At 44.7% G+C, this 511,406-nt stretch overlaps 6 protein-coding genes and 5 non-coding genes across 11 annotated transcripts; 3 read left to right on the top strand and 8 right to left on the bottom strand.

Annotated features, from left to right (window-relative positions):
* Positions 1-77,990: 77,990 nt before the first annotated feature.
* SCARB1 (scavenger receptor class B member 1) lies at positions 77,991-94,287 on the bottom strand. The gene is made up of 12 exons (XM_088532503.1): positions 94,168-94,287; positions 90,651-90,808; positions 88,962-89,103; positions 88,050-88,253; positions 87,642-87,737; positions 86,912-87,024; positions 84,791-84,957; positions 83,997-84,115; positions 82,665-82,738; positions 81,700-81,751; positions 81,043-81,189; positions 77,991-78,176 (listed from the first exon to the last, which is right to left on the bottom strand). Exons 1-12 carry the CDS (start codon positions 94,285-94,287, stop codon positions 78,051-78,053), a joined length of 1,518 nt encoding a protein of 505 aa, XP_088388629.1. The 3' UTR covers positions 77,991-78,050.
* Positions 94,288-95,772: 1,485 nt separating this feature from the next.
* UBC (ubiquitin C) lies at positions 95,773-97,699 on the bottom strand. Its single transcript, XM_010215842.2, has 2 exons — positions 97,566-97,699; positions 95,773-97,004 (listed from the first exon to the last, which is right to left on the bottom strand). Exon 2 carries the CDS (start codon positions 96,995-96,997, stop codon positions 95,852-95,854), a length of 1,146 nt encoding a protein of 381 aa, XP_010214144.2. The 5' UTR covers positions 96,998-97,004; positions 97,566-97,699; the 3' UTR covers positions 95,773-95,851.
* A 1,423-nt stretch (positions 97,700-99,122) lies between these two features.
* TRNAA-UGC (transfer RNA alanine (anticodon UGC)) lies at positions 99,123-99,194 on the bottom strand. The gene has a single exon. It is a non-coding gene; the product is annotated as a tRNA-Ala (tRNA).
* A 691-nt stretch (positions 99,195-99,885) lies between these two features.
* TRNAD-GUC (transfer RNA aspartic acid (anticodon GUC)) lies at positions 99,886-99,957 on the bottom strand. Its single transcript has one exon. It is a non-coding gene; the product is annotated as a tRNA-Asp (tRNA).
* Positions 99,958-100,148: 191 nt separating this feature from the next.
* Positions 100,149-100,221, bottom strand: TRNAF-GAA (transfer RNA phenylalanine (anticodon GAA)). Its single transcript has one exon. It is a non-coding gene; the product is annotated as a tRNA-Phe (tRNA).
* Positions 100,222-100,689: 468 nt separating this feature from the next.
* Positions 100,690-100,761, bottom strand: TRNAD-GUC (transfer RNA aspartic acid (anticodon GUC)). Its single transcript has one exon. It is a non-coding gene; the product is annotated as a tRNA-Asp (tRNA).
* A 218-nt stretch (positions 100,762-100,979) lies between these two features.
* Positions 100,980-101,051, top strand: TRNAA-UGC (transfer RNA alanine (anticodon UGC)). The gene has a single exon. It is a non-coding gene; the product is annotated as a tRNA-Ala (tRNA).
* Positions 101,052-102,351: 1,300 nt separating this feature from the next.
* On the bottom strand, positions 102,352-119,626 carry DHX37 (DEAH-box helicase 37). The gene is made up of 27 exons (XM_088532502.1): positions 119,524-119,626; positions 118,618-118,787; positions 117,648-117,760; positions 116,494-116,818; positions 115,652-115,800; positions 114,799-114,891; positions 114,243-114,339; positions 113,746-113,859; positions 113,042-113,143; positions 112,441-112,555; positions 112,045-112,140; positions 111,360-111,433; positions 110,227-110,365; positions 109,886-109,962; positions 109,071-109,303; positions 108,490-108,601; positions 107,720-107,826; positions 106,908-107,096; positions 106,632-106,756; positions 106,193-106,309; positions 105,881-106,053; positions 105,375-105,489; positions 104,873-105,010; positions 104,420-104,514; positions 104,124-104,197; positions 103,070-103,167; positions 102,352-102,641 (listed from the first exon to the last, which is right to left on the bottom strand). The coding sequence occupies exons 1-27, from the start codon at positions 119,624-119,626 to the stop codon at positions 102,559-102,561; spliced, it is 3,426 nt and encodes a 1,141-aa protein (XP_088388628.1). The 3' UTR covers positions 102,352-102,558.
* Positions 119,627-122,875: 3,249 nt separating this feature from the next.
* On the bottom strand, positions 122,876-126,250 carry BRI3BP (BRI3 binding protein). Its single transcript, XM_088532504.1, has 3 exons — positions 126,116-126,250; positions 125,388-125,490; positions 122,876-124,741 (listed from the first exon to the last, which is right to left on the bottom strand). The coding sequence occupies exons 2-3, from the start codon at positions 125,440-125,442 to the stop codon at positions 124,323-124,325; spliced, it is 474 nt and encodes a 157-aa protein (XP_088388630.1). The 5' UTR covers positions 125,443-125,490; positions 126,116-126,250; the 3' UTR covers positions 122,876-124,322.
* Positions 126,251-130,909: 4,659 nt separating this feature from the next.
* Positions 130,910-170,285, top strand: AACS (acetoacetyl-CoA synthetase). The gene is made up of 18 exons (XM_088532501.1): positions 130,910-131,036; positions 133,812-133,915; positions 138,147-138,267; positions 139,904-140,017; positions 147,026-147,123; positions 149,470-149,584; positions 150,120-150,201; positions 152,287-152,434; positions 156,079-156,159; positions 156,639-156,763; positions 160,431-160,495; positions 160,696-160,818; positions 162,034-162,147; positions 162,670-162,795; positions 164,768-164,837; positions 165,772-165,830; positions 167,099-167,301; positions 168,943-170,285. Exons 1-18 carry the CDS (start codon positions 130,919-130,921, stop codon positions 169,078-169,080), a joined length of 2,004 nt encoding a protein of 667 aa, XP_088388627.1. The 5' UTR covers positions 130,910-130,918; the 3' UTR covers positions 169,081-170,285.
* An 8,389-nt stretch (positions 170,286-178,674) lies between these two features.
* On the top strand, positions 178,675-386,104 carry TMEM132B (transmembrane protein 132B). The gene is made up of 9 exons (XM_088532500.1): positions 178,675-178,798; positions 237,575-238,454; positions 273,977-274,117; positions 323,442-323,628; positions 351,253-351,396; positions 375,699-375,904; positions 381,956-382,229; positions 382,699-382,890; positions 384,140-386,104. The coding sequence occupies exons 1-9, from the start codon at positions 178,723-178,725 to the stop codon at positions 385,286-385,288; spliced, it is 3,249 nt and encodes a 1,082-aa protein (XP_088388626.1). The 5' UTR covers positions 178,675-178,722; the 3' UTR covers positions 385,289-386,104.
* Positions 386,105-511,406: the final 125,302 nt, after the last annotated feature.

Here is a 511,406-nt window from a genome sequence, read left to right as displayed (position 1 = left end):
CGTGCGGGGAAGCACCACAACTGGGACAGGTACCCTCGTCCCACGAGCTGAGGACTGCTCGAAGCCAAGGACTTCCCCGTTAAAGCTCTTAATACTGTTGTGTCAGACGAGACCTCAGGCATACGGCTCTGGCATGGCTATCTTTTTTTTTTTTTAAAGAGGGGAATAATGATACTCTTTAAATGGCCGGTTTTCTGGATTCCACCACAGTAAGCCAAGTCCAAGGAACCGCAGAGAGCCAAGAGCTAGAGACTCATCTGAGAACAAGGTCTAGCCCTGCTTGGCCACCTTCCCCTGCCCGCCACCTCCCTGCCTCCTTCAAGACTCGCTATCGCCACGATGATGTTGAAGACACAGGCACAAAACGCCCTCCACCCCCAGTCTGAAGACGACGTATTTGGGAAAACGGGGAAGACGCTGCCTCCTGGCTCTAAGGCATCATGTGCTTGCAGGGATCTTGGGCTTTCAAAGCAGCTCTCAGGAGCTACAGGAAGAAGAAAAGCAGAGGCCAGAACTCCCCACTCACTTTGTGCAGAGCCAACCTGCCTCCCCGGCTCACGCACCATCCCACAGGCACAGATGGGGAGTAGCAAGTTACAACTGCAAAACCCTGCTGAAACTTTAAAATGGCATCACGCTACACGCGTTCTTCCAGCCTGAACCCTTAATTAAAGAGGCTATTCTTTACAGCTCTGGAGCCGCTCCAGATCCCATTGTTAAATTTAAAATAAAATCCTGCAACCCCACAGCATCTGTAAGACATTAAAACATTCAATACTGACTTATTTATTCAGCTTTAAGACCTTATTTAATGATTTTTCCTCTCAAAACCCAAATGCAAGGACTTCAGGAAAATAACCAAGAGCACCTCTTCAAGGACGCTCTCCCCACCTCCCGACCAGCAAAGCTTCCACCATGGTGTCCCCAACGCCTCCCAATTCCAGCCAGATTAGACCCGAACAACCTGGTGTGCGGAGCCGCGGGACGCGCACGGCTCGAGCCAGCGCAAACACGATCCCTTCGCGCCCAGGACAAAACAAGGGACGAGGCGGATCTGACCACAAGAAAAATCAGCGTGAACACAAGAGAAACCTCTGGAAAGCCAGTTTTGGTCGTTACAAACAACGCTGGAGTTGCCAGAACCTTTTGTTCCAACCTCTGCTGGTCCGAGGCAGGTCTTTGTCCTCCTCTGGACAGAGCTCCATACGCTGTCGTTTACGACCCCGCTAATTAACACCAGACTAATGGAGCTGGTCGGTTAGCCCCGGTAGCACAAGCAGTCTGTCCAGCACATGTTGAGCAGCGACAAGGGATCCAGACGCGACGACTCTCCTGATGGGACCTGGGGAAGAGCTTGGGCTGAGTGCCAGAGCTCTGCAAAAACAACAGGAGCCTCCATTCACTTCCTGGGGAGCAGGATTTCAATCCCAGGCTCCAGGAATATTGCCGCATAGTGCTCTCTAGAACACCTTAGCAGACCGTGGACCCACTCAGACCTCTGTTTTTCAGTAAAGCACATATAACATGAAAGGCATTCCCAATACTGGCCATGACCTCTGCCATGAACAAAAGTAACTCCCGTTTTGGAGGGGAGCTTGTCCTAGACGCGCAGCCGGACAAGGAGCTCCAGCAGCAGCCGGCGCGTGCACCGGCAGCCCCCACACTCGTGATCATCTGCCCGTGGGTGATAACATCTTATCTGGCCATTCCTGCCGGGGGACTCAGAGCAGCTCTGCTGCATGCAAGGCATGCAAAGGGCAGTGGAGTTTGCAGAAAACCCCAGCAAGTTACCTCAGCCCATTAAACTGTCCATTAAACTGACTTTTGCAGGGGCTGAGCAGTGTCCTTAGGAGCACGTTCTGGCGTCAAAAAACGTTGCTAACGCTGGCAAAACAAGGAAGCACAGAGCACGACCGTACAGACTGAGAGATGCTGGACAGAGAACAAAAAGAAGGGAGGAGGTGGAAAAGGAGAGTCATTCAGGAATCTGTTCCTATGTTGGCGCTCCCAAACAGGCTTCCTCTAACTGCATCACGAAACCCAGCAGCAAAAAACACCCAGCGTCCTTAAAAGCCCACACCAGCAAAGAGAACCAAAACTAACCCACGCCTGAACAGGCACATGGCAAAGAGCCATGGAAGAGGAAAATCAGTCCTGGTAAGGAGATGGCTCAAAAGAGAAAGGAAAAACTGGAGGGGAGAGTGAAGAGGAGTATTTAGTTCCTCCTCTTAGAGGAACAAATAAGGAAAAGCAAAATAAAGACGGATTCAAAGCTCGGTACCAGTAAGAGTCCTCCCAGTTGTTTCAGTGAGTTCTGGATTGAATCCTTGCCAAAACTTGCCAATGCTGTAAAGAAAGGCAGAAACAACAAAAAAATAAACAAAAACTACTCTTAAAGGCATACCTTTACACGGCACCAGACCCTGCGTGTTCCTGACCCCGAGACCTGGATATAGCTGCAGAAAATGTAAGGGCTCACATGAACAAACCTGATCTAACAGACCCAGCAAGCAGAGGAAGGAGGTAGTTAAGATATTCAATGGCCAATTACAAAATATATCAAAACCCAGAAAACCAGAAAAACAGTTAGCACAGGCTGGATGTGGAAACAGGAGGCAGGGGAGATGTGAGGAAGTTCGGAGATGGCTCTTACACAAGCCCACAGGCTAGGTACAGATTTGAGGCACGTGTCCGGCCGCTGACCAGTGGAGCTGGCGGCCACAGGGTTTGAAACAAGGCTCAAATCCCTAGCAAGTTTCCAACTTACGTTTTAATTCAGGAAGCAGCAAGTCCATAGCTTACCAACACCCACCACTCCTGGTCTGGAGGAGGATGAATCCAATTCAGCATTCCCCTCTTTGCAGTCCCAAGCAGAAATATCCCAGCACGAGGAGGAGAAAAAAGAAAAAGAAAAAAGGCAAACCAACCAGGGCTGTGCCCATGCACACAGTTCAGAGGCCTCCTAAAAGCACCACTGTTTTCTATTTATTCCCCGCTGGAGCTTCCCCTGCACATCCACCTCCTCCTCCTTCCCCTTGCAGACTGATAGGCCCTTCAAGATCTCGTATCTAGCGGCTCTGCCCACCGCCTCCTCCGCGTTTGCACGAGCAAGTTCTGGCAAACGCCGGGGGAACGCGGCCGCGCGCGCCGGGCGCCTCGGGGCAGCGCACGCTGCTCACGGGCTTCAATACTTTGTCCCCAAGAGCTCGGCCAATCCATTTAGCAATGGAGCACGAGTCTAATAATAGATACAAGGATACACTGGAGATAAATGTACACAAGACAAAAATAAACCCCCGCCTTGTTATAATTTTAATACAGGAGCTAAACTGGGAAATGATAAATGAAGACAGCTTCCACAGTTGAGTCAAGAGGAAAATTTAACTCCCAACGGCCCAAGAGCAAACAAACATGTTGCAAACCACAGGGGACATTTTCAGAAAGCTAAAGAATCAGATGAGAATTACTTAATACATTTTTCATTACTTCAAGTGACACCAAAAAGAAGGTTTTTTTTAAAAAGCTCTGCAGTTTTTGAGTTAAACTGGAAACAGATTTTAAGCAACTGTTCCTGTTCTCAAACATCAACAACCGCCTGCGACCGCGGGGCCGGCACCCGCTCCACGAGCTGCCGCCAGCTCCCCGGTCACGCCGGGGCTGCCCAGGCGCTCACCGTGGTCCGGGGCCTCAGAGCTTTAACGCTGACCCTCGCGGCTCGACGCCTGCCCGCGTGCTTCCCCGCTCCGCACGGTGACCGCTCCAAACGGCCTCTGGGGTTTAACGAGGCCAGGCAGCTCCCCACAGCACTTACCTGAGGGATGGCCCCAGCCTTTCCACGGGAATCCCCACAGGAGCCTCGTGGAGATTCCCCGGCCCCCAGCCGTGTGGTACCGCGAGTTGTACGGGAGCGAACGCGAGCAGCGACTGCGCCCTGAGCAGGGCCATGGCCGAGGAGAGCGGTGGCTGCGCCTCGCTGCCCCCGATGACTCCAGCCGTGGGTTTCACCGCAGGCTCCGGACATGGGAACGCCCCGTTCTCCAGCCATCCGAGGCCACGGTGCGTTAACGCTGCCACCCTCGCAACCGGGCGCTCCCCAAAAGCAGCTCCGACCTTGCACGGAAGCAGAAGGCAAAGGAAGGGCTGCAGTGTGCCCTCGTGGCCAAGAAGGCCAATGGAATCCTGGGCTGCATTAAGAAGAGCGTCTCCAGCAGGTCGAGGGAGGGGATCCTGCCCCTCTACTCAGCCCTGGTGAGGCCGCATCTGGAGTACTGTGTCCAGTTCTGGGCTCCACAGTACAAGAGGGATGTGGAGCTGCTGGAGAGAGTCCAGCACAGGGCCACAAGGATGATCAGTGGCCTGGAACATCTGCCCTATGAGGAGAGGCTGAGGGAGCTTGGCCTGTTCAGCCTGGAGAAGAGAAGGCTGAGAGGGGATCTAATTAGTGTATATAAATACCTCAAGGGAAGGAGTGCAGAGGACGGTGCTGGTCTCTTTTCAGTGGTGGCCACTGATAGGACTAGAGGAAATGGCCGGAAACTGAAACACCAAAAATTCCATAGGAACTTAAGGAAAAAATTCTTAACAGTGAGGGTGCCAGAGCACTGGAACAGGCTGCCCAGAGGTTGTGGAGTCTCCTTCTCTGGAGATCTTCAAACCCGCTTGGACGCAGTCCTGTGCCACGTGCTCTAGGTGACCCTGCGTGTGCAGGGGGTTGGACTAGATGATCTCTAGAGGTCCCTTCCAACCCTAAGCATTCTATGATTCTATGATTTGCCTGCTGGGAAGCACGGGACAGAAGAGGGGTCTGCGGGGACCTCCCGGTGCGGTGGGACCGGCGGGACCAGCTCTCTGCTCCCACCAGACCGGCTCCCCAGGGGCTCCACAGCCCTGACTCTGCTCACGCTCCATTCCCGCCTCATGAGCTCCAGTTTGGCAACGCAGACGGGAACATAATTCCGGAGCAACGTGGGATGGGCCAGCACCGCATGGAACCTCTCCCTCTGCTGAAGGGCTGCTTGTCTCTTCTCCCTCCACATTTGGCCTTCCTCGTGGCTACAAAGCTCGTGAAAAGGCCTATCTGGAGGCTAACAGCCACAGAAGCCTTTCAGCGAGGGAAAAGTGGGCCAGGACAAAATTCATTACACGTTGCTCTTCACTCCAACCATCCCATTAAAAAGGACAAAACGGTCATATACAAAAAAATAGGGGAAGAGACCCTTTAAGTCAAGCCACGGATATTTGGCATGGTGTCTTACCCTTGGCCAAAGGTCTTTCATCACACGCGCGAGGTAGAATGCTATCGAGTAATCTGAGGAAACATCCATGGGCTTTTCAACCTCCTCTAGAAATTGAGATTCAACAGGAAACCACAAATACACCAAAGCAATTAATTTTTCTTTACCAAATGTTTCCAGTCATGTCGCAATTTTAACAGTAAGCAAACTATTTGGGTCCTTTCCAGTTCTTGTGCAACAACGTTCCTCATTTTTCATTTTATTTTTTAAATAATCTGGCTGAGATTTTCAAAAAGACTTTAGAACAAGTTAGGAAGTCAGCGTGAACAGAGCTTACTCTCCCTGCTAAATATTTACCACCACCGAGGTTTCTGTCAGACATAGCAGAGGTTTTCTACAAATGCCAAATAAAGACTTTCCCCAGCTAAAAATACAGCGAATAGCCTAGGAAATAGGAGCAGAACAATGTAACTGCTGATAGAGGCAACGTCGAGCTATTTGAATCCCATAAATAAAAGTCTCATTCAGACATTCCCCTCGTTCCCTCCCAGTGCAATTTCAGGAGAACAAAGAAACATTAAGTCTTCCTTTCCTGGTGTATATTTGATCAGACCTTCTGTTAACACAATATGACAACAGCAACGAAGGGAAGAATATCACAGCTAAACAACCGTCTACCATTCCCCTTCCTCCCGCCGAGCCCTTGCTGACGCAAGGATGGAGCAGCTGCTGTCTGTTTTTAAACAGCTCCATATTTCATAAGAAGCTGCCGATTTCTGAGAGGATGGAAAACCCAGCCAATGGCTTGCAAAATAAGAACCAAATGAAAGCAATTCGGGACATGCTATTTAAGCGCCGCCGTGTCCATTTGCTGAGCTTCCTTCCAAGCACCATCGCAGCTGAAATTGATAAGAAGAGTTTGTGCTCTCAGCCTACACTGCCTTCATTATCACCATCAATATGACCTTAAGTACTTGTTTAGAACAGAGCAGAATCCAGAAAATCTCTCCCGTAGTCCGAGATAAAACACACTTGAACGTGGCAGAAACGCGCTGGTGTCAGTTTGATGTGAGCACACAATCTACTTCTGCACCAAATTAACATTTCTCTCCCCAGGCTTTATTGTCTATTACTGGGGCACTGCACCAACACTAAATAGCCATTTGGGATGAAAAGATCCCCCTCGCAGGGCCTAGCCATATGCTTTGGAGAACAGTTTTGAAGTGACATTGAAGAACTCAAGCACTTTTAGAACTTGACATACAGATTTCTCTACCTTGGGCTGTGTCATACCTGGACAGCCCACCACCACTACGGACAGCATTTGGGTTGCCTGAACATTTCCATCAATGCAGGCCACTGCGTGCTACGATCCCCAAGAGAGGGGGTTAAAGCTTGCCTGTTCTGACCCTACGGCTCCCACTTTCGCTGCGAGAACGCTGGGTTTTACGTGGCAAGTCCTTCCAGAGAGGCTGCAGGCGCCTGCGCCTCCTTTCTGGCCAGGAGCTGCTGGAAGGGCCCTGTTTTTCAGACCATTTGCATCACGTCGAGTAACGTAGCCCTGCTCGGCTCGCTGCACCCCTGCGAGCATCAGGCGCTGCAACCTCCCCGCTCTCCAGATCCCTCTGGCTTCCTCAGGGCTCTGAGCGGGATCCTCCTCGCCCGCATTCCCACTCGAGAGGACGTGGGGTGACAGGACCCCCCTCTCGCTGCCCCACCATGGGGCAGAGGCAGGAAGGTGCTGAGACAAGTCAAGGACTAGCAGAGGTTTGCAAAGGCCCTTCAGACCATCTGATAAAGCAGTGCAGCAATCGCACGGCGTTTGCCAGGCCAGCAGAAACACAACCAGCTGCGAGAGCCCCGTGTTCATCACCTGGAGGTTTCCTTCCCCAGGGAGGCTGCCAGACTCTTTGCCCCAGACACGACGCGTCTTCCATAATTCCTCAATGTTGCTGCAGCTGCGGACACTTCTCCGTGATGCATTTGCCAATTCATCCCAAACAGCCTTCCCCCCTCCGGGAGGGCCACCCAATTCAAGCTTTGTCTTCCCGTATCAGAAAAGCTTCAATACCACATGGAAGCCCTGTCCGGGGTTTTATGCACAAGACCAAATGTAAAATGGAGAGATAAAAAGAGGAAAAACAATAACAATAATTAAAAAAGGTCACAGGAACAGAGCCAGGGCTCTGAGGTCACTCAGACTCCCTCTCCTCCCGTGCTGCCCTGGGAAAGCCAGCGCACGTTCCTGAGGGGCAGAAGCAGTTTAGGTGGCGTTCAGCTGGTCCTTTAATAGGATTGTCCTCTTCAAGAGGGGTGAAAAGACTGTTACGACAACGATAATTCTCCCTCTCATGCACTCGCATCCTTCTATTAAGGACACATTACCTCAAAGGTCAGTAATTGCAAGCCGCAAACAGCTCTGGCCTTGAGAGCCTCTCTGTGACCGCGCGCCTGCGCCCCGGAGAGCGGGGAGCGCTGCTAACGCGCTGCCTGCCAAGAGCAGAATTTCCTTTGGCAGCTCTGATGGCTGCGTCTTCTCAAGTGTCTTTAATTTCAGTGGCTTTTCCTTGCTTCAAAATAGTTCTTCCGCCTCAGCTTAATGCTTATTTCAAGAGAGGACCTTGACAAGCATCTTCAAAGATGCTGCTGCTTAAAAGAGGCCTGGAAATATGGAAATTGAGAGATTACTTTCTAATCAAGCGACGGGTTAAATCTTCTTGTCCAGGGTTATTGGCTGCCAGACTAAGGCCAAGTCCCGGAGCCTGATCACAGTAATGGGCACGTCTGTCCTGCCCTTTTCCCAGGGCATCTCCAAGGGCTTCACACAAGTGGGAGCGAAGCAAGTCTGGCTGCAGGGCAGGAACAGCCTCCCAGGGAACACGGAGGATGGAGGAGAGCGCTTAAGGGGTCTGTGCTGCAAAGGGACTGAGGAGAGAGCGCGGCCAAGGGTGGCCTCTTCCCCCAGTCGTTCTTTGAGACGCTACCGGGTCCTTACAGCCCCCAGGGCTCGGCTAGGAGAGGAGGAAGGGAGCAGCAACCCTTTGCAGGGAGAGAAAACACAACACGCAGGAGCAAGAGGGAGAAATCGGACAAACTCCTTGCATACATCTCCGTAAAACAAGGCTGTGTCCTAAGAGGGCCAGAAAACAACCAAGCCAAGCCATAAAACACGTCCCTCTATGGCACCTGTGTGCATTCAACTGAGACCAGGGGAACTTCTTCCAGGAGGGCAGTGTGGAGTAATACCTAAATGACAAACCTACAGCAATTACAAGAAAGGCATCATCCATACGTAATTTTGAATTTAATTTAATTAGGCATCCTGCTGACTTCATTACTTATTTAACCGGGCTGCTCATTCAATTTACGTCAGGGCGGTTTGGGAGGCGCGCGGGGCCCTGACGGGCTCCTCGGCTGCAGCCCCCACGCGAGCTCGGCCCCTCCGCCGGCTCCCAACAGGGGCAGTCACCACGTGCCGAGTTTTGTGCCTTTATTTCTCTACCTGAGAGCAGGGACGTCCAGAGGAGCTGGGCGTGGGGGAAGCAAGTGCAGATTTATCATCCTCAGCGAGTCCCTGTGTGCTCGAGGGGAAGCGGCACCGCCAAGGAGGAGGAGACACAGCAGCTCCATCACATCCCAAAATAGCCAGCAGTAGGTGGCAAAATACCCCGGGCTTAGACAGCAAGGTCTCTCTCAGCAAATTCATGTACTTAAAAGAGGCATGATTGACAGGAGTAAAAGAGTGTGAAATGATGCAGACACTGGCCTGAAATTAGATAATCCTCTTTTTTTTTTTTTTTTTTATTTAAGGCTTCCCTGTAACCCAGCACTTCCTCCTTAAAGTAAACGGTTCAAAGTAATTGGAGCACCTAGAGAAGGAAAGTGTGAAAGAAGAGGCTGGGAAGCTCCGGGCAGCACAGAGACACCCCAAAGGGAGCCCTCCTACATACACTGAAGAGTACATATGTGTATATACATGCACACACTTAAGAATTTATGGAATTTTGACACATTTTGCTTCACACAACTCAAGAACCACACACGGGTCGGTCCGAAGCACCAGGACTTTAGAGAAGGAGCCGTATGAACAGCCCATTCCCCACCTTGTGCATTCGGATCTGTTACGAGGAAAAGCACAGCTCCAGAGGTAGTGCCTGTTATTTTTATATTGCCTGGGAAATGAGAGAACTGAAGTTACTGCCCCCATGCACTGAGATTTGTCACGAAGCCAACGCACGTTCAGCAGCAGCAATAACCACAGCCCCTGCAAAGACTTCAAGGAGAAACAGAATCAGCAAAAGCGATGAGTTTTCCAGCTAACTCTAGTAAAAACGAAACTTGGTCTAGCTCACAGCCCTGTGCTGATTTTGTGCTCAAGACGCTCAAATGTAAGCTTTATGCCAAGAAGAAAAAACAAATTTCATTTTTACTAGTCTGCAGCCTCCCCCACGTGCCTGTTCCTGGTGCACGAGCCCCACGATGATTCACACAGTGCTCGAGCTCCCTTCAGCAGGGAGCAAGGCCCGGCCAGCAAGACCACCTCTGCCCGCCCGGGCAGCAGGAGCCCTCTGTGCCCAGGAGAGAGGCCAGGCACCGGGCTGATAACGGCAGAATTACTCCATCTGCCACAGCAAAGAGATCCTGCAGGCTCCACCGAGCATCCTAGTTTCCATTTCCTACGGCAAACAGCTCTCCGGGGCCTCTTGTAGCCTCCTCCAGCAGGAAGAGGCAACTTCCCACACCTCGTTGGTGACATTTAAGAACGCGGAGCATCGCGTCGACACCGCAGCGGGGAACCGCGCTAGCAGGTATACAGTTGCACGCTCTCCAGGCTGTGGATTTCAAATCACGGTTTAAAAAGGAGACAGGAAGTCAACCTACAAAATAAGCAACAATCTAGGATGTGTTTATCCCCACATACCGTGAGGCCACGCCACAACGTAAACACCTGGCTGGATTACGCGTTTCTCCACCAGCACCACTGTCCAAGGCAGGTTCACATCTGGAAACCTTTATGTTTTCAACACTATTTCTACCCGCTCCACGGTGCCAAAATGCCTGGAGGAAGCAGCACATGCATGGGGGAGGAACGGAGCAGGACAACAAGCGGTGTGGAACCAACCTGCCACTTCAGAGAGCAGCAGAGAACGTGAGGACGGACACGTGGAAAGCACTGGAGGTGGCACGAGACGATCGCACGGCTGCTAAGATGGTCACACCAGGTGAGTAGCTCTGCTCCTGTGGCTTACCATAAAAAAACGAATTCACAGTGCTCCTAGGTAGATCCAGTGTTTGCCAATTCTGTCTCTGTTTGCTAAGTCGAGCTCTCACGCCAAGCTCCAGCATTTCCTGGCCAGCTAATGCTGCTCACATACAGCTAACAAACCTAGGCTTTCAGCTGGCCGTTTCCCTGTCACAAGAGCTGTGACGAATTTCACGGCCAGCCCCCGAGCACGCCGCTTTTCACAACAGAAAGCACCAAAAAAGCAGCCTACAAGTCCCCTCCAGTGCCAGCCCAGCTAGACTATCAAGGTCCTTTTCAAGAGCTCCATGACGTGTCTCTAGCTGCTCAGGGAGACGGCATCAAAAAACCAGGCAGACAGCTCCTCAATGCTAATGTTTCCATCTGCTCAGGAGCTGCTTTTATTCCAGAACAAAATAAAGGCAAGCGTGCTCTGCTGCAGTGCCTGAGCACAGACGCTCTCGGGCACTCCAGAGATTTTCAAAGGCCCAGGGGCCTGCGGCTAAGCAAATGTTTAAGCAGAGGTGCACGTTACGAGGCCCACGAGCAGCTCCATAAGAGAGGTTTGGCCCAGGCAGCTCAGGACAGAGGGCCGTGCCAAACCCCTTTGCCTTGGTTCACATCTCTGTGGCCGCCGTGACGGGCTCGGCTCATTCAGGCTGCCCTTCCCCTTGCTGGAGCCACCAAGGCTGCGGCGACCGTCGGCCTTTCTGCTCTGCGCTTCAAAGAAACGCGGCCAAAAGTCCAGCCAGGTTAACGGACCGGCTCGCACTGACCTCAGCGAGGTCCCTGGTTAAGGCCACTGGAGTATTTGCCTTATTCTTGGCATCGGCGCTGCCTGGAAGCCAAGGAAGTTAAGGCTGAGCGGTGGGTGCAGACACAGGATTTACTATCTTGGCCTTGGGCTTCTTCTGCAGCTTCTCCTCTGCGAGCGCTCCCGGGGTGCGCACAGGGCTCAGGGGAGGGGGACGGATTTGGGAAGGATTTTCACGTCTCCTCCCAACTGCCGCACACGACGCTACCAACAAGGCCAAACTCAGAGGCCAAACCCTGGAGCGGTGAGTTCTGCACAGACCTGCACACGAAACGATGACAGAAAAGCCCTGTTGCTGCTCCTCTGGGTGCACAAGTGCTGCACACCAGAAACCCCCCAGTCTCCAGCACTCCTCAGCGCTGGGTGTCAGCGAGGTTCAAGAGTCACACCAGGCTCCACACAGCCCTAACAGCGGATCTCACCTTGTCTGAGAGCAGCACGTAACACCAACAGCCCCCAAAAGATTTGCCTCCCCACACCAAACGTTTGCAGAGTGGCTGCAGACTTACTTTGAGCTTGATTCCAGATAAAACAATTTTTTGAGCCACATTCCAGAGACATTTACCTCTTGCACCAATCTACCCTGCCTTAAACCGGGAATTGGTTTTCTACCAGTGCACTGGCAGAAAATAACGATAAACCCAGCTCTTTGATAGAAACTCACCCAGATCCTCACATAAGAGCTCTGAAAGACAAGTATTCCTCTTCTCCCATGCCAGAACACCTGCTTACTTGGATGCCAAATACCACGGGTTTCAAAAAACAACAAAAAAGGACCATTCTCCCTTTCTTTTGAAGATGATCGATGCATCTGGTTGAGAATCCGAGCGTCACACAAAAAGGCCTTTTATACAGCCCATGGCCCACTAGCAAGACAAGCAAATCAGTCACCCTACCAAGGATCACTTCCTTTTGAGACCTGAAATTTGAAAGGATTATAGAAAACAGTAGTACCAAGCAGTTGTGTATTAAAGTCACTTCACAGCAGCAAAAACCAGAAGAGCCTAAGGCAGTCGCAGGCAAGCTCAGGGAAGGCACAAAAGCTTAAAGGCAAAGAGAAAAGAGAACAACCCGCCTTCCCTGTAAATAAAACAAGCGGCTGGATGTGCAGTTCGGCACGGAGGCCCCGAGCAGGGACCCTCAGCACCGTGTAAGACGCTGCGGGTGCTAAGGGGATGCTGCTTTACTGGGTGCTCGTGCAGCAGGCAGACTCGCCCCCAGGTTTATTGCCTTCCTGCACCCTGCTTGCAGGGCCTTAGCACAAAGCGCCTGCACAGTCCTGGATCAGGCTGCATTCGAGTCACTCGTGAGCAATCTGGATGTCAGCAACAGTCAGAAATGCCAGGCAGGGCCTCGGTGCCTCTCTTTCTGCAAAGTGCCTTGCAAAGGAGAGCAACACCAGCCTCGAGGGGATTTAATTAGAGCAATAAGTCACAAGTCACCCCAGCTGCAGCACTTCAGCTCTGCAGCAAGACAGATGGCGAAGGACCAAGGAGGCCACCACTGAGCACCCACCAAAAGCTCCAGCACTAATGCAGACAGAAGGTGCTTTGCACGGCCTGCAGGAAGCCCTGGATCTACCTGCAAGGAAGAACAGAGCCGGGTTATTCTGGGAACAGCTTCCCCATCCCCGGCCAACAGCTCCTAGAGCAGAGTTCACGGGATGGAATCACGGCACAGACAACGCTCAGCCTCGTGGGGCGCCCAGCACCGAATCCCCCACAGCTTTCACCTAAGGACACGGCCGGGATCTGCCCCACGCCGGGGTTGCAAGCGCCTCGGCTGCACCTCGCGCTGCAGCAAAGCCCAGCAGGGCCGACGGGAGCAGCGCGAGCGCCCCGAGCAGAGGGGAGGGCAGGGAGCCCTGCGCTAAAGCAGCACAAACCGCAAGCGAGCACATACCTCGGCACCGCGGAAGCGGCAGGAATGCAGCACAAAGGTGACTGCCACAGCCCCGGGCTGCCGCAGGAAAGCAGGATCAATTCTCCACTATGCTGTTTAACCCGTTTATTATGGGGAGAAAGGGGAAGGAAAAAAAAAGGAGACACACACGAGTGCTCGGGTCGCCAGAGGGTACACTTTCACCTCCATATGAATCAGCCAGACCCAAGATCCGGCCCAGCAGCACCACCCCAGCCAGGCGACTGCAGCCTCCCACTTCACTTAACCGCGAGCACAAAGAGCCAGGAAGCCAGCAGTCAATAATGGAATAAACTATAGGTCAGCGACCAGGGGAAAACTCAGCATTTAAAACTATTCCAATACTGACACGTGCAGGAAACATGGGCCCATGTTTTTATTTATTTTAAACAAGCAGACCTGCTCAGAAGCTGAGCTGCTGCGGCTCCGAGGTGTTCCCGGGCCGCCGGCGCGCACCTCGCCGCACCGGGGCCGCAGGAGCCGAGCGCGGCGCTGCCAAGCGGCCTCCCAGCGCCTGGCCTGCAGCCTGGACGGGAGAGCACAACAGAACCTGCAGCCGGGAGCCCAGCGAGGCTCCTCCATAGCTCCATTCCCTCCCAAAGAGCCCCCAGGAAAACGATGCAACGACAGTTTGCACCCAAACGTTAAAGATCCCTACAGCTCTCAGCTGGAAACTCTCTGAAAACACACGAGCTTTCCGTCCCAAGTTTAAAAGAACGTTTATGTCATTGCACTCAAGCAAAGGGAGGACCGGAGAGCGCGGCAGCTCGCGCAGCCCCTTGCTCCAGCAACCCAAGGCAACGCTAGTCCCTCCCAGTAAAATAAAACACCATGATCTGGGCGGGAGCAGGCAGCTGAGCGGTAAAGACGCTAATTCCAGGCAGGCCCCGGGCCCCGCGCGGTGCATTGCGCCACGCGCACCGCACGGCCCCCAGCTTTCCAAACCAGGGGACTCGGTGCTGACAGGCACCTCTGCCCCCGCACAATTAAAGCTAAAACTTGACAGGTTTGGCCGGCAGGACCTCGACGCCCCCGCGGGCGGCTCTGCAGGAAGCTCCATCCTCGGCCGACGCAGCAGCCTCGGGGAGCGCAGCCGGATTTCGCAGCTCCAGCGAGGGCAACGCGGAGCGGAGGTGAAGAGCCTTCCCAGGAGAACACCAAATAAACACACCACGCCGTCCCCACACTCATTTCCCTCTGAAATACCTGCTTCCCAGGGGGAAAAGCCTTCAAGGTTGAATTTGGTGCTCAGCAAAGAGACTGGATTAGCAGCCCCAGAGGCCGCTTCCACTCCTTCTCCTCCAGCGACAGTGAAATAGAGCAGCTAAACCAGCAGGGCCCATTTCCCGCGTGCCACTAAGGAGCCAGCGACCGACACGAAGCGCGGGAATCGCGTTGAGCTTCATACCCCAGTTGCTCCTTGGCATCTTCTGCCTCGCAGCTAACAAACCCACCACGATTCCCACCAGCAGGAGAGGCACCTGCCCATTAGGAGCTGGACTCCTGCCACCCATTCACTGCGGCCCTGCCATCCCCCTGCAACGAGATAGCTCTGGCTTCCCGCCCGCAGCCTGCACAAGGGCCGGGAAGGGCTCCGGAGCCCCCGGAGCTGCCCTGGCAGCCGCCCAGGGGCTGCGGCGCTTCCAGGGATGGGACAGAGCCTCCTTGAAAGGACAGAGAAGGAGGACTTGTGTTCAGCGCTCTGCCTGTCCCCGTCTCACACGGGAAACCGGCAGCAGGTAAACACCACCCAGCCAGCAATGTCCTTACCAGCACGAGCCAGCCCTCCGCTTTGGCACTTTTGTCCTGCTGAATTTTCAGTGAGCAACAAAGCCCCGACCCGGATTCAATAACCCACTGCAGAGCCTGGCTCGGCTCGCTCTCACTACAAGCAAATCAATAGCTCTCTTCTCTCTCTGCCGTGCTCGGGAGGGGAAAGGGGCCGCTTCTCCTTTCCCAGCCAAGACATCTGCGCGAGGCATCCACCACGCTGCGAGCCAGGACCCCCAACGGGAAGGGCTGACAGGAGATGAAAGAGCCTCTGGCACGGCGGGGCCGGCTCCTGTTGCCATCAGCTCTGCTGGCACTGCCAGAGGGCTTCGTATGGGAACGTTTTCAAGCCCCGCTTGGCTCCTCAGCCTCCCTCAGCTCCGCGCTGGTTAGTTATCCTCGGGAAGAGCTGGACGGAGCAGGGAGAGCTCCTCGGTGTGGGGAAGCAAGCGCTGCAGAGGGAGCAGGGGGGAAGGCCAGGCCCGGGCTCAGGAGCTCAGCCCCACAGCCGGCTCCCACCCTCTGCCGTAATTTTCAGCAATACGAGGTGCAAATCAGGCAGCCCCTCTGTGCCTCAGCTCCATACCAGCAACGGGGGCAGCAGCTGGTAGAGACACAAGCGCCGCGGGGCTGGACAGGGCACTCGAGTACAGCAGTATCAGCACTCGAGGAGCACCGCGAGCCCCTGCGCGTGGGGGCTGCAGAAGAGCAGGCACCAGCCACCCCGGCACTTAATCACAGAAACCACAACCTTAAAGGAAGGCTCCACGCAAACCCACGCTGCAACATCAACAGAGCCGTGTCAATTAAATTAGGCTCTGCCTCGTTATCCATCATGTTTACGGTACACGCGAACGCTTCCTGAAGAGCAGCTGCCTTCCAAGTTTGATAATTCCAACGTTTAGGACTGAGCAGCAAGACACCCAGCACACCAAGAAACAAACACATGGTTTGTTTTCTCTTTGCTTTAAACTACCAAATACGCCAGACATTTTTTTCATTCTGAAAGAAGGAGCAGCATAACGGACACCCAATAGATCAAAAGCATTCGGAAAAGGAACACCTAAAAGGGGATGACCCTCAAATGAATCCATGCGGCTTCCCGAGCAGCAGCACAGACACCCCCGGGCTCTGGGCACCCTCTTCCCGCAAGACCTGCCGCACAGCACTTCAGGTCTCCAGATCTCCGTTTCTCCATCTGGAAGAAAAACAGCAATGGAAAACGCCTGTAAAAAGGATTTTCCAAATGTAACACGCACTGCTCACATCCACTCTCGCCAAGGCCTATGCACTGTTCAGAGCATGAGTTATTTGCACTATATGTTAAATAAAGTACAGCGCATCCTTAGCGCTCAGTGCTTGGCACTGTCCACACAAGTCTCATCATTACAGTCACTTCTGCCATGACTAGTAGTTCCACATTTACTCACATACAACCATTTAAGTCTGGCATTTAGAGGAGCACATTATCACCACAGAGAAATTACTCTAGGAGACAAATTAATTACCTGTGCAGAACGAGCAGTGAGCAACAAGCTGCACCCCTGAAACACCAGCCAAAGCCTCGAACGGAGCTGGGCTCGCGCGGAGGATCAGGGACGCTACCGCGGAAGACTCAAGTGTCTCCCCTTATCTCCACTCCGTTTAAAAGGAAACAGCCTTTCCTGAAAATCTGATAGAAACGTGCCTTCAAAGAACAAATGCAAATGGATTCATTCACTTATCAGCTGTAGGCTTGAGGGGGAAGCAAAGACATATTCCTCCGGCTGCCTACATAAGCTAAGAATACCTTTAATTAAATTATAGGACATCATTAGCTAATGAAATATTCGGGTTGGTCGTTTCTTGCCCCTCCTTTCCCCTGCTGCCTTGCAACCCCCCGTGGTCTGCGAGGCCCCAGAAGCATTTCAAAGGCACTGCGAGCGGCTGAGCGCTCCCGAGGTACCAGCAAAAGGAAAAGCAGCCAGGCCTGCCTTCCTCGAAGGCCACCAGGCCCACTCGTGCTTGGGAAAATTTCAGGAGGAAACCAGACGGCGGCAGCGACCTCGGGATACCACCCTGGAACGCGAAGCGGAGCGACCAGCTGCCACGGCCCAGCAGGCAGGAGCTCGGCCCTCCTCCTCCTCCACTTCGGAGGATCACACACGTGCGCACACGCAACACCCGTGCACACACACCCGTGCACACACACCGCTCACTCCTTAACAGGCCATTCCAAGTCCCAAGGGAAGCAGAGACATTCAGGACTCCACAGCCCACTCAGTGTCTGTGTAAGCAGAAGGTATCGTAAACTGCTTGTGTTTTAAATGCATTGCACAGGCTCATGGATTTAAACAAGTCTCTACCAAACCGCGGCTTTGTCAAGCTCTGGAGCATCAGCACTGAACCCTGGAAGCAGCCAAGTAGGACAGGGAGCACGACAGGTTGCAGCCTCTTTCCCTGTGCCCCGCTCTTTGGTAGCCGGCGCTGTTTGCTTTTGCTCCAAGACTTCCCTCCTCCGCAAGAGCTGTCTGATACCAGAGAGATAGGATCCGTCCACACATTTCCCACACTTTTGTCAGCTGTACAGCCTGACAGTTGGGCATTTCCAGCTAAGAGAAAAATGTCTTGAGGCTTCAACCCCAAACTCTGCAGCAGGTCTGCCCGGCTGCAGGACCGCACAGCCCTCGCACACCGAGTCCCTGGAGAAGGGGTCTCCCTACGGTCCCCTCCTTCACCATCCAGCTCCTGCTGCCTTTGCGCTTTCCAGCTTCTCCCTGTCCAGGAAAGAAACATCCAGACTCAGACCAGCTCGAGCTTTGCCCTCAGAGACACCCAGATAGAAGAGTCGGCTGCTCCGAGCGCTGGTGGGGATGGAGGGATGGGGCTGCCCCTCGGATAGGAGCCCTGCTCTCCTCTGCCGGGCCAAGCTGCCCAACCACGGCCCCGAGTCCCCTCCGCTCCCGCGCGCAGCTCCCGCTGCGACCTCCCTCGCCGGGCGGCAGCAGAGCGACCCGTCCCCGGGCTCTGGGAAGGCAGACGCTCCTGCAGACACTCCTGCCCGTCAGCCGAGGCTCGGAGCGGGCTCCGGGGCACCGCAGAGCTCCCGGGCACCGGCCAGGAGTGATCCAGGCCGCCCCACAAGGACGGAGAGGCCCCGGCACCCGTCTTTGAAGGCTCGGCTGCCAGCCCGCCCCTGCCGGGAGGCTCTGCCCCGGCCCTGCTTTGCGGGCAGGCCAGCTCTGAAACCTGGCACTCAGAGTCAGCTCTTATATAATCCTCTTTGTTCTCCATAAAACACCACACCCATCACCATGTTCCCTGGATTTACGCAGTCATCCTATTTAAATGCAGTCATTTTCCCCTTTCCCAAGGCCTCTCGCACTCCTGTCCTCAGCCGTTTGCTCCAGTCACACACCTCCCTGTGCTGTCCCGTTCCAGGCACACGGAGCTGCCTTCACCAGGAGCAGCACCGAGCCCGACCGGCCCCAGCAGGCCTGGAATACAAGTGCGATACCGCGAGGAACGCTCCAGATCAACAGAAACCCCAGGGACATAAACAGGATCTCCAGTTAGGCAGGATTTGCTGGTCTGGAGGTTATTAGCGTGTTACAAATAGAACAGAAATTCAGGAAGCAGTTATCTCCAGAAAAGAGAGATTCATTTCCTTATGATGCTTGCAAATCACACTGCTAACTCCAGATCGGAAGAGCTGGTGCTCGCTAGAATGAAATTAAGCCTGTTGGATCACACAGGACACCTGAGTGGGTAATAGCAGAAAATTAATGGGAGCACACGTGCCTCGGGCAGAGGGCTGGGAGACCAGCAAGAGCGCTGCGCTCAACTCAACTTCATCATGATAAATGAAATCCACTGAACACACTGAAAACGCAGAAATACAGGGACTAGACATACAGCGGAGGTACAAAGTCTTAAATATTAATTGTTTTCTCCAAGGGCATCTCTGTCAGCGGCGGGGAGGAAAGGAAAAGGTCACAGACTTGCGGAAATCACCTGGCTCATCCAAGGAATTTATCACTGCATCTTCTCAAGGAAAAGCCTTCCAGAACAGCAAACAAAAAAGCAGCCGAGGAGACGAAGCCACTTACACCACTCAGTCCTGCAACGATGACCAACAGTCAGTATCTCTGCTAGCAGGTAGCTCCAATATGTCTAGGCTCCCCTTTCCAGGCACAAACCCGGAGGCAGCTTCTGCACCATGGGAGGATGGTTCCCTATGAGAAGGGCAGGACACCAGCGGGATCCGCGACTCCAGCCTCCAATCCGTGCCGATGACACCCGTGTCCCCGCACCCAATGAAGCGCCGTTGCCACCGCCCGTCCCTGCGTCTCCCCTGCTCCTCCAGGGCAGCAGCTTTGCTTGTGCTTCCCGAGCAACGCAGCGCTTTCAGCACGGTGACCTCCCTCCTCGCAAACCTCAGGTGTCGATTCTCCCCGGGACGGGCCTTCGCGAGAGCTTAGCTTCTACTGTTCCCAGGCTGTCCCCAGGAAAACACACATTAACAGCCCTGCTTCCCCACGCCGAGCCCGCAGAGCGAGCGTGGCGCCCGGCACGACGCGCAGAGCACATCAGCTCTGTCAGACAGCCCACGTGGAAAGGGAGCTCCGCCACCCCGAGCTGCCGTCCGCGCGGGAGGCTGGACGGACCGGCTCACCGGCTGCCGCGTTCCCGCTCCCGCTGCGCCACGTCTCCAGGAACAGGCGGCTGCCACCCCTGCTGTCACCGCCTCGCCGGGTGTTTGCACACCCAGTGTGGGGAATGGGCTTCCAGCCACCCGTGCGCCCACCCGTGTCCCCGTCCTGTGTGACCTGCACCCAGGGGCACCCAGCTTTTCCACTCGGAGCCTGCTCAGGAACTGCTGCCAAGCAGCCCAACACCAGCCTCTTTCTCCAGTTTGCGTCACTTTCTTCCCATTCCTTCTCAAAACAGCAAGGGGGCATTTTCTAGGAGCAGGGACAAGGCAGCCCAGCTCTGGCACACACAGCCACAGAACAACTGGGAGAGGAGGGGACTGCTGCAAGACACTCATCTTCCACACAGCTGTACGATGACAAGCGCCCTGCAAGCGCCAAGTCCTGCGGAGCTCAAATTCCAGTCCAATTACACAAGTATCCAGAAGTCCCAGCCGGAATTAGGGAAGGTGTCTCCGGACTTGGACGGAGGAGCAGAATTATCCTCGCTGGAGGGCCTATTAGCAGTCACCTTTGAAGTCGACAGGGACCCCAACGCGTTGATGTGGATACCCGGGCAAGACAACGCGAGGCAGGAGAACACGAGTCTCCAGCTTGCAGGCGAGGAAGCCGCCCCGACGCTCCTCCTCAGCTTCCCAATCCCAAACCAGCTCCAGCAGGAATGCGCGTCCAACATGGCTAATCCGCGCTGCACGCGGAAAGCAAGAGCTCAAGCAGAAGGCCGCAGAGTCAGGTAATAAGAATGTGGCAAAGTGGCTTGGGGGGAAGCGTTTCAGAGCTTGGGAGACTCTTTAAAAGCCATGTTTTAGACATGGATAAATCCCAGAGCATGTGGCAGCACAACTGAGTCATGTGCAGCTGCTGCGCCAGCCTGGCTCCCCGGGGACAAGACTCCTTCCCACAGAAACAGCCCTTCAAGCCTTCTAACGCCAGCTGCACCAAGGGGACCTTCCCGGCCCCCCGCGGCCGTGCGCAGCGACACCCCACGCGATGCCCCCGCGCGTGCGGCAAGGACGCGGCGGAGCCGGGAAGCCGCCCTCACCGGGGACGTGCTGCTCCCTCCGGGAAAGGAGGATTTCTCGGGAAGGGCGGCGGAGCGGCCGCGCCAGGCCCGGCTCTACCAGCACCCTCCTCGGAGCTCGGCACAGGGTTTCTTTGTCCCCTCGCTGTGCCTCCCAGCAGGCACAAAGGAGCCGAGATAGGCGTGTAATCAATAGGCCTCACCCTGGCTGCTCTCCCGCTGTCACTGCCATTTTTCAAGCAGAACTTTTCCTTCCTCTCCTCCCTCCTGCATCTCCCCCTTTGGCAGCTGAGGCAGCAGCTGCGAGCGCACTAAGCCGGGGCTGGCAGGGCGCGCGGCCCACGCGAGCGCGCCGGGCACGGAGCCTGCCAGCGCGAGGACGTCTCCCAGCGCTCCGCTTGCTGCTGGGACCGGGATGGAGCCGCCTCCGAGGCGCTCTCCCATCCCACCGCCAAGGTTGGGAGCGGGAGCGCGGCCGTGAAACGCGATGTCACCGAGCGGCAGCCCGAGCCCTGCCGGGAGGGCCCGCGGCCAAGGAGCTCCACCAGCTGCGCTCGTTTCTGCTCCCCGAGGAGGACGGGGACAACTCCAAGCGCCACGGGAACGGTCCTGGCCCTGCTGCAGCAGCCACGGCACCAAGCAGCCCCTCCGAGGCGCCTCCCCAGTCACGTCTAAGGTCACCTCCTCCGCGCTGCTCCGCGGGAGCTTCGCAGCTCGCTTCTCCCAAGGCTGCTCCACGGAGCCCGCGTGCGCAGCACGGGCACTCACCCCATGCGTGTGCTGCTGTCTTCGGCCGCGCTGCTCCTGCAAAGGCAGGAGGAGCCCAGGTCTCGGCAGGACACTCGGGAGGCAGGATGCTCCATGGACACCCGAGACGTGTCCCCTACAGAGCAGCACCAGAGCCGGAGCTGGCGCACAGGCTGGGCGATCCCAGCTACTCCGCTGAAACTCCTCCAGCAACGGCCACGAAGTGCACAAAAATGGACATTAAAGGATATACGCACATCCATGAGACATCAAGATCCTGTTCCATGCCTCCAGGAAAGCCTCTCCCTCTTCCATCTTCACACTGTCTCCAGACCTACGTGACAGCCTCTCTAGTTCACTGCAAGCTAGTAGAGAACTCCGGAAACACAGACGAAACCTCACAGGCTCTTTCAGGGCACATTCAAAACAGCTGGGTTCTTATCCACCTGCCTCTAATCTCCTCTGCTCATCTTCAGAAGTTCCCAATAACATGTAGATTAAAAGGCCACCTGGTACTACCCACCCAAACACACAACTCAGCATCTTTCACTGCAAGATCAGGCTCGGAGGACTCAAAATGAGGTCTCAGGGGACGGAAATACAGAGGATAACAAGCCAATGCCAAGTGCAATCTACAGCAGTTCTGCACCTCGGAGTCTGCAGTGACAATCAGCTGGGTCTGACCACACGTGTGGCAAGGCCATGGGTGCTGGGCTAGGACAGCCAGCCTGCTGGGACACGTGAAAGCCAGGGAAAGGAAAAATAATAATACAGAGATAGATGTGGATATTAGTCATGTTGCTGGCAAACCTCTTTCCCCCTCACCTTGGCAGTGCGGCTGGGGACGGCGCACTGAGCATCTGCACAACTGCCCAAAGCGGATGGGCCGGAGCAATCCAGGCTGGAGACGCCCACGCTGGGACCCGCGAGCCGCCCGGGAGCACCGGGGCTGCCCGCCCCGCCGGCGCGGAGCAGAACGGGCTGCACGAGCTGCCGCAAGCGTGTACGTAACTCAGCCCAAAGTTCCTCTCCCACCTCTCCTCCAGACAAAACCCACTCCCGCGCGCCAGACCGGGCCTCTCGGTGTACAAAGGCTGGTCTAAATCTGCCTGTAATGGAGCTTTTTTTCAGGCTGACTGAACAGTAATGTTCACAAGCTGCTCCCCTCAAGGGGATACTGTATCTTCCTCACTGCATTACCCCAATCAGAAAGATCAGTGAACAGCTCAAAGGCATCGCAATAGGCACCGCGGATGCAATTCCGCTTAGAATCTATCAGAATATTTTATTTCTCATTTTGAAAGGGACACATTAGGTGTTTCCACATCCCTCTGAAGTCTGGCAGAGCAATTCACAGGGCAGCAGCAAGCCCCCTCGCTCCTCGCCGTGCCCGGGACCCACGAGCAAAGGCTAATCACCACCCACCAGCCGGGGCTTGCCATCCTGGAGCTTTGCTTCCATCCCAGACCCCTTTTTCCAGGTGACTTTCTGAAAATATTAACTCTGCTGCACCTCTGCTGCAAAAAAAATCCTTCCTTGGCAAGTGTTAGGCTCCCCCTTTCTGGTAGGCGCTGGGATTAAATAGAGCCTCCCTGTTTACTTCCTTCTTACTGTGGACATATATGTCCTCACTGAGCTCTGGATATAATTTGTTAGGTGAGAAAAACCAAGAGTTCTAGTGCCTACATAAACAACGGCTGGGGACGAGAGGCAAAAGAGAGGCTGGATTGGAGAATTTTTCACATTAAAGCATCTCTGTAAGATGCAGTAGATAGAAAAAAAGAAAAAAGCGGATCCAAACAGGCAAATCTCAGGAAGGTACCGGAGAGACCAGTCCTGGTGGCCAGGAGCGGCTCCGCGGGCAGCAGGAGCCGTCACCGGCTCTCCTGGGCGCCAGGAGAGCAGGTTCTGCTGCCCGCGGCGCTGCCCTCGCCAAGCCGCTGCCTCCGCGCCCGCACCGAGCATCCTCATGTGCAAAAGGGAAAAACAAACAACTCGCTGCTTCCTCCAGCCCGGAGCACAAATTGATAGGATCAGGCTGGTCTAATCCAGAGGGCATTCCCCTGCAGATTATAACAGTTTTAAAGTAGGTCATGCTTGGGCCTGGATTTCTCAGCAGGCCTCGACTCTGACATATTTCGAGAGCATGTGTAGGTGCAAGGGTGTTTTTCCCTTTCCCTGTAGGGCTTTGCTGTATGACACTCATAACCAGAAACCAAAATTAGTTTACCGACACAGAAAGGAGCAAAATCCGAGGGCAGGATTTCTGTTTGAAGCAGCAAGAGACAGAATCATTCCAGCCCAGTGACCCTCTTCTCTTGCACATGCTGGCTGGACTTGGCAGTTCTTAATCACAAAGGGCATTGCTCCCATCTGGGCTTTTTGCAGGATTAGAGCTGGAATACCAACTGGCTAAAACACTGCACGCACGGAAAGGAAAACCTGCTAACATTAATGGGGCCAATTCCACGCTGGCTGGCTCTTCCTTGGAGAGCAGAGGATTCAAAGCAGGCCCCAGGCAACACCCATGAGGGTTTTAGTCTCCACACAGGGCCCCACTCCTCCTCCATACACGATCTGCACCGCGACCTTGGGTGCAGAGGGCTGCTTTTCCCTGCGGTTTTGCATTCTCTGGACACCGGGGGATTGAACAGCAGCCTCTCGTGCCTGCCCCGGGGACAAGGCTGGGCAAGCTTCTTCCCCAGGCTGTTAGCCAGCTCCAGGCTCACCCCCCACCCAGGCGCCACAAATTCCCAAAGCCAGGAGACCTTCACCAAGCTGCGTTTTGCACAGCTAAGAGCAGAGCTGCAGGACCCCTCCGTGTCTTCACCTCCATCGCTCCCTCCTGCCGTATCGCAGAGGGCCTCATACAAGGCACCACCGGTGACAGCTGCAGCCAGATCCCTACCAAAGAAGGGCCAAGCACAGCAATAACTGTGATTTTCCAGGACACTAGAGGAACACTCCTCTACCCCCTCCATCATCCCGCAAACAAAAAGCGCTCCGTGCACTTGGAGCCCTTCCTGCCACTTGGATTTCAGACCCTCCCAGCTGTCGCAGCCCTTGCCTCGTCCTCCGAGGGCCACAAGCACAGGCTTTGCTCGCGCTCCTGGACTGTTTATGGGCAGAGCGAGGATGAGAATTGCAGTTGCTGAGGCTATGAATGATTTATCATCACGCTGAATACAAGAGGAGCGGGGTCCCAGGGCTCGCTGCATGACCGGAATCTCGCAGGCTGCTGCATCTGCCGAGACGTTTGTGTGCGCTCTTCAAATCATCATTAACCATCAGGACCCTCAAGAGGAGCATTTATTTCCTTGGGACTGCAAGGGGGGCGGCTGCTGAGAAAACAGCTGGGCAGGATTTAGCCCCATTATGTCCGTCTGCCTTGTTCCGCTCTCCCCTCCACCTCCTGGTTTAATTGGGTACGAAAATAGGGATTACGATGAAAACACACAAAAAGAGGCGGTGGGGGGAAGGGAAGTGCAGCAAATAGCACAGGCCAACTGCGGGTCACAGCTCTGGCCTGTGGAAACACACAGAAATGCAGAGGGCAGGTTTTGTGTTTCCAAATACTCTCCCTTCTCCTCCCCCTCACGGGGTTTTAGGAACTCATCCCATTCTCCAGATGACTCGCACAGTGCTGCAAAGGCAGATTTATAAATAAACAAAAATATGCCCAGGACAGCACGCAACCTTCAGCTAGGAAAAGGGGTATCAAGTATTCTTAACAAAAAGGGCCTGCATTTCCCTGCACTTGGCATCCTCCGGAGACCGGGTAGTTAAACACACGGAGCAAGCGCCTGGCTTTTTTGATTCCATCTATGGCAGTTTTGCCACAGCCCTAGACGAGGCCAGGATGTCATCCCCTGGAATTCCATCCCAGGCAGCTACACATACCATAAGCTAATATTATACCTTCCTCCGAGGGCGTGATCCCGGGAGACAACCATATTTATATGGCACTGCATCTGGGGATAACGCAGGAGGGAGCCAACCATCAATCACTGTTTCTCCTTCCTTGCAGGATTACACAAGCCAATCTCACTGCTGGAAACTATTTATTTACACTGGTTTTTGTTTTTTTTAGTTCTATATACTGCAAACTTCCTACAGTTCCTCCATTCCTGGATCTTTCAAATAGGGGATTCTCGTGCATATGACCCTCACCTCCAACCCACACTCAGGAGACAGCGTTGCTGCCTTGGAAAGCAGTGCTCACCCTGCCTTCAGCTCGCACCTCCTCTCCATGGCAAAGCAGCTACGTGTCCAGCCCATTCCCAACCAGGGCGAAGGAAAACTGGGTAAGGAAGACAGCGGAGCAGGCAAGGGACAAGCGGCTCTGGACGGAGCCTGCCCCTCGCCACCCGCACACGCACTCCTGCCCTCGAGGCGCTTCCATCCCAGACACCACAGGGGTTATACGGATCAAACACAGCGACCGCCCTCTGCCAACACCTTCGGAGGGACCCTCCTCACGCACAGCCCACGGATCACGGGACGAGGAGGGAGCCAGGAGGCCTCTCCAAAGCAGCCCCTTCGTCCCACGTGCAGAAGCAGCAGGGCCTGGAAAAGCCACCCTTGCTCCCCGCAGACCTTGATACTTCCCAGGGCTGTTTGGAGAAACAGCACCAGACATCAGCTGACACCAGCAATTACATCCAAATAGCAGATACAAGGTCTGCTATCGATCTGTTCCTAGAGGGAAGGACAAGCTATCCAGTAAAGAGGGGTGTCACGTTATTAAATTCTGAAAGGATAATAACCCAGCACAGGGGGCACAGCTGTTCCTGCTACACTTCAGGCTTCGTTTTCGAGTCTGACAGGGAGCAAAGATCACCAGAGCACTTCAGCTTGCCGAGACAAGGCTGGAAATTGCAGGAATAAATTAACATATCCGTATCCAAATCACTGGGCTAAAGGGGTCGCAGCTCTGCCAGCGGGAATGGGCTTCCTGCTACTGCCAGTCACTCCCAGCAGCTCCTTCACCCTCCTGGTAGCTGCTGCCACGAGGCAAAAACTCGAAATGCTTCAACCTCTCCAACTCTGTAGTTCACCTCAGAACAGGGGTTGCGGCAGCCCCAGGCCAGAGGCTCGAAATAAACAGGCAAGAGCCTCTGGAAAAGGCCCCAGTGAGGGCAGGTTTCTCCTGCAGCAAGGTGAGCCGCACGCAGCCTGGTGAGGAGTAACAGTGACAGAGCTCGGTGCAAAAGCCTGGATCAATCCAAGCTTAAAAAAAAAAAAAAAAAAAGAGAGAAAAAAGATTAAATCATGGCTAAGGTAAGCACACAAGGCAAGGCCTTTCAACATCAGCAACTCAAAAGGGAGAGCTTAACCAAGCTGTTACTGGAAAAAAAAAAGCATGACGAGTTATCGATTTTCATGAGCACAGAGTCCAGAGGCCCATAAAATCTTTCCCGAGGCTGCAGGGTGGCGATGGCGAGGCCTGCCCGGCGAGAGGCCACGCAGAGCGCGTGGCCACGCAGAGCGCGTGGCCAGCCGACCCCGATGGAGCCCTTGCAAGCAGCTACACGGAGCCCCGAGGCCGGCGCCGGAGCGAAGCCCGGGCCTCCATCCCGCCCGCTGGCGGCTCCGCAGGGCGGCCGGGGCTCCGGCACAGCCGGCTGGACGGACCGCGGCACACGGAGGTTTCACGGTGTACGCGAGGGATCGTCCGCCCCGAATGCGGCGGGTCCCTCTCTGCCCACATTAACAAAATTACCAACGCAACACGGCAAGGTCCGCAAGCAAGGTCTGCCCGTGTCCCTGCCCAGGGAGGCTTGGCCAAGGAATTCAAGTCCCTCCAGCCATCCTGGAAGGCACGTGGAAATGCGGGTGAGAAGAGCCCTACAGACACCTGGATTCATCCGGACACAGGAGCTGGGCTGAGACTGGAGCTTTAGGGCTTTGCTGCAGATTCCCGGCTTCATTGCGAGCCTCAGGTGCAGCTGCCGGCAAGGCAGCTCTCCAGGCCCCTTTGCAAAACGAGAAGCAACAGTTTTGCTTCTCTTGCAAGAAAAACACATTAACGCATCCGTCTGCAAGTGCGACAGGGGCCAATTAATGCCTCAGACCACGATCTGGCCGGCACAGATCCACGGTATCACAACCCAACAGTGACAGTGAAGCAAAGCAGCCCCGTAGACAGGCAGGATGCAAAGCCCCGGGGACACCCGGGAGCAGAGCACGGGCCAAGGGCGCGCTGCTGAGCTCGGGCCTGGGTGACATGGGCGGCCTGGCAGGGACCCGGGCCCGGCCACAAGTGCAAGGGAGGTTCTGGTTGGATTCAGGAGCCGGGTGCAGTGTCGGAGTGCGAGATCTCAGCGCTGCAGAGACCTTTCTGCAGGAGCTGGGAACTGGGAATTTCAGACTGACGGCCGTTTTTATGAAACCTAGTGAAAAAGAATCGATATTTTCTTTTGTTAATTCAGCCTGGTCCGCGAGAACGCGGGAGCAGTGGCTGGGGAGATAGGCTGCCTATTTCCCAGCCCCTCAAAAGCAGAAGTGAGAACCAAAGCGGCCGCCCAGTCCCCATCCTGCAGCCACCCCGCCCAGGATCCCGGGGCTCCGCGCGCACAACGGGAAGCGCCAACCCCACCATGCTTGCGCAGGCACGGCCGGGGTTCCGAGACGTGGCCACGAGCCCTCTATTTACTCTCCCCGAGCTGGGGGAAGTGGAAGCCCCTGCGGTCACCGGCAACAGCAGCACCAACCCGTGCAGCGTCGCGGCGCCCGGAGCCGCCCGAGACCCCAGCGGCCTCCCCGGGCGCCCCCGGAGCGGGACGCGCTGCACAAGGACACATTGATCCCGCTACCGCCGGGGAGGTTGTCATGGAGACCCCGAGCCGTCCCGCGCCGCCCGCACCTCCCCTCTGACCCCGCTGCTGCTCTGCGGTTGAGGGCCGGGCACTGGGGGAGCATTTTCAGCACCATGGAAATTAAATCCGCTCCAGACGAGCGGGGCACTGGGAGCTGACGCGGCCCCGGCGCCTCAGCTCGAGCAGGGCCACGGGAGCCGCTCACAGAATCGGCCCCTGGAAGCGAGCGGTAACAACGTGGGACTTCAATGCCCCGGCACGGGCTCCCCTCCGACACGAGGGGCGCTGGCGTGGTGGCACTGGGGACACGCTTTGCACCCTGCGAGTGGATGTGCCCAAACGCGTTCCGGAGCGCCGGCCCGCTCGGACCGCGGCCGGTGTCCAGAGCTTGCTGCTTCCCGCACCGTTAGCACCGGATCGCAGCCGATCCTTCACTGGAGGGACCCCAGCATCGAGCAGCCCCCTCTGCGCAACGGAGCAGCAGGAAGCGCCGGTGGGTGGATCAAAGCGGCGAGCGGAGACTCCGCCAACTCGCGCCCGCCCCGACACAGTCACCTCTTGGCCTGCGAAGATGCACGAGTCCCCAGTCCGGGTGGCAGCAGAGAGGGGCCCAACCTGGGCACGACACGCGGTGCTGCCTTCCCACGCGCTCGCCCCGTCTCCCTCGCGGCAGGTAGAGAAAATGCCACCTATCTGGGGCCAAACTCTGCAGGGAGGGACCGCGTCGCAGTGTCTCACACCGCAATAACCGCAGCTTATCAGTCCGACTATCACCGTGAAGCGCTCCAGGTGCCACTGTCACCAGCCTGCCGTCGGCACCTACCCCAGCAAGTGTCACATTTCCTTCCTCCCCTGCCCACGTGGGACAGGGCAACACGTTAAGAAAGAGTAAAATGTTCAAATCCCAAGTCCCGCCGTTCTGGTGTTTAACTCCCTACACAGACAGGCAGGTGACTGGAGTGGGTGGCGGAGCTGATCCCATGCGGTCGCTGCCATTCCCAGGAGGAGCTGCCGTGCATGGACCGTGCTCCCAAGTGGGTACTAGGGCTATGGGAGTCCATGGAGTTAAATTACAGCAGCAGACACTCCTCTGCATTTACTCACCAGCTGCCCCCAAAGACAAGACCCTGCTCCTCCCCGCTGGCTTGTTTTCCAGGTCCCCTAGAGCAGAATTCCCAGGCTATTTCTGGTGCTCAGGCACAAGTTTTTACTTAAGATGAGAACTTTTAGCCCATCTCCAGCGCACTGCTCAAAGTGCACATGTAAACTGCACATTTGCTCTCCAAACAGGGTGGTTCTTTGCTGCTTTTCACACAGCTTGTTAAGCTCGGCCCAATACACAAGCCTGGGCCTAAGCGGTGCTGGGCACCGGCCTCTCCAGCGCAGACACAAGTTTAGAGCTAAAGCAACAAGACCCAAGGCCTCGTGCAATCCTCTGCGCCCTCCCCTCCTACCTCATCCTCACGTTTTCGGCACACTGCAAATAAACGAACGGCAGCGGCGCCAGGGAAGCGGGTGTCACACAAGAGCAACGCTGCAGCCGCGGTGGGGAACGCGCTCCGGAGCGCTGTCATTCCAAAGGGAAAGCCAGCCACGTCCAAGGCCTCCTCAGTTACGTAAACTTCATTTCCATGTCTTTTATCGCTGATAAGATAAGCCATTGCTCAAGTTCAAGTTCTGTATCAAGTAAACCATGCTAATCCTCTTAGGAATTCCCCATGCCCCAGCTTGAACAGACCTGCAGGAAAGAGCTTAAGGGGTTGCCTTCAGCTTAAAGCAGAAACACACACCAGCACGCAGCCACATACTCATTTACAACACAGGCAAATCCGGGGCTAGCACAGAATGCTAAAGGCTCCTTGTACATCCCTGCCCGCATCAAGAGATCTGCGTCTCCCCAGCTCAGAAACGCTGCAGGCTGCACCCGGTCGCACGAGTCCTCCTTCCGAGGAGGATTTCTTGCAGTTTAAGGACCTGCAGGACCCTGTCCCGAGAAGCAATTAAACTGATTCATGACCCACACGCTCTGTGCTCGTTACAGCGACGAGCATTTTCCAGGCAGCTGTATTTTCGCTTGTTTGTTTTATTACAGCGCGGGATAATTTTACGTCATTTAATACCGGTGGCAGAAACACGGGGCTTGCAAGCAATTACCATGCTTCAGGTATAAGATTTAAAACTCATAAAGACCACCCCCCTTGTACTGTATTGCACTGTCAGGATGTCCAGATGGGAACCATCATCGCCTGCATTTGTTAGATAGTGATCTGATCCAATTTAGCAACTGGGTATATTTGCTAACCGCTTAAATATGCACTTGCACCCGCTGCGCTGTAACACAAAGGGCCGTTTCACAAACCCCCGGTTGCGAGATGGACGGCAGAAACAAACAGAGACGCAAACTCTCGTCCTCCTCTCTGCAGCTTGTAATCAGGACACAAATTAACTGGGCCACCAATTCTATCGCAGCATCTTCCAGGGCAGTGACTTAGCCTAAAGGCAACGCAGGCAACGTTTCAAGCGTAATCCTAGGAAAACGCATCTGTTCCCCGTGCTTGGCAGGGCTGCGCGAGGGTACAGCCTTGGGGACCTGGGCACAGCCTCGGGGACCTGGGCACAGCCTCGGGGACCTGGGCACAGCGTGGTGGGCATCAGCTGGAACCCGCATCTGAAACGTTAACTCTGCCCGGGCACGGCTGCCTTCCCCACTGGGAGAACGGGTACCACACTCCGGTACCCACAGCTCTCGCGCTCCTTCCCATCCCTTTCCTACGGGGAGCTGACCTCTCCATCGGGCCTTTTCCACGTGTGCTCAAGTATTTTTACACCAGCAGATCGAGCGTATCAAAGAAAACCTCTCCCCCTTCCCCACCCGCAACCTCAGGATCTTTTGGCCTTGGTTTACAACCCACGACGCTGTGAAAAGGGTTGTTTCCAAGCAAGCTGCTAAAAGAGCTTCTCCGGGACAGCGACAGAATTCCAGTCGCACACCAGCTAGCTCAGAGGGATTCCAGGTTTTACTTTTTTTTTTTTTTTTTTTTTTTTTTTTTTTTTTTTTTTTTTTTAGGAAATCTATTCAAAAACCAACACCAAAAACTCCTTTAACTATCTCATGGAAAGACTGTAGAGCGCGCCACGCTTCCCCCTTAGACGAAAGGAGCAAATGAAGCAGTTTCGCGCCCTGAGCAACCCCGTGTCCTTTAGACCCTACCAGCAGGTCTCCCGCATTCCGAGGCAGGGCGGGATAGCGCAGGGCCCGGAGCGCCTGCGGAGCCGCTCAGCGCCGCGCTGGAAGCCCGTGGCTGTGCCAAGAGGGCCGCGTCCGTCCGGGATCCTTCCTGCAAGCCGGGGTTTTCCAGCCCGCTCTCCTCGGGCTCTCGCCTCAAGGCCACATGCAGATGACGGTGCTTTTTCTGAAGCCAGCGCCAATGAGGCCGCTGCATTCGTTATCCGGGAGGATAATGACAGAGTGCAATTCAGTCAACAGCAAATCCTCCCCGGGGAGCTGCCCCCTGACCTCCCCGGAGCAGGGGATGAAAGTCGACAGGCAGATCTCGGAGCGGCGGCACAGCGAGTGAATAATTCCTAATGAATCCTTTCATCTCGCCTTTTGTTTTGGAGAGGGAAGGGAGGGGGAGGGAACGAGGAAGCACGGAGAAATAGTTGGGAAATACCCACCCGCATCAAATGATTTTTTAGAGCTACCCCAAGCCGTCCTCATTCTGAAGCCCGTTTTTCAGGGCTGCTGCTCGCGACGCGGCTGGCCTGGAGCGTGAGCTGCTCTCTGCAGAGATCCCATCGCTTGGATGGCCAGGCCTGGCAAGGGAAGGGGACCAGCCAAACCCACAGCTGGGACCAGCACGCTCATAGAAACCTACCTTAAAATCCCCAAGAAGGGAGCAACTGCGAGGGAATTGAAGGTGCTGGTTCAAACTACACTTCAGCTGGTAAAACTCCCTCCTGCAACACACCATTTAACATACGATGGCCAGGGAGGTTCACCAAGTAAGGCCACTGAGTCAGGGGCTGCTCCCTCCCCACGTCTGGCAGCAGTGTCAATTTTCTCCCATTTATCACACAAGCTCAAAGGAAACAGCCATTTGACACACGCAGCTTTTTTTCCCCAGGAGCAAGCAGCAATTCTCCTTCCTCCTTTGCACATCTAGCTGCAGAACTGATGCAGAGCAGCATCGCCTGAACGTTCAGCTTTCTCCGAAGGTATTAAGGGTGCAAACCCAACAGAGAACCAGGAGGTCTCAAAGCTGCTTCGCAAACGTCTCAGTCACCCTCACTGCACCCATCAGCACGGGTCCTGTCTCTATCCGCATGACAGGGCAGGTTTTAGACACGCAATTTTTACCCATCCCTTCCAGGTCTCGTATCAGCAAGGTCTCAAGCAGTCATTTCCACTCATCAGCATCTATATTTACAGAGATGTGCCCTCAGCAAACTCAGCAGCATCGACATTTCATATTGCAAACAGGAATGACACGGTAGGACCACAGTCACGGGATGGCTGTAGCCTTTCCCAAGGCAAGCAAACTGACACGAACCTGCACGTTTAAATAGAGCTTGGCTAGCGTATTTACACAGATGCCAAATCCCAGGGATATCAGTGACAATCTCTTCTCTGGTAAAACCTGATTACAGCGCTGGAACCACCAACCCCCCCGTTGCTGCTATCTCGCCCGGTGCCCAGGACGTATGCGCGTTTTCCAGGGACGCTTCCCCTTCCAGGTGCCCGGCGCCGTTGGGTGCCGATGGTTAAGCAGATCTTCAAAGGAAGAACAACAAGAGTCTGGTCAATGACTGACCAAGGCAGCGGCTCCCGCTGCTCTCGCGGGCTCCTCGCGCCCGGCGTGTTTGTTTGCCAGGCTGCCCAAGGGCCTTCCAAGGGTCACGCACAAGCAACGAGGGGTCATCAGCTGCGAGGCGATTCCAGCTCTGCCGAGGTGAGAATAAAACCCTGGAACTGCACGCAGGGAACTTCCCAGGCCTTATAATACTGGCTAGAGACACACAAATACTTCTAAGTTCAAACACGCCAAAGACAGCATATAAAACGCAAGCAGCAGCTCGTGATTTCTGAAGATTTCAGTTTAACAGTATTTAGGAACATACCTAAAACTCTGACCAACCTCGACGACTGAGCGGGGCAGGGAGAGCAACCCCTTCCTTTCAACTGTTTTTAGAAGCCCTCGTAAGATTCAGCCCAGAAACCGCTTTCTGCCTGCTCAGATTCCTCAACTGAATCCATCACCCAGGGGCTGGAGGGACCGTTGCAGACACTGGAGAGCAGCAGCCCTGCCTGCCGCTGAACTGCAGCGGGGAGCTCCCACCACTGACACAGTAATTACACCCCGCAGAAACAGTCTGGAGCACAAACACCTTTAACTGGCGCACTGAGATAAGGGAGCCCAAAGACATGCCCAGGCATCGCCAGGATGTGCTGTTTTGTTTCAAGCCTGCAGATTAGACTGAATTTCAATGGGGAGAGTCAGGGTGGCACAGGTCCCGTGTCTGCACTGCGCCGCAGGAGAGACAAAAGTATTCTGAAAATTTGCTTTCACCTCGCCAAGTGTGAGGAGCACATCAAAGCGAGCTCGCTTTCCCAGAGTTTGGGATCTTCCTCCCCCAGTTCCTGGGGATCTCAGAGACCATAAAACAAGATGGGAACAGCAGAGTTCAAAGCAAGAGGAGCATCAAGATGTCAGTTTAGTTTCCATCCTCCCTGGCTCGCGCTGACATAGGAAAGAAACCTGCTACAGAAACAAATCAGCAGCGCCTTTGAAGGCTGGGGATGGATCAGACAGCCTAAATTCTGCTCCGAAATCCAAGGGAAGACACTCAGTCTGGAAACAGGGCCTAATTAGGCAAACTCGTCACGCTGGACGCAACCGAGTTGGTTACCGCAGTCTCGGGGCCCGTCCCAGCGTGTCCCTCCTGGGGCAGGGGCTCCCGGGGGCGCGGGGAGCTCCCGTCGCTGCTCGCCAGCGCTCGCTGCGAGAGCTCCTTGGCTGCAGATCACAGGGCTGCCAAAAATAGCACCGGGGAGCAAACAGGTTAACAGCACATAAAGATGCATTTACATGCGGAAATAAACGGGATGCACATGAGATTATCTTCCCCTCCCCCCCTTTTTTTTTTTGCAGGCAGGAGGAAACAGTCTGAGCGCGCATGTTAAAATGCTCTGTTTTCTTTTGAAAATGCAGAACCTGTCTGTCAGTGGCAGAAAACTGCTTCCCAAGCATGGCAGAGCCCTGCTCAGCTATTCCAGGGCTTGGGAAAAGACTACAGCAAGTTATCTGCATTTCCCCAAACATGCAAACATTTTAAGAAGCACCATTAGCTACACTCTGCCCACTTAGGATCAATGTTATTTCAGTCACTTACAACTCTACTTGGCAACACAGGCATATCATCCGTAAAGTACAAGTGAAGTACTTCCACATCTAGAAGAGAGGAACAACAGATTTAAGAAGTAGGAGAGAAACAGCAATTTGCAATTCAAAGCTCTTGCAGAACAGCAATCTTAAACTCTCTCAGTAAAAGGACACGAACAACCCCAGCATTTTCTGTTTGTAAAGAGCTGTTACTGCTGCCTGCGGAAGCCACCCTAACACAGAGATGATGGCATCGGACCAGCTTGCTCATCAGCTCCTCCTTGGCAAAGGGCACAGACACAAACTCCTCGAGCAGCTAAGGGGCACCAGCAAGATTAGAGGAACCAGCAACAACACAACCAGCAGTTGCACCGAGCAGCACAACACAGAGCCCAATGCCTGCCAGGGAGAGGCCCTGGCAGCGTCGCTTCTGAACCAGGCGACGTTTCTGATTTCCAGCCCCAGGCAAGTCACTCAAAAAGCAGCAGTCGCCACAGATCTTGCTAGCACCAGACAGGAGAGGACATAACTTCCAACAGCACTGCAAGAGCGGGACCCCAGACTGAAACGGCTGCACCTGGGGGAACACGCAAGGATCTCACGCAAAGTGCTGCAGGAGAAGCTTGAAAGAAAAGAGATTTCCAGGCTGGTGGGTTAATTCCTTCAAAAGACAGGTGTGAAGCCCACACAGCTCGTCCACTGTCCCCTGGTGTGGGACTTTCTGCCCCTGCTTCCCCCCGTCATTTCTGCAACAACATCCCCCAAAGGGCTGCCGGCTCCATTAGTCAGCACTGCCACCAAAGCCCCCCGTGTCCCTGAAGGGGCGCCTAGGAAGTCACTAAATGCTGTCAAAAAAGCAAAAGAAACCAGCCTGGTTTGAAAGGCAGCCCCAAGCCCATTACCAGATAACATTCAGCTCCACCTTTCTTTGCAAGCTCATGTTAAGCCACTGATTTTCTTCCCCCTGCAGATGCCTTAATTGGTTGCTTAATACAGATTTCAGCGCCGCGCTTATCGCAACGCTCGGGGCGGCCGCGCGAGGAGGCCGGGAAGGCAGGAGCCCCGCTCGTCTCCGTGACGGCCGGTCGTGGCTCCTCGGCACGCGGGGGGAAGCTGCTGCATTGGGACGTTTCTGCAGGCGCAGCCGCGGTGCAGCAGACCTGGCCGCGGGCTCCCAGGCAAGACAGCACACGCATCCTGACCGAGCTTACGTAAAACTAACGCGGGAAGGAAGGACCAGGCCCCAGACCTGCAACATTCCCGGGCACGTCCTTTGCACTACAGTCTTTAGCCTTAGCTACCTGATGAAGGGTTAATTAGCAAAACGCTCCAGAAGTTCATAAAGGCAAGTGTGAACACTCATTTATTCTTGGCTACAGCCTTTTTTTTTTTTTTTACCCTAGGGATCAGCCTCTGTAAAAGAAAAAAACAAAACAAACCAAAACAGTCTGTAGCCTCCGCGATCAAACACCGGGGAGTGTCCGCGTGAGGCAAACACGTCTAAGGCTCGAGAGGCAGCCTGGTGAGTCACGGCTCGTCGTGCAGGGACGTGCTCCTCCCGGAGCAGCCCTGCGCCTGCCGCCGGGGCCTGACTCCGCATCCAGCTTCCCAGCCCAGCCGGAGGCTCGGGATGCTTCCGCCTACGACACGCGGCCCGGGAAAGACAGACACGATCGTATGTTATGTAGGACGGCGATACGCTGCGTGGGAAGCGAATCCTCCTCCAGAGGAGGAATCTGTAGATACTCGACGGAATTAATTGCAAAAATGCGAAGAGAGAGGGAGTTTAAGGCCCTTATCCCATTGAAAGCGTTAACAAAACACACAGCACCAGCCGGGGAATACTGGGAACGCGCAGGGAGCTGGCGTGCCCGCGGTGGGCGCTGCAGCTCGGGGCACACCAGGCTCCTCATTTCTCAGCTCTCACCCGCTGCTGGCACATCTCGCTGTTCTAGATCTCACATGAGCACCAGTCTCCACGGAGAAGGCTTAAACCTTCGCTTTCCGCAGCACAAGAGTCAGAATAAAAACATAAGCCTTAAGGTATGTGCTTCTCTCTCTCTCTCTGGGTTTTCTCCAGCATCTTGGAATGAAGGTAAAATCCCGCCGCGTTTCTCGAGCCCTCGCCCGCAGCCCTCAGGAATGCTGCGGGCGACTGCCTGGGTTTTGGAGCAAACCACAAAAGCTCTTAATGTGCATCCCTAAACGTGGCATCTTGAGCCAGGTAGATACCAAAAGAGTGGGGGGAAGGAGGAGAGGAAAAAAAAAAAAAAAAAGGCAAAAAAGCACACAAGAATTTCAGCTAACTTCCTTGCCAATATAGCAAAGCAAAGCCAAGACTAAAACCTACAAATGGAGAAAAAAAAAAAAAACAGAAGGGGGGAAAAAAAAGGCCTGGCTGACAACAACTCCTATAAATGCCACCAGCGGGATCATTTGCTAGCGCGTCTCTGTGTGTGGTGGCTGCTTCAGAGGCAGGGCACAGTGACAGGAGCCGCTCGTGTTGGCCTGCAGCAAGTGGCCGAACCAGGGATGGACTCGCCCCGGGGCCCGGCGGCTCCTCACGGCCTCCCAAGCAGCAGCCAGGGCTGAGGAGCCTCTTGCCCCATTCCCGACCCTGCATCCCATCCTGTCCCGGCCACGATCCCACAGGCTGGGCAGAGCCAACCTGCGGCCCCAGCGCTCCGCACGCAGCAGCGGGAACCACTCAGGCCGCCCGTGGCACTTTCCAAATCCTCAATGATGCTTAAGACCAGAAAGCCTTAAATAAGAGCACTGAAGACTCTTCCCACTGCAAATCCTAAGCTTTGCTGCAGTTTTATTTCTCTGATGCTTTTCAGCCACATCTGGTCTAGCGTTTGGGAATTACAATTGACGGGCACAACAGCAACAAGGTTGCAGGGAAACACGGATTTCCCTGGCCCGCCTGTTTTTGTCTGTGGCCACCAGCTCACACGTTGCCAAATCAAAACAAGGCGGCCAGCTCCAGCACGAGGGGGAAAACGGGAGGGCAGGCGACTGACCTAGAAATGAGGCTGAGGCTCTGGCACGAGCTTGAAGCTCTGCGGCAAAGGCGAAAGAAAAAATAAAACCCACAGGCACCATAACTCTTTTCAAGATGGAGCGTGAAAAGTTCATGAATGGAATGGTGTGACGTGGTACTTGCAAAAAATAAAAATAAAAACAGCACACAGGCTGCACTCGACTGAGGAAATCTTTCCAACCAGAAAAAATCATTCCCTTAACCAAACAGAAGAAGTTCTTGTGCTAGAGAACACGGGACACAGTTATTTAAGGTCCTGCTGTAGGAAAACTACCCCCAAGCTAATGAGTAAGGAAATTTCCCCAGCTTTACATACCAGACGACACCATAAAACGTGCGGCAGCAGCGAGGGCTCGGCGCGGCGCAGACGAAGCTCCAGGGCTGCCGGCAGCAGCGGACGGGCCACGCTGCAGCCTCGCGGCCCTGCTCCACCACAGCCAGGTGTTATAACCAGTTGGTTAGGACTGGTTCGAGGGGCGCGCTAACGAGTTGTCTTTGTCCCAGCAAGTTTTAGGCTTGGCCAGGCAACGTCTGCATCGCCGGCGTGGAACCGAGCGCTGATGTCTCCGGAGAAGTTTCGCCGGGAAAGGCGGCCGGACGCCAGCAGCCGGTCCGGCCTGCGCTCGCCCCGCTGCATGACCCAGCAGAAAGCCCCGCGGCTCCCACCGCAGCCAAACCAGCTCCTTGCGACACCGGGGCGGGCGCGCGAGCTCGCTGCGAGCGCCGAGCACAGAGCTGCCGCCGATGCCCCCGGCGCCTCGCGGGCCCCACAGCCCTGGAGCTTCACAGGAGCCAACGGCGGAGCCTTCTAAGACAGGAGCGAGCGCTACAGAGGCCCTGTCCTATAAATACACAGGTATCCCAGTCACTTTATAGGGTTTTCTGGTCTCTCGCAGAGGGGGTTTAGCCCCTCGTGCTGCAGGGACCAGGCACCGGCTCCTTCGAGGCCACCTAAGGCTCCCTCCTTTCCAATTCTCCTCTGCCAACACGGAAACGATCCCCACAGAGGAGGAAACCCGGCCGTCTGGGAGAAAGGTCATTCCCAGGAACGGCGGGACGACCTGCACCCGGAACCGTCCCGGCCCTCGGCACCCGCCGCCCACAGGCGGGCGCATTCCTTTAATGTTGCTCGTCTGCACATTAAAGAAGGCAAAGGCAAAGCAGAGCCCTACACAAACCACTCTTCTGCCCTAACACGCATGGGACAGACTCAGTTGTGCTGCTTAGGATGCCAGGGAAAAGCACTCGGATTGCAACACTGCGCAGCAGCGCCGAGCCTGCAGAAAACAGGGTCTAGACGGGAAGGGCCCCAAAATTTTACAGCAGATAGACCTGTCTCCAGGGTGCTGGGTCAGTTTGCAGCCAGTTCACCCTACAGGCAGGGCACAGCACACACAGAGGGATGGTAAGGGTTAAACTCACATGTATTTGGATCGAAACTGCATTTCTGGGCACCAGCGCCCTGTCCAGGGTTACGCCAGACACGATGCTAAATAAAGATTATGCTGAGTGGTATTATGTAAATAATTCTCTTCCACAACGAAAGGCTACAGCCAGGCTGCTTGGTTAGTTATTAACTCGAGTGCCAGCGCCACGGAGAGGAAATCCTGCTGGCTGCGGGTCTCGCACGGCCCCTGCCCGCGCTCCACGCTGCTCCGCGGCGCTTCCCGCAGGGACCAGCCGCTTCGGACCCTCATCTCCTCCCAGAGCTGCGTTCAGCCCTTCCCTCCTCCTCCTGGGGCTGCCGCAGCACGCGGAGGCTCCGGTCCCTGCCGCATTGGCAGGGCTGCCCTGTCCCACACGGTGCAGAGGGGCCAGGACGGGCACCGGCTCCTCCCGGGCTCTGGGTACCGGTACGGCCACCCCTCCATGGCACGAGGGTCACAGCCGCTGCTCCCGCTCGGGCCCCGCACCACGAACCCCCCAGTGCCGGCCCCGCCGTCACCTGCACGTCTCACTGCTGCAGACAACCTAAACCTGCTCGTTTTCCCCTCAAGGAAAAGCCTACCAATTTTTCTCCGCGCTTTCCAGCCCCCACGGTGCCGTCCGCAGCCCTCCTGGCGTTCGCCTTCTTCCGCAGTCCTCGTGCCTAAAATAACCTCTACCTTCCCGTCTCTGCCTCCGCCCAGCCCTGGCTCGGGCCCGAATGCTTATGTTTGTCATTCAATTTTAAATCTGTCAGCAATTCAGGCATCTGCTGCCTCCGAGGGCTTTAATGCTGCGAACCGTTCTGGGATACAGCCTTGCATAAAACTCTCTACGGAGAAATGAAGCTGCATCTTATTTAAAATGGAAGAAGCTTTGAGATCGTTGCTTTCCAAGGTGTTGGGCTGTTTCGAAGCCTGGCTGCTTCCTCACAGCTAGCAGAAAAGCAGCGATGCTATCCGCTCTAAAATAAACATTATGGGAGCGGCGATAAGGGGAAATATTTCAGCTGACTAAGAGTAATGTGGGTTCAAATCCAAGCGTAAGCTGATATTGCTTGTAATTTGTTCCCAAGCCAAAAAGCAGACTGGGAGTGAAAAAAATGGAAGGCATTAAACAACAAGCAGCACACTCAGCGGCTCTGGAAAACTTCAGCATTTCCATTTATGTTATTATTTTTTTAAATAACCTTCAGTTTCACGGATCATAAAGTTAATCTGGAGTTAACTTCCCTTCCCTGTAACTAGACGAAGCTGCCATCCTCTACGTGTGGCAAGGCTTGCTCGGTGCTCTGGAGCTCTACGGCGCTCGAGAGCGCTGACCGTTCCGCGCTCTCCGTTGCACCGCAGCGCCCACGCACCGGGATCGCTCCATGTCCACCTCCCTGTCCCCTTTCCTGGCTCTGCTAGCGCTCAGGGGCAGGGGCCTGCTCTTCCAGCTCCATCTTCCCGGCTCTCCTCCGGCGGTCGTTGCTCCCGCTTCTCTGCGGAGATCTCCAGGCCTCGGGATTTGCTCCCACTGCGGCGCAGCTGGACAACCCCCCTGGGGACAGTCAAAGCGGTGGCCAGGCCGGGCAAGTCCAGCCCAGCCGGCTCCGTTCAGAGCAGGACTGTGGCACCCAGTCCTGCCGGCCCCAGCTGCATCCCGGCTCCCTCCGGGATGGCAGAAATACCCCCTTCCCAGGGGCTCCCGCTATCTGTAACACAAGACAGCCCTCTGCCCAAAGAGCCTTTAAGCTCACACAGGCGAGTAGCAGGGTAGGAAGGAGCCTCCGAGAAGGGAAGGGACAAGTGGGGGGACAGCAGAACCCAAGATGTGACCCGGGTTTCTCAATTCCCAGGGCAGCCCCCGCTGCCTCCCAGGTCAGGGCTCCCTTCCCACCACCCCCCAAATGACTCCTTTGCTCGGGCTCCGTCCTGCCCTCCACTCAGCTCCCTGCCTCGCTTGCAGCGGGCGCTTACCCAGGCGCTTGGCGCTTCCGTGCCCTTCCTCCTGCAGCCCCAGCCCTCTGCAATCCTCTGGGTTTTTTCTGGAGGCGTTCTGGCTGTAGCCACGTTCATTAAGCGAGGGGCATTTTCATTTCCTACTATCCGTCAAAAACCCAACCTTCAGACAGCACCGGGTAAATGGGGGGCCTCAACACCCGTGTGCCAGCACGAGTGTGGGCACACACAGCAACTCCCAGCGCTGCATCCACTATTCAGGCACATAACCAGGCCCTTCCAAGCCACACAAGGGCCTATGTCGCAACCCCCTAGATGAGAACCCACGACCTCATGACTCCCAAATCCTTAAGCGGTTGCAAAAGCCTCCGAGGCAAATGGGTGCTGGAGTGCATGGCTTCTGCCTCCATTAGAGCTGCTCCCGCTCTGCGCTGCTCCCTCTCAGCACAGACTCAGTGAGTCGGGGCCACACGAGTGCAGCTGCGCGGGATGAGCACAGGCCTCTCGAGCACACGCTGGATTTCCATCCACACGTACCCCACACGCAGGGATCGCTGCTCGCAGGAACAAGCACTGCAGGCCCTGCTCCTCATCACCAGCGCTGCGGCAGACTCGCTCCGACACGCTGGACTCCGTGTCACCTCCCTGGCCTTCATTTCAGATGTGCGTAGCAATTTGCTCAGGATGAGACACCAGGTGAGCAGGGGTGGTATCGCCCCCAAGCACAGGCGCTCTCCATCCCAAAGTCCTTCACTACTGCTGCAGTCAGCTGCTCAAATCCTACAGCTGGAAGTCTGCCACTTCAGTCCTCATTTGCTCCTACCCCTAACTCATCCAAGAACTGGGAAGACGCAGTCTTCTTATATCCAAAGGAGCTGCAAAGTTGACAAAATCTGCAACGTCCAAGCTAGGGTTAGCTGGCTTCACGCAGGCTTCTCCCCCGGGAGCTGTTTGCAAGCAGGTCGGTATCTCAGCAGAGGGAGGTTCCCTGCTCGCCAACGAGCAGCAGGAACATCAGCCAGCACCAAGGGAACGTGCATTTGACAAGCACGTCATGACACATGAAGACATCCTGCGCGACCCAGGGCAGCCCAGAGAGCTGTTGTGCACAGGAGAAGAGCAGCTCTACCCGCGCGTAGCTGCGAGCACGACCACGGGCATGTCCTCCTCGCGGTCATCAGAAAACTGCCTTCACCAGCCCGGATTGTCCAATTACAAGCCACAAAAACAGCCCGAACCAAAAGCTCTTCGGATTTAGCACAGGATGGCTCCAGGGACTGGTACAAGCCCCACTCTAAGCAACTTGGTTCGACTCCAGCCACAGCCATTAGCAAATGAAAGCTGCTTGGTGGCTTGTGTGAAACAAGGTTATGGTTTCAGTGCAGATCCCGTCAGGAGCAGATGCCAGTCACCTCCCTGGCACGCCACAGCGTGAAGCAAGAAGCTCCTTCCCACTCGTCCATCCCAAAAGCGCCGGGTGGGGAGCGCTCCGGACCGGGCCTCGCAGGGACCCCCCAGGTACCCGGCCCCGAGCTCGGGAGGGCTCTCAGGACCAGGTTTGCTTTGCAATTTGGCAGAAACACGCAGTGAAATAACAGAAACCACCACCCACATAAAGCCAGAAGAACAAAGTAGCAGTGTCTGCCTGCCCCAGACATGTGCCTGCCCCATCTCTTCTCTCACACCAAAAATAACTTCTACTTTTTCCCTTTTGGCAACAACAAACTAGGTTTGAGTGCATTTGCTTTCAATAAACTTAAGTTTTGCAAGAGTCTCTCTCATACTGAAACTTACTCAATTGAAAGTTATAATATGTTGTTGCACGCAGAGCTTCCCTCCTAGGGCACCTCGGGACTCAACAGCCTCAAAACTCTCTGCAAACATCAGTGTTCACCGTATTCCCTGCACGGGGCACTGAGCTGACGCCGAGCTAAGTCCCAAAGCCACCAAAGGAGGCAGCAATAAAATTTGGAGAATTAAGTTGGACTTTGCTAAAGCCGTTCAGGAGCTCCACCGCCCACTCCTGTGGCAATGAAAACACTAATCCAGTGGTCCCAGCTCACACTCCTTCCCTCTCTGAATTAGTCTTGTTATCTCCACAGCAAACCGGAACATGCAGATGGCTTCTCCTCGCCAGCACAAACCCTGCGCCGAGTGCCAAAAACTCTTACCCTGCGCAGCCAAGGAACAACACGACATCTAGCAGAGCCAGGTCGAAACCGCAGGAGCCGGCAGAGCCTGGGAGCCTTTAAAGCGTTTGGAGGATACAGAGGGAGAGGTCACAGAGTTCAAATCACAAATGCGTGTGGAGCAGAAGGGTGGTGGTTGGAAAAGGGATTTAAAAAAAGATCATTGCAGAGATCACCCCCAGCAGCACCGTCCTTGCGCTGCCTCCAAGCGGGGTGCAGGGAGCAGCCCCGGCAGCACCCGCAGCCCCTCGGGACGGCCCTGCGCTCGCAGCGGGGCGGCTGCAGCGCGGGGAGCCCCGCGAGCGCCGGAGCCGGGCGGTTTTTGCTGCTTCAGAGGCTCTGGCAGGCGCCCACGCGGCAGCAGGAAGGGCAGCGGGAGAAGAGGGAACAGGAAATTAGTAAGAATCGACAGAGAGAGAAAAAAAAAAAAAAAAAGCAGCAATCTGTTCCAGAGATTGCAGCTGGGGAGGCGGGCTACACTTGTTGCCTGCAGACACCAGCCCAGCCCTGTTTACCCACCGTAAATATTTACGTGTCAACCGCTAAAGCGCCGCAATTCCGGGGAATTCGGCTCAGCCGCTTTTCCCTCCACGCGCCGCGGACCTCGGCCCTCTCCCCAGCGCACGGTACGGGGCAGGACGCTCCCCAGCGCTGTAATCCCCCCTCCCGGTGCCGCCGATGGATTTTTCCCGGTCCCCGGTGGCAGCTCGAAGGCTCCGGCCGCGGCCCCGCGGGAGCGGCGGAACAAAGCGGGGCGGCCCCGGCCGCTGCCCCCGGCGGGGCCTGCGGGGAGCACGTGCCCTTCGGGCAGGAGGGGAAAACAGGAAAACAACGCGGCGAGAAAAGTTTCTCGCCCGCACGGCGGCTCGCGGGCGCGTTTTCGTTTTTACGTAACGCTGCCCTGCAAACCCGCAAAGCGGCGGCGGCGGCGGCCCCGGATCGGGCCTGGCGACGGGGCGGGGGGGGCTGCGGCCCCCCTCGCCCCTAGGTAACACATACATACATATATATATATATATATATATATTATATACACACACACATAAATATATACACACACACCCGCGGCCTCTCCTGCAAGCAGGGACAGGACCCGGCGCCGCCGCTTCCCGCAGGCCCCTCCCGGAGCGCGGGGACGACTCGTGCCACCCCCGCCGCGGCCGGGCAGCGCCGCGGAGCCTCCCGGGGGGCGGTTATGGGGCTGGGGACAAGGGGGACCCGCAGGGGGGCGGCTATAGGGGGCACAGAGCGCGTACGCGGCGGGGGGGCACAGGCTATGGGGCGCGGGGGGCACGGAGGGCGCTGTGGGGCGCAGGGGGGCACGGGGGCCCGCGCGCTGCGGGGCGCAGCCCCCTCGTTACCTGCTGCCGCCGCCGCCTCCTTCGCCCATGGCCGACGCCTCCCGGCCGCGCCGCGCGGGGCCCGTTAGGGCGCGGGAGGGGGGCCGCGCGCCCCCGCCGTGTTTATAAATCCAGCGCCATGGGGCTGCCGCCCCCGGAAAGGCGCCGCGGGGCCGGGCCGGGCCGCCCCTCCGCCGCAGCGCAGCGCAGCCCAGCAGCGCCCTGCCCTGCCCGGCGCTGCCCTGCGCCGCCCGGAGCCGCGCGGAGGCAGGAAGGGAGGCGCGAGGCGGCGGCGGCGCCTCAGGCCGCCCCACAGCCGGCCCGGCCGCGCGGCGAGGGGCGGGGCCGCGGGGCGGGGGCGGGGCCTTCCCGGGGGGGCGGGGCCGCCGCGCGCCTTAAAGGAGCCGCGCCCGCCCCACCGCGTGCGCGGCGCCCGAGCGGCTCGGCTCGGCTCGGCTCGGCTCGGCTCGGCTCGGCTCGGCTCGGCTCGGCTCGGCTCGGCTCGGCTCGGCTCGGCTCGGCTCGGCTCCGGGCCTGGCGGGGCCTGTGTGGTGTTGGGGGCCTGAGCCGCGCTGGTGCCGCTGGTTAGTGTCACTGTCTACGCTGGTGTCACTGCCTATATTGGTGTCACTGGTTAGTGCCCTTGTCTGCACATGTGTCACCAGTTAATGCCATCATCTACACGGGTGTCACCAGTTACTGTCACCATCTCTACTGCTGTCACCATCTATATTGGTGTCACCGTCTATTCGGATGTCACCAGCTCTGCCTGTGTCATGTCGCTGGCTGAATTGGTGTCAGCAGCTGCCTCTGTGTCACTGGTTACGCTGATGTTGTTGACTACACCCACACCACCACCTGCTTTGGTGTCATCGGTGCCACCAGCTACAGTCATGTCCCTGGTTATACTGGTGTCGCCAGCCAGCAACACCTTTCCTTCTGCATCTTCCAAAAGCCCCAGCTCTGGCAAGGAAAACCCACCCGATCCTGGCAGTGTATATGGTAATGATCCCAGCAGTGTATATAATAATACGAGAATATAATAAAAAAGTAGACGTTGGCCGTGGTGGAAGGGCCATGGTTGCCAGCGGGTGGATCCGCACGGCCCGGTTCTGGGCGCTTCGCACAGAGCTTTATTAAACCAATATTAATTCTCAAGCTTTAGCGCGCAATTGTGGTTATCTCCCATGCAGAGCTACCCACCTCTCCAAATCTCCCATCTGACAGGGCTATAATTAGCTTATTACCGGCCATACATCTGCTAATAACTTTTCCTTTAGCACTGCAGAGTGAATTAGGGCACGCTAATAAACCATGGCTGTTAATCCCTTTATGTGGCTCACACTTTTGTCCAGGCACCAAAATTCAAGATACAATAAAAAAAAAAAGGTGGGGAGGGAGGTGGATTTCTCTTATCCTCCCTCAAACCCAAATGGTTCGGAGCTCGTGTAATGCCCCTCTCCACCCTGCTGTTGTGCTTGCCACAAGTGCACTGAGCTCTGTCAGGCCTCAGCACCCCCATGAAGAGACTCTGGGTGCCTTGGGGCCAGTGGGGCCATCACTGTCACTGATGAGTTCTGCTCCCACCACGAGGAGACCCCCATGGGACCTGGGCACACCAGGAAGACAGGAGGTCCCCGGCATATGGGGCGATTTGGGCCATGCTGGGTGGGCAAACGCCATGGTCTTGGTGGGGGGACCTGGCTCGTGGACTGCAATCGCCACCAAAGCTCAGCCAGGCCCATTTCGTCCTTTTCTCTGCATCACCAGCGTTGGGACTTCTTTCTGATCTGAGAAAGAAAAGCACTGTCAGGAATGCATTTGATTTTCTGTCCTATAAGATATCGCTCCCAAGGAACTGCAAACACCAGCAATGCAGCCACAAGTGCTTATGAGAGCCAAACTCATCGCCTTCTGCTCAGAGATGTCCCAATTGCCCAGGGAAAAACTGCTGGCACCAAACAGGCTATGGAGAGCCCAACACCTGGGGCACAGGATCCTGGTGCAGCTACATCATGGCCAGGGAGCACTGAAGTCCCCTGTGCCACTGCCCTGCCACCATGGCGGGTACCTGAATGTTGGGTACAACAAGGGCAAGTACCACTACGTTGGGTGCCACCATGTTGGGTACCATCGTGGCAGGTACCACCACGTTGGGTACCACCCCGCTGGGCACAACGCTGGCAGATACCACCATGGCAGATACCACCCCATTGGATACCACCATGGAAATGCAACAACCCCAGCAGCATGTGGGGCTGGAGCAACCCCCCCGCTCTTCAAAAGCCTCTCTGCTGCGGGAACGGACCTTGGCAAGGACAAACACTCTGCCTGAGGGAGGGAGAGGGGAGAAAACCTGCAAGGCGCCCCTCTGCTTCCCTTCCTTATTATTATTTTTCATATTATTCCTGTTGAATTTATAGGAACGTCTGTCTGGGAAAATGACTTTACCTCTGGTTCCTTCATAAATTTTTAATAGGGCAGAAATAGAACCAAGAGGGATTTAAGGGGGGAAAAAAAAAAAGCGTTAGCGTCAAACTCTGGCTCTGTTCATAATTAATTATACTTTCAGGGGGAGGGGAGGGAAAAGAGGAAACATAATTACAAGCTTCTAGTGAGAACATTCATTATCATGCTAATGCAGCAATGAGCACCGCTGCGCCGTGCGCGCGCGCGCTCTAATTACTCTGCAGCGATGTGTGTCGCTCCCGCACGCTCCTCGCGGGCTCCCGGAGCCCGGGTCAACACGGAGCTGCGGAATCGCAGGGAATCGTGGCTGCTCCGGGCATCCCACGGGATCCTGGCACCGGCTCCAGAGGAAGGAGGTCATTGAGGACGGATGGCCTGCACGGATGCAAAGTGTGTGTGGGGAAAAGGAGGTGGGAATGGGGCAGAGACGCTTTCCCCCGAGTTAGCACCCAAACCAGGGGCCACGGTGGGGACTGGATCGTAGATGTCCTCGCACATGAGGATGTCACGAACATCCTTGCTCCATGAAACCCGTCTCAACAGCTGAGCTCCATCCCAGATGTGCTTGTAGACGTAATTTATCTTAATTCCATGAAATCTTCCCCAAGGTGGACACTTAGGGGCACATCACCTCCAGTGGGGCCCCTAGAGCAAAGGTCCTGCCAGCAAAGAGGGAGCCACCAAAGCAAGAGCATCCTTGGCAGCCAGTGCCAGGGACAATGCGGCATGGGCAAGGTATGGAGTGAAGGGAAAGCAGCGCAGGCAGCTTCAGAGCAAGATGAGAGGCTCCTTCATTCACAAAATAAGTCCCCTGGCCTGGGCATTGCAGGGAGCTGCTGCAAATTCCTAACCAAAAATAAAGGGCAAAAAGGAAAAATGGGCTGTCTACACAGTCCTGGGCAAACCACAGTTTTAGGGGCCAACAGGGCTTGCGCCCGCTCACTTTTGCAGTCCAGGGTGCAAAATACTCAGATGCCGCTGCACCTCCCAGGCACTTTCCCAAGCTAGAAAGCAGATTTTGGGGTTGATGGGAGAGTCTAAAACGAGTTCTCGCTCAAGCACAAGAAGAAAACCCCGGCGCGCCGTCGCCCTGCCCACCCAGCAGATGAAAGGGCCTCCCTGTTCCTCAAAAACGATGCTGCAAGAGCCAAATTCCCTGAAAGAAAACAGATGACCTCTTGTTCTGGGAACAGCTGCAATCCCTCCCTTTGACTCCAGCATGGAGTGAACCCAATCCAAAGGCAAAGTGATAAGTGGTGGCACCAGCAGCGTCTCAGGGCCAGGGAGCCCACGGTGCTTCCCGAATCCACGCGACATCAACGCTGGAGCTGCTGGAGCTGCTGGATGCTCACGGCTTTAGTTGCATTTTTATTAGGATTGCATTTAAATTAGGATTGCATTTTTACTAATATTACATTTTTATTAAGGCTGCATTTTGATTAAAGCAGCAGGGCTGTGCGGTGGACCTCTTCCTCCACCAAAGCAGCCCCAGAGGAGGGTTTTTCACATCGGGCAAAGCGCTCAGTTTAGTTAGTGTCTAGTTAGTTGGGAATGAAGGAAAACAGGTAGCCCAGGAACAGGATTCCCCCAGACAACGAAACCAAATGGCCTCATGGCGCAGAAAAAATATTATCCTTAATACTAATTTTTTCTTTAATATGTTCCAACCGGCTTCTGCTTCCACAAGCACCCCAAAGTGAGCTGCTTTCCAAAACATGTTTCCCCAGCAGTTCTGTGTGCTGCCCTCTGTGCTGTGCAAAGGCTAGGAAATGAATAGCACTTTTTTTCCTCCTCTTTTTTGCTTCTTTTTTTTTTTTTTTTGCTCTTTCTCATTTGAGAGTTTTCTTGGTGAGGATGAAACCACAAAACAGAAGGCAGCCTAAATGAAATTATTAACCAAAAGAAACCACTAAAGGAACTTGATTAATTTGCCAAGTAACAGAGCCCAGTGTGTTCTTTTAGGCAGCACATCCTGAAGTAATTGAATCACCCCTTGGAAAAAAAAAGAAAGCAGTGGATGTCTGAGTGCAGGGGTACCCACTCGCTATCCTCAATAAATCTCTCTTATGAAGGAGGTAGCTTGCTTTTCTCACTAGGAACCTGTTAATTTCCCCCCCTTTTATGCAACTGAATACAAAATTCAAAATCTATCAGCAGCATCCTTCAAGAAAAAAAAAAATCAAAGCTTTATCTCTCATTTCATCTCGGCACATTAATTATGCTCTCCAAAGTGAGTTAAACCACCAGCTTATTAAAAATGTCGCAAGATTTATTTCTACTCTAGGAGGTACCATGAGCCCCCAGATCTCAGGCGGACACCGCACAGGAAGAGCTGGATGGTGCCCTGCCCGCTGGAGCAGGACCCGGGACGGGACTTTGCATTCGCTTGGCATAAGGAAAACTGTGGATTTACCTTTTGGCTCCTTTCCTTTTCCAAGCAAGAGGATGGGAATTAGCACAACCCTGTGCAAAGCTGCAAATGGGCGCAAAAAGTTTTTCCCATGTTTTGCCATGTTTTTACCGTTTTTGCCTTTTGTCTGGGTGGAGGTGGGTGATAAAACACTGGATGCCACCAAGGCAGAGCAGTCCCAGAGAGCTGAAGCTGCAGCGTGCAAGGAGAGCCCCTTGGAGAGCATCGAGGGAGACGATCCAGGGTGGAAGAGCGCGGGAGCGAGCGCCGCTGCACCCGGGGACAGAGGCAAGCGCTTCCAGCTCCGGCGCTCCTCATCAGCGCTTCGCTTCATATTTTACCCATTCAACTAATTCCGCTAATTCTAGGGAATTACAGAAATAATTGCTATTTTCCGATAGATACAGGCCTGCCTCTCAAGTCAGGAAAAAAAAAAAGGGAAAAAAATCAATGAAGCAGTGTTTAAGGGAAGTCAAAATAAGCTATTTCCATCTCCTCGTTTGCAATTAACTTCAGCGCATAACGCAGTGGGAGGTGGTGCCTGGGAAAAGCGCCGCTCCTCTCCAGCCCTCCTCATTTTAAGTGGTGAGATCAGCCGAGATACGAGCGCGCAGCAGCGCTGTTCCGTTCCCGAGTGTTTCAGTGTTGTTCCCAAAACACCTGGGCCAAGCAGCAGTTCAGGGATTTGGGGGCCGGAGGGACTGGTTTCCCCGCATTTTCTGCCGGGGCCTTGGGGTTTTCCCTGAGCTCCATGCAAATGATGCCGCTGGGAGGAGGTTTGGATCCAGCCTGGCACTGGGAAGCTCCTGGCAGCCTCTGCCTGCAGTGGCAAATCCTTGTCCCACACCCGTCCTGGAGGGACAGGAGCAAAACCAACTTGTTGGTGCTGCCGCATCCATCTGGAGACGGGTCCTGCTCCTCCCGGCAGGCCAGAGGATGCTCCATCCTTGGCACTCATTTTGCACCCTCCACCTCACAGCTTTCAAGGCATCGCGGACATGGAAACCTGCTGACGTGCATGGAATATTCCCCCCCACGATGCTCTCTTGGAAGCTTCTTCCTCTCAATGGTGCCATTTCCATCACTATCCCCACCTCTCTGTAACACCTCATCTTTGGTTCAAGTGTCATCTTCGGATTTTTTTGTTCCCAATTAATATTTCTATGGCAACTGCGTTTAATTTTGAAGCTGTAGCATGCACTCTGCACCGCGATCAGGCTGGAAGGTTTCCCAAGGTGCGCTCCTTCCATGCTCGTGGGAGCTTGCAGCCCCTGTCCCCACATCACATCCGAAGGGCCAAGGTTATTTCCCGCTGGGAAACGTGACAGCATCTGGGAATGGGGAGCACAGGCAAAGGAGCTGCTGTGCTGGAAACTCCATCCTGTCCCATATCCAGTGTTCGCAAAAAATACATCCTTCCTTGAGGATGCTGCTGCCCAGAAACGAGCCAAAAAAAGATGATGTAAGGCAGTGAAACTGCAAAATCACAGCCCAAAGGAGACTGGAGAGAAGCAGAGACGACGTCGGGAAGGAGAAGCACAGACTAATGTGTCCCTTCAATGTCTCCTCTCACCCCCTCCTGATTTTTCCAAGTTATCCCTCCTCCTCACAATGCCCCGTGATGCCAAGTGCATAAACCTGGCCCTGGGGCCCATCTCCTGCCTGGAAGTCCTCTGTGATGGGAAAACTTCCTATGGGAACCAGCCAGGAGTGAGCACAAGCTGGAAATGCTCCAGGCAACGGGCCTGGCTTCTTCTCCCTGCTTCTTAACCTTCCCCTGGACTAGTACGTAAGGAAAACCCTGACATTCGTCATGAGAATTTCCTTTGGTTAAAACCAGAGACTCAAAGTGACTAATAGCTGGGGCTAAAGGAGAGATTATCATTACCCAAAGCGCCTGCAGCACCCTCATGTCACGCAGAGGCAGAAAACCCACTAACCCACTGCAAAACTGAACATCCAGCCCTATAACTGGAGACATAAACGCTCTTTTCTCCCCAAGAGCAGCCGTCCTACCAGTGCCCACGTCCCGAGTCTGCTGCAGTGATTTGCAGTTGAAAACTTTGCATTGACGGTGCTGAGGCTCGTTAAGCCACACACCATGCACTAATTACGGCGCCTGGGGCAAGACTGGCAATCCAAAGAGCATAAAATTATAATGACTGACTGCATAGAATTAGACTGAGCAAGATAAACAGTCCAAACAGCAGCAACGGTGCAAGTCCTTCCTGCAGGGACACAAAGCCAAATTGCAGCCCTGGGGTGGAAACTCCAGCAGGTTCCTGGGAAGCTGGACTTGCCCTGCCCCAGTGCTGGTCTGTGAGTTGCTTCTCATAGCACCAGGGTGAAACAGGGATGAAACGGGGCTGGAATGGAGCTGGAATGAGGCTGGAACGGGGCTTGCATCTGCAGCTGCTGCCAGCAGAAAGTTCAGGCCTATCTGTTTAAAATGCAGGTGGGAGAAATTTCTTAGCCAAATCTGCAAATACTCACAAGTAAATCACACTCCAGAGGGGAAAAGCCAGTCCCTTGCTTGTCCCCGTGATTAAATCACCCTCGCTGCAGAAAATGAATCCGCGCGCCTGTGCTGGCTCCTCGGTGTGCGGCTCTCGCCAGGGGCTCCCGCAGCCGCACGGCCACTTCCATTCGGACTAAAGAAAGTGGAACAAAGAGCAGAACAACATCATGGAGAAAGCACCATCGGGATGCACCGAGAAGGGGAAGGCACATTAGAGATGTATGACAGCAAAACTTTCTTAAATTCGCTATCTCTGCAGGTACAAACCACCCGAGGAGCCCACCGTTTGTGCTTGTAGAGATAGAAAGAGGCCGACACAGAGGTGCTAGCAGGAAGAAAAGTCAATCCTGAATCCTGCAGGAGTGCAATGAATTGCTCTTAAAAAAATCTAATCAAGAACTTTTCCTCTCTTCCCCTTATTTTTTTCTAAGCAAGTACAGCATGTAATGTGTATAGTCTCAAAAGGAGATTTACTAGACACTGCTGTGACTAAGGCAAGATGTAATTAGGAGAGGGGAGGAACATTTATCATTTGCCAGAGTGAATTAGGTGTTTCGACTTCTCAAAAGAATTGAGCGCAGAGGGTGAATTTTTTTCCAATTTCTCTCACATCTCCAATATTATTAAGTTCAGCTAGAAAACACTCGAGACAAATTGACTCATCTGAGCCCATCTCTTTATAATTGTTACACATTTGAAATTGGCTTAGTTAAATGAATGCTTCACGCGCCGTTTGACAGACTCTGTTGTCTAGATGCGATATTAAAAATATCAAAATCAACATGAGAACTGGAGCAGAGCTTAGGGATATTGCTTTTTTTGAGCGGTGTATATTGCTTTAGTTGAAACGCAGCTTATACTTATGACTTTAAACACGGCTGCAGGCATAGATAAAGAGATATTATTCCTTTCCTATTAAAAGCAATGCATTTTTCTCCTTTCTTTCTAGTTAGCAAGAGGCTTGCAAGCTGCATGCTGTAAATCACTGGGTGGAGCAGCCGTGACTTTGTACACAGAAATCATCCGTGTGATGTATCTGCACAGCGCGAGCCTGCACGGAGCGCGGGGGCTCTGCGCTGCTTTTGCAGTCGTTTGCATGCAGCGCATTAATCTTCTTTCACAGCGGTTAGGGAAAAGCAGAACTGCCTGCTGCAAAACGCATAGGTCATGAGTAAGAGCCCGCTCGAGCCCCTGGAGCTTCTGCAAAGGGTCGAGTGCGGCGGGTGACGTGAAGGCGACGCAAACCTGGCAGCACGGGAGCTGCAAGGCGGCTGCTTCTGCCCCGCTGCGATGAGGGGACGGAGGGGCTGGGGACGGTCACGCGTGGGCCACGTCCCCACTGAAATGCAGGGAGGGTGACGCTGGGTGCAAGTGGCAGACGGAAACCAGAGCAGCTCCCGGGAGGCTCAGCTCCTTCCAGATGCTTCCCAGTGCGTCGCTGTGCGCACAAAAAGCTTCGTGGGGCTCATCCAGCAGCTCCCGAAGCCCCAGGAAGGTCTGCGGAGAAGCAGAAGGGAAGGAGGTGGGTCTGTGCACAGCCAGCTTCATGTCACATCCCATTTCCAGGGCTCCAGAGTTTTGCAAAAACCCAAGGCCAGGCAGAACAAATGCTGAGGTAGCAGACTCCGGAGCGGCTCCGGCATGCATTAGAGACAGGATCTTGTTTCTTCTCACCCGTTCCGGCTCTTGGGCTTCCTTTCCATATTGCTTCATCATGAGCAAAATAACCAGAGAGACAGAAAGACAGAGGCTGCCAGCTTGGAGATTCACACCAACTTCAGAGCTGAACGCTGTGCTAAAGCCTTAAAGCAGGGGATGAGCACGAGCAGTGCCAGGCGAGCAGATGTGCACGTCCTTGCACGGGCAGTGAAGCCGGGGTGGTGAAACAGAGTTCGAACCTACAAGAAGGCAAGAGGGGAGCAATCTGGGCTCTCCTCATCCCAAAATCCCTTGATTTGAAACCACGGCGGCTTTGCGACTTCCTGGCACAACTCGTCACGCAGTCGCACGGATCAATCATGTCAGCAACGCTTTTTTGCAAAACCACACGCAGAAAAACACATCCTGCGCACCCGCTCGCTGGGAAGACAGCAAGGGAGGGCCTCACTTTCAGTGTCGCACGTTGGATTCAGCTTCCTGGGGCTTTTACATTCGATTCGATGCATTAAAGCCCATGTGGTTTAACAACTATGTAATGGGTTATATATACGATCTGTTAAGCAGGTGTTTGAGGTTTGGCAATTATCTAATAAGAGACTCATACATATTACAGTAGATAAACTTCAATAAATATGTTCTTAATCAAGTGGAGAGCGCTCAGTGTACAATTACCATCCCGGCCGTGTCACGGTTTGGTGCAGGGCAGGATTTCCCGCGCGGTTCCGAACCCGGGTCCCTCGCTGGGGTGACTTGGCCACGGGGGCTTTTTACATCCTCACACATGGCCTGATGCCTCTGGGATGGGCTCGCACACAACTTGTGGGATTTATCCTTGCCCTCCTCCACGGGATCTCCAAGACTGACGGCTGGGTTGAAACCACATGTATGGTTTCTATCCATCCCTACGGATATACGGCAAGCCGCCGGAGCTGCACGGGTCTGCGCCGCAAGGCATCGGTCCTGCAGCAAAGCTCGACTCGATGCCCCCCAGGCTCCCACCTTTGTGGCCGGGCTGCATCCCAAAATCACGCCTGGCTGCAGGGTAAAGCACCTCTGCCTGGTAATTAGCCACTTTCCGAGCAGGGCTGGGAAATCTAATTAGCACATTAGCGCTAGCTTTTCCAGCCATAAAACAGCGGGGTCAGCGATGCACGCTGAGCCCAGGCGCACGCACGGGGCGTTCCTGGACACAGTGTCAGCGGTGCCAGCGCCCATTTCGTATTGCTCTAGCGCTGTATAGTGCTATATTTTCCCACCATTACCAGGGTGATTGATTGCTGTATCACAGCCTGTTTAATTACTCCCTTTTAATGCCTGGAAGCCGAAGAGACAAAAAACCCACAGTCTCCCTGCCTGCGCTCAGAGCGACTCCGGAGCATCGCGCTCACGGAGGAGCCCAATGCCAGCCTGGATGAAGTGTCCCAGCCAGGAGCACGGTGCCAGGATGCCCTGAAATAACCAGCTCTGATGCTGGCCAGAGCATCTCCTCTCCGGAGCTTTGTGCGTTTGCAAAACATGAAAATTGGACCAGGCTGCGTTTCGACCAGTGAGCTCAGATGCATGGAAAAGACCTCGGCCTCTTCTCTTACACCCGCACCGAGAAGCTGCACCATCACCGTGCGCTGATAAATAATTGAGGGGCTAATGTGATTTCAAACTGAGCGCTTATTAAATGGAAACGTCCCTGTTGACAGATGAATTCCTGTAATTTTTCTCTGGTTGAGCTCCGGTGCCCGCTTTCAGCTTTGAAGCCGATGAGGTCACCCTTGCTGTAAAGAAAACGCTGCGGTTGAAAAGGATCCGGGCTTTGGGAAATAAAATAATAATAATAATAATAAAACAATAACAACAATAACAGCAGTAATAAAGCACAGAGATTTTAAAAGCTAGAGAAAAACAAACCCCAGCCTCGAGCACACATTTGTTTCCCCTCTTCTCCCAAGAGCAGGACCCACGCGGTCTCACTCTCGGTGCCACCAGATCCAGGCAGCAATAACATCCACAAGATCCCGAGGATCCCACTGATTCGTCCAGGAACATGGGAAGGGAGATGTGGTGGCCAGAGCTGGCGTGGGGCTGCGTGCCCTCCACGCCGTCACTGCGTTTATGCTCTGCCTTCCCTCAATTATAATTAATAGCGGTTCATTATCAGGAGGGGACCGTTTATAAGATTCAATTAGACGCCATTTATTTTAATGCTTTTGAACACAAAATGAGTTTGATCTCAGGAAACATTTCATTAGCATAATCTTCCTGTAACAAGATCATCTCCTGAGCTTGATGTATTTGCAAGTCGGTACCGGGGGAGCAATGCTAGGTCCCAAGATGCTGCAAGTGGAGAAGGGCAGCAAGGAGCTTATCCCAGCGCTGCCATCGCCTTCAGACAGCGAGGAGCAGCGAGGAGGAGTCACCAGGGGCCTCTCTGGTGCAAATTCGAGCAGGATTTGGGTGGCCGGGTTTTCCTGTCCCCTGTTGGGAAGCAGCCCGTGGGGCTGGCCCAGCTTGGCCGAGCCGGGAGCCGGCAGCGATGGGCACCGTGGTGTGAGGCTGAGATCATTCCTCTCGGCTGCTCAACCTCGGAAACTTAGTCATGAATCAGGAATGAAAACTTGCATCTACTCCAAGCAAAAACACTCAATACGGCAGGGCTGGTTTTTTTCTCCCCTCCAGATAATAATCTCTGATTTGTTGCCCATATGGAAGACGTATCGGTTTTCCATATACCGGATGAGTTATACATTTCATAAGCTAAGCTGTCCGTATAGTCCAAGTAATATGAAATCACTCGCATAAGCTGTATAGTGCACCGCCGTGTATTCGGGGTATACAATTACACCGTGAACATATTTTTAAGTGCTTGGTCTTCACCAGAGCCCTGTCGGGAACTATTGCGTTTCCGAGAAGGATCCTGTGACACCCAGGAGCGTTCGAGGTGGGCGGCGGGGGGGAAAGACACCGATATGGAGGGAAGTGTTGCCATTTGGCAGGATCAGGTTTTAAAGCCACCTAAAACGCACGGAGATGAATCTCCTTTGGCCGCCTCTGGAGATGAAATCTGCTTTGCTGGTGCTCCATGTTATCCGCTAATAAAGGCGGCAGCTCCCAAGTGTTTTTAATGCATGGGCCATACAGTCTGTGAAACATAATGCACAGAGTGAAAAACCCCCCTGCTTCCTCATATGGCCTGAGCGGAGCCCTGGGTGCCAGTGCCGGGGCCAGATGGCCAGGGCCACAGTGCAGCTGAGCGAGGGCCAAATCCACCCCGCTCACACCATGGTTTCACATTGCTCCTTGTGTTTGACTCCTGCAACATGTGAGTTATCTGCTCTGGGAAGTGGTTTCATTAGGGGTACCTGGGAATCTTGTTCCTGCAGTTGCTCCAGTCGCTCTCCTGTTGCAAATCCCGGGTTTGAACGTGCAGTCCTGTGTGGGAGCAACACCCAGGGCTGCTCCATGAGGATGCACCGCCGCAGCCGTACTCCTCCCGTGCAAACCCAGCGCATCCCTGCCATGGCTGGACACCTTGCCGAGATGCATCCGGGAATGCGGGAGAGCTCAAGGGCAACCACGGAGCAGGTCTGGGGAGCCCTGGCTGCACTGAGCCCTTTGCAACCCCATAGGGCCTCCCGAAACCTTTGCAAACCTCGTCCAGGCACACGCAGACCCTGCAAGCCAACGTTTTAAAACATAAAAGAGGAGGTGCGTGCCCAGCACTGAAGGGAACGGCCATTTAAGCAACATCACTCATAGCGGGTAAATAAACGATGCAGACACGGTATTGATTTTGCTGCCCGCTCTCCTGCATTCAGCTCCTAAAAACCTGCCCTTGTCCCCAGGCAGGGCCAGTGCGGGAGCCGACAGCCCCCGTGGCCACAATCCCTCCCTTCTGCCCAGTCCGACTGTGGCACTGGGGAGGATTAAAGGGAAGGTTGTTTTAAAGCCCGCCCAGGTCTGGGTTTTGGGGTTTTCCAGCTGCTCTGGCTGCTGGGGGAAACCGCCTTGTGCTTTGGGTGGAAAGAGCTTGCCCTGGAGCCTGTGAAATGTGAACGAGCATTAAAGTACAAAGACAGATTGCATGAATACATATTTTTTTCTATTCAAGGCAGCAGACTAAAAACACAGATGTGTCAAGAAATCAGAGGGCGGCCTTTCCTCTTCCCCGTCACAGCCACAGGATTCTTTTTATAGCCCCAGTATTGATGTAAAATGAGCCTTTCCTGCAAGCTCTGAAGTAAAGAGCCTCTCTCTGCAGGGAAAACGGCTCTTCCAGAGCCCACAGGGCACGGGCAGCCCTGGGAAATACCCAGGGGAGTCCCGGGGACAGCGGCCTCGGGTGCACCTGAGCACACACAATAGGCTTGTGCTGTCCACCTTTGCTGGGCCTTAAAAGCCACTGAGGAGAGGGAAAATAAGGCAAATACATAATTTTTTAACTATGCATATACAGGCCTGGGAAGGCCGGGCTGATCCCTTATCTGGCGTCTGCACCCTCGGGAAACTCCCACTTGCACTTGCCGTTTTCCAGGGGAGTTTCCATGGCTCCAATTTCAACCCTCTGCAGAGGTCCGGCTCGCGATTTGAACCAGAAACACCCATAAATGGTAGGAGAGGTTTTTAAAAGGCGCAATCGCTGCCATCGCAGGCCGAGCCAGCGCGCGGTGGAGGGAGTTTGGCACTGGGAGCATCGCTGGGAAGTGTTTGCACCAGGCAGAATGCCCCGGGTGCAATTAGCATTTTATAGCCCATCAATCATAATTTGGATCTAGGGGTCCAGCGCACTGCGATTTGCATTCGTGAGGAGCTTTGATAAATTAGGGAGGATTACCACGCTGCGCTCATGCAGATTCGGGTCTGGCACGAGGGGAAGGTTTTAAAATGGCAAAGTTTCTGCCTCCGCGGCTGAATACACCGGGGGGACCGAGGAATTTAAAGCTGTTTAGTTCTGGGAGAGAAGTGGGATTAAAGCCGCGGAGAGGACAGGGATCTCTCCTGTACTTGATTAGGAGTTTTATGATGCAAAGCAGCTTTGGGGAAGGCTCCAGCTCTCCGTGCACGGGATTATAGGCGCCGCGGCGTTAATTACCTGCGGTGCAATGACACCGCCAAGCCCGGCGGAGCGTCGCGCTCGTGGCACGGCACAGGCTGCGTTAGGCCCAAATCCGGCTAAAGCAACATGGGATCTGAGCCCGACTCGAGCCGGAAAGCCCAAACCTCCAAGGGTTCGGAGGGCTCAAATCTGCCGCTGCTCCGTTGTGGAAAAGCTGGGATGCAGCCACCTGGGGCTGAAACGCGCTCATCTCCCAAAGTCCCTTTTATTGGCACGATTCATAGGCCAAAGGGAAGGGGGAAATAAAGTGGAGCAAGGGCTGCAAGTGGCAGCTGGAGCCAATGGTTTCACAAGCTGGGGATCCCCGGCCGGGCGCTGTCTGCAGGGAGGGGAAGCCGCTCGGCACCAGTTGCACCCAATTTGTGCTGGTTTTGTCATGGTAATGGTGGCAGCCCGGTCTGGTGGCGATAATCTCCCCATTCTGTGCTGTTTCCTTGTGGCGGTAAAAGATCACAGCACACGAAGGCGACGGATGCGCGCTCTGAACCAGAGCTGCTCCTGGAGCCATAAATCAGAAGCGGCCACAGCGGCTTTGGGAATCAATCACCCTGCTGAGGAGGACGAGTGGGGACCGGGGTCCATTTCACTTACCTATGGGCCACATCAGACCTGCACATGAGCCTGCGCTAGAGATATATCCTCCTGCATACATCTGTCTGCATATATATATGCATATATGTATGCAATTTCCTTCCAATAATAAAACATTTAGTCCTAGGTCACTGAGCAGAGGAGATGGAAGAGGAGCTGCAGAGACGGATCTAAATTGCATCTTTTGACATCCAAAACAGCCCCCAGCGCCTTGGTTTTCCATCTGCCAAGAAGGGCTATGGCATTTTCCCTTCCTGCCAAGCTACAAGGATAAATTAATTCAAGACTGCCACAAGAAAGGGTATTTTTCTGATAAAAGCCAAGGAAGCTGCTAGATCATAGTGTAGCGCAAGGGCATGAAACCAAATCCTGTTCGGCTCCCTGGGCAAACACCGGCATCAGGGATGTCCCCAAAACATCCTCCGAGTGCCAGCTGTGTCCCCATCCCATGGCACAAAGTGATGGGCATGGGAAGCTCCGGCCCTTGTGGATGGAGCAGCCAAACACGTCTGGCTCCTGGCTCGAGAACCGCAACAAAATATGATTAACGAGGCGCTGCAGACACTTCTAATTGCAATCGTTTCCCCTGGTGAATCTAAATAGCTCTCCTGAATAACAGCCTCTCCGTGATCAATAAAGTCGAGTTACGGCTTCAGCAGGCGGCTCTGGGGCAGGGGGGATTGGAATTTATTGGAGTTTGAAGGCGTCCATCGAACACGCTGGCACTGGAGGGGTTGTTCCCTCTCGGATTTGCATCCCGGGCGGGATTCATCCCTCTCCCAGGAGCTCAAACATCCCAAAGATCCAAGGAAAGGTTTAACGCCCAAGGCCATAACTTTGTGCTAGATCCGCCCCAAATCAGGGAGCGTGAGTGCCTAAATTCCACCTGCACCTAAACAAGGGGCCAAACGGGGTGGGAGCTGCTAGCCAGGCTGCCCATGGCATCAGCACGTGAGGCTACAAATCATCTCACAGAGGGCAGCAGCTTCCTAGGGAGGCAGCACAATCTCCCCAGAGAGAGAGTTTTTATCATTTTTTTTAATGCCAAACCAAATATTGATTTTTAATATATATATTTTAAGCTGGTTATCTCATTTCCTGACCTGAGACAGAAGCATGCACCCCGGTAAGAGGCAAGTTTCACCTTTTATTATTCCCCACAACTTGCTGACGCATTTACAAGATTTTACGGTCAGATAAAACCTCCTTTTGTTTCCAAATCCATCCCTTCAAGAGAGCCTCTGAAGTGCAGAACTTTTCCTTTTAATACACAGGGCCCTACTTCTGCAGGAATGCTCTGCTGGAGCTCTCCAGGGAGCAAAACCACCCCAAAATTGGGAAGGAAGAGCAAGAAACTCCTAAATCCTGTACCCTGCGGAGCTGGATGCGGCACCACAAGCAGAGGATGGGAGAACAAGAGGCTAACACAAAATTGGGCTCCACCCGGAGCCCCCTTTTCCTGCAGGTTTCTTGATTTCATACCAGCACATGACCTGCTTCCAACACTTATACATATATATTTAAATAGAGAAGTGAGCAAAACATTGCTAAGCTGGAGAGCGGGATGTTGCTCCCGGGCAGCCTTTACTCCCACCGCACGTTTAGGCTCAGAGCTACAGACACTTCCCGCTTCCTCCTAACGTCTTCTTTGGCAGGGAAAAAAGGATTAGCGCGCATAATCAAATTGCAGTTTTAGCAGAAACCACCCGTTAATTCAATCAGCAAGGATATTATATGAGCGAGGGGAGAAGCTGGTACATGGGGACGGTGCAACTAGAGAGCTCGGGTGGTTTGGAAAGAGAAGGGGAGGAAGAGGCTGCTTGGGATAAGGTCCAGGAGCTGGAGCTCCCTGCGCCTCTGCAGCTCCCCAGACACCCACGTTTCCGCACGGACATTGCGTGCTGGAGCCGAGGGGGATATTTTAAGGAAAACTCAGCACCAAGGCACAATCACACTTGGAATGACAGACAAAAGGGATGGAAATGCCTGATGGATCCAACGACGAGCCCTGGGGGACGGGTGAGAATCCGTGTGGGAAGGGAGCAGCCATCCCGGCGCAGGGGGAGCTGCAAGGGCCCCCGAGGAGAAGGAAAAGCCTCTGGTCCGAGCCCAAGCCAGGGCCCCTCCAGCAGCTCCGCGGAGCGGCCGGCACAGCCCGGCTCCGCTCCATGGACGTTATCCAGTAAAACTCGGGTGCCGTGACGAGAACCAGCTTCTCCCTTCCTTGGCTCTTGCCTCGGGCCAGCGGGGAGGTTTAAGGTATTGCCTGCTATATTAAGCACAAAATGCAGCCTGATGGTTTGGCCTTCTGCCTCCTCTCCCACCCATGCTCCCAGGGCTTTTTATTCCAGCGGGTTTCCAAGCACGGCTAAAATCCACCGCTGGTGCTTATGGAAAGCGAAGGAGGAGGAGAGCGACAGGCTCATGCAAGCACTCGCCAGTGCAGGCTCGGGATCGCACTAAATCTGTGCAGCTTAAGCCCTTTTGAAGCTCATCAGCTTACGTTTAATAGAAATTAATGCCTGGTGGCCCGGCTCAGCGTCCCTGCGGGCAGGCACTGGCTCTGGGGAAGCTGTTGGCGCCGGCCGTGGGTTTCCCCCTCCTGAAGCACTGCAAGTTTTCCTCATCCGGAGCATCCCTGCAGCGGCGCTTCCTCCCTTTGGTGCGGGAAAAGCCAGCAGAGGATGCAGCATCGCTGGGACACGAGGGGAAGGGATGGAGACGCTGGGCTCAGGGATTCCAGGAGCAGGAGGGTGATTTGGGAATCTGCGCTAGCCAAACACCCTGCTGGCATCAGCCCCCTTCCACAATCTCCCTCCCCACGAGCTCCTGGTACCTGCATGTCCCAAGGGACCAGAAATACCCACGACCACATCCCTTCCCCTAAGGCACACATGCAAGGAGGTGACTTTACAAGCCACACGAGCACCAAGAGCGTGTCATCACAGCAGCATCGTGCAGCCCCAGCGCCAGGGACAAGCCCCACACTTGAGCAAGTCGAACAGAGCAATCTGTGCAAGAGCAATTTAACAGGGGAAAGGAAAGGACTGCAGATAACCCTTAATGACATAAACACGTCCTATAATTAACAGTTCACATGCAGGGGAGATAACCCCGCGGCAGCACCGCTGCTCGCGAGCAGAAACGCCGTCATTTGTACCCTGCGGGGCCTGGCAGCGGCCGGGAGGTCTCATGTAAACGACAGCACGCCAAGGAGGGAGGCGACCGGCAGCAAACGAGAACTGGTGCTCGCTCGAGTAACTCATATTTAAATAGCATGAAGTAAGTGGTGCACGAGCTCTGCTTTCCCTGCCTGGTGTGTGCAACCAGCAGCTGCAAAAAGGGATTTTACATTTTTCCCCCCACAAGCTGCACGTGCCGCGGTGCCAAAAGCACCACGAGCGCACGCAAAGCGAGCCCCGGGGCAGAGCCGCCAGCCCGGGGCAGCGTTAGGGACTCCTCAGCACAGGTGGAAAGGTTTGCGCACGGCAGAGAAAGAGTGCCAGGCTCGAAAGCGATTTATAAGGCGCGTAGCAAGAGTCTTTTCCTCCATAAGCGCATTCAGAGCTTTCATTGCCAAGCTAAACATTATTCTAACTGTGAAACCGAGACCATAATACATGACACAGTTGGAGACTAGCAGGCTTTTATAACCAAATCTGGAAAACAACAGCCACACACTTGGTTTTAATACATCGCTGCTTTTCCTTAACTGAATCTTTCCACCAGGTAAGAAGAGGAAATCCTTCTCCGGGGCCCAATAAGCTGCTTGGACACTGAAGATCCCTAAGCAAATCTACCAGCATTTAAGAAGGACACCGGACCAGCACAGCGCTATTAAGGTTACCGTACTTTTCCAACCACTAAAATCGCAAGTAAGCATTAAATATCTTATTGGGACTATCAGCACACACCATTTGTGGTCACGCAGTGCATTCCCTTTATGTCTCCCTGAGGCTGGAATAAACCTTACTTTTGGATCATTTGCAAGAAAACTCTCCAAAGACTACAAATCACCTGCTGCCAGCACCATAAATCTTTAAAATTAGTTAGTTGACTGTTTTCTAATGACCATAAACATGTTCACTAATACAAATACTTTTTAATTAGCTCACTAGCATAGATTGAAGTGTAGCTTTAATTTTTTTTCTTTTTGATGCAAGTCGATATTATCCCAAGATCCTTAAGGGAGCACAAGTCTCCTGTCTCCCTTTTCCTCCAAATCCATCAGGATGGGGCAAAGGCCAAAGGGAGACCAGCTCCCAATCCCCTTTTCCCAGCAGGAAAAATAGCAAAGGGAAGAAGGCTCACGCCATTCGCCTGCCCTGGAGCTGGCTCTGCATTTTGCAAGGAAGACGTTTTAATTTAAATCAATGAGTTATTGATTCATTTCTCATGCTGGAAAGAACGAGAACAGTGTGTATTTCTGCCACTCGATCTGTACTCCTGCTGACCTCAGGCTTAGAGTACAAACCTGATGTAGAATATTTCCTTTCCTAATAGGGGAGTTTTTATGGCCTTGGACCTGAGCTAGCAGAAAGTCACCGGGGAAAGGATGCCTGAGTAGGAAATCATGGCAAGGAGGGTAATTAATGTTCAGCACATACGCTCAAATTAGCCTATCCCTGAATAGGAAGGAAATGAATCACGAGTTGAGCTTTTATAGAGCCTCGGGGTCTTCTCGGGAACTTACCAAATTTCCTGGTGCACCAGGACTGATAAAGAGCTCGGGAAGAACACGGAAACATGCCACGGAAAAGAGCCTGCTAATGAGCACGTGAGACCCTGCCCCAGAGACCTCAGCACCTTAAGAACCACAAGGAACCGCTGGAGAAAGGACATGGTAAAACCTGGAGGTCCAAGAGGTAAAGAGCGTGGAGCTGCAGCATCTGCCCAGCCGTCACGGGGAAGCCATCCCTTTCCCAGGCATTTTGCATTTGCTTTTCTGGGACAACTTTCCAACAACAGGCCATTTGTCTCCCATAAATCCATTCACTCCATCTGGATATTCATGACCCTAAAGCTACAATCCAACATTTGAAATATCACTGTTCCTTCCATGGCAACTAATGCCATGTCATGGAGGATTACGATGTCCCACCAAGGCAGCAGATGACCACAAGCACCAGAGATCATGTTTTACTGTAGCTCTTCCCCAGAAATAATGAATTTCAATTAAAATAACCAGGAATACAGTCTAGTTGTGTAATGGGTTCTAAAGTGAAGGGGGCTTTCTGCAGTTTTCCGTGAGATACAAGCATGTCTTGGAGTTCGTTTCGCCCAGCCTGTGGAATTGCATCCTTTGAAGTTTGGCTCATTATAAAGCATATATCAATTTAATGTCTCTAATAAAGCAGAACCATAAAACCATGAGCAAGCTTCCAAGAAAAGCTGCTGCATGAGTCAGGGTGCTGGCCTGGGCGTTAGCTGGTTGCACAGCTTCAACTGAGGAGATGGGAAGACCCTGGAGAAAGCAGCTCCTGATGGAAAGGAGCACGACTGGAGGGACTAAATGCCGGGGCAATGGTGTGGGGAGCAAATCCATCAGAGCAGGGAGCACCCCCGGGCACAGGACTCAGCTGCCAAACCCTCCTGCAGGGAGGAATAAGATCTGGGTACTGAGGGAAACGTCTCCAAGCGGGACAGGGAGGGCAGGGCACAGGGCTGGAGAATCCCTCATGCAACATATCTTATTGCAAAGGCTCGTGCATGGGCAGGTATCGCATCCGAAGCCTTGGCTGGCTGTTAATTAAGGTGTTTCAGTGAAGAAGACCACACAACGAGGGCGGTTTTTCTCCTAGGCATGATAGCGGCCACAGGGAGACAGGCAGAGCTTCAGGGAAGCCAGAAGAGCCGCTCCGGGCAAACGGAAGAGCTTCCCGATATCGTTCGGGTAATAATTTTGAGACTGTTTGTAGAAATGGCCATTCTGGTAGTGTTAAATGACAAATTATGTTCCAATAACTTTCACAGCATCCATCAAAAGACACTTTGGTGACAAGGAGGAGATGGGGACAGTCCAGACAGTGACAAATTGGAAGTGCCGCCCTTTGCAAGCGAGCCAGTGATGCCACATGTCAGAGCCTGCAGATTAAACCTGCACATGGCTGTGAGCATCCCAGTCACCACATGGAGCCTTTGGATCAGCAGGAGCCTCCCTCCCAAATGGGCAGGACTCCGGGCTCCTTTGCAGAGTGAAACGCAAAAAGCCACGTTTGTCCTATAACAGCATCCTGAGCAGGCAGCAGTGCCCTGTCTTCAACCCCTCGCTTATTTTTTGGGATAGTTTCCCCAGGAACACGTGCTGGGGGCTGCATTTTGACCAAGGCCCTGCAATTCAGCAAGGGTGTGATGGTGAAGGAGGAGGTTCAGCAGACAGCACTGCAGGACTGCAGTCCCTTGCTCAACCCAACACCAAGGGTGCAAGATCTCAAAGCTCCGAAGCTCCCAAGGGGACAACCAGGGGAATACTCCCAAAACTGCCCTCCTGCTGAAAGGAGGGGGGTATTTCTCAGCGTAGAATCTGAGCTTTGAATCACGATTAAACCAGGCAACAGGAGCAAGCCTGCACCGTGCGGGGTGAAGGCTCCCGCACACCTGCGCTCGCCGCGGAGCAGCCGGCCCCTCGCGCGGCCTGACCACGCTCCAGAAGCCGTAAGCAGAGGTTTGCCAAAACGAGCCCCGCGGAGCAAACAATGGGCCTCTGCAGCGTCCAAATGCGCCAGATGGCCGGCGTGATGATGATCTAACTTTAAGAGCTGCATTAATCTGTCGTGGATGAAGAGCAGGGATAAGGAGCGGTCCAGCAACCCCGCGCTCCGTGAGCGCCGAGCGTGCAGCCGCGGGGAGAAAGGCCTGGAGGTGGCTGGATGGAAAGTCCTCCCTGGCTCTCTGCATCCTCCCTGCCGCTCCGGGCCAGCCCTCGTCCTGCCAGGACCGCCGAGGGCGTTCAAAGCCGGTCAGCGTGGTCCTCAAAGCAACGCGGGAGGAAGCGGCGCGGAGACAAAAGGATCTGCCAAAGTCCAGAGGGAAACGTGCTTCTGGTGCCAAGGAAAAGCAAAGCGTAGAGATAACAGAAGGGTACAGCAGAAGAGGGGGGGGAAATTAAAATAAAAATAGCAGGCGCTTGTCCCTAGCGTACTGCAGAGAAAAGCCTCTCGCTGAGACAGCCCTGTATGTGGCACCCCCTGCAAGGATGACAGCAAGAGAAACGATGCCAAAGTTAGCAGAGAGAAAGGGGAGGAAGCAGCGAGTCCCAGAAAGGTTTTGCCTATAGATAGTAGAAATAGGGCATAGGGTGCGAGTGGTAAAGGGGGCAGGAGCCGGGCGGAGGACGCCCCAAGAAGATGCACAGGCCACTGAACACCAGCTGCAAAGCAGGGTGAGCAGGGAGGTGGCCTAAAGACCTTCGTGTTCTGGAAGGAGAGACAGTAAAACTGTAGCCAGCAAAGCCAGAAATCTGCATTCTCCAGCGCTGCTGTCATCATCCCAACGGGCGGTATGAATCGTAAGGAGAAAACCAGAGAAAAGGCAGTTATTTTATAGAGTACAAACCAACAGCGATTTCAGCTAGAACCAGCTGAACTCATGAGCCAAACACCTCCCAGTTGGGAACACGGAGCTCCCGCAGAGTCAAAAACCAGGAGTTCTGCCCAGAGCAGACGGAGCTGGGGGGGTCCCAGCCCTGGGGAGCACAGGCAGGGCAGGACTCCCAGGCACCGAGCCCAGGGCAGAGACTCAGGACACCTGCGCCCTCGGCTGCTCCTCCAGCCACGACGCGAGAGCAGCAGCGACAGGAGGAAGCGCAGCAATGAAACGGGGGGGAGCAGGTGTCGTGCCCCAAAATCAGAGCCCCCGCGTCAGGTATCAGTGGGTGACAGAGAGGCGCAGGCTGCATTTGCATGGGTGGCAGAAACAGGGGGCCAGCAAAGTCCCCATCTCCATGGGAAGGGCGACGTCGCTGCCTTGCGTGAGCCCATCCGAATGCCGAAAGCTTAAGTAACACATCTAAAAACAAGAAACCACTTGTGCCAAGGACAGCAAAAGAGCGGCATCAACTTTCTGCGCACGCGAGTCTGCCGCCCTGAATCATCTTCCAGTGCCGTGGGCCGAAAGGGCTGGGGACGCGCGGCCGGGAAAGAGCCAGACGCACTCAGCACAGCCCCAGTGTGCAGCGAGGCAGCAGCTGAGAACAGAACAGAAACAGGCTATTTTCAACTTAAAAGCACCAAGCGAGGCATGAAAGTGCCAGTTTCTAGTTCCTGGCTTGAAAGACTCCAAGATCAAGCTAGAAAGGAGAACAGGCATTGGGTCAGCCTTTGATCAGGATGTCCCTGGAGAAGGAGGGAAGAGGGGGGTTTGCTCTCCTTCTCCATCAGCCTGAACTGCTGGAGGACTTAGTCCCTGCTGGTCCCACCAAAGCCCTTTTGGATCAAAGAAACAACAAAATACGAGTCACCTCTTGGGTGATCCTCACTCACCAGTCAGCAGTCACGCTTGCTTCGGGGCAGCCTGCAAATATTTTGTGTGCAGATTGCAAATGCGCTTGGAAACCTGCCTGAACAAGCGTCCCCAGACGGAGAGATGCTGCTGGACACCACGAGGCGCCAGGCGACCGTGCAGGAGCTCGCAGCGGGCGCGAGGAGGCCGCCCTGGGCTCTGTGCACGGCCAACGCCGCATGCCCCAGGCTGCTGCGCGCCTTGGAGCCCGGCCAGCACGAAGCTGTTTCCACTCGCTCATACCTGGCACCAGGCTGAGCTCTCGGAGCAGCCTGGAAAGAGTTTAACGTCTCCCCGGCCCGTGGAGAGCCGCGTGCAGCCTTGCACGCTCACATCCAGCTTTGCACATTCGTGTCCAGCTTTGCACACTCACGTCCAGCCTGCTTGCATGACCCACAAAAAGGATGCGCAGCAGCTCATCCTGCAGGTCTTATCACCTTGCAAGGGGCAGAAAAAAAACCCAAGCTGTTTTCAGCTTGTTTCCTAGCAATTTGTGTGATCTGGGCTCATGCAGCACATCGTGGACGTGCCCGCCGGGCAGGACAGCGTGGGGAGCCGTGGATGGGCCGGCTGAGCTGCATGGGATTTGCAGCTCTGGCTTTCGGGGGCTGCTCCGGACCCTGCGGATCCCCAGCAACGCTGGTCTCGAAGCCGCCGGTCACCGGAGGACACCGGCGAGGTTGTCCTGGGACATGGCAGTAAATCAGCACCTGGCACCCGGAGCGCAGCTCCGAGCACGTTTCCGCAGAGCTCAGGCTCCCCCGTCTCCCCTCCCCGCATCGGACGCTGCAGATTTTCCAGGCTGAACGCTTAGTCCGGGGAAGAACTTCTTGTGATTTATTTCTCAAGCCACAGTTATCCCTTTCAAAGGAGGATCCTTACGCCAAGTCCTAGCTAAAAATAAATAAATAAATAAATTCACGTTCATTAGTCAGCTCACTTGGCCGAAGCTGCAATAGGAACGTAATAAACTTTCCATATGCCTCTGATAAACGGGACAGCTTAAGTTATGAGCAGAAAAAGGCATCAATTTTAAAATGTCAAAACTTACCATGCAGCTTGGGCCAAGCACTTGTTCGGAACGAGACGGGGGAAGGAGCTGGTCCAAGTTTAGAGGCAAAAGCAGCGGCGGAGGACACGGCAGCTCAGCGCTCGTTGCTCCTTTTAAAGCCCATATTTTCCCTAGCAAAGCCCACTAGCTGCTGTATCACCCCTCTGTGCCCATTCCCTGCCTGGGTTTTCATGTCTCTGGCCCAGCGCAGCGCTTGCTCCCTAAGCAAAGCAGCCCTTGCTCTCCTCTCCGGGAGTCTGTCCTTTTCCCTGGGTGGCTTTTGACTTTTCAACGCCTGTTAAAACCATTGCAGCCTTCGTAGCAAGTCAAGGGAACTTGACACACGCATTGCTGAATTATGGGCTCTCCATCATTTCCCTTCCTCACCTGGCCTGTCTGTGAACGACAGCAGAGGAAGCCTGGAGGGATGAGCCCCGAGAAGAGGCTGCTGTAGCATCATTACCACTTGTCATGTGCTTTTTGCAGCTTAATTTGGGCTTATTTTCAGAAAAGACCCAGGAGGCCACCTCAGGTGAGAGCCCAGCGCTCCCAGGTGCGGGCACAGCCCTCGGGGAACCGGCCCTCGGCGTCAGCTTGGGGCATCCAAACAAAGCCAGACTTTGCCCAGGAGAGGGAATTTGGGCATTATCTGCCTTAAGGAGCAATATTCTTTCAGCACTTTAATTAGAAAGCAGCAGGCAGGAACAGCGTGTCTGATGTTCAGCAGGAAACCAAAGCACAAGAGCGAGTCAGACGTATTCCTGCCCAGCTCCCTTAGCAACCCCGGGAAAGTTTCCAAACTCCTGCACCATTAACATTTAAGGAATCATCTCTGAACTCAAGTACTTAAAACAGTGAGGAGAAACGAGACGCTGTAAATGGATTTGTTCAGCGTGGGTCACTTACTGACAGGGTGTTTAAATCAGGCCTTGCTGCTTTGCCGTGACAGCAAGGGCTGTCAGGGCTGTTTATCATTTTAAGTTTTCCATTTTTTTCCCCTCCTCTTTTAAGTGCATTTTAGCAGCCCCCACGACATGCGGGCTCTGCCCGATGCTGCACTAGAGCCCAGCTGTGGTTATAGGCTGCCATATATTCAGTGCCAGCGTTAATCCCGGATGAAGAACCTGGACTCGAGGCAGCTTTGGAAAAACAGCCCCTCTGCTTGGAGAGGGCACAAGGCACTCGCGGCCCAAACATTTGCTAGATGTGTAATTCTCTCCACTTGCAAACCCAGGGAAAAAAGCATTTCTGGAATAAAAATCACACTTATTGATGCAGAGCCACTGCTCCGCAATTTACTACCAGGTATTTCAGCAAGTCAAAATTCACCTGGTCACTGAGGGCACAACGAGCCCGTCATTGAGCGGTGCCCTCGCTCCAGGCGCCGTGATGCATTGCCAGCAATCACGGAAATAAAAGCGCTGGAATATTGTTGTCCCAGGATTAATGCCTCACACTGCAAAAACAAACGTCCCGGCGTCACCGCAACGTTCGGTTGTGATAAATGATTTGACTTTGCCTCCGCACTTCTGTAGCGGCAGGAGACCATTATCCTGAGACAATGTTTTATTCTATTGACATTATCTCTTAATTATAATGTGAGCGATAGCAAAGGGGGAGAGCGCGAGCGGGAGCCCTCCAATCGCTCCCGCGGCCTTTCTGCCGTTTATCCTGTCAGGGGATCCGGGAGAGATTTTACTACAGCAGTTTATTGACCCGCCAGACTCCAGCGCGCAAAGTGCCCATTAAGGCGGGCGCGGGATGGTCATGGCAGGTCATGGATTTTTATCCTGTAGCAATGGGTTTGAAAAAGGGGAAAAAATAACAATTTTCGCAGAAGCGGGGTGCTTTCTAGAAAGACAGAAAGGTCACTTGCATGTTTTAAAATGCAATTTCAGCAAGATTCAGAAGGCGCTTGGCATTTATAATGCCTCTGATTGTAGTTAATATTCAGATGAAGATTTTGGAAGGGATAATAAACCTTATGCTTGAGGGATTAAGCCAGTCAGTAGCTTTCAGCAGTGAGGATGCAGCTTGAGAGGAGAGCTATGCCCTCACCTTTGGGATTCAGGGCTGGAGTGGGAACCATGGGGCACCGGAGTCCGCACGGTCCTGCCTGCACCCCTAGAGCTGCTCGTCAGCCACGAGGCCACCTGATAGGCTTTAGTTACCTGCAAGATTTTGTTTTGCAAAACTGCTTTGTCCATGGCAGATAAACGGCGAGGCAGGAAAGCAAAGCACTCGCTCATGCTCATGTTCCCAAGCTGGAGAAGCCACCGCAGCCGCTGCCTTCTGCAAGCAACAGTGGGGAGGCTGGACCAGGAGAAGCAGCCGGGGGACGCGTGGGGTCAGCCAGGAGGCCGCTGGATGGCCCTGACATCTTCATCCCTATTCTCATCCTTTAGCAGATAACGGGATAACCTGAGGCTCCCGCAGCACCAGGGTGGAGGGGACCCAGCCCCGTTTCAGCTCCTCAGCACCCTTTACCACCCCTTTTCATAGGCATATTTTTCAATACGTAGAAATAGGGTTTCCCAAGAGCGGTCTGAACTCCCCATTGGGAGCGCACGCTTCTAGGTTTCACTCTCTCCGTTAATTACCAGGTAAACGAGCTCCCTGCGCGCTGGGAGGGCTCCTCGCCTCGTTAGCTCGGGCCGGCAGCAGCTTCGGGGCACTAACGGTGTCTCCACCATGCGATGTGAAGCCCGACGGGGCATCCTTCCTGCTCCGGAACGGGCCCTTCTGCTTCACGTCACCGTTCCCGCTTGGAATCGCCCCCGTCGACTCCGCTCCATCCCCGGGCGTGCGGGAGAGCCTGGAGCTGCCCGGGAGAAGCACCCTGCAGCCCGCAGCTCGCACCAGGCTGTGCTAATGCACAGGACAAATTGATCACCCAGGTATTAACCTCTCAGCACTGCAGCCAGCCTCTTCTCCTGGAAAGCCAATTAAGTGCACATAGCGCTTGCTCTGGCGGCTCTTAATCCGTAATTAAAGTCAGGCCGTGGCTGAGCAATAGCTACGTTTATGGGGGGGGTGAAGAAATAACCTTTGATTTTTACCCAGAGGGGAGTGAACGCGCGGTCCGACCGCAACCGGGCCCTGCAGAGATGCACAAAATTCCATGTAAAAACCCAATGCATGGCAAAAAGGACACAAGGGAACCTGGAGCACCTGGCTGCAGCAGCCCCATGCACCTCCCAGGTGGAGCATTCCCACCCTTGGCGCTCCCTGCGTTTCGGATCTACCGGTGCTGCTTTCCCCCAGGTCAGGGAGACGCTTCAGAGCAGATGAAGGGGCTGGAGGTGCCCATGGGCCCTCATGGTCACCGCATGCGACGTGTCCTGGTGATTTAGAGACAGGCAGAGGGTCCACGACCAGCCGCGGCTTCCAAGGATTCCTTACAGCGGGTGGAGGAGATCAAATGCAAACGGGCGGATGGTATGTGAACAGCTCCAGCCAGCCCAGGCTGCTGAACCCTCTGGCTTCTTTCACAAGGCTTTGAAATGGGGAAACGGAGCTTCAGATAATTTATTTGCCAGGGGCACCAGAGAGAGCGGGGGAATATTTACGAGCCAAAGAAAATCCACAAGGTATGTGTCGGCGGGGGCACCCGCCGGGGCCGGAGCGCCGGCTGCACCGGGAGCCTGCAACGCGATCCCAGCCTGCGGCACCGCGGGAAGGAGTCCCCGCTCCCCAGGGATTGATCCCGCTGGAGACCTCCTGCCCCTCTGGGACAGCTCCTGGGGCAGCCAGGCCCGTGGCAGCCCCAGTGTGTGGGAAGAGGAGCTGGGGACCAAGTCAACAGCACTGGGGTCTGCTCTGTACCACAACAGCACTCCAAAAAATCCTGATTCCCACGATTTTCTGATAGCTCTTAAGGCAGCTGTGCTGCTCCTAGAGGCACGTTACAAACGCGGTGGTCACAAGGGGATGGCCAGGAGACAGCAGCTCAGCACCTTGATTTAAAGCATTTAATGCTCCTCCGGATAAGAGCTGTGCACTGTGATCCCAGCCAGCACCAAGCTCCGGCCCCCAGCGTTCCCATGGATCTGCTGCGTTCCGGTTTCTGCAGACATGGCCCCATGCCAGAGGCTTACTTGGAAAAGCAGAAGAAGGCTCCAGCAAGGGGAGAGGGTAATTCCTTGAAATTTGCTCTTTGGGGAAAGCATCTGCAGTTGCTGGAAATCCTGTTGCCGGAAGCAGAGGCGCAAAGCGTCGCTCTCCTGCTCCCGCAGCCGGAGGGATGCCGGGACCATTTTATTATTTTCCCATCTCTCTAAAAGAGTTTTTTGTGCCTGCATCCCAGCCCCCAGGAACCTTAGGCTGAGAGACCAAACCCTATTTCTCTGGGGACTGATACAGCCGTTGGTATCAGTTTTCCATGCAGCTGCTCCTTTTTAGGAATTGTTTCTCCTGCTCTGGAGAGCACGCGCTCCCAGGGAGGCCCCAGGCACAGGGAGAACTGGCCGGACGCCTGTTCCCGGCCGTGCTCCCCAGGGATGCTCCCAGGTGGGAAAGGCCACTGGGGATGCAGGGCCGGGCTGGCTCCAAGGCCACCTGCAAGGCTGGGCTCAGCAGCAAACCCAGTGCAGGAAGGCAGCAGCCTGGGGACTCGGGATCTGATCTCTGTGCCCACAGCTACATCTGGGCTTGGCAGGGCCAAATCCCAGCTGGAATGGGGCAGTGGGCTCCCTGTGGAGGCCCCTCCTGGAGCCAGGCGACCAGCAGAACACACCATGTCAGCTTCAGAGACCGGGGTAGGACAGCAGCAGCTTCCCATCCCACCTCTCAACCCGGACAAGAGAACCGCCAGAGAGCCAAGACACATCAGTGCCTTTCCAAGGGCTTCTCTCTCACTCACCATCCTGAAGGATTTTGCTGCTGTTGGAAGGTCACGGACTCCCTGCACATGGGGACCTGGAGTCACCGCATACACGAGTAGGACACAGCAAAGCACAGCAGCTACATGGTGCAGTGGGAGCAAGGAGAGCCTTGAGCCCTTGTTAAGGCTGCACTTGCTCTGCAGGCTACGACCCAAATCCCCTGCAGCTGCTGGGGCTCAAGCCCACTCCCCGGTGCCACTCACCTGGGGGCACTCACAAGATGCACGGGCGCAGGTGGAGGCAGCAAAGCAGAGGCAAATCGTGGTGTGAACGGGTCTAAGGAGGGTTAACGTCCCTCAGTTTGCTGCCCCAAACTGAGCTGAGAGCCGCTTGGAGGAGCAGGAGGGCAGGACAAGGCTGGGGAAAGGGAACAGGGACAGCTCACAGCTGCGTTCCTGCACGGGAAGGCATAAGCCATCCCTTTCCTGGGCACACCAGGGGTGATACCAGGGATGCACCAGGAAGGTTGCAAGGACAACTGCACCCAGCCACTACCTGTCCCAGGGTGGACACCCCAGGTCTTTCCCTGCGAGGTCGCTTGGGCAAGGAGATCCAAACGCAGACACGGGACCACCCTGTCCTGCTTCCAGCGCTCACCACAGAAGGTGGACGCACAACCTGTTTCAGCGAGCAGCTCTCCACGGGCATGGGAGACAGCTGTGATAATTACTGAACTCCTTGAAGCGAATTAAACCCATTGGGAGAATGGAAATGACTTCAACCTGTAGCAGAGGAGGGAAAGGCACTGCGGGCATTGGCTACTTGTGCTGGTGTTTTGGGCTGCAGCCATCCTCCTGTCAGGGAAGGCAACCTACGAGTCCGAGAGCAGAGGGGCCTGCCACGGGAGCGTGAGTCGGGCTCGGCGCAGGACAAGCATTTTTAAACCGCCCGGGGATCTTTGCAGGGAAAGAGATGCGACGGGAACGCTCCGAGAGGGGGAACTGTCTAACCATAATATTTTAACTATAATATCCCAAACGGATGGGATCCGGCAGAACAGTGGCCGCGGGGCCCCTCCTCTTCCTCCAGCTCCTCCTCCTCCTCCCCGCTCCCGCCACGGGCTCCACGTCCCCCCGCTGCTGGCGCGTCCCCACGGCGCCCCCCAGCGGCCGCGCGGCGGCGCAGCAGGTCCCCCCGCGCGGCCGGGCCCCGCTGTAACGCGGCCTGTCCCCCCCGTCCCGCCGCAGCCCCGGGCGCCCGGACCCCCATTTACCGCCCGCACCCCCGTGCTACCCCCCCCCCCAGCGCTCTTGCACTTGTGCGCTGCCATTCAGAGCTTAAAATGACACCAAAACCAGGTTTGCAGGAGCTAGTTCATGTTTTACCCGTACAAAAGAGCGATTACCACCTCATCAAAACCTCCACCAGGCGAGCTCAAAAGGAGTCATCCTGGATCAACCCCTAGTCTCTCCTTGTCCATGCAAATCAGTGCATCAAGGGTCCTGTAGTGCCTTCGGTGAGATGGTGCCTCCGTTGTGGTCCTGGTTTGGTCACTGCTTGCTGTAGGTGCAGATTGTGAGACGACGTTTGCTGGTGAGTAATTCCGGATTCGAGACCGGAGAGCTCTGACAGGGGCAGTTCAAGCATCATCCTCAGCAAGGACCATGTCACAGAAACCAGTTGCAGAAAAGGCTTTGCCAGCCCCAGCCTGCCTACACGATGCTCCAAGGGCACCTAGGTGTAAACCAGCCAACTTGTGCCTGTGGAATAAGTGCTTGGCAGCTCCTAGCTCCTCCCTTTGCTGTCTGTGCTGTACCTAGGCTACCTCAGTGGCAAGACAGCCCGAACCCAGCTGCGAGATGCAGCCAGAAAGGAATGCACTAGTCTGGAAGCTGCTTAGAGTGGTTTTATCTCCTGTTCTCTTCCTGTTTGCTGGGGATTTGGTGGCACAAAAGCAGAAGATAACACTGCTTACCCCCCTAGAAGGTCACAGAGCTGCTGGAGGTAAATGCAGTGGTTTCCAGATTGTGGCAGTATCCGTCTTCCACACGCAGCTGCAGAAACAGGCTTCCCAACTCTACACTTAATCCTTGCAGAGGCAGCAGCTTTGGTCCTTGCAGCCTCTCAAAACACTGCTCAGTCTCCCGCAGGGCAGGCAGGGGTGGTGAACAGCTACTGCTTGATAGTTAACCCTGGAACAGCCCTGTGACCCCAGCCCATCCCTCCCAGGTAGCTCCCAGCCCCAGATCCTACAAGACCTCATTTCAGAGGTCCGCACTACTGCTGGCAGATCCTACCAAGGACATCGTTACCGTTGTCATCACACACAGCTTCCTCTATCTCAAAGGCACAAATATCTCTGTTATTGCTCAAGGGAGGGTAGAGGCACCCTCTCCTGCTGCCCAGGCAGGGTGACAGAGGCACCCTATAGCACCAGTGATGCACAGTAAAGAGCTGAGCCTGGGTGGGTGAGCTGGCAGTAAAAACACCGGGTCTGCCAGGAGCTAAATGACAGGTCAGATGTACCAAAATCAAGTTTTTTTTGGCAAAGCTTATTTCATTTGGTCACCTATATCGAGGAGAGAGCCAGAAGATTAAGTAAAGGGACTTTGGACTGGAATCACCAGACCTCAGGATTATGGCACAGATTCAGGGTTTTTAAATCATCACTGTATTATTCAATATACACAGAGGCAGAAGCAATCCTGGGCAGGTGCCAGGTACCATCGAAAGCCTTTAAGAAAGTTATCACTGAAGCGACAGCACACAGCACCAATCTTCAGGATAATCCAGTTCTAAGATGTATCAATAAAACTGTGGGGTAGCAATCCCCCTTCTTAAAAGGATGTAAAATTGCAGCATTTAGAAAAAAAAATCACTATATCCCATCATTGCTTTATGTACAAATCTTATTTGTTCTAAAGGATCTTATTAGAATGCCTTGAACTCCCGGCAACAGGCAGTTTTAAGCAGCAAAATAACTCCTCAGAGCAGCCAGGGACTGTCTTCATTCTTGCCTGCCAGGCGGTAGCGAAGAGGCCACGGCAAATACGGCGCCGCTCCGACGGGTGTTCCCGAATCCCAGGGCGGCTTTGGAGGGCGCGAGCCTTCGCCTCGCCGGCGCAGCGGGGCCCGGCGCCGTGCGGCAACGCGGCTCGCGTGGCTTTACCTTCCCGGGCGCTGCCCGGATCCAAAGCGGTTCTTCCCCGTCGCGGCAGCTCAGGCGTCGGCGGCGTCCCGGCTCGGCGCGCTGGGGTCGTGCAGGAGCGGGGTGGTCTCGGAGGACGGGGCGGGCGCGCTCTGCGTGCCGGGCGCGCGCAGGCTCTTCTCCGCGGCGGCTCTCTGAACAGAGAAGACAGCAGCAGCTATGCACGCAGCAGTTGTGGCGTGAGGCAGAGCTCAGGGCTCCTACACGGCAACGCTTGGGGCCTGGTGAAGGCCCCGGATCCCCACCGCGACATCCTGCTCCCAGGCACATCATCAGCCCAGCTTGAGGCGGGCGCTGTTAGCGGGCTGGGACAGACCTTTCCATATAACAACTCGAGCAGCCACAAGGCATCCAGAAGTCACTCTGAAGCATAGATTTCTTTTTCCACTGTCTCCAGTGTCTCTTGGAGCATGGCTACCCCTGAGCTCTGCAGCCCTTGTGCCAGTTCCCCAACACAGAACAAAGCCACCCAACTCTGGTGGGTCCAGAGACCCAGCAGGAGGATGGCAGGGTACCATCATCGCATCCCTCACTGCACCCAAGACCTCTGTTGTTGTTTCTGTGTTCGAGAACTCTTGTCTGAAGGCTTCTTAAACAGAACATCTTCGCATCTCCACTCGCCAACAGAATGAAGTTGTTGTCATGCCTGCCCACCAAAATCTAGAGCACCAACTAAACGCACACCCAGATATTTGATACATCAAAAAGCCCCCATGGAAAGTCTTTGTAATCAAGGTTTTAGATACTGAAGGAGAGTGAAGTCCAGGAGGCAGCTAGCTGTTAGCCCCAAGGGCTTTTGCTCTTTTTAACTTACCCCTGGATCTCACCATCACTTTGGAGAAAGGTGAGAAAACTGTTTCCTCACGTCAGCCCTATTTTTTACCCTGCTCCCTACTGATCTTATTATTAGGGCTGCAGATCAGGTGCACGGGAAGGAAGAAAAGCATCTTCTTGCAGTCTGGAGAGCGGGAGCCCTGGATATTTGCCCTGGATAAAGCTAGGAGGCAACATTGTTATGTCAAACTTGCCGAGAGGACATGTCTGGAACAGGAAGCATTTTCTTTTGATTGGTTTCAAGCAAAGTTTAATCAAATTGGGATGAGAGAAAAGCATGTTACCTTGGCTGGGTACCCACCTACAGTCTGGCTTCCCGCAACACCGGTCCCTTAACCGGAGGCAGCTTTTTGGCAGAAGTGGCCTCGTCGGCCTTATTAGTGTCTGAGTTCTTTTTATTGCTACTCCAAAATAAAGAGCATTTTTCCTAGAAGATAATCAGGCTATTTTATGGTGTACTTTGACATGAATTCCATGAGGGTTCCAATTTTAAGATGAGATTTTAAATAAAGTTTTAATCACTGTTTAACTACAATCTACTTATTAATTGAAGATTGCAATTTGGAGGATATACTAAGCTATCTTCTATTTAAGATTTTGGTCAGTGTTAAGCCAGTTTTAAAATGGTCCATTTGCAGTTTTAAATGAGTGTCACTATTCATGTTTTAGCCCATGATTTCAGAGGAGATAAGTCATGTTGTATTTGGGCACATTTTTTTTTTCTAAGACAGGAGATTCACACATTTTAGAACTGTAGACTCAACAGATGCATTTTAAACCGGCTCCACTACAAACTAGACTAAAAATTTTAGTGTTTCACTTGATCTGGATGGAGTTTAAGAGCACACTGCTCCCTCTGGAAGCCGGAGAGGCAGGCAAGAAATTCCAGGAAGAAATTTGGTTGAGTGGGACCTTTGCACTGGATGACATGTGACAGCGGTGGACAATGCCCTTGCTCAGTGTCCCCTGTGACGTCCTGTGGCTTCGAGAGGGAGGACTGTGCACGATTAAGCAATCATCACTAGATTAGCAATCTTCATTCAAATCAAGAACACACACTGGCTGCAGATCACTGTCTTCCAGTTTACAAGTTCTTCTCCAATTCATGTGTTGTTGAATAGATTCCTTAGAGATTTCTAAGATCATTAAGGCTTTTTAGCCACTTTCCAGGTAGCCAGGCACTTCCTGCAGTTGACTTTAGTTCCAGCAGTTCATGGTACTTCTGTAAGCAGGAGCTCCTGAGCCTCTAAACACCCACAGCTTTGCCTGGTCTTAGGATATTCCATAAGCATATATTCATTTGACTGAAAATTAAGAAACAGCTTTGCTTCCTGAGCTCTTTTGGCATGGTTTAGTTCTTTGATACTGGCAGTTAAGACTTGCATGAAACAAGATGAATCACTAGCCCAGGGCTGCACAAGGTTCTGGAGAAACAACTGCCCCACGACTCCAAGTTTGTGTCAGATTTGCTGGCTCCAAGCAGCACAATGTCGTGGTTTGCCAAGCACCACTTCAAAGGTTCATGCAGTTCCCAGCAGTCAAGGCCACCCCCATTCCTATGGGAATGCTTGTTCGTGCAGCCTGGCAGCGTGCTGCAAGACTCAAGTGCCCAAGATGCAGACAGCAAGGAGCCACTTGTGCCCAGGATGTCTCTCGACCACCACAAGCAAGCTGCTTGCTCAAACGTCAAGCAAGGAGAAGACTGAAGGAGGGAGTGATAACTGGAAGATGGCAAGTCAAGTTTCCTGCTCAAAAATACCTGGGAAACCTGAGCCATGTCCTTAGCTCCAGGGCTGCAGTTTGCTGGTGGGCAGCCCCTGCTCCCTGGCAAAGGTGGCCTTGCCAGTTCAAATGTTTGGACAGGGCAGGCAACTGTCTGTTGAGGCAGCCCTACAAGCGTTAAGGCAAGACACTGCAAACTGGTTCCAAAGAAGCACTCTCTAAGAGCATCACGTTGGCCATGCAGGCAGGAGTCAGGTGCTTGCACGGGCAGCCTGTACCACTCAATCCACTTTATTTGCCAGGCACTACCTGCACTGGTACAGTGGAGGGATGCAGTACGTCCTGATGGCCTGGAGCACAGCGGAGAGCTCCGCGTGAGCTCTCGCCCAGGCACCGCTCCCACATTATTACGGAGCAGGAGGAACAAAGAGACTTGGAATCATGCACTTAAGTCAATTATGCTGTTGCAGGCTCGGTTAAAATCCAGTTACATGACACTTGGAAAACCCTGGCAACCACTTAAAGTGAGGTTTGAATTACTATTGCTGCAGGGGCAGTTAGAAGAAGCCCAATGACAACAGCCTCTTGCACGTGCTCCCACCTGAGCTCACTCCTGTCCCTAAGCATTGCCTTTTTATCCCCACAAATAGCCTCTTGAGCTCTTAACTTGAGAGCCAGCTCAGGTTATCTGACTCCCTGCTAAACTAAATAGGCTTGTTTTGATCAGTTAGGGGAGGGAGTTAGATCTCCACTTCAAGAGCTAAAGCTTACGGGAGCTTAGCGTTATCAGATGAATGCTTTGGAGCCTGAGCCACAGGTCTCCATCCAGTGTCTTAGTGTTTCATGCCCTGCCCTACAGCCTCAGGCACAGGCAGGTCAGGTTCTCGCTGTGCCAGGCATTGCCACGTCTCCCCTTCATGGGCCAGCTGTGGGGCAGGCGCCAGCTTCCCACAGCTTCGGAGAGCTTCACTTCTCATTAAGTCCAGATCCACTGAGGGTCCAACTTCCAGAGCTATTCAGCATAGTCTCACTTGCAGAGAAGCAAATTAATTTTTGGAAAAGATGAGGGTCCAGGCTGGCTTCAGACAGGGGCAGAGAACCCATTCCCTTTCTAGAAGCTGGCAGCTACCACGTTTCTCTTAAGAACAACCTGCATTTAGGTGCTATATGACACCAAAGGAGGAAGCTGCAGGGACCCTGTTCAGATTGGGAAGCCACTGGGACCCTGCAGAGGCATTTGGAATTGAGCAAACATCTGCTTTGTAACAAGACCAGACTGAAGAGCTTGTTCCTTCGTTAGCTGTATGAGTTGAGGAATGTTTTCTCCTATAGGAATGTGATTTGTCTCTATCATGTATTGAGATGGCCAGAAATGCTTTTGCATTATCTAGCTGCAGACAGGTTTCTAGATGGCTGAGGAAGTCCTGCTGGCACCTGGCAACGTTTGGACAAGCTTCACGACATCGGTTCAGGTTTCATCAGGAGTGTTAGATTGTCAGCCCAATCTAGGTCATCTGATTAAGTCTGATTTGAGTAACAGCATCTACCGTTAGCCATGGGCAGGTTCTTACCTTATTCCTCGCCATGAGTACAGCTGCTGTGATAATGAGAGGGATACTCAGCCCAAGGAAGATGTACTGCAGATAATCCAGCACGGATGGGAGCAGCACCAGGGTGGTGTAAAACTGATTTAAGACTGAGCCTTCGATGGATCCACTCTGCCCAAGAAAGCAAAGTGGTCAGTGGCATTTCCCTCCCACCAGTGCCAAGACAGACCTATTGGGTAACTCCCAGCAGGGATTAGGGAAATTCCTAAATAGGATTCAGCCAGCCTAGAAGCTTTTACCAAATCATTGGAGTGCCCTGGCCGTGCACACAGCTGCAGAGGACTGGCACGCACCGTCCCGCATTAGCGAGGGCCACGGGCACAGACCCATTCCAGGTGCTGCTCGCCCCCCATGCACCAAAGCAGAGGTGAACCAAGCACAGGGCAGGCTTTGCTCAGCTCAGAGGGATTAAGCATGCAGCCAGAGGGCTGCAAAACCCTCTGTAGGTCCCCTAAGTAGTCTGGCTGGCTTAAAGCTTTGTTCACAGCAGAGTTTGGGAAGTCATGTAAGAGCCCTGACAGCCCCACGAGCACAGCGGCTTAGGGTGAGGGATGTGGTCTCCCCGCTCCTGCACGAGACCTTCTGCAGGAGGAGGCAAGGAAGCAGCAGGGTACAGCTCACCTCTGCAAACCACAGCAGCGGCAGGACCACAGGCTTCATCTTCCCTGTTTGTCTGAGGGGGAGAAAGACACATTTTTGGTTAATCGTTTCGCAACTCCTGCCTTAGCTCTTACTACAGGGAAGGGTCTGATGGACTGAGAGTGGCCAGAAAAACAGGGCAAGGAGGCAACATCTCCTCCTGCTTCAGGGGGACCAGGTCTAACTAGGGCCTTTCATACAAGAACAGAGCTTGCGTTTCTACATGTGTTTAACTGCCCGAGGGCAGCAGTAAGTCCTCGGGCCTGGAGGCCATCCCAAAGGGAGCTCCAGGTGTGTTCACTCAGTGAGCTGGAAAACTGAACTTGCAATGCCAAGGCATCTCCGTGCTTGGCAGCAAGGGCTGTGCAGCCAAGTTCACAGCACTAGGGCTGTTGTTGGTATACAGCCAGTCTATAATGCAGCAAGTTCACGCAGGTTCCCACTCCTGCAGGTATTTAGCACTTGGCATCACATAATGTTGTTGCCAAGCCCTTCCAAGGAGGTTCCCATTTGCTTTTGTGGCTAGTTGGAAGAGTCTTTTTGGAAGTAAAACTTCAGCTTTCAATGCTGCAAGCAGAGCGTGCCTAGCCTCTCTGTGTCGGGTCTAACAGCTTTGGAGCAGTTGCACAACAGACAAAAAGTCCTTGTGCCTCCCTGCTAGCAGTGGAGCAGCCAGCGCATCTGCATTGCTGCGACTGCCCCATCAGCACAGGGGACCTGGGAAGGCAACAAAAAGGGCAGCCACACAGCGTGCTGCTAAGGGAGGGCTGCTTGAGGTCACAGGAATAGCTGACATTTCAGCTCGTGACCCAGCTGGCTTCTGCAAGAGCAGAACCGTCGAGGTTAGAGCTGCCTCTCCTTCGGGTCAGCAAACTCTCCCGAGACCGCAGAGTCGGCAGCACTTCAAGCTCTAGGAAGACAGATGGTCAGTTCCAGAAGCTACTCACAAGATACCAGACACCTGCTTTATGTACAGGTTCAGCTGGAGCTTGATGGAGCAGTTCATGGGGATGCCCGTCATCTGCAAAGGGAGAGCACAACCTCGTCATCGGCGTGGCCAGAGTTTGTCTCTTGGCAGAAGAGCAGCCCCTGGCTTTTCACCAAACTCCCTTTGGGTGCAACTCCCCCAGAGCAGTCAGTGAGATCATGCAGAGAGCCCTGCTAATCTGCAAAAGCACCCAAGGACTTCAACAGACCTCGATGCTGCAGAGCAGCCCCTGCACAGCCTGCAGGTGCCCCAGGCACAGCCAAGGGCCCACAACACTTCCCATAACTATGACTAGACATCAACTGCTGTCACTGTCCAGCAACAGACTAAGATGGTGAAAACAAACTGCAAAGCTGGTCTTGCTGCCACCCATTTCTCATGACCCTGCAGTTATGCAACACATGTTTTTAAGGGCATAGTTTTTGTTGGATTGCCCTCTTTGCAGATTCATACTCAGCAGGCTGCAGCTAGATAAGGATAAAGTTAATTGTACTATTATCAAAAGTTGTTTGATACTGTAATAAACTTAATTAGATTTTCCTAGCTCTGATAAAAAAATAAATAAATAAAAAACAGAGAGTCCAATGCCTAGATAATGCACTTGCCTTACCTTAAGGGAGGGATTGTTTCCCTGCTTGAATCAACCTGACTAAACCTTTGAAAGGTCTGCTCACAGGCAATATAAGACATAGGAAGAGCCCAAAAAGGAGCCCAAAAAGCCCTTGCCCACCAGCAGCTGGGACTGCAAAAGAACAGCTCAACTCCCAACTAGTCACCATCGGGAAGGTTCCTTCCCCCTTATGCTTAAATCATGCAAGAAGCACAGCATGAGTGGGCCCAGTGCAGAAGCAGTCAGCCAGGAGGCCAAGCTGGGACAGCGGGAAAAGCTAGCCCAGGAACAGCTAGAGTGGTCTGTAGACTTGGTTGTTCAACTTGGTTGTCGTGACAGTACAAGCTTTCAGATCTTGGGCACCTAGATTGTCGGATCTAGGGTGCTGCTAGATGCACCTCTGGGCATTACGGGCATTCCTGCGTCAGTGGAAAGCATGCTTATCAAAACAATTACGCTCATAATTAGTTCTGCAATTCTCTATAAGCCAGATGAGCTATTTAATTAGTTTATGGCTTTAGCATTTTTATCTACACGTGTCCTTGCCAGTCTTTGCACTATGGAACCTGCACAAATCGGCACCACGAGAGCCGAGCGAGCCCACCGGGCAGCGGGTGGGAGATCCCAGCCCACGACAGGGACTCCTCTCCTCAGGACGTGGCCTCGGCCGCGCTCGCTCACCGGGTGCACGTCGAGGAAGAGCGCGTGCTGCTCCTTGCTGGGGTGCAGGCCCTCGACAGCGTCCACCAGGAAAGGGTCGGCGTTGTAGAAGTGCGGGTGGGAAATGAACATGGGTGCGTCTGGATGGGAGCAAAGCAATCTTCAACTCAGCCAAGGCCATGGGAGAGCATTGCTGACATTTTTGGTCATGAAAGCACTGGTTCTGAACAGGCTTTAAGATAAGCTGTTCCTATCACTCTCCTCCCAGCAAGAAGGTTCCTTCCCATCCCTCCAGCAACTTATCCCAATGCTCCGGGAAGCCCAAGACCTGGGCTTAAAGATCCTGTCTCCCTCCCAAACACACCATTCAATGCAGCAGTCACTTGCTGTACCCAGACATGGGTCAGGACACTGATGTCCAGGTCCCCTCCTGCATAACCTGCACCAACATTTCATTTTCACACAGCCTGCCTTTCCCCACCCCAGCAAGTCTTGCTCGCCTGCCTGCTCCCTCCTTCCCCAATTTGGGTGAGGAGAGGCTCCCACAATAACCTTTGGTGCTCCAGAGGATGCAGGACTGTTGTTGGGCCACAAGCAGATGGGCTTTGGCCTCAAGGACTTTCCCACTTCCCTCCTCATCCCAAGGCTTGCAGGAACACAGATCAGAAACCAAACAGACCCCACAGTATTCTTCAGTGCCCCAGCTTTCTGGATAGAAGACTTCATATTCCTTCCCTGCAGCTAAAAATGAGCATGGCAAGGCTAGGGCAGGGAAGAATTGACACATGGAGGGACCAGAGGAGGGAATGACATACTGAATCTGCAGGAGCTGACGTTCTGGATCCCGGACTGCAGGCAGGGGCAGAAGCCTTCGTTGGGTGGGTAGTCTGTGCCATTGGCAAAGAGTGTCTTTGGTGCCACAAAGCGATAGGTGGGCACTCCTTCAAACTCCCCAGACTGCTCGTACACCAGTTTCATAGACCTGAAAGTAATTCAGTGGAGAGGAATTAGGATTAGCCAATAGCAGAGAGGCTCCGAGAACAGAACTGGGTTATCTTAACTAGATAAGATCACAGTTTCAACGTAACTTAGACTTTGAGATCAAGATAAACACTCAGAGCAGCGCTTTGGATTGGGAACGAGCATTTAAGCCATTTGTTTTCCATGTTTTAAGCACAGATAAAGGGTTGGCCAGGACTAGAGAGACATGCAGATTTATGAAGCTGTTTGCACAAACCAGGCGAGATTTGTTTAAGGGCATGTAACAATCCCTGCAGATGCTCTCCAGAGAGATAATACCTTCTTTGTGCAAGCGCTGGCTCCAAGGCAGAGGGGCTCTGTCACAGAACACTAGCTGAATCTCTGCTTTTGCAGCATGACTTCGGTACGGGGGCCACCACAGGAGTGGAAATTAGGCACTATATCATGCAGACAGATTTTTCCTGGGTACAACAGACCCGTTTTGTGCTGCACCATTCAGAGCAGCAGGTCAGGGCAGATGAAAGTCTTCAGGAGGAAAGTTTCCCTCCTTCGCACCCAACCAAGCCTTGTTAAGATACGACTTGGTTAGACTAAGGAGGCTTGTGCCTATAGCTGCGTTCCAGCACCCAAACCCAGGGCATAGGATTCAAAGTGCATCAGCAGTGACAGTCACGCTTCTCAGCTCTGGTGGCCTTCCAGTCTACCTTGAGGGGACAAACACACAGGTGCATCCCAGTCGATTCGTTGCATGTGATGTGCAAACTGTGAGGAAACCAGCCACCTCCAATGGCCCCATCAGAGAGATGGATGGGCTCTTACTCTACCTCAGGACAACCAAGCTCCTAAACAGGTTTGCTTTTTTAGACACCTTTTTTTCCTCTCTCTCCTAAAAGAGGCTAGAGAGAAGGGTATATTATTATTCTTTTAGAGCTGATATTTGTGATTCCTCCCTAGCCAGCTGGGCCAGAAGAGATGCTGCGAGAGTGGCCCTGGGGACAGCCAGCAGCACTGATTTGTGAAGAGGGTGTCTGAGCTGCTTCCTCCATGGGACCCGCTTCCCCTACATCATGTCCTGCAGGAGCTTCTGCACTCTAGAGCCTCACCACAACTTCTTTCACTTCACTTTATGCCTTGCCAGAAAACACATTCTCAGTTCCCTTGAAGATTTCTCTAGTTTTACAGACAGGTTTATTTAACCTTTGATTACTCATAGAATTTCCTCTAAGTCCTTGGCTCCAGGTTGTTTGGGTGTTTGCAGATGCCACTTGCACAGCAATGCCTGCCTCAGCTGGCTTGGCTGCTTAGCTGGAAGGGGTCACTGTTCTCCATCCCACCCAAGCACTCTGCTTGTTTTGAGGCACTAAATGCAAAGCCTGAATTCACATTATCTCCACCAAGCAGGGAACAGGGCTTTGTGCCACGTCCCGCCCCTCCACTTCCCCTCATTCCAACTTTAGGAAGTTTCGACATGAACAGGGCAGAATCCACAGGGTATTTGAACCCCTGCTTGATCTGCTATGATCAGTGGTATGCAAGGCAGGGGGCTCAAACAGAGCCGAGGCAGCCTGGAAAGAGCAGTGGTCGCTCCTCTGATATGACTTCTGCAAGCAGTTAGTCAGCAGCGAGTTCTGCAGACCAATGATTAGAACTAACTTTCCATACGACAACCCTCAATTCTCGATCAAGTGCAGGAGGACAAACGCAGATCACTCATTTCCTGCTCATTCACCAACCCCGGTTCGATTCCTCCAGTGCCTAAGGGAGATTCGTGTGACTCTCACCAGACGCAGCTTATCAGGCAGTGACATTGATTGTGCAGCTCAGATGCTGCATAACTAGATGGTGGCTGAAGCCTTAACTACCGAAGCCGGTCCCTGGTCCTCTCCATCTGTCCTGGGTTTCCAAGCACCTGCATGGCCAACAGGAGTGACTCTTGCAGGGCACCACAGGCTCACCTGCAGGCATCAGGACTGTAAAACTCCAGCGACGTTGGGCTCATGAACGGCGGCCACATCTCCCCAGAGGTCCCGTTGATCATGTTGCACTCATTGCTCCTCCAGTATTCCACCTGCAGGACAGACACAGAGGTGGAGCTCAACCAGATGAGCTTGCTGGACAGTTCACTTCCATCCTTGCACAGGCTGTTTTCTCCTCTAAACTGCTGTTTTAGACGAACCACCACTCTAACATCTTAACTTCAGCATACAGCTAGAGGGAAGACCTCAAAATAGCCAGGTTGCTACATTCAAACACTTGCCCTGTTAATGAACAAATAGGGTAAGATCCCCCTGCCTCAAGTGATCATTTAGCTGTTGACCTGCAGATTTTATTTTAGTTAGGAGTGAAATTCCACAGAAATATCAGAAATAAGCACTCCTTTCAGGAGGATATTGGAAGATAGACCTTAAAGAACCTTGAAGAACACAGGCCACCAGAGCCTGCAACTTCAACCAGACGCGAACATTGGTGAAGGCATTTCAAGCCCTGGTCAGCCAGCTGATGGGGGGAGATGGACAGTTCATGACAAGCCTTTTAGCAACCTGAATTGAGGTGGTTGAAGCCCTGCAGAAACCTACCTGCCAAGCTACAGGGCAGAAATCTCACAGTGGCCCTAACGGCCTTCGAGTAGTCTAGCTTTAGAGCAGTAAGTAGCCCGATATTAGAGACTTGCTACCCAACACTTACTTTTCTTAATCCATTCCAAGAATCCACCATGTGAACTCTGCTGATGTCCTGCACACCTGTATTCACTGTGAACAGTCCCGAGTGGGAGTCATTGAACTGCAGGGAGAAGAAACTAAATTTTAATCCACTCTTTGCAGCAGCACTACAATATGTCAGCACCTCCACAGGTTCCCTAGCTTGCTGGGTCCTCACATGCAGTAAACTGCTGAGCTCTGCTTATTTCAGCTGTTACAGTCTGGCAGAGTTTCCAACCTGTCAAGTTTCTACCTGAGGGAGAATTATGGAAGATTTACACAACCATCATTAAGTGCACCTGAGTGCTCTGTTTGTGAGGGGGGCCGCCCAGATACTTGATCCCACACGCAGAATCGGTGCAATTTCAGTGTTCCCAAGCAACAGTTCACTTACTTCTACAAACAAGCCAAATTTTCCCTTGAAAGGGATCAAGCCAGGCACAAGCACATTTATTGTCTCTATAAGAGGGTCCTCATAGCCCCACATGATCTCTCCTACGGTCCGGTTCATGAAGGCCTCCTGCTTCAGGCCAGCCAGGGCTCCGCTCAGCAAGAGCTTCACGAAGTTCGGCAGGTTTTCCATCATTACAGCTGCTCCCTGGGGAAGACAGCAAACCTCTCAGACAAGAGACGCCTTTATTCAGAAAAAAACTAAAAACACATAAACAAGATTTTAAAAAGCAGCAATACATCTTCAGTGCTCAGCAAGGTTCCTCTGCTGCACTGCTCTGCAGTCCTACAGGAGTCCTTTAGGGAAGCTGTTAACAGTTATTCATCACTATGACTCATTCGGCGTTTTTCTTAAATTTGGAAAAATAACGCGGTTAGTGGCAACAGCCACTGTGGGCTCATAGGTGCCACTTCAGAGGAGGCTTGGGCAAGATCAGACTCACATCCAGCCTCCTTGCACGTCACCCCTGGTCATGCTCTCGCTTTTGGAAAGGCCTTGCAAGAATCACTGTTATGGGGCAGAACTTCCCAAATGGTGACACACAAGTCACCACTGCTGCTCATCTTACCTTGCAGCCCCTCAATCTTGAGGGATTACTTTGGTTGCGCTGAGCCTTCCCACTAACCAGCACCAGCTCATGCTTTTATGCACAATTTCCCCAGACCTGCAACACGACATGATCCCCAACACGATCCCCAACAACCAGAAAGCAACACACCGTGTTATTTAAGCTGAAACTACATCTTGGCTTAACGGGCCTCCAGCCCAACAAGTGAGCAAGGTACAAGGTGTTACTGGACACCGTCCTCCCCCTGGCAAGCAGGGAGGATGGAGCCCCTCTGGGAAGCAGGTTACCATGAGCAGGATGTTGGGCACGACGATGTAGTCGTCCTCGCTGCCCGCGGACAAGTCCGGCTGGAAGAAGAGCCTCCGGTACTCCAGGAAGGAGACGGTGCCATTGTCGTGGAACGTGATATTCGTTTTATGCCTGAACTCTCTGCAAAGAGAGAGGAGATCGTGGGAACCCTCTCCAACGCGAGGAAGCCCTCAACCACTTCATGAAGATACTGGGTTATTTCTGCCCATCTTGGAACTTGGCTGATGGTTGGAGTTGATGACCTTGAAGGTCTTTTCCAACCATAATGATTCTATGATGGGTATTTTGAGACAAAAAAATCATCTACTGCTGATGCAGGAATGAATGAAACCCCTCTGGCATTTCATCTGCATTTGATGAGAAGCTCAGTCTCACCAGAGAGATGCCCAGGTGTCAGACACACAGGAACAGCTTTCAAGACACAGGAATGCTGAGCAAGAAGAGACCTGCACTGCTGACAAGCCCACACACCAATCTGCCCCGATTTCCCTGATCTCTCCCAAGTCGAGGGCAGCTGCCACAGCACGATGCTCTGCACTGCGTGGGGACCATCCTTCTCCTCAGAGCTTCAGAACTCACGCCACGTCCTGCACGCTGCCGGGCAGCACCACCTTGCTGCATGTGGGGCAGGGCAGGGGTCTCGAGGGGGCTGTGATGCTCGGCAGCCCTCCAAGGGTTGTCCCCAGCCTCACAGGCAGCCACTGCTCAGCCCACCAGCAGAAACAAAGTCCTTCATTGTGGAGCCTCCATTTTATGGCCCACGTTCGGGAAGGGCACTAATCTTGCTCAGCAGAAACTTAAGGACACTAATAAGCTTTGCCTCTTTGTTCATTCTTATTTACTGTAAGGGAAGCCTTTTTTTTTTTTCCTCCAAGCCTGTGACTGTGGACACGGTCACAACATACAGAAGCCACATGGTTTAGTGCTGACCTGGCAAGTCCAGGGGAAACGAGGCCATATACGTACTGCCAGGTTCCCCCCAACACTGCTCAAACAGCTTTGGATTAGCCCACTAATCTCCCACATGAGCTTGCTTAGGCTGCTGAGCTAACCTTGCCTACATATGTAGGTGTTAACACATTGATTACAGCTACTTATGGGTAACTTCACACATTCAACTCAGCATCTCCCATCACTTGGGTTCCAGGTCTACAGAGGCATCTGAGGGTTCAACCACCATCCTCAGCCATGGCAACAGACACAGCCCTGCTATAACTGGGCCAAGTTCTAGTGCTCCACGCTGGTTCTCCTACATGGAGCGTTAGCTGTAGGCAGACTCTTGGTCTCAGATGAGACATCTTGGAAGCCTGATATCAGGTGAGGTGACTTCAGCCTCAGATCTCCAGCTCTGGAGCTGCACTGTTAAATGAAGAGCTAAGATGGAACTCAGGTCCCCTGTGAAGGTGAGGATTGCCCACCACCACGTGGTCAGGTTTCAGTAGCCAGAAGTCCCACATTCTCAGCATAGGTCTGAGCTCCACAGCCCAAACCAGGATTGCCAAGCCTTACAGGCTCTGCTGCTCGCAGGCCTACCTTGGCATTAACAGCAGTTGAGCAACCAAACACCCTCTGTGATTGCTCCAAAACACTGCATCATTCACTGTGAGCGCCAACGCCGTGCCTCCTCCCCGAGGAGCTGGCCAGGAGTCCAGCCAGCAGCACCTGACCTGTAAACGTAGGGCCCGCGTTGACTCACAACCGGCTTCGCTCCCTGCAGGATCTCCTCGGGATTCATCACCTCGAAGAAGTACACCGAGAAGTAAAAAGGCACCGGAATGTCTTTCCACATGCTGTAGGCAATGCTGCCGGGGTCGATCCGCACATTCTATGGGAGGAAGGAGATTCCACGTTTAGGGCAGGCTCCCTGGGGGAGCGTGTTCACCTTGGGAGCTTGGAGAGCCCGTCCAGAGCACAACGCTGGCCAGAGGAGCGCTGTGTCAGCAAGCCTGCTCCGGCGGATCCCGTCGCATCCTGCCCAGGGAAAAATCACCAGACCTAAAACAGGAACTTGTGCACACAGAAGCATCGAGTTCATGCTACAGGATGTCTGCAGGCTTATTTATCCAGGCTCAGCTTTCTGGATTCCAACCCACAGGCTTTCAAAGCTGTTTTGACGTGCTGGAGGCTTGCAGCGTGCCGGCCAAGCCAGCGCTAGATGATTTGCAGCTCTGCGTATTTGACTCGCCTGGTGCAAACAAGCCTGCCCTGAAGGCTTTAATTCATTTGCCATGTTTGGCTGCTCAGCACGGCTGGAGCCAGGCCTGGGAGAGGAGACACCAAGCAACCTCCAACCGCATGACTGCGTGTGTCATCCCGCAGTAAATTATAGCAGGACATAAAGCAGGTTAAAGGCAGCGGATAATTGTGTTCTTCATATCACTTAATTTAGTGGTAATGCCTCCAAGAACCCCCAAACCACTCACAAGCCTTCATTAGGGTTCACATTAGGTGTGAACCCATCTTCTCATCAATGCTCAGCTGCTGCCGCTGGCTTCAGAGTTTCAATCCTGCAAGCATAAAGGATTTTGAAAAGAATCCAGAATCCACTGGACGACAATAGCAACTAAGCAAAAGATAACCTGTTTTATAACCCTTATTAACCTGTTTTATAACCACTATCAGCCTGTTTGTCCAATAAAGTCTGAACAACATCTGCTTTCTTTATTCTCTGGATCTTACCCCTTTGCATACAACTGCCCACATTATGTGGGACTCTCGTGTTCTGCCTTGTGTTCACTGTACCCCTTGCTGTGCATATATCTATAGATATGGTTATTTATGGACTATGTACACAGTCAGACAGAGCTGCATCCCAGCTCCCTGATACTTCCTCAGCCCTCTCCCATCTGTGCACAAGAACTCTAGCTTCTCCACAGATGCTGCTAAGTAAAATCTACTTAATAGGGCAGCCTTAAAAATAAGCTACTTGTAGGTTCACATGAACATGGTCATATGTCTGAAATAGGATGGCTTTAACTAAGATGGGTTACAGAACAGTGCCAAGAGGCTTGCTGTCTCCTGACCATCTTGATTTTAGTTCCAAAGGAGCAGAAAGCTGCCAGTCTCCTCTGGACAGGACCAGGAAAGCACAAGCTCCGTGAGCAGCACCTGAATCATGCTCCTCCGGGAGGAAGGCGCAATAAAACGGCTGCTGTTTCGGATCGCTAGAAGAAACCTCAGCTCTGCTGTATTCTAGGGCAACTCTAAATATGAGATTTTGTCCTCTACACCCACTCTCACCATGTTCCTCTTCCTTTGCTTTTAGTCTTATCCCAGCTTTCAGGTGTGGAAGTAAGAGAGCTTCCAAATGGAAGAGGTGTCAAGCAACAGATATCCACCGAACACAAAACAAGCACTTGGCTGTCTGCATATGTCCAAGGATGTATTTGCATGGATTGGTGTGGCCTCAGAGCTGGTTATATTATGCAGAAAGGGACAGTTATTTCTTGCAGCCAAATCATGCACCATGCTGCTGTCTTCCAGAAAAGCCACGCCACCGACTTCTGCTGAGCCAGGTGGCCCTGTCACCAGGGCAGTGAGTGCAGCCTCCAAAGCAGATTCAGTTTCTGCACATGGGGTGGGAGCTGGGCTCCACAGCTCCCATCTCTGCGGTGCATTTCTCCTATTGACGTTATCCATAAGGACAGTCCCAAAGCTGCTGTCCTAGCAGAAGCCACCTGAAGCCCAATCTAGGGGTTTCAGTAAAGCCCTGGAATATTTCTGGCCATTCCTGACACCAGTGCTCCACTGTTATTTCCATTTCACATTAAGCCTCACAAGGACCACCTGTATCGTGATGAAGACTTGGAGCCCAAGTGCTGGAGATGAGCAGAGATCCGAGGAGCAACTCTACGCTTTTCCTCCTCTTTAGGTCTCACTGCAGAATACCAGGACTTAGCTAGAGGAATCAGGGAGGACGTTCTCTTGCAGTGAAGATGCAATTTCTCATTCTGTGGCAGCCATTCAGCTCCTTATTTACCCACACCAGCCCCTCACGTGCACAGAGACCATCTTTCACCGATACAGGACCAAGCCTGCTTAGCTTCCCTCAGTCAGGAGCCGAGCGCCTTGCGGGGAATGAGCTTAAACAGAAGTTTACGTAGAAGGTAACCACAACCCTTAGCTATCAGGTACTCCTCCACCTCCTCAGCCAGAAGGAGAGGGGAAAAAGAAAAAGGTTTTGCTAAAACCAGGATTGAGCAAGCCACGGGACCACGCTCTCTCTGCACAAGACAGGTCTTCATGGGGGCAACTGCTCTCATTGCTCAGGCCAGGAGAGAGGAGGACTTGGGCCGCAGAAGCCCTCCGTGGGGGTTGCTCCTCGCGCAAGGCAAGGGCACATCACCCCATTGAGAACAGCGCGTGCGCAGGCGGGTCGAGACACCTTGTACAACGAGGTGGCCTCGGGCAGGAGGTGCGGGCTGTTCCCCACCACCCTATCACGGGGCCAGGGATGCAGCCCGGAGCTGCAGCGACCCACGCAGCGCAAAACCACGTTACAACGGGCGTTCCGCCCCCCCTCCCACGGCGGGGAGGGGAGGAAAGGCCCGTTTGTTGCACTCGCTCCACATCTCTGAGCACCAGGTAGTGCCTCCACCTCTGCGGGAGACGTGCTTGGGTTTCGAGACATTCAAGGAGCCCCTCGGAAAAGCAAGCTTGCTGCCAGGCAGCCACTTATGTAATCGCCTGCACGTAGCCTTTGGCCAGCTACATAAGCGTTATTAACCGTCATCCTAGAAAATTCATAAAATGTGCAGTTAGCGCAATCTCTCCCTGCGGAGCATTCCACTGCCAGCTCAGGAAGCATCTCGCCAGGCTAAGCCGATGCCTGGCAGCCCACACAGGCGTTTATGCAAGGAGTGAGGAGCGCTCCAGGTACAGGCGGTGCAGGGGGACCAGAACAAGCAGTGGTGCTGCCAGCGCAGAGCGCGAGCGGATTCGGAGCGCGAGCACCGGCAGGGCTGCGGCAGCATCCCGCACGGATTCCCCCGCGCTCCCGGATTGCAAAGGTGCCCCAAGGAAGCAGACGCTCTGCTGCAAGGTCGCAAACGCCCCAGATAACCCCACGCAGGGAGAACTTCTGCTCGCACGCTGGCCCCGAGCGCCGCAACCCCCCAGGCTGCCCGGACCGGCCCTGCAGCAGCCCCCGCCGCCCCGTCCGACGCCGCGGCGCCCCGCGCCCACCTTGGCCACCTGCTCGCGGATGATGACCGGCCCCGCGAGCAGCAGCGAGACGCCCAGGACGGCCAGGGCCGCCCCGGCCAGCGCCAGCCCCAGCGGCAGCCGCCGCCGCTTCGCGGCCATGGCCGCCCCGCGCAGCCCCCGCGCCTGCGCCCGCAGCCCCCGCGCCTGCGCCCGCCGCCGCTTTAACCCCGCGCGCGGCCCGGCCCCGGCGGCGGGCGGGGAAAGGCCGCCCCTGGGCGGGCGGGAGAGGCCTGGGGAGGCTCCCTCGGCCTCGGGCCCCGTTTCTCTCCTTTTCTTCCTTCTTTTATCTTTTCCCTTTCTTATTTTTACCGTTCACGTGGCTGTCGCAGGCGCTTTTACAGCCACTCGGACGGCGGCACCCTGCTGAGCCGGCCGGTCGGGCCGCGCGTCCCGGCGCGCCGGTCCGCGCCTCACGGCTTCGGCGGGTTCCTCCCCGTGTCCCGCGCTCTGCAGCGGGAGGGCTGCGCGGGGCAGCGCCGCACGCACGCGGTTGTTCGGAAGGGGAACCTGCACCGGAGCACTGCCATGACCCGCCCTGCAGCTTCCCCTTCGGAGCCCACCAGAGCCGCGACAGGACCCGGGAGCGGAGCTGCCAGGGCTGCTCCAGGAGGCAGGCGGGCAGGTAACACCCCAAACTAGTCAGCACTAGCAGCGCCGAAAAGCTCTAGTTTAACACACATCCTGATAAGCCAAACTCGCTCCTTGCAGGTTGCCAATTGCCACAGTTAACAACTCACTACCAGGACCACAAAGTCAAATTCTGTATATACCTCCTTTAATTCCCACCCTCCTATTCACACTGGAATCAGCAACAGCCTTAAGCCCTAATGAAGTCAGACATCAGCTGAGCTTTCACTCCATCTGCAAGCACATCCCTTCCAACAACACCACCACTTCTCTTAATGAGGCCAGGTGTATTTTCTTTTTTAAAACCCTAATTTTCTATCCTTTCACATTTCCCAGTGCAGTGCAGTTAAATACCTACTAAGCTCATTTCAGAAGGCTTTTACTTGATGACCTCCAGCCTACTGCTAGTCCTGCAGACTTCCCATTTCTCTCTTACTGTATATTGCCCAACACTGCAGTTTTAGCTGATTAACTTTTTCCCCCACTTACCACAAAGGCGGACAGGTATTAAGCTATTAATCTCAGTCTGTTAACATGCTTAGGATGCCCAAAGAATAAACGTGGTAACTGAGCAGCTGGAAAACACACACTAAGCTGTAGATGCAACAAAGGTCCTTTGCATGGAGCCATCTCACCAAACACTGAGAAGGTTGAGGCTGGCTGAAGTGCCCTGACAATACTTCCAACCCAACTCACTCCCTACCTTCCTGGGAAGTGTCCCAGTATCAGACTGCAGGTGCTTACACAGCAAACCAGAGCTGTACTTTAGCCAGTGCTTTGGCCAGTTAAGAATCCTGCTATCATCTCTGGAGAACCATGTCCAAGAGCTCATCATGGTTGCCAGACACGGCTCAGCTTTCCACAAGGAAGTTTTTGCTCTATCTTTATAGCATTTGGAAGCTGGATAATTATCTTAATGATCTCAAAATATTTACTCAAATAATTTGAGACACCAAGTTTTGTGGATGCAACAACTTTATTGGAATGAACAAACACAGTGAAACATTCACATGTATGCAAGTAGCGACTGACTAGTTCAGTTACCACCCCTCAGGCGCAGCACCAGGTGCAGGGTGGACTCCTTCTGGATGTTGTAGTCGGACAGGGTGCGTCCGTCTTCCAGCTGCTTGCCAGCGAAGATCAGCCTCTGCTGATCCGGGGGGATGCCTTCCTTATCCTGAATCTTGGCCTTCACGTTCTCAATGGTGTCACTAGGCTCAACTTCCAGGGTGATGGTTTTCCCTGTCAGGGTCTTCACAAAGATCTGCATGCCACCCCTCAGGCGCAGCACCAGGTGCAGAGTGGATTCTTTCTGGATGTTGTAGTCGGACAGGGTGCGTCCGTCTTCCAGCTGCTTGCCAGCAAAGATCAGCCTCTGCTGATCCGGGGGGATGCCTTCCTTATCCTGAATCTTGGCCTTCACGTTCTCAATGGTGTCACTAGGCTCAACTTCCAGGGTGATGGTTTTCCCTGTCAGGGTCTTCACAAAGATCTGCATGCCACCCCTCAGGCGCAGCACCAGGTGCAGAGTGGATTCTTTCTGGATGTTGTAGTCGGACAAGGTTCGTCCGTCTTCCAGCTGCTTGCCAGCAAAGATCAGCCTCTGCTGATCCGGGGGGATGCCTTCCTTATCTTGGATTTTAGCCTTGACGTTCTCAATGGTGTCACTAGGCTCAACTTCCAGGGTGATGGTCTTGCCAGTCAGGGTCTTCACAAAGATCTGCATGCCACCCCTCAGGCGCAGCACCAGGTGCAGGGTGGACTCCTTCTGGATATTGTAGTCAGACAGGGTGCGTCCATCCTCCAGCTGCTTGCCAGCGAAGATCAGCCTCTGCTGATCTGGGGGGATGCCTTCCTTATCCTGAATCTTGGCCTTCACGTTCTCAATGGTGTCACTGGGCTCAACTTCCAGGGTGATGGTTTTCCCTGTCAGGGTCTTCACAAAGATCTGCATGCCACCCCTCAGGCGCAGCACCAGGTGCAGGGTGGACTCCTTCTGGATGTTGTAGTCAGACAGGGTGCGTCCATCCTCCAGCTGCTTGCCAGCAAAGATCAGCCTCTGCTGATCTGGGGGGATACCTTCCTTATCCTGGATCTTGGCCTTGACATTCTCAATGGTGTCACTAGGCTCAACCTCCAAAGTGATGGTCTTCCCTGTCAAAGTCTTCACAAAAATCTGCATTTTTGCTCTGCAAAGGAGAACACAAGCATGCCTCAGCGTTCGTCCTTTCCTGGTGTAAAGGCAGTTGTAACAGGGCCTGCTTCACCCTCCTGTGAGCCCCAGCAGCCCCAAGCCAGCGCACGGAGGGGCGGGGCTCCCCGGAACGCCCTGCCACGTTACGTCACAGCACCAGGACCGCCCACGTCACCAGAGGGCGGGGCCACCAGCCCCGCTCCAGTTCCCGCCCAAGGAACGCGCCTGTCCGCCATCTTGGCGGGTTTGTTGCGCCTGCGCGGCCGCCATTTTACCGGCTGCTCTTTGTAGCTTCCCCATCGCCGCCGCCGCCGCCTCGCGCTGCTGCCGTTAGGCGGGAGGAGAACGTCCCGCCCGGTCCCCGCAGGCCGCCATCTCACCCCACACCCGCTCGCGAGCCGCCCTCTCACTCGCCAACCTCTCCCCCACCCATCTCGCTCCGCACCCCCTCCACCTCGCCCAGTCGCGCTCTCTCTTCCCCACACACGGCCCCTCCGGCAACCATCCTATCCGCTGCCGCGACGAACACCCTTCCCGCTCCCCGCGAGGCGCTCACCGCGGGGCGCGCACACCACGCCGACAACACAACGACTCCGAGACCCAAACGGCTCCAACTGCGCCACAGAGCGAACCTCCCGCCCCTTATATAGCCTCTCCGGCCCCGCCCACCGCAGCTCGGATCACTCCGCCAGGCACTACTTTCTCTGCCGCGCCGCCCGCGGGCCCAAGGTAGAGGCGGAGCGCGAGTCCCGGCAGCGCGGAGGCGTCAGGGCGGTCCGCGCGGTGCTGCGGCCCCGGGGCGGGAGGGGCGGGGCGGGGCAGCGAAGGGACAATGGCGCTGGGGGTAAAACCCGGCCTGGAGCCGCTGCAGCGGGACTGGGGCGCTGAGATGACCTGCCGAAGCCCCCCAATTTTGCGGGCGTCCCCGCGATTTAAGGTTTTTGAGGGGATTTTTAAACCTTCTTCCGGCAGTTTAGGTCCCCTTTTCAAGCGCGACTCCTGACTTTCCTTCCCGTGAGGAGTGAATTGCCTTGCAGGCCTCACTGGTGTGTGCTTGAGGAAGGGGTGAAAAGGATTTATTTTATCCTAAAGGAAGCTGCTCATTTCTGTGTGGAGGAAGTCTCATAGTTTTAATGTGCCACAGCAGAGCGGCAGGGCTGTGAGCTCCCCTCTCACAGAACATAAATGATATGGAAAGGCAGCAGGGCTCGCACAAATAAAGCTAGGCCCTGTGTGCCACCCTTGTTCGTATAAACATGTATATAAATATAAATAAAGATGGAGGAATGAAGCCAGCACCCAGCCCCAAAGCAGAGCAAGGAGAAAATGAAGACAGAAAGATGAAGTGAAAGAGAAAGGAAGCTTGAGAGAGACAGAGATGCACATCCAGAGTTTATAGGAGGAGAACACGCTGGGGACATTCCTGGCCTTTTTGCGTTTGCATTAGAACTCAATGTTACAATAATAAACAAACAACAACAAAAAACCCTCAATCATCCAATGGTTTCAGCCATTTAGCTGAAAAATGATCCCCAAAGGTCTTTGGGTTTCTGTGCATGCTGAGGTTGGAGCAGTGCCTTGTGCTGTGTACATCTAGAGCTAGGTGGACACGAAGGGCTTGGAAAGACTTCTAGGGTTAGAAGGCCTTTTGTCTGGTTTGAGAGTAAACAGCAACACTGAGCTTATTCACTTAGTTACAGAGCGTGCATTCAGCTCTGAAAATGGCTGGAAAAGCACATGGCAGGCTCTCCCACAAGATGGAGTTTGGTATTGCAAATCCATACGGACGCTGCAGCACGGTCTAGGCGAGGCAGCCTGCCCATGGCACCATCACTGCGTTTGTGCCTCCTGTCTGAGCCCCGTAACCAGGCCGTGAAGCCGCGCGCCCCAAAAGCGGCAGAACTGTGCAACGCGCAGGCTGCAATGCGGACGCTGGGCTCTAATTTAATGCAGTCCTTAACATGGCTGACCGGCTCGCTGGAGCGCAGCGCACCCGCGCGTGGAGGAGCTCTCAGCGGCCGCGGTTTGGTTTTCCGCCCGCGTTATCTTCCCAACCGGCCGCGGGGCCAACACCAGCGCGTCCCTTCGCGGGGTGCAAAATGGAAGGCACCGCTGGAGATGCCGGGGATTGAACCCGGGGCCTCATACATGCAAAGCATGCGCTCTACCGCTGAGCTACATCCCCCTGCCCCGCGCCCCCTCCGCGGCCTGGCGCTACGTGAGGCCCGGCCGGGGGGCCATGGCGGACCCGCGAGGGGCCTGCGGGCGCCCTGGGGACACGGGGACGCGAGGCGGCTGCTCTGCGGCTCTGCTGGGGCAGGAGCTGCCCCGGCCGAGGCCTGTGCTCGGCCACAGCGCTCCCGCCGCCTTCCTGCTCCCCGCTATCCCGCAGCAGGGAGGGCTGCGGGGCCCCGGGCACAGGTGGCCACAAAGGACGGGTCTTCTCTAGGGGAAACCTGCCGGCCTGGCCGGCTTGTGGGGTGGGATTGTACAGTGCCCGTGCTGGGTATGGGGCAAGAGGTGCAGTGAAGGGGAGCTCCTGCCTTGGAATGACACAGAGCCGAAGCTGTGCTTTGTGCACAATAGCAGCAGGAAGAGAAGGGAAGGGTGGGAAAGAGAACGGCGGTGATACTGATACAAACCCCGTGCAGCCAGGCGGTTCTGGGGCCCGGATCCCGCTGCAAGCGCCAGAGGAGCAGGGCCCTGCAGTGCACAGAGGCATGTGCGAACCTCAGGGACCCTTGGACACACAAGGGCGTTCCTGTAGCCAAACCACAGAGGGTTTGTTTGTTTTTTCTCCCTCATAAATTAGAGGTTTTGGCCACAGCAACCAAAGCAGGAAAAAAAAAAGAAAAAAGGAATAAAAATTAATTATCCTCCCCGTCGGGGAATCGAACCCCGGTCTCCCGCGTGACAGGCGGGGATACTCACCACTATACTAACGAGGACGGACCCACAGTAATCGCCCCTGGAGGGCGGCCCCTAGGAGCGCCGCGCGGGTCCAGGGACACGGGGACCCGCCCGCCGGGAAGCGCCAACCGCAGCGTCACCGCGGGACGGACTCGGATCCCCGCTCGTCTGGGAATCAAAAAACCGTAGTCACCACGAGGGAAGAAAAAGCAAAAAGGAACCACCCCACTGCCGAAACCCGGGATCGAACCAGGGACCTTTAGATCTTCAGTCTAACGCTCTCCCAACTGAGCTATTTCGGCGGGCATGAAAACCTTTCTTGGCCCCAGCTACCACGGCCCGTACCACGGGCGCCCCCAAATGCGGCTGCGTTTGCCCGTTACCTGCTGCAGGAAAAACCTCCACAGACATTTCCTCAACTTTAACAACTTTGCGTCGGCGCAAAACACACAATTCTGCAGCATTTCAGCATCCAGCCTTGCTTGGCAGATCCGTGGGGACACGGGAGAGGAGCCAGCTCCTCACCCTGATGCCCCCTCAGGAACGCTCTGGGGCATCTTGAGCTTCCACAGGGATTCGTAGGTTGTCAGGGAACACTAATTCCTCAGCACTGGCTCCACTTCTCGCTTTAATTCTCCCCACAGCGAACCCCGGGGATTTGTGCTGGCCTCGGTGACACGCTGCCGCAGGGAGGCCGGCACAAAACGGAGGAAAACGGGCAAAACGCCGCGGCTCGGGGAAAATGGCGGCGCACCGCAAAAGACGCAGACCTCCCCGTCGGGGAATCGAACCCCGGTCTCCCGCGTGACAGGCGGGGATACTCACCACTATACTAACGAGGACGGGCTTGGGAAGATGTTGCGCCCGGTGCCGCCACAACCGTGCGGGGCGCCGCGCGCCAGAGCGGGAAAAGCCGGGAATGGCGGGAAGGGGAGGGAAAGGAGAAGGAAAGGGGAGGAAGGGGCGTCGGTCCCGGCCCCACGGCGGGACCGGCCGCGGCCCTGCGGGGCGGGTCGCGCGCGACACTGTCTGTGCGTGGCGCAGTGGTAGACCGTAGAGCGGGGATGTAGCTCAGTGGTAGAGCGCATGCTTTGCATGTATGAGGCCCCGGGTTCAATCCCCGGCATCTCCACTTTTTTTTTTTTTTTCCTTTCTTTCTCTCGTGGGAAAGGCTAAAGCTTTCTGTGGAGCAGCTCTCTTCTTCCACAGGGCTGCCCGATTATTATTTTGCAGTTTGTTAATTAGCGCGAGATTTCCCTCCTTCCACCTTTTCAGAGCGGCTCCAGAGCACCACAGCTCACAGAGCAGCACCCATAAACCACGGAAAAGCCCTGCACATCGGATCACAAGGATGAGGCCAGGGCTGGTAGAACCTGGCACATTTCAGATACTTTCCCTACAAAAATGACTGCCCAGCACCCCACACTCCTTGCTGTGCTTGCACTGCATGAGGAGCACCAGGCTTTGCAGTTCCTGTTCTGATTCTCTTCCCCTTTACAAGTCAATAGCATGGTTCCGAGACAAAATTTTCCCTGGAAAATCCACAGCAAAATCCTCTCAAATTGTTTTCCTGTGTGTATTTCCAGTCAAGAGAGGGAGCCCATGTGTCTGGGCACAGTCCCAAGGTGTTTGTCCTTCAGGAAATTCCTGGCCGAGGTCTGCCTTGGCTATAGTTTGGCACAGGAAGGCTGAGCAGTTTGTTCAGGCTCACATTCAAGGGCATAAAAATGACTGTCTGGACTGGTTCAGAGTTAAGCATCGTGCCAGGTCTGAACATCGCCTCACACTGTCCTTGGATGCTGCAGCTAACGTGGAATAATTCAGCACGATGCCGCAGGGCTCGCGAGCACGGCTCGCTGAGTCACCCCAGCGCCAACCCGAGGCACTGCACGAGCAGGCACCCAACTGCTTGGCCTCATCTTCCCTCGGCACTACAGGAGAACAGAAAATAGGGTCAAAGCTTCTCTGGGCAAAGCCCCTTCTGCCCTATAAACATGTATATCCATGGGTGCATATATCAGGGATCAGGCCTAGGCTCAGCTAAGAGTTACGGCCTTGTTTTAGAGGAGGCAGCTCTCTGCCTTTCTATGGGTGCACAATGACGGCCTCTGCCCCAGCTCTTTCACCTCTTAAGGCTTCTCTCTTCCCCCCTGGTTGTTTACTTCCTGGGAAGGCAACGTTCATGGATACTCTCCTCCAGTGACAAATTCCTACAGGGGGCAGCAGAAAGAGATCTGGGGCCAAAGGTTGAGCCAGGGTTTGGAGCTGCAGTTGTATGTGAGGAACAGTCTAGAAAGTTCTAGAATTTTGTTTATTACACTAGCCCACACAGAAAATATGTCTCCTGTGCAAACCAAGTACTCTGCATACACCGTGTAGCTCGACTAATATAGTCCAGAGAGAAACTTTAGTAATACATAATCAATAAAATAAAATGGATAAAATTATCCAAACATTTATATTACAAAATACCAGTGAAATAGCTGGTAAAGCTTCTGAGAATACAGAGGACTTCCCAAAAGAAACAGAGTAAAAACCAGTTCATTTCTAAAAAGGTATGTGCTAGCAGTTATTAGCAAGTCCACTTCTGTTCCATGGTATTTCCAAGCTCTCAAAGCACCTTGGAGAAGCAGGACACTTCACAGTGCTACAGGAGGCCACTTCTTGGCTAGATCAGCATGCATAACCTCAGGGATCCATTGGCAATAGGTAGTGAGCAAGTCTGCAGAGAAAAAGCCACATTTTCGTCACCACAACAGTGTCCGGCTTTAGATACCTTATAATTTGGTAGCCCGATATTGATAAAAAATGACTTTGACCTGACACGGAATTATTCCTGTATGCACTGACAGTATCATCTTAGAATCTACTCTCTTAAAACCCCAAGCCCAAACAATTTAACTTTTGACAGAATTTTTTTTTCTTTATATTTCTCAAATATAAAGAAATGCTGTTTGTTTTCTAAAGGATAGAAAGCTCCACAGCTCTTCACAAAGAGCCCAGCCTTTAGTGCTTGCTTCTAAGAAAATAATATGAAACAAAATAGATCATCTTTTTAACTACACTTCAAACTACCAACTGTGCTTGAGATATCTCAACCCGCCACTACCCCACTCTCCAAAATGACTAATAAGCAAGCAGGACACTCACATTTAGGATTTTTCTTCCATGCAGCCAGCAAAGCATCACGGTTATCACAATTTTCTGCAACGAGAGCCTGCAGGAGGGATTCTGTTCTGGGCTGAAGCCTAAGTAAGTCCAAAATAAAATGGTACAACAAAGCAACATTCATTAGCTCAAGGACAGCAAGGCCAAATACATCACAACTTTCAGCCTGTGCATGTCTTAATGGCTCTAATACTGCTAAGACAATAAATGCAGATGTGTAAAAACACATGACATTGGGATACAGGAACATGCGGCTAGCTTAAGAAAAGTTCATTAGAGGTCATTTATTACCCTACCTTTATTATTTTTTTTGCTAAAGAAAAATTTGCAGACAACTTATTGCTGATGGCATGAAGAGGCAGTGAGAAACTAGCTCACACTGAGAAACAGAACTACACAAAAGAGCAGAAAATAAAGCCAGAAAGAATCCATAGGTCTCTGGTTCAGCTCTTAAATGACTAAGAAAGGGAAACCCTTTGTAAATGTAGTGTAATGTTTGTGCCTGTTACATTTAACAAAGTCTTTCAAATTCTTCTACCTACCAGCTCCACAAAAACTCACAGAAAACTAACAAAAAAGGCTTATTAAGGTAAACAAGAGAGTGCAGCACTGCAAAGACATGAAAAGCAATAGTTGACTTCTTTTGAGGGTCACAGTTTTTAAATGTCATCAAAAGCATCAGGAAAAAAAAGGCAAATATCCTTGGTAACCTATTTTTTTAGTACAATTGGCTCAATTCAATAAAACATTAGAAAAACAGTTACTTAAATATGTGAGCAATTTATCTGTACAGATCAGCTCACAGAGGTCAGTGTGACCAGCAGGCTGCATGTGTGCTCCCACACTTGTCCTTCAACTAGGCCAGTTCTCCTGAGACAGAATTTTTCTTGCTAAGGAAATTGATTTTCCTCTTTCCACAGCTACAACCTAGATCATTATCTAGAACACCCTCCCCAGGATTGAACTTTTTTATTTTAAGGCAGGTAAAAACATTAATTGGAGAGAAAAAGAAGTAAGTTTGTTGTTAACCACTTACTTGGACCACGTCTTCAGCATTATGACAGGACTGGACAGCAGACACCGGCTATAAGAGGCCAACTTTTCAACAACCTGGAAGATTTGTTAGATCAAGTACATAATGAACAAGGTAAATTAATTGTCCTGTGGAAATAAACATTAATGAACACAGACTCCTATAGGTTTCAGTTCCATAGTCCCTATTATGCTATCTCTTTCTCTCATCTAGACACACAAAGGCGGCAGCCACCAGGTTCACCTCTAGAAGCTGGGCTAAAAACATATTTAATGTCAAGGAAGTTGGAATATCCTTACCTTTCCTTCCAGCAGGAACCTGGCAAAGTGTTTATAGCGATCAATACCTTCTGGATAATCAACTTCCACAGCAGGGAGCGGCCAGCTAACTCGATCTGGAAAGAAAGATCACACTGGGTTTCCTAAATGATCAAAGAGGAGGATAATTTTCCATGTGAGGTGTGACAATAAGGTGCTAAGACAACTGGAAAAGTTACTGTCGTCACCCAGACAGCCTTGATCCTTCATAACAGTGGGAAGACATGGACATAAAACAGCCAGGCCAATGGGAAGATGCTGGTATTTAAACCCTGTGAAACCCATGAAGCTACTCGAACCACTGTTAAGTCCTTGGAACAGTCCAAGCTGAGATAACCCTTTTGGTGTTCTTAACAGTATTGTTAAATAGCACTACCAGGTCTAACGAGCATCTTTTACATAAAATTACCGAGCACGGTGTTTCAAGAAACTTACAGAAAACACTTGGCCTGTGGCATCGAATTCTGCCTGTTTCAGGGCAGTAAGATGGAGGAGGATTTTCCAGGGGTTTCCCAAAGTGGCAGTAAGGCGGCAACAGAACAGGAATCCACTCAGGTTCAACAGCAGACACACCTTAGGAAAGAAAAACATGCTGCAAAATGAAGTCTTGCTGACAAGAGCCAGGCACGAGCCGACGGTTCTATGAGTAAAGCACGCACACAGGCTCTTATCACCCACAAAGGTTTATTTATGGGCTATTTTAAAGTCAGCTGCATGGATTTTAATTTCTTTTGCTTGTGCCAGTGGTTAAAGCGCAGTTACTGCTGACTGGGCTAGTGCAGAGAAGCTGTTTCAGAAATACAGCTTCCAGTCTATTTTACTAGGGGAAAAGGGAGGAATACATTTGGTCCAGTTTTCTTAGGTTAAAATCTAGGAATTAAAGGATCAAAATATCTGTATATGTCTGTAGAGTGAGTATAGCCCAATGAAGTGTTACCTTTCATGTATAATTTTGTAGTCTCAACAATTTCTTGATAGACCACAAACTCTGGGAGTTGTTTGAAGAGGATCGAACTTGGATGGATAAACACAGGGTCATCTAGGAGAGCAGTCTTTGAAGAGAGCAAGGAATTCAAGCAGAGTAAGACAAGTTACTGACAATCCAATTCCTTTACTGCATCAAATTTCACTCTCTCCTAGATTGTTTGTATTGTTTCCATAAGTGACAGAAGTTTTAATAACACCACCCTTTCCTGCTTCACTTTCTCTCTGGAATCAGGAAGAGCATTGCAAGATGCACTAACTGCATTTCCTAGCTCCTCCCTACATGAGGGCTGGGAAACTGCAACATAGGAAACTTAAATTCTGTGTAGAGAAGTCGGAGAAAGCCATGAAACGCTGCCCCAGTACTGAATCCACACAGAAATCCAGGCTTTGCACAGGAGTGTTCCCCTGAGACATAGACATGAGGGAAAGGGAATTTGGTCAAATCAAGCTGCTTACCTTGTAAGCGTTTTTCCATTTGTCATCCAGGAGTTCCTCTGCTTGAACCCGTCGGGCTACGTGATCCCCTAGCCCTGCCAACACAATCTGTCTCAAGTAGGTTGCTTGGGCTTCCGTTGGGGGCTTCATTTTTGGATCAATGTATAGTACAGCATCAGAGCAGATTGAGTTAACTAAGGAGGGTAAAAATCAATAAATATATTTATTGATTTTACACTCAATAGAAAGGAAACTTCAACTGTCCAGTTGATTTGCTACCCCCCAGAAGGCAGACAAAACCAGCAGTTCCTGCCCAAATCCACAGAGTTCTACCTGCTGTTGTCAGCTGCCCCCGCAAGCGTCTGATTTCCAACATAGCTTTGTATCGCAGCCCATTTTCTTCACAGAACTTAGGAGTGCACCCTGCATATTCACAGGCCCCCACTGCTCCTGCAAGTGAACAATCAGGTGGACAAGATAAAAAGTCAGTTTATCAGTTTTCCTAGCACAATATTAAGCTGTGGGACAACACTGTCACTGGCCCACATGGACATATCATGGTTCCCATTCAGGGGATTTTGCATCCCCTGCATTCAGGGGTTTTTGTTAGCGTGGGACATGTGGAGGCTGCCTGGTGCACAGTCCAGAAAATATTCCACTAGACTTAGCCCTACAGCAGGAAGATGACTTTGGTTATGTAAAGCCAATAGCTCAGGGTCACAGGAATAACAAAATGGAAAATAACAGTACAGGGAATCGCTCACTGTCATACCCAACATCACCATGAGGTCTCCTAGCTTTTGCAGCTGCCCTTGCCCAGCCCAGATCTTTTGCATCTGTAAGAGCCTTGCTTTCTTCCCCTTCAGCTTTGCTGTCTCTTCCTCACTTACTGCTGGCCTGAAAGAAATACGAAACAGCACACATCAGTATCGTGCCTACATGCAGACTGATCTCAAAGCAAGAGGGACCAGGAGTCAGCACCGCCTCGTCGCTGTGCTGCGACAGGGCCATGTGTCCTATAAACAGGACCTCAGGCTGCTTTACTCACCTGTCATACTCCTCAAAGAGCTCCCGGACAGTCATTGCAGACACGATGGTGATGGTGTAAGGCAGGCAGTCATGCTGCCTACTCAGTGCCAGCATCTTTGCATAACGTGGGGCTACAGGAAAAGTGGCCATTATTCTGCCCAAAGGACTAATAGGGCAACTCAGCTTCGCTGTCTGCTGCTCCTTCAGCCTGGAGAGGAGAAAAGGCATGAAGTTAATCCTGCCTTAATACAAGTTTGGGTTTCTGGTTTGGGCAGCTTAATTTATTTGCTTTTGATGTAAACTCTGGTTTTGTTACATGCAGGCCCGAATGCCTAGATGCTTCTCTTGCATGCAACTACCTGCCCTACACAGGGCACTTCTAGCATTGCCTTCCCCTGCCTGATCCTTGGGCTGTGCCAGTGGCTACAAAAGCCCATAGACTCTCCCGTGCTGCAGAACCAGCAACTTTCTGCTTCCTGACAGAGGCACAGCTGCTAAACAGCATCTTCTAACTCCTCAGACCAGCACACAACAGAACACCATGGCACTTCTGGAGTAAGTGGTTTTTCTGTACAGAGCTGTAGTGAAAAGTGCAATAATAGCTGCACCCTAATAGCTCTGACAGAGGCATATTCCAGAACTGAAAACACACTGAGGCTCCAAACAGGGCAATAAACACAGGTGAACTAAAAGCTGTTATAATGATGCCAGTTTATACATAAAGGTACATTCTGAAAAGTGGAAGATGCAATGGAAATGGGAAAGCTGCGCTCACTGCCTTGGTAACTGGTGCTTTATCACTGAGAGTGTATTTGTGGAAGACACTGTTACCTTCCTGTCATTGGGGGCTCCTTCAAGGCACCCAGGGCTATCAGCAATTCCTCAGCTGCTGCAAGTGCTTCTGCCGGCGGCGGCGTTGGGAAGGGGAAGTTGATTACCTACAGACATGAAGATAAAATGCCTGTCAGTGCTGAAGAGCAGAGTCCGAGGGCAGTAAGAACTCCATGCAACATAAACCTCCCCTTTCATTATGTTCACCAAAGGAAAACACTTAGGAAGTTTTCCAGGGACAGCAGGAAAGGAAACATAATGGGAGGAAACAAAACAATTAGGGAAACAGGAACAGCAGTGTTACTCTTAACTGCCACTGCCTGGGTCAGGCTGTTCTTCAATATTTCGTTCTCTGGACGGTTCAGCAACCCCTATTTTGTCAGGGCAAGGACTACTATTCCTCATGCAGTTCTGGGACTTGGAGAGAAGCCTGTGAAGTTAAAACGCATATGCAAACAGCTTAGGCCCTCCTCCCCCTGCCCCTATGAACTATGAGACTGTTATTTTGGTGATATTTAATTAGCAAGAAACCTGATGAAAAAGCTCTGTTATCTGAGCCAAAAGAGAGGAAGTTGCAAAGTCTATTAAGATCTGATGCAACTTCTGCAATTTATTCTGCAGAATCATAATCAAGTCCCAGGTCCTCATTTCTAAATGAAGACACAGTCTCAAGCAGTGAAGATAAAGGACAAATTCATGTTTGTTTCTGGTTCTTACGGACAAGCATTTTAATGAGTGCAGCACCACAAAAAAACAGTTTTAAAGTTCACCTTTTCTATATTCAACGCCTTCATTTGCAGGATCAAGTCCTCTACTGGTCGCTTTGTTATTTCTGGAGCAGAAAATTTTTCAAAATCCATGAACACTGCTGAAGAATATAACCTAGTGGAATAAAAGCAAGGCTTAGAAACTTTAAAATATATCCTAACTCAATAGATATGCATCAAAAATTGGTAAGAAAAAAAAGGCAGCAGTGGGATAGTAACAATCCAGTAACAATGCAACTGTTTGCATGCTTCAGGCATATTCACTACCTTATGGACAAAACAAAATAAAAAAAAAAAAGACAGCTGATCTGACCATTAACATAAGGGCCTGAAACAAGGAAAAGGCTGCTGCAAAGCCTAACTATCAAACCTACATCATCTGTGACAGTGCATGTTCAGCTTCATCTCTCCAATTCGGATGAAGAACAGACAAGAGGAAATTGTTTTAAGTAGCACTGCACTAGTGCTTTGTGAAAGGGGAACAGCAGGACAACTAAAGGCAGCAGAACAAGAGAAACTATCAAATTCAAGGGACACTGGTTGGGCTTTTGTTTTCCTAACCCTCGCCAGGGCAAGTACCTAACCTGTAACAGTGCCCTGGTTCAGTCCGGCCAGCCCGACCTGCCCGCTGGTTAGCTGAGGCTTGAGACGTCCAGGTGACTCGGAAAGAAGAAACCCCAGTAATTTTGTCGTAGAAACGTTTCTTGACCTTTCCACAGTCAACCACATATTTGATGCCAGGGATGGTAAGCGACGTTTCAGCCACATTGGTGGCTACAACACAGAGTCTGGTTCCAGGAGGAGGAGGCCTGAATACCTACAGCAAACGATTGGTGACATGTAATGCATGGTCAGTAAATGAAGAGAGACACTCAGTTTATACGAGAAACAGAGAGATTACAATGTGTACAGTACAGCAAGTGAAATAAAACTAAGTCAAAGACTTACACTTTTGGCCCCAGCCCTGAAGCTCTCTATCCATTTCTGTTAATCCCTCAGAGAAACAAGCAGGGCACATGCAGACCCCAAACAGTCTAGATGCCAATGGCTAGTCACACCTAGACACACTGCTGTCACCTCTGAAGTCCCAAGAGGGAGTATAAGAATTTGCAAGTGTTGTTGGATAGTAGTAGGATCCTGTCTGGCCCCACAGCTATAAGTAAATTTAACAAGCTATAGGACTGCAGCTTTTCATGTCTTCCAGCTTGCTGAACTGTCACATTAGGGACAACGCAGCCCAAGCCAGACCTGATCCCATCTCAATTTGCCCATTGGCCCATTCAAGTATGCCCACCAAATTTAAGATGTAAATTTTAACCCACCAAACACACATGGCTTAACACACAACACAGCTACACATGAATAAAGGTCACCTATTCTTGTGACAACAAATATTTACCTTTGCTTGTTTCTCTGGTGCTAGTAAAGAATAGAGAGGGAGCACGTAGAGCGGAAGGGAAGAATCTGGTTTCTCATCTGTAAAGAAAAAAAAACACAAGATTTTGATACACACAGTGAGTCAGCTTCCAAAGCTCAGCCACAGTGCTGAGCCACTGACTCAGCCTCATTTAGAAGTCGCACCAAAGTATTGGTATAAAGCTGAAAATGGAAAACCTTAACAGCTTCTCCACTACACAGGTTTGACATGCTATCATACCAGCTTAGCAAAAGCCAGCTAATTTGTATCACACGCTTCACATGGGACTGTAGATGGGCAATTCTATTTCTTAAGTGCCAAACCTTCTCCTGAGTCTGCATCTCCTAAATCAAGATCAAGATCAGATCCTGCCATGTCATCATCAGTTTCTGCATCCCTGTCTTCATCTCCTTCGTCCACTGGTATGACAGAGTAATTGTCCAGATCGATTTTGGGAAGTGACTGAAAGACAGGAGAGGGAGAAAACAAAACAAAACAAAACCACAAAGCATTAGGCCTTTCCAAGCACAGTGTTATCCCTTACATAACTGACAAGATCAACAATTCCCATTGCTTTAAAATCAAAACTGAGTGCTTATTCCAAACTTTTGTTGACAGGAAGGTCATTAAGTGATTTCATTTATACTTTAAGACTGAGATGCTAATTCAACTGTGCTAACTGTGAGAGTTAGGGGGGAAAAAAACTGAGTAAATAATAATAAAAAAAAAACCTTCTGTGCAGAGCCTTTTTTTTTTTTTTTCTCCAAACGGGGACTCTTCCCCATAACTGTCCTTTACTCAAGCTACCAAGATCTGATGCCAGCAGACAGTTTATCCGTAGCATCATGAATTCCTGCTAACAAATTTCACGCAGGACTTGGTCAGAAACAACACTGCTCTCGTTCATAGACACATCAGTCCCAGTTTTGGATAACAAGTGATGAGATGAGAGCAGTCCTGGAGCCAGCAAGTCTAGAACCACTTCCATTAAAGTTTTATTGGTCAGTACTTAATTGAAATCAATCTCCTGCCTATAATATCCAGGGACACATTTTATAATGCTCATAATGGAGTATTTGTCAGTGTAGATAAACATGTTCCCTCTGAACGCTGGAGAATTCCACCAAAGAAAGGACCTATTGGAAAACATTTTATTTTTCCCTACCAGAAAACTTGAAAGAAAAACGAGTATTTTCATCTTGGACAAAAAGCAGATGAAAATATTCTTGGAGGTTAAGAATAAACCATAGGTTTTATATCATTTAATTATGCTTTGCCCAAGTCAGGATGACTCTGGCCTACACACATCCCTGAAAGGATATATTCCCTCAAGGAGAACTATATAGGACACAAGGCACAACTAGAACAGAGTTTGGAGAGAAACGCAGCTACTCAGGACTACTGCTTTGCCTGCTCCTTCCTGTCTCTTGGTGAAATTCTAGCCATCACACATTACCATAGCTTTCTTCTTCCTCCTGGATTTCTTAAATTTTCTGATTTCTTCCACTGATTCTTCTTTGTCATCATTTCCTATAGAAATATGAAGCAGAATTACTATTAGCTCAGCTGCCCTCCTCTACAGTGAGTGTGGAAGCCTGGCCATACTCTTCATGTGGGATCCACACAATCTTGCCTGTGATTTAAGAAGTGTCACAGTATAAAAGCAGCAGATGGTCATGTTGAGGACATGGGTGTCCCAGAAGTTTAACATTAAGGTTCACTTTATGAATCACACAATAGCTGAGGATTGACAGCGATACACACAAACACATCTTGAGGTTTAGGAGAGGATTAGCTGGGCATATCAGAATTGAATCTAAAGCCACTTGGGAAATTCAACTATCCTCAAAGCAAATAACCTCCAAGCAGCAGCAGTCCTTCCACTTGTAACTCAGCCAATACAATGGCTGAACAAATGCAGTGAATGCCAGGGAATTAGAAGATATTGTAGGGGTGTATATATACATATAAATATATATAAAGCATTTACCCTGAACTCAAATTAGCACAAACTGAACAAAATCATCTATCTTGCACCTTTGTCCATTCCTGGATTTTGAGGTTTCTTTAGGTGCAAAGCAAAGCTCACTTCTTGGTGAAATAAATTCCAACTTTAACAATCCTTTATTCTGTAGCATTACCTGCAATGTTATTCTTTTTGAAAGGAAAAGCTTTCCTCAGCCTTCTACAGAGTGAGTGAACTTCAGCCTGTCCTGTCAAAAACACCAAAATCCCACCTGCAAGAGAAGAGACAACTCTAAACCTCAGTGTAGTTATCTCACCTTGGAAAGTTTCAGAACTCATTCTTGGTAAGACACATATTGCAATGTAACAAGGAGAAACAAGAAACATACTAACATAACAATGACTTAAGTAAAGGTTAATTTTCACAACAGATATCTTCCAGTTAAAAGCAGGTAATGTATCATTATGTTCCAATGTCTTGTTAGAAAGAGAGAGAAAAAAAAAAGAACAAGAACAAACTCGGAAGGTTTGAGCCATGTTAAGTGTAAAGAGGTTTCCAGCAGTGATCCTACCTGAGGGCAGCATTCGATGGATTTTACACACTTTTCTGAAGCACTCCCCACTATAGTCATCTAGGGGGGTTTTCTTGTTGAAGTGAATAGTCACAGGGTATTGCCTTGCATCTACCTAGACAGGAAACAACAATAAACAGAGAATGTTGTATAACCCAGCACAATCAGTTCTTGTTCTCCCACAAAAGCTGCAAACTCATCTCAGTGTTCTCTTCAGGTCTTATTTTTGGGAACCTACACAACACTGGCCCCACACAAGTCAGTTTTGTCCATTCAGAACACCTAGAAACCAAACTTCTCCTTCAGATCATCTCCTCAGTTTGAGGCTTTCTAGTTCTCCCAAGCTGTAATTTCCAGTCTTTCAAGATAACCCATTTCCTGTCAGGTAAACCATGCCTGACAAAAATGGAAAGAAAAACACCCCAAGAAACAACAAACTAAACAAAATAGGTAAATAGCTAATAAATAGCTAAATAGCTAATAAATTGATAACTGTCTCAGCACCAACTGGAAAGGTTAGAGTGTCCGCATTTTATAAAGAATGTTCTCACAGTATTTCAGCCATTACAACTGACACGGATCCCAGCAAGAGGGATGATACCTGAATAACAGGAGGTACCACAGAAAACAGCCTCTTGTTCTCAGTGAAGTCTTCCACACGAAGGGTGGCTGACATGACGATGAGCTTCAGTGGTAGCCCTTTCTGCAGGGACACAAACGTGCTGTGTTATTCTGTGCCTGAATCCTCATGCTACCACTGACTTGCCTGTAAACCACTGAACTCTCTCATCTCCGTGTGAACACACACGCATATCCATAAGTAAAACAGGTACCAAGAACTGTTGCATAGTCCACCAACCCTATTTCCAGGATCTGTCAGGACTGAACACTTCAAGGTGTCTGCCAGGATCCCAGGAAATGTCTTATCCTCATCACTGTTACTAGCTGGCTTATTTCAGCACAGCACTAAGCATCTCACTTCATAGTAAATTTCTAACGTAAAAGTCTTGTGGCACTATGAGTCTGGAAATGAAATGGATATTAACTGGAAAATGATCTCTTGGTACTGATATGTGCTATTTTTACCCTCTTGTAGATCCTGTGCTGATTGTATCACAAGGGAAAAACAAGCGTGCATTATCTGTGCCACTGCTTTTTACTGCTTTTCGTCACATTCCCACTGACTCCCACAGCACAGAGGCCCTGTTCCTCCTCACACAAAGTCTTTTCATGTCCCGCCCCAGTACGTCCACTTATAGCACTGAGAACACTGCCAGGCTGTGCAGTTATTTTTGCTTCTCTTACCTTTTCACGAAGAGGCACAATGCGAGACAAGAGGCCTATCAGGATATCCGTGTACATACTTCTTTCATGGGCTTCATCAATAATAACTACTTTGTACTTTGAAAGCAGAAAGTCCTGAGAAGAAAGAGAGAGAAGATCAGTGATTTCAGCACATGAGCTCTCATCTAAGGTCTCATCCTCACTAAAGCAGTGAGGAGCTAAGAGATACGGATATAATCCTACACGAAACAAGCAGCCTATAACCAAGCTGAATCCCAAATTGCACATGAAGCGCCCTACTTCTGAAGATGCTCTTCCTTGTTCTTGTTTTATAGAGCAAGAAAACCCAACATTTAGGGTTATAATCCTTGGGCAGGATTATAAAGGGTTAACATGAAATACAGTTAAAACGCAGAAACTGGTTTTGCTTTGAAAGGCTGGTAGAAAATCCATGCAAACTGACTGGTATTTCCTTCTAGCTACACAAATAATTTACATCATTGAGGACAGCAACTTACCTTCTGAATTTCTTTCAGCAGCACACCATCGGTCATGAACTTGATTTGTGTTTCATCTGACACATTTCCTTCATATCGTATTTGATATGAAACAACTCTGTAAGGAAATATCAACATAACCACAAGAAAAGCATGGGGAGAATCATAAAACTCGTGTTCATACCAGGAAGCGGCCTTTAACCTAATTAAATCAGAGCTTGACATCAGCACAAGCAAAATCATCAACTCCCCAGAGCCTAAAATGCACAAAAGTAGAGGAATTTCACTCTGAATTACATCACTATTGTGGTACACTCTCTCATGGAGACACAAATTTGGATTGTTCCCAACATACCATCTTTGCAAAGCACTCTCTAACTTACAACCATTAGGAGCACCAAGTCCGTGGGGGGCTCTTCCCACGGAAAACCCAAAGGGATTATAAATAAGCTCCCTACAGTTCTTTGCAGGAGACAGAACAGCCAGTAAGTAAATCTCCATTGCTAACACATACACAGCTCATCTCAGTGTTATATTCCCAGCAAGGTCCCAGCTTTATCATCTCCATGCTCCTCACCTGTGCGACAAATTCATTTCTTTAGCAACTCGCTGGGACATGGATACAGCAGCCACACGCCGAGGCTCTGTGATCCCAATAGCACCACTGGAACTAGGAAAGAGAAGTGGAGAGAAGGTTATTTTAGAGAGAAGCATGTAGAAAAGATAACAACATGATTTCTGCATAATAGCTCTGAAGACAATATTGATCGCTTAGAAGCGTTTTCAATTAAAGTTAAAAGGAAAACAGAGGAAGCTTTGGATTAACCCTTATACCCATTGGTATCACAATCTATGTATCAGTGATTTTTTCCTCCCCAAATTCTTTTTTAGTTTCATTTTTTTCCTGAACACTACCCCTCTGGGCAGCCTTCTGACAGTTTCGTTCATTTCAGACGAAACTCAGGCTGGGGTCACGGCAGCACAGGAGGTAAATGGACCTTATTACAGCCCACAAGAATCTTATGTCCTGCCTAACCTTGTCAATATAAGCAACAGCACCAAGCTAGCCATGCTGTTATTAAGAGTGAAATGTGCATATTTTCTTGCAAAGGTGAAATAAACCTCTGTAAGCAGAGGTGATCTCTATATGCTATGGGCAGCCAATACTGTCCCTCTGCAAAGAGCAGAGCAACAACTTTAAAGAAAACTTTCCCCATCAAGATCTTAAAACATTACTTATGTGAATAAACTTTTGCAGTCACAACATAAATTTATTTACTTCAGATTTTTTTTTTTTTATAATTCCACTCCACTCCCTTTACATAGAGGGAAGCAAGTTTGGTTCAGTCACTTCAGAACAAAATCGGAATTGGCTGAGCTAGCTTGAGTTTTCATAATCATGTTTACTGCGTATAAGAGAAGACTCCTACCTGGCATAGCCAGCTTCATACAGAAACTGAGGTACCTGCGTGGTTTTACCGCTTCCTGTTTCTCCACATATCACCACGACGGGATTCTCGTTAATGGCTTCCATGACAGATTGCTCTTCAGCAAGAATTGGAAGCTTTAGCCTTGCTTCCTAGATAAAGGACACATTTTACTTGCCCTGTTTTGTCTCCACTCCTTTTCCACTCTTCACCAAGACTGTAATCAGTCTTAGTTTATAAAATCCCTGAACAGGAATCCTGCAAGCTCTATGGCTTGAAAAGGTCCAAACTAGCTAATATCCCACTGCCATGTTCAAGAACCAGACATAGGAAAACAACTTGTCAGAAAACACCTGTCAAAGTCTACACTTTAATTTTTTAAATTCTAGAGTTTCACAAGTCTATTAACAAGGTACTTCAAATAAAAACCTATTTCAAAACTCTGCCTTGTTCGCTCAAACATGAGCAGAGATTTTCCTCCTTCTAAATACTACTCTGCCTACATCAAATGGAGTAAAGCTACCCTGACTAATACATTGCGTAACGGAGAACAAAAAGCAACTTCACAAGACTTTTGGTGAAAAACTGCTAATTGATTATACATTTAAAGCTAAATACTTACGACATTAAGCAAAACCAATTTTCTTTCTGCACAAGCTTAAAGCTCACACTTGTGCAGGCATAATTTGCCAGAACCAGTGCTATAAAAGCACATTAGTGCAGTGCCAGGAGTATTGGTAATGGATGCAAGACAATGCTGTAGTGTCTGCGGTGAATTAATTTCACAGAAGATACTGTAATTTCCATTCCCCTTGATGGGCTTTTTACTGTTAACAGAGCCTCACCTGAATCTCAGGAGTCCTGTCCACAGGAATGAAAACTGCAGGCTTGCAAGAGGGTTTGTTGGATGCTGTCTGACAAACTGTTGCACTAGGAACAGCCGGCTGGGGATTTGCTGTCTCCTCAATGCCTTCCTCTGATTTTTCAGCTGTATTCAGATCACCGCCTGAAACCTTTTCAATTTCTTCTTTCTGCTCTTCCTTCTCCTCTTCAGAGCTACTTGATTCTTCCTCGGGCTCCGATTCTGAATCTGAGCTGTGCCTTCTCTTATTTGCCCCACTGATGCTCCTGATCTTCTCAGGTGCAATGGTCCCTGGCTCCTGCACCATCCTAGAACAAAACATCAACACATACATTCTCCAGGCCAGACACTTCTCACACACGTAAGTCAAATCAGTAAAAGTCACCGCCTGAGCCTAAATCTGGCTTTTATTCAATTGGATAAGCCGTTTGTGTTTGAAACAATCATGATTCAAGCAGAAGGCTGGACCTGATAACCTACAGAGGATCAACCAACCAATACTCCTGCAGTGCTACTGCCCCCAACTTTGGTCAGGTGTAGACTTCCCTGCAGATAAACTATCACGTATTCAAGCAGTTGAGTACAGTAACTGCTTCCCTGCTAAATTAAGAAAGAGAAATTCCCTTCTTCTACTAGAAACAAGAGAGTTGCAAGAGTAGGTTCTGTACAGTGACTACAAAAATCAAAACAAATCCATTTCTCCCCTAGCAACATGTATTCTTATCTAAGCATGCTCTATGTTGATATCTATTCATTTCTTAAAAACCCATATTTGTAGTTTAATTTATTCCGACTTCTGTCCATGTGAAACTCTGGGTGATCTAGTTGATTACAGACTGTAGTCAGTCAACGTTTTCCAATTTTGGAAAAAAAAAAAAAGGTAAATATTTTAAATATTTATTTCACTAATTGCCTAGCTTTAGCAGAATCTATTATTAGCGTTTGCACATATAATTGTTATTCATCTTACACATCCTTAGGGTCACGTTACTTTAAACATATTGCCAGGTGAAAGTGGAAAATATTTAAATCAATCCATTTTGAAGAATATGTATGCAGTAAGAATATGGAAAAAAACGTGCCCGTTTCAAAACCACTACAGTTCACCCAGGAGGCTCTTTCAAAGCAGTGCTTTACCTTTTGGTCTGATACATTCGCTCCCCAATGCCCAGCTTAGAAGTGGTGTACAGAAGCTTCATCTCTGCCTCGGAAGCCTGGACTTCACTGAGTTTGCTCAGCAACTCAGCTTGCTATGTGGGAAAAACAACCAAAATCAGGATTTATACTTTATGAGCAAATAATTTTGTATCAAGAGTAGCCCTTGAGCTTTACAGATGAATTTGTCAGCTATCGGTGTGGGGGTTTAAAGATATAATAGAAGCATTGGGAGCAGCACGCAGTTAAAAGTCCACTAAGTGCAGTATTTTGCAGCAGGGCCACACTTCTCATACACTCTACTAGATTTTAAAATATGGGGTTATTTACTTTGCTAGTGAGGTATTTTGTGTAAACAGTGTCCACAACAGCAGTGGAATGAACTTCTCATCACATTTTTCCTAATCCTGTATCATTTCTTTTATATTGTAAAAAAAGAGTTAACATGTTGAGACAAAAATAAAAGTATATAAAGGCATACACCATTTTATCACTAACACACTGCATCAGCAACAATGAATCTTCTTCCTATGAATTATTCTTAAAGAGAAGAAAATGACATCTTGCCAAGATCAAAGACAGAACAAATCGGGCCCAGAAATAGTGAGTTCTGACAGCCTGATGTGGGGTCAGGGTGAAGGGAATTTTATTTCACCCCTGGAAGTTACACTGAAGGCACCATGTGTGGCCTCATGCTTTTGCCAGAGCATGCAGAAAATACCTGGTTGTAACACAAACTTCTAAGCTTCGGCTCGAACGTGTCCTGGAGATGCCCCAGAGCTCACGTTCACACCAGCAGCCTACGAGGGACACCCCGCTCAGAGCTGCGCCGCAAGGGAAACCTCAGCACTGCCCATTAGCATCAGCTTCTTATGCACACCGATAGTATTAAATTTATTTAATCGTGGCAGAAGTCACATGGCTGGAGTTTCACTGCTGAGAAACAACATACCTGCTTTTTCTTTTCTTTCTGCTCTAAAACTTTCTGCAGGTTTTTCTTCTGTTTCTTGCTTAAGGGCTTTTTTGGCTGTTGAGAAACACTTGATACTTTTTTCTTCTTTGCTTTTTTTGAAGGCAAGACCAGGGCGTTACATCCATCAACTCCTTTCAGCGTTGCTTCATCTGAAAGCATTTGTTTGATTATTTACCTGTGCCAGGGAGGTTGCCTATTTTCAGCATATTGCTCAATGGGCTTATTGCAAACCTGACTCGATTTAGCTCAGTTTTAGACTGAGATTTAAACTCAGTTTTAAACCAGCCAAAACAAACCCCAGGTTTCTGATAAGGCCTGGAAAGGAATATGAAATCAAGGTCTCAGCACAACTGTGTTTTTCCTGGAGTTAGGTAACACTTATTGGGCCTTTTTTCAGATCCCCCTGAAAGTGAAGGGCAACTAGAGCAGGAGGGACTGGGTGCCTTGGCATGACCCATGGTCTCTTGCCACCCCCATAAATATTTAAATTACACTAACAGAAATTTATATTAGAAAGGTTTAAATAGTAAGCAGAGGATTAAAAATAATTTAAAAAAGCCATATGAATAAAATAAAGTTTAAGAAAATAAGAACATAATTCGCATTAACTTAAAAACTGTTCAGGAAGTGAGTTAAAATAACTAATTAATAAAATATTTTAAACTGTGTACTAAAACGGTTATTAATAGCAAAAGAACGTGACACATTAGTTTTAAATAACTGAATAACCATTGTAATAAACCTAAATGAAGTATCACTAAAATAACATGGCAAAGGTTCAGGAGCGCTCTGGCAGCTCTACTTTAACGATAAACATTGGCAGTAACGGAGAGAGCGGCCGCGAAGGGGGCGGCCCACGGCCCGCCGGTAACGGTCCCGCCGCACCTCCCAGCTCCAGCGGCGGCGGCTCCGGCTCGGCGGCGGGCGGCGGCGCGGAGCCCCGCGGCTGTCGCGCCTTCCAGTTGTGCCTGCGGCGCGCCCGGCCCATGGCGGCAGCCGCCGGTTCTGGTTCTAGTTCTGATTCTGATTCTGGTCCCGGTCCCCACGTGCGGCTCCCGGCGGCGCCTCAGCGCAGGCGCACGCGGAGTCTCGCGAGAAGGAGGCGGCGCGGGATGGCGGCCCCGCCTCGCGGGTCCTGTCGCCGCCGGAGCCTCGTGAGGGGCCGCGGCCGCCGCATGTTTGGTTCCCTCCGTACCTCGAGAACCCAGCGCCCTCCGCCGCGCTCCTCAGCTCCGCGGCCGCCGAGTGTTTCGTTCCCTCCGTACCCCGAGGACCCAGCGACCTCCGCCGCGCTCCTCAGCCCCGCGCTGGGAGATGTCGCTGCGGCCGCCGTCCCTCAGGCGGGCCCGTGTTGGCGCCCAAAGTAACGGTCGCGGCGCCGTGAGGCGGCTGTGGCGGCCGCGCCGGCTCCCTCCCGGCCCAGCGAGGCTTCCCCACAGCGAGGCAGCTCTCAGGGCAGAGGCTCAGGAAACGTTTATTTTAAGCTTTGTCACAACACGGTCGACTCGTGAAACTGGTCTACAAATGCCTAACTACATCGTACAGTGATGGGGTGGCCGCATAAGTAATAAATAAAGGCATGTGGAGCTCTGTAAAAAATAAGTTGGATATATTTGTAACTACTTAACAATATTATCGGTAGAATCTAATGTTTCCCTAAGGATCATAGGTCAAAAGTATACATAGACCATTTCTTCAGACCAAGTTATTTTTACAGAAACACAACAGTTGTACAAACTTAAACACTATTAATCTTGAAATCTGATGTACAAAACAGAATGTGAAATCACTAACATCAGTGCTGATAACGAGTGCTACCATAGCAAATATAATTTCTGATTAAAAAGAATATTTTTATGTGCTAATTGTCATCACAGTTCAATGGAATTATCCAAAAGTTTAAAATGCATGCAGATACAATAAAATCTTTTATTTTCCAACTCCAACAAAGAGAACTTAACGGTCATTTACGTCGTTAGCTGCCAAATACAGATCAGTATGTGAGGCAAATCACACTTAAAAACTTCTACACCATCAAAGAGATAAGATTTATACTGGTCTATTTTCCACATTAACTATGCAACAAGTCTTTAAAAGCAAATCACAATTTGAAGGACGCACTATTAAGTACAGCATTGAATTACATCAGATTTTACACATTGTACTCTGATACCCAATATCACTTTTAAAAGCATTATTACATTCTTAATACAACAGATCAGTTACCTATACAGGTGAGGTGTGCACTTTCAGAGAAAACTGCTACAAATGTAAGTTGTTTTGCAAAAATGTCAATGCAAAAATGTCAATATACTGAGAATACATTGTCCTACAGTGGCTTCAAATATCAGGTCTTAAAGCATGAAGCTAAAAACACTTAAGACCTTACTGGAATTTCTGGTATCGGACAGTTTGAAGTCCTTCTTGAGCAGTTACATGTCAACCAGTGCATTGAGGTGACACTTCCAAGTAGCTGCTGGGAATGGGCTGGTAGATGGGAAGAGTTGGATACCATCAGCCTTTGGATCAAAGGACAGGTTTAGTGTATTTACACACGTGTAACTGCACCTCAGATAACCCAGGAGCACTTTTAAAGTCACTTGCACCAGATCAGGTGCAAAAGATAAACAGAATAGTAGAGGAATGCATAGGTGCCACCACCCAGCTCTGAAGAACAGGACAGTGGTCAGAGCACAGGTCTGGGAGCTGCGAGATCTGGGTTTTGTTCCCCTTCCTGCCACTTGCTGCGTGGTCTTGGGAAAATCTGTCAAGTTCTGTGCCTCAGTCTACCCACGTGTCAAATGGTGATAACTGCACAGCTCTGAATTAATTTAAGGTGCTCCATCAATGGCAATGTAAAAGCAGTGCTAACACTTTCACTGGAATAAGTCCCTAAAAGCAGAGCAAAAAAATTCATGGATAAACTAGGTAATTCTGCATGGAAAAATATATGTAAAAGGTATTTACAAAAGTAACTTGAAAGAGGTTAAATACAGTGCCACATTCAGGTCCCTAAAGCATTTTCACTATAGTGCATGTTTAAAAACACAGAACATTTTTAAAAGTATCTCTATATATTGAAGATTAGACTGCTTACCAAAAAAAAAAAAAATCACTACTTTTGAATTTTACTACAGTGAAAACTGAGCACAAGGAAAAAATACTGATTAAAAATACCCAGTTTTAGATATACTGCTTTTCACATAACATTTGGCTGTACATGGGATGTAAGTAAATACAAAAATAGTTTTTTCATGCAGCAGGGTGATCAAAATTAGAAGATCATTAATACAGAAGGGCTGATTTTATAAAACTAAAAGACATGACTAAAGAGACAGGGAGAAACTATAGTCCAAATTAATTTTCATATAGCATTTTAAAATAAATCTTTAATAGACGACTCATAATATATAAACGATTCAAATATTCTTAACTTCAACATTCAATATGGATTACATAAAATACTATCTATGCAAAACTGACTCATGCACATAGTCCTATTGAAGTCAGCAGAGTCGCTTACATGAGCAAGGTTTGCAGGCTTTGGTCCTCAGGCCTCAGACTTAGCCCAACACTTCAAGGCTGTACAAGATTTGCTAATCAATTCCTAATTTCCATGGTGGTCTTTTAGCCCAGTCCTCTGAGCACAGCAGAGGAGGGAAAACATTATAGGGAAGACTATGTAATACTATGGAAAATGAGCTGTAAAGAAAGAAATATGAATATTCAGCTATACTAAGCAGAGTATTTGTTACAACAGTACTCTGTTTCTACTCTGTACTCTCTACAAAAAAAATTACTCATGAAAAGCAGTTACTTTGCCACTCTAAACATATTTCTTCAAAAACAGAGCCAGTAATGTACAGACGATGTAAAAAAGTAAAATGGATTACAAGAGTGCCAATTGCATATGAAACCATTACACTGAACTTAAGGAATCACGGTTTGGAACAAGTGCCATAAATATGGATTGCAAAATAATCGTTTGTGCAAATGTCACATACAGACCAAAAGGTTAGGCAACTAGTACGCATTTAAAAAAAAAATTCTCGAACTTCAGCATACAGAGAAAAATAAATTCTCCCCAAAGTTACATTCAGTTAAGTGTCACATCCAACAGTTCTACCTAGCAAGATAAGAAGTCCAAGCCCAAGTGGCAAACGTGGCCAGTCCCGCTGAGACGGGCGATCACAGGCGAAGTGAAAACACATGGATCATCGCTTGATACTTGTTCCCCTTTGCTTTTTGCCAGTATCCCTGACTAGATTTTATGGTAATCGTTTTTCTGTACTCATTTAGATTATTAGGGAAAACATTTCTTATCTGCAGCCCATTTTACGTCACACAGGATTGATTCTGTGCTCATTACTATGGCGTTAGATGCTTTCCACCTCTGCTCTCCTTCATTTATATCCTTGAATGCGATAGGTTACTAAATTAATTCACCCATCAGGCTTTCTTCCCTGAGGTTACCTTTGTTTCAATGCATTTCTGCAATCCTTACAAAGCCAGTGATAATCTACCAAGCTAGTTTAACATTGCAAATACATGGAATTCTTCAAAGTAAACTTGCTTCAAAGCTTCCACATTACTTTGGAATACAACTGTTCAAGATACTCTTCTCATAAGGTGACTCACTTTCCCCAAAACCCGATGTAGTGAGGACACAGACTTCCAACAAAAAGCTCCTATAAAACTATTATATTTTTAGGAAAAAAAAATCCAGATCTTCCTGAAGGTAATTTATTGCCGCTTATTGGTCCTGAGAAAGCTTTAAGCAATAATCCATTTGCAAGTGTTTTATCTGCTGCCTTTTTTTTGAGAAAGTACATGGGTCCTGAGACTAAAAACCATGTTTTATCCTATGCACTTATGCTTGGAAAATGCTTCGCTATGAAGATCAAATATGAACTATGATCTGCCACACTACATCTCTTTCCTTCAGGTCAGTTTCTTAAAATAGATTTTCTTTCAACCACTTAAGCTAAATTCTTGATACAAAATGCAATGAAGTAAAACCATATATCTACATTTAGGAATTCTTCATATGAGACCGGCATTTAAGGACTTGAAATTCACAAAATCTTCCTTCTCTCCTTTTTTCCTCGACTCCTATTAAAAGCTATGGTGTGAATTTTTTGGCTTGGATACCAGAAAATTCTTCATATGATACTCTATGAAAGGCAACTTCAAGGCAATGAAATAAGCAAACAATAAAACAAAAACATTGACAACTTCAAAAAAAAAAAAAAAAGTGGACCCACAGCAGTTACTTCTCAAGAGAAGTGTTTGGTAGCTTCATTTTTTTTTCTTATTAACATTTTAAAGTGTCAAATTTGCATATGTTTAGCTCAATTTAAATATCTGAAATACTACTCAATTTGCTTTTATAAAAACTTTACAAAAGATGTTTTTAAATGCTTGTAAAAGTAAGCGTTTATCTACTGAGAAAATTCTAGTACTGGATAAAACTCTAAATATACAGCTGAAATCTTTAAATGTTTCTTTCCTTACAAGTATAATGGCTGAGTGTATAATCTAGATAAATTAGTCTTACACATGATGAAAAGTTTTAACCTTGCACACTTTTTACCATGTGATGTTTTGCTGCTTTGTAACTTCGAATGAGACAGTGCTTAGGAATTTTCTAGAGAGCTGGTGTACAGTGGTCTATAGGGGTCGGTTCATTGGTCACTGCCTCTGTCCAGGTTTTCAATCACCCTAGAAAGACGAATATTGAGAAGTCTGATCTGGCTGTCAAGGTGGTCCATCTTCTCCTCCAGGCTGCTGTTGCTGTTTCTTCTCCAGTAAAATCCAACAGGCCCGGTCATGAAATAGACGGCTACAACAAAGCAGAGAGGCAGCACCGCGTGTTCTGGATCACCTTCGTACTTCTGGAGGATGTACACACACGAGAGGGTGAAGAGGGCAACCCTTGCAATCCAGAAGAAGCGACCAAACATCATATGCAGGAGATAGAAGAAGAATCCAAGGAATAGAGATAAAAACCAATAGGCAAGTAAAATGGCACCAATCAGCAGAAGAGCACGGGTTGGGTTGTTGGCAATTGCTGCTGGGCTGAAATAATGAGTCAGGTTGGAGGCTGAAAAACAGAGGAAGAGTTACAAAATGTGAATTCGGGCAAGTGAAGGTGACAAAGGGTAAAGACACAAGCACAGCTACCAAAGGGCCCTGCGCTGTGGTCATGACTGTCTTTGACAAAGTAAAGGGAAAAGCTAGTTCCTCTATTTCTGGATGGACCTTTTCAAATCACTGGCTCATCATGTTGCAGCTGAATTAATTCCATTTAGAGATGTTAAAGATTCTTTATGGAAAGACAAGCTGCCATGGGGCATAAGATGAAGGTTAATATCAAGGACCGAGGATTTTTCTCTGGAAAAGTTGTATTGTAAAGGCTCTCATATTGTATCTTTCCTTCATGTAGCTGTTCTTACTTCCCTTTCCTGCCCATTTCCAGCCATGCAATGATGATCAGCAATAAATCAGCAATGATCTCTGTAGGGAATTTTAGAGAGATCCAGCAGATATGTATACAGGAACGGCATGGTTGTTTTAGTGCTCTTGTTTAAGAAACTAAACGCAAAAATAAAGCCATATAAAGTGGACAGAGATACCACTGACAGATGCTTTATGAGGCATGATTTAAAAAAAGCAGTTATTTTTCTGCTCAGTCTGTGAATATTGCTATCTGCTGATAGGCTTCAAGGGTAAACAGGCATCACACTCACCATCAATCCCAAGAACATCTAACAGGTCAGTCCATATTCTCCAGAATGTGTCCATTAATATATCCACCCCATTCACAAACCTCTCAGTCAGCCTTGAGAAGAACTGAGAAATAAGATTGGGGAAAAAAAATAAAACAAAAATCCTTAAACACATTTTGCAACTTAATAGCTACAAGTATTGCATATACAAATTATCTATATTACATGCACATGTAATATATAAGGCTGTGGGAATTGTAATTCGGAATAGCAGAATATTTTGAAATATACTCTGTACAACGGGTCATTCTTACTCCAGGCAGTTGGATATGCAGTTTTACACATGCTAATAGCATTTAAAACACGCAGTTTGCAGTTAACCCTGCCTGTGCCCTCTCTCCGCAGCGGGAAAGGGTCCACGGCGATGTCCTCGCTGGGCACGCAAGGCCGCAGCCCCTCTCGAGCCCCCTCCAGTAAGTTTATTTTATGGCTTTATAGATTTTATGGTTTTCTCGGATCTCGCTCCCGCCCAGCCTCGCCTCCCGCTTCCTCCCTCTCAGCGCCCCCCCGCCCGGCCTCCCGCAGGCACCGCGGCCGCGCGCCGAGCCCCGCGCCGAGGCGAGGAGCGAAACGGCCCCTCCGGCCCCCGGGGCGCAGGCAGGCGGCGGCCGGTCCCGCTGCAGGAGAAACGGGCGCCCGGTGCGAGGGGAGGCGGCAGGGAGGGAAGGCGGTAGCGGCGGGCGCCTCACCTTCTGCAGGGCCCGCACGTTGTCCTCGCCGAAGAGGCCGCTGACGCCCTGGTAGAGGCCGCTGGCGGCGCGGCGGAGGCTGTTCTGCTTCTCGGCGCCGCGACCCCGCGCCGCCCAGGCGCCGCCCAGCAGCAGGGCGAGCAGGGCGAGCAGGGCCAGCAGCCGCAGCGCCGGCAGCCGCCCCGCCGCCGCCATGGCCGCCCGCGCTCCGCGCCGCGCGCCGCCCCGCGCCGCCACTGCGGCGCCCCCTGCCGGCCGCGCCGCGGCAACGCGCCCCGCCTTCCCGCCCTGGCGGCAGCAGCGCGCGCGGCACGTACGGGATATAGGGCGGCAAAGTATATATGGCGGTGGGGGATATACGGCTGCACAATATATAGCGCTGCATGGTATATACGGGTGTCCAACCCTCAACGCGAAGGGAAAGGCTCCCAAATCAGGGATGCCTGGTCCTTGGCGCGATCGCTAGAGTGGTGGGTCTAAAATGCCCCCACAGATGGAGATAGCGCAGCCGTCTGGGCAACTTGTACCACCATGTACTCATCCGCCTGATAAAACAATGTTTCCTCACACCTATCAGAATCCCCGGTGATGGACTGTGTCGTTTGCCTCTTCATGGTGCACTTGCAAGAAGAGCCTGCCCTGTTTGCAGCCATCACGGAGTCGGGTCTTGCCCTTGATCCTCCCTGCCCAATAATCCCGGCTCCCCCAGCCTGGGCTCCAGCCACCCCCATCCTGGTGTCAACAGCCTCCTTGTCCTGGGAGGCCGAAGCTCGACACCTCCCTGCGAGGGGGCAGCTGCTCTCAGAGGCCACGTTTGCAGGTGGCAATCGGACTGTGCAGGTCGAATGTCAAAAATTGACACTGATCTTTGCAGTACAGTAACGGCACCAGATCCAGAGGTTCCTATGTCCTTCACCCTTGACAAATTCGGCCTTGGAGGAATACGCCAAAACCGGAAGGATTACGCCAAAACTGAGTGCACTTAATGGCATGACTCCCTCTTCTGGCAGGTTTGTACGGCTCTTTCCTGAGGAGTTTGAGCCAAAAGGTCCGGTATCACTATTGGCTCCTTCTGCACAGCCAGGATGTTGGCAGAGTGATTCACACTTGGATTCACTTTTTATGTATGTATTTGTTTATTTTTCCCTGAGTTAGAGAATACACCAACACACCCACAGCGATAACAAACTCTTGTTGCTTAGTCAAGTAGATATGTGGAATATGTAGAATGTAGGTATGTAGAATGTAGGCTTCTTGGTCTCATCCCCCCATTTTAGTCTGGCCAAAATGCTTCTTTACACAGTTAGGAGACTGGCCCTGAAAGACTTGGGCCCCGATCCAGGAAAGTACTTAGGCTCCTCTTGTATTCTAGTAGGATGTTGAGGATTTGCATCTCTATAAATCTTGCAGTTGGCGCTTTCAGATTCTTATAGGGAGCCCTTGAAATTGCTGATGTGCTAATATTTGTGAATCTTCTCAAGTGTATTTCATGCTCTTGCAAAGCAATGTTGGTAATAGATATCAAAATCACTTCTGCAAAGAATTTTGTCATTTCTTTCTGTATATTCTGTACAGAGGCTCGGAGGCCTATTTTAGTGGCTGCCTTTAGAAGTCTGTGCTCACAGTTGTCCTTCATACGAGGTCAGGATAATTTTGGAGTCTTCCCTGGTATTTAATTGACTTCCTGACATGTCTCAATGGGCCTATTTCAGGTAAGCTAATTTCCCCATATCCCCAGATTATGCAGTATTTTACCTTTCTGTTGTTTACATAGATGAAATCATGTTTGCCCAAAGAATGTGTTGCATCATGGCATGAAATATTGATCTAATATTTCTTTAAGCACATTGAACTGTCTAATTAGGAGAGCTGTGTGGCTTCTGGAAAGATCCTAAATTGAGGGTCCATCCTATTCTGTACACCCCCTCTGCTTTCCAATCTAATCTAGAAACTCAATAGCTTGTTCAGACATGGGAAATATAATAACATTCTGAGTAATACTAGAAATGAAATGCGGCCTTCCAGGCATCAAAAGAAAGTTTCATCAGAGCACAAAAGCTTCTTACTCTTACACAGCTGTTTTAACCAGCTTGTGGCTACTGTGAATATAGGGCCTTCCTAAATCTTTAGGTTTTCTAATCGTGGTCAGCCCTTAGAATACAGCATAGACTGCCACAAGGTGTTACCATTAAGTTTCTAACTCGCAGGGACATGTTTTACTGTTTGTTTTCACTTCACACACTAGCTACAGATTAATTACTTCTTAGATCACAAATGAGATGCTGCTATCATCATCGTTATTATTAACCATTTCTTAAGTGTCTTTTGAAAGTATCTTAATTCAGTCCAGAAAAATAAAAAGGGGGATGATTTTTATTTATAAGCTATTATTAAAATTATTAGATACAAAATGAGGATTAAAGGGTCTGAAAAAAAAAAAGTGAATTCCAGTTAATCTTACTCAGGCTGTTTCTCCCCAGTTATTCTAATCCACATTCCAAACCATCTTTAGTAGCTGCTGCAGTCCTTTCAGTGCCTGCATTCCTGTGAGAGCTTTATTTCTTTTCGTTGTTGTTTTTCTATTATGTTTTTATATTCTAAAGCCAATTCTGAAATAAATTTCGTATGAGGAAATAAAGTGGAAACAGGTAACAAACACAGAGGAAGAAAAGATTATAACAAGGATTTAATGGTAAAACTGCTGCTAATAAATTAGAAGCTTGCTGTCAAGCTTTCCTAAAAGCTCAGATTGTAGCATCAAATTCCCAGTGCGTCTCCTACCCCTCCAGCATTAAGTGGGTCAGTTCATTACCTACAGCTAAGTGAAGTGGAAATTTGGGTCCCTTCTCTGGAGATTGGAATGTATTTTTTTTTTTTCGTTTTGTGCCCTTTTTTAAAATGTAGGCATTGTTTTGGGGTGGGGGAAGACTGCCGGTCTCATACGGATCGTAGAGGTTTATTTATAGGTTTATTTATACAGGTGACAGGTTCATTTAGGTTTATTTGGCACCCGGCGCTGCCGCCGCCTCACGGCACCTCAGGCCCGGGGAGAAAGGGCAGGCCGCCCCCGCGCCGCGCGGTCACTCCCAAGGAGCAGCATGAGAGCTGCCCTGCGATTGGGCGCACCTCCCCCTGCTGCGGCCGCTCATTGGCCGGCAGAGAATAGCGCTTCCCCAAGCTCGGCGCCCATTGGCTCGCGCCGGCGTCGGCTCTTGCGCGGTCAGCCTAGCGGCGCGGAGAGCGGGCTCTGGGCTGATGTGGGGCCAGGCGCCGCTCAGCCAATGGGGCGGCGCGGGGCGGCCGCCGCGCGGATCCGTCCGCGCCGCCCGCCGCGCCCTTCCCGCCGCCGCGCGGGGAGGGGGCAGCGCCCGTGACGGGGCGGCCGGGGGAGGCCAAGCGGCACCGGGGAATAACCCGACGGGCGGTTTAATGCTTGGGGGGAAGGTGGAAAACACAACCGGAATGCTGTGGAAACAGCCTGGCCGCAATATTGAGGTGTTAACATGTAGTGGCCATGGTGCGAAATGTCCCCAGCGCTGCCGGGAGGGCAAAACGCAAAGCTTGGATTATCCCTGCCATGGGAGTGTGGGCAGGTGGAGCCTAAGCGGCTTGTTCTGGGCATGGAGCTGTGGGTTGCTGTGTGCGAAGCTGGGAGAGGTGGCGAAACACACGGCGGTCGGCCCGGACACGTGTGGGTCCTGCTCCCCTGCATGGATCCATGGATCCCACATGGATCTCCACGTATGTGTGGCACTGGGGAGAGTTCTTTCAAAATGACACGGGAAGGGTATTTCTCGGGGAAATGAGAAACTCGAAGGTGGGCCCAGTGATGTCCCTGTGACCTTCAAGTTTAATAAAGCGATTGTATCCTGACAGCGTAAAAATGAAATGTACACTCAATATGTTATCATCTCCATACATTTACTTATATATTTATGCTCTGTGGTTGTACCACTTGCCATCAAGTCCAAGCTATTTTTTCAAAAAATGGTGGCCTTGCAGATACCATTGTGTAAATACCAAGGTTACTTGCGTGATACTCTTCAGTACCAATTCTTGTCCCAAATTGGCTGTGGCGATGTGCTGGCTGGTGCCGATAGGAAGGTGCAAAACGTTGCGAGCCGTAAATTGAGCGATTTGGACCCAAGGAGCCCACATGTGGGCAGCACGCATTGCAAAAGGCAGGCCGGTGTGAAACCGAGCGCGTGAGGCAACGCGCTTCTTGCCTCACCGTTGGGTCAGAGACGCTTATCAGCCAGGATTTCCTCCAATCTCTCTGGAAAAACCAAACCAAACAAATCAGGCCGGGCCGATTTCGCGGGTCGCGTTGAAAGCTGTGAAGTGCAGGTTCCTCCGTTCGATGACCCCAAGCCGAGTTGCAGGGGCCAGGGCCGCGTGCTGCCTGCGTGGGGCGGCCGCGAGGCGCGGGTGGCGGCGCCGCCACGGAGCCGCCACGAGGGCAGCACGCGGGCACCGCAGGGCCGCAGCTGCGGGCAGGGCGGCCTTGGCAGGGTCCACCGCAAGGGCTGGATGTCGTTGATGCCACACGGGGGACACGGCCACCTCCCCCGGCCTCCCGCCGCGCGGACACTGCGGGCGGGGGCGGGCCGCGGGCCCCCGCACTCCTTTTCCTCCGCGGCGGAAGGTTACGCCGCGGGGGGCGGGCGCGGTGCGGCTCGCCGCCCCTTAAAGCGCCGCGCCCGGCGGAAGGGCCCGCAGTGCGGGCGGGGGGGTGGCGGTGGGAGGAGGGAGGGTCGCGTTGCTGCCGCTCAGCTCGTGGGGAGGGGACGCTCGTCCGCCGCCATGTCCCGCGAGCCCGAGATCATGGAGTCGCAGGTGATGTGGGAGCCCGACACGAAGCGCAACACGCACATGGACCGGTTCCGCGCCGCCGTGGCCGCCAGCTGCGGGCTCCGCCTGGGTGAGCGCTGGGGCGCGGGGCGGGCTCGGCCTCCCGCGGTGCCGCTAACGGGGCTCTCGCCGCCGCCCCGGCGCTGCTGCGGGGCCGGGGGTGCCCTCGGTGAGCGGGGCCGGGGCGGGGGCCGTGCTTGCAGCCTCGCGTCCGGGAGACGCTGCTTAATTTAATTCTATCTCGGTGCTGGGGTGGAGGGTGAGGTGTCCCCGTGATGGGAGCCGAGGGGCTTTGCTGCGAGTCTGCTCAAGCCATGGTGCTTTAAGCTATGGTGCTTCAAGCTCTGCTTCATGGTCATTTAGAAATCCGTATCCAGCTGCTAATAGGCATGCAGTCATCTGGGTTAGCTGAACAATTCCTTGGCTTTGGATTTCACCCTGCTTGGAACAGCGTGGTGGGAGCAGGCTCCTTCCAGAGGTGTCTTCTGACACAAACTATTCAGATTTCTGACTGTTAACTGTGACCAGGGTGTCCAGGGCATCAGGAATTGGTTGTGTGGGCTCTTCCACCCTGTGAATCAGGTGGATTTGGATGTGTGCAGGCATCTGACTGCCAGCTTGCTTCACACTGTGTGAGTATTTGTGTCCAAAGTGTTTTGTGTTGCTTTCCTGTGCTCCTAGTCTGTCTGCCATAGGATGAGTGATGCTAGGAGCAGCTTGTACATGGCCTGGCAGGCTTGTCAGCCAGTGCATATTGACAATCTGTGGAGTAGACTAAGGCATTCTGGGGTATTGGCAAACTATGTGATATTTCTATCAATTTGTGTTGAGGAAATAAGCTTTCTCCTTGATGAGAACTTGAGCTGGTGGTAAGCCAGGTCATTGGTTTGGCTGCTGGGGACTTTCCCACTCAAATGTGTAGTGCCCAAGAGCCCTGCTGCATAGGAAGCAACTTGCTGCAGGGTTTCAGCAAACTTAAAATGTCCTGTAGTTTGCACTCATGTGACTAAGGTTGTTTCTGTAAGCATGGGCTACCCTCTGAAGCAGCATTCAGAAGCCTCTTCATGCTTTTCAGATGTGCCTCAGTGCACTGAGTGCACTCCCCTGTGTCTATAGGAATTTCTGTGCCCTACCACTAGCTTCAAGCTGATAGTTGCTGGTCTGTGTGCTATTTAGAAAGAAAGAATGGATTCTTTGTAACATCAAGATATGGACTTGCTGAGAAGACCTAAGGGCAATGCAAACATTTTAGTAGCATGGCTCTGTCCAATCCTGAAAATGTAATAATGAAATGCAGTGTTTCACTGCCAAGTAACAGCACTGTGTCCTGAAGGACTCGAATTGTAAAGCTCATTTGGGCGCAAACTGTAGAGACAAGATGGAACAAGCTATTCTTCCTATTGGAACAAACCAAACTAGTGGTGGTTGTAGCTTTTAGCAGCTATCAAATGATTTGGCACAGATTTTGCAGTTGGTTTTTGAAGGAGGTGACAGCTTGAAGTTAGTTTTAGGGAGCTCCTTTTCCCACATTACTGTATACCATGTGCAAATAACAGAGCAACTTGGGTGGAGTGTTTAAAAAATGTTGGGGGTTGAGATTAAGTATGTAGGCAAAAAAGAGTAATGGGGATGTCTTTGAATTTGGAATGGCAGAGCCAGAGACAAATTCCTGATGAACAAATATCTAGTGAATGGTCTTACACTTACTGAAAAGATTGAGTGGAATAAGATGTGACAACAGACTGGGTAGAGAAGCAATTGTAGTGATTGAGAGTGAATAATAGTAGTGTAGGCCTCAATCTTATTTTTTTAAAAGTGGAAGATGTCCTACGTGTACAAAGACTACAAAAGATGACTTCTGAAGCCATCACTTAGGTAACAAGATGCCAAACTAAAGGTAATTGGGGGAAAATGGCTTCAAATGGCTTAGCTAAAAGCATCGCATAAGAAATGAAATTGGCAGAGCAGGAAGGTTGCTACTGTCGCTGATAGTGGGTATTTGTACCTAGTGTGGCTTTTGACAGAGCCCCAGGCAACATGAATGACTTTAATATCACCTGTTAAGTCAGTAATAAAATGCTTCAATTGTTCATACCCAAAATAACTTTAACCTCCATTTCAGTATTGTTTGGATTTCTGTTTTTGTATGTTATTCTGTCTGCTTCACTATAATATAAAACTTAAGCTGATCACTTCTCGATACCACCTCTTGAATGTAATATCTAGTTAGTAAGCATCTCATTTAATCTTACTGGAGTTGTTCATGCAACTTTAGTTTGCAAAGGACACCTTAGTTTAAAGTTGTAACTTGTTAAACTTTTTCATTTACAAAGAATCGTTCATGACTGCTTCATGGTGGAGCTGCTCAATATCCAGTGAACCTCTTGTCCAAGCTACCACACCATCCACAAAGGTCTTTGGTCCTAGCCTAGAATTGGGCAGTGACTATGCCCTGTCACAGAAACTTTCCTTTTGTACCCTATTAAAGCACCCTGTTGATGGGGAGTAGGGATGTTGTCAGCAAACAGGATTCTATTGTCCAGCTCTTGAATTTTGGTGAGGGAAGGCAGATGTTCTACAGATGTACTAGGAAAAGTACTTTTCTCAGTGCATTGGCTAATGGCTTGTAAAGATGACATATGAAATTAGCCCATCTGTTCAGGTGTTCAGACAGGGTGTTTCTCATGCTGTAGTCACTTAGTATGAACAAAAATCATTTATAATAATTATGATCAGAATTATATTCCTGGGTTTCAGCCACAAGTGTTGAATGGTGATGTCCCTACCTTTAGTTTGCTCTCTGACAATTCTCTGCATTGCACTAATAGCTTTTTGTTGCCTCCAGCCAACTACAATGACTTATACCAATGGTCGGTGGAATCCTTCTCAGACTTCTGGGCAGAATTCTGGAAGTTCAGTGACATTGTGTGCTCTCGCCTGTATGATGAGGTAAGTCAGTATTTGTGTTGCATACAACTGTTTTAGACAATGAGAATTTAGTCTTTTGACCTGTGCCTGGAACCTTCTAAGCTGCTACTGAGTAAGCACTTGTGAAGGTAACATGAGGAACCTGCCATGTGTACAGTCCTGAATCCACTTCCGAAGGGGACTAATGTTCTGTTGCTGATGTATTTTTGTGCAGTGAAATTAAGATCTGTGATCTTAGAGCAGTTCTTACTGTAATGTCCTCAAATACCCTGGCAGTCCTTTGGCTGCTTATATGAGGATGCTACTGAAACTGCTTTTGATTTATGATGGAAGCTTTTGAAATACTGGCAGGCAGCCCAGTCTGCTTGTTCCCTGAGCCAGCCTACCTGATAAGCACTCCTGTTCCACTCCTGCTTTGTGGAACTGGTTCTGGAAGTCTTGAGACACATGGAAGCTGGAAATATCTTTGAGGCTCCACATGAGTGGAATGAGACATGCCACAGCACTTCTGGGGTAAAGGTGACTTGACCTTCCAAATGGAGGATGAAGCTGGGATTCTTGCATGTTCCTGCCATTGGATATCAGCATCAACCTGCATTTTCTCCATCTATGAATTGGCTGATCACTTCAAAAGCGTGATACAGAGCAATCTTCCTGAAACTTGGATGGACAAGGGCCTGAACTTGGTTCTTAATCCCTGGAGGCCTTCTGTTCTCGGAACACTTGGAGTGCACACTTGGAATACCAGAGGTTCTGCAGAGGAAACTGGTAAGATTCCCTCTACCTTGTTAACTTCTATTGTTTGATAGATCAGCAGTGCTTCCCTTGTGACTCCTGCCATGAAACTGCATCCTTAGGTAGAAGACAGTCTTTCTGTCATCATCTGTCCCCCTCTTTAGTGACTAAAAACACCAAGAATGGAAGAACTGGCCTATTCCTTAAATTGTGTAGTTTAGCTGTAAAAAGCTTAATAGCCCTTTTCCATTTTTTTGCTGTAATTTGAATTTGGGATACTTTTCCCCATATTCTTTGATTAGCAAGGCCATTTTTTGAATTACTGTACAAATGTAAGTCCTGAACTGCTGGCTTGGGGTAACATTGAACAGTGAGTAATACCATTTGTTCTCTTGTCTTGCAGGATGGGCATTCTAGGGCACCTGTCCTTGGAGACACCACTAACATGTTTGGTGACTGGACACTTGAAGGGGGCTAAACCAGACAATGGTGGCCAAAGTGAGCCTGAAGATGAGAAGGAAGAAGACAGGCGTGCTTGGGAAGGCTTTAATTAGAGTTGGTGTGGAAGAACTGGGATGGGGTGGGTCTAGAAGCTCAGAGAAGGACCTGTTGTGATTGAGACCCTGGAACAAGAGACAGTGGTTGGGGCACATTCTTCTGCAGAACTTACTCTTGGCCTCTGTGTTCCTTTAGGGTCAGTTTTGAAGTATTGCCTTCAAGGCTTGACTCAAATTGTGTTGAATGCAGGTGATGTGCTTGGTCATGAAAAATTGTTGCCCTTGAATAATGTGGATGACAGGAGCAAAGGCTGGTCACAGTAACTCTTCTGTGACAGTGGAGAGCTTGAGGCTTCCACAGCTTAGTGTTTTCTCCCAAACAATGAGGGAATCATACTTGGAAGAAAATAAAGCTTTTTGTGAACCAGATTTGACTGTTGTGTTTCTAACTTGTAAGACATCCATACTTTCACAAGTCAAGTTCTTGGAATACTGGTAACTTTGCATGTGATATGAGCTTCTGCATAAGTCTGAGTTTGGAGTGGGTGGAAAGATTCTCCTTTTCCTTTGTGAGCTATGTAGACACACAAAGCCTGTAAGTTTGGGAAAGATGAGTTGCAAGTTCCAGCTGGTTGGGAAATAGGGCCTAAAGCTTTGCTTGGCTCCTGAGGTGCACCTGACCCCTTTCCTCTTGTGGGCTGTGTGGGAGGGCAGGGGGCTGCTTTAAGAGACCAGCTACCAGAACACTCAACTTCTCATGCAGTGTGCAACTTCTGCTTCAGCACATGCAAAACACATGTAGCACAGATCAGTGTAGGGATTGGCTTTCATATTAGTGGTAAAATTTAGTTGTCAAAGATGTAGTGCCTAAGGTAAGCACACGTTTCCATGGGCATGATAATGCATGTTAGTAGCAGACAGTGCTGTTATCTAAGCACTTGGTTACAACTATGGTATCTACTACATGTATTTTAATAGTAGAGGGAACTGCTGATAAGTGCAAGTTGTTGATAAGTCCAAGTTGTTTGTTCCTAGCTAACATGGCTAGGGAAGTGGTTGCTGTCTGATCAGCTGCTGTAAAAAGCAGTTGTAGGGCAGCAGCTCGTGATGTAGGAGCACACTGGATACCTGGTGTGTTCCTACTGCTGCACACACTGGCCTTGTAGGGCTCAGTGCTGCTGTGAGTAGGAGTAAGCCCTGTGCATCTAGTGAGTGCTCATGTCAGCAATGCCACTGCCTGCAGCAGTTCCCTCCCTTGCTCTGCAGAGCTGCTGAGCCCTTGTGTTGGCCTTGTGGCTTTTATACCCTTGCTGGAACTAGGAATGATCTGCTAAACCTTTTGCAGGCCTTGAGTTTTTCTTGTCTTCCATGATCTTCCCTTTTAAAGGAGAGACTAATTTGTATAACAGGCCTTATTGGGATTTCTGGGTGTTGTGCTAGCAGGAGAAAAGAGGAGCATTAAGTAGGTGGATTTTGTGCCATACGCTGGTAGAGCTCTTGAAAGGGACACTTAGCTTCAGGAAAAAATAGAGTTATAACAGAGCTAGCCCTGTGTGGAGCTTAAACTTCTTGTTTTCACTTTTGTTAAAGCTGGGGAAGTCACCAATAAAGGTCTGTTTAAATGGCTTCTAATGAATGCAGTAGCATATTGCTAGAAAAGAGTTGAGCTGGGTAAGCATTAGAATTTGATAATAGCTATTTCTGGAGTGTAGATCTACTTGGCACTTTGACCTTAGGAAGTTTACTTGAAATACCTGATAGTTTCCATATAAAGCTTTAACTTTGTCTAAAGACAGTTTTAGGTTTGCCTCTGGTAATAGATACTGTACCTTGCAAAGTACAAAAACATTTTCATCTGATTTGAATGAGGTATTTTGAGTTTTATCTGGTTTTTAGAGCCAGAGCTCTGTTTCCAGTAGTGCCCATGTAGCTTTATTTTCTAGAGCCTAAGGCCATAAACTGAAGCTTTCAGAAACACAGATGTACAGTGAAATGCCCATTTAAAGGTTGCAGAACGTGTGCTGCTGGGTAGCTGAATCTAAACATGGGAGCTTTTAGGATGGAGGATACAAACTGTAGTGAATTCTACTAAAAGCCTCTTTTCCTACTAGTACTTTTAAAAATACTTTCTTAAATATGACTTACTGGGGTGACCTTAATTCCCATTGAGAGCATTAGTTGGTTTTAAAAAAAAGTTTTAACTGAGCTTGTTTTACTAACTTTTCATTGTACTTAATTCTTTTCACATATTAGTCCTAAATGATAAAGTATTTAACATGCATTTATCAAGTTGAACTTTTTTTTCTTTTAGAAAAGAGTAAATCAATGGTAGAAATTTGTACTCTGATATTCTACAGTATAGCCCTTTTAGCTGTAGAGGCTGGTAGCAGTGCTCTTGCACTCTAAATGAAGCTATGGTGTCTTTGTGTTTGTTGTAACTTAAAATAGGGATGATTGGACAAAAAAATCAAACTTTAGTTATGAGTGATTGTGCAGGTAACTAATTTAGTTCATGGATTGTTGGAGTTGCTGCTGCTGATGTTGATTTCTGCACTTTGTGACTTGTGTTGGGCAAAACTGGATGCTGTTACCATCATGCTTTGGCCCTCCTGAAGGGAAGGCTGGCCTGGCAGAGCGCTGCTCCATTCTGTGGCCAAGTCCCTGCTCTGGATGATCCCAGGACCCAAACCTTGGCACGTGCTGTGCTTTGCAGTCTGCATGTAACTGTAGTGGTTTGCCTCACTTGCATGTTTGAGGCTGGTCTGAAAGTAAAACTAGAAACTTTTTTCAGTCTGCTTCTAATTATGACTTTGCTTGTGATGGTTGGCAGGTTATTAATCTTTCCGGGTCTGTAATTGCAGGATCTATTCTGTTTGCCACCTGCAAAGTAGAGGAAATGGCTCTTGCCTGACAGAGTGCATTAAGAGTATAACATTAAGTAGCTAATAACTGTATAATGATCTGAAAAGGAAATGGTGTTATAGTTTTCCAGAAATGTATCTTTTTTTTTTTTAATTCAGGTAGTTGATACATCTAAAAGCATTGCAGATGTTCCGGAGTGGTTTAAAGGCAGCCGTCTGAACTATGCAGAAAATCTTCTAAAGCACAAGGAGAATGACAAGATTGCACTTTATGCAGCAAGTAAGTATTAATTGGCAACAATGCTGGATTTACTTTTAAGGCTAAGTCCTGTGACTGCCAAACACCACTCAGTAAGTTGACTCAAATCAGTTGTGTCAATTCTACATAAGCTTAGTCTTATTCCTGACAAGTATTAAAAGTTAAACATCACTGGAGAAAAACAGTGGAGTTCAAATATTTGTCCAAATTATTGAAGAAATGCTTAGGAACTTAGTGAATTAGCTGATGACTATGATCATGTTGTCCTTTTAAATATTGTTTCTTCTTAGGACATCATTTGGTACATTGGAGACTCACTGCTTTCTGTAGCATAGCCACAGGGTAAAATACCAACAGGAGCAAAACTATTTTCCAGTTTAATCAATGCTTGAGTAAAGCAAATGAGTAGTATGTGAGGGAAGGCCCACCTGCATGTCTTTCCTGACCTGCTGTTGTGTTTAATCTTCTTAGGTTCTATTGACTCAGTGTGGTATGTGTTCAATTTCTCACTGCTAGGGCAGAGTAGGGCTTAGGAACCTGTGTCAGGCTCCTGAAATTACTGGGGACGCATCTGTGGGAGCCCTGGGATACAAAGAGCACAGGAATTGTGTATATAGCTTCCCTTAACCAATTTCCTAGTTACTGACTCCCACTGCGATTCTCTTATTAGTGATCGAGTACAGCCCCCTTAGCCAGGGCACAGCATCCTGCTTCCTGTTGCTCCATGGGAATGCTATCTATGGATAGGCTCCATTCAGGGAACTGTTACACACTGTTGCTTCACATCACCTGCTCTGTTGTTCTGTGTTGGTCTAAATTTACCTGGGTGCAGGTAAAGAAGCAAAGAGAAAAAATAACTTCCCTTGCTTAAGGAAATCATTCTTATTACAGTTGATCAGGAAAGACAGAGTATGTTTTTGTTGCCACATCCTTGGCATATGTGTTTTCATGAGAAATGATGGATCCTAAAAGTATAATGGGCCAAATGGTTTGCAGGAGTCAAACTGAGGCAGTACAGGACTGGACCTTTAAGAATGCAAACCTTGCATTTCATAACATCTACACTTGTTTTCTTTTGCCAGTTATTAAGAGCTTACGTAACATTTGACATTCAGTACAAAAATGAAAACTCCCTGCAGATCTTTTCAGAGATGAATGTAGTCCAGCATGGTGTATATGTGTTGTGGTATCTTTGCGAAGACGCCTGTTTAGAAAGGACACTGAATTTGAGACCCTAACTATAAGAGTTTTTCTAGTCAACTGTGCCTTGCCCTGAGACTGCAAAAACTGAGCAACAAGGGAGAATGAGGTGGTTCTTTCCCTGTTAGGAAGATGCCTCAATGAGTGCTATCTATTTATTGTGAAAGTGCTTTGAACACACATTTCTTCAATCATCAGCTTGCATTTTTATGTTACTGTCTTTGGAAAAAGCCCTCGTGTCCCAGTAGAACACTACTGATTGATTAGTGCTGCATTTCTTTTATAAAGAAAAGCTTTATACAGCCTAAGAGCAATATGGGAAAACAAATATCAAGGGAACTTTTTTCACTAGAATTGTTTCATATTCTCTTCCAGATTTTTTTGTACTAGATGCTAATTTCTTAAGTTGTGGTGTGCAATTTCTGATTGGATGTACTTGTAAATCTTTTTTCCTCAGAGGAAGGCAAAGAAGAAATTTTGAAAGTTACTTTTGAAGAACTGAGACAAGCTGTGGCTCTGTATGCTGCAGCTATGAGGAAGATGGGAGTTAAAGTAGGAGACAGAGTTGTGGGTGAGTATCTATTTCTTGAAGGATACAATGTGAAATTTTCTTGAAATATATAAATGGTCAGAGCTATAGGAACTTGAATATTAAATAACCTTTCACAGAAATATTCTAAAGAAAAGACTCTTGTGCTGCCACATTTATGATGGTGTGAAATATGTTTTAGAGGGAAGGAAGCTGGATTAGCCTGCAAGTTCTGCAAGCACTGGAGAGGGAAGGAAAACATTTCATTCATTGCTTCACTGAAGCCTTTTATGAGCACTCTGCTGGAAGCAGGAACGATGGAGGTTTTGTATCTCGCTATGCTTTGAATCATGAGGTCTGGCAGATTCAAACTAGGGCAGCGTTGGGAATTAGGGTACCCAGTTTTGTTCCCCCCTGCCAGCTGATACTTTTCTGACATACTGTTTCTTTGCAAACAGATTGTACAATGTGCACTCAGGGCATAGGCAGGAGGTAGCCAAGCTGGCCCTAGCTCTGTCAGTGTATGTTGTTTCTGAGTTGCTTTTTTTTTTTGATTTTAAGTCATTTTGTACCTGCATTTTACATGCTCTTTAAAACACTCTTTAGTTTCTTGGTGTGGTGCAAGTCAAACCTAATCTCATGGAAGCTCCTTGACTCCTACCTAGTTCTACTGATATGTGTATCCATCTTACTATTGGAATTGTGCTCTTTGAGCAATACTTGGCAGCTTTCCTAAGTATGTGTAAGTTCTGATGTGGTGAAAACTCAGTGAGCAAAGTACTTGCTATGTCTTTTGCATGCTGCAAACCAGCACTTGATCCTGTGTCTTCAAAAACAGAAGGTTGTGCCTTGTTCTTACTAAAACCACCATAACGATCTGCAAACAAAGATGGAAAGTATGTCAAGAGATCTCATGCTTGTGGTATACGTACATGTGGTGCATATACATGGTACAAATATTCTACAGAACTGATAACTGGACTTTCGATTGACAGCTGTCAGTTTGGTGCTTTGCATTGACTTAGAGCCAAATTCCTGCTCATGTAGGAGACAGGGGAGGATTGCCTGGATGAAGACCTTAAGCTAAGATGCTTTAATTTTGTTTCCAATTTCCATCTTAACACTAGTAAATTCCTATCTGGCAATTGGTTGAAGAGTAACAGTCTGTCTGTAACCAAACAAATGAATAAGAAAGCTTATATTCTATAAAGACTGAATATTTAGAACTTCAAAGGGTGGTGTTTTTACTACCCATGCTCTGTGCATGTCAAATGGTGAATGTGGGTTATATGTATCTAAAAGCTGCCACAGCTATGTTGGTAAGCTGTATACAGTTTCTTATAATGGGAAACCAGGAGATCATGAAACCAATCCAGGTAGTGTTCAGAGCCTCTTTTAATGCTTTCTGTGAATGTTACTTGTTTTAAAGTACACTTGATGGCACTTTTATGTGTCTTTTGTAGTGAAATTTCTCATGATATGTTCAAAATAGTGAGTTCTGTTTTGTATACTTGTGCTTTTGAGACTTAGTACATCAAACTATTGTTACATAAATAAATGCATGAAAATGCACGGTATACAGACTTTTCCATGCAAGATTTTCATGTATGTGTTGGAGGCAGTATCTATAAAAAGTAACAGCAGCTCCAGCTGCATCTCTGATCTCTGTGTGAATAGATAGCTGATGTTCTCTCCTGCTTTACTATTTTACAGGTTATAGTCCATCTCTTAGCATGAGCAATCAGTATAGAAATCCCAAATGAGACTCTTTAATGGAAAAAATAAAGTGCTATTCTCTAGAATAACAGATGGAACATCAATGTTTAATATGACCAGATGCAGTCATGTCAACTGGAAACATTCCTTGTGAGTTAGGATTAAACCACTTTGCATGAAATTTGGTTGTGTTCTGAAGTGCAAATTACTCTTAGTCTTGATTAATATTTCTAGAACTATTCTTATCAAAAGCATCAGAAACCCTGTCTTAGAAAAAGGCAAAAAACAGGGCCATCGTTTTGTAGCAGCTCTCTAAGATGAGAAATCTGCCCCATAGCTGAAGAGCAGCAACTCCAGTATTGAAATACTAGTAGTGATAATTATGCTAATTCTAATTAATTTTGATGGCAATTCCTTTTAGTTAATGACAGTGTTTTACTCAACATAACTGCCAACTGGCTGACCCTGAATCTTACTTGCTCTTGGTGCTGGGCTCCTCAAACATCTCAGTAGCTTAGGCACACGTTTGTTGGGAGTTACAGTTTATTTGTGGAAGCAGACATACATTGCTTTCAGAGTCCTTAAAAGCTTCTTTATTTTATCTGAATAGAAGAGATTAATGAATCTAGGCAAAATCCCTTTGTTTCCTTAAATACTAAGTGTTTTTTGGGACTCAGGTAGAGCCTTTTCATTTACCCAGTGTCTTCACTGTGCAGTGAAGACTCACCCGGAGTCCTGGTCTCCTGACTTCAACAGATTGTTTTGCCCTTGGCAGCAGCCCATGTCTAGGGCGAACTTCTCTTATGAGAGAAATCCAATAGGATTTTTTAACAGCAAATATATATATATATATATATATATATACACATATTTGATTGAGTCTCAACTTGTACTTCATTTGCTTCTCTCTGATGCCAGATGATACTGGTGGTCTCTGGAGGGGCTGAAATGTGACTTAACAGTTGGAGGCTGAAGCTGCTGGCGGTTCTCCAAATCCCAGATGGAAATGGAGGAAGAGATGTTAAGTGCTGGGTGGAAGAGCTTGAGTCGTGCACCCGCTTGTGGTATCAAAGAGCAGGTCCCCCAAAGTTCACCAGTGCCCACTGGGACCTAATTTGCTCCAAAGCTTATGGCAGAAGACAGAAGGAAGGATCATGCTTCGTGTAGCTTATTCCTGTGGTGATTTAGGGCATGATTTTACTGCTTCTGAAGAACCTCCTGCTTATCTATTTTATTAATTTTATTAGAGTTGCTTAACATCTAGCTTGCTGGGCCCTGGTCCCCTTCATTGCAACATTTTCTTAAAATCACTTAAGGTCTTGAGCTATTAGAATCTTATGCAATACCACTTTTTTTTTTTTTTTTTTAAAAAAAAAAAAATCTTTTTTTCCTGTGAATTTCATTCCCATTCTTTACCATATCTAAGATTATCTTTTCGTTGCATTTACCCTATCTTCTAGTTGGCTAAATAGCTTTTTTGCAGTTGCATCATGGCAGTAATGTGCTTAAGCCAGAGGTGGGTTAGTGTGGGTGGACAAGCAGCATCGTCAGCACTTTAGCAGTTTGATTTCTCCCTGGTCTTTCATTTCCATTGCTGAGGAGATTGCATTTGTTAATAAACATAACTGAAGCAGGTGTGTGATGAAACACCTTTTCTTGTGAAGACAGTTCGCAATACTGTTGATGCTTGAACAGTTGGGAGAGGGATGCAATAGCTAATCCAAGCTGCACAAATCCAAGGGCGAAGTGGTCTCCACTGGCCATCTGTTTGGTGCTGAACCGTGCTGTGAGAATGGAATAAACCTGGGAGTGCCGCTCTTTAATCTGGGGATAGGTTGTTTGTATTGTATCCCTGTAGGCAGCTTTGTTCTAGTACAAGTCAGCAGTTAAAAACAAACCAATCTTTCCCTGGGTTCCCACACACCCGCCTCAGCAGAGCATCCATGAATTGCATTGTTTAAATCTGGTATTTTATCTATAGTAACTGTATTAGCCCTAGTGCTTACGTGGGTTTTAAAGCTAGCTTTGTAAGAAGATTAGCTTGTTACTAATAGTCTGAGGCTGCAGTAATGCTAGGTAGGATGACCACTGAAGAGATCCTGCAGAAGTATGAAATGCTGTATTAATATCAAACAGGAGCAGGAACTCTGATCTTTGCAACTGTCGCCTCTTTGCTTGTGAGCCAGGGTGAATCAACAGCATTAGCCATTGAGAGCACATTTTGATTCCAGCTTCCTGCTTTTCCTTTTGCCTTTAAGGCTTAAACTTAATCTTTGCAGGGTCCAAGATTGATTATTTCAGGGTGCTATGGATATGTGGGGAACCCTGTGTCTGCATACACATTTCTGCTGCTTTATGAAGGCATTAGCTGTTTTCAGGGAATCTGTTTAGTCCTCTGAGAATGAGAATTGCTGTAGTTTCCATCAGAACTGCAGGAATTTTTGGACTGTAGTTCTCCCTACAGATGTATCTGTGTTGAGATTAGCTGTGTTGAGACTTATCAATTCTGATTGCCAAAGTATATTGAGGAACGTAGAGACCCCAGTTAATGAATAAATATAGAATGGGCAATTGAATTAGTTATGCCGCTTATGTCCTATAGCATGGAGCTCTTGTACATAGGTCATTGTTCTGTGAGCCCTAAAATGAGCCCAACTAGAGGAGAAATGGCTTTTCCTCCTCTGTCAGAACATGTCTGCTTAGCCACTGCTAGCCATAAGTTTTAGCCACTTGTGACCTGTGCCAAACTCCTGAAGGGTCTGAAGACTCAGTAGCTATCTCAAGGGGCACAGTGAAAGGCAGTGTTTCACAGGCATGAAAGTTTTATATAGTTAAAAATATTTTTCAGATTCTCTCATGTGAGAATGGAAGAAAACATTTTCATTTCCAAGAATCCACTTCTAATTTTGAAATGCCAACAGAAGTAGTTTGTAACTTTTGAACTTGGGAGCTACTAAGGGACAAGTAACCCAAGATGTTTTGTTGCAGTGTTTTAGGGGATCTTGTAGAGCACAATGACACTTACTCATGATGTGTGGTGCTGGAGATTAAAGCCATGTGAAAACCCCAGCAAGCTGTTTGCCTTCAGCGATCAGATAAAGGTGTGGAAATGCAGAGTAAGCTGCAGTACGTGTTTTATACCTTTTGGCACTTTAGGCTGATGCTCTTTATTCAAGCACAACCTCAAAGCCAACTGACAAATAAAAGTAATTGATTTAATTGTCTGATTGAAAAGAATAAACAGGCTTGTGTATTTACCTGGAAGGTTTTAGTAGGAACAGAGCAAAGGAGAACGTGCGTGTGATGGAGCTAAGGCTTCTAGGCTATGGGCAGGCAATTGCACTGCTTCAAAGCTTGAGGAGATATGCTCTAGTCTTCAGTGCTATCTGACCTGTTGATAACCCTATCTAAGAAATGCAGACTGGAAATATTTGTGAGGAATTAAAGAACTGCTTCCATCACGCAGTTCAGGCTGTTCTGCTCTGTAGACTTCAAGTAATTGTTCTGGAGGAAGCTTACCTTGAAACAAGAAAAACGGCGTCTTTGCTGCCTCTGGACTTGCAGACTTCATTGAATGAAAGTGAAGAAAACACCACAAACTGCAGGCAGAGATAGGGATTATTACATGTAACAAGATTTTTTTATTTTTTTTCCTCCAGAAGTTGCTGGGTATAAATAGCTATTTTCAAAGGAGCAGAAGCTGATACTCTGCAAAGCACAGGAGTTTAGAGATTAGCTGAATTTGGTTGAACCTGGTTAATAAAACCAATTTCATTTACATTGAATCATGATGAAGAAAAATCGCAGTCCAAATTAAGGCTTGCTACTGTTCCTCAAAATTAAAAGATCATATAAATATCATAGACCAACATCTGTGGGTTTAGTTTCTGTCCTATAAAAGTGCTTCTCTAGGTACCTTTCAGCTTGGAAAGAGCTAAACACTGGTGAGTTTTTGCTGCCTGGTAGGAACTGCACAGGACCTGCAAGCTGCACTGAGATCTGACCTTTGTAGAAGAGATTTGAAAGCTTTTTTATTGCTTCTTAAGCCTGTTTTCAGAGTTCTAATTAGATGTCCAGATATGGCAGTTACACCAGTCATTGTCTGTCTTTTTAAGTACTTAGCCATCACTCAGTTACTTAAAAAGGCTGATCTGAAATTCCAAATCTTTGATGTAATTTGCTGAGGTTTAAGTGTGAATTTTGGATGCATGTTCTTAACTTGTAGGTTGGATTCTGGTCAGTTGAGAGGCAGCCTCAGTCATACAGCAGGCTTTCTGGAGAACTGCTTGAACTGAGTCAGCTGCAAATAGAACTTTTTGACATTGTTTTCTTCTGTATGCTTTGATAAGGTGAATTTAAATCTTGAGAGCTTATTGCAGGCTAGTAATAAAAGTGAAGAGCTAATTTGGGGTAGGAATGTCCCAGAGCTTGTCCCACCATATTCCCTTTTCAGCTGAGACACTGGTTTTGCTTGTTTGTGGTTAAGATTCTGGCAGTGCCTACCAGACAAGCTTTTAACTATGCAGAATTAATTCTCTGCTTGGAAACCTTAATATACTTAAAGTGCAAAACAAAAATATGAAGAAAACCTTCTCCACTCTCCTGCTCCAAGTGTCTGTGCCTAGAATATTGCTTTCAGAGGTGCTGCATATGTGTATGTCAGCATGCATGTGTTGATTGCAATTAGAGCAATGAAGCCAGTTAAGTCACCTGATCTTTTCAGGTTACTTATGTCATTTCTGCTAAGCAAGCAATGAAATGTTTATTTTTCTTCCAGTAAATTAAATATATGAGTACAGAATGTATTGAAAGGGTGCGTGAGAAAGGCTTCTTTTTGATGTGACCTAATTGCATAAAAGAACCTTATGAAAGATCAATGATTAGCCAAACTTGCCTTTTAAGATCCGTGCCATTCTAAATACTACAAAGTATTCCTAATCTTTTCTTCCAAATATTTAGTCATCTTAATGGTCATGGCCAGTTGCTATTGCATGTGCTCTATTCTTTGTGCGACCTGTCCAGTCTGTTCAGTTACTTTCTCCCAGGCCCTCTTCTCCACGTGCCCTCTTATCCTGAGAGTCTCGTTAATAAACAGAAGCATTTGTAGACGGAGTAATTTTGTGGATGTGAAATCTGATGTAACTGCTCTTTTTGGTGGAATAATTTCTGTCACTGTTGTCTTTAGACTTTAAATTATGACTTTATGATTCAATGTGGCAAACTTGCAGAGTTATTAAGCGATGTTTCAATCTAGAATTTTTGTGTAATACAGTGAAAGTATTGATGTTTGGGAGGGGATTTCTTCCATACCTAACCACACAATTTCTGCCATAGGTTACTTACCAAACAGCATTCACGCTGTGGAGGCAATGCTGGCTGCTGCAAGTATTGGTGCTATTTGGAGTTCAACGTCACCAGATTTTGGCATTAATGTGAGTAGCTTCGTTATTGTGTGCACTAGCAAAGCTGTCGTGGTCCTGACGATTGCAATGCTGACAAATGAGGGTCGTGAATGGATTTTGTTACTTTTATTCTTCCTGCCACCTCGTGGCAGAGCCGAGTATCATATTTTATTTTCTGTCAGCAATTAAGTTGAGATTATTCACAATTGCCAAAGGACCTGAAAGCCTAACTGCCGTTAATCAAAATGAATTCTTTTGGAAATTTCTTACAATGAGCAGTAGCAGATGAGATTCAGTGCTCTGTTTTAAATTTTTATTTCTTTCACCTAAATGTTTGCATGAAAGTATATGGAGAATGAACTGTTTGTATAATGCGGAACACAAAGAAAATACTAACCTTTTTAGGCATTTTATGTCCTCCGTCTCAATGCTTAGCCATTTATAGTGGCCGAGTACATGGAAGTGTTATCCCTGGATTAGCACTAGAGGGCAGCAGCATTCTGTTTCCTTGCAGTTAAGATTGTATCATTTGGGGGAAAAAAGATTTAAAAAAAATCATTATACCGGCTAATGATCAGTCTCTTCTTCAAATATTTTCTGCTTGCTCAGAAAATGGCAGTATGCAGTATTTTCTTTACAATGTGATTTGATCCCTCCTCTGGAGGAAGATTGTTCTTTGTGCTTATATTAGAGTATCGGCATGCAATCTGTCCCTGTTGATGTGCTGTTATTTTCAGTGCCCAGCTTTATTTAGCTTCTGTGATAGTTTGTTAATGAAACTTAGCCTTGGAGCAGCAGTGCCATCAATATCATTTATTCTCCTTTAGTTAACCTGCAGGGGTTGACACGAATTCAACACCTAAAATTTTGAGGGAGATCAGCAGAGGTCTGCCAGGATATCGGCTTCCACCTTAAGGAATAGATTTTGCTCCTTTTATGCACTTGTGCTAGTACTAACACAAATGGATATTTCACACTGAAGTATTGGAAACAGTGTATTGTTTCCAGCATTTAATTTCCAAGCTAACTGCATGTAGATGTTTTGTGCAGTTTGGAAATGGCACTTTCAGAACTGCCTACACGTTGCGGGCTCTGAATCCCGTACCTCTGCAGCAGGAAGCCTGTTGTCAGAACCAGCGAGTTCCCTCCCACGCACAGTGCCACCGTTGGCAGCTTTTGCTTTGGTTCCTTTGGTCCTTATCTGTGTAGGTATATTTGTGTAGGAAAATAGTGCTTTTCAGCCTTGCATAAGAGGCTGTTGGGTACGTCAGTCTAAGAGGCTCTGCTGTTAGGAACTTGGTAAGGCCTAATGAAGTTCAGCTCTGTTCATAGGACCCTGTACAATTTTTTAGGACAGGTTTTGAGGCTCATCATGTAAAATAAGCCATATCTGGGATACCTGAGCTTTTCATGGGAGCAATTCCTTGCTGAGCCATCCGACTGGATTGAAGTTCCAATGCAGCCATGCTCTGTCTGTTTGTATTCCTTGTGCATCACACCAAGCTGCCCTGTGGGATTTGATCCTGCCAGTGTTAATGATTCCAGGTGGCTGTGTCAGCAGGATTAATAAAACCATGAGACCTGTAGCTGTCTCAGTTTCCAATGCACACTGCCCTTCCTTTTCCTTCCTTCTGTTAGGAAACCCTTACTCCTCTCCTTGTGTCCTTTTTTAGCCTCATGCAGGAGGGATATGCTCAAGGTTCATCATGGATGGTGAAAAGGATACAAAGAAGTGAATATGAGAACAAAATTAAAGACAGTTGGAAACTCAACTTCATGCTCCATACTTCTGGAGTAGACTCTTGTATCTGTGATTAGCCCAGCATGGGAAAGTGATGTTTAATAGTTTAGTTGATTGTGATTTTCTTGCATTGGTCTCAATTTGGCTATAATCACGCTCTCATTTTAGCTATAAAGTAGATGAACCAAGATGCAGATAAGGATATGGGGTTTTAGGAAGAAAAAGCACATGACTAAAGTCTAGTTTTGCAACACAGTTAAGGAGACCCTGTTCTTGAACAGCTGACAGTTTTACAATACTGAGTAATCTTCTGGTTCTTAATGTTTAAGTAATACAGCTGGAGAGGAATGAGCATAACTGTTGAGAGCTTTTATTAAGAGGATTTGACTTTTGCTGTTGAATACTAAAAGATCCATTACTGGAAGGCTGTGGCAAGCAGTGTATATAAAAAATCAAAGAAGTGCCCAAACAAAATTCTCTAAAATGTGGTAATAGCTGTGGTAAGCGCCTAAAGCGGTTCTCCTGCTGATTTCTATCCTTGTTCCTTGCTCAAAACAAGATTTGCATTTAGCAACCAGTAGGTTTTCCTGTGTCGACAATTCATTTTTCAAGCTGTTTTTCTTGTTTTTCCCTAGGGTGTGCTGGACAGGTTTTCCCAAATTCAGCCTAAGCTCATCTTCTCTGTTGAAGCTGTTGTATACAATGGCAAAGAACATAACCACTTGGAAAAACTGCTTAGTGTGGTAAAAGGTAATTCATTGCATGCCCTCTCACCTCACCTGTGCTGTGCTCAAAGCTTGTACTGTCATGGAGAGAAATCCCACCTCTGCTCGCCCCTGTCTGTCCTTTACACTGTTCCTGTGGATAGGGATGCTGCTTAGAAAGGCAGAACCGATTCTGTAAAAACTAGCCAGTCTTTTGCTTGATTAATTATAACAGTCTGCTGCTAGTTTGGTTCAAATATCAGCGCCTGCAACAGCAAAAATCAGTGGGGGAACGAGGAATAGTGCTACTTGAGCTTTTCTTAAGGTGATGTGAAGTGCTATTGAAAGCTACTAAGGGGATCATGCAGAACTAAAGCTTGTTGATTTAAGCATGCCTTTATTAAAAAAAAAGGCTAGCAATAATAAGGAAATCTTATTTAGGTAAAAATATAGTTTTGGGGGGTTTCTTCATATTTAAAAATGTCCATTACTCGGTGTATTACACTGTACAATCAAATCAGAAAAGACTTTTGGTTTATGTAAGTGAGAGTAGTAAGTTTTTTTTTCCTTTTTTCTTCTAGGACTTCCAGATTTAAAAAAAGTGGTGGTGATTCCATATGTCTCATCAAGAGAAACCATAGATATATCTAGGATTCCAAACAGGTAGTTGGGTAAAATGAATTTTTAAGCTGCTACTGTGCCAGCTAAAGATGGGATAGACATTTACTGAAACTTTCTGACCTCTTGAATTGTGAAAGCCAGAATTTAGCCAAATTTCTTGATATGGGTCTGGCTTCGTACTGAATAACAGAAATTTAACTGTAGGTGTATTTTTTTTCTATGAAAACCCATGTCAGAATTAATAAATCTCCACTGAGTCCAAATCTCAAGAGGTGTCCAAAATGAGTGTAGCACTTGCATGGTCACCAGACACAAGGTGGCCGGGTTGGAACTGAAGTATTTTTGTGCAGCAGCAGTTGGCTGGACAGCAGTGCGAACTCTTCCCGTGCCACCTCCAGATGCTCTGATCAGTAGAATCCTTTTCAGTGGTGCTACAGGATGGCAAGAGGAGCTGTGCTAAGCCTTTCCAGGAAAGAGGCATTGCTAGCCTCTTTCGTGGACTAGAGTGAAGCAAGTGTTGGTGCAAATAGAGGTAGAAGAGCATCTGTTGTAGGGAAAGAATGCTTGGTTTAGTATTAAAACTAAAATTGTATTAAACACGCTTCAAAGCAGAGCTGCATCTACTGTGGAACGAGTAGAGCAGTGCAAAGAGTTTTGGTTTAACTAATTATGAGATTGCTATGTACTGTGGTTCAGCTATAGGAAAATTCAGTGCTTCATTGTTGCAATAGTTTGGGCACAGCTGTTGAGTTTGATTTATTGATTATCTCAAATAACATGTTTTCTCTTTGTGAAATACCCTATCAGGGAGGATATTTTTTGAATTCAATAGCATGCAGTAGGAAGAAGAAAGTAGCCTTCAGAATTGAGCAATGAATAATTTAAACAACAGTTTTAGTAGTAACTTGTCTTATTTACTGTTGTGGAATAGGTCAATTAGGTAGCTTTTGGAAAGTGGTTGAGTTCCAGGATCGAGGGTAAGATTGTTCCTCCAGATCCAACTCTGTTAAAATTGATTTTACTGCCACACCATTTTCAGTTGTACCAAGGGACATTGCAGTTCAGCCGTTCCCCGAGTCTGGAACATTCTGGTTGCAGTGCAGGGACAGCTTTTGCCACACTGCTTTTGCAATTGCTGTGTCTATAGTGCAGCAGGGAAAGTTGGCCTGTAGCTTTTGAAGACATGATCCTGTATTCCAAAGTTCCTCAAGTCAGTACAGGCAATTTTTTCCATCTAGTGATGGGGCAAAGTGAATCTCTGCAGTAGGAAAAGGTGAGATGGTGCTGCTGCTGGGTCTGAGTGCTGCTCATTTAAAGCACACTCTGGTATCTCTTTTTTGCATTCCTGTGATTGCCCTCAGAGCTTGGATGCTTTGGTCTATGGTATTTGCAGGGACAGAATCAGTTGAGGTCTGCTACTGTGCCCAAGCTAAAAAGGCCTTGAGGAATCAGGCACACAGCACAGAAATGCTTGGCTTGCTCCAAGCAAGCTTCAGCTGATGCTGAGCCTGAGCTTATAAGCTCTTCTGGATCTGATTTGGCTGGGTATGAAACAGATTGTAGACTTTGTATCGTTTGCAACTGTTTTGATTCTGGGAGCAGAGTGCAGACACCCACGTTGGCTCTCTGTCCAGCCACCTTGAGTCTTTGGATCTGAGTTGGCTTTAACTTGTGCATCCATGTTCGTATGGCACCGAACCTCAACTAATAAACCTTGTGGGATGAATTTTTCTCCCCATTTGTGGCCTGATTTGTAAGCAGGCTGCATGAGCCACCTGTGGGTAGGAGGCCTGTGTATTGTATAGTTTCTGCCCAAAAGTGAAACCCCAGTGACCATCTGCCCCTCTGGTCAAGCCGTTAAGGTTAGCAGCTGGTTATAGGTGCAGATTTGCAGCCTTGCTTTTGTTGTGTTACAACTTAATGTTGTACTAATGTTTTATTTTAAAATAGAAACAGGAAATGATTTAGTGATTCAAATAAAGAGCAGAAATAGTCGGAGTAAAACTAATATTGAGTATGTAGTACCTTGTTACACAACTTACATATGGAGATGATCTTATGTATGGGGTGAGGTAATGCTTTCAAAGAAAACTGAAATGTTCTTTTCCCTATCCCCTTCTTATGCAGTGTATTTTTAGAAGATTTCCTTGCTATGGGGAAAGGAGACCAGGCTCCCCAGCTGGAGTTTGAACAGCTGCCTTTCAGCCATCCTCTCTTCATCATGTATTCATCAGGCACAACGGGGGCACCAAAATGCATGGTCCATTCAGCAGGGGTATGTCCTTCCTCCTGGAGCTATACTGTCTTATTTATAACTACCTGAGTTATATTTTTTGCCCTTAACAGTATTTAATATCATAATGGAATTAAGGAAGAATAGATTGCTGAGAAGTTTTCAGTGACTTGAAACTTCTGTTTTCTAAGTGAGTGGTTGAAGGCAAATATAGATTAATAAGGATATAAACTAATTTGGAGATCCTTCAGAGACTCCAGCAATTTCATAGGGACAAATATCTGACACAGGCACAAAGGATAATTGTGTCAGAAAAGCCCCACAAAAAAGGGTTCAACTGATTTTTGGATGCTTTCTGATTGAGGTCCATTGGCAAAGGAACTATTAAAATGATTACACTATATCCACAACATTTCTATTACTAAAATGTTTCACTTCTCAAGGCTGTCAGTTCAGAGCATGTCACTTTCAGCAATCACTCTTTAAAGAAGATTAACAAAGTCTTTTTGGGTGTAAATTTTGCTTTGTTTTAGGCAGTGTCTTGTTTTGACTAAAGATGCAAAGAAACTTAGTCAAATGTGCTTGTGTGCTTTTACTATTCATATTCTAAAGTAAAGTTATTCTAGGCAAATTATTAAGTTCAGGTAATGACTACATCAGTCGGGTTTAGCATTCAAACTTTAAATTTGCTATTGGCATAGTCCATAAAAAGAAGCTTCTTAAACTTTAATTTGCCTTAGGACAGGCAGAAAGTACAGCATAAAACATTTGTGCCAGCTTGTGCAAATTAAACTGCACAACTACTATGCAGTGTCGGTTGCCTTAGCTGGTTGCTCAGTGTCAGGATGAGGATCTCATGGGACAGGCTAGGGCTGTCCAGGTAGCCTTAGCGCAGAGTCCCTTTGGTTTTAGCTCCACAGTGTGGATGATCTTGCCCCTGTTTGATGGCAAGAATTGGAGAATTTCCCCACAGACATTTCCCACACTGCCTGTAAACACTCTGCTTTCTATATTATCAATAAGGGATCATACCAGGCGTGTGACATATAAAACGGTCCCTTTGGGACACAAGTCTTGTATTTGTGGAGAAGAAAGAAGGAAGTGTATTTTGAAGTTTGACAGCTGTTTTGAAGCTGTGCTGGCTTTAGACCCTTTGGTTGAGTACTTTGGGAGATGGATTAGCAAGAAAAGGGCAAGTGTTTTGTTCAGTGGTGCATGGTAAATGGTGGGGAGATGAAAAACACAGATGTAGAACAGGCAATGGGACTTAGGTGCAAAGTTCTTTATTTCCATGTTCTCTAAGGCTGCTTAGCTCGCCCTTAGTCATGTCTCTGCTGCAGTTCTGTAGCTCCTTTACTAAAGGGTGATTTTTTTGTTTTGCTTTTCTTAAGGTGAGGTGCATAACTGTGGTGACTGAGTTAAAGCAAAATGGTTTCATCATGGACTTCCTTGGTTTGCCTGCTCTGTATGTGCCAGTTTGAATGGGCCTACAAATAAAATGCAGGGGAACCAAGTGCTTAGACTTACCAACTTGATTGGCCTCCATTTGTTTGTTCTTGGGTTTGGTTGTTACTTCTGTTTCCATCATAACATAAATAAGAGGGTCCTCATTGATTCCAGCAGAAGCAGAATTTGCCCATGGTCTTCATTTCACTTTTTTCTCAGCCTCAGATTAATTGAAGTTTTGATAATTAACGCACAAAAAAGGCAGCCTTGCAGTGAAAGCTTTAAATTATTGCCTGTTTGCAGTACATTTTAATGGTGCTTTTTTGTACTGATTATATTGATGTTAATATGCAGCTTATCCTAAATTTATAACTCCGGTTGCATTCTGTAATATATTTCTAGTCTGTTTTCTCTGCACATACTCTGTTCTCTTGTGGCACATAGTGAAAGTAACATGTAAATAATGAAAATGAAGACGGATCACTGAAGATGTAACAAGCAGTGCCTCAGAGGGAGATGTTTCTCTGGTTTTGGAAACAAAGCTCTATTGTGCTGAAGAATTGGTTGTGCTAAAGAAACGCTTTTGAAGGGTTCCTTAATTCTGCAAAGATTAGCAAATAGTTGCTCTTCCTATGTTATAGGAACTTGTCCCATTTTCCCTTTATGTCACTCCTATGGGCCCCTTTTCACATTCACTTTGTAGCTTTTCACATTCAGGGCTGTCTAAAGAGATGATCAGTTCACTTCTGTGTATCTTAATGACTCCTAAATCCTGGGTTCATATAATTGCCACAGGCTTCTTATACAGTAGTAGGCAAATTACTATGCCTGAATATGCCTTATTTTTCTGTCAGCCTGTGGTATTTCTGCCTTCCCAGAGTGTACACTGTGTATTCCTCCTAGCTCCTCAGGCCTGAGTTCCTTTCTCTAGTGCAGCCTGGCTTCCCTGCTCTCACGCATCATCCCTTTGCCCCATCCTGGCAGCTTTGTGGCTCCTAAGCATGAAGTTCTCTGCTGAAAATCGAGTTCAGCTGCTGCTTCAAATGTTGTGGGAGGGCTCTGCAGCTTGCTTATCCCCAGCACCTCTCCCTCCAGGCCTGCCACCCTGTCCTCGTCCTCTCACCAGGGTTTTTCATCCCAACCCTTTCGGATGCCGTGCAGAGAGCGTAGGTGGTTCAAGAGCAGGATGTGCAGCCAGGAGGTCCTGCCCTCTCGGAGCGGTTTGAGCCCTTCGCATGGATCTGCTCCACGGTGACAGAGTGGCTGAGCAGCAGCAGCACCTCATGGTGGTTAGTTTTGCTGCTCCCTGTGCTCAGCCCTGTATCAGCCATACATTAAGCTCCACAAAAAGAAGCAGGCCAAGAAGTTCTTTTATCAGCTGGCAGGTCTGTGCCGTGGAGTGCTAAATGCCTAGGATTTATTCCGAGGGTCATACAAGTCCTATAAATAAACTTGAGAGAGCATCTTAGGCTTTAAGCTCTTTAGAATGGCTATGCCTTCTACCACAGCACTTTGCAGATGGAAATGTTAGCAAGGTTTGGCTCACATTGGCATAGTTCATAGCCTCTACCAAACCTCACTGATATTTTTTTTCCAACTCTGGAATAATAGCAATTAAATGGAGAAGCCAATGCTTACTTTAATTGAATTTGACTTTTAAAATGCAGCCTCACTCTTTTGTGACTGCTTTAAGATTCTCCTGCAGAGGCAGTGTGCTTACTTTTATATGTAGAATAATTGTTCAACACATTCTGGCAGTACCTGAAATTAAGTTAGTCATAGTGTTTTTAAATCCTGAATTTAAAAATTCAAAATGTAGGTGGCAGCATGTAGCTAGATGGCAGTATTGCAACATCTTAGTGTATTGAAACAGTAGCAGGTAAATTCAAACCCAATTCCTTTGAATTTCAAAGAAAATAATCAATATATTCCTTTATTTTTGTTTAACATTTTTTCCTTTTCTCCCAAAGCATTCAGCAGACTTTCCTTTTTCATTTCAAATGTGTATATGTAATCTGTTTGCTTTCGACATATTTTTTCTTGTTTGTGAGAGTCTTAACAGTTCCTCCGTAGCTCCTCACATGAATGCAAAACACCTTCAATATAAATCAGCCATATTAGTATGTCATTCAGTGAAGTGACTTAGTGAAGCAGCAACATTAGTTTTCAGAAGTCTTAATGTGCTGTCAGAACTTTTCATTTAGGTGAACTTACGCTTTTCTTCCACTTTTTTTTTTCAGGGTACATTAATACAGCATCTGAAGGAACACATTCTTCATGGCAACATGACCAGCAGTGACATTATTATGTACTATACAACGGCAAGTGTGGCTTAGAGGCATTTGTGAAAACTCTTTAATATATTTTTCTTGTAAAAATTGAGAGCCTTTTCATGAACCTAAAAATGTTTATATATTTCTAATTCTTATTCTCTAAGGGATCATCCTGCTAAACTGTATTTGTTTTAAAATCTCATCAAACTACCTTCCTGAGTCATGCAAGGCCTCACCACGCTGAAGGCCTTATTTTCCTGATCCCTAAATAGAGTAGGGGTTGGTTTAACAGTTTCTTAAAGCAAGAAAACTTTTGGGCAAGGAAGGTGGGGTGGGGGAAAGATGACATGTGGACAGGGAGAAGGTGATTCTGCTGAAAAACCTGCCTGTCCATCATGTTGTCTAGTTGCCTGTAACTCTTCTACCACCATTTGACAGCAATATTCCTGGCCCTGTGATGGAGCTGCCAGCAAAGTTGACAGGTGGCTGACAAAGATAGAAACTAATGTAGGTATTTTCTTTTCCAGACTGGCTGGATGATGTGGAACTGGTTAGTGACTGCACTTGCTACAGGAGCTTCGGTGGTTTTGTATGATGGATCTCCTCTAGTTCCGTCGCCCAATGTGCTCTGGGACTTGATTGACAGACTAGGGTATGTAAACAAGATTAAATGAAAGGTAATGGTCTTTGCTGTTGTTACAGGGGCCACGTGCAACCTCATTAAAGATGTCATTCGCGTGGTCAGAAATCAGTTTGTGGCATGACAGTTTCTTTTGGCTTAACTTTAAGCACACTGCTTTTTAAATTTTGTGATAAAACAGCTTTTGAGAGAGACCAGAAGAGACAGAGCCAATTGTTTCATAATTGGTTTAAGCTTTTGGATTCCAAGCATACAAAGAATTTTGGTTCAATAGTCAGTTTTCAAGAGCAGCCTTTTCAAAAGGCTGTAATTGGGAGTGATCTGAAGAATAATTTCTCAGTGCACTCAGAACTTGAAAACGAAGAATGCTTTATTTCAAATGGCTCAGCCAAGCACTGAATATAGCACTTTGATTTAAAAGACGTGAATTGACTGGAAATGCTTGGCAGGGTTTCTTGTATTTTCATATTTTGCTCTATAATCTATAATGCCTAATTCTCTCTGCTAAGCTATTCATTGTCTTATGCAGTTCTTTGAACAATGTTCACAGTGCCCTCTTTCAAAGCTTAGAGAAATAGCAGCTGTCACATAAATAATTGTAAAATCCTGTAGTGGTATTTTAATATTAGTATACAGGATAATTTGTTTTTTTTATAATTTTCCCAGTTAACTGACTGGGTGTAAGGAAAAGAGCTGTATGATGTTGCTCTGTTAAAAGATGAGTATATTTTTTTAATTACTTGATAATTAAAATTAAATCATTTGTGGTGGAAAGTGGGTGGCAGAAGATTGACTTCATGACTCTTACAATTAATAATTAAGGCTTCATTCTTTTGTCCTCTGTAGTAGTGACATTTTGGCTTTGGCTGTTATGATTGAAAGCCAGTATCTATTCAGAATGCTGCCAGAAAAAGGGGAAAAAAAGGCTTTTTTAAAAAAAAAAAAAGCCCCTGGGCAAAAATTTGGAATCAAGAAATAAGACAGCTTATTTTTAAGCATTGTTTCTACATGCCAAAAGCAAGTGAAGATAACTCAAATGTGTCTGCATGTCACACTTTGGTAATCTGGTGCTAAAAGGGGTGGCCATCTGTGTGGTACTTCATAATGCAGTCTGTTCCCAACTCAATCATATGTTACATTAAAAAAGAGCTTCAGCATGTTTGGGTACTTTAGTTGTAGACATCCTAGGCTTTCCTCTGGGTATCAGGTTTGTATGGTATCATCAGGATAATCTCATGCTGAGGGACAGTCTCTGCTCGAGTAGACAGTACTAAGGTTCTGTACAAATGAGCTGTATTTAGCCCCTGCCCAGCAGTTACCACAGGGTTGTGTAGTGTTCGGTAGGAAATAGGAGCCTATCTTCTACATGTGTTGTAGAGGAAGTGTCAACGAGTTTAAAAATAAGCAGAGAAGCATTGATGAATATTCCATCTATAAAATCAGCAATATTCTGGAGCATGGAAGGAAAGTAAAATATTATGCCAGGATAAAAATGGCTCATATGTTTGTGGTACATAACTGAAGGAGCATTTTACTTTAGGGGTCTCTCATTGGGCTTTTCTCATGTGCTAGATAAAATTGCTGTATGCACTGTGTGTTTATGCAACTAGACTGTACCTGTCTTTGCCCAAGGGTGACAGCCTCATAAGTAAGTGTCATGTGCCTAAATGGCCAAGGAAAACATCATGTATTGATGTTTTTCAAATATTGTTTCCTTTTCTGAAACAGTATTACTATCTCAAGCTAGTCTACCTTCAGTCTTGCTCTTGGAGTAGAAGTAAAGATACCAGAATCTTGTTTTGTCATTTTTGTTGCACTTGCCTGTGTCCTCTGAGCTCAAACTCTTTTCCTTGTTTGTATCTACAAATTTTCTTCAGTGATCTTCCTGTGCTAATATGAAATGAATTAGCAGAAAAGAAGGAAAAAGATTTTTTTGAAGGTCGACAAAGATATCAGATTAGCACTTTGACCAACAGAGCAGGGAAGGGAGAGAACTTTTGCTTCAAAGTCTGACTAGTCTTGAAAAGATTTTCTGTCTCCTTCCTTTACTTCCTAAGAGTACTGAAAATTACTTTGTTCAGTGATCTTGAATTTCACTTTTTCTTGACTGATTACACCCAGAGCATTTATGTTAAAGCATAAAGCAAATGTTCTCTTCGAGCTTTGTGATTTCTTCTAAATTATTATAGATGAGGATTAGACTCTGATTACTCTAAATAGGTTAATATTTACAAAATGAAATACTTGTTTTTTTGTTCCCTGGGTTATTAGGAAGGAACATTGTGATTTTCTGTTTTTTGAGAGTTTTCTTGGAAAGGTGTCTAGCAGTGAGAACAGGATGCTTCCGAGCTGCATTTCCTCCATAGGATTTACATCACTTTTTTAAAATATGCATTTGACCACATAGAAAAACAACATCAGAGGGGTACTTGGCTTATATAAGGGTCATAGAAATACTAATGTTTCTAGTAACTAGAAGAGGCCTTACGATACAGAATTACCAAAATAATTTTCTTTCAGTTAGAAAGCCAGGCTTGCAGTCCCCGTGTTCAACAAAGACTGATTTCCTTGTGCATTCGCAAGGAAACAGACCTCAGGGTCTCTGAATTTTCCAGGATGGGGGCATCTTGGCTTTGAGCAGTTTGCAACAGCTCAGCTGAGTTGTGCAGTGCTCACTGTGCTGCTAATGCCCAAGTTATTCTGCACACTGTTTAGCTAGGTACCAAAATAAGAAATGTCATGTTCCTAATATCTGAAATGTGAGAAATAGACAACATTGAGTTGTGTTTTATTTATTATGCTAATTGAAGTATTCATTTCACACTGTGCCTTCAATGTTTGCGAGTGCCCTATATAATATAGTGTTTTTTTCCTGGGGCTTGCAGCATTGTCATAAAGACCCGTGATGTGTAACTGGGAGACAGAATGGTCTGCTCAGTTTTAATGATGCTAGCTGTGATGTCCCAACATTAACTCATGCAGTGACTGTGGTAATATAAAATCACAGTATTTCAATGAGTAGCCAAACGGGGGCTCTCACTGAATCTTCTCACCATGCTGAATTCAGTGTGCAGCCATATATTGAATACTTGCTCTGAATGTGCTCTGTGCAAGGTCAGCAGTCATTTATTCAGTTAGCTGGGCCAAATTCCATGTTCTACATCTGCAACTCAGACTTACAGCAATGGAAACTGAATATATATCTAAGAAAATCATTGGATGCTGTCTTCAGAACAAATTATTCATTTTTTTACACATGTTCTGAAATGGTATAATTTTGATATGTGAAAGTGTGACACGGCAGCAGTTTTGTGTTAAACAGCTCAGTGGCAATTATGGCCAATTAATCAAGTAAATGTTATAACATTCTGTGATGTCTTTGGAGTGTTCTGCAGTTATATATTTCTGTAAATGAAAATGAATGTTTTGTGCGAGGTGGGAAAGCTTTGCTTAATATTTAAAGGTAGAATTAAATGTTTCAAAGCTTCAGAAACATGTGATTTGACTAACTCTGACTGCTGAAAAGGAACTTGCCTTGCACATAAGAAGCTTTAAGATGAAGTACTTGATTAATCCATGTGCAAGTGCCTGCAGCTTCTGCTTACTGCAGTGGGAGTTGCAGGTCTTCAGAATCTTAACACATTTAAAATTGCAAAATATTTTAACTTTTTCCTTCTAGGATCACCATCCTTGGAACAGGTGCAAAGTGGCTGGCTGTACTAGAAGAGAAAAATTTAAAACCATGTAAGCTCCAAAAAGCTATTAAGTCCTCTTTGCCTTCCCCCTTCCCCCTTGCCTTTCCTCTGGGGTTCTAGCTCCATATCTTGATCACAAGTAATAAGTCAAGTGCTTTATGCATTTTTTTTGGATTGTAATGATGAATAGTTACAAAATATTGTTTAAAAAGTGAATCTTAACCCTTTTCATTGCTTTCTTCCTTTAAGGTGAAACACACAATCTTCAAACCCTCCACACTATACTGTCTACAGGATCACCCCTCAAGTCTCAAAGCTACGAGTATGTCTACAAACACATAAAAAGCAGTGTCCTGCTGGGATCCATTTCAGGTGATGCTTTTGGGCTACAAGTCTCATACTAATTTGCTCCTGGCCTGTGCATTTTCTCCTTGTTTGCTACTGTGTGTTTTTTAGGAAGCCTAGGCTTGGATCATTGATGCTTGGTTATAGTTAAACTAGAATTAATTGTCTCTCTTGAGTGTGCTGTAATGAAGCTGGTGCACTCAAAGGCTTTTAGGTGGAATGTTTCTGACAGTAAATGTTTGTGGGAGGAGGCTTAGACAGTTTCATTTATTTTGACTGGCTGTCCTTAGGGATAGCAAAGTGAAATCAGGGAAAGTCTATTAGCCTCCAGAATACACTATTCTACAAATAGCTGACTTCAACAAGAAATACCTCTTGGAGAGGTTTTTCCATGTTCCCATTTCAGTTCTTTTGTGGCAAGTAATTGGCACTGCAGACAGATTTTTTTTTTTGTAAATTACATAATTAGAGAAATATCAAGCCCACATGCTGTGCAGTTCGGGAAGAGTGCTAACTAAGGCAGCTTCTATTCACATAAGGTCCCCCACTGAACTCCTCGTTCTGCTGTGCAGTGTGGATTAACTTTTTCAAAGGACTTTTTAACTTGATCTGATTTAAAAGCTGACTGTTCTGCTACTGAAATCATCTCTGGCTTTAGTAAGAAAAGTGCTAAATCTTCATTTTGTTACTGCAGATACGAATAGTCTCCAATGTGGAGGAATATTCTTCTAAGTAAAGCTAAAAGGATTGGTCTTGTTTCTTACTCTGCTTTTCTGAAACAATACCACTATACTAATGGGAACAAGAGATGCAAACTAAATACTGAATAGAATAACTGGGCTAGTTTAATGAAAACAAAATGAACTGTAATGTCACTTCCAACTGATCTTAAATATGCACATCTGTAAGCAGGGGCCTTATTTTCTCTCTCCTAAGTAAATTAAGATTTCCTTAAATATAGAAATATGTATTGATATAAAACTCTTGTAAAAAGCCAAACCTTAAGGAGTATATACAGAGGGTGTACATCTCTTCAAAGACGCACAGAGTCAGAAATGAAATCACTCTTTTATTACAAGCTATAGACCATCTTGGATAATACTGACTGTATATTCTGTGCTATTTAATATGGATTGGATGCATTTGTCAAATGTGCCAGTCTACTGTTCCAGATTCTCACATAATTTTCCATTTTGATTTTCAGAAGAGCACTGTGTTCTAAATGGGCTTCCTTTATTGCAGGTGGAACAGATATAATTTCATGTTTTATGGGTCAGAATGTTACAATTCCAGTTTACAAAGGAGAAATTCAGGCCAGAAATCTTGGAATGGCTGTAGAAGCGTGGAATGATGAAGGTAATATTTTAAAACATTACTTAAACATATGAAACACAATGGTGGTTAGGTTCGATCCATGATATGAGACTTGTATAGGGGATATAAACTGACATTTCACGCATCAGATTACTAATATAAAGGAGTGGCTTCGCTATGAAAAGATGTTCCACAAAACCTGATTTTGGATCCATTTGATCTAGATTTTGTAGGACTGCAGTGAAAATAACCACTGTGTAAAAAAGCCCTTCTCTTTCCTCTGAAAGAACATTAGGACAAATTCTAGCCTCTGGTTTGTGTGCTGGTCAACTATGTTGCTGTGAATGCCAGGCTGGCTTCATCCAGTGGTATAACTCTCTTGAAATTACTGAGATTGATAGAGATGAGTTTAATAATTGAATATCAGCTTTTAAGATCATTGCTCTCATTTCATATCTATACACAGCATCTTCCATCTAAGTAATAACTACAGATGCTCTTTGCTTTATTATCCTACTGTTTACAGCAGCAAAAATGCAGAAATTACTCTTTCTTTGTCAACAGGCAAACCAGTTTGGGGTGAAAGTGGAGAACTGGTTTGCACAAAGCCAATTCCCTGTCAACCAACACACTTCTGGAATGATGAGAATGGAAGCAAATACAGAAAAGCCTATTTTTCAAAATTCCCAGGTATGTAATGACAGGTTTTGGACATTGCTTGAACTAACTGAGAATGTAAATTGTGGTGCTGCTGTTAGGAAGGTGCAGGTTTACTCTTGGTTGCCAATAGCAGCCTTGCACCTGGATTTCTAGGGTTGAAAACTTCAAGGCATGTTTGACAAGTAGCTCTCTCTTCCAGTGCTTTGTGTTGAATTTGGGTCCAGAGCAGTTTAATAAGAATCTCTACAGAGCTCCCATCCTGTTCTGCTCCTGCTGTCCTTGGACAGATAGGGTTAGCATGAGGCTGGGTTCAAACGTGTGCCTTGTCAGCAGTGCACATTCTGCCTTTGCAGAGTCTCCCAGTGCTGTTAAGAGTAAAGGAACTGATGATACCCTGGGGACTGGTGGTTTTCTTCCTCACTGCTGTGTAAGATTCTGCCTATCCAGAGCCTTTGCCTTGTGGCACAGCAACACCGAGCTCCCTGCTGCCTACCAGGCAGGGCCTTGCAGCAGCCAGACCTCAAGCTGCTGCTTTGAGGGGTTGGGGATATTTTTTATAAATAGTAGCAAAACACTAGATTCACAAGAGAAATGGGATGTACAGCAGGAACTGGTAGTCATACAGGAAAAATGAAGAGTCCGATTTAAATGCCTCGAGTGATTCCCTCTGCTGTAAATAGTAGTAGAAATAAATAGTAAAGGTTTTTTCATGTCCCATTCTTTGACTCCTATCTTTCTAAGCAGTTGAAATATTTCTAATGCATAATTCTAGCAAGTGTTGTGTCCAATTGTTTATGCTTGGTAGCTATTTCTTTTCAAAGGGAAAGAATTTGGTGTCGGAATGCACACAGAAGATCACTTAAATCTGGATTCTACTACCAGTTTATCTTTCCCTGATCTGGCTTGCTTTATTAGCTGATAAGATTCTTATGTCAGAACCTTGATACATTTCAAAATGTTTTTGACATTTTTTTCACACAGATTTCTCATTCACAAATGAAAGTACAGTATTGTGAATTTTCCTGCTATTCCACAAATGTTGTAGGACTGCATAGGAAGCAGTGTGCACTGTCTCGCTGCGGTAGCGGTTTCCAGCACACAGATGCGGTACCACTTTGCAAGCTTGTGGTGTAGGATTGAGCTTTACATCAATTTCCTCTTTCCTGGGTATTGTCAGCTACAGTCCACGTGCTCTAGTGGCTATCAAAGCTACAGGGGTCTTTGAAGAACAGAAAGAAATCATCACATCCATGGGGAAGCTGCAGCCTGCACCTGAGCCTGACAGCATTAGCTCTAAAAGGAAAAAAAAAAAATCACTGTGACAATTGTTAGACTGAGATCTGTGTGGCTGGGGATGCTGCTAGAAACTCTTTTTTGTTTTTTTTTTTGTTTTTTTTCTCCTATTTAATGGATTTGAAGCTGTTATAGTTCAGATGAGGAATAGTGTTATGTGCGCATGCACCTAAATAATTGAGAGCTATTTTCTTTAGGAAGATTTAAGTAGAATTGGCTTGTGGCACACTACTGTAGTGGTCTCAATCTTTAAAAAAGAAATTATGCCAGCTCTGAAGAGTCAAATCAGATTTGACATTAATACATATCAAGAACAATACCAGCAAGCACATAAGAAGTCCTCTAGGAATTGGTCAATTGAAACCTTCTATGCAAACCCTGAGGTTGCTGCTTTCACAGCATTGAACATCGTAACAGTGGGTCAGGAAAGGCTGGAGTACTTTCACTTGGGTGGAAAACTTCCTGCTCCACCAAAATACTTAATTCTCCTGCTGTATGTGTGCCAGCTATGCATCATATATGTAGTGTGGATCGTTTGCAGAGTGAAGCAAGGACCACTTCATTTGCTCTGGGTGGTTCTCAAGGGTAGCTGATGTGTTTGTGTTTATGTAGTTTACAGCAAGAATCCCGAGATAGGAGAGTTTGACAAATGTCTCTTGTAACTGGAGGAATAAAAATCAGCTGCTTAACCTTTGTTGCTTTCTAATAGGTGTTTGGGCCCATGGTGATTACTGCAAAATTAACCCCAAGACAGGAGGAATTGTCATGCTGGGTCGCAGGTATGGTATTTTGGTGAAAGCGTTCAGAGGAAACGGCCGCCAAGGTTTGCAACCGTGGCTTTGGAACAAAGTGTAGACAATTCTTCATCTTGTCCCTTAGTATGAGACTTGTCTTGGTAAATTCAGTATTGAAGTGAATTTCAACCCTTAAGTTGATCAGAGCAGCTGAATTAGAGAGGAGGCTGCACCTTTCAAAGCTGTACCCCAGTTCTACATGTGTGAATCCAAGGCAGTCTTGTAGTTGATTTTGTTTTGCATGGTTTGCAGCGATGGATCATCTTTTAGAAACATCAGAGAGGCAGTAAAGCACAGCGTAGATGGAGGATGAGGAAACTTCTCTTGCTCTTGGCTTTGTCATTGATTTGCTTTAGAGCACAGCAGCTTATTTACAGAAGGTCAAGTATTAGCTTGTGCTTTGCTTAAAAAGGTCAGAGAAATTCAAGATCACATCTGGGGCTAAATTTTATGCTTGCGTTTCCAAGCTGCAGCTCAAACCCAAGTTGAGCGAATGTCTTAGCTGTGACTAGCAATGGCACAAACATACTTACGGGGTGAGGCTGCTAGTTGAGACACTGTTTCCAGCTACAAGACTGGAAAGTGATTGCACACAATAGCAATTTGGTGTACTGGGAAGTCTTGGCTTGTGTGTGTGTTTGTGGACTTAAATGAGAAGCAGCACTGCACCCATTGGGGCTGTTGCAAGGAGGAGGGGGTCGGAGAGGTGAAAGAATCATGTTAAGGTTCTTTAAAACTTAATTCTATTGAGCAAAAGGGCATTTGAAATCAATTAATTTTAAAATCCATTTCTCAAGTGACTGCCTGTATATTCACTGCATGAAATATTAAGAGACTTGTTTAATTGCATCATTTTTTTTCTTTTCATCAAATTCTAATTACATTTTAATGCTTCTTTTTGTTTGTGTGCGATTTTCAGTGATGGTACATTAAATCCAAATGGAGTAAGATTCGGAAGTTCTGAAATCTATAACATAGGTATGAAATTAACTTTCCATCTCTTTCAACTATGACATTGTAGCTGTTAATGTGAAATGTAAGCATTGTGAAGGTGACTGGAAGGATTAAGTAACGAAAGACTTGCAATTTTCCAAATAAAATTTATTTAAGGGTGTATTAGTGTTAACAGTAAAATTCTGTTTTGTAGACTTGAAGTTGGTTGCCTTCCTACAACATCTGCAGGACTGGAGATGACCAGCTGAGATGTGTTGGGTTAGATTTTGCTTTAAGTAGAAAGGTCTTGCAATTCATGTCATGCAGCTTTGTAAGAGCAGGCCTAACTGCTGAGGCTCTTTCCCAAAACAGGCTCTTGACACTGTTTGTTTTTTCTGTGTCATTGCTGATGATTATAATTTACGTGGCTCTAACTTAATCCATGAACAGAGGGATTTCCCGTGGAGCCAGGAAGAGGGTGGAGGGCTTAGACTGCACTGCTGTAGCCTTTTGAATTGAAATGTTGTTCTCATGGGAACACCATCTTCTCTGTGCTGTTTGGGGTTGCCTCCCTAGTGTGTGGCAGAAACTGTTTGAATGTTTGTGGCAGCTGCCCTGGGTCGTGCTTCACTTCAGCACTTTTGTGCTTAACTTGGGGCGGGGGGAAACAGTTTCTCTTGGTGTTGGAACACACACAAAGGCCTCAAGTTAAATTGGTAAAATTGCATCTGGTTCTGGCTCCCTGGGATCAATGGTGTTTTGCAGTAAAAATAGCAGTTTCAACTGGGACTGTGGTTTGCATATTTTTAATTTAAATCAAGTACAGCCTCCATGAGATGCCTGAGCTGCTCAGTGCTTCTCAGCTCAGAAGTTCTGTCCTAACAGCAAAGGCTGTGAAACTGCAAGGTGCTAAGCTGAGATGCAGGCACCAGTTGCAACTCGTCGTTCTCAAACTCTGTTCTCCTTTGATCATCTCCTATGATGTTTTTCTGTTTATGCTGCAGTGAAAATAATGGCCTGGCCTTACCTCAGTGGTTTGTGAGAAAAGCCAAAGAAAATGCTTTGTGTGAAAGTGAATTTTGAATATCCTAAGGCAAAATATATCTAGTCTTAAATATGGATTTTCACGTGAGTTAGAATTTCTGAGTTTTTCAGAGCGCCCAGAAGAAGCTCCTTGAGAATAGTCTGGTCATCATTTCTTCCTTTCCCTCTAGGGAATGTGGTTTACTCCCTTTGGAGCAATTAAAGGTGCATCCAGAACAAAACACAAATGCACATGGCTAAATATGTGCTTTTTTTCCCTTTTTCTCCAGTTGAAGCCTTTGAGGAGGTTTCGGATAGCCTCTGTGTCCCTCAGTACAACAAAGATGGGGAGGAAAGAGTGATTCTCTTCCTGAAGATGGCCTTAAACTGCGCGTTCAGTGAGGACCTGGTGAAGAGGCTCCGCGACGCCATTCGGAGGGCGCTTTCTGCCAGGCACGTTCCAAGCCTCATCCTAGAAACCAAAGGCATTCCGGTATGTCATGGAAAACGCTGCCTACTTTTTTCTTTGTCACCTTGAATAGTAATTAAGGAGCAGTTGTCATTGCTCTTCAAACCCACATGCATGGAAATTTTAGCATCTCAAAAGTGTATTCGAGCTTTATAAATAGTTTGTCTGTGTTGCCTAGCAACTTCATTTCTTCTTTTCAGCTAAGCATGTTTTTGTTTTTTAACAATACCTAAAAATGTCCATTCTCAGGTTATAAATATACGTGGGTTAAGTATATGTTCCTGAGAATACACAAGTCTTAAATCATCTTTTTAATATTTTTCTTTAACTTTGGCTTTTCAGTAAGCTTATTTTGTTTTTGTTTTGGAATAGCATTCTTGTGCAAGCTGAGAGCACTGAGCAAGTGTATGAAATCATTTCATGAAGCATTTCACTTCTGTGGCTATTTATCCATTTAAATGTGGCTCTATCACTGTCTTAGCAATAACTGCAGTAAAGTGTGTGCAGGTGAGAGGGGGAGAGGTCCCAACACACCCACAGCTCTGCGTACTTGGCTCATGGAGCTGCTGTGCACGGTGCTTGGCAGCACTCGGCCTTCCCGTATGACCTCGGAGTCGAGGTGCCTGTTTGTGGCTCCTCTCTGATGTTAGACATTCCACAGCAGCTCCAAACCCCTCATTCCCTCTGGAATCGGGGTGCAGAGGAGTTCTCATGTCCATCCACACAAACTTTGATGCTTCCAGAGAAATGCTTTGAGAGTTCAGACCAAATGCTTGATGTTCTCATACCTATTTACTTCCCAGCATGTGTTTCTCTGTGAAAATGGCCTAGTGTTCAAGTGTACCAAACCTGTTGGGTTCCCTCAGCCTCCTCCCTAGGGCGCACGGAGACAGGATTCTGTCCATGGGGTGGCTGCTCTTCCATGATGTCCTGGGCAATAGTAGTAGGCTCTGCACACACAACTTGTGTGTGAGAACCCTGAGCCTTTTCAGTGGTGGTGTTGGCATCTTCTAGACTGCAGCGGAGCTTCTGCATGGAACGCTGAACTTGTAAAATGCACAAATCACCTGAATGTAGAGAATAAAGTTGATGGCAGTGAGGTGTTTATGACAGTCTGCCCCTCAGGAATGCCTGCTTAGATCATTAATTAGTTCACACTTTGACTGAATTTACAATTGAATGAATTTTAATTACATTTCACATAAAATGTGCCATGGCAAAGTGATCAAAGCTGTCTCCTATCTTTCTTTGAAGGTTTTGTTTGGAAAGGAAACCTCTTTCTATTTTCTGCTGCTTTTAGAAATGCTTTTGAATCCCCTTCTAAATGCGGCCTCTTGCTGATGATAGTGTATATTGGCAGAAATGGGGTTAGCTGTGCTGAAATTAGAGTGTCAGTGACACAAAGCAGTTTCACTAGTTTAAACTGAAGTCTGGCCAGGTTCACAGCATTACCATTCGGAGTAATAAATCACATATGAAACTCTTTGTAGTCCACTTACTCCTCGAGTGATGCACCAAACTACTTCCTACGTCAAGTGTAATAGGAAAGGAAGGATGTTATGTTGCACTTTATGATTGAGTTCCAAGGTGGCTGGTGGGGTAATCTTTCTGTAAGCCAACTACATCAAAAAATGTAATTCTATCATTGCTGGTTTTGTTTTTCAGTATACGATAAATGGAAAGAAAGTGGAAGTAGCCGTGAAAGAAATAATTGCAGGGAAAGAAGTTGCGCAGCGGGGAGCTTTCTCAAATCCAGAGACTTTGGACCTGTACCAAAATATTCCTGAGCTTCAGAATTTCTGAAGCCACTTTTTTCCCTGCTTTTTGCATCTGTTTTTGTTCTGTGTTTGTTTTTGTATATACCAATACTGTATGTAAAGAAAAATACTCTATTTAATACCAGTGGTTCTTTTAAAAGAAAAATATTTCGTTAAGTGCATTATGAAAGGCTTGGGTCAAGTGTAGCTCCCTTTTATTGGTTAAATATGCCATATATCTTGGAGTTATTCTTCCAGCCTGGAAGGAGAAACCTGCCTGTTCTGATTTTTATATATATGATGAATGCATCTTTTCTGGTTAGATTTACGTCAGCAGCCCATCAAACTGGAACGCCAATAGCCAAAATTGCAGTTCATAATAGAATATTTCTCTTTCATAAAGCATTCACTTTTCTTTTTTTAACTGGATTTTAGCTAAATTTAGGGTTTTTTCAAACCATATGGTTTAGAGCCAACTACAAGGAATATGTGGCAATTTATGTGACCATGGAACATGAAAATATTCCATACATAATGTGCATTTAAGTGCTTTTATTAAGCCAAACCATAATGCACAGCATCCATTTGACTTGACTCCAAATTATTTCAGTCTTCAAATATCTCATGGTACCCCTAAAAGTAATTACTGCTTTATTTTATGATGTATCTTATTGTTTTAAGCTTTTAGCTCACTGACTTTTAGGGATGCAGAAAGTGAGAGAACAGTTACCTCCATAGTCCTGGTGGAATTCAGATTATTTATACTGAATTTACTGGAATTATTCTGGATTAACATCACTGTAGCTGTGGACAGCATTTCAGTTCCCTATATCAAAGTTCTTTTTTGTCTTTAAGACAACAGTCTAGTGTTACATTAGCTGAGCAGTTCTGGTGTGTTCATTTATTAAAACCTGATGGGTTTGTAACTTTTTTTACTAAATGTCATGTTGGAAGTGGAAGACTATAATGTTTTCTAGCTCTGTATCCTTCCAATTTATAAAGGGAAAAATACTGTTAGGAGTATATTAAAACAGTAAAATGGAAGCACTAAACCTTGTTTCGTTTTTCACAAAGAAAATACGATTGCAGTAGTTGTACCAAATCCCCAACACTCTCATCTCCTGCACTATGTGAATATTGTGGGTTAAGTATTTAATGCATTAAAATCTTGGGTGTCTTGATAATTGTGTTGAATGCATTCAGCACTGATAAAGAGTTAACTAAAATAAATTGATTCTTAATATAAGTGTATATGCATGTGTGTGGATGTATTTGTTTCCACTTTCACTTAATGCCTTTTCCTTTTGGGTATCATGGGATTATTTGTAGCTTAATTTGTTATCTGTTGTAGTATTTTTATGCAAATTCACCCCAGAACTGTTGCTCTGAAAGCTTTACCCTGTTTTATAGAGCCCAGGACATGTGGGACGTTGTTGCAGTAGTTAAACTTGCACAACCAGCTGGTTTTGCAGGTCAACAGGATTTGCTGTCCACAGGAGTGGAGGGAAGTGTGCTGGAATCCTGCCCTGTATTGGTGTAGTGGTAAAAACTGTGTGTTGGGGTATGTTCCTGCTGCTAAAACGGCCACATCTGAGCAGAGAGGCAAATACTCCTTTACTTGGAGCAAAATCTAGGAGCTGATATGTTGGTTCGGCTGGAGCTAGTGGAAGTTTTGTATTTCCCCTCTGCCCTGTGGCAGCCTCCCGCTGGCCAGCTCCGGCTGATGGCAGCAGCAGAACTCGAGTGGTTGTATAAAATACTGCTGCTAATAATTCAGTGAGAGTAAAACTGCCCAGAAATGTGGCAGTGCTGCCCCTCCGATGGTCTGTGACCGAATCACGGGCACCAGCTCCAGGTCTGCCGCAGGATGCGGAGATGCCTCATTAGCAAATGAGCTAATGAATAAGCTGGTTTCCACCTGACCTTTCCACTGTGCCAACTCAGACAATATTGCATGCTGGGATCATGTATGTTTTAATATCAAGACCAAGCACTTGTTACAAAAGTACAGGAATGAGCTACCCAGCTGCCAATAACCTGTGATTAAAAGTACTTCTAAATTCCTTTCCCTTCTGGCATGCTATATATAAATTTTACATTAACTGTGACTTTGTATTCATTAAAACTTGATTATATTGTTCTTTAATTCATGCGAAATGTCTGAAGTTTACAAAGACTACAGTTCCTTATTAATAAGTAATTTTCAAATATTTCATTAAAGATAGTTTAGAAGCACAGATACTTCAGGAACACACGCAGTGCCTGAAGGCTAATGGATTTCCTTTAAATCCTATATCCTCCTTGAAACACTGCACAAAGTTTTGTTAGCAGCTATTATATGATCTTGACGAAGTTTTTCCCAGGCTTATATTGACAAACCACAAAAAAGGTAGGTGTAGCGGTGCTGGATTGTATAATTGTGTTTGTGTGGTCCCCCTTGAGGTGGCTCAGGTGGTGCTGGGGCTTGAAGTCAAAGCCTGGACAGAAAGTGTCCTCGGGTGCTTGGGCGTCCCCGGGGGTGACGTTGGCTGCTCCTGGCAGGGTTGGCAGTGCCAGATCTGCAGGATTAAGAGCATTTGGGCAGGGTGGTTTTCTGACAGGGTCCTCTGCAAATCTGGGAGCTGCTCCGTTGACCTGGGTGATGGGGACAGCCCGTTCGCCCTTGACTCGCTGACAGCCGCTGTTTTATCGCTCCTCTCTTGGAAACCCGCTGTTGTCAGTGTCTCTTAAACAGGTACTTTCCCCTCCCACTGCCTCATGATTTCAATTAATTTCCCTGGTTGGTGGCGGCTTGTACAGAAATAAAACGAGCTAGAACGCAGCAGCCCAAGCAGGACAGAGCTGATAAAATTGTTTATTGTTTGTGTGCAAGAGAAATTGGTTGTGTGCATTACTTATTCAGTGCTTTTAAAAACACAGGTAATTGCCTGATGGAACGTGGCTTCCCCGGAGCCGTTATTGTCTCCCAGGTTAATGTGTGCATATTTAAAAGCATATTGCTTGCAAGGCGGAGCAGTCAGCACCTAATGGGGTGTTTAAAGCAGTATTTGAAAGATATTAACAAGGAAGCAAGGTTTGGTTTTGAGAGTGAGCTGTAGAGTTGGGTTTTGGGGACAGCTGGGCAGGTAGCTGGTGTACCAGTGAGCTGCTTTGGTAGAAAGAGAGGGCTAAATGTTAATTGTGTCAGAGTTAGGATGGGGATCCAAATCACAGCGAAGTGTTAGCGCAGTCTGGTACAGCAGCCTCCCACCCAGGCACGTGGAGATGTGTTTAGGCCAGAGAACAGCATTGGTGAGGGTGCAATGTTTGACTGGCTTGTGTAGCCCATCAGTGCAGGCTGAACTGCACCTTGTGCTCCCTCCTGAGAAGACTTTAATGAGTTTAGGACTACCTGCTTTTGACAAGTGGTTTTGCAGAGTTTGGGAGGGTTATCAGCAGTCAGCACATGACCTGATTGAAACAGCGAGGTCCTTGGGGAGAAACGTCATCTCCATTAGTGTTAATGAGTTTGCAATCGCATATTAAAGACAGTGTGTGGAGGTTCACACCACTGATGGAATCTGCCCAGAGAAACCCCCTCTTTCTGTTTTGTTTTCTCTTTTGTAATGATTTAAAGGGGTGAGAATTTGCACTGATGAAAGGAACGTTCCTCCTGTCTGTTTAGTTTTACAATGAGATTGTTCCTGAGTGTTTCTCAGCTATTGGTTTACAGTCCGCGTTTTGGATTATGAGGATCCGTAAGGATTATGAGAGTATTTCTTCTCATTTTGCCTTGCATGCTGTTAGAAACACTGATTCAATTATGCTGCATTATATTCTCCAAGGCTGTGCTACGTAAAGCCTCGGTACAGTGACATGGATAAGATGACCGGGGAATGCCATCCTTTGGAGGAGGAATTTCTTTGGGAACCAGCCCTATGGTAAGAGCTGGTCAAGAAGGGAGTCCAAGTCGGTGTTGTTGTGAAGATGCAGGAGTCCTCGATGTGGCCCTTCTTGCTGGAGGCCTGGCTGAGATGGCTGCGGTTGGGGTGAGCACACGGCAGGCCGAGGTGGAAGATGGGCTGCAGGAGCTTGTGGAATTCCCGAGCTCCTGCCAGATTCCACCTTCCTTCCCGCGTTGACTCCAAGATTCCTCAGAGACGCTTCTGGCTGAAGCCCTCCACAAAAGGCATCTTTCACATTTGCATTGCCTTTGGCAGGTTTCATTTGCTTTCCCTCCTCTTAAGAGTGTCATCTTGGGCTCTTCTTCCTAGAGCAGCTGGAGAAGGACAGTCCTGCCCCACTGAGGCAGCTCATCCACCTCTCGGGAGCTCTGCTGAGGTCTGCAGCCCTTCACTGCCCAGAAAAGGTCAGTTTAGGAGCTCCATAACATGCAGAAATGCACTGATTTCCTCTGCCCCGGGTCTGAAATGGTTTCAAGGTGTCTGGTGCTGTTGCACAAGACCCTGGGGCTGGCTGGGAGGCGTTGTAGCCCCTTTGGGTGCTCACAGGTGGGTGGTCAAGTACCCAGAGCTCTGGGGCAAAGCATTTATTTTGCTGTAAAACAGATGCTTGTCTCTGCAGCTTAAATTATCCAGGAAGAGGTTAAAGCTAAATGGAAATAAATTGCAGAGGGAAGCCTATGCAATAGTTTGTGCTAGTTGGACTAACTTGGTTTAAAAGGTGACCTGAGTTTAAGCAGGTGCGACTTCCAAGCCTTGGCGGAGCCTAAGGAGGCGGCCTCGAGTGTGCAAACGTGATCCTCGACCGAGAATTTTAATTTGCACCGTTCTCATGTATAATAAAATATGCCAGATACATGACACTTCATGAATTAATGCAGGAGCGTAAAGCAGGCCGAGAGATTCCTGCGCAGGGTTTGTTCTCAAAATGCAAATACCGAGGCAGGTTCTGCGCTGACCCGGCTACCTGGAGCCGGGAGCCCGATGCCAGGCTCTGCTTTGGGGTTTGCTCGTGTCGTTACTGGAGCGTGTGCTCACAGCAGTGTTTTGTTGCCCTGTTTTGTCCAGCTGCTTTTCCAGCAGGGAATTGCTTTCATGCACAAATGGGACTGACTTGTCAAGGCGGCTGGCTCTGCTGGGGCGGCTCCGCTGGGTGCGGCGGTTCCTGCTTGGCCCTGTAAATGGAAACGCTAAAGGGTCCCTGTCTGTGTCTTGTCAGGGTATTCAATTCACTTCAGCTGCAGGGAGGGAAAGGAAGCTGCAATGAGTTTAGCCAAATCTCTGCAGGAGCTGAGCGTGAGGAAAGAAACTCTGTTTTTTAAAAATATTTTTAATGGCACTGAGGGCCCCTTCTTGCCTGGCTCCTCCTGGGAAGGAGCTGCTGCCTCAGCCCCTCGTGCCACAGGATCCTCTGTCAGCCCGAGAGCGTCTCAATTTTAGCATCAGAAACGCATGTGTGCAGAGGCTCAGACGTACAGACAGCGACAGCAAAACGACTGAGCTGCGTCTCCACAGGGCTCCTTCCTGGAGACAGGATGGTGATGAATGGCATCTGTGTGCATTGAGGACATTAATGTAATTAGTGATTAATTAAAACAATGCCAGACCGACATAACTTGGGGATTGATGGTGGGATGAGAATTACTGATCCTGGGGAGCATCATTTTGGGGGGACTAGTGGAAGGAGTTCCCAAAACCCCCACTTGTCCCCCACATGCCTCCTGTACCATTCATTGCCTTAAATATCCTCACAGTGAGTTTTTCTGAGGGTCTAATTATAAACTTCATTATAATTGTTCATTAGTTTTATTTTCTTCAATTAGCCTAACAAGTTGCCAAATGAAATACAAGACTGGCAATTAGCTGAAGCTAACCGTAATGAGCCCCTCAAATTGGGTCACCAAATATGTTCTTTTATAGCACTATTTTTTCTTTTTCAATCAGTGAACAATAACATAAATATTCAGAGTCTCTCCCGCTCTTAAGCGGTGGAAATTTCCCACTCTCGTTTATTAGCTGGAGAGGAAAAGGAATATATCACTCTGCTGATGCTTGTTCTTGCTTTGGAAGCACGTGGTCCAAGTGAGGGCATCCTTATGTTCCATCCTGGGACCTCCTGGGGGTCTCTGCTGCCCCGCATGGGTCTGTTCCTCTGCAAGGGGTAGAGGACACCGGTTTTCTGAGCACAGGGGAATGTTGCAGCAGAAGCTCCTGGTTTTATGGTCCGGGGCCTTTCCTGCAGCTCTGGATGGTATGAGACGTTATTGGGTATGACTAACTTCATCCACAAGCCGTGGAGATGAGCAGCACCAATGTGGGTCCTCCGCAAGGCCAAGTCCTGGCATTAGCAGGACATGACCCTGCGCTCAGACTTCCCTGGGATTTTGCGCCACATTTGACCAATGAAAGCACAATAAAATATTAAACCACCCCAAAGATGACAGCGCTCCATAAGCAATTGATAAAAGGCCATGGAGAGGGTGAGTGTGGAGCGATGCAGGGCTGAGCCAGGGCAGAGGATGGGGCTGTGCGATTGCAAGGCACCGTCTCCCCAGCCCCTTGCTCTGGCACATGGATGAGTTTGATGATCCGTTAGCCCCAGGGAACCGGCTCCCTGCAGCACTGCGAGGAGATGAACAATCTTTGTGTCCTGGAATGATGCGTACACCTCCCTTCTGGAACTGCCCCTTGCCAGGCGGGACGGGCGCCGCTCTTACCACATGAGAGCGAGGACCGGGAGCACAGGATGGGGCACGTTTGGGCCCTGCCTTCCCCCTATTCCAATGCCCCCCGAGGCAGCGTGCAGGCCTGGCAGCTGCCTGGGTTAAAACACGGGTGTTTTAGGCACCGCTTTGCCCACGCGAGCGCCCAGGCTGGGAGCTCCGCGCGCGGCGCTCGCCTGCTCCATTTCTGTCTCCGAGCCGCCTTTGAAAGGGGCCCTTTGACAGCTCCAGGCGTTTCCCCCTTCAGCGCTGTCGGGAATGGGAGAACATGAGAGAAGAAACCCGAAGGAGTGACAGGCCCCGTGTGCTTTACGTGGAGCACAAGGGCTGTTTCAGCGAGCTGCTGCGCGAGCAGCTCTGCTCCACGGGCCTCCTGCTCCGCAGGGCTCTCCTGCCACCGTGAGTGGCGCGGGCCGGGATTCCCGGGAGCAAAGTCCCCCAGCGCGTGGGTTTATCCTCCAAGCCTGGAGAACCACATCTGGAACGCTGGAGGAGACGACTCCACCCTCATTTGCAGCTGGTATCCTTGTGCTCCTTGAGGCTCCTCCGCGTCGTTGCTCAGGTTTGCCCACAGCAATGTTGCAAACGCCGCTCTGGGAATGCAAACCTGGAGCTTTCCGTCTCCGTCCGAATGCTTCTACCCTGGAAGTTTACACGTGGTCTCCGTTGCAGACAGCGGTGAGGACGGTGGCCCCGGCGGGCTGACCCCCCTGGTGTTTTGTTGCCACCAAGCCATAGTCCTAATGGCAAGTGGGGGGAACAAGCTGCATTTTCACTGATTTCATCAGAATTAGGGGACTGTGTGTTTTGATCAGCTCAAAGGCATCAAAACAATGATGCACCCAAAATACATTCTGAAATAATTTCTTTTTATTTTGTCATAGTTAAGGGGTAAAATCAGGTTCCTTGTAATTATGCAAATAACAGCATTTTTTCATACACAATTGTTTCCCTAAAATATGTTTTCTTTTTGACTGGCTATTATGAAAAAGGGACACAGAGTAATCAAAAGAGAGTTTCTGATATGAATTTCTACAAGGTACTGACCTTCTGCTTACTCTCCTTGCTTGGCAGAAAGGTTTTTACTACTTTTCCCACCTCTGCTTACAGAATTCCTCATTTTGGCAGATTCCTGGGAAAACACTGCCCATGGGCCTCAGTGCAGAGCTGGTGAGGAAGCCTCATGCCCTCCTCTCCCTCCCTGCTCCCAAAGTCAGTAAGTGCAGTTGATTTCAAAGCGCATTGTTCAATTTTTCAGCTTCAAAGTGCCCAAAATATTTTGATTTTTTTTCTCCCGCCTCTAGCTAAAGCTCTTAGCTCTGGGGAGCTCCCAAATGCTGTAGCACATCCAAAAGGGCAATGCAGCGTTGCTCTTTGCTGTCTGCATGAACTCAGGCAAAGATGGGATGAGCAAATGCTCCCTGCTCTGCTCCTGCAGCAGTTGCTCCCTCTGCATCGCTGCTGAGTGCAGCCACTTTGTTGGGTTTTGCATGAACCTTTGGGCCAAACACATCGGGGAATTAATGCTCTGCCCCCCTGGAGCACCTCGCACCCGAGGGCTAAGAGCATCACAAAGATGGGAACTGCCCCAGTGTCACGGGATGTGGGGCCAGGGCAGCTCCTGCTGCTTGTGGAGACCTTTTGGCCCTGGATCTGCTGCAGTTTTGCTCCTGCTTTGGCTCTGGGGTGGCTGCGTCAGTCAAATCCAGCCCAACCAGCAGCTTTTCCTAAATGCTCCTGCATTTGAGGACCCCCAGAGACATTCAAGTTCCTCATTCCTGGCACCCTCAGGCCCAGCTTCCCTCCTCACAGTTGGATTTTCCTCCCAATACACAAAGGGATGTGAAAACATGAATCCCCCACCGCTCACCTAGGTCCTTGTGGGACCTTTAGAATTGGCATTTGAGTGATTCTAGAAACCATCGGCTTTCAATAAATCCTGACCGCCATGTATTTAGTGTGTGGATGGATTCTCCCTAGGAGTTCCCCATGGAAGGTGCATTTCCTTCCCCTCCATGGAACATGAGCATTTATTCCCTTTTGTGGTTGCGTAGAGTGGTAAAATATTAGGCTTACATTTTTTACGACTTTCATAGGAGTGGTTGTGGAGGCAAACAAGATTACATAAAAGCTGGTTTATGCAGGGAGGGGAAAAAATCAAATGGGGAGAAATGTTTGCAAAACACTGCAAGGCCCAAAGAGGGGAGCGGAGGCTTTTTCCACCTCAGCTTTTCTGTTGCCATCACAGGAACAGCTCCCAGCTGTGTAAATCCCATCGCACCCCTTGCACCCCGCTTTGCTCGGACGTTTTTCACGCAGTTTCCACGCCGTTTTCCGCCGCTCCGCCGGTCGCCGCCGCCAGGGGGGAGCCGCGCTCCGCTCCCGCGCGGCACCCGCGGCCGCCCGCGCGGCTGGGGGCGGCGGAGGCGCCTCGTGTCTCCCCACGGCGCAGCCCCCCGGCCCCACGTCCCGCGCGGGGGACGCCCTCCCGCGCCTCGTCCCACGGCCCCGCAGGTGCCGCCTCCTGCCCGCATCTCCGAGGAGCGGAGACCTCCAGCCCCGCGGTGCCCTCACAGGGAAACCCCCCTGCCCGCCGCGTCCCCGTCCCTCGGGGCGGCCCCTGCGCTGTCCCGCGCGGGTGGCCCCGCGTCCCCCGTCCGGGCAACCCTCCCGCACCGGCGAACCCCGAACTGCCCCGTCCCAGGGGAACCGCATCCTCCGGCCGGGGACACCCCCGCCCCGCCGCCCTCCGCGGCGCCGCCCCTGCGCGCGCGCCGGCCGCGCCGCCACCTCCGCGCCCGCGGGCGGCCAGCGGGGGCGGCGCGGGCCGCGCTGGGGGCGGCCGAGCGCGCGGGGCCCGGAGCGCGCGGGGCCGCCCTGGATGGGCCCCGGGCCGCGGCGGCGGCGGCGGCGGCGGCCCCGGGGGCGGCGGAGCGGAGCGGAGCGGAGCGGGGGGGAGTGGTTATCGCCCCCTCCCCGCCCGCCCGCCCCGTTAAACCGCCCCTCTCCCCATAAATCAGCACCATGACTACTCCCGGGCATGGATCGAGGAGGATGCTCTCCCGGGGCGCCGCGCTGCTCCTCGCGCTCCTCTGCGAAGGTAACGCGCAAGTTTCCGCGCCTGGTGCCTCTCGCCGCCGCGTCTCGCTGCTTTATTTCTAAACTCGTTATTTATTTATTTTTATTTTTATTTTTTTCCCTTCGGACCCGTCGGGGCTGTGCGTGCGGATCACCCCCCCCTTCCCCAGGCGTGCAGTGTGTCCCCCCCCCTAGTGACATTGGCCCCTCTGCCCACGCGTGTCCGTGGGGCAGCCCGGGGGCCCCGGGCTTGCACTGCTCTGTCCTGGCGCAGCAGAACCCGGCAAGGGGCTTGGGGGTAAAAGGACAAAGTTTGGGTCTCCCTGCAAGGAGAGGGGCAGTGGGACATGTGTCCCCAGGGCTCCCCACGTCCTCTCGCTCCTCAGGAGCTCCCGTCTTCCGCAAGGCAGAAGAAGGGGGAATATCCTGAAGTTCAACCTCTTGGGTCAGATAATTCTTGTGGTGCTTTTCCTGGGCGTAGCTGGAAGCAGAGCAGGTTTCCTTTGGTGTGTGGCATGAGATCGGGGCCCTGGGTGAGCTCAGGAGAGTTTTCCTAGGAGTGCTCGGTTCTGAAGGACCCAGAGAAACGTCAGCCCCAAGCCGGCTGTTAGGGGTTTGGTCTTGCTGTGGCTTCTGGTGTTTTTGTTTTTCTTCTTGCTTGTGTGTTTTTCCTGCAGCTGAACTTGAGGGCAGCCTGTGGGTCACAGCTCGGGGTCTCTGCAGGGACCCGGCTCCAATCGGGGATGCCAGCCGGAGTGCAGTCCTGAAAAAGTCTCTGCAGGACTTCTGTCCTGGCATGTTTCCCTCCTCTCTGGAGTGGGAGCTCCCTCACAGGTGCTGTTTCTAATAAAACAGTGGTTGTTTTCAGAAAGCATCAATCCAGGTGGATCGGTGCTGAGGTTCACCCCCCTTTCCCACTGCGTGGGACGGTGCTCGCGTTTGGCTGTTGCAGGGAGCCTTGCACGGATGGGGGGAAACTTCCCGGTGCTTCAGGCATGTGCCAAAGGGCCAGGATTTTTGGAGGATCCCTGAGAGGGGAGACGGCTGCAGCTGTTGGTGCTGGGGATGTAAGGAGAGCGTTGGGGCAGGGACCCGCTCCAGCTGGGGACGGCAGCGGGAAGGCACCTGCGCTGGGGCACAAGGGGTTTCCTCGTGCTGCCTGTCCCAGCCCGGGAGGCTTTCCCATTGGAAATCCTGTTGTGCAGAGCAGGGATGCGGAGCGGGGCTTGAGCTGCCTCGGATCAGGGCTGCCCTGGGGAGCGATAGCTTTTCATCGCCGGTGTAAGACCTGTTACTCCATGGAGCCTCTGCTTTTATTTGAGGAGAGAGTTCGGAGCAGCAAAGGAACAGTGCTGTGCCTGCCTCTGTGTTATTTTTTTTTTCTTTCCCTTTGACACATTAATGATAATCTTTTCTGTGATATTTTCCCCCCCCTCCTGTGTGGGTAGCTACCATGGTGAGATTGGGCTGTGGGTGTAATTTTTCCTGCGCTCTGTGTGCTTAAACATATGGAAACCTACTTTGTAACAGTTAGTGGCAGCAAATCTACCGTGGGATCGCTGTGCCGGTCCTTCTCCCCTGCTTGCTGAATGGCTTCATGAGCAACGTGCACTTTGGAGATGAGCAGCGTCTGGGCTCAAGCTGCAAATAATGAATCCATCCACCATTCTGCACCTCTTCTATCCCCCCAAGGATACGACGTTCTTCTGGTTTTGTAACCAAGTGTGACGCTCCAGGTGCATCCTGTGGGTTGCAGTGATGCCTGTGTATGGAGAGGGGTCTGGGGTCGGGGGGAGCCTCATCTGGGTGCTGCTTTGGGATCTGCCTCTTCCAGCAGTGCTTCCCGAGGAGCGCGGCTTGCAGGATCCGTAGCCATCTGTTGCGCAAAGCTGCGTTTCCCCCCGGCCGGGGGTGCTTACGAACCAGACCTGGGTCCAGGGCACTGCAGACGGGCACCGCTGTGTCGCCCTCCTCCTCAGCACCCAGCTTGCCCAGCCCGTCCCCTTGGGCTCTTGCCGTTTCTCTCCGTTCTCCTTCATTTTGCCCATTTGTGGGGCTGCCTCTGGCTGTTTCCCGGGCTAGGAGCGCCGGGCCGCGGCCCTCCCGCCTCTCCGGAGCGGCCCTGAGCGGCTCTGCGAAGGCCCAATTAAGAGATCACTCTTGATGTCTGCAGTCCCGTCTGCCGCGGCTGCGAGCAGAGGGTGCCCGTGCTGGCAGCCCTCGCGCAGCCTCCAGGACGCGTCTTCCTGGCAGCGGCCCCGCTTTGTTGCTGGCACCCGGCAGGGTTTTTGGCCGCCTTCCTCGCTGGCAGCAGCGGGGCTGTCTCTGAGGTTGTATCAATAGGTATCCGGTGAACGACCTGTGTGAATTACCTGCGTCTCTGCTTTCCTGCCTGCCGCTCCTTCCTCCCGAGCTCCTCGGCGTTCCCGGTGCCATCCTGCAGCGCCCAGCTCGGGGATGGACGTTTTGAAGCTTATTGGACAAACCGGCAACTTCAGCTGCTGTAAAAGGTCCTCGAGCCGCCCAGCCCTGTCTATGAGCAGGGACCTGGGACTTGCTTTTAGCCCGTGGCTCTAGGGCGTGTGGGTGGAGAGACATTATGCTTATTTTATTGTGTATCCCTGTATTACTCTCCATAATATGGAGGCACTTTTTATGCAGAGTCTCTTCAGGAACAAAAATGAAAGACCTGTATTATCTGCAGTACAATAGATTGGCAGAATATGATCATACAAGCTGTTGAAAATGTCGGTTATTTCTCCACATTAGTGCAGTCTTCCACATTTTATCTAATGACTGCCCAAACTGATGCGATTTGGGGCATGGAGGGTTGGGGAAGAAGGCTGAAATTATTATCCTGCTGCTTGCTCAAGGTGCCATTAAAACAATAATACACTTCAGATATTCTGGTTTTACTTCCCATCAGTGTAAATCTAGAGCAGCTCTTCTGGAGTCAGTGAAGCTGCTCTGGATTTATGCATTGCCACTGCAGTTGGCATTGGACTCTGGGAATAGAAGGAAAAGTGTGTGACTTGCCTGGTGCAGCATTTCTCACTTCAAAATCCTTGGCCAGTGATGCTGCAGTTTACTCTGTGCATTTCAAATCAAAAAGTCCCCATCACTCATGGCTTCAATTTTTCATTATTTTCTTCAGGCTTGGTCTCCAAGCGGTGCTCCCTGACACCTGACTTCAGCTGATCAATGGAGTCTCTTGGGGTTTGGATTCCAAAATAGTTACATTAAAATCAATAAAGTCCAGTTAATTTGCTGTATCTTATTACTGAGAATGATAGGGGCTCCAGCGCTCTTGCTCCAAGCATTAGCTCGGTGTTGAAAGCAGCTCAATGTGGTGAGGAAGGTACGAATGTCAGGGTGGCTCTGTGAGCCCGAGCAGAGGGCTCTGCAGCCCGGGATGGTTGTGGACAGCATCCTGCATCCAGGGAAGGATCAGAGGATCAGGGATGTGCTCCTGAGCCAGAGCTGCTCTCCGTGTCTGTAACGGTCGGGATGTTTTCCAGTCATGGATTTGGTGGCCTGTGTGACAGGTTGGTGCCCACAGCACCTGTGGACAAGGAGGTCCTGGCAGGAGGTGTGTGTTCCTCTAGATGCCATTGGAAGATGCTTCGTTTTCCTGATGCCAGGAGTTTCCCACCTGGTGTTTCAGAGGAGGCTGTTCCCATCTGAGAAGGGGCAGGCAAAAATGAGAAGCAGAGAGGACCCCAGAGACCACCTAGGGGATGGGTGACGGCTGCCGGGTACCTGCCCTTCTCCCCGCTCCTCCCCTTGGCACCGAGTCCTGCAAAGCCAAGTCACTAAAGTGCCGCTCCGAGTGCTCCTGGCCAGGGAATTCACTGCAATTCCTGCCTGAAAGGCTCTGCCCATTTCCGTGGATTGGGGACTCTGCCTGCCTGGACTTCAGTCCCAAATGCAGTGTAATTATTAGCGTTCCTTTCGCACTATGCAAAAACTCTCTGGCAACAGCCTTGCAGCTTTTCTTTGTTTACATAAATGTGTTTGTTTCTGACAGCATTCAGAAAGCTTCATGAATTTATGATGTGCTCTAGATTCTAGCGCACTTTTTTTTTTTTTTTTTTAAACATGCTTTCCACCCGAATCTTGTGATGAAACAACATTTCAGCAGGCTATTGAGGGGCAATGCAAGCATCGTCTTTTATGGAAAATCAGTTTGCTGAAGATCAAAAGCAGCCCAACCCCTTTCCACTTGATCAATTTACCTGTCATAGGAATCAATTTTTAAAAATGGTGATTAAGACCTATCTTGATTCTTGCAACTTTGGGGAAGGAGAAAAAAAATGAAATGTAGCATTTGACTTTTATTTTTGTTTTTATTTTTTTGGTCTTTTTTTGTTGTTGTCTTTATTTTGTTTCACCTCTACTACCAAAACCCACAGAAAACTCCTTGTGGGAGTCAGGGACAGCCAGGAGTGGAGATGTTTCCATTAGATTGCAGCCCGCTACATAGACTAATTGGAAACTCCATGCAAAGAAACTCCGCTCCTCTGGCTGTGCCTGCTCCAAATGGCCTTCCAGATCCTCTCTGTGCAATTGCTTCCTCCACAGTGCAGGGGGAAACCTGCAGCTGCAGAAAAATGGGCTTCTGGTGATGAAGATGATGATTCTTGGGGAGAAGGGGCTGCATCCTCTGTTGTGTGTGTGTGTTGCAGCCTGTTGTGCTCCCTGTGGGCTACAGCCTGCACGAGAACGGGTCTGGAGTTACGAGAGTGGTGGGATGAACGCGGCTGTTGTGCAGCCTTGACAGCCGGTGGTGCTACCATGGTGGTACCATGAGGCTGCCCTAGATGGAAAGGGAAGAAAAAACAGAAAAAAATAAACCCCAGATATCCTTCAGGTGGGACTAAATGAAGAAATAGCGAGTGAATTTCTTATTTGGGGAAGGCTAAGGGGCTTGGGAGGCTTCTGTAAAAATCTGTGTTGCCATCGAGGAGAGCGTCACCACCGTGACCTGCCTCGGGGTGGTGTGGGAGGTGGGGTCCTCTCCTGAGCCCCTTTCCCCTCACAGGCCCTAAATGCGCAATGTTTGGAGAGGTTTGTCAGCTACTGTTGGAATTCTGGAAGGAATTTATGGAAGAAAAACATTTTTTACAAAGGAGAGGGTAAATGTCATTCTTATTGCCCAAGAAATAAAATCCTTCCAAACATGAGAGGTGATGATTTTTTTTTCTTTTTTTTTTCCCGCCTTGTATGGGAATATTTCAAAAACAGATGGCAAAGCAGAGATTTATATTCTGCTAAGTGCAGAGGGCTGGTGCACGGGACCTTATCTGCTTGTGGGCCATGTAATAAACCTGCCAGTAGCTGATTTAAATCCAGTTTCTCTGATTGGGAGAGCAGTGGAATGAAGAGTGTTTGTTATTTATGAATTTTATGAGCAATGTTAGATTTTTAAAATTCGGGAATGATCAGGGCATGGCATTTAGCATGGGAGACTGATTTCTTTCCTAAAGAATCTTCCTTGATTTAGAAGAATGAACTATTCCACGTTATTTAGCAGTGGGGCTGCTGAAGCCAGATGTTTGCTTAAGTGACAAGCACATTTATTTTATATCTCACCTTAGTTGTTGTCAACTAGGCCCAGCTCGTGCTTAGCCCCAAGACCTTTGCTACAAGGGGGAAAGGGCACTGTTTGATGGATGCTACAGCTCTTGAAATGAACAGTTATGGTACTTCGTAGAAAAGAAGCAACCAAAAAAGGTGGTCTCTGTGCACCTTGGAAGGGCAGCCTTGAGCACGTGGAGCTGGGTTGCTCTGCAGTGAGGGGTCATTGGAAAGCCAGCAGAGCAGCCAAACAGTCAGTAGCAGCTACTCATTCTAGTTTTTTAGTCAAAAGACCAAGGCCAGTAAGAGTTTTGGAAGGAAGAGGTTTTGTGCTTAGTGTGCGCAGGAGGATCCCAGTCCTGTGGTGCCTGGGCACCTTGCTGGAAGGTGGGACGGGCCCTGTCAAGCTCCTGATGCCTCTGCTCCCTGCTCTGGAGGACAACTGGAGCCTAAAACTTCACTATTGGTTTTGAAAAGCACCTTGGTGCTTGGAGGTAGAGGACCAATAAACACGAATTATTGTTGTCTGCCGCTGCTTAGCGGAAGAAGGAGGGAATGTGTATCCATACAGTGAAACGGGCTTTTAAAGTGTTGAAATAGGGGCCTCCAGAGATGCTGATAAAAGCTCCCTGGAGGCGGCAGACCCCTGTCAGGATGAGCTCGGATAAGGTGCAAGAGCTTGTTGCTTCAGCTTGAGATGCACGGGTACTGTTGTGCCTCGGCAGCCCAGAATCACAGGAATTAGGGCTGCAAAACTGGCCAATAAGCCCATCTCTTCCATTTCTGACAATCCTGGATTGTTCAGTACAGTCTGTTCCTGAGTGTAGCTGATTTTTAAGTGATGCAAGCACCAGGACTTCTGTTGCTTCCTTTGGCAGAGTGTTTCGCAGTCTATTAGACCTCTCTGATTTCCCGCCTACGTTTTTTCTTCTCCGCTTCGTTCCATGGTGTCTGACTCTATTGGATGACCTGAATCTACAACTTCCTTCCTTATCACCCTTACAAAGCCTAACTAGGCAAATTTGCGAAACAGGGGCAACTGGTAAAACAGCGAGTGGGAAACCTTCAGAAAGAAGGAGCTGAGCGCAGGATGTAAATACATTTACAGTTGGAGGTTATTCAGAGAATAAAGGGCAGAGGGCTCGAGCTGCATGTGGTGATGAGCCATAGATTATGCTCTGAAGATGCTAAGAAGGCAGTTACAGTCACACTCTCTAATTTATCTTGCACTAAGACATTCTCCTCCAAGGTGTTTTGAAATAATGGAGTAGCTTAGTTACTAACATTATTAAATCCTCATCTCTGACAGCTACTGGAATTAATACACAAAGGTTTCCTCCTCTCTCACTCTCCTTTTTTTTTTTTTTTTTTAGTGCTGCTCAGTTACTCATTTCCTATCTTTCGCCTAGGAATGGTCCAGTGAAAGTTTTATTAGTATGAGTATTGGTGCAAAAAAGGCTCTACTCTAATAATAACAAAAAGGAGCAAGTTAAAGCAGGTGATAGCATGAATTTTAGATGGAGATAGAACCATCTGTAGATGTTTCTGAAAGAAATGTGGCACTAAGGGCCCCTAAGCTTTGATTTTTGGGGAACGGAGGGGCTGGGGACTGCACTGGGTGAAGGTGGGTAGTGGATTTGTCTTCATAGCCCCAGTCTGTGACGGCAAATGGGCTCCCTCAGCCTGTGGGAAGGTTAGTCCCAACCTAAGGATGTCCTCTGGAATGGGACTCTGTACCCTTGTGGTGACTGAATCCTCAGCCCTCCAATGTTCGTTAAAACTTGAGGTAAATTATAAAACCCGAGGATAAGATTTAAAACCCGAGGATAAATGGCCGAGCTCCCAGCACTCCCTGTGCTTGTGCCGTGGAGCCCTGGGAAGCCCCGGACCCCGGGAAGGGCCGTGGTGAGCAGGTCTGCAGCTGCCTGGCGTCGAGCCGAGCTGCAGAGTCCAGTGCTAAAAGCAGCGGTTGTGGTGGGGACGTAGCCGTGGCCACTGCACAGAGAGGAGCTGGGTCGAGGGCTGAGGACAAGGACGTCCCCTGGGCTAATCAGCTTCCATCTGGAGTATCCATCAAAACGCAGAGCCCGGTCGGATGTACCGGGGTCTGCGAACTGCTCTGTCTGCCTACGGTCTGTGGGACTTCATCATCTGAGTTATTATCTCCAAAACAGTTATCTCCCCGAATGGCAGTTTTCTATTGGAAACGATCTCTTTCAGCAGGGCACTTGCATTTATTTACTGCACAGCTTCTCCCATTAGTATAATCATTACTCCTTGGACTGGGTTTGAATTCAGAGCATCCCACTGTGGTACTTAAAGAATTAATTACAGCAATGAAAGAATTCCTCTAAAGGCTTCTATGAATTGGTGTGGTTGAAGTGTTTTAGCTTTGCTTCAGTTGGTGCAGCTCTTGTCAAAGGATTGTGAGAAAGCGCATGGGTCAGTGATTTAGATTAGGCAAATTACGTTAGAAAAATTGATTTGATTTAGAAAGTGAGCTTTCAGATCACAGGGAATTGGCTGCTTTATCTGCTGTGCTGCTTCTCCAAGAAGATGAGCAGAGGCAGATAATTTAGGGTTAAAGTAAATGGCTATTGCAAAAGGTATGTCTGAGAGCAGGAGAGATGGGTTGACACACATCTCCAGATAAACGATTATTGACCCATATACTGCTATCTGTGCATCAGCTGGGGATACAGATGGATTGGGACATAGATGGGCAGCTAAGGAATTGGGTCCTTGTTTATAGCTCCGTGGCTTGGTTTTATTTATTCTGTTTTTTCCCGAAGCTGCCTTTCGGCACGGCCTACCTGCAGAGGCTGCGCTCGTCCTGCAGCCCGTGCTGGCTGGCTGCAGCCTCCTGCCTTGCCCGGCTCTCTGCTTAGTCATCCCCATGGCTGGGAGTTTGCTTTTCATCAAAGTTTCATCTCCTCGCATCGAATCGAGCGCTTCCTCCTCCCGTGCTCGTGTGAAGAGGCGCGCGCTGCCAGCTGCAGTCCGTGGGCTTCAGTGGGACGATGCAGACGTGTCTGGCAGTGCCCGCTTCGAGGACTAGTTCCTAAAAAGCACCCTTTGAATGAACAATTCCCTTCCTTGCAGCGCCAATGAGCTTCTTCCCAGTTCTCTTCCTGACCGACTGTACTTTGCTCTGGATAATGAAAGGATGGGAATACAAGGGGCTGCCAGGCAGAACCTGGAGGTGTTGGTGACCTCTCGGGAATCGCTGCCCATGCACTGGGCTCATGGAGGGTGGCACTTGCGGTAGGGAGGGGAGGTTTGGTAGCAACCATTCTGCAATGATCTCTCACATAGACTTTGAGGAAAGGGATTGCGTTTGAGCAGCGATCCTTACGGAGCTCCGCATGCCCTGCGGTGTTGCCAGCTCACCGCGAATCTCCATCTTTTAGTTGTCATGCTGGAGAATTCTCATTTTTGGTCTGGCTAGCTTGGGGGGCCTGGGCTTTTCCCCATAGCAGCCTCCCTTGGCAAGAAAACACCAGTGTGGGGCTCCGGGGTGCTCAAGCCATTCCCTGTGCCTCCAGCATGGACACATGAGGGGTCTGAGGCCCCAGCAGTGCGGACGTGTCCGGGATGCACCTGCAGGCTTGGCACGCGTGTGTGATCCTGTGCCGTGTGGGTGGCATCCCGCATGTCCCCAGCCTCCGGCTGGGAAGCGAGTAGGGAGTGCAAGGGAGGAAGCGGCGCTGGAGCGGAGCCTGCCAGCAGCTGAACGCTGCAGAAAAGAACTTGCAAAAGTAGCAATCCATCTGCCCACTTAGTGGGAGAAGCCTTAGATCATTTCACAGTAATCAGCCCTCTGGCATTTAAAAAAAATAATAAAAAAAATCCTGTGTTATTTTTTCTTTAATGTAGATAACAGGCAAAATCTAAAACCTATTAATGTGTTTAGAGTCTGAGGAGCTTTTTAAACGCCTTTTGGCAAACAGAGACTGTATGAAATTAAAATATATATATAGGAAAAAAGTAGATTGCCTTTGCTTTTTAGATGCCCTCTATCTGCCATAGAATTTCAGAGCTATCCTTTCCTCCCCAAAACTCTCCCTAGTTAATTACCAGCAGAGTTGCATCAAGCGGATATTTTTCTTCGCCGCAGGTACAGTTGGATGGTGAATATTGTCACCCTCACGTATCTCCTGGTAATACATTCTCAAGGTGATGCATTATGCAAGTACATTCGCATGCTGTAGTTGCTTGGCTATATCAGTGTTTCCATTAAAACGCACAATATTCAGAGTTTTTAATTTGGTTGTAAAAACTTGCTCCAGGCACTACCTCAGATGACAAAGTCCAGGAGTGTTTTTCTGTAATCTCATTTTACTTTTTTCATGCATTTCCCATTTTTGCCTTTAACTGTAAAGACAAGGAGGAAAATTTCAAAAGGCATTCTTTGATTCTTGCTTATCTGAATTAATAGACAAGGAGTTGAGGTAAAGTCATGAAGATTTCTGCCTCAGCACGTTGGAATTCTCATAGAGATTAAAATGAGGGCTGCAGAAGGTGAGATTTGAACCTGGTGAGCTCAGGTGTGTTGCTCGTGTGGCACTGTGTTTGGGAAGGGCTGGCATCCCTGCATCCCAACGTAGGGGGTCTGTGTTGCTCCGGACGGGAGTCACGGAATTGCAGCAGATGCTTTGCTGCTTCACAACAATTTGTAATTAAAACAAAACTTGCCATCATGATTAGACTAAGCAGTTAAATTAATTTACAGTATTTCCCCCTGCATTGTGTAATTAGTAACATACGATGCTTACATTAGCTCAATTAAAAGTTATAATGATTAATTTGCACATCAAAGCCTCTCCGTGAAGCAGACTGGTGCAGCGAGTTCAGTGACGCTGCAGCCTGTGCCCGCCCGCATGGACGTGGCCTCCAGCTTGTTCCCAGCTCCCGAGGTCTGCGGCGACGGATGCGGCAGCTCCTGGTCCTCCTTGGAGGGAGCGGTGGTGACGGAGCCTCATGCTGGGGAAAAGCCAGCGTTGGTGTCACCCGCGATGCCACTCCAGCCAGCGCAGCATTGCAGGTGACACCAATTGACTCGGTTAGTGATTCAACCAGGACTGGTAACTTGTGCCAGGTCTGACCTGGAGTCATGCCTCCCATGGGCCTTGAACACTTGGCTATCTTTAAAAAAAAAAAAAAAAAAATGCTGCTTGAGACCTTGTTGATGCCTTGTGTATGTGAGTGCCACACGTGTTGGCCAAATCCTGAATGTTTTACCCAGATTATTGCAAGTTTTGCCTGAAAAGGACTTCCTAAATAGGATTAGGGCTCTAACTAGTAAAAGAAATTCAGTTTAAAAAGCTAAAACTAACAAGAAAACCGCTCTAAGCTAATTATAATGAATTATTTTTTCTTTACTGCACAGTCATAATATTGTCTTTTCTTTCCATCTTTTGCTGAGCTGTGAAATATTCTACAAAATGATATTTTTGAGCTGATGGAAAAGTACACCCGTCAACAATATTTCTTTATTGTTCATCAGAGACAGACTTCATAACAAAAGAGATCGTGTTTGAAAAGTACGTCAGCTGCAAGCAGTTTATACAAAGTCTTCTTGAATAGCAGGGATGTTTTATGAGTTATTGCTCCGACTGGAGATGAAACATGGAAAGGAGCTTCTAATCTTTCAGAGAAATGGACAGGGCAAGTTGTACTAATGTATTGCCATTTTTGCAAAAGATGGATTTTAAATTAAAGATTCCAGTGGCAAAAGCTCTGGAGGTACCAGAATATTTATATATTGTTTAAGTAACTGTGTAAAGGTGCAGTCTCCTTCCTGACAGCTCTATGGGGATTGCAGACACTCAAAGAGGGATCTCTGTGAACGGAAAATTAGCTCCAGCTTTTTTCGGTCAGCGTACGTGTCGGAGCGGCCGTGCACATGCATGCACCAGGGTTAAATTGACAGTGTTAAATGTTTTGCTCTTCCAGCCATCAATTCCTATTGAATTTCATACAGCCATTAAAGTTCTCTGCCGCGATCTTGGCTGTTGCAGTTACGTGAGCTCCAGCCGTTTAGCTGCAGGTCCTGGGGCATGATTGCTCCATAGAGCAGCGCAAGTAAATTGGTTCCCAACGTTGCATCTTTTATTTTAATGTCTCGAGCTCACTCTGATGATATTTGACTGGTGTAAATCTTCAGGCTTGGCTTTTCCTGGTCCCTGTTTGTTTTTCCCTGTTTGTTTTTTCTCTTGTTCCTGGTTTGTGGCAACATCTATGTGGAGCGGGTGGATTTCTTGTGCTGTTCAGATATTTCTCTTTAATCCTCGTGGAAAGGTATGACTGGTTTTCTTTTTTCCTGTAGGAAAGGTTGGTATCTGGGAGCATTATGGACAGTTACAAAAATGCATTTAAAATTCTGGAGACCTGTTGCACTTCTATGGGCTTATTCACAGAATCACGGAATGGCTGAGGTTGGAAGGGAGCTTTAGAGATTATCTAGTCTAACACCCCTGCTCCAGCAGGGTCACCCAGAGCACGTGGCACAGGGCGGCATCCAGGCGGGTTCGGAAGGTCTCCAGAGAAGGAGGCTCCACAGCCTTCCAGGATTCCTTCAATTCCTTCAGAAGGACAGACGTGCCTGCGGTTCCCCTCGCTGGGGACAGCCGCTCACCGTGACCTCGCGAGCTGGGCGCTCGGTGAGATGCTCCCAGGCAGGGAGGGTAGATGGGCGGCTAGAGCTTTTGCTGTCGGAAACCCCTAACAAGCCATGCTTTTTGGGCCGAGGAAACACCTTTTGGGAGCTGTTTTCAGCAGTGCTTTGTGCTCTAGAGTGGGCCTTGTAGATGCTGCCAATGGGGCTGATGGTGCTTCAGACCTCCCTGCTGCCCGGAGTGGGGAGAACATCCCTCCTTCCGAGCTCCCTTGCCATGGGAATTGATCCCTGAGGTGAGGGGCGCCCTTGACCCGGCAGCGTTGCCAGTGGACACGGGTTCTGCCGTGGCTGTGCAGCTCGTGCTGGTCGCTCCTGCACCGCTGGCTGCGGTGCTTCATCCAAGGAGCAGCTGGAGGATGGTTTAAAAGGTTTATTGAACAGCAGTGAAAGTACTGTAAGATTTTTTTTTTTCCTTTTTTTTTTTTTTTTTTTTTCTCACCTACCAAGTCTTCCAGTGCTGGCAGGAGGCAGAGAGGAGAGTGTGATTTCTGTTCTTTAATTAAAACCTGCACTTTTCTGGGCTTGCTGCTGCTCTTGCTGGAGCTGCTGTTTCACCCTGGCTTCCCTGGGAGCTGGCTCAGGCCCGTGCAGTGACTTGAGGCTTTCCCTGAAGGCTCTGCCACCTGCCAGCCTTGGCACAGGCGTCGCTGCCCTACGGAAAACCCGCTGTTTTGCTGGGGTTTGTGTGCTGCTCCTGCTGCTGCGGCGGGGCCGCTGCATCCGCTGCTCCTGCTGCAAGGCTGCTGCATCTGCTGCTCCTGCTGCGGCGGGGCTGCTGCATCCACTGCTCCTGCTGCAAGGCTGCTGCATCCGCTGCAGCGGCTCCATGGCCACCCTCGAGCTGTGGAAAGCGGCACAGAGGGGGCTGGTGCACCCACAGTTTAGGGCATCCTGATGGCGCATCCTAGAGCCTCTCCCTGCGGCTGTGGAGGTGCCTGGAGCAGGGGCTCGTGCCTCCCGTGAGGAGCCCCATCAAGCGACGCGCGCTGTCCAGCGAGCAGGACCCGTTACTTTGGATGCGGGCGCTGTGTCGACGGGGCCGGAGGAGCACCTGGACGGCGCTTCCTCTCCCCGGGAGCGTTTCGGGAGGGCAGGAGCCGCCGTGTGGGTGTTTTCCAGTGCGGATGCAGCTCACTTCTCCAGGGAATGCCCGTAAGTGGCAGGGGTGGCTCCGCAAGGAAGCGGCCCCTCGTGCTGTGCTAAACGCCGCCCTTGCCGGGCTGGCTCCCAGCCAGACCTGTTGTGCAGTTATCTTGCTGTGTGAACCCAATGCTCCTTCAGTTGTCTCTGTATCTTTGGGACCATATGGTTTGGAGGGAATTTTGGAAAGCATCGCGTGGTGCTGGCTCTCCTGGTCACCAGCTTGAACCTGGCGCAAGCCAGTGATGTCTCGGGGTTGTCACCACACGGCCACGGTGCCTTGGCTTATCTGAAGTGGGCTGCTAGTCCTCGAGCGCATAGATCTCCATTAGTAGTTGGCAGCTTTGATCAGAAAAAGTGGATGGAGCATCAGTTTATCCTCTTATCCCAGGAGGTGGTCACTTCAGGCTAATGATAAGGGACAGGACCTGCATTTTCCTGGCTTTTCCCTGGCACCTTTCACTGTCTGGGAACACAAAATCCTTCCTGTTATTTGGGACTTTGGGACTCCTGCTTGTTCTAAGACAGGCTGTGTCCTGCCTTGACTTCCAGGCTGCTACACGGACGTTTCTCAGCCTTTTCTGTCTGCAGCCAAAGCAATTGAGCTTTGCAGGTGGGAGGTGAAGAGGCAAATGCAGAGTCTTCCCCGCCAAGAAAAGAGGAGGAGGGGGGAATTGCTGTGAGTTTGACGAAGTACAGCCTCCCAGATTGAGGTGCAGCAAATGAGTTGCAGTGAATGGAGACCAGGAGAGCATCCAGGGCCGCAGGAATGCGGTGGTGCTTCTGTTTACTCAACAGCACAGAGTAGTGTTTATTTTTCCCCCTAATTAGAGGGAAATGAGAATGGTCTAATTTCCTTATTTTAAGTGATGGGGAGCTAAGATGAGGGGTTGCTACCAGCCAAGCCATGAAGGAGAGCTAGAGACAGTGTTAGGGCTATGAACGTAACTGTCCGAGGAGTCTGCCAAGGATCCAGGTGCTGTAAATGAAGGAATAACTTCCATAGTCCGGGATCTGCTTGTGAGCCAGGGCAGGAGGAGCAAGGGGAATTCCATGTAGGGCTGGGGAATGATTATTCCAGCTGCAGAATGGATATTCAGAAATATTTGGTTCTTTTTGATATTTCTGGACCCATGCGAAAGCCAGGAGAGTCAACGTGCCTCTCCTGGGTGGTTTTGACTGTGTTTTGTGTATTTGGTGTCTGCATTAGGTGCTTGTTCAGCTGTTGGGAGATCTGGGTACTGAAATAACATGGTAAATGAGAGATGTGACCATGGCTGAATTTTTAACCTTGGGGGACCCATTTCTGCACATAACTATAGGAAGATCTATTTCTCACGCATAGACAAGTTCAGCTGATTTTAAAATAAGTGGCTACACGTGACTTGTCTGAGGTCAAATCATGCCTGGCAGTGCTCTAGTTTGAAAACAGAACTGAAAAGCTCTTGTTACCTTTCTCCCCAATTTATTTCTCAATTTCTGTTAAAATAATTGCAATCCAGCAAAGGTAAACAGCTAGGTTTGAATTAATCGGTCCATAAACAATCCTCGGTCATTTACACAGCATAAAACTTCCCTAACAAAACACATTGCTGCTGAATGCATCTTGAAAAAAATAAAGGTGGAATAAAAGCCTTTGTGGGAAGGGGAGGAAGAAATCAACTGGGGTCGTGTTCTGTGTTTAATGCCTGCAGATAACAGCATCAGTGCCCATAACGGAGACACAGGGTCTTTTTGCCTGTGCTTGGACCAAGCTCCTCAGAAGATGGTGGTGGGAACAAGGCCGTGCATGGGCCATCTCCACAAAGTGTCGCAAATGGAGCTGCCCTCTGTGTGCAAACACCGCCTTTCACAGCTGGGGAAGTCGAGGCAGGAAGCAGCAATTAGAGGTAATGGGGGAAGCTTGTGCAATTCCAGGCAAGGGCAAGGAGGATATCGCTATTTTTCAAGCTAGCGGAAGGCTGCGGAGCTTTGTTTGTGGGTTAGGCTTTAATAGCCCCTTATTTTCTACTCTTATTTTGCTTTAACCTGTGGAGAAGGGAATCAGCAGCGCAGAGATGGTGCTGGAGGTGGAAGCGAGACTGAAGCGCTTACGGAGCGGTGGGGAGCGAGCGCGGGCCGGGAAGCGACTCCGGCGCGGAGCCGGAACGCGAAGGGGGCCGGGAGCCCGTTTAATAACACAAGGCTCTCCCAGAGCTGGTGCACGTGCATCCACGTCTGCAAGGAGCTGCAGAGATATCCCCTGCAAATAACAGTGTTTTTGCGAGGCAGGGGGGAGCCCTGTGCGTTTCTGCCGCTTGGGGACAAAGCAGTATGCAAGTCCAACGGCCACGTCATGTTGAGTGCTGAATGAGTCTGCTTATTAATATAATAAAACAGGGGAACATGCTGTCATGACAGTCTTGGCAGTGAGAATCCATGGGGTTATTTGAACCAAGGCAGTATTAAATCTTTCTGTCTCCTGAAAATCGTGCCCTGGAGGTATGTGCTGGAGGGTAGGAGGGTAGAAACATTTAACAAGGATTTCCATGAGATTTTGTGCATACTGTGCTCTCCAGAATATTGTTTCACTCTCTGAATTTTTACAACTTGCTTGTCACTACGCTTGAGTTCCGTGGATGTGATAGGAAACAAAGCTCATTCTATTTTTTTTCCCCTCCTTTAGTTTCAAGATGGAATTTTCTCCATTGTTAGCACTAATACAAGGTGGTACTTTCAGATATAATACCCCAAGACATGCTGTCATTCTTTGCTTTGGGAGATATATATATATATAGTGTGTGTGTATTTGTTTTTCCCTCTGCGTTTAAAAGGTTAAGAGACCTTTTTCATGGGGTGTTTGTGGGTGATGGAGGATCCAGTCCAACCTGGAGTCCCCCATTGGGGTCAGTCCCCTCTCCCCGGTAGCTCCGACCTGCAGGATGTCTCCAGCTGCCCTGGACAAGGGTTTGATGGCTCCACATGCAGGAGCAGGTTTGTTTAACCCTGCTGCCTTCCCTCGGGTCTTGTCCCAGGGCGCCGCTCGCGTGGTTTGGGCCCTGCCATCGCTGGGCCTGCCCTCACGGACCCAGGCCCAGCTGGGCTCGTGTGGAGGGAGACTGTGACAAGGCTTCAGCGGGCCTAGGGCACCTCACCGCGGAGAAGTCCCTTCCGATGGGGACATTGGGCAGGTCCCTTGCTCCGGCTGCAGCATGGAAGGAAATCCATGGAGTTAAGCTAGCGGGGTGGCCCTTTGGTGCTGCCGGTATTAATTTGTGGTGGGAATCACAGTAAACCAGGAAGGGTAGGCGTAAGCTGCTCTGGGATCCAGATTTAACTCATGGCATCTTTTTTTAAAGGCTCTTATGTATCCCCAGTGCTACAGTCACCATTGCAGGTTTCCTTGGGAGAGCGATACTGGAAGTTGCACTTGATCTCCGCCTCCTCATGCCTTTCCATGCGCCGGCACGGAGCCAGCACTCGCCTCCGACCGCTCCGCTCCCGGGGCGAGATCCCTGGAATTGGCCCTACCGGGGCCGGAGGTTCCTGGGAGGCTATGATCTCTTCTAGGGAAAAACCTGCAAGTGTGAAGACAAATTGCTTGGAGAGAACAATCCAAAGGGAGTCTCTGCAGACCCCTCCTAAGTACTTTGCATCAGCAACTTGCCAAGCCCTGAATACATTAGGCTGATCCATATTCCAAAGCAGAGTTAGAGCAGCCTAATAGAAAGGATTAAATGCTCTTTTCCTTGTGCTTTACCAGCCTGTGGTGGGGAAAAAAATGCCTGAATCTCCTAGTATTTCCTCAGTGTTGACTTGATGCGTAGACAGCTTCTCCTGTAATCACGAACAGGGTTCAATACCTTGTCTGGAATTTCTCTTTGGCCTCAGCAGGGAGGTTCCTGGAGGCTGTAATTGACTCTCCCTTTCAAGCCCTGGTGTTTTACCTGGGGAAGGCAGCCAGGTGCTATTTTCAACACAGCATAACTCTGTCTAGGGTTAAATGGAACTGGTTCCAGATTGTTCTTTCATTTTTTTTTTTTCTTCCCTCTTTTACAATAATCCGATGTTTTCCTTCACCATCCTTTCCAGTCTCTCCTGCTCCCCTTTAGGAAACACTCTGATCAGATGGATACTGCTTTAATTCCACCGAAGCAGCTGCTGTAGGATCAATAAGCGAACAATTTTGAATCCTCAGTTACTTCACAATGAAACACTGGAATCTTTTTCCTTATAAATAAGAATTTATAACAACACTGAATTTAAATGGTAAGAAATCTTAAGAGGTCAAGAAAGAAGATTTTTTTTTTCCGAAGCAGACACAAACTATTCCTCATTTTTAGTTTTTCATCACAATTTAATGTATTTGTGAAAATTGGTTAATTTAACTTCAGGGAAGGAGATGAACTACAGGCATCGTGTGTCCCATTCAACCAGGGGTTGATATCTGCACCCTTCTGGGTATTGGTTTTGCTTTTAGTGCTCTCCCTCCTCTTCCTTCCTCCTTTCTCTGTTGTTAATCTGTCCACACTCAGGTGGGATTTAAAAAGTGCTCGCTTGGCTTTACACAGTGGAGCTGGCAAGTTCTTCTGAGGTCAGTGAGGAACATAAAAATGCACTAGAAGTCTGGCAAATGCTGTTTTCTTTAATGCTTTCTCTGCAAGCGCCATGTAGAGGCCCAGCAAATCAATGTTAGTCAGTGCTTTCCTAGCCAGATCCTTTCTTTGGCCGAAATGGTAGGAGCTGTGTTGGCATCTAGAATTTTTGTGAATTTACTCAGAAATGCCTTGTTATGTATCAGGACCAACCCTCTCTCCTTCCTTCCTCCAGCAGCTGCAAAAAGTGAAGCTCTGGGATCACATGGATACCACCCAAATTCGTTTTCCTTAAGATTTCAGTGCTTGAAATGCAGGGACTGGGTTTCCCATGTGCTATCTGAAGCATGGAATAATCCTCTACAATAAACTGGCTTTCCTTCTGCTCTGAAAATGTTTAAGGAGTTTTACTGTGCGTCTTGTGCTATGCCTCTTGCGTACAGACTGAAAGCTTCTGTATCCAGGCCTGCTGCATCCGCCTCCTGATTTTTAAGAGTCATTAAAAACAAGTATAAAGCATCGAATTTCGTAGCTGCTTCTGCACAAGGGTGGCCGTGTCAGGGTGAGGATGAACCTGGTCGTGCTTTCTCTTAAGCACTGGTCCTGCGTCTTTCTTATGCAAAGGCATAAAAGTTTGCAAGATGTGGGTTAGAGTTTTTAAGGTCTTGCAGCCCAAAGGCATGTTTCTTACTTGTCTTTGCAATGTTTCCCATGCTGTCTAAATGTTGTCTTTGAGGTTTACCGGCAGCTAACATTGTGTGCTTTCATTTAGGGAAAAAAATCAGAATGCCTCTTTTATATCTGTAAGCGAAGTATAAAAAGCCCCTTTTGCAGCATTGAAAGCAAATGGAGATTGACAGATCCTGGTTTGTGATCTAACTGGCCTGACATTGTTTGGCGCAGAGGGGTTTTCACTTGATGACTATGAGGCATCCCTGGTCCGTGCTCCAGAAGGAGGCTGAAGCTCTTGTGCTCTGGCCATTTACTTTGTCCCTGCTGGCTGTCATTACTTCCCAGGGCGCTGGGAAGGTACCAGGACTGGGGAAACCGGGAATGGTGCAGAGCAGGAGCCTGCTCTTCCCAGCAGCAGGAAGCTGTTGTGCCCCATGCTCTTGTTCGGGGTTTTGCTCTTGTTTGCTCTTTTTTTTGGGAGCTAATACAGAAGAGAACTATGTTGAGCACATCTGCAGGTCATCTTTAATAATAATCACTAGGAATTTAGCACCCGTCTGATACCTCTACATGAAATATTTATTTAAAGGGTTTAATCAGAAAAGTAACCAAGAAAATAACCTGTTGGCTTTCTGTTGAGCTGCTGTTAACCATCTCTCCTGTATGAGGCAATTCCTGCAGGTCGCATAGCTCATTTTACCTAGCTCTAAGGAACGCTGGGGCTGCAATGAGGGTTGTGGCTCCGTGGATGTTGTCCAAGCCACGTTCGTTAGGCACAGTGCCACTTCTAGCAATGCTGAACACTGCTCCAGAGCTCTGTCATGTCCAGCGTCTGGCATTTCAGCCCTTAAATGTTGATGGTTTCCATTTGTCATATCTGTCAGCAACTCGAGTCAATCTTGGCTGCAGTTAATCCATCTTGAGTGGAGACCCCAGCAGTGTTTTCTGGGGGTGGGGAGCGGTTTGCTGCCTGCTCATACATTGCTACAGGAAAACACAAGCATGTTATGGATCGCAAATGATTGTGGATGTAGCTGAGGTTCCCTATTCCCAGTGCAACCCGCTTTCTGGGCAACAGTCAGGACTCGCTGCAAAGGCCTAGGAAGCCGGTATGGGAAGTGGGAAGTCCCTGGGATTAAACTGCCCCTTCCACTCTAGGTCTGCTCCGCTGATGCTGCGGAGAGTTAGGAGTTAAACTTGAGCAAATCATCTTGAAAACGCAGGACACACATTTATTTTGCAGGCAGTTCTTCCTCGTGCTTCTCCTTGCTGGTGTCGCGGTTGCTGTCGAAATCCCGCTTCTCCCGGGCAGCCGCATGCGGACGGGCTTCCATGGGCTCCATCGCGGAGCAGCACGGAGACGGCACCGGGCGCCTTCCCGGCCTCGCGCCCCTCTTCCCTGTGCATCTGTAGTTGGTGCCTGTCGATCCCGCGGACCTGTCAATGCCATTGATTAGGGGAGATTGCGGCGATCATAACGCTAAGCAGAAACTGCCATCGCCTATTGCTGGTGGGAAGCTGCAGTGCAGAAATGCTGTTTGCAGGGAGCTGATGCTCATGGCTATTGATTGGCAAACACTTTGCATCGCATTGAATGTCTGTCTAGTTAGTTCATAAATTTATAGATGTCACTCGGTGCTTGGCACAGACTTCCTGCTTTCTGCGTCATTTTGTCTTGAGAGTTTGTCCAAAATGGCAACGTGATCAGTTTTGAACAAAAAGGAGATAGGGGAATAAAATGCTACCTCCGTCATTTGCATTTATTCTACATCTAGAAGACCAGTGTTTACCATACCTCTACTTTTTAATTCTTTTTTTAACGTGGGCTGAAGCCCAGGGAGATGAGTTATGTGTGGATATAATGATTTGTGCAGTATTGGTACAACATTTATGTTTGGAGATGGCTGGGAGATAATATTCATTTTCCGTGCACAACTGCATAGTAAATATGCAACATTTACCCAATACTTTGGGGACAATTTCAAGTCTTTCAGATATACACTGGATAATTGAAAACAAATGTTAGCTTCTCTTTAATAGTGCTTCACAGTAGTCACAGTGCAGCTTGGCTGAATTTTCATTTTAGTATTCTTCTGAGATGCTTGACGTGTGTGGCTGCTTGAATCTGAGCTGACTTACAGAGGGAGGATCGTTCTCCCTGTAAAATCTGGAATTGTAGCAGTGGGAGGGACAGTCTGACCTGAGCAGCTCCTGCTCCCTCTGCCCCCTTCAAATTGGATGTGTCCTCTGGCTCCTCCTGACTTTCTAGGCTGCAATTGAAGTAAATAACTTTAAAAGGTTGAGATTCCTGAATGTCATCTCTCGGTCTGGGCTGTGCCAGTGGGAGTCTCGCTGAGTGTCACGCTGGTGTTTGGTGGTACGTTGGGGACACATGGGGTCTCCTTGTGCCACCACCAGGCTGCTTGTGGACCAGCTCCGGCTCCTCGGATGCTTTCACTGCCTGTGGTTGTGTTCCTGCAAGCAAGCAGGCTGTTTAAACAAGATGCCCTGTGTTCAGAGCAAAGCTGAAGCTGCTCTGAGCGTGTGTGTTGGCAGTAGATCCCTTGTGTCTTGTCCCTGATGGGCTACTTTGCTCAGATGGGTCTTTCCAAAGCTTGGTGGCTTCCCCGTGTGCTTGGAGTTGGCTCGGCAGTGGGGTCCAGTCTTTAGATCACTGCTCTGGGATTCTTCAGGTAGTCAAAAGATAGCGATGCCTTTGGTCACCCCCGCCACGTTGAGGTTGGGTTGGTGATGCAGAGAGGGGATGCGCCACGGGTGAGATTCATCTGGTCCATGCTCTCTAACAATCCATTGTCTAATTAGGTCACTGTGCCTGCTTGTTAATCACTGCAGAGAAGTCATCAGCATCAGAGGTGACTTGTCCTGCTTTGGTCTCCATACCTAGATAGGTGAGCAGGTTTTTTGGGGAATCTCTTGCCTGCTCAGGAAGGGGAGGCCGGTGCAGGCATGGCCAGGGCTCCGTCTCCAGCTGGAAGGAGGTTGGTTTTCCACCTCGTGTGCGTCACTGCCTGGCCCTGGAGTCAAGATGCTTCCTTTGCTTCCTGCTGTGTCGTCACAGGAGTGTTCCTCGTGGGAGAGGGACAATCAAGGCTCCTTTCTGCTCTGCCTCCTGTGGGAGATGAACCACCATCCTCCTCTCCAAAACGTGACATTTTTGCCTTTAGTAGAATAAACTACCGCTGAAGAATGGGATCTAATGAAGAGAATTTGAAGTGCATTTATTCATTGAAAAGTGAGTCTAAATATAGCGTTGAGTTGAATATCTGTCTCTCCAAGACATTCAGACCAAATGTACGCTGAGATCTGTGGTGTGATTTTTTTTTTTTTTTTTTCCTTTCTGTCAGCCCAACAGATACTCCTGGGAATTTAAATTCCAGTTGAGTTCCTCTGGACTCGTGCATCGCTTCCAGTTACAAAGATGCTGCGGTGCAGCTGGGACGCGGGTGATTACGTTAGTGTTCTGCAAGCAGAGGGAAGCCCACCTTGCTCCTCCCTTGCTGTCTCGGGAACAGTAATAAGAATAGCAAGACGAGAGCCCTCGTGAAAGCCCATTCCTCCCAAGGGCTTCCCACTGCTCTGCAGGTCTCCGCTGTCTGCGCTGCCTTCGGACAAGCTGGGGCTTTGACCAAGCAGCAGCTTCTCTTGGTGCTCGGAAAGGCCCTTCTCGTATCCTGTGCAAAAATGGGAGTTCATCCCTAAACATTCACGTTCATTTGCAGAGCGGTTAAGAAATGAAAACTGTCAACACCTGAGAGTCCATCTGGCCTCCTGAAACAGCCTGATTTTCCCCTTACTGATCGGGGGTAAGAATATAAATGTGATGGAAAAATAGCACCAGAGGTGCCCAGGCTGAATTCTGTTTGAATACACCCACTAGAGACCTCTTTTCTTCAGGATCTGGTAGGCTCTTGAACTGTTATCTTATCACAAAAAGGGAAATAAATCCCTTTGTTTGCCCTGTGCAGTTATTCTCCCAAGATCTATACCAGTATTGGAAAATTCTCTGCCTGTCACGGTCAAGTTTGAAAAGCAGCTTAACCTCTGTCTTGCCATGCATCCTTTCAAAAAGATGTGCTGAAGATTGTTCTGTTTGTTCATTAAATAAAACTAACTGAGAAAGTCTCATTCAAATGTGTTATTTTTTCAAGTGAGTGACATACGCTGTTGACTCACACGGATGTCTCCTCTGGAGAGTCCCTGGTGTAAGAAGTCTCTGAGCACTTAGTCTTCAGTCATTAATGATTTTTTTTTTCTTTTAGCAGAGCTATTAAAAACTCTGATCTTAATTCTCCTAAAATGCAGTAGATGTCAAATTTTACAAATGCAATATTTGATGTGTTAATGACTAAGTTATGAGGGGTAGGGGGACAGGGGGTTTAAATTTACCCTGGGGAATGCGTTGTCTTTCTGGTGGTATTTTAACCTTGGTTGCTCGATATTACCATCTATGTTATCTTGGCAGCAATTTCCTACCTATCCCTGGATAATAACATTCCCACTATAGTATGAAGCATATATGTAATAGCAACACATACTGGGGTAGACAAGTGAAATGCATTTTGTGTGTGAGTTTGTTTTCTTTTTCTTTCAATATTCCTGAAGCCAAAAGCCAGGCTCAGAGCTGGTGTCGCCTCTGCTCTAGGGAGGCTGGGGACAAGAGTCGTGGTCCTAGCTGTAGGGACAGGAATCACTCTGTTCTCCTTAGCTTAAGCTGTCAATGAACATGCAGCATTTTGGATTTCTATCTGATTTATATCATCTTCGTTATTGGGGGAAAAAAAAGGCTCTAAGGTGGCATGCACTCAAATGCTTGGTTGGTAAGATACATGAGCAAGGAGAGGCTTTGGAGGTCTTAGGTTTTGTACTGCTCCTGGTCAATCTTTTCAAATAAATTCCTGGCTACCAGTTTGGGTGCTTTAATACTGTAGTTTGGCAAAAGTTAGCAAGTGTTTGCACCTTGGGTCTCTGAGAGGTGCAAGGCCATGTCTAAAGGGATGAGTTGGGGGTTTCCTAAACTGGATTTGATCTTAGTGGTTTGGGGGGGATTAGCCTAAGTGGAGTGAAACATTTCAAATCCTAACCCAAACCCATTTCTCAACCCAATGAGATAGTTCCCTCTCCTGCCAGAGGGAATTACCATTTCAGCAAGGCAATTCAGAGCTATCTTAGTCAGGGGTGTCAGGGCTGTTCAGTGGAGGCCTTGGCTGGCATCGTGATGATGGTTTTGAAGGTTCAGGTCATATTTATAGTGCCGTACTAAATTGAATGGAAAGCAGTTAGAGCACAGGAATGGCAAAGGGCATAACAAAAGCTAAAATCCATTTCAAAGAGGTATGAAATTCCAGCTACAAATTTATTTTGCTCACGCAGGAAATGCTATTGCAGTGGTGATGAGTCCCTCCAGCCCTGTGTACTGACCATCAGCTTTCCCCTTTCAAGGGGAGAGGGGTTTGCTGGAGATATCTGGGTGCTCTGTGATGCTGCTCACGAGGACGGTGCTAACGAGCTACGTTGGTGCTTTTCTTGCAGCAAATGCTGTCCCTTCTCTGCACGCAGTGCACCTTGGCTTCCTCCACTGGCGTGTTTCTAGTCCCCTGTGGGTATCTCCAGGCCTTGTGATCTCTAGCTCCTCTCTGGGACACAGAGCTAGAGTTTGAGTTGGAAAAAAAAATGCAGGATTGGGTGCAAATAAGGCTTGGATGGATTGCTTTCTGAGGTTGCTTAGGGATTGGTGGCTTTTTAGGAGCTTTCAATGTGCTTGCTTTAAAGTTCTGTATTAAAATTGCTGCCTTTTCTGTGTTGTGAAATTTCATGGTAAATGGAGAAAAGAATTAATCTGTCGGCCCTTGCTCAGGGAAGTTGTCTTTCCCAGCAGTTGGATGTGGCAGGGTTTAGCTGCTGGTATCGGGATGGTTGTGCAAGGGCTAGATTTGCAAAGGCTTGCCAAACTCTTTGGGATTGAAACTCAGTCCTGCAGGATGCTGAGTTTCTTTTATTTGCTAGTGGAAGGTCTTTGCAATGACTTTGCAGATGTTCAGGTGCTCCACAGCCCCTGCTTCAGCTGGATTTTTTTCAGCTTGGTGATTTTACCCATTGAAATCTGTTCCCATCATGGGGAGAAGAGAGGGACCTTATTTGAGTGGGGAAAGGAAGGGGAACCCATCTTCAGGCTTGGAATTGTGTTTGATGCATAGACTTGACAGCACCCTGACACTGTGGTGGTTTTTACAAAGCAAGACATCCGTTTTCTGCAAATTGCAATGGATGGGGAATTTGGGGGTTTCTGATTCTGGTATCCCTTACTTTGCTGCTGTTCTGGAGTTACAAAATACTGTGCAAATGCTGGCAAACTAATGACTTAGAAAACAAGCTCTCAAAAAGGAAATGTCGGGTCTTGGAGACCAGCTTGGCAGGTAGGGACAGTCCTGTGTTTTTCGCCATTGATTTTGAAGGTGCTGGAATGGCTAATTTTGAGCTTTCCTCTGCAATATTTTATGACACATTATATACTTGGCAGAACAAATCGGGTCACTGCTTTTGCTATCCGCTTGTGGAATGTGCAACTCCTGGGACTGAAGGGCAACTTTTGAAATTTGCACAGAAATTGGAATTTAGCTGTGAGGATTCAAGGCACTTATTTTCCTTGGATTATGTTCCTGTTTATCAGCATCAGGAGGTATTTGAGCGACCTAAAAATTGAATTTCTGCTTTTGCATTAATATATATATATATATCTGTTAGAATGAATTTTCTTTTGTGGAAGTTGGATATTGAGTATAGATCTGACTCCTGTGTCTGCAGAAAGAGGACAAAGGATGAATCAAGCTTATTCTTAAAAGGCAAGCAGCAATAAAAGAAATAAGAGTTAAAAATAGTGTATTGGGCTGTTTTGAATCAACAACTCTGAGAACTTAAACTTTGTCAAGCAGTTTCTCTTCTTCTCCATTAAATAAATAAAGAAAAATAATCACTAATGACAACACTGAGGCAACTATCAACTTTTTGATTAAATCATCTAGTTAGAGACTGTGAGAGTTGGCTTGAAAATAGTCGACTCTCATTATTGTTTCAGTGCTTCATTATAATACCATTTTTAAAGCAGAATATGTCCTTTAGGTGTTAAATGCTGGGAAAAATAAAGAAAATAAAGGTCCTGAGTTATGTAATGTCACAGAAATTATATTTTTGGGGTGATCACTGTCTGCTGGTGAGAGTGTAACTGCTAATATAGGCTGGCTTTCCAAGCTGAGCTGGCGTAAGAGGCAGGCCTATGGTGAATGCTCTGACCTTGTGTAATGCTGCTGTGTCCCCTCTTGGAGCTGGTAGCATTTTGTGGATCAACAAAATACAACAAAAATCCATTTACATAAAGACTTCTAAACTCCTCTCTTGAATATATGATTCACTTCAGAGATGCACAGTTGTCTATCAGAGCAATGGCTCTTGCAGCTAGTAATGTATTTTGGGATCTTTGAGATTGGAAGATGCTATCAAACTCTATGATGTCTGTTATTTTAATTTTATGTTCTGCTCTATACAGTCCTGAAGCCCAATATATCTTCTATTCTGCTAGAGGGAAGTGGTTTCTTTTCTAAATTTTACAGGCTGTTTCTGTTGTGCTCTGGAATTCAAATTAGGAATTATTCTGTTCTATTCAGAAAAGAAAATCTGGTGTTGGATGGGAATACGGGCAAGGTTCAATGGCAATAATACTGTAGGGGAACTGAGTCGCTGACTGTTAGACAGCTCTGTAAGGCCCTTTGCATGCAGATAATAGCTGGGAATTTCTGTCTGTGTCTGAGTTCGTGCCCTTTTCAAATTACTTTGTGTTCCTCCTAAATAAAAATATTTATCATCAGCGCCTGCGCTCTATTCATACAGAGCAACATGGTTTTGTCAAACCGTGCCCGTGCTTGGCCCCACTCACAGGGGAAAGGGGGAATGTTCCTCCTGTGTGTTCCCCATAGATTGCTTTCTCTAGGGGTGATGGATACGTGCCTGCCGGGCTGCATCGATACGTATCGATCACAGAAAACCGATCAGGGAGCCACGCTTGGGTAGTCCATGTACACAGAAGCAGCAACAATCTTATCTCGGGGTTTAATTGATTATCGAAGGCTGATGTGGCTTGCAAGCGGGACCGCGTTCCTATTGGGTTTGGCCTTTCCTGGCAGCGGGGTTTGGGCTCCTGCGTGTTTGCAGAGCCCCCCTTCCCTCCCCTTAATGCTGCTCAAGGTGACTGTCAAATCCACAGAAGGCTTTCCTAATGAAACGGAGAAAAGGAGCAAATCTGTCTTCTGTGCACACAAGTCTCTCCCCCACCCTCCGCCCTGTTCTTTTTATCTCCTAGTAATTGTTCCCCCTAGGATTGGCTGCATATGATATTAAAGGATCTTTTCTTGTTGTGCAATTAGTTTCAAAATGGCTTATTCTGCCTGTGCATCAATCTTGTTCTGTATAGGTAGGCAGCCGTGGGCCAGGAAAGACCTTGGCATTACATCTGTAGGGTCTCTTTATTTATTTACTAATTTATTTTGTACTTGCGGATTCTTTTTAAAAAAAAATAATAAAAAATGCACGTGTGGCAATGAGAGAGATTAGGCTGGGATAGGGAGCACCTGTGGCAGGGGGATGTGGTGCCCTGCAGCTCATGTGCCACCCACTGCCTTGCTGAGCTGCAGACCCAACCAGGATTAGACACAAAGCTCCTGTGGATGGACCCAGCACGAGCTGCTGAGTGAATTCAGCTGCATCTGTTTTTCAGGCAGCACGACGATAAGAGATTCTGCTCAAATAAGGATATTAGAGCTCTCTCCTAACATTTTGTATAGTTTTTTTTATGACCGCAAGCTCTAGATCCTCTTTTGGTTTCTCTGAATATATCCTGCCTCTTGTAAAGCAACCTAGAATTGTTTTAATAAATACTACCTAGCTGCATGCTGTAGCTCGAAAATAACAGAAGAAAAATGGAACAAAATATTCTCAGCTCTCAGCAAGCCCGCAGGGTGGCTGAGTTGCTATGGGTTGTATTCTTGCATGCAACACTGAAATTAAAATACTAAGATGGTTAAAAAAGAATCAGCCCTACCATCTTCCACGCTAAGTTGCAGGAATGTCAACTGGAGAGGATCTGTCTCTGTCTCCCATTAGAAAAAACAAACATATATATATATCTTTAAAGAGTTTTTTGTCTGTGCATGTTCTCTCACATTGCTCAAACTTTCGACTGCCAACCGTGGGAAAGAATATGTATTTAATAAATTGTCTCCAGTGGAAAATCTCTTTGGACTTATGGAAAAGATGTATAGAATAGAAATGAAGCTCAGCAGAGGTAAACAGAAATTTAATGAAGTTCTATAGGAATTCCTGTACAAACCTAAGGAGTTTAATAAAACCTAAAAAGTTTAGTAGAAAATGAGATGTTATTTTTAATCATCCTGCAGAACTCTATAGCAAGGTTTTAATTAAATTATGTAGAGTGGGTAAAAAAAAAAAAAGGAAGGAAAGATGACTAATTTTCTATTAACCTTTATTCATTTTTTTTCATAAAATTAAGTTAATGACTCATTTCTGTTTGTTGTCGTGGTGAAAGCTCATATTGACAAAGTTTAAACTTGTTCCAGTGTTTTCGGTATGTCCTTGTCCTTCCACACATCGTTTGGTTATTCTGAGCCCTTGTGTGAGCAAACAGTAGAAGGAACCCATGGAAAAACATGGGGCTGTCAGGCCCTAAGCCCCTTTGATGCCCCATCAGACTGCATGGTCCTTTTCTACATCTCCTGGGGGTTCTGAGTCAGATAGAGAACAAGGAAATGGAAGTATCGAGAGCTGGGGGCTGAGCATGCTGAATATCACAGGGTGAAAAATGCAGGAAGGGTTTGGAGATGGAGTCTGAAGATGCCCTGGGGATCCAGGGATGCTGCTTGGCAGCTCCAGGCCCTCCTGGCTACCCCTGCAGATGCTTTCACTTGGTTTAGGAGCCACCGTTCCTGAGGTTTGGAAGTTTCAGGTAATTCAGGGAGATGAACCATGCCCCAAAAGAGGGTTCAACACCAAAAGAGCTACCAGCTGTCTGCAAGATTCTCTTCCTTGAAAAAAAGATAGAGTTTATAGAGATAAAGAAAAATTCCAGGTTCCTTCAGTCTGTCTTGAAATGGGTATTTAAAAGAGCTAGCATGGTGCTGGCCCATGCTAAGTCAGAGTGGATACATAGGGCATTTTCCCCTCTTTGTTAGTGTTGTTGCAGTTGATTTGCTCTGCTTCCTTAATAGCTCTAAAATGAAGTAATTAGGGAAACTTGAAAAAGTGGTCAACCTTTTAGACATCTGTAATTTTTCGCTAGGCCGAACCTGAACCCAGTAATGACTGCACTCATATAGGCCATTGGTCTCTTAAATGAAATTTCAATCTGATACGTTGAAAAATGTGTGGTGTTTCCTTTAGTATAAAGGTAACCAAGTTCATAGATCCCCCTTGAAAATGGCTGTAGTAATTAAACCCACGGGGCTCATCAATGTTGCTAGTGTCTCCATTAGTTACGTTCAGAAATAAAGATAAATGGCTGTTGTTAATAGCCCCCAGAATGCATAAATCTTGCTTGTTTATGGGAAAAGGCAACACAAGGAGACATTATGTTACAAGGGTTTATTTTTGTTGGATTTATGGCTTGATGCCTGCTTACATGGCTATGGATTTAAATAAGAAACATGTAGATAAGTACATTATTATGCCTTTTTTCTTTTTCTTTTTTTTTTTTTTTTGGTTAGTTGGTTTTGCTCTTTGTCCCTCACACTTTTGGGATCTTGCTGGTCGGAAGGGCCTTCTGGACGTCTCCTGCTTGCAGCAGGAATATTGCAGTCCCGTCTGGGTCTAGCTGAGCCCTGAAAACCCCCCAGGATACCTGGGAAGCCAGTTCCTGTGCTTACTCCTAGTCAAGTGTTTCCTAATGCCCTATCTACATCTTTCAAGCTGTGAATTGTGGCCATCACCTCCTGCTTTGACCTTCTACGTATAGAATCTGGCCTTACAGTTAAGATCTCTGAGTGTCTAATTTGGGCTGAGCTCTCAGGATTTCTTGAGAAATGGGTCAAGTCAAAAGTCATTTCAGTGTTCCTCAAGTTGTCCTCCAGCATGTGGGTTTGGGAAAAGCTGTGTGAGGGAGCAGTGCTTCGTGAAGCTGGATGTCTTGGAACATCACTAGGACAGCAGGAGAGGACTCTGCCTGTTCCCACTGTCACTGGTTTCTCAATAGCACAGAATATTGAGGAATTTCCTTCTGAATTTGAAGTAGAGGAACAGCCACTCTATTAACTCTGTGTAGTTTGTTTTAACAGTTGATATAATTAATTCTGCTTTTTTAGTAAGGGCTGCTATTTTTATCAGCCCTGGACTTGTGTATTGCCGTAGTAACAGCTCTGGGGCAGACCTCCTGTTCTTCAAAATCCCGAGTGTGAGGTGCTGCTCTAATTATATTTACAGTTAATTCACAGTTCACTGAGCAGAGCTCGGGGCCAGTTTCACAAGTGCTTTGCTTTGTTATCAAACTGCTAATAAATACTGGGAAACGTTTCGAGTGAACACGGGCAACAAAAATCCTAACAAGGGTGGAAGCTCGTGTATCATTAACTGTGTTGCAGCAGCTGATGAAAGGCAGAGCCTCGCAGGAGGAGGGTGCAGGATGGAACAGCATCCGTCACAGAAGTGATATTTTACTGAAACCCGGTTTAATTGGTGTGTAGGCTTTCCTACTCCCTTTTGAATCTTTAATGATTACTGAGGTATTTGAATCAAAAGGAGTAGGAGATGGCCTTGTGTTTTTAAGTTATTAGGCTGGGATCAAGAGATGTGCGTTGGGTTTTGTGCCGCGCCAGGGCTTGGTGTTTTGCAGGATGCTCAGTCTGTGCGTGTCTCGGTTCCCTGTCGTCACACACCCTGGCCTGGCTGCTCGCGCGGCAGACGGAGGAGCTGCTGCCTCCGGCCGAGCGCTCCGGCTGTCCCTGCGCTGCTCCATGTCCCTGTGTCGTTTTATGGAGCGTGTTAAACCCCTCCTGCCCCACGTGTGGCTGTGGGCCTGGGCCTGCTGTGAGGCCGGGCCCTCATAGGTGTCCTGAGGGGATCTTCTGTGGCACAGACAGGGTGGCTCTGAGGAGCCTCCCTCATTCGCTCCCTCGAACGGTCAGCATGCCGCAATTGCCCTTCCCATGCCCATTGCTTCCAAAACCATCCATAGGGATGGAAAAGAGTGGGAGAAGAGGCTTCGGGGACAGCAGAAGACTTATATGCACATCCAGCTTACTGACTTAGCGCTTCCTCCGGACATCTCGCATCTGAGCCCTGCGGTTTCTGCCTTTCTTTCCGTGGCTCCCTAAAGCTCTCCGTGTTTTGCTGGTAGGATTTCTCCTCCCTGCACCAGGTCACGAGCTCAGCCCTTGAGCCTGGCGTATGGTCAGACTGGGCTTCAGAAAAAATTCTGCTGCCCTGTGTGGCTTCTTGGAGGGATAGGATGTTTTGGAGATGGTGCTGGCAGGGCCGGCTGGACTTAACCCTGGTCATTCCACCACAACCTTCGCTATTAAGGTCAGGCACCCAAGCTGTTACTACCATATTTCAGGCAGGTGCAGAGCCCTGTGTAGGAGCAAGGAGGGATGGAGTACTACAGCCTGGGGTTCAGAAATACTGTAAATCATTGATGTGTCCAGCTCTGGGATGCTAGATATATAACATGAGACACTATACTGTGTCTGTGTCTGTTTTCATTCCAGGGAAAGACAGCATATCAATTGGAAGTCCATCAATATTTTAAAATATCTAAGCCAGGTTGCGCGTGTCAGAATTGTCCAGTGAGTATGAGAAACTGGCCCCAAAAGTTATTCTGTGGGTTACATGTTCTCCCTCAACCAAGATCCCCTCCTGCCTTGACATCCTCTGTGATTTGGGTGTTGGTGTTTGCATTTTAACTCTATTTTTGGACTACTGAGCCAGATCAAGGAGAGAAATTGGACATAGGCCATGAGCAGGAGGCCGTCCATTAGGAGATGGGGAAAGGGGGCTGCTCTCCTAGGCTGAAGCTCTGCAGGAGGTTTGTGCACCTGGTAAAACACCAGTCCTCTCACCTGGCAGCAGGGAGGCACCAGGATTGAATTCACCTGATACAAATTTGGATTAACCAGCCAGGTGGTCCCTATTAGCTCCTACCCAAGTAATATCTATTGCATTTATTTAGTGCTCGGATGGGGTTTGAGTGCCATTGCTCTGGACATATTTGCTAGAGAAAGGATGGATGCTGTAAGTGTGCTGGCAGCCTGTTTTCCAATGCAGCTGCAGGTAGATTTTCCTACCTGTGAGCTATCCCAGAGCACAAGGATCAGGCTGGAACAGCTGCTGCTGTCTGCAGACAGCTGCTGGTGCTGGTTGACATGTGGTGGTTCCCCATAGATCAGCCCTAAGCAGATCTCGTGTGGGTAAGAATGACCTTTCCTGATTTTCTTTTATTTTTTTTCCCCTTCTTTTCCCTCTCCAGTCCACTCTAGGAGCGGATCACTGCAAGGCACTAAAAGGATGGGGCTGACATCAAACCTTACTTTCTGTATCAGTAATTTTAATTAGCTGTTCCAGTAGGAGCTATATTGGGAAGGTAAACTCAGAGACCAGTGAACTCTTGCTATTACTTAAACTTCGTAGGTGCTTGTGCTGCTATCGGGAGCAGGTGTTGGGCTTTTAAATCAATTTGAATCCTTTTTGGATAAAACACTCGGCTATTAGTGCTGTGTTCTTTTTGTTTTGTTTTCAAAGGCTTGTATATGTGAGATAGCTCCGTGATATGCAGAGGGCTTTGTCGAGGTGCTATATGTTTTGGTGTCAGAGGTGTGACCGTGATTAATAGCTTGGTCAATTCACTTTGGCTCTTCTCCTTCTGAGGCAGCAGAAGAGCATGGAAAATGCTTTGAAGAAAAAACAGTGTCTCTGGTTGTGATGCTGCATGGAAAACCGTGGTACATGAATGGTGTCGTGCTGCTTTACTGAGGCTTTTGTGTAGCTGCAAACAGAATTTGGGAGTTGCATAAAGGCCTCTTTAGGAAGCTGAAGCCCTTGATTGTAAACTGTTCAGCCCTGGAACTGTCCCTATGTTGTGGGAGTAGAGCTGTAGGTTGTCATGGGTGAACTGTAGTGACGGTGACAAGGTGCTGTGGGTGCTGAAGCTGTGCAAGGTGAAAAGCATGGGTGGAATCTGGGAGTTGTTTCAGAAAGCCTCCAACCCAGACCCGCAACTCTGCAAAACAGGCAATTTTGTCGCAGCGAGATCATTGCAGGACCCTCCCTGGAGGCAGGGACAGTATTGCGGTGATGGCTTCTATCATGGGTAGCAATTACAGGATATTAAGAATATTAATACATAATTAATCATAATCTTTCTACCGCTTTAGGTACTTAAGCTAATAATAAAAGCAGAGATCCATGTGGGCTGGTTTTGATGCTTCCAATAACGGAAACCAGCAATCAATTTATTCACCACATAGTCTGATTTTTTTTCCTTGTATGTGAGCATCAAGCTCAAACAATTAAAAATTGCCTTAAAACATATTTCCATTAGAAATTGCACTGATGAGACTGCAAAAGAAAATCAGTGCAGGCTTTCGGGCTCTGCTCTCCAATAATTGTTTGCCTCTGAGCTGCTGATTAAACTGCAAGGCAGATGTTTGAAAGGGAATACAGAACTTTTAATTTTTTGTTCGTGTTTGTTCACAATCTTGACTTAGCAAATCACCAGGAAACTGGCTGAAAAGAAGTGATTTCTTAGTAAATGAATTGTTAATTATTGAAATCCTGCGAATTCCTGTAATTTTAAAATCATGTTGGCAATGGATCAAAAGAACATGTGGTGCCACAGTGTTAGAGTATTTTTATTTATATCTGATTCACAATTGTCTCCATGGCAATGGGAGAGATGAAAGCTGAAGAAAGAAATGAGTTATCACGGTATTAAATGACCCAGTGGAAAAAAAAATTAAGACAGGTTAAGGATTAATTTAACGTTATGGAGCTGCCTGGCAAGCCATTATCATTATAGTTAAGGATTTGTTAGCATTTCTATTATGAACGTGTTTTTTGAAGTGTTTATTACTGTTTTAATTTGCATTGGGCTGCAACTTTGCACACAGGTTCTCTGAACAGAAGCAAAATGAATTGTAATATTAAAATGCACCAAGTAGACCAGTATATTAATTTTCGAGCACTTCAGCGTTCTGCTTCTTGTAGAGAGTGATATTTCCCCACTCTAGCAGCCAAATGGTAGCTTTTTACTTGAAAAGAGAACCCCCACCCTCCCAGCTGGAGGAACACCCCTTGGGGCTGTTAAAGGCCTTGGGAGCAGAGGTGTTTGTGGCTCCTGGAGAGGAGAGCACAACCCAGTGCTTTGCAAATCTAGCTGTTTCTGCTATGCTTTTATCACAAATACTCTGAGTGCATTTAAATGGGACAAATAGCTGGTAGAGTGAACATCTCATAGAGGACAGTTTTTGTTTGCTTTGTGTCTTTTTTTTTTTCCTTTTTTTTCCCTCCTCCTTAACAGAGGGAGAAATGCTCATTACAGCCCACAGTTTATGCAAAATCCCATTGCTCTTAATGGATTATTGCATAATGCAGGACAGCATTTTCATGCTTGGCTGGCAGTGATTAGGAAGCTGAATGGAAGGAAAGAAAAAAACCTTTTAAGTGATGTGGATTTGCACCTTCCCCTGGTCGTAGGTGCTGAGCAAGTAAGAGGAGAGGAGAGGGCTCGCAAGGCCTGGGCTCTCTCCTCCCTGGGCTGCCAGGCTTGATCAAAAAGGGTGTTCTGAGCAAGAGGTGTCTTACCTGGCCTCGGGGTACAGTTTGCCAGGGCAGTGTTGATGATCCGGGGTCTCTAGGAGCAGGACAGACAGACTTCTGTCTCCAGGGTTGCCCCTGGCCTGCATGGTGCAAGGGCTCTGCTTCCCAAGGACCCAGCCTCGGATCCTGCAGGAACCAGGGTCCGTAGGGACAGCTTGGTGCCACATTAATCTCAGGATGGGATTGGTGGCCCTCTGGAAGGAAGGGAGGGAAGCAGCCTTGTCCCATTGGAAATTGCAAGGCAATTTGGGTAGACTAGATGCCTCTGCCAAGACCTTGTGAAGAGCATGCTTCATCCTAGGAGACGTGCTATAAAACCCTGGACTGCAGGAGTGCTGATCCTGGCGTTGTATCTCCTCTAGAAGCTGTGATGTCCAGCTGGGCCGTTCTTGTTGAGTAAAAGATTAGTAATATAACCTATTTCTGCAGCTCATTCATTTCCTTGGAGGTATCTGTTCTGAGCACTGACCTAGCTTGACTCTGCTTAGATTTCACCTTCAATTTTTTAAAAAAAGTTATTAACAACGTAACGGCAATGAGGAGGACAGAGCTTGCCGAATTCCCTCTCTGAAGTGCTGCTTTCCTTGATTAAGTCCATTGACATCTTTGCGTTCAGCTAACTAGCTCTCTGCAGGTGACAGAAAAACTAATCAGAGTAAAAACATCACATGGAATATAGACTGTAAACACCATTCTAATTAGTAACTCTATGGGACTCTGTCAGCAAATGCTCATGGAGCAGATTTCTTGCTTTCTGTCTTGAGAGTGTTTGGGGCCTTGGTCTTGGCTGAATTCTGCCTGTGTCCTCTTCGCTGGGGCTTAGGATGTCTCGATCCTGGTTTTCTGTGCAGGCCTGTGTTACAAAGTGCTGAAATTTGTCCTTGGCCTCACACTGATGCTTGTTTTTGCCTTTGTACCAGTTGAACATGCGGATGAAGTCTTTGCTTGCTTCAGTATAAGCTGTTGATGAGATGTCATCATTCTGCGCGTCCAGCCTTGATCCTGGTTTTCAGCAAACATGACCCATCTCACAGGGTTTGCATGGATCAAGTTAAGCTGGGGTTGGAAGCTCGAAAGTGAAGGAAGCAGGAGAGGTGATTGTGCAAGAGGCACCATCACTGGACCAAAGCCCATCGCTAGGCTGCTTGTTCAGGATGTAGGAATTCTAGGATCAGCCCATGGAGTTTCCTTTCCAGCCTTGGGCTGACTGGGGCATTTTTAGTCTCTTTACCCCCTGAGTTGGGGCTGCTGCAAAAGCTCAGGGCTCTGGAGCCGATGTGCTCAGAAGTGCCTGCAGGAACAGGGATGGGAGAGCGGCCGGTGCCTTGGGCTTGTGGAGATCCCGGCGGGTGTCCTGAGTGCAGCTGTTCTCAGCAGAGAGTCTCTGTGGGTGGTTTGGGCTTTGAAATGCTGGAATTTGAGCACTGCTTTTGTTCTGCATGTGGTGCTGGTGACACCTTGTAACCCCTACCTTTCTATTGATTGCATTAATGGAAACACAGCTGAACTCAGTCTGCAGCATTTCACTTACATTCAGAGCACCTGTATTTCCTCCTCCCCATTTTGGAGCCAGTTCAGGCAATATAGACCTGGGTCTGCCCTCGAGAGGGCAGCCTTGGACATGGGAGTTTGTCAAGGGTGATTTTCAGTAATTATTCCTCCAGTCCGAATAAATGAATCTTTTGTCTGCAAAATTACTTCCATTTTATGTAAGCAAGATTTCTTTTTAAATGCACTAACACCTTGCCTGTATATATACATATACAGAAAAAAAAACGGTGCCTGTGAATGTGCACTGTTCATAGCTGATGTCCCCTGAGGTGTAAAGATGCTGTAGCCCTGAGAAGGAAACAACTGGCATAGCAAAACTGGCAATCACTCTAATGTTTTATTATGGTTGTGCCCAAATACCCCAGTTAGGCAGCTCGTGACGTGCCCCAGAAGTGCAGAGGGGAGCTGTGATGCTGGCGAGTTTACAGGCTGCTGGAGCCCAACTTCTGTGGCCCAGCAGAAATAGCTGCGGGACCTGAAAGGCTCTGCCCGTGTTTTGGCAGGAGAGGTGCTGGGGCTGGCTGCTATGAGGGAAAAAAGTGATAAAAAGTGATAAAGCAGGGAGAGGGTGTGTGTGGTATTGTTTTTTTAAGTGCCTTTCAGTAAGATGGAGAGAAGGATGATTTCCATGACAACAATTCAATTAGGGAGGGGAATGAAGGCTCCCGCAGGAATCTGAAGGGAAGGTGTCACCGAGAAGAACCTGGAATGGGCTTGGGGAAATGCAAGGGATAGAGTAGTATGAAAAGCATTAAGCACAAAAGCTTGATTATTGCTCTCATGAATCCGCCATTTCTAGGGGAAATAGGTGATGGGAAGGGCAGGGTGAAGTGATTCCACGGTGGGATGGAGGGATGGCACTGGGGGGACGAGAGGCAGGCTTGTGTGGGGCTGCCTCGCAGCCCGTGGGTGAATGGAAATGCTTCCTCCCTGGTGCAGCACGGCTGCCCTCCGCCTCTTATTTCTTATGTATTTTCTGTTCCCTTCTGCACACGTTGTCTCCGGGTTGCTTCTCCCTCTTGCCCTGAAGCTCTGTGTGTCTGTTCCAGGTCCCAGCAGTTTGGTGCAAGAGCTGCTGCTTGGGAGAGTCTCATGCTTTTGCTCTTGTCATCAACTGATTAACTGATTTTGCTCTTGTTAACTGAGGAGGATGGTGCTGGCCTCTTTTCAGTGGTGGCCACTGACAGAACTAGAGGAAACGGCCGGAAACTGAAGCATCAAAAGTTCCCCAGGAACTTAAGGAAAAAATTCCTAACAGTGACAGAGCACTGGAACAGGCTGCCCAGAGGGGTTGTGGAGTCTCCTTCTCTGGAGATCTTCAAACCCGCTTGGACGCAGTCCTGTGCCACGTGCTCTAGGTGACCCTGCGTGTGCAGGGGGCTGGACTAGATGGTCTCTAGAGGTCCCTTCCAATCCTAACCATTCTGTGTTTCTATGAAAATAGCATGAATGGCATCAAAACTGAATTTTGTTCATTGAGCTATTTGAATTCTATGCAGCAAGAGCAGGCTTGAAAGGTACTTGGATGTGTTCTCCTGCCATAAACCAAACAGGATGTCATCTTGAAAGGTACTTGGTTATTGCTGATAAAAAGATGTAGCCAGTTTAAAAACAGGAAGATACACTGGAAATAAATAATCTAGTCTATAAACAATTGCTATTTGTTGCATGTCTTTGTAATGCAGTATTTTTGCAGACAAGTATACAGAAATTTCAACTTATCAGATGAAAAAGGGAAAAAAAAAAGAATAAATTCTGTTTGGGATGTGTGAGATAGCATTCTTCAGGGTAATCCCTCTCCAGAAGGGCCCCATGGAAATGGGGAAGCATGAAATATAGGGAATGTCAGCCCTGGGCGCTGTGGGTTTGTGCCAAAATGCCCCAACATGGGGAGGAGGCAGCAGCAACAGCTCCGAATTGGTATCGGCCAGTCCCCTTTGCTTCCAGTAAGTGTAGATATCAGCACTACTTATAATTAACATTCCTTACCCCCACCCGCCTGCTCAGGATCTGGCTTTTAGCTCTGCCAGTCATTAATCATTTGGGCTGGAATGATCCATGGCCATGGGTATCGGGCGGAATAGATTGCCGTTTAATTACGGAGCATCTCTCGCTGCCATCGCCGCCACTTTTTTTGTGATGCCAAGTAATCCGTGCTTTCATCGGGGGTCTCTAATTGCTTGTGCTTTGTTTTCTGGGCCACCTGCACGGTCCTGATCTGCAGGAGTGCTGAGAAGCACCTTTGGAAGTGTAGGGAGGGAAAGCTGGGATCTGAGCATGGACAATGTTATGTGCCATAAAAGAAATCCAAGGCATCCTGGGTCACACCCCTTGGATGGTGGTGAGTGTTTTGGCCTTTGCCTTACTCCAGCTGTGGAATAGAGCAGCAGCCTCATTTGGAGCTGCATGGAGAAAGTGGGTTAAGGTTAGTTGAGCTGTAGGGTGTTACTGTATTGAGAAGAAAAGCTAGGGAAGAAACGAGCTGTTTTGTGCTGTCCTGAGCAGCCCGTGCTGTAAATGCCCTGAATGGCACGGAGCAAACGAAGGGGACACCAGACCTGCAGCGTTCCTTGGGCTAGGAGGGCTGGTGGGAAGGGTGGAATTGCACGCAGCTAAGGATGAGCAGTCCATGTCCTCCTGTCACTGCAGTGACACCCCCTTTGCTACCTGCCCTGGCTGCAATATCAGCTGTTTTCCCCCCGTTTCTCATTCTACCTGTGGTTCTGCAGAGCTAGATTCCTACATTTTCACTCTTGACTTAGGCATCCTTGAGGGTTTATTTATGTTGTTGTTGTCTTAATGTCACCTTGTGTGAAATACTGATGTGGCCTTAATTTAGGAACAGAAGTTGTCGCGCGATAGAGTGCGGGTCCTGGACCGGTGTCAGGTTTTTCAGCGCAGCATCTGCACGCGATTCTCTGCCATTCATTTGTACTTTGGCATGATCCTGCAGGGGCCGAGTCGAGTGCCAGAAGCAGCAGCCAGAGCATGTTTTCTCCCTTTTATTTTTAACTGATATTTACATACAAGGAAGATTTTGCTGAAACCCAGGGGTTTTCAGCAACCTTGTATAAAGTAATCTGCTCTCTAGCATGTTTGTGTTGTCTCTGGGAGCTGTGGGGGAGTAATAAAGCTCTGTGCCCATATGGGGAGGCTTTTGACCAGAAAAAAACTGCATAGGAACCTGTATGTAGGACATGAGAAACATGTTTCTCATATTTTTATCCCCAAACTCTTGGGGGAGAGCAGCAGAGGAAGGAAGGAGAGCTAGGTTAGTCATATTCAAAATGCTCTTCAATTTTGAGAGGAAAAGCAGGATCGTGTTGTGATGCAGAAAGCATTAGGAGTAACCAGTAGAGTACTTGAGCCAATATAGCGCAAAACATTGGGGGAGAGATTCTTGCCTTAGTTTCCTGACTTATGGGTGCTACGACTCATTTGTCCCCTAGTCACCTTTGTGTCGCAGTTCTGCGTTTAGTCATGGGACACCGTCCCAGTAACCTTGGTGCTGGTGGCAGATGGATGGGCAGAATGATCCCTGGCACTGCCAGCATGGATCTTATCCAGTTGTTCTAAGTGGAATCATTAAAAAGAGGATTTCTTGTAGATACATGTGCAATATTGAAACCTATCAGTGACCCATGCAAGACTAGGAAGGTTTTCCAGCAGTTGCAGCTTTAGTTGCATTGAAAATGACTCAGGTTCTTTCACATGTTAAAGCTGTGAGAGCAGAAACTTGCTGTAACCCGGACAAAGTCAGTACTTTGTGTCCTAACTCCTGCCCTGCTGAGTGACAGAGAAGTTAATCTGAAGAAAAAGAGTAGTTGGGTTAAACCGTTATATTTATTCCAAAGGGCTAACACCCAAATGATCTCATTACTAAGATGTGGCAATTTGCAAATAAAATATGGTGCAGTTTAATACCTTTTTCTTGTTCCTGTGGAATATTTTTGACCTTTCTGCCTTCTGTTTAACTCGGGGAAAAAAAATCTTCTTCCTTTTTAAGGAAATTGTTAACGTAGGCAAATGAGGGAGAATTTTTTTTCTTAATTGATGGTTACAGACATTGCTTTTGATCCAAACTTTTGATCCAAGCTAAACTTTTGAGCCAAGCTCAGATTCTTATAGAGATGAGTTTGTGAAATTCTAAAGAGGAAATCAGCATTATAATAGCTTTTGTAGAGAAATCTTAAGCAAAATGTGCATTTTTTCAGTAAAAAGTCTTTGCATCATAAATTAGCAACATCTGTCCTCCTATTCTATATGTTATTTCCTCTCCAAATCCCCTCCAGAATCTGCCATTTTTGAGAAGTATTCTTGGATACATTGAACCGTGGTTGAAGATGCTTCATAAAATATGCATAAGCACTTGTCACTTGGATAATGCTTCTTAGTACGTGCCACTTGGCCGTATTTTAACAAATTAACCCTCTGAGCGTGACTGACACCCACGGCGAATGCTCGTTTTAAGGCTGGGAGAGCCTGAAGCGTTAGCCGGAGGGAGGTTAAACGGCTTCCCAAGGTCGGAGAGGGGATGAACTAGATGTTCTTGCCTCTCAGGCTGTGATTTTGGTCTCCTTTGGGAGTTTCCTCAGCCTGCTGTGCTCAAGGCTGCCTTCTTGGGGGACACGGGTGTGGGCTGTGCGCAGGCAGAAGTGTTGGGGTGTAGGCAACATAGTATAGAAAGATGAAGTGTTGGGTTTCTTCACCCCTTGGTGTCTATGGAGGGTGGCACAAAGTGGCTGAATCTGTCCCTTCCTTTGTGGTGGCTGTGGGGCGATTCTCAGAAGGGCTTCTAGCCCTTGCCCCACTGTTCTGAAACTGGGGCTGCTTTTCCCTTACGTGAGATGGGAGCTGAATTTCTCCAAAACTCTGGTGGCAAATGTCCATCCAGGCTCCCAGGTGTGTTCATAGCGTGTCCTGGGAACACCAGCTAGAGAGAATTAGGGCCAAACCAGATGGTTTTGCAATCTGCTGGAAGGGCAAGGATGCTCTTTGATATCATGGCTTGTGGAAATAAGAAGGGAAGGGATTTCAGTGGGTTGCAAAACTCGGTCCCCAAGCTAGAGAAATATAAGGAGTTAGGTTTGAAGAAAGGAATGAAGTTGCTTCCTTGTGATGAAATTCCTTCCTCTTGGAGCTGAATGAGGCTTTTTAATCTGTCTTTCCCTTGTGTCATCTTTGGGTTATCTTCAGTTCTGTGCTTACTAAAGTGTTGGCACTATTCTGGCATATTCGTTTTATCGTGTATCATGAAGGAATGGCAGTCTTTTTTTTTTTGCATTCTGTATTTGTGCATTAAATCTTTACATTTAATAATATGCTAGCAATACACCTTAAAGTCTGTTGTTTTGTCTTTCTGAGTCTCAGGTTTGTGTACAGATAAGTATATGTGTATTTTCAGTCTTGAGCTGAGCAGGTCAATATTGTGAACAGACTATATCAGATGCAGAAAATACTGCTCTAGAAATGTGTCAGCTTCTGAAGAGGTGCTCTTGGTTTTGCACAGTGTATTGTGGTGACTAGTTAGACCTGAAAAACTCAGTGTGTTTTATGGATCAGCTTTGAGATCAGCCCTGAGATAACCAGATTTTAGAGAGATGACCAAAGGTGAGATAACCTCTCATCTTCCCAACTTCTGAGATTTTGCCGGTGTTTCGGAGGGCCAAGATTAACGCTTTTAGTTCTCATAGGTGCAGAGGGCGGTCATAGGAAAGCAGGACTGGAAGGGAACTTAAAGGGTTATTCAGTTCCTCCATCCGCCCCAAGGAAACCCCAGCTGTACTTACACAGATCCTCATAGACATTTGTCCTGCTATCCTTAAAGACTCCTAGCTATGAAGACCCTACAGTGCTCCCAGGCAATCTATTCCTGTGTTTTGCTGTTCAGATAATATTGAAGAATAAAGTCCAATCCCGGAAAGCTCCTAAGTGTGAATGAAAACATTTAAAAATCAATGCTGAGCTTTACAAGGGGCAAATAGGTGTGCAGTGACACTGGAAAAAATGCGCCAGGCAGATTTACTGCCTGATGCAGAGCTCCTTACTCAGGCAGAAGTTTCATTTTCTTCCTAAATTCTTTTATTTCTGCTTTACTGATTTAATGGCTGCATCTATATATTAGCAACATATCCTGCATCTTTCTCAGTAGTGATAGAAAGCCTTAATTTAAAAAAAAAAAAAAAAAAAAAAAAAAAAGTGTTTTCTGCAAGCTTTCTGTAGTTCCCAGGTTGGACCAGGAAGGGGTGATCTGATGTTAGGTGGCAGAAGGGAGAAGTCAGCTCTGAAAAGTCATGCTCTGTGTTTTGGAAGATGGGCTGTGACTGCTGTAAATCAACGAAAAGAAGGTGAAGAAAGTGCAGTTTGCTCTAATGTATGCTACACTCGTCACTGAAAGGTCAGCCTCATTCATGTACATTAGTAACATGCATGAAAAATTAATGAGCCTCACTAATTGGTTTGTTGTGGTGGAAATTTGTTAAGGAGACGCAATCAATTTTTACTTAAGGTAAAAGCGTAATAAAGCGCAGCGAAAACTGGTTTTTAGCCCCTTTCTGGTTCTCATTGATAAAACGACAAGACGTGGCGGCAGTGGGGGCCGAGCGCTCGGGGTTCCGGCAGGTCCGCGGCAGCGCGCGGGTTCCAGCCTTGGCCGCCTCATTCCCCAGGGCTGCTCCCATCCCCTGAGCGGTGCTGCAGGAGCTGGGGCCTCCCAGACTCCGTTTCGTGCTCTGGTGGGATGTTTTTACACTCAAAAGATGAAGCTTGATTTATTCGCTTTAAAGGTTTTGTGATGCTTTCTGCTTTGGGCAAATAAACTCTTTGGGGTCTTTGTTGCAAGTTGTATATGCTAGAAACAGTGCTTTAATCAGCAAAAGAGCTAGATGAGGCTATTGATCAGTTAAGTTTCTCTTTCTTTTTTACTCCTATACTTGCAAGAATGAATAGATATTTTTATCCATTTTTATATTGGTTTTATTAGAATCTATCCAATTAACTGCATGAATAAATATACCACATTTCTGAAGGCTAATACTCCTGAAGAAAACCACAAACACGTTCTGTTTCAAGTATGATCATCTCCTGTGGATCTCTTGCCTATTTGTGTTCAAGCAACAAGCTCCTGAAGAGACTGTGCTGGGGAAAACGGGCCACTCCATGGCCAAATCTAGGGCTAACCAGATGATTAAATTGATTGAGACAACCTTATTGTGGCCCATGCCAAAGGCTCAGTTAGAACATGCAGATGTGAGAGGAGACATCTCCTTTTTCCTGCAGGCACCAATTCCCTTGCACGTCCCTCTGGAGTCGGTAGAAACTGTTTGGGGACTGGGGAGTCCTGGTCTGGGAACCTGACATTCCTGGCTGAAGTCACTCCAGATTTTATGCTTTTCCAAATGTGCTACAGAGCTGCTCATTGGACAACTCAACTTCCTTGGAGCCCGAGGTTGGGAAAAACCTGGGATCTCTCTGTGCAACCTTGTATCCTAGTAGGATCTAGTGGGACTAGTGCTGTATTTCTTGAGAAAGCATTATGGAAGCTATATCTGTATGTTAACCCTTAATCTGTGTTGTTTCTTCTCCAGGGTTTGATTCCTGTTAAGAATTCATTTGGCTGCAGACTTTGGGAAGCCTTGATGGGTGCAGAATACTTAGGTGCATTTTTTTCCTTAGTTTTCGAGAGACTTTTGCAGGATCCTTGTTCTTCAAAGCAGGTTGCTGACAAGCAGTCAAAGTGCCATGCTCTGACGGGTGGTCACTGCTAAGGTTAAACCTGAATTTCGTTGGGGTTTTTGCATTAAAAGCTTTGATTGACAAGTTCCTCCTCTTAGGCTGATTCACTTTCCATGTTTAAGCTTCAGCTTTGCACATTCGTGAACTGGAAGGTGTGAGGGGATGTTCATTTATAGTCTGTTGCCTGTGACTGTTTGGCTCTAAGTTTCATCAAAAATTCAGTGGAGATGGTGAGGTTCAAAGGGTGTGTTTGAAAGGTGGAGGGTAGGATTTTTGCTTTGTATCAAATAGGTCTGTTTACTAAAGCAAACAATGAGTAAGAAGTTTGTGTGAAGCTTTTCTAAAGAGGTCTTAGAAGCGGTGACTCTCAGAAGGGGCTGTCAGCAGATTTTTGGGCCTGGTGGTGGAATTTTCCATGTCAAGCCACAAAGGATGAAGGTCTGAACCACACAGTGCACAGCAGTATTTCCCTGTTTCCTTCCTGCTCCTGCTGCCCCCTCTTTTCTCTCCACTCGTCCCGCGCTCCCTCCTGCCTGTCCCCAGCACCTTCTCCTTGCCGGGAAAGTTGCCACTTTCCTCCCTATTGTGGGTTCCCACGCAGGGATCCAGAGCTCCAAGGCCCCTTTCCCGGGCATCCAAGGGAAGCCTCCTGCTTTGCAGAGGTGGGAAGCCTCTGTGCTGCCCTGAAGTCCCTGCTGGCTGCAGATATTCGGGCTCTTTGCAAACAACTTGGTAACACTTTGGGTTCTCTTCTAGATTTAATTTGCTTCTGGACTGAATTTGATTTTACATACTGGCATTTGGAGTTTTTGGTCTTCCTGCCACATGTTTGTCAGTGGAAATAACTATAGGGGAGCACTTGGAGCAGTATGTCAGCTGGCCAGGGGCAAAGGTTCATGAATGCTGACGGCCACATCTGGAGAGAATCCTGCACTGATGTGCTTGAATTCTTCACTGTAAAGATTCAGCATCCAGTGTCAGTCCAGATTCCTGGCAGCTGCTTTTTGGGTACAAACTCAGTGATGTCGCAAATAAGCGCTGATCCAAATTGCTCATCCTGCAGGTGTAAAAAGCCATGAAGGCTTTGGCTCGTGAATTCATTACCCGTCAGAAAGATAATTATCAAAATCAATATTTATTTCTCCTTTTTGCAAATTTATCCGTGTCAACAGCTGCTTGAAGTCTATGCTTGTCACCCGCTGAGCCTCTTTGGCTGTGTTTTAAGTCCCCGTATTGCTGCACAGCTCTGCAGCGAGGTTTGTATCCCCCTCTGATGGAAAATACAGACCCCGTTTTAATAGCAGTGTACAACTGTACCAACGTGTCCCAAAGCCTGGGGAAACCTGTCTGCTAAAAATTAATAGAGTAGGAAGTCCTAGCATGAAGTAAAGCCTTGAGTGAAAGTCCATGGCTTCATGGACTGTTAATTCTTTATTAGGTTTTCCTAAGACTGAGATAAAAGGCATTTTATCTTTTTTAAGGTTTGCATTAACATGTCATTGAGTTTTATAGATACATTGATCTTCATTTGGCTAATCTAGAAAGGGTAATAGAAATGTGTGTTATATGCTAGAGCAAAGACAACTCGATAATACTTCACTTTTGTTATTTTTATTTATTTAGTTTTCTTCAGATACAGAACTGCAGTCAGTGTCCAAAGTTTAGAAATTCAGCTAGCTGTGTATTTTATTGCCTGTCCTGGCTGGGTTTCCATTTCTTCCTTTCCTTTTTATTTATTATTCTTTTTTAAATGCCTTTACTTTCTGGCTAATTTGGTGGCAAGGTTGAGGTCTTCCCTGAAAGCTAATAAAGAATTTTTGCAATATTTTCAGAAATAGTGTGTTTGCGATAGGTTCTTGGCTTTCTTGGTTACCTAACTTTTTAAAATCTGTGTGTTCCAGGGTGAGGAGGAGCCGTGAATGTGTCTGAATTCAGAGCAAAGACCCACATCTGACTGGTGTCAGTAGTTTAGTGACTCTCCTGCCCAGGTTTCTCTCTCCCTTTTCATGGCAGGGACCTTTTAATTATGGCTGTTTCTGAGGGAAACAAATTGTTGTCACCAGAGTCAATTTGTGCGTTTATTAAAGGTGCTTCTATGGAAAAAACTTTGTAAATAACTCTGTCTATTAATGAAGAATGGAGGGTAATCTGTGTATTAGTGCTGTGTATGAAAGTACATGCAAAGGGAACAAACTGACAAGTGATTTTTGGCTTCTCTAAGTCCAATCTGTGCATCCCTTCTCTAATGCTGTATCTGCCTGAACAAGATTAGGGGAGAAAAGGGCTGGCTGCAGCTACAGCCTCCTAGTCCCTGTGTCGAGGCTCGTCCTGCATCCTGCTCTCAGCTTGACAAATGGGGGACAAACCAAGTACTGAACTGGGTCCCTGTGCAGCACTAACTGGTGACAACCTTCCCCTCTCGTTAGCATCTCTAGGTGGAAAATCTCCTCTCGCCCCAAGTCAGCTCCAGAGACTGTGCTCAGACCTAAACAGGTTGGTAGATTTGGGAAATGTTCCCCTTCGTATCAGGGATTCAGACAGTCTGCCAAGCCAAAGTCAGAGCACGTTACGTCTCTCTCCCTTCTCATCTCCTCCTCCTGCTCTTGCAGCCTCTGGCAAGTGCTTATTTTAGCACCAGCTGGCTGTGATCCCTTTGAACTCTCTGATACGAGATCAAATGATAATTTATTACATATCATTATACACTTATATGTTATCTCTAGGATAATGGAATCTAAGTTTTAGAACTGCAAGTTTGAAACTTTGTGCTTGCATGAGTTTTCCTCCGCTCCCAAAACGAGAGAAGTTGAAGGTTTAAGAGTAAGAAAGAGGTAGATTAATCTTTCTGATGCCAGCCAGCCAGGAGCTCAAGTCCTGGAAAGGTAGAGCAGAGGTTCATAATCATCTGTAAAAAAAAAAAAAAAAAAAAAAAAAAAAAAAAAATATATATATATATAGGAAAAGAAACCTTTTATTTTTTAATATTTTTAGACAAATAAGTATGAGGAAGTTGTTGTCCACTTGGAGAGCTCCCAGGGCTAAGTCACTTGGATAAGTTACGCAGTGTGAATTACGTGCTCGGTTCTAGTTATAAACAGCAGACAAAGCAGAAGGTGGAAGGCTGCTGTATGCTGAGTTTCTGCAGGATTTGATTCCTGGGCAAGGGTGAAGGTGCACCCGGGCACCTCCCTTCCTGGAGAGGTAACAGTTTTGGGTATAATAAGACTGGACTTGAATTGACTCAAACTTGAACCACGCTGGTGGCGTTTCCGTACGTAGCTGAGCATGGGCAGGAGAGCCCTGCTTCCCGCTGCTCCCCTGCAGTGCCTGCTGGCAAATCCCGATGTTGGCCCGTGCTGGAGCGGTGTCACCAGCACCTACCGGCCCAGTGCCACCTCTGTCTGTGGCCAGGGCCTTTCCCAAGGGAGCAAATCCCACCTTGCAGGGGGCCGGAGCCGTGGCGGGTACGACTGTGCTGGGGAGACGATGCTCCCGCCTTGGGTGCAAGCAGGACAGGGCTAGAAATTCATCGGCCTTTCAGCTGTGATTGAGGTTGAGGGGGTCACGTCAGATTTACACTGGTGTCATTCAAAGCAAAAACTGGGCCCACAGACATGTGTTGATGTGAGGATCAGCACCGAGGAGCTGGGGGCCAGCGCTTTGGCTTTCCAACCTCTGTGCTAAACTATTACTGATCCAAACTCCACTTGTATTTCTTACGTGTCTGCATTTTTGTTGAAACAGCTGACAAGGACTGCCAATGTGGTGTGCAAAGGTTGTTCTTGGACTTTCCAGGGGTCTCAATCCTCGGGATTTTTACTGGTCTGCTACCTCTTGGTATCTGTGAATTGCTTCAATACAAAACTAATAAGTCAAATTTGGAAATGCTGCTGTAAATTACCATGCATCTGTTTCATGCCCTTGCAATACTTTGGCCAGGTAGGTGAGTGCTTTCTGCTTCGCTCAAGCCCCTGATGTGTGTCCATTGTTTTAAACTAATGTCACGTTAATGAGCTGTCATTTCCTAGCGGGTCCCTTGGGTCAGGCCATGATAGCTGAGCATCTCAGACCCTCTGCCCAGCTGTGTAATTGCCTTGTCACCAAGGAAGGAATTAGATCCAGCTTCTTGCCTTCGTGGGCAACCTCAAATCTCATCCAGTTCACTTCTCTCGACGCTTGAAGAGTTTGAAAATGCCGTCCCTGATGCTCATTATCTTTTATTGCCTCAATATATTAGCACAAGTGAACACACATCAAGTGTCACCTCATCTGTGGAGACCAAACTTTGTTTTTTTTTTTTTTTTTTTTTGGCTTGACAATTTTTATTCTCTGCCTCTCGGTTAATAATTGTCTGCCGGCAAGATAACCGTGTTTGGTGCTTCACAATATGTAAGCCATAATAATGTTTCACATTTCTTCACCCACCAAAGTTTTGACAAGAGCTCCTAGGGCGTCTTCCTCCCGAGCAGTTGGGAGTTGGAAGTTGAGCTCCAAGCTTCCCATAGGCAGAGGCAGCAGCACCCAAGAAGTCCTGGTGAAGCTGCAGCCCGTCCAGCTCACGAGGAGTGACGGGCTGCAGCCTTTGAGCACCGCGGTGAGAGGAAAGCGCTACCGAGGGATGGTTATTTTGTCCTTTCTGACAGCATCTGCCATGAATTTGTAAAATATGTCAAATGTGCACTGAAAACTTAAAATAATGCATTCAAGTGTGGAAAAAATATGCTTTGTTCTGACGCCGGGATGTGCTTGAATGGGGCTGGTTCAGTAAGCGAGGGAGCAGGGGAAGAGGTCAGGAACTACTCTAGGAATGCAAAGCCCTTTTACTGCATCACAAATTAATGGAATTGCTTGAGGCTGTTGTCATTTCAAAAATAGAAAGTTGAATTAAGTAAAGGCATATGAGAGAGTACAGCAACTTTTGTTCTGGCTATTTTGGGTAGGAAAAAAAAACAGAGTTACCATTAGAGAGGAAAGAAATGATGTGTGTGTGTGCTGCTCTGCTTTGAGAGGCAGTTATAAATTGATAACTTAATGATGTTTGAACTGCAGAGCCAGGGGCGTGCGGGTGTTCCTAGGAGAGTCTGAGAGCACATATTGCTTTGGGAGCCTAGTTAGTGTAATACTGGTTGCCTCTGAGAGCAATGCAAAGTGCAGGTTAAAGATTGGGTTCAGAAAATAGGCTCGGCTATCACTGAGCTAATAGTGGGTGAATCCGTAGATCCACGGAGCTCTCGTTTGCCTTTGTTTTCTAACACGGCTAAAAGGCTGCACGGCCTCACGGGCCTCTGTCCTGAAACTGGACAGGCTTGTGCTGAAATTTCCCCATGGGAAACGGCAAGTAGAGCTTAAACCAGCCTGGATAGCCCAGGTGTTTGTCCTGGCGAGCCGGGATTGGGTTGCTAAGGGCAGGTAGAACAGCGTGGGGCAGAGCTGGGGCTGGTGGCCGCGCTGCCAGTTTCATGCATCCCTTTGTGGCATGGGTGGCCATGGGTGTCACCCACTTTTCCTGGGATTAAAGTCACGGGGGATATGGCTGAGTGTTGGTAAGACAGAGGATTTTCTGTGTATTCAAGACACATCTGTGTTCGTAATAACTTTACAGGGGTTTTATTGTAAGCTGCTTTTGTAGCTTCCCTGGGCCTTTTGGGCCCATCAGGTTGGAGCTTGTTTCCTCCAAGAGCTTCTAAACAACAGGACGAGAATCTGGTGAAAGCCCAAGGCTCTGGAGCGACTTTATCGTTTTCACGCCGATTCCTTTGGAGAATCAGCTGCCAGCATTTTAATGTTCTTTAATTTCTGTCTCATGCAAAAATTTTTTTTTTGGTGTCATCAAAGGCAAAAGCTTCTGTGGGGAGAACCAGAAAGGCTCTAAAATGATGTGTCTGTATGATATGTGGGAGTGAGAATACAGATGTATCTAGGCTCAAACTTCATTTTACTACTCTGTGCTTCATTTTTTAACATAATACTTTGGCCCATTGACCACTGTCACATATTGGGGTTATCAAAAACCTAAGCTAAAATGTGCGTGCCCTGGTCCAGAGGGAGAGCTGTGGTGGAGCCCACACACTGGGGCTGAAACCTGAGGGAAAAGTCAGAAATGTTGAGGCCAGTTTAAGGATGAATCCTTAAGACACAGTATATATAGTATATATTTTCTGGTCCAAACAGAAGGTGAGCCATGCAGTCATCACTGCATTTCTCCCTTATGATTATTTTACTGGTGAACTCAACCTGGGAGCAGGATGTCCTGCTGATGGGCGGCCCACGGCAGGGGCTGGGGAGCAGAGGGGGGTCCCTGGTGCTTTGGGGCTGGTAGAGAGCACAAGAGCCTTTTGGCCAGTTCTTTGCTGCTGTACTCCTGAGTAACTTTGTGGGAGATGGGGCTGCACTTGCTATTCAGCCTCAGCTGCTTAGATCAATATCTGTAGCAGGAGAGTGATTTTAATAAAAGGGCTCTCTCAGCCTTCCTATCTCTGTGACAGATAGACCTCAGCTAACATAAATCCTCACCTTTCTCCTGTCAGTCTCTTGGCTTTGTGTGACATCGATGTTTTAACACTGAATACAAATATTTCTCAGCTTGCTAATGGTTTAGAGCATATACTTGAGATTTACTTTTGCAATCACCTGGTGCCTTTAGGGGATGTGCTCCCCCTGTAAGGCCCCTTTCTGTTTGGTGAATATATGCATGCGTTCCATACACACATTCATTTTCTGATGTTTATGAAATATCACGGGGGAAGATGGATTTTGCTTCACATAACAGCCATAGGGAGCCCTCTCCTAACCTGCTCCGTAGCAGCAAGTCCCACCAGTAGCCCTAAGGCCAATTTCTTCGGTAGCGAGAAGGAAGAGCAGGATTTGGCAATCCTGGGAGCTCTGACATCCTCCTGGAAGCCAGAAAGACCCTGCACCGGAGCCTGTTCAGGGGCAGGATGCACAAAACGTGCAGACAGAGGCGGCTTCTCCCTGCGGGCGACCAATATAGAAACCCTGGCTCATCAGGTGTGTTTATGCTGCTGTTTCACTGGAAATAGTCCCTGCATCTCAGTCCGTTCAGCTGCTGGATTTGTGACCTTTCGCTGCTGTGCTAATGGCCCTAATTTCACCTGGCAGGACCGTTTCCTGGTTGCCGGTGGATGCGATGCAGGAAACGCTCTCCTGGGCTCCTAACAACTGTATCGCCCCTTCTCGTTGAAGCCAAACTGGCAAGCGGGCCACAGAGCAACCCAGCCAAGCAATCTGAGCAGTAAAAATAGTCCTGTTAAATGACAGAGCTCTTGGGGGGCTCCAGCATCCCTGCACCCTGCGATGCAGGGAGCGGGAGCAGCGCCGCATGGGCTCTGCTGCCGGTGACATCGGAGAAAACGCCGGGAATTAGCGTATGGGCTGAAAAAACCTTGGCTCTGAAAATAGCTTTATTGGTTTAGTCAGAGAAGGGGGAAATGGAATGGGGTTGTTGGTATCTCAAAGGGGAGACCGTGCAGATTTTTCACCGCATTTCTGATTCTGCGTTTTGGGGAAAATGTTTGCTTCGTGCTCCAGCCTTCTCTGTACAGATTCACCTTCAGCGTCTATTCTGTGCCCTTCATCCATTGGAATGATCCTCTTTTCCATAATGGAAAGCAAATAGTTTAGACCTAATAGATTAGGGAGAGAATTCAGAGGACCTGGGAAGTCATGAATACCTGGCTCTGCACCTCCGTTATTCTGAGCTTTGCAAAATCTGCAGATGGGACCACAAAATACTTTTGCAGAACACATAAATAGCGTTAGTGGAATATATTTTATGTTTGCTGATCTAACTTCTAGCTCTTTCTATCAGACACGTTTGAATAAATGTTTATAACACGAAAGACTTTGGCTAGAAATGTGTGTGAGAGAGCAAGATAGAGACTACTAAATAGAATACGTGATGGCATAAAGATTTTATGGGGTTAGGGGATGGCCACATTACGCACAGATAGTGAAACCACCTCCAATATGTTTCAAGAAAACCTACTTTAGGCATGTTTTAGAGAGTTTTAAATTTTTTTTTATTGGGACTGTTTTTTGTATCACTGTCCCCCATAAAACCAGTACCTTAAGTTACCATGTTTCCCACTGTGCAGGGTTCAGAAAGAGTAATAAAAACCTCCCAAACATAACCCAGAATAGCCTTCCTACACTTAGAAATGCCAGAGGTTTAATGTCCTGTATCTCAGGTCCTTCCAGGGCTTGACACGAGGGTAGCAGTTGGAGGAAAGGGGATCTCTTCTCCATGGTGAAATAAAGTTTCTGTTCTGTAAGCTGCGAAGATGCTAGATTTCTATGTTAGTAGTAGTGAGAAATTTAACAACAGCTGCTGTTTCTGGGCCTGGGTTGAGCCTGGGGGGTTTCAAAAAGCAATGGGTATTGCAGTGCTCAGGAGCAGGATGTCCCTGTTCGGGAAAGTCAAACCCTTGCGCCGTGAACTGAAAGTGTTAGAGCAGTCGAAGACATTCCATATATACTCCTATTTCAGCATAAAAATATTTTCTGGTTTTAGACTGCATCACCTTTCAGCTAAAGACAGTCATCTTCAGAAATAAATATCTCCTCGCTTGCCGAACTAAACTGCTGGTGTTAATAACGATGCAGCTGTGGCTTTATAACTGATATATTTTTCTTATGCAGGCAAATCAGATGCCTGCACGTGGGATCGGAGGAAGGAGCACAGTAACTTTATTGCTTCGTTTTGCACGCTATTCCCTGGCTGGATGGATATACGGCCTGTTTGATAAGCATGTCTGAACTCCTCCTTTTCAGTAATAAAGTTATTAGCCGGCATCTTCCCAGAGTGGGTCAGATAATGAGGCAGTGCCTTAATGAGGCACTTCCTCATCCTTTTGTAAGTGGAGTCTCTTTCCTCAGAAAATAAATAAATCTCTGATATGCCATGTATAATGCTGCCACAAGGCTTTTCATTTCTAACTAAAAAAGCCTAAACTCTGCATATTTATTTGTTTGATATGTTTATCTTCTCCCATTTTGTGTGCGTGCATTACATAGCATCGGTCTGTTCTGCAGCGCAGCACTGAAGGACCGCAGAGCGGGTAGCGGTGGCCAGCCCGGGTCGGACCCCGAGCCCCGTAGGGCCGTATCCCATTTTTCCTTGCACCCGAAAGCCGATGCTGGACCGCAAAGGCAGGGAGAAGAGGCTGGCGAGGAGGGGGCTCCCCAGCCGTGCGCCGGGAGTCGCGTCTGCGCGCGCCGATTTGGAGCCGTGCTGTCCATGGAGACCAGCACTTTGCGCTTCCCTTGCTGGGTAACGGCATTTCTGTGCCTTTTGTTTTAGTGTGTTTCTCCCAACTTTTGCTGATAGAGAGTCCTGAATTAATCTTCAGGCCTTTTGGGTATTGGATTACACTCTGCCACGCTCCTTTCTAGGCCAGGAGCGCTGGAGCTGGCCTGGGATGCTAATCCTGTCATGCCTATTCATGCAGCCATTGAAGCAAGTGTATGGAAACAAATTGCTAGTCCAAGCTAAATTTAGATTTATTCAGTTGGAGTTAATTATAATCTTTATTTAGTCCCAAGTGTTGCCTTCTTATCATATACTTATTATAGCTGAGAAAATTAATTTTTATTTTACCATAAAGGTGAATGTAATAATCTGGATTCAGGGAGGGGATTACTTTAATAAGATTTATAGGCAGCCTTTCAGACAGTACAGTTTTATTACTATCTGTAGGTGGCCTTGCTATGTGCATGTCTTTCAGTATGGGTGACTGTGCAAAATGAATGCAGACTAAAAATATAGTAAGCGCCAGCTCATAAACTTTCACTCACAATATTTTTGCTAAGATGTGCGGGCAAAGCACTTGACTTGTTTTGGAACACAATAATACAATTTATTAGTGAACTTGTGGCTTCATCGGGGTTTCATCATACGCATGGTTTAATTTTGCATTTAAAAATATGTATTTTAGAAGATGAAGGATTTCTGGGAAAGGAGATGTTGCTTTCATGCTGTTCTGGAAGCAGAGGAGTGACGGGCAAACAGACATGAAGCGTAGGAGGAGAAGAAGCTTCAATGAAGAAGGAAAGGGCCAACAGTCCTTTGCCCTTAGACACTGAACCGCCAACATCGGTGTCCAAGCAGGGCCCCCTTCAGTGCTCTGGAGTCTGTGGAGGTGGAGACTCCTCCCAAGGGTGATTTATCACCTGCTAAGATATAAGTGTCTAGGAGAGGATAAATGAACTCTGGAGGGACCTTCTTTGTGATTTACTAGAGGGTATCCTGGAGCGTGTGCCTGGTGTAGATACCCATGTCCAACACGATGGGGCGACCGCTGCAGAGGGAGGCCGCAACGCAGAGTGCAGGGAGAGCCAGCAGCACAAGTTTGAGGGAGGCATTTCCAGATACGTGTTTGAGACATTGTCCAAAACCTGCACAATTTAATTAAGTTCTCTTCAGCTTTGGATGCTTGGATTGAACAGATTTTTTTTTTTTTTTTTTTTTAATTGCATCGTTTTTCTTACCTTGGTCTTCAAAAGCTGCTTGGCCAGCAACATTTTGCAAAGTGAATCTCTATCTATACAAATGTGTAACTGAGATTGAGAGTATGGACTGTAAAATGGCTCTGAGTACTGTTCCATCCTTTGATCAAACGAGGATAACTAAAAAGGGAATGCAGTAAGTTTAAAGGGGTCCTATCATCTTATCTTATGCTACAGTGTTTTATATGTTGACAACAACTGGTCTGACTTTATTGTTTAAAAAAACAGTGCTGGGAACCTTTCCTAGCTATTTATTGCAGTATCATTTGTATCTTCAAACTCTTTCAGTGCAATTGGAGTGATGCTGTTATCAGTCCCTTTCTCACCCCTGTGCCAGGGTGATTCACTGTGTAACTAAGTTGATACTGAAAGGAATAAGGCTGCTTCTGGGCGCTGGGTGATAGAAGTTGTTCCTTGGTGGGATGATATTAAGGAGAGGCAAAAAAGCCCTGCCTAAAATGCACAGCATGGACTCTGAATGCAGGAGGTAGATGGTGATGTGCACCCAGCCCATCCACCCTATGGTTATTTTATTAAATGCTGAATGAATCAGAGTTGGCATGAGTGGGGCATTCACCTAGGCATCCTAAAAACTTGGCATAGCCCAAGTTTGTCCTATTTGTGGTGCCCACATGAGTCTCATCTCATGGTAAATTTCTGCAATGTCATCATTTTTTGCAGCAAGGTTTAAGAGTGGAGTAACTTGCACGTTGCAGTGTCACCAGCTGTACCTGGGCAAGGGTTGCGGGCAGGTGCCATCCTGGACATCTCCCCATGGGACGAATCATCTCGTGTCTCCTCCCGTGGCTGAGGCCTGTGGCAGTAATTAGCTCTTAACCCTTGTGTGCATAAAAGTGACCTATTCCAGAATTAATTAGTCTGCTGTAATTTAGTAGTTCTAGAATAGCTTTCCATGTGAAGAGGCTCTCTTCTGGGATATAATATGTTTTTATTCTAGGATAATGGCTGCATTTCCAGAGCAAAATAATTGTTATGAATAGAGCCTTTTTTGTATTGGAATAATGTACGTGTATAGTTTGGTCTTTATGGCCTGTAGTGAGGGCTGGTGGGAAGGGCTGGTGATTTTTCTCCTATACAGACAAGCCATTGATTGCTTCTGCGTGAGTCATGGATAACATCACAGCACTTACTGGCACCACATTACTTGAAATTATTCCTCTTTTTGAAAAAGAGGAGTGTCTATATGATCTCATGCTGCAATTCTGATGATGCTGCTGCAAAGACAAATTTTCTCATATTCAGTTTTCACAGGTGCAGGGCTGGATTTCTTGTTTGTTTTCAGGAAAGAAAATATTGGAAAAGTTGCATATTTTAAGCACTTCCTATTTCTCACACCTCCCACTTCTGAATTACTAAGACATTAGGAACTTTGTTCCTGGTAAGTAATTAGCTGAACTGGGGGTAAGATTTAGATTTGAAATTTGGTTTTATGCTGCAAAAAGAGTATTTTTGTCTTCAGTTATGGAAAGATAAATTTTAAGGTCTTCCCCCTCCCCCCAGTTATAGCTTAATAGAGAAGCATTAGTTTATAATGCTGACCTCCCATTGCCACTACTATGTTATAGGAGACTATTTGTTTTGCTCGTTAGAGTTTATGAAATCTGAGAAATGTAGCATGGAGGAATCTTTGTGTTGGGTGAGTATCAGGCTTTTATTGCACAGTGTGATCTACAGCCAGGGGCTTGCATGTGCCCTAGTTTTGTGCTGCATTTTATGTCTTCAGCCCAACTGGCGTATCTGGATTTAAAACAAAAACGGTGGATATTTTTTACAGTTAAATAAGAACCTCCAAGACAACAGAAAGCAAGTTCTATGTAAGGGATGAGCTGATCCGGAGGGGAGATTCCCCCTGTTGCCAGCACTCTGGGGCTGGTTGTGCACTGCGATTTCTTCCCTCTGCATCCTCAGAAACACCAGGAATGAGTTTGCTCCTCCATGTGCAGGCTCCAAGTTTGCAGGGTGGTCCCTGGCTGGGAGGTGGGGAAGGGGGTTTGGGCACAAAACGAGAGGGACAAGATCTTCTGGAAGCCGACCTGTCCCTCCATGTGTTTGGTTTTTCACTTAGTCCAGATAGAGGTGTTTCCAAAGGGGCGAATCATCCTCTGCAAACCTGTTCTTAACATCCCAAGCTCTGGTCGAGCCTGTGTTATTCCGCTCAATGTCCTGATCCCAAAGGAGCCTGAGAAGCAGCCGGCCTTGGAAGCAGCTCCCAGCAATGGGGATGCTGGTGTGCGGCCTCCATCCCCTTTGCCTCCACTCTTGCTCTTCTTGGCCTCACAATCAGGAGTAACCCCTGCTCTGATCTAGTGCTCTACCCTCTGTTGATGTTGCTGAAGTGGTTATTAATGGAGCAGGTGATTTATCAGTCGCTTTGTTGCACATCAGAGAGCTGGGAACGCGGCCTGTTCCTGGTTGTTACTGTAGGGAGATTGATGCCGTGGCGCTGACTTGCCGAATTAAAAAGGCGGGTGTTGGCCTGCCATTGTGTGGAGTATTTCTTTTTAGATGTTCCTACAGCATCATAAAACGCTACTAAATTCAGATATCATATTTTGTTGCAGGCTGGTTCTAGGACAAAGCCTAGCCCTGTCTACTGGTGTTTATGGCCGCCCATATAAGCTTTCAGACAAAATTTGTGTCTCATTTTGTTTGAGTTATAGAGGGCTGATATCCTAGGCCTCGTACCAGTTCTCAAAAAAAGGCCAAATGTTGCCACTGTAATGAAATCGAGGGAAGGGAAAGCCATCCCTTTTAAAGTTCCTGTAAATCAGTTCCCGAGGGAAATAAAATATCTGCGTAAAGGAGGGGAGGGGGGAAAAGAAAGCTGTAATGTAAATACAAATGTATTTAAGCTTTGCCTCACTTCCAGTTTTTCTTTAGTCTCTGGAATGATGTCAGTGTTTAAATCTCTTCCTCAATCTGGTGCGTTTTGGGAGAAGTCAGTTTTTGCTCGTGTAGAGATCGAGGGTTCTGCTGCGGCTCCAGGTCCTTGGCTTATCTGTATGGAAGCCCAGTTTCCATGATAAATGAGATGTCCTGGAAGTATTGCTTTCAAATGTAGCCGGATTTATCTACAATTAATTAATCTGGGAAGGTGCTTGTCTGCATTTGACTTTTCAGCACCGAAGCAGCTGCCCCCATCCCTGCCTGAGCTTTTACGGGATCCAAGTTTGGTCTCGGCCCCTGCGGCCGTGAGCTCTGCCGGGCAAGCCGGGCCATGGAAAGGGGCCCTCTAAATACCAGAACCGTAAGGGAGCTGCCAAAACTTGGTGACTTTGGTGCTGGAATTGGCACCAATCCACCTCCGGGGGAGGCAGCAGCACGTCAGTGTCGGCCGTCGCTCCCTCGTTGCTGCTGCACATCTTGGGAACGCTTCCTTTTAATTCATTTTGTTTCTATTTGTTTCTTCTGTGTCAGTCTCAGGAGCTTGCATTCCTGCTTGTATTTATGTAATTGTTTATTTTTTCTCTGTATTGTGTGAATTGTTAGTTTAAAAGACCCACCATTTCTTTCTGTTAGAATTGCAGCCCTGGTAGAATAAATCTCGCTATTAATTAGAGATAGACCCAAGTTGCAGACTATTTGATACATCCCTCCCTCTGGAATCTTTGTTGCCCAGGAAAAATTGTTCTAGTGCTGGCTGGAGGATTGACCATTGTGTGTTAGAGTAATGTCTGTGAGCTCCAAATGTGTTTCATTCTCTGCTGGAATTAACCCAAATATCCTTCTATGCCTTTGTGAACCTTCTGCACATAAAATATTCCTCCTTTGCTCAAGTTCACCCTTGCCTGTAAGTCCAGTCCACTGAGACCTCTATCAAAACCTGTATTTATTTTGTATGAAATGTTTTGGTTTAAAGAATATGAAGTTTCTATCTATTTGCAGTCAAATTATCCATCCCAACTTAGTTTTGCTGTGACTTTGCAAATCTCAGCCTATTATGCATTGTGTGCTAGTAATGTTAGTCTAAAGAAAAAACATTTTGTTTTACTGTCTACTCATCTGCAATATGGTGGTTGCTTTTGCAAATTGAAACGTGGATGGGAACAAGCCTTAGGTTAGATTTGGCTGTAAAAGAATGAAAGCCAACCAGAAAAAAGAATTGGAACTTGTGCAAGACCCAGTGTTATCACTCAGTCTCCCCTTCCTGCTTCATCCTGGACTTGTTAAATGACTTTAAAGATGGTTTTAGATGACTTTAAAGATGGTTTTAGATGGGGGAAGGTCGCAAGGGAGCTATGCAGCCAATATAATAGGAGATTTTAAGTGTATTAGCTTTTAGTAAAAACACTTATTCTACTGTACTAGCATCAATTTATTTCATATTTGTTGCTAGTGGTGATGGTCTCTGGCAATACGCTGCTTTTTAGGCAAACGGAGGGGTTGCTAAGCAAGCATTCGAGTTGGCTTTCTGTTTGCTCTTGTTTTTGGCCTGCAGTGGCGGAGAGCCGAGGAGGGATCATGGACAGCGTGCAGAGATTTTCCAACCTGCCGACGTATCTCCCCGCGAGCCCGCACATCTGCAATGCTGACGTCTCCTTCTTCCTCAAAGAGGCCAACCAGGACATCATGAGGAACTCCAGTTTGCAGTCTAGGGTGGATTCGTTCTTTATATACAAAGCCAAACTGCCACCTATCTTAAATGCCACGTATGGACCTTTTTCTGTTGAACAGCCTGTTCCGTTGGACCTCATGCTGACTACTGCATCTTTTGGGTTCACAGATGAATTCACTTTTAACTGGAAATTAAAATCGCACATACTTGACAGCTCAATATATTCCAACAAACCTAAAATACAAACCTTGTTCTATATCGCGGGGAAGGACTGGGATGACTATAACTCCGCGGAGACGTTGCCTTGCGTGAAGATGTTTGCTTTCCTGGAATCTAGAGAAGTTGTGGCCAGCTGTAGGTTGAAAGGTCACCTCGGATTATGTGTTGCAGAGCTGGAATTGTCTCCCAGCTGGTTCAGCTCCCCTTCACCGCTGGTTTCAGAGCAAATGGCCTCCTTGGAAGGGATTACTGTGGAGCTCTTCTATCAGATTTATGCAGCGGATGGGGAATGTTCTCCTGAGGATGCTGCATGGGAAAACAATATCCATGCAGGTGAAGATAATGAGCACAAGGTCTTGCCAGCTATGGAGAGGATTGGTAGCATCGTTGTTTACCCAAATCATGACAAATTAAAGCAGTCTGCACTGAGGCTGGATGATAACATCATGATCCACTTACCGCTTAGTCCTGTAAAAGAAGGCGACGTTGTTACCTTTCATGTTTCCCTTGCTGAAGGCTCACTAGCAGACCAGTTTGTATTAAGGTAAGTGAATCTGAAGTGTTGTGTACTAAGTAGCCTACAAAGAGGGACTAATGAATGTTTAAAGTAATTTCTTTGACTACATTCTATGTTTTTTGAGAAAATGTCATCATTTGCTCTCTGTTTGGGGAAAATGGCAAACGGTGTTGAGTAATCTGCGTATTTCTGGAACATGGAAATGTAAAGTATGAGCTATTAATTTTTGTATGATATTCTTTGTTTTAATTCTGTTTGCTTTTAGCGATAATTGTGCCTTTGTAAATTATGCCTTCGTAAGTCACTCGGAATAACTGTTATGGTCCATTTTGCTAGACAATTGATCTGGTGTTTTCCACTGTGTTGGTGAAGCTTCCCCTTGTTTTATAAAGCTTTTTAATAGTATTTGGGTATTTCCAGAGCATTTGGGATACTTCTTGCCATGGTCCTATACAATGGTGCGTTTATTTCATGGTATGAAGAGAAAGTGAGACGTGCTCCTGGCTGCGTAGGAAATCTGTGACAGGATTTACATCTAGATTTTGAGAGTCCCAGTTTGGTTCTGCAGCAGGGCTGCCTTCATCGTGCTTTTGACTGCCTGTTGTGTGGCCCATTTCCGTTTTTAAGTTTTGAAAATTTCTGGTGACTTTTACTCGTGAATCTCCTTGTCATAAGAGAATTCCAGCGCTTCCAGTCACCTGGAGGGTTAGGGTTGCATATTTATGTCCTTAGCCGTCAGACTCTTGGCTCAAAGCTACGTAGAGAGCTTATTCCCCAAGAAATGGGAGCCAGACTTGGGCAATAAAAGGGCCAAAAGGTAATTGAAAAGTGTCTTATGCTGTGAGAACGTGAGAGGCTGGGGAGGGAAGGAGGTGCAGCACCCACGAGCAACCTCGGAGCAGATTCCTTCCTTCCTTCCTCCTAACTTTGTGATCCGAGACGACGGGGGCAGAACACAAGTGCACTTCAGGGACAGATGTGGAGAAAACAAAAGCAAACCTTATGCAATGCTTCCAAAGCATTCAACTTTTGTGAAAGAGCATTTCCATATTAATAAACTTACAGATTGCAGTCTGAATCAGGGAAAGCTCTTCAGTGCAACGTGCAGAGAAAGAAGAGGAAATGGCTCTCACATCCTATCTCACGTCATTGGGTTTAGCCAGACTTCAGATGTTTTGGGTCAGGAAGGCCCTTCTATAAAACTAAGTTATTTTGTAATTGCCTATGCTTGAGTTTGCTGGGTTTTATTTGATAAACTTCAATTTGGCTAGCGTCAGAAAACTAGATGGACCAACATCATGGGTGGCTGGACTTGCCCACTTGTTCTGTTGATTCACAAAGCTAAAACAGAGATTGGAGAGTCTGCCTAGGGCTGTGCAAGTATTTTACATGAGCTTTTATGTTCTCTTTGCCTCACTACAGTTAAAATATTGGCAACAACATAAGACCAGGGTTTTTGTTTAGTTGGAATTTCTAAAATATTTTTTTATCTTGGAACAAACAGCACGAGGGTAGAGTTTTTGCCGTTCAAGCAAAGAAAAACCAAAGGCGTGTGCGGAAGAGCTTTTGGAAGCTTCCAAAGAAGCTCCCAGAACCAACCAAGGGTTTGGAGGAACCGGCAGCTGAGGCAGCCAAGAGCCTTGAGGCAGGAGAGCTTTGAGCCAGGGGCAGCAGGAGCTGTGGGAGCCTCGTCCTGTCCCGCTCGGCGCGGGGACCCTCGTGCCGCTCTCCCGGCGCCGCGGAGCGCCGTGCCCGGCTCCGGAGCTGCCAGCAAGGCAGGCAGGTTTCCATGGGGATGTCCCTCTTTGAGAAGCGTGTGGAATCAGTTCATCTCCAGGAAATGCTCCCATTATAATAAATGCACATGGTTTATATGCACAGAAATACTCCTTAGGAAAATTCGTTATCGGCTCTGTGTAGCTTAGCCTGTCTCATCTTATGTTTTGGCTTTGTTTATATTTTGCATCAGATTTTTTTTTGTATTTTTCATCAGATGAACTGCAGGTATTTTTATTTAACCTTCAGTTAAATGCTGAAGGTAAGAAGCAGAATGCAGCTCTGCTGTTTGCTCATCCTCCTGGGTGGAAGGGGCACCAGCAGCTGCTGCTAGGAGTGCTTCAAATTGCATGCTTTGTGCCCATAGAGAGTTTATCCAGCTGAAGTTTACCCAGTAAGCAGGGAATTATGCTGAGGAAAATACAATCACTATAGCACCTATGTGTAATTTATGCAGTTTGCTTACCAGGCAGTCCCTATTTTTCATCTCGTTGCTAATGTCCATAAAAACCCACAAGGTTTTTATATACATAGAATTTTTGTGCACTATAGCCAGAAAAAAATATATATTCAAGTGAATGTTTGCCTTGGGAAATATATTTTTGCCTAATATAACTGGTTAGTTTTAACCATCTTTTATACATGGAGCGGACTGTATTCCAGGGTGGCTCGTTCCTGAGACAATAGATCCAAATCAAGTCATTTTCAAACCACCTTGGATGCAGACCTCAGAGCTCTGACATTGTGCAAAAAGAGCAGATACGCTCAGTTTTATGCACTTCTTTACTATCACATGGCAATATTGCTGCATAGTATTTTATGTTGGATTTCGCTGTAGGAAAATGGACTTAAGTGAATAAAGGATTCTTCCTTGGTTAATTCTGCATTCTGAATCCAGCCTGGAAATTGGGAAGCAATTGGGAACAGTTTCTTGGTTGAGAATGCTCTCTGTGGAAAGAAATAACGTGCAGCAGATTGGGGTTAAAAGGGAATATATGAAGCTCTGTAAATTCCGGTCCTTACCATCAGATCAAACTAGTTTTACTCTCCTTAAACCGAAGTTTTTGCTTTTAATACAATAATTGGAATTTAAGATTGAGTTGCAGCTTCAGTTTTGCTATGCTTCAGGGAAATTTGTTTCTTTTTATGGTGCAATTCAGTCAGCGTGGACTGTTGTAATTGAAAGACTTGTATATGTCAAGGGCAGAATTTGGAGGCTAAGCATGTGTTTGATGCTTTTGCTGTGTCTGATATTCATATTGCTCGTTTTGTTGACAGATGATCTTATACATGTGTGTAATGAAATTCTTATGACACCAGAGATTAATTTGTGGCCTTGCTGGTCTGGTCCATACTGTAAAATTCGCCATCTGTGAACATAAATTCCACCTGTTATGTTAGGTAGGCTGCCACTAAAAATATTTTGCCATAAAGATAGGCGAAATGGGCTATGCTGCCATGATTAAACTTTCTTTTATGGGCTAACCTAGTTTAAAAAAATGGTAGAGGAAACACAGCTTTGAGAATCCTACAGAACTAATGGAGCTACCAGCGTTACGAATGGTGGTTCAGCTTTGTCTTTTGATGCCTTGGGGTATCTTACTGATGCCTTCCTCATTGACAAGAGTAGATAAGAGATAAACAAGGAAAAAATGGAAATTATGACAGAAGAAGGCTTTTGTGCTATTCGCTGAACAAAGGTTGTCTCTTGATATACATGGAGGAGGAGCAGAAATGGGAGAGCAAAATAATCCTTACTTAACTGGAAGGACAGAAATCTCACCAAATAGTGTTTGGGAATGGTTTGCATTTATTATTATTTGTGTGTGTGTGCTACTATTTAACTCCATCTGGGGACTCGAAAAGTAGATGAAAAAGAAAAAAAAAGCCATTTTGTACAGCAAGAAAACACCTACTGGAAGACCTGGAAGCTGGTTATGAGGAAAGAAAACATGATTCTTGTTTATAAATAAATAGTGGAGTTTTTGTCCCGTTTTCCAAGTCATCCTGTTTAACCTGTTAGCAAAGATATAACCGTAAAGTAGCCTGATCACTAATAGCAATTTGTTGAGTCCTGGGTAAAAACCAGGTTTGTCAGCATTCATTACACATCCCTGATGCCAGTATCCCACATTCCCTATCAGAATAGACGCAGGAATTGGAGATATTCCAAGAATAATAGGAAGGGGCAGAAATCAGGTAATGAATCCTATGCTAGACAGATGAAAGAGGCTTCGGCTGGGATGCAACCTGCTCCATCTGGAGAGGGATGGTGGGACTGTGCAGAGGAACGTAGCAGTTTGGTGCCTAGGCAACCCAAAGGGAAGAGATGATGTGCATCTCTGTGCCATGCGCCACGTATTGCAGAGATTCCTTTTTGATTTTTTTTTTTTTTTTGGATGAACCAGTACAAGGTGTAATACACATGGGTTGGCTTTTACTGATTATTCTCACTAGGAAAAATGATATTAAGGATTTATATTAATAAACATATAGCCATATGGAGGAGGCTGTGTCTCCTGCTAAGAAATAAAAATTGCACAGGCCATTAAAAGTGACTTACAAGGCTTCTGCGTTAATAATGAAGGATCTGTAGAAGTCTGAGCAGTCGTCTAGAAGGCCAGAAAAAGATCATTAAGAGGATGTCTCCTGCCAATAGCTGCCAAGAGCAAGCAAGGGAAAGAAAACAGAAGGTTTTAGATCTGGAAATGCATAGGAGATGAGAGCACTGCCAGGCTCCTGCAGCCGGGATGAGGAACGGGCTCCGGGTGGCTTCCTCGCTTGCAGCCAAACAGTTAGGAAGCGGGAAGCAGGGTGGGACTATCACTGCCTAGTGAGATATAATGATGAATCGAAACTTTACTTCATGATGAAAACCCAGCATAAGTGAAAGTACTGACAAGGGAAAAGATGCACTTCTCAATTAATCATAAGTGCTAATTCAGATTTAGAAATAACTGTAAATTAAATAATTGCTGGAGCCATGGGAATATTTGTTTTTAACCTGAAGATGTTAATAAACCCAGGATGAATATGGAAGTTGGTTATTTTCCTCTTTCCTCTGCATCAAACTAAAAATATAAAACAATGATTAAAAAAACGCTAATCATTACAAAGTCTAAAAATACTAGAGTTGTCTGTATTGCCTTAGCTCAGTCTTCATGTCTGTGTGCATTGGAACATATTCCTTAAAGAGATATTCCTATTACTTTTTTCCAAGGTCTGCTGCCTCATTCAGTGCATAGATGATCTTGCTCCCACTCTTTCCTTCTTTTCATCACTGAATGGAAGAGGAAATGACATCTGCTCAAGACCCTCTTCCAAGGAAAGGTGTGGGAAAGCGTTCTCCAGCTTTTATTTTGTTTATTTGAGCTTGTTTCAACCATTCTATAAATTTGCTTTCAGAAGCAGTTGAACCACTACTTTTTTTTTTCTTATTTTGATGATGGGCACCAGGCCCAGAAAAAGGCTGGCCGGATGCTTGGAGCTTGACAGTGCAGTAAGACTCTGCTCATGTGTCGTGACTTGGCATGGAGCTGCATGTTTCAGGAGGATGCGCTAGGGAGTAGCAGGACCCAAATTTGTGTTCCCTGAAGGAAAAAGGAGTTTTTGGAGGCCACAAGGCCACAGGGGGTCATGGCACTGCACTTGGTGCCTTGGCCCTGCAAAGCAGCTCCAGTGTCCTGCGTGAGCATGACCCCAGCGTTGAGTTGTCGTAGGTCCTGGTATCTCAGCATGAGCCACTAGAGCCTCTCTTTAAAAACGCTATGAGAAATTCCTTCAGCATTTTGCTGTGGGACTTTTCCTATTTGTTGTTTTAAGGTAAGGGCGGCTGCCCTGAGAGTGCTGGAGAGGGAGGAGTGAAGCCACCCTCTCCCACAGTTGGAAAAACTGCTTAAAAAGTACAAAATAAAATAGCTCCTTCCTAAAATCAGAGCAGTCCTAAAAGCTTAAAAAATGATGGATTTCCAACAGGGAATAAATGACCAAGGGTGTCCGACAGAGAATAAATGACCCAGTGAGTCCTGTAAGACCGGAAAGGGCCCCCAAGACTTCAGTCAATAAAGCTTTTTAATGGAATTTTAGATAAAGGTCAAGTATCTGCCTCAGGAGCCGCCTGGCGGTGACGGCTCCTTGGAGGCAGGAGCCCTGCGGAGCAGCAGCCCCATGTGCCGACTCCGAAACGCTTCCAGGAGCAGCCGCTGCATTATGGCCATAACGTGCTCACCCTTTCTAGCCACATTTTCTGACTTCTGTCGCCTTGCAGAGGTGTTGTGAGCATGCTGCTTTATTCAAGAGCAGAGCTAGGGGATGTCATTATTTAATTAAGGTGGTATTAAGGTAAATGAGGCTGGGGGGTTGATTGGAGGCTGCCCGGGCTGGGTTTTGGTGGCCGTGGGCAAGTCACTGAGCAGGCCTGACCCGTTGTTGCCACCATGGCCTTGGCGTTAATGATGCCCCCTTCTTCTGCAGGGACTGGGCTTGGTGTTAACAAGAGCTAAAGGGCTGGGTTGGCTAAAATGCAGAATTAGTTAACTAAAATATTTAGCGTGCCTGTGCATTTCACCAGAGGGTTTTCCTCTGAGAAGAAAAAAATCACTAGGAAAGTCTAACTAGAAGAGCCATACTTTGACAGTTTTGGGACATTCCACATCCACGGTGGGGTGGGAGGAGGGTTGCTGAGTGCCGTGGAATCAGAGCAGCACCCGGCTTTGTGCCAGGAAGGTGCTTGGTGTTACCCAAGATGGTGCTTCCTCCTTCCTAGCCGTGCCAGTGGCCTTCCTTTACCCATCAGTATCTGGGAGTACTGGGGGATGTAGCTCTACTGGGTAAATTAATCTGCTGTGCTTCATAATCACAACTGTAAAGTGGAAGAGGAGAGGGTGGCGATGGCTTCTACGTGTCTTGATGAGGAGGCAGCTCGTCCCCACAGCGCGGAGCGCGAGTGGCGCCGCGCGCCTTGTTTGGCACAGGAGCCGCTTCAACACGCGCGTAGCAAACACGGCGTGTGGTGGAGGCCCTGTCAACCTCCTGTCTACTGGGGCATTAGCAGGCACCGCTATCAGCGTCAAGCGGGGAGATGATGTGAAAAGCCCGTGCCGCGTGTTCGGAAGGTGCCAATACGCCACGTGGCTTGATGTGAGCTGAGTCTTGTTGACAGTAATGGAAGGAGATGGTACATTTTTAAACGCTTTGGATTGTACAAGCCTGTTCCTCAACCGATCCTTGTCTCCCAAAGTTTCGACATGACAGCTCCGGCTAATTAGCACCAGGCAGCCTCCACTTAGCTTCATGTCGCGTATGTGAGCGTGGCGGGATCCAGAGGGCTCCGTCGGCAGCAACCGGGCCACAAGAGCAGGGACAGCCACAGCAGAAACGCTCATAAGGTACCTGAAATACTCAGGATCACTGTTGTTATTTTTTAAGTTGTACTTGAATTGGGAAAACAGATCAGAGATTGTTCTCTGAGAAGGATCAGGGAGGCGGCTGCAGTTTTGGGTGATGGGCTGCGTGTGCTTTGCTTTGCGCCGCCAGACAACGCCGGCATCGATCAGCTTCTCGTTGAGCTCTTCATTAGCCGGTGGTGCAGTAAATCACCGCCTTGTTTAACCACGTCGAACGTGACGGCGATTCGTTCATGGCTGAGGTTGGTTCTTTTGTGTGAAGAATAACGTTAAAAGGAAAGTATAAAAATGTCTGCTTCAAAATTTGCTTTCTTCCTAAATTAAATGTTTTGGGCTGTCCATTGCTGTCATTTTATCCTGGTCAAAAGCAAGTGAGTAGCACCACATACAGTTGATGAAATGCTGCTTTGAGCGAGCACACTGATTATAATTTCTTCACGTCCCCACTGGTACAGTAGAGTTACTTTGGTCCATGTGTTCGCCCATCGTGGCATTTGCATGGTACGATATAGGAAAGCCAGTGTGATGATTAGCTGACAACCGTGAGGAGAGCTCACTTTCAAGAAGAGCAAGAGACAGAAAATTGCAAGAAAACTGTAAAAATGGGTTTTTTTTCCTCTTTTTTTTTGTGCACCCCCAGTTCTACCAATAAAAAACTCATAAAAAGCTTTTTTTTGTTTTTTTTTTGGTTTTTTTTTTTTTTGTTTTCTGAGAAAAACAGAAGGGACCTGGGCTTTGTGTGAGGTTTTTAATGCTCAGATGGATGCTGCATGTGCCTCAGATGCTGAACTCGATCAGTGCATGAAGGTAATATTATTAACAAAGTTATTGGATCCCAGATGAATCAAAAGAGCTGCAGGAGAAGAAAACAGTGACAAATGACTCTGCCATCCTGAGGCGCAACAAATGGTGCTTATAGTTAAAGCTATTTCACTTCTGGCAGTGTTTGGCCTCGAGCTCTGAGGAGCTGTGTGGGCAGAGGAGAGGTTGGGCTGAGGGCTGCGGAGGCTTGAGGAAGACGATGCCACTTGGCAGCAGAGCTGCAGACACATCGCTCTGCATCCAGGAGCTGGCATGGGGGCTCTCATGCACCCAGGGAAAATTCGTCCCCCAAAACACCTTCCTTAGGTGAAGATCCCTGACCCTGTGCAGATGCTGTGAGTATTCCTAGCAGTAAAAGAATTGGTCAAGAGCAGCACAAGCGTTTCTAGAAGCATCAGAAGTATCAGCCTGCCCTTTGGGAGGGTGGCATTCAAACAAACAATGTTTGTGGGTACATTTGTAAGCCTTATTGCCCTGGGCCACCAGGCATGGCCCCAGCAGGTCCCCTTCCACTCCTGCCGTGCTCTAAGTTGCTCAATGTGACCAAAAGATATCTCCCTTCCCCATGTTGCTCTTAAAGAAAAGAAGAAAAAAAAATCCTTTTTCAGATGCTTTTTTTTTTTCTCACTGTGTAGCCCAAACTTTTATGTGGGTTAATGAAGGACTAGTCAAATGTGGTAACACCACTGCATCACCTGTTCTAATTGCATGGGTTCTAGAAGATGCTAAGTGTGAAAGGAAGAGAAGTAGGAGCAAGGGATAGATGGTGCCTTGTTCATGGGCTTTCTAAGCATCTGCTCAAGTTAATGAGGCTCTGGACAAGAAACGTGCCAAGTGGCCCCAGGAAGCACACGTATGGGCTCTTTCATAGAGATCCCTTGTGGAAAAGGGTGATAAAAGGCACCAAGTGATACTTGTGGACAGTCTGAAAGGTTTGTCCCAGAGACCGAGGGAGAAGGGGTAGCTAACTATGAGAATTTGGACCAGGATCCAAATGCTTTGTGATCAGGAGTTGTTTTGAATCTGGGAGTTTGGCTCAGCCCCATCTAGGATTTAATTTGCCTGGTCAGATTCTTCTCTCCTTTAGACAGAAAAGGGTAGGGGTTTAATTGACTTCTGCAGAGTTGTCTAGCATTTGTGGCGATAGAACTGCTTGAATTTGGTTTTATGCAAGGTTTATGTGCATGTCGGTGTTCTAGCTGCCTATTCTCATAATTCCTGGGAAATGTGTTAGGGCTAGTTGTGCCATTTGAATAGATAGGGACCAGTCTTGTTTGGAGAACTGTTTTCAGTGATACACGTTTACACTAGTATTAGAGCCTTAATTAGGACTCTTCCTGCTGTGCTCTCTATAACTTGGCGTAAGTAACTGGGCTGTTCAGCTAAGATGACTTTGGACTCATTTGCCAAAACTAATAACCCTTTAAAAATAACTTAAGCCTTTCAAAAGAATTGCAGTGTTGCTCTTGAGACCAGGACTCCTGTATTTGCCATGGAGCAGGTACAGAATGAATAGCAGTATTGTGGACTCACTCAAACAGGAACTTTATGTGAGATGTAGTGATTACAGCAATTACATCCTCTTTGTCAAGGCAACTAAGGCTTTATTTCAAACTGAAGTTAGCTTTTTTTTTTTTTTTTTTCCCAAATGAATCTCTCTTCTGCATACATTATTCATTTTTCTTTGAGATATTCAGCCTATAGGACTTGTATGAGCTAAAATTCAGTATTATTGTGTATTAATTATTGTATTGAGGTAATGTCCCAGGCAGCCTGCTCGAGGGTCAGATTGTGCAGAGTTCCCTGTACTGGCTGCTGTCGAGAAACGGGACCAGGCCGTAACCATCATCTCGGGCAGGAGCAGCCCAACTGCACGTCCAGAACAAGCCGTGAGGAGTTTGTGTTCTCATCTTGCTCTGTTCCGTAAGCTGCCTCAAAATTTGGGGCATTTTGGTCCAGTGAATGTTTGGGCCAGTGCAATTTTAACCATACTCTTAAACTTTTTTTTTTTTTTTCTATAGATATGTGGGGAAAAAACTAGGTCATGTCAGCTCAGGTTTTCTAAGTCCAGCTAACTTTGAGTGATTTGAGCAGTGTGAACTTCTTGCTAGCAGAGTTTTCATTCTGCAGGTTAGTGCCCAGAAGATACGGTTAAGATGGACCCTTTTCTTTAACAATTTTGGACGCCCTAACTTAGGCTGCTTTTTCTATTCCTTTCTTTAATGAAAAGAATGATAAAGAAGTGTCTATAAGCCTTGCCTTGAATATGCTACACCTTCGTTTTAAGATTGTGAGTTCATTGTCTGTTTCTGCTATTATATAAATAGCATCGTGATTGACAAGAAAGCTAAAATGACTCTGTTTAAATGTGCGCTGCTCTCCTAAGAAACCTACATTCATTATTCCCGGAATGACTGAAAGACCTACAATAGTTTATAATCTGGCATCATTTCATTCTTCTTCATGGTATTATTAATCACCTTGCCATAAAATGTCAGGAGAATTTTGTTCAGCCAGCATGATTTGGGCTGAGAAAGCCGTATTTTTAATATTAATGTATCTAAGGAAATTGGGTAGATACCTTTGCATTCTGGGAGCTATAAAATGGATGAACGATGTCCTCTGAGCAGACATGAGAAGCTTGCAGTGTGTTGGCGTTGAGGAGCGGTTGAACCTGCAGCTGTGGCTCCTCGGGACGGAGGAGGCTCGTGCTGGGCCCGTGTCCTTCAGGCCGGGGTTGGTTGCACCTTCTGCAGCGGCGAAGCCCCGCGGAGGCCGCGGTTCCTCTGCGCTTGTGCTGGAGCATCTCGCTGGCCAGAGATGGGAAACCCAGATCCCAATTATTTGGTCATTTAAAGATTCTGTGCTGCATTTCACAAGCCCAGGGGCGGCCAGCCAGGATGCTGGCCAGGTTTCAGCTTCAGTAATTACGTGTCAGCTCAGGTTGTGCGGCCTCTTAATTCACATCCACTGTTTTCCCCTTTCTTTCCTAAACTGCTGTGTCCCCGATGCTGTTGATGATGATGGCGGTTGTAATGCTTGGCCTGTTTATATAACGTTATTTTGTCTACATTTCACAGGGCGTTCATAGAAGCCGTCTCCCACTGCTGTCATTTACAAATGACAACTTTTATTGTTCGTGTTGCGCTGCCGCACCTTGCATGGGAGCTGCCTTCAGAAGCAGGAAGGCGATAACCCTTTTGCCCCCAAATTTGGCTCATCCTTGACCGAGGAGGAGCAGGGCCCTATAGGGCTGTCTCCAAGGCATCCGTTTTGTGGCTGTTTGTCCCTGCAGCACAGAGGGGTTTGGAGACACTGCTGCGCGTGGTCCCAAACCGGCGCTGCCCAGCGGGGCTCTGCGTCCTGATGCATCCCCTGCCTGGGAGGCCCCGGCTTTTTGCAGCCCACCTGCAGGTCTGCAGCTCCCGCCAGCCTCTGTGCGTGCCGGGGAGCTGACGGGAGCAGCGCAGCCGCTCGTGTCTGCGCGCAGGCCAGGAGAGGGCAGAGCCGACCTGCGAGCGAGGCGGAAAACCCAGGCAAGAGTCAAGGGTGAGCGGCAAGAGCCCCCGTCGTGGGCAAGGCGCTGGGGCGGCGCGCGGGTGCCCGCCGCGACCTGCTCCCCGGGTGCCAGCACGTCACGCGCTTGGCACTTTGCCTCCAAAAATGCCTCCCGCTGCCCGTGGACCCGCTTTTTTAATGTTTTCTGAACGATTCCTGAGGGCTGTGTGTTTTCTCTTTAGGAATGACCTGTAGCCCTTGCATATACTGAGCATTGCAAATGCCCTTAATGCAGCAAAACTCCTTGGGGGTTCCAAAGCCATGGGTAAGCTTGGCTCTTGGCAGAAAAACGTCCTTTTTGGACTTGAAAAACAGTGGAAATGTAGTTAATGCCCAGTCTGACAGAGTCTTAGCAAACACATTAAGGGCTTCGTTTAGTAAAATCGTATTTCATTTTTGTAGACAGGAAGCAGAATAGATTTGAGTCTTTCGTAATAAATAAAGTCCTGGGTAAGACATTTGCAATCCTTCTTTATGTGAGGCTCATACTCAGCTTTGTGTTTTAGGAGTCACGGAGATATAGTGCAGCATTTTCTAAATGGTCCTGATTCTTTTGGAACACACCGGAAAGGGAAATGTATCTTAAACAGATATGAAGCAAAAATGTGTTTTTTTTTTCCCTGAAGAAAAGTTAAACATTTGCAAGAAAAATGTTCTTCACAGAAATTTCAATCGTGTTAGAAATACATTCCCTGTCAGAAAATAATGTTGCTGGATGAGCTCTAATACACCAATTTGTGTGCACCGAGGGAATGGACCTTTTCTGTCTCTTGCTGTAAGTCATGCTGGAAGGGCTGCCACTGGGCTACAAGAGCAGAGATATTTTCACACTGGGATTTGTGTCTACTTGAATTATGTGGATAACTCAATTGAAATACAGCGGGAAAAATCCGTCATGTGGCTCATTATGAAAATATTGCTCTTTACTCCATTCGGGAAGATTTGGTGACCAGCTCTTGGTTTCTCTCATTTCTTTTTTGTCCTTTTTTTTTTTTTTTTTTTCCCTCAGATAGCCCCTCCGTGCAGTTCTCAATACCATGTACCAACCACGCGCCTACCGCATCCCGATATCCGCAGGTACCTGGATTACATGAAACGGCCCCAGCGGGCTGCGTGCCGGAGCCGCTCTCCCGGGGCTCTGGCGTTGCACGGCGCTCTCTGCTCCTTCATTGAGCCCATTTGTTGAGATCAGCAGGTGCACCAAAGCATGCAAATTTCAAATTTACTTTGAGGAAAATTGCGCGGCACTTTCCCGGAACGAGCTGTTTCGCTGAGCAGCTCTTGCTTGGGAGAGCATTTGTAGAAATGGAACACAAAAGTGATGTCTGAACAAGGCAAAATTGAATTCATTTGCAAACATAAAAGGCTGGGCTTTTTTGAGGTTTGCAAAACTCTTTGGGGTGAGGACTGTCACTTCCTATATATTTGTAGTGTCCTGCGTAATAAGACCCTAAACACATTGGCCTTCAGGTGCCACCACAGTCTAGTGCATTTAATAACCGTCACGGCAGCAGGGCTGGTTACACCCAGCCGTATCGAACGGCGCTGCTCCAACGCGGTGCAGGTACCTCTTATCCTCTGGTCTGTAGTCAGTCATGCTTGGTAACAGCGTGGAAATTGGATTTGTCAACTTGTAATTCCTCAGTGATCAATAATTAGTTGTAATTATGCACTGTTTAAATGCTAGGGAGAGAAAATTGAAGTCTGTGGCTGGAGTAGGGAATGAAGACTGGCAGGTACACCAACCTGCTCGGCATTCATTTAAAGTAAATCTGCGCTAAGAATGGTGAATTAAAATGCCCCCCTGTATCTGGAGTGTCCCACAGCCATGTGCAGAGAGTAGGAGGTAGTGTTGCAGCTAGTGTTTAAGCCAAGAGGGCCAATATACTAGTTGATGAGCTTGATGACCAGGGAGCATTGCAACTTGGCCAACGGGGAGCTTTGCTTTTAGTTTGTGGTCTCCCAAAACCATGGCCAATGCGAAATCCTGGGAGAGAGCCCTTAACTGGGAGGAGATGGCCTTTGTAACTTGCACCGGCCTTATAACTGATCGAAGCTTTCCCACCCGCTCTGCTTCATGTTTTGTCAGATTTGTCTGTCATGAGAAAGTCTTAAACACGCGCTCCCTGGACTACGTTGTTCTTTTAAGAGGCACTCAAAATATATCTAAATATTGTTCTCTCTTGAAAAATATATGTGCCCTTTGTGTATAGTTTAGTTTAACGAAGAGATGCTGCCTTTAATTCTCACAAGGGAACTCCAAATGGGCTTTCTGGATGGGCAGGGACTAGATTCCAGATGTATCAGTAGAGGAACTGAGAATGCAGCTGCTCCTTGGGCTTCTCTCTGACCCGCGTGGCTAAATCTGCTCCTTCTAATCCTTCGTGGTCCAGGAGCAGAGAGCATCTTTGATTCTTGGTTTGGACACCATTCTTGGTGCATCTTTGATTCTTGGTTTGGTGATTCCCACTGCTGTGCATGTCTGACGGTTGTTCTCTAAGCAGACGTGTGAAATGGAAGTGTTCAAGGAGGAAGGTTGGAGGGTAATATCTGGAGCAGACGTGTTACCCAGCTGTGTTTGAGAGAGAGGCAGCGAAATTTATGGGTTCTGAGAGCTTGGTGTATTTTTAAGCTTTTTGTATTCCTACTCTTCATGTCTAAGATTAGCAGATTGTTGACAGCTCCATGATATATTTGCTGTCACCTGGCTAGAGTCTGAAGCAAGTGATAAATTTTTAGTCTGAATGAGCTGGTATGACATGAAATGACAAATATATTTTTGTTACTACAAGAATGTAGCAAATCCTATGGTTTGGGAGGTTTTGGCTCTATTCTTGGAGTGGCCTTCAGTGATTTGTTTGCTTTCCTTGCACTTCTGTTTCACCGCCCAAGAAAAAGATGGAGAAAATGACACATTCCTCATTTACTGTGATGGCTCATTCTTCTCCTGCGACGCTTGTGCCTGACACAGGCTCCCATCATTTTCATGGAGCTGAGTAAATCCTGTCTGCTGCCAGGACATGGTAAGTGCTCTGCAGCAAAGAAACCAACGTTTTGGGTTGCTGTTGCTAAATTGCATATATCCTGGTGATATGTTCTTATAAACCTGATTTTTTTTTTGAAAAAGAATATTTTGGAGTGAAATGTGATCATACTATATGCTGGGAAGATTTCCTTCCACGAACACGTGTTCAATATGGGAGAGTGGAAATCATGAATCAATTTTGTCCTCCCAGGGCTGAACACCTAGGCTAAGTGAATTTACAGATTCTTGGCATGCTGGTAAAAATATCGTGCTATAGATTGGCAAGTTCTGTTTAAATGGAGAAGAAAGATAAATGATATTTTATTGGATTCCTTCACCTCTGTAGTTCCTGGCATCTAAATTTGTCTCAACAAAGTAAAATCTGTCTTCCCCAGGCCCTTTAAAAAGGTCTCACACACATCAGCTTTAATAGGGGACTGCCTTGATGCCGGTGCTCCGCTGTGTGAGGGAAGTTGGAGCCGGGTCAACTGGGTTTGTTTGCAGCAGGACGGCGGGGAGACGTGGGCAGCGTCACGGGTGTTTGCTCCGTGGCTGGGGTGGCTGCTCCCGTGACGGAGCAGAGGGAAACGGTGACACAGAAAGCCCTGGAGGCTCTTGCAAAGGGGACCTGAGTTGACAAAGAGCAGCTGAGAACAGAGGTTAGTGGAGGTCTAGAAATTTGCTACTATTGCAACAGCCAACTGTTGTCATTTTGAAAAACAAAGATAAAAGCCTGTAATCACTTTATTCCCTGGAATAGGACTCTTGATTTTTCTTTTCCCTCGAAGATCATTTAGGAATGAGCCTACTTCAGTGCTTCCCGTAGAGAGTAAAAGCAGCCGTTTCCAGCCTGGACAGCACACAACCATCAGGTGTGCCTGCTAGCAGGACAGGAGCACAGAAAAGAAGTTCTCCTGGGAGGCTGCTGAGCCCGCAGTGCGTTTCGAAGGTGTTGCACACAGCAGAGGGATGCAGGAAGGTGTCCCATCCCTTCGGTCAAACGGCCAAGCAGGGCTGCTCACCCTGGGCACACAGCACGGGTGCCAAACACAGCCTTGCAGGGCTCCGCCAGCTTCTGCTGTCTCTCCCAGAGCTGGCAGGTCACAGAGCCCTTGGCAGCTAACAGTTCATTTCAGTGGAAAAACAGAGCCCTATAAGGGAATTTTATGGATTCCCTGGATCAGGCCTTATTAACGGATTTGGCCAGAAAATGGAAGGGGGCAGCCAGTTTGGGAAGTGGTGCTGCTGTCCATGCGAGAGCTCCGAGCATCTCTGCCTTCCAAACTGCCAAGGATGGAGCGGCAGCAGCCTGAAGAAGTGGGGAAAAGATGTGCTACCCATCAAAAATTCCAGGCAGCAGATATGCATTTAAGAGAGCTAAGCTTCCACCTCTAATATATTAGACATTCCTACCCTTCCAGAGAAAATTTCAAGCTCTGTCTAGAAATGGGTCTTTCTGAATTTGAGAGTAGTTTAGTGGTAGAAAGCAGCATTCAGACAAACAAAAAGCCAATATACGTAAGAATAATGCAAACTTAAAACTTAACGCTGTGTGGATTTAGATTTCCCAGGTGCATTTTCTGAGATCTTAAGCCCTTGATGCATCTAGAGAGCAAGGGATTTGTTGTCTCTGCCTTTTCTCTTGTACCTTGGGGAGAAGGGTCCAGGAATACACAGAGCACAGGGAACAGTTTCCTTTGTGGCTGTAAGTAGTGCAAGGTAAATACTTGAAACAAAAGAAATGCCTGTGTCTGTACAACCAGTCTGCTTCGAAGCAGCTTGGTTGTTTATTTAAGTTTTTTGCCTTTTCACTAACGGGAAGGGAAAAAAGCTGGAGTTGCTGGAAGAGCCAGGAAAGGATGCACCCAGATTGAGCTTGAAAGCTTCAAATTTTGCAAGTGGCATCTGAGAAGCATCTAGAGACAGAAGTGGCCTCTTTGCAGCTGAGTACATGGGGCACCTAAAAAAAAAACCCTTTGCTTTCATGCAGCCAGAGGAAGGAATAAGCCCAGGAGAAAACCTTGAAGCTCGCACCTGGTTTTGCAGGGTATTTTGCGATACCCGACCAAAGCTGCGGCTGTGAAGCTGACATCTCCTGTGTTGTTTTAGTGCAGTCCTGTGGGGAGGCGAGGGGCAGGAGATGTCCCGGGCGCTCCTGTCGGGTCCTGCTCCATCTCCATGGTGGTTCCTTGCCCGGCTGAGCGCGGGCGGCTCCGGTGAGGGCACCAGGGGCCCTCCAAAGCATCTCTGCACCTGGGCCGCGCGTCCGCATCCGAGGTCAAGGTGCAGCTCTTGCTGCAGAGAACCGTGGTGATCGCTCAACCGAGGGGGGATAGCATATGTGCAGCAAACGGACACTTATATAACCCTATTAGCCTATACTGTGTGGTTTCTGCTGTTGGTTTGACGCAGGGAGATGGAGGGGTAGAACTGGGCGACAGAAATAGCAAGGTGACATCCTGCAAAGAGGCCGTCCGGGACGTGCTGCCGCCCGGCCTCGTGGGTCAGCGCCGATGAGCAGATCTGGCCCGAATCCCGTGGCAGGGCAGTGGAGCGGCCTAGCAGAATTGGTGGGGTCTGTAGAAGTGGCCGCCAACCCGATTCCTGCCGTCCGCTGCCGTCGCTCCGACTGCAGCAGGCAGCTTCTCTGGGGCAGAAACCAAGGGCCAAACTAATTTTGAAGATGGGCTGTTCCCTTTGGAGTGACTCTGCATGAATTTGTCCCTCACTTGCCTTAAATGGCAAGTTGCTCAGAAGTGCTCCTGCCAATGCTTAAGGTTCACTTAAAATACTCTTTTTTTATTCCTTTTTCTTTCACTGATTGGGTTCTGGTACAAATGCAGGTACTTTAATTCCTTGCTGGGTTTGCATGCTGTCTATTTAGGCTTGCAGGTGGCGTTGTGCAAAACATGAAAGCATTGTGGTAATGATCAGGGCCAGGTCTTCTGCTCTTGTTCAGGTATCCGTCAGGAAAAAGTTCTGTGATGTTTAATTGTGCTAAAATCTAGCTAAAGACTAATTAAAGGGAGGATTGGGGCTTCCAGATTTCGTCCATAGTGCTGGGTGGCTTTTAACAACATCTAGGCAGTGATTAGGTGGAAGGAAGTAAATAGGAATGGTCGAAGTGCAAAAGAAGAGTTAATAGTATTGTCCATTCACTGCCACAAGGAGCTATTGCATATTACTATACTTAAAGCAAAAAGAAATACATGAACTTTTAAGCTAATTCTTCCCACTGTTCTTTTCATGTGTCTTGTGAATATTCCGTGGGGCTGACGAAAGGCTTTGTCTGCTCCAACAGGGGCCTCGCTGCTGCCTAATAGCGGAGCAGAAAGTGAGGCACAGCGCCCTTGTTTGAAAAAGGAGTGTTTAGAGAAACCTGGGAAATTGTGCTTTGACCCAGGCTTTAAGAAAAGCCACATGTGTTTCGCTCATTGTACCTCTCTGAAAGTTCACACGTTGAGAAGCACTTCCCACCGTGAACAGACTGCCAAATGCATTTGAAAGGGAAAATTGGGATTGAAATGGGCATCTTGGAGCCTCCAGTTGCTTGGAACTGTATTGCAAAACAGTTGCACCGTTTGCAACCTCTTTGCAGAGGCAGTTTCTCTAACAATCAGGACAACTTTAAATATTTAATCAATACCACTTGGTTTTAAGTATTGATGAGCATTGTTTATTTATTTATTTATTACCATCTTTGTCTAATTAAAATGGGATGGAAGAGGCCAGGAATACCATTTACACATGTTATGAGTGCTGTGGATAGGTCATTTCATGGTCTTAAAAGTATCTGCAGAAAAGGCGTTAGGAAATGCTTGGCTTTGTTTGGAAGCTGTGGCTTGAAGCCCTTAAGGAGACGACTGTGGAGGGACCATGAGTGAAGGAAAACTCTGCAGAGGTGTTTCCATTCACAGCTAATGACAAGTTTAGCAGGGAGCAGCACTCTGGGACCGACTGGTGGCCAGGACACCGGCTAGAGCTGGGATAGACGCTGACTTCAGGCTGTGCCACCTCCTATGTCCCCTGGGCTCCCTCCAGTTCTTTGGCACAGAGGTTTGTACCCAGGGGAGGTCTTGGTGGCAGGAGCAGGCGAAGGGGGAGCTTCAGCCCACGTTGGGTCCCAGCTCCCCTTTCCTGGCTCCAGTGGAGCATTTCCATCTCCAGGGTTGCATGTGTCCAGCTCTGGAGAACTGGTGCTGTGCAAAGCTGCTGACACGGGCTGCTGGTGGCTGGGAAGCCCATCTCTCTAGGTCCATCTGCATCCCAGAAAGCCCTCTGCCAGCAAGCCAGTGTAGGACTTATCCTTACAAGTCCTTCTGACAACTGTTCCTATTAGAAACTCAATCACTAGCACATTGTGAATTCAGTCATTTTCCCTTGTCACACTGCAAACGTATTAAGTGATGAAATGTCAGTCAATCAAAGCAACTCTGCACTTATTCCATAAAGAAATCTGAATATGTAACTTGCAGAGGTAATGGGATGAGCGGAGGTTTTCAGTCCTTTTGCTGCGTAATGAAACAGTATCTCTACCCCTGCATCCATGTCTTCCAGTCCAGAGCTGCTGCAAGGGCCTCCCTTGCAGTGATAATCCTGCAATAGCCAAAATGTTTATTGTTTCAGCCTGGTTTTGTCTGATTCCGAATGCTGGAGTCTGTTTGGCTGGTCCTGGTTTGCAATGGAATGATTTAACCAAAGGAAGGTGCTGCCCCTGTGTGCCCTCTGCAGAACGGCCTTCCGGAGCTGCAGAGGAAAATCTGAGATGAGAAAGGGGCCTTTTGGCCCCGAACAAACCTCCTACTGTTTGAACAAACCGCCTCTGGTCTCAAATCACCTTGAGGACAGGAGGCTTTTCAGTAAACAAAAGGGAAAATCTGCTTAGTGCGTTATTGCTTTTAATTAAGACTGTAACTTGCAGCAGGCTCTGCTGCCAGCCTGCTGGATGTAGAAACGGGCACCTTTGGAGAAGCTGCCGTCCAAACTATTTTGTGTACATGCGTTTGCTCCTTTGGTGTTTCAGATAGTTGAGCCTGGCGGCTTTGCCAGCTGGGGAAGAGCAGCCCGGGCCCATTCCCACCAGGACTGAGCGCATCCCGGCGGGGAGCGCGGGGCTCTCACCCGAGTGCTCGGGAGCTGCTCCGGGGCCGTCAAAAAACGCAGCCCAAAGGTGTCCTTCTGGCATCCAGGTTCTGAGGTTTGCTCCATTTTTACTGCTGCTAAGGAGGTTTTGCATGGAAGGAAGAGTCTTGGGGCCCTGCTCTTTACCCCAAACGCAGCCAAGGCTGCAGGGCCGGTGCAGAACGGTTTATCTGAGCACGATCTGCAGCGTTTGCTCCTTTTAGTGGTCCCCCATTCCCCTTCCCCCAGCACAGTGCCTAATGCATTCCTAGCACTCCCTGGCCATTTCCACAGAACCCTGATTCATCGATAATTGCACCACTTTAAATCTATTGTTTGTTCACTTTTCGTAAAAGTCCTCAGCTTTAAAACTTGCTTTTAAGCTTTTATTTCATTCAAACTTGCATTGGTCTCCAGGAAAGCAGGCACTTTTATTGTCTTGTGACATCTGTTTCATTTATCCATTATATTCCAATACTTATTTATAACAATGTAGGCATGTAAATGTTGAAACATTGTGCAGAAAGCTAAAGGAACTACCAGCAGTAAATAGCACTTTTGATCAATTTAATCTTTTTTTTTTTTTTCCAAATCAATTGTAAATATGCCTAGACTTTCACAAGTTTGATTGCTCTTTGGAATTATTCAGTAAAGAGATTACATGAATTATTTTGTGCTAGGTGGGTTTGCATCAGCTTTTCATCTGATCAGCCATATATAAGTGTGATGATGTTTTTTTTTCCCTAGGAGTAACTCTTCTGTTTATGAGTGCACTTTGGCTGCCTGTGTGGGCTCTCCCAATGCACTGACTTGCACACCTTGTCTCTCTCAATCAGGTATTTAAGGGCTTTTAGGAGTTAAGCAGATATCAATTCTTGTGGCTGTTTTATTCCTAAAATTGATAAAATCCCAGCCCTTTGGTCTTTTGTCTGTTTTAAGAAACAAATTCCTGGTATTTTGGTGCTTTTTTTCAACACTTTCCCATCTGTGCTTGGTAGGCATGACTTGCCCTATCTGCTAGTCTATTCTTTAAGAGAGAAAATCCTTAAAACAGCCCACATTTCACCCTTCACGTGTACAAAATGAGGCCCTCAAAACTCTTCTGGGAAGAGCAGGTTTCGCTTCAGCTCTTTTCCCCATAGAGCACAGCTGACTCATGCACGAGTTCCTCAGATCTACAGAGTTGTTCCTTGTGAGATATTTAATGAAAGTGAATTCTCAAATCAAGGGTATCTGCTAATACTGCATCTTCCTAGAAATTTAAAATTAGTAAAATGTTCTGGTGTCAATACTTGAAAAATACTGGGTTTTTTTTTGTGACTGACACCTTTATGTAGTGGTCTTGCGGATTCAAGGAGTCTTGTGTAATTTTTCCCATTATATAATACTTCATCTGTCTGTGTAGAGGTAGTCTAACATCAAGTGTCATGTTCAGTGTAAATCGACAGCGTGAAGGAGGCTGCACTTTGAAACCAGCGGCAGGAAATCACATTAAATTTGATGTAATTACATTGTTCTAGAAATGTGATTATGTGTTTCAACTACCAGCCTCCCACTAAATTACTTCAGATCAGTCTCAATCTGTGCAATGAAATCTGCCTGGTTTAGGTGTAAAAAATGTAATAAATATGAAGTGCGTTTTGCATTTCTGTTTGATATTCACCTGCTACTGTATATTATGTTCTCCAGCCCTATCCTTTCCCAGTGCATCAACCTCACCTGCTGCTTGCAGGGAACTTGAACCGTGGTTATTGTATGGATTGGCCATTAGCAGCACTCCCTGAACGATGTTAGCTGCTGAATGTCACCTAAAACCCCAGCGAAGGCATGACTGCAGGAATGCATGGTGAGGAAGGGATTTCCCTGTGTGAAAATCAGGTAAAATGTTCCCAGCAGTGCGTTTAGCCTTGATTCTGGTGGTACTGCTGAGGTTGCACAGTTCTGCACTCTCACTCTACGCTCGCACTACCTGAGTTTGCAGGGGGGAAGGAGGGATGAATATTGGGGTTTCCAACGGCGTTAGCTGTGATCTCCAGAGCGGCTTTGTGAAGCTACACCGTGCTGGCAGGCACAGTGTTCCACCTGAAGGCGGTTGTGCCTGGAGTTAGCTGGGGATGGCAGCTGGACAGTGAAGAACCAGGGCGGGAAGGGATCCACAGCAGGCAAGAACCCAGCAGTTCCTCAACGTCAGTTCCAATCAAAGGAACTTGCCCGTGTGTTTAGTGCTTTTGAGAGCGGCAGTTTTGCAATTTGAGCTCTTCATCAGTAAACCAGATAATTCACATTCTAAGCATCAGAGTAGGGAAAAAAGCCTCAGCCCAGCAAAATACTGGCTTCTCTTTTCGTATCCTCAAGCTATTGGCGTGCGTAATTGAGAACATGGTCTTATATTAGCAATTACTTGCCCAGGAAGATATTGGCACTTTAATGCCTCAGTCCTTGACTCTGGGGCAGGGTTGGATATGGTGATAGTAGTAGTTGGAGGTGACGATTGCCACCACAGTAATGCAGGCATCAGCATGCAGCCCTGCAGAGCCTGCTCTGAACGCTGAGCCTTGGGGAGCCTTTGGAAGATGAGAGTTTGATTTATGACAAAACCTCTGCCTGGCTTTCTAACTTTGTAAGTACCAGATAACTTTAACCCTCCCTCCTCCCGCTCTTTCCATCCTAAGTCTCAGTGAATGGGAATTTTCCCCAGGTTTAATGAGCCTTTGAATATCTCTGTGGTACAATGAAGAGAGCCCTGGAAGTAGAGGTGTCGCGGCTGCAGAAGCTGCTGAGATGGCCTTGCTCGCTAAGATGAGTTAGGGAGGAGCGTAGTTAAACTTTCTATCGTCTTCGAGATGTGCTAAGATCATCCCACGGGATTTTTCCTGCATAGCTGGGGAAGGGCAGGGAGCGGGAGAGAGCTGGTGTCCCGCCGATAACCTCCTGGTCTCCGGGATTTGCCCTCTGAGAGCGGATGCTGCAGGAGAGCAGGGCGCTGCGCTTGGCGCTGCCGCGTTCGGTGCCCTCGGGAGCAGCGTGAGGCTGCCGGAGGGTGGGAGCAGGTTTGGGATGTGTTTTTGTGACAATGGTTTCTAGCAGTGCTATGGTGAAATGGATGCGTTCATGAGAACCGTGGACACCTCGATGAGATTTCACAAGAGAATGGTGGGATAGATGTGACAGAGAAGAAGAAAATCCCATGTGGTACTCCTGAATGACAAATTGTTATTATTATTTTGCTTAGAATATGTTCTTTTGCACATTTGTTCCACTTTGGTGTTATCTTGTAAATTATTACAAACATAATTAAGCTCCCCTTCACCCCCAAGTGTTTCCGAGTATTGATGGGTACATGATGGAGGATTTCATTTTAGGGCAAATGCTGTCGTTTTGGTTTTCATTCCTTTCCCAGATTTTTCATGGGCTGAGAAACGCACTTGCTAATGTTGACACCAAGGCTGGCTCGTGAGCAGCCCGTTCGTGAGGCTCCTGAGGCCAGGGTGAAGCCTTGTCCTACCCATGTCCTGTGTCCCCAGCCGGGGAGGAAACCTGCTCCTGTAGCAGCCCTGGCAGGGGAAGCCTCCCTGGTACCTCCTCCCTTAGGACTTCAGAGCCGTCAAGGGACTCGTTTTACTTGTCCCTCTGGAGCAGGAGAGGAGCTGCTGTGGTGGTTCTGCTCAAGCATAGCTAGTGGTAATTACCTTAGCCCTAGGTGCCCGGTCCCACGCTTTGCTATATCAAAAGCGGACGCACACGTGAGCGTGTTTCTCCTAGCCCAGAGCTCGGGTGGAAAATCACACTTGCATCCTGCTTCTTTCAGTCAGAGCCGCTTTCTGCCCGGCCCCAGATTCGCAAGCAGATGTTCAGCATCCTTAATGCATGAAGATGATTTCGTCCCTCGATGCCAAGCTGTGACCATCGCTCGGCACCTCCGAGCGCGGAGCGCAGCGTGCGGCCCCTTGCTGGAATGGCTTCACAGCCGACTGCTTTTGCTGAAGGATTGGAAACCCCCTGAGCACAACAGATTCCCCCATTGAATGAGCTCCTCTTTGTGTGCTTAGGACCTGCGCATGAGAACAATTTTGGTATTCATATCCTCTAAACAAGGCTTATTAATTGCAAATTCATGGCTAACAGGGTTAGAGACTAGTTAGAATTGAAAAAGCAGCCTGCAGAACAGGAATGGAAAGTGCTTAGTGCTCCGTGGGACACAGCAGCTCCCTGGGAGCACTTTCCCCTGGAAGCCACTGAAGATGTTATAAAAGATCGAGCCTCTTTGTAGCTCGTTGCTTCAGTGGCCCTGGCTCCCCCAGCGTGAAGCCCTGGTTTTAAAGTGTTTGTTATTGCAAACACAGTGTCTGCTTTGAAATGCCAGAAGTTCAAGAGACTTTTTTTAGTTGCTAGCACCTAAGAAACGTGCAGCCTTCAGGAAATAGGTTGTTTTTTGCTTCCCCTTTTTGTTTGTGACATTTTGTGAAGCTGTTTTTCACCTGTTTTTTGAGGACGTATAGAAGCTTGAATGATGAAGGCTGGTCAGGGAAGCAGAGGCAAACCCAAATCAGAAGTGCGTTAGTGGGTTGTTGCTGCCCACAAAAGCACCAGGTTAGGAAGTGGATGACTCCTGTGCTCCCAACACGTGTCCATCTGCTGAACATCCATCAGCAGCTGAGAACTGCTGTATGGGAGCAGGTAACATGCACTGTATGCAGCTAGGCTGGGGGGCATGGGCTGTGCCGGGCTCATTTCCTACCTGGAGATCAGCTGGAGGTGTGGGGTGGGCCTCTGGCTTCAGCGTGTGCCTTGCTGGGAGGTGTGGATGGTGGCACCTTGCTTGGGAGATGGTGGCACCTTGCTGGGAGGTTGTGGATGGTGGCACCTTGCTGGGAGATGGTGGCACCTTGCTGGGAGGTGTGGATGGTGGCACCTTGCTTGGGAGATGGTGGCACCTTGCTGGGAGGTTGTGGATGGTGGCACCTTGCTGGGAGATGGTGGCACCTTGCTGGGAGGTGTGGATGGTGGCACCTTGCTTGGGAGATGGTGGCACCTTGCTGGGAGGTGTGGATGGTGGCACCTTGCTGGGAGATGGTGGCACCTTGCTCCCAGGTGCTCAGCAGAGACCCTTCCCTGCCATCCTTTCCTCCAGACCCGCATACCTACAGCCACCTCCTCAACTCAGGGTTGGCCCCCTGAAATCCTGGCACGTTATTTTGAAGTTAGAAGTATGACACGTGGCTGCCTTTGCTCTGTTTCATTGCTCTGCCTCACCAATGTGCCCATGTGTTGCATCAAGTTTGAATTCCTCCTGAAGCAAGTCGCTGTCTGACCAACTGGTCTTCAGCCCTGCAAAGACTAGAATTCAATTTAGAAACTGCTGCAAGGATTTAAGATTCCACCCCCAATCCTACTGGCCCAGGGTGAGTAATTTCTTTTGACAAGCAAGTAAAACTCCATTAGTTTCTTGCATTATCATCAATCATTATGGTAAATGGCAAGCAATTTTTGTGCCATGGCTGGTAAATTTTCCTGACAGTTTTGCAAGGCTGGATAAGCATGCTGAGCTGCAGCAGCACGGGGAGCAACACGCGTCCTTCTGACCTCTTTGGCCATCTCAGGCCGGGACCTGGCACAGCTTTTGGAACTATATTATGGCCAGATTGGTAGAGCAGAGGCTGGAACCCGAGGCTTCAGAGGGAAAAAGTGGTCTCTCAATTTTCCTGGTTAAAAACATTGCAGATAAATCCAAAGCTCTGGCGTTGTTCCTGTTTGTGGGAGTTTCTCTGCATTTTTCTCTAGTAGATTACAGGCTTTGCTGCATAAACTGCTTTGCTCAGAAATGGGTAAAGCCTTGGACTTGTGCTAAGTCAATCCTTGCCAAACTTGCTGAGATCCAAAGAAGTCCTGCGAGTTGGTTGGGAAAAGCTAGATCTACCTGCAGAGACCCTTCAAGAAGGGTTCTCACAAATGTCTCAGTAGAAACCAAACTGGAGCTTTCAAAGATGAAGACCCAATGGGACAGGATCCAAAGGACCGACTAGGGCTTGCCCAAGCATGACACTGGGGGATTGATAAAGTCTCTGGGAAGTGTTTGCTCTCCTGGAGAACCTTGGAAAGTTGCTTGCAGGTGAAGAAAAGTCCTATAGTGAAGAAAGCAGAGAAAAAAAAAAAAAAAAACGGGGGAGAAAAGTCTTTGATGGTTTATCGCAGCCAGAGGGCTCATTCTCATCAGGCTTTGAACATTATTAGCTTGCTTGGTGGTCACTGGTGCCTGGAGTACAAACCCCATAAGCATAATGCTCACTAAAGTTTCCACTAGCAACAGCAAAATGCTTTATTTTTTGGTGTAATATATGGTGCTGCCTCCTTAACTGAAGGACCGGCCTGCGCTCTATTGGGAGTCGAAGTCTATTTTGTGTGAAGGGAGATCATTTCCCGACCTTTCCCTGTTTGCCGTCCTAGCAAATCCTGCTCAGGCAGAGGCGCCCACCAAGGTGATCGATGGGCACACAAGAGGAGCGCTGTTCCCTATGTTTAGAATAAAGATATACAGAATGGTATTTTTTTTTTTTTTTTGCAACACAGCTCTGAATATTTTATGGCATCCATTTTCTTTCTTCGATTAAACAACATAAAACTCCATAAAGTAATCCAATAAAAACCACTGCTAGTTCAGGCAGAGTTCTTGGGGCCTTTTTAATGCTGTAAGGATTTTCCCTCATCCCTCTGTCTCCTCCAATGAGTGGAGGTGGTGAAACCTATGCCAAGTACTGAGCGAGCATGGAGCAGAAATGAAAAATCCCTTATGGACACCTCCTGCAGGCAGGCTGGTGTGGGAAGTGTCAGGGCTTGGGCCTGGTTTTGATAGAGGTTAGATGTGTTAGCACCTTTCAAAAATCTGCTCTGTTCCATGTTCTTTTCCTGTCTAGTGCAGTTTTAAGCAAAAGATGACCCTTGCTGAGTGACCTCTTGTTTTTAGTGTCATTTCCAAGGAGGAGGCGTATTTCATGGCACTGTTTTCCCATCCTTGTTTGTTGGTCATCTCCCTTGTACCTCTAAAATCACAGGAAGAGGAGCAGACTGCATGCTGCTCCTCGAGACAAGCTGCAGGATGGTCACAGGTGCCTTTTCTGGTGTCTCCTCACTGAAAACTTGGCCAGCACAACCTGCCCTGCACTGCCGGGGCTGAAGGACTATGCCACCAACAGTCCCATTGATGCAAGAAACCCAAAGCTTTATTGTAGAGCTCAGCAACAAAAAGTTTCAGCAAAGTTGCAAAGTTGGAGGCCTGGTAAAAGATAATTAGTAATTATAATAGTTTGAACTGTGTTTAATAGACTTCTTCCTCATATGAAGTGCATGTGTCTTTGAGGTGGTGAGCAAACTTAGTGGCAGAGTGATGGAGTGTCCTAGATACTAAAAAGCTTTATCCAACTTTGAGCAAAACAGTACTATGGAGCTCGTTATCTAGTTTTGCAGGAAGATACAGGGAGTTTTGACTTTGTTGTTGTTTAGGTGCTTTCAGAAACCATGATCTTCAGGTTTTCTTTTACTTGTAAAGGTGGAAAAATGACCCCTTTACAAAGATTCCCTGCCTCCTGTGAGGTCTGAACTTATTCAGGCTGCAAACATTTTTGCAGTGCTGCTTTCTGAAGGGAGTCTTTCAGTAACAGAAAACCAGAAAGTATCTTTGTCTTTGTGGGAGGAAACCTCTGACTCGCTTTGATTTTTTCATTATGTTTTTCAAAGCTCTGTTTCTGCATGATTGCAAGAATCCCAAGTTCAAATACTTTGGACACCTTCAGACTCGATAATGCATTCTCTCCTCTTCCTCCAGCCTTCAAGGAACAGCTTTATCTATTACAGCATAGCATTGGTTTCAAGGTAAAGGACACAGACTCGGTGTTTTAGATCTTCCAGAGAAAGGTTGAACAGACCAAGCAGGCTTTGATATGTGTTCCGTAGACCTGTGTTACAGAAATCATTCCAGCATTTTAGCTCTTCTCTCTACGGAGAAGGTATGTTGTGCTGGACAAAAGAGGGCACGTACTTCAATTCTGGGAGGTGCTGAAGGGTGGGCATGACGGCAGAAACTCCTGAGCCCTTGGAATAATGATCAACACGTTCAGCTTGGATAGCTGAGCTGAAGCAGGGGGAGAGAGAACGTCCTCTCCTTTCCATGGAGGCAGAGATATCACCCGGTCTTGTATGCTAACGAGAAGGGGATGTTACGAGGTTACTTGGTAGCACGAGGATCATTTAGAGTTGCAGATAGACTCACTGTCTCCTTTTGATCGATAGCAATAACTGTTAGTTAATGTTTATTGAATACTTGGGAAGTGTTGGGAGTTGTGTGCGTGTTTGCAAATTGTGAGCAGTGTTTCCCACCCTGTAGGCAGCAAAGGACAAGGCGTGATCCATCTTCCAGCACTAGAATGGCAGGAGTCACTGGAGCCCTGTTAGAGGGACCCTGGGATTGATGAGCCGGGCACCAACCTGTTCTCTTGGTGTGGAGAGTTGGGTTGAGTTTCAGCACAATTCAGAGCTGCGTTTGCTTATAACATAATTAAAGTCATTTGTATGTCAAAGGCTCAACGCTCTTTTCAGGTGGACTGAAAATGAGACTACTCTAGAGTTGGCAGCATTTTTATTAAGAGAAATGCCAATTGCTGAGGAACTCTTTGATCCACCGTTTTTAGGACCCACTGGGAAATTACCGAAATATATTGAAATGCAGTGTGCACACAAAGATTAACTGCACAAATGCACAGTGTCTCCACAGGACTAGTAATTCCTCCCTCCATGGAGGAATTTCCCAGCATAGGTGAGTAAACATCCTTATTCCCGTTCTGAAGTTCCCCAAACAATTCCATAGTTAACACACTGAGCCGATGGATTTGGGGCAAGGTCTCCTGCTCTGGCACCTATTCTCCTCCTGGAATGACAAAATTCCTCTGCTGACAAATTTTAAGGAAAACTGCATCCATTGCAGGAGGTGACATTTTGATCTCATACTGCATAAGACTCCAGATCTTCTCAGTTTTCTCTAACAGCGTTGCAAACCCATATAAATAGGTCTGATTTGTGACTGGAATAAACAAGTATAAAATTAATAGCTTTAATTTCAAGCCACTCAGGATGTCTTCCTACTGTGTTTTGCTGACTTTTTTTTAAAGCTCTATTTGCTTAGCTAAGTAGGGAAAGAGCTAATTAAAAAATGGAAGTTCTGCCCTGGTATGAAGATAAAATTTCCATTAAAAAAAGAAAAAAAAAGTGGCAAAAATGAGGATTTTTTCACTGGCTGTAGAAATACAAGATAAACTGTAAAATTTTAGGAAAAGTCCTGGTAAAAAAATCCGCTGTGCTTTTTCTCTACAAGTTATACTTGCACTCAAAATGAGGAGGGGGGAATTTTGATAAAATACTTGCCCCATCATCTCCTTTCCTTCTTTTTTTTTCATCCTATCTTATTTTGATCATCCTTCTGTAAAAGCTTCCTCAAAATCATAAGCCATCATACTCAAGGGTAGCTTGTGTTAATTTGTCTTCCCTAATAGTTAATTTATCACATGGAAAGTACTTTACTGTCAGAATCCAAATTAAAATCCTGTTTACCCTTTTCATTATTCAAAATCCAATATGCTAGTGAGCATGATGCTTAGCATATTTTGAAACATTTGGTGGGCTGAAAAAAAGCGAGGTTGATGGCTTTACCTCTTAGGGTAGAAAAGTGGTGATTGGATCATGCTGTGTCTTTGGTGTTACCCCTGTTTGCAACTGCAAACGGGTTTTCTCCTCTTGGAGCTCGTGGTCTTTTTGGCTTGTCAGCCCTTGCTCCGTTGCTCCTGCGGTGCCTCGCGCTGGTCGCTGATGCTCTGATGGACACCAGGAATAGCTGCTTTCCTTGCAGCTGCATCCCAAATGCTTGACAGGGTCGAATAAGACATCTGCAAAAGGTTATGTAAAAATAGCAGATGCAGGGAGAAATCGAGGTGTTCCAGGGGAGGCAAAGCAAATGTCCTGGTGAGGTTTGGAAGGGAAGGAGTGCTGAGGAGCTGCAGCAAGGGCATTTCCTGAGGCCGTGACAGCTTTGGGCCCTGCAGCGTGGAGATATTTCAAGGGGACGGCAGGGCCAGGACAGGAGAGCAGAACAAATCCACGTCTTGTTTGGAAAACAGATTTGGGCCAACTGTGCGTTGGACTTGCAGCAAAGGGCAGTCACTGGAGTTGGGTTTAGCCTGGATAAAATGCAGAGCTGAAATCCGAGGTGAAACTGCAGGTCTCTTTGCAAACTACAGCCTGTCCCTAAGTCCTGAGCTCAGTCCTGTCCCTTGGGCTGCCGTTGGCTCCATCAGGTCCTGCCTTGTTCTGCTGATAGCACCTCTTGCCATGGGGAATATCCTTAGGTCACATTTATTTTTCCACTCCTGACGTCATTACTCAAATCCTTTTTCTTGGAGTTTTCTGATATTTGATGTATTGCAGTTGCCCTCTGCTCTGCATTGCCATCTACCTGCTGTCTATCTTCACCTCTCCGTTGAGCTTTGTAGGCTGCTTGTTCCGCTTATGATTTATTTGTGCTTCTGCATTCGTGTCCTTTTGGAGAGGGGTTTGGTTTACCCCAGGGTCTTTGTATTATTTTGATGTGTGTTTTACATACTTAGAAAAATAGCTTTACTTATGGTCAAGCACTGAGACAAATGCAGCTGAGCTCGTGTTGCTATTTTAAGGAGAATTAGATGGGGACCTAGTCTGAACATAAATCTGTGACAAGTCTCTTAAAACGTAAAAGAACAAAGAAATAAATGAAGTTCTTGGAAAAAAGTACTTTAGAAAATACATACTTGCTTAGCTTGTGAAGATGTAGGGCCAGGTGCCAGGACGTGCAGTATATCCTGGCTTCCCTGACGGGGCGAGCGTTTGCAGGATGATCATCTTGTAGATGAAACGCTCTCATTTTATTGTAAATAAATAGCATCAGAAAACAAGTCTGCCCTGTGCTGCAGACACAGAGCAGCTGCCTGGGCATCACCGGACTCCCTGTATGAAGCCGGGGCCGGGGAGAGCAGCGTGATTTGATGCTGAAGGTATCAAAACGCTTCTTGGCAGCTCTAGATTTAATTGCTGGTTCTGTCCTGTGTTTCCTAGGTGACTTTGGCTGCGTCTCCGCATTTCCCTTCTGCTGCTGGATCCTCCGCAGGCAGCTCTGCCCGGGCGCTCTGGGGACAGGCAGGAGGGTGGCCGGGCTCTGCTCCGGTCCCTGCTCAGCCCTCCATCTGCTTCCACAGCGGTTCCCAACCCTTTTCCTTTCCGTGCCCTCGCTGCCCGTGAACTCCGGCTCTCCGCGCCTCCCTCCAGATGCCATCCGTGCATTTGGATGTGACATCGAGGAATCGCATGCTGTCTTCTGCTTATATCTCCCAGCAAACTTCACTTATTTCCTTCTGGCTCTTCCCTTCCTATACGGAAAAAAAGCTGCCTGACTCATCCATACCCCCAAGCCCCCTAGATGTTATGTTTGAATTCAGTGATTATTTTAATTTATAGTGCTTGGCTTAATGTAGCTTAAAACACATGTATTTTAGCTAGCAACTCCCCAGGGACCTTGTTCAGCACTAATTGCTTGCTGTTTGTGCAATTCTTCAAATATGTAAAATGCTCTGTAAGGATTCGGAATTACTACACTTTGCTATAGTCTAGGCTTAAAGATAGGCCAGGATGTCTTGCCAATGTGCAAGTCTGGGGCCTGGGATGGATGGGTCCAAATTCTTGCTCTGCAGAGACTGTACAGTTTTAGGCATGTTGCTAAACTGCCCGACAGCTTGGATTTCCTGCAAAGAAATATCTATATTCCCTGCAAGGGAGGTACGTGCATTTTTAACTGAACTAAAAATTCATGTTGAAGGCCGAATACTGAGATGCTTGCAAATTACAATTGAAATATCATAAGCTTTATTAGTAGTACTTCACTCAGAGCAAATTTAGTTCAGATCATGTTGCCCCCCTTTGCATGGAGGGGAGGGAGATGAGAGGTTCTCTAAAACAGCTCGGACAAGTCTCCCTTTTCATCAGCTTGAGCATGTTCCAGCTGCTGTGAGCGCAGTCCTGGTTTATTTGCTTAAATGCCTTTTCCTTCTGATTCTATTTTCAAGTGTTTTTGGTGAAGGTTTTCCTTTCCAATTACTGCTGCTGGGGGGGATTGCAGCAAAGTTTCCCTTCCAGGTTTTGCAGCTAATTGCAGCTAATGAAGGGGAGGTCCCTGCCCCGCTCCCGTTAACGGGGGACTCTAAATCCCCCGTGCAGCCCTCAGTTATCTCTGCAGCGCTGGTTGTTACTTGCACCTTCTCCTTTTCTTTTGTTGCTGTAATCGAGAGAAAAGGGTTAGAGCTACAAAATTCCCAGGGTTGGATGAACTTAGGGCTGGGGTTGCATTTTAGAATAGTTTATTCTTGCTCCATGTGGGCAGACTGGGGATGCTCCTGCTTTCCTGCTCTGTTCAGTTCCCGTTGCTGGCTCAGTATTCTCTGGGAGATGGAGAGGCCGTGCAGGAAAACACCGGTGCCGGGGGTACCGAGGGCGTTCTGGAGTCTCAGCCGGAATGAGCTCCTCCGTTCTACATTCGTCGCTGGAGAACAGGCCGGAATTCAGTCAGGGAGCAGCGATTTTATCGATTCCTTGCTCCAAATAGTCCTGACATTTCCCTCCCCGCCACCAGCTCGCTCCTGTGAAGCTCCCTGGGGCAGAAGTGGCGCTCGGGGCCGGGGGTGGCCGGCGACGTCTGCCGGGCTCCCCTCTCCGAGCGGAGCGAGCGCAAGGAAGCTCGGGCTGGCATTTCCTACTCGTTCTCATAGCCTGATTCATCAACACTTAGACACTTTTTTTTTTTCTTTTTTTTCGTGCCTGCAGAGCTTGGGGGTGGGTTTAAAGATATGAATCACTTATCTGAAGAGTAGTAGACTCGAGCCTTCCATATGCAAGGCTGGTTTGATTTGAATTTCTTGACTTTTTCGAAGTGAGAAGCTGAATTCAGTTGCCTCTTTCTTTCAAGCTTCTTGGCTCTCCTGTTATCCAAAAATGCAAAATGACATCTTGTGTCAGCCCACCAGAGCAGATGCATTGCAGGGGATTAGACTGGAAATATTCCTAAAATGCAGTGTTCTGAGATGTTTTTGGAAAACGTAGCTGGGAAGCACAGTACGTGATGTTCACTTGATGCTAACCCAGCAAGACAGTAAATAGACAGCAAGGGAAGCCTGTAGGCACAGGCACCCAGGCAGCGTTGCCAAAACCCAGAAGGCTGCTTGGTAGAGGACAGCGGCCTGAAGGAGGAGCCATGTGGTGAGCCAAGAGGACAGGCACCAGGAGAGCCTCATCTGCTGGCCACATGGGCACAGCCAGAGCCACTGCTGCATTCGGGCGCAGGAGAGGAAACAGCAAAGCTTCCTGATGGGTAGGTTAGCCCAGCCCCGGTCGAGGATGTGACGTGTTTGTGTAGGGTCGGGAGCACAGCCTGGGGTGGAGATAGCAGAGGTCAGCACGTACCTGCAGGCTCTGCGCGTGTTTGGGGGTTTGGAAACTGTTGTTGTCTCCTTCCTCTAGTTGAAGCATTCCCTCGAGTGCTCTCTCTTCTTCCTCAAGCATTTCCAGTCCATCTTGGTGGTACCCGGGGTTTGGATAGGAGCAGCGTGGATAGAGGCGGATATTTAGGGATGCTACATTCTCACCCATAGGTTTTTTAGCCGGATCGGTGGATAGAGATGAAGAGAAGCAGCAGCTTCATCACCCACGGAGGAGCAAGCTGAGTGCTGAACCCTGAGAGGTTGAAGGCTGCTCCTGTATGGCAGTGAACTGGGGGTGGTTGCTCTGCATCCCCTTAGCCTGCTTGATTCAGAGCAGAGTAGAAGAAAGGAAATGCTGTGGAGTTAAGATACTTGTGGTACAAGAGCTGCGTAGGAGGATCTATTAAGCTTCAGACAGATGGAAAATAGCTGATGAATGCTAAAATCATGGATGAAATTAAGATCTCCTATCCCCCCACTGTATCTCCAGTCAAAATTCCTTTTATTAGTCAAGGTCTTGACTTGGGTGGAATTTTAGGGTGAAAATTTGCAGACTTGTCCAGAAAAACTTGGAAAATCAAAGGGATGATTAGGAGGAAAAATTTTGAAATTTTATATGGGAACAAGAAGGGGAAAAAAAAGAAGAAAATCTTTTAAAGTTATGCTTTAATTTTTATTTTATTTTTCTCAAGAGCCATTGACTAAGCCTAAAAAGAATATCATTGAATTCTTTGCTTGATGGCCTGAGTCTCTACCTCATGGTAAATAACAAGTCAGTCTGAAATGAACCTGTGTAGATGCCTAAAAGCCTCTAGGAGAAAAGCTGGGCCTTGTAGGAAGGATTTGGTCCAATGTGTTTAGTACAAAATTAATGAATGCTCATCTGAAGAAAGAGGAAGGCATGATAAGCTTTGTGGCATGATGTTTGGGAGATAAGAAGGTAAATGGAGGAATATGAAGGAAACAATTAGGAAAATATCAAGTAAAACTCTCTCTCTACAAGAAACCTTTTCATTTCACATTGGTTATGCCAGGCATGATTTTGGTCCATCAAGTCAATATAGCCTTAGTGGGCAAACCAAGGCATATCATAAAAGCAGGCTGAATTAATTCCATTTCAGAGGAGGAGACCACCCGTTGAGTCTTTGCCGGCGCTTTGATCCAAGCCCATGAACTCAGCTAGAACTGGAAGGAAATTTGGAGCAGTGTAATAACGTGAGCCCTGACCAGCCACCAGGCATGGGGGCAAATCTGTCACAATTCACTGTTAAGTAACGCTTCAGCTCTCAGCAGTGCCGTTTCATTCCACCACACAACTAAGAGGTCCCTCTTGGCTTCGCTTTTAATTAATTAAGTCGCAGCAGTGGTGAAGGCAGCACTACAGCCGTTGCTTTCAGCCTAATTGTTCTCCAGGCAGGTTTGCAGCTCTCCTGTAGAAATCCCAGCCTTGTTTCCGGCCTCAAGCTGCACAAATGAAGTTGCTGCTATTAAGGCAGTTTGTTTCTCGTTCCTTGGCAATCTGTTCCTCGTGCAGAGCCCGCCGCAGCATGGACTTATTATTTTTTAACAAATGGCAAAAAATTAGTTTCTTTAAACAAATGGCAAAAGCATTTGCCATCTACTGAACTGCTTTTAGACTTTACCCATGCTTAAAAAAATGAGGTTTTCCATATTGGCATCGTATGAATTTCGGCAGCAGAGTTTTGTGATCGTGCTGGTTTCCCAGTTGTTGCACAGTTTGATAGACCCCACTGTAACTGTGAAATTGTTCTTGTTCCTCAGTCCAGCGTATATGATAACGTGTTCCTTTCCCTTCCTTCCTGTGTTGTTATGATCTTCTACCAACAGAACATGCTTTCTCCACGCAGGCCTCGGCGCAGTGGTTAGAGGCATCCTGCTCCCAAAGGTTGACAAGCAGAAGGATCTATTTGATACCACGGAGCTCTGGTTTCCAAGCTTAAGCTGCAGGACAGACACAACAAATTAAATCAACTTATGCTTAGTCACATCTTTTTCATTTATATCAAAGTGGTGCCACTGAAGCAGAAAACATTCGTGCTCTCTCCACATTGTTCAAGCTGAAAATTAACCAGCTTTTGCACATAATGAAACTCATACTTCATCTCTTTAAAATAATGGGGCTGGTTTTGTATTTTGAAAGCAGAGTGACTTACAGTTGCAATGTATCAGTCTATTATTGATGCAAGCGGGAATACTTCCTCTTCCATCTTCCCTGTTTCCCTCTCTGGATTTATTTGTCTGAAGTCTGTAACTAAAGCGATCGCTGTTGTTGCCCAACAGGATTAGGACGGCGCCGGGTGTGAAGATAGTGGACGTGCGAGTCAGCGATGCCGACCAGTGGGGCGTCCAGGAGGAGACGGACAGCGAGAGGACCACGGCCATCATCACGTGCATGCTCAACGACCCCAGCGCCGAGAGCAGGTAGGCGGCCGAGCGCCGTCGTGCGTCAACTCTTGCTCAAATGCCGTGCGAGACCCACCCTGACTCCTTTAATAAATGGTGCCGCTCTTTTAGTAGCAGTGTGTTATCCTCATCTTCCTTGGAGGAGCTACGGGTGATCTGACATGAGATTTCTTATGTTTCACTTCTGAGCTCCAGAAGTAGATGATTTAATTAAACGGGAGGCAGCTGATGGGTCCTGGCTTGTGTTCCCTTCTCTTGCACCTTCAGGCAGTGGGAGAATTCCTTTTGCCCAAGGTTTAACAAAAAGAAATGGATTAAAATAGAGAGATATGAAGAATAATTGAGAGCAATTTTGGACAATGCTGTCTCTTTTATTTGAAAAGCTATAAAGGTAATAGCTATTAAGTGTTATTCATTAGTGCTGCAAAACACCTGTGAGTGTCTATGAAATGTCTCGTGAATGCTGTGTGCATTTATTGCAGTAATGCTCCAGCAAGGTATATCCAAAGGAACGATAAATTTACACTGTTAGCCTGAAGTACTGAAAAATATGTAAAAGCAGTTCCTCTCCATCACTGTGCACTTACTCTACACTAAAACTACTCTGTGCATACATATGCTTTAAAATTGTACCATAATTAGGAAACCACCATGCCAAAACTTTAGTTTTGGGAGTCTTCCTTCTGCATGAGTCCTTTTCTGAAAGCTCCTTTAAGGGAGAAAAACCTGTATTGGTGGCTGTGTAGACCTAGGAAGGCTGTTCCGACAGTTGGGAGTGAACAGTAAGTTTCTACTTTGTTTCCCCCTTGATTTCTGAAGTTCTATTAGAGAAATAAATTAATCTCAATTAACTTTGGATACCTGTGATACATGTGTTGAAGCGAGAGCTCTTTACTGTGGGTTCCTTTTTGGCGACAGGGACACTGAGGCACTGCTGAGGTGGAGCAGGCCTGTGAACAGCAAGCGAGAAGAGCCTGTTTCCCTCCGGTAAAGCTGCAGAGACTGGAGGTGACTAGCTCAGATGCACAAATTTGCATTGTAAATGCAGGAAGTGAAGGGAAGTGGTTCCCAGGCTCTGTGTCTCTAGTTAAGTCAAGGGGTACAGAGCTTTCTGGCATGAAATGCCAGGAAAACACTTCAGTTCATTAGCTGCCTCATTGAGTTCCTCTCCATGAAAACAAAGAAAGAAGTTTGCTCTTGTTGCCTAAAAACATTTATAAAAGTTGTAAATTTGAATTTATGGCTGTAGGAAATTCTCGCCCGCCTTCATTTTTTTTTTCCTGGGGTTTCACAGGCTGTTACAGCAATAATTCAGAGCTCTGGCAGCGGCATTGAGCTCTGCCAGGTTTGTTTCTGAATCCTTGGTCTTTCGGGCAGATTTCCTAGTTCCTCAAAAAGGGCTTAAAGAAGCCAGGGGGTCCTGGTAGGGGGGCAGCACAGCCTCGTCCTGCCACTGCGCGTTGATACCCGACGTCTCGGCAGCAAAATCTGCACCTGATTGCCCCAGACCTCAGTGCTCGCGCTGTATCTGCCCTCCGCTGAGTGTTGTGTGTTGGGTTTTCCCCTAAAATGACCCTGGAGCAGTGTGGAAAGGTGTCAGGGTGAAAGCGAAATGCTGAGCTTCAGGGAAGGCTGGAGACCGTGGGTGCTGCGGAGGAAGCAAGCTGTCTATAGACACTCAGTTGGGATTTTTAAAGTTAGACAAAAACTAAGGAGGACACGGAAACTTATTGCCTTGTGCGTGGTTTCACTAACCCATGAAATTATACCTGTCACAGTAACTTAGTTTTAATAAAAACTGCTTTTTGCTTTGTGTTGAACTGTTAAATTGCATAAAAGAAACGCATCGGAAGTTAATTAATAGTTTGACCCTTTCCTTTGTGAGATTAGTTTTAATATTTTTGGATTAATTAAAGAATGCAAATAGAAACTGCTGAAAGATCATTTCCAGATTTGCAAATATTGTAGTGCTTAGAGTAAATATTTAGCTTTGATCTTTATTTTAATTTGCTTTTTTTGGTCATAATGGAGGCACTCTTGTTTCTTTTGAAGAACATTAAAAGTTCAACTGCTTTGCTTAAATCAACAAGGACTTGAACCTGCTTCTGTTAAGGTCAGAGTAGCAAAACCGTCACTAGACCAGATTGCTCCGTTCCTCCTTTTAGTAATTCAAGTAGCTTCATTGCAGCACCTTGCATATGAACAGGGAGCGCAGGATCCATCTCTTCCATTGTGGAGCAGCAACTCTTAGTAAGCAGAGTAGTTCCTGCCCCGGGGAAGCCAGTTTTTCCCTTGGAAGTTGTTTTAATGCTGCTGCCTTGTTTGTGTTACACTGGGAAATAAGGGGGAGCCCCTGAGCCCGTGTGGACCAGGAGGGACCGAGTTGGCACCGCGGTGACGGTGCCCTTAGCGCAGAGACGCGGTCCCCGCTCCGCTGCGCGTCCTCCCCGGTGCGCGATGCTGATAAGAGCCCCAAGGGCCATCGAGTCTGATGCTGCCAGCAAGGAGAGCACCGGCGTTGGGCTCGTGATCCAGCCCTCATCCCTTTTAGCTAGTGTTATCTCCTGGAGCCCTTTCAAATTTGCTTACTTTTCTAATCTTTCTCCTTCTCCTCTCTGCAGTGTTATCATTATCATGAGTTTTTCATCTCCATTTCTCATATTTCCTCTCGCAAATTGAGTGTTCATTAAAATGCTTTAAATTAAGACCTTTCCTCCTTTCATGCAGAGTGCATCATGCCTTTTTGTGCAAAACTTAAAAAAAAAAAAAAAAAATCCTTATCACAATGTTTCAGGCAGTTTACATTATATTCTATTAAAAATCCATTCTGTCCAAGGTTGTCACAATTCACAGATTAAAGCTTTCCAGAGTGCGTTTTGTTAGGAATACATTTATAAATTCACCTCTTTAGTAGTCCTGTAAGCTTGTATTTAAACCCGCTTTTTGATAATGTCGAATAAAGTTGAAGAAAGCGCATGGAAAGCTTTATTTGGAGCGCAGGGCCGCGTGCCGCTGCGCGGGAGCCGCGCTGCGCCCGTCCTGCTGCCGTCTCGGAGGTGGCTTCGGCAGCGCGCTGAGCAAGGAGGTGCGTGGCCGCCGGGCGCTTCCTTCTCTCTTGTGGCCTCTCCTTGGAGCAGGACTCTCTGAATCCCTTTTTGGTTGGGCTAGCGGGATCAAAAGGGTGTTTTGTCTCGAAAAGGCACAGGTTGTGCTTCAAGCACCAGCTCCGTGGCATTGCAGAGACCGCTGGGGCCGGGTCGGCTGTTGCACAAAAACTGGGTTTCTGCGGTAAGTGCTGCCTGCGAGGAGCAGAGGTCAAGGCTGTTGGACTTTGAAACCATTCAAGTTTTATCCATCTCCCGCATAAAATAACTGTCTGTGAAGGACTGGGATATGATCCTGAGCTCTAGGGCTGTATGTAGAATTGTTGAAAAAATACTTCTGAGATACAGAGAAGGCCAAAATTTGGTAGTCTGCCAAGCGCAAACCGTGTGTAGTCTCCAGATAAATGATCCTATTCTTGTAAAGACCATGGGTGTATTTTTGTATCGTAGCTGGCCCCATGCAGCATCCCAGCAGCATGAGAGATTCCCGCTGTCTCCAGAGCAGAGCCTGCTCTGCTGCAGGTTGTTCAATTAGCTGCTTTGGCAGCTGGGTGGCTCTGGAGACTCCGTGTCCATTGAAGCCTGAATGAGAGGCTTGGGTGCTCCTGGGAGCTCCATCAGCCTCTAGGCCTGGCTGGCTGCAGCTCGCCGTAGCTCACAGCACTTTGCTGTCAGCCGCGGTGTGGAAGGCACCCGGCCATGCCGTGAACCACTTGCAGATGTGTTTCTTGCCAGAGGAACTTGCTTGGCCCCAGGACATTGAGCATGTAGAGTGGCGTCAGCAACAAGAGTAGGCTGAGAGAAGATCAGCAGCTCTGACACAAAAGAGCGGTAACTGCTGAAGAGAGCCAGCCTTATTCTGCCTTATTTTGGGCCCATGGAAAGGCGATGGCCTGGGTGCCGTGAAGCTCACACAGCACTAAAGAAAAGTGAATGAGTAAGAGGAGTGGAAGGAGCAAAGAAATGCAAAGGCAATGAATAAAGCAGGTGGGAATGCCAAGAGAGAAGAGCTGGGGGGAAAAAAGCCAGAGCAATGGGGAGAGAGGAGCTGATGGCTCTCAAGCCTGTATGCCAGGCTGGTCTGATGTAAGTGAAAAAGTCAGACTTCTGAAGATTCCCATCCTATTATTATTATTATGCTAAAAAAAGCTTAAGGTGTGGGAAGAAGGGAAGAAATTTCAGCCTGTTCACCAAAGACCATGTAGAAAATGGGATTGTCCTGTAGGACAAAACCGGTTTGGGGAGAGCTGAGCTGGGGCAGGATTAATGTGTCTGTAGGCTCCCGCTTGCCACTGGGGTTTGCACAGGGGCTAGAGCGACTCCTCAGAGAGAGGATGATGCCAGGCCCCAAATTCAGGGCCAGGGAAGTCCCTGTCATGCAGGGAAGCACCGAGTGTGCAACGTAGTGAACTGGCCTGGGTCTTTCCCCCACCGCTTATGCACTTGTCTCTGTGCTTAGCTCAGAGGTGTCATGGGCAAAGAAATGCGCTTTGAATGTGGAATGGGAATGGCCTCCAGTTCCTGCAGAACTTATTTCCTGGCCTTTGGCCAGACCCCAAGACAGCACCGTCCCTTGAGCATTGGTGAAGAGAGCTTTATCCTCAGTGTGCCAGTTTTAAGGTTGTGACCCCTATTATGAGCGGTGGAGTCTGTTCTTCTTTGTGTGAGGAGTGTTCTGGTGGGAAGCATCCATGTATATTTTTCAAGCATAAATGACTTAACAGAGTTATAAAGAAAACCTGAGCGGCAAGAATTTTAACTAGCCTTTATTCTTTACATGTGTGCCTCCGTGTATAAAAGAATGCAAGCCTCCTTGGAAGTGTTTCTGTAAAATAAAAGCACCGGCATCTCACAGTAGCGTACAGAGGACAAAAATAATAGATAAATTACCAACAGGAGGAAGGACCACTTAGTGTAGAAAGCTGTAGTTCTAGGATCAAGTGGGAATATATAATTTCTGGAGCTTTTTTTCGTTCAAGGCCAGGGACAATGAAATTGTCTGTCCCTCTCCTGTAGGGAGCCTAATAGCCCGGTAACCACATGAATGCTCTCCTGGCCTGCCAGCTTTTTCTTCTTCCCGCTTTGTTAGACTCACTGCTGCTTTGGGGGAGTCCCCAGTGGAGATGGGTCACAAGGATTGCCAACTGGTAGTCCAGATAATTGCTTCCTGGCCCCGGTTCACCAGGCCAAGACAGTAACTCAGTGGCTCTTCTTATCCCATCCTTGTGCTGGTGCGATGCCTTTATTGAGGCCCAAGGATGTCTTTTTGAATGGATATACTTTTGTTAGGCAAAAGAGCTGTTGAGCGAGCAACCCCAAGAAGTGGCCTTAGCTCTTCACAAGACTAGTCTGCAGAACCTTATCAAAAACCTCCTGGCATTCCTGAAGTCTACTAGAGGCATTAAATCATACTAAACCCAGACATTCTGAATGATGTTTCGTTTGAAATATGGGTCCCAATCATTCTGAAACGAGTCTTGTTTTTTAATTTGACCTAATTAGCTTCATTTTGGATACATCATTCCTACATGTGAATCTTAATATTGATGTAACAGTTGGCAAAGTTTAATTTCAGGGTAGGGTAGTTTGCGTAATTAGGACTGTGTGAGTATAGCAGGGAGGCTGTGAGCAAATTTCCAATGCATGCTGAGTGAGCGAGTGACTGGTGAAACAGTTATTCATCCAGTGGCGTCTGCATGGTTTTCCCATATCGGATGCCAGAGGGAGTGATGACATATTCAGGAGTCAGTGGGCATCTCTGAATCCCTACCAGTCTACTGTCTGTTATTGCCCGTGCAACGTGTGTTAATGTTCATGCGGATGATAGCACATGAGTTACTATAGGAGATTTATGACCAATCTGTAGAGTTTTGGTGAATTTCTGAATCTTTACTCCACTGGACATACAGGTGCACATTCCAGCAATGCTTAGTTGAGAGCTCAAGACTGAAGGAGAAAGCCTAAGTAAGCCTGGCTGCTGACCCACTGCTCTTGTAACAGATCCTCTGGCTAAAAAGTACAAGAGCAAAATTACAGATGTCAGAGGTTATTTTTCTTCTCCCTGATACCTTAGAGAAGCCTTGTATGAGGTGTACACTAATCTAAGCAAGTCTGGATGCAGAAGAGCGTCGTTATGTAGCGAGGTACTTAAGTGCATACTTGGTTTTAAGTACCTACCTCAGTTCTGTTGATGTGGTTGCAATGATAAAGGAGATAGTCAGCAATTAGAGACAACACTATGCTGAAAATATAAGTCTTGATGGTAAGTCATGTTATATATATAATGAGAGACCACATCTGAAAATATTGTAGAAATCAACTCTGTGTAATATAGAACCTTTCTCAGTACATTGGAAATGTTGCTAAGGAATTTACTTTTTCATCAGCTGAAAGATTTAAGGTTCATAGTTGGATTGGTCTTTATATAATAGGACTGGAAGAAATTAATTCATGAATGCAAAATTGAGGAGCCTGGATTTGAGGTACGTTTAATTCCCACCTTTACCGATTTATGAGTTTGCCTGATAATGGAGCCTCCAGCGCATGTTTGGAATCCATTTGAGATCCGCTGACTTATGTAACAGCCAGTGCATTAAAGTACAAAACTGAAAGCTCATTTATTTAGGCATCTAGCCAAAATTTAAACTCATCTTGTTGTGAGGAGGAGCTGTTGCTAGACAGGCAAATATTAAATATTTTGCCTTGATTTATTTGATTACCCTGTGTGAAATCCCAGCATTAACTTTGCAAAAATTAACTTTTGCTTTAGTTAATACTTTTCACTTGTTTTTTCCTCAAATATTCCTCACCTGTGACAATAACTTACAGAGTAAAATAGTGAGGAACACATTCACTTACTGCAGTCTCCCAGTCTGAAGGAGGAGCTTGTCTGAGGACTGTTCACCACCTTTGTATGGCTGGGGCTCTAATAAGAGACGAGTTATGTCCTTCTAATCTCTGGCTGAAAATGCAGGCTACTGTTTTATAATAAACCTGGACATATTGCCTGTGGGATCTTGCACGCAGGTACTTGAAAGCTACCTCTGTTTGTTCTTTCTCTGCAATTTGCTCCATGCGGATTTTCCCAGGATACTTGTTAAGGGATTTGCTGTGAAATATTGCAGTTATTAAGCCAAATTGCTAAACCTTTAGCAAAAAAGCTTTCCTAAAAACCAACTGCCGATAGCCTGATCTCTCAGAAATTCCTTTTTTTATTGGTCTAATTAATGAGCTGCTTCTGATTCTTTAAAAGGCTTTGGGCTGATGGGACTCTGCAGTGTAGCAGGACGCGGCGCGTCCAATTTTCACGGGGTGAACGTTGTTTTGGGGCTTGCTCTTCTGTGGATATTGCGTGAAGATGCTGGGTTTCTGACGGGGGTCCTTAGCCTGACCTGAGGATCTGAAGCACCTTGCTTAGCCCTGCTGGAAATCCCTTCTTTCCCAAACAAATATCCCCGGTACCATCAGTCAACAACAAGGCTGTCTTACACCACGGAGAAGCTTAACGTGTTTCAGCTCTTTAGCTGTGAATACACTCAGCACTGCACGAGCAAAGAGAAATACTTAGTCTTGTCTCATAAGAGTTTCTGGTGCATTAGTTTAAATCCAGAAATTATTGGTCTCAGCAGTGAATGGATAGTGGAGATATTTGGAGATAGAAATTTCTATTTTCTGTCTCCCTTTAAGACAATTTTCTTCCAAGCTGGGTTTTCTAAATGCATGGCTGGTGTTTCTTTTTGTCAGATAAGCAGTCTTCTTAATGGTGTACCATTTAATTTCTTCAGTGACAAGAGGAGGAAATAAGTTATTCCTCTTTTAAAAAGAGTGATTTAAGTAGGGAATAATGAATGCAAAATGCTGTCATTAAAAATCAGCAGATAAACTGATGGATCATCTGTCATCCCAAGCCTTGCCATAAAGGAGAAGATAATGTTTTTTTTTTCTTTTTCCTTTCTCTTTTTTTTTTTCTTTTTAATGAAAATGATAATGATGACTGTGGAACATGTTGACTGTGAATGCCTTAATTGCCTTAATAATGAAGACTGTTATTTATCCAGTGAACACCACCTAGAGATTCCCTGCTGGCCAAACACATCGTAGGAGGAGATAACTTATTTCAAGAGCTTTCCAAAGCATCTAGTATGAGAGAGGGAGGATTTTACAGATTTTTAAGTCCTTTGTCCTCTCTGTATTTTTGAATTTCACTGTCTTTCTTCTGGCAGGGACTCGTTCTATACATCAGTGACATAAGTTAGATCCTATACGCTGAGGATTGGAGTGGCATCACGGGATGTGTTCGGGGGTCGGCAGTGGAAATGCTTCGCTCCGAGGTACCTGCCTGCCCTTGAAGGGCTCCCAGGTGTGATTCACCTCGAGGGCAATACCTAAAACAGGCCAGAACATTGCACAGAGGTGCCTTTTCTCTGCACTGAACATATAGGGCAACTACTGGGCTACCGCTGATGGAGACATCTGCATTAGAGAAGTAATAAATCAAATGAGATTGTTTCTTTGTTTCTTGGAAACTTTTTGCTTCTCTTTTGATGTCATTAAAGAGTTTAAAATTTGCAGGATACACCAGTTGGTCCTGTTACCTGGGGCTAAAACAGCTTTTTCCTTGCTTTATGACATGGCTTAGTTGAGTGTAAGCCCTTGGCATAAACCGAGTATTTGGGTGACTGTCATCCTTAAAACCTACCAGAAGTCCTGCAGACATGTTCGTAGGGATTTCCTTTTGCTGTAGTGCAGATGTCACAGTTAAAAAATAGTAGCTCACGTATTCATAGGTGTGAGGGAGATTTTCCCATGTGGCCAGTTGAATGCTTCACCTTGGGCTCTTCTGAGCTGAATCTTGTAATCCTGTAGTTTTCAGAAGATTTTTTTTTACCTGTTTTGGAAAGGATATGAAGTTAAAAACAGTTCTTAAGAAAAACTACTTCATCCTTACTCTCCTTGTCTCTTCTACATACACTGAATGTTTTTGAATACTTGGTGTCAAAATACCTGTGTTGTTTGTTAAGCAATGGTTGGCTTTCACTAGGGCCATATTCCAGAAAGTCTTTCCTGTCTAGCACTGGCCGTGGCAGGCACCGAGTGCATGATAGGACACTGTCTTCAGAAGGTCTCAGCGTTTGGGTCAGGTCCAAACTTATAGAAACTTCATTAAAGAGCCTTGGCCGAAGTTCATTAAGCCGAAGAGCAGCCTTCCACCTTATTTTGTATGCCTTTACTGCCTGCATTTTTTCTATTTTTTTTTTCTTTTTCTTTTCCTTTTAAATAGACTCTTTTGAAATCAGGTAAGTAATCTCGATATTAGACTGAGGGCTGCTCAGTGGCCAACAGCACTGAGAACTTGCCCCTTGTTTACTTGCATGAAATAGCACCCAACTGTCCCCATCCAGCGTGTGCTCTAGACGGATACGAATGCCCTGTTCCTCAGCACACACACCAGAACATCTATTTTTCTCACTCATTACAAGGAGACAGGAAAGGAGAAGTTCAAGCCCTCATCATGGTATATTCACCATCTCACAAAAGCATTTCTATTGACTGTGTCCAAAGCTTTATGAAACGATGCTATCACCAGGAGTAATATCCATTTCTGGCCTCTTTGAAGAGGATTCTCATATGTAATAATAATAATAAAGCCACTTTAACCCTGTTGGTGATGGCAACCAACAGTGCTTTTCCCCCCAGTTCCTGTATTCCTTGGAATATTCACTCCAGCTGCATAAAGGGGGCTCATAGCATGGTGCAGAGGTGGCTCCAAGGCTTGTGTGCCTGTGGGGACTCATTTTTCTCTTTGCCAGGGGCTTAACAGCAGAGCAGAACAGGTCACACGCAGGGCTGGGGTCTCCTCCTGTCTTGTCAATGCAACTTTTCATGTCTGATTACTTGTGTCCTGCATATAGCACTGTCCCGAGCCAGCTGAACGTGTGCGTGTTCCAAAAACACTGGTGAAGACAAAAAGCTCGAGTGTGTTCTAAGAAGCTCAAAATAACAGCAGATTTCTGTTGGTTCGGAAATGCCAAGGCATTTCTGCATTTATTCCCTGCACAGGAATTTAAAAACACTGGAGAGCTCCATTCTTGGCGTTTTACAGAAGAAAAAAAATCTCTGTGGGCTTCTTTTTGTTGTTATATGCATATGTGTGTTTGTATGCCTGTATATATACGTATAACATAACGAGCTAGAGAACCGGAGGGGCTGGGTTTATCGAAGCAGTTAAAGGGAACAAGGAATTGGTCACCTGCAGTGGGACAATTTGCGCTTTTGCCTCCTGTGATTCAGCGAATCCGTGCAGCTTTTTGGGTTGGCTGTCGGTTGGCCCTTACGTTGTATTTATTTGATGAGGGGATATCTGCTGGCCCTCCTCCCTCCGCCCCCGAGCTCCAGCAGAGATCAGCAGAACTGATGTGATGGGAGCTGTAATTCCCTTTCAGCCATGATTATGTGTCAGTCTGCTCTACACCCTAAGTGGTACTTCGGGGTTCCTGCTGGGAGTAGTTGATTAGATTTTGGTACCTTTTAGTTCTATACATAAGAATTTTTTTTTCTTTAACAGAGCAGAGGCAACACACAAAAGCCCCAGTTTATTCTTTATTCTCTTTTTCAACTAACACTTCATGTATAAAAGCAACAATACATTTTTTTTGGCAAGCCTGACCCTCATAACTCCCATTGTCCTCCTTTAACAAATGAAATTCAATTTAAAGGTTGATATTGGCCCCAAATTCCAGAATAGGTCTGTGACCTAGGTAGAGATTTCCAATGAAATATGAATGTTAAATTGAAATTGGAAGTGGGTAATGAAATCAATGCTAACTACAAGTTTATTTGTAGTCCCTCTTTTTACATTTTTCATTGTCAGCACAAGCTTTATTCCTCCAAATATATTATTGAATGAAAAAAGAAACTCTTTTATCTGCTAATGCTGATGCCTCTAATCCATTCTGTTCATTTTCTGTGCTGCTATTTTCTTTGTATGGTTCTTCTCTAGCTTATATAGCACAGAAGAACTTAATTGCTCAAGTCTGATGTAGTTTTCTATTCCTGGCAACTGTGTAGGTTGTGAAACCATTATGTAGGAGATGCCTTCTGGAATATGTAGCATGTTGCAGTTGGGATGTGGCAGGGCGAGGGCCCAGGCTCTGAGGAGCCTTTTGTGTAGCTTTTGGGGCATTTTCTGTGGCCCTGCAGTCAGATTGCCATTTCCTGAGCAATTTTTGCAAGCAGAAAGTGCTCATTCTGCGAGTCTCACGTTTTATAATGAATGTAATGTCACTTAATTCTGTGAGATAACGTGTGAACTCCCTGAATTTATACCAGCAGCTCAGAAGGCTGGAATCAACTCTTCATCTGATGACATGCGGGAAGACACCTTCCCCGGTGACTAACCACCTTTGATGTCTTGTTAATGTTGTTAATACCTGCAAACATTATGCTTGGTGCTGGTAATGTATAACACTAGAGACAGATTATGCCACAAAGGCTGGGCCAGTCTAGAGTTACTCATTTGCTCATGTTGTCCCTCCCTTAATTTTCTTCTAAATAGAGCTTTAATTAGGTCTCTGGGTGAGGCCAAATGGTACCTTGTCCAGTGAAGGCTGTTTTGGAGTCCAGACCCTGGGACTGTCTGGGTTAAGGCTGGTCCCTGCTCTGGATCTGACCCTGTAAGTTTTCCAAGTGCTAGAGAGCAGTGACTTGGGTGGTACGAAGGCTCCGTGTGAGTTACGTGCTCGAAAGTTATTTTGTAGCAGCAATTCCACTTATTCGCCATAAAATATTAAGATAGTGCTGGTACCCTGATGCACAGTAGAGTCTTGTTAAATTTTAATAGTGAGACATATTGACAAGTCTTGCAGTTTTTATTGTGTGCCCTGAGATATTTATGTTCTAAGGCACTGATTCCTGAAGCCACGTGATTGAAAAGGATTCAGCTTGCATTTAAAGGAAAAAGTGCAATTCTGTGACAACACTTAAATCTTGAGGAATCTTTAAGGTGAGTTCGTGCATGTGCAAGGTCTGTTGGTGATGCATAGGAGGGCTCTTGCTTTTTCATGCTTTAGGCATTATCAGAGTGCACACGGTGGTAGGGAGGATTTCTGTGTTTTGGGACATAAATTATCATCCTTTGCAAGTGCCCATTTGCTTTCCTGTCTTGGCAATTAATGATGGAGCAGGCAGTAATTTTAACATGAGCTTGGTCAGTCTGCTTGTTAATACACCACGAACACAAACACTGTAGGTTCGGAGGATCCCTGCACTGCTAATTAGTATTTCTGTGGTTTCACTAATCGCTTGAACTGGGAACTTGGCCAAAGCTAACAGAAAAGACTTCCAGTACAATAAATTGTTTTAATTTTGTGATCTGATCTTATGCATGGCTCAGTGTTTCTGAAAGCGCGAGTAGAATAAAATCTCATTTTCCATGATAACATATGCAAATCAGAACTTTTTGGTCCCAGATGAAGCTCTGCTTCTATTGACATGGTGCTAGCAAAATACTGTTAAGAATAAAAAGCCACTAAAACTTTATTTTGCTGATAATATTTCATTATTGCTTTGTAAGCTACCTTAACCGTAGGGCAAAATCTGCTGAAGAGATAGGATCCTGTAACTCTTGTTTGCTCTATATCATTCTCTCCATGATTTATAGAAAGCCATAGGTGTTCATGCCATTTTGCAGACATATAAAAGATTGACATGTTCCTACCTCAAAGAACTCAAAAATTTTGCAGTTTAGCAGCAGTCAGCAGTTTCTCCCATCTGAATTTTACTTTTTAACAGCACTGTATAAAATCACTATTACACAGCTGCCAAATGAAATGGCATTTTATTTTCAGTTGCAAATGTGATTTATTTTTTTTTCTTTTAATGCTTATTAAGGGTCCGAGGCTGCCTACACAAAGGACTAAGAATGTCTTTGCCCTTACGGTAATAGAAAATAGAAGTGGTGCAAAATAGCCCCGATCCGCCGACCTGGTGAGATTACGTGGGATGTCCGTGAGGCTGCCGGGAAGGGGCCACGTGGTGCTAAACATGACGGGGACTTTCATGATCTGGGTAATACTCAGTGCAAACTAGAGGAAGATTCCCAGCCCCGTTCCCGGGAGGAAGCAGCCCCCGTTGGCGGGGATGGCTCCCAGTCAGCAGCGGTTTATGTGGGATTTGCACTCGTGGCCGAGCAATGAAACGCTCCGTATCCCCTATCAAGCAGACGCTCTTTCAGCAAGGTGCTTGGGGATGATTTCTGCAGCTCTTACAGAGGTCAACCAGCTAATTCCTCATGGGCTCCCCTGAAAATCTTTCCATTAAAGCTTAAGGATCTAGGTGAGAGAATTTTTATATGGCTAATATGTCCCTGTCTGAAGGAGGATGCATTCACTTACGCATTACTTAAGCATATCTGAAACCTTTTCCCACAATTGATTTTTAGACAGTTGGATGCCTTTTTATTGCTGGTATTTGGAATGCCACTTTGCTACTTGACCCATCTTTATGTTTTGCATTATATCTTTACAGGAAAATGTGGGTAAAGTTCCACTTTAATACCTGCAATTTTAGGATTTCCAAGCAGTTGTATAAAGGTAAAATACATCTATATCCTGCCAGGTAATTCAGCAGAATTATATATATAAACATAACATTAAAAGCCATTTTCTGAGGTTCATGATTACACTGATTTTGTTTGTCACACACCTGCATGTAGTGACTTGAAACATTCTGTCACTTATGGAGTAAACTCTGTCCTGCAGCATAATGTGACAGATGCTAATGAATATGCTACAGTGCTGAATTTTGAAACAGAGATACTTGGAAAGATCTTACTATCACCTCACTAAATGCTTTGGAAATTAATTTTAGTGAAAATAAAGTAGGATTCTGGGCTTTTTGCAGCAAAGCTCCCAGCATTTAAGTGGGAACTTGAACCAGCTCTGGCTCTGGAGTCTGGGTGCATTTTCCCATGCAAGACAGCAGCAGGGTTTTCCTTCATTTGGATTTGGGGCAGTGTCAGAAGGCCCTTGTGGGGAGCACAAGGTCGAGGCTGCCTCAGATTAGACACCCAGCCTTTCTCCTCCAACAAAATCTCAGCAGAATATCTGAATTAACAAAATAGAGTTTCAAACATGGAGAACTTATTGAAAGGCTTTGGGAAAGAAGGACTATTTTCACTCTTTTTCTTAGTCTTTTAAGTGCTTACACCGTGCAAATATTCTTGCACAGAAATGTAAGATAAAAATGGAGTAAGAGCTCTCTTGTAATTCACAGATGCACGTGGTTTTAGTCCTTTTTTCACTGCAGGAGATCAGCAGCTCCAGGTTTCTCACTCTGCTTTCCTTTCCTTGCATTTCTTTGATGTTTGCCCATTGCCTGTGACCGGGAATCACCTCACCGGCTCCTGCGTCTCACTGCACAGCGCCTTTCCTCGGGGATATTATCTCTCCCAGTAAGCTAAATGCTGAACTTGTTGTCTATGGGCTCAGCCCTGCAGTTAGGGCAAGCTCACGCTGGGTGTTGTTTAAATTTCCTGGTCTCTGCATCGGTGAAGTAGCCGTTGGCTTCCAGGGACGTGCCCAGATTAGTGTCCATGCTCCAGCAGTGCATCCCGATGCCCCAGGATAAGATGCGGTCGGTGCAGCTCCATGCCGTGTTGACAAGTCTCCGGCACCACGAGCATGATTGTGTGCTAAACTACAGGGATTGTAGGGATTTCAGTCACACGATGCTGCTGGGAGGAGTTAATATCCTTCCTGAGCGAGCACATGGCCTAGAGGGACCGTTTTGTGCGCAGCGCTCCGGTAGCGCGCGCTGAGCAGCGCCGAGCAGAAAGACTAATGTGCGCTGTGTTAAATGGTGTCTGGGGTTTTGCTGGGTCCCTATTCATAAAACACAACAAAGTGGCGACAAGGATAAGCCTTGTCAGCTAAAGGAGCTACTGGGAATACGCGGGAGTACTTAACGAGTAAAACAAATCAAAATTTGAAATCTACCCTTACAAAAGGAGAGCACAGGGGGGATTTCGCTAGAGTTAACTAGAGTATTTGCAGAAAAATGGCAGGAAAATGCGACTAGAATGGGGGTAGGAGAAACACTGGGATTAGCTTTGCCGTAGCAGGTCAGAGCTCTGTCTTGAGGCTGATGTGGTGGCTCCAGCAACAGCCAAATGCTGGATGCTCTGGGAGAAGGGGTATGGAGAAGCAGCCTGCCCAGCCTTGCAAGGGACCCTCTGGAGCCATGGAGCCAGGCCCTTGGTTAGTGCTGTGCCCTTAGCCCACTTCACGAGAGCAGGAGGCCCTTTCCAAAACCCTTCTGCGTGGTAGGACCCCACTTGCTCAATGTAGGGTCTGGCCTCAACGGGTTAACTGTCCGTTGTTCATGGCAAGCCTATTTTGGTTCTAAGCAGATTCCTTTTGAGTTGTAATTAGGGTGTCCTTGTGTTCGTGGCTTGTTTCCATGTGGGAATCTTTCCTGCAGAAGCCGTTCCAGGAGTTTGGCGGCTCGCCTGGCGCTCGGGCAGCAGCTCCCTGCTGGAGCAGATGCTCCCTCGGTGGCTCTGGCCAAGTCGCTCACACTCTGTTCCTCAGTTTCTCATCATTAGGTGGAAGTGTTGACACCTGCCTTTCTTGCAAGGGACTTGCGCGCTAATCATGGAGAGTTAAACCATGTGTTAAGGAAAATGCCATATGCTCATTGGACAGAACAGCACCCCTGGATTTTCTTCTGGCTTGGACCTTGTCTTCAGCTCAGGGTGATTAGCACATCAGTTTTAAGTGTTGACTTCAGTTCTCCAGGAAGGTTTCAACTGACCCTAAGTGTCAGATATTCTTAGAAGCAGAAGTGATTGGGAGAACACTGTAAAATAAGTGCTCTTTGCTTGTGCCTAAATATGCAATAAAATCCAGTAGGCTTTTAGAAAGTGCCCTGCAACCAGCTCTGCTTGAAGTTTGCAGCAGGATGGCAGAAAGCCCCCTTAGGCCCTTCCTTATGTCTTATTTATGGCTCCTCTCTTGGGATAGGGGTTGGTAGTGCATCATTCCTCATTTATCAGCAAGTATCCCATGGTACTGGGCGACAGTGAATTTGTATCCTACTTTAACTAACTTTTCTTTTTCCTCCTGAACTAAGGCTGTAGTGTTGTATCCCCTAAGGACAGGGCTCTTGTTCTGTTACAAGGAAAATTGTCAAAATTTTCTGGGAAATTATGTTCCCTTTCGCCATTCTCTGCTGTTCAAAGACCTCTGGTGAGTTACTGAGGGGTAATTTTCCGCAGCAGGTACTCAGCTACTTCCAGCCCACTGTGTTAATCTCACCTTAATTAGATCCTTCATCCCATTCTTGGGAACAGATGGGAGGCTCAGGGCTGTGAAATACTTGGGATCTCCGGAGAGTCCTGGGCAGCCGTCCTCCACCCCCTCACAGATACGGCCGTCGACGGTGGTGTAAGATTGTTTCATGCTGTACACATACGCTAGGCACTGGGATTCAGAGGTGGTGGTGTCTTCTATCCAAATACCTGCTAAGACCCACCAAAGAAATTACCTCTTACTATTTTAACATTTGCTCTGAAGATGCGTGGCTTAAAGAATTGATAAATTGGGAGCCTCATTCTTTTCTGCTTAGCACTATACGTTGATGTTTGCAAAACTGTATGAGCCATGAACAGGTAACTGTATGAGCCATTAAAAGCAGTAACCATGCCTTACTTGATGCCCTATGTGTCAATGCACAGTCCACACTGTTGATACAAAATCCAATTAGGACAGGATTTTAGGTGACCTTCTTTATGCTTCTTTCAGTTTGCTGCTGGAGTAGTCTGCAGATGCTCATAGCCAGATGTTCCCTGCCATGTGTCCATGTTCTAAGCTGGATAGAGCACCGTGATCCGAAGGGGATGGTGACAAGGGAAGGACAAAGCCACAAGAAATCTGAGCCTTTTCCTTGAATATCATAAGGGAAGTTGTATCACAGTGGGATAGTGGTGATCGCCGTTTCTGTCACTATTGTAACTAGGTTTACTTTCTTGACTTGTCAGCTAGGCATGTGCTGGCCAGCAGCCATCCCAGGCACTGGATCCATACCTGCTGGCATCCGATATGAAACCTGGAATACGGCTTTGTTGATTTACCCCCTCCATCCTTCCTTCCTTCCTTCTGTTCTCCTTGCACCAAGCTAACCCTTTGGCTTACGTCCAAGTATGTCAAAAGAGTTTTAGAAGTGAAGTACCTGCATGCTCAGATTTTAGTCTGGAGCAGAACATCACAACCTTCATTTGGAAAACATGGAAGATTCAGACACTTTCCTGGGCCTCATAAGATTGGGTAATTAAAGAATGAGGAAAAAGCCCTGAATGAAACATCTCATGGAGGGTTTTTGTTCTATTTGCCGGGTCTTGGAGTACAGACAAACCCATTAAAATGAGACCATAAAACAAGCCACTGGTTTTGGTAAACGTGCAAGTTTGGCTAAACCTAAAGCAGAGAGTAACAAGATTTAGGGCAAGTATCCTTGTGAAATTACAGTTTCGAACCGGGAGCCCCACACCAATCGATGGGACTCTGCTTTTGTTGTGGTCACAAAAATCACCAGTCTGACTCATGCTATTACAGTGATGCACAGTGTTGTCAAGGTAATGGATTTGGGCACTTGGCGTACACAGGAAGGGTGTAAAAGGCAAGGAGGTAATCTGCAGGCCTCAAAGACCAAGCTCCATATCAAGGATATTTTTTCCTTTTTTTTTTTTTTTTTTTTATGACCAATAGAGAATACTCATTTTTTGTTGTAGAAGTGAGGTTTTTCTGCCCTGGCCTGTGGTTGCTATCAGTGTGCACATTGCCCCTGGGAATGCTGCTGCTTCCCACCTGCAGAGAGGTATGAACCTCTCCGACTGGTAGCTGAGAAACTTCCCTTCTGAGGCCTGAAATAGAAATTAGAAAGGGAGAGATACCATGGAAATGATTCCTGGCTTGGTGTCTTAGGGAAGGACTTTATTTAGGTAACACAGAGCAGTTTAAAGGAGGCCGGGGTGTGGAGGCAGCTATAGAGGTGGCTCTATGGACTGCGTTTATAACCCATGAAGGCCTCTCTTTTCTAAGAGTAGCAGCAGCCCTCCCAAGGGGCCTAATCCAAACCTCAGCAAAGCCAGTGGAAATGCTTCCACTCATTTTTAGTTTTTTGGATTGGGCCTTTGGTGGAAAAAGTCAGGAATCATGTTTTGTTAGAGGATAGAGCTGAGGAAAGTGCTAAGGCCTGTAGTTACCTGCAAGCTTATGGTTAATTCTCTTGGGCATCACGGCTGAGCATTTACAAGCCTTTCTTGAACAAAATCTAAAGTTTGTTTTTATAATACCAGCACTCCACAAGTTCTCTAAAAGCCTCTCATTTCACCTGAAATAGGAGATAGCTGAGACTGGTATTTTTTGGAGATTTTTCTTGAGGTACATTTTCTGCATCTAAAATTGAAAGAATTAAATTCTGAAGTTATTTTGAAGTGTCAACTGTTTCCATGAATTGTTAGGATTGGAAAGCATTTTTATATTATAAAGCCATTTTGTTATTTCTGGGATAAATGTGCTCTATTTGACCGTAGAGGTGTAGCCATCTTAGTCCAATAGCCCAGTCCAACATGAAGACTATTTGGGAGAGCTTCTGAACACAGGAGGGACACCAGGTAAGCAACCACCGTTCAAACAGAGCTTACAGTGATGCGAATACTGTGTGATAGCTAAGGAATAGCCTGGTTGATTCAGTAGGTCACCTCCAATCCAGCTTTGTCTTTTCCTCTATATTGGGAAATCTCAGAATCAATTTAGTGTCTTGCACTATGGTAACAGTGGATATTTCACTTTTCAAATCACAATATACAATGAAGATGGGTTATACATGTAGCAATTCACTGAAGGCTAAATAAACAGCTGCTTAAAAATAACGTGGTGGAGGACATTTAATTATCACAGTCTCACCATAAGATGTAAGTAGTAATTCTTTTGTTTCAGTAGATTAATTGCCAGAAGGAAAAGCAAAAGGAGGTGAGATTGAGACGCCATAAGAAATGTGGTGCGGTACATTAAAAATCAGCTAGGGAGAACAGTGATTCATTAAATGAAATGCCAACTCTAAGAAATAATATAACAAGTTAATAGCTTATTTATGGTCTTTTGCCAACCTATGTTCTGTTGTTTTGTGTTAGGGAATAAAGAGGCCTCAACAACTCCGGCACAGGAGTTCATGAGGTTCAAAATTTGGATTGCTTGGACAGTGTTGTTTGTCAGCTTGAGTCATTAAAAGTATTAAAAGTCAGGATAGTGCCCTGAGGTGTAAAAGCTTGATGTTCAGGAGCCACTCTGAGCTCAAAGTTCAATCAGTGATGCCAAATTCCAGGTATGTTCCTAATTAGCCTTAAAAAATGCAGAGACCCATAGGATTTATAGCAGCTGTAGAAACCCTCAGGTTTTACAGGGTGCCTTTCACAGTGTCACCTGCCACAATTTCTGTTTACTTTTAGACTCAAAATTTTTAGGCGGATGTATTTTTCTCCAGCAAAGATAAATCCTTAAGCTCTTGACTTATGTTGGAATGTCAACCTGAGAATGTATTGCCTAAAAGGAATGATGGCATACCATAATATATCCATAAAAATATCTGACGGTTCTGTTTCTTTCATTTTGAAGGATCGCCAAATCCTTGTCAGACTGACCCCCGTTTTCTTCCCTAAGGTGCAGAGTATAACTCACCACTTCTAATGAGCTCTCTTCAATACCCAGAACACTACTGGTGTTGATTTACCATCAAGATTGCAGGAGAGGGCTTTTTATATATAGGCATACATTGGGTCCTTCTCTTCCTTGGCATACTGTATGTGTATATGTATATATTTGAGCACAATAGATGCTCATATGGAGTCTCAGTTTAACCAGAGCAACGTAGAGGAATGGTAGCGGGTCTTTTTTTTTGCAATGAAAGTATATAGTGCAGCACACAGGGCTTTCCTTGCTGTTGCAGGAAGGAGCATGAAAACAAGCCAAGCCACCTCATCCTCCCTCCTGCTGCTAATGCTGCCTTTCCAGGAAAGACTAAAGTTGGCATTGCCAGCAGTTTTACCTACTGATGTGTGGCAGTAAGTGGTCTGTTATACTGGGGTGGCACAAAACTTGTGCACTGCATTCATGCCCTTAAAAACTCTGGTGATGGCTTTGAAATAGCCTCTTTCTTCTTCACTTGTTCTCTTTCCTCTGTGCTACTCTTTGCAGTGAAGTTTTCAGTGGGTATCTGTAAGCAGGAGGTCTCAAAATGAGCCTTCTCACTTGGCCATGAAGTACAGGACAGCACGATAGGTGTGTGGTCCCATGAAACGGAGGTCTAGGAACGACAGCAAGGGTTTCTGCCTGATGCTACGAATTAACAACAAACCTCAGGGACATGGTGTAATTATTTACTCTGCTAAATAACACAGAGGAACTATGGTTTAATTACAGTAGTTTAGCTATGCAATAGAATTGCGAAGACCGCAGCTTCAGTGCATTGCACTAATGAGCCTTCTAACGGTTACTTTTAATATTGGATAATGTTTCTTTTGTTTTAAATCATTCTTTTAAAATGAGTTGCATACTGATGAGAAGGAACCTTTCCAAAGTAGCACAATGAGTTGTTTTTGTTTCCAAAAGACACAACCCAGCAAGGCACTTGATATTACAGTTATTCTCGGTAAAGCCAGATGCATTTGGCTGTACTCTTGTGTCATTGCCATCCCTTTTGTAGGGCTTTTGATGAAATTTAAACAAAAAAACATATAACTGGGCATCTTCAGATGGCATTTCTGATGGTATTTCTCAATCCTATCATCAGTCCAGTCAACTCCTTTCATTTAAAGACGATTGGAGAGGAGAATAGCACACATCAAGTAATAGCTTTCTCTGAACATTTAGGGCATGCTAATTAATAAATAGTTCAGTGCAACTTTAAAGTACAAGTTTGTTTTTACTGAAGTCAGTGCCTTTCTCCTTTAGCTAAATGAGAGTAGTGCTGGACATTGCTGTGCCACATCCCGCAAAATAGATCTCTGTTGTTACTAATCTTTGCTCTTTTCTGGCTTCTTCCCCAGCTTGTCTATCCTGCTTGCTCTAAGATCAATTCTTCTCTTACAATTACAAGCCCGCAGGCTCTTCTTTAGATGTTAGTCTCCTATTGACAGTCCAGGAAACTCCCATTTCAGATTATGGCAGTTGCTTGTAGTCCGTGGTGGAGGATGCCATGCAGCCATTTGTGTTGCTGTCACCTTCATTCTTGAAGGTATTTGTGATCTGTCCTTCCTTTCCACAATAATCTGCAGCTTGTTGTTTTTACTTGGAGGTCTCTCTTCCTTCTGATGCTGAAAACTCTGCTTCTGTCATCTCTGCCCTAAAAAGTCTTTTTTAGATTATTCATCATCAGTTTATCATCCTCTATTATTTATTATTATTATTATTTATTATGGAGAAGATTTGTTTTTGTTCTTTTTTCTCTCTTCATCCCAACTTTTATTATTATCAGATACAACTTATGAGCCGAGAGTCTCCTTGCATTGATGCACCCCAAGCCAATGTGCTCTTTGCCTGATAAATTGTTGTACATTTTTGATGCCCTGTACTGCACAGGAGACCATTCTTAGCCCTGATTCAAGCTGGGAGCCCTCTTTGAGCTTGAGTCGTGCTGAGAGCTTGCCAAGGAAGGCTCTGCAATCACACTGTGGAAACAGTGGCAAAATCTTTGCAGCTGCAGAAATCAGTCATTATCTTTTAATTAAATTCACTTAAGTTCTTGACCTCAGTGGTACCTTGGGTCAGCCAGTTTCTCAGACTCCAAAATAAATCAAGATTGAACTGTGCACAAAAAAAGTCTTAAAATATTGTTTCTTTTAAGTTAAATTGCATGGTCTACGGTTTCCTTTACTATGAGTGGGAGGAATCTGGTTTGCTATTCATCTACTTGAAGTTGTTGCTCATTTTATGCAATTGTGTCCCATTCTCAGTTTTTCATACTCTTACCAAACTTTTCAGTTTTGATAACATTAAGTGTGAAGAGTGTCTGTGTGGAGCAGGAGATGCTGGATATCCTAGATCTTGGAGATCTTGGGCCTGGAAGAGAGGAGGTTGAAGATTCTTCAATCTTCAGTTGCACATGGAGGAATGGTTAATTTGCTTTTCAGTATTACGAGAGGGACTACAGAAGCATTAGGAAGAGTGAAGGGGATTATGATTAATGTGTACAATCCTGGATGTTTCTAGGCTGTGTATCGAAGTGCTACACGGGAACTTCATAGCAAGGCAGATGTGGTGGCTCTTTCCTGCTTTCCACCTCAAAGAGCTTGGCTGCCTTTCACAGACAGGCTGGTGTGAGGCCTGAAGTGCTGCATGTCCTACAGGGTCATGTAAACGTGCAAAATGAGGTTGCTCCCTGTCCAGCTGATCCAGCTGTCCAGGTGTAGTCACGCTTCATGTACTGGGAGCTGGCAATTCCTCAGACTGTCAGTTTTGGGAGTGGATGGACGAACTACCTACACATTTGTATCATTTGGTCTACAAGTAAAAATTTGATCCATTTTTTTTCTCTCTACACCTTGGAAAAGAGGTGTGTTGATTTTTTTTTTTTTTAATATATGTATACACTGTTGTTTTCAATTGTTTTCCTTTAATGTTTTCTTACTATGAATTTCAAAAGGTGCAGGTCCTGACCTCCTAACATGGGTATAAAACGTTACATTTTGGTTGACCTGAACTGAAAAAAAAAATGTGACTTTTTTTTCAGCTTCACTCTGAAAAATCAATTGTTTGTCAAGCTGTATGTATGTATTAGGGACATTTACTGGTCCACAAGTCTATTTTGAGAGAATTGAGTCTAGGAGCCCCGTAGGTAAGGCAACAAGGGCACAGTAGCAAATTGAGTGCTGATATTTCTGTCTGCTTTGCTCAAAGAAACACCAAGGGTTGTGCACAAAGAAACCTTGGGCAGGCAGGAAGGACATCAGAATTCAGCCCAGCTCAGGAGCAAATGCAAGCAACAGCAGGGCTGCAAATGCAGATGGCATTCAGACAAGAGAGTCTGAATAAAACTGCAGACCTGGAACATCCTCTAAGGCAGCAGAAGCGGATACGGCAGCCTGTTCCTCCCCAGGACTCCACCGTGTGCCCCGTGCTTTTCCCATCCTTGTGATCCACACGGGGTACGTTCAGGGCTGCAGAAGTGATGATCCGTAAAATGCATAAATATAATAAACTCAGACAGCAGCAGTGGAGTTTGAGAAACCTCCTGCTACTCTCTCCCGCTTCCCGCTGCTCGAGACGCGTAGCCGGAGTTCCGCGGATCCGCCTGGTGCCGTCGGAGATGGTTGCATGCCGCTCCGAACATATGCTCGAGGCACTCTCTGCAGGCTCTGGCTGATTGCTTCCTCCGTGCAATCATTTGTGCTGCTGCTGCTGTTCTCCTGCCCAAACGTGGCCCTGAAACCCATGTGGTGATTTCCAGCCCTGCTTAATACACCTGGTGCCAGGACTGTCTGAGCTGCGCAGTCCTAAAGGTACCACCCTGGGCCTACCCAGAAAGCAGAAACACCCGGGGGTCTGGGGACTTGCCTTTTGAAAGGTTTCTGCATTATTTTGGGCCAGAATCTCAAGAATGTAGCTTATAGCTATCTAAATAAGAATTCAAACCTTGCCCTGATTTGCTTTTAAATCTGGGTCCTAAAACTGATCTTGACACAAAAAACCTTTTTTTTTTAGCTCCTCTTCATGAATATATGACACATGAACAGCTTATGAAGCGTACTCTTTGACAACAGCTTGATGAAAAATTATATATATATATATATATATATGTGTGTATTTTCTTATAAACTTACAGAAATAGCATCATGACCTCAGTGCGCCATTTTTCCTTTCCTAGCTATGTCTGAGCTGCTCAGATCTGAGATGTGCTCTGTGATCCTAGCAGGTCTTGGAGGTCTCTTGCCAAGGAAGTTGCACTTGGAGCAGAGAACTGAGGAGTTTTGAAGCAATTGCTGCTGCTCTGCAATTCCCAGCCTCCACAGAGCAGAAGAGAGACTTTAAGCCTTGCTAAACTAAGGCCTTAATCTACTTTCTGTATTGATACTTCTTCACTTCCAGCAGAACCAACTGAACATTTTTTCTCTATGTTTTTCCCCCTTCTTTTTTCCAGAGGCCATATGGGCATTTTGGCTTGGAGTTGAAGCACAGGACAGGATGGTGCAAACAAGCAAACTTTGCATACGGGCTGCTGCTTTGTTAAGGCAGCTAATGTCAGCTCGACTGCGAGCAGAAATATGTTTAAAGAGGATATGAAATAGCAATACAGCTGGTTAAGCAAAAGTTTCCACTTTAGAAACCTCCTGAAAAGGAAGAGGAGAATTGAGGAGGTGCCAGGGGAAGAACAAAAGAATGAACCTAGCTGAAATAGTGTTATTAGGATAAAATCACTCTCTGAATCCGTTCGGGCAATGATGGATGGGATGTGTATACAACATTGATTACAGTACATTTTATTTTCCCCAGCCTGTCTGTTACCTACCACACGAGTTTACTATCTCATTTTTAAGCAGTTTCTACTTATCTATGGGAGGCTCAAATTTCATTTACACTGGGACTCTTTTCCTCTGTCTTGGCAGCCCACAAGGATCTTTCTTTGGCTCAGTAAACTCGGTGAATTTTCCAGCACCTTTTGGAGGCCTTACCAGGGATGATCCCAAGATCATCCAAGATGGTTTCTCTTGGAAAGCAGGATGAGCTCTCCCGCTTAGGTGTAAATAGAGGTTGGTTTTCCAGGCTACAGTTCTGTTGCTTTGCAATCAGGTACTTTGTCTACCAGCAGTAGACTATAGCAGATCTTTGTGTGCTGCTCATAAGCCATGAAATATAGTAGATATGACTGAAATACATTGTTTATACTCTGAGTGAAAAGAAAATCCTTTGGTACTGTGCTCTGAGCACCAGGAGAAGTGCCCATGTGTAAATCAGTAGCAAACGCACCCCAAATGTGCCCAATTCAAGTTCTCAGCCCTTCCTGCTTTGGTCTAGACAGAGAAGCACCACTCATAAAGTGATGCCCAAGTAATTACTGAATTTTAAACAAATCCAGAGCTTCAGATAGTGGTTCTGGTTCAAGGCAAAGGCACAATTACATCTTCTATTAAAAATGCTAATGACTCCAAAATGGGTTGAGGAGGGGCAAAGGCATTGTCTGATTTTAATGAAACATATTTTCCTTTTGCATTTTATTTTAATGAGAGAGATGTCCTATTAAGCCTAATGCAGTCAAACTTCTGATAAAAGCCCTTATCAAAAACCCTGCCATAGAAAAAATAAATTTAATTGTAGTAGCTAAACAGAATGGACCATTTTTTGGATCAGAAGTGAAAGGGAATATGATCTAATAACGCCACACTTATTAGTATTTCTGATATGTAAATTAAAAGCATTAAGTGAATGGCAAGTTGATCTATAGCTTCTCTAGACAGAGTAATACATGTGAGGCGGCTTTTTTACACAGAAAACTGATATAATTAGAAGGCTGTTAACATTTTTTTTTAGCTGCGTGAAATGAACAAGCCACAGGAGACCAGTTCGTCATAATAATTAAAGTTCAGGAATAGCTTTATATTACCATAAGTGAGATTTGATAGATATCTTTTTAATTTACTGTAACTAGCTGCTTGTTTCTGTTTTTTTTTTCCTTTTATTTATTATTATTTTTTCAATTCAAAAGAAGGCAGAAATAAGTATTTTCTGTAGGTGATGGTTCTGCTCATTTCGGATACTGCATAGCCTGTTATTTGCCCAGGGCATACATTAAATATCTTCCTAATATGAGGAACATATGGGTAACCACTTCACAAGCTCATGAGCAAACAGATTCAACAATTTCTTTCCCATCCAGGGTGCACACTGAACACAATCACTGCACGTTGCCAAATTTCAAAAGTTCTTTTAATTCCAAATGCATTCTTTACAATTAAGTCGTATGAAAATTTTCTGTTTTCTTTCAAGTTGGCTAAAGAGCTTCATTTTGATGCCAAATGATGCCAATGCGTTTTGCTTTAAAAGTTTTTGTTTGTTTGTTTTGGGACACTGTGAAACAAAAAGCCTGGCATTTTGGTTTGGTCTCTTAAGCTCTGGGTCTCTGAAAATCCCCTTGACCCTGGAGGGTCGTGTGGCCCCTCGGGCTGGGGGCACCTGCTTGGAAAGTGAAAAGTGTCTTTGGTGCCCGTGGAGGCAAGATTTGAAACTCGTGTTGTTCTTTCTGGATCCCTAGTTCTTTAACCTGTCTTCACTCGCGTTCTTTTAGCTTATTCACCCCTGTCTTTCCTTATTCAATCCTAAATTCCTTCCTGATACATCTCCAAGCTTGCTTTGAGTTGGTGCCGCGCGGCTCATTTAAGGCCAGCAAATAACTTTGTCCCAGCGCATGCAAGTGTCTTCTGCAATAAATAAAAACCGAATCACAGCTCAGTGGGCACCCTGGGACCTGTGTATCAATTCCATTGCTGCTTAGTTCAGATGTTATGGAAACACAGCCCGGTTGTGTCGCAGCTCCCAGTGTGCTGGGCTGATTTTCTACTTTACTTCTAATGGAGAACGGGTCATTCACTGTGCTGGGCGGGAGGCAGCACCCACTGTAATTTGTTTAACTTATGTCTATTCTGCTCTATTCACGTCTCCAACAGACTTTAAGTAACATCAGTTTTGTCCTGCAAGGAGACAAACTTGTAGTTAAAATGTTTCCCCCACAGTTGTTCACAGCATTGAGGGGTATAGTTTCTGTAAACGTATCCATTCAATTTGTTTTGCCTTTCAATCATCATTTTCAAAATATGGATCTAGGTAGAGAGCCCTATTTTCTCAGTAGTGCCCAGGGACATACATGGCAGAGCTGGCAGCATGTGTTACAGATTTATATAAATGGAACTGAAGTGCAATCTTTCTTTGTGTCACTGACAACACTTTCCAAGCTAGTGAGCAGCCTTTCTGTAGGAGCTGTATCTCAACAGCATCTTTTAGCCCTGTTGGAGAATGGGAGAGTAAAGAATAGCATAGATAGACCATAAATAAGAGGTGCGAGTTAGTGTTGCTTAGGAAACAAGGATTTGAGGGAAAGGGTAGGTTCAGGAGTCAAAGAACATATTACTGGCAGATAGAAGCTTGGAGAGTATGGATTTATCTGCAGATCATAAGCTGGCCTTTTGATCCCTCTCAACATTTTAATCTGGTCCTGAGTATTTTTCCTTAATTCCCTGAGGAGGTGTTAAGAATGTGTCTGGGCTAAAGCTGTATGCAAAGTTTGAAATGATTTGGATTAAATTCTGAATATTTTGAGGGCTTTAATGCAGCCTTGGATGCATCACTGAGTTACTGACTTTTGCCTTCATTCCCTGTCTTCACAGCTAAGTAACAGACCTTCCTTGACCGAAAGGGCTTTCATTAGAGGACCTGAAGATATGTTTTTTTTTTTTAGGCTGACAGGTATTAATTGGCATATAACCTGAAAAAAAAAAATCTCACATTGACTTCATAATGCCTATCCCCAGTGAGATGTAATGCAGCAGGGGGAATGCAGGGGGAATTGCCTCTGTGCTGTGCCCCAGCGAGCTGCTGTAGGAGAACAGGTCTCCTTGCTGAAGACCCTGCTCATCACTGGCCCTGGACATGAGTGTCCGGCTCGGGAGGCGAGTGTGGTGTTCCCAGATCTGTTGCTTTTGGCCACACCGTTTCTTGACACCAGGAAACGTCCAACTTCCATCATGGTACCTGAGCATGTTATTGCGTTGCTGCCTACTTCACAGTATGACTTTGGGATTAAATCTCTTCATTTTCAAAAAGACTGGGCGGTTTGGGCATAATGGCTGTTGCTTATGGCATTAGAAACATATTTTATTGATACGAATGCACTTGTGGGTGTTAACAATTTACTTGTGAGCTCCCATGCAAACCATCCTATCTTAATTCTGTCATCTCTAAGTACGCTAGGGAGGAGAGTAAATTCCCACAGTCAGACTGGAAAGAGCATCCCTGTCATTCTGATTTCCTAGCGCTTCCTATTAGCCCCAGCCTCTCATCAGCTCTACCCAGTTGAGAATTTATGTTTTAATGGGCAGAGCACTTTATTACCCCCAGGGTTCTGAACCAGGCCAGAATTTATGTCCCATGCCTCTGAAATACCATATATTTATTTCCCTGGTGCTCAGGAGAAGTGGAATTGTATCTGTTAAGGGTCAAGCTCTGTCCTTATGCTCTGATGAGAGGAGGCCTTGCATGTGTTTTCCATTAGAAACCCCATCCAAGTGGCAGCCCGTGCAGGCGAAAACAGTTTGTGGAGGAGGGATCATGGAAGTGAGAACGGCCTTGGGGTTATTTAGGGCTTTTTAGGGCTGTTTTCACTTTGGCTTGTTTGGTAAATGTAGCGTTTTCTAGAGATGGAGCCTTCTGGCCCTTCAACAGAGCGCAGTGACCGGCAGCTCCGGCCTGGCCGTGGATCGGGGTGTTGGGCTGGGGCTCCCTTGGCTCTCGGGCTGCGTTGGGCAAGGACAGTTGGAGGCTGGTTGCGGTGATACCGGCCTTGGCAACTTGTGCCGTGTGCCAGTCAAAACACGGAGCTCCGCAGTTAAAATGATTTCTAATCTCTCCGCGAGCCTCCGTTCCCTGAATTTCCAATTCTAACAGGTCTCAATTACAGCTCCCACTCAGGCAACGCGGCTGTTCTCTGCTTGCGGTGAAACTTCTTCCACTTGTTTCCAAGTAGCAGACGCCACTGGTTGCTTAGTTAAGTACGTGGTGGCCCAATTTCTTTGCTGTAGATGTAGAATGGATTTTTTTTTGAGATTATAAAGATATAGTATATAAAATGAATTGTAGTGAGAGTTTGCTGTATTTTCTTAGAGCCAGAATCATGACCCAACCATTGAAATGCTGGCAGGCACTTGCGAACAAGAAGTGTGTATACGTTTGTATGTGTAGAGCATGAAATAATTACTATTTCTAGCGGTGACTCAGAGATGATTGAGTTCATCTAAAAGAATATTCAGGATTTTTCTTAAAAACAGATTACATCTAAGAATAGAGAAAATTGAAAAAGTTGGAAAGACAAATGAAAAAGAGCAGAGTAAAAAGAAGTCACAAAGGAGGTGAAAAGCAAAGGTTGTTTCTCTGCGGAAGAATTTTGTGCATCCTTGCAGAAAAACAGGTAGCCACGTGGTGTTTTAAGTGACTCGAGGGCATGGATCAATCGCCTAAAACTTGGTGCACCAACTTGTCGTGTTCATGGGGTCGCAGGAGGCAGGCGATGAGTCCGTTGAACGCCTGTGGCTAGTTTGCTGTATTTTTTCTACATTTGGGAGATTGTTTGTGCGTAAATAATTGTTAAACTAGTGATTAACAGAGACCTCTGCCACCGAGACGCTGGAGCGCGTGGCCTCCCCTTGCACCTGCCTGTCGCAGCTGGGCTCGGGCAGCCGTCCGCGCCGGCGTGAACGGAGAATATTCTCTGCTCCCTGGAGTGATAGTGACTCACCAGCACAAGGAATCTCTGGATTTGGCTCTTTTTAAGACCTCCTGTCCCTGTGTCGTCACCCCAGCAGGTCCTGCCTGGTGGCACCTCGCTCCCCTGCATGGCAGTAACTGGTGCTGCTGTGATCCTGCTGTTGAGGAGCTTTGTGCTGCTCCCTACACTCTTCTGTTGGGGGTTGGATGCTGTGTATGACCTGTTACCAATATCTTGCTTTGCTCAATGTACGTACTTTGAAGCTGGGGTTAAAAAGGAAGCCAAAACCTTTCATTTCTGACACAGGATCATGCCCTTCTAATATGAAAGCATTTTGCATTTATTTAATCACTGCTGCCTGGAGGAGTTTTTCCAAGCATTTAACATGCGTTATTGTTGAGAAGCTCTTAAAGAGGTTTAATTCATTTATATTCATTTATGTTCTATCACAACAGAACATCCATTTCCCTCTAAAACTACATTGCACTGAGCACTGGAATTCTCTCCTTGTAAATGCTTGGTTAAGTCTTGCTCAGTCGCACCGTGATCACAGGCTGCATAGGACTTTGCAGTCAGTGTTACTCCGGGTTCTTGCTGCTTCAGTTTGGGACTGGATATATGCCTCTTTTTAAGAATATCAGCTTATTTTAGAAACAAGAATTTTTCCTTTTGGATTCTCCCGTGCTTTGTGAGATGCATTGCTCGTTAGCCAGCACTGTATTAGCCTTGTGTTGATACTTATGAGATCATCTTTGCAATTATAAAAATTAAAGGCCCTAGTTATCATCAGGTAGAAAGTTTCTGTAGGAGGTAAGTGCTGATATATATTCTCATTGAGATCAGTGCAGACCTGGCTGTTTGAGTTTCAAAATAACATAATTCCGGTTGACTTTAGTGGATGTCATTGTAAAATTTGTTACTTAAAGCTATTTACCTACCTTTTTTTTCAACTGAATTTCAATGAGCTGCATTACCTTAAATATACTAGGCAGTTATGAAGCTAATGATGCAGAAGGTAATTTCAATTAAGAGAAAAAGACTTAAATTAGCAGCTAGGAATTCAGCATCTGAATTCTTCTGCAGGAAAGAGAATATATCCACTGGCATAAGGTATGAATGGGTCAGGTCTGAAGAATTCAACCTTATCTCAGGTGAGAAGGGAAATTACTGTCTCTTGGTGGCTTCAGGTGAAGAAACAAGCAGGATCAGAAGGAAAGCAGGATCTCCTCACGGACCACCTAACCCATGGAAGTCATTGCCCTGGGATGTTGTAGGTGGGGAAAGTTTACCGGTTTGGAAAGAAGTGGATCTGTGCAAGCAGAACCTCTGTTCGTGTTGTTGCCTTTGCTTTTAGTTTTTATTTTTGTTTTGTTTCCTCTCCGCTCTGTCACTTAGGTCTAACAGCTGGTAACAGGTATTCATGTATGCAGGTTATTGACACGCAGTGACCATTTGGGTGCTCAACGAGACCTTGTCATTTTAATATCTCCCTTAATCCGAAATCACCTGATTTGGTAAAATCATATGTCAGCCTCTTTGCTAAGGCAAAGCCTGTACCTTATTTTGTATTAGGAGGTGGGGCCATTCCTTGGGTGATCTAAAGCCCTAGAAGAAAAGTTGCTGCTTTATTTTGCTGTGTTGTCACGGGAAGAGGTAGATTGCAAGTACTGAAATCCAAAGCATCAAAATGATGGCTCTCTTTAAAGCACTGCACGTGTAAAGCACTTGAGATGCTAATCCCTGTTTTTGTTCCCCCCACCGCGTAGCAGGCGGCTGCAGAGATGAGCAGGGTTCTGCTTGCCTTTATTTTTGGTTAGAGCGCACTGCAATCGCATCTCTCCTGCTCCTGGCACGTCTTCTGTGGGGCCTTGCTCTTCACCTGCCACTCAGGGAAACAGCCTGTCAAATCACACGACATTAACTTCCCATAGCTCCATTCTCTCCGCATTAACCCTCTGCTTTACACCCTCATTCAAAGCCCGGCTGCAATTTTCTTTCCTTATATTCCTGGGAATTCAATCAGCAGATGTTGTACAATCCCTTGCAAATATCTGTCTGCCTTTGTTTCCAGGCTGTCTTGGTCATTTAAGAGAGAGTTAAGTGGAAGCAAAGGAGAAGAAAAAGGAGGAGGAGGAGGAAGAAACAGATGGTCACTGGTGTTGCTGAACAGTATTATCCACAAAAATCTCCTCAAATTGGCAGCCACAAGGCGTAGTGGTGCCAGACTGCAGATGTACTGACACGGGCTTCAGACTTTCCTTTTAGTGTGAAGCTGCACTTGCAATAGGAGAGACTTAGCAGTAACGTGGGGAGACCATCTGCATCCTCTTGGGCGCAGAGCGCGGGCCAGGGCAGCAGCGCCAAGCGCGGTGTCACGCGTGTGCGCTGGGCGATGACACTCGGGGTCCCTGCAGTCTGGACGGAGAAATGGTAAGAGTGCTCGTGGGTAGAGCTGGTTTCTGCTCTCGCGCTGCCGCAGTTTCTGTGTGGTTTTAAGCGAGCTGTGGGAGCCACACGCTGCAGCTCTTGCACCTTGGGAGACGTGCACGGTGTTGTCCCCTGGCCATCCGTGCGCGTGCCCGCAGGGCTGGCAATGCTGAGCCCTCATCTCCAACGCTGCAGTCTCTTTGCAATCCTGTGCAAATCCTGCGGGCTCGCACCAAGTCATCACTGATAAATTCCTGCCTCAATGTCATCATCCTTTGATTGTGGGTCCACGCAAGTCCCTCCAGGAGTTAATTTCTGGTGTGCCCTGCGTGTATCAGGGATGTGCCCAGGGAGATGGCAGCCCCAGGACCGCAGGGGTGCGATATTCCCTGGAGTCCCCTCTGCAGAGTGATTGCCACCATCCTGCACTGTCACACGGTACCCATTTGGAGACCAGGCCTTTCACCACCTATTTATGCAGACATGGTTTACTGGAAAATCACTTTCAGCTACTGAGATGTATCACTTTATTTTTATTTTTCCAAGTGGGTAGTTATTTACTGCCTAGATACATGATCTCTTCATGTGTTTTCTTTCAAGATTCTTTGCTATGGCTGATGTTTGCATTTCCTCCCGATTTAACATTGTCTAATTGATAGATAGGAAGAAACAGGCAGGCTAAAATCCATTGCAAGTCTGAAGTAATGCTTTTTCCAGAAGCTGAGCTAAGTTTTTGAAACTGAGTTTATAAACTGAGCCTGTTTATGCAGCTCATTAAGGGTCTTCTGCTTAAATAATTATGTACTAAATGTCCTTATGGTTCACATTTTCTTCCAATTTTAATTTGAATCCCTTTACCAGCTTCAGAAACGTCTTGATTTTAAGATAGTAACAGGCATGTGCCTATTTTTATTTTATTTTATTTTAACAGTGTGGCAGTTTTCTCGACAGTGCCTGTTTTATAAGACAGTTTATAGAGATCTATATTTCAAGCAACAGGGATCATGGTCTATATTTCACCAGTGACCTACACCTGCAAACGATATAAAATCATTACTGAATGGCAGTCCAAACAGCATACATCCTTTCTTCAGCAAAGCTTTTTGTTCTGTTGGTATCATAACAGGTGACAAACCCAAGCATTACAGTGAGTTATTTAACATAATTTCCCGAGCTGGACATACCATTTGAAGCCGATGATTTGTTTTGCTTCTGCTTGTGTCGATTTGTCCACAGGCCCTTTGCAATGTGACCGCATTATACGACATGTGATTTGCCCTATAACTCTCCCAAATGACGTTTTGTCTGCAGCTCTGTGTGCCGGTGCCGTGCTGTGGTTTTCCTCAGTGCTGTTCCTTGCTCTCTGCTTCCCCCTGCACCAGGAACACGAGTTTGGAAAGCCAGGAGGTCTGGGGACACACGGGTGGAACCAGCGGCCGCTGCCTGTGACCTGCGCGGTGGCCACTGGCCGTGAGTGCCCTGAACTGAGCCAAATGAAAGCGTTTAAGTTCTGTTGTCCCTAAATTAAAATTACAAGATGGTTAAAGATGCTTATAGAAGACATGATTAGTTAAAGAGAAAATGCCATGAGTGTGTGTTATTAGACCTGTATGCAAATAAATTTACTCTGGCAAAGCTGTCCTACATTTTTAATTCATGACTTTGCTAAAATAGGGCAAGGTAATTGGCCCTTTAATTATAACAAAACATTTTTCAAATTGCTATTGTTATAATTAAGTGCATTCCCTTTTTTGTGCAATTGTGTGACTATAAGGACAAGGAGGTGCACGTTGGATGCCGAGTATTTTTATTTTTATTATTGTACAAGTGGGAAGGCGGGAGAGAGCTGGTATTTGGGTACCTGCCGGGAGTCCCCGTGGCCGATCCGACGTCCCGGAGCAGAGACCTGTGGCCTTGTTTTTGTTCCTTGGCAGCTGAGGACGTGAGTGCATCTATGGAGCCTGTGACCAAAGCACAGCGGCACGTTCGGAAGAGATTCTTTATGCATTTACCTTCATCAGAAGCAAAACCACTTCATTAAGCATCCAGAGAATGCAAAAACGAAGGGAAAAGTGGTTTTCTTGATGAGAAAAACACATTACAAGTTACTCATTATACATAAAATAATAGCATATACGACACGTTCTAGGGAGTTCAGGCTGGAAAGTGTGTCACCATTGCCACATTCCTCTCATTTCCTGTGTATTCATTGAGCAGGTACTGATTCAGGGGCTGTAATTGGCTTGTTATACACTTAAATTAAAAAAAAAAGAAAAAGTCTGCCTGAATCTCTAGCAAAACTCTTCAAACTTCTGCACTAAAAGCTGTGCTGTGCATTTATATGCATTTGAATTTGAATGTGAATGCAAAGAACAAGAACTTGAATTTTCAATCCTCTGATGGATAGATGAATAGATGAGTGAAGAGAGGAAGACGAGTAAATAGAAAAAAAAAGTAAAATAAAAGGCTTTTAATAAGCCTCGTTTTTGTGCACTGCTCTGGGAGCAGAACCATCTGTCCCCTTGCCTCAGACACCATCCCTTTTATTCACGTGGATCTTTCAATTTTAGATTAAAAGGAAAAAAAAAGGAGAGTTTTAGGGATGCCTCATTATCTGTATTTTCTTTATGGAAACAACTCCCAGTGCAACTTGATGTTCTCTTCAGAGCCTGGTGCCTGAGCAGGAGCTGGATGGCCCGGAAAGGCTTTTGGCTGCGTTTTGCAGCTTGCAGTTTTAATTAGAGTATTGTCATCTCTGGGCTGTTTGCACATCTCCAAAGCAACGTTGTGGCCTGCTGGGTTATTCGCTAGATGTTTGCGGGATTGATCTTCCTCCGGCTTTCTCCTCTCTTGATGCTTTCGTTACTGGGAGCAGTTTTCTGATGGGGTTTGGGGTGCTCTGTGAATATGGCTGAAGATGGAGGGGAAAAATGTGCATTGAGCGGAGGGAGATATCGGCCTTTTCCCTGCAATGCCCCCTTGTAGAGGCTCTCCTCTAAATTCAGTCTTTTTTCTCCCCTCTGAGTCTTGACTTCCAAGAGAATTTTTCCCTTGTTTTCTCAAATCTCCCATTCTTTTTTTCTTCTTTTTTTTACCACTTTTCCCCCTTTTCTCTGATGTTTAAGTGTTTCAGGATTGCCACATTTTCTAGATTGCTCCATAGCCCTAGACCAGCGATGTCATTGCTTCACCCCCAATAAGTGCATTTGTGGTTATTTTCTTCTTCAGAACAAGTGGACTTGCACGCTGGGACCGTCCGCCTCGGTGCGCGCAGTCAAGCCGGATAAAACTTGTTCACCTGATGTTCCTGTATTAACAGCAATTTAAAAACTAGCATAATTTGGAAACCCGAGGACACTGTTTAATACGTTGCAAGGAACATGATAGTGCTTCTTTTTTGCAGCCCAGCTTCAATGCTCTGCTTATGAGCGCAGCAGCACCCCCTCACGATTTGCTTATATTTGAGGAATATTTTTTGAAAACAGATGGGCTTTTTTTTTTTTTCCTTCCCCCCAAAAACTCCTGGTTTTCAGCTCAAATCTTAGTTAAATGCTGAATCTGCACTGCAATACAGGACGTGGGTGCTGCAAACCACCCCGCCGAGCAGGAGGCAACGCGGTGCCGTTTTCCTGCTCACAGGTGTGACGTCCCCTGGGCTCCTCGGAGCCACCACCAGCGTCCCGGGTGTCCTGTCCTTCCGCACGCTGCAGCAGGGAGGGACATCTCGCCCCTAAGGCCATCGCCGAGGAGCAAACCCAGCAGGGATGGAGGTCGCCTTCCTCCCCTCCTGCGTGCGCGAGTTCTTATCAAAGCAGTTTATCAGCTGATCTCATTTTCAATTATAACCTGCAGAAGCATTCGTATAATTAGCTGTGCGGTTGTAATCCTCTTGAAATCAAAGTCTGGGCATGGTGCAGCTGACAAATTGAAGTAGTAGCAAACAGCTAATATATATTTTAATAAGCAATAAGTCTCACATGTGTATCTAATGAATTCCGATGGTCTCTTGTTTTTTTTTTTAATATAATTTAGAAAAGAAGATGTAAACTTTGAACTTGATCTTCTAGCCAGAATTTATTGTATCTTGACTTTTTTTTTTTAATATATTGTCCTCCTCAAGAAAAGGAATTACCTTAAATCCAAACAGATCCTCATCTTTTGCTCACTGCAATCAGGCACAGAGCTCACGCTGACTTAAGAGAGTCCCTCGTGCTCCTGCCCTACACGCTGAGCATGAGCTTTAGGGAATAATCTTGGAGGTACTTTCTGCTCACAGAACTAGTAGGTCATACTTCATTATTCTGACTTAGAGAGATGATTCAGGGACCTGAAGGGGCTTGGGGCAGCTTGCTGCTGCTCAGCAAGTCGTGGGGTGAGCTGGGACCAAGGGTGCAGGACCAGCCTGCAGCGACATTGTGGAGCCTTTTCTAATTTCTCCTCTGTCTGGTCTAGTTGCTTTTGAGTTTTCTCTGTTTAATGAGTTACATGTTGGAGGGTTTATTTTGATGAAAAACCTAGCTTTTTTCGAGTTTTAAAGCCTTTTGGTCTTCTTCAGGGAGCTCATTATGAAGAAAAATTCAAGGTAGTTGGATGTTGAAGCTCTGGCTGACCCGAGAGCTTGTTATACCTGGTATTAAAAAAAAATTGGTCACAGCATGAGCTTTCCCTCCTCGTTTTGCAGAGGTGACATAGTAACTGGGATTTCCTCCTAGCACAGTGGATGAATTGGGTATACGGGTTCACGGCTGCTCGCGTTGACTTTGGATCCCTTCTCTTGAGAGAGTCGTGGCTATTGCGGTGTTCTTACTTATACCAGAGCTGGGCAGAGCTCTCTGAAGTAAAATCCTTCAGTAAATAAGACCTCAGTGAAGAACAACACCTAATTTTCCTTCTGTGGGTGGAATGTGAGGAGGAGAGTGATGAAAGCTGAGAAACAAATGAATTTCATTCTTCAAACAGAGTGTCATCTGGGACGGCGTTACTTGTAGGGCTGTGGGATGTTTTGTACTCTGTCTCCCTGGTTCACATTAGCTGGGAACACGGGTAGACCATATGAGGACCGTGCAGGAGGATGCCAGGATCTACAAGGTCTCTTCTGTGCTGGAGTCTCCCTGGGGACCCCGTTGGGACCTGGTTAATCTCCTGCATCCTTTCTCATCCAGCATGAAGTATTGGGCTGCCCCAGCTGGGACCCTGGGCGCTCCTTGCAGTAGCTTCATCACAGAGGTATTTCACATTCTGTTGTATGAGTTGCCCTTTGGATTCTTCCCCTCTTATCTACATTCAGAGAACAACCTCAGGTTCTTCTGTCCTGCTCTTTTGCAAAAGCAAATGGTTTGGAAAGCTGAATTCTCCCAGTTCAGTTGATTCTCCAGGAAACAATGATGAATGTGAGAGATGATATTAATAAAAGCACCACATTGCTAGGTGGCTATTCCCACTGCTGCATACAAGCTAGGCATAACCCTCCCTCACCAGTTTCCTCATCTGATAAATGCCTTGAGCCGATCTCAAAATGTCTAGGTTATTTTTAACCATGGTAGCAGAGCCATCTGTATTGTATCTGATTAAGTTCACTGATAGAGCAAATTGATTTATTCTCTCTCCTTGCAAGTTATACTAAGCTTTATGTTATAAATAAACTGTCTGGAAGCACATGATGTCATTGAGCTTGGAAGTCTCCAGATAAATTCCTACTTAAGGGCTTTGTGCTTTTTGTATGACTTTAAAGTAGTGCAGATTGTTGTATCTCTTTTCTGCCTCTCTGTCTTGTGGAATGCGACTTCTCTGAGGCCAGGCCTGTCTTTTTACTTCATGTTTGTATGAAATAGAGGGCCCAAATCCAAGACTAGTGCTCTCATATGTTAGAGTAGTAAAAATATGAACAGCCAATGAAAACGACCACAAAATTGACAGCAGGATTTTCAGAAGCACACAACGATGAGCCTAAATCCTGCTGCTTGTTGCTATAAAATACATGTTGTTAATGAGCAGCTCGTTTCCCTGGAGGGGTAAGCAGGGTGGGTACAGGTGAGCCTTATGCAATAGCAGATCTGAACAGAGTCCGGGATTGAAATCGCTCTGATTCCTGTTCCAGGAGGTAGCTGCACAGGAGCAGGATTGCTTGCTCCAAGGATCACTGGTGCTCGTGGAAGCCTGTGGGGAAGATGCTCCTGGCAGTAAGAACAGGAAACGTGGAATGAGGGAAGGGCAGTAACTGCTGTCGTAGTTGAGAATGCTGCAGAAACTGCAGCTTAGTCAAGGCAGGGCTTAGAAATGAGGTGGGCTGGAATCCCTGCCCCTGTGTCCAGGGATGCTTTTTGAGAGCCGTTTAAGACAGGAGATGGCATAATGAGCGCCATGGATGATGCAGATATCAGTGCAATCAAAAGGAAAACGAGCAATGCCTTAATTGAGATCTGAAGATTAAAAGTTAAAAGCTCAGTATCCTCTAGTGCTTATTGTCAGTTAGGAATTACGTTGCATATGTGTAACAAACCATTGCATTTTAAAAATGGAACAATAAAAAAGCTGCTGTAATTTAAAAGCAACCAATTTCCTAGGAGTACAGTTTGCAGCTCTGTCACTTGCTAATCACTTTGTTAAACATAATAGCCATTCTTGTCTTGAGGCAGTTAATCATGTTGTGAATGCACTTATCAGCACATATTAGAAATACAATACGAGACTTTCTGACAGAGGAATGGATGCAATTATTGCAATCAGTATACATTTAGCTACCATCTTATCTTACCATGTTTTTCCTTCCTTCCTCCTTTATTTTTTCTCTTTTGAGTAGTCCAGCAGTGACAGTTTGTCTCCTCGTAAATATAAAAGACACACTTGAAAGTGTTGTTAAACTCAATGGAGATGCCCCAGCGCAACCTGTAGATAGAAACGAGAGATGGCTGCTGGCTGCTGACCCAACCGTGTTGGAAGTTCCTGTCTTTAAGTGTTGTAGTGATGTTTTTTTAAGACCTTTGAGCGTTTTCCCTGGGAGGGCTGTGAATTTGCCCACGGAGGGATGAGCTGGGAGGTGGGAGCCCAAGCTGCTGCATTTGAATTAGGCTATAGGAGCTCGGAGCGTGCGGATGAACTCGCCCCCCTCGCCTTCCCCATGTTCTTCCTACATCTAAATCAATAGCAGTGAGGGATCTCAAAGTTTTTGAAAGGGGATATTGAAACAGCATGAAAGCTAATTGCTTCCAGCATGACTACCCGCCAGCAATGGGTGTAAATACAGCTGTCTCGAAGAATGCCAGAACTCAACAAAATCTAAAGATTGCAGCTAAAATGTTTCCAGGCTGAGCATATTCTTGTAAGAGGAGGAAGAGAGCTGGGGTTTGAGGGGAGCAAGAGGAGGGAAGGAATGATGAAATCCTGAAAAGATTTGGAAAATAGAAGACTGTAAAGAGAATGATTTTGTACATTCTGCTTTGCATTAACCGTTAGTGCCAGGTTTCCAGATATTTTATGTAGTTTGGTGTGATTTGCAGCACTTGCAGGAAGCTGCCACCCTTGCCTAAAAATCCTTTCATGTGACGCTTTGTTCTTGCTGGCAGCTGGTCCTTGGCTTGGGTAATGCTTTTAATTGTGGAGAGGAAGATGAAAAAAGTGCTCAGCCCTGCGCCTTTCCCGGGGGAGGGAGGGGGTCCATGTAATGCCACATCCATCCAACATTAGGGGTGCTTTTGGATGGGTTCTGCTTAGGTTCTGCTCAGTTCGTACGCTGCTTGGATGACTCTGCCTTGAGGAAAGAGGCTTTTCTTCTCCTTGCAGCCCTTTGTAGACCCCCTGAAAAATTTGCACAACTGCTTGAATTGAGACCAGAGGCAGTAAGTTATCCCTAGCATGGGGGATAATTGAATATCCTAGGGATAATCCCTAGGATTGATGGCTGCTGGTCAGCAGGGCATCAGCAGTTGTGGAGTTTGTCACTTGTTTTCTTGCAAGGAGCAGCAATTCCGTTTGCAGATCTGCACCTGTTGGTGGCTTTTTGGGAAGTTAGTGCTGAAGTGAATGAGGTTTGGCTGGAAGAGTGAAGTGCTCAGTTTGGAGTCCTCGATGGAGCTCCTTCCCCATAGCGCTTGGCGCGTCTGCCTCACTCCGATGAACGGCCCGGCCAGCACGGCTCCATCAGCATGGTGTTAGAGCCTTCTTTTCCCAGGAAATTCACTGAAATTAAGCCCTGGGAGGACATACAAAGAGGGGAGTGGAGAAGAGGGGACAGAGCACTAATTCTCCCCTTTCCATTTCTAATTATTCCTTTTCAGAGCCTAAGTGAATTAACCTCACTTACTACTCACCTATGGCCAGACTCATTTATTCATGGTACGACCTTAGCTATGAGCAATATCCCAACAGTCGCTGGTGCAGCCCATTAGCTGACACTGCATTTGAATTTGTTGTGTGTTGGGAAATCATCATCTGGTAAGTGTGACAATATAATGACTACCCTTGGAGAAGGTGACCTAGTGCCGTTACATGGTGACCATTAGGTTGACCGTCTTTCATGACATTAGAAAATAATTGTGAAATAATTTGAAAAAGAGAGAAACATTAAATCTGCCCTTCCAGTTTTTGTCATTTGCAGTTCTGGAGCAATTAGCATTCATTTGGGGGACAAAAATAGGCTTTTCAGGCAGTGACTTACATTATAACTACTTGCTGTTCTCTAGCGCTTTTAGTTTTGTCGGAGCAGATCTGTAAGCTGATCTTGGCTAGCAAGGGGAGAGGGTGCATGAAATGCCCCAGAGCAGCTCTTTTCTGTGGCTGTGCTAAGTGCAGACCCAGATCCAGCCCGTCTCGGGCAGCTGCATGAATTAATCTTTGCATTGACTAAAACATGGGAAGCTCAGATGCCTCTGTGGCAGCTTCGCTTTGAGGTTTTTAACTCTCTAGTCTGTGGGTATCAACAGTGAGAGGAAAATCTCAATTCAGTTCTTTCATAATTATCAGATTGCAAAATAAAACAATTTTATGCACAGCGTGTGTCCCGGGGAAGTGAGGGGAGAGGAGGTCCTGTCTGTGCTAATGCTAATGGGCTATGCTGATCCCTGCCCTAAGTTCTTTGAGGATGTTGTCGTGACCGTTTATTTCTTAGCAGAAGTGTGAATTAGCTGCAAGGTATCCTGCGCCTTCTCTCTCCATCTGAGACAGATCAGTGGGTTCCTTAGGTTCAAAGAAACCTGAGTCTAATTCATTAGATGCTTAATCTTGCTTAAATCTGAACAAAATGTAGGAGGAATAAAATAATTTCTGCTCGTGTTCCTATTTTGATTTGTTCTTTAATTTTTTCATGCAGGTGGTATTATAGGAGCTTCTGCAGAGGACACAGCACACTCTTAGCAAACTTTAGAAAAACAACCTGTCCTTTTAATTTTCCCTTGTCCTTGCTAACTGCTTGGCATTCTCTTACTTCTCCTTTTCACTCTCTGCCCATTAAACAGAGGATTAAGTTCAAGGTGGTGCATTAGGGTTTTAAAATTCTCAGTTTAAAATCCACCATTTGTCACTGTTTTCATGTATCCTCCAGCACATTAGGTATATTTGTGTCACAGTCTGCAGCTTGTCTCCCCATTCCTTTCATTCATAAATCCAGCGCGAGGAGAGTTTGCATCTTTAAATCCCCTCTGGTGGAGTTTTCTCCCCAGGGAGATCCAGCTGTCAGCCTCAATTGTCATTCCGACATCAAAACTGAAACTGCATTGCTAGGAACTTTTTTGTAGGTCTGTTTATTTATTTATTTATATGCTCCGAGGTGCTTGATGTATATAAATGAGTGTGATCACTTACTGCTAATGACAGGCATGTAAAAATCAAAAGATGTTAAAAATACCAAAGCAGCTTTTTGTTGCAATTATGGTTTGAGTCCTTTAGATTCCTGCAAGTCCCTTCCCAAGCCCTTCTCTCTAGCTGGGAAGACTGGGAACCTCTCTATATATTCGTAATTACATAATCCGAGTGCCTTATGTAATTGTCTGAGTTCAGGAACTATAACTTAGTGATGCTCTTCCTCACACACACAAGAATTTTGGAAGACTTTCCAACAGTATCCAGGGAAATGGAACTGTCAAACATGCTTTCCATTTTGTAGTCTGCTGGAGAAGACCAAGACCGTGACTGAAGCACCGTCAATCACACTGACCTAGTAGCCACTAACCTAGTACAAAGATAGAGGAGAAGCTTCATGGAATATTGGCCTTTTTCTTCTGCTTAGTGACCTGAAGGCAAAACACTCTTTGGCTGCTATATCGTGGCACTATAAAGAGGCCAAGAGTTTATCCCATTGCTTTGCAATGCGTCAACAAGGATTTCCAGCAGGTACCTTTTGGGCTGCTTTGTCTACACTATTGAATTCTCCACTTCTCTGGCTGATCTTAGCCATTCACTCTGTTTAATTTGAATTCAAGTGAAACAGTCACCCCTCTGATGGAGGTACCCATGCCTTCTTTGATACATCTGCAGCCCAGGCCATGGTAATGAAGCATCTCACAGGATTGTCGTCTTGTTCTTCTAAAGATCTTTTGAGAGCCTCTGCAGAAAGGGATTTTTAGGTCTGTAAGTTACTGCCTTGCAAAGAAGTTCAATAATATAAGAACTTCTTATCCTGAATTTTCAATCATCATTTGTTTAAAAATCCATCACTGCTTTATGGTGCATTACAGCTGCTTGCACAGCAATGTGAAAATACACCGTGTGATTATGGTGTGTAAATATGTAAGGATTTCTGAATAGTTAAAGAAAAATTATAAGCACCATTTGGGCTGTGATATTAGCTGGTTGAGATTCAGCATAAATCTTTCATCATAAAATCTTATCTTAAAAAAAAAACAAAAACAAAAATAGCTCCTCTATATTTGCATCCAAAATCAGCTAAACCCGGGCCCAACTTCCTATTGGATGCGTTTGTTATATTCCCCAGCAAGATGTTTTCTTGTGGCAGAGGAGCTTTATTTTAAGAAACACACAGCACAGCAATAAAGAGGTTCTAAATAGTAGTCAAAATTATTCCAGTGCAATTGAAATGCTCTTTTAAGCCCCTAAAGATAGCATGTATTTTCAAAGGGGGAAAAGTCAAGAAAAAGGAACGAATGAAGCTCTAGTGCACAGGGATACACAGTTGCTGGTGGAGCACACCAATTACACCCATATTGAATTGGGTCCTAAAAGTCCTATTTTGTTAAAGGCTAACTGAAATAGTATCTAAGGGGCCTTTTACCAGAACAATTTCTGTACACTGTCACAAAGACAGAAGCAAATAAAAATAATTGAGGCAATTGTCTCTGTTCTCTCCAGGGTTGTCATGAGGATGTTGATAAAAATCAAATAAAATGGAAGTTATTGCAAGTTGTTAGTGAAGAGCACAGTTGTGAATTGGCAGTGCAAGAAGCCAAAGAGCTTAAAAGGTTTGCTTATTATCGAGATTTATTGTTTTCAGTGATGGGAAAATGTTGGCTAAGCAAACATAACATGAATAATACCTGGTCTTGGTGTTGTGTCTTGAAAAAAAGTAATGTTTTTTTCTTTATATGGCTTTTACTGGACTACTAAAAACTGCTGTGTCAATCCATCCATTCTTAATAGGTTTAATAGTTTGACCTTATCCTCTATACCCATGTACATAGCCCATGCATTTGTGAAGAGCAAGGACCCATAGGCAGGTGAAAGAAGACCAAGACCAAGGAGTGGTTTGAAAAGGCTTGTGGTTGGTATAAGTAAACTGAGTGTTAGAATTAGGTTCCTATTAGACATCAGAGCAAATTGTAAATTTTGATTTTGAAATGCCTCAGGGAAGGAAAGAGAGGATCCTTTGTGACTCTGCAGATTCCCCTACATCCTGCGCTGAATTTGCCTCCCTCAATAGTCACGTTCGTGTTGACGCGGAAGCCTGTGTAAATGCTCAGGACATCCAAGTAGGATTTCCTCTGGCTTCCAGGGATGTTCATCCATGTTGCAGTTCTCAACACGGCTACAGCTGGGCCCATCTCCAGTGCTCCTCAGGACAAGGCCCATTTCTCAGCAAGCTGGCCGAGGAGAACAGCACAGCTGGGCCACTCTACAGCTTGATGTGCCATTACAGTGTAATGAAAAAAAATTGTGGAGAGAGAAGAGTTTAGTTTAGTAGGTTTTAGTATCAATTGCCATCACCAAGTCAAACTTAAGATGTAGCACAAGGTAGAACATTTCAGCCCTGTAACTTGGTCTCAGGTAGACCGTTTGCTTGAGGATAGTGTCTCCGGTAGAAGACATCCAGCTATAAAGGTGTTTTCTGCTGTTAGTTCCTTTGTAGAGAGGAAAGCAGCAGCTAGCAAAAGTTAAGGGCAGAGGGTATGTACATCATTGTAACTCAGAAACTGGATGCTGCTCTGTTAGTAGCTGTTGGGTCTGATTTCCTTTGACTTCTGGAATCTTAATTTCTTCCGGGGTAGGACCTTTAATCTAGATCTTTTTCTCCAGAGGTCCTAACCATCTGCTAGTTCATTTGACTTCAGCAGGAAATAGGGCCTTTGAACATTTCCAAAAGTCTGCTCTTGTGCTTGCTCTTCAGTAAACCATACTTATGAAATTAATGCCCATGAGAGCAATGGAAGGAGATCTGTATTACTGAAATATCATATAAACTAATGTACTTTGCCTATATAATCCTGTTTGCATTGAATTTGGTGAGAATTCATCAAGGAGAGTAAAAATTTACCATTATTAGCCTTGGAAAGCTAGAAAATATTCTCCAGCAACATGACTTCAGACATTTTATTATTTTTCAATTACCTAGTGTCTGCTGCATTTTTAGGAGCTTTGTTTACACTGCTGTGTGTCTCGTAAGCAGATTGCCATTTACTGAAAGCGTTATTTCATGAATGAATGAAACTCATGATTTCCTGTAATAGGCAACTACACTAATAGAAGGTTCTGACTTTTATCGAGTCAATGGTTGATGAACTGGCTGCGGGAGCCAGCAAAGCCTCCGCCCCAGCCAACTGCCTCTGCTCCGTGGCCTTCGCCGTCCTCCTTCACATCCTGCACGTTTCCTCCTCTCCAAGGATGCACAGGGCAGGCTCTGCAGGTTGGTTAGCAGCGTGGATCTAGCTTCATAGCTAATAACAGCCATTTGTTTATTTCCCTGCTAACTATTTAGACTGTCACTGCCATCATAACATCAATCACTGGGTATCACTGCAGTATGTAATTCACTAATTCAATGTTTTGTGTAGATAGAGGTTAAGAATTAATTTATTTCAGAAATATTGCATTTCCAGGTGATTCTCTAGGACTTGCTAAGATGTCTAACATTAGAGCTATGGTGGACATTCACAGTAACCTACAAGTCTTGAAAAGAGCCTGTGCAGTTCAATGTTAATACTTAGGTAATAAATGTGGAGAAACAAAATCCAACTTTGGATTTTTTTTACATTCATATTTGAATTAGAGAAGTTTGACAAGAGTTTATCAAAACCCATGTGCTGAAACTGTTCCAGGTCAGAATTGCAGCCATGCTCACTACTAATACTACTATGTATGAAATAATGACTGTGCGTACTGCAAAGCTTGAATGGGCTGTTGGAGACCTGTATACAGAGACTCTGAATACATTAGATATGTGTAAGGCCAGACATCATGAAGGTGCGCACAAAATCTCAGGGTTTGGGGGTCCTTTGAGCACCTAAGAGAGGCAGTGTTGGGAAAGGACATAAGCAGGCTTGCAAATTGTGATTTGAAGAGGCAGGCCGACTTGCTGGAATTTGTGAGAGGAAATAAATCTAAGGCCGTGGTTTCTTTTTCTCCTCTCACCAGAAAGAAAAATGTCTAATGACTGTCTCATGTCTGAAACACTGGGCTGGATTCATCAAAGGGAGTTAGTAATTACCAAATTGAGAGAATCATGAAGCGCTTTTCTAAATTTGAAAGGCTCATCAAGAATAGATCAGGAGCAGGCAAAATTAATAGTTATGAACTCATTTCCATAGAAATGGACTTATTAGCAAGCATGCCAGCTGCCTAAAATTATAAGGTCTTTTCCTTGTGCTTGCAGGAAATAATCTTTTTTTATAAAAGTAATTTTGACTTTTTATTTTTTATTGCTCTTCTAAACTAGGGTTTGGCAAAGTCCTTCTAAACTGCTTAAAGACTTTACTGGACAACAAAAAATGTATAACTAAAAAGAGAAGAAAGATGTGGAGAGGAGAAATGATTTGCAGGCCTTAGATTCCATCAGTCTCTTCTCAATAGTGCAAACGTACTTAAGATAAGAATGGAATGAGTCTCGAGAAAAAGCTTAAAAATCTTTATAGGATAAACTTTGGTTTAGTGGGATTTAATGACTGATAACAGCATGAGTTACAGTCATCGTCTTATCTGCTTGTGGATATTCCACATGTAGCATTTCATATTCACTTTTTGGGTTTTATCCTGGATTTGTTACAGCTATAAGCAGGGTGAGGACTTGGAACAAAGGCAGTGGGTTAGTCCCTGGGGTATCCCGTGTCCCGGATACTGTGACACTTGGCTTTGCTCGAAGGCTGAATCTTTGTCCAAAAGAGGAAAAAAGGGAGACCGGAGACCGTGGTTTTAGAGGGAACTCAGTGACCTGCTGTTCCGAACGTACCTGGGGGCCCTGCTGGTGCATAATGTATTCCAGAAAGCTGGATTCCTGCTTGTTAAAGCTATACGCTCGGTGGAGAAACTCTGAAAATGCAACCTGGATAGCCCAGCTCTCTCCCCAAATCTCCACATGAAAAGAAGTGGGTCCTTCTTTAGTCAGTGTTAATATCTCATAGCACATGATTTCCTTCTGAGGTCAAGTAGGAAACAGCTAGGCTGTTTTTCCAGGTGATGGTAAAGATTCTCTGTAGAAGCAGGGCCACCACCTTGGTTCAGCTTTGCTATAGTCATCTTTGCTTTAGTTTGTTAATATAACTTACAACCATGGAAGGTTGATGCATCTGAACTGCTGCTGCGTTCTAGATCCTCAGAGATTATTTCCAAAGCAGCAGTACATAAACACGTCTGCCTTTAGGAGAAACATGTGGCTTGTACAGTTATGCAGGAAAGGTTTCTTTGCCATGTCAAAGATGCAGGGAGGAGCTTTCGTGTTTCAGGGACAGGAGTCATTTTACTCCCTGGCGATTACTCTGCTTTGCTGTATGGATGAGATGCATGTATGTGCTTTTCTTAGGGAGTCTAGGTCTTAAGAGTATAAAGCCACTATTACAGTTATTTTTCTGGTGTATAAAAAGAAACACAGGAAGGAAGTAATTGAAGGTACGATGAGCTGAGCTCAGAGAAGCGCCTGTCAATGGGACAGGTGATTTATCAGTGCAGACTCACCTGACATATTATTTAAGTGACAAATCTAAAACCAACTCATCCATCAGAGTTTGTTCAGGGTTTGAAACTATTCCTGAGTGTTGGTGACTGTTGACTGTAACAGCCTGAACATAAACTGCAGATCCAAACAGACCCTGACAGCTCTAATATCCAAATCCACAGCTGGGGTAAAGCTCGTGTTTTGAATTTTGTTGCTGGGTTGTGAACAAATCCATTTGATGATGAGATAAAACAAGCCACCAGAAGAGATGAGCACAAAATGATGAAGCTGAGTATTCCACCCTGGTGCCCACAGTGGTAGTGTTTTTTTGACAGAAATTGCCTAATTACAGCCCTAACATTGTGTAATAAAATTTGTCTTAAAGAGCTTTTGCTGATTGTCTGGTTGGCTACCCAAACGATGCATTAATAGCTTCTGGTTTTGCCTGAAGGTGGATATAATCTTCTGTCAGCATGGAAAATATTTATCCTCCAGGCATTGGAGCATATGTTTGTAGTGTTCATTGTTGGAAAGAAAACACGAAAATCAATAATTCCTCCTCTGATTTTTTTTTCCTTTACAATTGTGCCTTCAAAAACATATGGCAAAAAAACAGACTCTGCCTCTGTGCAGTTGGGAAGAGAAAAAGGATGTTTACGTCCCTGTTCTTTACAAAGCTTCTGGTGTCACTTCTTTAGGGTACGGGATGGCAAATAATGTGCCATGGGGTGGGACAGAGCTCGAAATTGCAGAGGGGCATATGCACAGGGCGCTTGGGACACGACCCTCGGTGCTCACTTGTGTGTGTACCAAGAGCACGTTGAAGTCGTTATAGAGCGGCCAACCTGCTGCAAGTTCAGGTTTTAACTCATTTTGTGAGCACGTGCACTGAAACTCGAGGAGTAGTGATCACATCAGTTGTCTTCTCATGTGAAGAGATAAAGCAATTGGGTCAGCAATCGGGTTAGCAGCCTTTTCCAAGTGCTCCCTCTTGGTGTTTTGCATCAGGTCCCCAAGCTGAGGTGTCTGTCTGAAAAATGGGGCAGGGATTTGTACACTGCTTTGTAAAAAAGCACCTTAGTTTTTTCTGGAAGAAAAGCACTGAATGAGCAAAAGTTTGCTTGCTGAACAGGTCTCAGCTGTGGATGCGCTGAGTGCTGCTCAGTAATTCTTGGTGTCTCTTCTCTGTTCTGTAACTTAAAGATACGGATATCTGTCTTTCTAACCTCAGGATTAATTATTAATATTTACATAGTATTGGACTATAGGAGAGTGTTTAGGTGCTGGTGCTCACAAAAGAAGCAGAAGTAATTTGTAAATACAGCTCTGAATACTATGCATTTACCTCCATTCCTTTACCTTTAACTTTTTATTCCCAGATGACAAATAAGTAATGCTCACCACACAATTATAAGTCTACATCACTGACGAAAAGAATGTTTTCATGAATTAAAAATGAAGATAATCTATCGCCCATTTTTTGTCATGTATAATTTGTGCAAATGCATTTTTCCCACAAAGGTAAAGAAAAGTTTGGGTTTGAAAGACTTCCCTCTCCCTCTGCGCCATGAGCTCTTCTCTGATACAGCATAAGGAATGGACCAGTCCTGTGTAGCTTCTGAACATCAATATTTGCAGGAATAAAATTATAATAATGCTATATTAAATAATTCAGCAACATCTGTGCAAACTAGTGTTCCCTGGTTTGGGGCTTATTCTGCAAGTTACTATATAGAATGCATGCCTGAGTTTAATGCCTGCATTTTCAGGAAACTGGAAGATGTTCTGTCATCTTATTTATAAAACAGAGCCGTTGCCCAATGCATAATTTCATTTAGGCTTTTGTTAGTATCTTGAAATCTACATGTTGAATTTAATGGTAATTCTTGCACTGGAAAGAAAAGAAAAATGCGTTTTGTTACTGACATCCTACAGATATTTCATTTTTGTGAAATTTTGGTTTTGCCTTTTTTTTTTTTTCCAGAGCAAACATCTCCTCCTATGAGATCCTGCAGATGGACTTTGAGATTGACAACAGCAGCAGCCTGACAGGAGCCCAGCAAATCACCTGGCAGGTGGAATATCCTCGCGATGACTCCTTGAGCGAACTCGTGGTCTCCGAGATCTTCGTCAGCCGAACTATGTTTGTGGGAATAGTCCCTCTTGCAATGGTAAGAACCTGCTTCTTTGTCTATTTTTTTCTTTCTTTTTTTTTTTTTTTGCTAAACGCTTCCTTTGCTTCTTGTTAGTATTCAAGGAAATGCGAGCCATTTTATTATGTGCTACTTCCTATGCACCTGCTGCAAGTGATTTAAATGCAAAAGAAAATACATTTCAATAATATTTTATTTACCTGATATGCCATAATGACTCCTTGGAAACTGTTTGAGTCTTTTTTGTAAATCCTTTGCCATTTGTGGATTATTGGCCTGGTACCCAGTTATAGCTCCTTGGGAGCCGTTGGTTCCCCGTGTACTAACGCGACTGCCGTGCGTGTGCTCCGAGGGTAAACGGTGCAATTAGCAGGACGTTTTCACTGCAGTAAATTAGCGGGACGTTTTCACTGCAATAAATTAGTGTGCATGTGTGGGGAACCTCACTGCTAAACCAAACAACTGGACTGTTTTCTGCTTAGTTTTATTTTTTCCCCAAAGTGCCTGCGTGCACTTGCCTATCAGAGCTTAGCGAGCTGCAAAGTGTCAGTTTAATATTTGGTTCATTTGGAGTTATAGAGAAGGGATAAAATACTTTTCTGCGGGCTTAGATGTAGGCCTGATTTCTAGAAACATTTTGAATGTTTCCTTGTGCAGAAAGCTTGAAGCTGATGGTTTACATGAAAAATATAAAAAAACAAATATCTACTTGCAAAACTCAAAAGCAGCTTTTCTTAGGGGGAGACTTTGGCCTTATGGACCTTTTGGTACTAAATGTTTAGGCTGACAAAAATCCTGTGATTTCACTGGGTATATCCTGCTATACAACTAGAGTAACTGCTGTACCTGTGTGAATTTAAACTGGGCAAATTTAAGGGTTATTTGTTTTTCTCCTGACTCCCCTTCTTTTTTTTTTAAAAAAAAAACTAAATACAAGATTTGAGTGCCTGGATCTTACACCTCTTCCCTGAGAACCCCTATGGCCAACTGGTTTGCTTTCCCTTGAAAATTATATTTTCCTTTGTTATCTTTCTATTCTACCATGCAACCAACAAACAGTGGCATTTTCCTGTGCACAATCACCACCACCTCTTGCTAGGATAACAACAAAGATGCTTGTAAAGATAAACAAGGTGTCGGCGAGACTTATTTTCAGTTCCCACTGCCAAAGCCTACACTTATAGACTGCCCAATGATAGTAATACACTCAGTGACAAAGGAGAAATTACATGGGAAAAGTCTATAGAGTATTTTTTTACGATGCTCTTTCTGCAGTGTGTAAGCAGTCGGCGTGGCCAGAGGTGATGAAACAAAACTCAAAACAAAATGAGCAGCAGAAAGTGGTGCCTGACGTGACTTGCAGATTGCCCTGCCTGCTTCAAAGGTCAGCGTGGAGTTTGGGCCGTGCAGAGTATGCAAGAAAAGCACGTCCTGCACCAAAGCTTGCTGTGAACGTTGGGTCCAAGCTTTGCTTAAAATGTCTCTAAACATCCTTGGACAAAATCTGAATCTAATTTGACCTGGAATTAACCAGGCACTTCATCATACTAAACCAACTGCAGAGGAAGGAGCATTGCTTCTTTTAGACATTTTTTTCTCTTTTTGGAATGTTTTGAAGCATGAGTGCAAAATTGGGTCCTTGATATATAGGAGCGAGTGTTTTGATGGGATTACCAAAGTCTTCTGTTTGGTCAGTGCTAACAACAGGCACAGCTGAATGAAGCATCCTGGTGTGGTGTTCTCGTATCACGGCATCACGTGCAGCTGAATGGGAGAGATTTCCTCCCAGGAAGAGGATTGAGGTGGACTCTGAAATAGCTCATTGGAAGAGAAATTCAGTGTACAATCCTGCAAAGCATTTGTGACCTTTCTTAAGAGATTTAAGTCGAATTTAAATGTACACATCTCTTTCAGTAGATACCTTGGTTCTTTTAATATGCAGACGTCCTCCCCCATATAGTTTATCTGGAATCCATAAGGAATATCTGCTCTTTCTTTTTCCCCCCCTGCATTTGATCACGAGTTCATCCTTAGGTTTCCCATGCTACTACTGTGAACAAACAGTGGCAAACAGCAAGAGCCCCCATATGATTTATTCGACCACTGTGTTGCAGTTATTCTTGAGATAGCGATGGGGACATTTTTCTCATTCCTAGCTTGGTCTTTTCCCTTGTAGATACGGAAGGGGTGGTAGACTGCATGGTAACGTTTGAAAAACAGTCTGATGAAAAGAGCTGATTTCTTGCCTCAGTGGGTTTATGAAGCACTTAATATCAAATCTGATGTTCTTAACGTTTACATCTTGTAGCAAGCTTGAAAGGCATTTTGAGTTTTCTTTTTTTGCTTCTCTGTGAGTGTTTTTAAGCAATGCCAGCTGGTTTCTGCACATTATGCAACACAAACTCTCTCTGCATTAGCAGCCAATCCTGCTGTAATGAACTGGTGGAGCAGCTTTGTGCTGGCGAGTCCTGAGGTCCCGAGTGAGCAGCGCGATCTCTGAACAGGGTCTGCAGGTGAAACGTGGGCCAGGCCACCACCGGTCACTGGGCTCTGACGTGCCCTCGGGGAAGGAACATCCCCATAACCTGTGTGTTGCCTATATACAACACGAAAAAGGAGCAGAACTTTTAAAGCCTCGGTAGGGGCATTGGGAAGTGCCTGGAAACTGGTTAAATTTATCAAAAGGACCAGATTATCTCGGGAGTGCGATGCAAATTGCACACTAGGAGAAAGGGCATTGCTTGGCAGCTTGGTCTGCACACTTTAAAGAGCAATGTTGTTTGAAATTCTGAGAAAAGCGTGATATAATCCGCAGCAGAAATAAAAGCTTAAGTTTGGGGATGCGTATTGATTAATAAGAAAGTCAGGAAAAACATTACTGCTTGCAGAGAGTGGCCCGTGCTCTGGGTGTCCCCTCTGGAGCAGGGGGTTGGACTGGATGATCTCTGGAGGCCCCTTCCAACCTCAACCCTCCTGTGAGTCTGTGTGATTTTGTGATGCTGGTTTTCTTTTTTTTTCACTCATGTTACTAAAAGGAGCTGAATGCAGCCCAGTCAAACCCTGCAATCTCAGACCTTTCTTTCAGATATCCTTTGGATATCTAGATGGATTTCCATGTTTATCTCCATCATGAAGAAGTTTGAAAGTGTATGTTGCAGTCATTTGTTTTAAAATGCGTCTTTTATTAGTTTAAACAATGAAATGTCTATCTAGCATGTACAATTAGATTAGAAATACTTAGTGTGACAAAACCAGCTGTTCTTGACTTCATTCTTTTTAATTGATAAGTGTAAAAATGCTGTGTTGGGTTTTTTTTTTTTTTTTTTGGTTTGTTTTTTTGGAGGTGGGGAGGAGGTTTGGAAGAAGAGAGGTATAATCTTGGAATATTGGGAATTGCTCAAAATAAATATTTAAATAAAGAAAAAAAGTCTAAGGTGAGAAAACCAAGCAAAATTTCATCCTGGAAAAGAGTGCGCTTTCTGCATCAGCTGGTGCAGTTCTTCTCAAATCCTTAAATTCCTTCTCACCGAAACATACAGTTGAACAGAGGGATGTATTTCCAAGGGAGCTCCGTTTGCATGGAGACAGCTCGGTCCGGTCAGTCAGGATTTGCTTTTGGAAAATTGGAGCTCCCCTTCCCGCTGGTCCGTGCACACAGTGCGCTCAGGGGTCGGTGCCCAGCAAGGCTGCGACATGAACACAGAGCATTCCAGGCTGGCACGGCGAGGAGAAGAGCATGGGAATGGGTGATCCCAAGTGCCTGTGACCCGCACGCCTCTCGGGAGCTGGTTTGGATGAGGGCTGCAATAACCCGAGTGCGGCACCGATGGATCGGCTGTTTGTGGAGCTGCTCTTGTGGCTGTGCCTGGAAATCAGCTGCCTGCTGAGAGGCTTCAGTCCTAGAGGCCCTTTTATAGAGAAACGTAGTGGGAAATGCTCCAGTTAAGCTATCCCATCATTTCCATCATTCCCAGCTGCTGAGAAGAGTGTGGAAACGAAGCGATATAATCTGTGTGCTCTACAGCCCAGGCGCTATGGGAAAAAGCAAAAGCATTCAGTTTTATTCAAAGAATATTTTGAGATGTGAAAGGACCTAAGAGGACGATATCTTCCATATCTCCCCTCTCTCTGCAAAATAGTTCCCAGTTTTTGGCTAGCCCGAGCACGGACTCCTCTCAGCAGGTGATGAGAGCATCAGTTCAGAATCATTCCCGAGTGCAAAGTGCTTGCTACATCGCTGGCCCTGTTTCCGATTCATATTCAGATGGAATTTGGATTTGAGAATGAAAGGAAGCAGTCTGTGTGCGTGTGTCCCTGTAAATACAACTTTGCAAATAATGCTAAGTTAATTTTTTGAGCTGCGTCACGTGAAGTGCGTGGTGATTAATAATATTGTCCTGTATCAGCTAGGACTATTTTCTGTCCTAAAAGTACTTGCTTACATAGGAAAAAGAAATAAATACAAATTCCTTAAATTACATGAAAATTAACAAATTATTTTTTCCATCAATAATGCTGTTGTTATGTAATATTTATATATTGTTTTATATTTTCAAAATACTTTCCAAATACTAATCAATGAGACTTGACTAAACCAAGCTTCTTAAGAATGAAAAAAATATGGAAATTAAGCCACTGTTACTCAGTTTTACCTGTTTCTGAATGATTTACGAGTCACTTTTTATACTTCTGAAAGTATTTTCTAAAATATTTAAAACAAATCCCACAATAATATTGCTTAATATCTCTGAAAACTGTTTCAGTTAGAAAAGAGGTAGGATTTATAACGTCAAGAACTAATGAGAGCACAGATGAGCGGCTTTGGAGAATGTGAATGCCGTTTTATCACCTAAAGCTGTGCATAACTATTTAAGCCAATTTAATTCAGGTAAAAATACATGGATGGAAGGATTACCCCTTTAGTTCGAAGTCTGTTTAGAAGACAGAATATTTGACTGATGGAGGTTTTGGGGGGAAGATTTCAGTTTTGTCTTTATTTAATTTTTAAACGTAATCTTTTAAGAGAAAAAATTGCTGAGAAATGTTGCCTATGGGCGATGAAGAATGAGGCTGAGGCAGTTGTTGTGGCTGTAGCATGGGGGCTTCAGCTCGGAGCCTTCCTGCACTTGTGCAGGATCCAGGGACAAACACGTCCCCAGCTGCCTCCGAGGACCCGGGTCCGGCTGTTGCCGGAGGGTCCGAGGGTCAGATGAAAAAGTCAGTTGTTTTGTTCCTGTGTGGCTCGTTTTGGTTTCTTTTTGGCAGTTAATGCCTCCAATAATTGATTCTTCCAACATCTGGTGGATGCTTTAACACGTGCCGCTAACGTCCCCAAAAGCAGAAAGGTGATCCATTTTCGCCATGGTGACTGTGGTAACAGGCCAAGGGGAAGAAACACAGAATAGCAAAAGCACCCTGGAAGTTCTTATCAGTTTCACTGTTTTATGTTCCTGAATACCAGGATTTGCTTTTTTGATGTTACAGTATTAAATACAAATGCTGCGGATGATGAGAGAGGAGTTCTGTGAGCAAGAAACCTAATGTCCTAATCTTGTGTCACACATCTCTTCTCCTTGAAAAGGCAGCAGATGACTAGGAAGAGTTCTCAACATCTTAGAGTTTTCCACCTCTATGTATTTTAATTTCTTGTCATTGGTGGAGGTCTCTGGTGCTATTGTAGCTGTTTGCCCATAGCAGCTGGCCGATGCCTCTTATAAATTCCTGTGGTTGTCCCATTATTAGTGGGAACAGCAGAGTTATTTTTGACACCTAAGGGTGTAACTCTACTGGCAATCTATATCTGTTTTTAAGTGAGTGTATGTTGCATTTACGGCATCTTTCTTTTCCCATTACCTTGCCATGGGGGCCTTCTTGCAAAAGAAGATTAAGTCTAAAAGCACCAAACAACAGTCCTTGAAACATTAGTAATAATGCCACCTCCTTACCCAAAAGAATTAATTTTCACCTTGATCAGTGACTTCAGTGCTAGGGTTTTGTTTTATACTTTTGTTAGCACTTCACAGATAGCACCATGAAAGATGTGAACTAAATTCTCTTCCTTCTCCTGGACCATCACTTACCCTATATGCTACCTAGAGCAAAAACGGTAGGGAAAAGACCCTGGGTTTTGCTAGATGTTGATGCAGCCGCGCTGCGGATGTTGTTGGTGCTCCGTACCAAGGAAGGGGTTTGCTCGTGTCCCTGCCCTCCTGCCTCGAGTGGCCTGTGTCCATCTGCAGCAGTGCTAATGGGCCTCTGTGTATAAACGGAACACGTCTGACAGGTTAATTAATTAAGAAGCAATAAAACCAGTGCTACAGTAATCTATAATGATCTTGCAAAGTGCAGAGCATATCGTGCTATTTATAGAAATCGGTAGCACAGATAAATCTGTAATGTGCAATGGTGATTCGAATCTCAGGTTTCTGCCTTGGTCAGAACAGAATCTGCAATGTGCATAGTTAAGGGAAGCTGCCAGGAGCGAGGTCACCGGCGGAGCCTTCCTCCTGGGTGCGAGAAATCAACACTGCCTCGCTGCTGCCCCCCCAAAAATATGCGATTGCATTAAACTTATCTAACTAACCATTGAGGAAAAAGAGGAAGGAAGAATTCAAATCTTTGGGAGAGTTTCTAGGCAACCAGGAACTTAGTCAAAGTAAAGAACCAGACACTGCAGAGTGGTATTTTAACTGTTTGTGCAAGAAGGCACCAGCTGAGACTGAAGGCTTGAGGAACAGCAGGCTTAATAATAGCCAAGTATTTAGTGTGCTTTTCTTATGTAGGAAAATGATAGTCCAGTGACTGGCAGTGCTGGCGTTTCAGCCCCACATGCAACAAACCCTTTGCTGTACAGGAACAGGATGGTAATTCCTGGTCTGTTGCTGTGCTAAAGTGCTTTTCACATGCAACCATCAGTATTTCCCCAGTGCTCTTAACCCCTTGGCCTGACACATTGCTGTATATACTATGAGTATTTAATCTATGTCTTCAGAAATCTTGTTTCCTCCCCAAAAATGTAAGCTCTTGGTTGACTAATGGCTGACTAATGTTGTGAATCACTCAGAAGCCCAGCTGGCTGTATATTCTCTAGTAAAGGTTTCTTTTAAATGAGAGGCTGAATAATAGCATCATCTCGAGGCGCCGCTAGCAAACATGCTGACAGGAACACCCGGAAAAATGGGCCTTAAAGATGCCCATTTCTATAACTCAAACTTGAAAGCAAATTGCTGAGTGCGACACTTTATTTGTTTCAGGAAGAGCACGAATGCAGAGCAGAGGTTTTTCTTGTGCACTTGCAGCTCTGGCTGCAGTGTAGCTGCTGGAAGGCTGGGGGAAAGCCACAAAATCCCCCTTTGTGGAGGAGGCAGCGTGTGATCCTCTGCAGTGGGGCTCCATCCCGGGCATTCGCCACGCGACCCTCTGCACAAATAAGCAAGGTCATTGCAAAGTCTGGAATTCACTCGTTTCCTGGTATTGGTCCTCTTCCTTTGTAGCTTTTTTCTTTGGGTCTACTTGGGCAATCTCCATTTCTATAATTCAGATTTACCTTGATTTCCAATTAATGGTGATTCCTGTGCCCTTATTGAGGCAAAAGATTGCTCCCCTGTGTTTGTTTTAATTCAATACGAGTGAAAGGTGTCTGAAGTAATGTGAATTTAAGTGTCCCTGTTCCTGCATTGAGCACTGTTGAATCTAACTAGTGGGAAGGGAGTGAGAAGTCTTTTAAGGTTTTTATTTTTCCTACAGAAATCTTTTTGCTAATGTCAATATAACTTGCATTTACATGCCAACTATAGATGCACAGCTCAAGGCAAGGTGGGAATTGACTCAGACTCAGAAAGAAGCTTACCTTCTCCTTAAAATAAAATAAGGAAACATCAAACTTAACAGACTCTTTTCTTGAGTCTCCCTGGAGTCAGTTATAAAAATCCAATACACTTAATCCTAGAGCATCAAATAATACAGATTAGGCAGTCAGTCAGGCATTGGTAGCAAACCCCAATGAGCTACATACAGTTTTCAAAAGATTGGTGAAAACGTATTTATGGGCAAAGTGCCCCATACCTGTTTATCTATTGCACTCGATGCATTTTTCTCACTTGAAATCATTTTGGCCTTTGGCCTTCCAGTTCCCCTTAAAATTATTCAATGCATGTCTATTTTATTTGACATAGAAAATCTTCCCAAGATGATTTTAGGCAAGATGATTTTATGTGTTAAGAAGTATTTAAAAGTAAATTCAAAATAAGAGTAGTTCTTCTTCCCCGAAACGTTGGGAATTATCATAACTCTTAAAAAATAACCCCCAAATCTGTGCCTCCAGGATCACAGATGTCAATGTGAATTTTTCCCATTGATTAATGGGAGCAGGATTGAAGCTTGAACTTCCCTTAAACCTCATCCTGGAAGGCTTTTAAACTCAAAGCAAATTAACTACTGTGGAGAGAGTGTAAGATAAGAAAAAAAGAAATTCTGCACTTGTATTATTATATTACACATGCCCATAGTGTAGTGTTTTATGTGTCTGTAGCAGAGATAATATCTTCTGCAATTATTACCATTTTGAAATTAATTGTTATGGGGATTTAATAGCTTTGTTTTGTAAGGCTGTTCTAACAAGCACAGGGGGAATTTTATGCAGACACTTGAAATGTATCGGCCAACATACAAACCTCTACAAATTTTATTAAATTTGGTCCAGGAGGAGAATTTGATTCTGAAAGAATCTGAAACAGAAATGTGTGGAGAATGCTTGCCATGAAGAGTTTCCAAAAGGGCCTCATTCTGACTGAGCAAGACCAGGAATTCAATGCTCTTTGTGATCAGACATTCCGAGAAAAGGCTATTTGAGGAGATCAAAACTGTTTTAGTGATTTTTTTTTTTTTTGGTAAACTAATGCATTTGATTAAACTTGATTAAATAATATTCAGTTCTTCCAGAAATGAAATTCTGGCCAAATCCTCTCTGTTTCACTAAGTGTTTCAATTTTGACTGAAGAGTATTTTCAAAAAAGATATATATTTTTTCTCTTTCACTCTCTGGGAATTCGGGAATCCGAATGAGGCCTTGGAGTTGCTCAGTGCCATCCTTGCCTTCCTTTTCCTGCTCAGTGAAAGTTTTCCTATGATTTAATGCTGAAAGGAAAAATGGGTGAAAGAAACCAAAGGAGAATTTGCTATTGGTGGGTCAAAAAATAATGGCATTTTGCAAGATTCCATGAAAGCAATGTGACATGGCAGTTTTGGAGAAGCAGCTCTGTGAATGCTGTTAATATTTATGATGCACTCAAGAAAACAGCTATTGTGTGCCACATCCATCAAAGATAAGAATTGTATTCAACTGTGGTGGATGATAAACATTGAATGACAATAGCTGGAGATTATATGAGGGATTTCATACTCATGTTTTATGCCTGCTTGAGTAAAACCACCATGTTATTCCACCGTGTGGCAATAATTTTCTCTCATAACATCAGATACGCTTGCTGATGCTTGCTGCTGCTCTAGTCCAAGCCCTTAATGAAGAGGCAGGGCGTGCTGATGCCAAGTACTCGGAGATCCTCCTGCAAGCTCCTGGGGATCCAGTCCTGACAGTGGCGTTCTCCACTAATCTCTCTCTTGGAAATGACTTTGAAGCGTACCAAATTGCAGTGATTTGACCACATATTGCTAGTTGTTTTCAGTTTTGCTGAGAGCTGATGATTAGCCCGTGAGGTGAAGGTCCTTTCCAGTGCAGCAAGCTGGCTTTCCGCATTCATCACTCTTCAAAAAACGCCCTCTTCCTGGGCTGCCAGGAGCGGGGCTGAGTTGCTGGCACTGTGGGAGCTCCTCCTCTGCCCCAACCTGACGTCTGTCTCCAGATAATCTGCTTAGAAGCATCATTAGACCAGCTTTGATTTTTTTTGCTCGTTGTCATCCCATTGAAAAGCAGTTTTAGCGGTGCTCCAGGCAGGGATTTGCTGGATGGATGTAAAGGGAGCATCCGCTCCTGCTTGTGGCCTCTGGCTGTAACGTGTTGCACGGGCAGCCGTGCGGCCGTGATCCCTTGTCCCATCGATGCTGCGTCTGCTCCTGGAATGGATCTTGCCAGCACGGAGCCTGCGTGCGTTGCCTCTTTCATGATCATTCTGCTCTACCCTCTTGCCCTGGAGTGTGATACTCTGGAGATGCTTCTTGGTGAAGATCAGGCTACTGATGAGTGAATTTTGCACTGCACTGCGTCTTTGGAGAGAAATTGTAGTTTAGAGGGGTTCTTTGATGGACAAACGCCTTCACTTAGGTGTTTCTCCATGCAGCCGTGCTGGGAGTTGCTCTCTTGGAGATCTGCTGATGGAAGCTCAGTGCTTCCAAGCTGCCAAGAGCAGTGGGATCTTCTACATGCCAGGACAGAGGAAGCTTCTCGGCAGAGCAGTTGAGAGGAGGACGAGCGGAGCCAGCCCAAAGTGACGGTGAAGAGCACCCGGAGCAGGGATGCACAGCACGCTGGGGGAAGCTACAGACCTGCTGGTGCTTACCTAAAATGAGCAATCTTGGTCCTTAACCACTCACCAATAATTTGGCTCGTCTGTAATTCTTTTCCAGAAGCTCATTTTGGTTTTATCGACAATTAACTTGGCATTTCAGGCTCAGTCTGCAGTTGATTGGCCTGTAATTTGAACTAAAGCCCCCATCAAAAGGGCATCTTTTTTTTCTAAAGCAGAGAAGAAATCTCAGAGATACTGAAATTACTGTTAATTAAATCAGCACATGAATATAATGGGAACACGTAGCAAGATGATGTTTGTTTTTGAACTGTTCTGCTAACTGGAGAGTAAGTCCTATTAGGACTGTTTAATTGTCAGCCTTTATTAATAAGATGTACCGCGAACTGTGTCCCTTCTGCAGGAACTAATTTTGTGCTGTGTGTCCACGTTTGAGTGATGCATTTTATTCTTAGATTATGCAGGCAGAGCCATATCCTTGCCAAGAATATGCAGCACTGTATTTCTTATGTACATATTGTTCCACTGAAGAGGTTTTTTTTTTTAAGTCATTTGAATTGAAGCTAGCTCTTGCTCAGAGCTGGCACTGACCTTAGCGTAGTTGCTTCCGATTTACATAGCCTCCCTATCCGCGCTGGGCTCCCTGACTATTTTACGTGCAATTTCTATTTTTTTAAATCAATTAAAACAGCATCATAGAGCTGGAGCAGAGCAGTGAGCAGAGAGCTCCTCATCCTGCGATGGCCACAGGGCCACAGTGACAGGGATTTTGTTCTTGCCCGCCGGCCTCGCGGAGCTGCGGGGCACTTTGCTTGTTCCCAGTCCCGGGGACACCTTTCTCCTTGTGCTCCTTCCTTGCAGATGGAAGCAAGCCATGGAGTGTTGACCTCCGAGATGCAGGGGAAGCCACAAGGCTTGAAGTTTGCTAAGAAGAAACCGCAGGGCCGTTTGGATGCTGCAGCATTTTGGTACTCCCAGCATGGGTTAAGAGGCTCATCGTACTAGGAGCTACTCGAGCTTTACGTGGCAAAAGGCAGATTTGATCCATGTGCCATTTCCTCTTCAGTCAAAATGCATTTGATCTCCCACAGACTTAAAACCACCTCTTGTTCCAGCCTCTGTTTCGAGACTGAACTTAATTTTCAAAGGGACAAATACGCTATTGCGGCCCATGCCAAGGTAGGGAGTGCATCTTGTGAGTTCTTGCTGCTTGGTTGCCGGTTCAAATCTAACCCCACCAACAAAAATCAGAGCTTTTCAACCATATATCATCCAATTTCCAGGGACCAGCAGCCTGTGACTAAAGCAGCCCTCCAGCCCTACCTCGCTACACATTTCATCCCTTGGAGGTGCTAAAGAGAAGTAAATTCGGAGTCCTTTTGGTGAAGGAGGTACTTGGTTGTCTTGTGGTCTGCCCATGGGGTTGGGTCCCCCCTCCTGCCTCTCTCAAGTGCTGCCCAAGTGGGCCCAGTCTCTTTTTCAGTAGTGCTTTTCTGGTGGCCTCTAATGCACATGGGTACCTAGGGCCTTCATCTAGCTCAGCCTGGAAAGAGCCCACCCAAGAATTGTTGAGAAACGTGTCTTTGGATGGTTAGGACAGCTAGGTCTGTTTATCAGTTTATATTTAGCACTTATTTTCAGTTGTATATTCGCCATTTGAGATTTTAGATTAGTTATTGGATAATAAGCTACATTGCTTGTTTCTTAATTGGATGATTTATACAACAAATTAGTTGCAAACTCTGTTTCTCGTTGTACAAGAGCTTTTGTGCCCTGGCTGCCATTACATGATTACATGCTCAAGCAAAAGTGAACCAATACCTTACGGTCTCCACAGATTGTAGTATGAATTTTGAACCACAAGTTCAGCTAGTTGCAGTTGGTGGAAAAGTATTTCTTTTAAAAATTTTATATTCTAATAAATAAAATAATTCTGATAAATGAGTCATTTTCAAGTTTTCCTGACTGGTCATGAGCAGCTCACACAGAGGAAAAGGAATGCAAAATTCATCAAATGAATTATTCATTATATTCGTTCAGCTATAGCTAACAGTGAATTGTCTAGACAGTAATTACTAATATTTAACCTACGTATGCTCACATTAACATTATTGTGTGGAAAGCTTCAGTATACATCAGCTTGAGATAATAGTAATGGATGTAAGTCAACTAGCAGGTGATTTTAATTGGGAAATTATATTGGATTTTTCTATTGAACTTCCATAAAACATTACATAAATATTGAATCTCTTTAATGTTTTCCTCTGGTTGAAAATATAGGCACATAGAGTTCTGTGCTAATTTAATCAGTGGATAAGCAAACATCTTTTATTTTTTAATTCTGCTCTAAAAGTCTCAAAAAAAAGTTAAATTCTAGAGAGTCTATGGGCAGTCTGATACAGCAGCTCAAACTGGAACCCCTGTGGATCTGTCTGAGCAATAGCACAAACCAGTTGTGGGGTTTTGGGATGTAGCAGAGAGAAAGTTTTTCTTTATAATCCTTTAACTTGTTTGCAGGAATCTCTTTTATTATTATTATTACAATTAATCAGAGAAGAATTAGGTTGAAAACACAGAATGTACTCCAATGTATTTGGTATCGAATCGCCTGCCCTGTGGACTAAATGCAGGTAGTACCTTTTGGGTGCATGATCGATTGTTCCGAGTTGATCAGAAATTGTCATTTATCAAATTCCTCCGTTTTGCCTAAGGTACCTCATCTTCAGAAAAGCACAGCAGAAAATCCCCGCAAATAATGGGAAATGGTGCAAAAAAACAGGCCGTCATAAAAGATGGTTTACATAAAATTTGGTTTTGTGTATGTCAGTTTAAGCTGCATCCTTTGGGGTATGTTTTATAGGGAGGTGCATTAAAAACTAACTATCCGTGTCTCCCATTAACCCTAATACAAGCAGTGCTTCTGACAGTCCTCTGTGTTCTTAATGTTATCTTAATGCAATTTGATACAATATTTAATTGCAGTAATTTAATTAATACTACTGTAAATAAAAAGGCTACACTCTGCCCTCCTACACACACAGATATGCACAGCAAGCAGCTCCAGCGGCTCCTGTGAGACTCCAGTTTATGAGCCTTAGAGCAGAATTTAACCCTCAGGAAGTCTGATAAAATGCCCAGATCGAGGAATGACCCTGTAATGGTGTTTGCATTGGAAATGTTATAGTATTCGCTCAGGCCTATAGAGGGAGAGTGGCATTTAAAAATCAAACCTACAGTTTCTTCCTCCCTGTTTCTTGTACACTAAATAGGTCACAGAGTTGCCTCCACCTGTAGCAGATTTCCTGTTCCCATTTGGTTAGAAAGACTGAGTTATTAGCAGAACTTTTATTAATGAGATAACTTCTTATTAAAATTTTTACAGAATCTAAGCAGCCCAATAAGTTACTTAGGAGCCATAGGTTATAGGGGTTTATAGTCTCCTCTCTTGATGTACGGAAAGCTCTCTAACACATGCTACTTGTGTGTGTTACACACTTAAAATGCATATTAAATATTGATTAGTCCCTTATAAACCATTTATAATAGAACAATGTAATATCAAATGTGACCTAAAATCATTAGGGTTGCATGTTGTGCAAGTTAATAGCAGCAACTTTGAGAAGTTGATAAGTATATAAATTAAGGGGACTGTACTCATAAACTGCTTTCTTAGCACCAGATATGCAGGACTCCCTTTGATTTTAGGTATTTTCCCAGAGCATCTTCTTTTTTAACTCTTTTCTAAAACCTGCTTATAAACAAGAGGTGACATAAGGCAAATTCTGATCTACCAGCTAGGCTGCATTTTGTCTCCATGCTTTTTAGAATAGATCAGAGCTATGAAACTATGGCCCCAAGTATTTGTATCAAGGAGCATCATGTATTCATGTATGGAAAAGAGCTCCACTGTGTTGCTGTAGTAGATCACACAGATACTGTATTGACGTTAATGAAATTACCCTGTCTTCCCTATATATCGTGTCACAGACGGCTATTTCTGAATCAGCCCCTGTATTGAACTAAGTTCAGGATAAGTAATTCCCCACTTCGTACTAATTGCCCACTCTTAAGCTCGGAGGTAAATCACATTCAGGCGCCACCAAATCCGGATCTGGGAGAAGTGGAATATGAGCAAGAACCTCTGCCTGATTTTGGCTTGCCGTGAGTTTGCACCGCCATTTAGCTGGGTAGTATTGCAAATCTCTCTGACATACTTTGCAAGTAGATTTTATTTTGGAAATGGCGCTTGAGCCCCAAGGGTAGCCCAGATTTGTTTGCACCACCATTCCATTGTGATTAACAGGATTTTTAGACATGCAAGAGTCAACCCAGGTCGCAGTAGTGATGTATTCTGGAGAGCAGCAGCACCCTGACATTCAGGGCAGGAATGAGGAGCACAACCCCTCCGGCAATCATGGCAATCACGGCCTTTTTGTTATGCGAAGGGAAAAAATAAGGGATAGAGGGAAGGAGCAGTGCAAGAACCAATACAAAACAGTGATTCATTGGAATTCTTTCTTTCAAAACATCTTCTGCAGTTTCCAGCTGCTTCCCTCCTGTCACATCTCCTTTCTCAGATAAACACTAGAATTTGTCAGACTCTGTCTTTGCTTGTGCAGTTTTCACTCACTAGTCAGTGCCTGGGTCTGACCTCCAGCTCTTAAAATCCCACCAATTAAGCAAATTCCAAAGAGGCTTACAGGGGGAATCAGAGGGTAGAAATGTGATTTAGCATGGAGTTCTGGCCATGACAAATCATCTTTGTGCCTGGGCCTTCCTTGCTCTGCAGTGAGTTGGGTTTAGAAATGCCAAGAACGGATGCAGCCGTGTCCAGTGCCAAGTGCTCCCATCAGCTCTGCCAAGACACCAGAGACTGCACAGCCTCTCCTTACTCACAGATTGCAACCATTTTTGCAGCTTGACCTGTATGTGCAAGTAACCTCCCAAGTTATTTTCCCTTTCTCTGGAGGAGCCTGACCCTGCACTGCAGAGGGAAGGCAGAGTGGGAGGTGGACTCTGGATTCCTAATTTCTGTGGGTAGGAGAGATGAGATATCCTGATACAAAATGTTTCCAAAGTGTGTTCATCTGTACCAGGGAAGGAAGGGTTTTTTGAACGATTTCCCCTTGTGAATTACTCCAGAAAAGTTTGTCTCAGATGCTCCCTGCTACTGACAGCTGGCTAACATTTCATTAGCAAATGAATTTTCACGCGTTGGAAAAGGAAATGATATTAATCACATGCACGTGTGTGTTTGCATGGCTCTGTGTCTCGAGTTGCCTTGGGAACAAGGGGAGCGAGTGCCCAAAGCCAAAGCAGAGTTTGGGTCTAGGGAGTGCACGTGCTGCGGGCAGAGCCCATCCAAAACCATCACCTTCCTTCAGCTCTTCCTTGAGGATCTCCCTGTGGACAGCGGCACTCGGAGTGCGTGTACGCATCCCATGGAATGACATGGAAAGCTTGGCTTTATTGCCGATCACGTTGTTGAGTAAATCAGTTGACATCCTTGAAGTTGCTAATATCATGCAAAAGAAATGCAGGCTTATTGTCAAAAATACTGGCAATGCTCCAGACGGCCATTAAAGTTAGTAAGACATGAAAAATGATGAAACTATTCATATCGCAAAACAAAGTGGACAACTTTACCTTACATATAAGAACAGCTGGTTCAGCATATTGGTCTTGAAAACTCAGTATGCTAAAACAGCTGGCCCAGTGTTTTGGAGGTTAATCTACTCAATTAATCATCTGTGCTTTCTTTTACCACGTAATATTGTTCTTGCCATTCGCGGTGGGCATGCGGACAGCAGAATGGCAGTGTAGTCTCCAGCATCAGTGAAATGCATGTCAGAAAACCTAGGTGAAACGCTCAGCTGTCTTCAGGCAGAGTCTAGGGGCTGGAGGGGTGCTCGTGTTGTCAATATCTGAGCTGTTTTCAGTGTCCTACGGTGGTTTCTAAAGTGGAAGTTTTGGTGGGGAGAGTTTTTATTCAGTCACCAGTGCGACTGGTCCATGGGGCAGGATGCACCCGGATCCCTGGGACCCCGTGGAGCAGCTGGAAGCGGCACAAGAGCGCCCTGCCCGGGAGCCTCGGGACATGCGCTCCCACCGGGGTTGGAAAATCACAGCAGGAAAAGGCCACTGCTGCTCGCGCCCTGTCTGAGGTCATTTGCTAATATTTTATGAATGAAGTCCCAGGACCCACTGTGTTTGCAGCGTATTCGCTGCTTTGGAATAACGGGTAAATGCCCAGCAGCCGCTGTCAGAAAAATCCTCTGGCAGCCCATTTCCCCAGGAATAGGTAAAACCTAAACATGATTTCCAACCTTTCTAAATATCACTGCACATGTAAAAATAGCAAAATCTTTATGTATCGTATCCCAGTCCACCTTTCATGTCAGTGTTGGTTTTTCTTAATCAAATGCAGAGTTTCTGGCTGTGTTTTCCACAAGAGACTGTGCTGAATAAGTGGGATGAGTTATCATAAAAGTTAGTGAGATATAGACTCCAACAATCTCCGCACAGCTTCGCTTAATAGATTCTAAAGCCTTTTCCTCAGAACTAATTTTCCCAGATTTTGACTTTATTCCCCTCTGGACTGAATAGCATTGCATGCAGGAAGAAGGATTTGCACATCCAATCTCTCTTTATAAGATTCTTGGCCAGCAAAGGAGCAGGACAAGCAGCAGAGAGGGGGAGGCTGCTGCAAGCTGCTGTTGACCGCTCCGGCTTCACCGATCCGGGTTGTCTCTGTGTCCGGCTGTCGTCATTCCTTGGCCTCACCGGCACCCACTGCTGCTTCTCTTGGATCTCATCCCTCTTTCCACTTGTCCCCAGGAGGAAATCAGGTTGTGGGTCTGTCCTGGGTTGCTCTCCTGTCAGACTGTGCCCTGTGTGAATACCAGAGTTCACCTGAAATGTTACTGAGGGAAAAAAACAACGGCAACAACAACTCGTACGATTGACTTCATTAACCAAAACAGGAAAAAAAAAAAAAACTTTTAATACTTTTGTATTAAAATTCCAGCTCCTGCTGCATTTAAGCGAATGTGCCCTTTTGGTAGTAAGTTAAATGTCAATGTCATTTGATAAAAAATGGAAAATGAATAGAAAAATGTTTCATGTTGTTGCAGCCATTTGACTTTAGAGGATGGAATTTGTTTGCCCAATTTGTGCCGTGCTGGCTATGAGAAGAACAAATATTTGTCCTTCTAAGCTAGCCTGCAGCAGCACAGGAGAATGCAGAGATGCATCTTTGCTCTTTTTCTGCTTTTTGTTACAAAATGTCTTTTGGCATCAGAAACAAACGCAAATCATGCTTGGACTTTTGAAAAAGGATGACCTTGCACCATAGCAAAGAAATGAAGAAGATCTGGTTATGAAAACATCCTTTTTTTTGAATCAAAATCATGTGCATCCATTTTCAGATCATTCTGTTTCATGTTCTGTTGATACCAACAGCGAGCAGTTCCACATCCCTTCTCCTGAAGAAGGTCTGCGCTGGTTTGGAAATATGCCCATTTCCAAAGGGAGAGGAAGGAGTGGATGGTTAACCCAGCCAATTTTAAGGAAGATAAATTTCCTTAATGGAGGCGAATAGCAAATATTCCTTCCATTTGAGCAGTTAGTAGTGGTGATGTGAATTTGCTTTGCCAGTGAGCTGGACTCTGGTCGTTTTTGTCTCCCGTTTAGTAAAACGTCAGGAAATGGGAGATGTTTTCCTCCACCTGGATATGTCAGGAGCAGAGGCAATGGTTGGGTTTAGGAGCAAAGAGCACAGGGTTCCTTAGCCATGAAGTGGGCTTATCTCTTGCCTCCCTTGTAGAGCATAGTTTGTCTTTCCAAAATATGAGGATTTTTGCTGTTGCTCCTGACGTGGCAGGTTGTGACGTTTGAATTGAATGATGTCTTAATGAGCTCTAACGAGTAATGACAAAAATAATATTTTGGAAGCAAATATAGAAGGTCTTTTTTCATCTTTCCTTCTGTCCTTCAGTGCCTTCTGTTAACACAGGAAACAGTCACCAACTCCTTCCATATAACTTAGGATTAAAGTAAAAGTGAAGCTACTGCAGAGTCCCTGTTTGGAATGAGCTCGGGGCTGAGGGGTAAGGATGGAGAACTGTTATTAAAATCCTTTAAAATTCTTTATCAAAGGTACATGTGGTTGTTTTGGTTGGTATTTGCTTTCATAGAATATCAAGTGGCAGACCTTTGTCTATTTACAGAATGCTTCTATCAGAAACCAATAATCCTGTCACTGTCTATTGCTCTTCCCAGGAAACACTAGTGTCATCCCCCTTGTTTCAAAGCACCTGTGGGATGTCATCAGAAGACCCCTCAGATTAGAGCACCTTGCAATATTTTCATATTAGAGTGATTCTAGCCCTCTGTGGCATTTGAGTCTATGCTAGGATGCATTTTCTGCTTAAGGCAACAATGTCTTTCTTTCCTTCCTTGCATTTTGCATTTGTTGCTCATTACTCTTTATATAGTCATCGATATTTCTTTAAAACTACTGATATTTTGTTTTGCTGCACTGCTGACTTTCAGCAAACCAAGCAACAAGTTGTTTGAGATGTTGCATATTCAGCATTTTACTTGCCATGCCAAAAGGTCATTCAGTAGGAAAGATGTGGGAATTGGTACTGAAACTGCCCAGAACCTCTAGCTTGAAGAGAAAAAGTTTGAGTGTAACCTGGCAGATAAGGTATGGACATAGGACATAGGGAATATGGGTTCAGTATCTACGTGGCCTAATGGGATTTCTTCTACTTCGGTTATCTGTAAAATGGAGATAATTGAGAACAATTATCTGTTGTCCTTTGCAAAGGTGAGAAATGTTTTTGTAGAGCGGTGTGTGGAAAGAGGAGGTACCATGAGCTGTAATTTATATAAAACTGTCAATGTGTCATTTTTGACAGACAAAAGATGAGGGAAAAGATGACAAATGAAAGAGTTTGATTCTGATTTGATAGGACTTTCACATTTGTGTAACTTTATGATCTTTGTTTACCCTTGCCCATGCCAGCGTAGCTGAGTGCAGAATCCGGTCAGTCTTGCACTGTTCTGCAGTTTGAGGGAATACGTCTCCCAAAAACTGTTGGAGTCTGGAAAAATACTGATGTTCTCAAATCAGTGATTGAACTTTTGAACCACACAGATGATACTGTCCTAGTCTGCAGGAAATACATACACTGCACAAGAGTTCACTGAGAAATTCAATCACGAAAACAACAAAAAAAGGCATTTCTTACAGAGCTTGAATAAAATTGAGGTCATTCTTTATAAAAGCTGAGCACAAAAAGCAGCAGTCAGACACAGGGGCATGTTGGAACAAGCAAATTCTTTTGAACAGGTACAAGGTGAATAGTCTGAAAAATTAAAATGAAGAGCAAAAATCAAGCTTAGAAGAAGTACGTGAAGGTAAAAAAACATCCCTAAGAAATTTATTTCAGTTAGAAGATCCTCAGCAACTCAAAGAATATTTTCTTTTGATAAAAATGGCAATATTTATTTTCATTTTTCTGAAAAGAAAATATGCAAAAAATGTATATTAAGCTTTTTGGTTTTTGTTCAAGAAGTGATATTTATTGCCTAACAGAAGTGTTTACAGGCAGTTCTGAACACGCGTGCAGGAGGCATCTTTGGACATTTAGGTTTGTTTAAGTGGAAAGCAAAAGGCTAGAGGAACTGTAAGAGAAAACTCTGCAAGCAGAGTGCAGTGGTGTAAAAAAATATTTATAATTTTGAAAAAGGGAAGTGATAGTCTTTTGCTCCACTACTAGACATCAAGTCCAAACCAGACTGCATGTGCATTTATGTTTTGCCTCCTGTGAGCATCGAGCTATAGCCCATGAAATTACTTGAGCAGGTGAAGTTAGGACATGTAGCAATCTGGGCCTTACAGATAAGACAGACCATCTTCGAGGGGGGAAAAAAAAGCTGCTCTGGGATAAGCACAGGTCTTCCCTGTCAGATCCACGTTCCTGCGGATCCTGTTTGGACGATGGATGTGAGCATCCAACATATCTCCTTTCCATTTTAAACTCCATAATGCACTTTTGAAACACAGTTAAGAGCATGCACTAGTTCTGTCCAGAAAATAGGGTTCTTTAATAAACGTATTGGAGAATTATAAACTCTGGCTTTATGCCAGTAGTTGAATTATGCTGAGGCAGAAGATAGAAAATCCCACTCTCCTCAACCCCTCTAGCAATTTCTAGGCAGCAGTGTTGTCTACAAGAGGGCTCCGAAATACGTCACAGTTGCTTTCCCCCGTACCTCGTCCTGCTTGGGACTGTGTTCTTAAGCCATAACCACTTGGTGAAGGGTCTAACGAGGCAAGTTGCCACATCTGAAGCAAAGCAGAGCGCAAACTCGTGCTTTCTCTTGAGGTTACGTTCCTGCAGCTTGTGAAGTCATGTATAGACATGCTGTATATTAATTTGTGCATTTTGCTATAACATTAAGCAGCTGTTATTACAGAAGGACATGGATTTCTGCCCAGGTAGCAGTCATGGTAGATGATGAGCACAGAGACTACAGCAGTGAACTCATGTGCATACGCAACCTTATGCTTCAGTGTCTGTAGTTCTGCACTAGTGAAGCTGAAGCCTTTTCAAGCTGGTGAGTTGCCAGCTCTGCTGTTGCACCAGTGGTGTAGAATTGCCTCCAAAACCCCTCTCCAACCCCCCAAGGAGGAGGTTGGAATGAGTGGGAAAGAAACTGGGGAATTGCTTGAAATCAGTGTTTCCAAATGGCCATCTAAAATATTGCTGAATATTCTTAAACTGGTGGAATGAAGACACAGGGACAAAATTTCAGGTTGGCCAGAAAGTTGTGTCTTTTACTACTGCCAGAGCTCAAGTGATTCCAATAGTTTTGTTTTTTACACTGGACAGAAAATGGCCTCCCTGGATTTTTCTGTGGAAAAAACAGTGCCTTTGAGGAGTGCTGAGATGACTGTTTTGTTGCCATTTGAAAAGAATTAACTGTGCTTTGGTTTGTATTGAGGCTCGTGGGATTGTGTATGAGCAGACATCTCTATCCATTTTGAATACTCTTGAATTCAGGCTTTGATTTCAGCAGGAGGTAGACTGTGGTTGTATTAATCCACAAAATGTATCAAAATTTCCTGGAATACAAAGGAAAAAATGTGTATGTGGACTTCTAAATATGTTTAAAAATGGTTACCAATCATATACTATTAAGAAATCCTGGCACAAATTTGCCAGATGCTCAGGTAATGCGTAAATTACTAGACCTGGAGTAAATTCCAGTTGAGTTGGACGGCATAATTTACTGTAAAGTTTTAGGCTGACTTTTGGTCTGCTGTTTCCTGGTATCCTAAAAAGTGCTGAAACCCAGGCCTAAAGATCTTTGTGTCTGTTCCCGCTCCAGACAACTACAATCAGATGCAGGCTACTCGCTCCCCAGCTGTGAAAATCTCCCCTTCCTCGAGCGTGCGTGTTGGAGCAGTGTCACGATGTTTGGCAGAGCTCATCTGGAGAATAAACTGCACTGGGATGTGATGGGCTGCAGCTCGGGAAGGGTCCTCTGCTCGTGCAGAAGGCCGGGGTGCTTAGCTGGAAGAGCAGAGCCTGGCTGACAGGCTGCGGTTCCTCCTGCCAAGTGCTCTGAACCTTCGCGTGATGGGGACGGATCTGCTCCAAGTCATAAAAAAATCAAACAAAACGGCCTCGGGTCATGGATGTGACAGTGCTTCTAATCAGGCTTCTCCTTCAGCAGCAGGTTTTGCTTATTCATCCTACGCAGACGTCAAAACGAGTTGAATATCTTTCCTTTAAAAAAACCCCATAGAAATAGCATAAATCTCAGCTGTAGTCTTCATGAACTCCAAGCTAAAATTACCACTCTGTCTGGCAGCGTGTGCCATGTATGCTGTGCTAAAGAAAGAACTTCCTTGAAATCTATGGTGAGCAGAAAATTTCGGAACCCGGTTTCCACCCTGGAGCCTCCGTACGACGCAGACTTGTCCTGTAGCAAATTGTTTTTGCAGCACGCGCCGTGCCATACATCCAGAATAATATTCAATTAGGCTAATAGTTGCTGCTTACATTGTTCTGTAAGAGTCGATGATGAAGGACCTCGCCATATGCTTCAGTCTGCAGTAATTAATTCCTCCTGCAGAATATATATAATATATATAGACGCCCACTCTTCCGCGGGGATGCCAGCGCGCAGCGAGGCAGGTAAACAAAGAAGATGAAGGATGACCTTTAACTCCAACAGGATTGCCTGCAGTAGCTGTGATTTAGCAGCTGTTCTAACTCCGCTCTCCTAAGCAGGGCCCACTTCATCAAAAGCTGAAACGAGGAAACGGCCGGAGATGGAGAAGGGCTAGGGAGGAGCGGGAACAACCTTTCCATGATGCGGGTGAGGGCCAGGGCAGGAGGACTCGCGCGCGGGTCTCCTTCAGGCTTCGCTCAGGACCACGGAGACCGCGGTAAATAATCCCCAAGCGGCTCTGCTGACACGAAGGCTGTTTGCAGAACACGGATTTCACCGTTCCGCCCTTTATCAAGGGTTGTAATTTAACACCTTTTGCACGTGCAGCCTCTGCCAACATCAGTTAGGGCCCGGGCAGGCAGCAAAGAGGGACAGGTCTGGGCTGCGGCTCAGCCCTTGTCTGCAAGACTAATGCTGAGAGCTGCCTGAACCCTTTGGAAGGCAGGAAATGTTTTCCAATGTTTAACAAACATATAATCCCCCTTGTACATTCTCACCCTTGGGTGACAAAATGGTAAATCTTACCTGCAAGTCACAGCCAATATAGGGGTGGCAAATAAAAACAGCTTTCTACCGACCAGCCTTCATTAGTATGTATTGGAAACCTGAAACAGCATTCGGCTATGTGGGGGAAAAAGTGCAGGAGAATTGCTTTGGATTATAATAATTTCAGCAAAGCATCTAATTTATATATTAAGCTTGCTTAATGGACTTATATTGCCTTGCTCTTTGATCTGAAGAAAAAGGTAGTGAATAATTTATCAAATATTAAAAAAAAAAATCCCCAGCCCAGCCCACGTGCCACAATCTGCCCTGTAATTTACATTTTTTAAGAGATGCCATTACCAGGCAGGAGAATGGGTTCCTAAAGATTCCTTCTAATATTACAAATCTATTTTCACAAGGTACACTCTGGGGGAAAAAAATAATAATGAAAGAACGCAGTTCTGCAGACAAATGTTCCAGCTCTCTGCCTTCCTCACTAAAGACAGTCATTTCAAGTAAATGCCAAAAGGCATTTAGCTGTAACATTTGTCAGCAGAATAGGGTTGGCTTTAGGTTTCCCTCCTGATTTACAATTGAGTGTTTATTGGGTTTACTGTACTGCAGCATGTTGTGCTAACCTCCAAAAAACCCCATCCGGCTTGTGCATTAATCACAAGGGTAATATCCATCAGGGCAGGCCTGGATGGACGGGAGAGGGACACTGGCTGCTCCTGTGGGGATTGCAGGGAGGAAAAGTGCAGCAGGGACTCCAGGCTGGACTGTAGCTATGCTGTGCCCAGGTTCTGGCTTCCTAAGTGGTTCTTGTAAGATGCTTAACTATTTTATTTTATTTTATTTTATTTTATTTTATTTTATTTTATTTTATTTTATTTTATTTTATTTTATTTTATTTTATTTTATTTTATTTTTTCTTTTAACCAGGAAGGGGGGAAACCGTGCTGTTGCAAGCTCGCGGGGAGAGCTTCACCTTCTGGGGTGCTGCTGTTTAAAGCCTAAATACCGGGACCTCCGTGCCCCGATTTCCTAGAAGGTGTGGGCACAAGCCCGGCAGTTGTTCCCCATCATCCCTGCTCCATCAGTGCTGGTGATCACAGCTCTATCATGACTCTTGACAAGTCTCCCATTCGCATTTCCCCCACATTTGTCCAAAGCAATGAGTTGTCAAACGTTTACAGTGGCTGTGCACAGGGTTTATTCATATTTAAATAAAGCCATTATCCTGGCCTTGAGTTTCAGTAGTTTTCTGCTCTTCCTCTGGAGTATTTCTCTCAGTAGTGCCATCTAATCAGCTTTAGGTTTTAATTAAACAGCTGTCATTTGCTTCCTAGTTCTGTTGCGACCTGATGTTGTATTAAATTTTAATTTAGCCTAGGCTGGATAAGAAGCAGATTCCTTCAGACAACAAAGAAATGCTATTAGCAGGTTACAGTTGTAATTAAGAAGAGCTCTGCTGAAGTGCTAATGGATTCAGGTGGAGAGAGGAACCCGAGATAAACGCGGGCGATTGTAATTCTGGGCTCGAGGCTGCAGGATGAGGTGTAGCTCTTACCCGGGCTGCTTGGACAAGCTATCACAGCTAAAACTCTTCACAAGAGAAAGAGGAAAAGCGGATTCCTGTTTTTTCCCTCTGGGACTAGAGGTTTAGGCTGGTGGATGTTGCTGCAGGTGCTTCAGGGAAGCTGTGGAGGACCGGGGAGGACCAGCCAGTAAGTCAGATCTCTTATTCCTTCCTGCATCCTAGATGCTGTCAGTAATGACCAGCACAGGTATCATAAATTCAGTGCTTTTTCTTTTTTTTTTTTTTTTCCCTAAAGTAAGCCCTATCATGGAAATATAAACCAAACCTAATAGAATCTAGATGAAATGTTATTACTTGTTGGAGATGCACTAAAAAAAAAAATCTTTGTTTATAAATCTAATGGGCAGGCAATTAGTTCAGCTCTGCCCTCATATTTCTTCCTCAGAGGAAATACATTTTTGCAGTCTATAAATAGCGAGCTCTCAGAAAGGTCTTTATGCTGCCTATTAGACTCACGCAACACTCGCTCCTGAGCCTGGGCAGCTCAAATATTGATTCCTATCACAGGATCACTGACGTTGAGGCGTAGGGTTTTGAGGCTGCACTGGGTGATTTGGGATGGGAGGAAGGTGCAGGGCCAAGCTGGCATCAAGCTCCAGGGGAGCTTATTGCAGAGCACCCATGGGTGCCTGGGTCCCTGGCGCGCGTGTCCCCCTTTGCCGCAGGCATTTGGACCCCCTTGGGTGCCTGGCAAGGGGAGAAGGAACCACAGGGCTTGTTCATCCGGTGTCACATGTGAAGGTCACCAGGAGGGTGCTGCCACGAGCAGTGCAGAAAGCCCAGGAGAAGTTGCCTCAGGTCCGTTAGTAACTTCATTCCAGGTCCACTGAAGGCAAGAGAAGGATGTCAGCCCTGGCTCATCGGGGCTGGGGTCGGATCGTGGGGTACAAATGTAGCTGCATTAACCAAAGGTGCTTTGGAAGCAAAATTAGTGGCAGTTTTTGTGACTTGGCACAAACACCGTTTCCCCGATGAACATTTTGATGTACGATTTAGACAAGGTGGCACTGTGTGTGGCGCGTGGTTCTGTGAGATTGATGGCTTGGGATCTGCAGGATATTTGTCGTTGGTCTGGTAAGTCTCACTCCCCTCTTCTGCAGATGAAGCACCCTTGGTTTGTCTTTATCTGTCTCACACAACCTCATAATGCCTGCGAGGCATCTCATTTCTCCTTTGCACATGGCACGACATTTTCTCCTTAGTTTTATTCCAAGCCCTGACTTTGTAAAAGGTTTTGCTGTTGTTCTTTCACCCTTTTGCTTCTGTCACAAACTTCTCCATCTCTCTCCCAGTGTCCCACGCTCATGGCCAGCAGCTGGTTATAAATGAGCCCATTCAGCATAAATAAAAACTAGACCATCATTTCCTATGTAAAACATCTGGTTTGCGCCTCACTGAGAGCAGAATGCAGACGGTATATTTATTTCATGAGGCATTATTCTGAAAAGCATCTCCATTCAGGACGGGCCTTACTTAAACACATGCTTAAATCATCTTGAAGTCCAAGTGTCAAGCTGAGCATGTACTTTTAGTGCTGTTCTGAACAGAAATGGACTCAAGTACACGCTTAAGTGCTTTGCTGGAACATAACTGCCCATAAAGTGCTAGTAGACTATATTAGTTAGCTGGCACTAGTGGTATTAGTACTTGAACTCATTTAATTCTGGGTACTTTTTGTGGAAGTTTCCTAATATTGATTAATAATACATCTTGCTTGCAGTTATTTATCGGTCTTCTCCAGCTGTCTTTAGCTTGTGGTCAATGCCCATTATTTTCTATCAATCTAACTAGCAGACAGAAGCAAATGATAGTGAATATATCTCTATGCCTATGCAAGCTGTTATCAAATTTTTCACTAAAATCCATTTCTCCTACTACCAATTCTAATCATGGAGTTTAAAGTCAGATTAGTTGGAAACAACTTTTTTTTTTCTTCCAGATGACAAGCAATTAGTTTTAGGGAAGTTGAAAAATGAAAAGCCAATTGACTTAAGGCAGTATTTCCTATTGCAGGCTCTTCTCGAAGGCTTCCTCTGTGAAGGAAAGCACAGCCTGGCCCCCTCCATGCACTTAGATCACGTTCTGGAGCTGGTGGTTGGCACTATTTAAGTAGAGGAAAGCTCCTCTGAAGGTCTTTGGAGCCTCTTCCCCAAATCTGCCCAGCTCCTGCAAGGCAGGGACTGATAGGAGCAACCCATTTGGAGTAATTAATCAACCACAGCCACACTGAGATGCGGAGGAAGGCTGCGTTAATGGAGTCATTAGCGTGCAGAGCTGTGGATTCATCAGGAGAGATAAATGGGCCAAAACATCTCTAGGAGGGATTTTGATGGGAAAACTTGTGTGTGGCATTGCGTAGCTTGTAGTAACTCAACCTCATGCATAGCTTTTCTCATCGTGTGTTTAAGTCCAGAACAGGAAAAGTAGAGTAAGGGTAGGAATGCTGTTATAGTAATGCTTGGTTATCACCTCCCAAATCACTGGCATGATTTGGGACATACGGTGAGAAGAGTTGCTGGCCTCCTCTCAAGATTGAGCCCGACCAAGGCTGTGGTTCTGCCAAGCTGCCGACGTGCCTATTGCCACAGCAGCCAAGCCCATACATTGCCTTGGAAAGAGTAAGTCCAAATGTCTCCTAAGGGCAAAACATGGTAGGCTAGACCCAACTTCTAGCTCCAGAAGTTATTAAACCACTCCGAAGAGCATGTGAGAGGACAGATCACTCTCTTAATACTTTTCCTGGTCACTGCCAGGGTCTCAGCCCACTAGCAGCCTTGTCTTTATGCCTCTCTAACATCCCTCCTTGTTTGTGTGTGCATGCAGGACACCGAAGTCCTCAACACGGCCATCCTGACGGGCAAAACGGTGTCTGTTCCAGTCAAAGTTGTTGCCGTGCAGGAGGATGGAGCAGTGGTTGATGTTTCCGAGTCCACTGAGTGCAAGTCAGCAGACGAAGACGTCATAAAGGTAAGGCAGCAAAGCGAGGGATAAATAACAGTGTTTTCACCTTTTTCTCCTCCGCCACCATCATATGAGCACCTAGCCCGAGTTCCATATAATGCAGTATATTGGAACAGCGTACAGCAAAGTTTTCTACAGGCTCCTGATGGCTTCACCTGCTTCCAGGCAGCATTTTCTCATAAATAAAGATACTGAACTTTACCAAAATCTGGAGGAGCAGGATAGAGAACAGAAAACGACAGCCATATTGCAAAAAATCTTAAAACAAGATCTGGGAGATTCAAACAACGCTTTTCTTTCAAATTTAATGTGTTCAGTTGGTTCTCACTCCCCAATGCTGAGATGAAAATAGCTTTAATGTGGCTTTATCATGGAATTGATTATATGACTTATGGCACTATTTCATGACTTTTTATCAGCTTTTAACTCATCATTGTTATTTAGGCATAAAAAGGGTATTTTTGAATATCTTTAGTGGATTTATTTGAGTTATAATATGTGGTTTGGGCCTGGGGATTTTCTTTTGTTTTTAAATGAACTTCATAAATGAGTACAATATCCTTCATGGAGGCATTTTTTTTAACCTCCCTGAAGGTGAAAAGAATAGACCTGAGATGATGATTTCTTTGCTCTGTTCCAGGAAAGTACAGTATATTGTATGTAAATGCTAAAAAAGTAGGCTGGCTTACTATCCCTTTTTATACCTCTCACCCATGGGTATTATTATAAACTCTCTCTGTAGTTCTCAAGACACGAGCTCTTCCTGATATTCCAGCTATTAATTGAATCATGTCTGAATGTGTTCCCACTCTGGTCACTTTTGTAATTTCTCTTCAGCTTGCATTTGAAACACGCATCCAAACCTGTCTTCTTTTAACATATCAGTGTAACTTATTTGTAGATGAAACTAAAAAGGTTCTCACAGGTAGCCTGTAGTTTGTCAGATAATTTTTCATATTCTCTCTACTAGCTAAAGAAATGCACACAACAAAGCTGTTATTTATTTTGAAGACCACATACTGGAACAAAACATTCACCTTCTTATTTTTGACAATTCTCAATGAGCTCATTGCCTTGTTTTGAAATAAATTACCTCTAAAACTAACAAAATCTCATTGCATTTCAGTTCCAACAGCAAAGAAGTTCCTTTGCAGTTAAAGATTTTCTTTTGCAACTTTACATTTTGTAGCAGATTTTCTCTCTCTGAGACCATTAGATGAAGGATCTTGTATACTCCTAGGTAGCTGTAAGAAAGGCAAAATAGGTTTCTGTTTGGGTGAAAGCCTTCCTCAGGCAACATCTACTTGCTTCCAATGTTTTTGCTGAAGACTTATCTCTATATATCATGAAGGCAGATCATTCGTAAGTAAGATTGAAGTTATTGTAGAGGGGTAGTTGTGCCACTGAATCCCTGGAGGAGTTGATGGCTTATGGGGGTTTTGTTTAGTGACAGCAATGCCTAGCACTTTACAAACCCAGGGAAAGGTCAGGGGAATGTTTCTTTTTCATGGACATGACTGATGCAAAGTTCCTGTGTTCTAGCTTCTATGTACTGGATGGCTACATAGTTTTCAAAGAAAGAGTTTCTTGATATTTTTTTCTCCGTGTACCATATTGTTATCTAATTAGTGGCTATATTTATCAGTTCATAATGAATTGCTCACACTGTAAACTCAAGAACCAAGTCATATATAATCAACATAGTGCTGACATTGTGGGGTTTTTTTCTTGCACTTGAGAAAACCAAATCCAGATCTAAAAGATGGTTTGTGTGGACATGCCTTTGTATTATTCAAGTTTCTAATATTTCTAGGACTCATTACCCAGAGAACACTGCATTGAATTAGATAGTGAGAGGTCAGGAAAAGGACTATCCCGCCTCTTCCACTGCTAAAGTTAACGTCTGCATTCTTCAAGGAGAAGAGTTGCATTTCAAAGCATTCTCTGTGTAAAGTCCATTTAGTTTAAACAGCAGTTGTCCATATGGATATACTGTCAAAGCTGGGTGTAGATTTATGCCCAAATTTAAAAGGTTCCCAAATTTAAAAGGTCCACTTTTGGACCTTGTCAAGGAGTTGACAACTAAACAAGGCTTGACATGACCTCTGTGAGCAGAGATGGGACTTCCAGGTGCAGCTGTGAATTTATACACTTTGAGAAAGCAAAGCTCTTTCCCTCTGAACACTTTCCTTTCTTGCCTTTTCAAAAGAGGTTGTATTTTTTGGGGGAATTAAATACCTGCTCCAAAGCACCCAACAGTTGATGAGTGTCTTCCTATTCCTTTCAATGACTTTGGATAAAGCAGACCAAGATACAGATCAAAAATCTGCACAGGTTTTACAAGGTTTGCACTGTGTTTCCCTTCTCTTCTAAGTGACTAATTCAGGTATAAATCAGGTCTTCATTTTCCTGTTTTGTGAAATTATCTGGGCATTAAATCATCTGACTGCAGAGAATGCCTCTGGGACTCTTTTTATTTAATGAACAAAACGAACAGGTCAGAACGTGATCTTCACTGAGTTCATCTTGCTTCATCCTAGTGATATAAAAGGTCTCAAAATCGGAATAATGTTATTTTTGTGAAAATTGCAGCATGCTTTATAATGGATTTCACTCCTAAATTACTGAAAGAGGCTATCAGACTGAATGCTGTTCAGCATGTTTTTTAACTGGAAATAGGTTGCAAAATTGAATCAGTTATAATTATTTGAAGTTTAGTACAGGGTTTTTATGCCTATATATTTTCAGCAAAATGCATGCATGCTTTACAAGTCCCTTTGGTAAAGTCAGCATTGATTTGCTTTGAGATTTGTGTTGCCTTTTCTATATAGGTTGTACCGTTAAACTTTCTAGGAAGAGTTGCTAGGCATTTTGGATATAATTTTCTAATCCTGAGCTTCTTTTCACTGTTAATTCTGGCTTTATTGTTTCTTTGTAATTGGGGAGATATTCATATTCTTTCGGATAGAAGAGAAAGTGTTGCATTCTTAACCTTTTATTTCTGTTTAATAGGTAATGATTTAATAGTAACAAGTAATTTAACAGTAACAAGACAATTCTTTGATCACTTCTGTAAGATAATTATTTTCAATTAAGCCACAATGAATTCAAGGTAGTTTAAATAAAAACATATTCTAGTCCAGGCTGTTATCTCTCTGTAGGTATTACTAAGTGTGCTTACCTGGACATCTACCTATATACTATGTTGATATAAATACTGCTCAGAGACACTCGGGTAGATAGATGATGTGTAGGTGATTTATTTGTAGACGAGGGATGTGAATCTTTCCTATTCCAAGCAATATTTTCCCCCAGCCTAACAGTTTAATAGCTTCCCAGCAAGAGAATATTTCAGTCTACATATTTCAAAGTCTATATAATTAGTGGTAAATATAATGAAATACATGGATTACTTTTTGACTTTTCATTTTCAGACCTTAGCAGGACTTGGCCCTTAAAGGAGTTTCACAGGTAAACTTGCTTGATTGGACTGCAATTCCCCCTATTTTATTTATATTCTTGATGGTGCACAGGACATAGGTTATAACATTGACTGACCATTTTAACTAGTGCCTGCCCTCTAAAAATATTAGCATTACATTACTGTGAGTTGGTGAAACTCCCATGCTTATTCCATCATTGCAAGGGAACATTTAATACTGTTGGCATTTGAGGGAAGAGATTGGCTTTGTGATTAAGGCACTAAATGCTTCTCAGCATTAATTTCCATATCTCTTGCTGATTTCCTGTGTGACTGTGGGTAAATCACTCATTCCTCTTGGAATCTTATCTGCAGACACGGCTGCACGATACATCCTGTCCCCAACCCCTGCCTTGTTGCAGTTGCTAGTGCTGCTGTTAACTCTGAATGGACCAAACCCTTATCTCCACTGGAGTCCCACTAACTTCACTGCTCTTCCACCAACCATGGAGTGACTCGAAGGACTTCTCTCCCTGTGTCCCTGCTTTTCCTGCAAACCAGTGCTAAGTGGGATTATGAAACGGGAAAAAAATGAGTGATGGAAACGTGAGCAGATTTATGCAGCAATTATTTGGCTGCTCTGGTGACGGGTCAAACAGTGATAATGGAGTTGTAAGCATGATGGAGGGACCTTTCCTGGATGTCTGCTGTGCCATCGGGCCTCAGGCTTTGTAAGTGGGGGAGAAAGATGTAAAAGATTAAAGTAGCTGCATCATGGCAGGCAGCTCCTTTGCTCATCTATCCTGCCAGGAAGTGTAAAACATTACTGAGGTTTTGCTGGCCTGTTCCCGTGGCCCTCACTGGCTCCTCGGCCTCTGCGTCGTAGCTGGAAGGAAATATGGGATTAGACCAATAGTGCTGGTGGAGAGAGATGGTTGCGTTACAGGGGAAAGCTAATCTGAGGGATCTGGGCACAGTCAGTCTCTACAGCTGCTGCAGTGCTCCAAGCAAGGTCAATGCACTGCTTCATCCCTGCAAAAGTGCCTTTAGAAGCCTGAACCACAGGAATTTCATATGAAGAGAAACTCCAGCAACATTACAGTTACATGGGAGTCATAAACATCACCCGTGACGTAGCACCGAGTGAGGAAAGGCCAGTTTCTTAGACCAAATGTTTATGTCAGTAGTGTACAAATGGAAGGGAGACAGCTGCCCAATTAATACATTCTTAGATTAGTCATATTTTTGTGTCCTTTGCAAGTTGCGCACAAATTGAGTAATGTTTCCAATTAATCCGTGCAGCAATTCAAATGGCTTCCATGCAGTTATACCATGGACTAATTTAGCCCATTTTTTTAGGTAGCAGAAAAGGCCCTCGCTGGAGCAGAAGGGAGTCAGGGGCCTCATCCTGCCCGTTCCTGCCCACATGCAAAGTGCAATACGGTCAGGCTCGATGTGCCCAGGCAGAGACACACATTAAACTTCAGTGCTCCAGCAACGCGCCGTGAACCCCGTCGGCACGAGCACGCGCTCTCTTGTTTGCTAGCTAGGGGAAGGCACTTCGGTGTTTTCCACCTTTCCATAACTTCCCATGGAATTATAATGGAAGTCAAATTCAAACCACTCCTACCCCCTACTTTTCTATTACAAACCTTGCCTTGAACTCTCTATAATTAACACTAAAACAATAGAAGACCTAATTTGCCTAGCAGCAGCCAGCCAGGCTTTATCTAGTGTGCCATAAAAATAGTGTAATAAAGGCAGGAAAGGTGAAAGATAGAACTAGAATGAATGTGAGGAGGGTTCCTCCCTCTTGGAGGTGGGTGAGAGCGGGTGTTGTACAGCAGCCCTGGGCACAGCCGTGTCTAAGCCGGGCTCAGGAGCTGCTCCAAGGCACCACAGCCGGGTCACCTGGAGTGAGCAGGGCTTAAGCCCAACCACTTTCTGGGCACTAAGCAATAGATCAGACTAGCTTAAGCACGTGTTAATTGATCCTGTCTTTCACATAACCTATCTATTTGTTGTTTGGAAGAGAGAATAAAAAGATAAGAGGGAGGGTTCTTGTGGTAGTCTAAGTTAGATGAGGCTGAATTTTTTTTCACACTTCTGGGCAGCTCTTCATGCAGGAGCAGTGAAGACGACGCCAGCACTCGTAGTCTGCGAGTCCTGCAGCTGCTTTGCCATTAAAGACTGTGACCAGGAGCGCAGAGTATCTGTACTTGAAGTGCAGATAATCTTATTTTTCTATCTATCATATTTCTGAATTCTGATTACTCCACTACCAAGCAGCTTTATTCTGCGGTCACTTGCTCAGAAATTAGCTCACTGCAGGTGTCCACAGTCTTTCGGGAAGCACTGAAAATAGTCTTTACTTGTTTATATGATGGATTTACTTTGGTGCCAGTCAGTTTATTACACAATTCGTTTTGAACTAGATCTTATTTTTTAAGTGATTTTTTTCTTCATGCTGCTCAATGCATCAAGATTGACAGCTTTGGAGGCTTAAGCACTTTGCGTGTTCCCAGAACGGGGCCAGGCCGGGGCTGCGCTGACTAGATGCGGATGTTCAATTTGGTGAGTCCAACCCCATGTCCACGCTGTCCTCTGACCTTATTAGTGCCAGTGAAGCATCATCAGCTCTGTGAAATCAGCCGGTAACAACCTCAAGTCACTGTCAGCTTCATCTGCATCCATGCTTGGGAGCCAGGAGGTGATGGACTCTGCAGTCCATTACAAATCCCCTGAAATTCCTGATGCCTGACACAGGAGAGATGTTGATGGCAGCGAATGCTTCAGCTGAGCAGAAGGATTATCCAGCAGCTGGGGACCTTGCACAGGACTCACAAGTTCTGTACGTCTCTGTTTGCTTCAGACCTTCTCTTCAGCTCCCACTCGTGGTAGAGCAGGATGGTCAGGATGCTCCTGTCTCAGTAGGATTTATTGGCACAAGACCTGCTCAAGGCACTGGATCTTTGCTTTTGTAGCCGTAGATGGGTATACCTAAGAGCGAGCAATAATTAAATGTCATTGAGCTGCTTGCAATGCACCAGAGTTGTAAATTAGATCTTCTTGGTTTCCAGTTTTGTCCAGCGAGAAATCTCCTTTGCCCTCATGCAAAGTTCACCTTTAGGAGTCATAAGAGACGGGCAGTAGAGTATAGTTAATCTCTCTACAAGGCATTGACTGCTGAGTTAAGGAGTTTGTTTTTTTCATTGAATACCAGAGGTTCTGACATTCAGGTCATCAGATGCTCCTAATTAGTTTTCTATCCAGTCAAAGCATGATCAGAAAAGAGTAACATAGCCACTCACTGCATATTAAAGAATGATCTTACAAAAGACCCGTGTTACACAGCAGCAGGTTGAAATCTATATAGTGTTTTATGGTTGTGCCAAGTAAACTTTGGGTGGAGAATGATATTTGCAGGCAAAATAGCTCATGTATAGCAGTAAGGATGCCAGTGAGGAATCTCACAAAATCTCACATATTGAGGAATTAATATTCTGTACACAGTGCACGCTGTACACAGTTTATAGCAAAATATATGTGTGTATCTTCCTGAAGCTATTTTTAAACATACACAGTCTTCAAAGCCAGCTCGAGAGAACTGTTTTGTCTGGGAGAGGATCCGCTAAGAACAGACCACGCCGACATGTGCAATTACGCAGATTTCAGCGGAGATGCTTATGGTGTCTTCCAAGGGACCAGCTGCTGCTTCAGAGGAAGAAAACAATTTTGTGGCTTGGCATTTGGCTGCTTGGAGAGCAGAAATGCAAAGGGCAGGGATCCCAGTCCTGGGAAACAGTCATTAGGCTGAGCTGCGGCACCGCTCAGGATAAACTCTGCATGGTTTATGCTAAGAGATGCACAGCCCAGGCTCATCAAAAGCAAAAAGTAACGTCAGAAAGTAACTGACTGGAGAAAATGACAAACTTGGAGGCTTTTGCTCCAAGTTCTGCAGGAAGCAAACTTTGCTTTGTGAACTTTAGTGCAACGGTTTATTTAAATGCTTTAATTGAAGACATGTGAGCCTCATGGATTCCGGGGCTTTTATAGCTCTTGAACTATCATTCTGACTGGGCAAATTAATTCACATTCCCATTGTCACCTAAGCCTTCAGGGCCAAATTGTGCTCTTGGTTAAAGTCATGTGGCCGTGTGAAAGGCAGTGGAGTGACAGAGGTGTTCCAGAGGGCAAAATCTCTTCCATGTGAAAGTTAAAACTGCTGTTAGCTGTCAGGATGGAAAGGATGAGAAATGAGTCTCCTCAGCTGAAGGATGAGAAATAAGTCTTTCCACCATCTTCCCTGCTGTGGGAGTGCAGAGATGTGGGATCGGGCAGCAAAGGATGCTTTTTGGATGGCGCAGCTCCCCATTTGAAGTAACTGATGGCATTTTGGGCACTGGGTGCCCTATAGCATCAAGATGTCTGTGCAATGCTGAACCCTTCGCCCCGCACAGAGGCTGTTTCCAAGAGCCCTGTGCCTTGCCCAGGGGCCGGAGCCCGGCGTTCCCCTGGCTCCGGGGGGCACAGGCAGCTTTGTGCAGGCTGCTGAGTTCACGCCGTGGTGATTTAATTCATCCACACCTGCGTTTTGGCAATGTGTGCTAAGATGAACTCCCTCGAGATACATAATTAGAGTTGAAGATGGAGATGATGAGGCTGACACGCCACCATCATTTTGAAGTGCAGTTAATTTATTTGACATAAAAAGCATCTACCATTGACAGCTACCAACTCCCTTTCCCCTCTGTGATAGAAGGCATTTTCGTTCCTGCTATATTTTTTTATTATCAATGTTTCTGCATTCTCATTATACAGAATGGGAAATCAGAATAGGAACTCTTTTGATCTCCTTCATAGAAACAACAACAACAGGAGGAGAAATGCATTTAGCTAGAGAGCATCTTTGTACATCAGGACTGGGGTGTATCTGGGAGCCTGGGTGGAAAGAAGAAATTGAGCAAGAAAAATACTGGCTATTTGCTGGATTAATGAGTTGAATGACTCACTAAAGTAAGGATGAAAGACCAAAATGAAGTTATAAATGATGTTTCTTACTGCATGTAAGCACAGGGAATAGTTTGTGCTTTAGGAAGGCCTGAAACTAGGGCTGAGGCTTCCTCTCATTACCAGGAGGGTAAAGCATTGCTTTTGTGAGCCGCAGTCAGGCTATTGGAGCATAATGCTGTTAAAAATCAAAAGTGACGAGCAGTGATTAAAACTTTTCATAAACATTACCTTTCTTCAGTATGAAATAGCGTTGAATTCATTCAACATTCATTCCCTGTACATTTTACAGCCCTTCAGTGGGGCAAATTTGTGATTCTGTGATGCTTGCTGGGTTTTCCACTGAATTAAGTAGGAAAATGAGTATTTTATTAATGAGACTCCTTAATTTTCCTGCTTTGATGCCTTTCTCTTGAGGAGAAGCATTGGAGGGGCTGGTCCTTCCAGAACAAACCAGCATGTTGTCCATGGGTTTCCATTAAAGAAGTCAGTGGTCAAAGAGCCACAGGTATTAATGCTCCTCCTGCAGCCTGTGCCTTGGGAGACAGAGTCTTCTTGGCACTTCTGCTCCAGGATGTTGGTCAACGTTTTTATTTTATGTTTCATCCAGATCCATTCCCACCTGTATGGCTAGAAACCCGAAGGTGCAGAGGAAGCCCAGTCGTTCAGCTTGAAAAGCACATGTGCTGCAAGAACTGCTCTCTGGCTCTGTATAATCTATGCAATATATAGAATATAATGCAAAATGAATGCTTATTGTGTTAAAGATTATGGCTTGCAAACTCTGTGGAAATGCAGTTTAGCAGCATGTGGGCTCATGAGCCCTGCAGCTCCTGCCAAGGGAGTCGCAGCCGCTGCTGCCCGTGGGCCCCGTGAGACGTGAGAGCCCGTCTGAAACCCGTCATGAGCCAGAGGAAAGGACACACTGTAATAAACGGAGAAATAATGAGCAGGGATAGAATGAACTCTTGCAAGTGTCAAGAAAAGGCTGTAGAACGAGTGTGTACTTTATCGAATAAGATGGGGGCATTTATTTGAGTTTCATGTGGATATTCCTTGCGGAGCGCTGACAATGTACTCAACCCCGCGAACTTGTGGTGTGGACACAGTGCCTCTGCTACAGCTCTTGCAGCTAACCAGGGTTACACAGAGCTTACTGCAATATAGCCCGGCGGGGAGGTAATCCTGTATTGAGCTCTTGTGCAAACACCCGGTGCGGCCGCGCAGCGCGGACGGGAATGGCATTCCCAGGGAGCAGCAAATGGAGCTTGCCCAGCGGGACTGCCAGCAAGGGGGAGTTCTCTGCTTGAGCTCTATTGTCGGAAACGGTAAGTTCCTAGCGGGAAATGCTATCTGCTATTTATATGTTTTATTTATTTGCTCTTTTCTGATTACTTCTCCTGAGCTTACTGTTTGGATTTAAGTTGCACTGCTCCCCGCTGGCTGATAGGCTTTCTCTTGATAAAGTAAGAGAAAATCCTTAAGATACACAGTCTTTCCTTAGGTCTCTTACCTTCCACATTAGCCACTGCAGAGCAAAATTAATGCATGCCCTTCCTTATTGTTTTCCTTCTTAATTCATTCCTTTCTATAGAGGCTCAGCAAGCACCAATTTTCTAAGCGAGTTTTTAATCGCCTGAGCCCAGCGTGCTTACTGTCTTCCAATCTAGTTGACATTTGATGCAATCGGTATTTCAGAATACAGTGATTTTTTTCCCCAAACCTGACTGCTGTATAGCCAGCTGGCAGCACTTGTCTGCAAATAAGCATAAAATACTCATGGCCCTGCGTGAAAGACTGTAGCCTTTGATGTAAGGTCTCCCCCAGCAGCTGCACAAAGGGGATGTGAAATGGTTTCTTTCCAGAAATAGTGTAAGATGGGGCACAAAGAAATTTATTATTTCAATACTAAGAGCATAGGCTGGGGAGGCGGTGGAGCAAGGAGGAGATTGCAGAGTGCTGAAGTATTTCTCACTGCTGGAATGTTTGCTTTGAAAGGGCCTTTCAAGAGTACATGTTGCCAGGGGAGATTTTCTCTCCACGTCTTTTATCGCCACCCCACAAATCAGAGATTTCAATACACTAATACGGGAAAACCACAGACTTAAATAGTCCCTGCCACACAGAATCTATAGCCTTTTAGACTTCCTTAACCTGTAGCAAGTACAGCATGAGAGATTATCAGTGGAAAATGAGAAAAGCCTTCCTTGGAATAAATCCTTCATTGCTGTGTTTTAAAGCACGTTTCATTCTGTGCATTACAAATGCCAGGCAAATTTTTGCAGTAACACTGAAGCAAATATGGGGCGAAAGGGAAATGGCTGCAAATATGGGGCTATGTTTCTCTTAGAGCAGCTGCCCAAAGTCGTGTCTTCTACTTCCAGCCCATCCCATAGCACCTCTCGAGCTAAGCCTCCTTCTGAGGAGCTCGTCTCTTGATGGAACATGAAGCTGGAAAGAAACCACGGAGGCACAGCTGGATCCTACATAGCAGCACTTGCTGGCCAGGTGCAAGCATGCCAGCCATGGCAGCTCCCGTCCTGCTGCTTTGATGGGCTCCAAGGAACTTCTGAAGGGGACAAGGATTGGGGAGCATGTTTCAGTGTCATCCCAGGATGAAGTGAGCCTGGAGGCCACTTGGGGCCTGGAGCTGGTCAACGCTCCCCATCATCAAGGGACTATTTGCTCCACATAGGCCCTCAAGTCTCTAGCCCAGCATCTGTGCAGCACTACCTGGTACCAAAGGGAGCTGCATCAGTGAAGGCCACTGCTCCAGGAGCAGGGGAGCAGGGGAGAGTGACCAGGGTGCCAACATTTGCCCTGTGATTTTTATGCCCAACACATGGGCATATGGGACTAACTGCTGGCCCCTGGTCAGAGACAAACCATCTCTGAGGAGTTTGGTGTTCACAGCAGCACTAAGTTGCTGGAATTGGGAAGTCTTCAGCTGCACTGCTTTCTGGTAGAAAATGCTGTTTTAAGACTCAAACTTCTGCCAGGAGCAGCCAAAGTTTTCTAGAGGTGGCTTTGCCCCTCTGTCTCTGCAAGCTTGGGAAATCTTGGGTTCATCGCAGAATAGAGTGCGAAAAATGTCCCAAACTCCCAGTGTCCTCAGGAGAGGAAGGTTGCATCTTGTCCAGCTCTAGTGCTGAGTCTATAAGCAGAGAACAAGGAGGGTGACGGGGCCATGGTGGGACGGGAAGACCCAGCCTGCATCGGTGAAGGGGAGACGTCGGGGATGCTGGCAGGCTTCCCTTTTATGCTTTTTAATAATGCAAACATTCACCATGTATGGATGTTCCCCAATATTCTCTGTAGATACCATGCGACTATAGCTATTTAAGATACAGCTTGTTTGTTTTTTGCAATGTTGTTGGTGAGGAGGGTTGTCTAAAGTCTAGTCGACAGCCATTTGCTAAGACCTTCTGTTCTCAGCAAACTTGACAATGTGGCTTGTTTAATAGCCTTATGTTATTATTGATATTTTCCATTTTCTGTAACTAATTTTGCTGAGGAAAAGTGTATTACTGCCAGCTTTGATCTCCTTAATCTTTGTAAAAAAACTGCCTCTAGCTTCGGCCCATTTGAAGAATACACAGCTGGGTCTGCACAGGAGCGGGGCTCCTTTGAGAAGGTTTTGGATGTTGATGCCGTATAAAACCACAGGATAGCAGCTGTGGCTGCACGGTGGGCTATGCCTGGGACACGTGGCACAGGAGTTGTGTTCTGCTCATGCAGAAATGTGGCAGCCACGGGACTAGAGTGCATCGGCTCTGCTTTATTTGTATGAATGGGGAAGGAGGTGCCTCCAGGGAGCAATAGTGCAAAAGAATAGAGAAAAATAAAATATGTGCTTTGCTTTAACCCATCTTTCCTATCTCCAGCAAGCTAGGAGATGAAACCACCTAGGACTTCATGTGACAGTAATTTCTGGATTTATGCATGGAGTAACTTATATCTGTTTTACACCTCTCCAATTTCTGGCTAACAGGGCCATGGCAGCCCCTTAAGTAAGTTTGCTGGGCTGGCAGTATGACTAAAATTCATCTAAACCCTCTGCCAGCTTTAAAACAACTAGTTTGCCTGTGAGCTACAGCAATGAATTCAGCTCGGGCTCGCTGACCTAAGCCGGGCACAGCCTGGCACTGAATGCTGTGCTGCTGTAAAACACTTTTGCCAAAACCTGGGTTAACTAAAGTACCACTTGATGTAAGGTATTTGCCAGAGTTGTCATCCTACCCTGTGTTAGGATTTCTTAGCATCATTTATTATTTATTACTATTTATATATTATGATTTATTTCAGTTTTGCTTTCCCCACCTGTCTCTTTTCCAAGGCCTTTTGAACATACCCTTTCCCTGTCTCTTTTCCTAGACCAGTGAACATCACTTCTAATGAGCCAGCGTCTCCTTTCCTGACATAGCCTGAAAGTGTCCTCTATTTCTTACGTTGTCTAGCTCCGTGTGCATTCAGTAGTATGATGTGTGTAAGCACTGCATTAACACCAGCAGAGTCAGTCTTCAGTGTAAATCCCTCTCTGCATCACTCTGATTTCTTCCTCTGAATGGGGAGAGTGGCACCATCTCTCCTCCAGACCCCCTGATACAGTCTCATGTGGGGGATTGGCTGTTTCTACCCTGTATCACTGACACAGGTATTAAATAAATACGTATTACCAGAGGCTTTTAGGGAATACATATGTGATTTTGCAAATGTGGCATCATTATCAGATATAAAGACATACTGATAACCCAGACAAGTGACCATTCCTGATTTCTTTCTCTGCTGTTTACGCTGTTGTTTGAATACACTTCCCGTTAAGTGTATAATGTGCCTCTAGGCCCTCTGGTTAGGAAAAAGAAATTACTGTTGCTAGTAAAATAGCCAAATGCATTCATATGGTTGCTGGTGATTCCGAGGTCTGGGGTGTATTTTTACGCTGTGTTTAGCTTTTAGATATATGTGTCTTGTGATTCAGTGGATTGGTATAACTTTAAGAAAAGAAAGCAAGCTTTTTTTTTTTTTTTTTTTTCCCTTGTTCCGTGTTTTTATATTCTTTGACTGGGGCACATTCATCTCTATCTAGGCAGCCCTAGGGGGAGGTATAAAAAAAAATCACCCAAAAGAGAAAAAGCTGAAAGTACAACAGAAAACTTAAGGCAGCGGGCTGCGATTTGTCACTTATCTTTCATGCATGAGTTGTAACGTCTGTTTTTGCCCAGATTCAGCAGGGGAACTTGAGCGCTTTACAGATCTGTCTTGGCATTTAGATAGAGTTCATGAGAGTACATGCACTACAGCTGTAGACGGAGAGAAGACTGAAAAATAGGGAGAACACCCATTTGGAGCTGGATTTCAGCAATGTCTTAATTTGCTCAGGAATAAGTTCAGTTCACCCAGATCTCATGGATCTTAAAGCAAAGCTGATCCAGTGAAGAGAGCGGTGGAGTCAGGTTGCTCTACCCTAATTCTTCTGACAATCTCTGCATTTAAATTGAAGTCAGTAGCAAACAAGCTGTTGATTCTGATAAGTCGGGGTTTCTGAAGAGCTCTGCGGAAAAAAGTAGCTTTTGTGTCATGCAAAATGTCATGATTTGGACAGTTGTTCCCACTGTGATTAGAAAGTTTCTAAAATCCTCCTCTAAAGAGAAGGCTCTGTGGTCTGCTACACGAATGTGGTATGTGGTTATTAATTAGCTCGGTTCCCTTACTGATTAAAAAAAAAAAAACAGATTGTGACAGTTAATTTTCTTTGTAAAATATATAGAGAGGACTAGCAGAAAAGCTCTAAAGTCAGGTAATGTAGTTACATTGATTGTCTTGTGGGTAGTACTTGTCGTGTGTGGTTGAATTGAATGTTTGGATAGTAATGAGCCTAAAATGTGTGGGGCAGGATGTCACCCTTGGCTATGCCGTTCTCCGTAGCTCCATCCCTCGCTGACAGTGGAAGAGAGAGGCCAAGGGAGCTTCAACACACTAATAAAAGAGGTGGGAAGGGTTAGCAGGAGATGCCAACAGCCTTTCTTAGTCCTGCAGCCCCGCCAGACGGAGCCCACCTGGATCACCCGTGCATGTAAGCGAGCAGACATCCCATCCTGAGCACAGTGTGCTCACTGCCATCAGCGGGGTGGCCGAGCAGTTGCACTGCAGTCACACCAGGCATGGTCTTGTTCTGCACAGCTGATGGAGCCAAGATGGGCTGCCTTCCCCCTTGTTGGAGTTTGGATTTATTGACACAGTAAAAGTCGAGGAACAGATGACAACAGACAGGCTGCACACAGCGTGTTCTCCCGCCTGGGCTGCTCCTCATCTCAAATCCTGCAGGATTTGGTCTGTTCCGCTCCCTGCCTCTTCCCGCACCCGAGGAACAATTCGCTGCTCTGCTGTTCCACTTGGAGAAGGCAAAATGCAGCTGTTACTGTGACTCAGACGTCGTCATATTTTCATGCTTGTAACTCAGGAGCTCTCTGTAGACCCACTGGGCAGCAGGAGGAGAGCTTGGCCCTAGGGCTCCCTATGGCTCCATTGCCATCCGATGGCATCAAGGCTCTTCCCTCTCGTCCTGAGCTTCCTCTCCTCTTATCTTGACTTTCTCCTCCTCTCATCTAGCAAGAACCCCCCCCTTCTAGGAGTAGGAGGATTTGCAGGTGTGCACTCCGTTTGGGAAGGAGAGGGAAGGGAAGGGACATGCAAGGACCTATTTTCAAAGGACTGGGTTATTTTTGAGGGACTCCAATTAACTGAGGTGCAGCTTATGTGTATAAGTATATGCTATAGTAATTCCCTCGAATTTTTATGTGGAATTTAAGTTTCTAAGCTGAAGCTAAGTCAAAACTCAACTGCACCATTTTTAGCACAGCCTTAAAATGTGTTAAGTAGAGAAACAAGCAAATCCAGGACTTTGCATTAAGGAGTTAAGCTGCATCTCATGCCTGTGTCATTCTGACATTAGACATGAAATGCTTTCTTGGAAAAGATCTGCTGTGTCATTCAGTCACTTTCTGATAATTTTAAGAAAGAGCCCCAAGATGGTAGACTCAAGTGGATCTCTAGCCATATTTTTGATAGACTGACTGTTTTCTTTCCAGTGCATTCATCTTAAAGACCGTCTCTCTGTTTCCTTGAGTGACTGTCCAAGAATATTCATTGCATGTAACTGCAGAAGCCAGAGCTGGGACAGTTGCATGGCCCCGTGCAGGACGTGGTGGGTGGACTCGCGCGATGCACGGTGGATTTGTGCAAGAAGCCCCGTTTGGCAGCAGGGCTGGTTGGATTGGACACTTACGGTTCAGGGGAGCCCATCGGGGTAGCTTAGGGCGCTCTGCAGGGGCTCTTGGCCATGCAACTCTCATCTTTTACTTTACTGCGCAATCAGAATTGCTGAAAAATCGTTTAGGAGGTCAAGGCAGGCTTGGGGATGATGGTAGATGCTGGCCCTCCTTCCACTTTATTATCACTATAGCTCTCCTCCTCTGTAGCCAGAACATTATTTCTTATACTTTCCCTGTGCTATATAAATAAGGCCACTTGTAGTATTACAATACTGTCATCATTTTGCAACTGTTTTCTGCTACACACAATACCTAGGTGTAGTGTGGTGACAATATTGGGTCTGTGGGCAGGAAAACCCCTTCCTCCAAAAAGAGTTACAGCTGGACTGTGGTAGGGCAGCACGACGTGTGATCTAGCAATATAAAGAAATTGTTTTGACCATTTTTGTGTATGTGGGGAAATTGCACCATCTTTTATGTATCTAAACTCAATTGTCTAAATTACATCCAGGGAGGTAGCTCTTCTTTCCTGTCTCCTAATGCTGATTCTGCATTGTCCTGTATTAGATGCTAAAGCAGTCTAGGAGAGGGTAGATATATGAGCAAAAAAGGAGGGTAATGGCTTAGGTAACGGTCCTTGACCTGCTCCCCAAATAACTTTATCAAAGTGCTTGGCTGAGTGAATGTTGTTTTAGGGTTGTGGGTTTTTTTTTTTTTGGGCTGTATTTACTTTTTTTTAAAAGAACATTAGTAATTAATGAATTATTTGTTGCTCAGAGACTAAAAACTATCTGGGAAGACTTATGAATGTAGAAACACTAAATGCTAGGCACAGGAGCAGTTTTCGTTGCAGAAGTGTACTACTGTGTGTGTAAAAGCTCTTTGGGGATTTTCTTTTTCCTGTTTTCCAAATGTTTCTTTGGGATAAGGATGGCGTACACTTTCATTACAGTTGCAAGATTAAATACCAGGTCAGTGAGCCTGAAATTCTTGACCTAAAACATTACTCTTAATACTGTGTTAAGCCCACAAGCTTTGTTTGTGGACTGTTTGTTGGCAGGTGGGACTATGTGGGGGTGACATGTCCTGGAGCAACCTGGAGAAACCAGGAGTCTCAGGAGCTTCAGCAGTTAAAACAGACCTGCATTTTATTTTATTGTATTTTATTTGAATTAGGCATTGTTTAGAAATGTCTATTTCCCATCTTAAAATTTCATTGGAAAAATCGGATGGGTATGCAACACATGAAATTGAAGGAATACGCATGTAATTGTTTCTTTTTCTTTTAATTTCATGGAGCCTTAGATCCTGAATTTCAGTCACAGGGATTAGAGCCATGAATCATGAACACTAAGTTTACTTAGTACACAGAAGATTACTTTTTAAGCCCATTATTTTTGCGAAGAACTTCAGTGGGACTGAAGTATGTTGTATCTGCCTGAATACTTCCCCCTTGTTCTCTTCTAAGCAATGTGTAAATTATTCTGTCAACCTTCAGCCCCATTTGTGGGAGTAATTCAAGTGCAAAAAAAAAGGAGAAAACCCCACCATGGCTTATAGCTCAAACATATGTGTGAGCTTCACCTAATTAGCAGTTTCTACAGAACAAGTTCAGTGTTTGCAATTAGAGTTGGTGCAAGAAAGCGCTGGCACCATATGCCTGGGTTTCACTAGATAAACAACTCCTAATCCCTTCTGGGACAGCAGCTGATGAATATGAAGTATGTGGATGTTTCCTTAAACCAACAAGCATTGGTAATGCCTAATCTGAGGAAGTTTAAGGATCAAATACTTAAGCAAACCACCTCATACAAACACGTGCTTAGTTTGTGCCCATGAAAGAATTTGTGCCCGTGAAAGGACCTTTATCTCAGTGGACAAGAATGAAGATGTTTGTCTCGAGCCTGGCTGGGGAGGACATGAGTTCCACAGAGGTGTCTTGTCACCTGCATTAGGGTGACAAGACAGGTGGAAACCGTGCTGAACTGCATATGGGATTGCTTAGGAGAAACAGTAACTTAGGGAGCAGGAATGGGCCTGGTGCAATTTCGATTACAAATGGACCAGGAGGTAGGATTTACTGCTCTGAGCTCTGGCCCCCACGTTATCAGCAGATGTAGTGGTTGAATGAAGAGTATGCCTGAAGCTCTGCTCAAAACATAAACTGTGCTCAGGTTTAAATGAGCTTAAACCACAGGAGATAAGTTTCATGTGCATCTACTCCCCTGCATCCTGGCAATGGAACTGCTACTCCATCAAGATAACTGCAGTTTGTCCTTGCAGCTTGAACTACACTATAAAAAGAACTCACTCCAGCCTCTCAAAAAACATTGCCTAAACATCTCCTTATACCAAAGCTATGTCACTGTTGGCTGTCACTGTTTTACGATTGACAGTGAAGCCCTAGCATCCTTTAGAACTCCTGGTCTGAGGCCAGTAAATCAGCAGAAAGTCTCGTTTACGTCAATGGCTGTTGGATGAAACCTAAAAAAAGGCTCTATTTCCTAACGCTTATATCCCATTCTTCTTTCATATGTCAAAAAGGAGTCCCATCTGCCTTTCCAACCGACTGCAGAGATGTCTTTGCTAAGACCAATAGCAACATAGCCAGCCCTACCTCTTAGTTACTGGTATCAAACAGAATTTCTCCTTGTGCTGACAATTCAACCACGATCTAGTCCAAGTAATGTCAACGAAGGTGTTCTCTTGACCTGCAGAGATGCCAGCGCCTTAATCTAGTTCCATAACAATGATTTCTGTTTCTTAGTCTGTACATGAAGATGATAAAACTAGTGCGGAGAACAGAAACGATAACTTTTAATTTCTGCAGAATTCCTTAGTTGGGTTTTGGTAGAAAAACAAAAGCCCTGCAGTTAGAAGCTCTGCTCATTAGCAACAGGTCTTTGAGTATAGAGCCAAAAACATTTTGGCAGAAACCATGTACTGCTATGAGCTGCCCCTTGCAGCAGTCAATCTACACCATGAATAAACGTGAAAACACCTGCACATCTGCCTGTCCCAGCACCGCCATGCAGGCAGAGCGGTTGTTCCTCAGCCTGAACCTTGTCAGGCGGAGCAGCAGGCTGGGATATTGAAGCTCACCCACCTTCTTCGTCCCCTCTTTCAACCTGTGCACCCTCCAAATGTCTCATCCCCACGGGAAGGCCCGTGCGTGCTGTGCCTCAAAGTGAAGGAGAGCAGCTGTGCTGCACCTGGGGCTGGATTCCTGGCACATCTCATGTGCTGTTTAATAATTTTGCCTAGATAACACTTTGGAATAGTGCACACTTCATTCAGTACAGCAGGTTTTTAAATTCTCATTGTACATTCATGGATCATTGCACCTTTTCTCAGCCACTGCAATTGTCTCTATTGTTAAACCAAAATGTTAATGTCTTCCATGCTGTCCTTTCCTCTAGTTCAGTGCATTTCAATGGAGAGGGAGGTTAAAAGGTAAAAGGACTTCAAAACTTCAAATACCCTTTCACATCATTATAAGCTAGACCTAGTTGCATCTTCTTCCCCGCTCAATAACCTGCTTTTCTTCATCAGTAATGTTAAATGGTGACAGAGAAAAACAACAGAGGCTTCTTCAATAAAACAATAGGGTATCGCTCATTCTACTGTGCTAATTGCTGCTGAGCTGGTATTAATGTGGCCTCATGTTGTCTGTGCAGAGATCTGTGCATCTGAGCAAGTGATAATCTCCATAAGCCTATTCCTCACACCACTATGTTCTTCTGGTCTCTTGAACAGGGAGTACTTCAGTTTATTTTCCACTTTTCCAAATCAGAAAATTTCCAAATATGTTTGGACTGCTAGTTTTACTGTACATTTATTTCACCTTCCTCCCCAAGCAGGTAAGTCTGGCAATAGTCCTGCCTCCTCCCTCCCTGCCCAGCTAATTATGTGTACTGGGGTCTGCAAATAGTGTATCCAAACAGTTTGAGACAAATGGTGGATCAAGAACACACAGAGTAGAGGAAGGCAAATGACAAGATACTGAAATTGAAACCAAGGAAAACAGAAGTTTTACTCCTTTTTAATTTTAGACATGTGCAGAATAGCCTTGGAAGTGTCACTTTCGAAACATTCCCTTCAAGTTAATTTGTTTTTATTGGCAAATTAGTTCTCCACATACTATTCCCTGGAATAGCTGCAGTAGTTTCAGATATAAGGGTTTATATCCCTTGAGATATATTCTAATGTTTGTTGCCTACTTAAAAGCAAGAGCAAAAGTTGGAGTCAAGCACTACACAACACTAGGGCTGGGTATGTGTTTCTTCTCATCAGTGAATAATAATGTTATACAAAAATAGTATACCAACTGCATGATTCAAAGCAGTCAAACAACTACAGCTACAAATACATAATATATTTAGGCCAGATTTGCAGAGATGAGCAGCCATCTCGCTAAAAAGCTGGAGATTTCAGGTGAGATTCAATTCTAGGTTAAAATCACTTGGGGACCAACTTTCCTCAACATTGCAATGGAGTGGTGTAGCACTCTGCTGAAACGTGTTGCAAAAACACCAGCGTGTTTTTGTTTTGCATGTGTTTGTTAAAAAAAAAACAATGAAAAGAGCCACATGACAGCTTGGTGTTGGGTACAGTATTAACTGTGACACCTCTTCAGTCACTAAATTCCTGTCTGCTTATAGACACAAGGGTTTTGCTCGAGTTCTGTTATTTCTGTTGTATCTATTTCAGTTTCCTTACTAACTGAGCGACAAGATGAGGGTAAAGCAAAAGATTTTGAATAAAACATGTCTCTAAAATTGTAAAGCTTATCCAGCAACAAGTTTTATTTGTTTTCTTGTCAATTCAGTTCTTTTTTATACCTGCTCAGCCAAAGGGTACCTAAACCCTTGCTGACTTGAGCATCAAATGGCTTCCCAATTACTCCCGTGGATTGCTACCTACTTTTGTACTTGCTAAGTCTAAAATGAGGAGGATCTGATGGGTTGTACAGGGAAAATTGTGCTTTTTAGAATTACTTGTGGGGATTGGAGCCAAGCGCCTGCTTCAAAGCCCAGAAAGGTTAATTGCAGCTCTCCTTCTCTTGACCCGAATACCAGCGCAGAGAGCTGGCCATCCTGCCCTTCTTGCAAACTGTCTCAAATAGCATTTTCTGATTCTTGCCAGGCAATTGACAGTGGAGAGTGGCAGCCTGTTTTGCAGCTCTGTGCATTTTGGGTTAGGAGGTGGCACTTGAAGGTTCTGCTGTGTCCTCTCACTGTGGAGTGTTTGCAGGAGAGAGTTCTTTGAGCAGCATTTGCCCCTTTTCCTCCCTCGGATGTACACCAGCAGCCCTATAGAAATCTGTGCCTAATGCAGCTCTCCCTAAATCACTGCTCTGCCCCCCAGCAGGTCTTCCCGTGCACACCAATGTGCTCCCCAACCATAGCAGGAGCTCCCATGAGTTACATTTCAGCATGCTCACGTGCCTCTGGAAGTTACGGGCTCACTGTAAGAGCATGGATTAGACTTCAAAGGGGAGAAAGTGAGGGGAAACCACAGTTCCTGGGAACGAGTTGGGCTGGCCTCCCATAAGCCAAATACTCTTGGAGGCCACAAAGCTCCACATCTTTCCCTCATCACTGGCAGAACATCTAGACTGCTCCTAATGTGAAGGCATCGCTTGCATCTGAGAACGGGATGAAATTAATTCTGTGTGCAAGGAGTTGGAACAGGCTACTTTTGAGTGAATTAACAACAGCTCTAAGGTTTAATGAGTGTAGGAGTTCTGAGGCTAAATGCTACAGATTTAACACAGGGAGGCTTGCTCAAGGGCGCATTAATGCCCTGGGATGGCTAATGGTGGTCACGGCTTCACATGCTTCCTCATGGGCTAGCAACTGGACTCAGCAACTGCTGCGGCTTTCATTGCTATCCTTACAATCAAAACTTTCCATTAGATTCCTAGGTTGGCTTGTACCTAATAAGGTAAACTCAAATGCTTAATAGGGAGCTGGAAAACAATAATTAATCTCTTCACATTTTCTTATCACGAACAGATGATTTTCTAGAAGATACACCTCAATGAAAGGGGGGCTGCAAACTTTACACAAGGTCATTGGGTCAATTTCTATGGCACAGTTATATGCTCTGCATTATAGTACCTCTTGGTAAGTGTAAGTGACTGGATGGCCTGTATAAACATGAAATCTGATTTGCAAGCCAAGTCTAATGATTTTTTAAAAGCTAAATTCCATATTTCTTTTCTCTGATTTAGCACCTTTCTTGCCTGCTGACAAAATACAGGACTGTTTTAAACACTAAGAGGAGACACTAAAACATTAGCCTCTGTCATGTCAGATATTAGTTATTCTCCTGATCAGATCTTGATATTTATCCTTCTCTCTTTGAGTTTTCGTAATTATTTCTGTCTTGTATTAATTCTCACAAAGCTCCCTAGATGTGGGCTTTATGATTTAGAATCTCAGCTGCTCATTCAATTAATGAGCTTGATTAATGTGCTTAAATTTCCCAGACACACTTGTGACATATTATGAGGGGGAAACAGGGATTCTGAGTGTGCTCCATCTCATTTGTGGTACTCCTGAACCTGGAGTCCATTTTAAGCTCTTTATCAGACAGCTAGATTTTTTTTTCCTTTTTTTTTTTTTTTTTTTCAATTCCTGTACTCATTAAGCATTGATGTGGAAGGAGTATCTTCTGAAGAGTGCCTTAGTTTCTTTTGTCTATCCCTGGTACCCTGGCTTAGTCCCTTTACAAAAACATAATTGATTGCAGCTTCAGCACATTAATTAGGATCTGTGAAACTGGCCTGAAAATGGCAAATGTGGAAGTGCAGCTGTTTTTTTTAATATATTGGTATTGCATGTTTCCATAGAGAAATATACCAAGCAGTGATTTTTTTTCTAAAGAGAACATAAAAGCACTTGCCAATATTTTTAGTGAGGTTATTATCTAATAATTAGCGGTACAGAAGAATGACATTAGTTGTACAGTGATGTTATAAAAGGGACAATGTGAAAAGTCTGGCTGTTTTATCTAAGATAGGTCTCACTAAGTGTAAAACAGTCACTTGATATCGTCAGTGTTCATTGGATCCATACCAACAGATAAATTAGCACAGTGTTTCCTGAATGTTTTTCCTTCCTTTCTTGGCTTAGGAGTTACTGTAACATCATCATGATAACTCTGGAAATAAAACTTGCCATTTAATGATCACCATTAGGGTTGTTTGTTTTCATTTGTTTTGAAGTAGCTGATTCTTAGCCAAGTTGCTTACAGATTTTAAAAGTATTATAGGATCCATTGAGGCAAAATATTTTTTACTTAAACGTTCTCCATATGGTAGTAGAACACGAGACATTGCCCATGTCAGAAATCTTACCATGTCAGAACACTTACCATGACACAAATATAGTGTTATTCCTATATTCTTAAATTCCTAAAAATAGTGTTATTCCACATGATGTTACCAGGGATTTAAAGCACAAAATTTCAGTCATATTTGAGAACTATATTTAAGAGAAAAGGTCTGCTAGTTATTTTCTATAATTCTTCTTTGCGCCTAACTTCTTTTAATATCAGAGATGAAGTACATTTATAGAACAAAATCAACCAAGGGTTCAGCATATTCCCCACTGAGGACTATATGACTCCACTAAACCAGGATCTAATCACTGACTTTGCCAGAATCCCTTCAGAATAGCCCTGACATGAAAATGAAGTCCATTTCAGTAACTCAACTACGTGCCAGGAGCCATGGCTTTAACAGATTAAAAAGAACAGATTGAAGGACATGGAATCTGTTGGAAACTATCACATCTTAGTTCAAAGCAGAATGCAAATCTTTATACTTTATATATATATATATATATACACACACACACCACACACAAATATATAAAAACATGCCTCATCATGAACGGAGTTCCATCTTTCCAGGATGCAGGTCAAACATCGTGTTATGTTGGATTGTTTCAAAAATCTGTGCTCCAGAGCCTTGATTTGGTGCCAAAGGATCCCTGAAACCAAGAGGGCAGACAAGTTGTAATACACAGCCCACCTGCTGTACAGTACTAGAGTTGGCAACATTTTCATATAATGACACAAAACAACTATGAATATATTTTGCTAAAATGACTACGGAGAAGTTCTAAAAATTAATGTTTCTGTTGCAATTCTGCTCATGAGCCATAAGGGGATCTTCATCTTTAAGTATTGCAGTGCTCAAAGAAAAAGACTCTGTTTTATGGTTCTGAGTCATTCGTTTTCTTATTAACATATGGCTCCATCTTTTCCAGTTTTTTTAAGCAAGTTGTAAACATAAACTCTGGTGCACATGGAGTTTGATTCATGCAGAGTTTAATTTGCCGAGTATAAAAGACTGACAGAGGTTATATAACATCCTGAGATTATTTCTGTAGTCTGAGTAGTATCTGTTGGGGAAGGCAGAACTGCTTCCCTGGGGTACATTTTTCACTGTTTGTAACTAATTAAAAAAATTGGAAATACAATATGCATGACTCATATTATTAGCACTGTCTTTCAATTGATGCATAATTCCTTGTGAATAAAGAATGTTTATTCATTTCCTAATTAATCTCCCCCCCCCCCTTTTTTTTTTAAAGGTTTCTAACAGATGTGACTCCATCTTTGTCAATGGCAAGGAAATGAAAAGCAAAGTGGATACTATAGTTAACTTCACTTACCAGCATTTCACCACCCAATTAGAAGTGACTGTCTGGGTTCCCCGGCTTCCCCTGCAGATTGAGATCTCCGATACAGAACTGAGCCAGATCAAAGGCTGGAGGATACCAGTCACCTCCAACAAAAGGTAGGTCTGCCACACCAGCACCATCCAGGGCCTCAGATTTTAGACTTTAACAAGTTTTTGGCATGCATATGCAGTTCAGAAACTTGCACCAGAGATGAAAGGGGCAGCACGTGTGACACAGGGGACGTGGATCTCAGTGCATGGAGTATGGTCACAGCCACTCATCCTGAACCGAGCAGGCAAGACATGGCTTTAGATGAGAAAACAGGAGAATCTTAGATATCCAGATACCTAAAGCTGCTGAGCTTTAAGAACAGTTCAGGGTTTCTGATTCTGTGTTTGATCCCCATAGTTGTTTTTTGGCTAAGTGCTTGAGATCCCAAACACAGTTTTTCCATCACTGAAACTGGTACTAAAACTCTTGTCTGTTTGTCCATGGTGTTTGGAGAACGCAGTTCAGCCTGTTCCTGCATAATTAACACCAAATCCTTAAGAAAAGTTCATAAAAACAGACAGATATTTATGCCTGGAAAACATGTACTTGACCTTCCAAATATCGGCATTTGCCACTCATTAAAAGGACAATATTTAGAGCACATATAATATTTCATTGCAAAACTAATCTATATCGAAACCTAGCTAAAAAAATGCCTACTTTTAGAGCTTATGCTGTCCCTTTATTTCTCTGTGTTTTACATTAGTTTAATTTAGGAAGCCTCATTATGTCCTGTTACACAGCACTCTGAAGGGGATTATGACCTTTTCAATTAGATTGCCTCTTAATCTTTTCTTTTTCAAAAACAGGAGGTCCAGTTTCTCCAACCTGTCTGAATATAGATGAGGCTCTCAGTTCTGCGGATAGTTCCAGTTGACCCTGGTTATTCCTCCTCCATTACAATAACACAGGATACAGCTTCCTTAATCAACTCACCGTCTTCCCTAGTTTTCTTTAGCATGCCTTGATATTTCTAAATTCAAAAGCAGCAGCAAAAATTCACTTTGCACAATATTGTTTCTATCATTTCGTGTCATTCGTCTGAACAATGTGCTATCTGTTTTTTATTTTTAACCAGTAAGATCAGCAAATTCAGAGCTCAATAATGTGTTCTTAAAAGCTATTTTCAAAGGCTGACTCTTAGGAACAAATTTTAGCTCTGCTTTTTTGTCCTTGTCGAGGACAGTATTGGACCTTTGTGAGTTAGGCGCACAACACTTAAAAATGACCAAAGGGTGGGATGACAAAATTTCCCTGACAATCAGCAGGCTCAGGAAGAGGCAGATGGAACTGCTAGAGAACATGTGAAATCTTCCAGACAGAAAAGAGGTGAAAGACCCGCAGGACTTTTAATGGTTCATCAGTCTCCACACAGATGCACTCTGCTGAAGAGCTTAGCAAACCATTACTTAGCAGATCTGATTTAGGGAAAAAAAAAAACTTCTTATCTTGTTAAAGTCTATGCTCTGATGAATGGGTTCTATGAAGACAACTGTGGATGGATCTTTCTCTACTTAAAACACTCGTAATTTTGACAATGTGCCAGATTAGGAACTTCTAGGAACGCTAGCGCACTGTTTTATTTCAGGCTAAGTTGAAAAGTACAGCTGCACAGCAAGGCATGACACCAGCTTAAATGTATAACACAGTGAAAAAGAATTTCTGGCAGTGACAACCATAGTGCTAAAGACAGGCACAGGTCTAACTAAAACCCTGATTTGCCCCGAGCAACATATCTACTGAGGAGCCTAAAAAGGGCCCAAACAGGCAACAGTGAGGGTAGAATTATCCAATACTTAAAAGGGAATAATACTAAGGATTAAAAGACCCAATTTAAAGGACGTTCTGAGGATGAGCTCAAAGGAACGGGACTGACTTGTATCTTGACTACATGGATAGTGACAAAGCACTAAGTGATGAGGATCTGGCACAATAGAAACTTTTGTGTTTGCTTCAGTAATAAACACAGAGTTGCCATGTGTGGAGGGAAGATATACGCAAGAGTATGAACAAACTGAACATATGCCAGCTGCTGAAAGTTTCACTTCATTTACCTTGTTCTGCCTGTAATGGGCCTGGTGCTGCAACACCTCAGCAGCAGAAAGAATGCAGAAAGAGGAACGTATGGGCTGCCTTTTTTTTTTTCTTTTTTTTTTTCCCAAGAAACTATAAAGAAGTGCAGGCTTTGCTAGGTAAGAGCAGAAAATGTGGCTCACTTGATCAGTTGGTAAATATATAGCAAACGTTTACTCTTATTCAGAGGAGAACTTATCTATGGCAGGTGCTACTATAGATATGGACAACCACCTTTTCCCCAGAAAAGTCAGGCCATGGAGCCACTCATGAGTAATGTATGGCACAGGATACTTTGGAATGTGCTGCAGAGAAGACCACAATCTCAGCAAATGAAAGGCGTGTATTTAAATTAAAGTCAAATATTAGACTGAAGAAGAGGTCCAGGCAGACTCTGATAGTCTAACAAGAACATTTATTTTGATTCCTTATGCATCTGGAAAATAATTATCTCTTTGAAGTTCTTGCACAGCCTCTATGCACAGATATTTGCATGGGATGAGTGCCTTCAACTTGCATTAATAGGAATTGCATGGCTAAAGGCTCAGAGAGCTATCTGGAAATTTAATTTAAATAAATGTTTGCCAGCTGGGGATAGCACATTGTTTCGCAAGCCCAACATCACAGTGTGTCTGCAGCATATGCCTCAGTGCCAGGCACGTCCTTTACCAGACTTTAACTAGTACCTGGCATAGGTGAACACTAGCTGGTAAAGGCATCACTAAAGCCACAAGACTGCAAACCTCGAAGCAGCGTGAGCCTTTAGAGCCCAAACATGGGCCAGGTGTGTTTAAGCCAAAGAGGGTCTCCCTTGTGGATGACAGCATGTTGGACCAGGGGTTACTTATGTGGGAGACCTACTGTGGGCTTGTCTGCTAGAGAGCAAAGCAGGAAAGCTCGCCTGGCTTAAATGAAGGGAAAAATGAGGTGCTATAATTAAATGTGTGTGTGAATGCTGTCACTCAGAAGTAAAACCATCCTTTAATGTGAATAATTAAGTGAAAGTGGATTCAAGCCATTTCATTTGTGAATAAGAACATCCACGCAGCTTGCACACACTGGAACTTCACTCTCTTAGTTAATTGAGCATAATATCCCACAGAGATAAGCTTTTTTTAAAAAAAAAAACAGGTAGACTTTTTTTTTTTTTCTTTCTCCAGGAAATGTAAAGATAGCAAATTGCATTTCTTCTTGGAACTGTAAATGGAACTATGCACAACTTATTTCAGTACCTTCCACTAAATCAACTTGATTTTAATTCTGTAACTGAAATAGTGTTTTTTTTTTCCCTCCAATTAGAGGTGCTACAAATGTCTTTTAAAATACATGCCTCTCTTTAATGGGTATCGCAACATCAAACCCTGCAAAACTGATTTCTTCAGGGGGGTTTTAAACAGAAAATTAGCATCTGGCCAATAACCTGATGCATGGTTTGAGCGTGGTGCAAATTAAAAGAGACACACTTAAACTGCTCATGGACAGTGTCTGTAATAGAAAGCTGACAGATCACTGATTAGATCAGTGCTAGCAGGCACCCTCGTAACAGGCTGCTGTTCAGCTCAGCTCTCCTCCAAAGGCTCTGTGTGAAATGTAAATTAAATTTAATTCTGGCAACTTTCATTCACTCCAGAAAAGCAAAGAATCTTCCAAGCAAGTTTCAGAAGCAGCAAGAAATAGGATAAGAAGGATTCTGAGAGACATCCACAGCTAACCTCAGAAATGACCAAAGGAAAGAAAGCACAATATGCAGCAATAACTTATATTCATGAAGACAGGTCTTTAAATGAAAATGAGTTCACTGCTTAAGGAAAGATTTTAAACCTACTAAAAACACTGTAACAAGAAGCTTAATACTGTAAAGGGAACTTGGTTATTCAATGTATTTCGAACATTTTTACTGAAATGCTCTGTCTGCTTAACTGAAACAGGGATTTGTGGCTTTGAAATGGAAATGGCTATCATTTGTTTAAAAAAAGAAAATTGAGTTGGTACCTGGCAAATCAAGACTTGCAAGGCTTGTGTTGAAAAGTCAAACAGGTCTCTCTTTCCTTTGTGTTGATACCAAGAAGCTGCTTGGCCACTCCATGGTTAAAGGGCCTGGCTGCCCTTCTGGGTTTGCATAGCACTGAGCATCTCTGAAGGAGAAAGGTACAGATGTAAACAACTATAAATAGTTCTGTAGTGAAATGGAGCCCTTATTTTTATCTGTCTGCAAGGAAGGGCTCAGACTTCATCATATTCTGATTGGCAGCCCCCATAATCCAAATCGTGGTAATAAGGAGAGCAGTGACCCTCCTCTGTCCTTAGGCCTCACCCCATCTCCAGCCACTCTTTGCATCACTCAGGTTTTCAACTGGGGCCAAAGCATTCCCTAAACTATCCAGCTAATCCAATTCTACAAGAATAACTTCTTTTGTGTAGTGTAAATTCTCTTTTAGGATCCTGTGGGCTTTTTTTTCTTAACAATTTATGATTATGTCATGATGTTTTATACAGTAACTGATGACAGACTATTGTTCTAAATGCACATACAAAACCAAAATGGCTGTACGAAATGCCATTTACTTGAGACTGAATGTGTGTTTATATATATGTATACATACATATATATATTCTGCTATCAAAAGATGCATTGAAAATATATTTCCAGTGTATTAGATTCCATAACATCAAGACTTGCTAGCATTTTGAAGAGCACAAGGATATTTATAGATGTATTTTCAGCTTACAGTTTGCCAACTCTGTCATAAAATAATCTATAACAACAGCAATCCTGTTTTATAATAGTTTTTCATAACTGATATTTGGAAAGAAAAGATGAAGGAACACAGTAAATGCAAAACTACTTTCCAAAACACTGTGAAGAGACTTAGCCTGTATTTCACACCCTTACCATAAAAATGGCTTCAAGCTCAATTTGAATAAAAGAAGGAAGGCAAAATATTTCTAAGCAATGAATTCCACAGTATAACGAGCAAAAATGTGACCACCTAGTGCTTTATATCTGACTTGCAAGAGGTAATTTGTCCTAAGGTATAATTTGTATTTGTCCCAAGGATTAATTAAAAAAAATGATGAGAAATTGGGCTTTAAACCAGGGGAAAAGTGCAAGGTATCACTGCTGGTGTTACTGCACAAGTCACCGGGATGCTTTATAGAAGACTTGCAGAATGCTTTTACTTTTGTCATAAGTGTATTTTGCAGGGAGGGCCTAGACAGTTAGAAAACTGTTAGAAGTGTCACTAATGGTGCCAGAGTTCATAAGAGTGCTCATCTAACCAGTTTGAGATGATATTTGTACATCAGGGTAACTGATATCTTGAACAGTAATTTCAGTGACTAATTTGGATTTTTTTTGGAAGCCCTATGTGGTTATTTTGTGACTTCAAATATACCCCAGCACTTGCATGAGCTGTGTGAGACCTGTTTCTCAAATGCAGAGGGCTTAACGAGCCTGTGAGATACAGCCAGGATAGGGCACAGCAGCATTACCCACACAGGGAATCCTGACTGTACAGTAATAATTTGGAGAAGTTAAGCAAAGGAATAGAAATGTTCAGGGAAGGAGGGATGGAGGAAAAGATCGGTCATTTTTAAGGAGTAACTACCGTGCAGCTAAAAATTCTTCTTCTCCCAGCACAGCTATTACAGGGATTGGTGCCACAGCTGCCCTCTCATAAAAATTTCATCCTGCTTTCCTTAGTCCTCTGCAGGATTTGATTGCTGAGTGAAGCCAAGAACAAGCAGGGGATCCACGGAACGTCAGCACAGACAGACATTGCAAGTGGCTGGGTGGTTGCACTCAAAGGATCACCAACAGACATGAAAGTAGCTTCTAACTTGTACAGTGCAAAACCAGCTGTGCAAACATGGCACTCAGCTCGGCACACCCGGCCAAAATCTGACTGTTCATTTTGCAAGTTAGCAGAGAATGATTATCTAATCTAAATTAATCTAATATTAAAAATGCCATGCAAATGGAGCTTTGCAAAGTTGTAGGGAGATAATGGCAATATAGCTAATGAACCTGGTTTTGTTTACAGGCCTACCCGTGACAGTGAGGATGAAGATGATGATGAGAAAAAGGGAAGAGGTTGCACTCTTCAGTATCAGCATGCCATGGTGCGGGTCCTGACACAATTTGTAGCTGAATCCTCTGATTTTGGAGGCCACTTGACCTATATGCTAGGTTCTGAGTGGCAGTTTGACATCACTGACCTTGTGGCTGATTTCATGAAGGTAGAAGAACCCAAAATTGCTAAGCTGCAAGATGGCCGAGTTCTGGTTGGTCGTGAGCACGGCATCACCACGGTCCAGGTACGGCCCAGAGTATTTCTATAGATCCAGCAGAGTTCTGCAAGCATACAAATAATAGTTACTTGCCATATAAAAAGTCCAATTTTCAGAAAAATAATTGCTGAAAAAATGATATACTAAACATAAAAGAAGTTTGAAGACCTTTACATTTATGCTGTTTGTCATTTTCATATAATAAAAACACTTAGGTAAAACTGCCAAAGGGATTTGTACATGTAAATGTGACTAGGAACATTGTGGGATTTTCTGAACAATGAAACAGGTTGCATGATCCACACAAGTAGCTTCTTTGGATTTAAGTGGGAGCTTAAAAATCTAATCTGTTAGAAAATTTTACTAAGGATATATTTGCCTCTTTACATGCCTCATTTAAAAATAATTAATCCGGAATGTCATGCTGATTAGAGTCTTGCCTTATAGCACAGAGTCAGCTGCTGTTTCCGACAAAACATTCGTTTTCTCTCTACAGGTTCTGTCACCTCTTTCTGATTCCATCTTGGCTGAGAAGACAGTGATAGTCCTCGATGACCGTGTAACAATTACAGATCTAGGAGTCCAACTAGTTTCAGGCTTGTCCGTCTCTCTGCAAATTAGCAAAGGAAACAAGAGAGCTATTGTTTCTACCACCTCTGCTTACGATATCCTGCACACTCCAAAACAGGTACAATACAAACAGTGATTAGAATCTGTGAGAATCCAGGACAAAGCTATCTAGTGAAAAATGTAAATGGCACATATAATATATGACTGCATGAGAAGCTGTAATTTCATACAGCAAAGACTGTTCATCTTCATGACCAACTCCTACACCTGTACAAAATGATCATTAAACTCTCCACAGCTAATGTGGAGAACAGCACATCACAGGGGCACTGATGTGTCTATTTGTGCATGGAAAATGTTGTAGAAAGCATGCATATGCCTCTTAAGATACTTTTTCTCTAGAAAAATATGGTGTGGCTACTTAAGCAGAGGTATAAATCCTATGTTTTAATATATTCAGAGAGCCAGTTCTGCCAAAAAAAACCCTTTAGATACATCTGCAGAATTTTTCATGATGTGCACGGCTGAAATCTTTTGATGGCTTTGTGCTTACTGTGGATTCAGACCATATAATCTGAGAAATTAAATAGCTTCAGATGCACATGCTTTTTTTTCCATTGTATTTACTAAATAATTGAGACTTTGTCACTAGAAAATTTGCAACTACCTTTTAGCACTCAAAACTTTCCCTAAGAAAAGAAATCAGTTTTGTCAAGCCATCATTAAAATTTGGCAGTCTTGTATGTGTTTCTGTATTTTCCTGAACAAACTACAATCACTTTTGTATGCTTCATATAATATATATTTGAAAGCATGACAGCAAAAAGAATAAAATATTGCATTCAAATATTTTCTTTTTTGTGTCAGTGAGCTGAACAGCATCACCATTCTAACCCATAACACTGCACATTCATTATATGCACCATTAAAACTGCAGAATTACAGAGATTCCCCATTATAGGGAAATATTTAGTTTTCTACAAAATTAATTAACAGGGCCTTGGGAATATAATTATTTACACTATATGGACCTAGTATCAAAAAAGAAAAAAATCAAATTCTTACTTCAGTACTTCAGCCTGAAGAAAAGGCCTTTTCAAAATGTCAGTGCCTTTTATCGAATGTAGATGACAATTTCTTTGATAGTTCCTGAAGAGGAGGTATATGCCTAAGTAATCTAGAGAATACAAACCCACAAGCAGTAAATAAGCAGCGTAGAAATTTTGATTTCTTTTTTGAAAAGCAAAACAAACTGTAGTTATAGTATATATTTATTTTACCAGTGATGTTGAACAAACCTAAATGACTGCAGGTCTGCTGTGTGGTCTCTTACCTTTCATACTTTTTCCTCACTTATCTTCCCCCAGGAAGCCATAGTCAGTGCTTGGGTTTTGTTCAGCGATGGATCAGTGACACCTTTAGATATTTATGACTCGAAGGATTTCTCAGTCACCATAACCTCACTGGATGAGATGGTAGTGTCTACGCACCAAAACCTTCAGTCAAAATGGCCTAGTGTAGTAGCAGAAGGAGATGGGCAAGGACCTCTGATTAAAATCGAAATGGTCATCAGTGAGCCTTGTCAAAAGACTAAGAGAAAGAGCGTCCTGGCTGTCGGAAAAGGAAATGTCAAAGTGAAGTTTGGTCAAAAGGATTCTGATCACAAAGGAAGTACCAATGATATTGAAGAAATGGATAGAGACTTTAAAAGCCATGCAAGCAATTCTATAGAGAAGCCTGCCGAACAAGAGCGGACAATACAAGAATGGTCTAAAAACGGAGCCTTTGGTAATTATGAGGACAATGTAAACAAAAGCACAACTGCCAAATCTCCCATTGAGCAGGAGTCACTGGAGGAGGACCAGCTCCAAAATAACCCAACTGCCTTCACAGGTTTCCCAACACAAGTAGAACTACCAGAGCAAAACAATCCGAGTGATCTTACATTGACTTCGAGAGGATTAACAGATTTGGAGATTGGCATGTATGCCCTGCTCTGTGTCTTCTGCTTAGCAATCTTGGTCTTTTTGATTAACTGCGTCGCTTTTGCTTGGAAGTACAGGCATAAAAGGTTTGCTGTGAGTGAGCAAGGCAACATCCCCCATTCCCATGATTGGGTCTGGCTTGGCAATGAGGTGGAGCTGCTGGAAAACCCAGTTGACATTTCGCTCCCATCAGAGGAGTGCACTACCATGATTGACAGAGGAATGCAGTTTGAAGAAAGCAACTTTCTTCTTAACGGAAGTTCTCAGAAGACTCTTCATAATCATATTCTCAGATCTTCTGAGTACGGTTGTGAAAAGGAAGTTAAAAGTGAACCTATAAATTCTGGGCCAAAGCAGAAGCGTGTAAAGTTCACTTCATATACAACAATACTGCCAGAGGATGGAGGTCCCTATACCAACTCAATTTTATTTGACAGTGACGATAATATTAAATGGGTATGCCAAGATATGAATCTTGGTGATTCCAAGGAACTTAGGGACTATATGGAAAGACTGCAAGACAATATGTAAAACTACTTTCTTATGTTTGTAATCACCTTTATGCCTTCTGTTTACGGATGGTGGAACAGTCAGTCCAGTCAGCAATAGGAACAAGAGAGTCCACCTTGGAATCACTGAGCTAACCTGATATCGCTGAGCAGGTACAAGAGGCTGGCTGAGTTAAACTCGTTTCACCATAAACCAGGATGTGCCCCTAAAACAGCTACCTGTAGGTGTTGGAGGTGTCGCACGATGGCTGTTTTTGTATACTGCCTGGTACTAGCAAAATGCTAATACAACTACGCTCAGACTCAGAGGAGACTTCGTTTGTTTATCTCTCATGACAAATGGTAAATAAGAAAAGAGAGGGATCTTTGCATTGATTTTTCTAGTCGTCGTCCTTTGTAAAGCACAGTGGACATTTCTTGCTTACAGCCTGAAACATGGCTTACATTAAAAGGGATCTGAATGAATCTAATTTTATTGCTTATGCGCAATACAGCCAAGTAGTCTTACTATTTTTTTACACATATAAAAGTCTCCATGTGGTTCTTCATATTGTTTATGAATTTTATTTGACTTATGGAACACTAGCTATTTTCTTTGAAGAGTTTTTTTTGGTTGTACCAAAGTGTAGTACAGTAATATTTATAATGATTCAAGTTTTCTATTCGTGCACATCAGCCCACAGAGATACCTCCCTCATCTCTTACCATCTTTCTCCTTTCCATGTGGGTCTTTAATATTTGAAACATAGGAAGGTGTTAGAGGTCTTACTGGAGAAGGTTTGTCTCTTTTTACAGGGAACTGTAAATACAATAATAAACCCTGGAAAATAAAAATCAAGGCGTAGCCTTGGGTTTACTTTTGTCATTGATGATCTGAAAAGGTAACCTGCAACAAAGCAGCATGTATTTCAGAGAAAATGCTTTTGCTGAAACAGCAGCTCGATTGGTGAAAGATATCAGCCTGAGAAATTCACATGTGGTATTGAAATGCAGGGAATAGGAAGGAAATTTCCTGACAAATGAGCAAAGACCTGGAATCGGTATTACCCTGTACTGATAAAATAATACATTGATGGAGTTTACCAGTATACAGAAGTCTATATATATAAGGGCTAGCACCCCAGATGTTGTCTAAAATATCTCCGGCCAAAAGGCTGCTTGCTGAAAAGATCTTTATGTCGTATTTAGTTAAAAAGAAGAAAAGACAACACATCCACTGGACACCTTAACAAGTCACTATTCTCAAATCTAACAAAGAAAACACTATGCTGGAGATTCAAAGCTGCTGTTTCATGTACATGTTTTTCACATGGAAGGATGAAATATCCTTGAAATATGTTGAAAATTCCAGTTAGAAAAAAGTCAATCTACAAAATTCGTAACAAAACCAATATAGTACATATTCTTGTGGCGGATCCTGTGAAATAAACACATGATCCAAACTACAACTGCCTTACATATCCTGCTTGCCACTTTAAGGTAGATCAAAATCAGATTTGAATTTTATACCCCAATTTTGACTTTAGAACAGGCCAGACAACCCATACTCTGGGAAATTTGAATCCTGATTGAAAACTGGGAACACTGTTAGCATAATTACTGTTCTAACTTTGATGGTGACACCACAAAGGACAGTGAGGATGTCAGGCATACGTGAGTGATTAGACTTATGCTTGCTGCCACTGAACTGCATAGTAAAGGATGGCATATACCGTAATCCAGTCTTAAGTAGGTCAAATAACTGACCATAAAGATGCTTCCACTTGAAAAGGGACGTGATGTTTGCAGATCAAATGAAATCTCAGGATGTTTAACAAACATTCTCTCCTTTCTAAATGGTCCAGGCCTCATAAAGAAATAATTATTTTATACTACAATTATTAACAGCAGAAAAATCCTCTTGCATCTCTTCCCACTGTGTTCTTTTGTATTTGGCCCAAGCATAAACCACGTGTATAGTTTGCACACGACTACATGACTATAAATTGATTATAAGTAAATTTAGACTAGAAATCAGAGGAAACCACCTCCTTTTGGTAGTTGCAGAGGGCAAACAGCATCACTATTTCCATGACTTTACCAGCGAAACTGTACGCTGACCGCAGTGTGCTGGACTTCACGACCAATATCTTTTGGTGGCCCCGTTCTGCTAAATACACCAGTAGATGCCGACCTGAGGCTTTGTCAGCATTTATGTGGCTTGAAAACCCCATGTACTCTGATATTTTTACCAAAGAGAGTTACAAATGCAGGATTTCAGAACTGAGTGGTGAACCAGAGCTTGTTTCATGCCAGTGTTTGTATGCATAGAAAACACTCTGCCTTAGAAAGGTAAATAGGATCCTCGTGAAGTTCCAGCTCAGTACAGCACCTATTAGCACAGTCAAATTAAAGGTCTTACCTGGCTCAGTGGTTGAATATGGATGGTTACGAGCCATATTTGCACTCACAGGCCTCATACGTGAACCCATCCCTAAATTAAAAAACAGTCAATTAGAAGGCTAAGGAGTAGGGCCACTGCTGGTGTATCATTAAAAACAAAAAGTGTACAGCCTTCCACAAAAAATACCCACTCTCCCTTCCAAACCTGGCAATGGGGGAAAAAAAACATCTCTAACTGCAGGGTCATAAAACACTCTTCTTTTTAAGATCACATGTTTTTACATGGAAAAATGGCAATACATGAAACATTATAAGTAAGAAGAAAGAGTTCTTTTTCTCAGCAATGCTAGGATAATGCCACTAAAACAAGTGGCTTTATTCTGGATTTATGCTGGTTTAAGAGCTTATGTTACTTTGCACAAAATCAGATGGAGAAGAATTTAAATGAATATATTTGCAAAATAATAGTACTGAGTTGATGTACAACTATAAAAATATTGAAATGCAGTCAACTTAAATGAAGTAGCCCAATTTTTAGTTTTGAAATTATGGCATATTTTAACTGTGAGTATAATGAATTAAAAATTGAAAACGAAATAGAAAACATTTCTGATTCATCTGATTTTTTTTTCTTTTTCTGGTTCAGTCAAAGAACTTTTTTAGAAGCCTTTCTTTCACCCAGTTGTCATATTCAATATTTGGCTATGCTGTTAAATGACCGTCACTTGTATCTTAATTAAAGAACCTCTGCTTCTGAGATTAGAAAGCAAAGGAAGCAAGGGGATTAACAGGCAGAATATTTATGTAAGCAAGAAACTAGAATTGACTAAAAAGAAAACAAAAGTTATATTGATGGATTAATTAGAATTATGCTTCAGTATTTTCCCAGGGAAGCAACCTGTAATTTAATGCTGCATAAACAGTACACCTTATTTATGGCACGTATAGAAAGACATTGTGGACAAGTTCCTCTTCCTGCTATTGAGGGAAGAGAATATGTAGTATCAATACACATACCAGGAGATCTGCAGGAAAAAACGTATATGCAGAGTGGGTTAATGAAATACAGGGAGTTTGTGAACTTTATAAATAAAGTTGATGCCAGACCTCAGCTCTTGAAAATTAGAACTGAGTGACTTAAGCCAGTTGAAGATCTGGCACATAATGAATATAGAAGCCAGAGGTAGTTTTCATCTGTGCAGAACTTTTTCTTCCACTTGGACATTACATGGCCTAGTGCCATGTGGCTTGTCTACTCATTCTTTGTCATTAAATAAGAAGTTAAGAAACCAATGCCCCACTCTCCTCTTGATGTAGAACCACATAGACTAACGTTTTGAGCTGCTCTTTCTTAATTCATATTGGAGAATGTACAAGAAACTTACAGCCATATGACACAGTACAAACAGTCCATTATATAATGGAAAATATTTGTATTTCAAGGTAGCGTACCCTATGAATGAAATACCAATTCTTCATAGAAGATATTCTCTTTTCTGAAATATAACTCATGTGCACTACATTGAAATACACTTTAGTGTATTGTGAAATGCATACATTAATTGCTGAATCTATAACACTGAATATGTATATACATCACACCCCAAATATTTATACAATATACTAAGTCTTAGATGTGTAACATAATGAATTCTGTACAAAATAAACTGTAAGTTAAGACAATGAAAGAGAACTTTTATATCTGTGTAATTTGTATGATAAGTTATTCAAGCCTCAGTTTTCATCTTTAAATGTGCCCTTTAAAAATGTTCATTTTCTATAGACAGATCTCTGAAATAAAGTCTTCACTCTTCAGAAAAGAAGCAATTGAAAGACTGTGAAAAAAACACAAACTCTGCTGGAGAAATAAACATACTGTTGATGTGATTTTTAAATCTGACTCTAAACCACTTTGCATTTATACTGATAAAGGTGTTCTGCTGGTCCGGTTGGGAGTGATGCATCATGCAGGTGACCAGAAAATGTTCAGTTATTGGGGGAATGAAATCGAATTGTCTTATTGATCAAAACAGCTTATTTAAGAAGTTAAAGGGAAGTAAATGATGTCCTGAGATCTCTTTCACTTTCAAAATGTATAAATGTGTTACCTTCCAAAAACAAAAAGTAAGGATTTATAAACCAGTATGAAGCAAGACTTATATCATTTGTTTGGCTAAATCTTGGGTTATTCTACTTAAAAATAAATGATGTTATACAAACCATGCTGACAGAAGTTACCGAATGTTCTAAATAGGATGTAATTCTGGTCCCACGGGAACCCCAATAATGTCAATAATGTCAGGATTTCCTGGTATACCAGTGCTGCTACTAGCAGATAACAAAGTTCCCCAGCCGTTTTCTCCTGGCCAAAGTCTGACCCTAATGGCAAGAGGGGGACACACACACGTTCTAGTCCTTACAATATGAGCACTTTCTCCTGCTTATTGTTCCATACTTACTTTTTCCCTATGTTTATATGCTGGTGGCATTTATACATCCTATATTTTGAACCACCAGTCTGGGCACAAGTCTAATGTGGATTAATACTAGACTCCTCACAAGGAATGAAATTCATTCTTTAGGTGAAGTTTCTGACCCATCTTTGCAGTGATTCTCCACAGATAAAAAAAATTTCAAACTCAGAAATCTCATATTGAGCTTAACATCTCTGATACAATGTGGCATTACTGTCTAAAATTCATTAACAAGTTATAAAAAAATTTCGAAACATTAACAGATATTGTATAAACTGATGCCATTTCCCGTACTGCAAGCTATAAATCAACCTTTCATTTTAGGTAAATACTCCTCCTTCCATGGAAAATTAATTTGGTCACAGTGCTTTATTTTATTTCCAATAAATAGCTTAACAGTGTGCTTTATTTTCACAATTTAATTTAATTTTGGAGTGCAATATGTGGTCAGAGCCAAAACCTAGGCAAACTAAATGAAGTCACCTGGTTAGTGCAAGGAAATAAAATACAGAAGTGAAATCTTTGTCTAGTTATTTGTTAATATTTCTCCTTGGTTTGTATGAGCTGGGTGTAGGTATCCATTTTAATAACAGCCACAGCAAATAAGACAGACTTTTACTATGCTACATATGCATAACAGGTGGCATGGACCATGTGTTCCATAGCATCATTATTAATATCTAGCTGACAGCACAAATTTGACCAATACAAACGAAAATGTGGATTTTTTTGAAGTCTAAATTGCTTGTTCACTTCCAATAGTCTGATTTACAAAGACAGTTTCTAAGCATCTCTATTCCTAGAGTGGTTTCACAAGGACTAAAGAGATTGCTACACAGCAGGGTATAAATAGCAAAATCCGTAACTTTATCCAAAGCCACATGATGATAACGGGGAGTTTTCCACTCGTGTCTGCTATTGCACAAAACAGGCAGCTAGAATCCCCCATCCACTCCACTGCAATCACAAAAGGCCCATTTTGGCAGCTGGTTTTCCTTTTCATTTAGCACACTAGTATGGAAACCACACACCACAGAACCAGGCTAGACAACAAGAGGAGTGCTCAGAGGAAACATAGACCTGATTCTCCTCAACTCAGGGTCCTTATGGCACTCATCTGACTGGGTGCCACAAGGAGTCTTCCTCACAGATTATCCACATGCATGGCTTTGGTTTTCCTTACCTTCCTGAGCCTTGGGATGAGCCTTGCAATTGTGCAAAAGCAGTGGCCTGACCTGTCATTTGGTTATGCAGTGAGCGCTGCACGTGGCAGTGACACGGAGGAGCGCAACGCTACATGTGCCTACGTGCACAGATATGCACCAACCACCCCACCACGCTCCTTGGCTCTGTGTCTTTGCCAGTGGAAGCCTCTACTGAGCAAACGTTAAGAAAAAGTCACAGCACAAATGTCTGCAACAGCCTCCCTGGCACTCCCATGTGCAAAGATAAAGCCAGTTTTCAGCCACTGCCTCATTAATACCAGTTGCCATCCAAAATGATAAATAGCGGCTGTCATTCAACAGAGTAAATTCAGTTATTTTTCTAAAATCATCCCATAAAGTAAAATCATGGAGATAGGTACACTTGTCTAGGTGCCTGGTTACATCATTACCAGAAATTAACGTATAGAATTAGCTCCTTTATCTGCCATATCAGTAAATATTGTGCATGGTGCCTATGCTGGCCGCAGGTTACATTTGGCCCATTGCAAAACAGCATTGTTCAAGGCTATTTCTGGCTTTGAACTGTCTCTAACGAATACGTCCAACAAGGCAAATGCTTTAAAAGCACCAAAAATGCACAACCAAAATGGAAATAGAGAGAATTTCAGGTTTTTAGAGCTTTTGTCAAAGGCAGCTGAGTGCAGAACTAAAGGCATTTAATGTCCCACAGAAGCTGCATTCCTCTAGATAAGGTTTACTAGAAGCCATAGTTTCTAAGGGCATTCCCTAATTTCAAAAGAATCCAGCTTATTCCTTCTGTATCACTTTTCCTTCTATTCATACCACCAGCAGAAGGTATATTGAAAAAAGAAAACTTGGCAGGATACCTGCTCACTGGAGGGATGTAATGAACCATTTCAGGAGTCTTGATTACTTCTCAAGCTGGAGGATGCTCGAGTGTCTCAGGTTGAGGACCAGGCGACTGCACCACCTCCTGGACCCAGTCTGAAGTGGAAGGGAGATGAGAACTTCCTTAGGGCAACTTGCTGGCACCTCAGTGCAGAAGTAAAATAAACCGGACCACGGCAGCACAGCAAGGGGAAAAGCTTTACAGTAAATGCAGAAGTCTAATGTTCCTGAGAGGATTTTGCACGTAAGTAACAAAGGATAAGCCAGTCAGCCCTTTTCTTAATGAGTTTATTATACAGCCAAGAGCTACCGTCTCATTCTTAAAACAACTGCTTCCACTTTAAAATACTCTTCCTTTAAATAAGGGCACTTGACATAGGATTTTCAAAGGCAAACCATAATCAGAGCAAGGACTGTGCTGAATGTTCAGCTGTTATGTTATTGTGCTACTTTTCCTTTTTTTTTTTTCTTTGCTAAAGCTTACTTTGTAAGGCTTTTAGCCATTGCAACTCATGAGATGCAATGTATTTTTAAAAAGAAACGCTAGTGATTTGAGTCACAGCACATACCAGCATGTGAATAATAGAAGTATGCATCTGTCAATATAATATGCTTCATAAATCAGCTAGTTCCCCTGACTTGCCAGAAGGTGAGTGGCCCTGCTAAGAGATGTACAAGTACCTGGTGCTGTTTTCTGTCTTTGTTTTCTGCCATTTTAAAAAATATATGCATTTTGAAATACAAGCTCTTGGAGTCATTCAATCTAGCCATTAATTTGGACTCATTCTTAAAATGAATCCAGCTGCTGCTAATGTTCACGAGTGGTTGTTCTAGAAAGTTACAGAACTCGGCTACAAAACTGAAATTCACCTTCTGCCTAGGACCTGCATTAACCTCTAGCAAGCAACACTCCTCTTATTAACAAAAATGCAAGCCAGAGGATGGACCAGGTTGAGAAGAGCATTATTGACTTACATATCAATGTATTACAAGTTACATAGGCACCAAGGTATTTCTACAGTTACAGGACTGAAAATTTTCAGGAAGGGAAAAATAAAAGATCTCCACCATCTTTCTTGGAAATCCCTTTCATGGAAGGTAAGAATATTTAGTGCTAAAAATGTATTTGGACCTTCTTGGAAAGACACAGCAGAGCCTAGAACCACTGAGGTTGCCAAAAAGTAAAGGTGGTGGCAATATTAGAAATTTTCTCAGCAAAACCATCATGTACTCTGAGATACACCATGCAGCTAGCTGTCTTCATAGTGTGAAAAGAGAAAGCAGAATACTATTTTCATATCTTTTTCCCCCTGGATAGGGCTAATTTGTTAAAAGTGCTGCAAATCTTTTAATCACTTGGAGCTATGTACATTTTTTCTTTTTTTTTTTTTTAATATCTATTTCTGCCTGGTTGAATCTCTTTTAAACACCATTTTCATACACTAAACCTAGCACATGGTTACAGTGAGACAATTCAAGACTTGTTGCCTTCACAGCCAGAAAAGAATGAATCTCCCAAGCCAAGTCTCTTGCCCTGGAGCCCCAGTGCTTGCCTAGAGAAGCAGGCAGGAACAGAAACCTTCTGCTCTTCAGGGGGAAAGAAGAGGACACAGGAAGGAGGAAATAAATAAAATACTAAAACATGCAAGCCCGAACCTTGCTTTAGGTTCTCAGGTCCAAGAGGGGGCTGAATCTCTATGAAAAAAGAAGCTGTTGAGATTTTGAAATACTGTTTGGCATCTGCATCCATTTTGACAATATCCAAATTGCAATATCCAAACACCTCTGATGAATTCTTTAATTCCTAAATGTTTATGACCTTAACCTCCCAGTCAGGCAGCAGGATTTAGTCACATTTGCCTTTATTTGCTTAAGCATTACAGCAAAAAAAAAGATTGAGAGCCACAAAGACAGATACCTCTCACTCACTCTGCTAAATATATTGAGAAAGATTTGGTCCAACTATTGTGATATTAAGCAGTATTAGCTTTATTCTGTTTTCTTCAGAAGACTGTACTTTTCCATACATCTAAAGCTGAAAATACATACTCTGACATTTCTATTGTAACCACAATGTAGTGACCCATTAAACATGAACCAGTTCACTGAACAAATACACTAAAAACAACCCCCAAAATTAGTAAAAAAAATAAATGCCTTAGGCAACAGCTTTTTATTTTTAGCTGCCATCTCAACTAATAAAACCCATTAGTTGCAAAACAAACCATCTACTTCCTTCTTTTCTTCTTTTTTTTCTTTCCCCATTGACTAGAGACATCTTTCCAAAGCACAGGGAGATAGCACAGATTTCTGTATTCCACGCACGTCAGTTTTCAAGATTAGTGAAAGAAATTATGCATCCTATGCTTGCTACCCACAGGATTAGTGTGACAGAACTTAACTTTTCTGCCTGAGAGTTTTAACTATTTCCAGGCCTTGCAGGGATCTGGGAAAGCTAGCTGATCTCCAAAAGCTGTCTCCTCCAAGCTGTGAGCTCCAAAAAACGTTGTTGCAGGCATCCCTATGAGTGCTCAGTACCCACTGAGCTGCATCAGGCTTACAGTTCACACACACGTTTTAATTTTTCATTTCTTTTTTTAGGTTACATGATGGCCATTCCGAGTCCAGGCTACACATGCATACAGGGGAAGCCCCTCTGTGCACACACACACACACGGAGGCCGGGTATGGCTAAATCCATTTAAGGGTGTGAATTCTGGTTCCTGCTCTCGGGTGTTTGAAAACTGGCTGAGTCATGCAGGGAGCACACGAGCACACAGGAAAAAAGGGAGATGATAAAGGGAGCATGACTCACTGCCAGGCAAATAGCTCCACTTTTTCTTTAAGGGAGCAATTCTGTTCAGCATCTGTTGAGACAAAGGTATCTGAGGAGAGCGCTAACAAAAGATGCTATTTTAGAAGCCAGAATCCTGATGGCCTCAATATGAGAGCTCTGAACAAGGCTGGCAGGACTTGTTGCTGCTCCCACAACTGCTGACACTGAAGGTACAACAGACATCCCTGCACCATCCATCCCCGGGGAAAGCTGCAGAGCCCTCGAGCGCACGTGCCCTACTTTGACTGTGGCCCTGCCTTTGTAGACCTGAACTCGTGCCCAAGGGAGCAAAGCCTTGGCTGGCCACAAACCATCTGTTTTCTCTTGGCTGCAGACTCTGCAGCAGCAGAGCAGAACCAACATTAGGCTGCACTGGCTGGTTCTCCATAGCATGTTTTGGCAGGTTATTTCCTTTACGTCAGTTCAAAAGGGATATCTGTAGTGAAATGTTTCGTACACTTCCCAGATTCGGTACTTCACTGGTCCTGTTCTAATGCTGGAAAGCACCTTTGCTGTCCCTTCTGCTTTTGTGTGTAATTTCAGGAGAAATTAGAAAAGAGGATGTTAAGTATTTGGCATCCATATGTCAAATGCATATTGTCTGAGTTTGCAGCTGTGATATACCACTGACAGAGCATCTTTTGCACGGTTCCTGCTTTCCTGTGCATTATGCCCAGGAGTTATCATGTACATAGTGCACTGGGAAAGTAAGCAGAATTTTTTTGCCATCTTTTTGCACTGATTTTGTTGAGATAAGGTGGTGGCCTTCTATCCCCCATTCACTTTTTTTTTCTTTGGTTACTATAAGATGGATAGCAACTTTACGAATTTATTTGCAGAAACCATTGAAGATTACATCTACTGTGATCAAATCCCTCTAAGCGAAATAAAAACCTCTACTTCTCTGAATGTAAAGCCTAAATCAATAATGGACATGAAATCATCAAGTTTAATCTCAAACACAGCGAACCCAAGTAATCACTCTTCTTGATATAAAACTAATTCTGTTTGACAATAAAATACTACTAGTCTGTGCCATAAACCAATGGAACAAATAACTTTCTTAACCCTGACAGCTGCTGTCCAGAATCATTACATCTCCTCTCCTTAACGATCAAACATTTCACTGTAGCCCTACTTCAGTTGGATTCCCTTTCTTTGAAAGACATCATATGCACTAGAACTTTGAAAGACCATCTTTTTAAGCAAGGTGGTACAATATATTTTTAATTCTTCTTCCTGCTAGCCAAACCTAGCACAGGTTGTAGTGGAACATACAAAACCAAGTGCTGGCTGTGCCCTTGTTCCCGGTCATATTGCTAACTGTATTCTGACATCAACATCATCAGTAGGATGGGATCTAGCACACACACAAACCATTCAAGAAGAACAAACAACACTTTAGATGTTCCTTGGCGTAGAACTAGACTATCTCTCAATTCGAACTGGCAGTAATGAATTAACCTGAGCCCCAAATACGAGTATTATGAAACCAATAATCAATAGCACTGACATTTCTTTGAAATGTGCCTCAGTGCAATCTTTCCCGGAGCTGAATGTTTGCCTCCCAGGTTGGCAAGCAAAGACCTGAGTGGGCTTTGCCAAGGGGTTCTCCCCAGGGCTGCTTGGTGCCCAAAATGCTGCAGCATTAGCTACTATGTAGGAGTCCAAAACACCTGCCAAAACCCAGCCCAGCACATCTGGATGCCTGCAGACACACGCTAACAGTACCTGGCCATATTGTCTTGTTTCTCATAGCAAGAACTTCTCAAGTAATTGTGATATAAAGCCCATAAACTCCTGGTGTTAATGATAAATAACACTCCAGACAAGCAAAATACAAAGAAATAAAAGTTGTTCCAGCTGCTGCATGCTCAAAGGCTTGTAATTAGAGAAAACTGAGCCTTGTTGATCTTTGGGCTGATAGCCCTCTAAAAGCCAAAACACTATTACTCCAGGAAACAGGAGTGTTATCTAAGTAATAACTTGTCCTTGTCGCAAAATGAATGATGGGCAAACAGAATGGGAACAAGCAACGGAGGAGCTGACATCCCCAACTAGGGTGACAGAGCTGGCACTTCTGCTGCCCTGCAACAGGGAGACTATGTACCAAAGTAGGCCAAGGTGTTTGCAACAGAAAGACCAATTATTATGCAAGAAAACCTTAAATATGTATCATTAGAAAAATTCAGGGGGCATCAGCAGTTCTTTCCATTGAATTTCCTTGCTGAGAAGTCACTGAATCAAGAGATTATATTTTATAACCGATTAAGAGAGCATCAGTGAAGTGTTGCTACACTGCGGAAGCTTTTTAAAATATGCATTTGTTTTGAGATGTAGATATGCATCAGTGTCTCGATTATTTAAAAAGCAACAGAGTGGCCTAACCCCTTTTAACTGTTAGTATTTAATCGCTGGGTTGCCTATAGACAGTCAGAAACCACATCAGGCAGCAAATCTGAAATAAACACAGCAGGACTCCTGACCAGTGATTCCTGCTTCATAGCCACATCCACAAGAAATGAGGTGAAAGTGATCCAAGGCACTCTCAAGTTTTTATACTGCTGTGCATGCTTGTAACACTATTTTATAGCATGGCAAACAAAGCCACGCCATGCTTTTCAGGATAGAGGCAATGTCTTATTTCCCCCTCTTTAACAGGCAGAATATTTCCTTTTGAGATGAGCATTTCACTGTGCTGGGCAGAGCCCTGGGTCTCAGAGCTTTCAAAGCTCTGGATTTTCAAGAACTCTGCTGACATTCGCACATCACACAAGTGCAGAGTGGGACAGGGACCTGGCTGTATTTCCCTGTCTGGCACACAGTCCTGCTCTTGAAAACATCAACCTCGGTGTTACTATTGCTGTCAAAATTCTTCAGCAAGTAACTCCACATAACAGCAGCCAGGCCAAAGAGCAAGGTCTTTTCCTAGCCAGATGCATCCCCGTCTAAGTTACTAAAAGCCTGATTATTTCTCTGCTTAAATTCTGGGATGGAAGTTACTGAACAAGAGCCAGGAGCTGTTATCATCTTGTTAAGACAAAGCCTGATTTTCCCCTCCCCTCAACTTCAAGATTTCTGAAAATTTATACCCTGTCACAGTCCTTGATAAGAGTTTGGCATATGTGGATCTGAGAAGTTTTTTTTTTTTTTTTTCCTCTTCCTGGCACTTCTTTATTTTTAAGAAAAGCTTTATCTGATATGGTCATTACATTGTGAGAGGAGGAAGAGGAACATTTATTATTGTGTGAGTGAATGACACATTTCAAATGAGACATATCAACTCAAAGTGCTGGGGGTAGCTTTAACGGGAATTAATACCTTTGAAACAGATTGGACTTTGCATCCTCTTTAGATAGGAGTTATTTCTTTTTCATTGTTGTTTGGGCTAGATATCTTCAGAAAAATAACCTAAATGGAATAACACAATAGTCTAGTCAGAATAAAAGAACAAACATTTCCTACACAGACAAATGTGTTCAGAGTAATAGTTTATATGCATAATTATAAAGATTTCAAAAGATAATATAGTATTTTAAACAACATGCTAGATTCTAAATGAGAATTACGGCTTTCTGTGGTTCAAGAATCAGCAGGCTGTTTTTCTTCTGTTGGATAAATACTCATCAGCACCATGATGGCATTCTGGCAGTAATTATTTAGAGCTTAGTCAGAAATAGATTTCCACTATTACCTATCCCAAATGATGCAAAAACCTATCTTGCACTGAGGTATGAAGTTGAATCCACTGCCTGAAAGATCCCCACTCTTTTTTGCCTCACTGGACTATGTCTCACAATCTGTAACATAATCACATAACAGTGTGCAAACACCCTGATGATCAAAATGATCCTATTTGCAGGAGGAGATGTTTATTCAAAGGCCTTTTTTGAACTGGACCTCTTGGCCTCCAGCTGCCCATCCTGACTATCAGACTGCCCTGTTCTACTTGAGCCACAGAAACATTCTTCTCTGTCACTTCATTTTTTACCTGAGAAGACATTTCCCCAAAAGGTTAATTAAAGTGGTTTGTTCCTGAAAACCCTGGAGTGTTTCCATGAAGGGTCCTAAGGAAAATGACCATAAGAAGTATCATGGGCTCTATGTGATTTCTCTAGAACTGCAGCAGGAAGCTCCAGTTATTAGCTTCCAACAAAATCTTTGAAATTTTTTTCCTCAAATTGCTACATGCCCTAGTCTGAACTGTCACAACACCCTGTTATGCACCATTTCACACCATGCCCAGTTAGAAAATTTGATGCTTCTTTGGTGCTTCTAATTACTGGTGTTGATAAAAACAATTAGTTCTAGTGGGTGGAAATTACATGTAAATGTGTAAACAAATGGCATGGTTACTCTACACAGTCTATCACTGTCAGCCACAACTTGCTCTCTTGAGAGGAAAAACAATTTTAAGAGTGGTCTTCTGTCCTTAGCAATGGTGTGTATTTCCTCATTCATACGGATTAGCAAACCAACTGTGGTAGTGTCAAATACACACAGTGAAAAAAGGTCTCCCTTCTACATAATCACAAAAAAATACTTGAAATGTTTTAGTTACATCTCCTTTAGACATAGGAATAAAACATACGTTTAAAAGTCTTTTAGAAATTAAGGTTTTGTTTTGATTTTTGAGTCTCAGATTTTGTTCTTTCCTTTTTCCTTCTCCCAGTAAATTCTCAGAGGGGGAATATTTCGGAAAGAAATTTCCAAAACACGTTATTTTTTTCCCACTTTAAAATGAATAGAAACATGGAATTGTCTGAAGTTTTTGAAGAGCCAAAATTCTGAGTTTCATTTAATATTATTACAAACCTTACTGCTAATAAATTAAACTCCACCTGTCTAAAACTGAACTACCCAAGTCTTGCAAATGTTGAGAGAACAATCACCTGTCAGAGCCTAATACAAGACTGGTTGCACAAGACTAAGCAAAATAAGCAGACTTCATGAGTTTAACTGCTCTTCTGAGACTGCAGACATGCAGTGCAAAATATAACCCTACTCCAGGGCACCCAGTATCTGCCCAGTAACAGCAGCAGCACTAGGAGGAAAGACTTCATCTCCCATCGGATGGGATTCAGCCAACAGTTGTTATGATTATCATTCAATTGCTAGCATTAAGAAAAACACAAAGCAGAAAAAAAAAGTTTAAAAATGGTAATCTTGTAGCAATTGTTGCCAAGGTCTAGGAAGTCTATGTCCTTTTAATTATTGAGCTGATTTCAAAACCTGGTGTAATCCTGTCACAGAAACTGAGCTACGGTAAGAGTGGAGTTGATTCTAGTTGCCTCACCCAAATGAGACAAACTGGTAGAAAAAATGTTACTTCTACTTCCTAGACTTGAATATATCTATTCTGCTGGAATTAAAAGTAGGTCCTGACAGAAGATTCCTGCCTGAAACAACTGCCAGGACCTTGACTCATGGACCTGCTGGCCTTGGAGAAGGGAAGCTGTGCAGGTTATCCACCTGTGATTAAGTGTATTCTAGCACCTGCTGAAAGCTCTGCTCTAAACAGGATAAATTTTTAATTTCTCCAAATTGCCTCTGCAGCTGTAGAAGGTTTCCCTTTCTTTTCTAAAATATTGATGAGGTGGGAGCAATGTTCTGAAGGGAGAAAAGATCAGCATTAAAAATGGAATCTTGGCCCCCTGAGCAGCTACCATTTTCCTAGGAATTATTCATGAATTATCTCCAAAATCTGTCTTTGTGTTGGCCACACATTTCTGCTGAGTGTCTGACTTTTCGCAATGATGACAGGTGCATCCTTCTGTGGACTTTGAAAGACCATGAAAACACACGAAACATCCCGTGAAAACATCCAGAAGCCCTAAAGTTATCAACTCTGCTCTCAGCAGCACTAGGGTAAAATCAGCATTCTGATTTCATAGGAGCAACTTTCCCCTTCTGATTTGCATCTTCAGGTAACCCACTGCCTTTCTAGTGTCTGTATGGACATGAAGCAGGTAATCAAGACATACCAAAGAACTGCAGTAGATGAATTTCGCTCATATTTTCCAGCGTACCAGGAAAGTTAGGCCCAGATTTTTATTCCAAGCAGAACCTGCAGATTTTTTTAAATTTCATTGTAATTATTGTTTATTGTTAACACCACAGTAGTGTCCAGAGTTTATTGACCTCTTTTCAAAAAAAATGCATTAAGTAGAGTAATTGAAATTGCAAATTATCATGAGAGAATGTTAGCGTTGATAAGTTTTATGGGAAGCCTGGCCAACCGTAGGATTGAACTTCTGGCCAAAACACCCAGCAAAATTATACCTGGGAATATTTCATATCACCTTACAAAGCACTCATCTTGAGCAGGGCCTTCAACTTTCCTCTCCGATACCCACATGGAGATACAAACTTCTAAGATACCAACAATTCTAGGGGAATTTTGCATGTAAAATCTTTAAGTATATCTGATTCCTTCTGAATTAGAATAATTTTTGCTCTGTGTTTGAAATCTCAGAAATGTTTATGGCACAGCAGAACAACTTTGTAACCAGAACAAGCCTAGAAAACCCAATAAACAGTGTGATGGGATTGGACTAAGTACTACAGAAACACACAGGACTCAGTCTCTGCCCTGAACGTTGATCATCTTCATATTATACATAGAGAACGGGTTAACTGCCATGTGGTCACACACAGAGTGTTAGACACCACAGAACCGAAGTCAGAACTTTAGGATCCTGTTCAATATCTCTCCCATATAATAATGCCTTTACAGCATCATTATATAATAAACTATAAACACACCAAAGGACAAAAGCATCAATATTTTAGCTCTAGTTTTGTTACCTGCTACCTTCCATAGTTAGATTTCTGCTTTCATTGTTTTCTTAAACAGCTACTTTTTTTCTTTAAAACAAGTATTTTCTCGTTACTGGTATAACATTTTTTAGATTAATGTTATTTGAAAAGACCACAGATGGGTGAACAGGCTCAGAGAAACCAAAAACTGACCTCTACCAACATGTCCAAAATATGCAATGCAATTCTGTCTTTATTTTGATGTTAAAATGTAAGCACTCACTTCTCTCAAGTAGAGCTTATTAGAATGCTTTTAATTAAAAACATCTGAAAAGATTTTGATTCTCTGTGGAACTGCTAAAAATCTTGAAATGTCATTCAAAACTATTATACTTAACCCTTCTTAGCTTCCTCATATTCATCCATTCCATTTTTTCATATTTATATAATATAAACCTATGTGTTATTTAAGTTGTACTTCTCCTTTACATTTCAGGTCCAATTACTGAGACTGTGCATGTTGTTGAAGCAGATAAAAAATTATATTTTTGTTTAAGAAACATAGAGAAGGCTTAAGCATAGATCCATCAGAAATTCTTCTGTCAGAACCACTTTTCCAGTGTAAAATTCAGATAAAAACGATATGCCTTTTTTGTCGAAGACTTTGGTATTTTACTGAAAAGCTGAACCTTCAAAACAGAGAATATTTAAAATTCTGAAATACTGTCATTACGAGAACTGTAGTTCACTTGCCTTCCTCCTGTTCTCGTCTGTGACTGGAGCATCTCCCAGGATGTGGGCAGACTGTTGGCTCACAGGACTCATTACCTGTAGTCATGAAGGGAGATGCGTGACAGGACCATGGAACATGTTCTTCAAAGAATGGAAAATTAACAGTCACCATCTTGACAATGCCTATGAGGAACCAAAGCTGCAACAAAACACAGAAATAATCCTTTATATAAAAATACAATAAAAACAGAAATAAAATGTCAAATTCATGATTTCCATTCTTGACTGAACGTTCTATATTTGCAGCATCTACCTCCTGACTGAATGCAGTTAAAAATTCACTTTACAATCTCTCTACAAGTCAGCAGTAAATTTAATGAAATTGAATGCAATGAGATTTTGGCTTGTTTTGGATGCATTTCTATTGCATATTCCTGTCTTCAGTACTTAATCTGCCTCCTGCTTTCATACTGTTGAAATCTTAAATATGGGGTTGAGTACCTCAAATTCTGGAACTTGCTCGTCCCTCAAAGGCCAGCATATGAAGATGGCATCTAACCTAAGTCTACATGCCCTTGAGTGACCTCATCTCATGTCATGACTTCCTAGATGGTTGTAGGTGTTTATGGAATTTTCTCTAGCACTCTGCAGCTGCCACCCGCATTTAGCACTGAGTAAAAGAATTTCTCACTCTAAGCCCTTCTCTGTTTCTATTTCACAACTTCTCAAATTTAAGCAGTGAGAAAATAATTGAAAATCAGAAAATCTCTTGGGAGTTTTATTAAATGTAGCTGAACAGGTAGTTGAAAATTACCATAGCTGTGGCCCTGCCACAGACAACAAGAATTAACATTTCATTAAATATTACAAAAGACCGATACTCTAGCTATAAGACAGACTTATTAAACATCCCACAATTGGACACAAACCAATACAATTCCAAGCTTCTTTCAACATCTTTTTTGGCTAACTCTGGTATAGTCCACTAACAGCTAAGCTAATCTTTACAAGGATAGGAAGCCTTGCAGTCAAAAGCTATTATATAAAAACATTCATATTGTTTTCTAAGGTTAGTTTCCAGCTGGATCAGTACCCTCATTTCAAGGGAAGCTTTGGGGCTGCACAATCAGGGGCAGAAAGATGGGAAATTCAGCTTTACCTACCAGGGAAACTGTACTCACACATTGCTAGTTGTCCTCCCTCTCAACCCTGGTTCATATCATAAGATCTTTTGATACAGGACTATGTTTTGAGAAACATTTAAACTCTGTAAACTGTTTCAAATGGCCTGTTTGCTAGCAGAAACATGTAGGGTAGTATGAATACTGCCAAAATATCAGGATGCTGCAGCACAGCACTAGCAACATTTATCCAATGTAAACTACATTGCAAAGATCGCAGGAGATTTTCTAAATGTTAAAGTTCTTGTTAAAGCTGCTCTAGCAATTCTATTTCACACGGAAAACCCTAGGCCCAGCCAGCTAGGTCCTGTGAATAACACAAACACTTTTTGAGACAACAGCTGCTTTGCCACTGCTTTCAGCGAGCCACGGTTTTATTCTAGATTTGCAATTTTGGGGCAAACTGGGCATGTGTATGAGCATCTGTCAGCTACTATAAGTAACATTTCACTTTAGGCAGGTGAGTATATCTGCTAGCAGGAATCTGCTCTGATATCAAAGCAGTCCCCTGGGTTGGAATGACTGGGGTTCAGTACTTTATTCCTCTGTAACAGGCTTCACATCTGCCAGAGAGTCCAAACTTTTCTTTCATCTATTGTGTGGGCCAAAGGAGAACAATTTCCCTCTGGTCTAGGGCATTATTAGGACATCCTGCAGTCACTTCTCGCAGCTGAGCCTGGCCCCAATCAGTCTGTATCTGGAATCAGAAAAGGAATATTCAGCCACCGTTAGCGGTGTATTAATTATTAAAGGACCCCACAGTTATTAATATTACAATGTGAACTTCTCTTCCTCATTCGGGGAGGACAGGAGACTCTTCTGTGCTATTTAAGAACTGACAGAGGTAGTAATGCAATTTGGCTCATTCTCCACTGTTGACACAGACACCAAGATAACTGTATCAAATGGAAATAAAAAAAAGGACTTGCTTCCTTTTATTACTAAGCTTTCTTGAAGGGTCCACCGCAGCACTTAAGAACAAAAGCAGAGTTATGTATCCTTGGACAGAACATGGGAATTGCCATCTTCCTCTGGGACATCCTCAGGTCCTTCAGTATGCCCTGATCTAAAAAAGCATTTATGTACATACCTACTTTGAATATCCCTACAGTATTTGTCTTGGCCTAATAAGGTGTCTTGATTTCAGTGAGATGACTGCATATGCTTAAGTACTTTTTATATGGTGCTGCAGCGGTGCCATGCAGTCCAAAGAGAGGTGGACTAACCATAGCACTCCTATAGCTATAATTCATTTACAATTAATAAAGAAGTACATTTAAGGAAATCAGCCCATTCAGAGTTGGGCAGAAGCCAAAACCTCCAGAACATATAAAATTCAGACCTTAAGCAATGAATCTTTGTTCCAAACCGGGAGTTAAAGATGATGTTTTCCCTGGAAGAGCATTTTAAAGACTTCTAGTAATTTCATTTTTACAAATACTAGAATGTTTCCTTTTCCATGAAGTAAGACCATTTGATTATGAGAGTTCAAGTTATTGGAATAAAAACCTATAAAATTTAAGAATTATATTAAAATTGCATATCCACATAAACCAATAAATTGAATCAATAAAATAAGGGAAAACAAGCTAAATTGAAATTATAAAGTCAAACAGATTCATTTACATTTTTCCCATTAAAAATTCATTGAGAAGAGACATGTGCCATGAAATGTTTCAATTTTGACAAAGCTGCTGTTTTCAATGGAAAACTTCCATCCAAACATTTCTGAAGTGTTGCCTTTTTTTTTTTTAAAGTTTCTTTGCAACAAGAGTGCCACCCACTGGCTGTTTCAGCACTATCTAGGCATGTCTTTTGTACAAGAACACTTAAAACTTTATTTTCTCTAGAAAAATAGGGGTTATGGTGTTGCCTTGCAACAACCACTGCCCAAAATACTGCAGCTGAAGAGCTGGCTCATCTGTTCTAGACTCCACTGAGTAGGAGGAGGGTGTCAAGCAGCTTCTTGCAGCAGCAGTTGCATTGAAGAAGTGTCTTGGCCACTTTCACCACCATGGCCACAGCAGAGGTCTGCTGCCTTGTCTCCACCTGTACTAAATGATGTTACCGAATGTGAAAGGTAGCTGGAATGTCATGTGCCAAAATTCATTAGGATGTTCCAGCTTAACCTCTGTTGATCAATTGCTGCCCCAAACTCAATGATGGCTCATACCAGTAAATTGGAAATGTGAGCTAAGAACAACATAACATCCACCTGGCTGTTCCAAGGAGCACAGAACAAAGGGAAAGCTGGAAGTTATGCCATTTTGATTTACAGCTCCTACAAGCAAAACCTCCTTTAGCTTTATCCATGACCTAGACAAATAAGTCTCAATGGCATTTTCAGCAAAAATCACCTGGCAGCGTTTTGCAGGAGTTGAATGAAGCATTCACTGCAAACAGACAGCAGGAGTGGCAGTGCTGGTATGCCTGGTATGCCTGCAAGGACAGGGAATCTTTTCGTTAAAAAAAAAATGTTTCTTCTTTCCAAATGTGCTTTTGGAAAGCACATTTCTGTTCTGAAACATTTAAAAATTTTCAGAAAAACAAACACCATTAAAACAATACTGAAACAGCTCACGTGGACAAAATTGAAACACCTCATTTTGCCTTCCATTGATATCACAAACTAATCAAAAGAGAAATGATTTAATCTGAGAAAAATAGAGCCTTTAACAGCCAGATATATTCAATTTTCAAGATTTTATGTTTTATTTCTGAATCAGGTAAAGGAAGCAGTTCCAAATTTTCACTTTACTCTATTGGAATTCAAGGTTTTGCTCAGCTCCTGGCAGAATATCATGAAGTTGCCCAAGACCATTTCTACTTTGGGCTTTCTACAGCAGCTTCCTGAAGCTAGAAATTTAATAATACTTTGTATAAAAAATTAATTCCTCTCATCTGCTCTAAACCAGCAGTCTGACAATGTCACTGGGAACCCCTGCATCCTGTATTTACCATTTTGACTCCACAGAGCAGTGAGCTATACTCGTAGAGCTCCCTTCACAACAAATCTAAATCAAGTGAATCCTGAAGCAGGTATCTGTGGGTGTTGAGAGATTCATGACACTGTTCCTTCTCCTTTGGATTGTGCCATGTCCTTTTTTTTCCCCCTGCTTTCTGAACTGGTATCAAACAGCAGACATGAATCTGCATTTCCTCTGCCTCCTGTAGCTTTCTGCATGCGCTATAACCACGTCCGTGCCATAACTCTGCCTTCCACCTGCCGATGCCAACAGCCTGGCTGGCTCTGCAGTAACTCTCCAAAGTTGTAGAGGCTCCTCAAGAGCTCTCTTCTATTGCAGCCGCTTATTAAAATGATCTTACACAGTGTTTTACCTAATTTTCCTTCTCATCTGAAGCCAGAAACCAAACTGAGAAGAGACATGCATGGAAGCAGTATTCCTAAAAGTGAAATAAAAAGTGTGAAGTGCCCTTTTTTTGCCTTCCCTCTCAATATTCCCATGGCAACCCTGCCCTGAACCCCCAGCATGTTGGCAGACAGCAGCAATTTACAGCACAGTTTACACCCCTGACAAATACACACTGAAATTCTCATCTAGGCCACTTAGCAGTGAAGATTTTGTGAGTCAACCCCACAACATTATTGTTAATACATAATTCATGCATCAAGAGCAGCCCACCTGAGATTCAGACTCATTATGGAAAGCACAGCAAGCATTATAATAACCAATCCTTGTCCCGCAGAGCCTGGCAATCCTGATGGGCAACAGTGGAAGAGAGTAAATAGAAACACAACAAGGGGAAAGGACGGTCCAAGAACTACAGCATTACAATCTTGCCTTTACTACTGCCTTAGCTCTGACTTTGATGACATTTGCTTTGATTCTAGCCTATCCCTTCAATACTGAAGGCATTAATATGAGATATAAACAGATAGCACTCTGTGTGCCATGGGAGTTAACTATCCTGACAGCTTTAGGAGACCCATTACTGGTAGCTTCCTCTCAAGTTTTCTATGCCATCCTGTAACGCAGAGGGAAATTACTCGGCAGCAGCCTACTTTAAGAAGTCTCTGAAGGCAACTTGTGGGTTCTCTCCTTAAACCAGAAAAGGTGGTAACCTTTCCATTCAGGGCAGCATTGGAAGAGCAGGTTTATCTCCAAATAATAAGTCATTCAGAAAGGGCTAGATACGTAAGAATCTATTATTGCCAGTAGATAACAATAAATAATGCTTCAGAGCCCTGCACTAACAGCATCATCATCAGTCAGTTGCTTGGCTGGAACCATCAGCTTGTTTGGATATTGCCTAATCCTGCCTTTTTTCCCTCTTTCTCCTCCTACGCCCCTGATAAACACACATGCTAGACAGGTAGTCCAGGCAGCCGCGTGCTGGTGTGTGAGCTTGTACCCAAACCCATCTCATTTATTAGCACGGGTGCAGGAAGGAGTCCCAGGCAAGAGCCTGGATGCACGCGTCCCCCTCGGTATTAATACCGGAGACAGATAATTATCTCACTGTCTGCTGGCTGCAAAACAACAAATCGGATTCTGAAACATGCTCAGCACTTGCAGCTGGGGTCAGGTTTTTCAAAAGAGCTCTTCATCTATTTAGGTACTAAAATAAGTGATCAGCTTCTCATAAAACATACTGAACTCTTTTGAAGATTATTTCCAATTAGAGACATGATGAACATGTGAACATCTGCCTCAGAGTCTTCAGGAAAGGATCAGCTTTTCAGAGATAGTCGTAACTGTAAAAAATGTACCAAAACGTAGCCATTTCCTTGGGATCATACACGGTCTAAAATCAAGAAGTAAATTCAATAAAGGATAGAAAGAATTTGCAGGAAATAAATTACACTGTTACTTTTGAACAGAAAAGGGGGGAAAAAAGGGGGAAAAAAAAGTTGTTATATTATATGAGCCAGATGGAAGAAAATGTCTTTATGAAGAAAAGAGCAGATACAGAGTAACTTTTAGGAATCTTAAGAACCATTTGTCCCCACCAAGTTTAACGCTGTCACCTTCAGCTAGTAAAAGTTTCTGATTCTGAGTAGCAAAGAATCTGTATTTAATTGGAAGCGTTCTTCTGCCAGTTCTGTCATAAGAAGCTCAACAGAGATTTTCAAGCCATTACAGAGAGAATAAAATGCAGTGCTTAGGTACTGCCTTTGAACCTAGGTCCTTCCATTTGCTTTTATTTCTGTCTTTAAAATTAATGATATATTGCACATGTCTGTGGAATAATGGGAAGAGAAGTTAAAGAATATAGTTGTTTCCAAGCATTCACTTGCTCTAGAGATCCCAACTATCCATCTTGCCATAATTGCTACCCTGGTAAATAGTCTTCAAAAATATTGTGTTAACTTGCACTACTATGAGCTTGCATGAGCATATTCATTTTAGATACTTCTGATGCTGAGTGCCTGATGAGTACTGGCCCAGCACTGCTTTGGGGAGAAGGTTGTCACTCACTTCCAGGTAAGCAGGATCACACCTGGGACACTTCCTAGCTGGCTCTGTGACAGGATGACTCCCTGCCATTTCACTTGTTACAGGTAAGTTCTGTCTGGTTCCAGGAGGGAGGCTAATACTACAAAATTATTCTGAAAATGCCATCTTGCATAGTCATCACATCACTGGAGACACCAATCACAAGACCTCCTAGTGCTCACTGCCGTTAATGCAGCAGAGATTGAAACCTGCCCAAAATCCTATACCAACATTTGCAAAATAGTTGCTTAAAGCAAACAAGACAGGAAATTTGTTGAAAATGGTGGTAACACACTATATTCTGAAAAATATTGAGAAAAAAAAAGGACTATAATCTCTTGTTAAGATAACAAGAAAAATTAACTCCTCTCTAGCAAATTATATAGTGGTGTTCAATTTGGCACTAAGCAAGGTGTGAAAGCACATAATATAATTAGTCTAACACTGTGATTAGCCAGTAATTAGCACTGGCCTATCTTCCATTAGAATCCTAGCTTTTTGTAATAAACTTTTATCTTTACCTACATTCATTTGGTACAAAAGCTGAGACATGCACATCACTGCAAATAATTAGGGCATAGATTTCAGCTCAGTATGTTTTAAGGGTGCACTACAGTCCAAAAACCAGAAGAGAACTTCCTTTACAATATAAGGGCTAATTCACATTATCTATATGCTAATTTGTTTCAACACCATTTAATTAAAAAGCTAAGTATAAGACATTGCCATCAGTAGGAAAACTAGGGCTCCTTTATCCCATGGAACAAGGGCTTTTGTTCTATCTGAGATACTTCTCAAGAGGTGTGGAACGGGGATGCTCCTGGAGATTTAGATGATCGGGCAAATTTGAGCCAGCCTGCAAAAATCAGCTGCAGATGCACAGGGAAGCTGATTGCACTAGCGCAATTTCTCTCTGACACTGAGACATTGCCATGGGCAACAGTGCTGAAAAAACACTGGGGATGCCAGGGGGTGAAGAGAGGAAAACTGGAACTTGAGCTGAGTAATGAATTCAATGTCTCAGGCAGCAAGGTGTGTTTGGTAATGCTGTGATATGTCAAGCTGCCATCAAAGTATCTATTAAAATAAATGAATAGCAACAACTTTCAAATCAATGAGTATTCATATTTTCATTGTTCTCCTGAGGAAGTTGCTAAAGCAGCAGAGAAAAGAAACAGAAATCCCAGTTGCTTCTGGATCTTAAAAGTGATACAAAGCACTGGAGGATGGGAGAAAACCTGTCCCCTTCCCTGGCTGCAATTCCATCATCACTAAGAGAACCTCATATTGCAGTAGTCTAAATCTTCAGCTGCTACAGACTATTCTGGCTCCATCGAATTCACGTAGCGACTTCACCAGCTCAAATTTTGAAGTCACAGGAAAGTTTTGTGCTCAATCTGTCTCTCTGGGAGTCCCTGCTGTGAGGTCCTTCCCAATGATGTTTTTTGGTGGGTTCAAAATATTCTGGGGAGCTAAGAGCACACATTGTACTCTGGCAGTCAGGCAAGCCCAGTAATGCTTCCCACTGCTGCAACACTTTGCATTGGATTTTCCTAGCATTGCATAAACACATTTGCTTGGCCAATCCAGCTCCCACCTCAAACACTCTGCCCTTATTCGTCTCCTCTTTCTCTTTTTTGGTATATGGGTCGCAGATGCTCAAATCTCTGTGGCTCTAGCATCCATGTGACTTACTGTAAGCAATGAAACTTATGATGAAACCCTCACGGTTTCTATTAATATACAAGGCAAAGAGAATTCGTGACCCAGAAGAGTAGCTATCATTTGCTGGCAAATCCTTTAAAACAACTCATCCTCCTAACGTAGCTTTTCTCTAAGAATAGAGCAGTACTGAAAACAAGTTCTGTCAATCCACTTTTCCAGTGCTGCCGGTTTAAGTTGGAAATGCAGAAGCACAGCTCCCAAAGCACAGCCTCATTGCAGCCATCAGAGAGGATACCTCTCAGTGACAGAAGCAGCATGTGCAGGAAAAAAACCTCATGTAAGAGATACTAACAGTGACAATAAAAAGCTCAGCTAGCGCAGAACATTTTTGGCCCACGTGCTAGGAACCATCCAACTACATATAACTATTGTAATGTGACTGGAATTTATTTTTGAATAAGTGTTTTAATATTAGACATCAGGAATTTCCACTAGGGTGCTGAAAAATAAAACCTCAATGCATTAAAAAAAATGCTACTTTTGATGACAGTCTTTAATTTCCATTCTGTCTATTTTGTGTTTATCTCCACAAACACCAGGCATATTGGCCATTCAGCCTTTGCTACATTTTTCCCTGAAACACTTTTTTTGTTGCACAATAAAATGGCTGATAAGGGGGAGAAAAAATTGCAGTGTTGCTCTAGGAGAATAAAACTTCCCCACAGCCCTCCCATGTAGAATCAGGTCACCGTGGTGAGTATAGGAAAAAATGTGCCCCCATGCAGAAAGAATGTTAATTATATCACTCATCTAAGAATGATGTCATTTCCATTACTTTGATAATATGAGTGGACATAATCAAGCTGTGATCTTATGCATAAAGCTGGGTCTTTTTTTTATTTTTTTGGAAATGACTAGTGGAAAAGGTGTAGGATTGCAAGAACTTCATTAGGACAACAAATGATGACAGCCCAGACAATGACACTGCCCTGAATGCAACTTGAGCTGCTCCTACCCAGGTGGTTTCCAGGATTCTACCCGTTATTGCAGAAACCCAACCCCTCCTCATGTCGGCCAGTTAAGCACATGGTGAACAGCCTGTCTAGCCTATCTGCACACAGAGTATCTTCATCATATGGGAATTGAGGCTCGGGTTAGAGGATCACCATTGCCTGTGATCTCCTTTAGGCTTTCATTGACATTATCAGGGAGGTTTTAACTCTTATTCTTTATTATGATTATTAAACTCTTATTTCACTCTTTATCACTTTAGTTCAGCACTCTCATTCTTTCTACTACCTACATATTACCATTACTACCTACCATTACGCATATATGCGTGTATATATTTGCATATGCTTATGTTTGTATGAATATATCTCTGGGAAAATACTGAATAATCCCATAATATAGCAATTATATGACTACTGATTTTGGAGACACTTTTTCTGGGTTAACTTGAGTTACCTAAGAGAGAGGTTACCTGTTAGAAGGCAGATATTCTGTCCTTCCAAAATTGCAGGTTCCTTTCCAAGTCTTTTAGGGAAAAACATGGAATTGAAGTACCCAAATTCCTTATCTCTTTCCTGGTTTCTGCTGATGTTTATGCTCATGGTCACCATCAGGAGGATCAGCCTGAAAAGCTCTCAGTCTCAGATTTCAGCAGTGGGAAGTGTTCTGCACTGTTCTGTTCCCTCTGCAAGGAGGTGGTGAGAAATTTCAGCAGCTCTCAAAAAACACATTTGCAAATTATGATCTGGCTCTAGTACAGCTCAGGCACAACAACATTTCTTGCTGCAGTCCATTTAGCATGACACTGCAAGCTGCAGGAAAACAGGTCTGGAAATTTCATTATCATCAGGATCCAGCTATTTGGAACAGATCCTGAAATAATTACAAGAGTATGTGAATAATAATATCAGGAACAGGTTGATGAAGTGTTTCTTTCTTGCTCTCCTATACAAGAAGAGAAAGTATTTCCAAATACACAGAAAGCCAACTGAAACACAATAGCATGCACGAATCTTGGGGATCATTTGGAAATCCCTGGTTTTGGTGACCAGTCAGGACATTTTTCCACACAGACCTTTGTTCTGTGCAGTCACTGGTGACATAGAAACTCTAGTGAACATGCAAATTAATGCTGTAGTTGCAAATACTCAACATAGGTTTAACCACAGAAATCAAGGCATACTACTGCCTACAAGTTGACACAGTCATTGATTTATATCATTCTTAGACTTGGGCAGGGAGCCATTTACCAACAGCAACTTGTTCACCCATTCCGAGAGCCAAATCTACTTGCACTCATGTTATGAAGTGCTCTTGTTAACTCACGTTCTGAAAGTTTGCATTGTGCTACGTGTTGTGCAAAGCAATTTGTAGACACATCCCAGCTATACTTTATACTTGCTTTGAATATCCTTACTAGAAGCAAAAGCATGTCTGGCGTTTTGTGGCAATGAATAGCAGAAATGCAGTTATCCATTGACAGCAGCATATAGAGTTAAAAGAGCTTTGCATTTAACTTTACAGAACACCAGTCTTTGCAGTCAACAGGCAGCCCTGAACTATTAGATGTCCAGATGCTCTTCCAAACATATGAGCAGAGATAGCCAAGAAGTGGATGAGAAAAGAAAGGGGACAGCACAGCTGGATGTACAATATGTAAAGCCAAAATTTCTAGATTCCCTCTCTCTACTTAAAAATTCTATTTCGGATGGATGAGAACATAGAGCAAAACAAACTTAACAGTCAAAATCTCCCAGTCTCATCAATATATAACTTACTTCAGAGCAACCAAGCAAGTAATTCTGCTGAATGATTCCTGAACCTGTCTCTTCTCAAGGACATTTTCTTTCCTTGATATTCAAATTTTAAATCAGTTGGCACTGGACATCTAGGTCATGTGTTCCCATGATTAGATAAATCTACAGAGAGGCTCTTAGCATGAATACTTATGGTAGCAAATGCAACACTTCTATGTCCTCCAACCTTTTCTACTATAAAAAAGAGAAAAAGAAAACTAAGCAAGCATTCTTGTCATCACCTTCAAATATAGAACATTAGCAGAAAATTAGAGAGTGAAAAATAGAGCTAAAAACTGATTTAAGATTCAAATATGTACTAGCCAAGTTTTGCTCTGGTTCAGATTCACAAACTATCAGCGGAATAGGAAGGAAGTGATGATGGAAGCCAGCACAGAGAGTTGGGTTCTGCAGCAATGACACTCAATTTGGCTTGCAAAAAGCATCCTAGTGTCCAAGACAGCCCTGGGGCAGTCACTGCTGCAGAGCCATGGACAGTCACAGACTGACACAGCTGAACCCTGCCAGGTAGCCAGTGAAGGGCTCTTTTGGGCATCTCTTCAGAGGGTGACAGCTGCTGTAATCCAGTGGGGTGAGGATAATTTATACCGGCTATGGATCTGGCTCATCATACTTAGCATTTTTGAAAGCATTTACAAAAGCTATCAAAGCATATGGCAGGCCACCTAAAAGAGATTTTGCATTTTAAATGGTCTTTGCAGCAGGAAGCAATAATAGAACATTGAACTGTGATACATTCACTGGTCAGTGAATGCTAACAATTAAAAGTATACTGTGAAGTTTTACTAATTTTTTAAAAATTTATCAGTTCACAACATATTCCATCACTTCAAGTCTAAATCCCCTGGCAAGAAATCAATGCAGCATGAGTCATGACCTTGAATACATCAATCTGGAATAAGGAACTGAAAAACTGTGGCAATACTTGATTAAAAAATGCCAATGCTACGCTGCACTTCTAATACAGCAGAATATAGCAATTAAAGAACAGGTGCCATTTCTTTGTGTGGCCTTGACTGTACACAAAATATACATTCCCACTTATGTTGCAGCCCGTGACCCTGTCCTGTTAGACCTGTGTGCCAAGGTGCAGAGATGATTCTGTGCATCATATTCTGCACCGATCCTGGCAGAAGCTTCTAAGAGGATGGAGAGGAACCGGCCACCTACCCAGATACCACGCTGAGAGCTGGGGAGCAGTCAGTCATCTGTGCTTTTCACTTGGACTTGAACGGCAGCAGGCGGAACAAGAAGGGTCAGGCTGGGCTCAGCTTGCTCAGCTCAACCACTTGTTGCGTGTCTTCATTCTGCACGCAGGCTTAGGCATTGATAGCTACCTCTACCCCTTCGGAATTCTTAAGTTACCCCATGGCTACAGTAAACGCCAAGGAAGCCCTGCAAGGGCAGCCAAGTGCCACTCTCCATCTGGCTGAAATACTTTTATTTTTAATAAATTAACTGGCTGCTTTCCACAAAGGTAGGGGAGGGTGGCCATTCAAATGCTCTCTGCCCTCAATCTTTTGTGTGTGTGTGTTTGGTTTTGGATGACTGTTCTGTGCAACCTGAGTTGCTCTGGCTTGCTGACAGCTATACAATACACGGCTAAATGGCTGTGGGCAGGGATGAAGGATGCCAAGAAATTAGATTTGTATTTCAGAGGTAGAATTTTTAAGGCCAACTCTGTAAGCATATAACTGCAAACATTACTGGAAAAAGGAAGACCTTATTCCAGTAATACCAGGACAGGGCAGGAAAATGCTGCTTGAGGAAAGAACTGGAGGCTGAGAACAAAGTCTCTGAGAATCTGTAACCACTCAGCTTGGCAACCCTGTGCACATCACCGGACCTCCGTCTCACACTTTCCTCTCCATATGTTCACACTTGACTAGTGCTACCTTTTCCAGGAAGTTCTGTGATTCTTAAATAATGGATCTTTTATTAGTAGAAAGCAACATCAATGGTTTTATGACATTTATTTTTCCTTCCCTCCCAATTTTTGGCTACCACTGGTACAAATTACTTGAATAACATGTATAGTTGTTAAAAAGAAGCCAGCTCATTTGCTGCTGTTGCAATGATTGTGCATAGGTTATAAACATTCAAAGAGTATTTTATAAATTGTGACAGTGGAAGGTAATTTTCCACACTATGCCTGAAATGAAAGGCAATGATGACTATAATGCGTTTCTCCAAATAAACATAAATCAGAGAAGCTGTTTCTGTGTTTGGCTTGACTGCTTCACAGTTTCAGTTTACTAATTCCTGTAGCAAAGATCTGTATTTATGTTTGGAATAAATTGACATAGGAGGCTCCGCTAGAGAGAGCTACTTCTCTCATACAAGTGTTATATACATCAAAATGGATTTCTGACTTCCTACAGATTTTTTTTTTTTTTTAGTTTCTTATTGTTTAACACACAGATTTGAGTCCCTTTCCTAGTGGAAAAAGGAAAAGAAAACTAACTTAGATAAAAAGATTGGGATATCTTCCACCATATTTTGGAATTATTTATGAATTTCAGTTTAAACTCTTATTATTTGCTGTTGCTGAGATGAAAAGACATGCCAGGGGAGATATCCACAGACATCCACTTTCATTTCTCCCCTTCTTCTTATAGCAGTAGATAGATTTTTTTTTGCCTCAAAGACAGAAATTAATATCACACACATATAATAATGGAAACAAGAACTAGGATATGAACTGGAGACATTTTGGCCTCCAAACAATAACTTCTCTGGATGAACTAAATGCCTTCGACTCAGTCAATAGAACATTTCTATCTACAGAGGATAATCACACCCTCCAGCACAAATGATAACAGATGTAATGTTTGTGCTGGGATCAAAGACAACGGGAAGGTGGACCCATCAAATTACATTACTTCAGTATACTGGCCAGTTGTTTTGTTGAAAACAAAACAAAAAAACCTCTACACATGATTTGAGCAGCTTGCTTATCTCTAAAAGCTAGAGCTAAGAAAGGAGAAGTAGGATTAGTGTTGTATTATAGATATTTTATTATAGATATGCTGGTTTATACTACTCATTTCAACCATCAGATTCCTATTTCCATTCCCAGGAACTCACTATTGCATCAAATGCTGCCTGAAACGTTATTGCTGTAATGGACCGAAAAGTTAAGATCAGTTTAGACTGAATCTGAATATCCTTTTTTTTTTTTCTTTCTTTTTTCCTAAAGCAATTTGAAGAGCTGAGGCCATAAGATGTGGCGTCTGGCACCCTGCTTGTGGCTGTACCTCTCTGGTGAGCTGGCGTGCCTCCTCCTGCACCGTAGCAAGGTGATGCATCCTACTGCTGCTCCCGAGCCCAGCTGTAGTGTTTCCTCCTAGGAAGGATACAGTGTTTGATGCTGTACTCACCTAGTCAAGTCGACTGCCTAATTCAGTTTCAGGTCTTCTATATTAATATATTTTGTAGTATAAAGATCTCATTTTTGTAACAAACAAACAAAGGTGATAAATTACTGGACATGAAGAAAATCTCTCTCAGAGATCTGTGCACAAAGTCTAAGAAAAGCGAAAACTATATCCCCAAGACTGCTCTCTGCTTAGAAGCAGGCTAATAGCTACAGTACAAGCGGGACAAAAAATGACTGAATATTCAATTGCAAAGTGTGCCCAAACACAAACACAAGGCACAAGTGTGCCCACACACAAACCAACTCAAAACAATGCTTTTCTTTGCCAATTTTGTGACTACGCTGCACTGTGATATCAGCTTTCTCACAGGCTGACACACGAAAAAACCCTCGAAGACCAAATCAATAAGTGGCTCATCTCCTGACAGCTTTTCCCTAAGGTGTAGATCAAGGATAAAGATAAAGCCAGTGCTTTAAGGGTTGGCAGAGCAACTGGTTGGGTATCACTGCAAAACTGGGGTTTGCCCTAACGTATTAATGCACGATTCTCTACCAAACAGCAACACGTCGCACCTCCTGCAAGGAGTACAGAGCTGTAATTTCTATCACTCAGGCTGGAAAAGTTCTTCATGAAGGATGAAGAACAGCGCACGTGAGGGCAGATGTGGCAGGAGGAGCTACAGAAACATATATGGTCTTGATCCCATACACTGTTTAAATAGTCTGACCACATTAGCACTAACAGAAGCTACTTGCAATCGAAAATTTTCAACGTTCTGCATTGCCTTGATTTCAACTTAAGTTTCCAAATGTCATGAAGTATATGTGCCTTTGCATTAGCACTGCTGGAAAATTGAGAGTCTGGAAAATTAAACTGCTTGTTAAGGGCATCTCAGAAAGACAGGCCTCACTATTGCTACCCTTCATCTCACACAGGATTCTCTCCTATCAATCTAAAACTGGCCAGCATAAGTTAACAAAATTATTAAACTATGAGCTAAAAGGATTGGGAAGCCAATGATGACCCAAGTCACTAGCTGTGGCAGACCCAAGGACTTTTTAAGCTGGCAGAGCATGCCAGGGCCTGCAGGAGAAGAAAATGAAGCTACAAGAAGGTACAATAACAAAGACAGAGAGATGATTTGATGTCTAAGAGGGACAGAATTTGGCAAGGAAAAGAACAGCATCACTTTACTAAGAATAAAGTGAAACAGGCCTGCAGACAGAAGTAGGAAGCAAAGGCCTATTAGAAGAGACAGGAGATCGAGGGGATGGGTTGAAGATGACAGCAGAATGATACCAAAGGCAACAGCAGCTTGACTGAAAAAACCCATATTCCATGTGAATAATAAACAGGAGAGGAGAAAAATATGGGACTGCACCTATATGGGTAGTTAGCTGCTGGACGAAAGAATAGTTTTAGTTTGATTTGATACAGATATATATTCAAAATACTGGCAAACTTTAATAATAGAGGATATCTTTTACACCATCTTGAAAAAGATTTTAACAGATTCTTCTGATTAAAAAGGCCTCCCCATATTTCATTTAAAAAGTAGTAACAAAGATCTTAGGAAAACATGAAATTGCTAGTAACTCTCCCATGAGGTATTTCAATGAAATGCAAGTAGCTGTTTGGTATAATAAAGTACATTTCAGGTGGGATATTCAAACACAGCGTTCAATGGATTCAGGAATCATGCCACATTGCAACAAGTCATTCTCAGAGGGCAACCGGCCCCCAAAATACATGGATTTAAAACACACTAGCAGAGTTATACCAGCTTGAGCAAGATTTGAAGATCACGCTTTTTAATATATTTTAATTCATCTTGTTATAGTTATACGAAGCCTGCTGTCCACAGGCTTGCTGTCAACTTCAAGACTTATTTACTAACCAAAGCATAGGACTGTAATTGCTAAATATCATCAAGGATCTAAATTCCCTTCACAGGAGATCTAACTGGATAAAATGTAGGAAATACTATGGCAATGTTTTCAAGTATAGGGGCACATTTTACCCTCAGATGTGCAGGCCCGAGTCTCATATGGGGCTATGGCTTATGTTCCTTTCAAAAACTGCCAGTAAATCCTCTCTGTAAGTATCTATGAACAATCCAATTGGTATCATTGGATTTTTATGAGAAGGACCTCATAAATCATCTCACTTAAGGGTTTAGATTAGATGCTATAGTCTCAGATAACTCTTCTTGAACTCATGAGCTTGTAGACCCCCACTAGGAAATGACAGGTTTTCCATTCAGTTTGTTACCAGGTGCAGAGGATGAGACAGGGAAGACCATTTAAAAACTTCTCATTTTTCATATAAAATGAAAAGTCAATAATTTTAATTGGAATTTTATTTTTAAAGTTCTCATTTATCTTCCTCTTCTCCTTTTTTTCTATTTGTTCTGCTGAGCCTGTGAAATAAATCTACAGGCAGTGCTGAAATTGTATTGCCATAGCAAGTTTATTTCAGTGGAGTCCTTCTAATGTTTGCTTTTGACAGAACAGCATGCAGTTCATATAATTGCCTTTTTCTGTTCTCCCCCGGCTCAAGGGGATTTCTACTACTGGGAGTGCCCTTTTATCTGTTATTCAGAGATCTGATAACTTCTGTTGGAATTTAGTTATGGAGTTTTCAGTTTAGCTAGCAGTGCTTAGAATAAAGCTGGTGGCTTGATCCTGATCTAACTTACGTTGTTGTAAGCGGCGACCAACTCCAACAGGGTCCATGAAGTTATACCAAACATGAAATAGTTAAGTGAATCCAAGACCAGGTCAGGTTATTTCTTCACCCTTGGAACATGAGATAAGTCATCTCTGAGCATGAGTAAACAAGCACAGTCAAAAGGCAATTTTAGTTCAAAACTTTTACACCTAATGTGATTCAGTGAAAAAGCCACATTTTGATATTTCCATGAGAATTCATGTATTTTAATGTAAAGTTTATACTGTGGTGCTATACACAATATTACAGGGAACAACTGCTAGCTGACACCACCTGAGGTTCTAGACTTAAAGGATATAAGTCATTAGCTGCATTTTTGACTGGGCAAGAAGTTCTTAATATTCAAAATAGGTGAATAAACTCTGTGGTAAAGACAGCTTTTAGCTAGGATATGAAAAACTTTTTCTCATTCAAAATAAAGCAGATAATATCAGAATATGAGTGCTTTGATATTGAAGTGAGAATGCTCTCTTTTCCCTTTGAAAATAACATTCTAGAGTGAGATGTAGTTCGTTTTCTATTAAAACATTTAATATGCTAAAAAGCAAAACTTAAAATAAAATGCCTCAATGTAATCAAACCATAAGCTAATCTTTCATCAGTATGTTCTCAAGTGGCACCAAAAATAAACATTCTTTTCAGAAAAAAAATCACCACCACCAACAAAAAAACTCTAAGGAATCAGCAAATCCAAGGATATGATGCCAGTTCTATTTTTAAACGGACAGAATAAAAATTTTTCCTCATAAGTCTCTTCAGCATCATTTTTGATGGCGTGAAGCTAACAGGCCTACAATTTTCAACCTTACCTTTTCTTCAGATAAGTGGAGGAGAACTCAACTTTAATTATAAAAAGAATCCCTAAAAACGTAGTACTATTTACAGGATAGATATCAGAAAGATAAGAGATATTAGAAACTTACACAAAATGTTGCCTTGGTATGTTTGGCAGCTGACCCCCAGAGCATGCTAATGGGACAGTATTTCTGTTGTGATAATTATATAGCTCCATTGACATCGATGCCTTTACATTAAACCAGAAAAATATGGAACTTCTCGTTTTAAGGAATGCATGCAAGAAACTGTGGGTGGAATTTGCTATGGATGTGAACTGACAAAATAGCATGATAACCAGCCATACACCGGATTCTGCTCGAGTAAGATGTGTAACGACCAGCCTGACTTCATTTCATTCACTTAGAATGCATTTGTTGATCATAATAGATCATTATGATGCCAGGATTACATCAGTTATCGCAGTTTGGCCAAAGTCCACCTCTTCTTTCATGGACAGAAATGCGTGAAATTCAATTGCTCTGGTGAAGTCTTAATTTTATACCAATTTACTTACAAACACTGAAAGGAAAATAAAATTTAAAATGTGCAAAAGATTAAAGCACTCTTGTGCTAATGAGAGCCATCTGTTTATTTCCTTTTTAAAGCATTTTCAATGGGTGGAAATGAAAGACTTCAGAGACATTTTCATGTGTTGAGCCTCCGCAACAAAAAATAAAAACACAGACTCATCATCTTCAGTCAGCAAACTTAACTAAGAAAGAAAAATCAACCTGGACTGCCAATTGCTTCAGGGCTAATTTTAATTGTGCCATTACTGTGCAAGTGACATCGGCCCACAGGAGGATTCTTACCAATGTCAAGAAATCACTGATTTTAACTGTGTTATCATGCCTGGATGGGCTCCCATTTGGGCACAAACTGGTCTGTTCAAGGTGCATTTACAGGGTGGCCAGTCTCAAGAGCACCATCACGTTCAGTCTTGCTCTCAAGTCTTGGCAAGCAGGAGGCTGCTCTGCTACTGGGGCATCACGCTAATGCCTCTTTGGCATTTCAGTGCCAGTATAGGAGCGCAGTATCAGAAGGTCTAAAACTAGCCCACAAACAGTTTTCACATATAAACTCCATAGCCTTTTTTTAAAAACAAACAAACAGAAACAAACGCCACAGTTCAAAGGACTACATTCATACCAACCTGTGTCTAAATGTAACGGTGAGAAAATTCTAAATACAAAATCTGGCAGTGAAAGCAAAGTGCACATCATTGCATCACTGCAGTTCCAATTCCTGGACTCATGCTTTACAGATAAGAAGGAAGGCTCTTCTGGACAAATCAATAAATTAACTAGCAATTCATCACTTCAAGCAATTTTTGCCTGTCAACCATATCTTCAACATCTATATAGACAGACTAGAACGAATTGCAGTAGATGAATGCTTAATATTCAGCCAAAAATAATCTGCCCTAATCTGGCACACGCTACAAGACAGAAGAAGGGGTCAGTTTTATCAGTCACCTTTTCTCAGTGTAGTCTAATGATGGGTGAAAAGCAGGATGTGATTAGTGACAGCCACTTGGAGAGCCAGCACAAGCAGCACTCAGACACCATCACATCCTAAAAGAAGACAAAATGCCAGACAAAAACACTGTAACCAATTAAACATCTGGACAACCAATATTCCGAGAAAAATGAAGACAATCTGAAGGGGGATCACACATGAAAGAATATTTTCCACCCTTACAAAAATTTATACATAAAGTTCCAAAAAAAAAAAAGCAAGACATAATCAATGAAGATTAAGGGCCTGTCAGAATCCCTATGTTTTATGATAATCTCTTCCTATACTTTGCCATATAACAAGAATTGCAGGTTTTAGGACTGCAGTTTCATCTGACCACATACTGAGCCAAACCCCATGTTTGTTATTCCTCTGGTACTTGGAAAAGTAACTAATAACCATACACAGATTTTGGCAGTGGCCTCCTAGGTGAAGCAAGCACAGAAGTCAGGTAAGCAAAATCACTTTAATCTTTCAAGTATGCTCATGATCAAATTTCCCCAAATCCTTAATACATAGGGTAACATTCCAGCTTGCATTTTCCCTTCCTTTTATTCAACCTGGCATACATAGCTGCCTAATAAATTAACACAACCTTGATTTGACAAGCTTTTCCCCAGCCACATTGCAATGTCAAGTAGCAGGGCCACTGCCTTCAGCACAGCCCTGACCATTTGTCATTTTCCTATAATTAATTACAGCTCTCTCAACGAAGACTGCTACAGAAAGCGATAAGACCATTACGCAGCCTTTACTGCTCATTGTCTACAGGACGTTCGCTCTCTTCATTTGTTCTCTAAGGGAGCATTGTCCAATGTTTCAGATACAAAATTAATTTTATCATTATTAGGAATCCAATGCCTAATTACTTACAAAACTCTGAAATGTTTGCTTCTTTATATTTTGCTAATACTGGGTATGGTAAAGAATGCAACATACTGGCCTTAGCATAGGAAGTACTTACCACGGTTGTGCTGGATCAGTTCATATCTGAGTCAGCGCTGGAATATTCCGTTTGCAGAAAATGCTTGTATTGCAAAACTTGCTTCCCTCCTGGTTTCTCCCCATGTGGATTTGTCAAGTCCAGCCAAGACCGAAATCACAGTGACCTGGAGCAACTCTTCCCTAAATAGCCTGAAATTTAAGACAAGAAAGAGAAAAACAGGGAAAGATCAACACAAATTTGGGAAAATATACCCAGGTGGTTAGTAGCAGACCAGGGAACAGAAACCGGGTCTGGCTTATATTCAGCCTAATAAATCAAAACATCTTCACCCAAATAAAATGTCCCAGCCAGGCTTCCAGCAACAAAGGACATGATCACCTTTCCCTCTCCCAAATGGTGCAATGCTTTGAATGTTTTGTTCACAAGCTTCTTGTATGCTACTTGAAGAAGCAAGATTTCTTTCATTACACAATTAGGTAAATTGGACAGATGTTCTTCTTTATTTTTCCACTTTTTACTGCTGGCATCTATATGTGTCATTCCTCAGCAGCCTGCTCCATTCAACTCCCCATGTTGCTCACTTTGGTTACTAATTGTTCCACTTTTACTTCAACGGCCACATTTATTGATCGTGCACAGTAAGAATCTTTGACCGAGTTCTGTAGCAACACACAAACACCAAATCTACCTAGGAAGGCACTTCTCCCTCTGGATTACATCCTAACTTGGATTAAAAGAAGGGCAAATGAGCTCAACGATCACACCTACTTACAGAATTTACCCTTGTGTCCACCACACAAAAATAGACAATAAATTTTTGGTACTTTCACAACAAGGTGTGCACACACCTGTCTCCTTATTAAAGAGAAACCCAGCATAAATCTACATTTAGCTGTTTTCAGTACAATATTTATCTCCAAATATACTTCTAGACACTCGTTTACGCATTCTAAAAAACATTTTAAAGAGAATGCATCCCTCTGGAAAGCATCATTCTAAGAAAAGGATGAACATTGGATTGAAACTTAATCATTGACCTCAGGGAAAACATTCAACAGAATCATGAGAAATCTCACTGTTTCTAATCCTGTGTCTGAAAAATTTATCTGAATTATATTAGAAGACATCTGGCCAAGTAATATATGCCATTTTCCATGAGAAGTTTCTACATTTTGTAGCTTTCTCCCCTGAAGGTTCCAATGAAAGTGTTCAAAGTGTTCAAATACTGTAAAATATTCAACTTTTGATGAAAACAGTTATCTCTTAGCAAAACAGATTATGTTCCAATGTCTTCAATGATGAAGCAGGGATATTTCAATAAAAAGTGAAAATCTTCCTCTGGAAATCCTTATTCTTATAAGAAAAGCTCATTCTCATCCAAAAATATTACTTATCAGTAAAAGTTGAGCAGGTGACAAAGTCCTTTCTACTAAGCAAAAAGAGAGAGCATAGTGACAGAGACAAATAAAAGGGACCTGTAGAAAAGGGGCCATGGTCCCAGCAAACTGAATCCCGATTTTTCTGAAATTCTACCTTCACCAAAAATTCTACTTGAAGTTTCATCTTCTGCACAGAAGCACTGCTCTGTGTTCTTTTCTAGCAAGTCCTGCTGTCACTGAATTCACAGGCAAAACTCCATCAAGTCCCCTTGGAAAGTGATGAGCTCTTTAATGTGCAGTGCTGAACAGTCCACGTAACAGCCACATTCTTCTTGTGCATCAGTGAACACCACATCATTAGGATCACTGGGATATAGACCTTTTTTTTTTTTAATTCCCCATCAGCAAACTATTTGCACTAATCTCTGCCATGAAGCTTCCTAGGAGACTTCAGGCAGTTTGCCTGTATTTACTGAGAGCTCCTCCAATTCATCTACCAATCTGTCACTATCACAGAAAACTGACAGGAAGATGAAGGCAGAGATTGTTTATATTTTGGTCTGATATTGTCTCTCCTGCTATTAATTTTGCGTGGGGATTATTTGCCTTGTCAGAATATCCTTCTTCTTTTAAGAGAAACACAACAGCAGGATAGACAGGCATGGTAGTTCAATAGCAGAGATACCTGCTATTATTCAGCATCTCCAAGGACAAGTAATTTCAGTTTTAAGGAACAGTTAAGCCTGACATCAAATTATAGTTGCTCATGGTTACAAAAGCACTTTCACAATAATTAAAATGCTGCTGCTGTTCATCATTGAAGCAATGGAAGTTTTTCTCTTATAGGGTGTGTGAAAATTACCTTCTGCGTTACGGAGAAGTGAGGGGGTGTCTTATTATACACACACACAAAATCAAGAGACAAATCACATGGAACAGTTTTGATAACAAAATCACATGTGTCAGGATCCTGTCTGGATTTGTACCTGGCCAAGGGATGGCTCAATAGAGGTGTCTTTCTAGGGGCCTTGCCCTCACTAGAAACCATACAAATTTATGCCAGATCATTTTAAGGCCAAGTGTCTGTTTGCTAAAAAGGTACTTGGTACAGGTACTTGGTTCTGTGATCCTACCTTTTCTTGCTCTCTTATTGTTCTAACAATGGTCTACAAATACTTCCTTTCATCTATATCTCCAAGGTGAAGTCTTTAATGCAGGTGTTCCTTTGAATAAAAAATCCAGTTCCTCTGATATGGTGTTCAGTGGCCCTTCACATTATGACAGAATACATGATTACGCATGAATCTTTCAGTTCTTTACCATCAAAACAGCCTTCTTTGGAATTAATGGAGATTCCTCAATTTAAAGCCAACTGCTGGAGGGGGCAGATGCATTTTTTCCAAAGCTAAACCATGAATGACATCCACAAAATTTGACCTGCCAGGAAACAAAAGCCTGCTCAGCAGTGAGAAGTGCCTTTGGTGCATGCTCCAGCCTCGTGTTTCTGGCACAGCAAAGTTCCCTGTACATGGTTAACGCTCCAGCTCTGCAGAGCTGAAGCTCACTCAGAAATATTTTCCTGATGCGCTGTCTAAGGCCTCATCCAACACTCCTAGACAACCCCCTTTTTAGCATTCAGAATTCCACTGCCTCGTTGGTGCTTAGATCCTTCAAACGTTTGTGTGCTGTTATGTCCCTCTGTAGCCTCTGCTCAGCCAAACTGCACGTATTTCACTCTTTTAATGTTTCCTTTTATACGAGCCCCTGCAGCCCACTCTTCTCTCTGAACTACCTCCAACATTCAGTACCTTTCCGATTCCAGAAATCTGACAGTGCTTCAGTTGGATTCTTTTTCCTGCAGCCAGGAACACTCTGTACTGAGTTATTCTTGTGATCTAAACTATCTCTATGAACATATTTTAAAAGTTTTATCTCCTCTACATCTTTCTGGTGTCGAAGTAAAGTTGCGTGTCAGGGTAAAGCAGTGACATGGAATTACTTTAGATCACCCAGTCTAGATGGGTTAGACACAGTTCTCCAAGGCGGGTGGACTGGGTAGAGGACACAGGAGCTGGTGCAGCACTCACTGTAAGGTTAGATCCGTGCCACTTCTCAAACACATATACAGAAAAGCAAGAAATGAACAAAGAACTCAGAATTCTCAAAACAAAACTGCTTATGAAGTCTAGACAAAAGGTTTATGTTGTGAAAATGTAGGTCTAGCAAAAGATTTACAGAGTCGTTTTCATCACATATTTCACAGTTGCCAGAAGGCTAATAAACTTCTGTTTTTCACTCCCCTTCACTCAGCACCTATAGAACCATGCAATAAACAGCATGTGCATCTAACCAATAATCCATTTTCCATATTAGTATCTGTCAACTTGGTAAATTATAGCAAAGCAAATAAATGTATTTGTCACACCTGTAACAAGCAACAACCATGCAACCTACACTGTTTTTTGTTATTAGGAATGAGATGGATAAATAGCAAAACTTAAGCAAAACTGGATTAACACTACTTTTGTCTGATTGAACAATCTCTTATCACATTTTCTGTGCTAACCCTGATTAAAACTCTAATGAGAGCTATGGGAATTATTCTGCTTGATTGTCATTCTGCTGACACTCCCACTAACCCATGCCATCAATAAATTAGCTGATGCACTGAAACACTTTGACTGCTGATACACAATGGTAGTAATTTTCATAGGGCTGAAAAATCAGAAACACTTAATGACAGATATAATCATAGTCAATGCTTTGTAAGGTTCCCTTAGAAACAATATTAAGCTCACAAAATACGGAGAACAGAATGTTTGAATACACTGAAAGACAAACACTACAAAAAAATAAATAAAAACTTTTCAGAGATAAAACACAAGTAGAAGGAGGAAGAGTAATTCATTTTCAAATTCACTAAAATTGTCTAGGCCAGAATCACATATTAGTGTTGTGGTATGTTTTATTTTTTCTTTCAGAGACTGAACTGAAGGTTTCTTTCTTCCCTACTTCCTGGAATTCCAGTGAGATCCAGTTTAGAAAGTAAACTTTTATCTTAAAACTCATGATTCAACTGAAGGAAAAACACGCGACAGTTTTCCTCTGGAGGATCCATTTGCATTTCGGATTTTTTAGTCCTAGCAAAGGCATGCTGGAGATGAATTTAAAATGGGGAACCAGATTCCCAAAGGCCTTCGCTTCTGTAGCAACATCCATTTGCTCCTTGCAAGATCTTCTGGATGTGCAGCCACATAGCAGATGAGTCCACTTCCATTGGATAACTCTGCAGGAGATGACCCTTTCCAAAAATGTGGCTTTGTTCAGTCTTTAATGACACTGGAGGTGCTTTGGCTTCTCCATAAGGGGATTATTTCCTGGAGTAATAATTGAACTAATATATCCAACCATGAAATATGACCATTCAGAATTCCAGCTCTAAGAAATGCCAGATTAAGAATTAGGACAAAATCTCAAAGAATATTGTCTCCACTTGTAACTTTAGAGAAAGCAAAGAACAAGACAACCGTATAACTAAAACTGGAACATTAGCAAGAAAGTCAGGAAAACAACCACAACCCTTCTCACCTCAGCTTGAAAACACCGGCTTTGACTTCTGGCAGGCATTACCCAAGGATTTAGGGATTCTCCAGCTAAAATCTGAATGATTTTACAGCTATACACTGAGGGGGGGATAGCAGAACAGGCCAAGAGTGCGGGTGGGCCAACACTGAGCAATGGGTTGTGAGCTTTTATAGCAAGCCTGTGCTTCATGCGACTGCATCCAGAACCTGTTTAATAAAAGTTTTTTGCTTGCTTGTTTGGTGTTTTTTTTCCTCCAGAAGCACAGGAATGTTTTTATAGCAAATCTCTTGAGTGCATCTTAATACAGAAGAGGTATTCATCTCCATTCAGCTACGAGATAACACATTTGCTGGAGGTTTTGTGCCTCCTAGTGCTGTTGGAGTTTTGTATTACGGTCAGACTCTCTACCTTAGCCTTGGTAATGCCTTATATGATCTACTAAAATAAGCCGAGCAGGGAGTTTCCAGCAGCAGCTCTGCAGCAGCAGCAGTTCCAGCACGGCTGGGTGTCATCTAAGGAGCACGCAGAGCTCATCCTGCTCCACAGAATATCCTGACAGGGCTTCCCGCATTTCCCACAGCTGAGCTCTATTAAAATAAATCAGAAAAGCACCAAATACATTTCTAAATTCACTAGCTTGTGCAGCAATTGCAGTAACTGCTGTGGGGAAACCGTTTGGTCTCCTGTGTTGGGAGAAAAGATGGACATGAGAGCAGAGAGATCATCATGGCTTTTGCCAAGAGGGAACTGCTCTTTCCTCACTGCAGTCTGCATCTTTGCAAGGCCCAGTCCTTGGATTCTTTCCCTTCTTTTCTGGCTGGCAGATGTGGATGTGGTGTTGAACTCCTCTTCATTTTGTGTAATAGGATAAGAAAATGTTTCCATTTTTATTTGGGGGAATTGGATCTCATTAAGTCTAGTTTTGATCCCTGATGAATCACTAATGGGAAAGCTTCCAAGAGCAATCTTGATAAACCTGATCTCTTTCTACATAATCCCATAAAAGATACCCTTCCTCATACTATTCGGTTAGCACTATATAATATACAGTTCATCATTAACTAGCTTAAATGGACAATCATTGCATTAACATTAGAATGTTTAAATTTCTCCTCCAAAATAATACGTTAGTGATCACTGCTGTTGTTCTTGCTCCAAGGCACTACTGCTTGTAATCAAAATCTCATTAAAGGAATTCATATATTCTGCAGCCCAAAGGGTCTCGATTTCATTCCTTCTCCTGTCCCTGTGTCTCCCATGCACTAATTTATAAGAGTGTTTTACCTGAGGAAAAACTGTCAAATTTGGCTCAGAGAGAGAGTGTCAAAGGTACAACCGTGTTAGGTATCAGTATTGTTTATATAAGCTGAAGAGCTTTGAAAATTCTTACTTCTTTCTCTATTTAAGCCAAATATTTAAAAGATTCTTTTTTGAAAAAAAAATACATATTGCTCTGACATATAATCAGATGATGACAGCATTTGACACTGTAGTCTAACTGGAGCACTCATGACTTCAGATAGATACTGAGCCTTGTTACTAGCCACCCTATCTTTAGTATTCGCTTCTTCTCTTGACTAAACTTTAATAACCAATTTCTTTTAAACTGAGCTCAGTGAATACTGGAACCAAATAATCTAAAACTAATCCTCTGGGCTAGCTTGCACATTAATTGTATTGCAGATAACTTATCAATCTAAGAACAGATGAAGGCCTCCTTTCACATGGAGCCATGCTTCAAAGTGCTATTTTAAACACGGAGAGGGTGTTACAAGGCATCATTGCCTTCGTTTAATCCATGAGGAAATGAAGAAAAGCTCATGTACCTGTTCTCATCGACAGTGAAATCTCTGCTGGAAACAGAAGCCAAAACAGAAGTTTATGACCCAAATTGACACCAATGTCCAAGTCCCAAGTTTTGACCATAACTGACTTCTTTAGTTGGGACAGGCTCCTTCATATTTTTAATCCAGAACGTTAATTAACACGGTCCACTTCAGTGAAGTTGTTACTTCTGCTCCTAGCAGATCTCCTGTCCAGACAGCATAGCTTCCCTACAAAAATCCTAATGCTCAGCCCTACTTGCAAATAGTACTAAAAATTTTCCAGCTAGCTCTTTGCTAAAGTTTCTGAATTCTGTAAATTATATGTTAGTATCCAAGCCCAGCAGATTCAACATGCCGTTGCTCCCCAGAAGCCCCTTCCTGAGTCATTTTATAGATTGATTGTCTCAAATACAGTTTTGACAGTAGATCTATTATATTTATTTCTTGTGCTCCCTGTTTTTCTCTGTTCTGGCTTAAGAGTGGCCAGATGGTAACGAAAGAGCTTGACAGAGTAGCATTTAAAAAGAGCATGAATGGATAAGACTCGGAACTGCTAGAGTGGCACAAAAAATCCTGACCTCAATTTTTGGTCAGTACGGAATCCTAAAATATATTTTAGATGAATGTAATGCTTGATTGCTGATGGAGTAGTTGAGAGGCTTCACTGTTTTATGTAGCTTATGGCCTCTTTGAACTTCCTTGTTGTAGGCACAGAGTGTAGGAATACTGCTTGCTTCCTGTCAATTTGCATTGCCCAGTTTGGCTTGAAAAAAATGTATACATTTCCTTCCCCACTTTTCAGCTGTATATTATTTTTGTACTTGTGCATGTATAGAAGAGAGTTTAATGACCCTCCAAAGTGCTAAATGTAATTCATCACTAATTGTTTTTAGAAATAGTTTTCCTAAGGTATTAGTTTAAAATAAGTTTATTTATTGATGCTTACTCATCCATATAATTCATATCTTCCAACTAAAATTACTTCTTTAATATAATGAGATTTTTGTGAGTCCTCTACAGGTTTCCCAAATGTTCAGAGTGGCAGACTGGGGCACTAATAAAGATTTTATTCGTTCCACATTCTACACAGGGGCTTGGAGCTAGAAGAGGCTATAACCCGCAATTTAGGGAGACTTGCTCAAAGGCAATTTTATTCATGGTCCTTCAGAGCACCACATTTTAAGTTTTTTAACCTCATGTTATATATTTGAGATTTCATTGCCTCTCACGTAGTTTAAAGAAAGCTTTCCTATATCATGTCTTTAATATCATAAGTGTAGAAAGTTCTATAGTGAAGGCTGCCAGAGGTGTATCTAGTTGCCTGTGCCTAAGAACAGACTTTGCTATTAAACATCATGTTCATCAACAGTCAAGTAATAATGGGCTCCCTGGGGACAGTCCTTTCTAAATGTAGGCAGTACGTGGTGAGGCTGTGCCTTGCAGCAATGCAGTTCACACGACCAATGTGCACAGCACTAAAGCAGGTGTTAAATCCATAGTAGATCATTAGTTTCAACAGTCTGAGTGAAATTTCTCAAGCTTAAAGACCAAGAAAGTTCCTTACAGATATCTTAAATCCTCAGGTAAATTTTAAAAAAGTCCATCTTTGTGTAAGAAAGGCTGTGGTTTATTTATCTGTACATAGTAGGATACCTTTCTTTTAATAGTATTATTCAGATGTTTTATCCTTAAAGAAGTTTTTGAGGTGAGTTTTTGAGGTATTGGAGTTCACAGGATTTTGTCACTGATATTAATGAAGATAGACTTTGCCTTACACTGAGTCTTCTTCTATATATTAATTCAAATGCTGCCATCACCATGATCAATGGGTTCTGTTATTCTGTAACATGTATATCCGCATGTAAGGATCAAATTAAAACAGCTCCAATTAAATCCACTTACCATTCTTCTAAGGAGGAAGTCAAATGTTCTCATGAATTCTCAGATATTTTGAAATTTTTAATCACATTCAAATTGGTTTCATGTGATCTCAATACCTTTGTCCTAGAGCTATCACTTTTGTCTTCTTTTTTTTTCGGAAAATTTGGGTTTGTGCTTGTGTGAAAGAGATAAGTCTTTTTCTTAATTTTCCTCTAATTACTGTACATTCCCCTTGAAAGTCTATAGCTTAAGGACACACAAAAAAAAATGATGCAGGAAGAAGATAAAGCTAGATGCAGGAGTATTTTGTAAGTGATTTTTAATTTTTCTTCAATTTCAGTGTTTCCCAAACTGAATCTATGCTCTTTAAAATTATTCAGAAATTTAGAATTTCCCCATTAGGTCTCACTCTAGTCTTGTATTCCCTTGAGTTTCATCTGAAATTGGTGATTATTGAGCATTAGTTAAGATGCTTTCCTCTGAAATGCCTGCAATTCAAGTATTTTAAATTTGGTTTAATGGTCCAGATGCCATTTAGAGCTCCAGTTGTATTCACAACTGGAATTATAAACTCTTATCTTGCCTCTGGCTAAGGGACATATGTTCTCATGCAGATGTTTCACAATTACTTGAGAGAATCTCTCTTATATATATATGACCTTACTATCAAATGGATCCTGTTTCCCCAAACATCAGGAAGTGATAACACTTCTAAGAAATCCTCTCTCAAATTTCAGCCCCTTCTTTTCAGATCACAGAGTTGTACCATGTTATTCCAAACTTCACAGTGGAGACCAAATACAGCTACTAATCATTCGGGTTGCAAAGAGTAAGAAGATCAAGAACAAAGTAGATAAAATGACCTACCTTAGCTACTCATATGGTCAACAACAAAGCAAAAGTGTTTTGTTAAGTGACCTTAGTAATTAAATTTCATTGCCTTTCATATAGTGTAAAATACAGGCCAAAACAAACAGCAGAGTGAGATCTCACAGCTAATTTCACACCTAGACATCCACGAAGGAGTCAAGGAGTCTGCGCACTGGGGACTCTACTAGACTATCAGCTCCTTTTCTCCTCCACATACCCAATGTCACCACGGCAAACATAGAATCCTCCCCAGTAGTACAATATGCCAGTCCATTTGATACATAGGTCTCACCATAATCCTTGATCATTTCTTCACAACTGAGCACAGAACCATAAATAAGATTAACTGTAGGATTTTAGAAAAATGTCAGTTTATCTACCACATGCTACTTGTGGCATATTGTGAGTAAAAGCGTAGACTTCTCCATTTTTTTCTTTTCTTTCACTCATGTCAGAAATGCCAGACTCCTAAGCAGAGAAAAAAACTCAAATGTCCCTTCCTGAATCAATCCTCTCTCTGCTAACATGGCAAGACATCACAAATCTCCAAAGATGCAAAATTGCTTACAACACACAACAGCAAATCAAACACAACACAAACACTGGATCCAGTCCTGCAGGTATTACTCAAATCTGACGCTCATCAGTTCCAGTAGAATCTATTCCACTAACACCATAGGTTGTATCCTTCACATGCTGCTGCCTATGGTCATGGGGTATCCATAATGCATTTGCAAGTTATCCCTGGGCACAGTATTTGCACACACAAATTCCAAACCATTCCAGTTCAAAATCGTGCCTCAGAGCAGACCTATCTGCTGTCTGATCACTGGTGGGTGAGGCCCGAATTGAGGTTAGGGTCTCACTGGCCATGAGGAAAACAAAAGTCAATCTGTACTCTGATGAGTTTTCTTTCTAAATGTACAAGAGTAGAAGAAAAAAGAATTATTAATATCACCATTGTGGAGTTGGTAGCTGAGGGTATCAACTTGTCTAAAATTCCTACACTTTTTGAACATAACAGGCTTTCCCTTCCAGGATCATTCTGTCAAGATATCAGAGGCACTTGTGAACAAAGGCTGTTATGATACAAATATCTCAAGGCTCATTACTGCTCCTGCTAACGACACTGGAATCCAGGGAGAGCATGACTCAGCTTGAAAGAGTAAAAACAAAAGACGGTTGCAGAAAAGAGACGCAGAAAAACAACTGAGCAGTAGCCTAAGTGCAACTGCTAAAACCCTCCAGCAACTCACTAGTGACTCTTTGTATCTTGTTAGTTCTTCTGTTATTAATTTCTTTTGATCTCCCTAATACCTTGAGCTAAGTAAGTTTGATTAGTGAAGTGCTGCACAGCTGGTAGCGACTACTGCTGAACTGCATAGCAAGAGAAACCAGCTTACGATGCCCCATCTGCAGAGCTGATCATTACCAGAGTCTTCCATTTATTCCTTCCCAATCGAATATGCTTTACAGAAGTGAAAGGTACATCACTGTGCTAAATCAGCACAATGAAATTCCTACTTTCTAGGTACCTTTTCATCCTTCCCCAACCTCAAATATAACAAACTAATAATTGTGAGAAATAGTACCCAGGATGTAGATATTTTGACACTGTTCTGTAAGAGCTGCAACAATGCCAGCAGGTGAGAAGACCAAAATAAAGACCAAGTGAACAAGTCCAAGGGTTCATCTAGTCCAATCTGCTGAATGATGACTGCTTAATGAATGAAGGAAACAGAAGAAAATAAATAAGGACAAATATACAGTCTTATTTCCTGTCAGTGCAGAAACACAGCAAGATACATTTGCTGAACCTGAGGTTGCATCTTTGTTCCTATTAACCCGTGATGGGTCTTTCATTTAACATAATTACTTTTCAAACTCACTTACATGCACACAATGCAGCTAATTATGCGATGTGTGGAAAGGTACATTCATTAAGAATACAATGCTAAAGCTCATCACCAGCCTAAGAATAGCGTCATGATATTCAGGCAAGCAGATGTACTCTGTAGTTTAATGACTATTCTCTATTCATCTACTTTAGGGGAAATATAAGGAATAATACAATAGACTGAAAAAATAAGATGAAAATTAAACAGCAGTATTTAGGGCTGTATTTTGCCCAGAAAACAAATTATTTGAGAGGTAATGCCTAACCATATGTTCAAATCATGTTTGATGTCTGCATTATTAGGTATTGGAGCACAGTGATAGGATCAGCCCTTGCCTTTTGTTACCTGTTCACATTGCAAGTAGGCAGTTAGAATACCTTTTAGTGTACACACTCCCAGATGGAAATGCATTTTAATGTTCAAACTCAATTAAAAAAATAAATAATTTTCTCTATGAGAGGATTTTTAATAGGTCATAAAGTAAGCTGGTTATAGAATGTGAGGATTCCTTGTTTATAAAAATGTGATGCATTTAAAGAACAAAAAAAAAGTGTTGCTTTCTGATTTGACCTATGTTTTGACCTATGTTCTGTTTTGGCTATGGTATGGTGCATACCATATAGGACCCCAACATGCGAGGAAAGTTGTGCTCTAGAAAGTGGTGATGGATTTAATCGCTTGTTCCCTACTCACTCAGCTAAACAATAGTCAAATCCAAAAGCATAGTTTAATTCACTCAATAGATTTTGATACTCCTTTAACGAAGGAAGAAGGATTTAAATCTTCACTGCATTAGAATTATCTTCGCATAGGTTCAGTACTCTTGTTGGCCTATCTCATCTTTTCCCAACCTTTCCCTTAGTTTTTGTCTTAAAAGTGTTAAAAAGTGAAGTTCCCCTCAGAATCTTCTCAGTAAAATACTTTTCACCATTACAGCTGCTGAGATGTTGGCAAAATCAACTGTTTGTGTTACCATGCAGAACATTTTCAGTTTTTATCTGCAAAACTCTGACTTTTCCAATAAGCAAAAAAGCTTTTCCGTCACTTATTAAAATTAAAGAGAATCTGTCTGGTATCTTTTGACTAGGCCTCCCTCGAAAATCGTTGTGAATTCTGCAGGAAGAATGGCAGCGGGCCCAAGTCTACATGAAGATCTAGTTTAAATATGACATTCAAAGTGAGCTTCAAATGTGACATGTATATAAAACAAGACCTCAGAGGATGTGCCCAAGAATCTGAACCAAACGTTTTTCTGAAATTGAAAAGGTTTAGTAATTTAGTTTTGAAGCTTTGTTCAAAGGCTTTTGGAAGGAGAAGCGCACTCCTTGAATATCCCTGGGGAATTTGGAAATGTCTTTTTCTAAAAACAGCCTCAACACTTAAAATGGCTTACCCATTCATATAGAAAACTCTCCATGAGAAATCTTGCTGTAAGGGACTAGCACAAAATTTGGCCAATTAAGCTGGAAAAGAACTGCAACTCCAAAAGGGCATCGAGCTGCCTATCATTCTTAGCACTAGAGTGAATTTTAACCCAATTGTAGAACTTCAAACAAAATGGGACAGCCATGTATTTTTGCTTATTTGTCCAGCCAATACATGTTTGTTTAATCTTTAGATAATGCTAGTTGAATCTTGGACCCTGACCCTTTTGACTTCTGAACTCCCTAGGAAATGAGTAAGAGTTAAATCTCCCTCTGTTGCCAGTGCTAACAGAAGGAAGTATGGCTCCAGAACAAGCCATGTTGAACCTTTGTGGGTATATTTCCTTTTTATTCTACAACCTTAACTTCCTACTAAGTCAGTTTTTTTCCTCTTCTTAGAGTTGCCTTTGTATTTACTTTTTTTGCTCAGAAAGATACCCTTTTTTAAATCACGTTTCATACAAAGAGAAGTAAGTAATGTCAAAGATCGGAATGATACTTGGCTAAAGTACCACATTTTACCTAACTTGCGGCTGAATAGGAGTAAGAATTTAAAGCCCCACATTTTTAGGATAATTCTCAGCAGGGATTAAATTCAGCTCTAACCACTAAAGCACACAAACCCTGATCAAAGGAGCACTAAATGTAAGTGATAGATATTTCTATACCCAGTTTAAGCAGGAAGAACCGATCAGCATCTGAAAGCCCTTACAGAACTCATTGGGCATGCAGGCACTCCCTGCTCTTATGGAGGGCCAATGAGTAACTCACAGTGTTTATTTTGACCTCAAATTATGCCACATTTACCTACTGGAGAAGAAAAGGATTTGGGGGAAAAAAAAAAGCTAGAATGTGACTGATGATGTTATGCCAGCGATGCATTTATCAGGCAGCATGCTAAGCTGCAATAGCATCCTGCAATAGCGGGATGTTGCTTGCATAAAACAGATTAAGGACTCGAAACCATACATCTTCCACACATTTCCAAACCTACGATTAAAAGACACAGTGCAGGCTTTTCTGTCACTGGATAAGGCTGACCTTGAACACTAGGGAAAAAAAAAAGAACAATGCCAGTGATGTGCCAGATATGATTAATGGGAAAGAAAAGAGAGTTCATTCCAACCAGCATTAGTGATTGGGTAGGGGAAAAAGACTTGAAACACATCAGTGACCAAGCCAAGAGAGCACACAGCACTTCCAGCCCCTCTAAAGCTGCCTTATTCTCCCCTCTGCAACTCATCCATCACCCCCTCCAAAAGGCTTCCACAGAAAATCTCTTCTCGGTTGTGATCTGTGCCCAGACGGGATAACAAGGCAAGGAAAACTCACCATGCTGTCATTTTAGGTAGCATGAAGAAAGGAAAAGAGATACAATTTTGTTTTAGAAGCAAAAGAGAATGGAAGGGAGGAACAAGAGAATTTACTGATTTCTCTGACCTCTGTGTTGATAGGTGCTATTGGTTATAATCTGGTGAGGTGATCAAAGACATTAGGAAAATCTTTCATTGCCAAAGACTGTTCCATGAGAGATCAAGTTACAGGTGGGCTGCTTCTAAACAACCTTTTTAGGGGCTGGGTGTTGGAGCAGAACAAGTGAGAAGAAGGAATTGTCAGCACTGAAGCTAAGAGAAAGCAGAAGCACAGATCTGCTCGAGTGCCATAGTTGTGATTTCCCAACAGGACCACTGTCCTCTGAAGGTTTCTTCCCAGTGAAAGGAAACAAGACTTTCTGTGCACAAATATACACACACACAGGCAGAAGATTGCACCAGGTCTATACCTAACCCAATCTAACAGTAACAGCTTTAAAAGCTCCCACATTATGGCTACTCACTTGGGACAAAGGAAGGAACAGATATTAGACAAGAGCTCATCAGAATTTCAGCCTGTCACTGATTTCACTCATTTCCTCCTAAAGACATAAAACAGACTTTCACGAATACAATAAAAAACTACCTGAACATTTATAGGTCTAGTCACTTCTTTGGTGCGAAGGAAGATAAAGGCAGAAGAAAGGAAGGAAGATATTTGGAGCTTATGAAAATCATCAGGCTGTCAGCAGTGGAATATCAAGTGAGATACTTGCATTTTGTTTTTCTCCCTGAGGGTCCAAATATTTCCTTCAAAGAACTAAATATATCTCTTCTTTCCCTGTGAAATTCTCTCACATACATTTCTTATAGTATAGTACTACTGAGACATTCAGTTCCTGTCACAAACTCATTATACAACACACTAGATAAGGTTATAGTAGGAGAGACTCTCTGGCAGAAGTCTCCAAACTGAAGAATGAAGGCAATGAGTGGGTATAGACAGGTGAGGGCAAAATAATTAAATAATGTGTTCACTTATAGCCATCTATGGGGTTTGGGACAAAGTGAGAAACAGAATACAGATCTTCCAGGTCCCATGACATAAGGCCTTGACTGCAAAACAAAACAAGGAGGCAACCTGCAGCAAGACCATTGCAGCTTCCAGCTTTGCTCCTCTGCATCTGCTGCACTTCTGCCGCTTCTTTTTTTCTTTTTGAACTTAAAAACAGCAGTATTTTGACAGGGAGGTCTGTCGTGCAATAACATCCCCATTATTTTCTTCATTTTCTCAGAAGTTACTGAACACTACTGATGAGCAATGAGCTCAGCTTTTGCTCAAATTGTTTGATAAGCCTAGGAGTGGACATTTAGATTTCCGTGGGCTTTTGACACTTTGTCTTGTCCTACGATAAATTATTTCTTTACATGCTGCTTGCTCCCTTCATTTAATCTTTCCTGAGGCAGTGAAGTAAGGCACGTAGTAAATTTGTATAGAACCTATCTTCTGCACCTAGCACAATTAAAAGAACTTATGAGAAAAACTGCTTCAAAATCGTCTACATTAGCCAGAACCACATAAATTGTAGGTGTTTTTTTTTTAATTTACAAGTGGAGATGGATCGACAAATTAATTTCATATTAATTTCGGCTGAAGATAGGAGTCCAATTTTGCATTTCAGAATGGGCCTGAGATTTGGATTCAATAGTAAAACTCTCATTACTGACACTCAGAGGCAGTTGTTCATAAACAACAAGATCCACCATCCTAACTTCTAGATTAAAAGGTTGTAAATTATTAACTTCAGAAACGAAAGGAACACAAAACTCAGCAGATGCTAAGTCATGTTTCTGAGGCCAAAATAGGTCCCCTTGTGTTGTTTTTACATCCTGCACCTGTTTCCTTTTCTCTCTCATTCCTCATTCCCGTACAAAGCAGAACTGAAGACCACTCAATTTGTTGAGCGGACATGATTTTCACATTGAACTGAACACCAATTTACAGCCACGTTTGTGTAATTCCCATACACGTTGTAACCTTGAGATGTCCTCCACCCTTACACCATAATTTCATGATTATCATTAAATCTCTTTGGCTTGGTATCAGTCAAAATGAATGTGTTAGCTCCTATAAAGCAGGGCAACTTCTTTACAACCCCTTGCCCGTAGTTAGTACAGACATACCCACAGCTCATGGAAAGTAGCACTACACCACCACAGTATTTTCCAAGGACCCTCCAATTTTGTTGTTGTATGCCTTTTTTTTTTTGTTTTTTTTTTTTTTTGGAAAGTGCCCCCCACTTTTGGAAAGTTCTACTCAATGGTCTTTTCTGTACAACGACCCTCCAGCTTCACACTCAGCTCCTTGCTGACGCAGAAACATTGAAGTTTGCTGTAAATACCTGCAAGAGCTAATACTCAAGTTATAAGAGACTTGAAAGAAACATTTTTGTCTGAATTAAATAACGTGAATTCTCCCTGCAGCTCCCTGAGCTACTGACAACCATTAGATGCACTCCTTCATGCATTGTTTTTGCAAGTGTGTGTTTTTAATCCTGTTTTTGTTTCTAGATGGATTTCAAACTATCCTGTGCCACGCAGAGAAGTAAATTAAAATTAGCATTGTATAAACCTATAATTAAAGGAGAATTTATTTTTCAGCACTGAAAAATTAAAGAGGAAAATCGCATACTTGACAAAAGAAAAGGCATTGTCACATTTTTTAGTCAAAGTTAATTATGAATTATGGTTCTTTCGCATGATAGCAATACAAAAGTACCCACTGGGCCTGTATCCAAAGTAAAAATGAATTTATGACAAAGTTGATATTGACCCATTATTTATAAAGTCTGTTAAATTCATCTTAGAGTGGGCTTCTAGTAGAAGATGATTTATTAAACTAAGTAATATAAAATGTAATGAAATAGATTGAGTCTCTTTTTGAAATATTGTTATCCATTAGATCTGGTAAATTTAAGTCTGTTTAAACATGAAATACCATTTTAGCAGCTACTCCAGCTCCTACATAAGCGTGGGGTTGCTAATGCTTTACTCTCCTGTGTTGAAAAAATCTTTGTCAGGAAAATAGATGGCAATAATGATTTTATTTAGGCATTCTAAATTATTAATCATCTTTAGGATATCACAACAATTGCAAAACTTTTATGGATCCACAAAGCATACAGATTATTTTCTAATTTAGATGCAGTAAAATTCTACCCTGTTTATCAAGGCACTGCTTAGATGTAAGCAGCCCAAAGACTTTGTGCACGTTCAGCAGGGGATTGTCCACCCAGTAAGGAAATGGGAGCAGCATCAGGAGACAGTTTGCACAGAGCCAAAAGCAGCTGCAGTGAAGACACAGCAGTTACCTCTGCTACCTGGGGTGTGTGGGCTCCCCAGCATGCAATATATTTTCCTTACACACCCAGCTTGTCTTTCTGCAAGGTCTCACCAAATCCATCAAGCATTATCCTGCATTTTACTTTTGGATAAATGAAGGCACAGAGCACTTAGATTGGAGCAAGGCGCTTCATGGTTCCCATGCGTTCCCTTCACACCTTTGGCTCTAGTTGGGAATATATTGCTATAAGCAGTAAAAATAATCCCTTGAAATAAACCTCTAGTGTACTGTTTTGAATGGTTTAGCACCTTGCTTCTCCCTATGTTCCAGCAACATTAATGCTGTTGTAATGACTGCTGTAAAGATATCATTTGAATAGTAATGTTTTATCAGTTCTACTTTCCCCTATTTTCCAGAATAATCCATTCTCTTATCTCACTTCTGCTTTTCAGCCTTTGAATGCTTCTAGGCTTTATTGTTTGTGCATAATGCTACCAGAAAAGTAGTTTCTCTCTCTTTTTAATTTATTCATAATTAAAACTCTCATGTTAGTGACAGTTTTCAAATCTGACATGACATTTTTATAATCTAGTTAATATCTCAAAAGGTTTTTCTGCATTGCAGCCTGGGAATTATGCAAATTAAGACAAGAAGAAGAAAAGCATTGCCTCGGTGTTGTGTAATCACAAAGCTATGACTGAGAATTATTATTGTTTTTATTATGGGAAAACTACATTACAGGGTTTTTTTTTTTCCCAGCAGCAGGTGATAGCTCAGTACATTTTGCACTGTAAGAATTCTCCTGTTCCTACAGTTTGCTTTTGCAGACAGAAAGATAAAATAATAGATTCACTGTCACTGCAAATATACCTGGCTTTAGTCCAAAGCTAGTGTTGAAGTTAATAGAAAGGCAGATAAAAAATAAAGAATAGAAATTCTTAATAAAAAGGGCTTGTGATCGGGCCCTACATAAATATAATTGACAACTGCCTTACTGGGAAAATGGGAAAGTCCTCCCACTTTTTTCCATGCCATTTGACAGCTTAGGCTGCAAGATCTTGTGTGATCAGACACATCTGCACACCGCGTGTTCAGCGTTGGCTGGAGGAGCTAGATGTCACTGAAGAAAAGATTTTAAATGGGCAGTCTGAAGTTTTCACTTCGTGTTTCTGCACTTAATTACTGGGTTGGATTTAGTGGGATGCTCTCAGTGCAAAGGCACCTATGAACTGCATCATCTCCATACATCTCAACTGACCCTTAGCAAAGGCTGGCTTTGGCAGAGCCATGCATGGGCACTTCAGAGTTCACAGAGATCTACTTACGGAAAAATAATATGGCTTTATTGCACAAAGGGATGGCAACTCAAAGATCCACACTGCTCTGTGTACTACCGTATGGGGACAATCAGTAGAGGAGAAACTGCCCCATATGCAGAATTCCCCCACTACCAGTGCAAAGCAATGGGACAAACACTGACAATAGGATGTGTCCAATGCAGAAGAATTTTTGGAAGAGGGGTTATGCATTCCCTGTACATTTGCCATAGCTGACTCCACTTTTCTATGCATGCAAGCAAATAGTGCTGTGGGTGCCTAAGCTGTGAAGCGTGCTTTGAGCTGAACTCCTGCAGCCAAATGATTTATAGTGTATTTACTTCTTCTGGCCATCCAGCCAGCAGTTGCCTGTGAGCTGCCATCATTACTATGTCGCTGAAGAGTCTATTACTGCTCCAATCTCTCACTCATTTTACACTCTGCTCTTTCTAATAATTGAGGGCCAGGCAGGGTTTATTACACCTAGACTTACACTGTCACAGAGTTCCTGAAACATCTGCAACTACCAGTTATTTTTTGGCTTTGCAAATGATTTCCTTGCATCACACAAGACTACACATGCAATGCCTTATGTACGTGTCCAGCTGGCCCAAAATATATTCAGTTCAGTTGCTGTCTGCACTTGCTTTGTATCCTGTGTGACATGCAGATCTGGAGGATTTCTCCCACTAGAAATCTTTTCCAGAGCTGTGCAGAAGTGATCCTGCCACTGCAAGCGTTAGGGCAGCTCTATAAGACTGGCTTATTCCCTTGTGTAGAGTATAAAGGATTTTATTTTGAAGACTGAAATTGCCAGATGATCATTTATGTTGTTAGACACAAAAGCTGACCGCAGGCTCCTTCCTTCTTGTCATTTCCCTTCATCAGAAATGACTCATTGAGAGTGAAAGATCAAAAGTAAAATCAGTGCAAGGGACCAGGGAAGAGCACGTCTGTGTGGGTGCACGTGTGGGTGCTATGAGGGACCGCAGCAAAATTCACAGGGATGGCCACACAAACAGCCCTTCACCCAAATGCTGCAGCTAAGGATGGTCCCTGGGAGTGGGCACTGACCCCTGGCCTCAAGCCTGGGTTCTAGCTGACAACTCCTGTGTAAATAAGTGAGTTAACCCCATGGGTTTGCTTAACTCAGGCCAGACTACCTCAAAAATGAAGGGAAGGGAACCTCTCTGCTCATCTGTCCTATACCTGAGCCATGAAACTTCCTCATTTCCTTTGGATCAGCAGAGATGTGTGAATGCTTTGGTTTGAAAATTGTGACAGGCTGTAGGAAAAACTCTAAGAATAGTAACTATAGTAACGGCAAGGTCAATCTCGCACATATGCTATACATACTATGACATATATATTTTCATAATACTGCAGTCTAGAACAAGCCTTAAATATAAAATTTTACTGCATACATTCATTAGCTTTATAATAATCTACAAATACCTAAAGACAGAAATTAATTTACATACAAGAATGATTCTTATATAACTCAGAAATGCCTTTAGCATAATTTATGAAGGTTGCTTAGCTGATATTTACAGCAGCTGCAGTAAATCTAAGATGTATCTTCAAACACAACTCACAATATTTCCCTAAGATGTAACCTAATAATGTCAGGAAGCGTCAGCTTTAAACAAACAGCAAAACACTGTACTAAATAAAGATTATGACAATCTAATGCTGATCTTTAAACTTGAGCTGTTTAGGCACAACTCTCAGAACTGAGGATTAGGAAGAAAAAAAAAAAAAAAAGTCAACCAGAAAGTCAATCACAGAAGTCAATCAGCTCACAGTCCTCAAACACTTTTTTTTACTATATCTTAATTCTTACTACAGAAAGCACATTATGAATTTGTTGTGTCCCTCCAAGGTGGTGGTGGGGAGTATGACGTAGCATCTCAATTTTAGTGAAATATAATACCACTGATTTTACTGGTGAAAAATGCAATTGCAAGGAAATGCTGGGTTCATTTAATGATAAAATCTACAGCCATTGCAATGTCTTTCATTGCATTTGTTCCACCCTTCTGAAGACCCAGTATCCCTTTTCTCCTGCAAGTATCTGAAGACCAAGTATCCCTTTTCTCTCTCTCTACCTGCTATACTTTATATCAACACATATTTAGTTAGTGTTGCAGCAGTGCTAACAACCCTAAGCAGGTCTAATCCCCCCACTACCTCTCCCCCATTTATTTCTCAGTTGGCAAAGAGGGTTATGGCAAAATGGGCAGCAAAGTGAAGTGACAAGACCCGTGTCATGCAAGGGCTTCGTACTAGAGTCCAAAATATAACCCAGGTCTCAAGCCTCCTGCTGGAGCCTTCTCTCTTATATAATGCTGCCATCAAAAATAAATACCAGTTGTAGGTTCACTGGTTAACAAGCAAACGCTGCTTTGCAGAAAGGACAAGTGAGAGGCTGGAGCCTTCTCGTCTCGTCACGACTGCTCCGTGTCAAGGGGAGAGATGTTGTCTTTGGAGATCCAGTTTTGAGAAGGAGGGAAGAGGGCCACCAATTCCCCCAGGAGCATGCACTTGAAAAAGCAAGAGAGGATTCCTAAGAAGCAGCTCTAATAAAGCTTCTCCACTTGAAAAATAAAAAATCCTGACAAAATCGGTACTTAAAAACATTTTTTCAATCATGAGCAAATACAGCACTGCTTCTCAACAACTGAAAATTTGGGTCTCCTCCTTTCTTTTTCTCACAGTCCTTTCTTTTTTTTTTTCTTAATTTGCTCAATTTTGCGATTCTAAAGACCGTTTTCAATTTTAAATGCATTTATGCAGAAAGTCAAAATATACTTTGCAGCTTTCCATAAAAGCAACTAGTCTTTTTTCTTCTTTCCTTTTCTAAGCTGTTCCAGAGGCACTAAAAGGGAATGCAACAGGCACACTACATTTTTCTACTGTTACAGTTTCAGCTTGACAATCTCTGGTAAGTCACTAAGCAAATATACAGACAGAAAATTAAAGAAACAGACGATTTTACTGAACAAAACTACCCGCAGAGCCCCAAGTCACAACACTACTAATGCTGACTTTTCTCTCCTTCCTCCCCAAGCAGGATCCTTTATTAAATCTAGTGTTTCAGCCCTTATTTTACTGCTATAACCAATTTGCATAATCATGTATCCACAGTTATTTCACTCATCCACATTCTTTGGGTGTGCAACAGGCTGTCACACGATGTTTAGAAACATCCATGCTGTGAGATATTCCCTTAATATTCAGCATCTTGTCCTTTATACTCACGTTAGAGCCAGAAGCAATGGCACACTCAGACCTCTGGGTTTAGAGTATCATTTGATTTTCCTCCTAGCTTTTTTCATGGTTCAAGTTTAAATGTAGAAGCAAGTAAAATAGAAGGAGGGGGGACTTTATATGTGACTTTACAGAATAATGAGTAGAGCTCTTTTTAGCTGGGAAGGGCTGTGTAGATTGCTCCCTGCCTTTGGAAACCCCCTCCCCATGCATGTCCTCTTCTCTTTCTTACCCATCTTCACTCGGAGCTCAGTGAGCAGAGCAGACCCCAATATCCTGGTTCCTCAGGGACCACGCTATCTGACCAACAGCCTCAAGACATCGCTCCTAAAACTTGGTTTTCTGTGCTCTGATTATTGAAGACAATCCGTTGACAAAAACCCTTGGCATCTCTAAGGTCAAATTTACATAAAACACAAGAAATCAGGGAGGTTTTCTTACACAAACCAGCTGTTCTTCGATACCTGTGCCTCCAGGATTAGGGCCATTTTGTACGCAGTTTTCCTCCTAGCCCTGAAGCAAGAGGTCTTACCAGCAAGCTAATGTTTCAGCAGCTTGAATGATTGCCTTAATAGAGTTGAAATGCTCTTTATCCCATTGCTTTGATCAGCCAGTCCTGAATTAGCTCCATTTTTTTTAAAGCTAAGTGCAAATTTCATTTTCAAGTGTCCCACCCTCGCTTTGATATCGGATTGCTTCCCTTTTGTCACCGCTATGCTAAGCATTGTGATCATCACTCTCATGATTAACCATACCTTTACATATTGCTTAAAATCCTTACCTTATGAAGACGGTAGGTAGAGAGGATGAAATATAATCAATTGCTAAGTAAATTATTATGACACATTGGACAGCTTAGGTAAGTAATTAGCATCTTACCTCTCATGACAAGGTAAGAATCAGAGATAACTCATCACGCTACAGCAACAGAACTATTCGAGCAAAACTTCAGATGAGTGGGGAGGAGAGGAGGAGGAGATTACAGCCTATTTTGTTCTATTTATTTTTAATTCTACTGGTGCTGCAGAAAGCACTGTAGAACAGCAGGCTACAAACTCAGATGGAATGCAAGGGGTTATAACAAGTTTATCAATTGAATTAGGATCTTCCCCCACTGGAAAACGTAAGCAGCCTACCAGAGCAAGAGCTGTCATTTCAGCAATGTGTGTCATTGGATTTCCGTCCTCAGTGAGCTGTGTGGGTACACGGCATCCAGGCTCAGATGGCCTGGATGAGAGTTTTGGAAACAAAAGCAAAAATATTTTTAAATCATCACACTGCACTTGTCTATAAAACTGTTACTTAAATGTAGTTCTCCTGAGTAAGAGGAAGATAAAACAGACATTTGAGGGACTTCTCGTTTGCATCAAGTTCTGAAATGAAATGATCAGTTCAGTTCAGCTAGTTTTATAACCTGTACAAATGTCATAAATTCTCGCATCTGACATTTAATACTTTTTCCTGATTAGATTCTTAGTTCAATACCTCTTTAATGAATAATGAAATGATCTTACCTTTTTTTTTTTTATTGTTTTACTGCATGGATTGAAAAAGGAAACAAGCAGGAAAAGGTCGTACATGAGTACTTGACTTACAAATCCTATCCAAACTGCATTTTAATAGCGAACTGTAACAACTATGACTCCCAAGAGGCCAAGAAATGTGTTTTCAGTAAATAGAAAAGGCAAGAAAACAACGTGTTCTGGACTCCAGGGAGATATACTCCACTGGCATAGCATAGAGCGAGGAAGAGGGTGAACAGACAGTTTGAAGTGACCATTGGAAGTTAAATATTAAAAGATAGCAAAAAGCCAAAAAAAAAAAAAAAGCAGTCCCCACTCAGTTCCCATTCCTAAGACTGCCTAACATAGTTCTGTTTCCTATGATGCCCTGAATATTTCAAAAGGAAGTAGTTTTAATGAGCGTGAAAGGCATATATGGGTGCATGCACGACACCAACTAGCACATTGAGTTTGTAAGAAGGGTTGAGAATTCTGAATGCATCATTTTTTAAGAGTATTTTATTTGGGCTACTGAACAGGCAGAGCTCTGGTCTTGACATTATACATGCGTATGGGCTGTTCTATATGCATGATTTCCACTGTACTTGGATGTTTTACATATAGTGTCAGCATGCACTCTTTACAGCCACTTAAGTTAAACCATCAAGAAAGAACACAGATTGTGGAGGTGTCAGTCCTCCTTAACTGGCATGGACACTGTCAGAAAAAGACAGAAGAAGGAAAGTGTGAAACTTCTAAACTACGATGCTCTGGAAATCAAAAGGCTAGACTTGTAACTATTTATAATTATTTAATTGGAACTCTTCAGTTAATGCTGCATTAATGCTTTGCATAATCTAATCTCTGCCTTGCAGAAGCTCTATTTTAAGCTTTAAAATTTCATGTGGCAATTTTCAGGATAAAGAATTTTGATTGTAATGATAGATCAGAGACTGTTTGAGGAAAGTGACACAAGACAAGAATGCAAAACTGATTTTTTTTTCCCTGGCCTCAGCTCTCCTCTTGCACTGTGCTCCACTGAATGTGGAGCAAAGAACGAACCTGCTATTAAATTAATTCTGCAATTGATTGCAAAAGGTTCAATGATTAAAAACAACCGTGAAGAACCAACAATAAAAAAAAACAGACCCAAACACTGTTTATGCAACAGCAACTTTGTTAAAAAACAGAAAAAAACCTCAAGCTAGAGGAACAAGCCCAAGGTTTAATTTATATAAATTGCAGCCACCTGCTCACTCAATTTCCAAAAGAAAGCTTTTTCTGTGCGCTATAAATCAATTTCTCCAGCTAAAGGAACCTCTGGGAGTCTTACTCATTTAATCTTCCATCGAAGTTTGCCAACCTTTCCCCTCCAAATCTGCATTATTAGAAGATTAGTAAGCAGTTACCTTCAACCAACCAACCATCGGCTGTCCCTAGACAAACAGATGTATATACACATATGTATTAAAAGCAACAATATGCGGAAAAAAAAGTACAGAGGTAGGGAGTCCCCCTGCCCTAATGAAATACTGATCATTACTGCAGACCACTCTACAAAGGCACTAATGACTGTGGAGTGAAATTCTGACATATGGTCTGAGGAGCTGTCGGCAAATGAGGCTTTATATAACATCTCACTTGGCACTAAAATATTGTCATTAGGTGGGTTTTTAGTCAATTGTCACTATCTGAACAGCAGCAAGTGTCACTTAAATAGCTGAATATAAAGATATATAGCTTATATATGTTTATAATATAGCTAATGTTAATAGTTCATAAAAGTATTCAAGTTAGAGCTTACTCTTTTTGCTGTATAAAAATACATTTTCCATTGTATCCCATTTACATAGGAATATACTTCACCATCAGTAGCTAATTTTCAAAACTTAGTCACAAGGGACTCAAATGATCCAAAGTGTTGCCCAAAGTGAGAGAGGAAACTTATATCCTCCAAAAGGTCATTTGCTGCCTCAAGCAAGCACGCTTACTTTTGGTCTGAAGAGCTTGCAGACCACCAGATCATTTCTTTTGACTTACCAGGCCAAATTCATCCCTTGTTTAATTCCACCGATGTGTACGGAAGATTCCCACCTTTTCAAAAGAGCTTGCAAGTACTTCAAAAGTAGGTCTTCAAAAGTACTTTAAATATGTTAACTTGGAGGGACTACTTGAAGTAGGATGTATGTAGGAACTGAATGATGCTGGACTAGAACTGACAGATTTAGAAATCTTTCCTTTGTACTGATTTTGATTCATTGTAAGGAAGTTTGCAGGAGGAAAAGGATTGTATTTGCCAGCCACTGTTATTTTATGTCAATTGATGTTCTCTATGGCTGCTGCTCACGACTCAGATTGCTTCACTATTTAGATTCTTTATTCTTTAAAAGCTTTAAATAAGAGAATCATTGCCAAGCGCTTTTGCAATTTAAAATATGCCACAGCGAACATGATCATTTCCCTCTGAGCTCTTATATTTGTCATCGATATTAGCATAGTCAAAGAAAGGATAAAGAAAAACTACTAATCTTTGTCTTTATCTGATATAGCACAATATGCCGTGCATGCATGCTCTATGCACACTAATATATATATACCAACTTTAAGTTATCTGGAAAAAAAAAAAAAAAGTAAAATAAAAAAAACAGACCTAGATAGACAGGAATCTTTTTGTCCTTTAAAAAGAATAACTCTACACTGGTCATACTATGAGCTGCAACAGGAGCAACCTAGAAGAAAATAGATGATACTCATACGATACTCATTTGCACTAGGCAAAGATGTCTGATTTGAAGATCTGGTTGAGGAATCCACAGCCTTTCTCTGCACGGCTTTGCCCATCGCACGACATTCCCACTCGTGTGGGAAGGGATAAGCTGTGAGACAGGAGCGCTCTGGAATTTTAGTCATCAGAGAGATTTAAGAACTGCCAGGAGTGGCTTGGCTAGAGCTGATCCTTCCTCATGGTAGGATATAGTCCTAGATAACCTTGGACTCCCTTCTAGGTATTTTCCAGCTGCTATCATCAAAGAACATATAAGAAACATGCAAACCTATCTCATGTCTGTCTACCACCATGAGCTGACAAATGTCACCTTCTGCTCCCTTCAAATTACACATAGAAAGTTCATTTATCTTCATTTTTTCAGAGTTAAGAGGAAGATACATGCTCTAGAAGCTAGGAAAGCAGAGAAAACCACAGCTGTATAATAAATACTAGTTTTCTCCTCCCTCATTCAGAATCATCACACAACTCATTTCTGCCCAGATGCTGACTCCAGAATTAGTTTTCTGTTTTCAATCAATTTCACAGTTTCCAAGCTTTTATCTTGGTATTTTTCTTCGCTTTGGAGGAAAAAAAGAAAAAAAAAAAGAAAAAAAACACACCGCTGCTAAGTTCAGCTTTGAAACACATTTCTGTGCAGAAACAGTCCACAATTCAACATCTGTAACTCTGAGATCACTTCTATCTTCTTGTTTTGCAAACTTATTATTTGCTGTTAAGCTAGAACTTTTCTTCTGAATTAAAGGAAAAAAAAAAAAAGTCCTATCACATTTTTTGGAAATGATTCGTCCTGAAAATGGCATCCTTTTTCCTCCCTTGACACGGTTGCTGCATGAGTGCCATGTAGGGCAGATGGCTTCAAAAACACTTTCAAAAAAATGCACAAATGTCCTCTATTTCTTACCAGAAAGTCTCTGCAAAGAAGCAAGCAGCTTTAACCTGACGACCTCTAGCAGAGCTGCCCTTGACCATAACAACACAGTCCCACACAGGAGCAAAGATCGCAGCAAGTGTAAAGGCTGAACTCGCTCCTGTCACCCCGGAGATGCTGATACCTCAAGACCAACCACTAGAAGATGACAGCATAGGGCTGCTTATACTGGGGTAGTCTGCAGCACCAAAAGAGCTGTCATGAGCACTTGGCACGACTATAAGGACCTTGCCATACAAATCATATCCCTGTCATATTTCATCCGTGGATTTGGAGCATGCTTCCATTGAAACTGGTGGTTAAACTGAATGGAGGAGCAAGTGCTATGTGCTACATGATCTAAGAAGCTGCAAGTCCTTTTCTTGAAGCATTCAGGAAGGATCTGTTGCTCTTTACCAAAAGACACAATGCGGCACTAATTAAGTCAAAGTTGTGATTTAGCAGGGAGTCAAAATAAAGAAACAGAATTGCATATATAAGACTAAACCTCACAGGAAGCTCAGAATCAAAAATTTTATACTGATGATTAACTCTTGGCAACCTATTGAAATTCAGGCGATCTAAGAAAATAGTGATCTGAGCTTTTGGCAAGAATCAGAACTATTGATTTTGCTGCTCTGCAGAAAATATAACAATGGCTTAACTAAAGGTATTTTTTCCCTTTGTTATTGAAAACTTTTGCGAGTGGAGGAATATATGGGAGAAGGGTTGCTACCTGCTATTAAAGTAACTTGTACATACTTCAATATACTCATGTATCCTGCATGTTTGTTGTTTATGGGTAATTAATCTGATTTATGAACTGATATTAATGTATATCGTTTACTTGTGCAGACCAAGATTTGGTGCAGCAGTGCCTGGCAGCAATGAGGTACAGAAAACCTCCTGGTTCTCCCTAAGAAATGACTCAGTCGCTACAGTAGGGTTTGGATGTACTTTTGAATCAAAATAAGACCTTCATTTCAGCTAATAAATATTTATTTGGGGAAGAAAATGACCTTCCTTTAAAGTTACCAGCTGACACTTCCTACTTAGTTTCCTCTAAATATTTTTGCAAACATTTTTGTGAAAATTTCTGTCCCCTTTTTTCAGCTTTTCAGTTTGGGAACTACATTTTACCAACGCACTGTGAGTCTTCCCAACTCCTACAAATTTGGTCATGGCTATACTGTAAATATGCAAGTCAAATCCCCGGTGTAACTTGGATACTGCAGTTCCACTCCATCAAATGCCTAATTTTCAGGCCATTCCATGACTTTAGATTTTTTTTTTTTAAACAGCAAAATCACAAATAATTACAGGTAATGCTATTCCATCAAATCAATAAAACAGAATGAAGGAGGAATGTTAATAGCAAATATGTTTCTCTGTTCATGGTGAAGATGTCAAATTTGTACGTGTTTAAAGAAGGAAAAACATTTGACTGGATTATAAATTACTTGCCTTCTATCTTAAAGGTGTTATGTAGGAAGGCTGAAAAAGCAGCTATAGCCCCATTAGAAAGCACTACAATCTCATGCTCCCTGCTTATACTTTCAGGGCTTTCATGTTTGATTAGTCAACTTGGAAAGATTTGACCATAATCTCATATAACTATAAATGCTATTACAATGCAGATAGGAGTAAGAAAAAGGACACGTAGTAAGACAGGAAATCACAATGATAATCACACTGCTCTCAGAAAGGCCTGGGCAAATCTCAGATTTGCTAGATGAGAAACCACAGTGCTCAATTTCGCTCAGGATTTGCTTTAATCATCTTCATAGTGGCTGAGCCCTTTTGGTTTTCAGTGACTTTTGGACCTAGAGTTCCCTGGTTCCACTGTTCAGGACTGGCCTGGTTGTGAATATGGGCCAGAAGCAGTCTGATAAAGCAAGCCATGGAGCTATAGCACTGTACATCCACACATATGCCCCATTGGACTCAGTGATAGAATTAGCCTTAGATTGTATTCAGAAAGCTCTGTTTTCATGAAGGTGCTGGAGGAAAACAGATGACTAATTTTTAATTCACACTATTGTGCCTTTCAATTATAGCACATATGCTACATAAGAAAAGAGTGCAGAAAGATTTCAGCAGCGCTCAGCTGCAATAGCATATGCTAGTGAATATTCACTTTATTCTCTGCCTTTTCTTAAATTTGTCTTGCAGATTTGAGTCAACTTTTTGGGTATGAGTCTGATCTATTCCCGCTTGTAAAACTGCCAATGAGAATCTCAGCTCCAGCAAAAGTACATGAGTATAAAATTAGGATGTCTCAGATTCAGCATCATATCTGTTATTTGTTGCATTCAGAAGGGGAATAGAGCCATAGTGATAGATGTCTCCTTAAAAAATGACTATAGAACTATGATAAAATACCTATGTTTGACTTGATGAGCACTTTGCACAGTAGGTCAAAGTGCAGCAGGCGAAATATCCCAATCATCGTATCCCTGGCCAAATATTTATTGCATAAGAGATCTTTAAGCCTGAAGAGAAACCTATGTCCTTCAACACTTAAGGAGACTGTACTGGAGGCAAAGGATAGAGAGGCCTCTAAGGAGAAAGTTTCCATTGCAAGACTGTGGTCTGTAACCTATAAATGATGCAATACTTTTGGGCTGACATACACCACTAAGGGAACAGTGGTCCTCAATGCATTTTTATGAGAAGAGGACTGAGATAAGCTGCCGTTAGAGAGACACAGCTGTGAGACGAAGGAGACATGATATTAATGCAGATTGGGGCTACCATTTTACCCTTGTTTTTGCAAGAAAAGATGATTAATGGAATACAAGTGTGGGAGACAGAAGTGAACTTTAACAAACTCTATAGCAGCTGAAAGATAGGATTTGTGAGCTGTATTTTCTCTGTGGGCCATCTACGCATCATAAACATGCACGTTGACTACAGACGAGAACAGAGAATTCTGTCCTGGCCTTAAAATCCCTGAACCTCCTTCTCTGTTCATCTTGCCTCTCTGTCCATGTCTTACCCTTTTTTTGGATAATTTTTAGCTGCATTCTCTTTATACGCTAAGCTCAAAGATGAAACATAAGAATTAATAGCTGGATACCTGAATGCTGATGAATTACAAAATCCAGATCAATTTAAACAGTAGTTCCCGCTTATAAGTTTTTAAGTCTGAGACTCTACTATCCAGAATAGCAACTTTTTTTTTTTTTTTTTTTTTTAAAAGAAGAACTCTTTGATTTTAAACTGTAGATAAAAGTTAAACCCACAAAGCAGTTGAGAAGAAGCAGAAAAATCAATTATTCCCTTACTTCCAAATGCTGCTAATTGCCTCCAGCACCATCTTAGCACTATGGAACAAATCAGAAATCAAAAGCTATTTAATGTGAGTGCATCCAAACTATAACAGTGGCTTGCACCAGATTATTAGAAAACAATTTTCTTTATGATGGGACTTGCATCGAATTTCAGCCTTACCTAAGCCTTGGTAAGGCAACAGAAGAGTAAATGCTAACTGCCATTCCACGGAGAATATTTTTCTTTTTGGATTTTAGAGATCTTTGTTACCTGCATTGACAGAGACCTGGTTTACCCTTGAGAGCACTTGGCACTTGAATAAAGAAATTCTATTACAATTGCTCTTCCTTTCCCTTCACATTATCCTAAGTATTCCAGTAACACTGCAGGAGACGGCCAAATGTCTGAGTTACAGCACAACAAAGTTTTCAATCATGCTTCTGCTTCAGAGCTATATCTACAATTGACACTAATGATACAGGCAGGGAATAAAGTCCCCAAAGTTAGTGCATCTTATCCTACCTCCCTCAGACGAGATGCAGTAACTGACATTACATAAGATGAACAAATATTACACAGCTTCCAAAGGAGTAGGATACCAGTACTTTGGCCACTGGAAAAATGCCCACACATTACTTGCACACAGTATTTTATATACGGTTAGCTGAGATTTTTCTCATTATTTTTTTTCCATTTTGTTTTCCATAATGTTTATTAGCCAAAACAAATTTGTCAAGGAAGAGAAAGAGACAAATAAGGGGAAATACAATGCATACGAATTCCTGCCTTGCAGCTGGTCAGAAAGTTTCCTATTCTATTTTGTCTTGAAATAAGTGAGGAAGTTCTGAACTCTGAGGAAAGCAGTAAAGTCTTGACTCGCTCCTTGCCTTCGTGTTTTTTTTTTTTAAAGCATTTTTAAAAAGCCGTTTCTGATCATTTCTATCACCAAGAGCTCCATATTTTTCCACTAGAGGACTAGGAGATGCAGGCAGCCCTTTTTAAGCAGTTCACTACACTGTTTTTGTTACCAACTGTGACTTTTGCCCCAGGGACATATATGCTGTACTATGAAATGGAATGAGAATATGTGTTTAGCCAGGAATTTTCATTTTATGTAATAGTTCAATGGTCATTTTATTTCTACAATTTTAATGCTTTCCTTTCAGAAGCGTCATTGTGCAGGCATCTGCAGCTGGGTTTAAAGTGGTTAGGTTTCAAACAGGGACCCTTTGTTCTCAGTTTTGTTTTAAGTGTAAAAGTGTGCTCTCAGTTGGTAAAATAGATCCATTATTATCAAAAGATGGCAATTATTTAAAAGCAGCAGTTTCCAAATAACATTTTTATAGCATGGAATTAACTCCTTCGTTATTTTGACATTAGATCATGTTTTGGAGACAAGGCAGTGACAGATTTTGAATCAAGAATGATTCTACCTTACTGAGTTCAAAGCTTTGCAGAGGACAACCTGGTCATGGGGAAGAGGGTAGGAATCACAGATTGGTTGAGGTTGAAAGGGATCTCTAGAGATCACCTAATCTAACCGCCCTGCTCAAGCAGAGTCACACAGAGTGCATGGCACAGGGTCACATCCAGACGAGTTTTGAAGATCTCCAGAGAAGGAGACTCCACAGCCTCTCTGGGCAGCCTGTTCCAGGGCTCTGGCACCCTCACAGGAAAGAAGTTCTTCCCCATATGGAGATGGAACTTCCTGTAAGGACAGAACTTCCTGTAAGGTGTTTCAACACTTGCCTGCACTTCCCAGTGAACTCCGTTCTACTACCAACATGATGTTCTTCAGTTCTGCAGTGACAAGAGAATACTATTTCATTTAAGGCATCCGAAAGATACTCTTCGGCCTTCCCTCTCTTATAAATACACCTGAAGTACGTCCAAGTCAGAAAACAATGAAAATCTTTACTTGTAGTATTGAAATATGTGTCGGAAGAGAGGTATTACCTCCAATTTGTGGAGAAGTTACTGAACAGGAAAGGAAACTGAGATCATGACCAACACAGCCTTAAAAAAACAAAACAAAAAAACCAAAAGCCCTTATTACATAAAATTATATATATTATATATATATATATATATATATATAGGTAGGAAACGCTTCTTAATCCTTCTCTCCCAATTTATCTCAAATGTAATCCCTAGCCAAACCACCTCCTTTTTCCTCCACATTCATCTCTGTCTTGCACTTGTCTATGTTCAGTTGTATTGTAACCCCAACAGGTTGATTGATGCTGTTCCCCTCAACAACCACAGAATTGCGGATGAAAAGGGCAAAGATTGCCACAGCAGATGCTGGTTGTGGTCTAGGCCTTGACTTAGAAAGCACTTTGGAGACGTGTCATGTTCTGTGCAGGTGAGTGTTGAACAGCAGTAACCTTCTGAGGGTAAGATAAGGATACAGCTGTGGAGAACATGGGTGCATCCACATTTTACAAGACATGGCAGAGCTATTATTAAATAATATTTTGCTGCTGAAGTGCTAGGCCTTAGGGCAGCTTGACTACTATTGGTGACACCAGGGAGCCACTGGAGCCCTGTCAACGTGGCGTGGTTGAGAACTGCTCAAACGTTGCCCCAGGCAGGCTGTGAACCTGCGCACTTAGCGATCGCCTTCTGGGGTACGCTGCTGCCAAGGCACCTAAGGACAAGCAGGGATACACGACACAGGGTGGATTCACCTCCTGTCAGGCTACCTCGAGGCTGCCTGTGGACAGGATGGAGGGGTACCAGCGAGCACACAAAATGGCTGGCCGCGCTCTGGACTTTGCTAAGACAGAGGCATAGCCATGATCTGGAAGGCTGGCCCACGTAAACATTTCAAAACTCATGACGCATTTTTCAATTTTGGTCCCTTGACTCTCTACAAAGTTTAGCCTCCAGCATCCATATACCATTCTGAATCCGAGACCAGTGTTGAGAAAGTTACATTCATGCTCTGTGAAGCTGTTAGAAAGGGGTGAGCAACCCTTGTCCAGATACCTCGCGACTTCAGGCCTTCATAGCTTTGTAAAGTTTCCTGAGGTTGTCTACAATACAGATGTGGAGCCCAGGCTGACTACAAGGTCTCCCTCTATAGTCTGAGTAGAAAAATAACCCTCCAGAGCAGCAAGCGTCATGGAATGGTCTATGACAGGCACCATGAAAAGCTCTGCAAAACTGCTTCTTCCTTCCTATGGTGTCTATCTGAAGCCCTTATGAATTGCTTCAGATATTCCCTGGCCTCTGAATTGTCAACGATGGGTGAAATATGTTGCGAAGTTCCTTCAGCAACATCAGTCACATGGGTGCTTTGGTAACCTTCCTTAATGAGGAAGATTACATTTTAAGATAGAGATCTTGCAGTTTTCTAGGGGACCAAAAAAGCAGAGTTTGCTTGTCTTAAAAAAAAAGTGCCACACTTTTTTTTTTTTTTTTTCCCCCAGAATTTGGCAGCTTGAGAAGCTTGATGTGATTGAAATGATTTCTTTCAGTTTTACACTTCAAATTCTGTTCTCTTTGCTAAAAAAGGCAAGTCTCCTCTTTCTGCACATTTCACTGAAAGTGTGATGTCTCTGGCACTTTTCATTTGTTCCCTTATTACCAGTGTAATTTACAGTCATGTCAGGACTGAGGGGCATGGCCAGCATGCTATGCATTTGGTCCCAGCACGTAGTTTTCAATAGCGCTCAAACGGCTTGCAAGATAGGAGCCATGGGAGTTAACAGAAGGAAACTCTTCAAAACTTACTTTGGCACCCTCTGAAGTCATAAATATCTTTTTGCATTCGGTAGATTTTTGGGTCAAGCCCATAAAGCATGTTGTTTTGGGGTGCCAAGCATCCAGGCTGAGGGCTCCTATCTCTCACCAATACGTTAGAATGTAAGAGAAATCACAATTTCACAATTTTTCTAGACCAGTAACTGCCTTTTTTTTTTTTTTTTTAAATCAGCTGCCATGCACTTCAATGCTTGTGGAGTGCAACATCATTCCCCCTCCTTGAGTAACTCTCTTGTTAAGTGGGAGAGTCAAACTAGTATTCCTGACTGTATTTCACCTCTCCCTTTCCCTCCCTCACACTGATTTCTTACTTTTCTTCCCGTAGCACTAAGCAGAAGAGCTATCACTCACTTGTCCTACTAATGCAGCAAATGAAAAGTGCATCTTTGATGAAACAAACACCTTCAGCAGTTTAAACTGCCATCCATATTTATGTTAAAAGAGGAGATCGACTACATTATTTTGAGATGAGGAAGCTAAAGAAAGGAAGGCCAATGTCTTGGGCTAAGAGGAAGTGCTGGCTGCTTTTACACTCCATTATATACTAGATGGTAGTGGTGTGTGCCATCAATCCAAGAAATATGAGTGCGTTTCTGCTGCAGGAAATAATCATCTAGCTAAATTAGGGTTCTTTTCACCTCCAGCACCTTCACGTTTCTCAGAATTCCCTTGACACCTATTCCAAGACGCTGAATTAAGCATATCACGTTTGTAAGCATTTGATTGTTTACAGAACAAGGACAAGATCATCATCTGAATGGGAAACTCCTCAGCAGAGGGACTATCCTCTTTATTTGGTGTTGATATATCATTTACTTCAGTTTGCTCATAAATGTCACACTGGTAGCTACACTGATGCTACAACAATAATCCAAAACACCATAGTGATAACCTTGACTGATACAAAGTTCTAGCTGATTCCGGATTTAACCAAAGACTATTTAAATCAGCAGGAAAAACTGCCACTGACTTCAGTGGGCTTCTGAATCTGGGCCTTCCAGAGATATTTTCTCCTGAAACGAATCCTAGCATATTTAAGTGCCAATATCCCACTGGAACTAGATTTAATCTCTTAGAAGATCTCAAGATGTGCTTCCTCCATTTCATCACAGATTTAGTGAGGGATTCTATATTGCTTCCTTCCTGCAGCAAATATTTAAAGACACGCAAAATACTATTTATTACTTCTCCCTTCCTTCCTTTTTACTTCCCTGCTCTGGCAGCAGGCCCCAAAGGGACCAAAATAGAGAAGGGATGAATAACAGCTTATTAAAAGAGAAAAGGGAAGAATTCTTCTGATTACTTCTTTACCTCTCTGTCCACTGTGTTTTGCAGCTTTCATGGCTCTTAATGATTCCTTTTATCATAAACTGTGAGCCACTCATATGCTACTGTTGACCTAATTTTTGGTACTTTGCTGCAAAAGCTCCCGGTCTTGTAAGATAACAACCTCTTTCAGTTGATATGGACTAGAATAAGAGGTTGAACATCAGCCAGCCTAAAAGGAATGTCTGTCAGCAGACAAAGCCCCATGCTGGAGACTGAATGGACTACAAGGAACATAGGGAAGTCAAGCATAATTAAATATGCAGGAGCTATTTTTGAAGCTATTGAAATATGAGACAATTGAGTAGAAAAGAGCCAAGAGATTCAATTACGTTAGAGACGTACAAGTGAAGTGACACATCCACGGTTGGGACCCCGTGAGCATTTGTTTGAATCTTGGAAAAGTCAAGACCTTGCAAACCAATAGTTTCATTTAAGCAAATAAGAAATGGGGCTAGCAGAGATGAGCGGCCTGCACAGCCCCGGGATCTTAGGAAAAAAGGCAGGATAAAGACATAGACATAAACTCTTGAGAAGTCTTTGGGTACTATGGTTGTATTTGGGTCTTGAATGCCCCTGTAGTGAGAAAGCAGCTGTGATCTTTATGTGGGAGACACTAAAACAGATATCTGAATCTAGACCAGCAGGCACCTTTTCAAGGTACTATCCCCAAGCAAACTAAGGCTTCCATTACACATCAGGTAACTGCAAGTTAGAAAGTGGGGATTGTTCTCAGAGACGACAACCATAAACCCTAGCTGTTCATTACAGATTTCTGTGGAAAGGTGAACGAAGTTCCTCCAAAGGGATCCAGCTTAAACAAATACTAGCCATTGCCACAGTCAAGAGAGAGGGAAAAAAGAGAAAGGAAGGCAACTCCGAAAGATTAATTACGCCCGCCCAAAATCTGCCACCAGCTCTTGAGGAAACTAGGTGATGTCCTTAGTGTTTTTAGATAGCTAAAGCACTTTGTATCACCAGCTCTCTAGAAATTTGTCATCAGGGTCCTTCCTTGATTTATGATCCTGTTCATGGAAGGACCTCTTTGGGGGTCACTGCAGACAACATTAACACGTACTGAGCTAAGCACATTTCTGACAAGAGAGCCATAGCAGTGCCCAACTGAGCTCCTTTGAAAATCGTTCCTTATGTTTCAGTCTTTTTGCATTCTTTGAATTACTTATTTCCAATTCTCCATACATAATTTGATTATTACTGTTAGCCTCTATGATTAAGAATTGTAAAAGCAAAGAACGATAGACCAAAGGATTTGAACTATTCAATTTTCTAGAGTTTTGAGTTCACAAGGCTCATGGAACTAAATGCCGAAGTTAAACATCTTGGTTAGCTATTCCTTGCTCAAAGGAATTTGATCAATTAAATCTCTTACAGATGTTTGGATGAATTATGAAGTTTTTAAGAGTTCATTCCAGATGACAAAAATTAGCTAAAGGAAAAGAAACCATAAAACCATTCTTCTTAGGCAGAATAAGTAAAAATGGGAAGCACTTACATTTTCTTTTTATAAACTATTTAGTAATATTTATTTAATGATTACCCAATTCAGCTACTGTAACATTCTTTAATAACTCATAAAGCATATTTTATGCCAGTCATGAAGTTTAATGGCATCACAGTGGGAGGAAAATGTATCTTGACATCAAGTCTTTGAAAGCAATGGGAGAAAATGAAGCTTGGGTTTTTGGAAGGGAAAAATATTGGAAGAGTAAATGCTTTCTTCCAGCTTCTTCAACTGTGTACTGTAGCCAGGCAGCTATTATATGCTATTCAAGCCTGTCAGTTGAAGAGCCTCATGCATATTAGAGTAGATAAAAAGTTGTGAGCAAGTTAAATTTAGGCCTTATTACCTGCATTATGTTAATGCCTCTAGGTGCTAACAGATTGAGACCCATTGTGATAGACACTATACAAGCACATAGCCAGACAGAAGTCATTCAGGGCATGGACTGAATCAAAACAGACAAGACAGAAAAAGGGTAGGAGGTTTAGAGATGAAAGCAGAGAAAAATAAAGGACCTGACACAGCCAAGGGAAAAACTGTGTATGATTTTTTGGCAAAAATATATTTCATCTATAAATGAACATTTGTCAAAGCCATAAAATATGTTTTCAGGAGCTAAGTTCTTCCCTGGGCACATGAAAGAGAGACACCCCAGATGCCCAAATCTTGTCTTCCAGGATTAAAAGATCTGGATCCTGCACCTCCTGAAGTGATCTACCAGCCAGGTTGCTGCTGTTCTCTTTTCTAAGATGCTTCCTTTAAGACAAAATGGTGCGGTTTTGTTAAATTTCATCGGGCTCTGCAGCACAGAAAAATTATTTTCAAACCATCTCCTACTAAAGTGCAAACCTACATCTCCAGCGGCACCATCCACTCCACCAGCACTCTACCCAGCAGACTGCAGAGTCTTATACTTCAGAAGCACTTTTTTTTTTTTTTTTTCTGATGCTGTTTTGTTGATCCTAAGCTTCCTTTGGACGCTTCGCTTTCTCTTCTGACCTTATTAAGCAAATAGCAGCCAGTTTGTAAACCTTCCTAAGTGCGCCCACAAGGACTCCTTTGTTCACGTTAGGACCACCGGTAGAAGAGCTCACTGACAGCTCTGACATCAGGTACATCAGGCAATAGGCTTTTACACAGAACTTCAAAACAAATCCAAGTTATCTACCAGATTACCCAGATTTAATAACAATCACTGAGTTCTGAACTGATATGAGTGCAACTCGAAGCTGTGATAAAGGAGGCAGGAAAAATTGTTTCTGCTCCGCTGAATATGGTCATAGACTATTTTATTTAATAGCTAAATACTTACACAGAATGATTTAATACAAGGGGACACAGAACATGTATGTGTTTAGATATCAGATTAATAGCTGACAAGCTCCATCATATCACAGCTTTATTTCCTTGGCTGTTATATAATTTCCATTTTAATGTCCTGAAAGGTGACTATTGCACAGTGACAGAGAGAGTTCCCATGTTCGCAGGTTTGGAATAGCTGTCACTGCACAACGGCCTGAGACTTCTCTCGAGCCTTATGTTGGAAGGATGTTAAAAAAAATGCACCCTCAGGAATCGCCTAATTCCTCACTGCAGCAGCAAATGAAGACCTGTCATTCTGGTGAGTGTTATTTTGAAGCTTACAGAACAGCGGATGGCATGCCTGAAGGCAGGCAAATATCTTTGAATTGTCTCTATGTTTCCCCAGAACTCCTTATATTTCAGTGGAAGGAAATTTAATCCTCCCTCCATGACCCATTTCCAATTGTACCTGTGCTTTCTGGATACCCAGGAGGCTCTCTCATGTTACCACAGCATAAGTTATAACAAAAGATGCATCAGAACCATTTTCCTCTGGCTGGGCAAGTTTGTCTTCCCTCTCCAAGCCACTTTCATAGTGACTTTTTTTTTTTTTTTTATCAGGTTGTGAAGAATGGAATTTCATATATCAAAAGTTTAAGGGGTCAAATCAAACCCCTGAACACTGAAATCAAAACAATTCTGTGAAGAAAAAAAAATCTAAAAGCTGGTGTAGTTTAAAGCTGGAATATGTGCCAGAAGCAAATAAGTTACATGGCCAAGGTGAGTACCAAGAACATTGTTTCACAATTTTCTATGGCAAGTGATACAGCCCCTGTTCATATGAAGGCCTCCAAGACTCTAATTTATTTATCCTCACAACACATTATACTACAGAGAGAGAAGAGATATTTTTCTTTTCATTAAGGCAGAGAGGGACTGAGGGACTAGACCAACATAAAATACACTTAGCTACCTACTTCCCATTGAAACGGCATTGAGGGAGAAGTAAAATGAACAGCATGTTTACATAATTTATTTACCTTTATTGCTATTACCAACAGAACTCAACAAAAACATATCAGGGAAAAACAATCTGAGCATCCTCTGCAATCTGAGAGCTCAGGGAAGATAAATCAGAGTATATTCAGACTAAACGCACTCCATTTCACATGCCCCAGCCCTTTCTTAGTGACTGATTAATATTTATGCAAACTACCACTTCAATTAGAAACCTAGTGGGATTAATTGGATGGAAAGATATTTGTAATGCAACAGATAAAGGGAAAAAATATAAAAGAACACTTTTCTCTTTGTCTGTTGCCACCAAAATAATGCAAGCAGTTACAGGTTTAGTACAGGGATGCACCCCCTAACGTGTTTCCAAACTAATAACCTTTGAAACACATTTGCAGCCTTGGAGAGGTGGCAGGAACACACCGGGGAATAAGATTTGATTTAAGATGAACACTGGCTCGTGCACTCATTAAAGCAGCTTGCTCGACAACAAAATGTCGTGGGGTCACATCCAAACTGCAGACTCGGAACAATCTCTGCTTTGATAATCTTATCTCCCCACCCCATGGGCTGCAGGAAATGGATTGGGCACCTTGATCGTGGAAAACCAAGTTGTTAGACGGGGTGCAAAGAGCTGCCCTGCCAGGCTGGTGGGTCCCTGCGGTGTGTGGCTGTCTGCAAGGTGTAGGAGTCACATGTACAGCAAGGAGCTTCAAATCTCAGTTTGAAAACTTCCCTTTTTTGCTAACAAACTGCTAAAGAAGATCCCACTGAGGTGCCAGGTAACATTTGTGTATATTTGGCAGACCAGTTGACATTTAAAACAACAATAAAAAAAGTATCTGAAGAGGAGAAAAATAAATAATTGAGACCCTCGAGTGACACCGGAATGGAATAAAGACCTTGCCACAGAGTTTCAGTCACAGACATCCTTCTACTTCCTGACTGTATTTCAGTAGGTGCCTATGTCTTTTTTGGATCACATCAACCTTCCCAGCAGCAGCAGAAATCCAAGATCACAGACAGGAACCTTTTTTCAGACCTTGCTTGAAGCAAAAGTAATCATTGACTAAAGGTACCCTGAATTCAGCACCTAACCTGGCAGCCTTGTGCTCATTGAGACTGCAGGAAACTTCATCCTAGACAAGTTACTGCTGCTTGTGCTCCCCATCGCAGACGAGCTGCTATTTCCCAGGGATGCAGAACAAGGCAGTAGAATAATTTTGAGGAGACCACTAGCATAGGATCTATCTAAAACACATGCAAAGAGCCCCAAGCTTTTTGGGGAAGCTGACTAAGCCTTCCACTTAGTTACAAATTGGAGTCAGTCCATATTCACAGAACCATTTCCCAAACCTCATCCTCATTTTGAGCAGCCCCTGCTGATTTAAAGCTCAACTCTGACGTCAGAGAAATCAGTACAGGTTAGACCTGGCTCTCCAGGTAGGAGCTGGATATGGTCAGCACTGAACTTTGTGTATGGATTACGTTCACACAAGAGTTTAGATCAGAATCATTGATTCTGGGAATTTTAATAGTCTGGTTGTTTGGACTAAGCTTTTCTCAGTATCTTTATGGCAAGGGCTGCATGGCAGCTGCTGGGAGGAAAAGCCTGGTCCGTGACCTGCTCTTTAACAGCAGTTCCATTGCTTTGTCAGCCCTGCAACCACACGAGCCATTAATTACCCCCATGATTCCGGTTTTCTCTACCTCCGTGTAGCTGACACGCAGGCATTCATGTTAGTTGTTCAGTTTTTACAGCTCCATTTTTAAAGTCAGCTTAAATATAAAAAGGAAGAAATTGCTTGCTCTGGGTTTTAATGATACCACTATATTTAGTCAATGGTTTAACAATATTTCAACTGCAAGGTAGCTGTGGAGAATCTACTTTTGTACGGCACAAACTCACTAGCAGTAGGTTTTACCGAAAAGAAAAATATCTCACTAGACTCATACCTATGAAAATAAAGATGCAATTAAATCTCTGCAATTAAACAGAAAACTGTGAGCACAAATTTCCATTTCCTCTGAAAATTTTTATTTCCATCTCCAGCAATGCATCACTTAAGCTAAAACCTGAGTCTTAGAAAACAATATTTACTATTTACTATTACGCCCCAAGACTACGTGAGGCTCTTATCATATATACACAAGGTCTCCGGCTCTAAGCTGAGGTGGAGCAAGTGCCACAAGCCGTGGGGTGCATATTTAGGGTCATCAGTTTGTTTATATCATACTCTAGTGCAGAACCTGCTCGTCTGTCCACAATACATTAAATAACTGCCTGCATTTCCCACTACTTGGGTAGGAGATTTTACCAGACCGGAGCAATCATCACTAAGCCCATGTTCCCAGTTCCATGAACACACTCCTCTCCAGGCACAATGAACCCAGATTTTTCATCCATTTTCTCACAAGCATAACTCTTATCTCGGACAAATTCCCTGACTACATGCATCAGTATGAGAAGAGAAGCAGGTCCTATTTCCCTTCTACATGCATCAGCTTCCCGGTCTGCTCCGCACAACGAATACATTAAAATGTATGAGAATTTCTGTAAGCAGTCAGGTTCTTCTCTTTCATTGTTGAAACAGGAGGCTAGCTGCTTCAAAAATAAATATTCCAGCACCTTTCCCACCTCCTTTCCAACTGATCATATTCTCCCTCAAAACTTGTGTCCCAAAACACTACTCCAAACCATTGCAATACCATATGGACAAATTGGGCTTGAGACAAAGAAAAAAGTTCCAGCATTTTAAATGGGGGAAAATAAAAACCTGCTTCATTTTGTTCATTTTGCTGTCCTTTTAAAATGGTTATTGCAGATGGCAGAAATAACTGTTTGTCAATGGGAAAAATTATGGAGCAAAATGTTTCAGCCTAAATTATTCAGCTAATGGTTATTACCCCTGCAAAGCAGAGTAAAGAACTATGTGATGCTGCTAGGGCTGAAGCAATTCTGCTGCGCTACGTACAGCGGCGATGCGCGATGCCTCCCTCAAGACGGCGTTCGGAAGCTCGGCTTTCCTGAAGAAGAGCCGGCCGCCGCAGAGGCGCTTGCTAACAGATTTCAAGAGCTCCATCACCCTCTCGGGTATTTGGCTTTTTCACTTTCGGCAGCAAGTGAAGAGCCGTCTGCGCGAGCCCGGGGCTTTGTCTGCAAGGCTGCTCTGCTGCTACAGGCTTTAAGCGCTGCCTCGTGTAATGCTAGTTCTTTCCTGCTGCTGTTCGGAGGCGGTTTCTGCTTTGATGGACAAGATGCTGGGTACATGCTTCCTTCAAACAGCTTAATTCACAGATTCCTCAGCCTCCTTGGCATCTCAGAGTGGGAAACAGCTCATATGTATAGTGTGCTCTGTGTATACGTGCTAATTTTGGCAACCTTCTCGCTTAGCATAAGAGATGTAGGATGCCTTTGGCTACATGCCCTTCTCAACCCCTAAAAAAGGGTGCCCTGTCAGTGGTTAGGAGAGCTGCCAGATTAGGCAGTTTGCCTCTCTCACACCTGCTCTTCCTATGGGAATAGCTGCAGACAGAGCGGGTCAGATTGATTAGGTTATGGATGGCTCTTGAACAGAGCCCCGCTCAGCCCTGAGCTGGTGCCGCTCCAAAAGGCACAGGGGAAACCATGCTCTGGCACAAGCCAACATACGCTCATCTGCATTTCATTTCCATCACACTTTCTGCTGCTCCTTTGCTGAGCAAATCTCTGCGGCGCGAGGCGCAAATGTGCCTCCCATGCCGTCACGTTAGCTTTTCCCAACTAGTTCAAGACAACAGCTTTTCCTCGGTGCACAACTTCCTTCCCCACCTACACTACTGCTTTCAGCTTCAACAGCAGATGGAACAGCACAGTGAGGGGGACGCAGGGCTTTGACACCGCTTTAAGTCCCCCACGAACAGCACTGTTTTCTCTCCAGGCTGCACTCCGGCAGGAGATGCCTGGTGTTATCCAACACAGACATCCCCTCCTCCTTTCGTCCTCATTAGGAGCACTAGGTGCTGTGTCCCACCAAGCTCGCCGTGCCCATTCGGGCAGTCCTGCATCATGAGCATTGGCAGCAGCTTCACAGCTCCCTCCTGGCTGGCACTCACCACCACCACCCAGGATGAGCAGAGGAGGACAGCAAAAAAATGTTGGTTATGATGTACTGATACTACGTCTTGAAAGCTCATGTGGCCCTGCAGATCAAATGATTACACTCTTCATTTCCTTTGTGTACCCATATATATATGTACACATACAGACACATAAAAATAGCTCGATTCTTAGATGTGCCAGTCATCTTTAATGGTAACATGTATTCAGTACGTGACAATCTCACAAGCGTGTTGGGAGATCCACATGGCAGGACTCATCTGAATCATCTTCATCTAAGCTGATCTAAACTCAGAAGTGAAAAAGTTGCCTCATTTTGAGGGATTAGTGTCTGCCATCCCTCCATCTCTCTCAATTACTAGTCCCCAGCTGCGGGAAACCAGACACGGCTTCAATACGAGTCAAACAGAAACCCCCTTCCTGGCGCCTCGGCGCTCTATTTATCCAGCACACCTGGCAACACTGCCCAGCTACCCGCATAGTTACATTGTGATTGGTTACACGCAGCTCTTCGCGCGCAATGCGGCGCACGAGATTGGTTGTTGCTACCCGAGGACGCGGTTATTTGATTGGCCCGCACATAAGCCCCGCCCACATCTCGCTCCGCAGGGCCAAACTCGCTTTCAGTTTCGCTCCTTCCCGCTCTCTCGTTTCTCCAGCTCATGACCTACAGTAACCCCGTCCCCTGTGCCCTAATTCCACTCCTCTACCGATCTTCCCTTGGAAAACCTCCATTAGCGAGGTATTCTCCCACAATTGATAACAAGTGTATTAAATGTGTTTCTGCATACCAAGTATGGACTATTTACCAGTTTCACAGCACAGCAGTGAGCCATAAGTCATACTTTGAGAGCCATTAGAAGGGTTTGAGCTGCTCTGTACTTTGGAAGTTTGAAGGGGACAGGTTTGCCAAATACACTGTTCTCCTAACACCCCTGCTCAGTATTGCTATGTAACATGCCTAAAATCAGGAAATGTTAACATTAAGAAGACATACCACCAGAGACCCGCATTCCTTAGTGACTGATCCCATACCAAGACGCTCTAAAAGATCATGCCATTTTTTATCCATGACAGATATCAGAAGATGTAACAACAAGAACAACACTGATGATAACCTAGCTGCAAGGAGAATTATTACTACAGTGAGGATTGTGCAGCATCCTGGAGCAAGCTCCGAGTTGGACTTTATGGCCATGCTGAAAGAGAGTCTTTAGCATAGCAATAGAGATGTTAAAAGGAAGAGTATCTGGCAGCAGAGAGAAGGATGTTTCTCGAGCAGTGATATACGCTACAGGTATATTTTCATGACCAACTTCTCAGCAGCACAGCCAGCTGCAACCATGAGCTCTTCCTGCTGCTCACCCTTCGCCCCATCCAGCACCCTGTCCTTTTTCTGGATTGATTTTCATCTTGATCTGACTTCAAACCACGTATCGCGTCTCAGCTTCCTGCTGTTGCCCCACTAACAGATAGTTGGCTGTCAATGACCTCTTGAAGTCTTTCCAGTCCTGTTTTCTGTCAAAGCAGTGCAGCCATTCTGAAGTTTCAGGCTTGTCCAGCAGAATCCTAGTGAACAAAGTCTAGGAAACAAGATATTCCCTAAAGTGACGCCACAAATGTGAAAATGGACTGCATAAGAATATCAGAAAAGCAGCCTTTTTGATGAAGGGTGTTAATGGTCTCAGCCTGTTCCAGTAAGAAGCCTCTGTGTTTAGTTAAAGGATTCAGTTTCCTTTAAGAAACTGTGTCACCGGAAGGCATCCCTAAGGAATTCCTCCCAAGAAAGAGGGAGATCAATAGTGGAAAACTGGAAAACAAATTCTGTGGTGTTGCTTCCCTTCTCCCCCATGTCCTGATTGTAAATTTGAATAAATTATACAAGACAGTCTGACAAGGGAGCACTAATGGGCGATTTGCCTCTTGAGAAGTGCATTAATGGGTCATTAATGTGTACCCTGCAGTGTTCTACTGTTAGGGCTCGCTAGATGTTTTGTATTTTTTAAAAAAGATTTTTTTTTTAAGCAACAAGAAAATTGACTTCTGTTTTTCTCACATCTACTGAGTAAATCTTTAGATGCTAGAGGGATAATAGAGGGCTATCCCAAGTCCTAGTCATTACACTGAGAACTGAAGATGTCTGGCACCTCATACAAATAAGCCCTAATGGAGAAAAAAATAACTGAGTGCATGCATTTGTACCTGGACTGTATGCACACACTGGATGGAAGGATCTTCACATTCTTGCCCTTATTTCAGAATACACGAGGCACAGGTTTAGCGCTGATGTAGGAGAATTAAGAGTTGACAAAAAGTGATACAACAGTATAAGAGATGACCTAATTTTTCTGTTCTGCATGTCTTCTCACTCTTGTCCATACAAGTTTGGGAATGAGAAAACAAGGTTTAATATCACCACAGGATTTATTGTGCTATGAGAGCAGATGTTTGTGCCAGGACAAGAGTCCTCTGTAATTTGAAAAAAGCTGAAAATAGAAAAAGAGAAGTGCATTCCTACCATGCCTCAAATTGCCTGTAATCTTTGAAAAAACAATTAATCATATTCATGTTAAATGAAGTCTTTAGCTTGACTGCTTCCCAGCCTGAGAACATAGCTTGGAGTTTCTACAAAGAGAGCAGGTGCTTTTGTAAAGATAATTAGTGCACTGAGATTTTTGGAAGAGGACAGTACCTGTCTAGTTCTCATATGCATACAGCAAACCCAAGAATAAAAGACGAGACACTTACTTTACGCACAAGTATGCTTAAAAGCAGTAATAAGGCTGAAGATACCATCTTTGTACAAGTTGAGCACCATTACTTACAGTGCTCAAAGACTGCAGATAGAAAAATCCTTTTCATAACAGTTTGAGTTAATAAACCAAATAACTCATCAATGCAGACACTAATGAAGTGAAAACTGAAGGTAAAGCAATGTAAAAGATCAGGTCAAGGAGTACTTAAAGACACAACCAGAGTCAGTGGAAAATAGGTCAGTGTCCTGCTTAGAGGCTTTTCCTCCCCCCAGCTGCAGGTACTTGCCTTTGAGAGCAGGAACCAGGTTCAGATGCCAATTGAACAAAGGTCTTATTAAGTCTTTATCTTATCTAACCCCTGTGAAATTAAGGGACCAAATAAAACATGTTACTCCATCCCACTTCATCTAGAAAGCATTATTATTGAGTTTAGAGTGAAAAGTGATTATTATTTTGTTAATTATCAGCCACAGCACAGTATCTTTTAGTACAGCAACCTTCCAGCGAATCTGGGTTCCAGAATATATGCCTGTCTTTTAAAATACAAAGCACTGAATATAGTGAGAGGAGCAAGTCAGTTTGCAGCCTATAGATTATCAAGAGGAAATAGTGATCAAGCCGACCACACGGGATGGTTTTCAGTCAGAACTAAAAGAAATGGATGAGGGAATAATTCCATGTTACCTATTGAATATTAATTTAAGAGACATTCTTTGTTGTGAGCTTGAAAGGACAAATTTTGAATTCTAATTTCCAGAGAAGGCAAAGACACTTATAGCAATTGCCTTTGTGTAATTGGTAGCATAGAGACTGTATACAGGGGTATAGGACAATGCATCTCATAAGGAGTCAAAGATAAATGACTTAATCTGAGAACTACAACTCTAATTATATACATCCCTCTACCCTAAAGGGTTTTATTTTGCTATAGTTGCTTTTAGAGCCATTAAGAGATTGTTACGTTACACTTCCATTAGTGTGGGGGCATGTGCAAATATGCACATATATGCCTAAAGCCTAATTTTATATTAAATGCATTCTAATATGAAATTCAAATCCAGTTTGTTTATATGAACAGTATTGTCATCATTAAATGTTAGTGTTTAAAAAAATACTGATAATCACATTTATGCATTGAAAGGGTTTGTAAGAGAATAGAATTCACTTTAAAAAATGAATTAAGAAATATTTATAAAAGAATAAACAAAGACTGAATCTGGTTACAAATGCGTTATCTCCTTAGCAACACAAATCTCAGCCTAAGCTTTCCCTTTAAGCTTAAGCTCTGTTTAAAAAACAAAACAAACAACCCCAAACAGGATCTCCTCTGCTTCCGCAGTCATACTGATGCTGTGACTCCTCTATCCCAAAAGAAATTCGTTAAGATTTGCCTCTTTGGAAAGATGCACAATAACAATTCAGTTGAGAGATACAGATTATTGTCACCATTCCAGGAGCAACCATATTGGCAAGAATGTCTGTTGTGCTATGTGATGTAAAGAATTATGGAAAAATATTCCTGCTACTCTGAATTCTGAGTAGCTGAGGATGGCCCAGAGGCATTCAAAGAACAGATAATTTATTATGGAAGGTAGGATGTTAAATTATGAGACAAGATATTGATTTAGAAAAGACTTAAACATCCTTCCTTTTCCCATCCACATTAACAAACCTTCTCGGGTGGGTAAAAAATAACAAGTGGAAGGCGCGTCTCCATTTTCATATCCTGAAGAGCTTGGAGAAAGCTTTCCTCAAAAGCAGGACTTTTTCAGGAACCCCACCTTGATGCAAACAGCAATGCCAAGAAACCTAAATAACAGAACATGGCCATTTCCTGAATAGAAAACAGAGCAAATTTTGACATATCTCCACGTTTGAAGTTCATCTTCAAACACCCTCAAGATGGTCATCTTTTCTCAGAAGGCTTTGACAAGAAGAACATGAGGGTGTCCAGATGGGATAATGTAATTAGTTGTAGCTTGATGTACCGCTGGATTTTACAAACTTCCAAATGAGTTGGTTAACTCTAAGGTAGCACAAGAGAAGTTATTTCTGCTCCCATCTCCATCAGTTTCTAAGCTTTGAAAATAGCATGTTACACTGCGGATCACATGTGAACTTGCCTGATGTAGCCTATTCAGATGACGTGGATAATAGCAGGTCCAAGATTAAAACACTTTCAGAGGCTAAAGAGAAGGAGGAGTAAAAGTTCAGCAGCTTCTTCTTCCCTTCTTTCCTAAGCTCTCCGTCCAAAGTGTCACTTCTCAAAAATCATTGTATGACATGGCAAGGAAGGTTATTTGCAATCAAGTAAAAATAAGATTAAGTGTAGGATGCTTTTTTAAAAAAAAAAAAAAAAAAAAAAAAAGGAAAGAAAACAAACAAACAACAAACAACCCCCCAAAAACCAGTAGTTTTGTAAACTACCTGCACTAGAGACTCTCGGACCACCACTGATCCACACATCCAAGGCCGACCTAGAGTAGTGACCTAGACCTCACTGGCAGAGTGAGCTCCTCCAACAAAGTCACTTGTTCCATGCTGATGGCAATAGGAAAAAACAACAGTTCATTCTGCAATTTCCTTTGCTTCTGCAGCTGCATGATCATGCTCTGCCCCTTTCAAAGGGCATATTTTAAAGGTTACAATCTTGTTCTAGAAGGTAAATGCTTTTGTTTCAAACTGGTTGACAACTTAACAGGTCTATCCAAATTTTACAAATCCATGCAGGTTTTATTCACTATAAGCTGTCTCTCTTGTTTTCTTGAGAAAAATGAATTCAGCTAATACTTAATAAAAATGGATGGCTGCCTGTTACCTACAGCAGCTGTTCAAAGAGAAGCAAAAGTGAGAAAAATATGGCACTTTGACTAAATTGGAAATATGTTTTTTTGTTTGTTTGTTTTCGTCCCAGTCAATCAACTCTTGTACCTACTTCCAGTCTACAAACCATAATCAGGAGCACATGAATTAAAAAAATAGCATACACCTATAAGCAAATCACTAGGAAGGATATTCTTCAGGTTCAAAACTAGACCTCTGTACCACAGTGAACCTCACTAAGTTTTTTTTATGATAACAAATACAGTTTTCTTATTAGAAAAGGAATTCCCACCACCACAATAAACCTCATGCAACCAAACTGGGCAACCTAAATTACACAAACACAAATCCTAGTTCTTATTAGCATCAGGCTACATTTAGACATTTTCAAAATATTTCCAAGATACTAAGTGATCATATTTCAGCTTGCAAAAAGAGTCACAGCAAAAAGATGGATACGATAATTTGTGTTGTAAACTGCTGCTACAAGTGCTTCCTGCTGACCAGCAGCCTGGAATGTTTATCTTAGTGTTGCCCAGCACTCAAAAAGGCTACGGTCATCCTGCACCGAGTGCTCCATCCTACCCACTTTGCTGTAACAGTCGTGCCATTTGGTGCCTGCTCCTTTGATTGTGCACTTAGACTAACCACTGATGATCACCCCTAACATTTATTTCAATGAATTCAGTGAAATACTCTCCTTGTAAGGAGAGGGTGAGTACCCTGCTGTGGAATGGGCTCAGAAATAGCTATATATTGTTTTAAACACTCAACAAGTTGGTTTGGTTCTAGAAAATTTTAAAGACATTTCCGTCCTGTTCGTAAATCCTGTCAACAAGATAAATTCGGGACACTCCTTAATCATAGCAAAGATATAGAAAGAGAACCTATGGCATTTTGAAAGGAAAACTAGAAGCAAATCTTGTAATAAGCCAAGGTGAGGAAGACAAAAGGTTCTTCCATATTTTTCACTCATGTTTCCTACTAATTATCTGCTCAGAGTCTAAAACATTCTCTATCTCTGCAACTCTTTGAGGTTTAGGGATATCCTAAGCGGTGTCTCTCCAAGCACACTCCTGTATCATTGCCATTCTTTGTCCTTACTCTCCACAGCAGCAAAGAAAATGAAAGGTATAGTAGGTATTTCCTTATTCAGAATAGTGGAACTCTATAGGAGATTACTGCTAAGGCTGCTATTGTCATAATTTTTATAGAATGAGTTACCAAAACAAATTTACACTATGAACAAGAGATTCAGAGCCAATTCTGAACTAGGATGTCCCTATCAAAGAAGCACTAGTTAGTGCTAAGATCATCAAGTATATTCTATCATTGACCAAGAAATCCAGAAGAATAAACCACGGCATGAACAATATTTACCAATATATAATTCAGGGGCTCCCATAATGGGCGATAAGTGTGAAGACAGAAGAGAATTATTGAAAGTAGCGAGTAGCTAGGCTCTTTGTTATCTTAATCCTTATGGCCTAACTCTGTGTTCTCCGAACCGCTCGGCCCTTCAAAGCAGAGGGGGTAATTGAATTTCAATTGTATCATGGTCTGACTCAAAATAAGCCATAATGACTCTCATTTCAATATCGCCCAGTACTGATTTTTATTCTGGTTGTAGTGTCTGTTCCTTGCTGTACCAATTTCCATATGCTCCTTGCCCTGAATTTCAAAGAATAAGCTTTGTCTAATGGCATTGAATATTGAGATTTTTTTTCCCCCATGACTTCTGGGTGCAGTTTGAAAGGTGAGGGGGGAAAAAAAAAGTGCAACATGTAAATGAAAGATGTAGTGAACTATGCAGAGATAAACAGGTCCTGCAATTTAGTTAGCAATAGCTTGCTCTTCATTCCCAGAGGCACTAGTTGCTTTTATTATGATAATGACAACTGAATTTTATTCTCAAAATTGTGCAGATTTCTCACCTGACTAGCTTATGACAGTGTACTTCAGGTCAGACAGCAACACAAGCTGGGGTCTGTTCTTCTCATAGCTGTTCTCCTTATCAGTCTTTCTGTTGATTTACATCTCAACCTTGCCAATAATTCCAAATTTTACCTTTTAAGGTTTTTAAGAAAAAACAATCCTCATGCCTTCTTTCACAGGGCCTCCTGTGCATAAAGCACCCTACGTACCCTAAGTCCCAGCCACCTGTGTCCATGAATTTTGTTGACTAGTATGTGAATTAACAGACTTCTGCATCCTTGTTCTGTCAACACCATGCCCACCTACACACCGAATTTGGAAGTCACATTTTGGGTGCTATTGCAAGCCAACAACTCTCTGTAAGAGACTTAGTGACATTTATCAGTATGTTTAATTATTTATGTACCTTAAAGCATAGGGCAACTGCCAACTCAATTACCAATTACGCTGCTGGTCGGCAGGGTTATCTTGGGCTAGTTGCTGCCTTCTGCTGTTTTGCTTCCCCATATGTAAATGGTCAAACTATACTAGATGGCTTTGTGAAATACTTTGAAATACTGGATACACAGATGATAATACCTCCTATTTTAAACATGTGTATGTGCTTTTGGCAGGGGGATATTCACTGCACAGTACAAAGCTTCCACTTCTAGGTTGCTGGCTTTGAACCAGATTGGTAATGCTATCTCTGCAACTGTGTTGAACCATTTGTAATAACCTCTTTCAAGACAGAAATGATAGTGAAAACAGACTTGAAATTTTTGTTTCTACACAGGCCTCCTTTTCCAGGGCTGTCAAACTAGCACCTCTCACCTTCATTACTTTTGCTTAATAAAATAAATACAAGTGAAGTACATAGCCCACATCCATGCAGACAGGTCAAGAAATCAAAAAACTTGGATAAACACCAGCCAAGCCAGATGGAATGTTTAGTTGGGTAGCAGACTACATTAAAAAGCTGCATTGAAAGTTAAATCACAACAGTTGTTTTCTCAAGGTTGGTAAATTCATCCTCAGATATTGCTGCTGCATTTGGCTATGGCAATTACTGTTAAGATTGGCTTCGGAAACTTCAAGGTCCCAGCAGCGAGGAGTAGACTGAACGGTGCTCATAAATTTCACTGCACTGATTAAAATCTTCACAAGCTTCCCACACAACTCATACTGTGCTCACCAGCTCGCAATCCTGAGAATATCATCTCCAGCTAGTAGTGCAGTCTATTTAGGCCATTTTGGAGGAAAAAAAGTAAAAATCAGATTCTTCAAGCTGATCTTGCATTGCCACTCACGAAGACTTCTAAGACCATCTCTCTAAGTTATAGATAAAGACTTCTCTTTGAAGCAGACCCAAAAACCTCCCAAATATTTGAACTCTTTCAAGTAGCTCTTTTACTTATCAGAATAAACATTATTTTCACATTACTCTTAATACCTGATTTTTTTTTCTTTTAGATATTCCTTTGGAATCTTTACCATAGCTAAATTTTGTTATTTTCCCATATCAGTTTTATCTTTAGGAAACAAACAAACAAAAATAATAATGGAACAACTTTCCAATCCTGCCTCGAACTGAGCGGAAAACAAAAGCTGATATCCTGAGGGCCATTATTTTAATAGTTAAAGGGGCAAAGGATCAGGTAAAGGGCCCTGGAACCACAGGTCTTGGAAATCAGGATGCTCTGAGTAATCTAGTGAGCAAATGGAAGCGTAGCAGATTTTCTCATAGAGTCTAACCTGCAATCCAACGATAAATTAATTGTTCCCCAATGATTTTGATGGAATGCCTTAACCTAACCAAGTAGCTGGCTGGCCATGATGAGGAATTTGAAATTCCCTCTTTTATCTTCCCCCCTTTTCCGATTTTTTTCCACTTAAAATACACCCTGAGTTTAGGGATACACCCTTTGGACTGCTTGTAAAGTACGTTGGCCAAGGAGCTGTGTTACACTCATCTGCGGAGGCAGCTGCTCGCCCACCCTTCTGTCTGGAGAGGAGATAAATACAGAGGCTCTGCAGAGTCTTGTCTTCCCACTGTGCTTGCCTCCTTAATCAAAATCCACCACTGCTGCCAACTGTCAGCAGACTTACGCTTTATAAATGTTGCAGTTCAACAGGCGCCAATGCTGTATGTTATAATAACAAAACCAACAACTTTCATCCTGAGAAGCAGCACACTTGCTATTACTTTCAGCTTTATTTTCGTTTTCCAAGCAGTCTGGCAGCCTCAGGTGGGGGTTGAACATTCGTTGTTTTGTGTGAAAATGCTAAAGGTTAAAGCTGAATTTACCCTGCTATTACCCTGAGAATCAGAAAGCTTGAACAGCAAAGAGAACATATATCTAACATTATGCAACTAAACCGAAGCCTCCTCAGACTTCAGAACTTCAAGGTTCTTCAGAGCTAATTCATGGAAAACAACTAATGCAAGCACCGTGGATTGGGCCATGCAGGGTGGCACCTCAAGAACTTTGAAGGGAGGGAAGTCTCCCAGCTTGGGCAACCAAGAGAGGTCCCAGAACCAGGTCAAATGTCCTTTGCTTCTGTCCTCAGCTCTGCTACCAGCCTGCAAAAGGCCCCAGACAACTAAGTTTTCCCCGAGCATCTGCTCCTCTTGCATTATATGCAAGTGTATCTTGCTTTGATCAGGAGGTTGGACTAGAGCTCTGTAAAGATCCGATCTAACCACATTTCTGTGACTTGACACAGAAAGTTAAAACAGCTCCTATTGGCTTTAGGAACTGCACCTCACATTATGGAGCTCCACTTTTTCAGTCGTCCTGCAGGTCACGGCCTCCCTGAGCCTACGTGGGCTGGGGGACGTAGTACATACGTACAGTTCCAGAAAGAATTACACAAATACAGAATATCAGAACAAACATTAATTTTCTGTACCTTACTAGAGTAGGGCAACTAAAAGTATAGTCTGATACAAATCCCCTATAGAGCTTGGTGGTGGGCATAGTATGTTTTCTCCAGTAGAAAGGCTTTTGTTGTTATTCTTCCATTTTTTCTTCCATTTCTGATTACTTAACTCCACTACAAAGTGTCCTGACTCTTAGCAGCACAGACATTCATTTACATAATTTATGGCATTCACCCAACAGCTGTAAGAGTCACTCAGTGGCACAGAAAAACATACAGAAATGTTTGACCCTCACTTGGCTTTGCCCATGGCTACCCAGATGTCCTGCACAGAAAAATAAACAAGTTGCTGTAATAATTTTTAACATGTAAAATGAAGTGATAGTGGACAAGAGGTTTTCAAGCACGCGCCTTCTGCATGAGTGAGCATAAACGAAAAACTTATGAAAAAGAAGAGGTTTGGAGAACAGATATCAAAAACTCTCTTTTGAATCTTGTGCCTGCTTTGCCAAATTAACAGAGCAAGGAGATGAGCACAGGCTTGACTCTAGCCTTGATGGAGTGCTGTTTTATTAGCATCTCAGAAAATAACATCTGGCTGCATAATTATCTGTGGGATTCCTCTTGTGGGAGTACAGTGGATTCTGGATGAGTAGAAATGGGGAAAGAGTCATGATCAGTTTTGATGAAGAAGACAGGAACTAATCCCTCCCAAACCAGGCTTGTTTAAGAGGGAAGAGATTGAATAGAACCACAAGGTTAAGAAAAAAGAAATCAGTTTGGGATTGGAGATTTAAACAGTATCATACTGAGATTAAAAGGGTTTTATTTTGAGCAGGGGAGAACAGGCACTCTCTCAAAGGAAGAGCCAGAGCCATAAGGCCAGGTGCAAAAAGAGCCAAATCTGATGACAACAAGCTTAAAGATCCTAGCCAGAATGTCCAGATTTACAGCAATGCCCCTACAAGACTCAGCAGGATCGGCCCCTGTTGAGAACACCACGTAGCATCGTAGACTAGGATTTAATACGATTCTTTCAGCACAGAGAAGTATAGGTGAAAGGAAAATGAAAATACAGAGAGGTAAAGAAAATCCCTAGACATAGAAACAGGCTGGTGGCAAGGAGGAACATTTTATGGTAAGCAGATGGATTACTGAAGGTTTATTATCTGATAGGGAGCAAGTCCTGAGCAAAATTCCTGCAGAAGGAAGCATGCTTTCAGCCTTAGACCTAATCCTTGGAGAAACAACCAAGCCACTTCATGGAGAACAAGGACACCAGAGAAATGGGGGAATTCTGCAGTAGAGCTGCTGCACTCAACTCTTGGAGATGGAGGCTGGAATATATCTGTGTGTTCTGAAGAAGGCCACAGTCAATCATTTAAAACAAAAACATCCACCCGCAGTTGGAACTAGAAGACTGGCAAAATCGCAGCTCAAATGCTTCTTGCAGCTACCAGCACAAGGTATCAAAACGGCACAAACTACCGCCACAACAATAACAACAACAACAAACAAGCTAGGCCATGGAAATAACTTGCAGACAGCGAAGGACTAGATTTGAGACAGTGAAAATAAACTTAATTAGGAAAAGGATTGTTTTTGTTTAGTAAGAGAATAAAGAACCTGAGTTCTTTATTACCTTAGGAAGGATAAAAAGTTTCTGCATCCAAATAACTCTAGGTTTAAAAACATTTTGAGACAGTCAGAAAAAGAGGAAGTCACAATGTTTCCAACTCACATTTGTGGCTTCTGTGAAAGAGATGCTGCCAATCCCACGAAACAGAGCAAGGATGAGAGGCAAAAAGGAGGAAGACTGTTACCTCAAGAGACAGTAGATTTGAAATAATTAAAAAAAAAAAAAAAAGAACAGAAAAAGATAAATAGCTGTTCACATACCTGTTTAGTCTTTCAGCTAAGAGCAGACTCCTCAGATGGATATCATCCCATGCAGGCTTCAGCACAACACCCCATGAACTATCCTCCAGCTGGCTTTAACCTCCAGGTTAAAGGGAGCCAAAACCAATCTTGTTTCCACCCATGAAAACAAGTGTCAATGAGGGAGAAGGCGCAGGTGCTTTTAATCTGGAGATGACCCATGCAAGGATAGTGCTCCTTCCCTTAGCCAGATGAATCGTGTTTCTTCCAGAGAAACTTTGTACTGGGCATGTAGGATACACGATGCTTTGTAGCAACAGCTGATTCATCTGGGAAAGAGAGAGTTTTACAGTGAGATTCTCTAACATTAAGGATCAGTATTATCAGAAAAAAATAAGGCATGAATGTAAATACACTTTTAAAACAAGAACTGCAGGGTATTTTTTGAAAACTTGACTAACAGCCTCCCAGCAAACACTCTGCTGTGCTTTATAAGACGGCTTGAACAAGCTTTACTGTGCAGGAACACGTCTCTTCAACACTCGGCTAGCACCAGCTTGGCTCTGCACCTGATAGAGGTCCAGATATGCCTTGGCAGTAACTGCCTTTAGTTTGTACTTCAGACCATCATGAACTTCTTTATTCAGACCTTGGCAAGGTCTCTTTGGAATAGGTTGCTCTACTGCTCCATGTTAAAAATTCATTTAGGAAGACAGATCCTAGCACAGTGCATGCACAGCTGGCAGGATGGCCACAGGAGGAGCACGACTGAAAACAAGAGAACAGAGAGACGCCTGCAGTGCTCTGCAGACCACGTTGGTCCTTAAAAACCTAGATTCATTTCCCAGGTGTCACACATTCCTGCATGATTCAAGACAAGTCTCTGCCACATGGTCCCTATCCCCTCTCTCATTAAAAAAGGGCAAGGCTGATTTTTTTGCAGCTTTGGTTAGGCTGGCTGCTGTTAAAGACAGTTAAAATGACTTGGGTGTATATAGCAACCTGCACAAACAGCCACTAATGTCCTTGAAGTGCAGTAAGCAACAGAGCTATTAGAGGTGTCTTTGTGCACAGCCTGCAAAGCTGTAGGGCTGGTTACAGCACTTAGGTATTTCATTCCTCAACAGATTTTACATTTGATAGACAGGACTGTCCAAGATGTAATAAGCAGAAAGTAAACACCAGGCATGTAAAGGGTTGCTTAAGAGGGCAAACCAAGTTGCAGATACAAGCAGTGGGAAAAAGTAACACACACAACAGGAATAAGAAAAATAGCAGCCAAGGAGCGTGCCCCAGGAACTAGCTTAAGATTTGCAAAGAACTAGATGTTGCCCACATGGCAGCAACCCCTGTGTGCCCGGGTGTCCTAGCATACAGCAATCGCTCTGACTTTGAAGGTCTCCTTTCCTTCTCAACATGCTTTCCACATTCCCAGGTCTTTAATTCCTATTAAGCAGGGAGTTGCTAGAAACACAACTCAGATATGTACAGTGCAATTGCACACCCACGGCTAAAGACCAAGGCGTTGAGCAGCAGACCAGAAGACAGCGAGGTGAGGGGGAGGCTCCTGCAGCATCCTGGGCTTCTGGAACTTCAGAAGAAACTTCACAAGAAACATTATCCTTGACTTTAGCACTTCAAGAGACAATTAGAAGAAATCATCCAGCAATGAGAAATCGTTATTAAATCTGCAGCGAGCTATCCACTAGGGTGTTTTGTTAAGACTGGGCTTTTAAGAGGAGCCTAAAACACTAACGCAGTATTGACAGCATTTGTAATGAGGAATCAACACTGAGACTACACACAAAACCCAAGGAAAAAGATAAGGGGCTTTTGCAGACAGAGCAAGAGCAACTGAGAATAGCTCTTTTCTAATGCAATCCCTGCTTGAATCGTGAGACTTGATAATCTCTCAGGAAAACTAAACCTCAGGTCTGGCTAGAAAAAATTCAAATACTTAGACTGTTTGTTTTTGCAAGTATCTTCATAGAGAGTTGCCATGGGATTTTTAAATGAAAACTTTGCTCACTCCTTGTCAATGGAATAACAACGCTCAGTAAGCCTAAGAAAAAGCAAGCCCCCCAGCAATTAGGAAAGTCTGCTTTTTCTTGTTAGAGCTTCAGATTTCCCTTATCTGGTCTTTCGTCCTTTAATTGTAAGTTAGCTTCTCTCTGAGCTTGGAAGGTTTTCTTTCCTGAGAAATAGCTCTCTATTTTCCTTTGTGACTAGCTGGAGGCCTGCTAAGGTGTTTAAGTTGATCCTCTGTTCCCCTGTGCATTTCAGACCTGCACCCAGAAGTTTCCTTCCAAACTGGTGATGGGAGTTTTTGCAACTCTGTGCAGTTTCTGCAGCTCAGACAAAGCCACCGACTGTCTTTACACTCTCTAAATAAGGCTTTAACACACAAACCTCATCCGATGGTTCCATTTTTTCCTGCCAGTCATCACATCCCTTGGTGTTAAGTCTGATTCAGGTGGCCAGAGCTCTATGGGGCAGGAAGCAAAATGCTACAACATATTCTAGCAGGTAGAAGGGGCCATCAGCATGTCACTAAGTAAGGGAGCTAGCGAGTACTTTGGATATGCATTTTCCTGTATTCAACCCAAAGTGTGGACAAAAAAAATCTTGTGTGGCCTTATGACGAATTCTGACATTTATGCAAATTTGAACAGAATTCAATAAATGTGCTGTGTTTAAGCATAAGTAACAGCTGGAAAAAAATGCATGACAATTGCCAATATCAATTATTTATCATTAATTGGTTCCACGAGCATTTTGAACACAGCCATGCCACAAAGTTTTGCAAGTGTTACAGGGAATGGGAAAAGCATGTGCTTCTGCACTGCTGTCCTAGCACTTCCGCAAATATTTTGTATTATCTGCTTGGCTGCAGCTGTGCTTTTAACATGCAAACCTTGGTACAAAAAATAACAAAATAGCAACAAAATCAGGAAAAAAAAAAAAAAAGAGAGAGAGAGAGACAGAGCCGTGAATCTGTGTCCGCCACAAATACAGGAATGCAGAAGTGTAACCATAAGTTCACCTTGCAGTACAATAAATGGGTTTGGTTTCCCATCAGAATTAAACAGGACTTTGGAAACCTCCTCCATTTTGCAACTATTAAATTCGGAATGGAATTTGGGGAAGCTGAATCCAGTTCTGTTTTGATATTGTACTTTATCAATTAATTTGACTGAACTTCCTGGGCAAGTTATTAAGTTCCCGTGCCACTTCCTCATTATCTGTAAAATAGGGCTAATAGTATTAGCCCTAGCGCTTTACAAAGGAGATGAAGGATTATACAGAACTAGGAATAATTCACAAATCCCAGCTGAAAATTGCATGCCAACATTTTCCTTTTATCTGAAAACCTTCAACCTTCCTTCAGTGCCATTAAAATAAACTTATTCTAATAAATTATTTTTTAAAAACAAAATAGAGAGAAAGCGTTTAAGATAATGGTTTGCCTACAGTCAGAGCTTGACAGCCATTCTCCTTGTTTTTGAAAAGGAATCTGTTTTTGAAGGTGACCTGCATTTCTACATTGTTAATAAAAATGCAATATGTGTAACTGGTTATTATTTTATCTCTAAGCACATTCAGTTGTTCAAAAGGTGTAAGGACTCTCCAAGGGAACAGTCTGCCAGTGAGGGAAGACTCTTCTTTAGAAAAGAAGGGTCTCAAATAATTCCTCAAAGACTAAGCCCCTAGTGATCCTGGTCTATTTAAACACCGTGTAATATATTTCATACTTTGATTGTTATAATATTTTGGATTTTTTCATTTATTTTATATTTTGTCGCATGCATTTACTTATTTTCCTGTCATCATAGATGCATGTGCCCCCCAATGGAGATAGGGATTTCATCAGGCAAAAGTCTTATGAAAGAAAATTAGTTGAGAATGTGATGAGCTGTGGAAAAACAATTTTTATTTGTGAGAAAAACTGTCCAACCCCTTCCTCCTCCTCCTTTTGCTTTTGATCATGATTTCTTGATGTAATCTCAGACTACTTCGGATATTTGTACAAAGAACCACATCACTTTTTTTATGCTTAGTTCTAGAACTACATTGAAGGTACAGAATTTTAGGGTAACTGAGGGGACCAAACCCCTTGATTTCCAGCATTTCCATGAGCAATTTCATGATGAAATCTACATAGCTATGGAAGCAATCTCTTCTCTCCTGTACATTACTCTAAATTCCCCAAAGCTTATACTCACAAAGCATTTAGAGGAAGCATTACTGTATGTAATACCCTACATTACTTGCAAATAGCAATAGTACATATTACTTGCAGTCCTATAAGATAAAAGTTTAGAAGTCCTATAAGACAGAAAACTGTGTGTGATATTAAGAATGACAAGATCTAAGTGAAGCTCAATGGTTAGACTCTAATATGCTATATAGCCTTGGCCAAGTAATTTTATTTTTCCTCCTCTCCAATTTTTTCTGAGCAAAAATGGAAATCACACATTGCAAGGGTTGTGCAAGCACATATACAGGTTTGTTAGCTCATACTTCTATGCCATTTAGAGTAAGAAGGATCTAAGACTCCTTTCTTAATATTCTTCCTCTCAGGATGGCTCTGATTTGGGACCCTTTGTCCTATGTGTCTGGATCAGAGAGGCCAGGAAGAGCAGGCTGGTGTCTGACATCTGCTCCCTCCATGGCCCCTTAAATGTGTCAAGTACCTTCAAGATTCAAAGACAGCTGTTACATAAAATTATTTAAACTGGATCCTCTACTGGCATTATTTAATAGATGGCAAGAAGAAACAGGAGAAAGTCTTGCCTGTTCAGTTTTATTCCTTGATGGGGAGTAATTTTTAGACCTGTATGGGATCCAAGTCCTGAGCAGACAAATGTGGTTGTAACTTCGGTTATTTCTGTGCAGTATAATCTTATGTATTTAGCAAGTCTCTACTGTAAATGAAAACTGCTGATTCTCCAGAAAACATCCAGCCAACCACGATTAGTAAGGTAATAGAGAATACAAAACACTTTGGCCCAATTAGCACATTTACCTCCCACCTTTTTACACAACTTTTCAAATCTATAGGGGAAAAACTTAAAAAAAAATTTTGAAAAAGAAATACACATATGCATACATATGAATGCGACAATTTCTCCAGACTTGGTATGGGGCTGATAGATATTTCACAGGGATGAGAGAAAAAAAAAAGAGAAGTGTGACATTAGTTCCAAGTACATACTTGGCTCCGAGTTCATAAAATAAATGAAATCAAGAAAAAAAAAAAAGCCCCAAGTGACTATTCTAGCATCTAACGTTCAGGTCAATGGACATGGCAAGGTCAGTAGAAAAGACCAGCCTCACTGGAACCACAGGATGTCCATTATGGAATACCTATTAAATATGTAAGTTTATGCTAAGCTTTTATATTTCAACTCTCATATCTTGGACTTCTCAGCCTTGCCAAAAGTCAGTTAGTAAAAAAAAAAAAAAAAAAAAAAAAAAAAAATCATTGTAGAGATTGTCCAGTAAAACATCCTCAGGAAGGCAGCAATTCCTGAGTGATGGAGGAGCCGTAGCCGTGTTTTTCAGTCGGCTAACGGAGCGGAGCGTCACGCGGGAGCTGCAAGAGCATCTGTGCTGCTCCAGGACTGCTCCGTGCTGGAACCGTGCCCAGATCTGCAGGGCTAAGGGCTATCTTGCAGTGCAGAAACACACCTGCTAACTTCATCCTGCATCAGAATCTATCTATTCCAAATTCATCGTAATCTCCTGGGACGGGAAAGGTGTTGAGTATTTTTATATGGCTTCAGAGATGCTAAGTTAACTTTATGAAAATGTGACCATGAGATCCTTGCTCTGAAGGACTGATACAAAAATCAGCAATAATACCAGAAACCCTAGCAGAGTCTTTATGAGTATTTAAAAATAATTCATAGAGATTGATATATCCAACATGAAGGATAGATTTCTTTAAATGCTCCAATTTGATTTTAGGTGGGCCAGTGCAATTTACACTGTCAGGAGAGTTGGTTTAGACTCTTGTCTGCAGAAAAATAAACTGTCTGGACCTTCTGCTGTCCACAAAGGGAAGCATTGCATGGCAAGACACTGTTATTGTTTTCACAAGCAAAATTTCATTATAGTTCTAGCTGCAATATAATATAGACTATCCATGTCCGATAGGCAATCTGGGATAAGCCTGGTTTCAGACAACAAAGTTTCTCTTAGGAAGTTTTTGTTATCTTTGCTTTTAAAAACAGTGTTGATAGAAAGTAGACAGGAGAAAAATATGATGAAGACATTTTAGATGGACTCCTGAAAGTTAAGCCCAAGAGAAGAGGGCATCCCAGGTAAGAGGTGAGCCAGAATTACACAGTTCTCTGCTCTACTACTTCACTTTCCTTATCTGCAAAAAAGGGGCAATGACATTGATCTCCCATAAGGATTTAAGGTTTCCTGATGGGAACTGCAAAATAAGTGCCAGGTATCACTGCATGTAGAGCAAAAAATAATCTAACTACCTCTGAAAATACCTTGAACAATGGGGGAACAGATTATCTGCCTTCTTCCCTCTCCATCAGGTTTTAGTTTTACCTAAAACTTTCTCTTGAAAATTGCATGTAGTTTTATATGATGTTTGGGGGATGCTTTAGAACAGTATATACACTATATAAACACAATTTAAAAACCAGCTTCCAGGCTTTTGTGTATAACTAACATTCATCCAAAAATGTAAACAGATTGAAAATGTTGTCATAAATGCTCAATTTCTATCCCCAGTGCTCCATAACATTTATGTGGGGAAGCAGGATAACTGAACTAACTACATTTGCTTAGTGGTAGGTTACACAGAGCTCACTAAATCAAGTACACGAGCTGGATGCCAAACACTTATTCCTATTGCAGAAACAAAGGGAACATCCCTACACATTTAAGGCTTTGGACACTAGGGCATGTGGCCAGGATATGTGAACACTGCCCAGACTAGACTATAGTCAATAAGGGCAAGCCCGTATTCTCAAGCCATATTTGAAGCCTTAAGAGAGCCAAAATTACTTCTTTCTTGGTGTAAGTCACTTGATGACAACTTCATTTCTATCATGTCTAGACACCTTTCAAAGTGTGAATTAACTTTCTGCCATGTCCTTTCAAGGATAGGATCATTTCCATTTCTTTAGTGCATTAACATTTAGTGAATGTATTCCTCTCCTTTCCCCATAGAAAGGGGAAAGTTACAAAGAGTTACTGGATCAAAAAGACTGCTCTAAACTGAACCCAACTATACTTTCAGAGATCTTTAACAAATATTTGCTGATTAGAGGCCTCTGACTTTTACTGCTGTACTGTCTGCCTGCATAATACTGACAATTACAGTTTAAGACAATTTTTATAGGAACATGCTGAATAGGTAGGAACCATTTCTGTAGCTCATTCTCTAGTTTTCTGGATATTGATGCATATTAAAAGCTGTTTCTTTCATTTTGAGCCAGCCTACCCACTGCTGGATTAGTAGTCTATAGCTCTGACCCTCTTCAAAGAATATAGTCTTGAGAAAGCAAGAATTGCAAAGCGCAGCTGGGAGTGACCCAGATTTTTTTGCAGTTGTTTAACTTGCTACCATGCACAGTACCCTTCAGTCTACTAGGCAAGCTCTGCTTATGCCATCGTTTCCTTTTTCAAAAACACCTGCAATCTGGATTTTCTTATCAGCTCAGGCCTTATGTTCACCCACAGCTGGGATGACTTCTTCCTTGCAGATGATTCTGTTCCATCATCACCACATTTGAACCTTAAATGGTTAAATCAAAGTCAGGGAATGGAAAGTGCAGAATAATTGAAAGTAGTTTCTTTAGGTGAAGGCAAACAAATCAAGCCAAATTTGGAGAGTATCACTAACAGGGGTCTCATAGGTTTGCCAATCACTCAGGCAGGACTACTTTCTCTGATTCCAGGGGCACAAAACTGGTTGAAAACACATCTAAATTATGAATCCTACCAGCCAGCCTGCACTCCCAGAAGTAACTTGGCAAGCTCGCCATCACACAAACAAATGCTTTCAAATTAGCTACTAGAAATTCCAGGTTCAAGCAGCTCAGGTCATTTAACAAACAAAAATGAGAATTTCTTCTCTGTCTCTTTCTCCCTAAATGCAGACAACGTCTCAGTGAAGTGACACTAGCATGATGCAGGGTTACTGCTGCATTTGAAGGAGTATCTTGAACCAAATATAGTTCTCTGTAAGCCTCTATATTCTTCTTACTGAAAAACACCTAGGAATACCAGAAAATATTTTCAGCTAGTTTAAGATACTATTACTCCAACAAAAAAATAACAACTCCACATAAATTTTAGTTAAAACAACAACAATCAGATAAATAACAAGGAATTTAACAAATAGCCTAACAGACTTCAAACTTTGAACAGAAATAATTTTTCTCAGAGGCAGACATCTTCAAGCACATCTTTCTAGCCAGCATCCAAGGTGGAGGCTTAGTTTGCTGTTGTGAATATAAAAACTGACAGAACATGAAGCAGGAGATTAGGGAATAGCTCTGATCTCATTTTTGCTGCTTATAATTTGCTTGGCGTAAACAACAACTGCAGTCAAAGTGGTGGTCAGAGTGATCAAAACCAGGCCATTTAAATGAGCCAAAGAAGGGTGCTGAAAGTAGTTGCCCCTGTTTCTGAATACCCTGTTATATTAAAATATATTCAAATATAAAGAAAAAATTAAAAAAAAGAAAAAAGCCAAACATGGAATGTTATCCACAGGCCTGAACTTCTGAAATAGCTGATTGAGTAAGATGGGAGGGATTTCCTTTTTTTATTATTTTTATTTAATTTTATCATTTTTTCAAATGGAGCACCCATGTTTAGCATGGTAATATGTCAAAAGCCATTAGCTGAAGGTGTCGAAGGTAATCTTAGGCATGTGTATCCAGATATGCCCTAACAAATCATTTTTAATTTATCTGAGGTCTTTCCCAACTTTAATGGGAAGGCCCTGGAATATTGCATGTTCTGTGTGCAATACTTTGAGAAGGGTGGGACAGAGTGGGATGTTGGATAACAGCAAGAGAACTAGATGAAAGCCTCCACTTGACAGCTGCTGCAGTGTATGAAAGGCTGGATTCACAACCCATTAAAAAAGACTGTGCTTAAAGGGCATCTACACCATCATTTATTTAAATCTATGTATTACTGGATGGTGATGCATCTTGCAGCTGAAAGCAGTTGTGCTTATTTTCTTGACTCATATTCAGCTTTGATCCTTTGTCAGCTTTGATAGAGATTTTTTAAATTATTTTTCAGCCCACACTCTGCAGACACATAATAGCACAGCAATGCAGACAGCCACACTATGTGCAGAGCAAGAAGCCTTTCTGTATTTACAGAACAGCAGTTTTACAATGCATTGCTAGGCCAGATTACATGCACTTTTGCTATTTTAAAGGTATTAAGTCTTTGGCAACTTCTGACACATGGAGGTTTGCAGACAGTATTTGGAATAGCTGCTTGTAGAAGGCATGATTGAATTGTTCTAATTCAAGACATTATTTGAGACTTAAGTGGAATCACCTCTGCTCTCAGGAAGCTAAGTGTTTTTTCAGATCATGCCACAGAATGACTCCTCAGTTTTAACTCTCTAGCTCTTTTTTAATCTTGAATGGTCGGTCTCACTGTATTAGTCCTGGATCACTTTCTGTCATAGTGACATTCCCTGGAAGAAGGTAAGGGGAAGAAAGCCCCTGAGCTGCTCCTCAGGGTTCTCATGTGTTTCACAACATTTACTTGCAAGAAAGGCTCTGTGTTTAACCAGCAGTGACCAAGTGTCCCAGGGCACATGCAGGTCAGAAGTTACCCCCTCCAGACCTTCACACCCCTCTGAATTCTGTTCCACCTTCTGCTGAAATCTCTGACCAAAATTTCCTAGCTCTGGAATAGGTTCAGCAACATTTCAAGGACATTTTTCAGTCTGTCTTTCTATAGTTTTACCTATAAGCTGACTTTGACCATTAACATTTGTTTCAAGCTGTCTTTTCATCACTGTCTTCACTGCTGTCTGACAGCTATTTTGCTTCAGTGCCTTGAAGAATCCTTCCCCTAACTGACCTCTGTACTAAAATTCAGTTCCTGCTTCTCCTCTCCCTCATGAATATTTAACTGCTGTAGTTTACACCTGCTGGATCTCATTTTCTGTCATTAAGATCATCCAAGTTTACTGCAGGGGAAAGAAAATAAAGTGCTTTGTGATGGCAAGTAATTCCCTGAAACGCGTCTCCTCACAGATCTAGTCCCATCATATTCCTTTTAACCTCTCTTCCCACAATCGGGTGTCACTCTGAGGATCCCTGTTGTAGGCAGCCACCTTTTCCCACAACACAGGCTCTTGGCTAAGCTTTTTCTGATCATTTCTACCCAAATCAAAATAAAGAGAAAATTCCTTTGGCTATTCACTTTTACTGACTTGATAGGCAAACAATTCAGAAATGCCTCTATTAATTCAGTGCAGAATATATCATAATTTCTTTCCTGCATTCCCTTTTTCCCCTCCAGAATAGGCTTCAAAGCAAGTCCGATAGTCCTCAGACTATCAGTAGGTACAAGGAAAAGGTAAAGATCTGCTTCTATTTAAGATGGCTCAGCTTAAACTTCTGTAATTGTTACAGAACATGCAAATTCACTCTTAAAACTCCTATCCGAAAGGAACAAACCTATTCTAAATACAACCCCAATCACTTATGCTCGTGTAAAATCCAAAGTAATTATAAATATATAAATTTTCTTCTTACAGTATATTAATGTCAATTTTACAAGATCTGTGTTTTAGGTCTAAGCATCTTAATCCTTCTGAATGCCTGACTATGCAGATTAAAAATGTATAAGGTAGGAGATAGAAACTTCAGATACTGCTAAGATTTCTTCCCCCTTACACAGCCCAAGGGGAAAGTGGTATGACAGTATGATTTTGCTTATTTGCTGCTTCTGACAACTCTTTTATGTACCTGTGTATTAATTTAAGGAGGTTACCCGGTCCAACCCTGCTCAAAGCAGGGATATTGGCACCAAAAGAGGTTTAAAAAGAAAAGAACCCAGAACTGGTAGAGAACCTGAGTCATTTTGCTGCAAGGTTGCATCTGTTCTAAATAAATGTTTTCCTAAGAAATGTAGAATGGTCATAAAAAGATGAGAGAAATAGTGGCAAGAAGGAACTTGAAACCAAGAGATGCTTCAAGACAAATACAGATGGGATTCCGGCTACTGCTCTCCCGCTCACTTTCTGTTGGAACTCGTACAGCGTCTCCGATCCCTGCGTTGGCCGGGAACCAGCCAGTGCTGGTGACCGGGCATCCTCCAGGCCAATCTCACCCAGGGCCGGAAGAGCCTTCAACTCAGCAGCATTTACATGCTGGGGGAGGGAAAAAAATCATGCTATATACAAAGTAACCCTTAAAATATTGTATTTCGTGTAGTCATTTCAGAGGAAAATGCCCCTCTCCTACAGTTCTTGCATGCTTTCAATGACTTCTTATCACCTCCTGGATGTTTTTTAGGCCTTGACTAAAACAGCTCTTCTGGAGTTTCACAGTGGCTAGTCCAGAATAGCTCAACTAGTCACAAATCTAGGTAATTTCTCTGTTAACAAAACAAAATTATTCCAATCTCATGCTCCTAATTCAGAACGTGGTCCATCTTGGGGGGCTGTTTTGGGTCAATAACAACTTTTTCAACTCACTGTTCAAAGTCTTTTAGGCTAAGTTGCAACATAAATTGCTCTGGGTTGTCTTCACTGTGGAAAACTGCCCATTTGCTCTTATCCTCTGCTTCCTAGCTTTTTAATGCACAAAAGAGCATCCTCTCAGCCCATGACAGGTAGTTTCTTCAAGAACTTTTGATGATAAAGTTTATTTGAAAGCTTTTGGAAATCAAGCTAGGGCAGTATGAACCAGATCACTTTTCTCCTATTGATTCCCTCAAAGAACTCTAATAGATTTGTGAAATATGACTTCCTCCTACAAAAAACATTATATCTGCCCAGTATATTTATCTAAGTGTCTATCAATTCCATTTTTTATTATAGTTTTCCACTAATGGAGACTTATTCTATTATTTCCTGATATTTGATCACAACAAAAAAGCAAACAAGTTGCGACATGGGAACTTCCATGTCTGAAGATAAGAAATTCTATTTGTTCCAGAAATAAATAGCAGTCTATTAGCAAAACAACAAACAGTTTAAAGTTGTTTAAGTGTTAAAAACAGCTTAAGTTGTTTTAAGTGAATACTTTCTTTCCATATAATATTTATGTGTTCAGTGGACAGTTTTATTTTTAGATGCAGAGATAGAAACAGATTATGCAGGTTGTAAATAATACGCTTTGCTGCTGAATCCTGATTCTTATTTGATAGTTTGCTTGTGACCGAGCCAGAGGAAACATAATACATTACTATTTGCAGCATGCACTTCACTAAATCAAATGTAAAGTATCCGTAAAGCATATTCATATTGCACATTTTAGCCAGTGAACACACTCCAGGCAAAAAACTCATTACCTGCCAATTGCTTTAATGTCGTTGTCTTGTAGAGAGACAGTGTGTTCATTTATAAAAAGGCAGGGAACTGAATGATATATCTGACTATTCAAACAAATGCAATATTAAATATACGGTATTTTAATGAAAAAAAATCATATTGCTAAGCCGAATATATAGGCTGTAGCATTAAACCTCAGCACAGAAAAAGAGGGCTTGGGAGAATTCAGACATATTTCCAGATTAAAATTCCCAGATGCAGTGTGATTTCACCACAGAAATATTAACTAGAAAGAGTAGGGTTACCTTGATAGACCATATGGCCACTACCTAATGTCCTTATAAATCCTGGAATACAAAACTGACCTATAAAATACAAAGGTAAGAAATAATGCCCCCTGCTTTTCTGTTCTTATTATATATATATATATATATATATATATATATATATATGTGTATTTTCCTTCTTACTTCTGTGACTATACTATAGAGTTGAGTGAAATTGCTTGCATCAATAGCCATAAAGGTATTGAAAAACTAGGAACTCATTTTCTAACTCTTCCTCTCACACTTACATATATGTATCTCGTCCAGCCAAACCATTCTGAACTGCACAATAACTTTAAGCACATTTCAAGGCCAGTCTGAATAACGACTAGAAAAGTGGCCTTGGAACTTAATTCTTCCCATTCCATCAACTAAAGGATAGGCATGTTTACCAATTAAATAAGCTACAGTCTTCAAATATGAAAAATGCTGGGGAAAAAGGAAGGGAAAACACCAAAACTTTTTTCCAATCCTAGTTCAGCCTTCAACTTTTCTATGAGAAAGCAGGAATTCCTGGATGCCACCACTGGGCTGAGACTAGCTGACTAAGACCTTTTCATAAAATCTGGAATGACAGTATTTTTTCAAACATCTTGCACAAACTTGGTCCAAAACCAGAGTTCTTCAAATATTAAATCAAAAAGTGATCAGTTATTGTATTAGGCTTTATATGTTCACTAAAACAAACAAAATACAGCCCCATTCCACTGTTACTATTAGAGATAATACTTGTCAAAAAAAAAAAAAAAATCTTATCTCCCTTTAAGTAGCATGGTCAATTTATAATCTGAAGATCAGAGAGGGAAGGCAGCAAGAGGGAACTGAGCTCAAGTCAAATTCTTCTTGCACAAAAAGATAATAATAAACAGGCAAGGAATCATGAGTTTGAGAGATCAAGGACCAATGAATATTGATATATTCTAGGTCACAGTGAAGAAGTGCAAGCTACACCATGCTGTAGTTTGTGTGCTCTAAAATATTTTCATACTTCAGAGGCTGGAATAGCCTGTGAATTTATGATTTTTGCTGCTATGATAATTTGTATTGTCAGAGTTTTAATAATCTCATCAAAAACAGGCATTCAAGAGCAGTGTGGCACCTCTACATAATTTAACAGGAAACCACTCATAGCTCATGGTACCATTTGAAACACTGCACAAGGAAATTAAAAACAAATAGAAATAAATCACCACAATACTGAAACCAATAAATATTTAGGTTGGAAAGGTGAGCAGTCAGTGAAAAGAAAAAAAATATTTTAGGGAAATGATAGAAGCCTTTAACACAATTGTTCTCCTACCAAAAACAACAGCAAGGTTAGCCAACATCAATAGCAATTAGACCAGAACCATGGTTTTGTTTGCTTGTGTGCAGATGTGTGTGTGAATGAAAAGCCAATTTAACCAGCTGCTTTTCAAAAATGAGATTTGTTAGTCTTGAAAAACAGAGCATACAATTTGCTAATATTAATTAGTGCAGGTTAAAAATTACGGGCTAAACCCTACAGAATATTAGGACTGCTACACATGACATTCTTTTTTGAGTTCAATTTCATTAATGAAAATACGATTTGATGTATGAGAGCAGTGAGGAAATTTAGATATGGGACCAAATTACACCCTGATGAAACCTCATCATCTACTTGGTAGCTTACATGCTGCTTGTGTTTTTTGCAGGAAGAGATATTATGTTTCAGCTCTTTATTTTTCTGCTCAAATTTCATTGTATTTTAATATTTTTTCTAAATATCTCCAGTGCTTAAGTAAGGGAGTGAAAAGGAAAATTTTCCCCATATTGTTACACTTTTCCCATATTGTTACAGTATCCTAAGAGAGAACAGCAACACCTTCAACTTCCTGAAGTTGTTAAGCTGTATAAAGAGAGATTAAGTTCTACAAAAACTGAGATGTGAAATTTTTCAAGGTAGGAATATAATTTGGCATTTTCATGGAATGGACAACACAAGTCATCCCATTCAGTGGATTTGCAGAGAAACTGCTAACTGTGAGCTCCAAAGAAAGTGGTTTAAAAAGAAAAAAAAAAATCCTGCAGGAAAATCCCGCAGGCACATGATGAGCTGGGATCCCTATCACCGCTTTGGACGCCCCATCCTCCTAGGCCAGCAGGTCTGCGCGGGGCACCGCACAGCAAGCACAGTTATTGCCTTCCAGTCCTCCGGGCGCTGAAATTCTCCCTCAGTGCAAGGAGGCAGAAAGAGGCTGATTCACTGTGAATATTTTAACAGTCTTGAACTCCCTAGGCAGTAATCAGAGTTCCCCAGGTATGCAGTTCTAAATGGTTCTCATGTTGAGCTTTTATTTTTAAGAGAAATATATGACCAAAATTCAGAATAGTGCAGGTAGGCTTCTCTCTTCATTTCAAGGGACTTGGAATAAAATAAATATAGAGATTCAAAATGTTTTAGGTTAATTAAAGAAAACAAAAAGGTTTATACAAGATAGAGCAGCCCTACATAAAAGTTGTGATTGCCACTGGATGGTAGATGGTCTACTTTCTATGATGGCATTTGTTTACACAGCTTAAAACTTCAGCTGTTACCATTCAGAGGAACAATTTCTTAAAGCATTTTGATCAGATCCCCTGAAAAAACATATATAGAAGCATGTATAGAAGCCCAAGCACCCAGTTGCAGAATTTTTATCGTTTAAAACAAAACAAACAAACACCCCTCATAACATAGCACATTCTACCCACTGAAGTGTCAGAACCAAACATTTTTCTAGCCGCTCAGATACCATGGTGACAAGGAAAACACAAATGCCTTCATAAATTACATGTGCGTACAGGATAGGAAGACAGAAGTATGCAGAATAAATTAGAAGTGAAGGTTTCTATTAGAAAGTTTTCAATGCAAGTTCCATTCATGTCAGCAATATCATCATCTACAGAAGAACAAGCAGGATTGGAAAACCATCAAGACTGCTCAAGATCATCCTTAAATCATCCCATCAACTTTTCTGTACTGTTACAGCAGCATCTGCTGAACATCATTCCCCAGGTTCTTGAACACCACGACCTGGTTAGATATCCTCAATGCTGGAATTTGATGCTAACCTTTTCCAGTTGTACACTCTCATATTCAGCAATAACACACTTGTTGCAGCCATCAATAAAATTATTTTCTTCTTCCTTGCTTTCAATTCTCAGGTACTTACCTCCATATTAAATTACTGCTAAATTACTCTCTTCAGGGACTGTAGTCATCAGCAAAGACAAAAGCCCTTTTAAAACCTCTACAGCAACTAATCTCTTACTCTTAGCAGAGAGCGCAATTGCTTAGTTAGGAAACTGTAAGGCTCACTCCAAGGCTCCTGGAAGACTTTAGTAGCTGTAATGCAGGATGTTACTATATCAAAGCAAGTTTTAGCATCAAGACCTGTTAGAAGGCAGCCAACTGTCTACTTAAGTACCCAACTTGGGAACAAGTTGTGGCTTCCCTGGTTCAGGGAGCTTTGAAAGAATATTCTCTTCTCCCCAAAAATCACTTTTGACAAAAGAAAATAATTTGTTTTTGAAGAAATGTTGTCTATGCAAATAATAATAAAAACACTGCTTTTACAAGCTGATTCCCACTCAGCCAGCAATTAGACTGGCTAGTCAAATATAACTTTTAGCCAAATTTCACAGTCTAATGCAAAAAAGTGTGTCCTGGTCACCTATGTACTTTTTAGCTCCTTTCAGATAGGCCCTGAGCAGAAGACCATCACTCAAACAAATTGCTGACTGAGGGCAGATTTGATCACGTAACTTCCACAGCCCTCCTATTTTCACCATCTCCCAAGTGCCATTCAGGATTCAGATAAGGGACCTGATGTCCATCTCTGCTTGCTCTTGAGCACTGCCAAGCAATAATTCTACAGATACTGTGAGCTCAGATATTGTGTAGGGCTTTGTCAGTCTCTGTTTCACAGGTTCTGTAAGACCAGGCCATGTAGTAATAATCAAAACTGTCAAAGAACAGCTGCTTGCTGTGCAGAAACACAGCAGCCAATCTCAGATGGCACAGATCTAAATGGCTGGAGGAAAGTGCTTTCCTTTGCCATGGCAAAGGGGGAAAAAAAGACAACAAACAACCCCAAATCCTAAACCTAGCCTTGAGTTCACAGTAAGTGAAGCTAGCCACGCATTTAATCCAGAGTTTTGTTGTTCGTTTTCTACAAGCCGTATTCCAGGCATAAACAAAGACAGTTTTCTTACAAAAATGAAGTTCTATGAATAGCTCTGTCCAATTATCAAAAAAACTTTGAAAATTTGGCTTACAGACATGAAAGGGAAATTTGACTTTCAGAAGATCACATTTGGGGAGAACAATGAATTCCTTTTTCAAAGTGAAATGTCACCGAAGTTTTTAACAGAGGCTATCACAGCAAGTATAGCAATTTATTCAGTATTCTAGAAACTGCCGAGGCAGAATTGATGATAACATGACCAAGTTTTCAATTCAATTTGTTTCTGTTCTTTTCATTTTTTTAATTAAATCTTGATAGTTGTAGTACAGGACTATTTTTTTTTTTGTATCACAAGTGAACAGACTGACTTCAGATACTCCCTTATCCTTTCTCTTCTCAGGTTTTTTTGAAGAAAGGAAAGAAGCTCCCAGTCCTTTCCCTCAGAACTCAGCTATCAGCAATGCTCAGTTCAAAGGTTCACCTCTTTTTAGAGTGTCCAAAGTTTTACCTAGTTCTACCAAGTGTGGTTAGACCTAAGCCAGAAAGTGCTTTCAACCACCTTTTGTCTGCCCATAATTGTCTCGAGTTCTTTCAAAACTCAAGTGCGGAGCGTGACCGCTGGGACTACGGGGGCAGCTCTCAGGACCAGCATCTTTGCTCTCCACAGGGCACTGCATAGATGTAAAAGGTATCCAGGACCTCAGTCCCCAGCAACAGCAGCTTCCATCATCCTTCATTCACACAAAAGTCGATCAAGCAAATAGTGGTTGTTCTGCTTCTCAGAGACATCTCCTCTTCTGCCCACGAGAGACAGTGACTGAAAAGCTTAAAGAAAGCAGTTTCACACAGATTACAACATTACTGCAGATTTTGTGTTCAATCTGTATATATTTCAGAAACTCATCATGATCAAATATATCCGATTTCCTCAATATTTAAAAGAAGGATCTGCCAATAACTTACTGGAAATGTCAATGTCTCGGAAAGGGGGAAGAGGACTGAAATAACAGTGTCATCTGCTGTTTGGATCCTTGATACAATGCAAAGTTGGCTCAGTTGTAAAGAGGGATGTTCGTGCAGACAGAGAATGTGACATAAGGTCACATTTAAAGGATCTTTCTCAGGGGCACTCAGTCACTTCAATACAATAAATTCAAAACATAGAAATTGTGTCAGAAGCAGCACAATCCAAAGAAAAGCACCAGGAAAGAGAAATATCAGAGACAATAAAAACATAATACGGAGAGTAGAGACTTTCAGGCACTTGCCACTCATGAGCAGTTTGCTCATGAGGTTCAGAGTAAGAATTGAAAGGGCTGGATCTGTGTTTTTGAGGAACGTCTGTCTTCAAGGAAATGTGTTCTGTTTTTAGCAACTGTGGATGTGGATTACTATGATCACTCCAAAGTACTCCCTAGAGCCCCTCCCCCTGCCATGGTGTAATTATTTAAATGCTTAATTATAGTCACACTTGACAGCCCTAGGATTGAGCCTTAAGTTTTAAAGTTGAGTTCAAAGAATGTAATGATGAAAGATTAAGTGCAGCTACAGTTAATGGAGAAAAAAGAAGTCTTCAGCAACACAGGCTAGAGGTCACAGGATCAGAGAACATTTACACACACACACACACACACACACACACACACACAACCTTTTCTTGGGTTTCCTGAAAGTTTTCTTTATGTCTTTATGCTACATATGATACATAGCGAAGAGACCTTCACACCAGTGGAGACCAAGTCAGTTCCGGGCACAACAAAGCTATAGTGGCAATAAATTTCTGGTTAAAACAATAGACTCTGGCTCCATAACTGGTGCATATTCTTTCTGCCACTGAATCCTTATTCCAAAGGAAACAGAGAGAATAAACAGGGGCTCCCACTTTGCTCAACACAGTCCAACTGCAGAGGAAGCCTCAGTTTGATCTAGAGAGAAATATCCCCCAAAATGAGACTGTAACAGGCAGATGCATAAGAGTGGATCAGGACCCTCTGCCATTGACTACAAGCACAGCTCCCCTGACTTCAGTCACAGTTTGCAGTAAAACCCCATTGTATCATACATATATTACTGTAAATTAAACAAATAAAAAACTACACACACACACAGGTATATTCTCTTAACCCAGCAAGTATGTATATGTATTCTATGTATAAAGAAGAAATAGTCCAATAAAGGCAGTCCAACTAGTAAAAAACTTTCCATGTCAAGGGCTCATTATGAAAGATGTGCTGCTGCATTTGAGGAGAAAAGCAAGCATCCAGCAGAAAGTGTCTCTTGTGAAATGATGAGAACTGATATTATTCCCTTTATCATTTGACATCTAGCCAATTAGCAGCAAAAGATTGCAGGAGCTGATCAATTAGGTCCCATAACCTGCTTAAAGTTAAAAGGAATTAAAAAAAAAAAAAACACAAAGGGGAGTGCTGAATTTTTCCATGGCAGCTTGGCAATTAAGTGATCATGCCATTAGCTGAGGTGACAGAAGATCATCTTTTCTAAATCTGGTCAAAAATATGCTGAAGCTCTTTTGGCAGGAGAAAAAAAAAAAAAAAAAAAAAAAAAAAAACACCACTTTCTGGCAAAAACTCATACTCTCAAAGCCTAAGTCTGCAAAACTGAACTACTCTTTAAAGGTACCTTGGAAACAAAAACAGTTCTTCCATCCATAAGCAAAATATTTGTTTTATCTTAATTGCACAATGTATCAAGCCCTGCTGAGCCACTGCCAAACACCTTCACTTCTCTCTGCACACAGTGTCACCACTTACTTGCAGCTTGCAACTGTTTGCCCCTAATGCACCAGTTCGGCACAAAAACTCTGGGTGCATCATGCCCAGGTCAAACATTGTGCATTACTGCATGATCCTGTGTGCACAATAGGCAGCCTGCAACATTATTAGCAATTAAAGTATCCGTGAGGCATGAACTGAACCATAGGATTTAGGAACAAGGACAAAGACATCTCCTCTGGACAAGTGATGATACTGCCCATATCCCAAGAGTGTTTAATCTTTATTTCAGTAAAAAAAAGACACCATTTCCATGGCATATACCTATTTTCTGAAGCACATAATTTTTTGATTAGAAGTGACTCCTTATCCAAGGAGTGAAAAGGAAGTAGTGTGCCTGTTTCTAACAGGGAAGATAACTCACAAGGAAGAGAATTTATTACATTCCTGGGTATCACATTGAGACTGCAATGAAGACTAAAGTTGCTTGCTGAATTTCTACTTTGAATTCTAAAGATGTCTTTTCAACAACTGCATTTTCAGTCTGTGAAAACCTTCAAAATTTTATATTGCAAATTTGTAATCTGGGCTATGGCAATACTCACAAAAAAAGTTTCGAGTAAGGGAATTAAAAAGTGTCACAGGCTCATTAAATCACTCTTGTAAAAGTGAATCATGTAAATATAGTAATTAGACCACTGAAGAAGTTAATACCCATACTGCATTGTATTGCATCAAAGTTAATCTTTGCACTGACACCTGACTTGCTGGAATGTCTATAGAACCAAAATTATAAAAGAATGAATACCATAATGTGCTTCTAATTGTTGTGTTAAGCCTTAATACATGATGGGGTCAGAGAGACAAGGAGCTTAATTGATTTTATTCCAGGAAACAAAGACAGCGTGCAACGAATCTGCTGCTGCTATCAGTGGGAACAGTCATTAAAATCTTATTAGTGGGAGAGGTCCAGGCAGTAAGATATAAACACAGAACATTAAAGGAAATAAAGTTTGCCCAGGAAGAGCAGTAGGGTTTTATTTTCCTCACTGAAGTTTCTTTACTTTAATATGATTAAGATAATTACCATGTTGTAAATAGAGAACTTAAGAGCCTGTTCAGCAGGCAAAGAGAAGAGCTTAATGACTGCAATGAAACAGCAATATGTAAGAGAGGCCTGGGACACAGCTGAACTCCGGGAAAATTTGGTTCTGCAGCCCACATCTCCTCTAAGGACCGCAACTGCAAGTTTAGAGCTGTTGCACAATTCCTCCTTAATTCTGCACACAAATACAGACATATATATCCCTTCGGCAGCTGCAGCATGGACTCATTACGTGATCAGACTGTGCCCATTTCTATACAAACATGCAGAAATGACAACAGTTCTGGGCTCATGACATTACAAGTCAAAGCTGCAGAAGAAAACAGGGAAACCTAGAGCCAGCAGCAGCTCTGCAGCATAAAGGAAACCTCCAATACCTCCAAGAAAGGACCCCAGTTAGGTATTTAATTGTATATTTCCCAAAGTCCCAAAGAAAGGTACAATAAACTTCGCCTTCACCTAATGGGCAAGAGAAAGACATAACAGTTTCACAGATATGATTAGAATACAGAGGAACTTAAATTCCCCTGAAATGCAGTCCCTTGAGTCCCATTCATCATGCTAGAAGTAATTCACAAAATACAAATACTGAGCATTTTATACCTTAAAGTTATATAGAGCTGCAATCTCTAAGACATTTAGAAAGGCAATAGTTTAGCTTGGTCATGCTCAGGAAAAAGCATCACAATTACAGAGAGACACAACAGATGCAGAGCAGCCTTCCCCCTGAGTCATCAGCAAAGGCCAGCTAAGTAAAATCCACCTTGCCTGGCTGTTTGCAGAAGGGATGATTAACATTGATTATAGACTTGGATGATCAAACTATTATGGCTATTTTTTTTTTCAATTTACAGCACTATATTATGTCATATATCATAATTACCTCTTAATTGCAAGTCCCACTCATTCCCCCCATGGCACAGAAATAGCAAGCCTAGATGTTAGTTGGAAGCTATAAAATATACCTGAAGGGAAAACTCCTATCCCAGTGTTTCCCACAGAACTTCTCCTTTGCATTCCTATGTACCCCTTCCCCTGCAGGGGCCACACAAGCTATAAAGGCAACGGTTTGATTCCAATCAGGTGTGATATGAGACACACCTGTAAATGGGACTTACTCTGTTAGGCAAAAGTGCTAGAGTGCACCACTGCCAATAGGCAAGTTTGAAAAGAACATGTTTGTGGGGCAGGTTTTGGATAAAGATGATTTTTTTTTAATTCCCCCCTAGTATTGTGTCGTTATGATCCAGGAACAATTCTATTGAAAATGCCTGGCACGATCTCTGAGAGGCAAATGTTTTTTGCTGCCTTTGGACAACCAGCATAGGAGTCCAGGCAGACACAGCAGTTCTGTATAAGAGTCTGATGAATGTTTAAGATCTAAGTAATCTATCTGCAAAGATGAGATGAGGAAGGACACCTGTTCTTGGCTGTCTGCAATTTGGCTGTCCATATTTAACCCTTTTTAATTTATGTAGTGCTGATTCTTGTCTTCATTATTAACTGTGGTCTTTCATGAGAGGGTTTCCAATGGCTTGATTTGCACAATTTCTAAGCTGAATACTGAGTTGCTGCTACTTAGAGAACCTGCAGTTTGTATTCTTTAAGCAGATAAGAAAGGAAGGCAGGATTTCCACAAAAGGTAATATCTGCCTGCTGACCAAATGCTATGAGCAAGCAAGGTGTATGGAAGTCAGATAGTTTGAAGCTAGGGCCTAAAATTAATAATATATCAGCAGAGTCAGTGCCTGTGGTGAGGTTACTAGAGGCCTTTGTTTAAAAAAAGCTTATTGTTTAATATATCCTTCAGGGTAGAGCAATGTGCCAGGAATTCATATTTCTCCTTTTCAAGGAGCCTCCTTTCAAGAGCGGCTGCGGCTCCAGAGGCAGAGGGGGAGGATGAGAGCTCGACGGCTCCCTGCGGAATACGGTTTTCAGAGAACAAGTAGACAGAAGGGACTTGCACGCTCCCACCTTGGGGAGGTCTGGTAGCAGAAGGACAGCTTTTTTTATTATTATTTTTTAATTAAAATAAAAAAGCAGTAAATTATTAGGTCCCTAGCAGACCATGAAGTTATTCGCTGCAGGAAGACTAGACAGGAGAATAAAAATGTTGACTGAATGAGTGGCAGGGTGGAAGGTGAAGGCACGAAAGAGCACAAAAATCCAAACCGGGAGTAAAGCAACTGATCTGAGTCTGCACCACTGTATCTTTGCCAACGCATCCTTGTTGGGTTCTTGAAGGAACGGGAAGTGATGGCTTGGAGAAGATCACAACATGGAGATGGAGATCATGACATTTTAAAAAATCCCTGACTTTTCTTCACATCATTGATACCTGGTTTTTGCATAGCCATAAAGACATCACCAGACCTCCTCCGTCACACATGAGGGCTACCTGTATACACACACACACACACGCACACACACACTCCTGTGATAGGATGTCAGATTCTGATGCTTTTACAGAACTTGAGTAATCTTTTACTCAAATAATTTTAATTACCTTGAAACCAAGTGATTATTTTGGTACGTAACAGCAACAGGAACTGACTCCAGGATGTTCAGATCCAAATTTTATTTTGGAAAGATTCCCATTGATTTTGGGATACATTGTATGTGGCCTTATGTTGCACAGGCAATTTGAAGACATAATGCTCTATATAAATTCTAAGTAGGGTTATTATTTAGAGTCCTCTCATTTTTAAAAATAGCCTATTGTCAGAAAAATTTAGAGACAAATAGCTGCACTTCCAAACAAACGAATAACAGATGTGGGTCATACTGCTAAAGTAGCAAGAAAATCTAGATAAGCAAATCTACAGAACCTGCAGATAGCTGGACTGGATGCGACAACTTGCATTGGAAAGTTGATTGAATAGGTAAGGCACATTCTATGGGAAACTGATTAAGTGATAAACTCAAGCATGATCAATCTAAAATTATGCATTAAAATTGCTTCTGCTCTTGCTTCTGTATTTCACTGTGCTGGATCATTAGTTTTTATTAAAATATGACAATGCTGTTGCGTAGGTTACTAACTAGCTTTTACCAGAGAAACAAATGGAGACAAAAGACCATAAACCTGTCTTGCTGAATGCAGTTTGGCCATACAGTTATATGTTTTGATGACCTGACTTGACTTTATATACCATGTAGCTGGAGAAGAGGCAGTAAGAAATCATATCCAAGTGAGCTCAGAAAAATTTGACACAACTGTCTGGATGAAGAAAGCAACTGAGAAGGCAAGTGTGGGAATTCCTCTGTTTTGGGAAAAGAGGAGGTGTGAGCAAAAGGACATTTTTGATACGGCATTGCATATTTTTCATCATAAGGATAGACTCAGTTTTAATTAGAAAACCTGATTTAGAAAAATGCTTATGCCATCAGCAAATGGCTCTTTCATTTTGCGGGTGCTCAGAACTTTAACAGGTGGCTAACTTACTCATTATTTCATGCAGGCTTTTTACCTACCTTTATTTCTGAGAACAGGAAAAAGAATCTTTATTGTTACATGTTTTCTGGTAAGGCAGCAGCTGCTGTTTATGCTAATTCTTGCTTACTTGCAAATAGACCTATGTTTATTTTGTGCCGTGCCAGCTGTCAACAAAGACATTTGAAGAATAATTTCCATATTTAAAGGAAAGGCTCTGCTCCCTTTTCCTCTTGTGCATTTGTTTCCTCTGCATTTCAGGCCCAAAGTACGTTCAACTGAAAAAGTTTCTGATGGTAAGTTAAGAGGTGAGCTGAACCTATAATGAGGGCTGGCCTCGTGAGTATCCATTAATTATTCTGAGTATATGCACTGGGAACTCTGACCTCCTATTGATTTTATCCTTATTTGCAACTTATTCTTCAAAACACCTTCCTCTCCAAAACACTGCTTAAGGACCCCCTAATAGTTGTATTCTCAAGTGAGAAGATCTGATTGCTGCAAGACACTCGACTTCCTTGCAAGGTAAGCAACTTTGGTGCTTGCCAACTTGGTATTTCAGGTAAGTCTCTCTCTACAGCCTTATAGCCCCAATTTTTCAAGAGCAGCTTTCCTAGACATAGGATGTCACTGTATCTGGATGAGGCTCTGAACAAGTGAGGCACAGCAGACGAGATCTATCCCCAGTTCTGTCACCACAAACTGTGCACCTACCAACAAGTCTTTTTGTCTGTCACTTCTATTTTCATAATCAATTCATCGTGCTGGAACTGAGAGTGAACAACTAAATTGTATTTTCTCCCAGCATCTGAATCTGAGATGTTTTATTAATTGAATATTATCCCAACTAAATTTTCCCTAGAATGAGGCTGAAGCTTTATTTTCCAAATAACCTGGAATTTCTTGTATTTCCTTCTGAGATCCGAAGTGCATAGCATATTCCTTAAGCACTGCATTACTGCACATTGGCATGCTGATCTTTGGCATTAAGCTCAGCAGAACAAATGAGGACAAACCACTTGAAAATCAATCATGCAGGGACTGTTAGTCCTAGTCAACACAATGCCCCTGTGACTTGTATAGGCCCAGGGGGAAAAAGAAATCCTTCAATTTCTTCCCCCAAAGAAAGAGATGAACATAAATTAGCAATTGAGCAAAATGGAAATGTTTTGACTCACTGTACCTCACAAGTTAGGAATGGGCAGGAGATGTTGGGCTTTTACTGCAGCCCAAAACACCCAAATCACACATGCAATTTTTTAAATCTATGATCATGTTATGAACTGATAAAAGAGAATTCTTTTCCTAGCTTTCTGTAATGGGTTTGTAAGCACACCTTTCCACAGTTTTCACCCAAGTAGCAGTTCTTCTGGTGATGTAGTTAATTATGTTAATTATGTATTCATTATGTAGTTAATTATCTGTTGGAGAATACATCAGTTCCAAGTTGTTTCTGTTGTGTTATTTTACACAACATCCAAAGCCACAATATCTGCATGTCTCCTACATGCTGACCAATGCACCCTCACAACAAGTCTGTCTGGAAAGTGGTATTACATATGGAGAACACCGAGAGATTAAGCAAATTTACCCAAAGTCAGACTGGAAGTCTGTGGCAAAGCCAGGAACTCAGTCCCAGTTAGTTATAATATCATCATGCTGTCTTGAATTGTCTTATAAAGGACCTCAGTAGGCCAGTACACTCCTGAGGGCAACAGCCATCTCATTGTTTTAAAATAGATTCATAGAAACAATTTCTAGCCAAATTACACAAGGGTATGATGTCATCACCACATCTCATTCAGAAATAGCTGCCTGAAATCTGCATTCACTTATTGCCAAGTCTTTGCTGGCCTAAGATACTTACATTTAGAAATCCAAGCAGGCAGAAGAACATGCCAGGACAAGTTGGTGATTTCTTCATTTTTTGCTACAATTACTTCCCAGCCAGCAGACCTGAAGAGCGTTGTTGAATCTATTCTCACTCAATGCACTCCATATGTTCCTAAGCACTCAGTGTAAGATGATGCCAACAGCAATATAGAGTCACTCTATCTGTGTTACATCTTATCCTGTGTCAGCTGTCTCAAAGTCAGTTATCCAGGTTCAGTTAGGAGATGCATTCCTTTAAAAGACAAACAATGCTGCTCTAAGTAGTTATACATTACTGCTTTAAGTAGTTATGCATGATAAGGAGGTTGATTCATCCTTTGCTTTTCCCTATATTCATAACAGATGTAGCAATGATTTTCCTGAATTTCCTTTTAAGTGAGCCATGTTTATAGTAACATGTACATAGAGACCTCTGCTCAAAGAAAGTGCTGTGTAGCAGTTACTCTGTGATATTCACATATAAGATTTACAACACAGCTATAAAAAGTGAAAGAAGGATATACACTAATACAGTGTTAATCAGTTGAAGGAACTGGTCTCATCTGGGCCTACTCTTAAAAGTTGTTAGCTAAAAGATTTGCAGGAGACAAGTTTCACACTGTGAAACAGATTTTGCTTAGCTGCAAAGGATCTATCCACATTCCATCTCCCCTTCACCCAGAAAAGAAGCTGGGAGAAACATAAGGAAACATTGTTCTATCCATGACTTTTCATGGCAGTTGCTTCTTGCACTGTTTAAGCAGGACATAAGGAGGAAACAGCTGATTTGAAAAAGGGACGTGCCGCAGTAGGAATAATTTTGGCACGTGGATGGTTGTGTGTAACCTCTCTTCTGGCTTTCCATGAGCTAGGGCTTATTTCCAACGGTGAGCGCTGGCAGGAGGTAGGACAGGTAAATCAGTGCAAAGCAAACTACCAGAATGAGAAGAAGGTACAAGATATGGTCCCTGCTGAACAGGCTGATGATAATTTTCCCTTTCAGAGCTCTGGTGTGCTTCCAGCAGAAACGAGCAGAACCCTTTTGACTAGACAGGAGCCTCCATGGGCTCACACGTCCTCAGATCCTGCAGCTAAGAGCTCCTCGTGCTGCTTCGAGGGTTGGCAGATATGCTTTGAAGGCACCAGAAGTATGTCAAGATTTATAAGCTACCAGCACATATATATATATGTGCTTCAGATCTGAAAGTCTATTTTGAGGGAAATGTTCTGAATTTCCATGTGGTGAGCGGGGGAGATAAAAATGGGTGGAAAGGGAAAAGGAGTGCAGTGAAGCTGAGAGGCTCTGTAAAAGTTGCTTCACCTCCTCTCTGAAAGTGGCTGATACGTTGTCAAGGGGTAAATGGGAATATCAGCTTTCGGTTTAAATGTCTTCAAGCCTTTTTCTTTAATAACTTGTCATTTCTTGGTGAAAAGAACTCCTGCAGCAATGAGTTGCAGGAATAACTAACAGAAAAAAAAAACAGGATTATGAAAAATAAGATTGTGCTGTGTTATTGTGTTATCAGATCACAGCTGGCATGGCAGCTGAGTGGAAAAGTTAGCAGAACCCGGCAGCTTCTCTCTGTGAGGCTACCTGTGATGTAGCAGCTTTTGGCTGCGGAACAGTAAGGCTCTAAAGGGAGATCTAATGAGCACTGCATAAAGGCTGGACTTATTAATTACCTCCAGAGAGAGCGCCCATTTGGTGCTCTGCTCACCTGGGTTCCACCAGGACATGTGTGTAACCATGTGAGCACGTCCAAGACAGTGCAACTATTGGGTCAGAAGAAATAAGCATGTATGTTTAATCTTACCAGGCTCACGTACTTAGCATCCTAGCCTGGAGCTACCAATGCAGACGAAGCTGTCACTGAAATCTGAATTTGCTCTCTTAAGATTTCTGTATCATGGTTTGCAGCTCTAGGAGCCCAAATTTTGCTCAAAGTTCTTTAAAGAAACTTAGATGTGTACATGCAATATCTGGTCCGTGTGTGGAGTTACAGTGAGTGGGTAAATTAGATGTGTGTTTTTTGCATACTTTAGCATGCCCATTTGGCTTTGCTGAAAAGGAATTGTGTCATGTTGAGGGATATCTGTTGAATTTTGAACATTTTATTGTAAAATAATAAATATTTTATCAAAAATGTTACCTGAAAGATGTATTTTCTGACCAGCTCTCTTTCTCTGACAAACTAATTCTGTGAAAATGAATGTCCGGGTTTAAAAAATAGCAGTGCTGCAAGTAAGAGTGTGTGTTTTCATTTAACAGGTTTGAATCTATGTAAAGAGTTCCCAGATGCTATTAGCTACATGCACTATCTGTAAATGAAATCATGAATAAATTATCATGAATAAACACAAAAATACAAAGTCATTCCACAGGAATAAAATAATAATAATGAAACCATGAAAAAAATATTGACCTTTTCCAGGCAGTTTTCCTAAAACACTGCTTGGCAGGGGTGAATTCAATGCATCACCACAGAAAAATCTAGATATTTTTGAAAAAAAAAAAAGATCTTTGTTAAAAATTGGTCTAACAGTAATCAAACTTCAAATTGGTCATGTAGTTTGCTTACACAGACTTTGCCTACACTAAATTTATACAGATCAGCACTGCAGGCAGGTAGGAGATGGTGAATGGATCCATGCAAATCCTCTCCCATGAGAAAAACCTTGAGAGGGTTCCCAGACATCAGTCAAGAGGATTGGAAATTTAGAAATCAGAATATACATTCCTGTATTATATCGCTAGTATTTCTTTCATCTATCAAATTCCGTGGAATTAAAAGAAGTGTTTGTCTTCACGCATCCAATGAGAATCTAGCTAGGAATAAATGTGTGAGCAACGTCTAACCTATGTATGTCACAAGGATTTCAGTCCAGTGTTCTGAAGAGCACAGCCATAGTCATCATCACAGAGAGGGAGTTGGTTGGACTCACTGTGCTCTGCCTCCCTAGGGCAGCTCTTAAAGGATGTGAAGCTACGTGAACCCAACAAAGGGGTTACTAAAGTGTAGAAATAAGAAATGGAGCTGGGAAGAGGAAGCAAAAAATAATGAATCCAAAAGATACCTTCATTACAGAATGCTCCATGCCACAGCACAGGAGCTGATGAGAAACTGGCAGAAAAACAAGTAGAGGTATTTGGGAACTGAAATCAGCAGTGTCAGGTTCATGAACTGGATTTAGATACGTAAATCCTTTTGTGGAGCAGGGTGCTATTCCTTCCTTCCAGCATTGCAATGCTTTTTGATTCAGCTTGTGGCTGAGAGACTGCCTGGCTTTAGAGTGCGCACATTTCTGAAGAGAGGCTCGAGTCCTGAGAAGCTGTCTGCTGTTTCCAATTAGTGAAAGTACAATATGACAAGAAAGAGAAAACACTGGAGCTGTGAACACCTTATTGATGGTGTTATCTAGAAATGTGATCAGAAAAGAAACTTCAGGCAGAACATCTGTAAAGCAGAGGCAGATGTTTGCAGCTGCAAGCTGCATTTACCTGTTTCAAAAATTAACATATTCAAGGCATTTCATTCTCTCCCCCCACTAAAAAGAGCTAAACCTCCTCTGAAGTCTCTTTCTCTTATATTTTACTGTAAATGGGGAGGTGGGTGAGATTTATTTGTTAAACATTGCTATAAATACTTAGCAGAGCAGGACTAGGTTGAGAAGAGGACATCTAAACAGATTGCTGGTGAGCTAACCCTTGGCGATTTTCCAGATTTCTTTCTCTTCCTCTTTCCCTTTTTTTTTTTTTTTTTTTTTTTTGCTTCACAGAAAAACTAAATAAACATTTGAAAGGAAGTGCATGATAGCAACAGCCTCCCCACCCCCATAAATAATTCAAAAGAAAATTAATAGGATTCAAGATACCAGTTTCTGATCATCAGCAAGACTGATACTTTTTGTTTTATTTTTTTTACAGTAGCAGCCAGCTGGTACAGTGCATAATGCTAATCAGCTAGTGTCTTTCACATTTTTTTGAAACTCCTTGGAAACATATCCCCATCAAACTGCTTTGAAGTTCAATTTTAATTTAGATGCAAACTATCCCAAAAGCACTGGTAGTCTAAAAAGCGCCTCTGGCAGTCTATAATTACAATGCAATAGAGCTGTCATATTTGATTAGAATGTCATTTCAGTCACTCATTCCATGCAGCACCATTTAGCCTCACATGATCATTTGAATGTTCCTCCCCACCACTCAAAACTTACCCAACACTTGGATATATAATAGAGGGGGCTTTATTTACTTGTTGGCTTTCAGTCATCCAGATCCTCCAGACCATTTGAATGATAAAATTGTACAGAAAAGCATCCTCCAATCTCCTTATTGTACTGATATCCCTCTTGCAGCATTTCATCTGCAAGAGATTCACAGCATAACACTTAAAACACTCTACTAGTATTATGGCTTAATAAAAGAGCAATATTGTATGGCAATGCAGGGTTGTGAAGAATATTGCTATAGCTGAAAAGACCCATTCCTACCCAAATAAATAACGTCGGGGGGCAGCAGGGCCGTTTGGGGTGGAGGAAGAGATTTTATTCTAAGAAGGATTTTGGTTTTTCCAAATCCCTCATTTACCCAATATGCCAGAATTTCACATCCAGATGACTACAGTGAGGTTACCCTACAGGTACCTGTGCCAGGCTATTTAATTAATATTTGCAGGTCTTCCCACTTTCAGTACATGCCAAGAACAGTGAAAACAGATGCGTAAATGAAAGCTAGAATAACCTCTCTTGGCCCAAAGCTTCAACCCTCACCTTGGCACATTGGCTCTTCCTGAAACAAATCCTCTGTTTCTGCAGTGACTGAAAGTGGGGAGGCTTTTAACATCCTGGGACTTGCATCTCCTCCTAATATCTCAGTTTCTCAAAGGGATGAGGAGAATCTGACAATGTAACGGATTTGGCAATGTTGGCTAAATGCTGCCCTTCTTCGCTCTGTCTCTTGTGGATGCTTTTCAGGGGCACATACAGTTAAAATCACAATTCTGAGGCTTCCTTCTTCAGATAGCTCTATTTCTCACAGACTGCGTAAATTCTTTCTATTCAAGCTTTTCTTCCTGCCCACCCATAAAATATGATCTCATTATACTATAAAGCTCTTATTCCTAGCCAGATCTGAAGGTTATAGCAGCAACCCTATTGATTCCAGTACCCAGAAAAAGTTGAACTCTCCATCCCTTTTGCTGAGTGCCTTACACACACCAATAGTCTTTTGGGTCTGGTCAGGGTCATTCTGAAAAAGAAGCCTATGAATACAGCAAGACTTCAAAATATTTGAAGCTAATTCAGTGGAGTTTGTACCTCTTCTGTAGACTTCCCTGGAACCAGCATTCTTCCCCCTGTATTCAGTCACTCTGAATATCTGTCAGGGCACTTTACTCAGCCATAAAAGCGCTACAAGCAGAGATGAATCTCATCCTTTCTTCTTTCAGATGGCTGGGAAGCCACAAGCCTCCCATTTTAAGTCTAACTACTGAAGACAGCTTAATGAGGCTCAGGGAAGATCACCTTGAATGTTAGCCAACAGCCCATTGTCACAAGAAAAGTTTCTTGCGTCAAAAAACGTATAACCCTTGAATAAATCTCTTTGATTTTGCTTACACTGGGGCTGTGCTCATTCTTGCTCCTTCAGCTGTCACAGTGGGAGGTGTGAATGTGTGTGGGATGCTTACGGTGAGAAAGACTAGGGTATCATATTAAAATCTTGGTTGTAATCATTAATTTAAAAGGAGCTATAGCATGTAGTGAGGAAGAGTTTAGAAACAGATTCTTTCATTCATTTGTAAGTCTCTAACAAAGAGAGACCACACTGAATAAAAAGCCCTGCGCATAGCATGGACACAGCTCCCAGCTTGCTGCTAGCTCAGGAAAGCAAAATTTTCCCAAGATTTCATTTTGCTCGTAGGGATCATGCACATGCATAAGAATGCATCTTTTCATGCTACCTACAGTTTGAGAAAGAGTTTATTACGAGAGCAAATTAAAAGCAAATAAAAATAGCAACATTGCAAGGAAGTATATCTTCAGGAAGGGCATACATTAGTATTCCTCATGCCGCAATAGCAGAGGCCCTTACAAGGATCTGAATTTTTGAAAGAATATTCTAATGCTGACCTCAAAATGGCCCAGGAATAATTTAAAGTGTTTCAGTATGATTGTTTAAATATACCTTCAGCATTTTCTGCCTGCTCTTAATCAGACATCTATTGATACAAACTCTTGTCTCAGACATTCACTGATATACCCATCATTATAATTAGGCAGCGGGTGTGCTCTGACCACTGCTTAATCTGT

The sequence above is a fragment of the Tinamus guttatus genome, unplaced genomic scaffold, assembly GCF_059628265.1.
Source record: "Tinamus guttatus ecotype Peru unplaced genomic scaffold, ASM5962826v1 Tinamus_guttatus_pri_ptg000459l, whole genome shotgun sequence".
NCBI classification, from domain to species: Eukaryota; Metazoa; Chordata; class Aves; order Tinamiformes; family Tinamidae; genus Tinamus; species Tinamus guttatus.
This window is presented reverse-complemented; position numbering and strand designations above follow the sequence as displayed.

Excerpts from the sequence above, each read along its gene's own strand:
- SCARB1 (XM_088532503.1), bottom strand. The coding sequence starts at position 94,287 with ATGGCCGCGAAGCGGCGGCGGCTGCCGCTGGGGCTGGCGCTGGCCGGG. Across the intron at positions 90,809-94,167 it reads TCCGCGAGCAGGTGGCCAAG|AATGTGCGGATCGACCCCGG; the intron begins GTGGGCGCGGGG and ends TTCCTCCCATAG. Across the intron at positions 84,958-86,911 it reads TACAGTCCTGATGCCTGCAG|GTCTATGAAACTGGTGTACG; the intron begins GTGAGCCTGTGG and ends AATTACTTTCAG.
- UBC (XM_010215842.2), bottom strand. The coding sequence starts at position 96,997 with ATGCAGATTTTTGTGAAGACTTTGACAGGGAAGACCATCACTTTGGAG.
- DHX37 (XM_088532502.1), bottom strand. The coding sequence starts at position 119,626 with ATGGGCCGGGCGCGCCGCAGGCACAACTGGAAGGCGCGACAGCCGCGG. Across the intron at positions 116,819-117,647 it reads CGAATGTATCAGACCAAAAG|GATGGTGCAGGAGCCAGGGA; the intron begins GTAAAGCACTGC and ends GTTTTGTTCTAG. Across the intron at positions 109,304-109,885 it reads CACCAGAGAAACAAGCAAAG|GTATTCAGGCCTCCTCCTCC; the intron begins GTAAATATTTGT and ends CGTTTGCTGTAG.
- BRI3BP (XM_088532504.1), bottom strand. The coding sequence starts at position 125,442 with ATGGACACATTCTGGAGAATATGGACTGACCTGTTAGATGTTCTTGGG. Across the intron at positions 124,742-125,387 it reads AGATGTTCTTGGGATTGATG|CCTCCAACCTGACTCATTAT; the intron begins GTGAGTGTGATG and ends TCTGTTTTTCAG.
- AACS (XM_088532501.1), top strand. The coding sequence starts at position 130,919 with ATGTCCCGCGAGCCCGAGATCATGGAGTCGCAGGTGATGTGGGAGCCC. Across the intron at positions 133,916-138,146 it reads GCTCTCGCCTGTATGATGAG|GTAGTTGATACATCTAAAAG; the intron begins GTAAGTCAGTAT and ends TTTTTAATTCAG. Across the intron at positions 165,831-167,098 it reads TTCTGAAATCTATAACATAG|TTGAAGCCTTTGAGGAGGTT; the intron begins GTATGAAATTAA and ends CTTTTTCTCCAG.
- TMEM132B (XM_088532500.1), top strand. The coding sequence starts at position 178,723 with ATGACTACTCCCGGGCATGGATCGAGGAGGATGCTCTCCCGGGGCGCC. Across the intron at positions 178,799-237,574 it reads CCTCGCGCTCCTCTGCGAAG|TGGCGGAGAGCCGAGGAGGG; the intron begins GTAACGCGCAAG and ends TTTGGCCTGCAG. Across the intron at positions 351,397-375,698 it reads CAGACGAAGACGTCATAAAG|GTTTCTAACAGATGTGACTC; the intron begins GTAAGGCAGCAA and ends TTTTTTTTAAAG.